General features: G+C 42.4%; 17 protein-coding genes and 6 long non-coding RNA genes across 78 annotated transcripts; 12 read left to right on the top strand and 11 right to left on the bottom strand.

The window, feature by feature from the left end:
• Nucleotides 1–12,639: 12,639 nt before the first annotated feature.
• Nucleotides 12,640–150,640, bottom strand: nr6a1a (nuclear receptor subfamily 6, group A, member 1a). Of its 4 annotated transcripts, none has more exons than XM_052068269.1 (10): nt 150,576–150,640; nt 121,473–121,520; nt 27,982–28,212; nt 25,271–25,326; nt 24,201–24,361; nt 22,831–23,061; nt 20,574–20,828; nt 17,783–17,904; nt 17,543–17,695; nt 12,640–17,323 (listed from the first exon to the last, which is right to left on the bottom strand). In XM_052068269.1, the coding sequence occupies exons 2-10, from the start codon at nt 121,474–121,476 to the stop codon at nt 17,193–17,195; spliced, it is 1,344 nt and encodes a 447-aa protein (XP_051924229.1). In that variant the 5' UTR covers nt 121,477–121,520; nt 150,576–150,640; the 3' UTR covers nt 12,640–17,192. The 4 variants fall into 4 exon arrangements, with proteins under 4 accessions (XP_051924229.1, XP_051924227.1, XP_051924226.1 ...); XM_052068267.1 differs by having other exon boundaries at nt 17,783–17,898; nt 150,375–150,627; XM_052068266.1 differs by having other exon boundaries at nt 150,375–150,626.
• On the top strand, nt 107,472–117,728 carry LOC127602333 (uncharacterized). The gene is made up of 2 exons (XR_007962755.1): nt 107,472–108,427; nt 116,488–117,728. It is a non-coding gene; the product is annotated as an uncharacterized LOC127602333 (long non-coding RNA).
• A 5,294-nt stretch (nt 150,641–155,934) lies between the features above and the next one.
• On the top strand, nt 155,935–190,016 carry olfml2a (olfactomedin-like 2A). The gene is made up of 8 exons (XM_052068231.1): nt 155,935–156,407; nt 169,616–169,879; nt 171,827–171,934; nt 172,053–172,223; nt 173,572–173,818; nt 180,174–180,479; nt 181,680–181,865; nt 185,920–190,016. The coding sequence occupies exons 1-8, from the start codon at nt 156,336–156,338 to the stop codon at nt 186,522–186,524; spliced, it is 1,959 nt and encodes a 652-aa protein (XP_051924191.1). The 5' UTR covers nt 155,935–156,335; the 3' UTR covers nt 186,525–190,016.
• An 18,261-nt stretch (nt 190,017–208,277) lies between these two features.
• Nucleotides 208,278–221,775, top strand: LOC127602340 (uncharacterized). The gene is made up of 3 exons (XR_007962764.1): nt 208,278–208,639; nt 220,879–221,027; nt 221,184–221,775. It is a non-coding gene; the product is annotated as an uncharacterized LOC127602340 (long non-coding RNA).
• Nucleotides 221,776–223,150: 1,375 nt separating this feature from the next.
• On the bottom strand, nt 223,151–228,370 carry LOC127602283 (uncharacterized). Of its 2 annotated transcripts, none has more exons than XR_007962732.1 (4): nt 227,285–227,439; nt 226,023–226,132; nt 225,722–225,940; nt 223,151–224,634 (listed from the first exon to the last, which is right to left on the bottom strand). XR_007962732.1 is itself a non-coding variant. In XM_052068345.1 (4 exons), the coding sequence occupies exons 1-4, from the start codon at nt 228,316–228,318 to the stop codon at nt 224,477–224,479; spliced, it is 807 nt and encodes a 268-aa protein (XP_051924305.1). In that variant the 5' UTR covers nt 228,319–228,370; the 3' UTR covers nt 223,151–224,476. The 2 variants fall into 2 exon arrangements, 1 of the variants encoding a protein (XP_051924305.1); XM_052068345.1 differs by lacking the exon at nt 227,285–227,439 and adding an exon at nt 227,999–228,370.
• Nucleotides 228,371–233,365: 4,995 nt separating this feature from the next.
• rpl35 (ribosomal protein L35) lies at nt 233,366–236,163 on the bottom strand. Its single transcript, XM_052068400.1, has 4 exons — nt 236,017–236,163; nt 235,239–235,375; nt 234,194–234,275; nt 233,366–233,553 (listed from the first exon to the last, which is right to left on the bottom strand). Exons 1-4 carry the CDS (start codon nt 236,017–236,019, stop codon nt 233,404–233,406), a joined length of 372 nt encoding a protein of 123 aa, XP_051924360.1. The 5' UTR covers nt 236,020–236,163; the 3' UTR covers nt 233,366–233,403.
• Nucleotides 236,164–237,188: 1,025 nt separating this feature from the next.
• On the bottom strand, nt 237,189–263,455 carry golga1 (golgin A1). 3 transcript variants are annotated; one of them, XM_052068220.1, is made up of 24 exons: nt 263,257–263,455; nt 262,058–262,341; nt 258,828–258,918; nt 255,626–255,736; nt 253,696–253,793; nt 253,023–253,055; nt 252,796–252,924; nt 250,905–251,074; nt 250,315–250,426; nt 250,141–250,224; nt 249,886–250,011; nt 249,691–249,786; nt 249,287–249,382; nt 248,865–248,960; nt 246,273–246,413; nt 245,268–245,342; nt 243,194–243,283; nt 242,991–243,093; nt 241,685–241,845; nt 241,107–241,265; nt 240,056–240,115; nt 238,812–239,036; nt 238,634–238,720; nt 237,189–238,375 (listed from the first exon to the last, which is right to left on the bottom strand). In XM_052068220.1, exons 2-24 carry the CDS (start codon nt 262,184–262,186, stop codon nt 238,295–238,297), a joined length of 2,553 nt encoding a protein of 850 aa, XP_051924180.1. In that variant the 5' UTR covers nt 262,187–262,341; nt 263,257–263,455; the 3' UTR covers nt 237,189–238,294. The 3 variants fall into 3 exon arrangements, with proteins under 3 accessions (XP_051924180.1, XP_051924181.1, XP_051924182.1); XM_052068221.1 differs by having other exon boundaries at nt 255,662–255,736; XM_052068222.1 differs by lacking the exon at nt 255,626–255,736.
• Nucleotides 263,456–265,875: 2,420 nt separating this feature from the next.
• Nucleotides 265,876–272,872, bottom strand: ppp6c (protein phosphatase 6, catalytic subunit). Its single transcript, XM_052068337.1, has 7 exons — nt 272,715–272,872; nt 271,281–271,376; nt 271,123–271,188; nt 270,882–271,023; nt 270,683–270,762; nt 268,938–269,147; nt 265,876–266,906 (listed from the first exon to the last, which is right to left on the bottom strand). The coding sequence occupies exons 1-7, from the start codon at nt 272,787–272,789 to the stop codon at nt 266,658–266,660; spliced, it is 918 nt and encodes a 305-aa protein (XP_051924297.1). The 5' UTR covers nt 272,790–272,872; the 3' UTR covers nt 265,876–266,657.
• A 615-nt stretch (nt 272,873–273,487) lies between these two features.
• On the top strand, nt 273,488–326,142 carry si:ch211-158d24.2 (multiple epidermal growth factor-like domains protein 9). The gene is made up of 6 exons (XM_052068241.1): nt 273,488–274,137; nt 281,974–282,178; nt 307,247–307,386; nt 315,713–315,862; nt 321,756–322,025; nt 324,238–326,142. The coding sequence occupies exons 1-6, from the start codon at nt 273,630–273,632 to the stop codon at nt 324,753–324,755; spliced, it is 1,791 nt and encodes a 596-aa protein (XP_051924201.1). The 5' UTR covers nt 273,488–273,629; the 3' UTR covers nt 324,756–326,142.
• A 1,477-nt stretch (nt 326,143–327,619) lies between these two features.
• On the top strand, nt 327,620–334,757 carry LOC127602293 (tumor necrosis factor ligand superfamily member 15-like). The gene is made up of 4 exons (XM_052068363.1): nt 327,620–327,891; nt 328,364–328,394; nt 328,473–328,523; nt 334,164–334,757. The coding sequence occupies exons 1-4, from the start codon at nt 327,730–327,732 to the stop codon at nt 334,574–334,576; spliced, it is 657 nt and encodes a 218-aa protein (XP_051924323.1). The 5' UTR covers nt 327,620–327,729; the 3' UTR covers nt 334,577–334,757.
• A 7,609-nt stretch (nt 334,758–342,366) lies between these two features.
• sh3glb2a (SH3-domain GRB2-like endophilin B2a) lies at nt 342,367–379,955 on the bottom strand. Of its 6 annotated transcripts, XM_052068301.1 has the most exons (13): nt 379,810–379,955; nt 379,304–379,445; nt 375,177–375,188; nt 372,622–372,750; nt 369,365–369,498; nt 368,105–368,197; nt 367,979–367,990; nt 366,949–367,011; nt 363,964–363,987; nt 363,675–363,764; nt 363,346–363,446; nt 359,933–360,134; nt 342,367–344,983 (listed from the first exon to the last, which is right to left on the bottom strand). In XM_052068301.1, the coding sequence occupies exons 1-13, from the start codon at nt 379,870–379,872 to the stop codon at nt 344,876–344,878; spliced, it is 1,173 nt and encodes a 390-aa protein (XP_051924261.1). In that variant the 5' UTR covers nt 379,873–379,955; the 3' UTR covers nt 342,367–344,875. The 6 variants fall into 6 exon arrangements, with proteins under 6 accessions (XP_051924261.1, XP_051924262.1, XP_051924263.1 ...); XM_052068302.1 differs by lacking the exon at nt 367,979–367,990; XM_052068303.1 differs by lacking the exon at nt 375,177–375,188.
• A 271-nt stretch (nt 379,956–380,226) lies between these two features.
• On the top strand, nt 380,227–385,537 carry dph7 (diphthamide biosynthesis 7). Its single transcript, XM_052068285.1, has 10 exons — nt 380,227–380,327; nt 380,574–380,746; nt 381,203–381,333; nt 381,524–381,611; nt 381,810–381,904; nt 382,026–382,183; nt 382,383–382,455; nt 382,523–382,588; nt 382,672–382,844; nt 384,891–385,537. The coding sequence occupies exons 2-10, from the start codon at nt 380,615–380,617 to the stop codon at nt 385,298–385,300; spliced, it is 1,326 nt and encodes a 441-aa protein (XP_051924245.1). The 5' UTR covers nt 380,227–380,327; nt 380,574–380,614; the 3' UTR covers nt 385,301–385,537.
• A 442-nt stretch (nt 385,538–385,979) lies between these two features.
• Nucleotides 385,980–387,463, bottom strand: mrpl41 (mitochondrial ribosomal protein L41). Its single transcript, XM_052068392.1, has 2 exons — nt 387,362–387,463; nt 385,980–386,586 (listed from the first exon to the last, which is right to left on the bottom strand). The coding sequence occupies exon 2, from the start codon at nt 386,551–386,553 to the stop codon at nt 386,146–386,148; it is 408 nt and encodes a 135-aa protein (XP_051924352.1). The 5' UTR covers nt 386,554–386,586; nt 387,362–387,463; the 3' UTR covers nt 385,980–386,145.
• A 60-nt stretch (nt 387,464–387,523) lies between these two features.
• pnpla7b (patatin-like phospholipase domain containing 7b) lies at nt 387,524–459,785 on the top strand. 37 transcript variants are annotated; one of them, XM_052068172.1, is made up of 34 exons: nt 387,527–387,779; nt 389,605–389,683; nt 391,273–391,347; nt 391,689–391,776; nt 394,108–394,187; nt 394,664–394,755; nt 396,373–396,513; nt 397,770–397,929; nt 398,030–398,110; nt 399,389–399,517; nt 399,619–399,699; nt 402,798–402,918; nt 402,997–403,074; nt 403,407–403,483; nt 404,004–404,153; nt 405,954–406,031; nt 406,160–406,365; nt 436,786–436,917; nt 440,067–440,190; nt 440,276–440,469; nt 440,644–440,789; nt 442,423–442,486; nt 443,846–444,014; nt 445,839–446,021; nt 446,205–446,323; nt 451,051–451,207; nt 451,330–451,446; nt 451,536–451,605; nt 451,786–451,902; nt 453,998–454,146; nt 458,264–458,416; nt 458,492–458,608; nt 459,352–459,436; nt 459,523–459,785. In XM_052068172.1, exons 2-34 carry the CDS (start codon nt 389,642–389,644, stop codon nt 459,768–459,770), a joined length of 4,023 nt encoding a protein of 1,340 aa, XP_051924132.1. In that variant the 5' UTR covers nt 387,527–387,779; nt 389,605–389,641; the 3' UTR covers nt 459,771–459,785. The 37 variants fall into 37 exon arrangements, 36 of the variants coding, with proteins under 36 accessions (XP_051924149.1, XP_051924148.1, XP_051924132.1 ...); XM_052068185.1 differs by lacking the exons at nt 436,786–436,917; nt 440,067–440,190; nt 440,276–440,469; ... (5 more) ...; nt 451,051–451,207; nt 451,330–451,446 and adding exons at nt 406,472–406,603; nt 409,753–409,876; nt 409,962–410,155; ... (5 more) ...; nt 420,737–420,893; nt 421,016–421,132; XM_052068152.1 differs by lacking the exons at nt 436,786–436,917; nt 440,067–440,190; nt 440,276–440,469; ... (6 more) ...; nt 451,330–451,446; nt 451,536–451,605 and adding exons at nt 406,472–406,603; nt 409,753–409,876; nt 409,962–410,155; ... (6 more) ...; nt 421,016–421,132; nt 421,222–421,291.
• LOC127602354 (uncharacterized) lies at nt 431,397–446,693 on the bottom strand. Its single transcript, XR_007962778.1, has 2 exons — nt 446,628–446,693; nt 431,397–431,476 (listed from the first exon to the last, which is right to left on the bottom strand). It is a non-coding gene; the product is annotated as an uncharacterized LOC127602354 (long non-coding RNA).
• Nucleotides 459,786–470,397: 10,612 nt separating the features above from the next.
• LOC127602332 (uncharacterized) lies at nt 470,398–474,733 on the bottom strand. The gene is made up of 2 exons (XR_007962754.1): nt 474,460–474,733; nt 470,398–470,655 (listed from the first exon to the last, which is right to left on the bottom strand). It is a non-coding gene; the product is annotated as an uncharacterized LOC127602332 (long non-coding RNA).
• zfr (zinc finger RNA binding protein) lies at nt 473,626–508,784 on the top strand. Of its 3 annotated transcripts, none has more exons than XM_052068203.1 (20): nt 473,626–473,779; nt 473,927–474,008; nt 480,210–480,492; nt 483,523–483,664; nt 484,022–484,240; nt 487,172–487,410; nt 487,952–488,158; nt 488,440–488,743; nt 489,871–490,049; nt 491,271–491,390; nt 493,229–493,374; nt 493,966–494,131; nt 496,961–497,178; nt 499,230–499,380; nt 499,935–500,076; nt 501,958–502,055; nt 502,783–502,878; nt 505,132–505,243; nt 505,933–506,030; nt 507,892–508,784. In XM_052068203.1, the coding sequence occupies exons 1-20, from the start codon at nt 473,743–473,745 to the stop codon at nt 508,075–508,077; spliced, it is 3,225 nt and encodes a 1,074-aa protein (XP_051924163.1). In that variant the 5' UTR covers nt 473,626–473,742; the 3' UTR covers nt 508,078–508,784. The 3 variants fall into 3 exon arrangements, 2 of the variants coding, with proteins under 2 accessions (XP_051924163.1, XP_051924162.1); XM_052068202.1 differs by having other exon boundaries at nt 496,958–497,178; XR_007962719.1 differs by lacking the exons at nt 501,958–502,055; nt 505,933–506,030; nt 507,892–508,784 and having other exon boundaries at nt 496,958–497,178; nt 505,132–505,185.
• A 3,540-nt stretch (nt 508,785–512,324) lies between these two features.
• Nucleotides 512,325–515,415, top strand: ankrd34bb (ankyrin repeat domain 34Bb). Its single transcript, XM_052068258.1, has 2 exons — nt 512,325–513,428; nt 513,505–515,415. The coding sequence occupies exons 1-2, from the start codon at nt 513,226–513,228 to the stop codon at nt 514,832–514,834; spliced, it is 1,533 nt and encodes a 510-aa protein (XP_051924218.1). The 5' UTR covers nt 512,325–513,225; the 3' UTR covers nt 514,835–515,415.
• A 5,342-nt stretch (nt 515,416–520,757) lies between these two features.
• Nucleotides 520,758–531,475, bottom strand: fam151b (family with sequence similarity 151 member B). 4 transcript variants are annotated; one of them, XM_052068349.1, is made up of 6 exons: nt 531,024–531,469; nt 530,844–530,878; nt 527,895–528,054; nt 527,593–527,810; nt 525,628–525,763; nt 520,758–522,606 (listed from the first exon to the last, which is right to left on the bottom strand). In XM_052068349.1, the coding sequence occupies exons 3-6, from the start codon at nt 528,041–528,043 to the stop codon at nt 522,459–522,461; spliced, it is 651 nt and encodes a 216-aa protein (XP_051924309.1). In that variant the 5' UTR covers nt 528,044–528,054; nt 530,844–530,878; nt 531,024–531,469; the 3' UTR covers nt 520,758–522,458. The 4 variants fall into 4 exon arrangements, with proteins under 4 accessions (XP_051924309.1, XP_051924310.1, XP_051924308.1 ...); XM_052068350.1 differs by having other exon boundaries at nt 530,844–530,875; XM_052068348.1 differs by lacking the exon at nt 530,844–530,878 and having other exon boundaries at nt 520,758–522,519; nt 531,024–531,475.
• A 5,430-nt stretch (nt 531,476–536,905) lies between these two features.
• LOC127602304 (uncharacterized) lies at nt 536,906–537,928 on the top strand. Its single transcript, XM_052068387.1, has one exon. The coding sequence runs from the start codon at nt 537,278–537,280 to the stop codon at nt 537,734–537,736; it is 459 nt and encodes a 152-aa protein (XP_051924347.1). The 5' UTR covers nt 536,906–537,277; the 3' UTR covers nt 537,737–537,928.
• Nucleotides 537,929–539,185: 1,257 nt separating this feature from the next.
• On the top strand, nt 539,186–540,539 carry LOC127602331 (uncharacterized). Its single transcript, XR_007962753.1, has 2 exons — nt 539,186–539,470; nt 540,372–540,539. It is a non-coding gene; the product is annotated as an uncharacterized LOC127602331 (long non-coding RNA).
• LOC127602207 (soluble lamin-associated protein of 75 kDa-like) lies at nt 540,125–562,343 on the bottom strand. 4 transcript variants are annotated; one of them, XM_052068194.1, is made up of 11 exons: nt 562,202–562,343; nt 558,976–559,112; nt 557,344–557,529; nt 554,867–555,041; nt 554,435–554,614; nt 550,386–550,508; nt 545,446–545,582; nt 545,325–545,361; nt 545,133–545,235; nt 544,602–544,689; nt 540,125–544,494 (listed from the first exon to the last, which is right to left on the bottom strand). In XM_052068194.1, the coding sequence occupies exons 2-11, from the start codon at nt 559,108–559,110 to the stop codon at nt 541,957–541,959; spliced, it is 3,702 nt and encodes a 1,233-aa protein (XP_051924154.1). In that variant the 5' UTR covers nt 559,111–559,112; nt 562,202–562,343; the 3' UTR covers nt 540,125–541,956. The 4 variants fall into 4 exon arrangements, with proteins under 4 accessions (XP_051924154.1, XP_051924155.1, XP_051924157.1 ...); XM_052068195.1 differs by having other exon boundaries at nt 545,449–545,582; XM_052068196.1 differs by having other exon boundaries at nt 540,126–544,494; nt 545,325–545,355.
• Nucleotides 551,403–553,928, top strand: LOC127602343 (uncharacterized). The gene is made up of 2 exons (XR_007962766.1): nt 551,403–551,781; nt 553,817–553,928. It is a non-coding gene; the product is annotated as an uncharacterized LOC127602343 (long non-coding RNA).
• Nucleotides 562,344–566,854: the final 4,511 nt, after the last annotated feature.

Genomic DNA, 566,854 nt, shown 5'->3' with positions numbered 1-566,854 from the left:
CTTTCACAGCCCATTCACCAGAGCAGCGAAACCCCTGTGTGGTCCTCATGGAGAAACCCTGAAAGTGAAAGGTCAGTTTAATGTGACAAATTGTTGTCCAGAGACCCCTCTGTTGGGCTTTTCTGCTATTTCGACAGTTGGCACCCTGTAGACAGTGTTAAGGAGCTGGAGGCCGACATAAAATAAAGTCCATCCCCAGGTCTTTACAGGGTTGGGCCTCCTAAAAGGGGACGACAGGATAAGACTGAAAGGTGCCAGGCTCAACGCAATGGGCATCCACAACGGGTCTCACTGCCATTATATGATAAAATGAATGCAGAGCTTGAAAGAATGGAAAAAATCACAATGATTAAGGTTGTTGGGGAACCGAGAGAATGATTGGCAGGAATTGTGGTGGCCCCGAAACCCAACGAAAAGCTCATGATCTGCTTGGATACGACTCACCTAAATGAGTACGATTGCAGAGAGTGCCACATTCTGCCTGCTGCAGATGAAACTTTGGCAAAGTTGGCAGGTTCAACAGTCTTCACAAAACTGGAGGCTATGTCTGTATTTTGGCAGGTGTCTCTACATATCGAATCGGTCCCACTGACAAAGTTTGTCACACCGTTTCCAAGAGACTGCTCCAAAAAGTTGCGTGGGGGAGATGTACTCTGAGCATTTGGATGGGAACAAATGTGATGCTATAGATCTGGTGGGGTTCATTAAGAGGGAGGACACTGCCTTCCGGCTTATCCGCGTATGCAGGCACAATGATATCCATCATTTTTCCAAAGTAAGGTATAGTCTTCATAAGGTATAGTCTTCACAATCTCCACGTTTAGGAAAATCACCTTGCAATAATTCTCACAGCAAAGTTATGATCAGCTTTCATTATTGGATTGGATAAGCTTCATTGTCAAATGTTACTATGTGTAACATACAGCACAAATGAAATTTCTTCCCTCTGAACATAAAACAAGAGGAGGCGCTGCGGTTGACCGTGCCGCGATCATTTATTTCATAAATACAGTTTCAGCCTTCAAATAATAATGATACATAAGTTTCTGCCTTGCATATGTTGATACAATGAAGTGCTCTATTTCAGCACCTGCCTGTGTTTATTTCTACAGTGTAGATACGGTACATGCAATCTTTGAAACATCTTACAGTAGTAATATTTCAGCGCATTGTGCCAAATATCTTCCTCCGAAACAGTCCTTGACCGTCACCCCCATGGGGGGGGGGGGGCAACAAAAACTTGGAGCAAGATCTTAAAACTATTTCTATACATTTCATAACAATTTGAGTGGGGAGGAACAATTGAGTCGCCAATTTCCAGTCTCACCGGGCTTATCACCATTTTTGCTCAATATAAATTTGTTACAGTGTGGGCCCGGTGCTAAGAATGTTTTGATTGTGCCGACACCAGATGTTCAAGTATAGATTTATGCCAAAATCCCATTTGCTCTCAAGGCTAGAGGAGGCGAGTTGATAATTAGGTGTTATAAAGGGAGCCTTTACAAAACCATAGAGAATGAAAAACAGAGAGAGGAAAAAGGCTGAAAGCATTCGCTTTCAAAACACGGCAGCAAAATGTGAAATCAATTAAAGTAATCACTGGACCATTTCTAGGCAATTAATGCGGTGTCAATGAATATCAATGGCTTTCAAAGTTACTACATGACAGTGTGTTATTGCTGACAAGTGTATCAAGTTGTCCAACACATTTGTCCATTTGTGTAAGTCGTCTTGGGTCAGATGTTAAAAGATTTTTCCTTTTAAATGACACTCGTCTGAAAGGTTTCAAGAAATTCATTTTTGGAAATGTGGTGTTGAAGTCAAGGGAAATGGAACGACAATCTGATGTCAGGCGTTTCCATCCGTTCTCATCTCCGCTTTCAGCAAAAAGGTGCTAAAAGGCTACGTATTGGGAACCTTTTGATTTGTACCCTTTCTAGGCCAATCTGTATGCAAGGGAACACATTTGCCTGAAAAGGCCACTGTCAACAGTAGAGATGGGTACCATAAAAATAATTCTCCTTCAACACCTGATCGTTTTTTAAGTTGTAGTGACATCATTCATATAAATTCGCAGCACTTGGACATGTTCATTACCATCACAAAATAAATCAAGCTCAGGACAACCATGGTAACATACAAAAGAAAGTGAAGGGTCAACTACCATGTACAAAATACAGACCAAGATGTGCACAGGATCATGAACAACTTGTTGCTCGTGATGTTTTTTTCCTCATATGGTTTCTCTGTGCCTAGCTTGCCATTTCTTTTTTTTAATATCAGGATCATATATATCATATATAAAAATTCCTCGTCTCACCCCCCCTCGGGTGGTGTCCGTCCCTCATTCAGCTCGGGTCCTCTACCAGAGGCCAGGAAGCTTGAGGGTTCTGCGCAGTATCCTTGCTGTTCCCAGCACTGCACATTTCTGGACTGAGATGTCCGATGTTGTTCCCGGGATCTGTTGCAACCACTCATCTAGTTTGGCGGTCACTGCCCCGAGTGCTCCGACCACCACAGGCTCGACTGTCGCCTTTACCTTCCAGGCTCTCTCCAGCTCCTCTCTGAGCCCTTGGTGTTTCTCGAGTTTCTCGTGTTCCTTTTTTCTGATGTTTCCATCACTTGGGACCGCTACATCCACTACAACAGCTTTCTTCTGCCCTTTATCTATGATCACGATATCTGGTTGGTTCGCCATTACCATCTTGTCAGTCTGGATCTGGAAGTCCCACAGGATCTTCGCTCTGGCATTCTCCACCACCTTTGGAGGTGTTTCCCATTTTTACCTTGGGGATTCCAGTCCATACTCCGCACAGATGTTTCGATAGACTATACCAGCCACCTGGTTATGGCGTTCCATGTAGGCTTTCCCTGCCAGCATCTTACACCCTGCAGTTATGTGTTGGATCGTCTCAGGTGCCTCTTTGCACAACCTACACCTTAGGTCTTGTCTGGTGTGGTATATCTGGGCCTCAATGGCCCTGGTGCTCAGGGCCTGCTCCTGGACAGCCAGGATGAGTGCCTCTGTGCTGTCGGTCAGGCCAGCCATCTCTAGCCACTGATAGGACTTCTTGAGATCGGCCACTTCAGTTAATGTCCGGTGGTACATCCCGTGTAGGGGCTAGCTACATTTCTGAGGCGGTATCCATAGCCTGTTTTGATGATTACTTGGATGGTCTCCTCTTCCAGTGCCTCATCTTCTGTTCCCCATTGTCCGAGACATTCTCTGAGTACGTCATCCGTTGGAGCCTTCTCCTTGATGTATTCATGGAGCTTGAATGTTTCATCCTGGACAGTGGCTCTCACACTCACTAGTCCCTGGCCTCCTTCCTTTCGGCTTGCATACAGTCTCAGAGTGCTGGATTTGGGATGGAACCCTCCGTGCATGGTTAGGAGCTTTCGGGTCTTAACATCCGTGGTCTGAATCTCTTCCTTTGTCCACCTTATTATTCCTGCAGGGTATCTGATCACTGGCAGGGCATACAGTAGCTGTTTATTGCCCGGGTCTTATTCTTGCCATTGAGCTGGCTTCTTAGGACTTGCCCCACTCGCTGGAGGTATTTGGCCATAGCCGCTTTCCTTGTTGCCAGTTCGAGGTTGCCATTGGCTTGTGGTATACCAAGGTACTTGTAGCTGTCCTCAATATCTGCTATTGTTCCTTCAGGGAGTGAGACTCCTTCAGTGCGGACTACCATTCCTCTCTTAGTGACCATCCGACTACATTTCTCAAGCCCGAATGACATCCCGATGTCGCTGCTGTAGATCCTGGTTGTGTGGATCAGGGAGTCTATATCCCTTTCGCTCTTAGCATACAGCATTATGTCATCCATGTAGAGGAGGTGACCGATTGTAGCTCCATTTCTGAGGCGGTATCCATAGCCTGTCTTAGCCGCAATAATGCCTGACATGAGCTTCCATGTTGTGGAGAGACAAGTTATTGGCCGATAGTTGGATGGGACTGCACCCTTTGAGGGATCCTTCATGATCAGGATCGTTTGCCCTTCGGTTAGCCATCCTGGGTGAGTCCCAGCAGCTGATTCATTTGTGCTGCTAGGTGCTCATGGAGTGCTGTGAGTTTCTTTAGCCAGTAGGTATGGACCATGTCCGGGCCTGGTGCTGTCCAGTCCTTCATATCTGAGACTCTTTCCTGTATGTCTGCCACTGTTATGGTAACTGGGTTCTGTTCAGGGAGGTTGCTGTGCTCCTCTCTCAGGGTTACCAGCCATTGTGCACTGCTGTTATGTGCAACCTCCTTCTCCCATATGCCTTTCCAGTACCTTTCAGTTTCCAGTCTTTGTGGGTCAGTTCTGTTGTTAGCACCCTGCCACTGAGCGTACACTTTCGCAGGTTGTGTTGCGCTCTCAGGGTCACCAGCCATTGTGCACTGCTGTTATGTGCAACCTCCTTCTCCCATATGCCTTTCCAGTACCTTTCAGTTTCCAATCTTTGTGGGTCAGTTCTGTTGTTAGCACCCTGCCACTGAGCGTACACTTTCGCAGGTTGTGTTGCGACAGCCTGTTTATTCGTCTGGCCTCATTCTCTTTCGTGTACCGCTTTAGGCGGATGGACAAGGCTTGGAGTCTTTGTTTGGCAGTTTCGACTGCTCCAGCTATGGTCATCTGGATGTACCTCTCGGGTATCGGCCTTTTCATCACACCTCTCTGGGCCTGCGTCAACTGACTCACATCTTTCCGATCCGCCTTGATCTTCGCCTCCAACCGTCTTTTCCATGGTGGGAAACGTATCTCATGGCTTCCATGGTTGCTCTTATAGCCAAGCATCTCAAGGATAACTGATGCTGAGGCGTATATCAGCTCATTGGTTTCCGTGATCGTTACGGTAGGGATCGCCCTCAGTCACACTTTCCTACTCAGTTACTTCACGTAGCCGTTGTAATCGGTTTCTATGTTGCCCAGCTTTCATTCCCGCCATGATCTGAGCTTTCAGGTCAGCTGCTGCCTCACTCAGCATTTCATTCATTGGGGCTGGTCTCCCAATCTCATCATCTGCATTCATTGGGGCTTGCCTCCCAATCACTGGTATGACCTCCTCCTCTGATCTGGCAGCCTGGGGCCCTTCACCATGGAACCTGCGTTGTACCTCATCAATCTCAAGTTGTGACAGCAGTTGCCATTTGTGGATGTTGGAACACTGAGTTACTAGTTGTCAATCGGTGTAACATGCACAAAAGACAATAAGTTCCCCATCCCTGGTAGAGATTTCACCTACTATTCCTACTATTCATCCATCCAATTTCCGAACCACTTAATCCTCACTAGGATCGCGGGTGGAGCTGGAGCCTATCCCAGCCGTCATCGGGCAGTAGGCGGGAGACACCCTGAACTGGGAGCCAGCCAATCCCAGGGCACATAGGGAAGAACAACCATGCGCGCACACACACACACATAGGGACAATTTTGTGTGTTCAATCAGCCTGAAATACATGTTTTTGGAATGTGGGAGGAAACCGGAGCACCCGGAGAAAACCCACGCAGGCCTCCGGGGAGAACATGCAAACCCCACACAGAGAGGCCGCAGCTGGAATTGAACCCGGTACCTCTGCACTGTGAAGTCGACGTGCTAACCACTTGACTACCGGGCTGCTCCTACTATTCATTTATTTATTTACTTAAATTGCATTCCACACAATAGTAGGCTCCTAAGGCATTCATTTAGGCCTGGCACTGGTTTGAACACTTACATGCAAATAAAAAGGTGCAGAAATGTTTGGGGATCGGTTCCCACTCGGTGATGGTGTGGTCATGGGTGCAAGTGGACATTTGCATCTGTCTGTGCCCTATGACTGACTGCTGACCAGTTGAGGGTGTAATCTGCCCTCCACCCGAAGTCAGCTGGGATAGACTCCAGCAACACCCCCCCCCCCCCCCCCCCCCCCCGCGATCCTGTTTAGGAGAAGTGGTGTTGAAAATGGATAGATGGTTGGACGTTTGGACCATTTGTGTACCTTTTCAAATGGTAAACAGAAACAAATTGTAACTCGGGGTTCAATTGTGAACACTACAGGGTGCAAAACAGAACAATTGTACCTTGGAGAACAAAAACAAACACATTTATTCTGAGAGTTTAGGGTCTGAAAATACATACTAGGTTTTCACTGGGACACCAATAATACGCCCTCATCTGATTTGCTAAAGTGTAACCATGATTACCATTGACATTATTGATTTGAAAAATGTGTCCGCTGCATGCACGCATGCACGGATCAGCGACACTAATCGACAACTGTAATTTGGCAGGTGGAGTTAAAATACAACATGCTTTTATTGTCTCAACCATACTTGTTTTATTTTTTCATGATTTCAGCTTGGCAAGCTTGTTTGGCTGACCAGGTATGTGAGACACCACAAAGTTCAAGTTTTGCCAGCCCAAAAGTATATGCAGTAAAAGGCTTACAAGTAGTGGAAACCTGCCAAGATGAGGTGAATCAAAATAGGAAATTGAGGAAATGACACATGTAGTCTGCATAGCATTTGTTTAAAAGCTCTGTACTAAATCCCTCAAAATTGAAATAATGAGTGATTCATGGTAAAACTTTGCAACGGAAATCCAAAATCTGAGCGAAACAATGTATCACAAAGCATTTGCTCTCATTCCTCTTCCTGACACACAAATGAAATGACTTACAATAGACAAAAAGCTGTCATATTAGGACAAAAAATGGAAAATAAAGAAGATGGTCCCTCAGTGTAGCTGAGAAAAAGACTCCCTCTTGAAGTGACCATTGCAAAAAATGACAGTTCCGTTAACACTCATTGCAAAGTGCAACGCCGTCGATTGGCAATTAAAAATGAGTTGAAGCAGTCTGAAAGAGTCAAGGGCAGAAAACACTCCAAAAAATGGCATCAGAGAAATATAAGGGAACAAGGTCTTCCCCCCTTCTGGAAGTGTGTCAGTTGGCGAGGGGTGAGGAATGGTGGGCTGTTATCAGCAGTTAGGTCGCAGTGTGTCAGGGTCAAGAGAAACGAGATGAGAGGGATGAGGAGCGGAAGAGGTGGGGGTGTCAAGAAGGAGGAGGACCACACCAGGTGAAGGCACGCTTGTGGAGCGTGCTGAGTGTACTCTTGCAAACATGAGCCAGCAAAAGTCAAAGAGGAAGGGTTTCGGCAGAGAGCATTGCCAATTGTGTCCTTGACTGATGTCCCCACTGACGTTAGCACGGTAGACCAAAACCAAACCAAGCGCGCTTTATTGGCCACAAGAGGTGAGAGGAGTTGGTAGATGAATATCATCAAGGTTGCTTTGGATGTGTCTCAGCTGCAATATTCACAAATAGTATACAGTATATACCATATTCATAGATTGATATGCAGCGACATAGTTGTCAGCAAGATAGCACTTCTGCTTCACATTGACAGGAGGAACATCTTTGTGTGGAGCTACTTGTCTGCCTTTTCTGCGGGTCTGTTGGCTGCCTCCCGTATGACAAAGTGAAATTAATTGAACACATAGTTGTCACAACTATGCCTCGGGAACTGTCATGGCCCGCTGTCCATTTTCCCCCGCGGCTCGCAGCATACTGTATTCTAAAAATAACAGCATGAAGAGCCGTGTCGAAAAAGTTGGAAGGTTGAGACACTCACAAACCCTAAAGGTGCAAACGGCCCTGAAAACTATTTTGACTGCTACTAATAAGAAAGAACCCTCTTTTATGCAGATGTTTTCTAGATGTACAAAGACACAAAGAAAATATTTACAACTAAAAGATCGCAATGTCTCTTCATCACGGTGAATGAAGATATTCTCCTTCAGAAACAAGGGTGAGGCAAGGCAGCCTTATTTGTACAGCACATTTCAAACACAAGGCAACGAACTCAATGTGCTTCACACAAGCACAGACAGAGCACCTAAAAGGAGCTATAGAGATGTAAAAGCAGAGAAAACAAATAGCTGAACAAAATTACTTTAAGAATGTACAATGAAAACACTCAAACACATTAACAGAAGACTTTAAACAGATTTCGAACATTTAAAAGTAACGCAATAAAAGGAGGTTTATGAAGCCCTGGCCAGTGCTAACTTCCAGAAGTCGGTGTTGTTCAAGGGGAACATTGTCTCTGTTGGTGTACACCAGCTACAAGGGGCACTTTAGAGAGGAGAAGTAGGGGGGGAAGCAATAATAATAATATGTTTGTGTATTGAGGTCCAAACTGCTTCTAAATGAATACAATTGTTCAATTCAGCCTTGTACACCGTGTTTTACTGGCGGTCCTAAAATATTTGAGATGAATTTAATTGAGTGATGACGCAAGCGTGTTTGAAATAAGGATGACGGACTGACGGACTGAGCCGGCCTGAAATAATGACGGACCGATGATGATGGACTGGCGGGCAGGCCGCTGGCGAACGACGAGTGACTGACCAGCGAAATGTAAGCACCCTCCTCGGATTTTACTGCATGCTGCCCTCAGAGGGAAACATTTGGACACCACTGTTGTAATAAGTGTGAATATGAGTGGGAGTGGTTAGTCGATATTTGTCCTGTGATTGACTGCTGACTGATCAGAGGTGTACCTCACCTCTCAGTGGAAATCAACTGGGACTCGGGCAGTTACCTCTTACCCCTGGATGGTCCTTTGAAATACTGTCATTCAGCTGAAGCAAAGTTTAACACAGAGATCCAAGTTGTGAATCATGCAAAGTCACACCAGGCTGTATCTTTGTTACCGCGGTACAAATTATTCTTTAAACAAACTACTGAACTCTAAGTCTTAATCAGCGGACTGTGTCAACTTTGGAAAGAGGATGTCAGAATTGTTCCATTGCACACGGGTGAGAAAATATGTTGTCAATAAACCTATTCAAGGTCATTTGTTGAAGTACAATATTGACATAGGCTTTCAACACTGTAATGCTCAACAGATAAATGTAATGGAAACATCATTAGTTGCTGAGCCATGACTTGCTTCAACAATAAGTTGTTAAATGAGCAGAGCTCCTGCTTTGCCATAGGACAAGCTGGGCATACTGTGGGACCATTCTTGGTGGTGTCATCGAAAAATATTTTGAGGCTGTAATAGTTGAACTATAAATGACACAGCGCGATTATAAAGGGGTCGTAGATTGCACAAGCCACGAGAACAATACTCTAATCATGCAAAGAGCGTAAACAGAGAGTATACGTTTTGTACGAGCTCGCCACATGTACATGAAATTGTAAAACTAGTTAAGTATGAGAGTAAAACAAATGTCATATAAACTGTAGCGCTACTACTTGCCGGTGGCTTTCTGGATCTTGTGTCATAACCGTAAACATCATGACTGTTGTTAACGGGGAGGTCAACCCCCACATTTTCTTTACAATAGTATGCTATATGCGCCTCCATTAGTCTACACGGAGCATTCTGGTTAATATTGTGTTGGTGGGATATGAGTTCAGCAGCAAAATCCACCCGCTTTTTTCCATCTCAGGGGGCGGCCATTTTGTCACTTTCTGTCAACTGAAAATAACATCGCAGTTGCTCAGGGCTCAAGTAACAACCAGTCACGGCTCACACGTTTGGACTGAAACCATTATTGTTTGTGACCTGAGCCCCGAGCAAATGTGATGTCATTTTCAGTTGACAGCAAGGGGCAAAATGGCCGCTTGACTTCATCACAGTCCGACTTTGAAGGCAGGTCATTTAGTCACCCAATGGCCCCTAACCTTTACTGGTCATTGTAATCAAAATCAAAAATCAAAGTGATGTGTGAAGATATGTGAAAGTACCGATATGTATCTTCCTCAATTGTTGCTGGGTCATTCATTATTATATAATCAGTAGGGTGTTCTATCATTAAGAAAGATGTTGGACATGTGGTACAGCTCAAACAAACAGAGCAGTTGGCATTGCTTTGTGCCAAGGTGAGACCACAGACACCAACACATCAAGCAAATAAACAGAAATAATAAACATGTCGGTTCTCCTGCCTGATGCTTATCGCTCAGTTGATAGTGCCGCTCAAGTCCTGCACTCTTAATATATTCATTACAAAATCCATCATCAGACCGCCCACCACTACCTCTCATGGGTGTTGTTGCACTCAAGGGAATCCACAGCCTTGACTGGCCCAGATCTGATTAGAAGCTTGTTGGGTGGGGGTTCGAGGGGTTATAGGCTAGCCTGTCAAAAGCCAATCTGTCAACCTTGAGGAGATAGAGCGATGCGCCATGGATCATTGACCCACACCACACTGATGATGTAGGTCTGCTGACAACTTACTGTCGACGCAACATACCGCAGACTACTACGAACGAAACAATCTGAAATGTGATATAAGGGTGATACATTTTCATATGTAGATGTTGTTTTTCAGTCTATAATAATAAGCATACAGATGTTTATTATTATCTATCCATCCATTTTCTATGTGGTTTGATTCAAATCTGGTCTTCAGCTTTCCTGCGTGATGTTCTCATTTTCTCCGAGTGCTTTCTCTTATTTTCTCCGAGTGCTCCAGAGAAAGCTCCAGCATTCCAAAAACATGCACGGTAGGCGAATTGAACACTTGAAATTGTCCATGTGTGAATAGTTGTTTGTCTACAGTGTGCCCTATGATTGGCTATTGTCAATATTTCAAAAAAATATGACATCTGGTTAAGAATGGTCTGTAAAAGTATTTCAGACGGGATACGTGATCCTCATCCTCGTAAAATTGGGATATGCATTTGGTCATCCAATACTACCTATAATCCTGATCAAATGCTGTTCTTGGTTATTTGAAGGTGAAGATGAGGACAGTTTTGCTGCGAAAGATCAGGATGAATTCTGATCCTACTAGAATGGGTGCATCCAGCAAGGTTTCACCGTGTATAAAGAGTGATCATAGGACATATAATACATTGTCCAGCCGACTTAAAGCGGCCATGAGTACAGAAGGACGGATACGCCCATTATTCTATTTTGATTGATGGCATTTTTTTCTGGAAAATAGACAGATGGTAAAATGTCAAGTCCAAAGTACACATGTATCATCATCATAAGATGGACTGATAAGATCAATAGTAAACATAATACATTATAATATTCCACAAATACCGACAAAGCCAATTCCTGAGTTAAAATAATGTTACAAAATATTACTATTATTCATTCATGTACCGAACCGCTTTATCCTCACTAGGCTCGCGGAGGTGCTGGAGCCTATCCCAGCTGTCTTCGGGCAGTAGGCGGGGGACACCCCGAATTGGTTGTCAGCCAATCGCAGGGCACATAGAGACGAACAACCATGCGCGCACACACTCACACTTAGGGACAATTTAGAGTCATCGATCAGCCTGCCATGCATGTTTTTGGAATGTGGGAGGAAACCGGAGTACCCGGAGAAAACCCACGCAGGCCCGGGGAGAACATGCAAACTCCACACAGAGAGGCCAGAGCTGGAATTGAACCCGGTCCCTCTGCACTGCGAGGTCAACGGCTAACCCCTGGACCACCGGGCCACCATATTGAAGAACTGTTTTCTTATTAACATTCACTGAGGTATATATATTTTTTTTACATGCTTAAATTATATTCCACGAATGCAATATTAACTAGAATGCCGTTTAGACTAGTGGAGGTGCATAGAACATGTTTTTGTCAAGAAAATTTGGGGGTTGACTTCCCGTTTGAGACCACTGTGGTCTACTACGCTACTGTATTTCAAGCAGCTATGTAAGGTTAAAGTACTGTACTGTACCTGGTTTAAAAAAATGAATAAATAAATTGAGAACCCCTGGGCTACATAAATCTATTTGGGTCCATAATTGCGTAAACCTCAATTAGATTAACATCTTCACGTGATATAATCAGACATTTTAATCTAAGCTACTTTGAATTGCTTTTAGAGTAAATTCACAAGTGCATTTTATCAAAAAGAAATCATGAAGAGCTTAATTCCGCGCTGAAGGCAATTTAAAGAATAGCCTAATAAAAATGAATCACGATGAAGGTGAAAAGCACAAATGGGACGAATCCTGGTATTCAACCACATCAACGACTTCAAACTGTCTGTAATTCTGCTGTGGTGGGATCTGGATTCATTTCATCTAATTTGAGAGTTCTTTGAAATACCAGAAATAAAGGGATCCTGATCCAGATTACTTTTTTTTTTTTCAAAATACCTGGTACAAGTATCACTCCACATATTTGCCCAAAGTCAGCGAGGATCGGCTCTGGCTCTCCAACAACCCGAGTCAGGATAGGTTGGATAGAAAATAGATGGATGCATGTATAAAATAGTAATAGTATAGAAAAATGATTACCGGTAATCCAAACTGATCCGGTGCTTTTGCCTTGCTTTTTTTGAATTGTCTTGATGGTTTCCATCATTGTGATGTGATCATGGTGGTGGACGGAGTTGGGAAAGTTACCACTGAAGGCCCATGAACCAAATGTGTGGCACACCTTGGCTTCACACAATAAGAGCAGTTAGAACACACAAGCGGATTAAATGTCTCAAATCCGTATGTTTGATGTAGGAGTAGAAAGTACATATCTTCCATTTAGCGTTTGGCTCTGCACTGTTTCGAAACCTCTCAAGGACCTCAGCAACACTGAATCAGTGGAATAGACCAGCAGCTAATCAGTTGCGAGTATTTCTTTCTGTGACTAAAATAAATGGAATGAGCAGAAAAAAAAATCAAGGACAATGTGCGGGTTATGCTTGCATAACGTTCACATTTATTTGGTTTTTATTTCCTAACACATTCTAAACATGCTTTTAACACATAATGGATCACATTTTTTCACAGGTAGTAAAAGTAACAAGAGCAGACAAGATTTCTGAAGAGAAAAACACGAAGCAGTTTCAATTGTCTGTTCACAGTAAACAACAGTGTGTAAATAAATGTATTCCCTGAGATATTTACGTTCACAATTCTTTTTTACTTCAGCCCCAGACTCCCCTCACCTTGTGCTCCTGGGAAACGGGCTTTGAAAACGTCGCATCACTGGGGTTGGACACTTTCTACACGACGGGCAAAATTAAGCATACAGGAAGCTAAAACACAAAACACTTTTTAAATGGTGATAGATTGGTGGCATTAAATACAGAGTAAAATGAGCTAATAACCATCCCAGTAGGTCCTTCTCCATTAACCTCTCCTTATTATGTCACATTACTATCATGATCAGCAAGTAAAGCTGCCGCTTCTATTCAGGAGCCCGTGTGAATCGAAACCCAGTGATAAAAGCCGCAGTCGTCTCGTGCCACAGTGCCAGGATCACTCGACCGAGGGTGGAAGCACGTAAACACGAGGAGATGTCAGCGTGACCACAATTACATTGACTGATTGATAATCAATCAAAAGCGGCATCAGATATGATAAGCAGCCACGTTGTGAACTCCGTGTTGCCTTGAATGGTGAACAGCAATCACGTAGCTCAATAGCAAAACAAAAAACAAAAAAAAACACATGCCTTCCATGACGTGTAGAATATCATGGATCCACACACGGCCAACTGCCATTCACAAGATTGGGAGCTCTTTTAAAACAAACAAACAAACAAGGTAAACACAGGAAAATCAAGCATTGCATGAGGGCGGCGGGAATGCTTCACGTGAATAACAATCAGTGTGTTGACATTGTCCTGGACATTCTTTCATCTTTGGTTTTGGATTCATGATAACATGGCAGAATGGGAAACAATAGATGACGTGAATTAAAAATCAAACAAAGGGGTGAGGTAAACGAAGATCTCTGAAAATAGAGATTAAAAAAAAATTGTTTTTGTGTTCCAGCCAGAGGTCAGGAAAAATTAGCCGGCTGACAGAGACAAACAGCAGCAAGTGTGAGGTAGAGTGAAGCATGCGGCAACATGCTGAAAAAGTTACAATCGTCAGGTTTGAAGCACTTTCATGAATCTGAGAGGTCACTGGATGAAACGAGTGAAGAGAAAATGAATCCAATAAATAAGACCAAAACAAAATCACCTATATGAAGTGTAAATAAAATGATGACAAAGAGGTAGTTTCAGCACAGATATTACAAATGACATTTTTTCTTGGGTCCAAAAAATAAAAAGGAAAAAGAAAAAAACCCCATTATCATGTCTATCACATTATGACAGAAATTGGCAACAACAGGGCAGTGGATGGAGATGAGTTATTTGAGTTGAGTAGCAGGATGCTACATCAAAGGAAAAATATCCCTTCAGATCTTTTTTTTTCCACAGTCAGATCTCAGATATGTGTGATGTTCAATGCATTCCTGAAGTTACTTTGAGAAAAGAGAGTTGGTAGCGGCCTGTTTTGTTGGCCACCCTGAACTTTTCTCATCTCCTTCAACGGCATCAATATTGCTCCGTTTAAGAGGCTCCTGTAGCTGCCGAGGGAGCTTAGCGGAGTGAAGTGTGTTCCTTTGCATTTCACATGACGCACCAATCAATCACTGGGCTATATGTGCTTGAAAATGAGCGGTTCACCTCAGATCACAAACTCCGAATAGGCCATAAAACAGCTATGTAGAAGAGATTTACCCGTGTGTGCGTTATCGTCACGCTAATTGTGTGTTCACTTGAAATGCGTTTACTAAGATTCACGGGCATTTCAATGATTACTCGAGAAAATGGATGACCTCCATCACCAAATGGTCACGTATCCAGTGTTGAGTCAAACTAAGGCGATTTACTGACTCGATCTGCACGGTTTCCATTGAAACTGATGTGAAACAAATGCTTGCATTTCAATAACTTTGCAGCTGCAGAAAACGGAAGAAACAGAATGCCAGTTCGGATTCCGAAGTGATCCCACAACACCTGATTTTACAGATCAAGTAATACGTGAAAGGTTCCTAAATGCCCATATCGTCGGATAAAAAGGTGTGATGGCATCACAACCCCTGAGTAACGCTTTCATAAACCGCTGTGCACGAAGGGAATGCGTCTTATACCAAGTCCACAAAAAAAAGTTAAGAGACAGAAAATGAGGAGTCATCCTCATTCGAAAAAAAGAATGAATACATGAGAAAAAGAACAACGCAAAATAATCAAAATCACTACATAGGTACTGTACACGAAAATGTAAAAAAATTCAAAGATGAAAAGAGAAGTGAAGCATTTGAAGGAGAAACACCGCACTGCCGGTGGTAGCGTTAAGGCCGCAGATGCACACAGGGCCGTGGCTGAAAACGGCAACATTGGGACAAGCGAACAGTCTGGAGATGCGCCTGGATCTCGCGGTGCTCGTTGCAAATGTTGAAAGAGGGACAATCGGCCCACAGCCCTCCCCCCCCCCCCAAACCGTGTTGTTTCACTTCCAAACTTATATCCACTTTCACCCGCAAAAAGGCAGCGGGATGACCATCCTATGCAAATCAAGCGGAAACTTTTTTACCTACAGAGGACCTTCTATGTCCTGAAAACTAAGTCTACTAACACAACAAGCACATCAGCATGGTCGCTGGAGCAACTCCTGAATGCGTACATAACACTCACTTTACCCTGTTTCGATCCAGGCCGAGAGAGGCCTGAGAGAGGAACACACTGGGCGGGCAGCGGCCGAGGTCAAGGTCTCTGAACGTCACCATGTGTGCAAAAAATAAAAAATAAAAATAAAAGAGAGTTGTTGCAATGACTGCATTTTTTTGTCTGCATTTCAAATGGTTTGTACAACATGAAACTGCTAAAAACCAGAGGCATCGCAGAAGACGCTCAAGCAGCTCCAAAATTAAGCACCATTTTCTGCAAGAATGTGCATATCTGTCACACAGAGAGCAAGGGCCTGAGCTCCAGTCACTGCTCGACACCAAATCAATCACACTAAAATCATATCAGCACATCATAAAATGATTATCTGCAATCTTTGTGGCTGAACTTGAATCAGCACATAAACATTCATTTCCTAGTCCGTGGAGTCAATCGTCCCAATCCAACTCACTGTGCACCAGTTTAGACAGTGACCTGATACAGAGTTTGATTCAGGTCGAATCTAATCTTCTTCTGGTTTTGGGTCTGTGCAAAAAAAAAAAAAAAAAAATTGTGATTGGACTTGAAAGGACCAGATACACGTCTAATAATAGCAACAAGTCTTTGCTAGGCCGATGTGCATTGGGGTACCTTCATGACAACTGGCTGATGAAGTTATTGAACGAGAACTGCTGATCAGTTGTTAGTTTCCCTCCAAATGACACAAATTCATATCTGCTGAATGCATGTGAGGGTGCAGGCGTAGCAGCGGCAGCAGCATTTGGGAGGAAATCTGGCAATGTGCTCATCTGTCCATCAGAGGGTCTTGCCCTCGGATCAAGATTGATTCATTTCTTATACTTATCCTTCATTGACAAGAAATGGTTTGTCGAGCTATCAGCTCCACACCCATCAATGGGCATTTTGGAAAAAAAAGAAAGATAGATGGAAAAAAAAAAGCATTGCATAATACTTTGGTCAAACAAAAAATCTAACAAACAGCAAAGCTAGCTATCCTCCCTTACCCTTGCAATAAAGCCTTATAGCTCAAGTCTTTGATTGTGAAAAAATACCCGTATACTCCTTTTCTAAAGAAGATCCCACTGATCCAAGTAGTTTTCACCTTCACTCATGGAAAGTTGTACGTCTCCCATAAGCAGAATGTCCAAGAGTCCGTGCAGCTCAAGTAGCTCATCTTTTTCCACTATCTATTCCTAAAACCTCACCACTTCTTCATGTTTGATTTACACAGCTCCATTGAACATTCAGGCTCTTGATTGAGGTGCCAAAGCATCCATCGGAATTGTGTATAAGACTGGGCAACTCTTTATTAACACCAGGGAAATAGCGATAACATCTTCCTGAGGTAGTCTCAAATCACTTGTTACGTGTGTCTATCTTCCCCCATCCGAATAAAATAAACTCTTTTTTTCTTCTTCTTTTAGTCTCGCTTGAACAATGGCAACACTGACACATTGAGCAAACTGGATACACACTTGTAAACTCCAAAGACCAATGCATCTATGAGCATTTGTTTTGTACAGAAGCATGTGCACAGTGTAAATCAGCATACATTCAGCTCTGTCGTGTAATAAATATAAAAAGAAAAAGTCATTTAAAAAAAAGGAAAAGAAAAAAAAACACTAGCTGCTTGTCACATTCATTGGAGGTGAGACCATTCCCTCGCCTTGAGGGTGGGGGAGGGGGTGGGGTATTCAGCTGAGGGGTGGGGGTGGGGGTGGGAGTGGGGTTGGAGGTTTGATTGGGAGAGGGTTGTTGGTTATGCGGTCAGGGTCAGGGAGGCCTCTAATTTCCAGAGGAGGTGGTCACGCAGGGTGACGGGCCGGTCCTGTAGCTGGTCAGACTGGATTTGCAGGAGTGCAAGACTGCCTTGAACAAGAGGGGGAGCTGCTCCAGAGGAACATTGACCAGCTTCCCTGAAAACACATAAAACTGCTTTAACTTTGCTTTCGTTCACGCCCAAAGGCACAAGATGGGGCCGGTAGAGCTTTTTTGGCATAAAGTATAGTCTTGTCCAAACTGTACGAACACAAAAATGAAAGGACGGTTCTGTATCTTTCGACAACTGGTGTCTTGCATTTCCCAATGCAATCAAAGATTCTAATAAATAAATACATCATTTATTCTGGTCTTACCTGCGATGCAGCGGATCTCTGGTAGACACATCATGATCTCAGGAAAGCGTTTGGGCTGGTGCGGGTACTTATACTCGGTGTAGTCCTGGCACACATACCAGTAGCGCTTGTTCAGCTGCTCTAGCTGAGAGATGTTTGAAAGTCCTCTGATATCTGCAGGGATGTAAAAGCACGTGCGCCGTCATGAGGACCGCAGTACGGATTAAATCAAATAATACAGTAAGTAGTTCGCTGTGATACCTTGGTTTAGGAAGTTGATTGCTTTCATGCAGGCATACTCCTCATTGCTGATCTTCAACTGGTGGAATTTGCGAAAGAGATAGATCAGCCTCTCCATCACCTCCATGCCGTCCTCACTGAAACTGACCAAAAGAAAGACGGTTTATTTACACAAACCTCGTGTCAAATCCAACAAGTGGAGGTGGTTTCCTTTTTCTATTACTGGAAACAAATGACTATGAATTATGATTTCATTCTTTCAAAGTTTGTAAGAATCCGTTTGAAAAAGATCCACAAAGTTTAATTCACCTCACCTCACATCATTGTTCTTATCTAGTTCATCACAACATTGAAATCGGGGCTGCCACTTTAAATCACACGTGGGCTGTTAAACCACCAGACTAAAAACTGAGACATCAGTGCGGTGCTGTATATTAAGAGAAAGTGTGTCATGAGGTGAGATAATTCGAGCCTGATTTACACTCGGTCAAACCCCCACACATCCTTTATTACCAATAGTGAAAGACATAACACCGCATGCCAGACAGATGGTGCTAGCCACAGCTCTCTATTGGGGAGTCGTCCTATTCATGGACTGGTTCGCTGGCCCCATTCCAATTCTAATTTGCTCCAAGTGATAGCAAAAGGAATTATAAAGCATTTTGCAGATATAGAACGAACAGACTAAAACGACTGGCTGTCTTGGAGAATTGTTGCTGTGACATCTTCCTTAATTCTTCGTAACATATTGGTCGGCCATTACAGTATCCGAAAATCTGACATCGCATACAGTAAAATCTTGTTTATTGTGGGGGCTATGTTCCAAAAACAACCCGTGATAAGCAAAATCCGAAATGTAGTAATCTTCGTTTTTTACAATTAATACATTGTAATGCAACACTGTATTGAATGAAAACAAAGATTAAACCTTGTTTAGTCAGTGTGTATTAAAAGTGAACCATCCATCCTTCCATTTTGTGATCTGCTTATCCTCACAAGGGTCGCGCAGCGTGCCGGAGCCTATTCCAGCTGTCTTTGGGCAGTTTGCGGGGTACACCCTTAACTTGTTGCCAGCCAAACACAAAGACAAATAACCATCTGCGCTGACCAAGAAAATGCAACTTTGGATTGGAGAGACGGCTGGGCCGAGACAGTTTTCAATGCGGCTACGTCACAAAACAGCTCCGCTTGTTGCTTGCAAGTATGCACGCGTTAGCTGCTAAGCCGTCTCGGCAAATAGGTTCCACGAGCTACATAAGCTTGCTTTAATACAACCAGTGTCACCAATAAATGCATTTGGATGCAGTTTGTCTTGATAAAGCATTTTTTTTTCTTCTGACTACCACAGGTACACTTTTATATTCAAGCCAAAGTGGTGCTGTCTAGGACAGTTAGCACATAGGCCTCACAGTGCAGAGGTGCAAATTCCGGCTCCAGCCTCCCTGTGTGGAGTTTGCATGTTCTCCCCGTACCGTATGTGAGTTTTCTCCAGGTACTTTGATTTCCTCCCACATTCAAAAAACATGCACGGTAGGCTGATTGAATACTCTTCGGTGTGAGTCCCTAGGTGTGAGTGTGAGCGCCGATGGTTGTTCGTCTCTCTGTGCCCTGCGATTGGCTGGCAACCGGTTCAGGGTGTCCTCCACCTCCTGCCCGAAGACAGCTGGGATAAGCGCCAACACACTAACGACCCTCGAGAGGATACGCGGATCCGAAAATGGAATGAATGAATGCTGTTGTCTAGCTATTTGAATTGAGACCATGATCATTGAAACTCTGTGTGTGTACACATGTACGTGTAAGTGCATTTATGTTTTGTGTGTGCACTACTTGTGTGTACAGAAAGATGGCCTCAACATGGATGCGGGATTGTTTTCAGGAAAAAAAGTAGAGGTAAGAGTACTAGACCAAACGGTCTATCTAAAACAGATCTGAAAAAAGGACTGCGGTCCGTCCACAGTCTCTGGCCGACTCTCACAGTGACCGTCAAGTCTAGGTAAAATGTCAAATATGTGCTGCTTTTATTTTGAAACTGAGTTAGTTTATTTTCATGTGCACACGTATTGAAACTTGAAAACGCCTGTTAACAAGCAAGAACTCCAACTTGTGTCTGCAGTGTTGCCAACTTTGCAACTACTTAGCGACTATTCGTACCCCTTCAGCAATAATTTTCTTTTTCAGAAAGAGACTAACAAACTTGACAACAGTGGACAGTTAGATACGCAGGAATTGGTCGGCCCGTGGGCTACCCTGTGAGAGCTCACTTTTGATTGGCGTACAGTAAGCAGAGACACGAAAAACTTCTCCTTCGCATTGGACGCTTTTCTTCACTTCATTGACAGTGTTAGATTCCCTTATTGTGATGGTGATGGTAACTAACTTGTGTTTTTTTAACTGAAATTTACTGCTTAGAAGGTAACCAGTGTGTGCACCAGTCGAGTGTACAAACTCCCCTTTTACTCAATTATATAATCAGGGTTGGACAAGCCACCATACTTCCACAAAGTGATGCATTTGCTGAGCATGTCATGTACCATGAAAGCAAAGATGGCTGGACTGGAGAAGTGCTCTAGCGCAGAAATTGTCAACGCCCCAAACTTGCAAATCCATAAACTAACACTGTGCTTGTGTGATAGTAGGTCAGCAAAACAGCTAACCAATTAGCTGTTTCTCAGTCACTCAAAGAGGAGTTAAAATGGAGGTAAGTAACTTTAACTGAGGTGTTGGATAAAGTTGTGGGCTGTCATAAAAATATTCATCGCATGGACTGAAAATAAAGGAGTGCCTCTCTGTCATCCCCGCAGCCGCTCACCCCTGCAGCTCGTCGTCAGATGGCGTGTACTTGGCCGTGACATTGGCCAGGTCCCCGAAGATCTGGGCGCTGTATATTGTGAGACAGGAGAGCAGGATGAGCTCCTGCCAAGTGGAGCTGAGCAGGCAGGTGTAGTCCTCGATGGAGAGCTCGCAAAAGAAAGGCAACTTCTTGATCCATGAGATCTGACGGAAGAGCAGCTCATCTGCCAGGCGACACAGCAAGGCAAACAGCTCCACCTGTGTTACCTTGTAGCTTATGTACGGGGGAGAAAAAAAAACAATTTAAAAAGGAGAGGGAAAAATCTACACGCATTTCATGGTGACATTGTCATAGGGTGTACAACCATATTACATGGAAAAAAATCGATACGATACAGAGACTGAGCCAGGCCGCCTCAATGTAAATTTCCAAAATGACACAGATGCTCCCCTAAAAGTGAATAGAATAACCTCTATAAGCATTTCAAACCATAAATATATCACGACTTATGATCCCAAAACACGGAAGTCACATTTCAAATGCTTACCAACATCTCCAATTATTAGATAAAAATTCTGTACAATTTGACAGCTAAGAACAAATACACAATGTGCAGTACCTGCATGTACACTCCAAACATTCAAATGATGACGATAAGGATGATTAAGATGTGGATAAAATTCCACTTGTTTGGATGCCATGCTCATGATCAGGAGCCAACTCAGACATGGAGTCGCCAGATTTTTTTGTAGTCGATGCCGAGGGAAGTCAATGTTGACTCATCGATGACATCATTCAAATGCTTCCCCCCGAAAAACGATCACTGCCTCCAAACACAAACTGGTTCGGTCACCCCATCACATTCGGAGACTCGTTCAGCCAATCCTGCCCATAGACCTCCAAGGCCTCTCAGACACTTGGAACTTGTAAAACTGGAACACCAATTCATGGAACACAATTGCAATGTCGCTACTCGCTACGGTTTTCATTACTACAATACAATAAAAAGACAACAGGAGGTAGGCGGGAATGCTTTGAAACATATATTGTAGAAAATCGCAGTTGTGTTACATGGATTGGTGTTAAAGTTCTACAATTTCCATAGCAAGGGTTTGATAAGATCCGACTGGCTGTGAGACCCTGAAGGTGTCTGTCATTTGTCATTGGATGAGGGAGACAGAATAAATCTGGTAGGAAGTTGAGAGAAAGACTAACCGGATGATTTCTTTGGCAAAATACACTGTTCATTTTCACAAGAAAAAGCATATTGATCAAGTATTATGTCTGTTTTTTCACAGTTACAGACATGTGTCTAGAGAATACGATGTCGGCTGACGTTAGGCTAACAGCTAGCATTAGCAAATTGCTTTTCAGATGGGCATGCAGCTCATCTGTGCTTTTGTTGTAGTTGAAGGTAGCTTTGTATATTTTGCAAGTGACCATGCCATGGGTATTTCATAAAATATTGCCACATGCTTCAGGCACTTCTGCTAGTTTGCTATGTGGACCCACCACCTGTTGATTTCAGCAAAACGTCCGTATTGTGGCTAAAACGCGCGTGGCGATTAATCGACCCCAACTGTCATTGCTGAGTGGTAAAGTCGATGCGTCAACTTCTTGACAAGCCGTACTGCTTGACTGTCAATCACGAATTGAAATAGGTATCTGATAGAGCTAGTGTGTGTGTGTGTGTGTGTGTGTTGCCAAACGCCACAACAAGTGTGGCTGAGCATAAATTGGGTTGTGTGCACAACTATTTTGGTGTGATAATAATACCATTAAACATTTGTTGCTCAATCTTTTACTGATTATGAATATGAGCGCCAAGTAGTGGTTATGGGCCTCGTTGACTACTACTAATCGGAATTGGAATCGGCCTTGAAAAAAACAACATTGTTCTATGTCTAGCAAATAAAGTTGCTTTCATTCTTCTGGGAAGACTGTCTCCAAGACTGTGGAATTTGTGAGAATTATTTACACATGCATTCAAAAGAACATTTGTAAAAGGTCACACATAGGCCTGGCATATCTTTGTTTCTATGGAGGCACTGGCATGCTGGAACCTTCTCTAAACTGTGTCTGGGAAGTTAGTTGCACCTGCCAAATAAATTATTTTATGAACCATATCAAGAGCCCTTTGAAAAATAGCAAACGTTGACTCGTCAATAATGAAAGAAATAAAGACAGATCATATACTATGTACACGATATATAGTGATGGCTTCTGAAGGCAACCGTTTCAAGCAGGGGTGTGTACAGTGTATGTGTGTCCTCACCCATCTTCTATCAGCATAGGGGTGGTCAGTGGGGCCAGGTCTTCAGCCGCCACCAGCTGCAGCACTAATGGATGGGACTGCGGGTAAAGGCTGCGGGGCTGGGGGGCCAGCAGACCAGACTGGGCAGCATAACTGAAGAGGTGTGGCAGAAGCTGGTAGTGTGTTGACATGGAGGTGTTGATGTACTGATCTCTGAGGGCTGCTGTGTAGCCGTTCATCTCGATGGAGCGACTGGAAAAAGGAAAAGAGGAGTTGACAAAACATCTGTTCGACAATCCTGATAAGTTCATATTTGTGTATTTGCCACAAAAAAACAAACATCTATCCAAATCATCGAAATCCATCTTTAATGGTGGCCAGCAGAAAACTGACTGACATTTTCATTGCGTTGGGTCCATAGATTTGCCAAAGGTTCCCAAACAATGACAAAAGAGTGTCAAATAATTGCTAGTCTTCGCGACGCTTTCCTAAATAGCCACGGCAAGTCGCCAGTTGTCTTTCGCAAACACTTTCCCAAGGAATTGCGGCAGTTGCCTCTAAGCATCGCTAAAAGTCGCTAAATGTCACAAAGGACAGAGGCGACCCTGATATTCACCAGCATTTGTCAGAAAAGTTGACCAATGCAATGTTTGTTGCCTTTGCAATCATTTGCTGAACCAAACCCAACAAGATCATATGCAAATTCACCAAACCCTTCTTTAGTGAAAAAAAAAATATATTTTTTTACAAATTCAAGACATTAAAAATGCATTTATTAAAAACGGGAAAAAGTAAGTACAAATGCAAGTTTTTTTTTAATTGTATGGTAGGCTCTGTCGAATCCCTGAGACCGACTCACCGAACCCCGAGGGTTCGATCAAACCCAGGTTAAGAACCACTGCTCTAGACCCAAGTGGGATCCCTTCCTTTGAACACCAAAATTTACATGGATCTTGTACCTGCATGCCATGGCATAGTCCACGTCGGCATTTTGTTATTCTGGGACACTTTATCTCAGATTGTATTTGATAAGACAAACGCGACTATTTCTCCGATTAGCTATCAGCTGCAGAGCTGAGGAGATAAAGCCATTGATATCAAATAAATATCATCACGCGAGGGCCTAGACTTGATTCGTCCTTGTTGAGTAAAGATAGACAATGGGCACTTCTTCATTACAAGAAGAGCTGATAGCGCAGCGAGTTCTTTATTTTTGATGTCATTGCCGTGCCTGAAGAGCCACAAACGAAGGCATTCTTCATGCAATGAATACTTTAATTCAAGTCTTGCGGAGATGAATGAGGTATTACACTGTCAGGGCCGGCTCATTATCTCAGTGGCGGACCGAGTGGCGGTGATGCGCAATCCAGTGGGTGAGACAAGCAACTCACTTGGAAGACAGTGTGGAGGCAGGTGAAGGCTGGTTGCCCTCAGAAGCTCCGTTGCTGGGAGAGCTGTGGTCGCTGTCGCCATTGTTGCCCCATGTGTGCTCTGGGGCGTCCTCCTTGAATTCCTGGCCTGACATGATACGCTCAATCTCCTCCTCCGTGATCTGAAACACGCACAGTGACACTTCTGGGCGCGGAGAAATTTACAGCATGTCCTTTTGACCAAAAGCACAGAGGAGCTCAATTCCGTTAATTTGCATGAACGACCAAGACAGTGCTTTTCACTCGAATGTTCAGGAGCAAGGACGTTGTCACACAATGAAAGGGACCTTGAGAGAAAGAAACAAGTGTGTGTGTGTGTGTGTGTTTATGTGAATGTGTGTGTCTGTGTGTGTGTGTGTGTGTGTGTGTGTGTGTGTGTGTGTGTGTGTGTGTGTGTGTGCGTATGTGCATGTGTGCGGGTATACACAATTAAAATTGCAAGCCCGTGCAAAGAGAGAACTGACAAAAAGCTAGGTTTAATAAATTAGGATGTGATGAGTGTTTTTCAACATTTCTGGCCAGGGTCAATTTGGTTTCAACCCATATACCGAAACAGCAAGTCATTTCTTTAGAATAGAAGAAATGATTCTGCCTTTTTATGCGTGCCAACATGTCAGGTTTTCTTCCTTTCATTGAATAAATTGAGCTGGAATGAATTGAACACATCTCCACTTCTCTCTTCAATTGTGTTTTGTTGCTACTTAGCCTCATGTCTCGCATTTCCTTTCCCAACCATTTTCACTCTCGCCAAAGTTAAAAACAAAGCCACACTGAATTGAAAATACTGTGCTAATATCGTGACGATACAAGGTCAAGGTTTACTATTGTTATATACTTCACAAGCATTCTCCCACCAGCGCTATTGCTGCTACATCTCTCCACTATTTATGTCAATGATTTATGCTCTCATCATTATACAAGCGATGAAATCTTGGCTTCAGCCTGAATATTTGTTTACAGTACGAGAAAGCTCAGTCAATGTTTCAGAGAGAATGTCAAAAACAGTTATTGTAACGTGTCAAATTATTTACCTGAACTGGCCCAATGCTTTTGTTCCTCCCTCCTGGCATGCCATCCTCTCTGATTGCTGTGTGGTAAAAAAAAAAAAAAAATATATATATATATGTGTATAAATAAATAAATAAATAAATAAATAATATATATATATATATATATATATATTGTATATACTTATGAGTAAAATTATTTCAACATTATTTTCATTGTTGCCCACAGTGATTATAAATACTTAAGCTCTATCTAGTGAGTGACAGATTCTGAAAGAAGAATACAAAAGTTGACGAGCAAGAGATTTCTCTCAATTCTAATTATGGCATTTTCTGTTTTCGATTGGTAGACGTCAATCAAATCAATTTCCTGAGTCAAGCGATGCTCACGTTAATGCAAGTTACTTGGAGTGCAACACGTAATGTTTCCGTAAGGGGGCAGTAAAGAACCGACTAAACTCTTCCCACTCTGACGTTTTAAAACGCCAATAAATTTAACATTGAACCACGTCTTGATATATTCCAAGCATCTTAGAATATTCATAAATAGGCCCCAAATTACTTAAAAATGTGTCTAAAAGTGAGTTTTTATGGCTTGGAATGGCTGACAACGACTCAAGTAAGTGGCTGACTGTAACTGCATGTAAAACATCCTGAACAAGAACAACAATAATATAATAATAATAATAATAATAATAATAATAACGTGACTGACAGTAATGACACTTTTTATGAGACAAGTAGACTAAACAGCATTTTACAAGTTATCAAAATACATGTGCAATGTATTTATGTACGTTATAGGCCAGAGGTCTCAAACTCAGTTCCTGGAGGGCCGCTGTGCTGCATGTTCTCCAAGTCTCCCTGTTGCAACACACCTAATTCAAATGAACAGGTTCAATGTCAGGCTTCCGCAGAGCTTGCTGATGATCTGATCATTTGATTCAGCTGTGTTGCAACAGAGAGCGCTCTCTCTGCACTCCAGGAACTGAGTTTGAGACCCGCTGTAGACCTATGCATGTACACATTTGGATATACAGTAATTGATATGACTTTAAAGACCAACATGGTTAGTGAAACAACAAAAACATTTTTTTAAATTATTATTTTTTTTTTTTACAAGTCTTAATGATAATTTGACACTTGTCGACACCATATGGTTATCAACTCCTTGTGGGAAAACTGCTTCAGCTGTCCCAGGTTTGAAGGGTGTGGCATGTTGTGGCTACTTTGTGAGATTTCTACCTGTGTTCATTTAAGGCCATTGTAAAGTGGTCAGATGTTTTGTTCAAAGCTATTCTTACAAGTTTTTGCTTTCTGTCGAGTATTGAGTCTGTTGATGGACCCCTGCATCTGAGGCCAAACTTTCTAACACTGGGAGCCATATTTCGCTCCAGGATGAGTTGTTAGTCTTGAGATCATTGAGTTTTTAAAGGAGGAAGTCGTTATTTTTGTTCATTTATTTTTTATTTTTACACTAATATGTTATATAAACACTGCATTCTCATTAATATTGGGCTTGTGGAATATGAATTGTCATCAAAATCAACCTGTTTTTAGCCATCTCATGGGGTGGCCATTTTGTCACTTGTTGTTGACTGTAAATGACATGACAGTGCCTCAGGGTTCAAGTAACGACCAATTGCGGCTAAAATCCAGAAAACAGATGAAAATGGCTACACCCTGAAGTAGATAGAAGTAGATATTGAATGCTGTTAATATTGCTACACATCATCACAGTGCAGCAGATGAGTTGATGAAATTACAGCTCTACTGATTTTGACTTTTTCTCATCTCGTGGGGGTAAACAGAACATATAGTAAAAAAATAAAAATAAATAAATTGATCATAATTGATTTGTGCACGTCGGCTTCACAGTGCGGAGGTACCGGGTTCGATTCCAGCTCCGGCCTCCCTGTGTGGAGTTTGCATGTTCTCCCCGGGCCTGCGTGGGTTTTCTCCGGGTGCTCCGGTTTCCTCCCACATTCCAAAAACATGCGTGGCAGGGTGATTGAACACTCTAAATTGTCCCTAGGTGTGAGTGTGAGTGTGAATGGTTGTTCGTTTCTGTGTGCCCTGCGATTGGCTGGCAACCGATTCAGGGTGTCCCCCGCCTACTGCCCGAAGACAGTTGGGATAGGCTCCAGAACCCCCCGCGACCCTAGTGAGGATCAAGCGGCTCGGAAGATGAATGAATGATTTGTGAGCTAATGCGACTTGTCCACAAGCTTCAATTGCGTCTCTTCAAACCACAAAGCTTATTTTTTGAAGTTTTTGTGGATTGTTGACATGCATTTTAGCAACTTCCACTCACCAAGTCATTCGGTAGACTCTTACTTTTTTTTCTTTAACAAAGGGTATCAATAATGTTTTCCACCTATTTTTGAAGAGTATGTATGTATGCATGGAGGAGCATGGCATTGTTGTTATCTAAATGTCAGTGTTTAATACGAGTCATCCAGGTCATAATCTGCAAAGGTTGAATCAAACCAAGTGAAGTCTCTTGAAATATCCTCAACAAACAAGAAGAATCCAAATGCATCGATTCAAACTGCAGATTACTTGTCAAGAACAGGTAGTGTCTGAAAAGTGTGTTTTTTTTCATGTATATGTCCAAGGAAGCAGCATCAAAGATTACAAAATATACCGAGGCAATTCTGCATTGTACTCTATTTGAATTAATCAATTGATGTTGAGTCTTAAACGTTACCGTCGTTTGGCAGCCCATAGTTTACCTTTGCGGTTCATCCCCATTTGCAGACACTTGAGTAGGCGGCAATACTGGCAGCGGTTGCGTTGCTTGCGTGACATCTCACAGTTCTTGTCCCTACTGCATCGGTACACGCGCTTGTTGCAAATGCTGCGCTTGAAGAAACCCTTGCAGCCTTCACAGGAAATGATGCCATAGTGTAGGCCTGTGGCTCGATCTCCGCAGATAAGGCAAGTCCGTTGCTCAGCTGGATCATCTGCAGAGGTTCAATGGAAATACAGAAAGAAAGTAATCCTTCTTCACTAGCAGGATTTTGTTGCCCCAAATCTTTGCCATGAAAAAAAAAATGTAGGCGCAAAAACCTTCTGGGCATAAGTTTTTAATTGCGATTTCGGGGGTTGTTGGGGTTTAAACGCTTGCCGGGTGCTGGTTAATCTAGTGGGATGTTAAGCTACAACTCTCATTTTGTGAAAGTGGAGGTGTAATCGGCACAAGGACATACGTCCCGCGCATATTTTATTCAGGAGCTCGGATGAGGATTTGTTTACAGTCTCACCTTTCTATGCTCCAAACAACAGCCTTGATTATCACATGAACAGGCAACAACCTCCTGCTAAGTCAGAAATTAAGTCGTGTGGCATGAAGTAAAAATGCTTTATCCTCTTATTATTTCACGGTACTTTGAAGGTACACGTGTACAGTGGTGAAACATTCAGCCATTAAGTTGTCAAGAAGAGAACATGTCTTTGAAGCTGATATTTGGTGTAGCCGAGACTTTTGAGAGGATTAAAGAGAAACATCAGACTGCAGTCTGCTCAAGAAATTTCAACAGTCATCATGGTCGATGCTCTGAAAATGTAACAACAGCAGTTGTGAGGAAGCTGTCAAAAAGCTTTTCTTAATCTCCCCCCGCCACATCTCCTTTAATGCCCCATAATACATATAATCAACTCTACAAAGAACAGCTTTCATGAGGAGCGCATCTTGAAAAGTGTTCATAATCCTAAACATTTTTATTGATTGAATTGAAACCCAACTGACTTAGGCTGAGCCGAATTGCGATCTTTTTATTTCACTTATCACACTCAATTACAGTCCTCTGAGGGGAACGCACGCGCACACTGCTGTATGCTCATGTATACTTAAGCATACACGATAAAAGGCACAAACCTGTTTAAAAATACTCAAGCCTGTTGTAAATATATCTATATCCATATCAATGGATATATGCGGCCGGGTGGGCCAGTGATTAGCGCGCCGACCTCACAGTGCATAGGTCGTAGGTTCGATTCCGGCTCTGGCCTTCCTGTGTGGAGTTTGCATGTTCTCCTCGGGCCTGCATGGGTTTTCTCCGGGTACTCCGGTTTCTCCCACATTCCAAAAACATGCATGGCTGGCTGATTGAACACTCCAAATTGTCCCTCGTGTGAGTGTGAGCGGGGATGGTTGTTTGTCTCTGTGTGCCCTGCAATTGGCTGATATATATCGAACCCATGACCTAAGGAGGAAACTAATTCCAGCCACTTCTGTCCGGAACCTTATTCATTTTGTCAGGACCCACAGCTCGTGACCACAGGTGAGTGTAGGAATGTAGACCGGCTGGTAAATTGAGAGCTCTGCTTTCTGGTTCAGCTGCCTCTTCACCACAACAGACTGATACTGTGTCGCATGACTCCAGGTACTTTGGGTGCATAAAAACAGATGAAATACTGAGGCCACCAAACTGGACACCATCAAGGTGTCGACCGCGCTTAGAAATTCTGTTCATAAAGTTTATAAAAAGAATCTGTGACAAAGTGTAGCCTTGGCAGAGTCCAACCCTCACTAGAATATAATCCAATTTACTGCCGGCAATGTGGACTAAACTCGGACACTGGTTGGACAGGGATCGAACAGCCGATAGCAGCATCTGATAGCCTATATTCCCGGAACACCCCCCATAACATACTCCAAGATACATAGTCGAACGCCTTGTCCAAGTCCACAAGACACATCTATTGAACTCCAATGGACCCTTGAGGAGGGTGTACTGTGGAGCTGGTTAATTTTTCCATGGCCGGAATGAAAATTTAAATGAACACTGGTTCTCCTGAATCTGAGATTCGACCTTCCGATGGACTCTTCTCTCCAGCAACCCTTAACGGTTAGTTGGAACTGAGGAGGTCTTCAAAGTATTCTCCACACGATCTCACAATGTGTCAAATCTAGGTCAGTCGTGCCTCATCGCTTGACACACATTGTCAATGGATCACGGTTTCCCCATTCTGAAACATTGGATAGTGGGCCAGATTTTCTTCAAAGCCATCCAGAATTCATTTTCAATGGCCTCACCAAAGTCCTCCCATGCTCAGGTTTGTCGTGATGACCTTTAATGGGCATTTCACCAAAGCGGCATTCCATTTGGCCAGCCCATACCTGCCCACTACTTTCCGAGTACCATCAGCCAAAAAGGCGCAATAGGACTCCTTCATCAGGTTGACGGCAACCCTTACCGCCGTGTCTACCAGCGAGCACGGGGATTGCTGCCCGACATGCACCAACCACTTTACGGCCACAGCTCCGATCAGCCGCCCAAACCTTGGAGGCGCGGAACATGGTCCGTCCAAACTCAATGTCTCCCTCCTTCACCTGGTGTTCCGCTCAATCACGCATTTCCAGCACTCACTCTCACATCTGTTCCTTAGCTTTCAGCGGCTGCAACTCCAGAGTGGAAGAGAGTCCAAGCCCTCTCGAGAAAATGGCACCTGAGCCCCAACTGTGTGTGGATAGAGTCTGGTTATATCTAGTCAGAACTTCTCTGCACTTGAACTCCTTCTGTACCAGAGAGGTGACGTTCCATGTCACTACAGTTACCTTCTTCCGCCAGTAATTGGCTTGCCTTTGGCTGCCATCCATTATGCACCCGACCCCAATTGATTAATTTAGTTTAAAATGATTTAGTGTTGGGTCAAAATCTGATAAAAGTTAACAATTCCATATGAAACGTATTGCATATCTTTACGATATGTATTTGGTGCTGCTCATTATTGAAGTAACGATATTTTTTCTGTATCCTGTGTCACCCTATTTGACATTGTGAAATAATAACCACAGGTATGGCAATAAATCTGTTTTTATTTTCAGTAAATTTACGTGATGTCAATGCAAACTCTGAGGCTGGCAATGATACAGGTATACTCTCTGTTGGTCCTGGTTGACTTCATTAACATCAACATAAAATTGATTGTGATAATTTGAAACATAATTTAAATGTTCAGTTTGTTTCTTGCATTTTATTTTATTTTTTTTGCTCTCATCCAAACTTTGCAGCTGTGCTTCTAAGCTTAAAAAAAAAAACATTTTCCATATTCGTGGGATTCCCCAACCCACGTTACTCCCCAATGAAAAAGTAGCATATATGAAGTATATGTTATAAAGTATGCTCTAGTGCAGTGTTTCTCAAATAGTGATGTTCCGTCAAGGGGGGGGGCGCGTTTGATTTTTTATTTATTTTTTTACTTTCCAAGAATCAAGTGCAATTGCACCTTCACTACATTAGGGAGCAGTGACGCTCTCATTGGCAGAGTGTGGCGAGGGAGCATTCGCTCGGTGTTTTGTTTATGATTAGTTTGAATGCATTATTAGTTATTGATTTTAAGTAATTTTATTTTTAAATATTGTATGGTTTGACATGGACAGTCAAAAAATATTCATAGTTAAATTAAGGATTTATAATTATATTATTATATATTTATTTCAGATACACTAAATGTTTTCTGTTACAGTGACTAAAGCTATTCTTTGTTGTACGTTTGTCCATATTTCTTTCTTTTTTGTTCTCTTAGATGTTAATAAGGATACTGTGTTATGCAAAGGTGTACTTATAACAATTTTATCGACAAATTATACTATTTATAGTTGTGGGGGGGTGTTTTCCTCTTCCTAGGGGGGCATGACAGAAAGTAATTAAGAACCACTGCTCTAGTGTAAGGATATAAAGTGTACATTTTTCTTCCTAAAGTAGAACAAAGTTTTATAATTATCTGTCTGTATACTTTTCAGTACAAGCCGTGTACACTTGAGCACACCTCTCTGACCCTTATAAAAATATAGCATTTAAAAAGTACATTTAAAGTATACTGCCTCCAATTTAGTATAAAAATGTTTACTTCTCTGCGACCCCGAGTGAGGATCAAGCGGTTCGGAAAATGAATGAATGAATGAATGTTTACTTCTAGTATACTTGATTAAACTACTTTTTGCTCAGGGCAATGTGGGCACCTACAAGTCTTTCATCCGGTCGCCATCCATAGCCCAACAGTCCGCCTGAGCGGGCGAACCAGGATCTCGAGATGCTATTCATTCTTTCTGCGACAAAAAACCTTCATGGTCTCTCCACCTTCCTTGAGTAGAATACACTCATATTACGCTCTTTTGTCGTGCTCTTGTTTTACAATCGCCTCTGAAAGTGCTGGTGGGAGGAGCTTCCCAGTCACGCCAGTTATTATTGCCATCTGTTTTTTTTTCTTCTTTAACTCAGTCAGACGCTAGGAAGGTGCCAGGTTATTACTTAAAAATGCTTGTAAACAGGGGCAGGATCCACTCCAAACTTGTAGCCAGTCGGTCGTTTAGACAACCATTAGCAGCTTTTGCACTATTTATTTTTATTTTTTTAAGATGCCAGGTCAAATGAAAAGTAGATACAAATTAAGAATGTGTATTTATATACTTATTTTTTGTTGCTCTTGATTAAACAACTGCGTTAAATATTTAATAAATGTATGAATTTATAATGTTATTAACGGTGAAGAAATTCTGTTGAAGGTTGCTCTAAAGATTATAAATAAAGATTCGTTGTAAATTTGAACAGCCGAAGAGGTGAAAAGGAATGTGTGGTGATTTGACCTTTGATATTTGACCAACTTGGCCATATTGTATTTATTGAACAGTCTCTGGATCAATATGGCTTTCAGACAGAAATAACCTCTGGTAGATTGAAGACTTCAATTCTGGGAAGAATCTGCGACCTTATCCAATGCGGTCTCTTCACATTTTGGATATATGATACATAATTTTGGTGTTCAGCTTTTTTACACACTAAGTCTTCAAGCAAATAACGTCACAAAACATTATTACAGTTTGGATTTTTAACCTTTTTCAAACACTGAAAACTAAACAACAAACACAAGTGTGTCATTGTGAAAGACAATTCGGATGGTGCAGGTTTCTAAATCTAAGTGTTGTGTAAATTCCCCAACACCCCCTCCAACACACACACACACACACACACACACACACACACACACACACAATTTTGTTTCACCCAAACACAGGCAAAAAAACGAAAGCTCATGTTACTAAAGCTGATGCAAGGATGTCAGTATATGTGCTTTCCTCATGCTTGAGCGCCACAGACAGAGAGGAGGAGAGGGATAGACACAGCAGGGCAGAAACAACTGTCCAACAGGTTAATGCTACCTGCTGGGCTGGCAGATTAACCTGCACATATGATTAATGTAAGACTCTTTTGGAATGCAGCAAACTGTTCTCCCCACAGGAGTGACCTTTACCCTCCTTTGGGTCTACATGTGGTTGGTTACACGGCCAATAATGAAATGTAGACTGCCTGTTTCGAGAATGTCTTTTTTTCACACAGTGGTTTGGTGAAGCGGAAAGGACCACTCCAAATGCTTAAAGCAAAGTAACACACTCTAACAGAGGTATATTATCATGATATTTGATGCATTATCCGTAATTAAGAAGTGCACGTACAAAACTTATAGGCACCTCTAAGTGTTGTGGTCCATAATGCTGTCGTTCATGCAGACATGAATGGGCTAAATTCTTGGCTAGCGCCCCAATACCTTGGCACTTGGTAATTGTTGGTGCCAAGTGCGAGTGACTTCATGTGGCGACCCCTGCTGGAACAAGCCAAAAGTCACAGCAACATGCTAAAAAAAATGTTACGCAATGCTGTGATGATTTTCAAGCATACTCCATCAAACATCTAAGAATTAAAGGAACGGCAAGTTGCACACGGACATACAGTGAGCAAGAATGGCTGGCGCAGGACATTGTAACAAGATGGAATTCCACCCGCAGCAGAAGAGTAAGATTGCCATGCTGACTTAACAAAAGCTGGACAAATTGCAAAAGCTGCAAAAGCTACTTGAACACTGCAGCACTGTTGCTTTCGTCAACGATGACGACAAAATTATTTAGTTAAGTTTTCGTTGACGAGACGAGACTTGACGAAATTGTCAGCGTGTGGTCTGTGAAACGTAAATGCATGACATCTCTTCTGATGATGCATGTAATCTGTCTGCCAAATAATATCAGCAATGCTGCTGCCACCTATTCTTGCTTGGTCATGCTCACCACCTGGATGGAACATTTCAAGACTGTACAATATAGTGAAAGCCCTCTAAAACGAAATCATGTTTGCAGCAATAAATTTTTCACAACAGGGTTTTTTCACTGTAGCAAATTTGATCTCAGATGTAAGAACATACACACACTCATACAAACACACACACACACACACACACATGCACGCACCGGCACAACAAAACATGTCTGCGGTCAATAGTCACACACGCGGACACGCTTTCCTTTGTTGGACCATGGCGGCAGTGTCAAGAAAGGAGTTTGGTGGTCAGGAAGAAGAAAAGCAGAAAGAACAACACAATGCATCGTAGACAGCGGTAATGGTAAAGGTTGCCCCCAACTAGGAGGAAACAATAGTCTGAACTTCAATCGCCATCTGAAGGTTTATATCCTTCATGCCATGACAATGCCATCCATTATGGCATTGTCTGCTGGTCAGGCAGCATCTCAGCCCGGGACAGAAAGAGACTGGAGCGACTGGTCAGGAAGGCCAGTTCTGTCCTGGGTTGCTCCCTTGACACTCTGGAGGAGGTGGGCAACAGAAGGATGCTAACTAAGCTAAAAGCTATGATGGCCAGTCCCTCCCACCCCCTCCAGCCCGCCCTGACAGCATTTGGTAGCTCCTTCAGCCAGAGACTGTTACACCCGCGCTGCAAGAAGGAGAGATACCGACGCTCGTTCCTACCGACTGCTGTCAGGCTGATGAATAAAAAATAACAATCATAATAATAATAATAATTAAATGATGTGAAGGAAAATTGTAAATAGTACTGCGATTTATCCATTTTGTGTTCATATTGCATTTAATTGAAAGATGTTTGTTGTTTTTTTTCTCTTTCTTCTTTCTTCTTTCTACATACATTCTTGCTGCTGGAGGCTGTAAATTTCCCCAGTGTGGGACGAATAAAGGATATCTTATCTTATAATGCTATTGTTTTCGCAGGCAAGTCACAATTAGCCCTGTTAACATACACTATAACTGTATACATTTGCTGGCGTTCGATGCTGCACAACAGTTGGCTTATGATACATTTCATTTTAAGTTTTCCACATAACTCCTGGCGCACTTAAGGCTTAAGTTATTTTGGTTGAGCTAACATCATGGCTAGCATCAATTCATTAGCTTGTCGTGTGTATAATCAAATATTACAAGTAGATTAAGGCACATGTAGAAATTATAACAGAAGTAGGTTATGAAGTATTTCCTGCTATTTGTTTGGATGATGGGATGAAATGTGTGAATTATTTCTCTCATGTCCCTGATGTTATTCTGAGCTGCAGAGATAGATTCAAAGTAGAAAATCATCCACACCGTAGATTCTAAGGATTAAGAAAACTTTACACCATAACTGCACTAAAAAAGTAGTCCCCTCAACAACAACATTGTTGCTTTTATTTAGTCTCTTTATTTTGCTTCAAGAGTCATGTTTGTTTCATAATTTTCAGTGTTCCTCATCCATTGCTCATATTTTGGGCATGTGTATGTTTATTGCACTTCAGCATGTTGGTTCACCGAAATAAAGCCTCAACAACTACCAAAAAAAATGTTTTTGTTCTTGACTTATTTTGGAAGATTGAACATTGATTCCACTGTTACCACTTCATCTGTGTATAATGCATAATCTTTAGTACATACTGTAGGTGAGCAAACTATGGCCCGCGGGTCGGATCCGGGCCCGATGGTCTTTTTAAATCCAGCCCGCCGAAGGTTGGTACAGTACACAATTAAGGTTTGTTGTAAATTATTGCATTCGTTTCAGTTGGACTTGTAATGACAGGCATTTCAACGCCAGGTGGCACAGTTACTTGAAGTTGCAGAGCACAGGGAGGAAGGGGGAGACGATCACTTAAGTAACTCCCGCTTGATACGACGGAATAAGTGTGTCCGCGCCGTGTGTGTCATTGGTTCCAAAACGGCGACATGCAGGTGACTCTTTATTGCAATGAGTTTTAATGGAAATGCAAAATTTTTATGTCCTGGAGATCATGGCATCCAGACAAAGAGGAACAGTAATGGCCACGGAAGAGAAAGCGAAGTGTATCTGATTCAACGAATTGGGAGACATAGTATGAAACATTCAGGAGACACTTGGAGTCTGAAAGACTCAAATCTACGAGACTTTGAAAAACGTGCTCAGAGTGAATTGCTTGTGGCTCGACGGACAGTCGAGTAAATACACGTTTCCTGGAATGGTTTGACTGTTATCGTGCTAAAAACCTTCCACAAACTGGACCGTGAATAAGAGAGCAATCGAGTGCCATCGCGCTAACTATGATCATTGAAGACTTCGAAGTGTCCCATGGCTGGGTTCAAAGGTTCGTTGCACGACATCAGCTGACAACGCTGTCTTGTGTGGTGATCGAGGGGAGGTCAAGTTCGAGACAGTGAGTGAGTGGAAAGAAAGCCACCAGGTCTTTTACTCGTCTCATTTTGTAGCAAATAGTCCTAACTTTGTTATATTTTGTCATATACCTGTAATGTAAGTTGCAGTTTTTGGGCAATATATTGTTGCACTTTGTTACTTGTGTTGTCACACATGTATGTTGTAAACATACTTGGACGTTCATACATGACATATACCACAGTTGTTTCACTGTTCCCATTAAAAAAGTATGGTAATACTTTAATGCTTTTGTTCTGTTGATGTTTGGTATGGACTGTCAACAAATACAGTTTTTTATATGTACCGTATTCTTATGCTGACCCGGCCCACCTGTCAAATTTAGAAATCAATGTAGCCACCGAGCAAACAAGTTTGACCACCCCTGCTTGAGTAGATCAGAAAGTCTTTGTTATTGGGTGTAAGGAAACCTGTATCTTTATTTTTGACTAAGACGAGACTGAAATCTTTTTGCGTTTTCATCAACTAAAACTAGACTTAAACTATCACGAATGGGAATGAATAAAGTGGGACTAAAACTAATATTTTTGCTCAAAAGACTAAGACTAAAACTAAAATGTCTGCCAAAAACAACTCTGCACGGGAGGTAAGTTGTTGTGCTTTTGGTGTGCGCACTCCATTTTCTCCTTTTTCTCTCCCTTTTTCAAAATTCACAGCGGCATCTTTTATTTTTCAGATATGCGACAGACGTGCTGGGAGGGGACCACTTCGTCTTAAGTCCAGTAGTGTTGCCAGCCGACTGTAACTTGTTCAAAGTTATCGAGCCTATGTTTTATGGTTCAAGAAGGTCTTTACCACAAACCTAACTCAGAGGACGAACAACACCAACCTCACGCGTCTTAAGATTTCTTCTGCCCTTGACCCTAGGTTAAAGATCTAAAATGGCTACCCAAGGATGAGGGGAGAGAGGTGTGGACTTCAGTGCGTGGGCTGGTGACACAACAACCGCCCAATGTGATAAGAGTGGGATAGCTCCCAAAATACAGGAAGCTATCCATCTTGCCGGGATCGTCTGCTACATCAGCTGAAGAAGAGGAGTCCGTATCACATTGTTTGGACTGCGACAATGCAGAGCCCAAAATAAATTGGAGGGGTGTCTACTACATTGATGGTTACAGAGAGAAAGTGCACATGCCAGGCCGGCACCCATTGCATGCAAGTCCTAGTCAACTCCTGCAACCACGGTGGCCTGTGAGAGGTTGTCCTCAGTCTCAGGCCACATCATTGAAATGAACCGTGTTTCTTTGTCCCCCAACAATGAGAACAGACTGGCATGCCTCAATAATTGTCTGTGTGCAAAGAAGGATGAAGCCAAATTTGTTTCTATGGAGTGAAAAATGGTTAACTGAACTTTCCCCACTAATTTCAACTGACATGAAGGTGGGAGAATTTCTTTTTATATTCCCAGTATTTAATGTAAAATGTTATCACCCTCTGCACTTTAAATTGTTCTGGGTTGTTTTTATTTATGTTAGTGCCAAGACGGTTAAAAAAAAAAGATGCATGCAAAGCTGAGTCAATTTTGATTGTTTTTACTCAAGTGAATTTGTTACAAGCTTCGGAGAAAATTATAGAATTATTTTTTATTATTTGCAATTAATTACATAAAACGCAATTTATTACTTTTTTATTGCTTGAGAGCAGTGTTTCCCGACCTTTATTGAGCCAGAATCAACCTCTCTCTCTCTTACTCTCACTCTCTCTCACTCTCGCCAAGGTGGTGCTGTCGAGGGCGGCCCGGTGGTCAAACGCCTTCTCCAAGTCCACAACGCACATGTAGACCAGTTGGGCGAATTTCCATGCACCCTCGAGAAAGCTGCCAAGGGTGTATAGCTGCCTTTGTTCTGTGGCCAGGAACAAAACCACACTATACCTCCTCAATCTAAGAGTTGACGTCCCAATGCACCCTCCTCTCTAGCACCCCTAAATAAACCTGAAAATTTTATGATATACAGTGAAACTCCTCTAGAACGAAACCTACATGGGCTAAAATACCCCCTAATGTGAAAAAAAAATAATTCAGTCTAATTTTACTGCCCCCCATACGACGAAAAAAACCCTGTTGCTTTATACGAAAGACATTCACTACAACAAAGTCTAATCCAAGAGAGGCCTCTACCGCTTCGCTCGGAAACGGCAAATCAACCACCACACTGGTTTACATAGTGAAGAATGTTTATTTCGGTCACAGCTGCGAGTTTCTTGAACGCAACATACTCATAGCTGCTCTGCCATTGGCTTATCGAGCATCATCCTGGCCTCCGATTGGCCAAGGGGGACCTCACTGTCTATGTGTGTAGATAGAGTGGAATGCATCCGATTAGATGCTCAGAGTAAATTGCTTATGGCTCGACGGACATTCAAATAAACGAATGTTTCCTCGTATTGGAAGTAATTGTTATCATTTGTTATCATGTTAAACACCTTACGCTCACTGGAGCGCTAATGAGAGAGAAGCGCTCCAGTGAGCGTAAGGTTTTTAGCCTTCGAGAGCTAACTATGGCCATTGAGGACTACGAAGCGTCCCATGGCTGGCTTAAAAGTTCATTGCATGTCATCAGCTGAGCAACGCTGTCTTTGGTGGCGATCGAGGGGAAGTCGAGTTAGAGACAGTGAGATGGTGGAAAGAAAAGCCACGGGTCCAGGAAGTATTTGTTATTGTTAGATTCAGACTAGCATTGCTAAAATGGCTCCAAAACGGACCTTTGGATGTCAAGAGCTAAGACAAGAAGAGCTCTGATACTGGATGAGAGGGTAAAAGTGATTAAAATGAAAGTCGGAGCAAGCAAAATAACACATTATCCAAGAAATTGATGTAAGTGAAAGTGAATGCTGATCGTAAATTTCCCTTTTTTTCTTTCTACACTGACAATATGAAGTGTCAAATAAGTGTGCGCTCATACTTATGCATTAAGATTAAGAAAACCTTTATTAGTCTCGCAATGGAGAAATTCCAGATTCACAGCAGCAAAGTTATGAAAGGAAGAAGTAGAACAACAAAAAAATAGGAGCTGCTGGAAAGGCAGCCACTCTCGCGGCGCCATTTTGAAGTCAAAAATAACAAAAATAACACAAGACAACACATAGGACAGAGACAGTCGTGCAACCTTCACCACTTTTCTGCATACACTTTGTTGTCTGAAGCAGTTATAGATGAAAGAGGAGAAGATCAAAGTGTCCTTTCACCAGTGGATCAGAGACATCATGCTGAAAATGTGCACACATCTGCTACAAGCAAAGTTTTGAAAGCAAACACGAAGCTGTAGCGTCCATTGACAAAAAGAGATTAGTTCACTTCTCCTGTCCCACATAATCCGCTTCAAACTCCAAGCCGCGACTCCCAGCTCCAAATCCGCATCGGCACTCCGCGCCAACGCTCCTATTTTATTGGAATAAAAATAGAGTACACATACGTTTGTGTGTGTGTATGTTTGTGTGTGTGTGTGTGCTTACATCTGAGATCAAATTGCTACAGTGAAGACCCCCCTGTTATGAAAAATTTCTTGCTGCAAACATGATTTCGTTGTAGAGGAGTTTCACTGTATTCTACAGTTTATTAAATTAATTCATTCATTCATTCATTCATTTTCCGAACCGCTTGATCCTCACTAGGGTCGTGGGGGAGCTGTAGCCGTGCATTTCAACCTTAGGCCTTCAGTGACGTCATATACTGTACATTAACACAATATAGGCTCGTCAAGCAGCACTTAATTTCAGGAGCATCAAGTATGCATTCACAATTAAGAGCAGGAAACTCAATTTACGGATACTGTCAAAAATAAGAAGATGATTAAAAAATACTAAATATAATGCCACCCAAATAACGCTGATCTTAAACGAGTCTGTCCAATACATTGCGCAATGTCGAGGTTTCACCAACCAAACAATAACAAAAGAAACTATTTGAAAACAAAAGTAAATAGATCATTTGCATTTTGAGAATCGGCTATACAACAGCAAATAACTGAAAATATTGAGCAGCTGAGATTGAACGAACTTTGGTGCACGAAGGTGACTACAATGCACCATTATAAATTGCAGGTGAGCAGATTTATTTGATACATTTTTGTATCATTGTCATTTTATTTCATTCCCATTAATTTAATACTAACAAAATAAAATGACAAGAAGAAATGTAAAATAAAATTAATTTACTCACCAATGTAGTGCCTGTTCACTGAGCTGCAGATCTACGCGAGTGTCCCCAAACGTTTTTAAACGCACCGTGCTTGTAAGTGCCCAGCCATGCTCTGATGTTTCCGTTGCATCAGGCCTTGCTGGCCCTGATGCAACGCCACTGCCCAGCCGTCTTCGGGCAGTAGGCGGGGGACACCCTGAATCAGTTGCCAGCCAATCGCAGGGCACACAGAGACGAACAACCATCCACGCTCACCTTCACAATTAGGGAAAATTTAAAGTGTACAATCAGCCTGCCATGCATGTTTTTGGAATGTGGAAGGAAACCGGAGTACCCGGAGAAAATCCACACAGGCCCAGGGAGAACATGCAAACTGCACACAGGGAGGCAGCAGCTGGAATTGAACCCGGTACCTCTGCACTGTGAAGTCGACGTCCTAACCACTGGACTACTGGGCCGCCCCAGTTTATAATAATAATGACATTATTACTCCATTGACACATATAACTGCAATATGCCACAGAGCATCTACTCCCAGAAAGACATCAATCAGTGTGCACTATGTTCTTCTCTTTAAGGTCCCAGCAGCAAAGGGGCTAATTTGCTAACCCTCACTATGCTGTGTTTTTCTGTGTTATTTTTATCTTAATTTTATTTGGCAAACAATGTGACATTAATACTCTAACCAATCATTTGCATAACTTGCCGCCAAGAAAGGTGTGGGATTATTTGCCCACAGATTGGATAGTACTTTGTAGCCATGGCTCTTTACACGGGTGTTGCTGGAACTATTCTGACGGACGAATTGGCCATTCGCCAGAATGGCAAAAAAGGGTAATATTTACCATACCACTCTCCATTTCAACTCGTCATTGGTGACAAGTGAATGGGGAGCTGGAACCCTAAGGACCACCCCCCCCTCACCCACCAATCCGAAGGCTGAGGGAGGCTACACTCTCGTGCACTGGGTCCTTCACCTCGGACCCGTTTGTCATGGGTGAGCCTACCTGGGGCATAAAGCCCCAGACAAATAACGAGGATCTTTGGAACACAGAAACCTCTCTACCATGGGAGGGTGACAGTTCATGGTTTACGAAAATGTTGAAGTCATTGTATCATTATGCACAGAAAGTACATTTAATTAAGTAATTATTACCACTAGTGGGTACCCACATACCACCAATGAGACTAGTCGCATTCAATTTTCTTAAAAGCTCACAGCGCGCCTTAAAATCCGATGCACCTTGTAGATGGTCATTGCGGTTATATGTCAACCCCAAAATGGCTCTTTGCTTGAGACATGCTTATAACGCAGAGTTCAAACTTAAGGCGATCAGTTTCGCAGTTGAACTCGGAAATAGAGCAGCGGCAACAGAGTTCAACATTAACAAGTCAATGTTATAACTTGCTGTGTCGCTGCTCTATTAAATACGTTTTACTGACATCTGATCGTAGCTATATAAATCAGGGTGTAGTGTAGTGTTCTGTTGGCATTTCCTTGAGCGTAGCTCCATCTAGTGGATGCATGGTAGAATGCGTCTTACAATGCAGTGTGTCCAATATATGAAAAAAATATATAGAAAATAGGCCATTCATTGAAGGTGCGCCTCATAATCCAGTGCGCCTTCTAGTGTGGAAAATACGGTACTCGACTTTATACCAATGTGATAGGCTTGATCGGATGGGCTAATATTCGATATTTTCTGCAGTTTTTGATCGGCTGTGATGTCTTAACCCAGTAATCGATCAATGATGTCATTGAGTGGCTCCACAAAGTAAGACATATTTCCCACTTATACATTGACCTGTGGCCGACAGCCACAGATTTTTGAAGCCATTTATAGATTGTGGACTTTCATTGCTGGAGAGAGAGGCTCTCTGCTCCTTGTGTGTTCTGCTAATCGATACTAATGCAGGTGTCCTTTATGGTATGATACTGCAAATACAGTGAATAGAATGACAAGTAGATGAGTAGAAAAGTATCATTACATAAATTTGGGAATTGATCTTGTGGTATCAGAGGTCTCAACAGCTCAAACAGTATCAATCCCTTCGCCACCCCAATAGGAGCTTGGATCCCATCACTCTCATGCACTTCATGCTTTTTACCACTAGTAGAGGAAACCTGATAGTGTGGCCGCCGTCAATAGTTCAGCTGGTCAAACACCACTCTGCACTATTACGCCAGTAATCATCCACAATCATCTTAAATACTGAAACGAACAGGATTTTAAAAGGTTGCACTCTAGCAGCACGTGAATAAATAGCAGCCTTTCTGAGACAAGACAGCGGTGGGTGGGGTTTGAATAAAAAGCTGCAGAGTTCATGTATTAAAGCTAATTAGAAAGAGGCCGACTGGCGTCTTTCTGTAGAGTGGGGGTCACATGGTGTAAAGTCCCTTGAATGGGGAATTGAGGGCTTCTAACCTAGAGCCTAGAGACAGATTAGCATTTTAAAAGGTGTGTGGTTTAAATTAGCTGCCTGTAGAGTGGTACTGGGACAGCCTCAGTAAATGAGACAATGGGGCGGCACACAGTGAAGCCAGCCTGGGATTAGAATTTATCTATATTGGTGATTAACACCCTACAGTAGAGGTTAAAATGACTGTCTGAAGAAGCGACACCCAAGTTAGAGAAATTCACTCTTTGGCTTCTGTTTATCCCTCCCAAAAAAGTCATGGTATCAGAACAATGAAGACCAAGCTGCCTTTAGCGAAAGTTACAAAGGTGCACGCTGATTGTTATTGTGATAAAGGATCTAAAACAGAAAAGAATGATGAGACTGCTACCTATGGAGTTAGAGATGAAAAGTCAACTTTCCAAGTTGTTCAAATACATACTATACTAAACAATGTCAATTGCACGATGTTGGAGGGATAAAAGACCCTTAGAATGCCGAAGACCCTTAGAATGCCGAACCCCATTGCACAACATCTTATTTGCACTCCGAAACTTACAGAGCTATCCAGCCGCTATTGAGCTATCCAGCTATGTATATATAGATATATATACACACACACACACACACACACACACACACATATATAAGTTTCTCATGGACTGTTTGCGGACATTTTGCGGACTTAAAAAAATATATATAATTTTTTTTTTAATACTGTATTTTTATTGGTCGCTATTTCGCAGATTTTCGTTTATCGCAGGTGGTTTTGGTCCCGATTAACCGTGATAAATGAGGGATTACTGTATGATTATCTCATTTATTTATTATACATGAGAATTTGAATTTTTTGTTTCGATTTTTGTAAGCATCATAAACCTTGATGACATGTTTTATTTGCTTTTGCAGGCCGAGAATTTGAGACCCATGCTATACATGATCTTTCATAACTTGGACTTTAAATTGGTTGGTCATCCAAGTAATGTTCTACCCATTGGTGTGCCAACCCTCTCATACCATGTCATTAAGATTTTTTTCCTGAGTATACGACAATCAAGCGTGTAAGATCTCGATAAAAATTCAAGCAGAGAATTAATTATCATCTATGCTAATAGATACGTCTTTCACAAACTGCATGAAAAAGTCATCCATGAGTGCCATTTGGTAATTTTTTTTCTAAGGCCATATTAATTTTCACTTCTGACTGCCTCTTTATAAAAATCTGCCAAATATTGGAGCAAATATTTGTTTCTCTTATTGTTAGGAATAGGAATATAGGAATGACATTAGCTGTTTATAGCTGTTGGTTGAGAGGAAAGACATTTCATCTGTGCTGTATGTTGAACATGGAGCATATTTGACAATGAAGCTGACTTGACTTGACTTATTTTGAAAGGGAAAATGCTTGAAAAGACAGGATACAGATGTACAAACCCTAGTTCCAGTGAAGCTGGGACATTGTGTAAGGCGTATATAAAAACAGAATACAATGAGTTACATACAGTAGGTCTGGACTGCTAGCAGACCAGTGTGTACTTGCATTCTTTGCCTACCATGCCACACTGTTATAACGCATGCAGAGTGTGGCTTGGCAATGTCTTAGTTGCTTTGATAGCAGTACGTACCAATAAGTCATCTCATTACCTCTGCATCCCATGTCCTAGACGCATAATTTTCCAGTGGGACGCACAGTTCCAAATAATGTGTGTTTTTGAGACGCAAGGAAATGTCTCAGTCAAAACAACAACAACAAAAACAATGCGACATCTTTTTTTCCAGCAACGCAGTGTCGCAGTTCGACAATCACCACTATTGTTGTTTTGATCTTGCGTTAAGTAATCTCGCGTGGCGAGATTTCCGTTCTCGCGAGACGAGATTGGCGAGATTGGCCTTCAACCTCGTGGAAAGCAGACAGATGCCAAGTTGTGTGACGTTAAAACAAGTGTTGCGAACAAGTATTGCAAAAGTTTATTGCGGAGATATCACAGAGGAACCAGCTATAGTTTGGATAGTTTTTTTGCGATTATTAGTTAACTTTGAGAAAGTCTTGCATCATTGGAAGCAGAGTAAAGAGAGGAGAATTTATTAACTCAAAGACTGAACCATGGGATGAAATAAGAACCTATTTATCAGCAAATCTTGTGTACCTGAATTAATTAAATATGTGCACCATTTTTTAATAAGAAATAAACCTATCATCAATGCATATTGTTGTTGTTTGTGTTATTATCATATGCAATTGAATAAGTAGCCCATTTCAGAATTTTAAATTTGGGACTCTCTAAATGCATAATGTGACTTTTCTGATCAGCGAGTCCCGACTCGCTGGGGTTAAACTGTAAAATTATCACTGAACAATATGTCTTTTCAACAATTAATGGTGCCTACACAGATGCATAAGTGACCCATGCCATGGGCACAAAAAACACCCACATACTATTATAGATGCTGGCTCTTGACCTTTATGCTAAAAACAATCCAGATGGTCCTTTTTTCTGACAGGACAAGACATACATAATAAAAAAAAATAATTGAAAAAGTGGACTCATCAGACCACAGCACAATTGATGCCTGTTTTTAATGTGATGCCACCTGAGTGATCGAAAACCAGAGGCATTCGTCGTTTTTTTGGGCATTGTTGCTTACGTACATACAGTACATTTCTCAAGATTCTCTGAATGTTTTAATGATAAGATGGACCATAGTTGATGAAACCCCAAATGCAATTGTACATATAAAATGTTTCCCAGCGATTTATTGCCCCTGTTCCAACTTTTTGGAACTGTTTTGCACACATCAAATTAAAAATGAGAGAATATTAGCGAAATAAACAAACAAATAAAGCAAGCAAAACAATGTTTATAAGCTTGAACAATACATTTTCTTTGGCGTGTATTCAATTGGATATACGTTTGAAGGGATTTGTAAACATTTCAGTCTGTTTTAATTTAATTGGATATTCTACCTTAATTGGAATTGGGGTTTGTATGTGAATGGTTGCGTCTCTAATACTTTTAACTATATCATGTCAATATGAAATGAATAGTGGAATTTTTTACAATATCTAGTATCTAGTACAATATCTTTAGCATTTGCAGCATTAACAAACACAGAGTTTGAATTTTCTTTAATATACTTTTTAGGACTGGACAAAAATTGAGTGGAACCGGGACAAAAAATTCCCATTCTCACAAAAACATTTCAATTTTTAAAAAGTTGGTGCTGACTTTTGACGCCTAGTTCACCGTGAGGTAGAAGCGCGAACGAAAAAGCCTTCCCGTGAATCTCCCAAGCGGTCGCGGTGGTCGCCCTTAACGGAGTTGGCTGTACTGCCCAAGCTGCTGACTTACAACTGGTGCGGATCCAGACCAGTGACTTAAGTAGCGCAACTAAGCATTTGTACTCTGTTACACAAGACCTGTCAGCAACAATCAACAAGCCATTCCTTCTCGTTGAACCACCACCACTAAATGAGCTGACGGGAGCATGGTGGCATAACAGAGACACACATAGTTTGGGCAAAGACCTAACTATAACCAGTTCATGTTAACTGGAACTTCAAAGAGTGTCAAAAAAACGAATAGAGTGAACCATATCAGTTACCTGATTAATTTGTGCATGTAATGGAAGTCATTGTGTCAGCCCACTATAAGAACATCTGGCCGAGTTGAAACATGCACTTGCCATTTAAAAGATGAGAATGATGGTTGAATTTGTTCCTCTTAAGAGTTTGCTTGCCTACCGGGGATTTGGCTGGGTCTCTATAGTGGAAACAGAGGAAATATGATCCTTCCAAGCGTTTTCCATATGAAAATTGACCGAAGGTAATGACTATAGATTGCATATACACAATTCATAAGCCTGTAAGCACTGGCCAATGAGAACAATTGTTTTGGGTGATCTCAAACAACCACATTAGAGGGAATTTGTGACACACAAGATTAAGATGAAGTTGGCAATGGAGGTAAAAGTTATGAAAATTATTTTTATCTTAGGGTAACTTATGTTGCAAAGCTCTGCCAGGTGAAGCTACGAGGAGAATCACATACTGTAAATGAAGCGATGCAATCTCCCCTTTGCCAGTCTGCCATTTGTCAGCCCATGTGTTCCTTCAGAACACACATGAAAACCATCTATTTCACTAACTTCTCTTTGTGAAATTCCCAACTTCCTTCACTGAGGGGGAAAAAAACACAAGAGCTCTGGTGGTCTTCACTCAAGCTGATTTGCCAAATTTATCACCCTGTCTTTCAAGTGCATGGCCACCATATAATCAGGCTGATTCACACCTTTCCACACTTGATCTCAGCGTGTCATGTCCTACGACTCCTCCTTTTCTTTCTCAGCAGATGACAGTTAAATATTCATGACATCTACTGAAGGGCTTTACTTCCTTCAAGTTTCGGAGCAATGTGGTATGACAACTTATAACGACCAAGCCAAAACACATGAAAAATACTAAAATGAATATAAGGTGTAGTGTGACAAGTAAAAAATAGAAGTAAGCAATTCAAAAAGGTTTGATTTTTAATTGCAGTCTTCCAAAAATAAATAAATAGGTTTACAGATATGATGAGTTTGTGTGGGCCATCTGCATTCACCAAAAGAAAAGAGTTTCCTTCGTTCTCACGGAATTGAAAAAAAAAATGGCAACCAACAGGAAATGACTATTCCGTGAAAAAAAATGCACTTCCAAAAATATGTAGCATACATTGCAGACATGTTTAAGGCAGTTACAAGCATGTTAGTACTTAACTTCAGTGAACAGTGTTGGTGGTAAAACGACTTTTGAGTGAAATGAAGTTAATCATAGCTGAGTTAAAACTGGATGGTTAAAAAAAAGTGCTGTATGTTACACCATAATGTTTGAGAACTATTTTTACTCTTCAATGAAAATGATGTTCACTGATAAAAGAATAGAGGTTTTCATGGGAATTATGCGCTCATCTAAAACCATTTTTAACAATGGGGAATGCATCCCTCCGATGAAAGATGATTCAGTACGGATCTCGAGACAGGGGGTGCGATATGATTAAAGGTCAGGGCATTTTCAAGTGAAATTATTCCATTCTGTTCGATTCAGTGGGAATACAACTCGATATGGTACAATTCAGTGTAAGAGGGTTAGATGCAATGAATGTCTTGTCATTTTGCAATACGAATGTCAGTACTGTAAATGTAGCACTTCCCTCAATGAGATTGTTATATACCTATAATTCGAGTTACGCACAAAATTTCCCTCAGCGAAATTACCTCTATTTACTTTTCGATATACGAATGTCGGATGGATCTATGGTGTGCTTTTTTCGCACTATGTAACCCTCATTGGCCACATTGATGGAAACAGAACAATATCCCAACACCCCTCCACAGCGGAAGACGGAAATGCAAATGATTGATGAGGTTGCCTAATAAAAGTCTTAAAATAATTTCTGCCCTCTGGAAATACTATCTGCAGAATGTATTTTATTTATTGAATTGGTGCGCTCCATGCACGTTGTCGAGTCGTGGAAGTTCTGACTGCGACATAGAATACATTCGCCCAGAACATTTGTACACACTTTGTATGTTTAATAAACTACTAAACCAATGACTCCAAACTTTCATCAAAGCCTCATGTCCATTCATCCATCCGAGGTCGTTCTGTGCTACCATTGTATTTGTCAGTGGTCCCCAACTGACCGGTACCGGTCCCCGGGCTGCAGACCGGCACCGGTCCATGGGTCATTTGGTACCGGGCCGCATAGAAAGAATAAACAACTTACATTAATTCGTTTCATTTATTTTGGAGTCTGAAAGATGTTTTATTTAGAGAAATTACAGGATTTTCTGTTACATCTATCTACAGTATGTCTCCCTTGATGCAAGTCAAGACGCGATTCTCGGTCACGTGATGGGTTTCATTTTAGCGGTAATCTAAGAGTTAGCAAAATGAGTTTTAAAAAAAAAACATCTTTGGAAAGTTTCTTTGGGAAGGGGAAAACCCCCAGCCAGGAGGCATAAAAGGAGCCTATGACTTTCAAGAAAAAGAAGGCTGCATTTAGTAGACAGTGTCAGGAGTCCTACTTAAAATACAGATTTCAACGGGAGATTTCCATGCACCAAGCCCATTCTGCATAATATGCGGCAATGGTGAGTCGTATTTTTCATGCACTTTGTATTTGTCGTGTATCTTATTTTGAAGGCAGGTTGAAACGTTACCATGGCGACCAGAGAGTGTTGCGGCCAGATAGGACGTTCTTCGTGTCTTGACATCACAGTTTTCATGCAGGTCATATCATATGATTGTTTTGTATTCATCAAAGGCCGGTCCCTGAAAATATTGTCTGACTTTTTGGGGCAAAAAAGTTTGGGGACCGCTGGTGCATGTGAGCTTGAAAGCTAATGTACTATTTTTAATTTTGTCTCGTGATGTGGGATTGACCTGTTTTTTTTTTGTCTCGTGATGTGTGATTGACCATCCAATCACCAAGCAACGGTGTTGCTGTAGTCTTTCTTCTGACTGGTAAAAAGTCTGAAAACCATTTTAACTCTGTCAAAAAAGAAAAGAAAAGAGCTAGCGTATGTGTGTTATTTATTTAGTATCATTTAATTCAAAAATAGCTTTCAATACTCAGCGTAACTTATATGAACCTACGGCCATGCCCATTCAGCCAATCACAGAAAATACGAGCAGGCAGGCATGTTGTTTGAACAAACACAGACATGGTTCTATTGTTGCTTCGTATGTCACATACACACCAGAAAAAAAGTGGACAAACGACAACGGACCAAATTATCGTTGCGGTCTGTGGGTGCCAGGACATGTACAACACAGCCAGCTTCCAAGCCTACTTGGCGTAGCTGCTAAGTAAGTGGTGGGGTGTTGTTTACAGCTGTTGAACCAAGATAGCAAAAGTGTGAGTAAAATCTCTGACCACCTGAATGAATGGCAGAGAGGAAGTGTTGTAAACATGTAAACATTACACATTAGATTTAATGTTTATCTGAGTTTTTGTGGGGGAACCCCCCCCCTCCGCCCATTCATTATCGTAAGGGGGAGCCACCTGCAGTGTAAAACTACAAATCGTTTAAATAGATACAGTATATTGCTCCATTTTCTGATCAAATATCATTCATTTCAAACCTGATAGACCCCGATAACTATGATCGCGTAGACTAATATATGTATATATGGATGTGTGTGTGTGTGTGTGTGTGTATGTATGTATATGTTTAAATATAAAATACTGTGTACTTAATTATGAAGAAATAACACATTAAACAATCAGAAGAGCTTCTAGTACATTAACTTTAGGTGAGGAGGGGAGAAGTACAACAACTTCATTGGAAAAGTGTCGTACCATAATAATTCCATTCAAATGATTTTTTTTCTTTCATCTTTTAAAAAATGTTTTCAGCAAAAACAAGATTCCAATGAAACTTGTCTTTTATGCCACATTAATCAAAATCTAGGCAGCCGTTGTTAGAATTTAGATTTGAAGGGAAAAAACCCCACTGATGTCGCAATGAGTTATGCAGAGAGCCACTGATGGTTAAATAGCACGTCCACTCATTGCGGAGACGGTTTGCATAACGTGTGCATAACTGGAGGCAGATTTCCTATCAAAATGTTGCGCATAAATAAAACAGTTAGTAAAAAGGGTCATTTGTAACTTGAGGTTCCACTGTATGTATGAGAGAGAGAGAGCGAGAGAGAGAGAGAGAGAGAGAGAGACCACCCTCAACACCCATTAAAGGCTGCATTGTTTCCCAGGGGTCAGCCTGGGTTTCATTCCAAACTTTTAACATACAACAGGAAACGGAAGTTGAGCATTTTAAGGTTATGTCAAAACCAAAAACAACAGCACCCTTCCCCCTTCATCACCCCCCACTGCTGACAACATTTCAGCTTGTGGTCACTGACGACAGAATGAGACGTCGATCACTTGTCATATTGACCAACAGGGCAGTTTTCGTTTCAATAGTTCAGGAATAGCGCATTTAAGAAATGTAAAACCTCTCAGAGCTATCAGACCACATAAAAAGAGAAGAAAAGAAATATTGCTGATGCATCTTTTTGCTCCCACACGCGAAAGAAGTGTGCGGGAGCCCCGAGTGCCTGCGAGCTTCATCATGCTGAGAACACACAAGTATGGTGGCCAAATCTCTCTATTGTCCACACCATGAGCACACAAAGGCAGGGGCATAGTGTAAAGCAGCCTTTTGAGGGGCTGACAGAGCAACAAGGCCCGCTGCTTAAGGGTTTCTCTCTTCAGGTTTTGTTTCGTGCTTTCCATCACAATCGCGCTCAGCTGAGACAGGCAGCGGGGGTTGGAGGAATCTGCTGTACTTTTCCGCTTCGGCCACGCCCCCTCCTTCCAGCCTCCTTGCTTCCTATTTTTCCAGATATCATGTCTGTTCTTCTCCTTTACTCATCTCTTATGACAGAGGGCGCGGGGGGTAAAAAGCGTTTTGACTATGACTGGTATGTACATGACACACATCAAACACATTCGCGGAGGTGAAAGGCATCTGAAGACCCTCTGGAACTAAGATCCCGAATTCCTGGCAAGCCACACTGTGATGTTAATCTTTTAAGTTATGTGCATGCAGTTGTGGATTGGGCACTTCCAAAGAAACAATTGTGACCTGTTGACACAGCCGTTTCGACAATATACACCCAGGCTTAAAGGCTAAATAATTAGCATGAAGTAATACAACACCAAGCAGGTGCTCCATATTAATAATATGTAAATGCACATGCAACGGCACTTGGTAAAACAATGTAGGGAATCAGCCAAAGCTTTCTTTGTTTTTTTTTATTTTTCCACCCCAATGTGTTGTTGGTTTTTTTTTGTTTGTTTGTGTTAGCTGTATTTGTTTTCTGTATTTTCTTGCCCTACATTTTGAATAATCTAAATTGACTGAGGATCCATAAAATCAAATTTTGGCAACCAATTTGTTTCTGTCCTCAACCTTTTCAGAAATATTACAATATTAAAATATTGTTAAACAGCGATTGATATAAAAACACTGCCTATCTACACAATACTAACATGTATTTCAACATATCCCAACAACTAACCAAAATGCACATCTGCAAACTTGATAATGCTAGACAAAGATGTGGTGCTCTTCATTCACAGTAATGCAGCTTGCTTAGTAATAAGTACATTTTTAAAATACTCCTTTTACTCTACTGTACTTTTGGGGCAAAACGGTTGCCTAAATGTTGTTGACATAAGCAAACAAACCAAACAAAAACTACTGCAATTTGGACTTAATGCCTTCATTTTTGCACTCGTGACTCTATCATACCATTCAGACAGTCCTATCTAATTTTGGGTCTAGTTATCCAGCGCATACAGACATGAGTGTTGAGATGAGTCTTACAGTCTAAGTGATTAAAACTACATTATCGATGAACGTGGCATCTCCATTTTCATAGTTGTCGGTGCGACCTTTGATCGACCTCAACGCAAAGAAAAAAAACATGTTATTAACTCCAAAATGTGTTGCATATTGTGGGAGAATGAAGTGACATGGCATCTTGGAAATTAATCAGTGTGTATGTGCGTGTGTGTGCGTGTGTGTGTATGTGCGTGAGTGCATGCGCGCGCTTGAATGTGTGGGGGATGGGCTCAGTCCAGTTGAAATAACACACCTTTGAAAGACAAAGGTCTGCAACATGATTGACTTGATGGTTTGGTTTGACAAGGCAGCGAGCGGCCTGAATGATGGATTTGTTTCAGTGAAATAAGGAAAATGAGTAAGTAGCATGAATGAGCACCTTCTGTCATCAGCTATTTATATTTGAGTATTACAGAGTCCCTGACCTCCCCCACCCTTACTATTGATCTTCTCACTACTCCTGTCGCCTGTATCTGCATTGCATAAACAACGCTCCCACAATCACTTTCTCGCTCACCTTTAATTTGATTTTGCTTTTCTACTTCAACGTGGGGAATGGGTAAATTCACACACTAACAAGGACCACTCAAAGATTTAAAGGTGATGCAATGTGTTGAAGTGTAGCATTAACCCTGTCTTAGCCTGAAGCACAACTGACATGGCTGCTGGTTGAAGGATTAACATGGGGGAGGGGACGAATACAGTAGAATGGTTCCTCCACATGCTACGTCAGAAGTTTGAAGGACAGTATATATATATATATATATATATATATATATATATATATATATATATATATATATATATATATATATATATATATATATATATTAAAAAGGAGTACTTTGTGTGGTAGTTTAGTTTTGCTCATAATCCATATCTGAAATGAAGGTAAGTTCAACGAAAAGCCAGAAAAGCATCAGAATTTTTTTTTATTTCACAATTTGGATTATGTCTTCTAACATTCCATATTTCTAGTGACATATCAATGGGGTGCAAGGGTGACTCGTTTCTCTTTGAAGGAAGTCTGGTCAAAATTCGACTCAGTATTTTATGTCTTTGCAACAATCTGCTCAATTCAACTTAAATAGTAACTGAATCAAAAAAATAAACAAGGTCTCAAAGAAAATTGTCAACGTGGTTCTACGCAAGGCTGCGTTACTGAAAAACACACACCATCAAAATTGTTGACTGTGAAACTCCTGAAATGAGGGAAGAAGCAGGAGGAAGCCCGAGCCTTAATGTCCAATATTAAACAAGTACAGCCACATCCCACTAAAATTGCGGACTGTGCAATCCTGCATCTACATGTCAAGAAAAACTACCCGATAGACTGTTAAATTCACAAACACATCTAATACCCACTAACTAACTATCACACAAACCACTTTAAGACATTTCATGGATAAGACTGCTGAAAAGCTAAAATCTCTCTCGACCTCATTATTTGGGCTAAAATACCTCAAATGATTGGTTCCCAAATTGACTAACGAGAGATTTGGTGTATCAATATTCCAAAACACCAAGGTGATCTATTTGCATCTAAATGGAAACAATCACGCTTTGTTGCCAATTAAGCAACACATTCAGTGGAACTTTGCTGGCAACAAAACGGTGCTCGTCACCCAAAATAGACTCCCTACTTTGAAAAATATTTGTCATTCACACAGAAATAGGTTGAATTAAATGTTGGCCTTTCTGCAAGAATGAACATCCTCCAAAGATAGCCACACTTACCTTCCCATGTATCCATTTCATGCTTCTCCCAGGTTGCCTGGAACCCATTCAAACATGGAGTCTGCTGAAGAATTGCTTCATAGCTTTTTTCCCCCCCTTCCCCTCTGTTCTCTTCCCCAGCAACCTCTTTCCTCGACAGCCTGCTCCTCTCTGACCACAGCCGGAGCCGAGTAACACCCCTGGTCACTTTACTGCCAGGTCACATGACCACAGAGTTCAAGCCCCGAGGTCGCGGCTTGGCTTGAGGTCCAATGACAGCTACGGGTTATCTGAGTGGAACTGATAGTCCTATTTTCACTGCAGTCCTACAATACAGCCCCTTCACCCCCGCCCTTTTTTTCCCCCTCCAAATTAGCCTCCCTACCCCTCATCCATGCCTCTAGCAGTTGTGGAGAGGACCAAAGTGCATGTCCAAGCATAAACACAGGTTCAAGCTGACAAAACACAACAACATTAACTAATTGAAGTGTTTTGTGTGCCAGGGGAGAAGGTCCGTGCTCTGGTTTCACAACAGGCTCGGTGACCAAAAGGGTGGCGAGAAAGCCTCTTTCCGTCAGGTGGTTGGCTCGAGTTTGGCTCAGTGTGCAATTCTTTGTGTTACATCCGTACCGTAGTACTTGTGTGGCACCCTTCCACTAGGGCACTCACAAGAGTGGTACCATATTGGTAGTGTGGTGTTTGACACGCCGCGGCCCATTAATTGGTTGACAGACAATTGTTATTTCCACCCAGAGCAATATCACAAAACGCGCCATTTTGTCAATACTATTAATGGAAATAGCTTTTCTTGATTCCAGATTACAGCGGCAAGCAGGCCTCCGCATTGTTATTTGTCTTTGCTTGATTGCAAAAGCAGTTGGATGCGATTGATACGGCCATTACCGACCGACCGACACGACTTGTGACGGAAATGCTAGCCAGATCTGGAAAAATGACTTTACTCTACCTTAACCTCAAGATAATCAAGCCAGGAGTGGAAAGAATGCTAAATGCCATTTTTCTTAATGAGACGAAGTTGCATTTAGCTAAAAGCATTTGGATGTTTGGTCGCAATATTTGACATGTCAGTACACAAATGCCACCTGCGGACAGAGATCAATGGCATCTGCAGGAGACTTTATTAGCACAAATGTGCAAACAAACTCAAATGGGTCACTTGTTGTTGTTAACCAGGCCGACAGGCTAGTTGCCTGTTGACTTGCATACAATGTGGGGCGTTTTGTGGCTGTGTAAATTGCCATATAAGCATGAACACTGATCGGTTCTCTTAATAATCAATTTCTTCCGTCATCCCCTACAGTGGCCTGACCAGGGCTGTATGTTCATGAGAGACATTCAGTGTTTCGCCCCTAGAATGTTCAAACCCACCTTAATTCACATGCCTTCGAGCCTCCGCCCGAGATGGAACTAACCGCCCACTGTAGTGGACAAGCATGTCCGGATCCTCCGGCCTGTCTACTGCGTGACCCTTTCCACACTGCTCCGCCCAACTAATACCACATGCTCACTCTCTGAGCAGCTCTGCAACACCCTCCCCCAATGTGAATGCTAATGACTGAGCCACACTAAGTCACATACGTACTGTATAAGAGGCTTTTCACATTCAAATGCAACTGAGAGAGAGGTAGCTCACGTGTCCGCTTGGAGGAAACCGGCAAATATGAGCTTTTGAACACAGCATATTTGACAAATAAGACAGTGGAGTTAGTATTGAGCTAAGTAGATTTATGAGGGCTTATGTAACCTGGTTGGGTGATCGTAGCCCATCTCTCCTCCAGTTTTTTTTTCTTTTGCGTTAATACCATAGCGCTTGACACCATATGGCAGTGGATCGGAAGCATAGCGTAGTAAAGACATAGTCGTGCTGTTGTAATTGGATTTGCATTTGAACCTAAATATTCTTTATACTCTACCAATTGCTCAAAGGTTCTGCAAAATTCTACTTTAGCATACGTTTGTCAAGATTGATCAACGAAAACAGAAAACCCAAATTATGTAGTGCAAAGGTTCCAGCTTGTAAACCACAATGACGTCATCAGGATGTGCACGCACGGTGGGATACGTTTATAACATTTACACACAAGCCAACAAACTGTAATTGAACGAGAAAAAAACCCCCCAAAACTTTATAAATCAAACATTGCCAGAGGAAAAGTAACTTTCCAATCCTAATAAGATTACATAGTGGGAAGAAGACCTTCCAAAGTGGCCCGATGTTCCTCTTTATTGAGTGGAGAAGCCTTGGATTTCCACAAGAGAGAAAACTGCAGGCCTGCTTAGGCCGTCGTCAACGGAAAGGAGTACTACAAACTCAGAGCTACTTCTACTAACATGGCAAGGGAGTAAGGTAGCCAGCGAGTCTGATTCTTTGTTTTGTTGCTACTTACATCACATAAAATAGAACTGAGAATTGTGTTAAAATGTTGTGGAACCGGACTGTTGGGCAACTTTTAAGTTGCTAAGGCGTTCTAGGATAGGAAAATGGCAAAGGTCAAGATAACAAACAATAATGCTAACGATTTAAAACAGGGGTGTCACACTTATTTTTGCCGCGGGCCACTTTGGAGTTCCAACTTGTCTTGGAGAGCCATTTTGACCGCCAAATTAATGGATTACTAGTTTTGAAATCAGTCAACTATAATCGTTCATTTTTTTTTTTACTCTCCAAGTGTGTGTAAACAAAACTTTTGCAACAAAATTATTGCAGAATCTTACTGTTATTTATTACACATGACAATTTGACATTATGGTACAGATTTTAGTAAGGATCATGCAAGTTGACACCCATGATTTGCTTTCGGGGGCCACATAAAATGATGTGGCGGACCGGATCTGTCCCGGGCCTTGAGTTTGACACCATGATTTAAAAGCTGAAGTTACATGAAGCCAGTGTGCTAGTTAGCCACTCATTGCTAGGTATCACTAGAAGCAAACACCTTGCCATTATTGCGCAATTTGTGACGACCTTTTGAACATTTCAAGACATAAAAGTTAAATGAAACCATATTGCCATGATTATTTACCAGATATGAATTGTGATTATGTCAAGGGTTCAGTCTATATTTAATAGCTTGCAGCCCCAGGCTCCAGCCAAGTTTTTGAATTGGCCATTTTTTTCTTGGAATTGACAAAAAGTGTAACCCCTTTCGACTCTGATTCGTAGATCCATACACACACACCAAAAGATCTTTGCATAAACACGTGTCTCCATTTTATTGCAGCAGTGATGCGTGCTTTGGATGACGTAGAATGGAAAGGGGTCTTATAAGCACATGAGCTTACATGAATCAAGCCTGAATATTAAAGAGAGTTGTCAAAGCAAATAGGAAATCAAACCTGAGCAGCCGTACGTCACCCTTGACCTTTAGGCCCCCTTGCTCCGTTGTGGATAAACTACATAATCATCTATGTTTGTTTTTAACCTTGAAGTCGGCAGGGGTGCGGACAGCTAATAATGGTCTGCCATGTGTCAGTTTTGTTCTAAAGAAAGCAGTTCAAATGAAGACGCCACAGAAAGCAACATTTCCAACGGTTTGTTAAAAAATCCTTGCTTCTATGTTCCAAATGATGACTTGCTTTGGAAAACACAATCTTGCATTAAAAGCCATCCTTGCACTTTTACATTTTCAAATGCAATAACCCCAATAGGAAATCCAATTGCAAAGGAGGGAGCACAATCAAAGGCATTGCTCATTGTATTTAAAATAAGTCATTTGAAACATGGTTTGCTCTTGGCTGTGCAATTGTTTTTTGTTCTTTAGGTATATGTCTCAAAACCTTAAAACAAACGAGAGCATTCTTTGCACCAGTTCATCCATCGAAAGTAAAGGCTAATATCAAATATTTGATAGGAAAAGTTCAATTGCAATCGACAAAATAAATTATTTCGCAAGACTCTTGATGGTTTTTATAATAGAGCCTGCATAAAGCTACTTGGAAGGTGAATTTAAAGTCAATATGTTGGTTCAGCATAAACACGCCACTGGCAATGAATGAATTGTTTATCTTTAAACTGGACTTTCCCGCTTCTGACAGACTTGCCGACTTTTCAATGAATTCATATTTTGATGTAGTACCACTTGTGATTTAAAATAAGCACAAACGAGTTGATTCTTGTCTCGTTTTTAGCATTTCCCTAAGCATGACAGTAACAAAGGGTATTTTCTTTTGTTAAGACATAAGACAAACCTTTCTGCTTCTCAGACAAAGAGGTTCAAGATAAACAGGAACAGGCTACACCGCACCTGTTCTAATCCAAGCAGACAAACACACATTTGTACCTCGGTTGTACGAGCATGTCATGGCAAGAAAAGCGTCAGAAGGTTTACGAAGACATTCACCATCCAACTTGAGATGAATTTTTACATCAAGCCATTGCCCACAGCCTACAAGTCAAGTCAACAGTATTTATAGAGCACTTTCAAACAGCCATTGCTGCATACAAAGTGCTGTACATGGAGCAATTTAACATGCACAATAAACAGTAAGCCAAATCGGTAATAAAGGCGGTAGAAAGCACCAAACAGTAAAACCAAGAACAAATCTAAGTCATGCTGAGTCAAATGCCAAAGAATACAAGTGAGTTTTGAGGAGGGTTTTGAAGATGGGCAGCGAGGAGGCTTGCCGAATGTTCACTGGGAGGTCATTCCAGAGAGAGGGACCAGCAACAGAAAAGGCTCGATCCCCTCTGAGCCTCAGTTTAGTCCTTGGTACTTCTAATAATGTCTGGTCCACAGACCTGAGGCGCCGGGCAGGTGTGCAGGGGCGGATGAGCTTAGAGAGGTAAGGTGGCACAAGATTATTCAGAGATCTGAAAACAAAGAGGAGGATCTTGAAAATAACTCTAAAATGAATGGGGAGCCAGTGAAAGGATCCCAGAGTAGGAGTTATGTGCTCCCTCTTACGAGTACGAGTCAAGAGGCGAGCAGTGGCATTCTGGACCAGCTGAAGGCGCTTAATGGAGGACTGGCTGACTCCAAAGTAAAGGGCATTGCAGTAATCGAGCCGGGATGTGACAAGATAAACGCGACACTATTACATTGCACTGTACATATGACTCTATATACCTGCATGCAGTACACAATATTATATCTACTGACTAAGAATGGATGTCCTCAGTTTACTTGTCTCACTGAGTATAGTCGACACATACACACACACTAGTCGGCGAGGCTATTTTTAACCTGGGGGAGCATACTGTATGCAGAGGTTCGGACCGCAGCGGTGTAACTAAAGCCGTACTTTCCTGCAACTCACTCTGTGATGTGTCCACAGAGGGCCAGCATTTTGTGAGCTCACAAAAGGCCCGTGACTCTGCACAAGGCTTGCTTATGAGCTACTTACAAGCCAGGACAGCTAAACGACACTGTGTGAAACGACTACACCAAAGCCAACCGGTACGAAGAGCTGCACTGACCACATACTTGCTTGATGACTGTCGACAGTGATGGAGGGGCGTGGTATTTCATGTTTGCCGGTTTGTCCACGTGCTCCCACAACCGCCCAAAAATTGACAAGAGTATTCAAGCAACTCACTTACTGTCATTTGTTTTTTTATTTACACTCATTGAAGGCTAAGCAGTATAAAGTGATTTGTACAGTCGTGCACTTCCATGAGACACGGCCTCCGGCTAATTTCAGCAAGACTTATAGCGTGTGTAAAATGTCCTATGTATATTTTTATCCTTGGGATGGTTTGACCATGATATGTCACAGATTTGTTATTACTCCTGGAAAGTGAAAAAAAAAACAACAAAACATAAGATGTCTGATTATGCGCAAAGAGAGACTGATCTAACTCAGTCTTGACAGGGAATTTGAAAACTGAAAAGGCAAAAGAGGACAGTGTTTTAATTGATAAGAGTGGATAATGCTACTGTTTTGCACACCCACCCCTCAATTCAACCTTTATTTTAACAAAAACAAAAAGATGTATAAAATTATTGGGCCGAAGGTTGGGTCAGTGAGCCACAAAAATTATTTAAAATCATCAGTTAATTGTGTCTTCTATCAAGCTTAACATGCACAAATAAAAATCCTGAAACTTTGGACTCACATCAGGCCGTTGAAATTGATCATTAGTTAACTAGTTTATTGTGCTATTAAAAATGGCACAGTAGTACAAATAAAAAAGGTTGGGAACTTATCGAAATCGCAAATAGGGCATGAGAGAAACTGCATGCAACCTGCTCATTTCTCCTACTCTAAGAAGTGAGCCAGAGAAAAGTTAATCGTGATATTGTCATAGGTTCAAGAGAGCATCAGTTGAAATGTCCAGAGGTGTGTGTGTGTGTGTGTGTGTGTGTGTGTGTGTGTGTGTGCGTGTGTGTGCGTGGTATTGGTTGGGGGGGGGGGGGGGTTATTGGGGGCTGTATAGCTAACTGTATTTTCTCTCAAACAAATTGAGAAATTTGAAAATGCAAGCTAATATCATTTTCTGATCAAAAATTACATGGAGAGTTTTTGTATTAAAAATGGGCCATCCTCGCCAGATGATGTATTTTTGAAACATTAGCAGTGTTTGCTAGTCGTTGCTCGCTACTTGCTAGCCAAAAATGTGGTCTTAAGTTTAAATACATAGTTATATTCAGAGGATCTCTCCATTGTGATACAAATAAAGGTTTTCTTATATTTTCTTAATATTCAATTTAATTTACTGAGAGAAGTTATTCATTGGTAAGGCGCCAGCACTGTCTCCTTCTGAGCCTCATTTCACCCTTTTTATGATGACGTCGAGCACGGCACAGTTCGTGAATTGTTGAAGGTCAGAAACCATGAAAACACAAATTTAATACTTAATTAAATAAACAAAAAATGGAATAAAGTTTGAAAAGCCCGGCTTGTGGCTAGCACAGAGCTAACGCTAACATGGACACTTAGACATAAAACTTCGCTTGTGTGTATGCAATGGTGCTAGCTCAGTGTTAGCGTTTTAGCACTCATTTCCCTTTCCTCTGTGAGTCCATTTTGGAACACAAATATGTTTTGTTACAGTATGGAGCTCACATTTAGAGGCAGGGTTAATTTAGGTTCTATTTGCTGCACAATTACTGCAGACGTTTTGTATACTGTATACTCCAAAATGGTAGAGAAGAAGAAACCAACGGATTTAAAAATGTTTCATTATGTACACTCTGATTTCTCTGGAAAACAAATTAACATTGACCAAAACCACTTTATTCAATCAATAGAATGTCAGTATTTGCTTTTCAATTACCAGGAATACAAAAAAAAACTGATGTAGTGGAATTTGTGTGTGTGCGTGTGTGTGTGTGTGTGTGTGTTTTTGAAGTTATGCCATGTTGTGACCTCGGAGCCTTGCTATTTATTGTTACAAAGTCACGATGGCACTTTTCTAAACAAGAATCAAAGCTCAACATTATTTTTTAGGAAGTCATTTCTACATTCTTGTATTTTGACCTTTATGACTAGTTTTTACACAATTCATTTATTCTTTTTATAGCATCTATGGCTGATAAAAAGAGTCATTGCCTGTATACACATTAGAAACAAATTAGATGAATAAAAAGTCCAAGAATGGGAGCCTAGATTCGTTGACAGTTAGAATAGTATTTCTAGTGTTGTTATTATTAGTCACTGAGAAATTTAGTATGTCATGCTGGTGACCACAACCCACCACCAAAAATAAAAATAAAAAAAATAAAAAAGCCTAATTACTTCTCTCATTTTAAATAAGAAGTGATACTGAAGAATTATCAATGTATTCCGTTAATTTGTATGTGTCGCTCCTTCATTTTGTCGCAGTGTTACAACCATGAGAAGGATGTCATGGTGGATGTCATGAACGACTATGCCGCAAGGGGGCAGTCCAGTACAAATATTAGATCTCTGAGCTGATCAGAGGGCAGCTTGAACTCCAGAGTTTGCTCACAAATTCCAGAAGCTGATCAAAGTGGAGCGGGGAGATAAAGACATCTTTGCTCTCTTTAAACATGCGACCATCCCCTTTGATTTTGTTTTAAGCAGCTCTTAAAAAGCACCTACGTCAAAATTGTGAAGTCATGGCTTTTTAATATTCTGATGTGATTTTCCAATGCTACACGAATTCTGGTGGGAAATAAGCTGTCAGCACCATTGATATTTTTACTGTGAAACTCTACCAATGACCTCGAAAACAGTTAAGACAGATTTCATCCGTCAGCAACAAATAACAGTCCTTCCAAACTTTGGAATGGCAGTTGAGCAACTTTGCTTAGTCTCGTGAAAGAAAGGAAGGATACTTAAAAGTAAAAGTGAGTATATTCAGCATTGTTTTGAAACATCCATCCATCCATCCATCCATTTTTGTCATCGCCTACCAGTTTTTTTTTTTCAAACTGCACAAGCCTGTCTTTTATTTTTAACTTTCTATTTCACTATTGTGTATCTGTGATTTGAAAGGGGGACACATTTAAGAGATGTTCTTTTTTTCCGGTAAATTTAGAGGAAACCGTTTGAGAAATGTCTTTCTTCTGATGTTATACATTATGACCGCTTCTCACTTCATCTTTCAAACCAGGAAGAGGTTGGAGCAGATAGAAGAGCCCTTCCCACGATGGTCGAGTGCTAGTTGGTTGGAACAAAAAATGATTTTACTCAAAAACGTTTGCAGCATCGAGTGCCTCTGCTAAAACGCTCATCTCGATCATGTGCTGAAGGCAAATGTTAGGCTGCAGAAGCTAGCAAAAAATAAAATAAAAACATGTTTGGAAAGCTTCTTTAAAAAGGAGAACGGACCATTTGATGGAATAGGACAAAAATAAACCAAAATTGGATGGCCCATGGAAAATAACAAGTGCAAAGATCCCCAAATTTTACAACTTTCAGCATACAGGTAAGTTGTATAAACACCAATTGCAATGAAGTTGGAATGTTGTGCAAAATGGAAATGAAAACAGAATACAATGATTTGCCAATCATTTTCAATCTGTATTCGAATAAATAAGCAACATAGATATAAATTAGATATTTCATTTTCAAACTGATCAACATGGTGGCCTGATGGTCGACTAGTGAGCACATCGGCCTCATGGTGCAGAGGTGCATGGTTCGATTCCGGCTCCAACTTTCCCCTTGTGGAGTTTCCAGGTTCTCCCCGCGCAGCTGTGGGTTTTCTCCGGGTACTCTGATTTCCTCCCACATGCCAAAAACATGCATGGCAGGTTAAGGGAACACTCTAAATTGTCCCCAGGTGTAATTGGGAGTGAGGGTGGTTGTTCCTCTATGTGTGCCCTGCGATTGGCTGGCAACCGGTTCAGAGTGTTCCCCGCCTACTGCCCGAAGATGGCTCCAGCACCCCCCATGACCCTTCTGAAGATAATACAGATCCGAAAATGAATGGATGGATGGATGGATGGTGATTGATGAACATTGGTTGTTGCAAATATTCTCTCATTTTGAATTTGACGTCAGCCATACATTCCGAAAAAAATGGGACTTGGGCAACAAAAAGGTCGCAAAAGTTGAGAAATGCTCAGTTACAGTTACATTATACAACCCACCTGATTTTCTCTGATTATACATTGATCTTGTACTGACGCACAATGGGCAACTGAAGCACTGTTTTCACTTTTACAGTTTCGGTAATGGATACCAATCAGAGTTGTATGTTTTTATAATGATTTATTTTTTGTTGGTGGGGGTGGGGGGTAATAATTTTAATTGTCTGATTGTCCCATGTTGCCAGCCAGTCCCGTATTACTCTAGATTCTGATACTGTAGCATACAGTGGAACTGAGCACAGTGCTGTTCATTGATTGGTCGACAAAGAAGCTGTCACTTCAGTGATACAATTGAATGTAAGAATTGAATAATTTTAGTTTAAAACAATGAGTGAAGAATTTTAGACATTTATATAAAAATAGTTAATTATGGTGGAGAATGCATTAATCGCATCCAGTGTCAGCACACTATGTACTATATAACATTTATCTGATGATGCTATCTGTTTATGCTATGTGTTGCTGTGATGTTGACAAACTATTTTGCTCACTTCTATTACCAAATTGGACTCAGTTTAATTACAACACAAATCAGGCTTTATCATTCCGAACACAATCGTACCAACTAACTCTGTAACTAAACTATGTCCCTTGGTGAAAATATGTCTCGACTAGGGCCAATCACACACAGATGCACACACACAAATACCCACATTGCGAACTCCCAAAGCTTCACAGACAAATGAGTTTCTGTCCAATTGTTCCTTAATATTTGGATGGCATATTTAACAATGCACTAAAAACAACCCCCCCCCCCCCAAAAAAAAAACATGTAAAAACCTATTTTTTGTATCTCTCGGTGATAAAACATCATCAGGCGCCGACAGGTATGGCAGCCTCGGTCACACGCTCCCTAGTATTATCCCTGTTTTTGTCATTTTCGTTTGTTTTTGGCGACCCTGAGCGGCTTACTTACACGAGGGAAAAGTTGCTGCGCATTGGGGAGTCTACGCTCTGTCTTTTTTCACCAGCACACGAAAATCCACAAGGTTTTTCGGAGATAATCGCGAGCGGAGCGGCTGCGCTGTACGGAGCATGTAAACGCCGCCGGAGGAGGGGGAAGCGAGCCGGCGTGCTCATCAAGCTCCGGCAGCGCGGATTTCGAACCCCGCTCCCATCGATCCATCTTGCTAATCTACGATCTCTGCCAAACAAGATGGATGAACTTCTCCTCACAAAGACCAACAAAACATTTGCACGTTCTGCTGCACTCTGCTTCACTGAAACCTGGCTCAGTGACCACCATCCAGATCCCGCGCTACATCTACCCGGCTTTCGCCTTCTCCGAGCCGACCGCGACACGGAGCTATCAGGGAAATCGAAAGGTGGTGGGATTTGCTTCTATATCAACGAAGAATGGTGCACTGATGTCACGAAGCTCGACGCACACTGCAGCCCGGACCTGGAGTCGCTGTCTTTAAACTGCAAGCCATTCTACTCGCCACGTGAGTTCACCTCCTTTTTACTAGTCGGTGTTTACATTGCGCCACAAGCTAACGCTAACACGGCGATACAAACGCTAGCCGAACAAGTAAACAAACTCGAACTAAAATACCCAGAGTCACCCCTATCATTTTGGGTGATTTTAATAGAGCACATCTTAACCGTGAACTTCCCAGATATAAGCAGCACATCGACTGTTTCACCAGAGAAGGCAACATTCTAGACCACTGCTATACATCAATCAAAAATGCATACCGATCGGTCGCCCGTGCAGCATTGGGTCTTTCTGACCACAATTTAATCCACTTAATACCTACATACAGACAGAAACTCAAATGTGTTAAACCGGTTGTTAAGACTGTGATAAAATGGACAGATGAAGCAACGCTAGCTCTACAAGAATGCTTAGACTGCACTGATTGGGGCGTCTTTGAAACTTCAACGGGCACACTGGATGAATACACAGACACTGTAACATCATACATCAGTTTCTGTGAGGACATGTGTGTACCAACGAAGTCCTTCCGCTCCTTCAACAATAACAAGCCATGGTTTACTCCCAAACTCAGGCAACTCAGGAAAGAGAAAGAGGCCGCATTTAGAAGTGGAGATCGGGCACTGTACAAACATGCCCGAAACCAATTGACAAAGGAAATTAACATCGCAAAGAGAAGCTATGCAGAGAGGCTGAAAAACCAGTTCTCTGCTAACGACTCTGGATCTGTATGGAATGGCCTGAAAGCAATCACTAACTATAGAATGCTATCCCCCCAAACAGTGAACAATAAGGGTCTTGCTAATGAACTAAACATGTTTTTCTGCTGATTTGAAAAGGACACCCCCATATCCCCCACACACCCACCTCTACCAGAAACCACTCTACCTACCCCCCCACCCTCTTTTTCTCCACTACAGATCCACGAACAGGACGTGAGACGGCTCTTCAAGCAGCAAAAGATCAAGAAAGCTCCCGGGCCTGACAAAGTGTCCCCCTCCTGCCTGAAAGTCTGCGCTGACCAGCTGGCTCCGGTCTTCACACAAATCTTCAACAGATCCCTGGAGCTGTGTGAGGTCCCATCCTGCTTCAAACAGTCTACCATCATCCCAGTTCCCAAGAAATCGGCAACATCGGAACTGAACGACTATAGGCCTGTCGCCCTGACGTCTGTGGTCATGAAGTCCTTTGAACGCCTTGTGCTGAACCACCTAAAGAACGTCACTGGACCCCTGCTGGACCCTCTCCAGTTTGCCTACCGGGCAAACAGGTCTGTGGAAGACGCAGTCAACATAGGTCTGCACTACATCCTCAAGCACCTCGACAGCACAGGGACCTACGCAAGGATTCTGTTTGTGGATTTCAGCTCTGCGTTCAACACCATCATCCCGGAACTCCTCACCCCCAAACTTCTCCACCTCGGTGTGTCTCCTACGATCTGCCAGTGGATCCTCAGCTTCCTGACGGGACGGACACAACAGGTGAGACTGGGAGCAACAACATCATCAATACGCACCACCAGCACTGGAGCCCCACAGGGATGTGTCCTCTCGCCACTGCTCTTCTCTCTCTACACAAACGATTGCACCTCAACAGATCCAGCTGTCAAACTCATAAAGTTCGCAGACGACACCACGGTCATCGGTCTCATCGAAGACGGCGACGAGTCTGTGTAGCGCCAACAAGTGGAGCAGCTGGAGCTCTGGTGCGGCCGACACAACCTCGGGCTGAACACCCTCAAGACTGTAGAGATGATCGTGGACTTCAGGAAACATTCTTCTCCTCAGTTGCCCCTCACACTATCCAACTGCCCTGTGTCAACCGTCGAGACCTTCAAGTTCCTGGAAATCACAGTCTCCCAGGACATGAAGTGGGAAGTCAACACCATCTCCATCCTGAAAAGGGCCCGGCAGCGGATGTACTTCCTGAGGCTGCTGAGGAAGCATGGCCTGCCACAGGAGGTGCTACGACAGTTCTACACGGCAATCATCGAATCAATCCTGTGTTCTTCCATCACGGTTTGGTTTGGGGCCGCCACAAAAAAGGACAAAATCTGACTTCAACGGACAGTTAGGACGGCAGAAAAAATCGTTGGCACCGCCCTACCCACTCTTGAGGACTTGCACACTGCAAGAATCAAGACAAGGGCACGGAAAATCCTCCTGGATCCCCCGCACCCTGCCCACCACCTTTTTCAGCCACTCCCCTCAGGCAGACGCTACAGATCCATGCGCACCAAATCCAGTAGACACTTAAACAGCTTCTTCCATCTAGCCATTAAATCCTTAAACAGTCACTGACATAGTCACTCTTCTTGCACCACAAAATGGTACTACAAAACTACTGGTTAATCTAAAATGGTTCAATGATTTTGTTGTTTACGATGATACTAGTGCAGCGTGTTATACCGGAGACAAATTCCTTGTGTGTTCTACATACTTGGCCAATAAAGATGATTCTGATTCTGATTCTGAACATAATAAAAAGGAAAAATCTGTGAATAACTAGACAGCAGACAGATGGAGGGTGAAGTGAAGTGGCATCCGACTATAACTTGACAGGTTGGATTCCCGCTTGAGCTTCAGTAACAAATTCTTTGAAAGGCTCTGTGGGCACCTGCTGCCAACCAAACCCATTATTACCGTCATGGCACACAGACAGGGATGGTGTTTTTTGCTTGTTGTCATTCAGAAATCACCAAAAGGTTTGAGGTTGTTGTTATCTGGTTTGGTGCACAAAACAAACTGAGGGGAACCGAAAAGACCCAGGAAAATGAATCTCATGATTTGTTTGTAAATACTTTAAATTCGTTTGAAGTGCTAAAACCATGTGCGTGCTGAAACTGAGATCAATGTTGTACTGAATGGCTAAGATACAGTGCCAAACTCTTTTTCACTGGATCAGTTGTCACGGTTTTTGGATTAATTCTGATGTCAGACTACAAAAACGTAGCTCGGTTTTTGACCGGACAGACGTGTCGCAAACAAACGTCGTGTGTTGTGGCTGATTTTGAGTTGTCTTTGCGCATAACAGCAGGGGATGTGTGACACACTCAAGGACTGGTGGTCTGGCATCTGGGACTCTTCTCCACTCGGGACGACGAGTCTGGCATGTCAGAATTTTTGTTCGCCTTGCCGAGTTGGGTGGCATGTCCTATTTCGTCCCTCAATTGATTCCCCAGCATTGACCAATATTGAGATGGAGCAAAACGCCTGTCACTCGATACCTGACCTACGTGCTTCTGTTCTCTTTTCTCACGGGACCCAGTTGCACCATCAAACCTGATTTCATATACTTGCATTGCAGTGGCCTTTACAACCTGTCACGCCATGAGCGGAAGGCCATGGAGAAGTATGTCAGTGACTCTTTGGGGCCCCCGTTAACATCCATCCGTCCCCACAACTTGATTAAGTCTCGGATGCTTTCCCTTCCCCCTTATTGACTGTATGACTGTGCCAACGACTTACTCCCTGAGCGGCCCCGTACGTTGTAGTAGAGTTTACAACCTATCGCATGAGAGGGAGGCCTTAGAGAAGTATATCAGTGACTCATTGGGCCACCGGTAACATCAATTTTATGCCTCCCAGATCCTCTTTGTCAAAGTAGAAACATGCAAATGCAGTATTCCCTTTGTTATTTTACTCGGCGACATCCTCGCCCAGGGTCAGGTTGGAGCAGATCCCACTAAGATTGAGGCAGTGGCTAAATTGCAAGTCCCTTGCTACTGCAAAGAGCTCCAACAGTTCCGGGGGTTTCCGAACTGACTTCTACTGGAGGTTTCACCGTTACTACAGCAAGAGGGCCGCATCTCTCACCCAACGCACCTCTACAGCTTCACCGTTTACATGGACAAAGTACTGATATCTTTGTTAAAATGATGGGAATAAAGGTAAAACATTGTCAGAAAAATATTGGATATCTGCAACTAAGTGCACGGATACCTGAAAAAAACTACTAAAGTACAATCATGGAGTATTTGTGCTTTATTGCTTCCGACCACAGCTTCATTGCAAATCTCTGTGCTCCTTCCTTTAAATTCTGACCGTAAGATTATTTTGTGACTGTTGGCTTTTTCCTGTTTTTTTTTCAGTGACAAAAGGTAACAACTATTGAAGGCCATTTTCTACAACCGCTGACAATCGAGATCCCAACGGTATTACCTCTTTCGCCCTTCCCCTCCCATATTCTTCATCCCTTCTTTGTCCATATCAAGCTCATTCCCTCTTCTCGCTCATCTAACATACCCCCTCATATTCTCCTCTCCGGCAACCCACCCCCCTCCACCCCCTCACTGTCTCTTTAGCTCAGCACCTCCAGCCCACCTCCCGCTTGCTCTTCTCTCTCTCCTCCTTTTTTGTACAGCCCTCCTCTTCTTGCTCCAGAACTGTCAGATGGCATTAGTTCTTTTCACACTCACGGCCAGTAGGAATAACAGCCATGACCATGCCGAACAGCGCCATTCTCCTGCTCTAGTTAGCGCTCCACTCAGTACAGGCTGTTGAGCAAATACCAATCGTATTCCTTTTGTGCCCTTCATTTACAAATACGAGCCACTCAAGGCAAAAATAGGGGCAAATCTTCACAGAGAAGGTCATGGCACCGGACAACGCTGCACATGGATTGTGTAACTCAGCCACACTCGCAGTTGGTCTGCAGTTATCAGCATGTGCCCCTGATTCAAGGATCGACCCACAGCTTTGGAAGATCTGTTTCACACGGATCAAAAACAGATCCACGTCTTATCTACTTAAGTAGCTGCAGGCCTGAAAATTTAGTTCAATACTGTATACTTTGCTCAGATTATTCCCGTGAAGTTTCAGCTGCGGGGCAAGTTATTAAAAGCCCACTGTGACCAATAACTGGAAAATGTGCAGAAGTTGTTATTGTGTTAAGAAACAGGGCGAAACGATTGCACACATGTAATCATGATTCAAACACAGACGACAGAGAAGCTAATGTATTTCAATCTGGGGGAAAAAAAAACATTGCATTTTCTACATCAAAATATGTAACGTAAACCTAAACAGATTGAACCCATTATCAGTAGGAGTAATAGAAATCCTTGAAATCCTTTTTTTTGTAAGATGCACTGCAGTGCAGATGTATCTTATTTCTAATCAACTAATACCATCCATCCATCCATCTTCCGTACCGCTTGATCCTCACTAGGGTCGCGGGGGGTGCTGGAGCCTATCCCAGCCGTCTCCGGGCAGTAGGCGGGGGACACCCTGAATCGGTTGCCAGCCAATCACAGGGCACACAGAGACGAACAACCATCCGCGCTCACACCTTGGGACAATTTAGAGTGTTCAATCAGCCTGCCACGCATGTTTTTGGAATGTGGGAGGAAACCGGAGCACCCGGAGAAAACCCACGCAGGCCCGGGGAGAACATGCAAACTCCTCACAGGGAGGCCGGAGCTGGAATCGAACCCGGTACCTCTGCACTGTGAAGCCGACGTGCTAACCACTGGACTACCGGGCCGCCCCATCAACTAATACAAATGTGTATAAAAATAAACACACAATTAATAAATTATGTCAGTTAATAGAATATAAAATGGTAGATATAAATATAGATTTCAATAATAGACTGGAAAAATGCAGTAAATATTGCAGCGTAATTGTATGCACTGTATGCAGGGCCGTATTGGGAGATCTGGACACCCTGGCTCATTCCTGCGATATACACTGTTCGGGCCACTATTCCAACCCATCTTTTAGTTCTTTGTGGCCTGCAGATCCGTATTAAAATCAGTAAATTGACCAAAATACTTGAATGTAACTATGACGTCATATAAATGTATGGCCCATGCTTTAGGCCGACCGTGATATTACATATACTGTATAACACTGACTGCCTACATTTGTGACTAAGAGTGTCACCAAGTCACAAAAATTAGCAAAATTTTAATAAGACTCACACTGTAACAATATTACACCTTGTCCATGCAAACAGAACACCTCAAAGAGGCATGATACACTCACAAGTGTGAATTGGAATGGACACAAAGCTTGATGGGAAAGTCTCCTACAATTACCTTTACTGTCTTAAAGTTAGTATCAGTCAGCTAAGTAGACCAAAAGTGGTATGAATGGGGTTCAAAATAAGAGTACTAACAGGAAGTGCAATGTTACCTGCCTTAAACTTGCTTTCTGAACAGCGTTTGGTTGTGGTTACCTTACTCTGAAGTCTGTAACAAAAGTTACTGCATTTACTTAGTAGACAAGAGGTTATAAGACAACCTCTTCCCTTTGGATTTTCCGGTGTGCGAGTGTGTGTGTGTGTGTGTGTGTGTGTGTGCGTGTGTGTGTGTGTCCGTATATATATTTATGACATTATTTTAAAATGGGAAAATTAAGCTCAATTGTTGTGGAACAGAATTTCTTGCAGTTGGCAGCTCTGTGGCTCTCTGTACACACCGCATGGGCTTCTTATTTTCTGTTTTTGGTGATGGCTGAAGATTTTCGTTCAGGATTTTCTGTTACTAAGCAGGCTTCATGGTTCCATCAATCACACTAAGACGCCCAGGTCCTTGAAGGAGCGGAGCAGCCCCGGACCAGCACGCTACCACTCCCATGTTAGACAGTTGGTGTGATGTTCTATTTCTGATATGCTCTTTCTCTCTTACACGAGATGTAATGAGACATGTACCTTCCAAAATGTGTCTCGTCAGTGCATAGAATATTCTTCCACTGGTCGTAAGATTCATTCAGATTTTCATTTTTATTTATTTTTTGTCAGCAATGGTGTTTGCCTCCGAAGTCTGCCATGGATGTCATTTTGACCCTACAGTCTTATGAGGAAAAATGTATTTGATTTTTTTTTTTTAATGAGGAGTTAAAACAAAAACAGGACTGTAGTTTTTAATGTGCATGCACAAATTCAACCAAGGTAGGAACAAAGGCTGAGGTAGGAAGTGAGCGATCTCTCTATCTCTCACACACACACACACACACACACACACACACACACACACACACACACACACACACACACACACACACACACACACACACACACACACACACACACAAACTCTAACTTACCCCTCTCATCTCGAGGCTGCCTTAAAATAATGACAAGGCCTGCGACTACTTACACGCACACGCACATGCACACGCACACGCACACGCACACGCACACACACACACACATTGAGGTAATAATGATACTACCGGTACATTTAATTTGAAAGCGCTTTTCACAGTACTCAGAAGACATGTAACAAGATTTCGATCAACGATCAAATGTCAAGAAAGAAAAAAGAAACACAGCAAAAATGGGTAAAAGTGATTAAAAGATGTTCAAAGCATTGCAGAACATGTGAGTTTTAAGAAATGATTTGAAGGATTGGAGGTCAGTCGAGTTGTGGATGTGTTGAGGTAGAGCAGTGGTCACCAACATGGTGCCCGCGGGCACCAGGTAGCCCGTGAAGACCACTTGAGTAGCCCGCCAGTGCCTGGACATTGTGATTTGCTAGTAGAAATTATGATTTAAAAATGCAAACATTGGCAGTACTGTGAGACATTTCGAAACACGATCAAAGTCTGACAATTTAAATCATCAAGTATTAAAAATAACCCATCCTCATATTATTGAAGGTATTTTGGACAAATATGTTATTTCAGACGTGTATCAATTTGGTAGCCCTTCACACAATCGGTACACATGAAGTTGCTCTCACCCTCAAAAATGTTGGTGACACCTGAGGTAGAGAGTTCCAGAGGGTGGGGGCGGCGACAGAGAAGGCTCGGTCCGACCAGGTTTTGAGCCTGGTCATGGGAATAGCGAGGGGGTTTTCATTTGAGGAGTGGAGGTTGCAGGAAGGAGTGTTTGGGTGAAGAAGGTCGCAGAGATAGGAGGGGGCTTTGTCGGTGAGTAGGAGGAGTTTAAACTAGATACGCCGCGGAACGGGGAGCCAGTGGAGACAGGGGTGATGTGATCACGGTAGCGGGTGTGGACGAGAATGCGGGCGGCGGCATTCTGCATGTACTCTAGTTTATTGAGGAGTTTGGAAGTTGTACCGGGGTGAAATTGCAGTCGTCGTGGCGGGAGGTGATGAAGGCGTGCATGAGGGTTTGGGCGACAGCGAAGGAAAGTGAGGGCCGGGAGCGAGAGAGGGGTTCTTGAGGTGGAAGAAAGCAGTTTTGGTGATGTATTGGTCAAAAGAGAGATTATTAGTTTGTGCAACACAATCAAAGGCTATCATGCAATTTTACCAGTAGCATTCTGTCAGGGCCTTCAAGACCTTCTGTGCAAGCGCAAATCAGAAACACTGCTTTACACAATGGCAGGGGATGCAAAAAGTTTCCCTTGTAGTTGTGATATGTAGTCGATTTGAGAATATGAGATATATTGCCTTCACTGGTTGTTGACGGCGGTCTTCAAAGAACAGAAGACTTTGCTGTCAAGGCCATATTATGCTCACTAGTTTCTGTGGCATGAATGCAAAATTGCAATCCACCATTGGTGTCATTGCTGGTGGTGTGGTATCGCATGGTTGCGCGCAAACTGGGGACGACCGTGTCGTTTCAGGAAAGTTGCTACCAAAACGTTAGCTCCATTTGAATGAAAAAAAAACTTTGCAGGTTGACTTGAACTTGTTTCTTTGTGAACATAAGTGTCACTGACAACAAGATCACAATGTACAACAGCAAACAATGAGCAGAAAGAGCAGCGCCCAAAGGCTGACAAAGACAACACCTGAAATTAACAGAATGCAGCAGGAGAGCCCATTTCTATTTGTAGCTGATGTTACCGTGTCATAACTGATTACCTCAACTTAATCTGATAGCCCAAGAGCTCTTACAGTGTAACGGAATAATTTATTTGTTTTTACTTGAAAGTTGGCTTACTTTTGAGCATTGTGAGATAAGACATTCGGGTCACTCTAATGTTGAATCGGTGCTTGAACAGAAATTTATTCTGCGCTGATGCGCCCCCATTTAGTTGCATTTGTAAACTATAAAAACTGTAAATTATCCTCCAATGTGGTCAATTTCATATTTGCTTGTTTTTTGTTTTTTTTTCCACAAATCTATACTATTAGTCAGTCCACACGTCGGCACAGATATTACTACTCTCAATGATGTTGCATTTGGATTTAATGGCTTAACTATGGCTATGATATTAATGTAAAATAAATACATAAAAAGTACTAAAGCAAATCACTGTTAGACGTTGAAAATTATATAAACAATCGTTTATTGTACGTGAAAACTTGTGTAAAGCAGCAACTGTGGTCCATGCAGTCGGGCTTAAAAAAACACTTCTGTGAGGTGGGATGCACATTTTCTCTAGGTTTATTCAGATTGCTCATGTTTGCCCCCAAGATTTTAATGATTGATTGCATTGACAACGTGCATTGAGCAGCAACGCTGCAATGTCATCCCGCCACCCATCTTCAGTCTCCAGGCATACCCACTCAAACCACAAACAAACTTTTACGTTTGTGGAATGGTTGCATTGAGTGTAACTCGATTAGTCATGCCTAGAGTGAAACGCTCAGCTAGGACATTCGTAGCGACAGAGCTAACCCGATATAAATAACACCAGCTTGCACTGCGTTAATGTGTGAATCGGCGCTAATTGACTTATCAAGAAATCGATGTTTAAAGTAAGTAGGTGAGTGGTTTGAAATAATTATAATTGTTACTCTCTTTTTGCTTAAGTGTTCGCTATCTGCTAATATCAAAACTATGATCAAGTGGAGCGTGATGAGCGACATTTTCCATCACAAATGTGAGTAGAAAAGTATCTGAAAAGATCAACGAAATGTTGAACAATGTTACGAATTACAGCAAGAGGTGAGATGCTAATTACAGAATAAACTTCAAGACGGATTTCAAGGAAATAGGACAATTTCCTGAAATTCATACTTTTATGAAAATGATGCAAAACAAAATATTTAGTGGTAAGGTAAGTAGGGGCGGCCCGGTAGTCCAGTGGTTAGCACGTCGGCTTCACAGTGCAGAGGTACCCGGTTCGATTCCAGCTACGGCCTCCCTGTGTGGAGTATGCATGTTCTCCCCGGGCCTGCGTGGGTTTTCTCCGGGTGCTCCGGTTTCCCCCCACATTCCAAAAACATGCGTGGCAGGCTGATTGAACACTCTAAATTGTCCCTAGTTGTGAGTGTGAGTGCGAATGGTTGTTCGTTTCTGTGTGCCCTGCGATTGGCTGGCAACCGATTCAGGGTGTCCCCCGCCTACTGCCCGAAGACAGCTGGGATCGGCTCCAGCACCCCCCGCGACCCTAGTGAGGATCAAGCGGTTCGGAAGATGAATGAATGAATGAATAGTGGTAAGTATTAGTAAACTTACTTAATATGTCAGATCATTGTAACCGATATTAAAAGCAGTACAAAGTGGCCAAAATTTACTGACTCACTGTAGATTGTTTGGTTACCCCAGTCACCAGAGCTTGCGGGATGACTTACACTCCTTGACTCACAACCTGAAACACACAAGTTTCTGCACTCAGGTTTTGTAAGAATTGATCGGTATTACAGGGGAGGTGAGGGGTTCTGCCTATGTTTGACCTAGCCAAAATGTGATCATTTGTGTCTCATGCGTTGGTGATGAAGGCATCTCGGCCCGCCAGAACTCGTGTAAACTGCAAACACATGACCGTTGACATTCCCTCAAAACACCTTCCCCCAATCTGTCTTGAGCGGGTCATAGAGGTGGATTGGTGAGTGGACAGCGTCTGCTCGTAGGGGTGGCTTTGGCAGAGAGCAATGTTCGCGTGTGACAATGATTACATGACAACACATGTGCTTGTGCTGTCTTTTTTGTCACATTTTTCTTTCCCGCGCCATCAAACACATGTGCCAAATAAACGATTTCATTTCTTCAATGTGGAGAATATGAAAACACAAAATGCAAACACAGCTCAGGTTTGAATTACTTTTATGCGCTGCACATATTTGCTGCGCGGTGAGAAGGGGAAAGCAGTTACGCAACCGCTCACGTGCGCAGCTTAGAGGGAACACTGCACGTGAGCGGTACTTTTACATATTACGAACCGACATACAATGTTGAAAATGGCTTTGCGCTCTTTGATGATGCAATGTGAATGATTGAACAAATTTGCTGTTTTTGGGGTCTCATAAAAAGTGATGATTTTGGAGGTTAGAGCATTCTGTATGATGCCAACGATATGTATTAACAATTTAGAATGCAGTACAGTTTGTATCAAAAATGCACACTGATGTTATGGACCGCTAGGGGATGAATGTTGCTGTGATAACAAACTATCAGTTGCAAACACAAAAATATTACTCCGATCATGATGTGCACACAATTAATAGTCGGGCAAGTAAGCGAAAACAGAAAAAAAATTGAAGAAAGTTTCTCATCACTCAGCCCTCAATAAGCCCATCTTGAAGAGCGGCTTAGAGGCTAATAATCAAAGCAGATTAGCCGCTAGCTCTGATAGATTCTACACAAGCAGACAGCATCAGAATGATGACCATGAATCATCCAATCATGGTCATAAATGAGCAGCGTGGTTCCGCTAATGATTGCGATGGGATGATTATCGGTAGCAGCAAACCAGCACGGCATACTGTATCTCTTTGACTTCCATTTGCCTCCTCAAGTCCTCACCGCTGTGATTCCTCTGCGTGAATAAAAGACATTGCACATAAAGTGTGGTGAGGAAGGATGGGTGGAAATACTGGAGCTTCAGAGCACCCATGTGACTGTGATCTCGGGCTTTCCTGCCCTGTGATTTGGGCCTTGAAATGACAGACATGCCCCTCATTGTACACGGGTGGAGAGCTAATGATATACTGTGCGGGCTCACATAACTATTAGCCCATTGGAGTTGCAGAAACGGACTGGAACACAATTCTGTCATCACGCCCTGACGAGGCTGACGAGAGGAGACCTGTAATCATGGAGGCAGGGCAACGAGATGAGATGAGATGAGATGAGATGAGAGTCACACTGGTGTGGAGAAAAAGAGGAAGCTGCCTTGCTCTCGAAGCAGCTTCTTTCAGGTTGTTTGAGGGTAAAAAAAATGCCCAATCTGAAATAGCCATTTCATTTTATTCCAGTCCATTTCCCAATCTTCAATACTGAATACCTGTTGTTGCTTCTCTCAAATTACACGCATGGCAAACTGAAACCACATGACTTTTTTTTTTATTTGTTCATAATGTTTGCTATGTCACATTACCAGCCATGGTGTCATAAATTCAATCCAAGTCTTGGCAACACTACAAGTCTGACACCATACCAGACCCCTGCCCGATCATTGCGTGCTGTTGCTAGGAGTTTGGTCTGACAGCACAAGCCGTCAGGGAGGAGGGCCAAAAAGAAAAGAGCCAAGATAGCAAGGGAACAGTTTCTGGGAATGCAGGACCCCAGGACACAAGTGTGGGTTCGCGTCTGAGCTTAGCTCCACAGTAATGAGCACATGGTGCCCGCTTCCGGCGAGTGCAGATGCTGTGAATGTGTGCCTGACATCATGGGCAGAAAAAGCTAGCACGCGATGGTCAGGGAGCAATGGGAATTTCACTCTGTCACATTGTTAGTCCATGTCCAGGAACAAATCATGGTGCCATGTAGGACACGTGACACTCTGTGGAAAAACAAAAAAGATTCTGACACTTTGTGTCATTTTCGTGTGGTATCAAAGTCCTAATCTTCTGTATCCGAAATGAAGATCTTGGCAAGTTCACAATCAAACATGTCAGGTTCCCTGGCGTTATAGTCAGAGTAAGTCTGATTGCCCTGCGGCTCTTCAGAAATGATGCCGACTTTTGGGAAAGCTTGAACAAAAGTGCAATTAGACACATAAGCCAAAGCATTCACAATCCATTCACAAATTGTGGCGTAACTTGCCCGGCGATGCCTCGCAGTCTTTGTAAAGCTGTGTTCGTTATCGTTCCCACACAGCTCACAAATTCACTTTGGGCATTTCCGTGTATGACCGTGGCAACCAAGCACAACAGAAAAAGCTGACTTCACATGCCCCATCACTACCGTGCGTGTCCCCTTTTTCCCTTACAATGTGGTTCACCTGCATTTGGAAAGTGAGCGGCACCTCAACCAGATTTGTGATAAGAGTGGGCTGGATGTGTTTGTCGGCAATCGTTTTGTTACATTTCAAACTCCAAAGTATGCTTGTCCCTCATCACTTGCCATAGCCGACGCGGGTATGTCGGAATGTGGAGATTGGTTGAGAGAAGAGTCCGTAACGGAAGCCAAGTGAGGGAAGCAGGGCCAAGAGTGTCATGTTCCTGTTCTTGGCCTGGCCAGCAGGTGGCAGACTGAGTGGACTTTCTGGCTGCACACCTGCTGCCAATCTTTCAATTAAGGAACTGTGTATTTAAGGATCCGCAATCTGTCTGCCGGTTGTCGGCGTATTGTTTATGCCTTGATGCTTCCTTGCTCACAGACTCTTTGCTATTGATCTCGTCATTTTCGCTTTTGAACTCTCGGTACCATTTATTAGTGATGGGACGATGATACTTGATGGAGTGTATTGACCCACTTCACAAACTGGTCACCCAATAGTGACCCCTGCAGTAGTTATAAAATCATTGCAGGTAAAGAAATTCCTTGTTTGTGTAAATGCCAAACTGAGTTGCCATGTAAAATACAGCAAGTTTGAGTTACAATTCAGATTTTTAACTTACCGGTATATAAAAAAAAGTGGATAATCATGTGAAATAAAAGACAAAAGTGATTAGTTTATGAATTTTTATTGAGAAACAAAAGTTTTTGGAGTGCCTCTGCTCCAAGGCGATTTCTCCTCTTCAACACCAGCTCTCCAGCCTCAGAAAATACTCTTTCACATGGTTCAGATGACGATAGTGAGCAGAGAGTTTTAAATGAAAGTTGATACAGATGTGGATATGTTTTCTGGTTCCATTTCCAATATTGTAAAGGGCCTTGGTTTCTGCGTGTGTTTGCTTCTGACAGGCAGTGTTGAACTTCAATTATGGAGGATCTCGCAATTATAAGATAAAATAAATAAAGCAACTGTAAGGGTCTTTAACTGACAATCATATGTATAACAGGTCATTCACTTGATAAACTGATAAAGTGGGTGCAATGCGCCACTGTAAAAAAATTATATATAACCGTAAACAATGCTCAAAGGAGAAAAAGATTGACCAAGATCAACATTATTCCACACTGGGGAAAACTTCTTAGAACGATCCATAATTTCGCAAAACTCCAGCCAACAAACCCACATGTTGATAAAGTTTGTGTCCTTATAAAAACACTTTGGCACAGCACATTCAAACGATTCAGTTCTTGGATTGGTCACGTGATTCTTTCTTAACGCAATACACACACCAATGTGGGGTTTCACTCTTGAGTTCTCGGCACTGTGCTAACGTACCAGTGTTGCTCGTCCCATCACTACCCTTTAATGTGTAAGTATAGCTTTGTGATTTGGCTTTTTCTTGCGAGTAGTTGATTCAGTGTTTTTCGTTTTGATTCTCGGTTCTTGTTTTCCTCTCTTGCCTTTTGTGCAAGCGTGTTTTGTCATTCGTTTTTGTGCTCCCTGGTCCTTGTTTTGACCAGCGTTTTATGTTACTACTTTGTCGGTGAATTTTTGTACGTTAAATATTTTTTGCTTCGGAGACCTTGTCTGGCGTCTACACTTTTGGGATCCCAAACTTGATTCATTCATTCATTCATTCATCTTCCTAACCGCTTGATCCTCACTAGGGTTCAGTTAGTCCGAATCGTGACAGAATACTCTCACCACCTGGGCCCCACAGGTACAAAGGACTGGTCCCTGGAGGATGTGCCTGGAGGAGCTCGTCTGCGGCCGACGCCCTTTTCCCCTTCGGGCAGCGCGGGTCGTGCGGCTGTCCTATGTTTCCCCGTCAGGCAGCGCATGCCACGCGGCCGTCCTATGTGTCCTCTTCAGGTCGTGCAAGTAATGCGGCCATTCCGTGTTTCCCCTTCAGGCGGCGCATGTCATTGTGGCCGTCCCATGTTCCCCGTCCACGTCGGGCCGTCTCATGTTCCCCATCACACCAAGCTCTGTCCACGTCAGGCCATGCCCAGCCAAAGGGTTGCCGCTGCCCTCCATTCTTGTTCCCTGGCGAGGCAAGGGTTGCCGTCGCTTTTCGTTTCTGTTCCCTGGCGAGGCAAGCCTTTGGTTGACTTTGGGGTGTCTGGGATCATCCCTTGAGGGAGGGGTACTGTCATGATTCTGTTTGTGACCAACAGGTGGCACTGCAGGGGTCTCCCTGCAGCTGCACACCTGTTGGTTGTTATCTAATTATTGCTTTAAAAGGACTCGGCACGACCACTCGGTGTCGGGTCATTGTTTCTTTGTTGCTGTCATGTCTGTTTGTTTGCTGTAGCTGTCATGTTCTCGATCATGTTTTGTTGACTGTTAGTTTTAGCTACAGCTTGGGTTTTGTTTCATACTTTGGATTCTTTTAGTTTTTTAGGACTTTGGTTATTTTGGATTCAGTTTTCTCTGTGTTTAGCATTCTCTTTCATGCCCACCTTTCCCACTTTAATGTCTGCATGCTTTTTTCAGTCACGTCCTATATAAGCTTTGTGTCGGCACAAAATCAGTCAGGCAAGCAGATCCGTCATCAAGTCACACCACAGCATTCACAGATTTTAGAACTCGTTGCATATACAAGGCAACCTACATTATTAGGCACCTCGTCCATTTTGGAGAAAATCATCAGGAGACCCCGGTGAGGAAACACTACCTAACTTGTGAAGTGGCTGCAAATTTTATCAAGATCTTAGAGAGTACTACTGCTGACATTTTACTTGCACCCTGTGATTTTACTGATGATAATTATAACAGGAATTAAAAATCACCCCAAGATTCACTGGCTCCACGTTCAACTAAAACTATAAAAATAAAGACTGTACCCCCATGGAGAAATGATGTTTTCAAGTGGTCAAAAAGACAATGCAGGAGTAAAGACACGGTTCACTATGAGATATTATTGAGAACAACTCAAATCTCAATAAAAAAGTCAAACAGGCAAGAACATCCTATTCTTCTAATCTCATCACAGTTAATAAACACAACCTCCAGACTTCTTTTCTCCATCTTTGATCTTTTAACCAGTTCTCATTCTAAAAAGTCCCCATAGACACAAATATATAGGTTGTCCCACTGCATAGAAACGAGACGAGTCATTGGATAAATGCTGCTTTGGTCCCGCCCATCGGACCCTCAGTGTCTCTGGGAGTCTATGAACAGTGGGCATTTATCGGCTGGCCCGGGCACTCAGCTTTTCTGTAGGATGATTGGATCATCTGTCTATGGTTGAATCTCTTTTTGATTGACAGCAAAATTAGCCAATCACCGATCTTATGGTGAATCTTTTCATTTTTTTTTTAATAAGGAACGGAGAGGAGAATTCCGGTACAGTTATTCCTCGGTTTTCGACCATAATCCGTTCCAGAAGGCTGTTCGAAAACCGATTTGTTCGAAGCGTCACTTCCACATCTACCCCAGGATGCATCACTTCCTCATGTAAGGATGGCAAGAGTCAAGTGGTGCATTCAAGTCCCGCTCAGATTGTTCGAGAACTGAAATTCGGTCGCCATCCGAGACATAGAAAAAAATCGAAATTTTGGGTCTAAAACCGATTTGGTCAAGAAAAGAGACGTTCGAAAGCCGAGGTTTGACTGTATAAATAAACGGACAGATTTAATGATGTAGGCCAAAATTGAGCTTCCCCTCTTTGACAGACTAGAATCCGCCACTGCTGGACAGTCATTTTTACCGGAGGTATGGCGACGCCACTCGAGTGAAGCGCGCTGCTCTCTGCCGTGCGTGCGTAAGCGCGAACCTATACGCAGACGCGCATCTCTTGATGGGTGTTCACAGGGCACATATTTGCTCCGGCGCTGCACCGATGTATTTTGTTGTGATATATTTTGCACCGCAGCAAATTGTGTGGAGCCTTCACACGTACAAAGCCGCTGAGCATGACAGCACCAGCACAGCGTCGGTGCAGCCCCACTTGCGTTCACACGGCAGTTTCTGCAGCGGAGCAAAACGACAGAAAACAAATGAGCTGTCGTGTTGATTCTTTTTAAAACGTACTGTATATACACAACTCAAGCGACTACTGGACCGGCACATCCTTCTCCTTCTTGGTCTCCGTGCCTTCTGCTCGAGAGTGACTGCCCAAGAAAACGTAAATTAACGATAACTTCAATGACACTCAGAAAAGCAAACACTAATGCGCCAAACAGAAAATCAAGAGAGGAAATCACAAAATAAATTACATGGGGAGCGGGGGGTTGTGAGCACACAACAAAGGAACAAACTACACAACAACTCCAAGACAGTCCAGTCTCCTACAAAAGGAAATATGTTATCAACCAAGTGTAACCCAGCCTTGATAAGACTAGTTATTTTATTGTTAGTTTCTGTAGGGTGATATTCGTTTGTGATACTGCTGTTTCCGAGGGACAATGAACGCACCGCAGCACTTGGAGCGAGGACCCGTTAGCGAGAGAGACAGAACATTCTCGCACTTTCCCAGGTGGGTCGAAACGAAGAACGATAAAAGAAAACTTGTCCTTGATCCTCTACCTGTACAATATAGTAAAGTTAAATCCTGTGGCAATCTTTTTTTTTCTTTCCAAGTGAAAAGAAGGGTTTAGAAGAGATAACGTTCCTGGCTGGGGTTTTTTTGGACTCATAGACCATCAAAAGGTTGGACTTCTAGTCTGGAGATTGGATGCCACGTGGGAGGCTGGTGAAGGACATCTTAGACTTCAAAGCCACTCGTCCCCTGGAGGGTGGTAGGACAGTTGAAAGGATCCCCCTTTTTTTTTTTGTTAAATCTGAGATCTCAGTCATTTTTTATGGGTCAGATCTGATACCGAAACAACAACTGATAACAATTTAGCTCACTGTATGTTTTTTTTTCCTTGTTATTCTTTATGCAGTCTGTTGCAGTTTCCCATCTACTCCTATTGTAAATATTCACTCAATATATTTTTTTTATAAAAACCTCAGTCAGTGTGTCTTCTTCCTGTTGGAGGTTTCTCCTTAACTCTAACTAGAGTCTGCTGCTGGCCAATCTCACTGTGACCTTAAGTAGTGCACCCTAACTCAAATAGATTTATAAATTGACTGACAACTTAATAGAAGGGTGCTACTAGTAGCTGCACCTAGGGTGGATACACAAGTCTTGTGTCGTTATTAAACAAACACATGACGGAAGTCCGACAGCCATACGTGCTCTTCACAAGCATTTGCTCTGGTGCAAATTTAACCCAGTTGCGTTCACACGTGCAAATTTACATCGGTGCTGCTTCGCAAACGAGCATTTGCTCCGGAGCAAATTTTTAAACCACCTCCCTGAGGTGGATCAAATTTGGCCGATGTAAGCCTTTTTCCGGGGCTACGCCGGAGCTAATTTGCACGTGTGAACGCTCTACTGAGGCAGCCCCGGCGTAGCACCGGACCAAATCTTACCGTGTGAACACCCCTTTGATTTCAACCAATCAGCGCCGACGTAACGGATGTCACAGATCAAAGAAGCTTTGATCTGCGACAACAGCTAAGTTAGCCGAGACAACAGCTAAGCTAGCTAGCAGACACGATGCTCGAGGTCGGACGGACACGTTCTTTCTGGTGATCTGTGTGTCTTTCCTTTTTTCTGTCCAAATATATATTTTTCTAGTACAATAACTGTCGTGTCCACGTCGTCTTTTTTCATTCCTCCGGGTGTGTTCATAAATAGATGAAAATCTCTTTCGACTAAACCCTGAAAAAAATTGTCCTGGTTGATGCAAGGACACTTGTCGACTTTTCTCTCAGGAAAATTCAACAACCTGCCTTTTAAATACAACTCCCACATCACTTTTAAAGACATTTTATGGATTCTTTGAGGAAAAGATTTTAAATATAGTCAATTGCTCTCTTCAGATGGGTGTCTTCCCTGCCATCTTGATGACAAGGTGACAAGGGTTGCTCTGAAGGAGAGCATTCAAATTACCATTAAGGCCGGGGCCCGGAATCGAACCCATGACTGCACTGCACTGTGAGGCGGTGCTAACCAGTCAACCATTGTTCCACCCTTTTTATAAAACAGCCAGTGGTATTTTGTTTTAATGTCATTTGTTGTCCTGATATATGTAATTAGGAAATAAAAACTGAAACAAACACAGAAATAAAAAAATATTCTGGTATTCCTATATGACATATCTCCACATTTTCATGATAAACCTTGCCCAGATGTACCCCAACCCAAGGTTCAGTTTTTTTCTTTGACGTTGCTGGGCTGGGGGAAAAAAAGAGCACCAAACAACAACCTCTGGTGTTCATTTGAGAACCCCCACACAAAAAAAATAAATCCATCCATCCATCCATCATCTACCGCTTATCCGGGGCCGGGTCGCGGGGGCAACAGCTTTAGCAGGGAAGCCCAGACTTCCCTCTCCCTAGCTACTTCTTCCAGCTCTCCCCGGGGGATCCCGAGTCGTTCCCAGGCAAGCTGGGTGACATAGTCTCTCCAGCGTGTCCTGGGTCTTCCTCGGCGTCTCCTCCCGGTGGGACATGACCGGAACACCTCACCGGAGAGGCGCTCAGGAGGCATCCGAATCAGATGCCCAAGCCACCTCATCTGGCTCCTCTCGATGTGGAGGAGAAGCGGCTCGACTCTGAGCCCCTCCCGGATGACTGAGCTTCTCACCTTATCTCTAAGGGAGAGCCCGGACACCCTGCAGAGAAAACTCATTTCAGCCGCTTGTATCCGGCAACCATCCATTTTGTATTCAACTTCTACTCATTACAGTGGCTTGTCACTGGTGGGTGAGAGGTGGGGTACACCCTGGAATCCCAAATCGACCACTGGTTGTATATAGGCAAACAGCCATTTGCACCTAATGGAAATTTTGAGCTGTGCTAACCACTAACACACCATGCTGCCATAAAATAAATAAATAAACAATACATTATTGGGATGTGTCATTTATTTTTGACATTTTTTCATTTGAATCAATTTATTGTTTGAGCAGTGTATAATTATTTTGTTTAACCTTTCAGATAACGAGGTACAAAAGGCTGTTTGAAAGTGCTCTATAAATACAGTTGAGTTGAGAAACAATTTAAAAACATCAATTTTCTCAGAACAATCAAACGGATCTTTTGCAGTTTGTAAAATAACTCTTCAAATATTAACAAGTGAGTCATCGAGCATATGCTGTCCAAAATGTGCACATCAATCCTGGATGATTTGCCAGTCGAGTCGAAAAGGTTACCAAACCACTGTCCTCTTCATCAGAATCTTAACAAAATGCTCCTGACATCCTCACACTGGGCGCCAAGAGCGAGGTCGCCATATGAAGCAGATCAGCCGAATAACAGCTAAACAAAATAGGACACAGCTGTTTGGTTCTTTGGGCTACAAATTAGACTCAATATGTCAGCCAACATCAAATCATCAAGGATGACTAAAGAAATAACCACCACTGAAATAAGCTGATTCTCTCCCATTTCCACTTCCTTACCTTCTCTATTCTGTGAGCAATGCAAATAGCAACATAGAATGCTAATTCACACAAGATGCGAAAAGAATAACGCAGGCTGCACTGTGCAAGACAGATGAATTATGGAGCTATTTAAATAATGAATGGGGCCTTTTCAACAAGAATGGAGGGTCTTGAAAGTGGCAGACGCTCAAGGAGCTAGTGGAGCACTTTGTAGAAGCCATAGACTCTCTAAACCTATCTAGGGCATATGAATTATACGTTACTAGATCCATTATCACTTATCAAAGCATCAAATGAATTATTCTAAAGACACCAGCGAACATCCACAGTTCACAGCACAAGGAGACAAGAATGCTTTGCTTTCAATAAAATTACCTCGACAAGCTCAGTAAACTAACAATGTCAAGGCCAAAGCTGATAACATATCGAACATCATGAAAAAACAGATATTTGAGAGCATTATTCAAAGCACTGGTAGCGCCAAAGGACAATGCTGCTGCCCTTCATGCAGATGCCGCAGGTACCACACCCTGTCACTGGCGCTCACCACTGCGTATTAAGTGCCCGGATAAATTGCAGGACTGCATCAGGAAGGGCATCCAGCATGAAAAGCTTTATAACTCGCTGTAGTGACCTCTAACTGAAGGAGGTGAAATTAAACGATATCACATTTTAAAGATATAGGCCCAATGAATCCAGGCGAGAAGCGCAAACTTCTCTCTCTACAAGCCACCTAATTTAGTTCCACTGGGAGGACACCATGGTATTTTAAGCCAGCTGTGAGAATCCCATTTCACACAAGGTTTCAGTAAAATTGGTGGAAACATAACAGCGGAACCGTTTCAACTTTCAGACAGAACTCTCCAAAGTGAGACCGCAATCAATTAATTCGATAAGTAATAACGTCAAACGCCAGCATCTTGTGCAATGTACACAATACTTAAACAATTACATTCAACACAAAGGCTGGGAAAAGTGTTGGGTGTTAAATTTCACAGCCTAGTCCCATCGTTTCTGTTATCTGCTTACACACCACCCCGCTTCTGTTTCACCTTTGATGCTATCTCGGAAGCGGAAAAATATGCAGATCCACCTCATACCCCCCCCCCCCCCCCCCGCCCCCGATTATGTGTTGGGGCCTTTAACACAGAATCCACCTTAATGTTAGCCTCCATGAGCTTTTGTGTGAAATATGGGCACAATTTCCAGTAGAAACAGGAAATGACATTTTGGTTTCCTGGTAATTGTGCAAATCCACATTCTTTGACAGCTGCAGACTTAAACAATGCAGGAACACGAGTTGTCACAAGTTAAGAGATAAAACATTGATCCTGTTCCAAGGGACAGTGAAGCATCTTCTGAAGACAAGTAATTTAGATTTGTTAAAATAATTATCAACCTGCATCCAATTTACCGTTTTTAAGTAAAATTTTAGAATTTTTTTTTAACTAATTAAATTGTTTCTTAAGTAGAAACAACATTTTAGAGAAATATCAAACTGGGCTACCAACACAGCACGTTTAAATAGTTTCAATTACATCAGGTATCACGCGGATTCCCATCAACTCAGTCCTTGTATGACTGGGTCGAGGTGCCGCCTTTGATATAGTAGATCACCAGATTTGATCAAACTGACTCCGTGACCTAGTTGGCCTCTCTGGTTCTGTTTTTAACTGGTTGAGATCCAACCTCACAGCCTGAAGTTTCTTTGTAGGTATGGATACATGTTCCTACGTAACACATGAAATTTGAGTGTGGGGTGCCTCAAAGGTCAATTTTAGGTCCAGTTCTTTTTAATCTATTTATGCTTGCTTCTTCTTTGGGATGTCATCACGAGACATGACTTCAGTTTCCACAGTTATGCAGATGACACACAGATGTACTGTACATCGATGTGTCTCCTGATGACACAGAGTAAAATGATATCTTCCCGAGATAACAGAGTCCGCCTGTATTTCTCTCAAACTGACATGGAATTGCGGATGCATGCTTTTATCTCCCGTTGTTTCGATTATTGCAATGCCCTGCTCTCTGGTCTTTCCAAAAAGAACACCTTCAATCTACATCTGCTCCAGAGCTCGGCAGCCCATGTGCTGACAAAAGACTAAAGGGCGGGGGTGCATTACAGCCATTTTAAGATCACTGTATTACCTCCCCTTGTATTTCAGGATCGATTTTAATGTTATTTTACTGTTTTTTTTTTAAATGTCTTATCGGTTTTGGGCCATCATACTTATGGCATGCTTTTATCATATCAGCACTCGCAGGCCCAGAGATCCTTTGGCACCGTCCTTTTAAGTGTTCCCAAAGCTAGAGCAAAAACCTATGGATAGGTAGCATGCAGCCATTATGGCCTGTGCCTCTATAACAGCCTGTCAGAGGGCATCATAACCACTACAGCATTGATATTTTGCTCAAGACGTACCTATTTAGTTTGGCTTTTAACTGATCTTTTCATTCTTTATTTTTATATTTAATCTGTTCACTTATGAGGAAGTTGCATTGTAATGAAATGTCTGATAATTTTGTGCAAATGTACTATTTTTGTGTTACGTACAATGTAGTTTTGTGGGTGACCATGATAAAATGCTCAGCTCGGGATAAGACTGGCAAAAAATAAATACAGCTGAAATGGTACCAGTCTTAATGGGATATAGATCCCACGGCCGTGGATTTATAATAAGATTAGCAGTAATCTTAAATGCAATTCAACACTAGCACCATAAACACTAAATTAAAGTCACCCAATAGCTGTGCAAACCGCCAGATTATGGTGGGAAAGATTAAAACGAACTATCCCTGTCACTAGGGAGGCTTGGCACAAGAGACTGAGGGGTTGTTTTTCAAGTGAACAGTTGTAGGTTTGATCTTCCAGTTACCCTGCAGCCCTGTCAAAGCATCCTTGAGCAAACTATTGGAGGTTATCTTTATTTCCATAGATATTCATCAACAATCAGTGGAAATGTGTGAATGCCATAAGACAAAAAAAAATTACACTGACTTTTCACACTGCAGATTTGTTTCACACTGTAAAACATTATTGACCTGTTTAAGTATGTTCACTTGCTAGTTCCCTTGAACCAGTAGAGCTCTAATTCATTTTGGTTATTGAACTTGGATATTCTAGTTCTCAAAAGTTAAACTTTTAGTAATTCATTGTCTAAATTGTTTAGATTATTTGTAAGATCTGTCCGCGTTGACTTGACTTGGTTTTGTAAGAAAATGGCGGGAGCAGGACTTTGGGGAGATAAATAGGGTGTTTTGTTTTGTTTTCTTTTTTTTGGGGGGTGTAAATACAGAAATATACCCTCTTAATGTTGGTCTGGATGAAGCGTTGTGAGCATTTGCAAGAACAGGAGGAGCCCTTCCACAGGTGTATGTCTAATGAGGCAGCGCTTATTCCGACAGCTTTTGTTCTTCACGCTGCTCTACAGCACATTTGACTATAAAGTTGTATCCATTCCAATCCAATCAATCCAAACTAGTCCAACCGAATGAATTTTTTTTTCGTACTTTATATTTCTTCTAAATCTGTCGTCAGTGTGGTAGGATTATGAAGTGAGGCTGCAGGTAAAGCTGCCATCATTGTGTTTGGCCATTGTGCCAAGTGATGTGTCGGGAAAAAAAAGAATGTTAATGTTAATGCATCGCAATGGCGATGAGCTACTTGCTATTAGTTCGCTAACCAGATGCAGTGTAGTTCTTTTCAATGTAAAAGTGAGTATTTCTGTTGTGTTTGATGGATAATGTGTTATTCCCTGTCCAGTGGTTGGAAATTCTCCAATAATAGAAATGTTATTAGAAGTATTTCAATGTGCTGATGGTTGAACTTTCTAGATTCAGCCTCAAAGTAGTGTAATTACAAGAAATTATTATTCATATCAACTTGCTTCAAGTAGCAATAAGTTAGCAAGTTGCATTCACATCAATACAAGTTAATATCAACAAAAGATGTTCAGCTCTATGAATTTTATTTTTTTATGACTTAATGTGAAGTTTTACAATGTGGAAAAATTAAAGCAGTTTCAATCCAATCGGTTGGCACATGAATTTCTACTGAACTATACTATCCATCTATTCATTCATTATATGAACCACTGTATCCTCACAAGATTGTCGCGTGCATGCTGGAGCCCATCCGAACAGTCTACAAGCAGTAGGCGTGCTAAACCATGGTTTGATGCCTAATAGGCGTGCTAAACCACGGTTTAGCACGCCTATTGGGCGTCAATCGCCAACTCCTGTGATTGGTTGCCAGCCAATCGCAGGACACAAAGAGATGAACAACCATTCACATTCTCAGGAAAATTGTAGTGTGAAAGGAAACCAGAGTACCTGGAGAAAACCCACACAGGCACGGGGAAAACATGAAATCTCGACACAGGAAAGCCAGGGCCAGATTCGCCCCCACAACCTCTGCACTGTGAGTCAGACATGCTAATCCGGTGGCCGTCAACCCGCGGCTGCGGCGCCGCATGCGGCTCTTTTGCGCCCCCCTAGTGCCTCCCTGGATCGTTTTAAAAATGTTTGAAAATGGAAAAAGATGGGGGAGTGAAATATATATTTTTTGTTTGAATATGGTTTCTGTAGGAGGACAAACATTCTTAACATTGCTGCAATGCTGTAAAAATATGTCGAATAAATATTACATTCCAACATTTCTGTCAATGAAGATTTGCATCATAGCCTGCTACACACGTTTCTATTAGCAGGGCGCGGTGCCAGGCAGGTGGCTGTTGTAAGAAGAAACGGCGTTTCATGTCCAATTCACCGAGGGAACTGGCAAAGAATTACAATATGAAGGACCGAGAGAAGCATTTTAAAACGGTCCGTGTCAGCTATGAAAGTTAACGCAGCTGCAAAAGTGTGTCCCATGCCTCGTTCATCTCAGCCGGCGTTATGGCTGTTGCTCATTATGGCATGCGTGTGTAAGTGTGTGCGTTTGCGTGCATGTGCAGTCACAGGTCGATCGCGGGAGGCTGGTTGATCAAAAAATAAAGTTTTGGTCAAAAAAGGTTGGCCCCCCCTGCTCTACAGGGAAAAAAAACTTTAATCAGGAAGGGTTCATGGTGTATTTGTAGCAAACTTAGTTATTTTGATAGTAGGCTAATATAGCGAACATAGATACATACAGCCTTCTTCATGCCGTCTTTCTGAGGCTTTTAATTTTTTGCGGCTCCAGACACAATTGTTTTTCCTTTTTTTTGGTCCATTATGGCTCTCTCAACATTTTGGGTTGCCGACCCCTATGCTGACTAGTCCAATTCAGGTGTACCCGAAACAAAGATTATCCCATGATTGATCTAACTTTTGTTTTCAAGGCAGCTTTTGAACTTATATTTGCAGGTAGAGCAAGCTTAAAATGTTTGACCGCGTATGAACAACAATTTGCGCCGGCTATCTTGTTTGTGATTCAAAAGATGAAAAAGACAAAAGAGAACAACTGCAGAAACAAGATGCGCCCTGGCATGTTGAGACACCTCCAGCAGCTCGACACTGTTTGTATTTGGTCTGATGCTGTAACCAGATCTGAGGGACAGCCTGTGGATGTCACTCCTCAGATAGATCCCCAAGGATATCCTTGCAGTCAGAGGCTCTGCAGTCCCTCAGAGCTCGGAAATGGTAGACTGGGAGCAATGAGGTCTCTGCAGTTACGTCTCTGTTCACCCTTCCGGGATAAAAAACAGTGTTGTCTGGATACCGGCCCTTGAGTAACCAGAAAACCAAGCGAAGGCCAAAGTGCTGAAGAAAATACAGAGTCCAAATGATCAAAAATCAGCAAAATATCAAAGCTGACCTCACTATTTGTTTTCAACCAATTTGGGTTTTGCTAGTTTAGTTTTAAATAGGGACAGCTTGTAGTTTTACATTGTGAAATCAAAACCGAGGTAGAAAATTTGGTTTATTGAACATGTCTGCTCACAATGGAACGCTACACGAGGAAGTGTCACTTCCACGTCTACCCGAGGAAGCGTCACTTCCTTGTGAAAGGATGGCGAGAGGAGCAAAGTGGCGCATTCAAGTGCGCCCAGTTTGGTCGAGAACCGATTTTCGGTCGTAATCCGAGGCATAAAAAACTCGAAATTTTTGGTCGAGAATAGAGACGTTCGAAAACTGAGGTTTGACTGTATTTATATAAACACACACGCTCACACACACACACACACACACACACAATCACGGGATGGGCAAAACTTAATTTCAACCTGCTCGGGCTAATAAAAATTGCCTTGAAACGCTTCAAATGAACCACCGGTCACCCAACCGTGCGTAAAGCATTAGAACGCGCCGGCAGAGCACAGCGAGTCGTGAGTGGACTTACTGTATTTATTAAATACAACACCCCGTTCCCAAGGTCCGCTGCTGTGGAGAGGGTTTTTTCAACAGCCTCTGGACAAAAGAGGACCGGCCTGGCCAGTGCCAGTTTTGACAAGCTGGTCTTCCCCAATGTGAACATGTCCCTATTGGGGTACCCCACATACAGTTTCAGGAGAAGCAGCTGGGGGCCAAACACAATTTGTGTGTGTATAAGTGTCCACACTGTTTCACAATAAATTGTGTGTTAGCATGTTTTTTGCAATGTTGGTATTAAAATAAAACGCTGCCACGGCATAATACACGGATCCTTTTTTTGGGGGGTGGAGCGGGGGAGGGAGAGTGGCAGGGGGTCCGGACTGGTGCAATTCAATGATGAAAGTGCTTTAAAAGGACGAGTACGGAACAAGAACGGAGGATGTTTATTTTATGAATAAGGAGGGAGAAGGACCAATACATAAGACCAATACGAAGGACGGAGCGGCAAAATAGGGTCATGTGCTTATATCTGTACAAAACTTTGTCTTCCACTAGCTTAATGGTAACACACAATACAAAATGGCATATACTGGCTCAAGCAAATAGCATTTACAGTAGCTTGTGACACAATTCAATTCAAATTTTTTTTGTACAGTGCATTTCACAACAGCAGCAGCAGTAACAAAGTGCTTTACATAAAACATAAAATAACAAGAATAGAATAAAAAGTGAACACAGGAAATTCATTCATTCATTCATCTTCCAAACCGCTTCATCCTCACTAGGGTCGCGGGGGTGCTGGAACCTATCCCAGCTGTCTTCGGGCAGTAAGCGGGGTACACCCCGAATTGGTAGCCAGCCAATCGCAGGGCACACAGAGACGAACTACCATGCACGCCCTCACTCACACCGAGGGACAATTTAGAGTGATCAATCAGCCTGCCATGCATGTTTTTGGAATGTGGGAGGAAACCGGAGTACCCGGAGAAAACCCACGCAGGCCCGGGGAGAACATGCAAACTCCACACAGGGAGGCCGGAGCTGGAATTGAACCCGGTACCTCTGCACTGTGAAGTCGACGTGCCTACCACTGAACTCCCGGGCCGTCCAACACAGGAAATTGAAACACAAATTAATTATACTAACACAGATACAATAGACACCAGAAAACAATAAAACAGCACTAGTCTCATATTGGGTTGAAAGCCAAGGATTAAAAATGGAGGGGAAGGGAGCGTGCCTAACATTTAACGGAAGGTCATTCCAGAAGGAAGGACCGGCAACTTTAAGAAATGGCAAAGGAAAGTTGAACACAAACAGTGCACCAACACATGTTGACAGACAATATCGCCGGCCAGCAGTCCACGACTAATTGATATGCCATGGCTCAGTTATTCTTCTGCAGCTAGTAGATATTAATGATTAAATAACACATGGTCTCATAGCGCCAATCATACAGAGGTACCACACTGTTAATTATACAACATACAGTCTGTAGCACACTATATATACAGTAGTGTATACTGGGGAAATTTACAGCCTCCAGCAGCAAGAATGTAGGTAAAACGAAGAAAGAAGAAAAAAAAAAAACAACAAACACCGTTCAATTAAGTGCAATATAAACACAAAATGGATAAATCGCAGTGCTATTTACAATTGTCTTTCACATCATTTAATTATTATTATTATTATTGTTTTTATATATACTAGCTGGCTCATCAGCTATTTCCTGCGGAAGGCTGGTAAGGTGGGCCTTCGGCCCACAAAAGTGTTGTTGCTTGGTTCAACTTTTTGTTCATCTTCATTGCTTATCGCGAAAATAAAGAGATGTTTAGCTCTACTAAATAACTAACAATTTCATTGCAATGCTTGTGGGTAGACAACATTTTTTCGCTAAGATGCCCGCGCGATTGTAGTGAGCCACTGCCTGAGCGGCGCAGTGGCGGCGCGCAGCGGCGCGGTGAAGTAGGTACGTTTTGAAAAGGGACAGACGGAAGGACACACCGCATGCGGGACGACGTGCAATATATATATATAGATATATGAATAAGCGGCTGGATAGCTCAGTTGGTAAGGCATTGGTTTGGCATACGGGAGACGGTGGTTCGAATCCCGCTTGGGGCAAAAAATGAGCACATAACACCATCCAGTGTGGGTCCTTGGGCAAGATCCTTCACGCTAATGCCTACCTCATACAATCATGAGAGACAATAAAATGAATGACATGCCGGCTCAGACGTCGCCCAGCCAAACAAGGTCTGCGTCAGGTGCTGGGGAACCAGGGCACCTTGATGAAAAATGGGCTACTGGAACAAAGCGGAGATGGGCGAGATGCGATAACATGGCTCTGTTGAAATGCTACTACTCAAGCAACCCTAGTCAGAGGGGTTACATGCAGAGAATGTGGGCTAAATTGTTACTTCGAAACCCACAGTCACGGTTGACAACGAAACAACTAGTAGCTGAGTGTTCCAACATCCACAAACGGCAACTGCTGTCACAACTTGAGATTGATGAGGTACAACGCAGGTTCCATGGTGAAGGGCCCCAGGCTGCCAGATCAGAGGAAGAGGTCATACCAGAGATTGGGAGGCAAGCCCCAATGAATGCAGATGATGAGATTGGGAGGCCAGCCCCAATGAATGAAATGCTGAGTGAGGCAGCAACTGACCTGAAAGCTAAGATCATGGCAAGAATGAAAGCTGGGCAACCTAGAAACCGCTTACAACGGCTATGTGAAGTACCATCTGAAAGTCTCATAGAAAGTGTGAATGCAGCACTGGGGGCGATCCCTACCGTAACGATCACAGAAGCCAATGAGCTGATATACGCTTCAGTATCAGTGATCCTAGAGACTCTTGGCTATAAGAGCAACCATGGAAGCCATGAGATACGTTACCCACCATGGAAAAGACGGTTGGAGGCTAAGATCAAGGCGGCCCGGACATAGATTCCCTGATACACACAACCAGGATCTACAGCAGCGACATCGGGATGTCATTCGGGCTTGAGAAATGTAGTCGGATGGTGACTAAGAGAAGAAAGGTAGTCCGCACTGAAGGGGTCTCACTCCCTGAAGGAACAATAGCAGATATTGAGGACAGCTACAAGTACCTTGGTATACAACAAGCCAATGGCAACCTCGAACTGGCAACAAGGAAAGCAGCTATGGCCAAATACCTCCAGCGAGTGAGGCAAGTCCTAAGAAGCCAGCTCAATGGCAAGAATAAGACCCGGGCAATAAACAGCTATGCCCTGCCAGTGATCAGATACCCTGCAGGAATAATAAGGTGGCCAAAGGAAGAGATTCAGACCACGGACGTTAATACCCGAAAGCTCCTAACCATGCATGGAGGGGTCCATCCCAAATCCAGCACCCATGGAGGGTTCCATCCCAAATCCAGCACCCTGAGACTGTACGCAAGCCGAAAGGAAGGAGGCCGGGGACTAGTGAGTGTGAGAGCCACTGTCCAGGATGAAACATCCAAGCTCCATGAATACATCAAGGAGAAGGCTCCAACGGATGACATACTCAGAGAATGTCTCAGACAATGGGGAACAGAAGATGAGGCGCTGGAAGAGGGACCATCATGGGAGGACAAGCCCCTACACGGGATGTACCACCGGACCATAACCGAAGTGGCTGATCTCAAGAAGTCCTATCAGTGGCTAGAGAGGGCTGGCCTGAAGGACAGCACAGAGGCACTCATCCTGGCTGCTCAGGAGCAGGCCTTGAGCACCAGAGCCATCGAGGCCCAGATATACCACACCGGACAAGACTCAAGGTGTAGGTTGTGCAAAGAGTTACCTGAGACGATCCAACACATAACTGCACGGTGTAAGATGCTGGCAGGGAAAGCCTACATGGAACGCCATAACCAGGTGGCTGGCATAGTCTACCGAAACATCTGTGCGGAGTATGGACTGGAAACTCCAAGGTCAAAATGGGAAACACCTCCGAAGGTGGTGGAGAATGACAGAGCGAAGATCCTGTGGGACTTCCAGATCCAGACTGACAAGATGGTAATGGCGAACCAACCAGATATACTGATCATAGATAGAGGGCAGAGGAAAGCCATTGTAGTGGATGTAGCGGTCCCAAGTGATGGAAACATCAGGCATAAGGAACATGAGAAACTCGAGAAATACCAAGGGCTCAGAGAAGAGCTGGAGAGAGCCTGGAAGGTAAAGGTGACAGTCGTGCCTGTGGTGGTCGGAGCACTCGGGGCAGTGACCCCCAAACTAGATGAGTGGTTGCAACAGATCCCGGGAACAACATCGGACATCTCAGTCCAGAAATGTGCAGTGCTGGGAACAGCAAGGATACTGCGCAGAACCCTCAAGCTTCCTGGCCTCTGGTAGAGGACCCGAGCTGAATGAGGGACGGACACCACCCGACGGGTGAGATGAGGATTTATATATATATATATATATATATATATATATATATATATATATATATATATATATATATATATATATATATATATATATATATATATATATAGGGGTGCCCAAACTTTTTGGATCGAAGATCTACTTTTCGATCAACTAACCTCCCGGGGCGCGCATGTGCACGCGCGCACACACACACACACACACACACACACACACACACACACACACACACACACACACACACACACACACACACACACAAACAAACACGCACACACACGCGCGCACGCCATGATGAGAAACAGCCGGAAACGGAGGCGTGCGACGCCCTTTTGCAGCCTGTTAACTATCATAGTTCACACGTACCGTGTCAAAGTGCTTCCCTGGGCCCTCCTAAATTCTATTCTTTGCCCGTGCCCTCGGTGAATTGGACACGAAGCAAACTCTGAATGAGAAGAATGACGATAAAAGCTGCAATTGCAGACTGCTGAGCGCTAACAACTTCCAGTGACGTAATCAGGCGCCACCGTAAATTCAAGATTTACCTGCTTTCTTTTATTAAAAAAAAATAAATGAGTGAAAATGAGACTGATAGGATGATTAGGGTGCAGTGTTTATTAACACAAAAAATATATTACCAACATGTACAAAAACACACAAATGGTTGTTTTTTTTTCTTCTCGACACTCCTCGGATCTACTTGGGACCTGTCTTAGATCTACCGGTAGATCAGGATCTACCTAATGGGCACCCCTGTAAATATATATATATATATATATATAGTATAACATATTTCTAAGTGTGGTATTATCTATAGTCCAGTTTGAATGACAGTGCGGAAATAGGCTCCATATTTTTTCATTCAAAAAGATTTTGAGAGTGTTTCATCAAATTCCGCAAATGACAGCTTTTAATGTGGCAGCATTCATTGGCCCTGCCTCTTACTCCAGCTTCCCCCAGCCCCCAACACTTGATGGAATTTGTCATTGCACAATGGTTGGGAAATACACTTCAAAGGCAAAGAGGCATCTAATCTCCCACACTCTGCATATTGCAAATTTGCTGTGATAATAAGATCCTGCCATCCCAAGCGTTCTTCGGGATCAAAAGCAAGGATGAGAATTTCATCCGGCTCTCTACCTCTATAGCATCCTACCAACTGCCAGTTTGGAAACACAAGGCTGAAACGAAGGCTGGGGCTGCAGTTTGAGAAAATCGCCACAACAGCCACCTGCATTTTTCTGTAGAGAATTCCCTTCCTTATACACATACTTTATATTTGGTTAACATACATACAACGGGAGAGACAAGACTGATGTAGGTAGGAATTGAGACCTTTTTTTGCCATTTTTGCCCATCATGACATGGAAATTAAAAAAAACTGCTTCAGCAAACTCAATCAGGTCAGTGCACATCAATAAGCAAACAACCTACTTACCGTATTTTCAGGAGTATAAGTTGCAGTTTTTTTTCATAGTTTGGCCGGGGGTGCGACTTATACTATGAAGCGATTTATGAAATTATTTTCACATTAAACCGCAACAGGGTGCTCTCGGCCTGTGTTGATACTTTCCACGTTAGTGGTAACTGAGAAAAACAACTGACGATGACTCTGTTGTAAGCGACGTAAAAGAGGAAGCGCTGCATCTTCTACCTCCGGAGTTGGCGGAGTTGTTTAAAAATGACACAGAGCATGAAGATTTCATTGGATTTCGTGATTTGGAGTGACACTGATGGTTTGGTAAATTTGTTAGCATGTTCTTTGTGCTATAGTTGTCTAAATAACTCTTAATATGTTACGTGAACAAACCAGGCACATTCACAGTTCATTGTTTAAGCGTCATGTAACGTTAGCATATCATACACTTATTCAGCCTGTTGTTCACTAGTTTAATTTGTATTTTAAATTGCCTCTCAAGATGACATGTATGTTTTTGGTGTTGGATGTCATCAAATAAATTTCCCCCAAAAATGCGACTTATACTCCAGTGCGACCTATATATAATATATATATATATATATATATATATATATATATATATATATATATATATATATATGTTTTTTCCTTCTTAATTATGCATTTTTTTGGCTGGTGCGATTTATAATCCGGAGTGACGTATAATCTGAAAAATACGATAATCACTTTGTGATACTGTCTCATGCACTGCATTATTTTCATGCCGAGCAATACCACGGAGACTCTAAAACACGACTACACTCTTTCTTGAATTCACAAGTCAAGTGTGCCGGCAAACAGGAACAGAAATAGCAAGCCCTGCAGGTAAAGATGTCTGATGTGTTTAGTCTGGCTACGGGAGGTTGCGGACAGGCTTGTCATCGAAAACACAGCTGCAGGACACGTTGCAGCAACAGCTTCCTCCACCTCAACGACCCGACTCAACATACAATGCTCCACCCCCTCCATGTTGTTTTTCCACACGAAGAACGACATGGACAGAGATAATATCTGGACGCAAAATAGCACAGCAAAGAGGCGTTCAGGAGTGTTATATTCCAGGGGTGCATCGCTACTCACAGTGTCTAGAGCTTGTCCAGGGTAATATAAAATCTCAAGCCAATCAAGATCACAATCATTCCCAGAGGAAAATGTGCTGCCCAGTGTCAGAAAACTTGGAATTAGCTGCAGGTCATGGGTCTTCCAACAAGATAAAGTCCTATTGTATTATTGCAATATTACTTGAACTGCCTTGTTACAGCCACAGCTGTTGTGAAAGCGCTCTCTAAATCCAGGTGTACTGCATGGTATTGTATTGTATTGTATTGTATTTTATTGTGTGAAACACAGCTACAAACACCCAAGAATGAAAAAGAACAAAACATCTGACTGTTCAGCAGACCTTATGGATTTACAAAATTTGTTTGATTGCAGTGATTTCCCCAAACGTTTGTGCAGCAAAACATTAAGTACCATCATTTCTGTCCAGGTCTGGTTTATTACTTTGTTTTTCAAAATAATTTTGCTGCACCACAAGAAAACACTGCTTGATATCAATTTTTTTAATTGTGAGGAAAAATGTACAGTGAATGGGCAGCCAAGTGGTCGACTGGTTAGCACGTCATCCTCCCAGTGAAGAGGTGCAGGGTTCGATTGCGGCTCCAATCTTCCTATGTGCAGATTGCATGTTCTCCCCATGTGTGGATTTTATCCGGGTACTCCGGTTTACTCCCACATTCCAAACACATGCATGGCAGTTTAATGGACCACTCTTAATTGTCCTTTGGGTGTGAGTGTGGCACAGATGGTTGTTCGTCTATATATACAATATATAGACAAACAGCCAACAGCCAGTCACACCCACATGCACACCGTCACTGAGTGGGAACCGATCCCACGCTGCCCGCACCCGAGTGCTGCCCACACCCGAGTGTACCACTACACCATCCGTGTGTATATACTCTATCTATCTATCTATCTATCTATTCATTCATTCATCTTCCGAGCCGCTTGATCCTCACTAGGGTCGCAGGGGGTGCTGGAGCCTATCCCAGCTGTCTTCGGGCAGTAGGCGGGGGACACCCTGAATCGGTTGCCAGCCAATTGCAGGGCACACAGAAACGAACAACCATTCACACTCACACCTAGGGACAATTTAGAGTGTTCAATCAGCCTGCCATGCATGTTTTTGGAATGTGGGAGGAAACCGGAGCACCCGGAGAAAACCCACGCACGGGGAGAACATGCAAACTCCACACAGGGAGGCCGGAGCTGGAATCGAACCTCTGCACTGTGAAGCCGACGTGCTAACCACTGGACTACCGGGCTGCTTTATATATATATATATATATATATATATATATATATATATATATATATATATATATATATATATATATACACACACACACACACATACACACACACACACACACACACGGACCATTCCACCAAGTCAGTGTAATGCTCTCAAAATAAAGTACAAATTCTATATTTTTTCCCTCTCGACACATTTGATGATACACATTTTGAATGTTCCTCTCAGAACTTGTTTTATCTTGTCAGTTTTGGGGTTTTTTTGTACTGAAACTCGAGATAGGTTTTTAGCACATACTTTTTTGTCATTGAGTTTTCCTTTATTTGTCCCGCAATGGGTAAATTACAATCAGAATTCAGAAAGGAAACACGCTGGGTAGGGAGAGGGGAAAAAAAAACACATCCTTGTTTATCGTAGTTTCAGGTAAGATAAGATAAGATATCCCTTTATTCGTCCCACAATGGGGAAATTTACAGCCTCCAGCAGCAAGAATGCATGTAGAAAGAAGAAAGGAGAAAGAGAGAAGAAAAAAAACAACAAACATCTTTCAATTAAATACAATATGAACACAAATGGATAAAAATTATTATTATTATTATGATTGTTATTTTTTATTCATCAGCCTGACAGCAGTCGGTAGGAACGAGCGTCGGTATCTCTCCTTCTTGCAGCGCGGGTGTAACAGTCTCTGGCTGAAGGAGCTACCAAGTGCTGTCAGGGCGGGCTGGAGGGGGTGGGAGGGACTGGCCATCATAGCTTTTAGCTTAGTTAGCATCCTTCTGTTGCCCACCTCCTCCAGAGTGTCAAGGGAGCAACCCAGGACAGAACTGGCCTTCCTGACCAGTCGCTCCAGTCTCTTTCTGTCCCGGACCGCGATGCTGCCTGACCAGCAGACAATGCCATAATGGATGGCCGAGGCCACCACCGAGTTATAGAACGTCTTAAGGAGTGACCCCTGAACCCCAAAAGACCTCAGTTTCCTGAGTAGGAAGAGTCGGCTCTGTCCTTTCCTAATCAGGGTGTCCGTGTTTGTAGACCAGTCCAGTTTGTCGTTGAGAAGAACACCAAGGTACTTGTAGGAGGTCACCCTCTCTATGTCCATACCCTGGAGGTTCATCGGTGCTGGTGAGGACTTTTTCCTGCAGAAATCCACAACCAACTCCTTAGTTTTCCTAGGGTTGATCTGGAGGAGATTCTGCTGGCACCAGTCCACAAAGTCCTTTGTCAGTCCCCTGTACTCCCGATCGTCCCCTTCTGTAATGAGGCCAACAATCGCAGAGTCATCGGAGAACTTCTGAAGGTGGCAGTTTGGAGTGTCATGTCTGAAGTCCGAGGTGTAGAGGATGATCAGGAATGGGGCCAGAACAGTCCCCTGCGGCGCTCCAGTGCTGCAGAGAAGCCGGTCCGACTCACACTCTTGTTGTTGATTATACTAGTGTAGCCTGTACTATCAGAAACATTCATTCATTCATCTTCTGTACCGCTTGATCCTCACTAGGGTCGCGGGGGGTGCTGGAGCCCATCCCAGCCGTCACCGGGCAGTAGGTGGGGGACACCCTGAATCGGTTGCCAGCCAATCGCAGGGCACATATAGACGAACAACCATCCACGCTCACACTCACACCTAGGGACAATTTAGAGTGTTCAATCAGCCTGCCATGCATATTTTTGGAATGTGGGAGGAAACCGGAGCACCCGGAGAAAGCCCACGCAGGCCCGGGGAGAACATGCAAACTCCACACAGGGAGGCCGGAGCTGGAATCGAACCCGGTACCTCTGCACTGTGAAGCCGACGTGCTAACCACTGGACTACCGGGCCGCCCTATCAGAAACATATTCCTTGTATTTTCTACATACTTGGCCATTAAAGATGATTCTGATTCTTTTTCTGATATACAGGCCATATACTATAGCCATAACATTCATGCTAATTGTTAACTTTAAACATAGTACATATCAATATGCCAGACGCTATAAAAAAAGTATTTCCATGAATTGTAATCTCTCAACTCAACTCAAGTCAACTGTATTTTTAGAGCACTTTCAAACAGCCATCGCTGCACACAAAGTGCTGTACATGCACATACAATCTCTGCGGATGCAGTTGGCGTCAATTTGGTTGAATGGCCCATATAAGCATTACCACAGAATGAGGGATTCTATGTTTGATCCATTTATCTAATGATAAACAATGCCATTACATCATTATTGATAGGATTGTGCTGGCTAAAACAACAAGTCTACGCAGTTATGTACTTTTTAGTTGTTGTCCAAGTGCAGGATTTTTCTCATTTACAAACGACATTGATTTATGACCTCGCTAAATGCAATCTGGGGGGAACAAGCTTGCTTGTCACCAAATAATTTACCCTTGTTTAACTTTTATACTTTTATTTGAAGTCGCAATCGCTGTCCTGTCTGTTGCGCTCTTAGCTCTCTCAACTCTTTGACAATGTCATTTGGCGAGGAGGCTTTTTATTTTTTATCAGGCAAAGGCAGACTTATTACGGAGCATCTTTCGGCTTGCCTCTCTCTCTCCAAACGAACAGGGAGTTTGTGTGTGTGTGTGTGGGGGGGGGGCTGTAATGTTGGCCTATCCGTAAGGTATATGACGTCACGCAGGGTTTTTTTTGCAAAAAGCCCATTTCCATCCCTCGGGCCGGGACCCTATTTGGGTAGGCTGATACAGAGGCCTGTGTGCCAGAGTGTTGCTTAGCATGGAGCGCTATGTTATCCAGGTCACCATGATCTAATCTGCTGTGAATGAAAGAACTTGGCAGTCCTCCAGGCCTCTCTACGTCATCATCAAGGGAAACACATTCGGTGCATCACTGATTTGTCAGGACATTGATATCAGATGGACAGTAATATATCACTCCAAGGTGTGTTTTTGTGGACAGGAAATTCAGGTTCAAGAAATTATTTTTCGAGTTCATTATTTCAATACCCATTTTCAATTACAATAATAGGCGAAACAATATGTTCTATTACATCAACCAAGCAAAGTCTGGTCTCTCTGAGGCACCGTAGTGCACATACATCAAAATGCTAATGTGAAAAAGTCACAAGTGGTTTGGACGGAGTACAATGTAATTACGTGGCCTTGAAACATCTGTGCGGACTGGGTCGTATATGTCGATTTTTTTTTTCCCAGCCCTAATTCTAAATGCATTATGAAGCTGCATACACTCGTGTTACAAATATTGGGGGATAAATATGTGAGAAAAAAATGTACCATATATGTTGAGAAAATATTGGATTATTAACGATTTCAGCACATAACATCCTTGGAGAGGATTAGATTATGTTTTGCTGTAATGTCTTATTTTGCAGCGCCAATCACTGATTTTGCATAAAATGCAAAAGATCAGGACTCAGTTTTTCTTGATGCAAAGAAATTTTGCACACGTTCAAAAAAATGTTTGCAAACTGTTTGGGAATGTCTGGCAAACGTCTTTGAAACTGTTTGCAACAATGAACAAATCCTGGGGGGAACAGAGATTTAAGATAAGATAAGATATCCTTTATTCGTCCCACACTGGGGAAATTTACAGCCTCCAGCAGCAAGAATGTATGTAGAAAGAAGAAAGGAGAAAGAGAAAAAAAACAACAAACATCTTTCAATTAAATACAATATGAACACAAATGGATAAATCGCAGTACTATTTACAATATTCCTTCACATCATTTGATTATTATTATTATTATGATTGTTATTTTTTATTCATCAGCCTGACAGCAGTCGGTAGGAACGAGCGTCGGTATCTCTCCTTCTTGCAGCGCGGGTGTAACAGTCTCTGGCTGAAGGAGCTACCAAGTGCTGTCAGGGCGGGCTGGAGGGGGTGGAAGGGACTGGCCATCATAGCTTTTAGCTTAGTTAGCATCCTTCTGTTGCCCACCTCCTCCAGAGTGTCAAGGGAGCAACCCAGGACAGAACTGGCCTTCCTGACCAGTCACTCCAGTCTCTTTCTGTCCCGGGCTGAGATGCTGCCTGACCAGCAGACAATGCCATAATGGATGGCCGAGGCCACCACCGAGTGGTAAATTTCTCGTCCTCGATAAATTTACTCCTCTTCATTAACAACAATCATATACCCCTCTGAACAATAAATAATTCTCTGATTTCTCTATTTTTCCATGAAAGTATACAGTATATCTTTGTGTACAGGGGGTGGTTGATAGCGGCTGTGATGGCCAGGACCAGCCTGGAAATACAAGGGTTGTTCAGGAAAATTAATACATTTTTCATTGGCTACCCTGTCAGTCACGGATGATGCTTTCGTAATCTGCATCATACAATCCTTATTGGAACACCCTCACTATTAATCCCTTCATCAACACCTTTATCCAGACATGGTAAATGTGGTTTCACATGACTTCAAGGTACTTAAAGTACTTAAACACCTACTAGACTTGCTGATGACAGAAATGTCAGGTTGGGGGACACAACTCTCCCACATGGCTGAAGCCACACCCAAAATGAATGGGTATTTCTTGAGCCTTGGTGTCACTCGATATAAAAATGATTTAGTAGATATAAACACATAAGGACTAGATAAGTGTTTTACTTCTTCCTACTCCCTTGAACATAATAACTGTGTTGAATGAAGACTGATTTCTTTTTACTTTTTTTATCTACCTTATTTTCTGTCAAATTATTACTGTATATGTTTTATGTTCAATAAAAAAACTCGCAAACTCTTCCAGGTGGTTTTGTTTAAAAAAAAAAAATTAAATCAGTTTCCATGTCCATTATAATTTGGTTAAGTAGATATCTTGAAGTAAATAATGAAAAAAGATTTCCAGTGTTAGTTTTTACTTAATCCTGCATACAACTATATGTTAATAACCTCCAAACAACAAACATTACAAATAGTGTATGCTTCAATGGAGTTAGGCAATCCGTCCATCCGTCCAATTTCTGATCCGTTTTATCCGCACAAGGATCGCGGAGGGTGCTGGAGCTTATCCCAGCTGTCTTCGGGCAGTAGGCGGGGGACACCCTGAACCGGTTGCCAGCCAATTGCACGGCACACAGAGATAAACAACCATCCACGCTCACACCTAGAGACAAGTTAGAGTGTTCAATTAACCTTCCATGCATGTTTTTGGAATGTGGGAGGAGACCCAGAATACCCGGAGAAAACTCTCACAGACATGGGGAGAACATGTAAACTCCACACAGGAAGGCCGGACCCGGGATCGAACCCACGACCTCTGGACTGTGAGGTCGATGCGCTAACCACTGGCCCACCGGGCCGCCCTGGAGTTAAATAATGAAACAACTTTGGTTAATACTATGACAGAGCCTTGTTGATCCAATTATGTTTCTTATTGTTGTTGTATTTAGCAGTGGTATAAGTGTACATAATAAATATGAAGTTATTTTACAAAGTACTCCTCTGCTACTGTAAAATGTGGTCTCTTTTGGAACTTCTGAGGCCTTATACAGATGAGTGAGTACATTACGTTCCACCTATTGCATTTAACACAAACGCGAATGAAAGTGCAAAATATCTAAACATGAGAATGAATGAAGTCATGGAAGCGCGCTTTAAGCCCATTGAAATGTCACGGCAGCGTATATTTCTAAATTTCTTTCGACTAAATTTGCAAAACAGTATTTTTCTTTTCTCACTGAATGTACTTATCTGAGAAAGAGAAATGAGAAGCAGAGGCGACATTTCTCCGGGCACTCTGGATTTCTCTCACACTCTGAAAAATGCATGTTAGGTTACGTAATTGGAGACTTGAAATTGTGGATGTATGGTTACTAAAGACATCATTGTATGATTTAAGACAATTACAGTACAGTACAGAACAAACTGATGCACACTAATGAAATTGTCATCAATCTACAAAATATCCAAATTGTCCATAAAATATTCATAAAGTGGTTTGATGATATCATGAGCTTTGTGCACTGTAAGTACGTTGATTTATTTATTTATATATTGTGACAAACCGAAGAGAATACACTTGCTATTTGGAACCATTGTCCAGACAGTGTGATAATGCGATACTAGGGCTCGTCACTATGGCCAAATACCCACATACAACACATACATAGGGGTGCATGCTAGGCATGAGTACAAATGAAACTGGGAACATATATTATCTATTGTACAGATACTGTATAGCTTACCGGTAGGTCGGAGTTGTGAAAAATGTGTACTTATTCCAAATCACAATGTAATGTTTCATGTAACAAATGTTGCTTCAATCATATAATTTTCACAGCTCACCAAGCATCATGATGACCTCATGGGTGCATCTGTTCCCAAATAGGTCGGGGCAATGAACAAGAAAACGGCCGTATATAAAAACAAACATGTCTTTCCTATTTTGTGCGTGAATTTTTTGTGTGACTTCCAGTATGAGCTGAACAGACATTTTATTTACATGCTAACTGTTTACGCCAGTGTGCATTCTATGAAGGTTACAGACTTAAGTCATGCGGGAACGCCAATTATTCTCAACTCGACTCAACTGTATTCATAGAGCACTTTAAAACAACCACCACTGTATACAAAGTGCTATACATGGAGCAAAGATCATCTATAGATATATAAGATACAACTATAAATAACTGCGATTGGCTGGAGACTGATTCACGGTGTCCCCCGCCTACTGCCTAAAGACAGCTGGGATAGGCTCCAGCACCCCCCGCGACCCTAGTGAGGATGAAGCGGTTCGGAAGATAAATGAATGAATGAACAACAAACAATAAAAAAATTAATAAACAGTTAATAACAAAGTGAGGAGTGAGGTCATTTATAATAATAATAATAATACATTTTATTTAAAGATTTGAAAACAAATAATAGGATCTTAAAAAGAACTTTAAAATGTGTCGGGAGCCAGTGAAGCGATGCCAGAGTAGGAGCAAATTGGGGCAGACACCTGCATAGTGCTGGCAACAAGAGCGCAAAGGAAATCTGAGGGCCAATTTTTGGGGTATGTCTTGTGTATGAGTGAGAACCTGGAGTATGTGTGGTTTAATTTGACCATTTGGAAAGAAAATAAATGAAGAAAGTGAGAAAATACATTTCTCAGTGTGGAGATTCCATGCTGGCCTGGGTTTGCTCAATGAGTTCTGTCTCCCTCCCACCACATGCCCCAAAAAGTGCTTGTTGGGTTAATTTCCCCTATAGGGTCTATGTGCAATTGTCTGCCGACCAGACCCTACTTTTCTCTTGAAATAAGCTGGGATAGGTTTCACTTATGCACCGCACTGCACGCTCCATTGAGTTGTTTTCTTGAGTAAAGTCGGAGCACAATGTCGATCTGCACCTTCAAAGTTGTTTTTCTGTCATCAGATCAATATTTGAATCATATGTGTCTCTGAATGTTTTTTCCCCCCCTTTTTCTTCCAGAGCCATATCGCAAAGACTCGGCCCGTGCTGGCTGCGATTCAATAGAGAAGCATTCTCCTTTTAATGGTGTGAGCGCCAACCAATCACAGCACCCCGTGCTCCCCCTCCGCTCCCGGACCTCCAGCCAATCCCAGACAGCCTCGCTCCACACATGACACTATGTGCTGCTGTCCATCAAAAGCCTCATATATAGTGCATGCACGAAAATGTGAAACAGTTTCGAACTTGCGCCTTGTCTTTTTGTGGGTGTGTTTGTGTGTATGGTTGCTATTGTGTATGCCTCTGTGTGTGTACGTGCGAGCGTGCACGTCAGTGTGCAGAGTGTGTTTGTGCAGAGTGGGGGGTGGATGCATGTGGGAATGTGGTTTCTTGTTTATCTATGTAGCTGTGCAGAAGGCGCGAGAGGGAGAGAGGGAGGGCTTGAGTGAGGGAGAGAGGGAGAGAGAGAGAGAGAGAGAGAGAGAGAGAGAGAGAGAGAGAGAGAGAGAGAGAGAGAGAGAGAGAGAGAGAGAGAGAGGAAGAGATATTTCTGAGCCACTTGTATTTGCAAACTCCTGGCTGAGGTCCCACTGGCGGCAGGGAGATCGGACTGAAAGAGTGCATGTCAGGATTGTGCTCCACTGTGTGCTTGTGCATGTGTATGGGTGAGACATACAGAGAGAGGACGCATTCAATCCATTTCACCCACATAGGCCGGTTTAATATTTCATGCCTGACTATGGAAGCGTTGCCCCATTTCTACTGTCCAGCCACAATAGATTGCTGTTGTCCAACTTTTGGTCCCGTTGCCGGTAAGTATTTGAACTGATTGACCTTCTCTTTTCGCTTAAAAAGCTTACTGATAATGTCTTGAGCACTTTGGCGTATGTTCATTATTTCCCTGACTTCACTGGAGAATGTTTCAGCTTTCACTGAAATTTCAACCTCCGTTTCTTAAACGACTTGTGTACCAAATGAATAGTTTTAACTGATTTACTTCCAGCTAGCACAGTGGCGTGTGGGGATCCTAATGTGCGTGAAAATGTCCGAGTTTGTATGAGTGTGTGTGTGTGTGTGTTTATGTGTGTGTGTGAGCAAAAGCAGACAGAAACTCTGTGTGTGGGAGAACTTTGAGAAGAATGTATGTGAAAGAGAGCAACCGACACAGATTGTGCGTGCTGGACAAAGTGTGCCGTGTGTGTGTGTGTGTGTGTGTGTGTGTGTGTATTTTGGGATTCTCAAAGAGGTCTCCCCGCCTTTCCAACTTGCTTTGTACGCCAGCTGAATGAAATAAGATGTCTTTCCTTCCATCATTGGCGTAAATCCTTTCAGTGTGAGAAACAAGGGGTGAGGGTTCATTTTGAAAAATGGATTCTTTGCCTCCGTTTCCAAATCTGCAATCAAGAAAACGGAAATGCAGAATAGGAAGTCTAAATTTAGAGGTGTTTAAATATAGATGACCAATAGAATAGAATTCTCTTTTCCTTTTTCCTTGGTTTTCCCCATCAACTCACATGGGGAATCATTGGAATGTATTCAGTGACAGGAAGCGATGGTTTTTCCGATGCGGCCTTTTTTTTCGTTCTGGTCTGCTCTTGTGCAAAGCTCTTAATCCACTGCAAAAGCTTGAGCGCATAAGAGAGTAATGACAACAACAAAAACATCCCGACAGATGTACACGGGACTGCTGCAAAACTACAAAGGCTTAATGCCAGCACAAGAACAACAATCCATGGAAAAACAAGTCATGGTATAAGAAAGCTACGTGCGTGCGCCAACCTTCTAGTTGAAAGCCAAGTAAAATACCTTTACATGTAGAGTCTTGCCATCCTGATACACATCTTAGTCCACAGACCTGTTTTCAGTGGCAGCTTGACTCAAACTTCAAAGTCGCCTTTTGTTAGCTACTAGTGGGAAAAAAAAATGGGGGGAAAATATTTTCTTCACAAACCGGTCAAGTAACACAGTTTTGAAATTTAGGCACTTCACCAAATTACATTTTGTCATTGACAAACTCTTGTCAAGGTTAATTCTTCATTTGGGTTGCCATCGTCAGCTAAGTGTCTTGATATTGACTGTGGCTGACTGACGGTGCATCAGAAGATGGGACCTCCCAGCATCACTTGCAGAGCTAATATAGTGTGCTCAGTTCAGAGAGGGCAGCAGTTGTGTAAGCAGCTCCTATGACCCTTCAACTCAGCCCTCAGTCTCAGCTGAGCCCTCGAAGGACTTTGGTCCCATGCTTGACACTCTATAAGCCCCTCGACATGCTTTGTTCCCTCCCAGGCCTGCATGTACCTGGATTTGAATAGAAACCAGACAGCAAGGCAACCCCCCCCCCCCCCCCCCCGCTCCCTCCCCCCAAAACACAACACGCACACACAAACAACGGTCTCCTCTAACACCACTCTTGCATGGGACAATGAGGATTTGTTAGTGCTCAACTGAACTGCAAGCCCCGGACACAAAGCATATAGCCTCCCACCGCAGTCCTCCGACTGAGAGTGCAGCAAGCTGAAGCACAGGCAGGCAGGACAGCAGCAGGGGGGCCCAGGGTGGGGATTGGGAGGGGGTGGAAGTGGGGGTTGTGTGCAGGGGTGGGATTAGCAGACAAGAGCTCGGAGTTGGGGGGATGGGAGCCAGAAATGAACAGGAAATTACTGCCTTTGATGAGGCTGTGGCAGATTCGCAGAGACTGAACTCCTCGAGGCGTCTTCCCCCCACCATAAAAAAAAAAAAACCTGTTTGAGCAGAAAATGCCAGAACCACTTCAAGGCCCGCATGTGTCACTTTTCTCTGGCTGCAATGGACTTGTACAGGTGCGAAATAAACACTCGCAAAAGTTTGCTGCCCCCCCCCCCCCCCCCATTCCCTTCCCAACCCTGTCCTTACATTTGAACCTTTCCCTTCCCGGCTTTTTCTTCCCCTGCAGACAGCAGCCTCTGACCATGTCATGGGAATCCTATTAAACTCAGTTGATCCGACCCATTTTCGCCTGCTGAAAAATCTGAATCCAGTCCACGTTGCAGGGAGAAAAAAAACGGCTTTAAAAAATGCTGCCTGTATATATATACCATATATATATATATATGTGGGTGACACTTATATTCCATATACACACGGAAGCAAAGTGCACTCAAATCTTATATATAAGTACCAAATGCTCATGCACATCTTTTAAACAAAACAGCACAAATAGTAGCTTAGTGTTTTGGTTGATTAAACAATAACTTCACATTTAACATTTGAATCTTTTGCATGACAAATAGACAAGCCCCTCCGTGCTAGAAGTGAGCTTCTGAGCATGAGGGAAGATGGTAATGTGTGTTCAGTGAATATCAGGGTCGATTAGAGAATTTCGTCTGGTCGAGCGACAGCAGATTAGACATTGCCTGCCTAATAAAGCAGAGAGAGGCCGCGGGCCGGTCGTCTGGCGCTCTGACCCACATTGCTGTGATGTGCACGTCACTTCCCATTACTCTGACAATTGAACGGCACATCAGCTGAGTGCACCATCATCTGCATACCCTCCCCACAGGCATAGCCTGGCTCGCCGTAACCTCATGTTGTCACTAACCTTGGCTTCAAGAAGTGTGGCGTGAGTCAGAGTGAGGCAGTTCCACTGCGGCTGTCAGACCAAAGTGGAGGTTTGGTCACGCAAGCAAAATGTTAAGACTTGATGCTAACAAATCTAAACTTCGAGTCATGTCAAGTCATGGCGAATACATGGAAGCGCAATGATAACTCCTCTTCTTGAATGTTGCGCCAAGCAGCATTTAAAAATAAAATAATTTAAAAAACCTCCTGTGTTAACGAGGGAAGATGAGTCCTCTTCTTCATGGCCCTACAGTCTGTAAAAAAGACACACAATGGAGGTTTGAGATGATTAAGAGCAGATTAGTAGTACAAAAGAGAGAGAATTGGAAATACAGTACCCATCAATTATCGCAAATCAAAAATGCCTTCACTTAAACCATCCGCAGCGCCGGTTGTTGGAGTTCCATGTCATGTGTCCTTTATATAAAACGTAAGCGGTTTGGTGGCAGTTCTGCAGCTGGCTGACAGAGACAAGTCTGTTTGCAGGCAGCCTAAAAGATAATTGGCGTCTATGGAGTGAAAAGCGGCCTCAGCAACAGATAAGGACTGTGCGAAAAGCTCCACAATCAGCACGGATTAGCAAATGATAAATCATGGGTTCATATAAGTATGCTGTCACTGCGAGAAGAGCGAGAGGTAGGGGGAAAGCATAGGAGGGGAGATAGCAAAAGAGAGGGATATAGAGAGAGAGAGTGAATATGTGAGGATGTTTTTTTTTTCTGTAATTCAGAAGAAAGACAAAATAATACCATCTAGCAGGTCAGCAGGAGAGACGGGCTGTGAGGGGGGAAATGAAAAGAGTGGGGAAATTAAAAGCTCTGCCAACACTCTGGCTAATACAATCTTCTGCCTGTCAGATTACCTCCTTTAATCCAGAAAGGTTTAACGCCTCTTAGAAATCTGAAAGAAGACATGAATTCAGCAGAGATTTTCCTCGGCAAGAGAGGAGGAAGGTGCCAGGGAGGAGGGTTAAGTCGCTGAGCAACTCAGAAAAGCACCGGCCGCAACAGTCATCTAAGTTCGATGCAGGGGGCTCGCTCGGCGTTTTAATCCAACCTAGCTGACTTTTACCACCGCAGTTTTGGTTTACTTCCAATGTCACGCTTTTAGCCATCACTTTGGAGGGAAAAAAGAACGCGAAACCGCGGGCGTTTCATCGTGGGACGAAAAGATGATCTTCACTTTATGAAGCTAATCAATCAGGTCACCGGAACACCAAGCACAGTGCAGTGGATTAAGGACACAGTGCCCCTGATGGGGTGATGAGCAAATGCACCCAACTGCTGCGAAGTCTTCAGTTTGCAAAACGTGGATGGGAATCATCTAGCGAACATAGGAGCAACATAGGAGACGGTTTCGTCTCAGTCGGTCGTACAAGGCAGGAACAGCGCCGAAAAATGCTGAATATGTATTTCATTGCACCGGAGCAACCACATCACAGTTTTAATTAATGGATTGCTTGTTCTTGTGTAATGGCTTTTGGCTGTGTAGTAAAAAAGATGACAGGACAAAAGAAAATATAAATCTATATATTTCACTCAAACCGCTCCGTGCATCGAAAGGCCGTTTTCGCTTGGTTATTCGGCCCCAAAAAAAAGACTTGCAGCCACGGGCTCCGTCTAGGCTGTCGAGTGGAACAGACTGCGTGTGGGCTGAAAAAGTCCTCATCAAGCAGTCTGCTTTATCCTTCTGTCTCCCACTTATTTTAAAGTGTTTAAATCACGATTGGGATAATATTGCCTAGAGTAGACGGGGGGGGGGCGTCTTTTCGATACATTGAAACATATTATTTCAGGGCGGGGCCAATCTGCACGTCTGAGTCTGTGGAAGATTTGAAAATAAAATGTTTGCGGACTGCAGAGAAATGTCACGGTTAAATTCATACGACACTCACAAAAGGGCGCTTTCATCTCACTTTGTTCGAAATTCTCCAAACTACAGCGAGAAAGCGCGTGGTACATAATCATCAGCCTCAGCATTCACAAAATGAGCCGACAAAGCTTTGGAGAGGAGCGAGGAGTGTGACACGCAAGGCGGGTTCTCTCAGGCGCGCCGCACAAGTGAATAAGTCAACGAGAGCCAGATTGACACGATCAAGTGCTTCTGTAACCAGGTTCAAAAAGATACACAGCAAAGAGACACAAAATATATATTTTTTTAAAACACTCAACAGACAGGGGGCTCAGCAGAGGCAAATGCAATAATACTGGCGGCTACAAGGACGAGCTGAGCAAAAGACAAGCAGGGAAAGGTAAGTCAGAAACGGCGTGGATGATGCGTTTGAGCAAAGTGTCACCCGTTGAGAGTCACGGGTTAATGCTGAGAAGCAAGCTGGCAGTGGAGAGAGAGGCTGGGTTGGCTCCAGTCAAGGTTGCTCGTGAATGCCTGAAGCCTTGGCAGGGTGATCCATGGCACGTGGAGGCCGAGGGATTCTGGAAAGGCTTGGCAGTCGGCCACAAGGCGTCCCTCAACTGGAGCGGGCCCGGGCTGGCCTAAGACCCGTGCTAGTGAGCAACTGTCTTCGATTGTTGACTCGGAACAGTTACATAGATTACAATTGAGCACCGCAAAAGGGTACCATCGCTAATCCAGCTCGTATTATAACAGATCGTCCTTCCCTCAAGATTCCTATGCCTCGTTTTTGTTTTTATGAACCGGTAGGGGGAAAAAAACGCACCACTCGATTGCGATTTTAGTGGCTTTTGTAGTTTTAAGGTGCGCCCATTTTCTAACGACTTCATCAAATGTGCGTCACCAGAATTCAATGGGAACGTACAGTACATCCACTCAAAAATACATCCCCAAATTTCGAGATCAATTAACAAAACATGCCGACTAAGCAACAAAACAAAACCCTCGCGCACTTCCGTTAAAATTTAATGCCAAATGTAAAATCACCGTACACCGGAAAATAAATGATCTGACACTGTAATATTGAAAATGATTTCCAGTCTGACGTTACATTTCATATCTGCACTTTTATATTCCTTCCCATTCGACTCTGTAATTTCATAGTGTGACAGCACGGACTGTAAAACTGAATGCTGCCGGAGTGGCGAATGTCTTCCATGTTACTTCACGGCAGACAGAAAGCGTCCTATTGGGTTTCAAGCCTGTTCGGAGTGGTCCAGTAATTACAGCAAATTTGTGGAATTGAGTTGGCCATGAAGAGGCTCGTTCGCAGTGCTGATGATTGAGATTTGAGATTGAGAAGACTGTGCAAAAAAAAAATGTGGAATGATGATATGGTAAAGTGTGCAAGTACATTTTCTGAAGCAGCCGAGCCGATCTTTCGGGGCAGGCATCTCAGCTATGGTGGTCGTGTTTCGGTGTACAAGTTATGACAACATGTTTTATATCATAGCTGCTTCTTTCTTAGCGCGTAGCTTTTCATTGCCTTGGAGATTCTTTGAAATTGCATGACATGACTGGCAAAGTCAACTGTTGTCTTCACACTGCTGTAACAAATCAGACTGTAGGAAAAGTGAGAGTTCCTTATGAGGTTAAGTTATTGATCATTCGAGTCTCTAATTCCCCGTATGTGGAGGTGTAGTTTTATGGGAGTGGTGAACATATTCACAGGTAAACACTTTGGAGACTGTTTTGAGAAAAGTAAGCTCCTGTATTTCATCTCGTTAATGGTGCTCAAAGCGACATTTGGCGAGGTCTCTAAATCAACACAGATTGCCGCAGTATGTTAACTCTGCCACAGTGCCACGGTCACCCGGTAAGTAACACGGCATGTCTTTCACCTTCATGTTCACACAGGAGGCAAAATCCAATTTACAAAGTCATGACTTCATTCACGTTTGCTTCAATTTACACCAGCTTTGAATACGGCAGCACGGAGGCCTGGCTGTCGACCGGCCGGTAACACGACAGAGTACACTGTGTGCTTCTCATTGTCCAACCCCTGGAATGTGCTGACGAGGCAGAGTTCACACTAGTTCAGTCACATCGTTGCACTCTTCACTCAAGCCTTGTCAAGCTCTCATGCTCGGCAAGCTATTTTTACACGCCACACGTTGGTACATTTGTCAGTTATTCAAAGTTTCTGGTGAAGACACCAGTGCCGGTATTAACATCTCCAAGGAACTATTGCCCTTCTTAACAATTAGAAGGTAGCGAGTTAGGGTACCGGTTTGGTCACATGAAAGAAAGCAGTGGAGGCGGTATGAGAGGAGGAGAGATTTGAGAATAGATGGCGGGGGGGACTCAAGTGTATCTGTGGCATGCAGCCAACGAGGCCAAGTGCCAAGGAGGGAAGCCACTTTAGCCTGAGCCAGAGGGTCTGGAAAAAAAAACGATTCATTCCCTACTTGTCTCTGAATGGAAACACGCCGAGCAAGGCAGAGAGATGCATTCTTGAGGCTAGGAGGCATCTAACGAGGAGCAACGTGGAGATAAAACAAGAAATATGGCCCATAGGTTTTACCCGAAAGCTGTAAACAAACGCGTGACATCTTTATTTCTCAGTTCTCACTAAACTTAATGGGAACCCAGAATTTGTCGACGGGGAACAAAACTTCAGTCATGCTCATGAAAACAGTTTCTTGGTGGAGAAGAACTAACTCTTTGAAAGGTCGCGGTAATATGGAATGCACTCAGCAACGGCTTCATTCTGAAGATGTACATTGCGTGAAGACTCGGACATACTCGCACTCGCACTCGCGTGCTCAATTTTCATCGTAGTGCTCAGAAAGCCAGCCCTGCAAAGCTGGAACAAATCTCGCAACAATGACTTGTAACAACCAACGTTTCAATTGTGAATGAACATTGTGAGGAAAACAAAAAAAGCCTCCAACTACACAAGTAGCCTAAATTCATCACAAAAAAGGAAAAATGGAGAGGCAAACGCAGTACAGTGTTCTACATTCCTTTCTCTGGTTGCAACAGCCAAGCAAGCAAGCCAGAGAGGAAGAAGACGGTGCATTGTTGCGGAGGCACTGATAGATAGACAGACATTGAGAGCATTAATAAAACATGGCTGCATGATTTTCCAGCCTCAAAGAAGCGAACACAGGAAGGCGCACTCCCAGAGCAGAAGTTGAGGTTCAGCGCAGGGTAAAGGGAACAGTAATCTCTAACTAGCACACCACTGCAGTGCACTAAGCTGTGGGGCACAGCCACATTCTCTGATCGCACTTGGAAGCATTAATTCCACTGCTTCCACCAGCCAGACTGACAACATGTTCTGCCCTTTTATTCACGCTATTTCAGATGTTTTCCCCGTCTTTTGTTTCCCACCCCCACCCTTTTTTTTTTTTTGCTGCAGGCAGGAACGAGACACAAGACAGCACCCACCGCTCATCATTCTGAAGAAGGTGGGGACGAAGATAAAACGATGAACGAGTTTACCGGCATATCTGAAGAGCTATTTTCAGGGAAATCCAAGCCTCAGTCCTCATCATCATCATCGTCATCATCATCATCATCATCATCCTCATTCCTTCTGGTTTGCCGGCAACGTCATTTCAACCTCAACATGAGCATGGGTGGTAACACGTGCTGGAGCACGGCTTACCCACTCAGGCCAAGAGAAATACCCATGCAAAAAATTAAACAGCACTTTGGTTTGAAGGCTTCAATTTTCAACCGATTGGTGAAAGCTGAAGCCGGATCACAGAAACAACTGATACCGTGGCCAATTTACATACGCTCCATAATTTAAATCTGGAACTGCAGACATTTTAAAACAAGCGATCTTGGGCGGCAACCGGCAAGCTCGTGTGTGATTTTCCACTTGTCGGAGACCAAACGAAGCGACAATAAGAACCATGCAACCAATGGAAAGGAAAAAAAATGTGTAGTGCTTTTTGATCTTTCTCAAAGTTTGTGTATGTTTAAATTGTTCGGCCAGTGAAACATCTGCCATCAATGAAACGGCAACGGCGAGGTACATCATCTCTGTCGGTGTCCACAGTGAACATTCAACGCTGTCGGTGAGTTTGAACTCAGGCAAAACCATCGACCGTTGACTGTACCCTGAGGGGTGCCACATCGCATGTTCCACGAGCTCCTTGAAATATCCTGCGACCGTTCCACGGATGCTGGATTCCTAACGCTCGTCTGCTGAAGAATTCGTTTAGGACGGACCGGACACTTTGGCTCCACCTGTAAATGCTGCAATAAACATTCATTGCTGTCGGTGGGTTGACACGAGAATAACTCACTGATCAATGAATGCAAACTGCGGTAAACTGTCTCAGAGAGCCTGAGATTACACCGAACACAAATTCTGACAAGATGAAACAATATGGATAGCACATAGATTGGAATTGAGTGGTGGCCCTACCTCCTTTCAAGCACAAAAATGAAAATGTGGAACTTGATTGAGTTCAGTGCTCTTTGCTTTTGCTCGTAATTAGGAACACGTTTTGTCTTATCTGCTGTGAGACCAACTCGACTGTGACTGGAGTTCAACAATGGAAATGAAGACCAAAGAGTGTCAACAAACATTCCTAAAACTTGCCAGATGGATCTTTCAGAAAGAAATAAAGACTATCACATGCTTGACATTGCATTCTTTTGATGGCATCAAGCTACATTCTTATTTCAATATAAGAGTTGGACGCTATCAAAGCCAAGTTCTAAATGGGATGTAACTAGATGTCTTCCTGATGTTTTGCTTAAATCTTTGTGAACCGAGTTTGTTGCAGATGATTACTATTATTACAGTATTGTTTGTTTTGTGTCCACTGCAGAATCAACTGCTGCATGTTTGTGGATCTTCGGCCTATAACAGGATTCCCACCAAGACGTATTCGTTTTAAATTTGTAAAATTACAACTTAAAACTTTTTTAAGTGGAAATTGCTTTCCACTTAACAGTTGAATTCCAAATGAAACCTCCGAATAACTCTGGTTAGCCATGTTGTCTGCTACCTTACGCAAGATGAAATTAATCAACTGCAGCAGATTTGTAAATGTTGTTAGTCTTACATGAAGGCAGAAAATATTTTTCCTGGCCTAAAAACATTCCCTGAATTTCATATCCTACATTACATTTCATGCTTGCTCAAGATATACACTGCTCAGGGAAAACTTCAATGAGGGAGATAAGAACCTGAACCGATAAAAAGTCAGTCTTTCTTTGGCACTACATGAAGGACCTATAGGCATATGGTAATAATCTTTGACTAATTGCCCCATAAAGGCTAGATAAACACTTCGAGAGGGGCGGGGGATGGGGGGGGGGGGGCAATCCCTGCTGTCGTGGCACAACATATTCTCTTTTTTCTGAATTCAATAATAGCCACCAAGTGGGAGTTGCTAACAATCATCTGTCAGAAATCTTAGTTAAAAATTAATTGATTCTGATTGTGAAGAATTATATTTTTTTTACCGGCGGAAAAAAATTGCCTATTTCATGCAATGCATACAGTAATATATATAAATCATTCAATACATAATTCAACTCGTAAAATTATGCGATTGGCTGGCAACCAGTTGAGGGTGTGCCCCACCTACTGCCTGGTGACGGCTGGGATAGGCTCCAGCACGCCCGCGACTCTCGTGAGGATAAGCGGTTGGGAAAATGGATGGATGGAATTTGTCAAATTTAGGTTAAATGACAGACAAAACAGAAGAACGGTTGAGGGGATTGCTGAGACTTAGCGGATATATACAGTACAGTATTGTATGATATTACTGAGTGTAAAACTGTGAAATCGCAGCACAGGAAAGTACTCCAACTCTAAAGTTGGGTGTGACAAGAGATACTGTGGCTACATACAGTATATTAGGGCCACACACAAATCAGCATGTGTATCTCCACGGACTTGCAGCTTTGTCCCGACAAATTCTAATAATAAAGGCAATGACACAGGAAAAGCGTGACCCACTTGTCTCTGAACCCGGAAACAGTACACAGGATGACCCCCCGAGTCCAACGGCAACTCAACGGGCACCAATCGAACAAAAGAATTGGGTGACTAACAACTAGGATAAGCATAAATTTCTAAAGGCTGAAATCAAAAGAAAGCATGGCGGCACGCTATACGTCACTCATACCGCATTCCATGCAGAAGGTGAGAGAAAGAGACAAGGGAGACAGACCACTGACGGAAGAATCTGTTCAAGAAAAATACCAGTAAAAGCGCTTTTGACTTCAAAACATTCTATTCAGACAAGTGAAAACACAGGCTAAAATACATTTTGTTGGCAGGGCGGTGGGGGGCGGGGGGGCGTCGTAAAGCAAAAAGTGAGAGCGCTGTCAAAAACATTCGAACACTCTGCTGCTTTGTTCTCTGGAAAATGAAAACCTGGTGATCTCGAATGACTTTTGGACTCAAACATAAAAAGTCCACCCAGATATACGGAGACAAAGGGAAAGCCTGAGCTGGGTTCTAGCCAAATACTTCCATATGGAGTCGAGTTCATTGGGTCCAGGTGGCACGTGGGCGCAGACATAACATCCAGCATGCCTTTAACGCCCTCTGTTGGCCTGGAACGTGTCGTGCAGCAGGAGCCCTTACCTTATCAGCAGCGGAAGCGGCACTTATTAGGAAATATTGTGAAGTATCATTTCAGTCATGAAAGAAGTGTTATTTTTGTAAATTCATGATTGTAAACCATGACACACATTTTCCCAGGATGTACGCACACTGTATGCAATAGTGTGCAATTATGTCATAACACATAGGGGTGAAATTATTGACGGAGGAGAAAATGGAGGTGGGAAAGTATTTCAGTGTTGTGGAATAGGCAGCTGGTTGGTAATGATTAACAATGGAACATAACTAGTCACCAAAGAAGCTTGATAACCATACGACTCTCTGTGTGTGTGTGTGTGAGTGTGTGTGTGTGTGTGTGTGTCTCCAGGGGCCATGCAAAAAAAAAGAGTAAAAAGCTAGATTATACCCACTGTCTGATTTTCATCCGAATTAAATTTTACATAACATTTGAATATGTTAAGTGATGAATTGTATTTGAGTGTCCATGAAACCAGGTGGAGCGAGTTTTCTCGAAAACAGCTTAAACCATTTTCAGTGCAGTCAATTTAAAATAAAAACCTAAGATCACTTACCATCAATCTCAAGTATCGTGGGGCAAACCTGATAAGACAGGGTCCCATAAACAAATTACAGAACTGATGTTTTCGATGATTGGGACCGAATCAACAAGATAGTGCTGAAAACAGCTGTTGCTAACGCAGCTATTTGGCCCCTGACCTAGGTTTCTGGTCACTGAATGGGGGTCTCTGAATTCCCACCCCTGTTAGAACATTTACAAGGCCTGCCTCAGCCCCCCTTGACCTGAGCATCACCCTTACCCAATGCATGCACTGAGGCATCCTAAGGGTATAATAGGGCCAATAGCAAGCAAGCCAGAGAGTCGCCACGGCCACAAGCCCAACTCGTCAAGTTTACAACCCCATCAGGTTTGGCCTTCATAAATCCTCCTGCTGTACACAACAATGCTGCTTATTCACTCGTTGTGCAGGTTCAATAGTTCTTCTCGGACTAGCTTCCACTTTTTCACCTCTACCCCTCCGATTCTCTTCTCACAACTTTATAGAGGGAGCGATTGAGAAAGGCCCGAGGAGAACTGCAGAAAATCGGGGCAGCGAGTCACGTCGGGGTCAGCGTTTTCTGAACTGTGTTCAACCTCTGACCCTTCCTACGTGCCACCTGGCGCTGCAATGGCAGCAATGGGAGTCCTGGGTGAACTTCGCCTGAACCTGGACCTTAACATTGGACCATCACCTCACCCCTGCCTCTTTCTTCCAAGTCTCTTCCTGAAAAGGGGAATATTTCTGGCACCTTTTGATTCAGCACTCTTGGCCTGTCAATGTTGGTTTGCACTTGCAGTGATTATGTTGACTATATGATAAGAGAGCAAACAATTAGTACATCAGTGACATTAGTTTTCCCGACACCGGCACAATAATAAATCAATGTCATGACTGCATTACATTCTTTTACTGAGGTGCCTTTTCCGTTCTCTGTTTAAGAATATGGGGATTGACCTATGCAAGAGGGAGAACTGTTTTTGAGTGTACACTCCCCTCTTGTGGATATCACGAGGAAGTGTTACTAGGTCAGTAAATTGATCATGCTCACGGATGGGTGAAGCCCTGGGCTGCCGTAGACCGTTTATAATGGAAGATGTGTTTCTATTGTTGTAAAACTGGAGAAAAGCAATCTAACTTTAACCTTAATTGATGGCTAGCACTATGCAGTCGAGATTTGATTAGAAAGATTGCTATTGCTCGATTGATGGAAAGATGGATAGGTAGGTAGGTAGGTGAATTACTTACCCATGCTGTCATTATTTTCCGGCTCTAGTGAGTGGTCCCCATAAAAGCCTGCAAAAAGAGAGATCGTTTAGTCAAGTTACATTTTTTTTTTGGCCTTAGTTTGCAAGCTGCAGCTGCTGTGTGTTGCGCTAAATAAATAACGACATTGTATGGGGTTTCTATTAAATTGCACAATTACACTGAGAAATGAATGACGATAACACTTTGTGCCCCCTCATGAGGCACAGGACAATGGTTTGGACACAAATGACGCAGCAGGAAAGCAATATAATTCCATCAGCAAACTAAATACTCAGAGATACCTCCCTGGTGAGTGACACCAGAATTTCTACACAGGTCAACGTATGGCGATAATCAATTCCTTGTCGAAGCAACTAATGCAATAGCGAGTTGGAGTTCTTTCACCTTGATACAGTAATATGAACAAACAGACATAAGCAAAAATAGCTAGCGCAACACATGATGAAAAGCTGACAGAACCAAATCACTCCATGAAGCTCATCCACACAAACCCATATTTTAAGGATTTACTGCTGGAGTGTATGTCACCTCAATACACCATATCTCACTTTTCTAGTCTATGATCAAACAAGGGCCTGTGATGTATTTATTTTAAAGTTTGACTTTACAGCTAAAGTTGCCCCGTCATGAGCCATGGGTGGAGTGGCCAATGGGAATTTCAGGAAAACCAAAAAGGATTTGCTTTCTCAAAAGCCGACAGTGTGCTTTATTATCCGATGCGCCTTATATCTATACTGTATATATAAAATATTTTGATTGATTGGACGTAGTATTTTAAATGTTCTGTAAAACGCTTTATTATAGCATCAGTGGTTGTGAAAGCTCTATATAAATAAAGCTCGATGGCATTGTATTGTATTCCTTTTAGTGTTGCTCCATCTAGTGGATGCATGCATAACTGCAGTCACTATTGTAGCTTTTGTTTTATGTGCCTCATAATGCGGTGCGCCCTCTATATGAAAACTGTTTTAAAATTCATAAATTCATAAAATTCATGAAAACATTCATTGAAGGTACGCCGTATACGCCTAAGTGCCGTGTCGTGCGGAATATACGGTACTTATTTGAAAATACAAGTAAAGAGTACCGAACAAGTACTGCTGCTTCAGACTCTTAGTGCAGGGCCCCAGGCTAGCTTTTTTTTTAACTAGGAGCACAGTGGCCCTTTAGCGGAAATTTTAGGGTCAGAATATTATTTAGTGGCACACACCTGAAATTAACTTGCAAAACAAATATTAATTTAATTTCACTATATGACTGAAAAATGGCCTAAAATATGAGCATAAGTTTGTCAGTCGCAAAAAATTATTCAAGAAGAGTAATTTAAAAAAAATTATCATCATATTTACTGGTCACACTGAAACAAATAGATTACACAAATAGATTATTATTCTGCTTGCCAGGCCCCCCTCACACTCACAATATGGCAAGCAAGGACGAACACTGCAGGAAATCGGTCTCAGGTGTTCTGGAGGTTAAGACCACCAATTAGCTATGACACACCCACCTGGTGATCGCGTTACTATGTTTGTCCAATCAGTGCTGCAGGAAATTTAGTTCGCTCAATTGTCAAAGTGTGACGGTCGTGATAGTACGTCATGCACGGTTGATTTTGTGCACAATTACAAATAGATATATTTATATCTTATGTCTAGAAATTGCATTTACTTTTTTTTCAGTCTTCAAATCAATTGGATAAATGTTTTTTTTAACGCGTTGAATTTATAAAAAAAACAAAATCATATTTTTGTTTTTCACTAATGGGTTTGATGAATATTCATATGAACTTGTTGGGTTCAGTACCTCTAACAAGGATAAGAACCATTGCCCTAAATGAATTAACTAGTGGTCAGGGGCGTAGCCAGCAAAATCTCAGTGGATGGGCCAGAGTGAAACAACATGCCAGTGAGAGATGGTCAAGGTTGGGCGATGCATGCGCGAGTCATTCTTATACCTTCCACAGTCATGGTTTCATGAAATAAAACTTGCACATATCCCGAATAAGGCCCGCCACACTCATAATCAAGCAAGTCTATGTAAAAAGCAATGATTATTTTCTAGACAATGCCATTTTCTTTGCCTCGGCTTGGCTTTTAAGTACTACCTCATGGTCTACTATCTGATGCACTGATTCACGAGCTAACGGCCAATCAGCATGATCAATTATCATATAGTACTGTTAATATCATTTTGCATACTGCCGTCAATGGCTTATTCGCTTAAATCATATCTAAAAATCACAATGGCTATCGTGGACAGCTTGTCATGTTATTAGGTTACAGGGTGCATGCCCCCCCGACCCCCGCCATTCAAATTCTTAAAAAAAATTTTAAAAACATTGCCAAACATGAAATATAAAATGTCATCTTTACATGTATGGAACATCTCCCCTGACATTAATGAGGTGGTTGGGGCTTTGCTAAAACTATTGCTGTCTTGGTTCAACAGCTGTAAACAAGTCCAAAAGCTTACTTACCAGCTACGAATGAATGAACGTGGCCAGCAGTTTACGTAATGACTCGAGAAAAGGCAAAAAATATTTTTGCTTCCAGGCTCGCATATACAAGACGGCAGCACAGAACGACCGCGGACTGAACAGGCGTGTTTGCTGCCATGTCTTATTTAGCGGAACCAATCTATGCTAGATCAGGCAAATTATGACATAGCAGTCAACAGTTTTGCATAAATTGCAAAGTATCGACCGATTTCAATACACTCGATCAGATAGGTGTAAAGTCTACTTTTGGATTACTCCGACACCGAAAATGTTAATAAAGACAAAATAAAAATGAATATGATGACAGGATATATTTGCATATACTGGCTATTTGCAGGGAGTAGGGACCAGGCCAGACAAAAATATCGAAAATGCGTATGTAAGTGATGCCCATTGAAATGCATACAGTATATTTATATTGCATATAGAGCTGTCAGTTTAGTGCATTTTTATTGGCATTAATTTAAATGAATTTTAACGGGATTAATTTTTTTCTCACAAGATTAACGCGGCACACGTCACAAGCGGATGTTACGTTGCTCTATAAATACACCAGAAACAAAACAACAAGCGGGCTGCAGAAGTCCACGCCCATGTCTGTTTTGCCAGCCACGGCAGCGCGAGACACCGAAAATGGATACCTAAAGAGTTTATGAATGGAAAGTTTACTTTTAAAAAGTTGCCATATTGCTCCACTGACAAGACCAAAGTTATCTGTTCTTCTCTCTCTCTGTATCATACAGGTATACCATGTATGCCACTGACACGATTTTACGTGTTTGGAACTATTTTGTGTGGAAGGTTACAGTGTTCCGTGTCCAGGTAAATAGAGCAGGTGGAGCTTCTCTGTGTTCGTCTGACAGTGACAGTGCCCTACAGTGGTAGCGACCTAGCGAAAGTAAAATGTCTCCAGTGTTGTCGTCGAACCAAGTGTAGTCATTCGAAATGAGGTCTACACAAAACCGTAGAGAGACTTCCGCGCAAGTAGGACCAATACAATCAACATAGCCTGACTGTGTTAGGGGGAGTGAACACCCCCACCCCCCTTTCAGAATGGTTTGCCCCTGCAGCACGGGGGAACTGCGTGTGCTTGTTTGTACGGCCGGCAGTTTCCAATACAGCGGCACATAATGAACACTGTTGTCCGGTGTCTCGTTATTCTTCAACAAACATACAGAAACAGACTGCTGTGTTGAAAGCAAACTTGAGAAAAATGAAGTATGCAACCATGGTTTAAATCCACTATAGGCTGAGTACTAGTGTACCTTAGATGTGCACTTTACAATGTGATTGCTCATGCTTCATTGCTCTATTTTGATTTCATAAAAAAAGCTGTTAAAGCAGCTGTTGTGTGACAAAATATTTTTTTCACCATTATTGATGGACAGTAATACTGTCTGAGAGATTATGTGTGAATAACTGCACCAAGTGAAACATGTTTATGTAAAATTGAAAATCGAATTTGTTATTTCAGTAAATATTTGCATTTGGCTCATAGATAACTGATTCATGATTCCATGTTGATGAGAGCATTAAAATGGGGGAAAAATATGACAAAAAATGTAAAAGGAAATTCAGAAACGATAAAAAATGTGTGAGTAATCACGATTAATGTTTTAGTTGATTTGAGTTAATTATGACAGTTGCATTTTTAATTAGATTAAATATTTTAATCGTTTGACAGCTCTAATTGCATATATCTACAGATGTCATATTGATGACATTTTCTTCAGCAAACAATACATAGTGTACATGTTCGTGGAATATCGGCCATCTGAACATAATAGGTCCTTTAAGGGCGGAACAACACTGATATTTATTTGTTCTCACAGAATTGTACTGTACAGTATGTTCAAATTGCAACATTGAAGTTGTGGGCCCTAAAGTGTTTTTTTTCTTTTCTTTTTTTTATGGCAGGGTCAATTAAGAGGTCCCCATCAATCTGTAACCGAAATACAGTAATTGTTCCTCTTTGCTGTCTACAATTTCACATGTACGTTATGCCTTCCCCATCTGTGCTCATTGTATTGTGACTTGAGCTTCCACATTTTTTTCCAGGCTGCCTGATGACTCCATCACACGTATCCAGACGACTGCTTGATGTGGTCTCTCAAAGCATTAGATCCCCCCCCCAACCTTCTATGTCAGTGTACCATCCAATCAACAGCTGTAGACCCCTGACCCAACACACGCCACCTGCCCCTCACCACCACAGCCACCTCCGACACCCCCTCCCACAGTCAACACGAGCATATGTTTTCCCTAGAGCATTCAACCACACAACCTCTGTTCAAACACACACGTGCCTTGGTGGCCCGCCATGAATAGACACGCTTTTCAAACATATGACACACAAACAAGCTACAGGCAGGCCACGAGGATTCTGACTCTAACAGGTTGCACAAATGAAAAAAAAAAAAACACAAATGTCTGAGCACCCAGACAGGAGTATTTCTGTTGTCTGAATCATAAGTTCCGAGGGTCATTAAATAAATAAAGTGAGTTTTTCGGTACAAGGACTTCTAATACGGATAGAAGTTTACTTTTTCTTTTTCCAACGTAGTCTCCCAGCACTGTCACACACTTTTCCCATCTGTGCACAAGCTTCCATATACCCTCAGCAGAAAAATCTTTGGACTGATGCCTCAGCCAGTCGCTCAGAACACTTTTGACGTCATTGTTACTTTCAAACATTGTGCCTCTTGTGAACGCTTTTAAGGGACCAAACAGGTGAAAGTCTGAATGGGCAAGGCTGGGCTGTTAATTAAGGGGATGAGGGAGCAGTTCCCATCCCAGCTCGTTGATGGTCTGCGTTTTCATGATGCGAGAGTCCTTCTGACTGTTGACCCCTTTTTGTTTAAATGACGTCCCACTTCGGGGTTTGTCTCTCGTCTGGATTTCAATCTTGGAAAACGATTACCGGTACTCTGTCAAATTAATGAAATAGAAATTCTTTTGTTCATGCTTTATTTATGGTATTTTGGGCCATTACTTTACTCGTGACATAAAAATATTTCATTTTGGATTTGCAAAAATTACTTCACTCATGACCTTTAAGTTGACGGAATCGTCTTCCTTGAAATGTGCACCGACACAATTCTGGTTCCAAAATGTGTATGAGTGTTTCCAAAAATGTCACTTTTTTTTTTCCTACGTTGAGTGGGCGCTTAGCATCCACAAAGTGAGCAAGTATTTACTGTCGATAATGAATGAAAAATCTATGTCACAGTGGCATCGAATTAAAATCCACTCGTTTTACAGGCTAACGTTGCCTTTCAAAGGCCATTGCAAGCAAACAAAAAAAACACAGATATGTGAAACTTAAACCATGTCTACACCATACAAAAAACAATTTAGGCCAATTTAATCAAAGTACAACTAGAGGAAGATGACTTCAAGCCGCAGTTTGAGTGGACAACATTTACAAGACGGAAACTCACAATTTCACAAACAAATGCAGGTGCTTATTTTCAAGAGTTCAAAGAAGTTATTGTCTCAATAATTCTAGCTCTGTGTTAGCTATTCTTGCTCGAGGCCCCCAATGTCATTGTGGCAGAAAAAGAGACCTTTGTCTGCTACTCCTAAGCAGAAATCAGGGATATCTGCACATCAGGGCTAATTCACAGATGAAAACTGATTATTGTTCTCTCTGTGAATCCAAGCGCTGTTGTTTATGCGCAATGCGACACTCACACATGGCTACATTTCAGCTAGCCCACTCACTTCCCTTGTCTCCATTTAATTCACTCTCTTACTCCCATAAGGTATTAAAATGGTAAATCAAACAGTTTGATAGGTTATCATGATTTCTTGCTCAACTATTTCATCCCGAAAGATGCTTCCAAGACGAGGACTGGCGTGGTCTTCGTCCATACAGTTCTCTGAGGTAGCAGTGTGCACTGAAAATGACCAGTGTGTGGTCTCTGTTGCTAATCCTCGTGACATCTTATTGATCATTATAGCCAGAGGCTGAGAAACCTTTAAGAAGCAGCCAATACAGCCGGAGCCTGGTCTGCTGTGGCCCATTGTGTGCTGACAAAGAAAGGCTGCATCTTTAACCTTTCACCTCTAAAACCTCCACAACCTCCAGCTCTATCAGCTCCCCATCAAAATAACACACAGGCTAATGTCCCTTACATCTCCCACCTTAGATGTAGACCAGAATGCTCAATCTGACATTTACTGCAGTGGTTCAGTATTGTATCAGGGCTTCCTCTCAGGCAGTTCTTGAATGCATTGATGATAAGAAGGTTAGATGGATGATTTGCTAATATAACAGATGCATGTAAAGCATGAGATATTTAAACTTTGCGTACTTTTTAAGTCTTCCATTTTATGATTAAAAAAAGAAATAGGCATCATTACTATGGCTATAAATTAAGGGTTCATTCGGTAACTGATTGCTAACCAGTGTCTTCAAGATGTTCCTCTGTATGTTACCATTTGTTTTGGAATGAGAGTCAAGGGATATTGTCTTTCAGCAAAAACTTTTACAATTTATTTTTAGAAAAACGCTCCCTCCGAAAATTAAATACAATTCCCAACGAGTAAATATCTTTTCTAATGTAACCCGATCCACTTTACTCACAGAAGACACCATATGGTAGCGTTGTTCGTGCAAGAGGCCAGAAGAAGAAGCCTCAGCCATGATTTAAATGCAACTGATATTGAATGTACACTAAGTAACCCACCCTTTGAAATCCTCAACCAGCAACTATGCATTAGGAGTGTCTGGAATCGCTCTCCAACATTCATAGCGCTTCGATCAGTCCATCACCTGTTTTTCACTCACAGATGGCTGAGGTTACGCATGGCCACCCGAGGGCAACGCCAGCTTGTTACCAGAGAAGCTTGGCCACTACGTTCCATCCTGGCAGAATTTGTTCCAAGCAAGCCCACCCAGCTACAACCTCTCAAGTCTATTCGCACACCCTTTACACTTTGCGGGATGATGATCATGTTGAAAAAGAGCCATCATAGATGTTCCACATTTACAAGTTTACTGATTGATTTCCTGTAAAACCAGATTATCGTCAGTTGCAATTTTATTTTGAGGCAGGGATGGGCAATTGAAATGCTGAAGGTGGCCACAATTTTTGATCAGTGCTACTGGGGGCAAACAGGACCATGCACCAAGCAGATGCATCGCAAAAATGCTATTTTAAATAAGGACAAAATTAGAGGTGTCAATTTGTCACGTTAATTGCGAATAATTAGTCATATTTAGCGCATTATGTTTTTCTAATCTAATCTAATAGATCTAAATTTTAATCTCTTAAAACTTTATTGTTACTGTAGGTGGGTGGCCTTTTTATAATATCCCTTTTCATGTGTTGGCTTCCTGTGTTCGAGTAGTTGAAGGTGGGGAAACAAATGTCAGTCGCAGCCTGAAGCAGACATTGTTTGGCTGTCATTATGTTTGAGTGAGGAGAGGATAAGTGAAAATAGAGGAGCATGTGAGAGTTCTCGGTACAATGAATGAAAAATTTACTTTTCAATAACGCCCTGACGGCACTATTAATAAAAGTAAAGTGTTGTGCCTAATTTGGAAGGGGTTTTCTGACCACCGAAGCAGCTCAAGTTTAGCCTCCCACATTAATGCAAAGCACCCAGTCGCGAGTGCATCCACAGCTAACATTAGCACCGAAAGCGTGAACAATATAGCGAGCTAAAGCAAAGCTCTTCGCCAAATTAAACTCAAGGAGAATACCCCACGTACGAGGCATTGAGTCAACATAGTTGCTGTGTCCACAGTAGCCTACCAGAAGTGGTTGATGTTTATTTCAGAACTTTTTTTTCTCATGATGAATAGTGTTATTTCTGAAGTGCTAATTTACAGCATCGTGATTTAAGGGGGTCTTTTTTTTTTTTAATCCGAAGCAAGTTCAGTATTGAGCAATTGTATTGCTCAGAAAAATGTTTTTACTGTTTTTATATGTCAACCTAAGCACTTTTTATGGACCTGATGGACTATTTTTATTTTGTAATTATTTGAAGATTTACAAAAACAAACAAAACGGTGATATTCACCCTGGTGCTCGAAAATAAAGGTTGCAGGTAGGACTTGGGACTAGCCTCAACTACAGAGGCAAGTGAATGGCTAGGACTGCATCTGTTCAAGCCAATGAAAGAATTTCTAATGCCACTTTTTTGTGTTTTGATCTGTCTCAATAATGTAATGAATTAAAAATAAAAATAGGGGTTTTCTCAGCATTTTTTAGATTGGATTAAAATATCACTTAGATCAATTAATTACAGATCTTAATTAATTTATCTCAGATTTTTTTAATCGCTTGACAGCACTAGACAAAATACATGCATATTTGCAAACTACACGCGCTTCACATCTTTTCTTCTTTATCATATACTGTATATTTCAATGAATGTACAGTATTAAAGATTGACTGACCTAAACCAAAAAAGGGTTTGAAGCAAACAACAAAATAACCACATGTTGTGATTTTTTTTGCAGTGCAAAGGACCCTCGCATAAAAATATAATTCAAGGATGGAACAAAGATGATGAACAAAAAAAACCCCACATTATATGCAAGAACCTATTTTATTTTATTTTTTTTAATTTGTTTTTCAAAAAAAGGAAATCAGTACAAATTGTAAGATTATTAAGGTATGACTGACCTGCTCATCATTCTAAATTCGCAAAAAAAATTGGGCCTGCTGACGTTTCAGTATAGGGCAGTATGAGACCCAGTGCTGATGCAACAAAGACATGCCTGCCATGTGGTGGTCATTAGTGTAAACACACACACACACACACACACACACACACACACACACGCACACACACACACACGCATGCATGCATGCATTCAATAATGGGGAAGAAAAGTGTATCAATTAACATTAATGTTGAATATTTCTCATGTTGCTTGTGGGGTAATTTCCTGAGGCTCTTGCATTCTGTCTGGTTCTGTCGGTCCCTTGGTTGTTATTCAAACTGGCCTAGTGGGGCTGACATTATTTTTCGGCCATAAAAAAATATAGATTTTCTTTTTCTTCATTAATGAAACTAGGTTATAGCCTAAACATCTGCTTCTGAGAACAAATATACAAATCAACAGACAGCCATTGAAACTTTAATACTGCGATGCCCTACATACCTTCAAAGGAATCAGACAAAATATTACATAATAATGGGTGGAAGTGGATCTTTTTTTTTCTTTTTTTTAATAGATGAGAGATAAGTCTCAGTGTAAGTGAAATGATGGATCAAAACACCACCCTTGTTCAGTGATCAACAGCATTTAAAAAATACATTAATCCATTTCAAAAAATAAGGTTGAGCTTTCTTGTGACCAGCTAACAGGAAATGGTTTGTGAGATTTTGCAATACAGCTGAGGAGTGGGTGACACTGGTACTCGGCAAAATCAATCAATCAATCAATCAATCCACCCATCAATTTGACCTCCTGAAGAAACTAGTAGCCACAAATAGATCGTTGTTTTCACACCACATTGGGACAGAATGGGTGCTGGTCTTATTGTGAGGTCAGAGTCCAGAGGAGCTTTTCACCCCTCAGGCACCACTCAATCCAACACCCCCATACTGGAGACATCCGAGTGTAGAGTTTAGGAGTTTCAGTTTGCCAGAGAGAAGAGCAGTTGGGGTCATCACAAATTGGGAAGAGGTTTCCCCTGTTTAACAGCCTCCTGGATGCTGCCATCTTTATTTCTGCAGATGTTGTGAAAGCGTTACTGAGCCTTACTGTCAGTAAGGGATGGGCAATTGGCCACCCGTGGGCCAGATGGGTTTACTCAAAAAAAAAAAAATCGAATGCATTTCAATGGCCGTTCATTGTATTACAACTACATGCAGATTTTTGTTATTTGCAGGCTGGCCGGGTTTCTGTTCACCGTGTAGTTAGAAATTGTTTGATAACCATTCACTACTAAATGACAAGACATCGCCAGACAGGCCCTAAACAGTAAATATTCTTACATTTCTGTCGTCCTTATGACTAATTATCTTTGCTGTTTTTTATTTTATATTTGCTCTTTCATTTTATTTATTTATAAATAATTGTTAATATCTGCATTTTTTGGAAAATGGCAATTAACATTTTGTAGACCAAACCAATAAATGAATCATAATTTGTGTGTGTGCATTTTCTTCATTGTAAATTTAAAATAATGTGCTATTTTCAAATAAAGTGATGGAAATCTAAATCAATTTCAATTCATCAACAAAATAATCTACAGATTAATCAATTATTAATAGAATTGTTAGTTGCAACCCTAAACATCCATCCATCCATCCATTTTCAACACCGCTTATCCTGAGGACGGTCGAAGGAATTCCTGGAGCCTATCCCGGCTAACTTTGGGCAAAAGGTGGAATAACCCCTCAACTGGTCACCAGTCAGTCACAGGGCACACACAGAGACAAACAACCATACACACCCACATTCACGCCATCACTAAGTGATAACCAATGTCATGCTGCCTGCACACAAGTCAGTGAACTACTACACCATCAGTGACAGCATCCCAAAATAGTTTGCATATTCTCCCTAAGCCTGCATGTGTTGGCAGCCAGCTCAGGGTGTACATTGCCTACCGCTCGAAGATGGCTGGGATACTCTCCAGCATGCCCCCGACCCTCATGAGGATAAGTGCCTGGGATAATAGATGGATGGATGGATGGATGGATAGAGACCCGGACAGACGGAAGACACTGATGTGCGACAGACTCCATAATTTCCACTAAGAACCGAGGCTAAAGTTAACTTTGCACCAACAAATGAAGCTTGTCTCTCATCCATGTATGCCTCCATTTTCCGAACCGCTTATCCTCACAAGGGTCGCGGGCATGCTGGAGCCTATCCAAGCTGTTTTCAGACTGAACTTACAGCTTGTCTCTCATTTTAAAATGTACAAAGTATCCATTATCACACATAAAACCAATTTCGCAGCCCGGTGGTCCAGTGGTGAGCGCATCGATGTCACAGTGTAGAGGTACCAGGTTCAATTCCAGCTCTGACCTCCCTGTGTCGAGTTTGCATGTCCTCCCCAGGCCTGCGTGGGTTTTCTCCAGGTACTCCGGTTTCCTCCCACATTCCAAAAACATGCTGATTGAACACTATAAAATTGTCCCGAGGGGTGAGGGTGAGTGTGGATGGTTGTTCGTCTGTGTGTGCCCTGCGATTGGCTGGCAACCAGTTCTGGGTGTCCCCTGCCTACTGCCCGAAGACACCTGGGATAGGCTCCAGCACCCTCCGCGACCCTTGTGAGGATAAGCGGATCAGAAAATGAATGAATGAAACTAATTTCTGCGACGTTGCTATTCAGACAGGGCTTTGACGGTATCGTAGATTTCAGGAGCACAAAAGATGCAGGTGAGTGTTTCAGCAAATAGATGGGGATAGTTTCAACAGAAAAAAAAGAATGAATAGTACCCCATTATGATGCGGGGGTGACTGTACAATTTCTTAAACAGTCCAATAAAAGAATAAAAAATCATCTTTCAGCTAATGTGGCACGCATAACTCCTCACTGCACCTCATATGACAGATTGTGAAGTAACTTGAGGGCTGGTTTCACAGACTACTCCTTGGTGATCCTTTTGACCTCTACACCTGACCCTTGACCTCCATGTGTAACACAGTTCAGCACAATGTCTTCTCTGTCCTCCCCGTTGCTTCTGGCTGACAAAGAGCACTGGCCCTGTGTTGTTGCATCCCAGTGCCACTCAAGTTCACAGCACCTCTTCCATATATTCAAATTGATTTCATTAGGACAGTGGCACAAAAACAATAAAACTTACAGTACCTCATAGTGTTGTAAAACGTGGGATCCTAAAGATGCTACATGACCACATTTCACAGACCAAATTCAAACAGTATCACAAACACACATGTTTACTGTGTACCGCAGCCAGGCCAGCTGCTTACTCTACTCTGCATTCAGTCTTTATTCTAAACAAGCCATACTGACTCTTGACTTCACCTCTGTAATGACATGAACATGGAGGAATCAATCCAACCGAGCTGCCCTCTGAACAACAACAAACAAGCCAATGTAATGAACAATAATACAGTGGCCGTACAAGGGACATAATTGTTTTGTGGTGGGGGTGGGGTGGTGGGGGTATATACTTCCACCGACACCAACAATTTCAGGTTTGAATATAATTCATGGCAAAAGCTTAAAAATTGCCATATGATCAATTATTTTAGAAAAAATGATCCAAAAGTAACCCCGTTTTTCTTTTTTTTATAAAGTATTAACCCGTGTAATCCCAATTTTTCCCAGACATTTAAAAGTCAAAATCAGGTGTCATTGGTAGCCCTTTTAAGTAAGCAGTTATAAAACAATTGAGAGCCCTGTAAATTAAATCATTGTTGTCTGTCACAAACGTGACCGGTGGGATTAAATGGGTGAATTCAACTTTAGAACACATTTCAGATATATGGGATTGATATCAAGTATTTTTTCACATTGGTTGTGTTCCAAATCTACAGTAAATCACTGATCATAAATGTGTCACACTGTTCTCCCCCACTTCAGGTAACAGTTTAGGGATGCTTTATTCAGAGATTGCCACAGAGCAAATAGAATTCTTTCAGATCAAACGCGAGGATGAAGGCCAATTTTATAGCCCCTCATAGTTTGAGCTTTCTGCAGTCATCAGCGTATGTTATGTTAAGCTAATGAATATATGTCTTTATCTGCGCTAATCCCGACAGGCGTCCCGACTGAGGGTCATGTTGTGGTCATAGGGGTGGGGGGCTTCTTCACCGTGGTTTGACACGCTCAAAGGAGCAACTTCCCTTTCATCATGCCAGGGGTCAGAGTTTTACTACCTCACACAGTCAGCCAGCATACTGCACTGTGCAAACTCAAGACTAGGGCAGCCATATGAAATTAATCATCACATTATAAACAAGAAGTCTAAAATTAGACTAACTGTAAAATGTGTCCATACATATAACGTACATATTCAAGATTTCCTGTTGCGATGGGCACCATGTCTTGACCCCTCAAATCCCTTTGGCCTTTATGTGTGTTTGTGTGGGGGGTGGGGTGCAGTGAAGGGGGGGGGGGGGGGGGTCAGGGGTGGAGGGTGTTGCAACACCACAAAATGTATTGTGGATACATCACAGATTATCACAGAATTCACGATTCAGGTAATAAGACGAGATTATTCCAGAATGGAAATTGTACAGTGATTTACAGTACAATACAAGGTTTGAATTTGCTTTATGGTAGTGATTTGTACCCTACCATCCAACCGCAGTAATGCATGTTGATTGTGTCTCTGTCCCCTTCCGTGTGCACTGCTCAGTGTGACAGAAATGCCCAAACTATATGAATGCATCACCTCGCTGCTTTCCACTGTTAAATGCTTAATTGCACATTATTTTGTGAACGCTCTGCTGATTAAGAGCTTTGGCTGGATAGCTAATGTGACTAAACATGATGCCACGGCAAAAGTTGCGTATCCGGTGACCACAGAGCGTAGGTCACTAATCATCGCCTCCATATCCGTAATAAAGCTACACTTCTGTAACTAGCATTATCATGATAACCAAGGGGAGAAAGCCGGAAAGCTATGCTAATTGCTAAGGTATCGAAAGCAGTCACAAAACACCAAACAATGAGCTTGTGTGAACAGTGCACTTGTCACATAGAGTAGGTCAAGCTGGAACCGTGTTCCAGCGGAGAGTAACTAACTGGACAGCAAAATATCAAGCAACTTAAGGGGTCCAGTTTTCACTAACAAGCTCAATGATTTGAGCTTGATGATATGATTTGTTTAATCAGGAAAATTATATTAGCTTACATTTTAAAAGTTATCAATTTGTTTTGGAGAAATGAGCAACTTCTGCTCAGTAACTAACTACTCTCCAAAGGCAATTTAGCTACACTCCCTCCCACTTCCCATGTCTTGGTGGGAGTCACGGGAGGAACCGGACAGTATATGTTCATATAAAATCATTGTACATATACAGTATTGCTCATAATTTAAAAAACACGGTGATGAAACAGCACAGAAATGTATATGCACATCTCTACTTATGCCCACTTCAACCTTTCAGAAAACACACAGCTGGTTCACCTGTTATCTGGCTAACAAAATCAAAAATGTTGCCCTTGGCCAAGCAAAATCACAGACCAACAATGTCACCTGTGGTGTCCCTCAGGGTTTTGCTTCATACTATCTGTTCCCCTTGGGCAATCTCATCATCAGACATGGGGTTTCCTGTCACTGTTATGCTGATGACAAGCAGCTCCACATAAAGACAACCCCCACTTCTTCTACCCCACTGCCAACATGTAAACTGTCCGCCTGCCTGGAGGACATAGAGGCGTAGATGAAGCTCAACTTCCTCCACTTAGACAGTTCCAAATCAGAAGCCATACTATTTTGGGCACTCCACACCACCTTCGCTCTTCTGCCATCACCAATATCACCTTCTCTGGCCAAATCCACATCTGTCACTAACCTAGAAGTTAAAATGGATCCGTTTTACCTTTGACACACATATTAAACACCTCTGCAAAATCTCTTTGTAGCGATCAGACTCACCACGGCTGATTTATGAAAAAATCAGGAAATGAGCATCTCACATGAATTTCCTCTCATGCAATGCATTCTTTGATAAGCCCCCAAGATAAGAACACAATGTCTGAGAGCCTTTTTGTAAGACAAATTGTTCATAAGTCATTATATAAAATTACATTGATATGGGTTGGTTTGACTTACAAGTGTGCCTCCAGGGGTTAAGCCATCCACTGCCTCTCAGAAAATTAGGCGCTCCAAACGGCCACACTCAGCTGGAAGTCTGGTGCTCCGAATTTTACCGCACAATCCTCGGATGCTGGATTTTTTTAAATCCTAAATTTTGCCAAGCCAACTTCGTCCACCGCGGGTTGTCCCGTAGCTGCATATCTAAAATTGGCACACTCAGACAGGCCACTTACACCGAGCTGTATCCATGCCAGGATAGAATAACGTTCCACAACATACCACTACGGCTGTATGAAAGGCAGGCAACCGCCACATGGAGGTCCGGTAAAAGGACAACCGTCACGCAAGCTCCTTCGCTGTCTAACTGGTGCAAATGTGCAGCAACTCGGCTGTCTAGACAGCGGACATTTGCAACAGAGAGCCTCATGTCTTGGCCGGTAAGATGCTGATTGATATTAACTTCATCTCCTCAGCCGCCAAACGCGAATTAAGGCCATGACAGTTGTGGTGGTGTTAGCCATGGGAGCTAGTGAGAGCTAGCTGACAGCCCGCCTGCCTAGGGACCTGTTTTACTGCCTGGATGACTTAAAACCCAGAGATAATTGAGCCCACCTCAGAGTCACCAGACTCTGCTTCCTCAAAAGAAGGCGTGTCGGTGCAATTGAGGACAGCTTCCAAGTATTTACTCAACCGTCTCAAAACGTCTCGAGTCGAGGTTATCGGGGCCCCGTCTCCACTATACATCGTGTTAATGGTGCACTGTGTCCCCCGCCCGAGACACCTGATGGTTGGAAGTCCTTTTCCATGACCACGCTGAAATCCTCCCATGCTAGAGTTTTTGCGTCACCGACCACCAAAATGTATTCCGTTTGGCCAATCTCAGCTAGCCCTGGTGTTCCACAGGCCAAAAAGGCCTGATAGGTCTCCTCTTTCAGCTCAACGTCATACCTTATTGCCAGTGTCCTCAACTCAACTCAACTGTATTTATAGAGCACTTTCGAACAGCCATCGCTGCATACAAAGTGCTGTACGTGGAGAAATTTAACATATACAATAAACAGTAAAACAAATCAGTAATAAAGACGGTAGAAAGCACCGAACAGTAAAACCAAGAATAAATCTAAGTCATGCTGAGTCGAATGCTAAAGAATACAAGTGAGTTTTGAGGAGGGTTTTGAAGATGGGCAGTGAGGAGGTTTGCCGAATGTTCAATGGGAGGTCATTCCAGAGAGAGGGGCCAGCAACAGAAAAGGCTCGATCCCCTCTGAGCCCCAGTTTAGTTCTTGGTACTTCTAATAATGTCTGGTCCGCAGCTCAGAGAGGTAAGGTGGTGCAAGGTCATTTAGAGATTTGAAAACAAATAAGAGGATCTTGAAAATAACTCTAAGATGTATGGGGCGCCAGTGAAGGGATGCCAGAGTAGGAGTTATGTGCTCCCTCTTACGAGTACCAGTCAAGAGGCGGGCAGCAGCATTCTGGACCAGCTGAAGGGGCTTAATGGAGGACTGGCTGACTCCAAAGTAAAGGGCATTGCAGTAATCAAGCAGGGATGTGACAAAGGCATGAATTACTGTTTCAAAGTGTTCATGAGAGAGGAGAGATTTTACTTTGGCCAGCTGTCTAAGGTGAAAGAAGCTGGATTTAACAACGGCACCAATTTGCCGGTCAAGTTTGAAATCACTGTCCAGTTTAAGTCCCAAGTTTGACACTGTTGACTTAAGATAAGGAGACAGGGGGCCCAAGTATACAGGATGGAATTTACAAGGGCCACTGTGACAAACAGAATCTGTCTTCTTTTCATTGAAATTCAAGAAATTTTGTGCCATCCAGGTTTTGATTCCTTCCAGGCAGGATAGAAGTGGCCTTAACAAGAAGGCATCTTTTTTTCTCAGTGGGACATAGATCTGGCAGTCATCTGCATAGCAGTGGAAGGGAATACTATGTTTCCTTAAGTTGGAACCCAATGGGAGCAGATACAGCGAGAACACCACGTTCGTGGATTGCAGCCACGACAGGCACCAACCACTTTACGGCTGCAGCTCAGATCAGTTTTCTTAACAATGGAGGCACGGGACACGGTCCACTTGGACTTAATGTCCACTCTGCACCCCCGCCACCGCCCCCAGGATACAAACAGAGGTTGGAGTTGGAATTCTTTACGACAGGGAATTATGGAAGAAAAAACACTCACAAAATGTTTGGGTCTGCCAGGTAGGATTGGCATCTCCCCCTACTCTCGGAGCCAACACACCACCAGGTATTGACTAGTTGACAGTTCTACCCCTCTTTTAACCCTCGTGTCCAAAACACGTGGCCGAAAATTCAACGATATGACCACTAAGTCGATCATCAAACTGTGGCCTAAGGTGTCCTCGTGCCAAGTGTACATATCAACACGTTTACGTTTTTAAAATATCAGCAGTTTTCTTTTTTTTCTATGCACTACTTTGCACTAGGGAGGGCTCACATTTAATTATGAGCTGAGATTTGTACAAAATATAATGTCCTAATTCATAATTGTTTTGTTGTTGCTAGATATTTTATAACTGTATATTTTAGCTCTTCAATTATTAAGTTATTCCAACATACAAACATTTTTACCCATAATGTTACAGTACATTGTGATATATATTGTGACCGTGAAGGAATCCAATTAATGTCATTATATGCATTTTAGGTCAATTTGTCCAGTAACACATTGAAGTCCAGACATATTGTCAACACTGTACACAATACAAATTACTCTTTCGAAAACAGTCGTACACTCCAGTTAGCTCACAACACAACAGTGTGTGTTTGTGTGAGTGAGTAATTACAACTAAAAGGGTTTAGCAGATTCCTGCAAAGAGCCAGTGTGTGCGCCTCGTGTGTCTTTTCTGTTGGCTGTGAAATGAGTGGGGTGCCTTGAGTGAGTCTGTCACCCAATTCCCAGGGAAGGACCTGATGCAGGAAGACATGGTGCATCTTCATGACATTTTTCACCCAGCACATTCACAACAGAGATACCATGTGTCTTGACTCATTCATAAGAGATCACAGAGCATCAAGTCCAGTTTGATCAGGACCTTCTCAGTTGCCGCTTTAAAGTCCTGTGACAACTGCATCCTCCAGCCAAGGAAATTTTACAGGGAAGCCATTCTGAATTGACACACCAAGTTCAGTCTTTTGCAGCCGCCTGTGAACTCAACTTCCTCCCAAATTCAAACTCAAATTGAGGATGTTTATGGCGTGTTGAATATCACACAGGCCTGATAAAAGCATAGCTGGCACTTCACCAGCATCGCTGTACCAATTGCCCCTGGCAACTTTTAATATGGTTGATGCACATCCTGGCATTCCTTCCTTTCCCATGAATCTCCCTGGCAGCTAATTCAGCCTTGGGTTGTGCCAGGAAGCAGCTATCGGAGACCTCAGAAAGCAGCTTCACTGTCACGCAGCCTGTAGCTCATGGATCAAGTAGAGGCCGTAAATACTTTCCTGGGTTACACGGAGGTCAGCAGAGCAGGCCATTATTGCTTCAAGAGCAACATCCCACTGACCCTGGTCACCGTTCCCATAGAGCGTGCTGCCACCTCCCCCGCATGACCACCACAGCTCACACAGCAACAAAATGCTGGAAGGCGGATGACCACAATTTCAGGAAATTAAATCTGAGCTATTATTCACAAACCTTGTAAATCTTGTTGGATCATTTTCAACTGACTTTTATCTAGCCATTGTATTTTTTGTCAAATCAGAATCAATACATACAACAGGTTTTTAATGAATAACTCATTTTAGGAATTAAAATTAAACAACTGACTCACAATAAATTAAATACTGTACTTCATACAAAAGTTACCTGAACTTTTTTATGATTTTGGAGGAATTAAATGGTATTTAGTCAATTGCTTTCTCAGCTGCAATGAAGAGTGAAAAGCAGCATCTAACAACACACAAGTTTTTTTTTTAAATAATAACTAAAAGGCACTCAATAAGCTGGACTAATGAATACTTGTAAGCAAATTAAATGTTATTGTGGTTACATCACCCTCTGACTCTTCTATGGTGACTAAATGTGTGTTGCCTGGTAACACCTCCACGAAAGAAGATGACGGTCATTCCCGTTCTGTGTCCCCTGTGCTAACACTGGTTTTCCGTTAGTCATTTCACAGTACCACAATCAATTTATTCTGCTGTGCATGTAAGAGAACATTGGAAGAGTTCAACAGGTCATACATGCGGACTAAATGTTGACATATGTTGTATGTGTTTCTATTTGAAATTAGGCAAATAATACAGGTCAAATTACTTCAAACATTTTTAAAATTCTCTGTCAAATCTGTTTACGGTACAGTACTGTATTACACTTGAGTGAAAATCTTTTTGTGATAGGCTACATCAGGGGTGCCCATTAGGTAGATCCTGATCTACCGGTAGATCTAAGACACGTCCCAAGTAGATCCGAGGAGTGGCGAGAAGAAAAAAAAACAAACAACCATTTGTATGTCTTTGTACATGTTAGTAATATATTTTTTGTGTTAATATACACTGCACACTAATCAGTCTCATTTTCACACAAAAAAAATGTTTTAAATAAAATAAAGCAGGTATATCTTAAATTTGTGTGTGTGTGTGTGCATGCGCGCGCCGGTAAGGGTAGATCCCATGAGGTTAGTTGATCAAAAAGTAGATCTTCGATCCAAAAAGTTTGGGCACCCCTGGGCTACATAACCAACGAAAACAAACTTAAGACTTATGGTATAATATTTATGAATTTCTGGATGAAGCTTCATTCTTATAATCCGTGTAACCTGTTAATTTCGATGAATATTCTTAAATGTAAATGATTTCTGTCATGGCATCTCATTTGTTCTGTTGCACATTACTTTGGTCTGTCTGTACATATGTTTTATGCAAAGAGTAAATTTTACTTTTTCACTTAATCTCTTAATAGTTTTGTCTGTACTTTGCTCCAAAATACATGCAAAATTTTACTGCTTGGTGTAACTACATTGATCAGTGTGCATATGATACTAAAGCCAATATGCATGATTTTTTTAATTGCTCTTTGACAGCTATTTGACTGCATGAATCAAAATTGAGCAGTTCAATTGCTCTCACCATCTGTCATGGAGTGTGCTGTGAGATGAATCACTTGGCACTGTTTGAAATGCTAATGAACCTGGCTAAAGACTTATTTGGAAGGTGGGGGAATTACACGGGTGGAGTTCTGAAAGGCTTTCTTCTTTGGGTTCCATCCGAGTTTTTTATTAAAGTGAAATGGAAAAAACAAAGTGAGATGTAATCAGGTTTTTGAAAAGTAAAGTTAACAATACAGTCTTATGTCTCAACAGCAGTGTAAATGAACTTATGTTTTTTTTTTAACTTTGCATTAAGATATGGTGTTGTTGACATTTTACAGTTATACAAATGTTTCATATACATCAAGGGTGTCAAACTCATTTTTGTTGCAGGCCACATCATAGTTATGTTTTCCTTTGGAGAGCTGTTATGGCTCTGAACCTAAATAAATGTATGATCGCATCATATTGGATATTTACAACAAATTGATGAGGAAATAGTTTTGAAATTAGAGGCCAGTAAAAACTGTTAGTTCAAATATTATTACATTTATTTTATGGTAACAAAAAAATGCTTGCAATATCAATATTTTTAAAAGTGAAGACAATTTGCAATTTTGGTATTTCAATGTGAAACATGGAGCCAATGCACAAAATTTGCTTTCACGAGGCACATAAATCTATGTGCCGGGCCAGATCTGTCCCTCTGTCCTTGCCTTTGACACCTGTAGGGCAGGAGACTGCGGGCAAAAAACTCGCAAATGCAGGCAATTTTTCGGTGTGTGGGGATTCAAATTGCATTCAGTCGCACAGCACAAGAGCTCACTCTGCAGTCTCATGCGGTTGAAAGACACTGTCTTTTTACAGTTGTTTTGCCAGTCTCCACCTCCATGTCTATGGCTGGATTCAAATATTACCTCCGAGCTCATTCAGCTCCACTACGATCTTTTGGAAACTCAGAGAGTTTGGGGGTTTTCTGAGGGCCTCGGACAGCACTCTAGCCACTTCAACGGGGGCAGGGGGCGCCAGTGCATCAGGCAGTACAGATGGAACCAGTTCAAGCACTAGCTGTTATAACACATGTTGTGTTTGGTAATAAGAGGAGAGCGCGCTCGGCCTCTCGGAATGCACCCATTGTATTTAGATGCCTTGGCTGGCTACTGCTTCCGCATCGGTCATGTGAAGGCGTGTCTACGCATATGGAGAGCAGAGAGGATCATTGACACATTGGCTCACCATACACGCGCACCAGATATACCCGTCACAGACCAGAATGATAACAGCAGTTCTGCTCGTTACAAAAAGGAAGCAATTTTTTTTTTTTAAGAAAAAAAAAGAGAAGCGAGAAGTAGATGTTGGTGATGACGGACAGCCAATGAAAGGAACCAAATTAGACAGTACTGATGATGAAAAGCACTATGCAACATCAACCAAGCAGCAAGTGAAGGAAAAAAAATACTGTATTTTACGCACTCTAAGTTGCTACGGAGTATAAGGCGTGCCTTCAATGAATGGCCTATTTCAAAACCGTTTTCATATATCGGGCACACTACATTATTATAAAGAGCATAGAAGTCACAATAGTGGCTGCAGTTATGTTATGCGTCCACTAGATGGAGGTCAGCTAAAGAGAATACAATACAATACATGTTTTAAAAAAGAGCTTTCATGGCCGTCTGCAACTGTAACAAAGCTCTTCCAGAGCATTTAAAATACTACGTCCAAGAAATCAGAATATTGATCCACATATAAAGTGCTTTTTGGATTATGAGGCGCACGTCGGCTTTTGAGAAATTTGAATGCTTTTAGGTGTGCCTTATAGTGCGGAAAATACGGTACTGCTTTCAATGGTTTAATTCTCAACCCAAAACCGAATGTCAGAATTAAGACTGCACACTTATTGAGTATTAAAAAGTACATGAAAATAATTTTAATTTACTTCCTTAATTTGAATTTTTGATTCTTTGGCATTTAAAATATGGAATTTTAAAAAAGGAATCTAAACAAACATCATGAAATGTTTTCATGAACCCTCTGCAAAGTGCTTGGGGTAAAGTTCCCCTGGTTGGGAAGCACCACTGTGGAGGACTTAATCTGATTGTGCTGAGGAAGCAGACTTGATTGATTATGATGCTAGGCAGAATGTGAAGCTTTGGTTTTCTCAAGTGAAGCAGAGTTTAGTCCCAATAAGGTCTCTCTTATATTGGGACTAAACAAAATATTTTTTACATAAAAGCAAGATTTTCTGGTTTGTTTTCTTTTAAAATTACATAAAACAATTGATCTCTTTCGTCAGCCATTGCTTGTTGGAGACAGACTTTTTGTTCCTGTAAAATATTTTGCAAATACTGCATCACATCTACTGTTACTGTCAATCTTTATGTAATATTAAACAACGGTCTACCAATTAACTATACATCAGCAATTATGTCCATGCGATACCTCTCCAAAAAATGATGCAACCAACTTTTTGAGTTGGCCATTGCTCCCAGTAGAACTTTGTAAAGATCCCTGTATATTAGATACATATAATACACTTGGATAACTAGGGCTGGGCGATATGGTTGAGAATTGTATCACGGTGTCAGTCAGGTGTGGGCGAATAATCTTTATTGTATCGAAATCAAAATATTGCTATTCAAGATACAGTATTAACATTGAAATGAGGATGATATCAGTCATGTGACGCTTGTGTTGCAATGTATATATCAGTTCGTTCAACCTCATTCCTCCTTCCATGTTTAGCATCGACAGACAGTTAAAACCAGCAGATAACAATCATCTAGTGAAGGGAGAAGAGGGAGGAGGGACAAACGCTGAGCAAGCAAGGGGCACAGACGGCCGCTACTGCCTAGACAGCACAGGCAAGGAAAATTTTAGAACATTACACGACCAAATTAATAATTTCAAAATTACCAGTGGATAAAAATAGCAGAACTTGTCAAAATGTACAAGCAGCCCGCACCTCGGCAGTCCACTCAAATTAATGAATCGACCAGGCGAGATCCGTTTGTGGTCGCAACGCACGTCTTCATTGGCTTCTTTTTGTAGATTAATAAAAAGTCATGCAATGCAACATATTGTATGGGGAGCCTCAAAACGTGTTCCGGGCATATTGTAGTTCACATCGCTTGAAGTCCACAAATCATATCGCTCTGTAATGCATCAATGCATGCACAACCCCGATGGTTGTGCATGCATTGAGTGGTTAACTTTTTTTTTTCCCCAAGCCACACAACACATACATCCACATTCTGAAACGCTTCCCCTTACCACAGTCGTACGTGGACAAATTGGTACAGAACAACACATGTAATGTAGTAGACACACGCACGCTTCTGTCATAGGATAAAACTGTTGTTTGTAATTAATGCACAGTTTCATGACAATGTGAATTTTATTATTTGTAATTCATTGCTGACTTAGTTAATGTTGATGGCTTTCGGTGAGTTCTAATTTTAAAAAAAATACAATTAAAAATATTAAAACTTTCAACATTCTCTTGGATTTGTTCAGTTTCTTTTTTTTAATGTTTTCACTGAACTAATATGACTATTTAGTGCGTCACCCTCACGGTGCAGAGGTGCAGTGTTCGATTCTGGCTTCAGCTTTCCTGTGTGGTGTTTGCATGCTCTCCCCTGCCTGGGTTTTGCCCGGGTACTGCGGTTTCCTCCCACATTTCAAAAACATGTGTGACAGGGGAATGGAACACCCCTTAAATTGTCCCTAAGTGTGAGTGTGAGAACAGATGGTTGTTCGTCTCTGTGTGCCCTGCGAATGACTGGTAACCAGTTCAGGGTGTACCCCATCTGCTGCACAAAGACTGCTGGGACCGATCCCAGCACGCCCCGTGACCCTCGTGAGGACAAGCGGATCAGAAAATGGATGGATGGATGGTGGGCTGGATGGATGGAATAACAAGAATATCGTTATTGTATCGCTATCGAGATATCTGGCAAAAATATTGATATACAGTATTAAATTTTGGCGATATCGTACAGCCTTAATAGAAGTATTTCAGTCGATAGACATGTATTGAATATTATTTGTTCATAATAAGGAAATAGAGGAAAAAGCCTGAATTTAGGTCAAATTAACTGGTCAATTTAAAGATTAAAACAACATCCGTTTGAATAAAAGACTTAGTAGGGCTGGGTGAATCACAATGTGTGTATTTCATGTTATCCATGGATTTTCAACACTTTTTCCAACTTATCCTGAACAGGGTCAGGGAGTTGCTTGAGCCTATCCTCGGCTGACTTTGTGCTGAAGGCGTATTTCATATTAGTCTATCAATAATTATTAATGTCTTACCTATTTAGAATAAGAAAAACAAGTATATTGACTACAGATGAAATTGGAAATAATTAAATTGATTACAAATAGAAATTCAATGAAAAAAATCAAGCGGAAACAAGCAATTGAAAATAGGTGGGAGTAAAACTCACCTAAAAATTCCCTTTGGGTGCTTGTAGTTGTGGCAAAATATCACATTCTACTGCAGCTTCTGCCTACAGCCCACACTGATTTCTTTAAGCAATATTATTTTGGGTGAAATTTGTATTGATATTGATCAGGTGCCTATCGCAATATCTAATGACATTGAATTATTGCCCTATGTATAAAATGTATAAGATAAATCGCTCAATCGATTGATAGCTCGATACTATATTATATGAATGGATATAAATATATGTAGATATAACTATATCCACATACATATACTGTATATATATACTGTATTCTCACACACATGGGCTGTAAATTTTTTATTCAAATATCCTACTGACAAATTTAAATCATGTATAATTGGGTTTGCAGATTACTTTTTTTTGCTCAGTTAAAGATACAGAAGAAAAAAAAAGACACATTGTCACTTCATGAGAAACTTTTTCATTTTTCCATTATCAACAGACTACAATTATTAAATGTGTGATGAGCAGGAAACAAGAATCCTTTCGAGAAACATTTCAGGAGAATTTAGATCGAACCCTTCCCATATATTTTGGGGTATGAGATGAAGTGATGTCATAACCAATGTAGCAATTTTGCCAGGTAAGACAGCACATTTGAGCAAAGCTATATATATATATATATATACATATATATATACATATACATACACACACACACAGAGATAGATAGATAGATAGATAGATAGATAGATAGATAGATAGATAGATAGATAGATAGATAGATAGATAGATAGATAGATAGATAGATAGATAGATAGATAGATAGATAGATAGATAGATAGATAGATAGATAGATAGATAGATAGATAGATAGATAGATAGATAGATAGATAGATAGATAGATAGATAGATAGATAGATAGATAGATAGATAGATAGATAGATAGATAGATAGATAGATAGATAGATAGATAGATAGATAGATAGATAGATAGATAGATAGATAGATAGATAGATAGATAGATAGATAGATAGATAGATAGATAGATAGATAGATAGATAGATAGAGAGCTGAATGGAGGACGGACACCACCTGAGGGGTGAAACGAGGAGTTATATATATATAACTCGTTTCACCCCTCAGGTGGTGTCCGTCCTCCATTCAGCTCGGGTCCTCGACCAGAGGCCAGGAAGCTTTAAAGTTCTGCACAGTATCCTTGCTGTTCCCAGCACTGCGCTTTTCTATATATACTAGCTGGTTCGCCGCCCTCCGGGCGGCTCATCAGCTAGTTCCTGCGGAAGGCTGGTAAGGTGGGCCTTCGGCCCACAAAAGTGTTGTTGCTTGGTTCAACTTTTTGTTCATCTTCATTGCTAATAGCGAAAATAAAGAAATGTTTAGCTCTACTAAATAACTAACAATTTTATTGCAATGCTTGTGGGTAGACAACATTTTTTCGCTAAGATGCCCGCGCGATCGTAGTGAGCCACTGCCTGAGCGGCGCAGTGGCGGCGCGCAGTGGCGGCGCGCAGCGGCGGCGCGCAGCGGCGCGGTGAAGTAGGTACGTTTTGAAAAGGGACAGACGGAAGGACAGACCGCGTGCGGGACGACGCGCAATATATATATAGATATACATATACATATGTGTGTGTGTGTGTGTGTGTGTGTCTGTGTGTGAGAGAGAGAGAGAGAGAGAGAGAGAGAGAGAGAGAGAGAGATTTTCCCCCTCTAACACAACAACTCTGTCAAAAACTGATACATTTTGAATGGGGTTGTTATAAAATCAGATCGCTTGATCACAAAGAGTATGTTGTCAAACCATAGAATGGAGAAAACCCCTCCATGATGTATCATATCAGCATGAATGGCCTCCACCCCTAACACCTGCACCCAGCTCCTGCATGTGTCCCTTTTCTACTGTACTCCTCCTGGCTCATCATTCAAGCATCTCGGCGGGGGTGGTTGCATCCTGTCAGTGCCCCACCCACTGCCAGCCGTCCCCATCACCCTTCCAAAGGGACAGGACAAATGCGAGAGCCTACTTCTTCACACACGAGCCAAAGCAGGAGCTGACAAAGCACTTTCTTTCAGCCTATCTGCCTCACCATGCCAGGCTGCAACCCCCCCAGGGCCAAAACATATGCAAGCCTCCGAACCAACCTGCCTTTCTGCTTTGTCCTCGACTTCCAGTGAACTTAATTAGATTAAAACCTGCACACTTCATCGAGCAGGAAGGTGGAGTGAAATTCCTTCTCAATTCAAATATCAATAAAAATTGAATTTGTTCTTCAAATGTGACTCTGTGGAGGAGCTGCAACAGAAGGTAGATGAAGGAAGGGAATGGGGGGTGGGGGGGGGGGGGGGGTTAAGCTGCTTTGTTTGGAAAACAATGTGAGGTAATAGAAAAGCTTAAATAGTCAACAGTTCTGCACTTCGCCATCCAGCAAGTGACAGGTTAAGCAGCTGGACTTTAACATATGAAGCAATAAGGGAAATATCAGTCGACAACCATCTGCAAATTGATCAAATGGTCAAAACGTCAGGAAAACAGTACCACTTTAAAAAGTCAATCAGTTAATCAAGGAATTAACTCAGTTTAAATCTTGACATAATTTCATTATTAAATGGGGGGGGGGGGGATACAGCTTCAGTTCTACTTAGAACTTCTGAACCACATAACCACCATAATGTACTGTACATTGTCAAGAACAATATGTTCACTAATGTGATGTTGCTCGCGGGAATTAATTCTACAAAGGGTAAGATGATGATTTTAAAAATAAATGCTTGCAAAAATGTAAAGTTTTCATGATTTAGAAGGGAATGTTTGAAGTCACTTTTTTAAAAATTACAATACAATACAATACATCCTGATTTATATAGCGCTTTCACAACAGCTGCAGCTGCAACAACGGGCTTTACAAAACAGTTACTGTAACATAAAGTAAATAATAAACACAACACAACATAAAAACACGGACAGTCGTGCAATCTTAACCACTATTCCCTCATACGCTTTGTTGTTTCAAGCAGTTTGAGATGAAAGAGGAAAGATTCAAAGTGTTGTTTCGCCAGTGGATCAAAGTTACGCCATGCTCAAAATGTGTACAGGTAGGCTACAAGCTAAGTTTCAAAGTAAACAAGAAGCTGTAGCGTCCATTGAGGGGAAAAAAGACCCATGTCCCATGTAAATCCGTTTCAATTGCTCTAATTTGATTCTTTTCAGTACCAAAATATCAAATTCTGCGACATGTAATTACATGTGGCTCATACACAGTGTCGCCCAAATGATTGGAATATTTAGTTTTTATTATTTTTGAAATAAATGATCACATTGCAATATTTTTTAGCATGATTAACAGGACCTGGAGGCCTTTTGTATTTAATTGGGATAACTTCAGTCAATTGTTCTTCCCCAATCAAACGACAAGCACAAATCAAACAAACCTCACAATTGGTGTCCACATCCGTCATGGAGTTTAGAGGAATTTTAATCTTGGGAATGTCAATAAATCATTAGTCACCCGCGTGGGGGTACGATATGGAGTGGCGCCTAACACAGACAATGCTGTAAGGCACAGTTAGTATTAATATGGGCCAGGGGCTCATCTTTTCAGAAGCGCACTGTGGACTGGGGACTTTACGGGCCCCGGAAGCGCAGCTGACTTCAAAAGGGATGCTAATCGAAATTTGCCATCTTCTGATTCTCACCGTCTTCATTTGGTCCCTTTTCCATTTTATGGAGCGCGTGCAAACCCGGATTTGGGGACTAATGGCGTCAGTGTTTCTTCCAAGTTCAAAAGTTCACCTTTTACGATCACCCCGCGCCTGACTGACCACCACCAAATAAAAACATTCCGACCTCTGTTCCTAAAACACGCACGCGCGCGTGCATGCACACAGACTTCAAGGAACAGGAAAGCCAACTCACGGAGACGCACCTCAACATCCATCGACACTCATTAAAAGCAAAAAACATCGCCACGCAACATAAGAAACAGAAAAATGACAGGAGAACCTGGCCGCAAAATGAGTTCCAGAAACAACATTTTTAACATGACTAGAGTGAACAGTGGTTTGTGTCACAGGTGGCGTTGTGGTCAACCAATCCGCGACAATTTGGTTTAAACAGATGTGTTCAGTGACAAGGGGCTATCCCGACACGTCAACTTCTATTCAACCGTCGCTGTTCGCCTACCGTTAACCGGCTTTGCGTTGTTTCTCTCCGGGTAGTCGAACCCATTCGTCCTCTTGTCTATCTCCATCCTCCTACAGGGACTGATACCAAGTCAGTCCCACGTCGTTCTTGTTTCTTTTACCGCCACTACCCCAAATGAATGGCAACGAGTGATGAAAAGAGGCTGCTCAATACAAGTGGTTGAAGTGAGCGTGCACATACAGGTTGAGGGCTGTCCTCCGCCTGGAGAGCTCACTGTTCGCTGCTGTGGCCCATGCTTGACTGCTGCCATCCAGTCTGGAAGCACACGATCACAGCCCCCATGCGCGATGCGTTCAAGCCTATAGGAATTCATAAACGTTCCTGTTTGTTTGTTTGTTGCTGTTGTTTTAACTGTTTTTTTAATCAAGTTAGATGAGGCACAGACCATAGGCCCAAAAACACAACTTTTCCAATTCAACTGCTCAAATGTCGACTTTCGATTAATTTGTTGACACATCTGTAATTTAACGGAACAGGTCCTTTTCCCCCATAAGCCTACTTATTTTACCCCTAAAATTCATATGATATCGATATGTTGTCCTCTCTCAAACAAGGTATCCCAATTCAACAATCACACTTTGTTTTGTTTTTTATTTTGGCGGACATACTGACCCTTCTATACTGCATACATCAGTGGAATGTCGTTTTGCTCCTTAATTTTATTCCCTTTTCCTGTTTAATGCACGAGGTATTCTGACTTGCGACGAAAATATACCCATAACATTTCTCCTCATACTTGTTTTCGCTCTCCTGCGTCTGCCGTGTTTTGAGACGAGGTGAAATTTCATTAATTAAAGTCAGCTATTCACCTGCCTTGCAAAAAATATTTCAGATCGGAATTGTCCAAATTGGGCTTTTCCCCTCTGTTTTTGTGTATTCGCTCACACTTCGCCAAAACGCAGACAACCAATGAGTCATGAACAAATATTCTCACGTTTGTTTGCAGCTTTAGTATCTGTAACGTACTCTCGCAAACGTCATGGTGTTGTTCTCAAATTGTCCAGCAGATTTCCATATTCATTCATTCATTCATTCATTCATTCATCTTCCGAGCCGCTTGATCCTCACTAGGGTCGCGGGGGGTGCTGGAGCCTATCCCAGCTGTCTTCGGGCAGGAGGCGGGGGACACCCTGAATTGGTTGCCAGCCAATCACAGGGCACACAGAGACGAACAACCATCCACGCTCACACTCACACCTAGGGACAATTTAGAGTGTTCAATCAGCCTGCCATGCATGTTTTTGGAATGTGGGAGGAAACCGGAGCACCCGGAGAAAACCCACACAGGCCCGGGGAGAACATGCAAACTCCACACAGGGAGGCCGGAGCTGGAATCGAACCCGGTACCTCTGCACTGTGAAGCCGACGTGCTAACCACTGGACTACCGGGCCGCCGATTTCCATATTCCCATGTCCAATTCCAAACTAAGTGGTTGTCACACAGTTTATGTCAATTTGTTTGCAAATGAATATCAAAACGGCAGTATCAAGACACTCGCAAGGTTTGCTAGATGTAGCATTTGTTTTGTAGAACCTGGCCTTAATGAAGTTCTATTCACGTGTGTCAAAGATAATAGTTTGTGGTTCTATTATGGCATATATCATCCAGAAAAAATACCTGCAGGCTTATTAATATATTACATTAATATAGTATAAAATATGTATCCTATAATTGATCTTAGGGCCACAGAGAAGGGGACTGATTAGCACGTCCGTCTCACAATGCAGAGGTGCAGCGTTTGATTCCAGGCCTTCCTGTGTGGAGTTTGCATCTTCTCCCTGTGAGTTTTACTCTGGTTTCCTCCCACATTCCAAAAACATGCCTGGCAGATTAATGGAACACTCAAAATTGTCCCTAGGTGTGATCGTGAGCATGAATGGTAGTTCCTCCATGTGTGCCCTATGATTGGTTGCCAATCAGCTCTGGGTGTACACTGCATACTGCCCGAAGACACATGAGAGGCTTCAGCACGCTCGCAACCCTCATGAGGAGTATAGATTAGAAAAAGGATGGATGAATGGATCTAAGTGGCATTATGTTTGTTTTGATAGTATACTTTTAACACTTAATTTGTTGCAACTCATTCTGAAAAAGTAAATTTTATATACTCTTACTCAAGTATACTTTATGTGTGGTGATGTGGTGCTGTTGGCTTCTTCAAGCCAGGATCTCCAACTCTCACTAAAACAGTTCGCAACCGAGAATAATGTGATGAAAATCAGCAACTCTAAATCCAAAACACGGGTCCTCATTCGCAAAAGGGTAGAGTGCTTCCTCCGGTTCGGGAATGGGATCTTCCCCCAAGAGGAGGACTTTAAGTATGTTGGGGTCTTGTTAATGAGTGAGGGCAGGATGGAGTGGGTTGGTGCAGCATCTGCTGTGAAGTGGACTTTGTATCAATCTGTCATGTTGAAGAAGGAGTTGAGATAATGGTGAAGCTCTCAATTCACCGGTCGATCTACCTTCCCACACTCACCTATGGTCACGAGCTATGGGTCATGACGGAAAGAACGAGATTCAGGATATAAGTGGCTGAAATGAGTTTCCTCCGCAGCGTTTCCGGAGTCCCCCTTTGATATAAGGTGAGAAACTCGATCATCCGGGAGGGGCTCAGAGTCGAGCTGCTTCTCCTCCATGTCGAGCGGAACCAGATGAGGTGGCTCGGGCATCTGATTAGGAGGCCTCCTGGACGCCTTCCTGGTGAGATGTTCCACGAATGTCCTACTGGTAGGAGGCCCTGGGGACGACACAGGACACGCTGGAGAGACTATGTCTCTCGGCTGGCCAGGGAACGACTCGGAATCCCTCGGGAAGAGCTAGAAAAAGTGGATGGGGAGCGGGAAGTCTGGGCTTCCCTGCTAAAGCTGCTGCCATCTCAACTCGACCCCAGATACGCAGTAGAAAATGAATGGATGGATGGATGGAGTATACTTGGGAAAGTATATCACACACTGTATATTACTACTTTTGCGTAAGGGTAGCTTTTTGTTTTCAATCAAGCGATCCCTGGAGATGGACCCTGAGCAAAGGCTGCTTCAGAGCACACTTTTGTAGCCAACATTGCTTCGCTGTTTTTTGCTCCTACAAGCCGCTCTTCTTCACCCCTTAAATTTCTCCGCTACCAGTACATCGGCGCCATCTTGCGAAGGTACACAAGACAGAGAGTCATGAAGCCCGTCCAGGGAGGGGAAACATCTCAAATAAGCAGGATAGCGGACCTCGAGGACGGGAGTTTGACATCTGTGGTTTAAGTTCACAATGGGGGATGGAGAACTGAAATAGACTTGCTAATCTGCAGTCTGCCAAAGTATTATCAGAAGTCACTTTCACATTGGTTTCTGGGTTAGTCTACATTATGCTACATTATGTTTCTTGCAGCCCAAAACATCGCAGCCCGTGCGATGTCGGCCATATTGGCCTCTAAATTCAAATTTAAGGTTTGCTTGATTTTCTTCTAGTCTGATCCTGAAATCCACGACGAGTTGTTGGGGGAGCATGCTGATGAGTCCCGGAGATTCAAAGGCACACTACGGTGCAGCTCATTATCTATCATGGCGGCCAGTACATTCCCTCCCAGCATGTTACATTCTGAGGGGTCTCTTGCATTTTTCATATTCTAGCCAAGGTCTGACACGCTTTTCACATCTTTTCTATTTATGACTCATGACATAACATAAAAAATATGAATCGTTTTTATGAATAAAAAAGAACATGTGATGAGCATGGCATAGCATGCTTCTCGTCCACTCTTTATGAACGGACCACCGTATCACGCAGTGTCTCTCGTGTTGCATTTACTAGGCCGTCTGGAGACCCTGGACCGAATGGTGATGCTGACTAAGTCTCCGAGGCATCCATGGACCTGGAGGAGTTGCTAGAGTCAATCATGGCCTGTTATGCTTGCTCATCCTGTGCACTCGCATTTTTCTCTTATCCATTCCATTTTGTCCATGCTTTCCCGAAAAATGATTCGCATAAACCGTTACATCTGATCCATCACACCAGGTATTTATTTCCTCTGTCTTTTTCTGACAGAACTTACTAAAGAGGAATGTTGCCACGTCCGTAATATGTGCTCACGCCCGCTAATGTCTATATCAGGGTTGCCCATTAGGTAGATCCTGATCTACCGGTAGATCTAAGACAGGTCCCAAGTAGATTCGAGGAGTGTCGAGGAGGGAAAAAAAACAACAGTTTAAACCTTTAATAAACTGTACGTGTGAGCTACGACAGTTAACAGGCTGCAAAAGTGCATCGCATGCCTCAGTTTCAGGCTGTTTCTTATCATGGGGTGCGTGTGTGCGTGTGTGCGTGCGTGCGTGCCGGTAAGGGTACATCTAACCCGGGAGGTTAGTTGATCGAAAAGTAGATCTTCGGTCCAAAATGTTTGGGCACCCCTGGTCTATATCATATGCAGATCAGCGAAGATAATTAATAGTTAATAATTAGTCTGAAATTTAACACAAGACTCATTGCGCGTGGCCCTTTGTGTTGAAAGTACATTGTTTCTACCTCACCGATATGGCCACATATTTAATAATCTCATTGTAAACGACTGTGCCAATTTCACAATGCATTCATTAATCCTTTCATGTACCCTGTATCCTGATAACATAAGATGTCCCCTGTAGTAACCACTGTTTCTGAAAGGGTTAAATAAAATGGTAAAATGGTGGCTTGGAGGCATACCAGCAGATTTATTTGTCTGTCCAATTCAGACTGAACTCTCAGAAGCCCTGACTAACGTTAACACTCACAAAGCCATTGGGGCTCAGTCTTATAGTCAACAGTCAACAGTATTTATAGAGCACTTTCAAACAGCCATCGCTGCATCTAAAGTGCTGTACATGGAGCAATTTAACATGCACAATAAACGGTAAGACAAATCGGAAAAGTAGATGCATGGTGATGTCAGCGTGCCAATTGGTTTCAACACTCAATGTTATGTTGTGTGAGTCTTTGGAGTTACACGCTCGAATTTCAATGGCATTTCTGTTTGCTATTTGGTACTATCTTGGAAAATGGCAATTATTATTATTTTTTTTTATGTACGCCTCCATTCTGTAATGTAATGCATGGAGCAAATTAATTAATTAATTAATTAATTAATTAATTAATTACTTAATTCATTCATTCATTCATTCATTCATTCATTCATTCATCTTCCGAGCCGCTTGATCCTCACTAGGGTCGCGGGGGGGTGCTGGAGCCTATCCCAGCTGCAGCAAAGTGGAAATATAGTTTACCCTTGGAGACAACAATTAGTTTTAATAAATTACTTTAATATTCTGTTTCTCATTTCAACAAATCTCCCAAGTGCAGTCGTGAGACAGTGCATCCTTTTCGAGAATCTGTCTTGTTAACTTGCCCACAAATTAAATCTGATGGAGCCGCTGCATGCATTCAACTCTGCCCCATTCTCTCTCTGGATTGCAAAGTAGTGAGTAGCCACACGATGGCGCTAACGGCATTTGCCATTACAATTATCCTTTCAAATTCCCACTTGACACTTTCAAATTCACTTCCTTTGCATGCATTGTTTCTGTTAACTTCGTCGACTTGGCAACCGAGAATTATGACATTAAATTAATGATGGTGACGATTATAATGATAAAATTGATTCCAGTTGTTATTGGTGTTGTCTATAGTAGTGCTAGTAGTAGTACAGTCACATCGAAACAGTAATAGGTTTTGTGCTCTTAATAATAAGCTAGTGGGATGTATGTTTGGCTTTGTTCAGAGTGTGGACACAAATTGAGTGTAAGCCCCTCCCAAGAGGAGGACAGCGGATGCCACCCTTTATCCATACACACGCTCACTCATTGTATGATCCTCCTGTGTGAAATGGAGCTGAATTAGGGGCCCTTCACTTTATGGCCATTTACAGGCTGAATGCGGTCACCAGCGGTTTGTTTTGCGTATGAGCGTTCACGGCAGAAATGATGTGGAGATACACGAACTTGTTCGTATGCCTGCTGGTCCTGTGCAAGGATGCGGCTTCACAGAGCAAGGTATGTGGAGATAAAATGCAAATCTCGAAGATGCCCATTCTCGTTTCGATTCACACTCATTCTGTTTTTATTTGGGGTTTTTTCTTTTCTTTCTTAAATTAGGCAGAAAAAACGTCAAACACCTAGCATGTTTGTGCAGACGTTTCTCCTATTCTGTAGGCTACCTGATTATTTGAGGAAATCTTCGGAAAGGGATACAGTATTGCAACATAAGCACCCATAGGGTCGAACCTGGTGTCACTTGAGTGTAGGCATCTGAAGGACGGCACTTGCTGGGAAAGCAATATTATCTGGCTGACCTTGTTTAGACAGCTGCTGAGCTCGAGTAACCCATTTAATCTCCCAGTTCATCCAAACCCGCGACACACAATGGGAGAGTGGGAACTTTGGCGCTTTTTAGATGAAGGCAATCGCGCATCTATATCTGAAATAGAATCGCATTCAGTAACCCGCAAAACTCCAATGTGGAACTGCCAGGTTTTGTCCAAGCCCCAATCTGTACATTTTCATAGATACACACATCTAGCGTGTGCTTTTTTAAATCCAAAATTGAAGTAAATCCAATGAAAGACAAAACAAAACAATATGATAGTTTAGCACTCCAATATGTATAAAACCAAGCGCTTCCTACTTCCTCGGGAAACACAACAAGAAAAAAACCCCCTAAAACATGTGACATCTTTTTTAATTGGAAAACTAAATTTCAAACATGTCAGCATAAACACAGCTTCTGAAAAGCCTTTTGGTTTCTATATATACTGTACATTTTTTTCTATGCTAATGTTTGCCTGAGTTTATGATTTAATGTAAACTCATCTACACTGTGCAGAAGTGCATTTAGGGCCAAAAAGAAGTCTATCATCCAATGGCATAGAACAGCAGTCCACAGATGCAATAGAGATTATTTGGTTGATGTTCAGTGTTTCTTCAGATAAATAACACACACACAGTTAACTGTCTGACTGTAATGGTTCACACACCTATAAGTAGCCATAGTTGTGCAAGCTGTTCCTCATACAATGAGAGAACAGCACAGAATCACTCAACTATATCCAAGTATGGTGCGTGACTGTCTAACAACTGTCTGTTCTGGATACAATCAAGACGGGGAAAGGAATGGAGGTCAGTGAAGAATAAAGATGCCAAACAGCAAGTCACAGGTTGCAGCAAGTGGATCAGCCCCAATCAGTGGAGTTATTTGAGTTACAATAGAAGCTGCGATAAACTGTTGTAGCATCGTCATTCATTTCGATGAGGGATTCAAATCCAAAGCTTCAGCCAATGGGGTCCTTTTCTAATGTTTCTTTGTTTGTCTCATCAACATTGTGCAGAAATACAACCCTCAAAAGGAACAATGTGGTCCGGAGATATTGTATGTGGCATAACAAAAGTGGACTTCAAGTCAATTTAGCACCTTTTGTAAACGTAAAAACGCTTATTGTAGAAAGAATACTGTATATCATCTATGAACCGCCTGGTCCTTAATATTGCTCTTGTGAATGACAGGGAGACTCAGGCTAAGAAGACACATGAGATGATGCTTGACAACTTGTTGTACCTTAAGCTATTTTATGTCCGGGTACTGCAAATAAATGGTGCAGGTTGCAACTCCTACATTCAACGTGAGTGCAACCCCCCATTGACTACCACAAAGGTGCCTTGAAAGACAGGCTTCATTCGTTCCATGACTATTATTTTATATCTCAACCCATCTTTCCCCGTTCAAATGAATGAAAATATTAATATTAATCTGTTCCAGCCTGGCCAGAATAAAAAAAAAATCCTTTTTAATAAGGAAAATAATATCATGTACTGTATTGGCCCAAATAACCGTCTGATTATAAGACGACCCCCTCTTTTTCAAGAATCAAGTTTGAAAAAAGACTTTTTGAACAAAAAAATAATTTTTATACAGAAAATACATCTGTACAACAGTACATCCGAAACAAATGATTATAACCATATATTTGAAAGAAAAAGCATGTTATTTTGCCTCATTCAAATCTAAAGTGCAATCACATTCGTAAATGAATGGCTTCTGGTTTTTGAAATGTAAATTACATCATAACTTCTCCTTAGCTGCCGTTTAACCTGGCCGATCTTCGACCCACTTTTCTCCAGATTGTCACTATGTTCCTCCATTTTCTGTTATCTCTTCAATTATGTTCTTCTCTTTTCCTTCTTACCGCAATTTTAAAATTTTCTTCCTCGTGCTACCGCTATTTTTATTTTTATTCTTCGTGGCAGGGGGTCACTTTGGCCTGGGGAGTCAAGTTCAGCATTCGCTTCATTGATATCTGGTGCGATCTAGCGTCGTGAATGGGTATAATGTCTAGACCCCGAATATAAGACGACCCCCACTTTTTCAGTCTTATTTCAATGAAAAAAACTTATATTCGGGCCAATGCGGTAATATTCTACTTAAAAAACATTATAAATAATTGAATATAATGTAAATAATTAAATAGTTTGTATATCATGATTAACTAATTGTGGCTCCTACTGGTGTGCGTAACTTGGCCATAGGTCAGGAGTATAATACAATCATGCAGACAAAAGTTCCACTCAACTGAGGGACTCAGGAATCATCAGTACTGCTTAGCATTATTATCATTTTGCTGGTCTACATGTCATGCTGCGCCATTTGAGTTCAAATAATTCCTTCAATCATGAAGACAGCACCACATAGGGCTGTTTTGAATTGTGTTAGCATTAAGAGAGAATACTTTCATAAGGCAAAGTTTTGTGGTTTAAATGGTAAAGTACACAATGCATAATTCATCCATCCATCCATTATCTACCGCTTATCCGGGGCCGGGTCGCGGGGGCAACAGCTTTAGCAGGGAAGCCCAGACTTCCCTCTCCCTAGCTACTTCTTCCAGCTCTCCCCGGGGGATCCCGAGTCGTTCCCAGGCAAGCTGGGTGACATAGTCTCTCCAGCGTGTCCTGGGTCTTCCTCGGGGTCTCCTCCCGGTGGGACATGACCGGAACACCTCACCGGGGAGGCGCTCAGGAGGCATCCGAATCAGATGCCCAAGCCACCTCATCTGGCTCCTCTCGATGTGGAGGAGAAGCGGCTCGACTCTGAGCCCCTCCTGGATGACTGAACTTCTCACCTTATCTCTAAGGGAGAGCCCGGACACCCTGCGGAGAAAACTAATTTCAGCCGCTTGTATCCGGGATCTCGTTCTTTCGGTCACGACCCATAGCTCGTGACCATATGTGAGGGTCGGGACGTAGATCGACCGGTAAATTGAGAGCTTCGCCATTTGGCTCAGCTCCTTCTTCACCACGACAGACCGATACAACGTCCGCATCACAGCAGACGCTGCACCGATCCGCCTGTCAATCTCCCGCTCCCTCCTACCCCCACTCGTGAACAAGACCCCAAGATACTTGAACTCCTCCACTTGGGGTAAGATCTCCTCCCCGACCCTGCGCCTAGAAATTCTGTCCATAAAGGTTATGAACAGAATCGGCGACAAAGGGCAGCCTTGGCGGAGTCCTACCCCCACTGGAAACGGTTCCAACTTACTGCCGGCAATGCGAACCAAACTCTGACATCGGTGGTATAGTGACCGAACAGCCCGTATCAGGGGGTTCGGTACCCCATACCCACGAAGCACCCCCCACAGAACTCTCCGAGGGACACGGTCAAACGCCTTCTCCAAGTCCACAAAACACATGTAGACTGGTTGGGCGAATTCCCACATACCCTCAAGCACCCTGCTAAGGGTGTAGAGCTGGTCCACTGTTCCACGGCCGGGACGAAAACCACACTGCTCCTCCTCAATCTGAGGCCCGACTTCCTGACGGACCCTCCTCTCCAGCACCCCTGAATAGACCTTACCAGGGAGGCTGAGGAGTGTGATCCCTCTGTAGTTGGAACACACCCTCCGGTCCCCCTTTTTAAAAAGAGGGACTACCACCCCGGTCTGCCAATCCAGAGGCACTCTCCCTGTTGACCATGCGATGTTGCAGAGGCGTGTCAACCAGGACAGCCCCACAACATCCAGAACCTTGAGGAACTCCGGGCGGATCTCATCCACCCCTGGGGCCTTGCCACCGAGGAGCTTTTTAACCACATCGGTGACTTCAACCACAGAGATAGGAGAGCCCACCTCAGAGTCCCCAGGCTCTGCTTCCTCCAAGGAAGGCGTGTTGGTGGAGTTGAGGAGGTCTTCGAAGTACTCTGCCCACCGGTTCACAACGTCCCGAGTCGAAGTCAGCAGCGCCCCATCCCCACTGTACACAGTGTTAGTGGTGCACTGCTTCCCCCTCCTGAGACGTTGGATGGTGGACCAGAATTTCCTCAAAGCCGTCCGGAAGTCGGCTTCCATGGCTTCACCGAACTCTTCCCACGCTAGGGTTTTTGCCTCGGCGACCACTGAAGCCGCGGTCCGCTTGGCCAGTCGATACCTGTCAGCTGCCTCTGGGGTCCCACAGGCCATAAAGGCTCGATAGGACTCCTTCTTCAGCTTGACGGCATCCCTTACTGCTGGTGTCCACCAGCGAGTACGGGGATTGCCGCCACGACAGGCACCAACCACCTTACGGCCACAACTCAGATTGGCCGCCTCAACGATAGAGGCACGGAACATGGTCCACTCGGGCTCAATGTCCCCCGCCTCCCCGGAACATGGGAAAAGCTCTGTCGGAGGTGGGAGTTGAAACTCCTTCTGACAGGGGTTTCTGCCAGACGCTCCCAACAAACCCTCACTATACGTTTGGGTCTGCCAGGACGGACCGGCATCTTACCCCACCATCGGAGCCTACTCACCACCAGGTGGTGATCAGTTGACAGCTCCGCCCCTCTCTTCACCCGAGTGTCCAGAACATGCGGCCGCAAATCCGATGATATAACTACAAAGTCGATCATCGAACTGCGGCCTAGGGTGTCCTGGTGCCAAGTGCACATATGGACACCCTTATGTTTGAACAAGGTGTTCGTTATGGACAATCCGTGACGAGCACAGAAGTCCAATAACAAAACACCACTCGGGTTCTGATCGGGGGGGCCGTTCCTCCCAATCACGCCCCTCCAGGTATCACTGTCATTGCCCACGTGAGCATTGAAGTCCCCCAGCAGAACAAGGGAGTCCCCAGCAGGAGTACTCTCCAGCACACCCTCCAAGGACTCCAAAAAGGGTGGGTATGCTGAGCTGCTGTTTGGTGCATATGCACAAACAACAGTCAGGACCCGTCCACCCACCCGAAGGCGGAGGGAGGCAACCCTCTCGTCTACCGGTGTGAACCCCAATGTACAGGCACTGAGCCGGGGGGCAATGAGTATGCCCACACCTGCTCTGCGCCTCTCACCGTGAGTAACTCCAGAGTGGAAGAGAGTCCAACCCCTCTCGAGAGAACTGGTACCAGAACCCAGGCCGTGTGTGGAGGCAAGTCCGACTATACCCAGTCGGAAATTCTCCGCCTCACACACCAGCTCGGGCTCCTTTCCTGCCAGAGAGATGACATTCCATGTCCCGAGAGCTAGCTTCTGCAGCCGAGGATCGGACCGCCAGGGTCCCCGCCTTTGGCTGCCGCCCAGCTCACATTGCACCCAACCCCTTTGGCCCCTCTCATGGGTGGTGAGCCCCTGGGAAGGGGGACCCACGTTGCCTCTTCGGGCTGTGCCCGGCCGGGCCCCATGGGTGTAAGCCCGGCCACCAGGCGCCTGCCAACGAGCCCCACCTCCAGGCCTGGCTCCAGAGGGGGGCCCCGGTGACCCGCGTCCGGGCAAGGGAAACCTGGATCCATTTATTTCGATCATCATAAGGGGTCTGTTGAGCCGTGCTTTGTCTGGCCCCTCACCTAGAACCTGTTTGCCATGGGTGACCCTGCCAGGTGCATAAAGCCCCAGACAACTTAGCTTCTAGGATCATTGGGACACACAAACCCCTCCACCACGGTAAGGTGACGACTCACGGAGGGGACAATGCATAATTGTCTTTGTTTAATGTTTAGTTTGTCATTAAACCTCAACTGGAAGTGCTAATTGACATCTCTTTTTCAAATCATTTTTGTCACATTTCGGTTTTTCGGTCTGGCCAGCAGGTGGCAGGAGCGGTCTCCCTAGCACACCTGCTGGCAATCATTAATCAATAGAGACACTATTTAAGGACTCCTACGTTCTACACCTGTTGTGGGAGTATTGTTTATGGCATTGCTTACCTCATTGCTTACCTCATTGCTCATTGACTAGTGGCTTTTGACCTCGTCGTGTTTTCGCGTGTAGTCTCGGTACCAAGTTTGTGTGTAAGTACCATTTTGTTTTGATGATCTGGCTTTTCTTGCGTGTACAAAGTGTTACATTGTTTTTCGTTCGTAGTTTGTGGGCTTTACTTTCCTTTTCTTGCTCTTTTGTGCAAGTACCTTTTGTTAGTCGTTTTTGATTTACCTCCTGGTCCTCATTGTGGATCAGCGCTTTATGTTCTCGCTTATTTTCGGTTCGATTTGGACATTAAATTGTCTTTACATCGGAGACCTTATTTTTGTCTACGTTTTTTGGATCCCCCTCCCTAACTCGGTTTACCCGAGTTCGTAACAATTTGCCAAACTACTGCTTGCTGTGAAGTGAGTTGACTGCCACCGTAGAACGGTCATATTGTAAATTTTTCTCACAAGTCCCCCCAAAAAATGGTGAAATGAAAACTTCCAAGTTATGTAACATATTTCAATGCAACACTATACTGGAAAAAAATGCATTTGATTCATATGAGGCTTTTCTGTAACACTAAAAGCTCTCACAATTGACACATGATTCATCCACTCACACTTTTACACTATGTTGGCGGAAAACTGTATCCACAGCTGCCCTGGGGCAGACTGACGGAAGCGTGGCAGCCAGTGTCCACCTCACCAACGGCCTTTCCGATCAATATACACACGCGCACACACGCACACGCACACGCACACGCACACACGCACACACACACAGAAAGAGAGAGAGAAAGAAAGAGATTCTGGTTACAGCCTTCCTGTGTGGCGTTTGCATATTCTCCCAATGCCTGTGTGGATTTTCTCTGGGTACTCCGGTTTCATTCCACATTCCAACATGCATGGAAGGTTGATGGAACATTTAAAAGTGTCCCTTTGTGTGATTGTGGGTGCAAATGGCTGATCGTCTTTGTGTGCCCTGCGATTGACTGGCAACCAGTTCAGGGTGTACCCCGCTGACTGCACGAAGACAGCTGGGATAGGCTAAAGCATGGCCACGCCCCTTGTGAGGCAGGATGAACAGATTAGAAAATGGATGGATGGACAGATGAAAAACAGTAAATCTGATGCTAACTAAGCATACCCTCCTTTGCCATGTGACAATAGATCTTCACGACCCTGAGCAAACTTGTTCATTTTGAGCTATTCGTGATATAATGACCTTGAAAAGTTGCATGTTGGAGCCGTCGAAAACTGAGGAGCCTATTGAGACAAAACTCACAATTTCTGGGGTACAACTGAATGGACTGCTGAACCAAATATCAATTCCTTTAATTTGTGTTTCATCATTAATCAAGATATTTTAGAAATGAATATTTCCAACATTGGGGGGACAGCTTGAAGAAAGCCCCTTTCTACTAAATTCAAAAAGCAGGACCTGTATAGGTATGGTTGAATGCGTTTGGTTTGGAATAACTTGGCTCTGAAGAACCCTAAACCCAATTGCATCAAACACTTTTTTGATAAACTGGAATAAAGACTGTTAGCCAGGCCCTCTCATCCAACATCTAGAGAAAGCCTTCCCACAGAGACATTATAGTTCCAAAGGACTCCATATTTTCTTCTATTTTCCGTTCCTGTTGGTAAATTGGACGCATGGGACACCTCAAGACTGTGTCCCTGTTGTGTATGTTTAATGAGCAATAAAACATACTCATTGGACAGCAAGTTGGGCAAGTGGTTTGCACATCTGCTTCACTGTCGAGAAGATTTTAAGTTTAAGTCTTGGGTCAGGCCGTCCTGAATGGATTCTTTGGGTTTTGGTTCGCCGTGTCCTTGTGTGGCGTTTCTCCGGGTACTCCTGCTTGCTATCTATACTGTATATGATCTGCGAAAGAGTGCCGATCTACCCCGCCTCTTGCCTAAAGCCACCTGTGAGTCAGAGGTGACTCTGACTCACACACCTGTGACTCGTCCGAGTGAGGTATAAAGTGTATTGAAAATAGACTCATGTAAGGATTCATGTGTCATGCAGTTCGTGATATGATTTACAATATGATATACTGTCTCCAAAACGAAAGAGTGATATGTTCTGAAGCCATTATTGGTGCCAGTGGAAAAAAAAAAGAAACAAAGCCCTTTTTAGAAGGGAACAGGGGGCATGAAGGGCACCATCAAGTGGCGTGGGAAACAGTGCGGGCACCTGCTTCGTGTTTGGTCATAAACAAACCAAAAGACAATCAGTGCAAAGTCGGGGGTGAGTGGCCACAAAAAAAAAAGACATTTGCTCAGTCGACTGTGTCCAATGCTTGGCACAGTGGCGGCAGATACTTGGTGTCATTAAATGAACTTTAGATGTTCTTTGTTGCGTTAGAGCAGTGCCAAAATTTATATGAATGAGCATTTTGGCATCACTGAGAGTGGGGATGTTATCCAGAGTTTCACTTAGTGTAAGCAATGTGAAGTGGTGTTAAAAAGAAGGGATAAACAAAGCCTCATTTATCATCAGAAGGCAACAGCGGTTTTCACACTACATTTCCAGCGAATTAGCACTGCATCAGGCCGAAAATGCAGAGGCTCGGGTGTTAATCTGCACACACCGGTTGCGGCTGGCAGTCTTCTGCTTGTGTTCTGCCTGTGATGCGACCTTAGAATTTATCGAATTCCAGTTTCGACTTCACACACACACACACACGCACACACACACACACACACACACACACACACTTTCCTTCTGTCTAAAAAAATGCTAATTCTAAATAAATGTTTACACAAGTGTGCATTTAAAAGATCTTTGGCATTTCCCCCCTCCCCATCTTTGTATTACCTTGGGTTGAGATGTTTTGTCCCTCTGCAGATGCAGATACATCTTAGGGGTAAGGAAAACATACCTTTGTTTCTTCTCCATCCAAATGTAAAATCACATAAAATGTCTTCTAGGCAACATCTCTGTGGATCTTGGAACACAGCCACTTGGCTCAGCTTGCGAATGTAGATGAGTATGTGGATGTGAAACATCTGGTCAACATTAGACCATCAAAATAGCTATGTGCTTCCACTATGCATCGATGAGATTGTTAATTTGAATTTGTCATTCTTTCATATTTACCCGGACAACCAACCACAAGTGTAACACCTATGAAAGTAATCCAGCCCTCCAATCAATTTTCTAATCCATTTATCCTCACCAGCGTCAGAGCCTAGCTGAGAAGTTTTCGGACAGTAGGTAGGGTACATCCTGATGTGGCTGCCAGCTAATTGCAGGGCATAACTGGGGAAATCCATTTGTGCTCACAATCAATCACACCTAGGGAGTGCATGTATTTGGAATCAATCAATCAATCAATCAATCAATCAATCAATCAATCAATCAATCAATCAATCAATCAATCAATCAAACTTTATTTATATTGCACTTTTCATACATAAAAATGCAACTGAAAGTGCAGTACAATGCTTTAAAACATTTCAAACTTACATTAAATAATACACACACGCACACTCACACCCGGAGGAAACCCACACAGTTACGGGGAAAACAACTCCACACAAGAAGGCCGGAGCCGGAATTGAACCCCACACCGCTGCACTGTGAGGCCAACGCGCTAACCAGTCGACCACCATGCCCCCCATATGAAAGTAATACATATCAAATCATTGCATTGATTGTGATGGAATAATGAAGGTTTGTGCAACCAGCTTCTATATTTGGGGTGTGCATGGCCATCTTCGTCCCCAGACCTCAACCCAATTGAAAACCTGTGGAGTGAGCAATAGAGGAGAGAGCAGAAGAGGCATCCCAGGTTGCTGGATGATTTAGAGCAGTGGTTCTCAATCTTGTGAGAGGCCGATGAGACCGATTCACCAAACCCCTAGGGTTCGATCGAACCCAGGTTAACAACCACTGATTTAGAGAGATTGGGCAAAGAGGAATGGTCGACATCAGCGATGCTCATAACTGTGGCCCCTCCTCATTTAGAATAAGGAGGGGCCACAGTTATTAAATGGGGAAATAAGAATTATTTCCCCATTTAATAAACTTAATAACGTAGGACTTTTTTTTCTCCACTGAATAAATAAACTTGAATCAATGGTTGGAATCACCTTTTTAAATCTCTTAAAATGTTGCTCCATTATTATTGAGAAAAGAAAAAAGTAATTAATCGAAAGCTAAATAACATATCTCAAAGATTACACAGACACAAAGATTACACATTACACACACACACATATATATATATATATATATATATATATATATATATATATATATATATATATATATATATATATATATATATATATATATATATATATATATCAGGGAAATCCTGGCTATCATTCCAATCATAGCTGAGGTCACCTGATTAGCTAACGTTGAAGAAAGTCATTTTTATGCTGTCCCTCGTGTCTTTATTGTTTGACATGACAATGTACTGTGATGAGTAAAGACTTCAGAGTATGTGGACACATAAAGAGACTCCACAGGAATGTAGAACTGTACTTCCAAAAGCAGTGAGCGCTTGATATTCTTTGAGCTGAGTTAATTAACATCCCAGTGCTGATGACTTGAGTTTTAACTCCATGTCTTACGGTTCATCAAAGTACAAAGGCTTCCACACAGCAATCTTTACTTTTTAGGCTCAATCTTCACAGCGACACAATGAGTACTTTTCATGTCAGAAAGAGTATTTGGGCTGGACTGTTTCTTTGAGTCTCGTTAAAGACGATTCTAAAGCTCTGTTCTTCAAAGTTGACCTGATGACGCCGTTCACTGAGTAGAATTTTATTTTATGGTGACATCTGTCGGACAAGTGGTCCTAAGCAAGCATTTGTGGTTCGACAAAGCTTGAACATACTGCCACGCATTTGAAGTTTGTCACAGGACAACACCACTGCCCGCTCGCCTTTTTGATATCCCAAGTGCGCAGCTAATTACTTGCTGGCAAAGCACTAAAAGCGGGACATACTTGTTTATATGAGCGCGGTTATACATACAAAGGGCCACACAAGTGACATTCTAAAGCCGACGGCACCGTCTATTGTGTAGCACATCTTGTGTTTTTGCAACCCTGAGTACAATTGGAGGTTCACTTCATCACTGTCAGAAATTGTTAGCCATAAATGATCTAATGGAGTTCTCTGTGGCTTGTGCTCTCTTTTTCCCCCCTCCCATTGTGCAGATGCGAGTTCCTGGTTGAGCCCTGTTCTTTTGACCTTGTACTTGATCGCACGAGAGGCCTATGTTCAAGATTCATAGCATGCATTCAACAAAATCTGAGCTTTTCAGGTTTAATGGAGAGGAATGCCTCCTTGACCCACCACCTGCTGTGAGAAGAAAGCAGAGGATGTTTCTGATTGAAGAGTATGTATACGTTTGAGTGCTCAGAAAAAGACACAAAATTCTCTCGGATACACTGATCCTTGAGTTTTGTCAGAAAGGTTTAGTGGATGAGGGCAGAAATGCTTGTCTGTTTGGAATGGAAGAAAGGTCGGAGACCCTGATAAGGCCGAAGATTTTGAACACTTTTAATTTTTAAATTTTTAGCGGTGTTACTTAACACTGGGTGGGAAGTAGCACTGGAGCATGTTAAAAGTAGCTGAGAATGGATGCAGGTTCCATGTCCACCAATGAGGGGCAAGCTATGTCTGCTGTGTGATTAATTCAAAAGAAAGTTTTATGATTACAGGACAAAGAATAGTCCAGTAAAATGGGCAAGGTTAAGCCACCGAGAGTTTAGCGGAACTGCAACGGTGCTCTTCCACCGCTCAAGAAGTTTAATCTGCTAATCCACTCTGTTTTCATGTGGTTGTAGCATTTGTCAACCTGCTGTGTTTTCACTTGACATGGGTCAGGTCCTGCTCTGCTTCAGACATGCCCCTCCTCCTCGGTATTCGAGCAGTAATGGATGGAAGGCGAGTCACCCCAGCCCCACAACTTCCCCCATCACTCAGCCTGCATTCCTTCACTAATGAGCAGCCCCCAAACCCACCACTCACCGGCCCCCTCCACCACTTTCTCTCCTAAACCCGTCATTCCTTTGTAAATGCAGGGACGAAGGGTAAAGCAAAAGCAGAAAAGGTTGATCTGCTACATTTGGATGTGTTGTTTTGCTTTATTCAAAATATGATTTGCCTTCATGTTGTGCATCCTCCAATTAACTTGATTTGCTCATTCAGTTAATTCACATAGCAAAGGCCACCAATGCTTTGATGCCTGACTTGAATAAGCGACTCAATTGCTCACAAACTTACAGGAAGGCTCCGCCAGAATCGAACCTGGCACCTCTGCACCGCGAGGCCGACGTGCTAACCAGTTGCCCACCGTGCCACCCACGACATACTCTTCTATGCCAATCATCTGTTCGGTTAACAAGATTTTACACAGATCTGATCAGCTGGATTGGAAACACAGATATTTTAGGTTTTAAGCAAAACTGGCGATGAGTTGTCATAATTTGGTGATCGGATCAGCAGATAAAGACATTGCACCAAGGATAATCTCATTCACTCCAGGGTCGTTCTGTGCTGTTACTGTTAATAAGACAAGGTTACTCATCATATGGAGTCCATCTTTAATCCCCCCTATTTTAAAATATTGGGGGTGTTTGGCTGAAGCGCAATGGAATAAGAAGTCATTGTGGTGTCTTTTTGTCTGAGGCTTTCCTCTGAGTCAGAACAGTGAACATACAAAAGAGAGGAAGGATGCTTTCCCCCCCCCCCCCCTTGGATCAGTTTCCTTCCCTTGCTTTTGTTCTCCATTAATAAAATAGAGAGAATTGTTTATGATTGTTCAGCAGGGATACAATAGCTGAGATAACTCACTGCTTTCTGAGGGAATGACTTACCCGCATATTAGTTACAAAATGTATCATGCGGTACATGTTGCCTTGCATCCAAAAAAATGAAGGGAAAAATATGCCATAAGGTTGATGATACTATTTGAGAAAACTAAGCTTTTCATGTTCATCTAAATTCTGTTCATCGCAAACAAACATATTTGTCATTTAATATTAGAGTTTTAGTAACTTCATGATTAATTCCACTTTCAGATATTTGGCGAGACAGAGCCTGTTCGTATGGTATCAGAGGGCTCCGACTGCCGCTGCAAGTGCATCATGCGACCTCTGAGCAGGGATGCCTGCACACGGCTGCGGAGTGGCAGTGTTCGTGTGGAGGATTTCTATACCGTGGAAACAGTCAGCTCGGGATCTGACTGCAAATGTTCTTGCACCGCTCCGCCATCCTCCCTCAACCCCTGCGAGAATGAGTGGAAGATGGAGAAGCTGAAGAAACAGGCTCCTGAGTTATTAAAGGTCAGTCAATAAAGCTGAAAGCCCCGAGTTTTTAAAATGACACAAGAAGATGGAGCTCAAACTCCTAAATATAAGCCTTGAGATGCTCATGACACAAGCATTCCAAAAATCACACTGTACCTAAGGTTGCATTTTTTCAATTTACCAACAGAGGGGTGACCAAGGATTATTTCCTTTTGCAAATATCAGAAAAGATACCAAATGTCTACATAGATTCCAACTGCTCCAAGTGGTGTAGAAGGGCAAAAAAAAGTTGGCTTGACTTTTGTTCGGCGTCCGGAATGTTCCGAACAGAATTGGACCCTAAAAGTCAAGTCAGGTCAACTTTATTGTCAAATGTGCTCTATGTGCAACATACAGCACAGATGAAATTTCCTTCCTCTCAACCACGTGAGAGAAAGGTAGACTCTGGAAAGTTGATCTAAAATATTTATTCACCAAAAAAAAAAAATAGGCACAAGGCCGACAAAGTACACATAATGACGATGCACAACAAGCCAGGAATAATACAAAGAAAACAAAAAGCGCTTGCACTAGGCAAGGAAAAAACACGGACGAAAATAGCTTGTAACAAAAGTACAAGAAAGACCAAACCGCTTGGAGAACAAACCGTGAATACACTTAAACACACCAAGAACGACTTACCGTACTTGAATAACGAGGAGCATAAACAAAGGCAAGAGCCAAAAACGGAACAAGAGTAATCAGAGCATCTAGACCAGGGGTGCCCATTACGTCGATCGCGGACTGATCCCAAGTCGATCATCCTATCAGTCTCATTTTCACAAAAAGTATTTAAAAAATAAAATAAAATCAATCAGGTAAATCTTTAACCTACGGCGGTGTCACATAACAGGTGGCGGTGGACCCCAAAAAGCAGGCAGGAGAGAGGAGCAGGGTGTATTTGAAGAAGTATATTGATAAAACACAGAAAACTAAATCCTAAGCAAGCAAAGTCCAAAGTAGCAAACAAAAAACATGACTGCAGCTCAAAACTATCAATAACAGAAACATGACAGCAGCAAAAAGCAACAGCAAACAAATAAACATGACAGTAGCAAGAGCAAACAATGACCCGACACAGAGTGGTCGGGCTGTGAGTCCTTTTAAAGCCCTAATTACCTATGACCAACAGGTGTGCAGTTGCCGGGGGAGCCCTACAGTGCCACCTGTTGGTCCCTAAACCGAATCATGACAGGTGGCGGCTGACCTACTGTATGTCACCGGAGGTTGTTAGCGCTTAGCAGTCTGCAATTGCAGCTGGTGATCAGAGCTGTTGCCCTATCTTTTATTGTTATCATTAATTCTAATTCAGAGATTGTTTCGTGTACAATTCACCGAGGCCACGGGCAAAGAATAGAAAACTAGCGTGCCGAGGGAAGTATGTGTGAGCTATGATAGTTGACAGACTGCAAAAGTGTATTGCATGCCTCCGTGTCAGGCTGTTGCTCATCATAGCATGCGTGTGTACGTGCATGCGCATGCGCGGTAACGGGTCAATCGCAGGAGGTTGGTTGATCGAAAAGTCGATCTTCGGTCCAAAACAAAAAGTTTGGGCACCCCTGGTCTTGATGAAATCCACACGAACAAACATGACCTTGAGCAAGAAATTTTCCGACAGCTTGACATAAATCAATGAGGTCTTTAAATAATTGTGTTGCCAAACAAATGCGCAACAGGAAAACCGCGAACGCCTTTGGACCTGCTGTACACTTACAGACCGTGATCATGACAATTTTGAATTTCACTAGGAGCTCACACAGTGAAATCAGGGCCTTGTGATCCTTCTGACCTGAACTAAGTCAAAGATCATCTCGATAAAACAAAATGGGCTGTGAAGTGAACCCATCTGCCTGTTGTAATCGGAGCCAATGTCATACGAATGTGTTTTCATACAGCATATAGTAAAATCATGTATGCGTCTGGTTTTCTGGGATCAACCCCCAGCTCCAGTCTATGGTGGATCTACTCGAGGGAACACTTTACAGCATGGATCTGATGAAAGTCCACTCATACATCAACAAAGTGGTGTCTCAGATGAATACCCTAGAAGAGGTAGGCAATATCTTCACATCATGCTTTTCAAAAGCCGGATCACTGTGAAGAGCTTTACAGCCACACTATTTGAAAGAATTTATCACTGCTATTGTAATGACAATGTTACCTTTTGCAGACAATCAAGACGAACCTAACACGAGAGAATGAATTTGTCCGTGACAGCATGACCAGCCTTACCAACCAGTTTAAGAGATATGACAACTACTCCAACATTATGATGAGCATCAAGAAAGAGATCTCCAGTCTCAGTCTGCAGCTGCTTCAGAAAGACTCTTCTGAGACCAAGGTGCGGGTTACGATACAATACATCTTTATTTATATAGCGCTTTCACAACAGCTGCAGCTGTGACCAAGTGCTTTACAGAAGGTTAGAAAAAGAAAACAAAGACTGATTCTTCAAGTGTCTAAAATGTCTGTTGGCGCGCATTCTCGCTTCAAAATCATTTTCAGACATGAAAACAAACTCTAAAGTAACCTAAGGTCATTTATCCTGCATATCATGTTTCATGTTCTACACTAGCTGCATATTTCCAAGAGTAGTGGTTTCAAGTAGGCACGATTCTCACTGTGCACTGTTGGACCCCTGTGCAGTCCAACCCAGAAGTTCGCCCCACAGATCAACAACCTCTCTCATGATATATTTATAACAGCTCTCAAAATGGGCTCTTCCGTGACAATGTAGCTTGTCCAAGTGTTCACGTTGTAGCTCTTGGACCACAGCTGCAGATTGATAGATGATTGACAGTCCACAAACTTGAGTTGTTCTGCCTCACTAGAGTTGGATTGGTTAGTTAGTTGGTCAGTGATGCTGCTCTATCTACGCTGGCCAATGATTGCAGAAACTGAAAAGTTACTGAAAAGCTGGCGAAAGGTTTTCTATATTTTCGAGCATGAGCAACCACATTGTTTCAGAGTCCACCTCTTCCAACCATGCTGGCAGCTAGAAAACCAATTATGTGTGTACTGTACCTATAGTTTGAGTAAATGTGCTGAAAGAAGAGCTCATTTGATTAAAGTGAACCTGTCATCATCTTTAAGAACCCAGTTTTCAAATAAACTACATCAGGAGATGTATTCCATACGATCCTGTCGAACAGCAAATCTGTTGGCCCAAGAAGAAATCCAGACATCCTCATACTGCATAAAGATTCCACATTTGCGGAATCCCCTACATAGAACACAGGACTTCATATGCCTTTCATTCAACAATGTCTTTATTCTTCTCACTCTTCCATAAAGACCAGATTTTCTGGGTGCAAGATTTACATGTAGTTGTCGCGCGGTCAGATTCTGCCATATTCAAGTGGACTCTACATACTAATTAGGTGACCTCTGAAGAGAATTTATGGCACTAAATTAAATTCAATCAAAAATTAGCGTACTACGAGGGCTAAATAGAAATGGACACCACACTTTTTGATGTAAAATGTTTGTTTATTTTTCATTCCACTTCACCATTGCATGGTACTTTGTATTAAACGATCAGAAAAAAAATCTCAGTAAAGTGCACTCAGGTTTATGATTGCAAGGTCAGAAAATGTGAAAAAGTTCAAATCATATGCATATTTTTACAAGCCACTGTAGCTGTTCGTCATTACAGCATGCTTATATTTCCCAAATATTGATGTTTCCAGCACAATAACGATGAGACCAAGCCCAAGAGCGTCATAAAGCCACCCAACAAAAAGCCTCCATCATCCAAGCCCCCTCCCAAACCCAAAGAAAAAGTAATCAAGCCCAAAAAGGAGGTTACTAAACCTGTGAAACCGCTGAAGCCCGATCCTACAGCCAAAACCAAGGTGGTTGGCCTCCAGCCAGGTGTGGTCAGAGGCATTACCTACTACAAGGCTGCCAAAAGTGACGAGGATGAGGTCAGAGGAGGTGAGAGTTTTCATCTTTGAAGTGTCGCTTTGTATGTTGGCCCAGCATTGTGCAATTCATTGAAAACGAACTCCTTCGACCTAAAGCAAACATTGTTCTGATAGTTGACTCTTACCTTTCTACCTACCCTTGTTTGAACATCATCAGAGCGTGATCCAATGTGTGTTGAAAATGATCCAAATTTTTTTTTCAGAAATTTCATTTCACCCCACTTGAGCTTTGCTGGATTCGGATCAAACAGCAGTTTTACAGTTAAGCTCTTTATTAGTGTCATTTGATGGTACGTCAATCAAAGTGCCTGCATAAACATTTTCTGAGAAGGTTGTTGAGATTGTGAATTTAATTGTCAGGCAATTAATCTATCCATGTTTTGCACAAGAGTTTTTTTTGTTTTTGTTTTTTAAATCTAACTGGTCCAGAGTGCAGGTCTGGATTGCCGCTGTGCATTCAGAGTGCAAGAAACCCAAATCTTTTATTGACAAAATACATGGATCAAATGGAATGTTATGTCAATGGATCGCTGCCATGGCCATGGCATGCCTCAGCTTTGCTCTTCATAACGTACAGGGACCCTCACCATTGCAGAGAAAACATTTCCTGACTCCTTCCAATCCTCTTTAAGTCTAGTTGAGTGAATAGGTATGCTGCGTTTGCACAGGGCACACGCACATGACACTGTCAGAGCGGGTGTTCCTGCATGTACAAATTGTATGTGAGGCTCAAGGTACTCAGCCTTCCCTGTGAAATCAGTGAAAACTTTAGCTGCATATCTATAATCTCGACCAAAGAGCAGGACGCTCTTTTAAAAAGTAGTGTGCGCTTTATTTACGCAATATGTAACCTGTGCCACTAGAGACAATAAAATTTTGGACTTGTTTTATGCCAATATCAAGGAGGCATATAAACCCCTCCTCCCCCCCCTCTTGGAAGAGCAGACCACAACTTGGTATTTCTCGCGCCGGTGTACAAACCCCTGGTGCACAGTTAGCCAACTGTGACCAGAATGGTCAGGAAATGGTCAACGGAAGCTAAAGATGCTCTGCGGGACTGCTTCGAGACAACCAAGTGGGAACTCTTCAGCGAGGTTCATGGGGAGGACATTGATGCACTCACTGACACCATCACAGACTAAATAAACTTCTGTGAGGAGAACACCGTACCCACCAGAAATGTGCGTGTGTTTTTCCAACAACAAGCCATGGATTAATCCCGACATAAAGGCCCTCCTGAAGGAGAAGAAGAGAGCTTTTATGTCGAGAAACAGAGAGTACGTGAAGGCCGTGCAAATTCGACTGAGAAGAAAGATCAGGGAGGGGAAGAAGATATACAGGATGAAATTGGAGGACCAGTTACAGGTCAGCAATGTCACTGGTGTCTGGTGCCTGAAAACCATCTCAGGCCATGACAGCCCAAAGACATTGACTGAGAAGGACAAGGACTGGGCAGATGGACTGAACCGTTTTTTCAACCGTTTCGACCAGTCGTCTGTCCCTTCCCCCAAACACCAACTGCAACCACTCTCACTGAGGACTACTCCTCCCCCTCCTCTTTCGACCAGCTCTCATTAACCCAGTCTGTCACCTGGTTCCTGCCTGTCCGTCACAACAGAACAGGTGAAGAACCAACTGAGGAATATGAATGTGAGGAAGGCAGCAGGTCCAGACAAGATCAGTTCCCGGCTCCTCAGGACCCGCTCTCACCAGCTGTGTGACATTGTCCAGCACATGTTCAACCTGAACCTGAAGCTGGGCAGCACTCCACAGCTGTGGAAAACTTCGTGCCTGGTCCCAGTGCCCAAGACCCCCCACCCTAAGGAGCTTAGCAGCTACAGACCGGTGGCGCTGACGTCTCACCTGATGAAGACGCTGGAGAGACTTGTCCTCGCCCACCTTCGACCGCTGGTGAGCCCGGCACAGGACCCTCTGCAGTTTGCCTATCAGCCTGGCATCGGCGTGGAAGACGCCATTATCTACCTCCTCCACTCAGTGCTGTCACACTTGGAGAAGGCTGGGAACCCTGTGAGAATCATGTTCTTTGATTTCTCCAGTGCCTTCAACACCATCCAGCCCAACTTACTGGGAGGCAAACTGCAGAACGCCGGTGTGGACCACCATCTCACAGCATGGATCATAGACAACCACACAAATCGGCCGCAGTACGTGAGGTTGCAGAGCTGTGAGACGGACAGGCTTCTCTGCAGCACTGGAGCGCCGCAGGGGACTGTTCTGGCTCAATTCCTGTTCATCCTCTACACTTCAGACTTCAGACACGCCACTCCAAACTGCCACCTTCAGAAGTTCTCCGATGACTCTGCGATTGTTGGCCTCATTACAGAGGGGGACGATCGGGAGTACAGGGTACTGACAAAAGCCTTTGTGGACTGGTGCCAGCAGAATCTCCTCCAGATCAACCCTAGGAAAACTAAGGAGTTGTTTGTGGTTTTCTCCAGGAAACAGTCCTCACCAGCACCGATGAACATCCAGGGTATGGACATAGAGAGGGTGACCTCCTACAAGTACCTAGGTGTTCTTCTGAACAACAAACTGGACTGGTCTACAAACACGGACACCCTGATTAGGAAAGTACAGAGCATACTCTTCCTACTCAGGAAACTGAGGTCTTTTGGGGTTCAGGGGTCGCTCCTTAAGACTTTCTATAACTCGGTGGTGGCCTCAGCCATCCGTTATGGCATTGTCTGCTGGTCAGGCAGCATCTCAGCCCGGGACAGAAAGAGACTGGAGCGACTGGTCAGGAAGGCCAGTTCTGTCCTGGGCTGCTCCCTTGACCCTCTGGAGGAGGTGGGCAACAGAAGGATGCTAACTAAGCTAAAAGCTATGATGGACAGTCCCTCCCACCCTCTCCAGCCTGCCCTGACAGCACTAGGTAGCTCCTTCAGACAGAGACTGTTACACCCGCGCTGTAAGAAGGAGAGATACCGACGCTCGTTCCTACCGATTGCTGTCAGGCTGCTGAATAAAAATAACAACAATAATGATAATAATAATAATTAAATGATGTGATGTGTGTGATGTGAAAAACAATTGTAAATAGCACTGCGATTTATCCATTTTGTATTTATATTGCACTTACCGTATTTTCACGACTATTCGACGCATCGTACTAATGGCCGCAGTCTCATTAATGGGTGACATTTCTGTATTTTACACATACACAGGACGCATCGTACTAATGGCCGCAGTTTTACAGTGGTAAAACATACGCCAGCTTAAACATACGGCATGCATGCGCGCACTCTAACACGTTAGCTTGAAGCATACGGTAGCATGCCAAGACATACAGATAAGATAAAACCACGTTTTTAAAAAGGCAACGAAAGCAGAACTGAGTTCGGGTGTATTTTATTTAGCCATCGTACAATGTTCTTACGTTTTTCGATCAATCATCACCCAGAAATCCATCAAAGTCCTCATCCTCTGTATCAGAAGCAGAGGACTGCACATCTCAGTTGTCATTGAATGCATCACATGCTAGTGTGAGTTGCTACGCATTGCCGAGCGGAAAGAAGGAGTAGCAACAGCAAAGTCAACATTTCTCTCGTGTGAAGCTTTCCCACATTTGAAAGTAAAGAACAGAGCGAAACATGGTGGCAGCGCGTGTGTGTGTAGAAAGAATTGAACAATTGTGCAAGTACCGTAATCCATCAAAAACGCCGCATTCCCTCTCGTTGTTGCGTATTGTGGCGTAACTCGCCAAGTGCTGCCTCTCACTCTTTGTAAAGTTGTGTTTGCCACCGATCATCCATTGTTCCCATGCCGTTTGCAACTTTACTTTGAACGCCCGGTTGATGCCAATGTCCAGCGGTTGGAGTTCTTTAGCAAACCTCCGGGAATAACGGCAAGCTCAGAGTTCATTTGCTTGACTTGTTTTTTTCACCGCTGCTGTGAGATGGGCACGCATGCCAAAAGCATAACCGGTGGCTTTAAGTTTGAACTGAGCTTCGTAGGCGTGTCTTTTTGTCGAATTTATTTTCAGGGGTTCTTAGAAACCAAAACCAGAGTTGTTTTGCAACAATGCACATTGCCACACTCTATACAAGTGTTGGTACTGGCTTAAGGCGTCCACTTACACGCCCACCCTTCACCATTGGCGGACTAGCTTGCCTGTGCTCTCTCTCCCTCTCTCGCCCTCTCCATATATGTATATATACACGCCCACCCTTCCCTGATTGGCCGACTTCATTCCCGCATGCCTGGCCACAGTCACTTCCGCCTTTTCTCTATATAAACAGCGTGTCGGCTGTCAGTCAGATTTTGGAACTCAGCACATATAAAGGACGCTCCGCACCATAAGGCGTCCTGTCCATTTTGGAGAAAATTTAAGACTTTTAATGGCGCCTTATAGTCGTGAAAATACGGTAATTGAACGGTGTTTGTTTGTTTTTTCGTCTTTCTTCTTTCTACCCACATTCTTGCTACAGGAGGCTGTAAATTTCCCCAGTGTGGGACAATTAAAGGATATCTTAATTTATCCTTGGAAGGTAAAGAGCCTTGATGCCGCTCTGGCCATTTCAAACACTTACTCAGATTTTCACTGAGAGCTGCCAAGTGTTTCCTAAGTTGTCCGTTGAATACGACACTTCCATCACAGCAGCTGGGCTACAGCATTTGCTCAGGGGTGGTGTTGGAGGAGATTTGTAGATCCTGTATAAGCCATTGTCACTGTAAAAATAGCCTCTTTATCAAAATTTCATGAAATGGCTAAAAGATAACTGCAAATTTAACCTTAAAGTTAAACAATAAACCTAAACAATAAAGATATAGTATAAAACATTTGTGCAAGAAAGGCATGGATTAAATCAGTATTATGTAACTATAGACAACATTCTGGCAATAAACACACCCTTCATGTGGATCATAATGTTCAATTTGAGTTGAATGAGTTTAAGAGAGGTGTTTATTTCTTTTAGTGGCAATGGAGGCTGTAATTCTTGGTCCTATATATATAACAGCACCACAAATTATAGCCGCCCACGAATGGGATCGCGTCGGTCAAAATCCAGCTGGGGACAGTTATTCCGGGGGCTGTTCCCAATCTCTCCCTCCCTCTCTAGCTCTCTGTAAAGGAGATGCATGGGATATAGAAACAACAATAAATTATATGCTCTATTCATTTACATTGAGTGTTGCCATCAGGATTACACACCTATTTCATCCATTCCTTCAGTGATGATGTCATAGTGAAGATAAATTGATGACTCATTTAAATACGGAAACAAACATACACTGTGTTGCTTGAAGCAGATATCGATGAAAGTGGAGAGAATCAGTCTCCTTTCACCAGTAGATCAGAAAAGTAATGATCACAGTGTGCATGTTGTCACACACGTCTGCTACCAGCTAAGTTTGAAAGTAAACAAGTAGCGTCCATTGACAAATACAGAGATTGGTTCAATTCTCCTGTCCCACATAGGTCCGCTTCAATTCTAAGCGCCAACTTTCTGTTCCAAAAATTCATCCATTCTACCTTTTTCCGACTGAGGATCTTGGTTTTTGGATTGGATTTGGAGGTGATGATTTTCATCCTACCCACTTAAAAATCAGCCGTGAACCACTCCAGTAAGAGTTGGAGGTCCCATCTTGATGTAGCCAACATCAACATACTATCTGCAAACAGCAGAGATACATTACTGAGGCCACCAAACCGGACCTCCTCAATGCCTCAGCTGCGCTTAGAAATTCTGTCCATGAAAGTAATGAACAGAATCGGTGACAAAGGGCTGCCTTGGTGGAGTCCAACCCTCATTGGAAATTGATCCGATTTATTGCGTATAATGCAGACCAAACTATGGGATCATTGGTGCCGAGACTAAACTGCTTATCAGTATCAGTTATCAGGGTGTGTGGGACCCCATACTCGCGACATGGACATGGTCGATCACCTTCTCAAAATTCAGAAACCACATGTTGGGCGAACTCCCATGCACACTCGAGGACCCTGCAAAGGTTTAGAGCTGGTCTTTTGTTTCATGGTCAGGATTAAAACCACATTGCTCCTGCAGAATCTGTTTTTTAAGCTCCCAACGGACCCTTCCCTCCAATATCTTTGAATAGACTTTTCCAGGAAGGCTGAGGAGTTTGATTTCTCTGTAGTTGGAACACACCCTCCAGTCTCCCTTTTTAAAAAGACTGACCACCACCCCAGTCTGTCAATCTACAGGCACTGTCCCATATGTCCATGTGATAGAGACGTGTTAACCAGGACAGTGCCACAACATCCAGTACCTTGAGGAATTCCCAGTAGATCTCATCCACCGGCTTTGTCACTGTCATTTTTACTGGCACATATGCAGTTACATCATCAAGGCTAACTACCCAATGTTTCTGCTTCTTGTCAGACAATCCAGCCAAAACATACACTCGCCATCATATTACCGAAACCCAGTCTGAGGACGGTGGAGCTGAAATGGTACTTGAAACCATGGATTCTACAATTGCAGATACTACCACACCTACCGTATTTGCTAGTGGTATCACGACAACCACCACCAAGACTGCTTTCATCCCACCAACCACTACCATTGCACCAACCACGACGATCGTCACCAGCCAAAGCACAGTAGCCGCCGAGAGACCAGCCCCCACTATTGTACTACTGCTGGACAACAGCAACAACAACAGTCGACCCTCTCTCCACAGAGCAGGTTACATTTTGAATATACTGTGTCTGACTAAAATTGATTGACCTCTAATTCATGTAAACCCACTCAAATAGCTTACCGTACCTATAGTTACCAGAAACATCTCTCATTTTGATGCTGTGCAGTTTTAGCTCAATAATAAAATAAAATAAAAGAAAGAATGAAATAAAGTATAAAAGTAAGTGTGACTGCAGCATCACTTTCATCTATGGCATATAGTTTTTTTTTTTTTTTTTTAAGGGGTCATACTCATGACTTCAACATCTGCAAAGTAATGTCTCTCCATGACAAACTGATATTTGTGTTTGTCATGTTACTCTCAGCCAATCATTGGTTTACCTTTTGCAGTACAGGCAAGAAAATCCAGATGTAACATCTACGATGCATGTCGCTGGTGGTTTCCCCATCTTTTTTGCAGTGTTTTGTCACCAGGCCCCAAGACTAAGCAAACTACTCCACTTCCGATTTGTGATAGTTCTGCCGGAGAAATTCAGGCGAGATGAACAAACTCTATTCTTTTTTTCAACTTCTCCTCAACTGTGTCCTACTTTTTTACTTTTGAAGACTGTTTTTAATTCTTGTAAGCAGTGAATCGTCGATTTTTACCGGGTTCAGCCACACTGCTTGGACACCACCAGGGGTCTTTGGCTGCTCATACACACCTCACCAAAACACACACCGATACACACGCCATTATTGTTGAGTGCGTTAATGGTTCACAGTGCAACAAATATTTGGAAAAAACATTGTTGAAGCGGAGGTTTTGGTTGGTTCTCCAAATATGGAACCGAACACGTCATGTTGCACATTGGTGGTGGACCCCAAAAAGCAGGCAGGAGGGAAGAGCAGGTTGTACTTGACGAACTGTATTAACAAAATGCTGAGGAAACTACATCCAGAACAAAGAAAGTCATGAAAACAAAAAGAATCCAAAGTAACAAGCAAAAGTCACGGGTGAAGCAAAAAACTATCAACAGAAACATGACAGAACAAACAATGCCCCAACACCGAGTGGTTGTGCCGGGAGTCCTTTTAAAACAGACAACTAATGACACAATGACCAACAGGTGTGCAGCTGCAGGCGGAGCCCTACAGTGCCACCTGTTGGCCACAACAGAACCATGACACAACAATTGTTAAGTGTAAATTAAAACTGGAATCACAAATGTATATTGTATGCTTTATGTTCAAACTGTTTTACAGGGAAACTCCTTCACTGCGAAGGGACTCTTGCATCAATCGAGCAGCCAGAGAAGCAACACAGTTATGGTCGTAATGAAGGAGCCTGGATGAAGGATCCACTGGCCAAAGACTCGAAGATCTACGTTACCAACTATTACTATGGCAACAATTTGGTGGAGTTTCGTAACTTGGAGAACTTCAAACAAGGTGTGCTTATCTTGCAATTACATCATGGCTATGCATGAAGGATACAAATGCAGGTGTCATTAAGATATCCTTTATTTGTCCCACACTGGGGAAATTTACAGTCTACAGCAGCAAGATTGTGGGTAGAAAGAAGAAAGAAGAAAAATGTTGGTTTGCATTCAGAAAATGAATGTTTGCATTCAGAAAATAATTGTACACCATTCAATGAAGTGCAATATAAATATAGAGATAGATATAGATAATTTGTAATAAATTGTTTTTCACATGATTTTATTTTTTATTCAGCAGCCTGACAGCAGTCGATAGGAACGAGCGGCGGTATCTCTCCTTCTTGCAGCGCGGGTGTAACAGTCTCTGGCTGAAGGAGCTACCTAGTGCTGTCAGGGCGGGCTGGAGGGCATGGGAGGGACTGTCCATCATAGCTTTTAGCTTAGCTAGCATCCTCCTGTTGCCCACCTCCTCCAGAGTGTCTCGGGAGCAGCCCAGGACAGAACTGGCCCTCCTGACCAGTCGCTCCAGTCTCTTTCTGTCCCGGGCCGAGTTGCTGCCTGACCAGCAGACAATGCCATAATGGATGGCCGAGGCCACCACCGAGTTATAGAAAGAATTAAAGGCATGGCTGAAACAAAAGATATATTGATGTGTCTGGTGAGCTGGTGTCTCTCGCGATAGGTGACGCACACCCTGGATTGTCTGCCAGTCAATCGCAGGGCAACATTCGCTTTCACGTTCACACTCACACCTACAGTAGGATAGGTTCAATTAACGGATATATACTGTATGTAATAGAAATGTGGGTGCAAGACTAAGTTGAAGCCTCTGATTGACTGGTGACCACTCCAGGGCATACCACCCTGCTTGCACCAAGGACCCAAATGAAGACTTAACGATTTAGAAAATGGATGGCTTGATGGATGGATAAATCGATCGATCCCAAGAGCCAGTTTCTGTATCTCACAATCATGCTTATGATTTAAAATTCATATTATTAATGATTAATATGTTTCATCCATCAAGATCTGGAACTTAATTCACAATTCTACCGTTTTACCTTCACATAGTCCCCTAAACCTAGCTGAAACAATTGAAACAATCATCCAAACAAGCTTTAAGCAAAAAAGCTTTATAGGATGAAATCCAATTTTACATTAGGTGAAAATACATACCTGTAAACCAAACTTGGTACAGGATGGCCACGCCAAGCGAGTGAAATTTTCCCTGTTCGATGGGAACAAAATGTTTGGTTCTTTTAATTTATTGTTGATAATTTTAGCAGGTTGCATTCATATTAAAGCAAATGGTAAAGAGAAAAACACTATGCACTCTACATGCCACTTCCCAAGGCTGCAATAACAGGCAATACTCTTCTCCATTTGACACAAGAGTGTGGTTGTTTTGAAGTACATGGCACATTCACTCCCCTGTTAAAACCATAACAATAGAGCTCGATTGGATGTGGGGTTAATGGAATTAAGCTCACTCTGTGCAGGCGATCTGTGAAACTGCTTTTGTCTGAGGAATTTAGGTCTTGATTGTTCAGAGGGTGGGAAAATCAACTCCTTTTATATGCACATCAACCAAGGAATTGGATTACACTCTTTAAAAAGTTAAGATGATCTGCCTTCATAGGATTTGCCTTGTTGATGTAAACGTGTTTGGACAATGGGCTTTCGAAACTCACTTCCATTCAAAGCATCCTGCAGTGAGGTAAGCTCAGAGCTGTGTGCGGATGACTAGCTATCTTGGTGAGTGGCGGTGATGCCTGCTGTCCTCTGACATGGGCTCCGAGCCTTCCCTTTGAACAAGGCCCAGTAGGAAGGGATTAGCAGTAGTTTGGCTCTGGTGATGTGGGTGGTTGTGGTCTTCAACCACACTGCTTTTGTCCTTCATCATGGGCTTCCTATATTATCAAATCGTCATCAAACTTCCTGAGGTTGAAAGGTTAGGAGGACTGACAGATGTGATTCGAAAATGACACCAGACGTACACCATTTGTTGTTTCAGTATTGAATTACTAAGCAAACGTTGTTCATGTCACATAATACAGTTTCTATACACAGTCTGGTATTGTGCAAACATTGTCATTGGCACCATGGAGATAACATCCTCATACACACAAGAGTGGAACATATTGATTACTTTAACACACTATAGAGGCCCTGAACTTCCTGAAGAGTGACTTTGTATGGAGCTCGCAAAATGCTACGCAGTGGGAACACCAGACATGCAATTTGGGAGTTCCCAACTTCCTGTAATTGCCTCAATTTGTTTGCATGACCTTAATATGTCGAGAGAATTAGATACCATATGCTCTTTCATTTTGACTGATGGTACCTAACATGATTGAAACAGAAAAATAAAGTAGATACAGGTTTATGAGTTTGTGAAAAGGAAATCACTGCCTACCTGAGTGGGAGATCTGACACGGAGGCATGGGATGCACTTTTGCAGCGTGTTAAATGCATGGACATGACTATTGTAGCTCACGTGTACCATTTTGAAATGCTACTCCTGGTGCTCCAGATTTACATTCTTCAGCAGTGCCATCGGTCAAATGTAGATGAAGCAAACTGAATGAGAATAATAAAAAAAGTACATACAGTATATCGCAACAGCTCTGATTTGAATTTCTGGTGATGAAGGTCACGCACCACCATAGGTTAAAGGTGACCTGCTTTTTTACACACAAATCTTTTTTTTTTCTATTTCTCTGTTAAACCCCACCTTGATCAACTTGGGACCTGTCCGAGGGCTACCAGTCAATCGCAATCAACTGGTTGGGCATCCCTGGTATAGAGCGACATAAGAAGAAAAGAAGAAGAAGAAAACCTTTATTAGTCTCACAATGGAGAAATTGCAGATTCACAGCAGCAAAGTTATGAAAGGAAGAAGTAGAACAACAAAAAAATAGGAGCTGCTGGAAAGGCAGCCACTCTCGCGGCGCCATTTTGATGTCAAAAAATAACAAAAATAACAACACAACACATAGGACAGAGACAGTCGTGCAATCTTCACCACTTTTCTGCATACACTTTGTTGTCTGAAGCAGTTATAGATGAAAGAGGAGAGGATCAAAGTGTCCTTTCTCCAGTGGATCAGAGACGTCATGCTGAAAATGTGCACACGTCTGCTACAAGCTAAGTTTTGAAAGCAAACATAAAGCTGTAGCATCCATTGACGAAAAGAGATTAGTTCACTTCTCCTGTCCCACGTAATCCGCTTCAAACTCCAAGCCGCGACTCCCAGCTCCAAATCCGCATCAGCACTCCGCGCCAACGCTCCTTTCTTCTCATCGTCGGCTCCTCAAGACCTCCATCCATCCAGCCGCAGACCGTTCAACAGCACCGATCTCTCCGCTGAACAAAGCGGGGCTGTGAAAAATGCTGCCCATTACAGGCGCAAGACACAAGCGCCCCGGGACTGTCCAGCAACGACAGTCAAATGGCGCCGACATTCCTCCAGTCAAAAACAGTGCTGGTATACCCATACCATACAGTGATTCCTCGCTATTTCACGGTCCGTTTATAGCGGCTTCAGTGCATCGCGGATTTTTTTCAAACATAATCATAAAAACATATTTGTTTTCTTTTTTTTTCATATACATGGAGTACAGTACTGTATATGTTGCAGTATGTGACTTGCTGTTGATTTGCTGACTTTCGCAGCTTCTCGCGGACCGTTTGCGGACTTTTTGCGGACTTAAAAAAAACAACTTTTTTTTATGTTTACTGGTCGCTCCTTTGCGGTCTTTCCTTTATCCCGGGTGGTTTTGGTCCCCATTAACCACGATAAACGAGGGATTACTGTACATGTCTTGTCATATGTCGGTGTACTTTTTAATAAAAAGAAACCACACAGGGATAGAAAAATAGCCATGTTCTGATGTAGAGCAGAAAATCAAAAACTATACTTCTGACAGCACCCTTAATCTGGTTTGTTAAATACACGGTAATTCACAGTTTATTCAAAGGTTGCACATCATCTGTAAAGTAATGTTTTTGTATCAAATTTTAAGGTCTAATAGGAAACTAATGCAACGTTTTCCCTGCTGTAGGTCGCTGGAGCAACCTTTTCAAACTTCCTTACAATTGGATTGGCACGGGTCACGTGGTTTATAATGGAGCCTTCTACTACAATAGAGCCTTCACCAAGAACATCATCAAGTATGACCTGAAAATGCGATATGTGGCTGCCTGGACACTGTTGCATGATGTGGTTTACGAGGACACCACCCCATGGAAATGGAGAGGTCACTCTGATATTGACTTTGCAGTGGATGAAAGTGGACTGTGGGTGATCTATCCCTCAATAGACTATGACTACAACCAACAGGAAGTGATTGTCATTAGTAAACTTGATCCTGGAGACCTGTCCTTAAAAAAGGAAACCACCTGGAGGACAGGTCTCAAGCGGAACTCTTATGGCAACTGTTTCATCATCTGTGGTGTCTTGTATGCTGTCAATGTGTACAACCAGAAGGAAGGAGAAGTGCGCTATGCTTACGACACCCACACCAACACAGAGGCCATTCCACGTCTGGCTTTTACCAATGAGTATTTATTCACCACACAAATCGATTATAATCCCAAAGAGAGGGTTTTGTATGCCTGGGACAATGGCCATCAGGTTACTTATCGGGTCAACTTTGTCGACCAGTGAGAACAGCCATAAATACAGTCAGCTCACAACATGCCTGCTGTTATGGACAAGAAGTGCTCCGTATTTTATAGCTTCTTTGTCCTAAGAAGACCCAGGACGTACCATAACCTCTAGTATCAATGCATGTTATTCAAAGAGCCAATCTCACTGTTGACTGGGTGGAGACGATGGACATAATCTTACAGGCTGACTTGAAGGTCAACAGGCAGAGCTCATGTAAATATATTGTATTAAGTTCTTTCATGAAATGTCAGCAGGCTGGCTTACTATTTGAGTAGTGAAAAATCAAACAGACCGTTTTGCAAAAATAAAAATAAAAAAATTGAAAATCTGAACCATTCAGTGATAGAAATAAAAGCCAACAATGGCCACTGACAACACTTGAAATTGACAAATGTAATGTCGATAAAACATTGACTTTACAGTTTTGATTCATTGTACGCTGCAGATATGGGTCACCCTGTGTCAGATGCTGCAGATTCCTGTTTCACAAAAGGTGAAAACGAAAAATGAAAGATTATGTGACTTGCCAAAAAAGCTCCAGTTGTGTTTCATCTTTCCAAAGGACTCTCTCCTAAAAACTTTGTGGCTTGACCACACACAGTTTGGCAAGTTTAATTAGTCCTCAGTTTCAGATTAATTCAGTGAAAATTGAAAGTTTTTCTTTCTTTATCAGAACGGTACCAACAAGTACCAACAGAACCTGTGACATGAGCCACTTAAAGGGAATTCCAGGCTTGCATTTTATAGCATAAATGCATTTTTCATAGTTTCGACTGCCTTATAACCTCAACAGAAAAGTGAGAAGCCAAGAAGCAGGATGAATTGCAACTCAGATGATTAAGTAAAAGCCTTAATTAACAGCTTTAGCGCAACAAAAACACTGTTCTGTATATATTTACAGGACGCTTTGCATGCATTAAATGGGGGGGGGGGGGTTAAAACACGATTGCTAAACAAAGCCTCACAGCTGACTTCAGGCAAAAGGCAAACTTCACTCTGGACTAATCACCAATCAGTCATAGGGCACATATAGGGACAGACAACCATTCACGCTTAGATTCACACCATCACTGAGTGGGAACTGAGCCCACAGTGCCTGCACCAATCTCAGACGGCTGTATCGCTACACCATCAGTGACCACCAAGCCAAAATAATTTGAATATACCGTATTTTCTGCACTATAAGGCACTTTCAGTTTATAAGGCACACCTTCACTGAATGGCCTATTTTGACAGTATTTTCATGTATAGGGCGCACTGTAAAGTGCTTAGAATAGAAGCTTCAATATTGACTGAGGTTGCGCTATGCATCCACTAGATGGAGCTGCGCTAAAGTGAATACAACACAGTACAATACAGCTTTATTTATATAGAGCCTTCGAAAGTGCTGCAGCTTTAGTAAAGCTATGAGACCTGGTCACAAACATAGACATGAAACATATAAATGCAAATAGCATTACAAAACAACAAATAAAAGACAAAAGTTATGAATACAACTCATTCAACAAAAAGGCACACAAACCTTGTGGGCTTACATCCACAAGGGGATAAAATCCTTAGAAGTCTTTCTTGTCTCCTTCTTCCTTCGTTTAGTCAGTAGTTAACTATGCTTTTGGGATTATCTTCATTTCATAATGGCTGCACAGAGCTCACAAAGTAGTTGCCTGTTTTTGTGTGTGTTGGCGAATGCGCATGTCAATTAGTGTCGGGCAGAACCCTTTTCGGTTACCAGGGGTTCCTGCTAATAATCGCCACTAGATGGCATAGGAACAGGGAAACAACTCAATGTACAACATAAAGAGACTGTGTAACACCATAGATTAAGCGGATCAGATTGCAGTCGGCTTTTGGGGAAATTGAATGCTTCTAGGTGCACCTTACAGTGTGGAAAATACGATAATTGTATAATGCAAGTCTAAGTATATGTTTTTACAAAAATGATAGCATGACGTCATGATAATTTTGGTGAAAACATTCACGAAGACCTGAGAAAGCAGCTGAAACATCTGCAATATTTATGCCAGAAGTTGAAACTGTCATTAGTTACAGAAACCGTATTCGCATGATGAGTGGTTCCAGGTCGTACTCCTAGTCAGGGTTTAAAATTTGGCATATCTCAGTAATTCTCACTCGCTTGTGCTGGGTAAGAAGCTTAAGCAGAAAAACTGCAACTTCACTGCAATCAACCGTTCTCGAACACATGTGTGTCATTATACAGAAAACAGAAAATATATGGCGTTCAATGGACCACTTTTAGAACTTTGAAAAATTGTATTATTCAAACGTGAAAGCTAACACTTGGATGAGCCCAATGCTGTGCAGTCTATTCAGGTCAATTTAGGGATGAGATGAATCTATTTCGAGGAATTCAAATTCTGTCTGCTGTTTGTCTGGCCAACAAGCCCCTCGAGTAGCAATGTTGTGACATGACAGCTGCATTTCTAATCTTCCTTTCAATGGACTGCCAACATTTCAAGCTGTTTGTTTCTGTCCCTGGCCATATAACTCAACCAATAAGATTATATCTGCTTTCAGATTCATTCTACAGCAGAGAAATGTTTGCCCAACTTGACAAGTGACTTTTGTCTTTAAGTCGAGCCGATCCCCAAGCACATTGTTCATAACTCTGTTGCATTTATTACAATTCCGCCCGACAAGGCTTTCTATCTTTTAACATTAGATGTGCTCTTAGGCATGTGTCATATTAACATAAACAAAATTGAGACAATGTAGACAAGTTTCTAAAAGTAAGAATTTGTTATTGTGTTTTTGTTTTGTTTTGTTTTTCGTACCTGAATTCATACGATTACTATTACTATGAACTTGTTTTCTCATTTCCATGAAACACTCGGTACAGAAGTTTTACAGCTTTGGTGATAGCATTCTATCATTGCATCGTACAGACTCAAGTTGACTGTCTTGGTAAACATTAAATGCCGTCAACCAGGAATGTTTAGCTTTTGGCATTGTAACGCACCAAATCGGCCTGAAGTGACCAGTGTGCAGGACGGACAGTAGTAATTTCTAACAGCATACTTGGTGCCCCTCTCCACATGACCTGCAGGATCAGGAAAAAAAAATAAGCTTTCTGAGTTTTTCACTGTCCCTTTTTGTCTTCATCTGCTGTATGGATTTACATAATAATTGAACATCGAGCATCTTATACTTTGTCCAATTCCATTTCAGCTGTTGCTTCTTCAGAGTTCAAATTACATTTAAATGAAATATAAATGACTGGATGACGGGTTGTATCTATCAAACACATCATATTCGACAAGGACGTGTCTTGAACTCCACACATTGGACCTTTAAAGGCTATCGGGCTCATTCTAACAGCATTGTATGGTGTTCTTTTGGTCATATTTCATCAGCAACTACAGTAACAGGTTCACTCATAACTAATTGCAAGACAATTTTGCAAGGTAATGTCTTTATAAATATATATGTCATGAACCTGTTCTATGAATAAAAATTCTGTGACCAAAAAAAGTTTGTTGTGAACCTGACAAATTAATCTGTGATGGACCAGTAAATTCCGAGTGACAACCAGACGGCCTTGCCCACCTCCTATGGAGGAGATAATGACCTATGACTCAGATCTTCTGATTTCCAAATAACTAAGTTCACATGAGCTGCATTTAGCTCTGTGACGTGGTCCGTGTGCTCATTTTGATCTCGATTCCAAACTGGCCTGCAAGGAGCACAGCTGCGTGATTTCTTGGCAGCATATTTGAAAATCCCCAAATCCATTTCCATTTCAAGTAACTCCAGAGGGAGGCATTGGAATAACCCAAGAGCTGAATGAAGCAGGGTGGGGTGGTTTGACGCATGTGCTCTTCGTTTATTCTATATCTATTGAAAGATCTCTGTCTTTTTACACACAATTACTAAAATCATCCATTGGTTACTATGAGGAAAGAATTCAAACTTGATGAGGGGAACACTATGGGGCTGTCCCATCTGAACTCTGTCACAGAATATTGCCTTGTTATTGTCATGGAACAAGGATGTCCAATATGGCTGTGATGATGAACACTGCCAATTCACATGACCCATGTGCTACCTCAGCCCCAGCACTTCACGAAAAAAAAAAGCTCTCCTGTTGCTAAACATGATTCCACTTGATCTTGCTCACACGGGGCCTCTTGTACATCATCGAGCACCATGTCCCCACAGGGGCAGCAACTGATTTTCCTGATGTGACTGGTTACGATCAAGCGAAAACCACCACACCTTGTGCAGACACTACATAAAATGTAAAAAGAATAAGAGAAGAGACCAAAACCTTGCTCATATGCTTTTTGTACAAAGAAAATTATGGGAACCTATTACTTCATCTAAACTACACAAAAACACACCCCAAAAAATTATCACATTTTTAACTAGAATATGATTGCCAGTTAAGCAAAGTGGATCTTTCTGACTGGATTTGCATCTTTTTCCCATGTTTGCAATGGGTTTCTCTGGCTATTTCGATCCCCTCCCACATTCCAAAAATATGCATATGATGTTAATTGAAGAACAATATATGTATTCTTTCATTGTGAAAATATGAACGGTTGTCAGTTTGTGCCCAAGTTCTCCCAGTCAGTCATGAGTGTTCTCTGACTCCAAATCACCCGGGATTAATTCCAACTGAAACCTGTGAACCTGAACATGAGACTAAGTGGTTTTGCATCACTGTTTGCCACGTAAAACGTGTCTTTTGCCCCCCAATCAAACCCAATGGAAACACAAAACGACGTTTATTTGGCAAAATGCAGAGCTGCCAAATGACACAAAATAATTGAGTGAATGCTAATTTTTGATGCCCGTTAGACATTGAAATAGTTCTGAATATTTTTGAAAAATCGTGAAAGTGAGTGCTTCTTTTGCCTGCAGCACGGCTCCCTCTGTTTTCTCTGTGCCGGACTTGGGAGGCGGGAACCTCAGCCACCCCTTAACAATCAAGGAAAAGAGTCCGTCTCATGTCAGTCTGTCTGTGTACCTAAATGAAGCATATTACCGTGGAACGAGCTACTAAACACATTTATACCTGTTCACAACTTATACATGAATGGACAATCAAAAGGCTCTTGTAGCTGAAGCCTTAGGGCAGCCATCTTACCACCGTTGTCGAAAGCTTCTATTACTTTTTCGCTGAAAAAGTGCGTGCTTTATCCGAGGATTTCTTTATGGACTAATGAAAGCCTCTAAAAGACTTCACTGTTTTCATCCACCATTCAATGTATATTATCTCAGTTTCGTGAATTGTGACTGACAGAGGTTAGGTCAGTGGTTCTTAACCTTGGTTCGAACGAACACCAGGGGTTCGACGGAGCCTCTGCCATGGAGGGTAAGACACACACGACTCAACATGTTAATTAGTTATGACACACCCGCTTGGCCATCACTGGCTGCAGATAATCACATGACATTGTTTGTCCAATAAGTACTGTGGGAAATTTAGTTCACTTAAGTTGTGTGAATGTCGTGTTAGTGCGCGATACAATTACATTTTTTTTAAGTATACTTATCTCTTGAATTTTTTTTTACTTTTCTCCGTTTTTAATAAATAAATGCATGTTTTTATATCTTGAATTAAAATACATACATACATATCTATAATATTATATATATATAATATATAAAATTTCGCAGCGAATTTTGTCGTGATGGGCTTTCCTTACATTTCATTGTTGATGGTTCTAACAACAACATACTACATTAAGAAGAAATTTTGAGTAGGACTCAGACATATAGTTTGAAATCACATTCTTACCAATGAAATAAATATGCATGTAGCACTTCTCACAGATTTATTTGTATCACCCTATGCCATACATAGTACTATTTCCACCATAGATACAGAAAATTACGTGAAAACGCTGAAGAGAAGTCAATGTATTTGAGTGGGGTGGGCTCAGTGAGTGGCAACATTCAAAGTAAGATGGCCACCAGTGGTTTCACCTGTCGCCATGGCGAGCAAAAGGCATGGACAAATATAAACATAAATCCCTTCTCATGAAAGGACTAGGAAATCCAATCCACATATGGTATAAACTGGGAATGACACTATGAACAAGAAGTACTTATTTGAAAAATACTAGAAAATGTGAACCGCGAGGCAAAACTAATGAATGTCGAGAAAATACAGGCATTTGGAAATGTGAGTCATGAGCAAGGCTGAATAAGCCGACAGCAAGGAGTCGACGTTATTGTTCTTGTTAAGGCAGATGACAGGGAACACCCTCCCATCCTGCCAGAGACTGGAACAAAAACATGACAGGAATCATGACTTCACATAACATTACAGGATTCGTACTGGCTGTGTAACGATACTGTATGTCACTATCTCCTTGCATGAAGTTATTTTCTGAAATGAATGAAATTCTATGAAGATAAATTATAACTTCATTTATCGAAATGATGGATATTATGAAGAAGGTTTGCTGGAGTTCAAAATATTTTGTGAACCAGAACAACAAACCACTTTTCAGCCATCTTTAGGGTTGTTTGTTCATCAGCCATCTTTCTTGTTTATATTCGCCTCAAATGCTTTGAGTTCGAATGCAGCTTAAGTCGGTGTGTTTAGCTGGCTTGACTGGCTGCACATGCTCTGTGTAGATGTAAATGCGTAGTGACGCATTTAAAATTAGTGCAGTCACACCAGAGCTTGTCTGGAACAGAAGAACTTGTTTCAAGCTATTTGTAACTTCTTATCAATGAACTCCATCTTGATCAACCATGTCATGTTTCCATTGATCGTCATGGGTCACATTCCGCTGTAAAACGGGAATTAAAAGGAAAACAAAGGATACATTCATGAAAATGGTGCAGTCAATTAATGTTTTCAGCCGTCATTGAAAGGAACTGAGAGTTTGAGCAGAATTTAGGTCTTCAAGGGGTTTGTTTCACAGATGAGGAGCATATCATTAAAAGGTGTGGGTTTGAGATAATGCTCATTTCCTGAGCTACATGAAGTCATTCATTCATTCATTCATCTTCTGAGCCGCTTGATCCTCACTAGGGTCGCGGGGGGTGCTGGAGCCTATCCCAGCCGTCTCCGGGCAGTAGGCGGGGGACACCCTGAATCGGTTGCCAGCCAATCGCAGGGCACACAGAAACGAACAACCAACCACGCTCACACTCACACCTAGGGACAATTTCGAGTGTTCAATCAGCCTGCCACGCATGTTTTTGGAATGTGGGAGGAAACCGGAGCACCCGGAGAAAACCCACGCAGGCCCGGGGAGAACATGCAAACTCCACACAGGGAGGCCGGAGCTGGAATCGAACCCGGTACCTCTGCACTGTGAAGCCGACGTGCTAACCACAGGACTACCGGGCCGCCCCTACATGAAGTCATTAAAATAATTTTCATCGACATTTAATGTAGTTTACCATATCACCTGTTTCCTCTGGAGTCATTCATTATATGGGCCTTTCACACTTCTAAAACATGTACTGATGAATATTTCCCATATTCATAATTTACTGATCTACCCACAGGTGGATGGAAACCTACTGACCCATTTCCCTTAATAAAGACTTTTTTCCCCTTTACTGGAGTCTTATTTGCTGGTCTAAACACACAAATGTTGTATTGGGAGGTTCCGTTGCCACATCCAGTGTTTCACTCTTCATAAAACCTGGAGCAGCTAAGCTTGAGCTTTCCAAAGAGAAACACACCCCGCCCCCCCCAAAAAGTTCCAAATGAAGTCAGTATGAGAGCATCATGTTGGACAGGAAACCTGATACTAGATGTTGTGCGAGGGTTTTGGTTTTGGGCCAACAACAATGTACAGTACTTGAAAGACACACCACCCACCTATTGGCTCAAAGTCACTGACAAAAACAAAACAAAACAAAACAAAACACAAGAGCAACAGCTGCACTTGGGGCACTTATGAACACACCGCCCTAGAATCTGCCATCCATCACATGTCTCTCCTCATGCCAGAGAGCAATTCTGGAGAGCAAACTGCCACGCCTCATTTGAACTGTTGAAGTATGAGTAGGAGTAGGAGTGATTTGTTATAATTGAGACGCAATTAGCCTCAGCTGTCAAGAACAGAAGTTGTGAGACTGCACATTACAATACATTTTTATTTATATGGTAGTTAAAGGTACCCATGTATTGCCAAGTGAAAAAAATGGCCAACCACTGAGATGGTTAAAAGCAGATGGATTATGCTGGTTAATTCATCTATATATATATTGCGCGTCGTCCCGCACGCGGTCTGTCCTTCCGTCTGTCCCTTTTCAAAACGTACCTACTTCACCGCGCCGCCACTGCGCCGCTCAGGCAGTGGCTCACTACGATCGCGCGGGCATCTTAGCGAAAAAATGTTGTCTACCCACAAGCATTGCAATAAAATTGTAAGTTATTTAGTAGAGCTAAACATCTCTTTATTTTCGCGATAAGCAATGAAGATGAACAAAAAGTTGAACCAAGCAACAACACTTTTGTGGGCCGAAGGCCCACCTTACCAGCCTTCCGCAGGAACTAGCTGATGAGCCGCCCGGAGGGCGGCGAACCACCACCTTACCAGCCTTCCGCAGGAACTAGCTGATGAGCCGCCCGGAGGGCAGCGAACCAGCTAGTATTTCATAATCATAATCAGAATGCCATAGTTTAGACTAGTTGGGGCGCATAGACCATGTTATTGTCACAGTTTTTTTTCTTGACTTCCTCTAATGGTAACAACACAAGATGCAGCGAAACAATACAATATGATTCATGACTTCGTATCAATCCATCCGTCTATTTTCTAGAAAATGTATCCTCATTAGTTTTGCGGCATGATGGAGCCTCTCCAAGCTGACTTGGGGCGAGAAGCAGGATACACTCATTACTGGTCACCAACCAATCGCAGGACACATAGACTAAAAAAGACAAACAATAATTCACACCTAATGCTAAATGAGAATCTGAATTTGCACATTTCTGAAAGGTGGTAAGTAACCTCAGTTCTTGGAGAAAACCCTTTCAGCCACGGGAGAGAACATGTATTTCCATCGAGGAAGATCGGAGCTGGGATATAAGATAAGAAATTGGATGTATGGAAGCTTCATTGGAAATAGAAGATCCAGTATTGTCTATGACAGCTAAATGCATTTGTCGGTATTTTCTGACTTGACGATAGTTTTGGTTCCTGTTGAGGATTCATCAATGTGCTGACATTGTTGAATCCTCAAAAACTAAGTCCGTCCATCCATCCATCCATCCATCCATCCATCCATTTTCTAATCTGCTTATTCTCACAAGGGTCACAGGCATTTTGGTGCCTATCCAAGTTGAAGAACACAGGATTGATTCGATGACTGCCGTGTAGAACTGTCACAGCACCTCCTGTGGCAGGCCATGCTTCCTCAGCAGCCTCAGGAAGTACATCCGCTGCCGGGCCCTTTTCAGGATGGAAATGGTTTTGACTTCCCACTTCATGTCCTGGGAGACTGTGATTCCCAGGAACTTGAAGGTCTCGACGGTTGACACAGGGCAGTTGGATAGTGTGAGGGGCAACTGTGGAGAAGAATGTTTCCTGAAGTCCACGATCATCTCTACAGTCTTGAGCGTGTTCAGCCCGAGGTTGTGTCGGCTGCACCAGAGCTACAGCTGCTTCACTTGTTGGCGGTACGCAGACTCGTCGCCGTATTTGATGAGACCGATGACCGTGGTGTCGTCTGCGAACTTTATGAGTTTGACAGCTGGATCTGTTGAGGTGCAATCGTTTGTGTAGCTCACAATCACACCAAAGGACATTTTGGAGTATTCAATCACCCAACCATGCATGTTTTGAGAATGTGGGAGGAAACCAGAGTGCCCAGAGAAAACCCACGCAGGCACAGGGAAAACTTGCAAACTTCACACAGCAAGTCTGGGGCCAGAATCGAACCCACGACCGCTGCACAGTGAGATGAATGTGTGTATGTGTGAATTCATTGCTCACTAAAGCCCTGGAAGGGAAATTATTGTGTCAGTCAACCTCCATCAAAGTCTTTTTGATGATTTCAAGCACAGGCCTACTTGACATTAAGCACAAAGCTGGTTTCTCCCTTAGCTGTGGGGAATGCTGGCTCAGTGACAGCAGCCTGAATCTAAGCACATAAAGAATGTGCTCATTGTGGTGACGGTTAAATCTTCTCTTTCAGTCAAGCGCCAACGCTCCTTGTACCACAGACAGCTGTTGTCTGGGAGCTAAAGGGTACGATACATTTCTACTGCAGTCATCTATAATTACACAGGCCTTATTCATTCAAGAACATCAGCAAAAAAAAAAATATGCAAGTGATCGAGGCTGGATTCGAATTACGGAAATGCTGAAAGACCCTGGGGAACAAAAAAGTGCTTCCTTCAGTCAGATGAGTGTTCCACTTGTGGCGACAACACTGCCCTATACTAGTCAACATAAACACTTTGATTCACACACTGCCCATCGCAGTTTCGTTTCACATTGCTTTGCTCTGTTAGCCTCTAACGACACAAGTGACTCCAAGTCCACATGTGCACGTAAGAGCAGCATAGTTTTTATCACGACAATGATGGGAGTCGTGTTTCTGTCTTTTCTAGTCAAGTCACATTTATTTAGTATTATTTAGAGACTTACTCATAAACAGTCTCAAAGGCCTTCATTTTCACGACATCCCCTGACATTGACCCCAGGAGGGCAAGGATAAACTAAAAAAAAAACATCTGGGGAAAAATTTGAAACCTTGAGAAGGGGCCACAGATGGGAGAATCCCCCTTTCCAGGATGACAAGGCTGCAATGGATGAAGAGTGAGCAACATTTGACACAATATTGGTGTATAATATTCATTAGAATGATATAAAAGTCTATGTAAAAAGATGAAAACTGCAGGGAGACGTCTTCTTTTCCTTTCGGCTTTTCCCTTCAGGGATCGCCACAGCGAATCAGTTGCCCCAGGTCTGGTACCCCTCTGAATCCAGTTGGTCAATGAAGAAATCTTCATAGCAGCGTATCCAAGTGGTCAACCCAGCTCTTGTCCAGCTCAGTCAGTGGACATCATGTCCATAACGATCGGAGCAGAATTCGTACAGCGAACCAATCTTTGGGGTGGGAAACAACCACTCTACCACTGAGCCATGCCCCCTGAGCTTTTGGTTTATGCCGAGTCTTTCCTCTTAAGAGAGTCTCTTTCTCCCCAGCTGCATGGGGTCATAAGGAAAGGGCACAGAGGCAGGAGCTGGAGCATGTATGGTGAATGATCGTTCACCAGAGCGGGGCACAGAAGAGGCAGGCGTTGAGAGGGTCTGGTGGAGAGATTGAAGGAAGAATGCCTGACTGATCTTTCCCAACACCTCTCCCTGAGTCTGTCATCTAACCAAACTGCCAAAGAAGTCACTCCCATAGGAGAGCTACTCTCGTGTGCTGCTAGCTCATATTTCCTCACATAAGCCCCTAAAAAACACCCCCTGTAGGGCCTTCTCATTCCAACCACATTCTCCTGCTGAGATGTGAAAATCATCGGAGAAAAAGGAAACTTTATAGCTCCCCTGGCGCAAAGAGAGTCGCCTTTTGCTACCCTCCTTATTCTGTCATATGTGATCAAAAACCTTGCATCTTTCTACAGTAAAACCATCAGTGGTGGGGCAATGAGGTGAATTACTGTTAGCCCAGGCAGCTGCCCAGGCTAAGGCTTTACCAGCTCGTAAACTCATGATAAAAGCAACTTAACTATCACTTGAATAAGTAAAAGGTTGCTGGTCAAAAACAAGCATGCTGCGTAACAATGAAGGTCTCCGTGAAAGTAATGGTCTCAAACCGGTGGCCCATGGGTCATTTGCTGCCCACGAGACAATATATTGTGGAACCCCCACACCTGAAGATGAAAGTTAATGTTCGGACGGCCCTCATGTTTTAATGGACGAACCTTGCAATATCGGTGGGGTGGCTCTCGGTGGTGTGACATCAACCGGCCTTGATGGAAGCACAGGGACATTTTTCAATGAGTCAAAGGTCCAGCGGTGTTGCCAGGGGATTTTTCTTCTGTACCTAGTAAGGTAAACATAGACATTCGTCCCAGCGTACTATGTTCACAACACAAAAAAATAATAATTTAGTTGTTACCCGGCATGACGGTATACGGCGTGCTGTCAATAGGTTATGTCTTGCCAGCCTAAGACTCCATCTTATTTTTTGTGGCCAGATTATTCTGTTAAAATGACACCAATGCAGAGACTGGAGCAATTCAGAAAAGGTAAGTTTATTTTACTTCGTGATTTAGCCAGTTGTAGAGATGTGAGTCTGGCTCACAGTAACGTCAGGCAATGCAAGACCTGAGCACCAGGTGAGACAAAAAGTTAGAATCCAAAAATAGACAAAGCATACTTAAAAGTGGCCTTCGAAGTAGGTGTACTCACCAAAAATGATGGAATAATCTGGCAGAGCTGTGTAGAGAGCCTTGACTGTTGCTTGAGAAGAATCAGGTGTGTCTTATTCTGCTCGAGGTGGAACCAGCCACACCCCATTTCACTCACAAGCCCTGCAGAAACACAAGAAGGCAGGGGAAATAGAACCCAAACACTGGTGCCCATTTGAGGACCATGGTATGCCTTATTATAATACTGTCCTTGAGTGGGGGTGCGGCTTTTGTTACTTTTTTACTGAAGTCTCTTTTTGTTAGATCTTAATACATTTGTATTGTTGAAATTTTTCCTCAACCTTGTTTGCCGATTTATTTTTTGGAGGGAAAAAAAATCTTTTTTGAGAACATGGTTCCCTTGCATCCCTGCACATGGCTCCACAACGCTGCCTAACCGCAGCATTACTGTTTTTGGCTGCAGCTGCGGGCATCTAAGTGTCTGCACTTATCAAAGCAAACTGTCAATGTAATTTATCATTTTGTACAGTTTGTTCATGTAATCGCATTATTTACAAATTGCATTCTTTGTGTCACAGGATCGGAAGTATTGTTACAAGTAAAGATCTAAATTATGGCTGCAATGAGATACTATAACCGGAAGAATGGCAGCTTTAGCAATTGATACACCAAAAAGGTATGGATTTTTTCTCTTTTACACAATTGTTTCACTATGCCAACTGTAAGCAGTTGTTGCACTTTACCGCTGCCTGTGTTACTGAGACAGAGCAGTTCATTCAAAGCTGTAAAAGTGCTGACACAAACGCCATTACACCTCCATTACGGAATGTCATGCCACCGGTGCAGCATTTTGCAACCAACGATAGGTTCTGTGTGAGCCAGCAAAGGAACATTATAGTGGGCTTAATATTAGAACAATGTCACATAATGCCTGTGTGGAAGAGACTATGAAGTCAGGTCCTGAATACTAGAGTGCATTTGATGCTTTTCACTAGTAATGTGTGTGTCATGAGCTGGAATAGCGAACCCGTCAGTACCTTGCATCGCATAAATGTGCAAATTAAAGTACTAGCCAGATGGTCTTGAATTTAATGACCCTTTGATCAGTGTCATGAAAAGTGTTTCCCCAATCATTACAATTGGTTTTGCTGTGAAAGCGAGTTGTCTTTATTCATTCATTCATTCATTCATTCATTTTCCGAACAGCTTGATCCTCACTCGGGTCACTGGGGTTGCTGGAGCCTATCCCAGCTGTCTTGGGGCAGTCGGCGGTTGCCAGCCAATCGCAGGGCAGAGTTGTCTTTATGACCTTCTCAAAACAGAACCAAGTAATGCCCATTAAAGGACAGACAAAACAAAAACAAAGAAAGCTTGGCCTGTTGCCACCTCAAATACGCAGATGATGTGGAGTGACCAGCACCAGCGCATACTTGAACAGCCAATAGATTGTCTGCGGGGCGGCCTGGTAGTCGAGTGGTTAGCACGTCGTCTTCACAGTGCAGAGGTACAGGGTTCGATTCCAGCTCCGGCCTCCCTGTGTGGAGTTTGCATGTTCTCCCCGGGCCTGCGTGGGTTTTCTCTGGGTGCTCCGGTTTCCTCCCACATTCCAACAACATGTATGGCAGGCTGATTGGACGCTCTAAATTGTCCCTAGGTGTGAATGTGAGCGTGGATGGTTGTTCGTCTCTGTGTGCCCATGATTGGCTGGCAACTGATTCAGGGTGTCCCCCGCCTACTGCCCGAAGATGGCTGGGATAGGCTCCAGCACCCCCTGCGACCCTAGTGAGGATTAAGCGGTTTGGAAAATGGATGGATGGATGGATAGATTGTCTGCTTCACCCGCCAGTGTTAGGTTCCAACTCAACTATTTTCCCCATACATTTCAGAGTTATTTTCAAGGTCCTCTTATTTGTTTTCAAATCTCTAAATGACCTCGCGCCACCTTCCCTCTCTGAGCTCATCCGCCCCTACACACCTGCCCGGAGCCTCAGGTCTGCGGACCAGACATTATTAGAAGTACCAAGGACTAAACTGAGGCTCAGAGGGGATCAAGCCTTTTCTGTTGCTGGTCCCTGTCTCTGGAATGACCTCCGACTGAACATTCGGCAAGCCTCCTCGCTGCCCATCTTCAAATCCCTCTTAAAAACTCACTTGTATTCTTTGACATTCGACTCAGCATGACTTAGATTTGTTCTTGGTTTTACTGTTCGGTGCTTTCTACGGTCTTTGTTACCAATTTGTTTTACTGGTTATAGTATTTGTTAAATTGCTCCACGTACAGCACTTTGTATGCAGTGATGGCTGTTCGAAAGTGCTCTATAAATACAATTGAATTGAATTCATTCATTGTACATACTGATGCTTCACACCACTAGGTCGGGAGTCGGCAACACGCGGCTCCAGAGCCGCAAACGGCTCTTTAAGATAAGATAAGATATCCTTTATTCGTCCCACACTGGGGAAATTTACAGCCTCCAGCAGCAAGAATGTATGTAGAAAGAAGAAAGGAGAAAGATAAAAAAAAACAACAGACATCTTTCAATTAAATACAATATGAACACAAATGGATAAATCGCAGTACTATTTACGATTTTCCTTCACATCATTTAATTATTATTATTATTATTATGATTGTTATTTTTTATTCATCAGCCTGACAGCAGTTGGTAGGAACGAGCGTCGGTATCTCTCCTTCTTGCAGCGCGGGTGTAACAGTCTCTGGCTGAAGGAGCTACTAAGTGCTGTCAGGGCGGGCTGGAGGGGGAGGGAGGGACTGGCCATCATAGCTTTTAGCTTAGTTAGCATCCTTCTGTTGCCCACCTCCTCCAGAGGGTCAAGGGAGCAACCCAGGACAGAACTGGCCTTCCTGACCAGTCGCTCCAGTCTCTTTCTGTCCCGGGCTGAGATGCTGCCTGACCAGCAGACAATGCCATAATGGATGGCCGAGGCCACCACCGAGTTATAGAACGTCTTAAGGAGTGACCCCTGAACCCCTTTAGCGACATCTAGTGGCTCCCTGGAGCTTTAATGCACCAAAACAAAAAAATCAAGCGAGGAAATCACAAAAAATAAATTCTATTTTGTGAACACACAACAAAGGAATGAATAACATAAACAATTCTGAGACAGTCCAGTCTCCTACATACATACAGCATGTGTTTCCTTCATTGTAAGTTTTATAGAATTCTTTTATTTTTTTGCGGCTGCAGACATATTTGTTGGTTTGTTCGTTTTTTTGTCCTATACGGCTCTTCCAACATTTTGGGTTGCTGACCCCTGGTCTAGGTGCAGTGCCATGTTAGAGGCAGGATGGTAAAGTTAGAATCATTGCCTGTGACTCCCGCACATTAACCATTCCCAGGAACAACACTCACTGCCATGCACGCAAGCTGGAATTTTTAGCATTAAAATGGGCCACAAGGTGACTATCAAGTGGGCGAGCTGGACATATCTGGAAATTTCTGCCACAACCATTCCTCTCCTGATGATTAATTGTTAGATGCCTCTCCATCAAGTGTCGTAGATTAATCTGGAGAGTTGACTTACAAATTGCCACGAAGGGAAAGGTACCCACCACAACGCACCATCACCAACACTATGACCTGTTTACCTTACACCAAGACTGCCCCAATGGTTGACACTCCTTTGTGTGTGTGTGTGTGTGTGTGTGTGTGTGTGTGTGTGTGTGTGCGTGTGTGTGTGTGTGTGTGTGTGTGTGTGTGTGTGTGTGTGTGTGTGTGCGTGTGTGTGTGTGTGTGTGTGTGTGTGTGTGTGTGTGTGCGTGTGCGTGTGTGTGTGTGTGTGTGTGTGTATGGATATATCCATCCATCCATCCATCCATCATCTACCGCTTATCTGGGGCCGGGTCGCGGGGGCAACAGCTTTAGCAGGGAAGCCCAGACTTCCCTCTCCCTAGCTACTTCTTCCAGCTCTCCCCGGGGGATCCCGAGTCGTTCCCAGGCAAGCTGGGTGACATAGTCTCTCCAGCGTGTCCTGGGTCTTCCTCGGGGTCTCCTCCCGGTGGGACATGACCGGAACACCTCACCGGGGAGGCGCTCAGGAGGCATCCGAATCAGATGCCCAAGCCACCTCATCTGGCTCCTCTCGATGTGGAGGAGAAGCGGCTCGACTCTGAGCCCCTCCCGGATGACTGAGCTTCTCACCTTATCTCTAAGGGAGAGCCCGGACACCCTGCGGAGAAAACTCATTTCAGCCGCTTGTATCCGGGATCTTGTTCTTTCGGTCACGACCCATAGCTCGTGACCATAGGTGAGGGTTGGGACGTAGATCGACCGGTAAATTGAGAGCTGCGCCCTTTGGCTCAGCTCCTTCTTCACCACGACAGACCGATACAACGTCCGCATCACAGCAGACGCTGCACCAATCAGCCTGTCGATCTCCCGCTCCCTCCTACCCCCACTCGTGAACAAGACCCCAAGATACTTGAACTCCTCCACTTGGGGTAAGATCTCCTCCCCGACCCGGAGGGGACACTCCACCCTTTTCCGACTGAGGACCATGGTTTCAGATTTGGAGGTGCTGATTTTCATCCCAACCGCTTCACACTCGGCTGCGAAACGCTCCAGTGAGAGTTGGAGAGCCCCGTTTGAAGGAGCCAACAGCACCACATCATCTGCAAAAAGCAGGGATGTAATACTGAGGCCCCCAAAACGGACCCCCTCAACGCTTCGGCTGCGCCTAGAAATTCTGTCCATAAAGGTTATGAACAAAATTGGCGACAAAGGGCAGCCTTGGCGGAGTCCTACCCTCACTGGAAACGATTCCGACTTACTGCCGGCAATGCGAACCAAACTCTGACATCGGTGGTATAGTGACCGAACAGCCCGTATCAGGGGGTTCGGTACCCCATACCCACGAAGCACCCCCCACAGAACTCCCCGAGGGACACGGTCAAACGCCTTCTCCAAGTCCACAAAACACATGTAGACTGGTTGGGCGAATTCCCACATACCCTCAAGGACCCTGCTAAGGGTGTAGAGCTGGTCCACTGTTCCACGGCCGGGACGAAAACCACACTGCTCCTCCTCAATCTGAGGCTCGACTTCCTGACGGACCCTCCTCTCCAGCACCCCTGAATAGACCTTACCAGGGAGGCTGAGGAGTGTGATCCCTCTGTAGTTGGAACACACCCTCCGGTCCCCCTTTTTAAAAAGAGGGACTACCACCCCGGTCTGCCAATCCAGAGGCACTCTCCCTGTTGACCACGCGATGTTGCAGAGGCGTGTCAACCAGGACAGCCCCACAACATCCAGAGCCTTGAGGAACTCCGGGCGGATCTCATCCACCCCCGGGGCCTTGCCACCGAGGAGCTTTTTAACTACATCGGTGACTTCAACCACAGAGATAGGAGAGCCCACCTCAGAGTCCCCAGGCTCTGCCTGTCCCAGGGAAAAGCTCTGTCGGAGGTGGGAGTTGAAACTCCTTCTGACAGGGGATTCCGCCAGACGCTCCCAACAAACCCTCACTATACGTTTGGGTCTGCCAGGACGGACCGGCATCTCCGCCCCTCTCTTCACCCGAGTGTCCAGAACATGCGGCCGCAAATCCGATGATACAACTACAAAGTCGATCATCGAACTGCGGCCTAGGGTGTTCTGGTGCCAAGTGCACATATGGACACCCTTATGTTTGAACAAGGTGTTCGTTATGGACAATCCGTGACGAGCACAGAAGTCCAATAACAAAACACCACTTGGGTTTTGATCGGGGGGGCCGTTCCTCCCAATCACGCCCCTCCAGGTATCACTGTCATTGCCCACGTGAGCATTGAAGTCCCCCAGCAGAACAATGGAGTCCCCACCCATCCATATATCCACCCATCCATTCATTTTCTGAACCAGGTTCTGGAGCCTATCCCAGCTGTCTTCGGGTTGTAGGCGGGGGACATCCTGAACCGGTTGCCAGCCAATCACAGGACGAACAACCATCCGTGCTCATACTCAAACCTATGGACAATTTAGCTTTCCATTAACCTGCCACGTATGTTTTTTAGAATGTGGTAGGAAACCGGACTACCCGGAGAAAACCCACGCAGGTCCAGGCAGAACATGCAAATTCCACGCCGCAGGAAGGCCAAAGCTGGGATCGAATCCACGACCTCTGCACTGTGTGTGTATATATATATATATATATATATATATATATATATATATATATATAAAAGAATAAAAGATAGCCTTTATTTGTCCCACAGTCTACAGCAGCAAAATTCATATTTTTTGGAATTGTACAACAAACACTGGCCAGTTAGAAGGTTCAGGGTGAAGACGCGAATGCAATGAAACACTCCAAAAAAATCCTAAACTTTCATTTAAAAAGTCCGTTGTTGATATAAACTACAATTCTGAAGTAAACTTCACAAATCCATCTCGTGAAATGCATTCATTCCACCCTGAATAACAACGTGCATTTGTTGCCACCTGACTTCAAAAGGGCATTGTTTATTTTGGATTCCAAAGTCAAACACAAACATTCCTTCCCGTGGGCACTCATCACCTCGCACTTGACTCTTCAACAGAAATCGTGACCCCCAATGCTCCCTGCAGAACTGACCTCGGGGTGAGAAATAAATCACGCTGATGAAACTAGATTTGGAATGTGAACTGTACCACGCAAAAGGTTAAGTTCCCAGCAGAGCATTCAAAGCCTTCTCTGCATGTACAAATACTATCGAAAGCAAAGACCGACTTGGCTTACAACTTACATTAAATTATAATAATTTATTTCCAGCAGTCATTAGTCTTTATTTCATAGTGAGTGTATTGTGACTAAGAATCGTTTGTTTTTTTTTTGTCCAATCAGATTTCAGCTTCTATGTGTTGCCATGCACGTTATTTAGTCCAACGCCTTCACTATCCTGAGTGCAAGAGTCTCTCTCTGTCTCTCTCTCTCTCACACACACACACACACAGACACACACACACGCACACACACACGCACACACACACACATAAATGAAATCACAGGTTCTTCTTTTAGCCAATGAGATTGTAGAGTTACCTCCTAAAAGCCTTCCCTGCTGCCTGGTGATGAGTGAGTTTCTCTGTACTCTCATTGGTTCAGCTGCATTTAACCACTGATTGATTAAGCTTCGTGTGCATGAAGGCTTGATTTACGATGGAGGACGATAGTAAACCATGATTAAAAATTCCCTTTCAAAGCACACTTTTCAACAAAAAAAATGACTTTATGAGGCTAGGTCAACCATCACTTTTACTGTCTGGCACATCTGAACAGATTTTTTTCGGACCACTTTTAGAGCGGAACCGTTATCAGGAAGGATACTGTGCATTAGGGATATCGCTGGCAATCGTCCATGAATCTGCAAAGTTGTTTTCAATAACAATTTAGCAGCATGCCATTATAGCCTATTTCTTTGTGTATTATTTTGTGAAGTCATGACGTTACGAAAAGGTGGATTAGGTCACTAAATACCCAATGAAGGTCCACGTCCAAAACCCACCACCTGCCACTGAGTTCTTAAATATGAAATGTACTGTGTGTATTACATACTCAGTTTTTGTGAAATTGTGCTCCAAATTTCCTGTTTTTAGGGCACTAACGTACCGAATGTTTTGAACTCTTTCATTATCACAAGTAGGCTCAGGGCTCAGATTTTGTATGAAATGGGTGCTCTCCATGTACTGCAAGCTTCATTCCGCAGTCCAAAGGACACCCCTCCGCTACGCCGTAACGCAGAGCTTAATGCAGACAGTCAATGTGGTAAACAAACACAGTGAGCCTTGCGATGGCAAGAAAAATCTGGATAAGCCAGCGTTTCCGCATCTACTGTCTATGAAAATTGAGCCCCTTTTGCGTTTTGCAAAGTCCATAGCCCAACTGAAGGGATCCAACCACCAATTGGAAGAGACAGTTAACGACGAGATTCTCCTTGGGACCCGTGGGTTGGATCTAAGTACTGAGGGCAACTGGAGTACTTTGAGACGGGTGTGCCCCCAGAGTAGCGCTAGCCCAAGCATTTTTAGCAGTACCAAAAGCCTCGTTCATCAGGGGACCAGTCCAACCCTGCAGGCATCTTGCCATATAAGGCAGGACACAAAGCAGGGCTTGGACTGCCATAGTGGGCACAGGCAGTATTTAGGAATCTTTGCATATACATGAATCCAAACGCATTCCTTTCGTACATCACCATCATTATGTCATTGATCGCAGAGGATGCAGTACCAGACTAATCTATTTCCATGCCCCAATTTAAAAAGCAAATAGACTCAAATCATCAAGCCATTAGTCACGAACTGAAAATGAGAAACTTAATTAAATGTGAGCTGGAGATGTTGGGAAACAGTGTTCGAAAAACTGGGCTTTAGCACGCTGCCCTCTGAAGTCAACAAGCAAAAGAGAATATACAATCACAAACACCCGGATGTGTTGTATGGTCATTTGCATATCGCATGCGCATGTCACTCTAATAAATGATCTTTTTCACATTATTGATTTCCCAGCGATGCTAATCACAGTCATAGATAAAATGTTGTCCTTGACGCCAAAAGACGTGCGTGCGTACACGTCTGCGCTGATGCACGCACAGCGGAGAGCAGCGGACTATCGACTGCTGAGTCACGCTTCACTCGAGTGGCGTCGCTACAATTTTTCCTAGCGCTATTGAAGGTATCTCTAATTTACGTTTTTCTGAAGCAGTCTTTGAACGTCTCTCGAGGCAAATCCAACCGAGGAGGCACAGCGTGGAAGAGACACGAGCTTGTATATTTTGGGAGCTTTGAAAAAATAAAATATATGCTTCAAAGACTGTTGCTCTTTTTGTCTCGGAGCTGCAACATATGGCATGTCTTTGTTTTGTTGTAGTTGCTTTTTAATGCAATAGTAGTGTAGCTCAGACTACCAGAGACACGTTTCTTGTTTTTCATACTTTGCCGAGAAAGATGTTTTTGATCACATCTACCACTCGCCTAACTGACTCTTGATACATCTGAACGTGCGGAGCCTCCGCCACATGTTTGTGCATACGCATCCTTTTTATATGAGGCCCCGAGTGTTTGAACGTGTCAGCAACATGCCTTCTTGAAAATATAAAAGATTACAGTGCAGTGTACTTTACATATGATTCTTTGTTGTCTGTCCCTCATCCTCATGAAAAATGAGGCATTGCTCCGCTCACTCTATCCCCGTCTTGCAACAACTCTTCCCCATTCACTATGGTAACATGTTGACAATATTCCACAAGTAACCCTTGAAAAAAATCTGAACTGGTTTCCTTATTGGGATAATTACAGGCTTTGAGTTTTGGAAATCTTGAAGTATTTAAAAATGTTCTGGCAATAACATAAGTAATAATGTGTTTGGTGCCGTAGAAAATAAACATGTTTCTTTTCTCTTTTTTTCTTTTAATTGGAGGGCACATTTCCTGCTCCTGTTTTGCAGTTGATAAGACTCCAAAGTGTTGCATAGTGCTTTTTTACAACTGCTACATAAAAAGCATTGTGGGTGTGACATATTTCACATCAAAATGATATCTCATCATGCTGAAGTCGCATTGGCTTGCTGAGGTGTAAGGTAAAATTTTAAGCAATGCGCTGCAAGAGAAAAGGTCAGGTGCCTCAGTGCCCCCCACCCACGGAGAGCAATTTGGACACCCACAGCTGTCTGACAGAGCCAGGATGATGTCATCCAACCAGGAAAACCCCCAAAACCACAGTGACATCAAGATCCTTTCAACAAGGGCAGCAGTGTGGTGTCATAGTTCCATATGCACTTGGATTCTTATCCCATGGGGGGAAACCTTACCTTGGTGAGCATTTACAGTCAATTATTTCTGATTTACTTTGGATGAAAGACTCTGCGGTTCATCCCACCAAATTATAATCCGCTTTATTGGTGTAGGAAAAACTGTATCATTTCAGTCGAGTATTTAAAATTTAAAACGTTGACCTGGTACTTAAATAATAGCCACACAAAAAAAAAATCTTCAAAAATTGAGGGGAAAAAAACTGTCAACGTGCTATGCATGCAACCGCAGTTTGTATCCTGCTTGGTAGACCCTAAACTCAACCCTTTCGATTTGTACGAGCGAACTGACAACTGTTATCTAAAAGGTTTTAGTTTTCATGTTCTTTGAAATGACAACATTTTCAACATTGAAATTACGATGCAACACAAGGCAGACACAAGAAAATGACCAATAAAGTGAAGGATCCTCTTTTGAAGAAAAATATCAGTCCATTAACAAATCTCACAAAAGAATTTGTAGATGGAATGAGAACATGATAATTTACAGTTGCATGTTGTGAAAGTATTATTGTTATAACAATGTTTTGGAAAACAAAAATTTTTTTACACAGTCAAATGATCTTTCCTCGTCTTCCATTGTATCCGCCGGACAATATGTCACTTTGTGTAATGTGCTGTTATACAAATGCTAAAGCAGATCTGTTCATGATCAAGTCACAGTGTGGCCATAAGCAGATCATTTAATATGATAATTCGTTTCGTATGAAATTTGTTTAACCTTGGAGTGTCTGCATGGCACTTGTGTTTGCTTCCTGATCATCACCACTCAAGGTTACAGGCTGGCCTTAAACACATGTTCTAAGTGTATTACCAAGTGTGATTTATATTTATTTAATCTTATTGCCATAACTTGAAGTTTCACATAAAAGGAGGACATGTGTATAATCTCTCTTGTATTTAGGTGAAAGAGTCGAATGAGATAAGTAGCGGCTCTGACATTTGTTTACAATGGAATTTTCCAAATGGAGATGATGTAGCTTTTGACGCTAGTTAGCACGGTTTTGCTAGTCAGTATGTGTGATTTTTTTGCCAGGCATGATATTAAGCCCTCAAAAAGCAGCAAATGTCCAGATTTTAATGAATAAATCAGTCAATAAGTGAGTTAAGGGAAGTTCTGACTGCTCACCACTGTATTTGAATTTAGATTAAAACCAAACCACCAAACAGCTCCAGATAGTAGCTGGTCAGCATGTCTGGCTCTCAATAGTTTTTGTCTGTTTTGTATTTGGAGTACAAAGGATGTGGCTGACTAGAACAACTGGAAATGTCTGGCGCGTGTGCGGTTATGGAATATTGAAGGAATGGGGAAATGGATGAAATGATTCATTCTGATTGTATATTGTTGAATAGATGTCCCCTCAGAGATTTCAAAGGGTCACTCTTACAAATGTGTATTCCACAAATAAGATCACACATGATCCGAGCCCTTCACTGTCTGTCTATGGTGCTGCTGTCTTTTCTGAAGCATTTTAGTTATTTATATTCAACTGTCCCCACTGCCTGACTTTGCTAACAGCAGGTAAGAAAAATTGCTGAGTTGTCCAACTTTGGCAGCAGTAGTTAAAGGGCATGAGAAACATTGTCCCCAGAAGCCTAAGGGGGAGAAAAAAAAGACGCACACATGCTTCCCATTATAAGTGTGCGGTTGAGGCTAGGATTCGCTAAAGCACTAAATCAAAACATTGCTTTCAGCCAGTTCTAAAAGGTGTGTGCCCAACAAAAAAGGTGTGTAAAATTAATTATTTCGTGACACATGCTGGACAGATGGTGTTTTTTCTTACCGGTCCTGTAGCTGCAATTTTTATTTTTATTTTTATTTTTTTACTTTGGCCATAGGCATGCAGTCTGGGGTATGAGAGAGGTGATGCTTCCTGAACAGAATTGCTCTGCGATGGGGGAGTTTTATGTTTTTCTAATGTTACACTGAAGGCTAAACCCAAATGGCTTCAGGGTTCCAGCGGCAGAGAGGCCAGAATCTCATCCCCCAGAACATCCCCAGCCAGTCAGCCTAAAAGCTGACCGTAATGTTCCACCGCGCCCTGGAAGGGGGAGAGCTGAAGGTCACAATAGCCTCCGCTCCATTTTTGGATCCCAAAGGGAACTGAAGATTGCAAGCCCACAGCTCAATCGGAGAATGAACCCCTGACAGGAGCAGCTTGGAGTACCCAGGCCACCAAGAGACCAAACCTCTGGGGTCTTGCACCACAGTCCAACTTGTCAAAGAAAGACAAGTCACTGTACACAAGAGCCAGCACACAAATTAACCCTTTCATGGACAAATAATGATAACCTACATCAGGATTTTTTTTCCCAAAATGTATTACATTTTGCGGCTTGACTCAATGCGGTGGCCGTTATCATTCAGTCCTATAAGGCTGATCTGACATTGTGTGCATTCAAACAGGCATCCATCAGGCCTGAAACACTACCATACATGAGGCAAGACTGGCACAGTGCAGAATAAATTCATTCTTTCCTGCACCTGTCATCCATTCAAGTTTTAGCCTCACAATGGGATGATATCACTGAACAGATCTAAATCCACTGAAGTTAGATGATAAACCGATGTATTACCTCTTGCCTTGTGAATTTTTACACAACACAGACGGAATGTGGGTGCATGACCCAGAAATCTCCTGTCTCAAGTCAGCGCCAAGTCCAACACATGGACACGAGAAGAAACGCAAACGACAACACACTCCTCAAACATCTGCAGCCACTGTGGAGTCGCTGAACAATTACACTAGTCAACAATTATTTACTTTTTTTTTTTAATTGATCAATTTTGCAAGTAAACTTTTGTAGATGAATTCTTTGTGCTGATTCAAAATCTGCCCAAGTTCTTTTACTGATCACATCTTGGTTTTTCACATTTCGTCCTTACTTGCAAGTTGGAATCAAACTCCCCAGAAGGAAGAAAAAAAAAGGTTTTGCCTCATAACTTGGTTTCCAGTTTCATATTGTTTAAAACAGATTCATTAGCCAAGAATTCAAATTCTGTCTCATGTTTACATATTTATAGGACTTTAAAAGATCCATGTAGGTGAAGGAGAGTGGCCCGGTAGTCGAGTGGTTAGCACGTCGACTTCACAGTGCAGAAGTACCGGGTTCAATTCCAGCTGCGGCCGTCCTGTGTGGAGTTTGCATGTTCTCCCCGTGCTTGCGTGGGTTTTCCCCGGGTCCTCCGGTTTCCTCCCACATTTCAAAAACATGCATGGCAGGCTGAGTGAACACTCCAAATTGTTCCTCGGTGTGAGTGTGAGCGTGGATGGTTGTTCGTCTATGTGTGCCCTGCAATTTCTTGGCAACCAGTTCAGAGTGTCCCCCGCCTACTGCCCGAAGACAGCTGGGATAGGCTCCAGCACCCACCGCGACCCTAGTGAGGATCAAGCGGTTCGGAAAATGAATGGATCAATGTAGGTGAAGACAGCTCGAATGACGAGCTGCGAATGTATTCCAATTTAGTTCCATGATTTTTCTTTGCACTCAGCTTGAAATGCGGTTCTTATTAAATCCCGTGAATGTGTGAAACTGTAGGAGCCCTCCGCTGGACACAGACCGGCCAATAAGTTGCGTGTGTTCTGGTGAGTCACCCAGTTGACACCATTCAGTCTATTGAGCATCATTTGTCAGCTGCTTGACAAATATCCTTCCTCTAATCTGGAAGAAAAGGTTTTACCAACTGAGTATTGGGTTGTACAAACCTCTGGGGTTTTCTTACTTGGCCATGTGGGCCAACAGGAATTCAACATGAGGGTGTCATCGTAATTGTTTTGTATCCGTATTGATGTGTCTGTTTTGTTGCCATGGAATGTTGAAATTGGCCCAAAGACTTGGCAACAGCACTCAACCTTTGAATGGCCATCAGCTCATTTGGTGCATCAGACAGTTGTCAAAGTGTCAAAATAAAGGCAAAGTTGACGCAAAGTTGACGCACAGAGAGATGCTACAGCTTGTGTTGCCAGCCCATTCTGGATGAACATTCTGGAATTCAATGCCTGAATGGAATGTTTGTTTGTGGCGCTACTGAAAATGAATTCCCTACTTTCGGGAAGATTGTTAACATCTTCATGATGATAAGGCATTTCTTATGACCACAAAATGTTATTATGGGTTTTAATGGTTACCTGCATGCATTCAGAATCGAGAAGGATTTGTTCATTCTTATTGGCCTTGATTTGATCATTTTTAATTTTATTTGACCTTTATTTTCATATTGGCATGAATACTCCATCCATCTATCGATATACAACACCGCCAATACTGAAGGGTCGCGGAGGGGTAACTTGGAGTTGGGCGGTTTCCAGACAGACTGCACACTGAATTGTTTACCAGTCAGTCGCAGGGTATGTGCATAAGCCTTCATTAGTTGGAATCTAAACACTCAACTATGTCATTAATACCGGACTGTCAACACGACATTTTGTTGCTGCAACACCCGATTGGAACATTTAACACCATTGTAATTGTTACTCTAAGACCGGGTAGTTTGGATGCATACAGGCACTTTACCAGTGGTCCTTTTAACCCCCTATGGTGTTGAATTGACACCAGCAAGAAAAAGCATCTGACACAGTGCAGAGATTTGGGGTCTCAACTGAATGGAATTTGAATGTTCTCCCCATGCCTGCGTGGAACGAACTTTTAACGCTGACTGATTTGCAGTGTATCGGTCACAGTTCATCTCATCCTGAGATGTTTTGATAATATTCAACGATTGACAGTTGGGGTAGATCAGGTGAAGGGCGATCCCACACTATAAGCCTTTTGAACCGTGCTGTCCCCCTCATGCATGATGTCATTAAACCACAGCAACTTGACTATTTTATTTGTGCTAGATTATCGGGTTGTACGGCAGAACAAACATGGGGCATGATGATGGCAATCATTATTTCACATATATGTTGCTTAAGCATAACAGCGGACTTTGTTATTATTTAATTATTTCTCTGAGTCGTCTTAACACTTCAAGCGATATAGAAAATGGATGGATACTTTTGTTTTTGTGGATTCTTTTGTTTTTATTATCTTGTGGTGCATCCACAGGACGATGCACACTTTACAAACCACTGTTGCATACTATCTTATAAATACATCTGTCTTTTACTCTCTTTGTATCCAGTCCACCGTTTAATTTAACCCTTAGCCCCCTGCTTCTTCATCATGGGCATTTTTGTGGTTCTCCAATAATTCACATAGGCGACATCAACACTCTTATCATACTGATGATACACTTTTATCACATGACAGTTTGACAGGAATAGCTTACATATGGCTTTGTGAAAAATGTCCCTTTGAATTTGAAAAGTTGAGAATATTAAACATTGAAAAAAAAGCTGCGGATGTCTTTTGGACTTTAGGGACGAGGCAAGCTCGGCCATGTGGTTGACATACTGCTTTGCTTAACCGAGTGAATCTAGTTTAAACCCCGGTGTCACTTTGAAGATGCAAGAACCAAATTAACTGCAGAGACATAAAGAAGCAACAACGTGTTGCGTATAAATTATCCTTAGTCTTAGCATATCCACAAATAGCAGTAAAATATTGCTTTGTATTTCCTTACAAACACAACATGCCTGCACCAAGTTTTTTTCCCTTCCTTTTTTTTGTAGAAGCATATTGAATGTTCAACGGAGAACGCCTGGTTCTGATAAAAGCGTGACTTTGCGGGCTGAACAGTGAAGGAGTTGTCAGCACAAAGAGTTTCATGTGCTGATAACATGCCCTCTCTTTCCAACAAGCCAAGGGGGTCCGATGGAGACACGAATCGGTTATCCTCCACAAGCTTGGAGCTCCAAGGCCTGCAAGCTGACAACAAATATTATACTCCGTCTCCACCAACTTAGTTATTTTATATCATGTCTGGTACAGTATGTTAACTGTTGTATGTATGTATGTTAAGCATGGAGCTGCCATGTCCCCGACCTGCCTCCTAATTTGGTCACAGACTGTAAAAGTGTGTGCGTCTCCATTTTTCTCCATTTTAGTAGGGCATGTTTGTGAATTTGGTAGACCATGCGGTGTGTCACTAGGCGTTACAGTGACTGAAGGTGTTTTCCGTTACACGCCACCCGGTGCATCTGTAAATTTTGTTCCAAAAAGTAGACTACATTTTAGATTCCATAAAAGCAGGTCGAACCCGTGGCACAAGTGGGGTCACGCAATTCTGGTGTATGTGATATTGGTGCAGGCAGACAAATTTGCCACTGCGCGTGTGTCTTATGTCAGTGGATTTAATTGACAATATGACCCCAGCGTGGAACATTCCCTGGGAAATTTATATGATTTTTGCAATCCCAATTCCATTATTGCTTCTGCTTACTAATTAAATTCTTTGTTGATTCTCTTGTCGATACTTTTGGAGGAAAAGGAGTCTAAACAAGTAGATTAGCATCCACTTTGTTTTATGCCCTAATTGTATCTGTCAGCAAGCTACAATTACCAACGGTTATATGACCTTACTAACCCAACAGTGTGGTCTTGCTCTAACAACAACATATCTTCTGTTTGAAAGCTTAAAGAACATTGTCTGAAAATTAGAAAAGGAGGAGATAACAAAATGAACCTGGAGGGTTTGAAGCTAGGCGGCCCGGTAGTCCAGTGGTTAGCGCGTCGGCTTCACAGTGCAGAGGTACCGGGTTCGATTCCAGCTCCGGCCTCCCTGTGTGGAGTTTGCATATTCTCCCCAGGCCTGCGTGGGTTTTCTCCGGGTGCTCCGGTTTCCTCCCACGTTCCAAAAACATGCGTGGCAGGCTGATTGAACACTCCAAATTGTCCCTAGGTGTGAGTGTGAGCGTGAATGGTTGTTCGTCTCTGTGTGCCCTGTGATTGGCTGGCAACCGATTCAGGGTGTCCCCCGCCTACTGCCCGGAGACAGCTGGGATAGGCTCCAGCACCCCCCGCGACCCTAGTGAGGATCAAGCGGTTCGGAAAATGGATGGATGGATGGAGGGTTTGAAGCTTTTACTACCGTACATCATCAATAAGAGCAAGCCTTTTCAACAATTTAATTTAATTTTGTCCAAATAAACCCCACATGAATAACCAATAGAATACATTTTTCAATAAAATACTACATTTACAAAATATGAGTCTTTGGCTTGATGCCAATGAAAAATAGTTACAATTCGAGTGGTCATCTGCTTATCACTGCCATAAAGCATTCCTGTGATTATTTTTTCCATGCCAAGTCTGTGGTTTCCCCAGCCACAAGAAAAGCAGAATGGGGTTTCAGAAGTGATGTCATTCTGTTCCCATGGAACTGTAAACTCACGTTAAAGCATGCCCGCGGTCTACTTGGAATCTGCTCAAGCCATGAAATTGTTCCCTGCAACCAAAAGCAGCTAAAGAGAATTAAGTTACAGAATTTTCAGGGAAAGTGCTCTGTGAAACATCACTTAACTTATGCTTATACTTTTTTCCCGCCAAATTCTGAGGACATGTTATAATATATCTTATAATATAATGAATATTATTCATAGCCTGGTCAATCTTTGAAATTTGAGTTAGAAACGTCGATTAAAACACATATTTTCCACTTTATATGTTTTTTTTATATGATACAGATTAAGTCACGGATGGTCAGAGGTACCAGGTTCAATTCCGCACGCCTTGTGTGGAGTTTCATGTTCTTCCCGTGCCTGCGTGGGTTTTCTCCCGGTACTCCGGTTTCCTCCCACATTCCAAAAACATGTGTGAGATTGACGGAACACTCTGAATTGTCCCTAGGTGTGAGTGTGAGTGCGTATGGTTGTTCGTCTCTGTGTGCCCTGCAATTGGCTGGCAACGAGTTCAAGGTGTCCCCAGCCTACTGCCCGAAGACAGCTGGGATATGCTCCAGCACCCCCGCGACCCTTGTGAGGATAAGCGGATCGGAAAATGAATGAAGTCGCTGATGGTATAGTGGTACCTGATGTGTGTGCAGGCAGGGTGGGATCCTTTCTCACGGCGTGGATGAGGGTGTAAATGGTTCGTCTCTATATGCACACTGCGACTGACTGGCGACCAATTCAGGATGTAGCCCGCCATCCGCCTGAAGTCAGCTGGGATACTGGTAGCAATGATATAATACACTACAATAAAATATCCATCCATTCATCCATTTTTTTGATCCGCTTATCCTCACAATTGGCGTGCTGCATGCTGGAGCCTATCCCAGCTGTCTTTGGGCAGTAGGCGGGGGACACCCTGAATTGGTTGCCAGCCAATCGCAGGGCACACACAGACGAACAACCATCCGTGGTCACAATTACACCTAAGGGACAATTTAGAGTGTTCCATTAACATTCACTCATCCTGCCATGCATGTTTTTGGAGTGTGGAAGGAAACCGGAGAAAAACCACGCAAGCACAGGAAGAATATGCAAACTCCACACAGGAAGGATTTTCTAGTCCTGATTTTCCTCAAGTGGTCTTATTAGCTTTAGTTTTTAAATATCTTTCGATGATGACATGGTGTATAAAAAAAATCATGTAAAAAGAGAGAGAATCAAAATCAGAATCTTCATTATTGGCCAAGTATGTAGAACACACAAGGAATGTTCTCCTGTAGTAGAGGCTACACTAGTATTGCAATAACACGTAAGTACAATACCGGTAAGCAAAGACATGACATATACGTCTCGAAAGACTTTCCATCATGTAGGGGTACCATTGTGCAGTAGTACCACCAAACGACAGCTGTGCGACAAAGTGCCGAGTCATGAAGCAGCAATAAAATGATCAGTGGTGCATAACATGACTATGACTATAACGGTTGTGCAGTTGGTACACATAATCATTGTACCATTTTTAAAGTGACCAGTAGCAGTAATTGTAGTGCAACTTTAGGTGTGCAATTATATACTGTTGCTGTGCAATATTACGACAACTGTTCAAGTATGTGGAGAACTGGAGCTACAATAATCAGTGCGTTAATACTGTGAATATTTTCTAGATGCAGTGTATACTAGTTAGAGGTGTAACCAACATGAAAACCAGAAAGCTGTTTATGGTTGGAAAATCGAGCATTTGTCAAGCTGAGAGAAGACAGAAAATCAATCAGAGCCATCTTACCAATGTTGATGATACCCAGTACAATCTATGATGCCCTGGCGTAAAAAAACTAAAGTACAGTATGGCTGTGCAAAGTAACAGATGTCCAAAGGGTACACCATGGAATTCAACAAAGCTTGAAACAGAAACATTGGGCGAGCTGGAATAAAGAAAAACTAAAACAACTTCAACTGTCAGTGACATGGGCTTGGTTCGCAGTTTTCTTCCATTCTCACTAATCTTTTTTGACATTAGTGTTGGTGGCAATTAAATGAACTCATATGTCGTCAGAAAACTTGCCTCTGCCAACTGAAAGATGCAAGCAAACCGAAAATGCATGACACAAACAACAAACAACAAGAAAAAAATTCAACAGTGGTATGAAATGGAATGTGTTAGGTTGACCTTGTCAATCTCCAAGCATGCTTTTCACAGACTTAAAACAAGGGTGAGGGAGTGAAATGAAAGGGCAGAAAAGCCTCACAAAAGAAGAATGCAAAAGTTTGATCTTGTCAAGGGGTCACAGACTTTGTGCCATGAATGCAAACAAAGGCTTTGCTACTCCCAAGTCCATCATGCCATCGGCAAGAAAAAAAAACTCTTGGGTTGTCATTCCTACTAGCAGAGATTAAAATGACTTCAACTTTATATTTTTTCAAAAGGGGTGTCCTTTTTCGTCAAACCAAAGCTTTGTGGATAAAACATTGTTCTACAGTTTTAATGAGATGCACTTGACAGGCATATGGCAGCTATAGAAGTGGCTGCATTGTCTCCCTGTAAGTCGTAGGATCAATTCTTCTTATGGATTTAGAAAAAAAAGTTCTTTTTATGGATTTAGAAAACTCAAAATGGTGTGGGTCCTTATTTATGGGATTTGTTGTGACCAGAGAGACTCTCGGGGACACTGAGGTCCTCTGGCAGCGGCGTTTGAACAATAATGCTGGTTAGAAGCTCAATCTACGGTGGGGCAGCTTTCCAATTTGACGGCCCACCTTAGTGGAATGGCAGGGCGACAGAGATCGGCGATATTTTTAAAAGCAGACTCAAGATTCACTTTCTGAGTTGAGCGTTTCGATGATTTTATCAATTTGTTTGATTGATTGATTTTTACTCACACCTGTTTGAATTTCCCCTCTAATCTTGTTTCAACTCCAGCGTTCCTTTGTGGGAGCCGTCCACAATGGAAGCTGCGTTTAGGTCCGGCTGGATGGGGGAGGTATCGGCTCGGTGGATGGGGGAATTCTCCGCCTGCCTGGGTTGGGATCGCCCCTGCGGGGGGCTCCCAGCAGGCTGGAATCAGGGCTTGGCTCCTGGTGGGGACGTGCCACACCCCAAAAATGCTGTATCATTACTCTGGTCCCCCGTGCTTAACCATATGCCTCAGCCAAGTTCTTAGCCGTGTTTTTTTTTTGTGTGTGTGTGATGATGGGGAGCGAATTTGGCCCGCTGTTGTTTCCCTTTTATACCGTACTAGCTGGTTCGCTGCCCTCCTGGCGGCTCATCAGCTAGTTCCTGCGGAAGGCTGGTAAGGTGGTGGTTCGCCGCCCTCCAGGCGGCTCATCAGCTAGTTCCTGCGGAAGGCTGGTAAGGTGGGCCTTCGGCCCACAAAAGTGTTGTTGCTTGGTTCAACTTTTTGTTCATCTTCATTGCTTATCGCAAAAATAAAGAGATGTTTGGCTCTACTAAATAACTAACAATTTTATTGCAATGCTTGTGGGTAGACAACATTTTTTCGCTTAGATGCCCGCGCGATCGTAGTGAGCCACTGCCTGAGCGGCGCAGTGGTGGCGCGCAGCGGCGCGGTGAAGTAGGTACGTTTTGAAAAGGGACAGACGGAAGGACAGACCGCGTGCGGGACGACACGCAATAGATATATAGATTGGCCCGAATATAAGACGGCCCTGATTATAAGACGACCCCCTCTTTTTCAAGATTCAAGTTTGAAAAAAGACTTTTTGAACACCAAATTAATTTTTATGCTGAAAATACAGTAATTACAGTACATCTGAAACCAATGATTATAACAATATATTTGAGAGAATAAGCATGTTATTTTGCCTCATTCAAACATTCGAAAATGAATGGCTTCTGGTTTTTGAAATGTGAATTACATCATAACTTCTCCTCAGCTGCCGGTTAACCTGACCGATCTTCGACCCATTTTTCTCCAGATTGTCACTACATTTCTCCATTTTCTGTTATCTCTTCTATTATTTTCTTCTCTTTTCCTTCTTACCGCTATTTTCTATTTTTCTTCTTCGTGCTGCCGCCATTTTTATTTTTATTCTTCGTGGCAGGGGTTTACTTTGGCCTGGGTAGTCAAGTTCAGCATTCGCTTCAATGATATCTGGCGCCATCTAGCGTCGTGAATAGGGATAATGTCTAGACTGGTTCAGTCTTATTTCAATGCAAAAAAACACCGTCTTATATTCGGGCCAATACGGTATGTTGCCATTTGGCTCAACTTTTAAGAGAGAGCTCATTTCCTTTTTTTTTTGTTTTGCTGATATGCAGAAATACATGCCGCTCACACCCAAAGGTTGCACCTTTTGCCCTCTAACCTGTTGAAAAAAATTAATTCCTACATTTTTTGCAGCACGTCTGGATTTACTGAATTGCAATTCCTTGTATTGTGTCCTTGATGTATTATCCATTTGTCGCCGACACCTAGTTCAGAATGCGGTTGCTGCCTGACTGCCGCGCTTGTTTTACCTCATTGCCTGCCTATATACGGTATATATTTTTTGATGTATTGGTGAATGTTCCAGTACTCATCTGACAACGTGACATTTCATTAGAAATAATCTAAATTGTCTATCAAATCCAAATGTTAAATTCATACAATTAAGAGCCAAAATGTTTCTAAAACTTGTATCATGTTTATGACATCGGTGGCTCCTCAATCTGATGAATTTCTACATATGGGTGGGTACCGAAATTGGTGCAATGTCTTTGTTTTTGGGTATGAATCGATCTGTATCGGTACTACCAAACACTGATTCACTTGAAATGACACAGTACCGTGTTTCAGGTCCGAAGTGCATCTTTCAGTATTGGATCTGAGTGGGAGTAGAAGAGTTCGCGATTCTTCACGATGCACTTGAATACAGCAGCGCATGCACACTAGCGTAAACACTTGGACAGGCTTTCACACCATAGACTTGTATAAGACTTTGCTGCATTCAACTTTTTTTTTTTTTAACCCAGGATCGGGACAAGTGTACTGCAATGCCACTTTGCACTGGGGGTGCCCAAATTCCGAAGTCGGGCGGAAAAAAAAACATCACCAACTGGCTTCAACAATGGCGAGCCCTGTAGAGACACAGCATGTGATAAGGCAAAACATAATTTTCAAGGTTTTAAACATGTATTTATCTATTGTTATTTATTATGACATTAATCTTTTAATCAAAATAACTTTACGTAACACATGATTTTTACTGGAATGACGAATGTCATTAGATGACTTTGTGTGTCTTGGTCTGTTTTTGAGTTTTGGTTTTCCGCTCCAGCTGGAGTCCCTTCAGCGATGCAGCTTTTTTGCATCAACCTCTTGGACACTTAAGGACTGCCCTACGCTCATGTCGCTGTCAGATTATTCACCTTGCTCTCGTGCTTCGTAAAAGTGCAATTCTCTAAGTGCTCTCGTTCTTGTTCTGTGTTCTTCGCATAGTCTCAATTATTTGTATTTTTCTGATTCAATTTCTTATTTATAGACTAGTCTGTTTTGTGTTTCATTTGGTGTTGGATTTACTTGTCCTTTTGAGAAGCAAGTTACATTGTTTGTTTTTGACTTGCCTTGTCCATACGCTTTTTGTCATCCACGGTTGTCCTGGTCCTGTTGGCTAGCGACCTTATTTGTATTTTGTTGGTCTTGCATACTTTATGGTAAATAAACTTTTTTGTGAAAAGAGATCTTCATTCTTGTCTACGTTTTTGGGATCCACCCCTTTTCGGATGATTCCGTAACGTGACACCCTGGGAATGCTGTATGACGCGGCTTTGCAAGAGGGAACTCTAGGCGTTCCTGCTTAAATTTCTGCTCCCGTGACCCGACTCCAAATAGGTGGGAGAAAATGGAAAGCTGGATGAAAGATTTTTTATTTCCCTATTATAACAACATGTGCCAACAGTAATAGCTTATTCAGACAGTAAAAATGTACTTTGTTATTTCGCCATCCTCCTCCTGCTTGACCTCAGTGCAGCCTTTGACACCATCTCTCACCCCATCCTCCTCGACAGACTCTCCTCCATTGGCATCACCAGCATCCCCCTCTCCTGGTTCCGCTCCTATCTTTCTGACCGCACCCAGTTTATCCAGCTCAAACGTTTTAGATCTCACCCCTTTCCCCTCACTTCAGGTGTTCCTCAGGGTTCTGTCCTTGGCCTATTGCTATTTCTAATATATCTTCTTCCCCTTGGTAATATCTTCAGGAAACATCACATTCATTTTCATTGCTACGCGGATGACACCCAGCTCTACATCTCTACCAAACCTAATACCATACTTCCACCATCCTCCCTAACCAACTGCCTGCAGGAATTAAAATCTTGGTTCACCTCAAATTTCCTCAAACTGAATAGCAATAAAACTGAATTCCTCCTTATTGGCACTAAATCCAATCTAAACAAAATAAACAATTTCTCCATTCCCTTCGAAAGCTCTTCCATCTCCCCCTCCCCTCAGGTCAAGAGTCTGGGTGTCATCCTTGATAGCACCCTCTCCTTCACCTCACATATCAACCACATCACTCGTTCTGCATATTATCATCTTCGAAACATCCACCGGCTCCGCTCTTCTCTCACTCCTCAGTCCACTGCTATACTTGTACACACCCTCGTCACCTCGCGACTCGATTACTGTAATTCCCTTCTGTTTGGTCTCCCCCAAAAAACCCTCCATAAGCTTCAGCTGGTCCAAAATTCAGCCGCCCGCATTATCACACTCACGCCATACATAAACCATATTACACCTGTCCTTCAACATCTCCACTGGCTCCCCATTTTACACCGCATTCAATATAAAATCCTGCTCCTCACATTCAAATCCATTCATGACCTAGCCCCTCCATACCTATCTGACCTCATCCATATTCCTACGCCTGTCCGCTCTCTTCGTTCCTCCTCCTCTGTCCTCCTCTCTGTCCCCCCTGCTCGCCTCGTCACCATGGGAAATAGAGCCTTCAGTCGCTCTGCTCCCCAGCTATGGAACTCACTCCCCGCTGACCTTCGTAATACAGCCTCATTAACACATTTCAAATCCCACCTCAAAACACATCTGTTTCGACAAGCCTATTCACTCAGACCATAAAGCCATTATTTTATTTATTTATTTTTGTTGTATTTTTTCTTATCTTATTTGATGTAGTTTTTAACATTGTACTCGTGATTTTAACTGCTTGTTGTAAGGTGTCCTTGAGTTTCTAGAAAGGCGCCCACAAATAAAATGTATTATTATTATTATTATTATTATTAATAGCTTATTCAGACAGTAAAAATGTACTTTGTTATTTGAAGGCATCACATTGAAATTGAACACAATTGAGTTTTCATTGGTTTGGCCCTTGACAACCTTTCTAGTTTCTCACGTGGCTGCAAAGGAAAATTATCTCCCCTGACATTATACAACCGCTCAACCAACCAGTTGCTCCTATATTTGTGTTTCCCGACAGTGTGGTCTTGAGGCCGCGTCCTAATGGCCGTTGTTTTGCATCACGATCACAAAGAATGCGACTCAGCTGAACTCACTGTCGACCACACCCATAATGATTTGCGATCAGAAATACTGAACAGGTTTAACATTTATGATTATTGACCATGAACAAAAATTACTCTTAATATACCCCAGACCATGGGATAATTACTCAAGAGAAACGTTAAAAGACATCTGAACATTTGGGTATTTGTTGATACTGTATTGACTAGAGGACAGGACAAATGTTAGCCTGCGATTGGCTAGCAGCCAGTCCAGGGTGCAAAGTCTTGCTCAAAGTCAGCTTGAATTAACTCCAGCTCGCCTGTGACCCTAAAGAAGAGAAGCGGGATAGTAGATGGAAGGATGGAGAGGCCAAATGCTTTAATTAGGCCCGATCATTCATCTGTGTGCACCCCGATTAAGTCACACACCATCACAGAAATGGTTTGTACATATTTTAACCCTTTCATGCAGCAATAATGCTAAACTGTAACCTGATAACGTGATAAGCCGTCCACTGCAGTAAGCGCTGTCCCTGAAAGGGTTCAATCCAATGTGCGCAATGTAACTTTGAAGAGCTGCTAAAGTCAAAGTTTGAAGACTGCATTTGAATGGTAAAATGCGACTGAAAACATTGCTTGTGACAAGAAAGATTTTAGGTTGTCAACACTATTCATTCATAATTTTTATTGGTCAGTATGGCAGCAATTGTTTTGAAAGTGGACCAAATTGGAAGTCAACCGGTATACCTGAATGGCTTGTCTTTGTTTATATATATGTCTGATTTTTAACTTGATGTGCAGCACATTAGATGCGGCTGTGGTTGAATTTCAAGTGCTCTATGAATAAAGTTGAGTTGAATTGAATTTGGAGCTTCTACTGTCTTGTCTTAGTAAAGGCAATATCAAGTATTGGATCTCATTTGATAACAAGGCAGTGCATAGGTAAAACTTTACTGGTTTTTGCTTTGTGCTTTCAAGGCATTAGATACATACCATGTATATTGTGCATGTTTCATGAATATCAATGAGCAAGCATTAATTGTAGATTATGACGTAACACAAAACACCAATTGTCACATAAGTCATGTTGCATTATTGACAACTTAAACTAGTCTTTCAGCGTTACTTCAGAATGTGTCAGGTCTGTGTATTGTCTTCTCGCTGGCCTTTTCTCAGTGAAGAGGTAGCAGATCATACACCACACACTGTGTTCCGGAGCAATTTGAACTCCATTGCTGCTCCGAAAAGGTCTTAGTGCACAGGAGCCTGTCAACAGAATACAGGCCAGTATAGAAAGTCAACAAAATAAGTTTTGCCCTTACAGGTGGTGGGCTGTGGTACGTTTTTGTGTCGGTGAAATCTTCTGGCTGTGGGTTTATTTTATCACCTTTTATCATGTACATCTTATGGCATGATTATTGTATATTGCGAGACGGTTATTTAAGTTTGTTAGTTTGGAGGAACAAACGGGATTTGTTTAGTCAGCACAGAGTGATCGACACAACGCAACACTGCTCGTAAATATATTTACCTTATCCATTGTTGTTTGCTCTTTCTCAATGTATTACTTTTTTTGTTTTATTTTAAAACGATGCTTATTGACCTTGAAAAACATCCATGCAATAAAAGCATGCCCAGGATTATTGTAAAACATCCCCAAAATGCTCAGCTGTTCACAAGCAAAGTTAATCACTTTGTGGGCATGTGCGAAAAGCAAAGAGTTCACGGACAACATTTGTCAGTGTACAGTTACAAGGAGTTTTGGGAGTTCATCAGCTGTGGTCCATAACATCATGAAAAGCTTCTGAAAATCTCGAGAAATCTCTGGATGTAAGCAGCAAGACTTAAAACCAACTTAGAATACCTGTCACCTTCGTTCCCTCAGGCGGCATAGCATTAAGAATTGGCATCACTGTATGAAGAGCATTGCCGCGTGCGTGGACTATGGAAAACTTAAGAAAAAAACCTTTCATATTTAGGAAGGTTATTTGTCACCTTGCTACAGAACTGCTCATTGTCGGGCAAGAAGCCCAGTATGATGCGATTGGCTGGCAACTGGTTAAGAGTGTCCGTTATTCATATATGTTGGAGAACCTACAGGAACCAGAATATCACTCCTTAAGGTTTTAGTCATATAAATATCACTTATAAGTAATATAATTAATGTGGCTGTCTAAATTAAATCTTAAACCAGCACAATCTCTTGCGTAGTAATCAGAGTTACCGGTACATTGAAATAGACTTTTCCTCATGCATAAGCACCGTTGTATATATGGCACAATTTAATCCCATTTCCTTTGCCTTGACAGTTTTTTTTAAAATCCCATTTACATGAATTAGAAAACATAATTACCAAGTATGAGATAAGCAGCGGCGCTGAGAGACAGGATGATAAGGAAGATTGAGCCAAGACCCAGATCTCCAATGGCACAGGTGTTTGGACAAGCACAGGGACTCTCCACCCAGATTTCCAGAGGTTCCTCTACTTTCAGCCTCTGGTCCCGAATAAAGGATGAAGACACATTTGGATTGCAGTGATAATGCACAATTGTAAGTGGAAGTTCAGTGGGCCCTGGGACAAGAGGACAAAAGCGGCGCTGTCAAACGTGTAACTTGAGACTTGAAAAATGAACCCCAAAATTTTAAAAGCTCACCAAAGTATGAGACAGAAAGTGTCCTCAGAGTGTCGTTGTAATGGAATTCATTACCGTCATGTCCCCCAAAGCTGATATAGCGGTGAATGTATCTGTTGTACCTTTGATACCTGTTGTCACAGATAAAAATATCCATCCACTCATTTTCAACAGAGTTTTTCCTGAACAGGATTGTGGGGGGTTGCTGGTGCCTGTCAAAGTAGACTTTGGGGAGGAAGGGAGACTACACCCTAAACTGGTTGTCAGGCAGTCACAGGGCTCATAGAGAGAAAAACAACCATTCACACCCACATCCACAGGGCGCGCTGCACCTACTGCCCGAAGACTACTGGGAAAAGCTCCAGCACACCTATGACTCTCGTGAAGATAAAGCTGTTCAGACAATGAATGGATGATACATGATTTTTGTGGGGGGAAAAAAAACATGTATAAAATGAGTTCTTGCACGATGTGTTCTTTTTTCACCAGTTTTATGCCATTCTTAAAGGATCGTTTTTTATGAAAGAGAGTCTTTTGGACTGGAAAAATAAAATACAGTATGTGGTTATTTTTTTGTTTACTTCAAACCCTTTATTGTTGGGTTGAGATAGTGGATCTTTCATACATCGATTGAAAATTCTAATATAAAAAAATCAAATATATTAAGAGCATGTATTTTGCACACATACACATACAGTATTTAATCCATTATAAAATATAAGATTTTTTTTCATAAATCTTTTTAGGACGTGCGTGGTCCTTTGTGCCCCCCACCCCCACCCCCACCCCCAACCCTTAGCATCAAGTTGCCCAACGCAGCTGTACACTGTAGCGGGGTCTCAACAGCCGAAGGACAGTCGTCGAGCATAATACAGTAATATAGTACATGTGTTTAGAGAGCCCCCTGGTGGCCATCTGCGATTTAACAATTGCATGTTGTCGAGGTAACTAAAATAGCATTCCATTTAAATAATAGGCGACATCAGGCTGTAAATTTGTACATTTCTTTTTGTCTAAACGTTTATAAATTATTATAAAAGCATGTTTAGTCACTGTGTGAATGGATTGGACAAAATCCGTTATTTATTTTTTAAGGCTCCAGCCAAAAGTAACAAGGGAAAGTCTATATCTCATTGCATGCATTGAAGACAACAGCAGAGAGCACAAATGAAGCCAAAAGTAGGTTATAAGTAATAAAATTACACGTACTATTCTAATTTTATTTTCAGAACAGTACCAAATTACCAAACAGTACGTACAATTTAAGCGTCAGAAAATGTTACCTGTGCTCTAGTCAGTAGCTGCTGCACTAACATGTACAGTGCCACTCAGCCCTTGGAAAGCAGATGCCATCGGTAGCGGTATGGTTTTGAAACAGCATTATGAAATGTAAACCACTCAGAGGCTATTTTTAAACAAACAAACAATAGAGCTGTTTTTTTCCATTGACTTCTATAAAATGGGTTACAGCTATGCAACACTCGGAAGAAGAAGGTCCCAGTGTGACAACAGTTGAGAAGCATTACTCTAAAATGACAAATGGGCAGTTTGTCTAGCTGCAAAAAGTGCATTGTGAGTTGCAAAATTTACATGATATATTTAAATGGTTAAAATCATATGAACATAAATGCAAATATACATTAAAATAAAAATGAATAAAAAAACAATTGGACAGGATGTTGTTGATCTTTTAAAAATATGGGATAAAAATATCTTTTAAATCATGTGAAAATTCCCAGCATATGTAATGTACTTAATATTCTACGTAATTGCACATTGACAACTTTATTGAGCAACTTTAAATAATGACGTGTTGTATTGAAAATTAGTTGGCAACACTGGCAGAGAGGCCTGAGAAAGTACATGGAGGGACAGAGTGTACGTCTGCACGGAAAGTGTGTCTAATTCTGGAAAGCTGCAAATATGACCGTAATTTATTTATTTTTTTCATAGGTTTGCGTGATTATTCTCTTTTTGAATCGCAGCAGAGGAAGTACCTGACAATGAGGCACGCGGCAACACTGGTGCAGTCACTTCCTGTCAGGTCCTCCGGCTGTGAGAAAGGCTGGCAAGGGCTGAAGGTCAGCAGGAACTCGGCGTTGAGTGACCCATCGTAATCATGGAGCGGTTTCATCCGCCCCAGGAAGCCGTCTGCATCGCCCATAGCTTGCAGGTTTATCACCCCACTGCCATCCTTCATGATGCATTTGCAGTTGTTGACTCTGAAGCAGCCGGTCTTCTTGGTGGAGGCCACATGTGGCCACACAAAGGAAGGGAATGCGCTAAAACAGACAGACAGTCTGAGGAGAAAGCTCATGGCGGCTGTGTGGTAGACACTAAAAAATTGTGTGTGTTGTTGCTTGAGTGATGGGCAGCTGACAGTACAGTGTTACAAGGAAAGTAATTAGAATAAAGGTGGCTGTCATTCCAGACATTCCTTGGCTGCATTTTGCTCACTACAGTGTCTTCCAAAGAGCAGCGTTTTACTCAAAAGACTTACTTCACTGAGGGCACATGAATTTCGGTACAAAACCACTCTTCAAATGTATAATACAGTGCCGTGAAAAAGGCTTTCCCCTCTTCTCACATTTCTTTTTTTCCCATTTTAACCCTTTCAGGGACAGCGGTTACTACGGTGGACAGCTTATGTCATTAGGTTACAGGGTGCATGAAAGGGTTAATGTTGACGATCATGAAACATATATCAATATCGGACAAAGATAATCCAAGTGAATAAAAAATGCATGGCGGGCGGGGGGAGTATTCTAAGCCTCCTGCATAATAATAATAATACATTTCATTTATAAGTCCAATCCTGGTCCTGTGTGCAAAACTACTTGCATAACTGTGTGACTTAACATTAACTGTGGCTTGTCTCACTTTTTAAGAAGTTGAGGTCAGTTGAGATCAATGTTTATCACTCAACAATCAGGAAGAGGCGGGCAAAAATGATATCTGCGGCAAAGTTGCAAGGCAAAAACCACTGCTGACTGAAAAAAAAAATCATTTTGTTTAAATCAACGACAACAATCACCTGAATGTTTCCCAAGACTTTTGAATATTCTACAGACTGAAAAGACAAAAGACAAAAATATTAACTTTTTGGAAGGCGTGTCTCATTACATCTGGCTTAAACAAAACACTGCATTGCAGAAAAAGAACAGCATGCCGTCATTGAACTGCGATAAAATATTGAAGGTTTAGTTCAACACTGGCGGCATGGTGATAACTGGTTAGCACGTCAGCCTCACAGTGCAGGGGTGTAGGGTTCAATTCCGGCTCCAGCCTTCCTGTGTGGCGTTTGCATGTTTTCCCCTTGCCTGTGCGGGTTTTCTCCGGGTACTCCGGTTTCCTCCCACATTACAAAAACATGCATGGCAGGCTGATTGAAGACTTTAAATTGTCCTTAGGTGTGAGTGCGATTGTGAGCGTGGATGGTTGTTCGTCTGTGTGTGCCCTGCGATTGGCTTGCAACCGGTTCAGGGTGTCCCCCGCCTGCTGCACTAAGACAGCTGGGATAGGCACCAACATGCCGGTGACCCTTGTGAACATAAGCAGATTAGAAAATGGATGGAATGACGTATAGTTCAACACTTGTGAAACATTCTTGATTTTTCTATTGGAAAAACGTTTCTGGTCATGCTTTTATTTTTCTTCAGACTTTTGCATCAAAGTAATTAAGATTTTAAATGAAATAAACGCGAAAATTGCAAAACTGTGTTTATCGTCTCTTTCTCTCCCTTTCATCATTCACCATGGCTAAACAGCTGGACGAGGCTTCAAAATCACAAATTGCATTCATGCAAAACAGTGTTATGCATGGATGCTCCTTGCTACTTCAACTGAATGGGCAAGCATTTCCAGCAAGTGTGCATCCAAAATCCCCAACCCGTACCAAATAAATCCTTTTTTGGACACACGTGTGCGTGTGTTTGAGAAACACCAGGCAAGCAGTCAAATATTTTCAACAGTGCAGACATTTCTTTAAGACTCACACCAATTGAAGAAATTTCCCCAGTGTGGGACAAATAAAGGTTATCTTGAGATTGAGATCATGAATTTGATGTTTTCATGTTATCGAATCTATGAATGGTAGACGTCATCTTTTGGTCAAAATCTTTGACTAAGAATGTCCGTTTCAATAACACAAGTGTGAAATTGTTTGAGGTGAAATTCAAATACAATTATAACAGGCGTTTAAAATATCTTTTCCTGTGCGATTTCCCTTCCATTGAGTAACTGGTGTTACGATATGGCATACTGGTGCTCTGGAATGAGAGTTGCCCAGTTCTTTAGATTTTTTTTTTTGGTATTCAGTTACAAGATTTATTAGTGAACATTTTAAGGGTATGACGTTTCAAATTTGAAGACCCATTGGCTGTTAATTTGAAAGTTGACAGAAATTTACAAATGCCACATGACAACACTGTACAAGTGCATATTTAAATTTAATTCCTACTATTTTTTTTCTGCTTATCCTCACAAGGGTCGCGGGGGGCGGGGGAGGGAGGGGGGGTTGCTGGAGCCTATCCCAGTAGTCTTCGGGCAGTAGTCAGGGGACACCCTGAACCGGTTGCCAGCCAATCGCAGGGCACACAGAGACGTACGCTCACACTCGCACTCACACCTAAGTACAATTTTGAGTGTTCAATCAGCCTGCCATGCATATTTTGGGAATGTGGGAGGAGACTGTAGTACCCGGAGAAAACCCACGCAGGCCCAGGGGGAACATGCAAACTCCACACAGGAAGGCCGGAGCTAGAATTGAACCTGGTGCCTCTGCACTGTGAGGTCGACGCGCGAACCACTGGATCAGCGGGCCACCCTACTACCATTTTTTAAGTCTTAATAATGTCATTAAGCTTTACTTTCGATGCTAAATCTGTTATTTAAATACAGTAGTCCATTTGCATCATAGGAAACCTTAATGTTCATCTCCTAAAACATTAGCAGCGCCATTCCAAAAATAGAGGAAAAGAAATCGGTGATACTGATTTTTTTTTACTATTTCTTGTACCGTGTTGTAACATACAAGAAATAGTCAAATACATTAAGCTGTAATTTATGTTGTTTCTCTTGCGGCTGCCACCACTTACAGTCACAATGTCAAATCTCCTTTCGGCGTCAAGTAAAATAGACCATATTAACCCTTTCAGAGACAGCGGTTACTGCAGTGAATAGCTCACCAGGTTACAGGGTGCATGAAAGGGTTAATGTATTATTTTTCAGTTTGTGATACGCTGTGGGAGAACTGCATCTTCTATTAGCTGTTGGATGAACTTTTTACCAGTAGAGGGTGTGAACAGACATATACCTGCATAATAATAATAATACATTTCATTTATAAGCACCTTTCAAAACACTCAAGGACACTTTCCAACCAAAACAAGAACAATAAAACCACAGATAATGTACAGTGTGTATGTGTCAAAGAGTCCCAAACTAACAGCTTGCAAAACGATTATTCTCAAGTGGCAACTGAGGAGGTTCAAGCAGGATCCAGAGGTGGCACTGCAAACCCACACGACCCCCTTTCTGGCTATACCAGTGGTGCTATAATGTCAAGTATTAGGCTTCATTTTGCACCAAACCATGTCAGGGATTGCACAATGTGTCATTAACACTGCATTAGAGTTACAGTACTGCAAGCGGAGTAGATGGAAGGGCAGATGTAAGAGAGCGCGGCAAGTGCAACTTTTATCCATAGTGTTATTACAGCCAACACAAAATTGTGGGCAAAATTTGGAATTTTCTTTCTTGGAGGAGCAGAGAGAGCTGAAGCCGTCTGCTTGGCCTGCTGCACCAGTTGTTTCTCTTCGTCTTCAAATTTGCACTTTTCGTCATCTCGACCTACAAATGCAACAATTGCTTTATCCTCTTTTGTTCTGTACCAATTTTTATTTTCCAAGGTGCCTAGGTAAGCGAATCAAAATGTGTTTTATATATTTCAGAAAACATTCCACGCGAGGCACAGCTTATCTCACCCATCAGTGCAGCATCGTCATCGAGATGGTAGGTGTCGGGCCATGGCCTCCAGGCTCCCCAGTTCCTGAAACGCAAGCTTTGGGGCGAGAATAGCACGCAAGTCACGTCTTGCTTTCCTTTCCCGAATCTTACAGATTTTTTTATACTGTTCAGTAACTTAATGACTACTTAATTAGGCCTCCAAAACCACATCACATATGGAGGTCGACTACCTGCTTATACGACAACACTTATTTAAAATCCACTTTCCTGTTTTTTTGTAGCAATTACTACTCAAAAGCTTCATGATTGTACACAATTAGGCCTCCAAAATCACACATCGATGGGGATATCTGCTTGTACGATAAACCTAATTTTATGAAAACACCCTTTCCTGTATTTTTGAGAATTACGAGCACAGCTATGTGACTACTGTAGCTAAATAGTAACATATTGATTAGCAGTCTGCTACTTAAGTTAAATGGATGCATCAGTGGCAGTATGCATGTGGATTGAAAGTGTGAAAGATACATACGGTGCAGGTACACTCCAAACTTGCATTTGCCATCATCATGGAGTCCACACATCATGTGGTACTCTCACCCATTAATTTGTCTTTATTCACATATACCTCTTACTTTTCCACCCCCCCCATGTAATTTCAGAGATTTTTAAAATATATTCCTTTTGCAGTAGAACGTATTCATAGGAAGACAGCAAGGAGTTGTATGGTATGCACCTATGACAGCTATTCAGATTCTAGAGCAGGGGTGCCCAAACTTTTTGGATCGAAGATCTACTTTTCGATCAACTAACCTCCCGGGATCCACCCTTACCGGCGCGCATGCGCACAAAGACACACACACACACAACATGATGAGAAACGGCCTGAAACAGAGGCATGCCACGCACTTTTTCAGCCTGTTAACTATCGTAGCTCACACGTACCGTTTTAAAGTGCTTCCCTGGGCCCTCCTAGATTCTTATTCTTTGCTCGTGCCCTCGGTGAATTCTACAAGACCCAAACTCTGAATGAGAATCATGACGATAAAAGATAGAGCGCAACAGCTCTGATCACAAGCTGCAATTGCAAACTGCTGAGCGCTAACAACTTCCGGTGAGGTAATCACGTGCCACCGTAAATTAAAGATTTACCTACTTTATTTTAATTTTTTTGTGTGAAAATGAGACTGATAGGATGATTATGGTGCAGCGTACATTAACACAAAAAATATATATTACTAACATGTACAAAAACACACATTTTTTTTTTCCTCCTCGGATCTACTTGGGACCCGGAATTAGATCTACCGGTAGATCAGGATAATTGGCACCCCTGGATTAGCTTATTGGAGAAATCACGGCTAACAAAGTTAACAGTGAAAAGAGGACAAATGGCCCATCTTTAACATGTTTTATTTAGTAGATAGAAAATGTCTCAAGCTTTGACAGCAAATTTGCGGATTGAGTAAAGAAGATCTTTCCTCTGCTGTTTCTTTGTACGCAGACTCTCTTCGTGTTTGTTGAGTCTGCGACGCAGAGCTCTGGTCTTCTTGGGCCTCAGATCCAAGGGCTTGTACTTCTTCCCCTAAAATAAAATTTAAAAAAGATTTTTAAGGATAATGCACATGATTCAATGGCACAAAGAAAGCATCGGTATGTGCGTAGTGTCTCGGCTTGGACCCTCCCTCCTCTGTACTTCATTGCTAAACCCCTGCCCTTATTTGTTGCCTAGAAGGATATCGGTGAAAAAAAGTTAATTAGAGGCAATTAACTTCGAAGAATCAATGCCACTTGATTACTCAACTCAGCTTGCAGCCCATCATTATGCCCTGCTCATATGTTCTCTCAGCCTTACCAGTGAGAGATAGTTTTGCTATTATTGAAACAGACTTTTTAAAACCATGGTAAACCACCAATTGGCCCATACCTATATTAAACTACGAACATCATAGAAACAACCAACAAAGTAAAAATACAAGAGCAGCGCCGGGTAATAATTAGCAAAATCTACGCAAGAAAATTTGAAAACGCAAACGATATTGGAATAATTGTGACTGCAGTGCATTTAGGCTACACAGAGGTTGTGAAAAAGATTGTGCACATCAAGCATCAGACTATTAACAATTGTGAACGCATGCTTGACAATTATCTTTTACAAGAGGCTCAACGTATAAACCTCAAGTCCCATGCACACATGTTGGTGCAAATGCTCATCCTCAGTTCACCTTGTAGAATTTCCTCAGATTCTCCTTTTGAGTCTGGTTGATGACCGTCAAAACTCTGGCGATAGATTTGCGGACAACGCGGCTGCAAAGGGAAAAAAAGGTATTAATCTTCTGAGTGACTGTATTAACATCTTTTATACTACCTGCTGACACACGGATAATGAGTGTGAAACTTCTACAACTCTTTATTGTAATATGGCACAAAAATAAATGTTTCCTGAGGGCACATGTGCACCCCCACTGGTTGTGCAGCAGCGTGCCCCAGGACTGGATGCCCTACTTTTTGAAAAGGGCCGGTGTAAACGCATTGAGACCAGAAAGTTGCTGTTAAATATAACGCTGCAGCCATCACCAGCTGTCGGTTTATATGACACATAGAGCTGCCGATATTAGTCAGGAAGTCACAACATTGATTATCAAAATGAACATTTAAGAACATATGATTTATTTGTCACTTTCTCTCGAAACTGCTTAGTCGCTGCGTGTCCCGCTGGCTGTATGGCTGTTAGTGTCCCGGCTTATCAGTAATGTAAACCATTGGGGGGAAAGTAGCAAAAATACTCAATACGATGCAAGCCTCGATTTCATGGCAGCACGTGGTGATGAATGAGCATTTTAAAAAGGAATAAAGTTTTAGCCAGTGTCTGATTTCATTTCTGACATTGGGACAGCTGATAAATCACTAGATTTATCAACGATCAATATAATCGTTAGTGTCGGGCCAAACTGTATATTAACTCAAAATGTGACAGTGTATCAATTCAACTACAGTAATCCTTTTTACGTCACGGAGGTTATCTTTCAAAAAAAACCTGTGATAACTGAAAGCCGTGAAGTAATTATCTTCCTTTTTTACAATTAGTACATATTCAATACTGTATTGAATGAAACCAAAGACTAAACCCTTTTTAGGTTCAAGCATTTTGTACAGAACGTTTCATTGGCATTATGGGTTTTATCATGGAGACAATTTGGCCACTTGTCCAACAAGGCAAACAAGAACCACACCAAGCCATGGAAGTAACATTAAGTTCAGAGTACTCACATCTTCGACAACTTCGACGCAGCTCCGCCCGTTACTTTGGCCACACGGAGTTGTGACAGTTCATTTTTCAGGTCATCCAGCTGCTTGAGCAGCTCCTCCTTCTTCTTACCACGCAAATCTCTTGCCTTGATCTTAGCCTGGGTCAAATAAAATTTAACAAGTAAAATAGAACTGGTTATGATGGGGAGTCATTTGAATGTTCGACAGTCTCGTTTTACAGTAGGTCGTCGAAAAATAGGATACAGAATGACATAGCACAATGCGCGAGATTGACATCTCAAGTCTCAGTCTTTTGGTAAGCAGTTGTGAATGCATCAGCAGTCCATCAGCTCAACAAATATCATCTCAGACCAGAGAAGCAAATTAAGCCTGTAGTGTGGGGATACTTGGGCCTCGCTTCACACGAGCTCTTCGGTGACAAAGATCACATTTAACACACTTGACTCATGCATCAATGTAATTTAGACCTACAATATTCATAACACACGGACTTCAACTAGAAGATGGCTGTTAGCAAGTTTCAAATCATCTATCGCACCACGAAATTAGCGTCAACTCAAGCAAGGCCGTCACTACATTAGCACTTAACAATTTAGCTAAGCGGCGCTAGCACAGGTTTAAACTAGCATTTTACTTATTGTCGTGTGCAGGCTACTCATCCAAACTCAACCATAGAGCATCCTCAGTTGCTTACGCGCTTATATTTGACATCTGCTATGGAGGAAAATTTTTTAAACACTAAAACGTACTAATTACAAGAGAGCTGAACGAAACCAACCATGTTGCCTCTCGCTACGCTGCCAGAAAGGCCGGACGTACCGCGTGTTCACAAAAAGGGAGCTTCCGGAGATTTTCTTCTTTGCCTCTACGGGTTCTGCGTTAGCGTCTTACAAAATACAGCGCCACGGCGTGACATTAACAAATATTACTGCGTGAATTACAAAATAAAACTGCGAATTTTAAAATAACAGAATCACCCCGAATAATAATAATAATCTGTTTTAAATAATTGTACATTCGATTACACAATCATTTGGTGTAGCTTCAAAGTATATTGGGATGGTAAAAAATTGACTTTGCAACAACTTAATAGAATTTGGGAGGGATTGACCATGCAGCTTGACTTGACATTTTCTGTCAATAAATCAAGAACATGAAGCCTTTGTTGCGAGAGGAAATAATTACTAGCATAATAAAAAAGCGTTTGCTTATAGTGTTTATGGATTTATATGGTTTAAATCAGGGGTGCCCATTAGGTAGATCCGGATCTACCGGTAGATCTAAGACAGGTCCCAAGTAGATCCGTGGAGTGTCGAGGAGAAAAAACAAACAAACAAAAAAAACCCAACCATTTGTGTGTGGTTTTTACATGTTAGTAATATTTGTGTGTTAATGTACGCTGCACCCTTATCATCCTCAGTCTCATTTTCACACACAAAAAAATTAAAAAATAAAATAAAGCAGGCAAATCTTGAATTTACGGTGGCGCGTGAGTACGTCACCGGAAGTTGTTTGCGCTCAGCAGTCTGCATTGCAGCTTGTAATCAGAGCTGTTGCGCTCTATCTTTTATCGTCATTATTCTCATTCAGTTTGCGTCATGTACAATTCCCCGAGGGCACGGGCAAAGAATAGGAATCTCGGAGGGTCCAGGGAAGCACTTTAAAACTGTACGTGTGAGCTACGATAGTTAACAGGCTGCAAAAGTGCATCGCATGCCTCAGTTTCAGGCTGTTTCTCATCATGTTGTGTGTGTGTGTGTTTGTGCGCATGCGCGCCGGTAAGGGTGGATCCCGGGAGGTTAGTTGATCGACAAGTAGATCTTCGGTCCAAAGAGTTTGGGCACCCCTGGTTTAAATAGACCCTTACTGACAGAAAAATTATACTTATTTTTCTAAAATATTCGATATCCACATTATATACAGAGTAAACCGTACTATCAACACAAAATGTGAACTTGAAAATGTGTCTTTAGTGACAATTCAGAAGACAATTGGTATAGAGTATTATAAATATGTCATCCCTGTGTACACATGGACAAAATTGTTGGTTGTTAATAAAAGAAAAAAAAAGAACAAGATCCCACATACAAATGACTGAAATGAGTTTCTTCTTAGGATGTCCAGACTCTCACTGAAAGTTTAGTCATCAGGTAGGGGCTCAGAGTAAAAACGACTGCACCTCCGTGTTGATTGGAGCCAGATTAGGTGGCTCAGGAATGCGGCGAGGATTCCTCCTGGACGACCCAGGTCACACTTTGAGAGACTTTCCTGGCTGGCCTGAGAACGCCTTGGGATTTCTCTAAAGGAGATGGATGCGCACACGCACACAACCACGCACACACACACAGATAATGCCAAGCAACAGAAAGGTTGTATGTTTATCACTTATGTGTTATGTGCTAATATAAAGAATGGGATCGCTGGGTCAGTTTGTCTAATATATGAAGATAGAATAAGTATGTTCATTTACTGTAAAGAGTATGTCCTTTAATCGTCTTATAATTGAAGCAAACAATTCAATTGGTGGAATGTTGGATAACTTTGGACTTTTGACATCTTAGGGTGGAATCTCTTGCTTCTTCATTGTTCACAAAATTAGGGTCGTTTCATTTTGATTTTTTTAAAAGAGCTAAAAAGATAAATCAGGAATAATGAGATTTCATCAGCTGCATTTCAGGAAAAACTGCGGCAGTTCCCTTCACAGCTTGTAGATCCAACCGGTGTGAGTGAAAACAAATAGGACAACTCCACTTCCAGTGTAAATGTGTCTCACTGTGACACTGGCTTCCACCTTTGTAGTGTCATTTTAAAAATCAACAGCCGATTACAAGACACACACAAAAAACCCCACATGCAGCCCTTTTTCCTCAAAACATTAAAAACAATCACAACAACAGTCTTTTGTCCCACAGAACCAGGGAACTGCATCTCAGCAGGACACTGCTTCAAATGTTTGGAGCGAGCTTCCAACTAAATGTTTGGAGCGACAAGGGGGACCGATTTCCTCATGATGGTGGTCCTGCTGGGTACTCGCTGAGTACCTTCCTAGGAGTCCATCAGCTCCAGGGGGTCGAAGAGCCTGAGACTGAAGGTCGGATAATTCCCTTTGGAGAGGGCTTGGAACCAAACCAGGACATCTGGAAAGCAAATGTATAAGTAATGAATCAAATTTAAGTTAAAGAAAGCTAAATGAATACAAAACCACAGCAAGTCTATCTAACATTGACTTTTGTACTAGGCTTAGCCAGTGAAAAAAAGGATCAGTTGACAATATGACAAATGATAACGTAGTTGTTGTTGTCTCTCACTTTGAAGAAGAAATTGAAAAAATGACTGCATTACATTTGTTTCCTAATGATCAAAATGTTGACAAATTTGTTTTATTTAACACTGACTTTATATTCCAGGGTTTGCTTTAACATGTCCTCTTCCTCACGAGTAAAGTTCAGCAACACAGACACAGCTCGTATTAGTTGAAATGCCTAACAACAAGAGAGATACATGCATAGTATCAAAATTTGTATTCTCAGTGTATATTGGACAAACTATTTAGAATTAAGACAGCTGACTTACCTCAGCCTCTCTGGATGACATGAATTTGAGAACAACATGCTTCAAGTATTCAAAGTTGATTTCTCTTGAGTCGTTAAGGTCAGAGGTGTTAGTCACTGTGGTGTTTGCAGTGGAAAGGCTTGGGCTAGACGCTTGTGGCAGTTCTGCACAAACCATTTCTTGTTTGATTACTACGCTTTCTGATATCTTTTCCTTAGCTTCCTCTTCTGGCTCAGGTTTCAGCTTCTATTGTGTTCAAAGAAGTCATACAAAAAACTGCATCAAATTCAAGCAAAGACAAATTCAATTCAATTGCAAATACTGATGTTGCCACCCACACCATGCATAAAGTGCAAAATGTACTGGTAGTATTTGCACTACGAGTCTAAACATACTTCCATTCTTAATATTTATACGTATAATTTAGATTTAGGGTTCATGCTGTGTGATAACTTGCACAATAATGTGGTTTCCCCCAATAATTATCAGCAATACAGTGACAATGGAGGGAAATATGAATATTGACTTTTCAAGTCATTTTAGAGTGTTGCACCTTTAAATGTTCCTAAAATGTCAAATTAGGGGCTACTATGCTGATAGTAAAAAAATGCTAGTTCGAAGTTCTGGATTTTCGCATGGTTTACTTTTTTTTTGGGGGGGGGGGGGTCAATGCCAAAGTGCGTACCGGTACTCAATATATGACATTTGGGGGGAAAGTAGTTTTACAAATGCTGAAGACTTTGACCCTCCTACCTTAGTGTCGTCAAAGGCACGCAGCTAAAAAGGGTTTTGTGTCTTCCTATTCATAACTGTGGGATTGTCTTGACATCCAAAACTGATAACAGAGGAGGAAATCTTTTCCCGACATAAAAAAAAAAACTGAACACAAAAAAAAATTCCCAATCGATCAAATTACTATGCAGATGATATTTCAATTTTTGAGTATAGATACCAGCATATTGGAGGAACGCACAGAATGGAAAGGAAATTTGCATTTGAAGGGCAATATTGAGCGGGCCATATAATATTCAAGCGTGTTATTCTCGAGAAATTACTGTAAAAGAACAGAATGTATCTGGGCGAAAAAATGATAAATCCGTCAGCCAACCTTTCCAAACTTATTATATGAAATCAGACGATTTCAAACAAAAGGTTTATAAGCTGAAGTGAATTTTCAAAAGTAAATTTAGCTTATAGTCAAGCACTGGACACTTGAAAAAGTGTCATTAAAAAAAAAAGCATAAAGACTGTCTACTTGATCTTACCAGTTCTTTTTGCAACGTTCTTTTTAGTTCTGCCATTCGCTGCTGCAGTTGTTTGATAGTCTGAAAGACAACCACAAGTTTTCTTAACATGTTGGTTGAAATTATATACTGTATATATATCGGCATGTTATATTCATCATACCTTTTCATTTGGGCACACTTGACGAGAGATGAACAAGTCAACAACTGTAATAAGAGCTGCTGAGCATAACGATCTACAGGGCCAATTAAATGTTACCCTTTTGAATAAGTTTTCATTTTAAAAAATTGTCTAAGATTTTTAAAAAAGTGGAAACCACCCTTTCATATTGAACATGTCTTGTGTATCAGTCTATCGATAATGATTGATCTGTTTTAACCTCTTTAAAGAACAACAACTACGCCGATTAAAGACAAAAATAAAAATGATGACATTGAAATGGATGTGCAACGTTAATATTCATGCTCCTCCAGCAGTGCACCATAAATGTTTGTGTAAAATGTTGCCCTCGAACCAATAATGCTCATGCAGTTCCATTACCCTTCATTCGCTGTTCAGACATGTTAAGCTTAACGAACGAATAATATTTTAAGAGTGCATGACCATCACATTTATGACTATTTTTTGTTTTTAGCTGGCTCATTATGTGACAGGACATTTTTCACTTGGCTGTGAAGTGCAACACTGAGAGGGTCGGATCGGGGAAGTCCTTTACTTCAACCTCATGTATCAATCCGAAGGTGTTTGATCGGGTTGGTATAAACAGTGTGAAAGTTGAACAAAGTTAAGTTTAAGACACACTTTCATTCAGCGTACGAATGCATTTCTTTGCTGAAATCTAACATCATGACGCAGCCTCTGCCAACAGCGGGCAGAATGACAGGTTGGGGCTTGATTCCCATTTTTTAGTAAATCGGGACTATATTGGTCGCAATTTCAATTGATATTGATCACGTGTCTATCATGATATAATACGCTGATATTGAATTATCGCCCAGCCTTGAGCATGTGGCCCCTTTTGAAACTTTAATTACAAGCAGCGATGACACACGGAGAAGAAAAATATCTTACCTTGTTCTTGTCACTGAGCTGCTGCTCGAGTTCTTTGTTCGCCTTCTGAATGTGATCTAGATCATCCACTGTCACGCTGCCATTGTGGTTCCCATCGCACACTGCAGGACTGTGAAGCTGCTCTGTCAGGGTCTCCACCTCCACTTCTAAATATGCGATCTGTAAACGCACGCGCTCACACACACACACGCGCACACGCACGCGCACACGCACACACACACACACACACACACACACACACACACACACACACACACACACACACACACACACACACACACACACACACACACACACACACACACACACACACACACACACACACACACACACACACACACACACACACACACACACACACACACACACACACACACATACACACACACACACACACACACACACACACACACACACACACACACACACACACACACACAGAGTGTTTCCCGGATGCCCTTTGGTTGTAAGCACCTAAGTATCTCATTTTTATTTGTTGGGAGTTGCGGGTCTCAGGCAGTTTTAAAGTATGCGCGAGTGTGATTTAAATACAATGAACTTAATGGATAGGTACTAACCCGAGCCTGACATGTGTCTTGCTGTCGGGTCTGGCTGAGAAGCTCTTCTCTCAGGTGAGCCAGCTGGGAGTCTTTGTCTTGCTCAATCTGCTCCCGCTGTACCCGCAGGTGCTCAAATTCATCCCGCAGCTGGACCAGTGATGCCTGCTGACTCTGCACTTCTGTAACATGTTTTTAAACAGTTTATTTCCATGAGAGACAAAATGTATCGTAGCACAGGTGATGATTGTAAGCTGAAAAAAAATCAATTGGGGTAACCAGCCATTGGAAGTACATTCAGTAAAAAACAAGAAATGGGCAGAACAACAGCATGCTAGCGTTTACTGGGATGATAATGACTTTAAAAGCTGCAGTGTTCACTTAATGTCAGATCACTATCATCATCATCATCATCATCTGAGAGAGCATAGGAAGGTGCTCCACTTTGAATGAGCAAAAAGAGTTCAAACTGGATCAGCGATTAACTCATCAAAAGTGATGCATAATATATTTTTTCAAGCCGAAAACGGTGCCATAACTGATAACTGATAACGTACTAATCTTTCAAATTTAGAGCTAACTATAATTTATGCACACCTGGAGAAAAGAAACATTCAAAGATTTATCCTACTAAAAATAGAACATCACTATTATAACAAATATCCAAAACAGAGGTTTTTAGAATGCCCCATTTATGTCTTTTTAAGAAATGACTTTGTTTTGAATGGCTTATCAAATGTAAACTTTAGCCAGAGTTCAGTGCATAATAAAATGTAATTGTCAATGAATGTCAAATGGCGTGTGCATACAAAGGAGTATCGATAAAACACCAACCTATTACTGTGCATCCAAGTGCATGAAATATCTTCCTCTTAAACAGGGAAGAAATCCCACACGATCAATGCCATGTTTGTTTAATGCGAATTCAATGCACATTTACAGCAGGGCATATTCAGTCCAAAGGAGCATTTGTTTTGAACACCCAGAAGTCCCACATGACCCATGCCATGTGTACGACGAGTGACGGTGAGTGAGCTCAGAGGAGGAGAGTTTAGAAAGGCCAATTCAGGAGAAAGGAGTGCACCAATAGAATAATTTCATTTTCAATCTTGGATTTAGTTTTTTCAATCTGCATTTTTTTTCAAGGTTATCAGATCTATTTTATGTGACATAATTAATCCTTTTATCGGCATGATAATTATTGGGTCAATAATGATCATGAATGCCTACTAATTAAGGTCCATTGACAATTGCCTGCCTGAACCTGAAGTAATTCAACATGGCACAGTGATGGTCTTCCTTGAATGGACTGAAAGTGTGTCTGTACCTTCGCATAGCCTTTGGATGTCTTTTTCTCTTGACGTTAACTTCTCACTGACAGTTGACAATTCCTGTTGCGATCTCTCAAGCGATGTGGTCGACACTTCAACCTGAAGTCAAGCATATAATAACAGTCAACATTTCATATAACACACACACAGTACACACGTGAATCGGATCAGGGGAAAATGATGCATGATGTACACAGACCTGTGTTTGTAGTTCCTCTCTCTGTCGCCTACTTTCTTCTAGAGCTTTGGCAATTTCTGTGCTAACCTTTTGCCTGTCGTCCAATTCCACCTGCAACGGAGTGGGAAAGTTTTTTTTTTTATATTCAATGAGAGTTCATTTTTAATAATGTATCAAGTCAAGTCAAGTCAACAGTATTTATAGAGCACTTTCAAACAGCCATCGCTGCATACAAAGTGCTGTACATGGAGCGATTTAACATACACAATAAACAGTAAGACGAAATGGTAATAAAGGCGGTAGAAAGCACCAAGCAGTAAAATCATGCTGAGTCGAACGCCAAAGAATACAAGTGGGTTTGAGGAGGGCTTTAAAGATGGGCAGCGAGGAGGCTTGCCGAATGTTCAGTGGGAGATCATTCCAGAGAGAGGGACCAGCAACAGAAAAGGCTCGATCCCCTCTGAGCCTCAGTTTAGTTCTTGGTACTTCTAACAAAGACTGGTCCACAGACCTGAGGCGCCGGGCAGGTGTGTAGGGGCGGATGAGCTCAGAGAGGTAAGGTGGCGCGAGATTATTTAGAGATTTGAAAACAAAGAGGAGGATCTTGAAAATAACTCTAAAATGAATGGGGAGCCAATGAAGGGATGCCAGAGTAGGAGTTATATGCTCCCTCTTACGAGTACCAGTCAAGAGGCGAGCAGCGGCATTCTGGACCAGCTGAAGGCGCTTAATGGAGGACTGGCTGACTCCAAAGTACAGGGCATTACAGTAATCGAGCCGGGATGTGACATAGGCATGGATTACTGTCTCAAAGTGTTCATGTGAGAGGAAAGGTTTTATTTTGGCCAGCTGTCTAAGGTGAAAGAAGCTGGATTTAACAACGGCACCAATTTGCCGATCGAGTTTTTAAATCACTGTCCAGTTTAAGGCCCAAGTTTGACACTGTTGATTTCAAATAAGGAGACAGGGGGCCCAAGTCTACAGGATGGAATGTACAAGGGCCACTGGGACCAAACAATATCACCTCTGTCTTCTTTTCGTTGAATTTCAAGAAATTTTGTGCCATCCAGGTTTTGATTTCTTCCAGACAGGATAGGAGTGGCCTTAATGAGAAGGCGTCTTTCTTGCTCAGTGGGACATAGATCTGGCAGTCATCTGCATAGCAGTGGAAGGGAATACCATGTTTCCTTAAGATGGAACCCAATGGGAGAAGATACAGCGAGAATAGCAGAGGCCCCAGAATTGAGCCCTGTGGAACACCACATGACAGGGGAGCAGTGCGTGACTCAGAGCAGCCAAGGCTGACACAAAAGGTCCTGTCAGCTAGATAGGACCTAAACCACTCAAGAGCACTGCCGCCAATGCCCACAAAGTGCTGCAAACGAATCAGCAGAATACTGTGATCCACTGTATCAAATGCTGCAGTTAAGTCCAATTAGACCAGACACACGTGGTCTCCAGAGTCATTTGCCAGGAGGATGTCATTAGAAACGCGTAACAGGGCTGACTCCGTGCTGTGCATCGTCTTGAAACCTGACTGGAAGACCTCCAAGATGTTATGTTCATCCAAGAAAAGTTTCAACTGCATGTGCACCACTTTTTCCAGAATTTTGGAAATGAAAGGCAGTTTTGAAATGGGCCTGTAACTTTACAGCACATCTGGATCAAGACCAGGTTTCTTGATGAAGGGTTGGACCACAGCATGTTTAAACTGTTGGGGAACTACACCAGAAGAAAGGCTGTTGTTGATGATATCCAAGACCGATGCACCAACAGTCGGGAGAACCTCCTGAAAGAAGCGTGGGGGAAGAGAGTCGCAAGGGGAGCCAGATGGCTTTGTCTGGCGAACTACATCCTCCAAAAGCGCCAAGGACACAGTATCAAAAGAATTAAGTACAGCTGAAGATGGAACATGGACAGAGGGGTCAGATGCGGTATTTGAGACCGGAGTCCTAGCTGTAGAGACCTTATCAATGAAAAACTGAAGGAATCTGTTGCACATCTCGGGTGAAGAATCCGAGCAAGTAGGCAGAGGGGGTTTGAGTACAGAATCTATCACTAGAAATAGGAGTTGCAAGCAGTAGTAAGCTTTGACCTTGTATTGATCCAACTCTTCCATTTGTTGCTTCAGTGTGACATTTGCCTGATGTCGTTGCCTCTCGAGGTCAGCCTAGAGCAAGAAAAGGAATGGAAAGGATTTCGATTATTGCTTGTCATGGTTTCCATATGATACATAAAGAAATGACAGCCATAAGAACATCAGTTTATCCCCGGCATCAGAACAAAATCTTGCAAGGCAGATGGATCACAAGAAGGTTGTATAATCTCATAAATACCGCTCGTCCCAATTCAATCAGATACTATTGGAGCTGGTCAAAAAATGACTAATCCCAATCCGCATTAAAACTGCGATTTTAATGCGGATTAAATCTTCCGCAATAAAAAAGACCATACTATATACCCAGCCATTGATGCAAGACAGATATTTTTAAGATAAGCAGACAGACAAACAGCAACATCTCTTGTGTGAGTGCATGCCTCTACTACTGCCTGATTCGGCAATTCATTTCTGTGTTGTCAGTGGAGGATGTACATTAAATGCCTCTCTTTACTTCTTGTCCACGTATTTGAACAGAAAATACAAATATTCAGCTATTTTAATGATGAAGTCATTGGTAATTATTGGATTAAAAAGAAAATGTATCTCAAGAACTAAAATGGAATATAATGAAATGAGTTTGTTTTCCTTTTAAGTACATACACTACAAAACTGGAAATTAAAAAAAATGCAAAGAAAATGGTGGTAAAATCAACAAGAACAGACGTTGACCCCCCCAAACCCCCACACACTCACCCCACTCCCACCTCTACCCCCCAACTCCATTCAGTGAATGGTTACTGGTCTGTGAAAACCATGTACCGGTACTTGTATAAACTGATGTCGTGACAGAAATAAGGTTGGGGATAACTTCATTAAAGTGTCTCTTTTGGGTTTACATTTTCCAAACCGAAAAAGACAGCTGTATTTCAGCAATGCAAGAGATTATGTGGAAAGAGCATATTGACACCCCAACACTTTTGAGAATTTTCAAGAGCCTACCATCATGTCTTGCATTGTACGTTTATCTGTTTGTAAAGCCGTGATAGTCTCCTCTAGTCTGCATTTCTTCTCTAGACTCTGCTGCTGTAACAAAGACAACTGCTGATCCAAAAAGGCCTTCTCAGCACTCCACTCTCCTTGCTGAAACACAAAATGCATCACTTGATTTATACAAAAGCCTATTCCAATGAAGTTGGGACGCAGTGTTAAACATAAATAAAAACAGAAGACAAAAATTGGCAAATCATGTTCAACCTATATTTACCGTATCTTCACGACTATAAGGCGCCATTAAAAGTCTTAAATTTTCTCCAAAATGGACAGGACGCCTCATGGTGCGGAGTGTCCTTTATATGCGCTCAGTTCCAAAATCTGACTGACAGCCGACACGCTGTTTATATAGAGAAAAGGCGGAAGTGACTGTGGCCAGGCATGCGGGAAAGAAGTCGGCCAATCAGGGAAGGGTGGGCGTGTATAAATACATATATGGAGAGGGAGAGAGAGAGGGAGAGAGAGGACAGGCAAGCTAGTCCGCCAATGGTGAAGGGTGGGCGTGTAAGTGGACGCTAAAGGGACGCCTCAAGCCAGTACCAACACTTGTACAGAGTGTGGCAATGTGCATTGTTGCAAAACAATTCCGGTTTTGGTTTCTAAGAACCCCTGAAAATAAATTTCACAAAAAGACACCCCTACGAAGCTCAGTTCAAACTTAAAGCCACCGGTTATGCTTTTGGCATGCGTGCCCATCTCACAGCAGCGGTGAAAAAAAAAAACAAGTCAAGCAAATGAACTCTGAGCTTGCCGTTATTCCCGGAGGCTTGACTAAAGAACCCCAACCGCTGGACATTGGCATCAACCGGGCGTTCAAAGTAAAGTTGCGAACGGCATGGGAACAATGGATGATCGGTGGCAAACACAACTTTACAAAGAAAAGAAAGAAAGAAAAACCTTTATTAGTCTCACAATGGAGAAATTCCCAATTCACAGCAGCAAAGTTATGAAAGTAAGAAGTAGAACAACAAAATAAAGGAGCTGCTGGAAAGGCAGCCACTCTCGCGGCGCCATTTTGAAGTCAAAAATAACAAAAATAACACAAGACAACACATAGGACACAGACAGTCGTTCAATCTTCACCAATTTTCTGCATACACTTTGTTGTCTGAAGCAGTTCTAGATGAAAGAGGAGAGGATCAAAGTGTCCTTTCTCCAGTGGATCAGAGACGTCATGCTGAAAATGTGCACACGTCTGCTACAAGCTAAGTTTTGAAAGCAAACACATAGCTGTAGCATCCATTGATGAAAAGAGATTGATGCAAGAGATGATGAAAGAGTGAGAGGCAGCGCTTGGCGAGTTAAGCCACAATACGCAACAACGAGAGGGAACGCAGCGTTTTTGATGGATTACGGTACTTGCACAATTGTTCAATTCTTTCTACACACACACACACGCGCTGCCACCATGTTTCGCTCTGTTCTTTACTTTCAAATGTGGGAAAGCTTCACACGAGAGAAATGTTGACTTTGCTGTTGCTACTCCTTTCCGCTCGGCAATGCGTAGCAACTCACACTAGCATGTGATGCATTCAATGACAACTGAGATGTGCAGTCCTCTGCTTCTGATCCAGAGGATGAGGACTTTGACGGATTTCTGGGTGATGATTGATCGAAAAACGTGAGAACATTGTACGATGGCTAAATAAAATACACCCGAACTCAGTTCTGCTTTCGTTGCCTTTTTAAAAACGTGTTTTTAGCTTATCTTTATGTCTTGGCATGCTACTGTATGCTTCAAGCTAACGTGTTAGAGTGCGCGCATGCATGCCGTATGTTTAAGCTGGCGTATGTTTTACCACTGTAAAACTGCGGCCATTAGTACGGTGCGTCCTGTGTATGTGTAAAATACAGAAATGTCACCCATTAATGAGACTGCGGCCATTAGTACGGTGCGTCGAATAGTCGTGAAAATACGGTAATTGAATACACTCCAAAGACAAGATATTTTGTATTTGTGTGTATTATTTTTTTCTGCTTGTCTCTGGACAAAGGCGGACACGTTTTGCTCTGTTCCTGACCAAACCTCCTTCACTGTTTGCTTGCTGACTTTGGTTATGTGCTGTCATGTCTATGTAAACAATTGGAGAAGAAAATAGTCAAACAGTTTCAGGAGAATGTTACTCAACATACACTTGCAAAGAATTTAGAGGCTTAATCAGCTATGTTCCACGATTTTATTTTTAGTTATGCTTAACACATCTCAATGTCATTGGAATTGGGTTTGTAAACTGTTTTTGTAAAATGACTAAAACTGAAGAGATGAAAATCTCATGGATTAGTCCTGCGTCACAGATATGATCAAAAAGTAAACCAAAGAAACAAGACTACTTGCCTTCTTCTCAAATTCTTATTTTACAAGTAGAACTCTCTTTGTCATTTACACAAGCAGATGCACACACACACACACACACACACACACACACACACACACACACACGCACACACACACACACACGCACACACACACACACGTTATTTCACAGGTTCACAAAACTAAACTCAGAATGACATTCTTGACTTTTTAGAATGGGAACTAACCATTTTTTCTGTCTGCTGTTCTTTCACTTCAATCAGCTGCTGTGTACTCTTAAGTTGATCGCAATATCCTTGGACTTGCTGCTCCAAAGTTGCTATCTGAAAAAGAAAGCAGCACAATAATACTCTCAAACGCTACATTTAATCGAATGTACTGTATATTTCGTGTAGTTGTGGCAGAGCTGGAAGTGTTATTGACTTGATTTTTAAGTAAATAAGATGATGACTCATGATGGGCTTTTGCAGTTGAAATCTCAGATTTCACCTGGATTTTATCACTGAAAAACTTTTCAGAAGAAATACAGTATATGTATGATTAAACAGCAATTACAGATGGATGCTGTATGTTGATGGCTCACAATTCAACTAAAATGAAAAGCCTAAAGTGTATTGGGTATTTTTTTTTTGTGCATGTCTTTGCTCACTTGTGTGTCTGTTCTCTCTCGATAGGACCTTGAGGATTCATCTTTATGTCGGAGAAGGGTCTGCAGCTCTGTAATACAGGACGTCATTTTGGATACCTGAGATCAAACAGACAAAAACATTGAGCCGCAATGTGCTCGAATAGGGATGGGCAACCTTGACGATTGCAAAGCCACAATTGGATTATCCACCTCCTATGCCAGAGCAGAGTTCTGACTATTTTATGGTGAAACGCAAAAAAAAATTGTTCCCTTTCATTATTCATTAGTTGAAGTGTAGATAAAGATTTTGCGGTACATACTGCTGCCTTTCATGCAGAAAGTGTGGGTTCAATACCCGCCCCACCCCACCCCCACCCCACCCCACACACACACAAAAAAACATGGATCATAAGTTTCATGAGCACCTGCGCCTCCAAGGAGTTAACTGTATCAGCATGCTTGGTCCGAAACTCCAGTAGTTCTGTTCTGGTTTCCTGCAGTCTTTGTTCAAGATTGGACCTCTGCATAAGTAAAATGACAAATGATCAATGCGATTCTTGAGACAGATGAATTGATTTATTAATGCTCCGAGGGAAATTAAGTTGGCTTCTTTAATTCACCTCCTGGAGAAGCTCAAGTAGATGGTCGTCCTGGCTTAGATTTCCTTGCAATTGCCTCTCTAAGGACTTCACTTTCTTCTGAAGGTCTCCCAACATGCGCTCCTTGTCCTCCTCTGTAACAGCAGCCTAATGAATTCAAGAAATCATCTTCAAGCATACAATACAGTAAACGCGGTTGCATCATGAGCTAAATGATATGTCAATGACTTCAGTCATGAGCTGAAGATGTTTTGACAAGCAAATTTGTTCTTTGACCTTTTGTTGTTTCAACTTCAGAGCATTATGTTGAGTCTGAAGATCCTGGAGGGAGCGCTCTGAAAAGGACACCATACTCTGTGACTGAAAGAAAACCACATTGTTGTGTTGTCGTGGGCTATTCCACAATAAATAAGAGTGAAAACCTCAAATACTTCAGGCAATCAGACTGACCTTCTGCAAGTCTGCTGAGACCTGTTGGATTATCAACTGCAGCTTTTGGTTTTGTCCGTCCAAATCACCAATTTTCTTATCTGCCTCTTCTCTGAGCAGCAGCAGTTGCTCTCTGCACACATCCATTTTTTTCACGACATACTCAGAGTGTAACAAAAAAAACAATCTGAATCATCCCTGGGTGTGACAGTGAGTGTAAATGGTTGTTTGTCTCTATGTGCCCTGCGATAGGCTGGCAATCAGGATGTCACCGCCTGCTGGGGATAGGTTCCAGAACGCCAGTGACCCTTATGAGCAAAAGCGGCTCTAATAGATGGATGGATAATTAGTACGTTATCGCTGTGGTGTATAATTTTTGTTTCAAGTGTGTTTTGACTGACTGACTGTTCCTTGATGTATCAATTGTTGTGTAGTTGCTATGTACTCAGTGACACGTTGTTTGTCAAGCTTTAAGGAACTATTACTACTACTTTGTATTTTCATGGATAAAGACTTTTACTTGACAACTTTAGTGTTATGTTTGCTTCTGGGTCCAAATTCCGCTCCTTATGTGACAAAGTACTTGTTAAAATAAAAAATTGTTTATTTACCGTTCTATTTCCAGCTCAGCTGAGATCCTGGAGCTCTCCTCGTGTTGCTTTTGGACAGCCTGAAGTTTCCCCATAGTTTCGGAAAGCCTTTGCTTTGCTGAATGAAGTTTAGCCTCCTGCTGCTGGAGGTCCCGCTCACGCTGGCCAAGTTGTTCTTCCTTTCTCAGCAACTGGTAGACAAATAAGGAAATCAAAAATTTGCAATATTATGTTTAAGGCATTACCCATAAAGTCGGTGCTTATAATTACAAAAATAGAACAGAAAAGAAATTCAACAAATATATATTTTTTTAATTGTCATCATAACCTAAAAGGCCCTATTGCCAAGTTATAGAAAGATACTTCTTTCATATACTGTATTCCCTCCCTGGTTGGGAAATGCTTCTTTGGAGGGCCTAAGCCAAGCAGTGTTGATGGGGTCATACTTGATTAATAATGACGCTAGGCAGGGCTGTTAAGCTTTGATTTTCGCAAGGGGAAGAGGGTTAGAAGGCCTCACTATAAGAGCTGGACCCTCTACGTTGAACAAAATCATTTATCCATTCATTTTCCGATACGCTTATCCTCACAAGGGTCGCAGGGAATGCTGGAGCCTATCCCAGCTGTCTTCGAGAAGTAGGCGGGGGACACCCCGAACTGTTTGCCAGCCGATTGCAGTGAACAAAATCACGGTCACATAAAAGAACAACAATTTTTTCAATGTATCCTTTTAAAGTTATAAAAAACAATTGACCTATTTTTTTAGCTGCTACTTTTGAAGGCAGCTCTTGTTCCAGAAAAATATTTTTAAAAATTTGTATCTTACAAAGTGTATCTTTGTATCTAACATCTACAGTATGCCAATTGAGACGACAGAACATCAGGAAATATGGTCATACTGTACCACTGGAAAAAAGCGTGCGACCAAATTTATGCAGGTGCGACCAACTTTTTCAATGATACCAAGTCAAGTCAGCAGTATTTATAGAGCACTTTCAAACAGCCATCGCTGCATACAAAGTGCTGTACATGGAGCAATTTAACATGCACAATAAACAGTAAGACAAATCGGTAATAAAGGCAGTAGAAAGCACCAAACAGTAAAACCAAGAAAAATCTAAGTCATGCTGAGTCGAATGCCTAAGAATACAAGTGAGTTTTGAGGAGGGCTTTGAAGATGGGCAGCGAGGAGGCTTGCCGAATGTTCATTGGGAGGTCATTCCAGAGAGAGGGACCACAACAGAAAAGGCTCGATCCCCTCTGAGCCTCAGTTTAGTTCTTGGTACTTCTAATAATGTCTGGTCCACAGACCTGAGGCGCCGGGTAGGTGTGTAGGGGCGGATGAGCTCAGAGAGGTAAAGTGGCGCGAGATTATTCAGAGATTTGAAAACAAAGAGGAGGATCTTGAAAATAACTCTAAAATGAATGGGGAGCCAGTGAAGGGATGCCAGAGTAGGAGTTATGTGCTCCCTCTTAGGAGTACCAGTCAAGAAGCGAGTAGCGGCATTCTGGTCCAGCTGAAGGTGCTTAATGGAGGACTGGCTGACTCAAAAGTAAAGGGCATTGCAGTAATCGAGCCGGGATGTGAAAAAGGCATGAATTACTGTCTCAAAGTGTTCATGTGAGAGGAGAGCTTTTTTATTTTGGCCAGCTGTCTAAGGTGAAAGAAGCTGGATTTAACAACGGCACCAATTTGCCGATCGAATTTGAAATCACTGTCCAGTTTAAGGCCCAAGTTTGAGACCGTCGACTTAAGATAAGGAGACAGGGGGCCCAAGTCTACAGGATGGAATGTACAAGGGCCACTGGGACCAAACAATATCACCTCTGTCTTCTTTTCGTTGGTGCCAATTTGGTGCCATCCAGGTTTTGATACCAGTACGAAAGGTAGTGTGGAGTCCTCACAACATACCATGTGTTTGACTTTTGCAAGTTCCTGTTGCTGGAAGCCATCCAGTTCATCCATATCCTCCCTCTTCTGGAAGAGTGTCAAACTTTGCTCCATCATTTCATCAAGTCTTGCTGATAAGGCGGTCTTCTCCTAAACGTACACATGCAGGTTTTCAAATCTTGGAAATGATGAAGTGAAGTAAAATAATGAAATACAATGATAGATAATGATCACAAAACAGTGCTTACATTTTCCACAACAGTCAACTTCTTCATCCATTCCTGTGGGTAAAGTATAGACAGTACAGTGAAAAAGTATCCACACCCGTCCTGATTTCATGTTTTTTTTTTAAATGTGTATCTATCCCACGTCAGTGTTTTGGCTCAGCAAGGCAATTTTAATACATCACAAAGATATTAATTTCCCCCAGCTAAAACCTTAAACTATGAGATTTTGGAATGCTAGGTTCAATTTCACTGGCCTCCCTCAGGCGTTACTACTGCCAGTCAATTTAGAAAGACGGTATCGTATTAACTGTGACCATGGACTTGCATTCCTGAGTGTCAGGAAGTTCATGAATGATGTGACCTTTAATCTGTCAACCTCACTTTCGTAACGACAAGACTGTGGAAAATAAGCATTTGTATTTATGGAACCAAAAAAAAAAAAAAAGACGAAATTGTAAAATTATGACTTCCTTTATCCATCCACCTTCTCTACTTCAATAATAGTGGATCCTGGCCACAGTAGTGCTAAGCAGGGCAGCCTAAACGTATGTGTGTGTGGGGGGAGATTTTATACATACACATACATACACACACACACACACACACACACACACACACACACACACAGTTTGTCAATACTTTTCCATCTCGGTGCATGTTTAGTATATATACTGTATGTCTAATTAACATTTACCTGGTCCTTCTTGTCCAGTGCCAGAGTCATCCCCTCTGCCATTTTGGCTTTGTTCGCCTGGTGAAACTCATTCTGCTCTTGAAGCTTTTTTATGGAAGCTAGGCAGAAAAGGTGAAACAAAGTAAAACAAAGAGTACAACTTAAAGAAGAAAAAAACTAAGTTGTTTGCAAGCAGGAAGTAAATATAAAACGGCAATTGCCAAAAAGCAAAAATTGTTACTATTTTTGAAAAGTGAAAGTATTAGACACGATCCAAAGCAAAGGCTGACAAATGACCATACATGCTTTTGCCACACTAGATCCTGACCCATTTTATTGCTGAAGGTAGCATGGCAATGTGTTGTACAATCATAACGTGTAAGGATTTGGACACTCGTGACAGTCACCAAAAACAAGCAGGTACCGGTGCATTATGTGTTGGATAGAATTAAGTCAGATCATTTGGTGGGGTGAAAGCAGCATGAGAAAAGCTGTGGTGCCACTGAAACTTTGGGGAAATTATTTTGTTTTTTCAGAAGACAATACTGATAGTAGATCAATCCCAATAATGCCGAAACTGCTTAAAATTAGTTTCTTTCACACACTAATGATTATGGACTAACCAACGATTACAGCAATGTGAACTGTCTGAGAATACAACTTTGCGATCTCCAGTCAGTAGCATGTCACATTTCCAAGCTGAGCCGTGATTGGTTGCTACCTGAGCAACTGTGATGTCATTTTCAATTGACAGCAAGCAGGTGGATTTCGCTGCTGAATTTATATTCCACAAACACAATAATAATCATAATGTGGCATCAGAGAAATTATGTTAGGCTGCATAAAACTTTTTACTGCAAAGAAAATGTTTGACTTGACTTCCCTTTGAATTTGGGTAATGGATTACAGTAAAGCGAGTCTTAACTGACGGCCAATTGGATTCTAGAGCTTGGCACCGGTGACATTTTTGGGGTCTACCACTTGATTTTTTTTTGGTTTCATGACCCTCAGGATCTTTCAAGAAGTTTTAACCGTCTTTCTCAATCAATCCTCAGCAACAATAACCTGTTACGCAAGGACTTTCTGATGCCTATCAATGATCCAGGCATGTTCAAAAAGAGAACAATTTTGTTGCCTTTGCCATCAAGGTGTTGTGACAGTGTGAATACCTGACAGCAAAAAAAAAACATACACAAATTACCTGACAGTGAATCCATACAGATTTTGGCTTTTACAGGTTGTGAACTTAACTTTTGATCAGCTGAAGAACAGCCCATTTCCGCTCTTTGCGGGCAAAAAATTGCTTTGTGCTTTTTTTTTTTTTGGTTTCACTCCCATTTCTTCTTTTTGCATTTTGAAGCTGTATTCAAATTTCATTCTATACTACAATAATAATAAAGATAATCTTATGTACTTTGGATCCAGATCCCTAATAAAAATTTTTTTTTAAAATTACATCATCCTTGTTATATTATGAGCGGACGCCTTGCTTCGAGAAATATATTTGTGGTGTCAGGTACGTCTCGACTGACATAAAAGCAGGCTGTCCGAATTTTTAACAAGAACAAAGCACTTTTATTCAAAGCAAAACTTTTTAACTTGTCTCTTTTAAGGAAGTGGCAGAAGAAAAGAAAGCACTGCATGCTTACATACTGGCTCATGATCGGAAATCAATGAAGCACTCAGCTCACATTTAAATCTTAAAATACCTGTATTAAAAAAAAAAAAAACACTCAGTAAATCAAAGCATGCAAAGCACCGCTTGACCACAGCCATTTTGCCCCCGGATAATTAAGAAGGACGTTTCAAGATCTTTCAACATAACGATAGAAAACATTTACAAAGCATCTGATAGTAGCACATGAAATGTAAGAACTCATTTTGGGGAAAAGGGGTGGAGCAGTATGTTGGTTAATACAGCTGATAGACAGATAAGACAAAAGTAGCTCACTGGCAGGAGGAGGGGAGCGAGAGGAGAGGTACGTACAATCCTGATGGTTTTCTAATGCAATTTCAAGCTTCTCCTTGGTCTTCTGCATTATTCGCAGCTGCTCAGCGTAGTCTAGTGTTGTTGGGACGCAGGGAGATGAAATGTATTATCAATGGCACACGCGCACAGACACACACAACACACACGAGGGACCCGGAACAGCATGATAGAGAGGACAAAAGAACAAAAGAAGAAAACAAAAGGGAAATGTGATTGACACATAATGAAAAATCAACCTATCAATGATTTCATTCTGTGAGGAAATCATTCTCAAAAAAACAAAAACAAAAAACTAACATTTCTCCAAATCTAAATGCTCTGGTCGGTGCGCGTACACAAATTATTAACATAATCATGACAGTTATTACAAAAGAAGAAAAGAAAAATTGCAGCAACCCATGTGGCACTTGTCAGCAGGGACAGAGGCAACATTTAATTTTTTTGTGTCTTGTCCGTTATATGGGTTTCAAATTGATTACGTTTGTAAGAATGACTGACACATGAATTCTTGCAAGCGTTCAACCTGGTTTCCCGTCTGATTTGATTTTGTTCATCAGTTAGACTTGCAGATGTCGACAACCTCATGAATGTTATTTATGCCATTTCTTTATTCCCATTCCATGCTTTCCATTCATGTTAGTACCGAATTTTCCGCACTAAAAGACGCACTGGATTATGAGGTGCACCTTCAATGAATGGCTATTTTGTAAAATGGACACTTCACATTAATAGACGCAATCTACAATGCCTCCACTAGATGGTGCTACGCTCCTTCAATTCAACTCGAGAGGCGTTCGTGACCACCTCTGAAAAATGTAAACGAACTATTACTATACTTAAATGAAACTACGAATATTGAAAATAATGCATCAAAACAGAAAATCAAGCGAGAAAATCACAAAATAAATTCTATATCCCCCCTACAGAACTTATTTTGTGATTTTCTCGCTTGATTTTCTTCGTGGTTTCATTGAAGTAATAATTAATTTACATTTTCCGGAGCCGGCTTTGAATGCCTCTCGAGTGGAACAGAACAAGGGAGGAGACAGACAAAGACATACAGTACCTGTATTTGTTGAGACTGTGACAAAACCCATTAATAAAGTCTGTGTTAAAAAAAAGTATATAAAACCACAGCTCTCCTTTTTTCAACAAATACAGGTCCTTCTCTTATTCCATTCAACTCGAGAGGCGTTCATGACCCCCTCCGAAAAACATCATAGCGCCACGACTACCATGATCAGAGGTCAGTAGTAGTTATTTATTCCTTTGCTGTGTACTGTACTCACAAATGATGAAATCATAATATAAATTCTGTAGGGGTGGCTATAGAATTTATTTTGTGATATCCTCGCTAGCATTCAGTTTTGATGTATTATTTTCAATTTTCGTAGTTTCATTGAATTAATCATTAGTTTATGTTTTTCGGAGGCAGTCTTGAACGCCTCTCGAATCGAACAGAAGAAGGCACGTAGACAAAGACGTACCTGTATTTGTTGAGACTATTTAAAAAAAAAGCTCTTTTTTTCAGAGCTGCAACAAAAACGTATTTAATAAAGCAGCGACAGAGTACAATGAACCAACAGCAAGTTATAACATTGGAAGCATGTCTCCAGAAAGGAACCATCTTGGCGTCAATGTACTGCATTACCGTAATGCCCATATAAAGGACGCACCGGATTTTAAGGCGCTCGGTGAGCTTTTAAGAAAATTGAAGACTTTTTGGTGCACCCTGTAGTGCAGAAAATACGGTGTTGTTTTTTTTTTCTTTGGTTGCTCTGCTTTGGTCAGAAAAACATGTTCATCAGTAAGTAATTATTAAATGCTCAAATGAATCCTGTGGAGGGAGAATAAGATTTTCAATAATTCAGTTAACATGATGATCCGTGACCGAAGATGTGCTTTTTGATATTCAAAACACATATGGGGGTAGGCTTTCAACATCAGTCAAACTTTGGCAACAGCAGGAGATAAACATCTTTTTTTTTACATTGCCCCAGTCTCTAAAAACACAATTCAAATGCAAATTACAATTAATGTTAGAAAAGAAAGCACTGTGCACAGTGAGGAAAAACAAGTGACTTCATATACCACAAAACCGATTTTCCCAAAACTTTGCGGTGGGATGAGACCTCAGATTCAAGAAATATTATTGATGTCATCTGCTGGAGACACACACAGACACATGCGCACACATACAGGCCTTTGTTTTAAAAAAATAATTTCTACTTGTCTGGCATCTGCTGGTGGCCATGAAAAGGTGCCAAATGGTTTTCAGACAAATAATGAATGAATAAACGGGACAAAAGAAGAATGTGCTGTGGCAGGAGGAGATGAGTTAACTGCATTTGCAGAAGTACACATTTTACAGGACATTTTCTCATGATGTCATCTTTGTATCTATGGTATACTCAACAACAAAATACTGCCACAAATGTGAGCCATTTATTGCAAATGAGATCCGCTACTGTGCACATTAAAAAAAATCTTTTTAAAAATTTGTTTCAATGTTTTCAATGAAAAATTAATACATGCCTGCAAAAAATAAGTAACTACATCATAGTCAAGCAGAACCACATTTTACACTAACACACATAATTACCAAGAATCTGATCACGAGTCATATCACCATCAATATTCTGAAACGTTTTCACCACCGAGAATGGTCACTATATATAACTATGACATAGATTATTAGGTTCTTAATTCAAATACAGTTACGCACCATGAATCATATCTCTTGATAAGAATTCACCGGCCAAGCAGGATTTTGCACAAGAAAATCCATCCATCCATTCATGTTCTATACTGCTTTTGTGAAATTAGAGCCACAAGTGGCTCAGGTGACTTTGGGCGTGAGGTTGTTCACATCTCCTTGCACATAAATATAAACGAGTATTCACGTTCACATTCACACTGATGGACAGTTCAGCGACTTTGGTGAACAAAACATGCATGTTTTTGGAATGTGAGAAGAAGCTGAAGTATGCCATAGCACAGAGGACGGCTGGATCCGAAATACAAACCACAAATTTCCAAACTGTAATAAACGCCTAATTTGTTGTATTCCCATGATTTAGCGTGCTGTTCTATTTACAAGCTTCTGCTTGAACCTCTATTTCAAGACCTGCCCCCTCATATAACGATGGAGTGAATGTCCCACCTGATAGCTTTGCCTCCAGTTTGCGGATCTGATCATTCCTCCTGAGCAGCAGGGCAGGCAGGTCATCCCTGGAGCTGCTCCCGTCAGATGCCTGGGGACAGGAAGACCTCACAGTATTATATTTGAGAGTGAGCAGTAGTTTTAAACAACTCAAAATCCACTCCAATTCCTATTTTTCCACTTTTTTACTCATATTCATATTATTATTTTTTTTTTCCCAAGATGGCGCCCGAGTAGGCAGCCTTCGGCAAGTGCTCTTCAAGAGCCTTGCTTTTTTGTTCTTTTTTGCTGTTTTTGTCTTTTGTTTTGTCACATGTTGTTTGTTGTTTCATTGTGTGGACCTGATATGGACTGTTTTCAGCGCTTTTTGGCCACGGCATTCGTCAAAGGAGCAGTATCTGTGCTTGGTGGTTGCGCCTTCTCGGCAGCACGCCTGTACCAGCACAGATTTTGATTGGGAGGAATGTCGGCGTCATTGACTGTCGGTGCTGGACAGACCTGGGGCGCTTGTGTTTTTTGCGCCAGTAATGGGCAGCATTTTTCACAACCACGATTTGTTCAGTGGCTATGTCAGCGCTGTTGGACAGTTGGCGTTGGTGCGGCTGGATGGATGGCCGCTGAAGTTGAGGATGAGGAGAGAGGAGCGTTGGCGAAGATCGCCGATGCGTATTTGGAACCGTGAGTCGCCGTTTGGAATTGAAATGGATTTCCATGGGACAGGAGAAGTGAACCAATCTCTTTTTTCGTCAATGGATGCTGCAGCTTCTTGTTGACTTTGAAATTTAGCTTGTAGCCGACGTGTGCACATTTTGAGCATGACGTCTCTGATCCACTGGTTAAAGGACACTTTGATTCTCTCCTCTTTCATCTCAAACTGCTTCAAACAACAAAGCGTGTTACGGAAAAGTGGTTAGGACTGCACGACTGTCCGTGTTTTATGTTATGTGTTGTGTTTATTATTTTACTTTATGTTAACTGTTTTGTAAAGCACTTTGTTACAGCTGCCGCTGTTGTGAAAGCGCTATATAAATCAGCATGTATTGTATTGTATAACGCATTAAAATGGCAAAGGCACTTGCATAGTTCAATAAACAAATAGTGTTGTGTATACTGTACTTGGCATCAGTCATTGGACAACCCTAAATAATTTATGCAGGATCAGTTAATTTTGTACTTATGAATATGGCTTTCACTGCCGGGAAAAATTGTAATGATGAAAACTCAAGGCAAGTTGCATTAACATGGAGAATTGTCATGATAGTATTTAGTTGGAACAACATCACATTCACAGCAGCATTTTGCCAAGTTAACATATAAACAATATATAAACAAAAAGGGGTACAGAAAATAGAGTAGCATTAGTTCTTTGTTTATTTATTTTTTTAAACCAGTGTTTCAACTAACAGGATGCAATCAAGAGCTTCAAGTTCTATTTCAGGACTCAGGTAACAATTTCCTGATGCACGGCAAGCACTGAATGCGAGAGTCCAGCCCTTTAAATCATCACTGTTGCTGAGAAAGGTCACGCCCAACTAAATGTCTGACTTGCTACCATTTCACGAGCGTTAATGTCATCCTTACTACAGGAGTCAATTTGTGCTTGTGCAGCCTGAAGATGTGGGAAATAAAGTACCCCAAAAAAAGGGAATTAAATAAAACGGAACTATTTTGGAAAATAGTCAGTGTGATTGAGAGACAGACGTGGTTAACGCGTCCGTCTCACAGCGCAGAGTTGCAGGGTTTGATTCTGGCTGTCCTTCCTTCCTGTGTGGAGTTTGCATGTTCTCCACATGCATGCACGCATGAGTTTTCTCCGGGTACTCTGTTTTCTTCCCACATGCCCGACAAAAGGGAAAAGTACCTTGGCACTAAATCAGGAATGATGATCAAGGGCGACAAATGATTTATCCACATCACCGCAAGGGTCAGACTGTGAAAATGCAGCCTTTATGCCACAGGTGTGTTTCAGCACTTCCTTTTCCTGGTGAAAGTGTTCACATCCACTGATGAAAAAAAGTTATGCTTTGGTCAAATTGTCTTAATGTCTTGGCAAGAGGGCAGCATACTTCTGACACCTGTAATATTGGGCCCGCATTGCGGATCTTGGGATCCCTATTATGTGCTCATCCCGTACCTGGGGAGATCCGATAGAATGGCCGAGCACCTGTTCGTGTCGACGCCTCACAACACCAGCCAATCTAGCTAACGGACTTTGTGCACGGTTGACGTACGCCCCAGATGACTCCAATCTGAAAATGATTCTCGCTCGCCAGCGTGAGCAGCGGCTGCTAAGATTGATGATCTTTTTTATTTCCCTCTGCAGGTTGTTTGAATTACAGTACAGTCCTACATGTCAGACCTGATTTGCAAAGGCATCCATGGATTCACTCACTCAGCGAGGTTGAGGGATACAACCATTCCGCTAGTTGCCAGGCCAGATCTCAAGGGCCAAAAAAGCCAGTGTTTACAAAGCTCTGTCAAACTAAATCTGCAAGGGGCTACAGTATTGTAAATGGTTTGACCCAACGATGGGCACTTGCAACCAACTCTATGCAACTGTGACTGCAGCCTCAAACTGTACAGCTTTGTGCATTTTATTCTCGCTTTTGTAAAATTAAAGGAGCTCTTGGCAATCATCATTTTTTTCTGTACATGAGAATCAAGATTGGTATCATACACAGTGGTGAAATCTTGTAAACGTAGCAAATTTTGAGTTTTCTTTTGAGGTTCTTAAAAGACTGGCAGTTTTTACTTGCCGCAACGCTATTTTGAGCAGGTTCAAATTTTTGGTTAAAATTGTGGAATCTGAATTAAGATTAAAAATAAATCTGTTTTTATCCATCTCAAGGGGCATTGCCAAGTTGCCACTTGGTGTCAAGTGAAAGTCACATCACAGTGTCTAAGAGCTCAGGCAACAACTGTCACCGCTCACCTGTTTTCTAAGTTTGGTCATGTGATATTGGAAAACTTAGCCCTTAGGCACTGCATGGTCATTTTCAGTCAACAGTAAGTGACAAAATGCTCCACACCTCCCAAGTTGTGTAAAAACTGGTGTATTTTGCCACTTAATTCATATTCCACAAATGCAATATAATCAGAATAGCATGTTTGGACTACTCCGGGTAGATGGAACATATTGACCAAATTTTCCTTCACTTTACTTCCCCTTTAAAGACAACGTACCAGGGCAACGAACCATGAAAAAGACAACAATCTTAAACAGAACTTACAAAGTCATCCCCTGAGTCTGCCCCCATTGAGGTGATGGATTCCTTGCTGATAGTACGGGGTAATCGAACGCCGCTCCGTGGGGCTGTGGCTGCCTCTTCTGCAATCTTTTTCTTCAGCTTGGCAAACATGTCTATATGAGCAGTGACTTCCTTCACAGAAGCTCCTCGAGAGTATGGAACATCACACAGTCCTGGGAATTCATTGCCTCTTTGCTGAGCAGTCACATGTCCTTCTGCTGTACCCCTCAAATGAAGAACACCTTAATATTGCCATTCCGCCACATCTGGGGAGGAAAAGAGAAAGAGATGTTTCTTTCACAAGTCCAGTCTGATAACACTTCATACAAAACACAAATATTGTAAATACCCAGTACCACTTTTAAAGAGTATCACAGTGAGGTCAACACAGCAGATTGCAATATCTGAAGCAAATTTGAATGACCAGCAAAGTGCAAATATCCATCCATCATCTGAACATCTTATCCTCACGAGGCTCGCGGGCGTGCTGTAGCCTATTTCAGCTGTCTTTGGGCAGTAGGCAGGGTACACCCTGCACTGGCTGCCAGCTAATCACTTACCACTAAATATTCATTCATTCATTCATCTTCTGAACCTCTTGATCCTCACTAGGGTCGCGGAGGGTGCTGGAGCCTATCCCAGCTGTCTCCGGGCAGTCGGCGGGGGACACCCTGAATCGTTTATTTAGCAATTACGTGATACATTGAAAAGATGGTACATTGTATTTTGGGAAAAGTTAATTCTGAACCATGCGGCTGGTGTTTTAAGTATGACATTTTAAGTGGATCTGACTCACGTATTATATTTTACACACTGTGCAATAAACGGAACAAAATATCAGAGTTCAGATTAACGGTAACAAGGGCTTCTGCAACAACTTTATGAATCGGTCGATATAATTTGTTGAGTCTGTTTCACTCATGACACCAACGCAATTTCTAATCGCGTATGTAAATGTCGTGTGACAGCTTTAGCTACGTTGTCGGAATTTTGTTAAGTCATACTTTATAAACAAACAAGATGTGTGTGTGGAATATGGGTTAAACTGTTTGGCAAAAAGCTAGCCACCTCGCGCAAAAGCGGCCATACGCTATTCGTACCAATGAAAGTTAACATTACAACCACCGAGTAAGGTTAGCAATTGTTAGCTTGTTTGCTCTTTAGAGTGGACTTTCTCTCACCATAACAACTCCAAATTTAGTTGGTGAGGTTTTCTCGTGGTTACTGGGTTCGCCTTGTCTGCTCCAAGGAAAGTGTCACTGAGATACTCGCCAGGTGGTTGCTTTTTCGTCTGTCAAGTTAGCCAACCTGGGTCGGTGAGCTACACGTAATCGCCCAACACAGATGACCAATGACATCACGACTGTGCTTCCTGTTCATTGGAGAAGGGCGTGGAAAAAAATCCAAGATGCGCCTCCAAATGGTGAGAGTGGTAAACACACCATTCCGGATGCAGAGCGCATTTCGAGGTGTGGCTCATCGTCGGGGGGCTTAAACGTATGACTCCGCTGACACGGAATCCAATCGCCTCTTTCGTTCTTTCTTTCAACTATTTCCCTGTTGGTTTTAATTATGCGACGTCGCGCTTACTTTCCACACTTTATTGAACATCGAATATTACAAATTCTCAACCCTCAGTCAGTCGGGGGGTAACTGAATTGTTAGACAGAAGTAGTCGAAACGGCCATTTGACGTCCATTCTGGGTGAAGAGAGGGTTGTAGAGCCACGGAAGCTCGTCAAGCATGTTCAGGGCCATTAAAAATCGGGAATGTGACGTTAAATCTGAATGTTGAGGCCATTGGGTTAACAAATTGTGGTTAAAAGACGTGTCCCCTAAGGAATGAGTGTGATGAGTGTAGTACCATATATCCACAGCAGAGGATGGCTGAGGTTACTAATTGTGTGCCAATCGGAATCCAATTTGCATTTTTCGATGTGAAACTACGCTCTGAAACTTGGATTCATGTTGCATTCGAAAACTTCCCACTCGGAAAAGTGCACGAGAAAAAGGCCCGTTTACATGGGAAGTCCGATTTGCGAAATCAGGAAAAAAAATATGAAGAATGTTTACTGCAGGTAATGGTAATGGGTAATGGGCTGTGCTGAACCACATATATATATATATAACATATATATAACCATATATATATATATATATATATATATATATATATATATATATATATATCTCGGTGTCAGTCATCTTTGTTATTTACATTCGCCTCTGCCGTTCCGTAATGCGCAGGTGTAATGTGGCTGAAAAAATGTTTCATGATACAAGTAGTCCATACCCATCGATAATTATCAACTTTTTTTCTATTCAGAATACGAAAATGTAATTAATGTATTAAAGATATAATACAACTCAGTGTAGTACAGTGAAGTGAAAGAGTACAGCTGGATACTATTGTCTCAATGACGTGTGAGCTCCGGTGTTAGTAGTTCCGACCCTCATCCATCACACTAAAGTCCCAATCAGTTTAGTAAAACAATAAAATGTACTATGGTAGTAATGAGCCCGTTAACAAATTAAATTAGACGCAAATGCATGCGCGCCAAGGGAGTATGAGTTCGTGAGGTTCTTTTACACCAGGAAGAGGGAACTCCAGTTCCTCGAGATCTATATCGTGTCTGTTTTAGATCTCTCTGTACTTCAACACACCTGATTCATAAGATCAGCTCATCGATTGACTCGCATGTGTTTGAGTTGGGAGAGATCGAAAACAGGTAGGATATCGCTCTCGAGGAACCGGAGTTCCCTACCCGTTTTAGACGTCACACTTAGTGTATGATCAGCAAATTAGCGTACATTCTATTAACATTTGTCTTGCTACCATTTATTTTGAAAGTTGTTCATTCTCTGGATGGTTGCGTTTTGTGTCCACACGGAAGTGTTTAATCTTATGCAAGTGATGCCCGAAGACGTCTGGTAATTTATTTCAAAAAGCGATCTTCGTGCGGTGTGCGTCTGGATCCCACCTCACACCCACATCGTGCGTGTCTTCGCTGGTTCGGCGGCTTCTCGTGCAAGAAAGGTTCTTGCGTCCAAAACACGCTTTTGTGCTCCAAATGTCCTCCTACGTGCTTGTAATTGTGACACAAATTTAGTACCATTCTGTAGCCATATAATGTCTTAGTTCATCGGGGCTTGCGTCCTGAGGATTATTCTATCGAGCATTCAAATAACTTTTCCTTTTATTGTATTCATCGCGTGTTGACAGCAAGACATTTCATGCCATGTCTTACTCAGATGTCATCTTATGTTGTGTCCAGTGCTGATTAAATTTCTTGTTCAGTGTTGTGCATGCTATGTGGGTATAGTCACAATTTGGTGTAACCTATTTGGGTTTGTAAATGATAATGTTCTGTCTGTTTGATTTCACCTGCCTTCATAATATTATGTTTAAGAAATATGTATTTCACTGTTAACATTTCAAATAGGTGAAACCTTAAAGGATAACTTTAAAACTGTTGCTGCCACAGCAATACACATCACGCATGAGCTTTAAAAAAATACAGATTTGTCCCTCTCACATGTATTGTCCTGACACTACTGCATTTTCGTTGTTAAAAAATATCAGTATGGTAACAATATTGACAAATATAGGAGTTTTGTGGTATCAGCATTCACAACACTTAATACATACTGTACAGACAGAGCCGAGATTGAGCAGTTCCACTATATCCACTTCCATAAAAGATAATACTCCGCAAATGTACATAATTTTTGTTGCTTTGTCATTCTCTTTGCAAAGATAGCAATTATGAAATTGTCGTGTTCAAATCATTACAACAGCAATTAGTTCAGACGAGTAAATCTTTATTGTAAAGTAAAACAGAGATCTGCACATATGAACATTTTACAACGGTCAGTTGACCTCAGCAAACAGATTCTAGCTTACTGAGCTGTGAAATATCTTTGTGATTTAAGCCCCAAGTGAGAACTGAATGTCTGTGAGGAGTTACAAGTCTGTGAGGCAGTTTAGCGCATCACTGCTTCAGTGAAAAATTAAATAAAAACAATTATACTAAAACAGCAGCTCACATAGCAGTATCTACCTTCCATGTACATGAATGTACAGTATTCCATATTTGGCTGTTGGTTTTTTTTCCATTATAGAAATATCAAAAATCCAAGCTGCTGTTTGAGCAGTCAGAGATCATGTGGTTCTTGTCAATTCATATGGAGAAATGTAAAGAGAAAACAAGGACAAGACATTGTGAGTAGAATTTCAAAAGGACTGCAATAAACAATAACAAAGAGATAAAGATTGATGTCTAGTTCCCATCCGTAATTGAAACTCTAATGCAATGGATAGACCTAAATGTGCAGAAGAAAGCTATGTTGATAACATGTAGCTTCTCGCAAACTTCCAGGTTGAGGTGAAGGGCTTCCGATTCAAGCTGCAGATACATGGCTTAAATGTACAGAGGGGGGAATCAACAATAGTTGGCACTGTAAATACTTTATATTTACACTACAAAAGTCATACAGACTCACAAGTGCTGTCGCCACTCTCCTGGGTGTCTTTGCACTGAAGAAAAAGAAACCAACAACTAAATGTTTTGGATTTCATAATCTTACAGGAAGTAAGGTGTTGTTGTCCGAGGTGGGATGACCCTTTCAGAATCAGGCACTGCTCTGAAGAGCTTTGGCTCTCTTGTGTTAGCATCTTTGAAGACCATAATGGAGGCGATGTTGCCACAGCGATAGCAGTAGTTGGGAGCTGACCACACCGTGACCAGCTTCTCATCAAACATAAATTTGTAGCCCTCATGGACCAGTTGATGTGCCCGGCAAATCAGCTTCAGATTGTTGATGTGGACAAACTGCAGGGTTTGGGTAAGACACACAAATTAAGAAATATTAGGAGGGGGAGAACACATCAGGCGAGAATACCTTTCTGGAGCTAAAATCCCAATGATTTCAAAGCTGCTATTAACATAATGCAAAGAAGAGGAAACTACGGTACAACTTGAAATTGTTCAAATCATCACAATGGGGAAACGGTGGAATACAGTGGTGGGAAACCACGTCAGACTCAAAAGTCGAGAGGTAATAGGTGCAAATCTGTGGAATTAACATGTTCTCCCCTTGCTTGGGTGGATTTTCACCGGGTAGTCTAGCTTCCTATCTCCCACATTCCAAAAATGTGAATGTGTAACAGCATAATATCTTGAGCATCTCAGGTAGCTGGATTTTTAATGATGGATCCATGCCTTGGTTCTGGTTGGGCCTTTCCGAAAACGTTTGATTTTCTTCTGGTGAAGCCATTCCTTCCACTCATGATAAAAAGATTTGGAGCAAATTTTGCAAGATGTGTTTCAATAGATTATTACAAACCGCAATGAGGTCGGAACATCATGCCAAACGTAAATTAAAAAGACAACACAATACTTTGAAAATCTTTTTGCTTACAAGCAAGGATGGGGTGAGTTTCAAAACTTTGTGAACAATCGTGAAGGGTGTATCGAGTCCATTATATCGATATGTCGAGTTGCTCATCAAGTATCAATACCACTGGTGTATTCGGAAATGTATTCAGAGTGTGGGCCGGTACACTTTGACCATTCGGAAACTCAGTGTTGTTGGAGTGTACCGTTCCGTAATTCTGCGTGCCACACTATGGGGGTGCCCGGAGCGCGCTCTGGCGGCTGCGACTGGGGACACAAAAGAGTCGGGCAGGACAAGATAGAAGCTCTTCAAGCAAAATGCAAGGGTTGTGGGCGAGTGGGAGATTTGAAGGGATTTGACATCAAAACCTCTGTAAATTGTGTTGGGTCGATCCAATACTGGCTGGTATCGTCAAATCCAACTACAACTACAATACATGAGAAAATAGTGCTACAGTTTAAGGACGTTTCTCAATATACAATTGCAAGGGATTTCAGGATTTCATCATCTAGTGTCCATAATTATCATCAAAAGATTCAGAGAATCTGGAGGAATCTCTGCATGTAAGCGGACAAAAAGTTCAAAAAGCTGTTATTGGTATGAGGGTGTGTTTGTGCCCATGGTATGGAAAACAATAACGCTGAAAATTATATCCAGGTTTTGGATTAACATATGCTCTATGTCACTGCTCATTTCAGGATGACAATGACAAGCCATATTGTACATGTGTTAAAACACCACAGCATTGCAGTAAGAGTGCGAGTACAAGAATAGCTTGCCAACAGTCCAGACCTGTCTGCGTTGGAAAATGTATTGCACATTATGAAGCGCAAAATATGACAACAGGGACCCTGAACTATTGAGCAACTGAAGTTGTATATTAAGGAAGAATGGGAAATAATTGCAATTAGATATCCTACACAATTAGTCCTCAGTTCCCAAATGCTTATTGAATGTTGTTTGAAAAAACAAACATACAAACCAAAAAACTGCGGTAAACATGCCCCTGTGGCAGCCATTTTTGGAATGTATTGAGTGAATATTTGCAAATAAATAAATAGGATATTTGTGTATTATATAACATCTTTGTATTGTATCCAGTTGGATAGCGGATGCTAATAATTTAGCAAATCTTTGTATTCTGTTTTTTATGTTTTACACAACATCTCAACTTTTAGGAAAATCGAGGTGTGCAGTTTTAGTATATTAACACAGATGCAAGCTTGTTCTAAATTTAGCCACCTTTGCATATCACAACAAATTTCTTCTTTTTTAATTGAATCATACAGTTTGCATTATTTCAAGTATTGAATTTGCAAAAAATAAATATCTGACAGACAGACAACGAATCATCAATTTTTGTGGAGAAAATGTCCCCTCCAAAAACCATTACAGTATATTCAATCAGCAATAGACATGAACATTAACTTCCCCACAAATATCAGTCAACATCTGATGCAACCTACCTCATTTGTGACTTTAGCACCAAAGAGCCAACCTGCTCCTCTCGGACTGATGGCCCAAGTGTCCACATCTTCCGGATCAGACCAAACCAAATCACAAAAGGCTCCTTTGTGAGGGATTTCCTGGTTCCGCTCAATGGTCCGAATTTGGTCTAAGGTTTTAATATCAGGAGAGAGGCCTCCGTGTACACACAGGATCTGTTCATCCATCAGCTAGCAAAAACAGCAAAAGTGGAAAAACCATTTAATGCAGCAACAGATTATAAAAAATAAATAAAAAACACTGTAGATATTAAGGGGGGGAGACCACAAAGTGCTTTAGATTGACAATTAGCCAGACTCTCTTTTCAGTCAGTCTGAAAAGTTATGAAAATGTAATATTCATCAAGGCAAGCCTACTGTTCTGATTTCCTCCTCTCACGTCTTTACGAAAAACATTGCCTGGTTCTGATAAAACTGTTGCTAATGCAGGAGCCATGGCAAATTGTTTGAGATTTTCCTACTTTCTGCACTGAATTTTCAAACTGAATCCCTAACTTCCATACGCATCTCTTCACTGGGCAGTAAGAAGCCTAAACCATCCATAATGATGTCTGAATCAATTCAAAAAAAATACAATGGACCCTTGTTATTTCTGGGGGATAGGAACTGAGCCGGTCTGCGAATAAGTGAATCCGGGGAGTGCCGAACCGTGAGTATGCTTTATAAACGATCCTCGAGTGAATGGACTAATAGAGGGGAGGGGAAGTTTTAGGATTTTATCCAAGCTTTCTGGTCCTGGGGGAGATTATAGGGGTGTTCACATGACACACATTTGCTCCGGCGCTGCACCGATGTATTTTGTTGCGATATATTTTGCACCGCAGCAAATTGTGTGGAGCATTCACACGTACAAAGCTGCTGAGCGTGTTCGCACCGGCACAGCGTCGGTGCAGCCCCACTTGCGTTCACACGGCAGTTTCTGCAGCGGAGCAAAACGACAGAAAACAAATGAGCTGTCGTGTTGGTTCTTTTTAAAACGTATACACAACTCAAGCGACTACTGGACAGGCACCTCCTTCTCCTTCTCGGTCCCCGCGCCTTCTGCTCGAGAGTGACCGCCCCCGAAAACGTAAATCAACGATGACTTCAATGACACTCAGAAAAGCAAACACGTAATGCGCCAAACAGAAAATCAAGAGAGTAAATCACAAAATAAATTATATGGGGCCCGGGGGGTTGTGAACACACAACAAAGGAACAAACTACACAAACAACGCCGAGACAGTCCAGTCTCCTATAAAAGGAAAGACGTTACCAACCAAGTCTTGTGTCATTATTAATCAAACACATGACGGAAGTCCGACAGAGCACGAAAGCAACACATTCTCGACATATGTATTCTTCACAAGCATTTGCTCTGGTGCAAATTTAACCCAGTTGCGTTCACACGTGCAAATTTACATGGGTGTTGCTTCGCAAATGAGCATTTGCTCCGGAGCAAATTTTTAAACCACCTCCCTGAGGTGGATCAAATTTGGTCCGGTGTAAGCTCTTCTCCGGGGCTACGCCGGACCAAATCTTGCCGTGTGAACACCCCTTCTAATGGCATGCAGCTGATCATATTCAAGAGCTGCGAGGTTAGCACATTACTTTTTTACAACTCTGTTATGATTGAATACCATAGAGAAGGGCTACAAAAAAGGATAAGTTAAATCAGGATCCACTGAATCACGGTCCCTCTGTATATAATGTTATCTAATACTTACAGCTGCCACTGTTAACATATCAAACACTTTGGTGCAATAACGCCAGGCATTAGCGTTTCCATATTTGGTCTGGCACTCATCTGCGGAAACAATAAAAATGGTAAACATCACTATTACTGTTCGGTAGGTGTAAAAATGTAAGTGTATTTATTGCATTGTGTTGAAAATTGATCATTCTTTTACTGTACTCTCATCTCACCATAAAAGCCGTAAACTTGAGTAATCTGTCTGCTCTCATGATTTCCACGCAGAAGAGTGATGCGGTCTGGCCATTTGGCTTTCAGCACCAGCAAGTAGGTAAAAGTCTCCAAACTGTAGTATCCTCGGTCAACAAAGTCTCCCTAAGGATCAAGATAAAAAGGGTTATCAACATAAAGTCAAGGGTGACACCATGAAGAAATGCTGGTCTTCAATTACATTAATACAAAATATATACAAACCATAAATATGTAATTTGTATCTGGAACTTGGCCGCCAGTTCGAAATAGTTCACAAAGATCATAAAACTAGCACAAAAGGGGAAAAAAATGTTAGAAACAAATATATTAAAAAAAAAACTACATTTAATGCACTAGGTTTTAGTGTCTAGAAATTTTACCTGTCCGTGTATGTCCCCACATACTGTTACTGGAGTAGAAACAGGTTGAACGTTAGACTCCTCCAGCAGAAGATCACACACATAGTCACATAATCTCTGCGTAGGAGAAAAAATATATAAGTACTGTAAAGGTAGTGAGGTTCAGACCGACTTCACTTTATTTTGGCATAAAGCAACTGCCAAAATGTTTGAGAACAGATAGGGCGGCCAATTATCAACAGTGAAAAATAATGTATATGCAAAAATGTTTGCAGGATACATAAACTGAGAGGCATTATAGTAAGTTATATTCAAATACGGTACAGTTTATGCAATTGGAGAATAAGGTGTATAAAAGATGTTTTGGTATTTTTGTATACAGGGATGGCTTAAAATTAAAACAATTTAAACCTCATTCAATGCCAGCCATTTTCAGATCCTCCTTTACCCTCCCACGTGAAAAACAGAAGACACAAAAATGTGCCTGGGATTGAATGGCAGGATTCTTAAAATACATTTATATATATACACACACACACAGGTATGTCCCTAGGATTGACTGAGTTTTAAATGCTAGCGAAATTCCTTATTCGTTGAGAGCCCTTTCCATATTAGCCAGTGATTTTGATCCACTTCCCAAAACATAGACGACATTAACCCAGAAGAGTTCACTGGTAACACCATACTTTGAAAGACACATAATACAGGTAGGTAGGTACACACTCAACAATACCGATCAACTTTGAGGCATAATAAAGAGTAAAATTAAACATTTCTACACTGAAGCATCATGTGCCAGTCTTTCTGATTCAATCAGGACGGGTGGAACAGCCCATAAACATTGTAATATGCACGTCAGTTAGAGCAATCTAAAATTCAAAAGATGTTATTATTTTGGGCGCATGCAGGTATGATGTAGATGAGTGTTTTGTGTACAAGCCTGGTTTTCTTGGCATAGAGTCCAAACGCAATTCCCTAATTACACAGTTCCATACACGTTCTAAAAGGAAGCATTTTATGGCGTTATTTTAGTCATTTGACTTGTCACTGACATTGCATGTCTCTCAGTCACTGTACACTGTGTGTTCCCCATAAAAAAAACCATTAGCGGTGCAGTCCGCACAGCAATTTTAACGATTGACATTCAGCAGTCTACCTCAAAATGGCAGTCACCGCAATCAGGTCAATACAGAGAGGTCTCATCATTTTTATCTTGACACATGTGTGGCACATAAAGATGATCGTGCCAACTGTTAAATAAATAACATCCACCTCCTTCGCTCCATTCAATTCTCGTAACTTCCTGGCCGCACAGGCGAAGCGAGCGTGCTAAACGCTACTAGCTCGCTTAAGCTAAGCTCGGTTAATTACACATTATAACCACAACTTACGCAAAGTATCACAAGCACACTACCTCTCGTCTTACTGCATGAGTTCTTATTATGGCTGATTTACCTTTAGGTCGTTTTCTGGAAGGTATTTGCACTGTTTTGCGATCTCCGCATATTTATCCAGATCTAGAGGCGCCATTGTGACTAGCTAGTTGTCTTGCGCAACTTCCTCAAAGCTTTGGGGGTCGAGCCATCTGCGTTTTATGAAACACTCTCCTGCCATCTCCCGGCCGTATGTTACAATGCGGCTATTTAGATCTTTTTGAGGTAGTGGCATATTTTGCCCGCTTGGGTGAACTACTGTACAGTACACGTGTGTCAATCCGACATCATCTCACCAGTAGCGTCAAGGCAAATAGGCGTCTGGTTCTGTGCAGTCTAATGTACGCTTTTGCAATGTAACTAATATACAGTAACGTAATAATAAGCGTCTGAGCTTCTCGGTTTTATGCTCTCTTATTTTCGTGGATTACGTGTCGTGTTTTACTTACTATTCTCTTTTTAAATTCCATTTGGCAATTGAACGAATTAAAAAGACATTTCGTCCATTGTTCGTTTTGACTCTAGATTTAGGCTCAAATGTTTAAAAAATGGTCCAGGTTGATTAAAATTATCATTGATGAGTTTGGATTTGGAAATGGGAATATTTTTAACAAAGACATTGTTTTCATTACATCAGGTTCGTCGTAAATAAAATTCCCAGTACGATTATTGCTGTCTCGAAATGATTGTTGTGACGCCTATCCAATCAGCTACCCGGGGATGTTCTTTTATTTGTCACTACGGGTTCCTATTGGCTCGTGCACTGTAAGGTAAGAGCATTTAGACGGTTTGGTTGCAGAGCAATGACTTGTGGTTCAAGAGGCGACTCGCAGTACGTTACGTCGCCGGGAGACATCAATGGTGGAGTACGCATCCATTTAGGGAAAGGTCTGAGAGAGACCGTTACTGGAGCTTACATGGAGAGCTGAGACTGAATATGAGATTAACGTCCTTAATGATGTACATATCGTCGGTTGTGCTATTTATTTTGTATGTATATATCGATTTTTCTGAAGCTGCACCTCGCATCAGTCTCTACGATGCGTATCCTATCTCCAGGAAGCCAGACGCAGACTCCGACACCTGGAAGACCTTCCATTCAGATATGCATCGCCGTTTACCCGAGAACAGGTTCGCGTTGGCACAGTCGTCTGCTATGGGCATAGTTAGCCATATCCCACAAAACCCCGTTCTTTCTGCAACAACAAAGCCGTCTACCGCCGATTTCGACATCGGAGACATTTCAAGCGCCAAGGAAGACATCGCGCCGCTGATTTCCAGGTCAAGCGCTCCCCGCAAAAGATCCACTGATGCACACACATCATTCTTTGCCCCGGAGAAAATGCTACAGACAATGATGTCCGTGGTTTCTCAGCGGACAGACAACGATGCGTGGTCGGCAGATAGGGTCGACACATCTGTTACCTCATCGGAGAATAGTCAAGGTGAGTGTCGTCGAATGCGATGTTAGTGAAAGTGAATCATTTGGCCTTAAAGGTTTTGGTTTTACTTGAGTGAAATGCAAATGAAAGACCCGTGCGTGTATCAATCGAGCCACTGCCATGCACCGCATCTGCTAGAAGAGGAATGATTGCACTGTGCTTTTGACGCAGAGAGAGACCGTATATACAGCACTTGCAACAATGGGCAGACCCCTTCAGTTTTTGGATGCTGTACCCTGTCAAATAATCTCAACGTATTGTGAAGTGTGGTGTGTTCCTGTTGAAAATTGTATCCGTGTAGCGTGAACGTTAACGTGGCCTACTTGAGGCCTCTTAATAAAAGATATGTGCCACATTTTACAGCGTATGGGATGAGGGGGGCACGTGGGGTGGGGGGGGGTGGGGGGGAAGATTGATCCTGTTGTTGTTCATTGAGGGTATCTAGTGTGCCAGGCCATACAGCATCCACATATAACTATGGTCACTTTGTATTTCGTCAATCAGGATTTGTATTTAAAAGAAATTACATTCAGATCAGCTTGTGTATGTCACTTGTTGTGGATGAGGAATATTTAGAACCCAAGGATGCCCAAACAAAATGGCCAGCCAGCAAAAGCCATGAATGAGCATTGACAATGGCACCCATCCAAGCATCACTCGGGTACTCTTGATTAAGCCCCAGCCAGAAGCAGAGTTGTGACAGTAAATATTTCAATGTCCGTGTGATGCAGAGAATTTCTTTGTTTTTTTTTTTTTTCACCTGAATTGCTTATACTAGCTCATCAAGCTAATTTTTCCAAAGTAGTTTTTTTTTCTTGCCAAATATTTTATGAAATATTCTGTGTTCACACAATTGACCTCCTTATTACCACCTCCTTCTGAAGCGAACAACACGTTCAGAAATGTCTTTTATGTCATGTTGTGAGTGATTGTGGCCTCTCACGTTTGGATTCCATTTCAGTGGTGTTTTTAGATTGACCAATCCCTACTTCACTGTTATGATAAAAAGAGCTTTCAAAATGGAATAAAATGCATTTGATCCAGAGACGAACATAAAATGAAAACAAAGCCTCTCGGTTTGATTGGAGCTCGGGACATCCGCAGTATTGCAGCATCAGTCTGATGCGAGGTTGTTAAAAGCTAAAGAGACCTAAATCGACAAAGTTGACTTCCACTTTCACTTATATATATATTGCATCAGTTAAAATTAAGTCTATTAGCGATGACACCCATTAATCCTCACCTGCGCTCATTCTCCTCTCTGAAGTCAGCAGTAAACATATTTTACTGAAAAATATATGTATCAAATCAAGATCCTCAGCCTCAGCGTCCCACTCTCCCCCACTAGAACCTTGCTTGGGGACCCCTCCTCCCTATCCATCCCCAAACGTCTTTCTTTCATCTTTCACATTCCATACAAAACTATCTCAAAAACATTAGTGTAACCTGAGAGTGGAACAATCACATTTGGAGAAATTCACATCTTCCACAAAAGACAACAGAACCGATTATAAAATCCTTGAGACATTGTTTTACTTTATCTAGCGCTAATCCCTCAAAAGAACCATTCGTCCATCCATTCTCGGAACTGCTCATTATTAATACAATTAATTTTAATTGTTATCATTATTCATCTCTCTTTATTTTTGTGCCTGTCTATTTGTCTGTCTGGCTTTGTGCCTCTGTGTTCATTAGAAAGAAAGAAAAAACAGCTTATTAAGGGTATCCAGATGTTTAACTTTGCAATTTTCGAACATCAGTTGGAAACTGTTTGATCTTCTCAGTTTTATAGCGTTTGCGTAAAATATTCGGAAAAGGACAAAAATCTCAGACTTATTTTTTCCTTGTTGTTTTGGGTTGGTTCCTCAGACGTTTTAATGTCATTATTTGGTGAGACAGCAAGTAGTTGAAAAAAATGCTGCGCCTTTATGCTCAGTTAGGTTTAGAAACGGCAATTTCTATATGCTTTTTTTTGTATCTGTTTGACCCCAGTGGTCAAAATTAAATTAGCACTTTAAAACGAAATCATCCATTAAAGCTTGAGCTTGGTACATTCTTAAGCTCCTATCATTGTTCCATTGTAAAGGTAACTCTCATGATAATATCTCACCAACAAAGGCGTCACCCTCTATCACATGCCAGGGCCTCACAGACAACTAGAGAAGCCTTTTCTTTCCCTCCAACATTTTTGGTAGTTTGATGCCTCGGGGAAAAAAAAAGGCAAAACAATGGTTTTCACGGTAGCAACAGAGAAGCAAGTACTGAGCCAGACTTGAGAGGAATTTTGAGACTTGTTCTGAACGGCCTGCCCCTGTTTGAATAACAGCAATGCTGTCACAACACGTCACAACAGTCAAACAGATAAACTCAACAGGGGAGAGAGGTGAGCCCAGCCCCATTTTCTCTTTCCATTGCACACCGGTCGAGTTCTATGGATATTAGACACACTGTCTGTGCGTGACTAATATCAAAACACCACACCTTGTGAAAGCCCAGCTTAAGAACGAATACGTGAATGTGCGTGTATATCTGTGTGTGTGTGTGTGTGTTCCTGTATTTGAGGTGGAATATGCATGAACTGAATTTCACACATTGTTTGCCATCATCAGGGCTGACAGTTCTTCTGTGCCTGTTCCTGTAGCAAAGAGCCAGGGAGTGTAAGCACTACACAGGCTTGCATAACCACAGGCCTTTTTTTAGTTGCATAAATGTGCAAATAACACCAGAAGAGCAACAAGGTCTGAATCAGATTTGAGAGCACGAATATCTTCAAATTCAGGTTCACATTTCATTTCATCTCAAAGCTAGGTCTCTTGTTGTTTTATTTTTCTCGAGCAGACAAATACCTCAGCTGTTGTGCAGTGAAGTGAACCAAGTATGAGTGTGAGATCGGGTTTAATGAGGTCTGTAGTCACCATTCGTTGCACTGAATCCGAGATCAGATAAATAATAGATAACTACTAAGTGCTTGTCAAGGTCATCTGTGCGTCAACTTATCCTGGATTCTTTTTTCCAAGTGCACCATCTTGAACTGAACAAAATATGTCCCGCGAAAATCTGTATATAATTGGCCTGTGAAATGCATTGGACTATTTTTATTTTTATTTTAACTCCAAAAATTGTTTAAAAAACAACACAGACAAAAATCCCCCACCAATAATTCTGTATGCAGGGACCCATTGTACATAACCCGACCACGCCTTTTTTAAGATCAAACCTGAGAGCGTGTTAGGGAGGAGTGAGGAGTGTAGTTGCACTTTATAATTTTTGATTGAGACACCTTAAAGTTCATAAATCCACCAGACCTTGTCATATCCATTTGGCCCGCGCTCTACATTCTTCTCTCAAAATATGTTGAAGTGACTTCTCTAGGTTGAATTTGAAGACAACACTAGATTCACTGTAGAAGCCTGGCTGAGGTGCATCCATTTTGGCTGCCATGCCAACGTGCTTGCCGCCCACACTGAATGTGGCATGTCCCCAGAAGGAAACACTCAGAGTCAGGCAGGTAATGATGTCGGCTTTAACAGTAATTCTGTTCAACTCTGTTCCTGCACGAGGACTGACTGTGCATATCACACGACCACGTAATCTTTTGAGACGCCAGAGATACTCAAATTTTAAATTTTACTCGCCACTAACTGGATACTATTTAGTTGCTCACCTAAAAACAGATGTACATATATTTTGAAGTAAATGACATTTTTTGGGGTTGTTTTGTTGTTGTTGTTATTTTCATTAATTACCGGTAATTTTTATCCCTTTCAGTGTTACTTAGCTAGGCGGAAGGGCTGTGCCCTAGCGCTCTCTCTTGACGAGATGTTACTGCGAAACAATACTGTCATGTGTATGGCAGGTTAACGCTCAAAAGTCAATTATGTTGCTCACAGCTTGCATGGGTGCACTGTATAGTATGTTGTGTGTGTAGTGAAATAAATGATAATTGTATAGAACAGGAAATGTCAAAAGGGTTCCATCTACGTAGATGCTTTAACACCTTCGTGTACACTTGAATCGGTATTACCACAGATTACATTTTGCATGTATCAATTTTTTTTGTTTAGATGCTTTCCCAATACAGTTGTCGCAACGTAAAGGAATTCATACTCAAATAAACCGGAATTTGTCTGAGGCTTCCAGATTTAAATGTAGAAGACTTACACACAGATCTGATTAGTTGGATTTGATTGGCAGATATTTTGCATCTTTTGCAAAATGAATGAATTGTTGAATTGTAATGCCATAATTTGCCAATAGATCAATTACACTCCTCCGTGAGTCGTCACCTTACCGTGGTGGAGGGGTTTGTGTGTCCCAAGGATCCTAGAAGCTAAGTTGTCTGGGGCTTTATGCCCCTGGCAGGGTCACCCATGGCAAACGGGTTCTAGGTGAGGGGCCAGACAAAGCACGGCTCAAAGACCCCAATGATGATTGAAATAAATGGATCTAGGTTTCCCTTGCCCGGACGCGGGTCACCGGGGCCCCCCTCTGGAGCCAGGCCTGGAGGTGGGGCTCGTTGGCAGGCGCCTGGTGGCCGGGCCTTCACCCATGGGGCCCGGCCGGGCACAGCCCGAAGAGGCAACGTGGGTCCCCCTTCCCATGGGCTCACCACCCATGAGAGGGGCCAAAGGGGTCGGGTGCAATGTGAGCTGGGCGGCAGCCAAAGGCGGGGACCATGGCGGTCCGATCCTCGGCTGCAGAAGCTAGCTCTTGGGACATGGAATGTCACCTCTCTGGCAGGGAAGGAGCCCGAGCTGGTGTGTGAGGCAGAGAATTTCCGACTGGATATAGTCGGACTTGCCTCCACACACAGCTTGGGTTCTGGTACCAGTTCTCTCAAGAGGGGCTGGACTCTCTTCCACTCTGGAGTCCTTGGAGGGTGTGCTGGAGAGTACTCCTGCTGGGGACTCCCTTGTTCTGCTGAGGGACTTCAATGCTCACGTGGGCAATGACAGTGATACCTGGAGGGGCGTGATTGGGAGGAACGGCCCCCCCGATCAGAACCCGAGTGGTGTTTTGTTATTGGACTTCTGTGCTCGTCACGGATTGTCCATAACGAACACCTTGTTCAAACATAAGGGTGTCCATATGTGCACTTGGCACCAGGACACCCTAGGCCGCAGTTCGATGATCGACTTTGTAGTTGTATCATCGGATTTGCGGCTGCATGTTCTGGACACTCGGGTGAAGAGAGGGGTGGAGCTGTCAACTGAACACCACCTGGTGGTGAGTAGGCTCCGATGGTGGGGGAAGATGCCGGTCCGTCCTGGCAGACCCAAACGTATAGTGAGGGTTTGTTGGGAGCGTCTGGCGGAATCCCCTGTCAGAAGGAGTTTCAACTCCCACCTCCGACAGAGCTTTTCCCATGTTCCGGGGGAGGCGGGGGACATTGAGCCCGAGTGGACCATGTTCCGTGCCTCTATTGTTGAGGCGGCCAATCTGAGTTGTGGCCGTACGGTGGTCGGTGCCTGTCGTGGCGGCAATCCCCGTACTCGCTGGTGGACACCAGCAGTAAGGGATGCCGTCAAGCTGAAGAAGGAGTCCTATCGAGCCTTTATGGCCTGTGGGACCCCAGAGGCAGCTGACGGGTATTGACTGGCCAAGCGGACCGCGGCTTCGGTGGTCGCCGAGGCAAAAACCAGAGCGTGGGAAGAGTTCGGTGAGGCCATGGAAGCCGACTTCCGGACGGCTTCGAGGAAATGGGGATGGGGCGCTGCTGACTTCGACTCAGGACGTTGTGAACCGGTGGGCAGAGTACTTCGAAGACCTCCTCAACTCCACCAACACGTCTTCCTTGGAGGAAGCAGAGCCCGGGGACTCTGAGGTGGGCTCTCCTATCTCTGTGGTTGAAGTCACCAATGTGGTTAAAAAGCTCCTCGGTGGCAAGGCCCCAGGGGTGGATGAGATCCGCCCGGAGTTCCTCAAGGCTCTGGATGTTGTGGGGCTGTCCTGGTTGACACGCCTCTGCAACATTGCGTGGTCAACAGGGAGAGTGCCTCTGGATTGGCAGACCGGGGTGGTAGTCCCTCTTTTTAAAAGGGGGGGCAGAAGGGTGTGTTCCAACTACAGAGGGATCACACTCCTCAGCCTCCCTGGTAAGGTCTATTCAGGGGTGCTGGAGAGGAGGGTCCGTCAGGAAGTCGAGCCTCAGATTGAGGAGGAGCAGTGTGGTTTTCGTCCCGGCCGTGGAACAGTGGACCAGCTCTACACCCTTAGCAGGGTCCTTGAGGGTATGTGGGAATTCGCCCAACCAGTCTACATGTGTTTTGTGGACTTGGAGAAGGCGTTTGACCGTGTCCCTCGGGGAGTTCTGTGGGGGGTGCTTCGTGGGTATGGGGTACCGAACCCCCTGATACGGGCTGTTCGGTCACTATACCACCGATGTCAGAGTTTGGTTCGCATTGCCGGCAGTAAGTCGGAATCGTTTCCAGTGGGGGTAGGACTCCGCCAAGGCTGCCCTTTGTCGCCGATTCTGTTCATAACTTTTATGGACAGAATTTCTAGGTGCGGCCGAAGCGTTGAGGGGGTCCGTTTTGGGGGCCTCAGTATTGCACGTGCTTTTTGCACATGATGTGGTGCTGTTGGCTCCTTCAAACGGGGCTCTCCAACTCTCACTGGAGCGTTTCGCAGCCGAGTGTGAAGCGGTTGGGATGAAAATCAGCACCTCCAAATCTGAAACCATGGTCCTCAGTCGGAAAAGGTTGGAGTGCCCCCTCCGGGTCGGGGAGGAGATCTTACCCCAAGTGGAGGAGTTCAAGTATCTTGGGGTCTTGTTCACGAGTGGGGGTAGGAGGGAGCGGGTGATCGACAGGCGGATCGGTGCAGCGTCTGCTGTGATGCGGACGTTGTATCGGTCTGTCGTGGTGAAGAAGGAGCTGAGCCAAAGGGCGAAGCTCTCAATTTACCGGTCGATCTACGTCCCAACCCTCACCTATGGTCACGAGCTATGGGTCGTGACCGAAAGAACGAGATCCCGGATACAAGCGGCTGAAATTAGTTTTCTCCGCAGGGTGTCCGGGCTCTCCCTTAGAGATAAGGTGAGAAGCTCAGTCATCCGGGAGGGGCTCAGAGTCGAGCCGCTTCTCCTCCACATCGAGAGGAGCCAGATGAGGTGGCTTGGGCATCTGATTCGGATGCCTCCTGAGCGCCTCCCCGGTGAGGTGTTCCGGTCATGTCCCACCGGGAGGAGACCCCGAGGAAGACCCAGGACACGCTGGAGAGACTATGTCACCCAGCTTGCCTGGGAACGACTCAGGATCCCCCGGGGAGAGCTGGAAGAAGTAGTTAGGGAGAGGGAAGTCTGGGCTTCCCTGCTAAAGCTGTTGCCCCCGCGACCCGGCCCCGGATAAGCGGTAGATGATGGATGGATGGATCAATTACATCGTTGATCATTTCTACAAAATAAGACATTACATCAACCATAATTCTGTTCACTCCGGGAAGCATTTGTGCCACCATTGTTAATAATCCAAGGTTTCTAAGCATAATCAGTCACCTGGGTTTTGTTTTTTTTGCTTCAAATGTTTAAATCTATGTGTTTTTTCACACACCCCTCCGATTTGGAATGGTTATCAGGGATTTTGTGAGAATTTTTTAGGTTTTAATTACCGGTATTTTTTTTTCCCTCCCCAATGCATTTTAACGGGCGTCAATTGCACACGGGTTTTGGCTCTATGTATGTATGTACAGTATGTACGCACCTCTATGTATTTAGTCATTTATTCAGTACTTTCAATCACCACATAATTAAACATCATTCAGTCATTTACATAAAATGCAGGAGGTTTTTTTTTTTCATCCTTTTGTCTCAGCCATTGTCATGCCTGTTTGTCCACCCAGATGGCTTCTGTAACTGCAGCACTGGAGGAGAAGGGATTTTGTATCCAGATGAGTGTAACCGGAGCACTGGTCAGTGCTCATGTCTGGACGGCTACACCGGTCTACAGTGTGATGACTGTGAGGAGGGCTACTTTACCAATGGCACCAGCGGCTGCCTGCCCTGCACCTGTGACTCATTCGGTGCAGTGAGCCACCTGTGTGACAGGTAATAGACTCAAATGCTTCAATGCTTGACTTAATGGACACTGTCCGTCTGCCATATCACAAGTGTGTGATTGTTTCATCTTGTGTCTATGGTATGATCACTCAAGATGTACTGTAGGTGATGTATCATAATTCTGTTTTGGAAAAAGAACGATTTAAATAAATCATGAAAAGAACAACATCAATATGATGTTCATACCAATGATTAGTGTATGTAAACCTCTAACCACAACTGTAAGAACAGTTGTAAATACAAATAAAGGAGCTCTATAGCACGGGCAATATACAGCAAAGTCCAGAAATATACCGCAGCTATACTCATTTCAAAGATTACGGTACAATGAAGTGGGATGCCCAAGTGATCTAAGTCTGGTGCACACGGACTTTTACTGTGAGTCCGCAGTTTTAAAGCAGTCATAAACTTTTTTTCAAGTTTTTATTTTAATCATGTTTACATTGATTTCAAGCAGTACTTGTCATTTCGATGTGTTGTACTTTCGCATCATTCTACGTTTAAAGTAATAATTGGTGTTTTGTGTAGTGACAAGGCCGTGTTGCACAATTGTTCATGTCTCTAAACTTTTGAATTTTAAGTCTAGGTTTAAAATACAGTATAAATTTGAGCTAAAGTATGAGACAGTCCTCATTCCTCGCAATTGCTGTTACTTGTTAGCCTGTCTTTCGCCGACTGATGCCTTCATTGCAGCTTCAGACGACTGATTGTCACCTTTTTTTCCTTGAGGACTGAGTCGACACAATCTTCTTTTGTCGTTGAAAGCCGACTGCCCCAAACGGAAAGCGGCTGGGGCCAAGGTTGCTGTGGCAAACGGACTACGTAGTGTGAAGCTGAAACGAGGCATATGTCTGACTGTGACCGTCGAGTACATATATGAAATTATTTACCATCATAATCTCTTTTAGTGTGGGCTTTATATTTAAAATATTCTCTGTTGATTTTTCCAATTTGATAGAGTAAACAGTTATCCATGTACAATAACTTACGGAGCCCCTAAAGTGGAGGGAACAAAAAGAAAGAAACAAGGACTATACCAAATAGTCCGTAGCCCCTAGAGTGACATGGAGGAAAAAATGAATTTCTTGTTAGGACAAAAACGTTTCTCAACCTAATGAGAAAGTTTCTCTTCTGAACGAGATATCTTCGTTTAGTTGGTTGATAGCACTATTTGTTCTAGTCCTTGTTTTAAAGAAAGAGTCTAAGTCCTCTTCTGCTGCCATTGTCTCACTGCTCCCTCAAATGTACTGACGCTCCCCAGTGATCGCAGCGGTCATCCAGCAGCCCCATACCGTGACATTCCTACCACGGTGCTTGATTTATAGGCAAGACACATCTCACCTGGCTGCCGCCTGGCACAATTGACATAATCTGAAGCTAGTTACTTTATCTTGGTCTCATCAGACTTTAGGACATGGGTCCAGTAAGCCATATGCTTAGTCTAATTGTCCTCAGCAAACTGTTGGTGAGCATTTTTGTGCATGATCTTTCGAAGAGGCTTGCCATGCAGACCAAATGGATGCAGTATCTGGCGTAGGGTCTGAACATTGGGAATCATTCATGAAGTCAATGTATGCACAAAATTGTGCTTAATTTGCACACCCAATTGACACTCAAATCTGTATTCATCAGTATCTTTGTACTTGAATTTTTGCGTACTCTACAAATTTAGAACTTCGTCAGACTATGCGTACACACAAATAATGATCAGATTTTTGGGGGAAAAAGCACAATTTCTACACATTTATTCACGAATGAGGTGCATTGAGAGGCTTACCCCACACCCCTTCACCCTCTGTAGGAATGTTATAAGCACACGTACTTCTATTTTTCCAAGACAGCTTCTGGGTCTGTGCCCTCAAGTTCTTTGGTCAACCAATGCGAGGCCTGTTCTCAGTAGAACCTTTCCTGTTAATCCGTTGTATAGTCTTGGCCACAGTGCTGCAGCTTAATTTCATGCGGTTGGCAATCTTCTTAGAGCCTAGATAAGAGATTGGCAATTTAAAGGATGGTGGGGGCCTCAATTTTTGCTACTCGGAGGCCACAGAGATCCACAAACTTCCTTCTGACAAAAATTCTGAATATCGACAAAATAGGTGCAAAATACATGCTCTTAATGTACAAGTACATTAACAAAGGGTTAAAAGAAACAACAAAATAACCCCATTCTGTGATTGTATCCCCCCCCCACCCCCCCTCCAGTGCATTGGGCTCTCTTGCATAAAAACAACCATACACGGATGGCTCACAATTGCTGAACCGGAAACTAACATTATGTGCAAAAACTCATTTTGTGCATTTTTTAAATTACAAAAATCAACTCACATTTTTTTTTCAATATTATTGAGGCTCTATGTTTGTCCTGCATTAAAAATTAACAGATCAAGTCTAAACTAAGGGTGTGGAAAATAATCGATATTAATCGATACATCGATGCGCACGTCCGCGATCCGAGTGCATCGGCTCATTCACTGGGTATGACGCGATTGACGGGTGAAATCACGATTCATCACGATGCATTGATGGGTATCGATAAAATCCGATTCAATCGCCGTTTTATTATTGTTAAAGGTCACATATCTGCCCTTTCGTAGGCGCAATGAATGCACCATCATTGCTTTGCGTTTTGTGTTGAATACGGACGGTAGCCGTGCGTCACATACAGTCCAGTACACAACGAGCGAAACATTATGGAAGTTAGCGCACGCAGCAGCAAGGAAACTACTATATTTAATGCAGCCGCAACATTCAAATCTTATGTTTGGAAATACTACGGCTTCGAAAAGAAAGACGGAAAGCTTGATAAAACCTCCGTAATTTGCAAGGAATGTCGCACTAAGAAGCCATACAACGGCAGCACCACAAATATGCAGACCCACTTAAACCGATGGCACCAGATCACCGACAAGTTTCCCTCCCGCTTCCCCGCCCAGTTCCTCGTCGGACACCGGAGAAACTCTTGGTAAACCAGGTCAGGATCAGAAAAAAATTGCCTCTTATTTTGGGAGTCCCCTTGCAACTCACTGTGGCCGCGCAATGGCTATAACTAAGGCCACTGCTTATTTCATATGCAAAGACCTCCAGCCTTAGCGTGGTGGACAACGAGGGTTTCAGACAGCTCGTGCACGTTTTGGAACCCAGGTATAAAATACCAGACAGGTCTGTGTTCACTTACAAACATATTCCCGATGTGTACAACAAAGTGAGAAGTGAGATTACTGTGTCGCTGAACAGTGCGCAAAGAGTTGCACTTACAGTGGATGGGTGGACATCTTGCGCTATAGATTCATATATATATATGAATATTTCATATAAGACACTCAGTGAGTCTGTTTGTGTTTACACTATAGCAACAGCTGTGAGTCTCAGGTGCCAAATTGTTTACATTTTCTTTGCACAAAACCCAATTGTGAAAGGGCTTAAATAAGTTGTTTTACAAATTCTACTCTTTATAAGGAATAAAGTGGTATCCTTTTTGTAATACCATACTGAATTCCATCTTTTTAAAAGCTTTTTTTCTTTGCTTATTTGCATCATGTTTAATTGCACAATATCGCAACAAATTGCATTGTATCGTATCGCATTGATTTGAACTTAATGTGTATCGAATCGTATCGCATCGTGACGACGGTGAAACGTATCGCATCGTATCGCCAGAAAATTCCATGTATCGTTTAAGTATCGCATCGCTGGCAGTGGATCGTGATGTGTATCGAATCGTCCTCAGTGCTGAGATTCACATCCCTAGTCTAAACACCCTCTTATAACCGGAGATGTAGCTGTGTGTAGAACTAACCAATAACTTTGAAACTCATCTTAAATGGGAGTCCGGACATAATTGCCGCTATCCGTCCATCCATCCATTTTCTGAACCGCTTTGTCCTCACGAGGGTCGCGGGGGGAGCTGGAGCCTATCCCAGCTGTCTTCAGGCAGTAGGCAAGGTACACCCTGAATTGATTGCCAGCCACTCACAGGGCACTCGTAGACAAACGACCATTCGCATTCACAATCAGACCTAGGAACTATTTAGAGTATTCTCTTAACCTGCCATGCATGTGTTTGGAATGTGCGGGAAACCGGAGTATCCGGAGAAAACCCATGCAGGCACGGGGAACATGCAAACTCCACACAGTAAGGCCATAGCCGGAATCGAACCCTGCACGTCTGCACTGTGAGGTGGACGCGCTAACTCGTCGGCCATCATGGCATCTGCCTCTGATTTACGGTAACCGAAACAAAATTCAGCTGTTCTAGATTTTTTTCTGTCACTTTTATAGTTACATCGAAGCACAAGCCACATTCTGCAGAGAGCTTCCGCAGCTTTGGAGATGTCATTGTTCAAAGGTACCAGTCAAGAGAAGGGTACAAGGCATTACATATACTATGGACCAGGGGTGCCCAAACTTTTTGGATCGAAGATCTACTTTTCGATCAACTAACTACCCTTACCGGCACGCGCGCGCACGCCATGACAGCCTGAAACTGAGGCATGCGACGCACTTTTGCAGCCTGTTAACTATCGTAGCTCACACGTGCCGTTTTAAAGTGCTTCACTGTGCCCTCCTAGATTCCTATTCTTTGCCCGTGCCCTCGGTGAATTCTACACAAAGCCATCTCTGAATGAGAATAATGACGATAAAAGATAGAGCGCAACAGTTCTGATCACAAGCTGCAGTTGCAGACTGCTGAGAGCTAACAAGTTCCGGTGACGTAATCGCGCGCCACCATAAATTCAAGATTTACCTGCTTTATTTTTAAAATATTTTTTGGGTGAAAATGGTGGTATTACCAAAAACTTAATGTCCCTTTTCAAATTGATGAAAAGAAGCCCAGAAAAAAAGCTCAGGGAGGGTGCCAAGATGCCAACAGCAACATTTAAGATACTGCAAGAATTTCTGCAAGACAGAAAGAAGCCTTATCTCACAAAGAAAAACATCCAAGCCCGGCCTCGCTTTGCCAAAACACTCTATAAATCTTCTGAGCGTTTGTGGGAAAATGTGCTTTGGTTTGATGAAAGCAAGTTTGAACTTTTTGGCAATCGTTCCAAAAGGAATATTTGGCGGAAACACAACACTGCTCATCAAAAAGAACCGAGAGAACACCATAACTCATTGAAGGATGGTGGCGGCAGCATCATATGCTTCGTAGCTGTTTTTCTCCACCTGGAACTGGGGGCCTGAGGGAATTTTGAAAACTTCCATCCAACATCTGAGGGGTGACCTGAAGAGGCCTGTGCACAGGAGACCGACCACAAAAGCTTGTCTGCTGTAAATGCGCTGCCTTGAACTATTAATTTGAGGGCGTGTGTATGCAATATTATTGGCTTGTTTGTGTGGATGGAGGTGATGTAACGTATGATTGAACATTTATATTTTGTTGTTCCAATTTAACAAAACTGCTGAGGTCATAATAATGATGAAAACAGTTAAATTAGTAATCTTGGTGTCATGTTTTATTTAACACTAAGCGGGCATTTCAACAGGGCTGTGGAGACTTGTTATATCAGCCATGTATTTATACTATTATACAGTACAAGCTGTACACGGACTACTTTACATTGCAGCAAAATGTTATTTCTCCAGTGTTCGATGAAAAGATGCGAGAGATGGATAGAAAAATGTGAGAGGCGGACTCACTTTTGTGATATACGGTGGACACGTGTTTACTTTGATAACAGAGTTACTTACAAACAGCATCAAAGCTAGCTAAACTGTTAGTTTCGTTAACTAGAATGGCAGCATTGGAAATTGCTAAACACGGTGTCCCCAAGAAATGTAGCGGTAATAGGAATCAAAATTTGAAACCAGGAGCAGTTCTTAACACTTTGAGATTTCCAGGACTCCACAATGTTCTTGGGGAAGACCTCTGCGCGTAAGGTCACCTCACTAAGTCTATTGTAAGTTTTCACTGCCACCATATTGCATTCGTCCCTGAGCGCTCAGCAGCCTAAAAAGCCTCACATTTCTTAATGAGAGAAATGTTGAAAGCAACAGGAGGCTCGGGGTTTGGAAAGCTGGCTAATCTGTGTACTCACAGTGATTAGCTCCAAGAGGGGTCCCCGCTAGGCTATTTGGGGTTGGCAGTGGCCAGGCTCAGACAGTCTAAGACAGACCGTATTCAGTAGGTCTTTATCAGAAAGAACACACACACAGAACCTTCTATGCCGCACATTAACGGACGGGCCTCTCAATGAGCAGTGGATGCAAAATTCTCAGACATTATTCAAAAGCACACTTCTCTTAAAATGACATGTAAATTCAGCAAATTAGGTCAAGCAGCTTGGATTTTTTTGGTTTGCAAAACTGAAAAAATCATCCAATTCATTTGTGTCACTGCACAGTAGTAGCTACACACACACACACACAATTTGAACTTTGAATACTTCTCCGGGAGGCGTTTGTCTGTTGTAAATCATTTTGTAATGCAAATAACCACTACCGGCCTGGTAGTCCAGTGGTTAGCACGTGGGCTTCACAGTGCAGAGGTACCGGGTTTGATTCCAGCTCCGGCCTCCCTGTGTGGAGTTTGCATGTTCTCCCCGGGCCTGCATGGGTTTTCTCCGGGTGCTCCGGTTTCCTCCCACATTTCAAAGACATGCATGGCAGGCTGATTGTACGCTCTAAATTGTCCCTAGGTGTGAATGTGAGCGTGGATGGTTGTTCGTCTCTGTGTGCCCTGCGATTGGCTGGCAACTGATTCAGGGTGTCCCCTGCATACTGCCCGAAGACGGCTGGGATGGGCTCCAGCAGCCCCGCGACCGTGGTGAGGATTAAGCGTTTCGGAAAATGGATGGATAACCACTACCTATGAGGCTGAAGTGAAACATCATATATTTGGCCTGGATGCAAATTTTCCACAGACTGGCATTAATTATTGTTTGCCACGTGCAGATCGTCTTTGGTGTTGAATTAACCGTGAGTTGTGTCTCAAGACATTTTACCACTGAATGTACATGGGTGTTTAATGAGCCATGTACGAGAAATAGCCATGAGAAATAGCCCCTGGTCAAAAGAGTCAATGTGGCCGCAGTATGTATAATTTCACACAGTTGTTCATGTTTCTTATGTAAGAGGTAGTCACTGACACAGACGTAACTCAACTTTCAAATGCCTTTTGTGCAGCATAGCAGGAAATCTGATGAATTCCACTTTTTGATGCTGCAAGCAATCTTCCATATGCATCTCACAGTGAGCTGGAGGGGAGAGTTCACCTGTGCGAGCATTGTGTCACAATCAGCGAACTATCAGATGCAGTGAATCTTTATGCATCTCTTTTATGGTATTTTGCAAAACGTCAAGGTCTAGATTATCATATTACTGGATCTGTACTGCACCCTCTTCACTGTGGCTTGAGCAGTGTTGCTGTTTTTTTTTTTTTTTGGGGCGGGGGGTCTTTTTAAATCTATGACTGAATTAAAAAATCACAATCTCAATACAGTACTACCTGTCGATTGGCTGTTGACGAGTTTTGCTTTTTGCCCCACCCCTTGCCCTGCAAAGAGTCTCCAACTCACCCGCAAACCTTAAAGTGGTAGAAAACAGATGTATAGATAGTATTTTACAACTAGTTCCGAGTTTCCCCCGCCTACTGCCCGAAGACAGCTGGGATAGGCGCCAGCATGCCCGCAACCCCTGTCAAGATAAAGCGGATTAGATAGATAGATAGATATATTGTAGGCCTCCTAAAAGTAAAATCGAAATAATATTAACACATACGAGGCTATTTGAATCGTACAATGGCGAGAGGTCAAATTCAATGAAAACATTCATTCATTCATTCATTCATCTTCCTAACTGCTTGATCCTCACTCGCGAGGGTCGCGAGGGGTGCTGGATCCTATCCCAGCTGTCTCCTGGCAGTAGGCGGGGGACACCCTGAATCGGTTGCCAGCCAATCGCAGGGCACACATAGACGAACAACCATCCACGCTCACACTCACACCTAGGGACAATTTAGAGTGTTCAATCAGCCTGCCATGCATATTTTTGGAATGTGGGAGGAAACCGGAGCACCCGGAGAAAACCCACGCAGACCCGGGGAGAACATGCAAACTCCACACAGGGAGGCCGGAGCTTGAATCGAACCCGGTACCTCTGCACTGTGAAACCGACGTGCTTACCACTGGATACCGGACTGCCCTCAATGAAAACATTGAAATTTTATTTTTTTTGCATGGTCCTTTTATAAAGCAATCTGTATTGTTATATAGATTAATCTACGATAAAGCAAATGAACTGTTAAAATGAAAGACAGTTTGTCAACAACAGATATAAACTTTCTAAATACTTTGACTTGTCTTGTGTTTACCGTAACAACAAAATTCTGTGTGAGAAATGTAAACATATACATTTATGTTGTAAATCAGAAATAAATCGCATCAAGTGCAGATTACAAAATTTATGCAAATCTCTGTGGCATTTCCAATTCTGCAAACCCAACTTTTCATGATTTATGAAACATGCTGAGGTGGGCAATTTACAAGATTTTGCCCGGTCTGTCATTCATCATCTGCCAATGGTCATTTGTCAGCAAAACGGGCATCCGTCAGTGACGTACTGATAGACCTTCCGTCAGTCCTGACAGAATGCCCACATCTGGAAACATGATATCTAAACCCGTGCACTAGACTTCTTAAACATGAAACATATCTCGACCGTCGATAAATCAATCATCATCACACATTAAAGTTTGGAAAAATTTATTTGGTGGCCCAACATCATCCGATAGCAATAACAAATAAGTGCCAGCAGGCCCTATAAGTGGCAGAGGCTGCAGTGATTGACACGCCAGTGACACCTTGTTAATTAAATGAAGAGTGACAATTTCGTCTGAAATTGGATGACGCAACATCTGGGCATGGTTATTGTTTTTGTTTCCTTTATGAGGGGTAAGAGATCAAACATGTTGGATATTCTGCGCAAGGTCTCTTGAGACAGAAAACTCACTGAAAATTACATGCTCCCAGTACGGCAGTGGGCGGTAGGATTTTTGGCTCAACATTAACGTCTCTACTCTACTTTCCTTTACTTCTACCTTTCCGCTCCTCTCCTACCGATGTGTCAAATTGCAGCATTTGTAAGTAGAACACATTCTATTGCAAATGCAATTAATAATTCAGACCTACCGGTAATTCAATTTTTTCTGGGCGCTTCCTAAATCAGTACATTCTTTGCAAATACATTTGTTTTTCTTCATGTATGACAACTTTAAATTTGTAATGACTTATATTTCCATGTTTTAAAAAAATTACAGAAATATTACTTCCGTTACCTTTAATTCAAATGAAATTGCAGAGATTTAGGCAGCACAAGTGGTCCTGTGTAGAGTTTGCAGCTTGTGGAAAAAATGTGAGCAGGAATGGTTTGTTGGAATTGTTTTTATTCAATATGTGTTCTGCAATTAGCGCACCAAAAATCAGCTGCTAAAAAAGAAAAAAAAGCAGTATAACAAATTGATGGAACAGATGAGATATAACCCACAATTAGGCCTGTCATGATAACAAATTATTACGGATGATATATTTTCTCAGAAACTATCACCAGAAATAACTGCATTTTTGTTGTTGTTGTTTTATTAGTGCCACTGACAGTGATGCGGTCATAGCAAAAAAACCCAAAACATTCAAATACATAATTTTTACGTGCAGTTCCTTTGATACACCAGCACTGATGAAAGACGGACTCAGTATGCTGGTAAATGGGTAGTCACTGAAATAGGGCTTTTCTACCTCGGCTATGCAAAGCCCTTTACACTGTTACCTAATTCACCGACTGATGAGGCAGCATCAGGAGCCACAGTGGGTTCAGTATCTTGCTCAAGGACACTTCGACATAGTCGCAATGGTTGTGAAACAACTACTCTACCACTGAGCCATGCCACCTCCCTGGTCTTGTTGTCGATACTGGCACTCGAAATGGATATCTGACCCATATCTGGCCCATTGCAAATCACTTTCAGTTCATGGTGTGCGTCACCAGTGTTCGCAGAACCGGTGGTTCATAAACAAGTAATGAAATGGTACAAAATACGCACCGTGTAGGATAGCTGATGGCCAGTGCAGGGCTAGCATTGCGACTACATTGCTCTTATGAGCACTGCTATATGCTGCTGCGTCTCATTAATAAATGAGGGCGTGTGGGGGGGGGGGAGTTGCCTGTGTCTATAAAGAACCAATGGGAGACATTCAAACCAAAAAAAACGTGCCATCCTTCGTGTTAAATAGTGTGTGTTTGTGTGTGCGCGCCTCAGTGTCAACACGGCTCCCACCGCGGCTAGCAGGCTGCATCGGATCAGCTCAAGTGAATGTTGAAGACATATACAGTATGTAAACAAACATGTAAATAAATCACCAAATTTCAAGTAAATGAAAACTGTTGTGTCCATTTCTTCTTATCAAGCGTTAAGTCGACAGAGTTCGTTGACAACATTGAACGAGCACGCATTTGAGTTCGTTGTTTGCTTTCTCGAGCGTTGTTAATGTAATGTTAGTGTTAATGTTGAGGCACAAACACTAGTAACAGTAAAGAGATTTTCGTCTCTTTCTAAACACACTTGCTAAACCCCAGTGGAACGAATAAAAGACGCCGTGTACAAGACAGTTGTTACAGTAAAAAATATATATATATTTGGACAAAAAGGGAAACAGACAGATTAGCAGAAAAACTGGTCCGTCCGACTTCAAGCGTCATGTTGTCTCGGTTAGCTTAGCTGTTGTCATGGATCAAAGCTTCTCTGATCTGACATCGCTTGCGTCGGCGCTGATTGGTTGAAACCAAAAGACACGCGCGTGCGCACTTTTGCGCTGACACACGCACAGCAGAAAGTAGCGGACTATCGACTGCTGAGGCGCGCTTAGCTTGAGTGCTGTTGCTAAAACGGTAACACCCCTCCGCTCGCATTCTCATGGCTTCGCCATATCTCGGAGATTTCGAAATTTCGGCGAGAACGGAAGCCACAAAGGGTGCACGTGTGCACACATAAGGCAAATTAATCATTGAATATCAAGTATTTGAATAGCGTTTTGTGTAAACTAATTCATGCGTGATCGGCCAAGTACGGCCTCGGTGCAATGTTCAAACTTGTAGACAGGCAAGCTGACATATGTGCAATAGACATAAATGTATATATATATGTGCAATAGAGCACTTAGTGCAATAGAGTGTTCGGAACACGTTCAGGTGGTCATGGCTTGAGGAAAAGGAGTTTAATGTATTGTACTCTAGCTGTGACGTGGAATTTCATCTCAAACGTACATTTCACAGGCAAAGGAGCTCATAGGACAATAAATTCAACTGGAATAACACTCATTAGAGTGCTGCACCTTGCCAAGACCAACCATAAGAAATCATCATTGTCCACGCGACTTGTTGAATTGAAAAAAATTCTCATACCTGTGACACGGTTCCAATTCACTCCTGTAGGTGACTTTATGTGCGTTAAAGAGTGGGTCACTCATGACATTCTTTCATTTATCTGGTGGGTCACCCCCCCTCTTGGGTCAGTAAGCAGTCCGTAATGGCAAAAAATGAACACAAATTTGTTGATGAGTGTCTCTTGTTGGATCAAAACTGCTACAAATTTAAACTGACACGATTCTGTGCAGTTTTGTGGCCATTGTTTATGGAGCTTTACCACACTCATTTTGGTGCAGTGTGTCATTGAACAAAACACATCTGTTCTCCTGTTTGGGTAAAGCACTTGATCTTTGAGGCATGACAAAATTATAGTGTGTGGTTAATAGAAATTATTTCAGTGCAGTCAAATAATTAAATTCAATCGGTTAATAGGTAAAACTGTCTGTGATGTTACAGGTTGCCCTATGCTTGTTGACATTCCTAAATATCCAATGGGGCTTTTTTCACAGCTCTTTTTAGGTTTCAGGTTTTCATGATTTCATAAATTTAATACAGCAGTAGATAACGCACTGATCTAAAGTATGCCCGATGGTAGAAGTTGTCAGTGCATCGTGAACTTGGTTTGGTTTCTATCCTGCTGGGGAATGTAATGAAGTTTACTCTCACAAAGATGTTCTGAGTTCCAACGCATTCGTTCAGACCCAAATCGAAGTGAGCTGCTTATTTTGTTGTTGCCGTGTTATGGTGTCAACATGTTTGAGGTAAAACAACCTGGTTAGTCAAGTAGTACCTGCTCACCAAACTAACACTTTACATGTTTTTGTTAGAACAAACACCACTTAGTTGCTTTAGGTCTTCAAATGAGAAGTCTTCAAGTTAGAACTCATTATGATAATGTTTGTAGATACCGCCAATTTAGGAAAAACATAATTCTTTGAATGTTATTCTGTTTCACATTGGTGGTATTTTGAAAGTCCAAAAAGACTGCAATCTTGTGGCCCTGAAAGGCTGGATTTGACTCAATAGATGCAATAACAATGATGACACTGTTAAGCATATGTTGAATTGCTTTTCTTGTTCATAGTGTTTGTTATGTGTGTAATCATCTTTGTAGTTGCTCCAATGTAATGTTATAGAAGTCACAAGAGTTAAATGGTCTTTTTGGAGAAATTTGGGAGAAATGATTCCTCCAAACTCCAAGGTGCAGTCAGTGGCAATTTTAAATTTATCATTGAATAGCCACACATATGTTGTCAAACCAGTTGTCTGATCAAATGTATCCGTGGCGAGATTACAAGCTTTTCAAAGTCAGGTGACCTCCGTAATTGGATACTAGTTCGGTGTACTTAAGGTCCTTAACCTAATCAGATTTCCTCTTTGTGTCAGGTCGTAATGTGGCGTTCACTATGCTTGCTTGTACACAATTCATGTGATGCAGAATGGATTCACACACCGTTAGCCACTCTGTGGTTTAACACTTGGATCAGTGCTTTATTTGGGTCGGCTCCTGTGGGTATTGACTGTGAGGCTTTTTTTTGGACAATACTTCCAACAGACTGCCAGTCTGGAATGAAATATTGATTGTGGGTGCAGATGTTTCTGCTGCCGCATTTTGTCAGAGAGTGTATGTAGCATTGCAATCGTTGCATCTATGCATCTTTTAGCCCTGTGGATAAAGTGAAGTGCAATGAATACTTTCCGGCTGCCCCTGCTGCAGATAAAGAGGACTACCTCTGTATGTTTTATACCAGGTTATTGAGAAAGTGTATCAAGCAGGATTTGGTTTTATTAAGGATCCGTGAAAGGGCCATCGCTCCTAAACTATTTACTGTATGCATTAGAGGTGAATTGATTAATTGATTGATGGACAGCTAATCGATTATCAAATAAATCAAAATTATTTTTAGTAATCGATTAATTGTTTTGATACTTGATACTAAAATTGTCCAAATCATCAGAATTTCAGCTTCTCATAGCAAATATTTTCCGACTTATGTCGTCCTAAATGAAAGCGGACTGATCACCTTTGTGTTGAATCAATCTTTAGTAAACAATGATCAATGTTTATTTCCCTTTTTTTCTGACATGTTTTGAATCAAACCAGTAACTGAATCATAATTTATGTTTGTGCAATGCCTGCGCTGTTATTTTGAAACAATATCCTGTTTTTGAATGAATGGATATAATTTAAACAGAATTGACAGATGTATTGATTATTCTAGTATGGTTTTCTTTTCCCTAAATGTACACTCAAAGTGATCTTACCTACCGTAATTCAGTCGTAATCTTGTCTGAGGAACTTTGAGGAGTAACTTGAAGGACAAAATAACACAACGCGACACATAAGACACAGACAGTCGTACAATCTTAATCACTTTTCCTGCATACGACTTGTTGTTTGAAGCAGTTAGAGATGAAAGAGGAGTGGATCCAAGTGTCCTTTCACCAGTGGATCAGAGATGTCATGCTGAAAATGTGCACACGTCTGCTACAAGCTAAATTTGAAAGTAAACACGAAGCTGTAGCATCCATTGACAAAATGAGCCACTGCATAGCTCGTCATCCAGCTAAAGGTGACCATCCCAGCTACTGATATAAAATAGTGGTCACCAGTAATGAAAAGTGAAAACTAAAAAACAATTGCAGTGGTTCAATGTGAAGAAAGTGGCACGCAGTGCTGCCAAAAGTTACTGATTGTCCGTATTTTGTTATGAAAATCACCGAACGCCAACTTGTTACAGCCAAACGTCTGATTTTTGCGTATATTTATTTTAAAAAAAAAACACATCAGCACCAGCACGGGTGACCCAGATGCTGGCCAGTACACATTTCATAAATCTGATGAAACTAACTACACTGTTAAAAAAAAAAATAATAATAATCTACATCGCCCATCCTTCTTGCTTTTCTCTGATCGTATTTGGAAATGCTGAGTGCATGCGATTTTGCACTGCCCCAGCTACCTGCCAGCTATGGCTGGCGAGCTGACTTGACTGAACACGATGCTGAGCCTCAAGGTCACTTTGAATCCGGTGTCAACACAGCCCAAGTCCCTCATCATAGCTTCTGCGGTAGTGAATAAGCAATTTTTCTAACTAGATCTAACATGATCACAAAATGAGGATGGGGAGGACGACAGAGAAGCCATGCTAATTGCTAAGCTATCTTGACAGACATGTAGACATGAAACACAGAAGTGAGTGATAGGGTGAAATGGTACTCTTGTGACATAGGTCTGGCGGGAACCGCGTTACAGTAACCAACTTTGAACAGCAAAATAACAGGCAAATTAATAGGTGTCTGGAGAGCAATACACTTGTTTTCTGGACTACAGTTGAAAACAGAATTGAAAGGTAATTCATCCATTGCTACAGATCTATTTGACAATGGCATGCTGAAATCTCATGTACCGGTACTTTAATTCAGGCTGCAACTGTGTTTGCCATTTCGAGGTTGATGCAATAAATACAGTGCAATACCAAATATTGACACCATAAATCATTCACGATTATAGTTATAGAGCAGGGGTGGCCAACCAGTCAGAGAGCCAATTATTTTTACTGTCACGCGCGCGCGTGCACACACACACACACACACACACACACACAATTTGAACTTTGAATACTTCTCTGGGAGTTGTTCGTCTGTTGTAAATCATTTTGTAATGCAAATAACCACTACCTATGAGGCTGAAGTGAAACAACGTATATTTGGCCTGGATGCAAACTTTCCACAGAGTTGCATTATTGTTTACCACGTGCAGATTTTCTTTGGTGATGAATTAACCGTGAGTTGTGTCCCAAGACATTTTACCACTGAATGTACATGGGTGTTTAAGGTCTGAACTATCGGAATACTACACATCCTTGAGAAATAGCCCCTGGTCAAAAGAGTCAATTAGACGACAATAGACAATAGAGCTGCAGTAGCTACTTACTACTTGGGTCAGCTTGCTACATATTTGACCGAAGATCGACTTTTGAAGCGATGAACCTCCCTACATATCCATCCATCCATCCATCCATTTTCCGAACCGCTTAATCCTCACCAGGGTCGCGGGGTGCTGGAGCCTATCTCAGCCGTCTTCGGCTAGGCGGGGGACACCCTGAATCAGTTGCCAGCCAATCGCAGGGCACACAGAGACGAACAACCATTCGCACTCACACTCACACCTAGGGACAATTTAGAGTGTTCAATCAGCCTGCCATGCATATTTTTGGAATGTGGGAGGAAACCGGAGCACCCGGAGAAAACCCACGCAGGCCCGGGGAGAGCATGCAAACTCCACACAGGGAGGCCGGACCTCCATCTTCTGAATGAATCCGTGGTTGAACATCAATCACTTTTTTTCCAAACTAGTTGTCCCCCATTCTTTAATATATTTATCCTTGTCAATGCCATTACTGATGCAATTCAGTGGTGGCATCAGATGGAAGACAGAAAAAAAGTCAAATAAAATGCTCAATAAACATGTGAAGGTAAGTCTGCTTATATCTCACTGCTCTGCTGTTTAAAGTACACCTTCAGATTATACTTCACACCCAGTGATGCAACTAAACCTGCTAAATGTACAGTACATTCTGTTCATTTTGGGTCATCTCCCGGTAATTAAACCCAATGTTTCTTCACCATGGAAAAAGGATGTTTGCAAAAGAACACTGATCCAGTCCTGACAAACAACCATAGCAAATGACGTAATCCACAGCATGCTCGGTCTTGCACAACTTTTATGATCCAAGCATACCCTTGCTCAGTGTAACCCAGGCAGCAAACTGCCGACACAAATCTTGCATTGTAGCCATGGTGATGTTGTTATAAATAATGATAGGTAGATAAATAAATACTATTCATTCTGTGATGGAAATTAAATAGTCCGCAAATTCCATACAATTAGACAGGTCCATAGAAATATGGCTTTGTGGGATATGCCATGTTGTTTTATATCAGGATAAATAGTAAAAAAAAAATAGTCATAGCCTAGTAATGGCGTGTGAGCATTATTTTTTTTGCTGTGCTATAATCACATGTCATTGCACATCCAGGGCAGAAGGTGGCAGTCAGTGGTGCTCTCATGAGCGTGTACACAGGGAATATTAGCTGTGGTGTTAGGTTTTTGCACGGACACAGCGCAGAAAAGGAGATTAGGAGTGTGCTGGTGTCCCCATTTGAGGAGGATGAATGGAAAGTGTACAAGCAAGATGCAAAGGTTGTGGGATGAAGGGGGATTTAAACAACCTCATTCATCATTTGTACCCTGTAAATCAAGTTAAGTTGCTAACTTTTTCTGAAGTTGGTGGAGCTTTAGCGGCGTGACTGAAATAGCCACTATAGCTAATGTTTACAGTGTTTTCACCAGTAACAGCGACAACAAAAACATAGGTGTGATAGTTAATAGATAGAAAGGGAGCACCCTCTGCCTCTCCGAACACTCTCCCAAAGTGAATTTACGAACACACCCATGAAGTGCAGTGAACAAACTCTTAAGAGAAACTATCCAAAAAATGTTTAACAGGAATGAAAAGAAAGGTGGAGGGTGACAGAGACAATGAGACAAATGATCAGAATCAAATCGTTCAAGAATCAAGTCAGGCAAAAATGTTGATAACGAATTGATGCATTTTAAATCTTTTTTTTTAACAAACTAAGAACAATGTTAACATTATTAATTGTTTTAAATTGATCTACAGTCTGTGTATGTATATAACACATTTGTTTTCATTTTTGGTCATAATTATACAGTGTTATGCATAGGTGGATTTAAAACAATGTTATCGACTAACAATATTATTTATAGTCATGGCAGAGAGTTGGGGTAGCGTACATTTTTTCTTTTTCTGAGAGAGGCGTCCATCCATCCATCCATCCATTTTCTGATCCGCTCATTCTCATAAGTGTCGTGGGGCATGCTGGAGCCTCTCCCAGCTGTGTTCAGGTAGTAGGCGGGGGACACCCTGAACTGGTTGCCAGCCAATCGCAGGTAACACATATAGACAAACAACCATCCGCACTCACAATCACACCTAGGGGCAATTTAGAGTGTTCCGTTAACCTGCCATGCATGTTTTTGGAATGTGGGAGGAAACCGGAGTATCCGGAGAAAACCCACACAGGCACGGCAAGAATATGCAAACTCCACACAGGAAGGCCACAGCCAGAATCGAACCCCGCACCTCTGCAGCGTGAGGCCGACACGCTAACCAGTCAACCACTGGGTCACCCTTTTTCTTTGAGAGGCGAAGCAGCAAATAATTGAGAAGTACTTGTTTACAGTGAGAGCTCCAAGTTTCATATTCTTTTTCAGACATGCGTATACAGTGTGAACAGAAGTAAGGAATTACCTTTCTCACATGGTGGGTATCTGATCCACTGTTGTTGTGCTTAATTAGTGGGGCGCGATTGGTAGTGTCATGGTCGTTTTCCGCTGATGCCTTGGACTGAAGTCCAACTGAATGCGTGCTTCACAGCAAACCCTTGACTGGCGACCAGCCCAGGGATGATGTTCTGGAATGAAATGAGCAGATTGTACTTTTCACCCACAGCTCATCGCCTTGAACTCTTGGGACACTATTAGCATAAATGTTTGAGGCAGCTTTCATGAAATTACAGTTTTGAGATGGTCAGGTGATCAAATTCGAGACTGTGTGTCTGTCTGTGTGAATCTGTCCGTCTGTTGGATACACAGTCATCAACTGTTGGCCTTGGCCAGCCTGGTCGATTTTGTCATGCAGAGCCATTTGTTTGGAAGTGTCCATTGTCTGGACATGTGTTCTTCTCACATAAGATGTTAATACAGGTCAGCACAAGTACCACGTGCTGCTTAATGTGGAGACCCCCCACACACACACTTTTCTCGAATACAGCCTTTTTGACACTCTCAGTGATAAGGGGAAGTGGGAACTGCCTAATAATAGTTCATCGCGCCACTCACACACTGCATTGCACCAAATTCTTAGAAAATTATGGGTACTTTCTGGAAAATAATGTGTAATTGGAGTGTGTGGACATGTTGTTGGAAACCAAGACAACGAAAGTCTTTGTACACCGATAAGATTATTTTAGCTACAACTGATGGAGAAACCCCATTTATAGATCTGTGATGGAGCGTCCCTTCAAGCAGTGGGGTGCGGCCCTTATACCATTTTTATCTTCTTGAGAGTTGTTAAAGCCTGACATATAGGAAAATTACAACCTAGCACAGCAGCCAATGTTGTATAGTTACACTTACAGATAGTCAAGTCAACTGTATTTATAGAGCACTTTCAAACAGCCATCGCTGCATACAAAGTGCTGTACATGGAGCAATTTAACATGCACAATAAACAGTAAGACAAATTGGTAATAAAGGCGGTAGAAAGCACCAAACAGTAAAACCAAGATCAAATCTAAGTCATGCTGAGTCGAATGCCAAAGAATACAAGTGAGTTTTGAGGAGGGTTTTGAAGATGGGCAGCGAGGAGGCTTGCCGAATGTTCAGTGGGAGGTCATTCCAGAGAGAGGGACCAGCAACAGAAAAGGCTCGATCCCCTCTGAGCCTGAGTTTAGTTCTTGGTACTTCTAATAATGTCTGGTCCACAGACATTGCGAGGGTTAAAAATTCGGCGTTTACAACTAGGCAGGTGTGTAGGGGCGGATGAGCTCAGAGAGGTAAGGTGGCGCGAGATTATTCAGAGATTTGAAAACAAATAAGAGGATCTTGAAAATAACTCTAAAATGTATGAGGAGCCAAGTTGAACCAAGATGTGAGTTCCTCTGTGTTAAACAAAGGTACGCAAAGGTTATTAAAGGCATCAGAGAAACGACTAGCAGTGCGAGGGTTAAAAATTCTGCGTTTACAACTAGGAGCGGCAGATTTCACAGCGGCATGCGATAAGACTACGTCAAATAAAACTGCCATGTGAACAGAAATCCCATTTTCAAGGCATACCTGATACAGTGACACAAGTTAACAGTTAATTATGAGATAAAAACCCTGTTAAATATCAAAATATCAAATTCCCATTACACTGTCTCTCAGGATGAAAACATAATTGGCAACCGTGTCACGTTTTTTTTTCTTATGCAATTCCAATTCACTTTTGACCATTCACCATCTACTCTTTGTGCAGTTTCACTGTATGCTGTGGTTATTTTGGTCCCGTTCACCAATTTGATGATTGGAAACGTAGAAATTGCATCGTCTACTGGCCCGAGGCCAAGCGTAGTAGTACTTGAAAAATAACTTGAGAGCTGGCTTTTCACTGTCTTGTTGATAACTTTTACATCTTCTGTACATTTAACCCGTCTGTTAACTTCAGCAAGTTGAATGACGACTACCTCAGACATACTGCATTGCCATTGCCGTGTTTTTTTATTGCATCAAATGATTAAATGATGGTAGAACATTTATTCTGCCATTAACCCATCAGAGGTGGGGGACTCGAATCAAGTCATGTGACTCAAGTTCGACTTAAGACAAACTTAGGATTTGGGACTTGACTAAAACTTCAAGAATTCACTTGGCTATGACTTTGTGTTCCTGAGGCGTTTGTTGAACTTGAAACACATGACTTGACAATTTTTGCCGGCTTGTATTTTTAAAATGTACATTTTTAAGGAGGGCTGTGCAATATCGGAAGAACATGCCCATTTATGATATGGGTGTTGAATGTAGCGCTAACGATATTTTTGTGATATATAGATATATAACATGTACCTAAAGAAATCACATTTTTATCATCTAATGAAAGAAATACAAATTTTCACGTGGCAAAATGAGCAAGCTCAATGTATTCTTCTAGCCAATTAATTGTAATGCACCAATATACAGTCTTGTTTACCTATTGCAGGGGTGACCAACCCGCGGATCGCGAGCTGCCTGCGGCTCTTTGGCTGGTTCAATGCGGCTCCGGGCTTCCACATGACGAGCGTCGAAAACGCCTCCACAGTGGCGCTGACATTCAAACAATGGCGCTATGTACAGCAGAACTTATGATATCAGCCTATCATCAATCCCGTTACTTGATTGTCATACAGGGCAACCAGTCAGATGACTACTGAATCAACGCTCATGCGCACGCAACGGCACTATGTGCTAAGATAGTCAGCGAATTACCTCTGATTTTAAGGCCAGAGTGCCCAATACGCCAATCGCAATCGACCGTGAGCCAGCGGACTGGTTCCAAGTCGACCTTGAGGTTTAGGAGGAGGAAATGCGGAGGGGGACAGTGCCTGTTTTGAGTGGCAACAACGGAATGCAAGCCAGGTTTGCCAAAAGTCCCTGCACTATGGGGCTAATACAATATGCATAGAGAAAAACTTTATTATATTTTTGTTTTTGGACTTGGTTAAACTGAGAGTTTGTGTGTGTGAGACAGTGCCCACAATATCCATTGTTGAAAATCACTGGCCTGTGGTCTTAGTACTGTAGGAGTCAATTTCTGTCATTATCATGTTAGTGTGTGACATTTACAATATATGTGGGCAGAGGTTTGCGTGTGTGTGTGTGTGTGTGTGTGCGTGTGTGTGTGTGTGCGTGTGTGTGTGTGTGTGTGTGTGTGTGTGTGTGTGTGTGTGTGCATGGCTTGTGTGTGCATGGCTTGTGTGTGCGTGGCTTGTGTGTGCGTGGCTTGTGTGTGCATGTGTGTGGAAGCGATGCAGTGATGTTTATGTGTGCCTATGTACATGATGTGGCTCTTTGCAGTCACAAAAAATTGGCTCTTGGTCTCTGACTGGTTGGCCACCTCTGACCGATTGGATGCCAACACACATTTAATTAAGGTTGCATTGGACTCATCAAATTCTGATGAGAGCATACAATTCCAAATGAAAACTTCTTGCACATCTTTACGATATGCATTTTGCATGGGCCATTATCATGATAACGATATTGTATCAATATCTTGTAAAGCAATGCAATAAATATTCTGGCATCTTCACTCCACTTCTGTTGTGCTTCTAAACACTGCTGATTGACATTGCAATCAAGTGTGCTGGAGGGCCCGCATAACAGACATAACATTATACATTGATTCATTGTGTAAAGCAAGGAACAGTCTAGAAACTGACTAGTTTGGAACCTTTAAAAATGTGATTGTGTCAGTACCTTCCAGCTAGCACTGATGCAACATGTCAATACTGATCTTTGATTGGCTTAGATTGTGCAACACTGGTTTGCATATTGGACGCGTTTGAAGCGCAGTCCTTAATGCCAACTTCGTGTGACCCTCTCTTGCGTTCACTGTGTTGGCATCGTTAGAACCACTCTGTGATCAAGGTAACTGTGCAAAGTCCCTAGCATCAATTAGTGAGGTGAACTGTTGTGACATATAAGCTTATATTTTAGTTTTGTCATGCAAACATTACATAAAGGTTTTTAATGTGGGCCCTATAGTGTATGAAACATGATTGGTTTTTTTGCCTTGCCAATGACTTTCAGACATATTTTTAAAGCTAATTTACTCTTTATTTTTCAATTTCTTCTGAACAATCTTGAGACATCTGGTGTGTGTGTGTGTGTGTGTGTGTTCTTCCCAGCCTTGGATTCAGCATCGCTCACGCCCCACTAAGCATCACCGCCAGCCTCTTCATTTACATGAAGTGTGGTTCTCTAACAAAGCCCCATTTGTCTGATGACCAGTGTCATCCTCGCAGAAATTGCTTCCAGTCACTTGTGATTTACTTCTTTTGTTTTGAAGTCATTGTGTGTAATTAATGTTTTGGAGTACGTTGTCTAAGCTGGAGGACTGATCGGGCTTGACTTGGCTTTGTGTTTGTTCTTGTTGTAGATTACTTTGAATGAGCATATATGATTGGAGGGATGGCGCTCATGTGCCATCGATTTGTTTTCTTTTCTGTCATTTATTTGGAATTACAGCCTCCTTGGTCTATATTGTTGGTAATATTGTTGCGGTTTTGGAGCGACTCCGCGCGATCGACAACAACATGAAGAAGTTGGAATCCGCGCTGCGGAAAGAGTTTTCGGATTCGGACTGATCGGCACCAGTGAAGAGATACGGACCACGAACTCAAGGCTGTCTGAAATTGTTGGCGGCCGTACCTCCAAAACAAACAACGCTATCTGGCCTTTCCCCTGGATGGAAGTACGCATGGAATCTAGGGCCCTCACCATCACCCCCCTCATTCTCGGCCATGGACTGTCTTAATGATGAGCAGAACTCAATGAAGCAGCTATGACCTGTACACACATATACGTACAAAACTGGACAACCACACGCGCATACACATCCTTGTTATCACCGTCTTCATCGCTCCGATTCTTTTTTCCCCCGCGACGTGGTTCGACCTGCGGAGCGCGCGTGGGAATCCGTGCAGCTGGTCAGGCGGCCGCGTTGCGGACCCCCCCCCCACCCCCTCCACCTTATTACATGTTATGTCTTGTGACTTGTTGTAACTGTCATATGCTTATTTATGTGCTAGGGTCTTTTTTTATCCTGGACTTAAATTATCCTCAGAAGAGGATAGTTCGAGCGTGGGTTTTTTTCCCCTCTCCCTACCCAGCGTTTTCCTTTCTGAAGTCTGATTGTAATTTCCCTGTTGCGGGACAAATAAAGGATATCTTAATAATCCACTACCTACAAGGTGATGTAGGAAAAGATCAGATTCAGTGAAAGAGAGAGACATTCAAATGTTGATTTAGTTGTTAACGTTAGCTGTTGATTTGGTTCTGTGTTTTTTCATGATACTGAAGGCTATATCTGGGTCACTCAAATGAGAGACTAAAGTCTTGGTTTCACAAAATTACAATGACAGAGTGTATGAACTTCTATGATGAGTCCTGAAAATTCTTTTGTTAGTTCGTCATTTTGTCAAGTAATTTGAATGACTTTGGTTTGGTTTGGTTTTGGTCTTTGGTTTCTTGATCTGTGAAAAGGCATGCAGATGTTTAACTTCAAACCCCGTGCTCCACTTCATGTGTTTACGGTCACGAGGGAACATCTTGAGTCGGTGAGCTCTGGCTCGAATTTCTCTGATGTCTATAACAAACTTGGAGTGTGATGACAAACAAATTGGGTGTTGTATTTAACATATATCAAGCAATCAAACTTTATTTATAGAGAACTTTCCATACATAAAAATGCAACTATTGGCTGGCAACCGGTTCAGGGTGTCTACTGCCCGAAGACGGCTGGGATAGACTCCAGCACCCCCCGCGACCCAAGTGAGGATTAAGCGGTTCGGAAAATGGATGGATGGATGGAAAATGCAACTCAAAGTGCTATTAACACTTCAAAATTACAAGATCCGCCCAAGGGAGGCTCATCCACACTAACAAGAATAACAGCCACCACAACTCCCAGCATGAACGCCCCCCCCCATGAGGAAACACTGGAGCTTTAAAAAAAAAATCGATACAGGTCATAAACTGGTTGACAGTTGCTCCTTTCCACTATGCTTTTGCTGCATGATCTGTTATTTTTGCAAAAAGGTGCGCTTGCGATCTCAAAATATGCAACCAGTCATTATGTAATGTGGTCGAGAAAGCAAAACCAAGCAAGGATGAGCTGTTTGAGTTCGGGCTGCGCAAGAGCGCTCAAAAGTATCATCTTGATATCTGTGAACCACAATTCCAATGAAGTTCCAATGAAACATAAATAAAACAGAATACACTGATTTGTAAATCGTTTTCAATTTACAGTATGTTCAACTAAATACACATTGATTGTTCACAATGAGAAGCTTTTAATGTTTTCTGCAAATATTCTCTCATTTTGAATTTGGTAGTGTATTCAGTTGAACGGCTCTGTCAGCAGTTCATCCCCTCCGCCTAGAGGGGAATCGGGGAGAGACTAACACGAATCCCTATTCGAGTCACCACTATTTTAAGACCGGCAATGAAAAAAAAAACTGGCTAGCAAGTTATTTAATTATTTATTCATTTTTGTTAAAGCCCCTGCTTATTCTCATCCTCAAACCATGCCTTGTAGGTGGGGTGCCCCAAGAGGAAATGTTCCCCTTGAGTATGACAAGCTTATCAAAGGTTGACCAGGGCAGCCCTCTTTGGCTGGAGGATGTCGCCCGCTGTTGAAAAAAAACAACCTCTCCACAACAAAAGATATAGGGAGTGGGGTGTTGTACTGACTTGATAAGTCCACCCACCAGCCGAATAAAGTAAAACACACACACACAGTGGTACGGGCCCGAGAGGCATACAACACAGCTAGTCTTTTACACCTGTTTGAGTGTCAACCAAGATAGCATTTAACTGCCAACACAACCACCATCGGTCACCAGCATGACTGGCGATGTGTAAACTTTTTTTGGCTAGAGGACAAGAGCTCCTCCTCATTTCCGCTGGAAGCAAAGTGAAGTCTCTCCCTCCCTCATACAAAAACGGTAAACACACAGGAGACAAGCGATACGTTGTGGTTTTTTACATTAGGTCTGAAGTAGTGTATTGTCAGAAAACACACGCAAAAGAGGCTGGAAGTGTTTCTGTCAGTTGTTAGTGAAATGGGCGCCCGTAGGAACTTGACCCGGCTAGAGACGATTACATAGACGTACGAAAACCCACTTCCATCGTTGCTTAGTCCGTTCTTTTTAAATAACTTCTCATTCTCCGTCCCCTAAATGGCAGACGGACTGTTCCTTCCCAGGGAAAGAGTGCCCATCTTTGCTTTTACTTTTATTGTGTTGTATAACGCATCTTATTTTCATACCTTGTCCTGTGTTAAGAACACTTTATCTTTTGTATTGCCCTTCCAGCTCAGGGATATGTGTGTGCAAGGCAGGAGTGTATGGACCCAAGTGTGATGAGTGCCACCCAGGCTTCTTCCACTTCAGCAGCACCGGATGCCAGCCCTGCCAGTGTCACAATCACACTAACTACTGCCATCCACAGTCAGGTGAGTCTGCTAATGAAGGACATTGCAGTTTGTCATTTTGAACAATGATTCTCAACTGGTGGGTTGGGACCCAAAAGTGGGTTACATGTTTGTTATTGTTTTCATTTTTATGCTGCAGTACAGAGGCATGCCAAGTTCCCACATGGAACATATTTAGGTAACCAACAGGAAGTGTAGCTCGTGCGTAATGCTTTAGACCAGGGGTCACCAACCTTTTTGAAACCAAGAGCTACTTCTTGGGCACTGATTAATGTGAAGGGCTACCAGTTTGATACACACTTAAATAATTTGCCAGAAATAGCCAATTTGCTCAATTTACCTTTAACTCTATGTTATTATTAATAATTAATGATATTTATCTTTGTGAAAACACTGATCATGTTAATGATTTCTCACAACAAATATATAGAAACAGATAAATATCAATATGCAACACTTTATTTTTATATTTTTCAAACATTTGAAAATGATCACTTCTACAACAGTATTATGAAATCACAATATCCCATTTTAACTAGCTAGCCACTAACATTTTTTAACAAATCATGAATTACTTTGCACCATGTTTGTACAAATAATAACTCATGTAAAATACAAAAATCAACTCTCAAATTTTTAAATAAATCATGTCACACTTTGAACTGGACACCAAATCTGTTATCTGTTTCTATGTCAATTAGTGGGAAGCCTGGCATTGCATGCTGTTAACCAGTGTGTTGTACTCTGGTGTGTAACTTGACACTGCAACTCTGAGTGAGTCTTGCAGATGTGCATCAGTGAGGCGTGCTCTGTGTTTGTTTTTGATGAAGTTCATGTCAGAAAAGGCTGATTCACAAAGATAAGTTGAACCAAACAGGCTTGCAACCTTCATAGCTGCTGCGCATACACCACTGTACTTTTCTGTGTCAAGAAGGCACCAAAAGTTTGGTGCAGCCTGATGGGCTTTGAGGTGGAGGTCATTTTGCAGTGTTACAATTTCAATCTCCACCTGTTCAGCATCCAGGCTGAATGTTGCACTTAACTGCTCAGCAATACATGATATGTCCACGTTCATGAAAGGGTTAGAAATGAATGACACACATGGCTCAAGCTGATCCAGGTCACAAAACCTGTTCTCAAACTCTTGACCAACTCTGTTTATGACCTGAGAGTACTTTTCTGCAACTTTGTCAAAAGCCTCAGATGCAGAAGCATTGTCTTTCAGCACCATCTGCACAGAGGGAAAGTGCAGCACTTTTTTTCTCTGTAAATGCACAGAGAAAAGGCTCATCTTAGCTTTAAATGCATTTAAAGCACTTATCATATCGGCAACAGTCTTACCTTTGCCTTGCAGCTCACAGTTCAAACTGTTCAGTTTCCCAGTAATGTCCGTTAAAAATGCAAGGTCATCATCATTACTTCTTTGACAACATCCCCGTCTGTAAATGCCTTCTTTTTCTTAATCAAGAATTGCGTAGCTCTAAACGAGGCTTCGGTTGCTTTTTGGGAGTTTTTAACCGGTCTAGTGAAAAAAGACTGCCGTTTGCACAAAGCAGCCTTTAACTCACGGGCTTTCTCTGCTCGCAGTGCGCTGCCCGGTGGGTAGTTAGCGTGGTAACTTGTGTGACACGTAGTGAAATGTCTCTCCACATTGTGCCGCTTTGCTACCGCCACAGTTGCCCCGCAAATGAGACACACGCAGGATCCTTTCACAGTGGTAAAAAAAAACTCTCCCTCCCATTCGTCGTGAAAATGATATGTTTTCTTTCTTTTTTCTGCCATTTTTTGGGGTAACTCTTCTCCTCAGTTTCGTTGCGTCTGCTAGCTTGTTTGTATGAGCGCAACAAACGCTATGAACTATACTAGGTCAGAGTTCATTTATATTAAACACAAAAAACATTTTAAATTTTAAGTGTTTTTATATATATGTTGTCATTTGTAAGTTACATGCAAGTCTGATTTAAACAACAATAGCAAAAAAAAAATAATAATAAAAAATAGAGGCAGCTCACTGGTAAGTGCTGCTATTTGATCTATTTTTAGAACAGGCCTGCGGGCGACTCATCTAGTCCTTACGGGCGACCTGGTGCCCGCGGGCACCGCGTTGGTGACGTCTGCTTTAGACGCTACTCGGTAAACAAATACAGTGCGGCTCAACCTCTGGCTAGGGGAAGGCATGGCGAGCAATCCACCAAATTACAAGTGATGTCATGGGCAATTTTTAAACAAAACATTTTATTTATTGTTTTTAAAAGTTGGTCCCGCATTTGTGCAACAAAAGGAAAATGCGTGTCTCGAGGTGACAAAAGTTGAAAACCACTGATGACTGTTATTGTGATGGCATAAGTCCCCGATGTGTTTTAGAACAGAAAATAAAATTACAGTATTTCCCTAAATTTTAACAGGGACTTTTCTGAGTAACTGTGCATTTGTAACATGTCGATCATGTTTATGACTTTTCTGGAAAACATTCCTATTTTTGACACATCAATGTAGATTGTATCTTGACTGGTAGATATTCTTTACACTGTTTTCCCTTAAATTTTGGCAAGATCATACACATGATGCAGTAATATCTGAACATTTCAAAATACCATATTTTCCGTACTATAAGGCGTTTAAATATGATTTAACTATGGTTAAATCGTAGTTAATTATTTGGCCACTGGATATTTGTGCTTTATTTTATGTAATATGGTATTCATTTTCGTGGATACTGTATTGGGAAAAAATATATAAATGGGGAAAAAAAGGAAATTTCCAATTACTTCATGTAATTTTAAGGAAAAATACAGCATTAGGTTTAGGGCTGCGCAATATGGTCAAAATGTCATAGCTCAATATTTTTTGCCACATACATCAATAACAGTACGATAACTATATTGCTATGAGTTCGGTGAAAACTGAGCTTTTTTTTTATTTTGAAGAAAAAAACTAATATAAACCCAAAAGGATGTGGAAAGTGTTTTTTTAAAGAGCTTAGTGACCTCCATCAACATGAACAAAGTCATTAAGAGATCAAAATGAATTACATTCCCATTGTGCTTTGTGCTGTCTTTTACCGTCCTCCTAAATACAACAAAGACTTTTTAAGCGACTTTTCAAGCTTTCTTGCGGAAATCAGGCTGAGATATGATCGTATTCTCCTAATGGGGGATTTTAATATCCATGTATGTTGTCCGGAAAAAACGCTAGCAAAAGACTTCTTAAGACTTATCGACTCTTTTAATTTTGTGCAGTATGTGACCAGCCCGACACACGAACAAGGACATATTTTAGACCTTGTCCTTGCTCATGGTATAACGGTGTCAAATCTGGAAGTCCTTGAAAATGGAATTTCTGATCACATGGCAGTTTTATTTGACGTAGTCTTATCGCATGCTGCTGTGAAATCTGGCGCTCCTAGTTGTAAACGCCGAATTTTTAACCCTCACACTGCTAGTCGTTTCTCTGATGCCTTTAATAACCTTTGCGTACCCTCGTCTAACACAGAGGAACTCACCTCTTGGTTCGACTCGTCATGCCGGGCCATCCTGGATTTGGTGGCTCCTTCAAAAATTGTGCTGCCAAAGCCTAAACCCGAGCCATGGTTTAACGACATTACCCGCGCAGCTAGGCAGGAGTGTCGCAAAGCTGAACGCAAGTGGAATAGAGACAAATTGCATGTCTCTTCTCAAATTTGGAAAGACAGCTGGCGTAACTACCAGCTCACAGTAAAAGAGGCCAAAAGAGAATATCTGTCGGACTTTATTCTAGCCAACCGTCACAACCCTCGTGCACTATTTAAAACGATAGATTCTGTACTCAAACCCCCTCTGCCTACTTGCTCGGATTCTTCAGCCGAGATGTGCAACAGATTCCTTCAGTTCTTTATTGATAAGGTCTCTACAGCTAGGATTCCGGTCCCAAATACCGCATCTGACCCCTCTGTCCATGTTCCATGTTCAGCTGTCCTAAATTCTTTTGATACTGTGTCCTTGGCGCTTTTGGAGGATGTAGTTCGCCAGACGAAGCCATCTGGCTCCCCTTGCGACTCTCTTCCCCCACGCTTCTTTCAGGAGGTTCTCCCGAGTGTTGGTGCATCGGTCTTGGATATCATCAACAGCAGCCTTTCTTCTGGTGTAGTTCCCCAACAGTTTAAACATGCTGTGGTCCAACCCTTGATCAAGAAACCTGGTCTTGATCCAGATGAGCTGTCAAGTTACAGACCCATTTCCAAACTGCCTTTCATTTCCAAAATTCTGGAAAAAGTGGTGCACATGCAGTTGAAACTTTTCTTGGATGAACATAACATCTTGGAGGTCTTCCAGTCAGGTTTCAAGACGATGCATAGCACGGAGTCAGCCCTGTTACCGTTTCTAATGACATCCTCCTGGCAAATGACTCTGGAGACCACGTGTGTCTGGTTTTATTGGACTCTCTGCAGCATTTGATAGTGTGGATCACAGTATTCTGCTGACTCGTTTGCAGCACTTGGTGGGTATTGGCGGGAGTGCTCTTGATTGGTTTAGGTCCTATCTAGCTGACAGGACCTTTTGTGTCAGCCTTGGCTGCTCTGAATCATGCACTGCTCCCCTGTCATGTGGTGTTCCACAGGGCTCAATTCTGGGGCCTCTGCTGTTCTCGCTGTATCTGCTCCCATTGGGTTCCATCTTAAGGAAACATGGTATTCCTTTCCACTGCTATGCAGATGACTGCCAGATCTATGTCCCACTGAGCAAGAAAGACACCTTCTCATTAAGGCCACTCCTATCCTGTCTGGAAGAAATCAAAATCTGGATGGCACAAAATTTCTTGAAGTTCAACGAAAAGAAGACAGAGGTGATATTGTTTGGCCCCAGTGGACCTTGTACATTCCATCCTGTAGACTTGGGCCCCCTATCTCCTTATCTGAAATCAACGGTCTCAAACTTGGGACTTAAACTGGACAGTGATTTCAAACTCGATCGGCAAATTGGTGCCGTTGTTAAATCCAGCTTCTTTCACCTTAGACAGCTGGCCAAAATAAAACCTTTCCTCTCACATGAACACTTTGAGACAGTAATTCATGCCTTTGTCACATCCCGGCTCGATTACTGCAACGCGCTGTACTTTGGAGTCAGCCAGTCCTCCATCAAGCGCCTTCAGCTGGTACAGAATGCCGCTGCTCGCCTCTTGACTGGTACTCGTAAGAGGGAGCATATAACTCCTACTTTGGCATCCCTTCACTGGCTCCCCATTCATTTTAGAATTATTTTTAAGATCCTCCTCTTTGTTTTCAAATCTCTGAATAATCTCGCGCCACCTTACCTCTCTGAGCTCATACGCCCCTACACCCCTGCCCGGCGCCTCAGGTCTGTGGACCAGTCTTTGCTAGACGCACCAAGAACTAAACTGAGGCTCAGAGGGGATCGAGCCTTTTCTGTTGCTGGTCCATCTCTCTGGAATGACCTCCCACTGAACATTCGGCAAGCCTCCTCGCTGCCCATCTTTAAAGCCCTCCTCAAAACTCACTTGTATTCTTTGGCGTTTGACTCAGCATGACTTAGATTTGCTCTTGATTTTACTGCTTGGTGCTTTCTACCGCCTTATTACTTATTACTTATTACTGATTCGTCTTACTGTTTATTGTATATGTTAAATCGCTCCATGTACAGCACTTTGTATGCAGCGATGGCTGTTTGAGAGTGCTCTATAAATACTGTTGACTGTTGTTGTTGACTTGTGCTGCAACTGTGCTTTAATGATAAATCACAATTTTAGGCTGCAACAGTGTTTCTTGTATTTGTATGTGTGTGTTAATTATATCAATGTGTGTGTTCTGTACCAATTTGTCCATGCATGACCTTAGTAAAGATAAGTGGTTCAGAATGTGGATGAATGTGTTGTGTGGCATGGAAAAAGAGTTGTCCACTCACTCCCACACATGACGATGGTTGTGTATGCATTCGTGTATTATATGGCGATGTGATGAGCGGACTCCCAGCGATGTGAACTATGCCTGGATCGTGTTTGGAGGCTCCCCATACAATAGGTTGCATTGTATGACTTTTTATTAATCCACAAAAAATGGTGGCCGTCAACTCTTTGCAACCTGAACAGAGGGCAGTCAATGCCTTGCCAGTCCATTCAAATGAACAGACTGGATTGCTCGTACATTTTCACAAGAAGTTCTGCTGTTTCGTCCACTGCTAATTTTGAAATTATAATTATGTTGACGTAATGTTCTAAAAGACAATATTTTGTACTGTCCATCTATACTTGACAACAAACACAGAAGTGAATTTCTTGCGTGCGCTGTTTAGTCGGCAGCACCAGCGTGTGGCCCTCTTCCCTCTCGCTCTCTGCAAAATAATTGTCATTGTTCAGCGGCCGATCCCCCGCCAAACTTTGACGGTGGAATTTGTTTGGTTAAACTGAGATATACTGTACATTGCAACACAAGCATGGCTAGGTCACGTGACTGATATCGTCCTCATTTCGTTGTTAATATCTTGAACCCTCATATCTCGATTGCAACACGATATCTCATCCAACCCGTCTATATCCCACAGTCCAAATTGGACCGTTGTCGAGAATTGACATTATTTGGCATGTTTGTATCAATTGTCCAAGGCTCGAAGTTTTTAGCGGTGAAAGCATCAGTTAAGGGGACAACTGTGCTTTTAAGAAGGAGAGCAGCTGATTATTGTCGTATCCCTACCCTTCGTGGATGGACAGTGATACTTTGACATACATTTGAACAACAGAATCAATGCTGCATACATTTGGACTTTTTGCCTTAACACCTCAGTTCCATATGAAGATAAGATGTGCATCTGATTTTATTTGTGTCAGGTCTGATCTACACGCGCACACGATATAAAGACGGCCCTTCCCTATTCCAGTTAACTGTAGAGCCTCTCCAAAATTGCAACATTCACTTAGAAAGCAGAAAGTGGATTAGACGGAGCAGCCTTGTCAAATAAATCAATCGGCTTGTGAAACCATCAGTTTGTTTCAAGTGAGCCTGATGAGTTTATTTAACTCCCCCATAAAGAAAAAAAACTAACAACATTGAAATCAAGGTCTCATTTTCAAGAGCGATTTGGCCAAGAAAGCAGGGCAAACTTGAGTGGCGACTGGAGAGTTTAGAAGAGGATTGCGCCTCACCTCCACGCATTCAGGCTTTTAGTCACCTATGAAGGATGGTCCGTGAAAGGGGTCCACAATGATCGTGGAGTGGTGAGGGGGAGTTTTCGAAGCCATATGTCTTGCTGCTCTTATGCATGAACAGATGGACTACTAAGGTCTCACTTGGGCTCAGCGAGTGCTCTATGGATTAACTACGGTTTTACAGTTCTCTCTAAGGATTGAGTCAGGGAAACAGTCCACTCAAACAGGAACACAATGTGCAGGTTCACATTTTCTGTCTGCAAACATTGCAAGACACTCGCATAACCTCGGTCGTTTTCAAAAAAGAACGAGGGCAAGCTATTTGCCATCATTTTGTTTTCATCCTTAGCCATATCCACTGCTCCCATGATCCACCATTTTTTAACTGATATGTTTGGGTTTTTTGTTTTCCCTGTTGTTTGTTCTTTTGCATTCAACTGCATACAGCCAGAGTTGTGGTTCATCCCAAACGTGTTAAAAGGAGTTGATTTTCGGGTGTTCTGTTGGCCAGACAATTTGTGTTGCAACAAAGTCATCCAACCTCGGTTTGTGAACTGGGACACGGTACAAACATGCTGGAACAGATGACGTGTTAAAAGACATCCTCATCACCTCTTATTGTATGATTTGGACGAATGTACTTGTATGTATACTGTATATTTCAGCCTTTAGGTACTGTATATATTTTATATATTAATAGATGAGCTCATGTAAAAAAAAATCCATTTACACTTATGCCCCCGAATTAATGTACTGTTTGTTGTGCAACCACTCCACTCTGGAAGAAAAAAACGTATTCATATAATTACTTAAAATCCCAAATTAAGATGAAGAGCATGTGGAATGTATATACATTGTATACTTCTGACCACAATACACATAAATTGTTGGGATATAATGTATATATTTTGTCGGGCGGAATTTTTTTTTCTTGAAAGGGGAAGTCAACCCCAATATTTTCTTCACAATAATATGTTCTATGCGCATCACCTTGTCAAAAACCAGCATTCTGATTCATATTGCATTTGTAGAATTTGAGTGAAGCGGTATAATACCATGTTTAGACTAGTGGAGGCGTCCAAAACATATTACTGTGAAGCAAATATAGGGCCTGACTTCCCCTTTAAGTACAAGTGGTTTTTGTTTCACCTTCCACTGTTAAATAAAATGCAATCTGGATGAAACAGAAATGTTCAAAACTTTATTTCTTCAGGTGTGTGTCTGAACTGTGAGGGCAACACCCAGGGGCCGAATTGCAAGGAGTGTAAGCCAGATCATTACCGCAGCCGTAGCACTGCCTTGACCGAAGCCTGTGTCCTATGCCCCTGCTCCAACTCTTCCTCCAATGGCACTTGTCACACCGGTGAGTCCCTGACCTTACACACAGACACACACACACACACACACACACACAAACACACACCCACACACACTCTCAAATTTGGGCTGTCCTTGTCATATTTACAAAGGCAGCTCGACCTCACAGGTGAAATACATCCTACCTCAGTTGTACGTTACATGTAATGTGACATAAATGAACCATATTTGGTAACTAAATTGTAATGGATGCAGCACCCTTCACTATGAGGCTTGATTGATGCGATTTCTCCTTGTCAATCGTTAAGGAACAGCAACATTAATAATCTCCAATGATGTTTATGATTGCTTCATGAAGGGTGAATCAGTTGGTCAAAGTACGCGCCATCATAAAATGTCACGGCGACACTTTTTTTTTCCCTTGGGGCATCAAAAAGGGAATGATCTCAGCTTTCCAATGATATATTGTGCTCCTCTGAGATATCAACGGTTGAAATAGGGTGGTGTGGGCATCTTGGATTTTCAAGATTAGGAGAGAATGGCCTCAACATTTTGTCAAACAAACATTCGCTTGACCAGCATGTTAGAGTAGCCAGAGAACCACCACATTTGGCTCGGAAGCTCATGACATACAGAGGAACAATTTCATGTAATCTTCAGCCATGACATTTTTAATGCATCTCATTCAACTTTTAAAAACTGGATCTACCCCGAAGAGCAGGAATTCATGAGTACAGTACGTGTCAACATTAGGAGTATGTAAAATCCATCAAATTGAGTTAAACCCTCTTAAAGTGCTGCCGAGAGGCCTGTACAGTCGAACCTTATGACGTTGTGCCTCGAGGGAGAGAACGAATCTGTACGTTAGTACCGTAGTTCGTTGTAACCATTTCCAATAAAATGGCCCCCAGCCATGATGTATCATACAATACAATACAATACATGCTGATTTATATAGCGCTTTCACAACAGCGGCAGCTGTATACAGTGTGAACATTTATATGTAAAAACATGAACATGTAATACAGTATAAACATGTCAATTACAAATACTTGTATACAGTATGAAGAAAACATTCAGTCAGCAAATGAAAAGTGCCTTCTCCAGTTCAGAATGTGCTGCACCCCAAAGCCATTAATCTTCAAATCTGTTGGCCTCGAACGCTGTCATGATTTTATTGCCATTACGGATGATTGTCGAAATCGTCGACTTTGCCATTTTGTAGTCCTGGCTGAGCTTCGTCTAGGAAACTCCCTTTCAAAAGTTAGAGGCAATTTCAGCCTTCACAGATGAGATTTTCTTACATTGACCAGACATGTTTTCAGACCATGTGCTTGACCGTGCCGTGACTCCGTGAGGAGCATTGCTAAGCAACGGAAGGGAATCCCGTGCTGTACATTTTGTTCGTAAGCAAAGTCGCGGCGCAGTTACCTTCCCGTGGTTCGTTGTAACAAAGACCTTTTCATTATTTTGTGGGAGCAATAGGCTTCTTTTAATGAAGTTTATGTCATAAAGGTGTTCGTTGTCAGCAAAATCGGCAAATGGAAAATTAATTGTGTGAAATTGGGGCTTTGAAATGTGAATGTTGTAGCGGTGAAAACGTAAACGATATACGATGAAATGAGGTTCAAGTGTATCTTTATTTAAAGAAAACGTCGACTACACAGTGCAGAAGTACCAGGTTCAATCCAGCTCCGGCCTTCCTGTGTGGACTTTGCATGTTCTCCCCGTGCCTGCGTGGGTTTTCTCTGGCTCCTCCGGTTTCCCCTCACATTCCAAAAACATGCACAGCAGGCTGATTGAACACTCCAGATTGTCCCTAGGTGTGAGTGTTAGTTAGCATGGATAGTTGTTCGTCTCTGTGTGCCCTGCGATTGGCTGGCAACCGGTTCAGGGTGTCCCCCGCCTACTGCTCGGAGACAGCTGGGATAGGCTCCGGCACCGCCCGCGACCCTAGAGAGGATAAAGCGGTTCGGAAAATGAATGAATGTTTCTTTGTCAATTGTTGGTGAAATGGGCGCCGGAGGTACTTCACCTGGTTAGGTATGATTCAAGGGACGGACGAATATCCGCTTCTGTCCTTTAAAAAAAGAAAATAAAATAAACGTCTTCTCCGTCCCCAAAATGGGCGTCCATCTGTTCCGTCCCAAGGACGGAATGCCTATTTCTGGTTGTCGAGTCTGTTGAGTTAAATTTTTAAACAATGATTCAGCGATTCAACAGAGGGAGAAAAAAAAGTTTACATCTAGTAGATTAAGGTATGGCGAGGCTTGTTCTAAAACTGACATGCCCTGTTCCAGCTGCACTTTAAAAAAAAAAGAACACATCATTGCAGACAAATACAGCTTTCTCCCTCACACATGCATGCACAACTCACACACGTGCATCTGCGTTTCTCTAAACTTCAATGGAGGACGGGTGGACTCCACAGCTACTGCACTACATGATTCGGGCTTTGCCATTTTGACTATCAAATGTTTTTGTTCCCGTTCATCTCTACAATGAGATGTGCATTCCCTTTTCAAGTAGGATTTAACCCAGAGCGCCAAATCGATGGGAGGAGACATACTGTATGTGCCTTTGTGGTGACATCTCAACTCAGCTTTACATGCAAATTTCTGCTTCCTGCCATAATACCTTTAATTTGTCAATGAGCAAAGTTGCATAAATTGGGTTTGAGTGACCTTTCTGCTCCGGGCTTTGTCTGCCCCAGTTTTACACTGCACCTAAATGTTTTTTTTTTGGGGGGGGGGGGGGGGGGTGTTTCGAAGCAGCGTTCCGAGTTGATTGACTGCCACTGTCATGCCCTGATAGTTACAGTTTCATCACCTAAAATCTTTTGGAGTTCAAATATACTTGCAGCGATACCAAATAATGTCATTCACACCAGTCGTGGTCACGAAAATAGTTGACACCATGGTCGGCAATGTGTTTCTGGTCCAGTGGATAAATATTTTTTGAGGGGGCAGGCAGGGGGGAGACCCACTCCACTCTCCTTTGTCTTCAAGCTTCTAGCGTCTTGGTGAGAAAACCCTCCTGCGCACAGCAGTTTTACTCAAGTGATGTTTGGTTTTGGCTGAAAAACAACTTCAAGTTATTTGGGGAGAACACAGTGGTTTTAATTGAGTCACAGGCAGGCTACACAAGACCACATTTTTTAGTCCAAAGTTCTCAAGTGATGAGAGTGATGGAAGTTCTGGCTCCGACCTTTGGTTATGACCTTGACAACTGTCCTGCACAGTACATAATCCAGATACTATCCGAGTAATGTCTCCGCACGATCGAATAAGACTCAGTAAAATTGGAAAGATATGTATACACTTTGGGATTCATAGTTGTGTTCCACCGCCCTTTTGCTCATAGATTTTTGCATTGAGTGATGTTAATTTGAAATGAAATTAGTGCGCACTTAGGGGTGACCCGAGCGATAGCATTGCAACCACTCTTTCTGTCTTGTCAATTGATGTTGCAGTGCGTCCGACTCCAATATTGCGCCGTAAAAAAAGGGACTTGCAGCTCGTCGACATCAAACGTTGCTGTTTTTTTTTCATGATGTATTGTATTCCTCAAATTTAAAATAATAAACAATGCCTCTTTGTTTTTGTTTTGTTTTTTCTGATGACTTTATTTTGGCGTTTTCCAGCTTTGTCTCAATATGATCCCCTTTTTTCAACCAACCATGTACTGCGAGCATCTTCCTGCATGGTTTTTGCCATGTTGCCATGCAGGGAGATACGCGCCGGCTGTTAGGCTGAGTCGGCCTACTGGGGACCACGCTAGAGGTGCTGCAATGTGTAAGGGAGGGGAAAGGGACATGAACCAGGCTGAGCTGAGCTGGGACAGCATCAGCACAGTTGGGCCATTTCAGCGCCACTCAGGCAGTAACAGACTGCGGGGGATGGGCCGCATTATGCTTTCAGACAGCATCGCTGTAGGAAGAAGGAAATCATCGGAGTAAAGGCATTGTTTTGTGTCCTTCGACCATGTTAACAGCGCTATAACTGTGCCTGATTTCATTAATGGTGAACACCGGAGCTCGGAGAGCAAGCAGCCTCAAAACTCAGGTCGTCTTGGCAATGACAGCCTAATGGCTTCATTTTATAGCATCAATGATTTCTAAATATGTGGATGCACCTGGTTATAAATGAAGATCTTTATTATGACACCCTGAGAGGTGAAGTGGAGCACTGTTCCATATCCGAATCTGGGTCACACATTAAATCACTCATCTATGATTCCATCTGCACCCACTGCTCTCGACTGGCGTTCATTTTTAATGTTGCCTGCACTTGTGTTTTTCTAAATCGTGTGTCTGACGGCGCCTACTTGTGATCTCCTCACTTAACATGGAAAAAAGGAGGAAGAAGAAGTCTTACTATTCCAGTGCAGCGCTGCTCATGTTTCCTAACGGTTATATAACCCAGTGCGTCGGCTGCCTTTGAACCTGCAACAATTTATCAGGAGGAGCATGTTTTGCAATACAGTATAACATAGTCATGTGATCAATCAAGATAGAAAACATCTAGGCCGGTGTCTGATGGCGTTTTTAAGCCATTGACACAGAAAAATGGTGAGATGTGTTGTCTCGGTTATCGAGCTCAGAATCAAGCTCTAAATCCCGATTTGCTATTCATATTGTCAGTAACAAAGGACTACTGAGTGGAATTAGATGAGTACTTCTTGTACTTTTCCAACTAAAGATGTTGTTTTTCCAATGAATTAAAACCCAGTTTGATCAAAATGGTAACTGATTGACAGAGCTGCCAGCACCGATGAGGGCTGGAATCGATTCAGATTCTCCAAATCGATTTGATTCGATTCACAAGGCGCTGATTCGATGCGATTTACGATTCAGGATTCACTTTGATTGATTTTCACTTCAGTTCAGGATTTCACACAGTACCAATTTTTCTCTCATATGGAAGACGTTCTCAGAAGAAGCAATGCTCCAAATAATAGAAACTTGCTTGGTGCATTTGTCAAAATATTTAAATGAACCCTAATGCGGTTACATGAATCATGTATGTTTGATTGAACATGACCTGATCAAAACAATAAATCGATTACAACCACAGGGCAGGCCGTGTAAATAAAGTGACAAAAACACTGTAACCCAGTGACATTCACATTCCCGTGATTGGTACACAGTTTCCGTTCATTGCTCTCTTTAGGTTTCTCAAACCAAAAAACAACTGCCTTGAAGTTGGTTGGCGTGAATTTCAGTGCTTCTTTCATGTTGTTTTGCTACACTAGTCTTGCGTCGTGATGAAATCTTGTGTGATGCAAGATGTCACATGAATTTATGGGGGAAAACACGGATTAAAAGGATTGATTTATGGTTTTATGAATCAATATCGGGCTATGAAAGGAAAAAAAAATCAATTCAGCTCATTTATTTTTATTTTTTTGTTCCCAGCCCAACTATCAATTGGTACTAATAGTTACAGTTATTTTGAAAAAAAAATCTTGCGTTATTTTACACCCTGAATTAATTCTGCATTCAGTTGAAAGGTGTTTGGAAACCCTTCAGTTGTACTTTGCTTGGCTCTGCATGTACAGTATACTATGTTGTCGTGAGCCACCTGGTGGTTCGCCGAAGCAATCTCATCTAAAACTTACCTGGAGCCTTGCAGTGCTTTCATTCATCATTAAAAAATGAAGAAGCAATGTAAAACTGTTTATCTTATTCCATTTCATTTCCTGCACCGGTTCTACGTGATGTATTTAACCCATTCAAGCACCCTGTAAACTGATAACATGATAAGCTCTCCACTGTGGTAACCGCTGTCCCTGAAAGGCTTAATGTGCCAGCTGCGCTTGTGCTGGATTTTTTTTCTAGAGCAACTGAAGATTTTACTAATTTGTGAGTCGACAGCATTTCCCTTTTGGTGGATTATCATGCTCCTGATAGGTACTGGCTACCGTGTGTTCTTGTTCAGATCCCAGTGGCTCCCCAGTGTGTGACCAGTGCCTTGACCCGTACTCTGGCCCACTGTGTGACCAGTGCAGAGCTGGCTTCTACAAAGCATCCGGGGCTTGCGTGCCATGTGACTGTAGCGGGAATGCAGATCCTCAGGGTCCCCGCCAGCTTTGTCACCCCGACACCGGCCACTGCCTCAGCTGCATGAACAACACCACCGGGCCTCAGTGCCAGCTCTGTGCTCCCGGATTTGCGGGGGACGCCCGGGCTCATAACTGCAGCCGGCTAAGTAAGTATCAACATCAATTTAAAGCAGAAGTCAAGGCAAACATTTTCCCAGCAGTCTAAACACGGTAGGCAGAAAAATCCACCCGTTTCTATCCTTCTAAGGCAGCCGTTCACCTGTTTTCTGAGTTTGGTCATGTGATGTTCGCCACATGAGCCACAAACACAATATTATAACCCTCTCATGCACAAATAATAATATTCTACCGTTTTTCTGTCTTACAAGTTTTTAGGCAAATGAAAACAAAATAATGCCAGTGGATGGCAACACAAATAAAGGTCCATTGTAGTGGCTGATGCACACATAAGATAAAACATTTGAACATTTGCCGTCCACTCTAGTAACTGAAAGGGAACCCTGAAAGGGTTCATCAGCGTACCTTGTTGAGACTAGTGGGGGCGCATAGAACATCTCGTGAAGAACGTTTTTGACTTGACTTCTCCTTTGAGAAGCAATCATGTCATTTACCTTTTTAGCACTTGTTCATTCTTTTGAGGATTTGTAAAGTAATCACCACATATGTTGTCATTGACTCATGAAAGGTGTCTTATGCTTACTTCGTAAAGGCAGTAACAAAAGCATTGAAAGCACATAAAAGTGAGAGTCTACACTTCATCCAGTGAAATCATCAGTGTCTGACACTCATTTCAATGTGAGCTCCCGCATCAATCAACATCCGGCACTGATGACATTAAAGCACAAAAAGGAGATGACCATAGATCATCTCTGACCATACAGTATGCTTTATAAAAGATGACTGATTTAAATTTGTTTGTTTGTTTGCACTTAAACAGAGTATCAGCCTTCTGGACCAAATCAGGGAGCTTGTTCTGGAGGAGAGCCGTTTGATAATTGCAAGTTGTACCTCATTGTCTATGTTTGCAGATTCTGGGCACAACACGCGAATTTGTGTTTTCAGAGTGAAGCGCTCACGGCAGTACTGATGGGAATTCCGGCTCTTTTTATGAAATATTTATTTTTTATATGGCTTGATTTATATTCTTCGGAACATACTCAACATGGAGTACAACATGGACTGCTACAAAAAATAAATTACAAAGTAGAACAAAGACTCATCTCAAAACAAGGTCAACAAAAAGTTCCAATCTCTGATTGATGTACAGTATATTTAGAAGCTTTTAACTATTTACAGTAGAACAACACAAGTAAGGTTTGATTACCAGACAACAAATTATGAATTAAAATTTGATATTGGATATTTTAACCTTGCACAGCCTACACACACAGCCTTTGAACTATCAATTAAGTTGAAATTAGTCTAAATTTCACTGTATTTCCTATCCATTTTCTCGCCTTTCCACTTTCCACCTTTAACCGAAGGAGGGGAAAAAAAGGAGAAAAAAAAGCCGACTCCTCTTAGGAGCGGCTCCCTATTAGCAGCCTGGTCCCGTCGTTCACTTCAAAGAGCCGATTCGTTCGCGAACGACACATCGATACAAGGCAGTTGGTAGGCCACCAGGAGTTGCTTAAGGTTAATGGTACTTGAATATTTTGTGCTTTAAAAGTCGGCAGAAGGATTATGAATACAATTTTAAATGTTGCAGGAGGATAATGTTGTGAGTCTAGCACTGGGGACACATACTGAGCCCAGTCTGAAGGGAAATGCATGCGGGGGGGGGGGGGGGGGGGGCACAATTATTCTTATTACCCTACGGACTGCACTTACTTTGCTCCATATATGTTCACGTAGAACTGCCGCCATCTGTCTTTAACTCACTAGTTGTAATTAAAACTAATATCATCTTTTTAACCTGTTCATGAACCCTGTAACCCGATAATATGTCCCTCAAAGGGTTAAAGGCGTAATAATCTCACCGTCTTCTCACGTTGAAAAGAATAAAAACATATCTTTCTAAAAAAAAGAAGCTCCCTGAACTTGTATGAAAAGCAATTGCCCCCGAAACCTAACAACTGGTTGACCACCTTCAGCAACAACAACTGAAATGAAACTTTCGATGTATTTGGCAGGGTACTTACTGTACCTCTCATCTCTGGTATTTAGTTCGGCAGTTTGGCCTTTTGACCACTAGGTGTCAGCTTTTACCAGGCATACGCCACACAGACTCTCGGCAGGACAGTGGTGGCGTGCTTCATGATGGGAAAAACTGTTTGGCGGCGGTTTCTTTAAATGAACAGACCTTGACTGTTGAATGAAGAAAAAGATGCAATTGTTGAATGTTTTTTCTCTCCTCAGCGCCTCAGCGTATTCCCACACCAGCAGGTCGGCCCAAAACAGAGGCCCCTTCGTCCCGTACAGCTTCATCCTCCAGCAGCAGTGCGACCTCCACCAGAGCAAGAGGCATCCTGCCCGCCTCCACATCCAGCGGCAACTGGAGCATGACACTGAGCACGGCCGCCACCACTCAGGCCCTGCTGACTAGCCTGAGCAGCCCTACCGACAATACCACAGCAGCTCTGACCGACGTCTCCTGGACACAGTTCAACATTATTATCTTGGCCGTCATCATCCTGGTGGTGGTCGTGCTCTTGGGCTTCGTCGGTGGGGTGTACACTTACAGAGAATACCAGAACCGGAAACTCAACGCGCCTTTCTGGACCATCGAATTGAAAGAGGACAACATCAGCTTCAGCAGCTATCACGACAGCATTCCTAACGCCGATGTGTCAGGCCTCCTGGAGGATGAGGCCAACGAAGTGGCACCCAACGGTCAGCTAGCACTTACCGCACAGAGCAACTGCTACAAGGCTTAGCGCCCCCAAACCCATCCCGGGACTAGACTCCTTACATTTACAGATCACATAAAGCTGCTGCAAAGTACCAAATACAAAGCTCCCACCTCATGTATGACAGACCGCTGTCTGCGGCACTTCGCAGCTCCTCAAAATGACCGTGATATCAAGCCACAAGTGAGAGAATACATTTCCTCTTTTTTTTTATGTGATTTTAACGGGGTCATCGGTGAGCAGCGTCCAAAGAAAAGTGTTTTATTATTGTCGTGTTTTCAGAAGACAGTGTTTGAGTTGTTCGGGAATTGGAGCTTGAACCGTTTGCTGAAATAACAATCTGCTGAGCACCAGGAGGACTTAGAGTAAATGAGCCAGGCTTTTTCACACATTTGTAAAATGGACGTTTGACTGCTTTGAGTGGATCACGCTTCCTGTGATCTTAAACTGAGACAATGATTGTTATTTAATTACTTTTGGCGCTGTTATGAATTATTTATTTGGTTGACGTTTCATCCTTGAGAGAAATGCTGCACATGTATGAGGTGTTTGTTCCTGTGTGTTGTCGAATGGTAGGTTTCGATGACCAATTAGTTTTTTCATGTATAGTTTCTGATTTGAAGAGAGGGGACAATGAAGGCTGCTGGCAATTGCTTCAGTTGTTTATACCTTCCTATCTTTTTTTCCTGAAAGCATGACAGTGCACCTGATGTATCCCAGAGGAGTGTTGTTGTTTTTTCGGAGGCCTCAACAACCATTTATGAAAACATACAACTGCAGGCCAGTGACGTATAAAGTGCTTGCGGAAAATGTCAGCGTTAACAGTCTAATCCGCTCTTTTGCTGAGGTTGGCAGCAACCATTTGAAAAAGTGCTCATTTCAATGTGGAGGTGGGGCTTGAAGACTAAGCCTCAGGTAAATTATCTGTAAAACATCGATAATATTCAAATATAAACTTGGTTATGAGCATGTCTTAAACTCATCACCTGTACATCAAATTTGCACTGCTGTGAAATCTTTATCTTGCTCTGTGTTGCTCCGACTTCCATCGTTTGGCTGTGCACATTTTTATCACAGCAAATGAGTAATGCTAATTGTGAGACTTAATTCCTCAGGTACTGGCTCTTTCCCTAATGTGATCTCTGTAAATGTGTACAGTGATCGAATGTGAATAGTTGTACAGGTAGAATATTGCGCGTTCGCTGTCACTCAGCGGGCTCCCAAGCGCTCATTCACGAGGGAGCCATGTTGTAAGCCAGCCCACAGCTTTTTATACGTTTTCTTTTTCTTATTGTCACTGTCATATATGCAGATGGACGACTCAAATGCACCGCCAACTCGAAATAAACAATGGAATGTGAATAATATCCCAAAGTCAGCGCTCCAACTTGTAAATAAAAAGGATTTAACGGTCTTTGTGTTTCTGTCATAACGAGAAGCAACAATGACCCCACACCAAGTGTTCGGGCAGGAGTCCTTTTATACAACTAATTACCAAATGACCAACAGGTGTGCAGCTGCCAGGGGAGCCCTACAGTGCCACCTGTTGGTCCCTAAACCGAATCATGACAATATACAGTCAAACCTCAGTTTTCGAACGTCTTTGTTCTCAACCAAATCGGTTTTCGACCAAAAATTTAGAGTTTTTTATGCCTCGGATTACAACGAAAATCGGTTCTCGAACAAACTGAGCGCACTTGAATGCGCTGCTTGACTCCTCTCGCCTTCCTTACACGAGGAAGACGAGGAAGTGACGCTTCCTCGTGTAGCGTTCCATTGTGAGCAGACGTGTTCAATAAAGATTTTTTTTTTCCAAGAGCGTGGTTCTGGTTTTCGAACAAATCGGTTTTCGAACAGCCTTCTGGAACGGATTATGGTCGAAAACTTAGGAGTGTGTGTGTGTGTGTATATGAGATCCGCTTATCCTCACAAGGGTCGGTGCTGGAGCCTCTCCCAGCTGTATTTGGGCAGTGGGCGGGGTACACCCTGAACTGATGTAGTGCCCTCTCCAAGTCGGGGATGAGATCTTGCCCCAAGTTTAGGAGTTTAAGTATCTTGGGGTCTTGTTGATGAGTGAGGGCAGAATGAACAGAACATATCGCAATTATCTTCCCTTGTGAGGATAAGCAGATTAAAAAATGGATGGAATTTTTTTACAAAAGGTCATGTTGAAGCAGGGATGGGTTTGAATTGAGCGATTCCAATGTTTGGTCCTCGAGAACTCCTGTCCAGCCTGTTTTACATGTTTCCCGAGCTCCAACACACGTGATTCAAATGATCAGCTCACCTGCTAGCCTGATAACAATCCTCTGGCCCATTAAAAGCATTTTCATCTGAAATGAAGATATTCATGGAAATAAAAATACCTGTTGGCCATTTTCAATTTAATTCATTTTTGCCAATCAGTTGTTTTATTTCTTTATTCTGTTTTATTTTTGTAGCAATAGATGGCCATCAAAACGACTCATTTTCTCCTATAAATGAAAGAAATAATGGCCATAAAAAACTTTTTTTTTTACTGCCATTTGACATTTTTTTGCCAACCGAATTTTTCATAATAGGTGTCATTGAAAGCTGGTGTTGTGAATGGTGTGAAAAAGGTAAAACCTCCAAGCAATTTTTATTTTGTGGTAATGAGAGCAATGTTTTTTAGACTGTAGTCTACAATTTTGTAGACATGGAGGAACGTTGGAAACCAGCGTCTTTCCCCATACTTCATATTTCTTCTTTCTACCTACATTCTTGCTGCTGGAGGCTGTAAATGTCCCCAGTGTGGGACAAATAAAGGATATCTTATCTTATCCCAAACTGGAAAACATTGCTGCCTACAGGCCAGAAAGCGCAATTGCTGCTATTTTAAGGTCGAAAGCAGAGCGCAAGAGAAAGGTGGAGCCAACTTTAGCGTCATGGGGACGTCACCTTGCACCGTGGGCGATGCGGAGTTCATAAAATGAGATGGGGGGGACGGGAAATGTAGATCAGATACAGAAGGAAAGTCTTGATGGAGCAATTATCTCAACAAAACGTGAGGAGAACCTCTCGACTCGGACAAGAGCGAACCAGTTGCGCCGTGCATCTGTCGTTATTAATGATGAGCACCGCGCTGCTTGTATTAGTGTTCGTTGTGCTTAGAGGAGGATATTCCCAATCACCTGATTCAAAGGTAAGAAGCTCCGCTTCATAAAGCTCGCAGCTAGCATATGGCTCCAATAAAAATACAAGGTTAAGTCCTCTGAACTACTCTGAAATTAAGAAATAAAAGATCCTGCTACGATTTAATCTTCATAAACCTGTGCATTGAGATACAAGTTTAATCCATTCCTGCCACGCCCCCCTAAATGCAACAAAATATACCTGTAAATTATATTGTAACTCATAAAAACATACAAATAGAATGGAAATATATAAAAATAATATTGTTTTAAAAGGGGCAAAATCTATGTGAATTATTGGAAATATATATAAAATAATATTTTTTTAAAGGGGCTATATATATATATATATATATATATATATATATATTCACTTTTTCTTCTTCCTCTTGACTGCTGCTGTACAGTCCAAAAGAGTTAATTCTCTGACATTCTCCTATCAGCTGTGCACATTAACGATGTTTACGTTGGTTTCTTTCACAGTCTGTGGTGAATGGAGGCAGTCTTTCATCAGGTAATGCTATGTCTTTTCTTATATTCGTAAAATGCACAACTCTGGTGTAAATTACCTTTGTGTGGATTTCTGTTGCAGCCCTCAGAATCTGTCCACACAAGAATAAAGTCAAAGCTGCTATGCTCACAGGTAATGTTGTTCCTGTTAATAATATTTAATCCATCCATCCATTTTCAAGATCGCTTATCCTGAACAAGGGTCACTGGGCGTTGGGGGGCAGGGGGGCAGAAGGTGGACAACTACATCCTGATCTGGTCAACAGTCAGTTGTAGGTTGCATATAGAGATGAATGACCATCCACACCTACAATCACACCGTCACTGAGTGGGAACCGATCCCACGCTGCCTGCCCACAAGTCAGGCGTGTGCGCCACACAACGATGGCATTTAATATAAAATGTTCCCACTTAGTTACAATAACGATAATTCTGTCTTCATCAAATGGGCTACATTTAATATTTCTTATTCAATAAGTTGTCGAGTTTATTTGTATAGTCCTGCAATTGGTTGGCAACCGGTTGAGGGTGTCCCCCACCTACTGCCCGAAGACGGCTGGTATAGGCTCCAGCATGCCCTGCGACCCTTGTGAGGATAAAGCGGTTCATAAAATGGATGGATGGATGGATATTTACAGTCTTAAAAACATAGCTTCACAAACCCACAGTTGACAAATATTAGTGAAATCCACCAAAACCACCTTTACCTGACAAGTTAGTTTCCACTTAAGGAGTCTGAGTCATTTGGCCAACAAGGTGGAAAAGTCAAGAACTGTTTGCAAAGGTTTTGATGCCACTGGCTGCAAGGGGGTGTCTTGTCCAGGGAAACCAAGACATCAAAAGTCTTTGTACAACAATGAGATTTATTTTAGCTCCAATTAATGATGAAACACCATTTACAGATCTGTGAGGAGCGTACCTCCCCAAGCAGTGGGTTGCGGCTCCTCTTACCATTTATTTTTAATTCTTGGGAGGGGTTAAAGTCTGACGCACAACCTTGCACTGCAACGAACCTGCATGGCAACACTTGCCAACAATTGAACAGTTAATTATAAGATACAAGTTATGAAGTTAATTTCCGCTACAAAGCAAACAAAAGACACAGAGGAGATAAGTGCCGAGGTGTACTGAAAATATCTAACCATAATGTGGCAAGCCCGGGACAGGACCAAACCATATGGGAAAGGTCTGTTCGAGAAACTTACACTTATTCCAACTGTCAGATGAATTGGGGAAAACCTCAGAGAATTTTACATTAGTGTAGTGAGTCTTGTGCACAACTATAAATTGGAAAAGGTTGTGCCTTAAAAAGATTGAGGAGGAATAAACCAACTGTTACACTTGCTGCAAGTACTCTTGGGGCATTGTGGTATCTGAGGCTCTCTCCCAGGATTCCCTGGAAAAAGAAGACGGCCTCACGATGCCGTTCCACTGAGTCTGCAAATGTCAGAAATCTGCTGGATAAAGGTTTTGGGCAGATGACTTGGAAATCTGAGTCTCAGACAAGTCAAGTCAAGTCAAGTCAACAGTATTTATAGAGCACTTTCAAACAGCCATCGCTGCATACAAAGTGCTGTACATGGAGCGATTTAACATATACAATAAACAGTAAGACGAATCAGTAATAAGTAATAAGTAATAAGGCGGTAGAAAGCACCAAGCAGTAAAACCAATAGCAAATCTAAGTCATGCTGAGTCAAACGCCAAAGAATACAAGTGAGTTTTGAGGAGGGCTTTAAAGATGGGCAGCGAGGAGGCTTGCCGAATGTTCAGTGGGAGGTCATTCCAGAGAGATGGACCAGCAACAGAAAAGGCTCGATCCCCTCTGAGCCTCAGTTTAGTTCTTGGTACGTCTAGCAAAGACTGGTCCACAGACCTGAGGCGCCGGGCAGGGGTGTAGGGGCGTATGAGCTCAGAGAGGTAAGGTGGCGCGAGATTATTCAGAGATTTGAAAACAAAGAGGAGGATCTTAAAAATAATTCTAAAATGAATGGGGAGCCAGTGAAGGGATGCCAAAGTAGGAGTTATATGCTCCCTCTTACGAGTACCAGTCAAGAGGCGAGCAGCGGCATTCTGTACCAGCTGAAGGCGCTTGATGGAGGACTGGCTGACTCCAAAGTACAGGGCGTTGCAGTAATCGAGCCGGGATGTGACAAAGGCATGAATTACTGTCTCAAAGTGTTCATGTGAGAGGAGAGGTTTTATTTTGGCCAGCTGTCTAAGGTGAAAGAAGCTGGATTTAACAACGGCACCAATTTGCCGATCGAGTTTGAAATCACTGTCCAGTTTAAGTCCCAAGTTTGAGACCGTTGATTTCAGATAAGGAGATAGGGGGCCCAAGTCTACAGGATGGAATGTACAAGGTCCACTGGGGCCAAACAATATCACCTCTGTCTTCTTTTCGTTGAACTTCAAGAAATTTTGTGCCATCCAGGTTTTGATTTCTTCCAGACAGGATAGGAGTGGCCTTAATGAGAAGGTGTCTTTCTTGCTCAGTGGGACATAGATCTGGCAATCATCTGCATAGCAGTGGAAAGGAATACCATGTTTCCTTAAGATGGAACCCAATGGGAGCAGATACAGCGAGAACAGCAGAGGCCCCAGAATTGAGCCCTGTGGAACACCACATGACAGGGGAGCAGTGCGTGATTCAGAGCAGCCAAGGCTGACACAAAAGGTCCTGTCAGCTAGATAGGACCTAAACCAATCAAGAGCACTCCCGCCAATGCCCACCAAGTGCTGCAAACGAGTCAGCAGAATACTGTGATCCACTGTATCAAATGCTGCAGTTAAGTCCAATAAAACCAGACACACGTGGTCTCCAGAGTCATTTGCCAGGAGGATGTCATTAGAAACGCGTAACAGGGCTGACAAGTGCTGTGCCTGAAAGAAACTCCCCCTTATTCCGAGTTAGGCTGGTGAAATTACCCCAAGCATTTAATTCCGGTGTTATACGGACTAGCTGTGTCAGTCTTAACATAGTTTAGTACTGTATTGGCCCGAATACCGTATAAGACGGCCCTGATTATCAGACGACCCCCTCTTTTTCAAGACTCAAGTTTGAAAAAATATTTTTTGAACGCCAAATTAATTTTTATACCGAAAATAATTACAGTACATCTGAAACAAATGATTAGAACAATATAATTGAGAGAAAAAGCGTGTTATTTTGCCTCCTTTAAATCTAAAGTCAAAATCACATTCGTAAATGAATGGCTTCTGGTTTTTGAAATGTAAATTACATCATAACTTTTAAGTTGTTTTTTTTATCCTGGACTTAAATTATCCTCGGAAGAGGATAGTTCGAGCGTGTTTTTTTTCCCCCTCTCCCTACCCAGCGTTTTTCCTTTCTGAATTCTGATTGTAATTTCCCCATTGTGGGACAAATAAAGGATATCTTAACTTCTCCTCAGCTGCTGGTTATCTCTTCTATAATTTTCATCTGTATTCCTTCTTACCGCTATTTTTATTTTTCTTCTTCATGCTACGTACCGCTATTTTCATTGTTATTCTTTGTGGCAGGGGTTCACTTTGGCCTGGGGAGTCAAGTTCAGCATTCGCTAAATTGATATTGGGCGCCATCTAGCGTCGTGAATGGGTATAATGTCTAGACCCCAAATATAAGACGACCACCACTTTTTCAGTCTTATTTCAATGCAAAAAAGACTGTCTTATATTCAGGCCAATTAACCTGGCTTCCTCATCTTTGTTCATCAACGCCTTTATGAGAACGGTGCTTGTCAGATGTATAGCTTGTTCACCTCCATGGAGTGGATGATTACTCACTCAGAAGAGAATCCACAATTGGTTTTGCATTATTAGTAGCCAGCCAAGTTTGTGGCTAGCTAGCTGATTGTGGCGTTGAGTAGCACCGAGCTTGCCTCCACTGCCTGCGTCCCCAACGAAGGTGACAGAACTGCGTTGTGGCAACATTAATGTGTGCTTCCAGGGCAGCGGAGCTTTCTGGGACATTTTCCACGGTTCGGAAAATCTTGAAAGACTGTGATTCTCAGTGTTGCTATTTAGTGTGTTCTAATGGGGCCGCAAAATGGAAAATCTTGCTCAGTCACATATACAGTATGTCAAAGTGATGTTTTATCACTAATCATACTGCACGTTATCTCTAAAAATAAAATGGAAACAACTTATGAAATGAATGTCGACACATAAATTATTTAGAGGAATGCATGTATTTTTTATGTTTATGTGGTAATAAGTACTGAAATATGTTGAACATTGGAGCGAACTTGTGATCATCAGATTTAAAAGCTACATACGTTATTTCTCAGGAAAGGTGTGGAGGGGAGTTTTGCATGACTATAATTAAATGTTAATTTTCCTCTTGTACTCCGGTTTCCTCCCACAGTCCAAAAAAATAGTTATAATTAAATGTCATTGTTCCGTCTGCATTCCAAACTATTTGGTTTACCATCCTATTTTTTCCAATGTCATCAGCAAGATGATTCATGAATTCAAATTTCTGATCCTCTGAATTGCTCCCATACCTCTTGGTGTTGAGCCACTTTACACCAAGTGTTGCTGACTGGGTTGCCAGGTTGGCGTGAATGGAAAAAAAACCCCAAAACACTCTTATTCTTTCTTTCTTACGTTCCCTCCTAAAAAGGCAAACTGTTTTAAGATGCAGTTTTTAAATTATAAACAAGACTTTACTGTCTGGGAGTATTGTGCTTTTGACCCTGCGTGACTCAGCAGCCACCTGGAGCATAGTGGAATCGAAGCATGTGGAAGAAATCACATGATTTACTGCTTAGAACTCAGAGAGTTCCTATAAATAGATCACCAACATGAAAAGTTGTCTATGGTTAAAAAAAAAACAAATTAAAAAAACCTATTGCGACGCTGGAAGAAAATTTGACGCGGAGCCATTTCAAATAGAGCGGAGTCAGTACAACAAAGTAAACGTTTGTGACATGAGCAAGAATGTCCAGAGGGGGCAGGAGAAAAAATAAGTGTCTTCATGATCCCAAGCGTACGTGCAAATAAGTAAATGGCCTGGGCTTCTTTTGGAATAAATGTTCATAAGTTTTCACATATTTACTCCTATTGTTTGACAATCTAGGTGTGACCACAATCAGCTTTTAAGTTAACATCCTTTTGTTGAAGTTAACGGCTTCTGATAAAAGTTACCAGCTGCTAGTGAAGATAACATCAACTCAAGGACGACGCCTGTGGGACGTCAATAACGGAATCACGGATTACTGACCACCTCAGGAATGCACTGTGTATTCTGATTGTATTCCCCATTTGGAGGGCTCATTGCTGTTCTCAAACATGTGACCACTCCCCCACACCCATTAGAAGATCATGTATCAGGGACATCCTTTCAATAAATGCAAGGAGAGAAACGCGCTCTCTTCAGAGTTGCGCCGGAACCTGTAACGGTCTCCATGGCAGAGTCGGCTGGAGAGCTGCTCTGAGATGACATGGTTCATGGCGCTCTCTCTTGCAAGAAAGACAACCATGCCTGCCTCCTGAGTCTTCCTGTTCCTGATGTATTCTTGGCGTCTGACTACCAGCAAAAACCTAACAGCTTGACAAAATTAGCTCAGTGGTCGACAGAAGTATTTGCCAATTTAAAGAAAAAGCAGCCTAATCAATTCCGAGATCCTCCGCCATGCAGGATTTCAGGATTCACTGTTTGAGGAATTGTGCCCTCTGTTCCAATACTTTTGAAGGTTTTTGATACACCTCATGTATAAATGTTTGTTCATTTGAGAGGCTAAATGTTGCTTTTCAACTGTTATCCTTTTAGCTCCTCACGACAAGAAGACAGTTGAGGAATACCTTCTGTGGGAGAGTAAGAATGGAAATGCCCACCTTCAAGGAGGCTTCCGCTACTCCAATGGAAGCTTAGTGATTCCCACGAAAGGCTTGTACAGAGTTTTCCTGCAGCTCACTTACGAGAGCAACACCGAATCGAAATTTGATCTGAAACTCTCCAACACGGTGGTCCTTTACCATGATTCTTATCCCAGTGACGTGACTATCCTGTCATCCGTCGACACAGTAAGCCACAGCACAAAACAATGGAGTAAATCACTTCATACCAGCGGCATATTTTTGATGGAGGCTAACAGCAGACTGCGAGTGAAATCGGCGAACGCCAACCTCATTTCTTCGGAAGAACACCTGGTGTTCTTTGGGGCTGAACTTCTGTCTCAGTAATGTGGTGAAAATAGTCAAATGTTGCACAATATTGAATGGAATGCACGAGTGTCAAACACAAGTCTCAGGGACCAGATCTGGCCCGCCACATCATTTTATGCTACATAAATATATACATTGTAGTATATTGCAATTGTATTTTTTGTTACCAACCCCCCCTTAAAATAAATTGAAAAGTAGTAGAACAAACAATTTTTGACTGGGCTCTCATTTCAAAAATATCCATCCATCCATTTTTTACCCATTTATCCTCCCAAGGGTCACGTACGTGCTGGAGACTATCCCAGCTGTCTTCAGGCAAATGGCGGGCTGCAGCCTGAAATGGTTGCCAGCCAATTGAAGGGCACACAAAGACAACCAACCATTCACACCTATATCACACCTAGGCATAATTTTGAGTGTTCAATTAACCGACGATGCATGTTTTCGGAATGTGGGATCAAACCGAAGTACTCGGAGAAATGAACATGCAAACACGAAGGCCGGGGCCTGGACTCGAACCCTGCACCTCTGCACTGTGAGGCTGACGTGCTGAGCAGTCGACCCCCGGGTAGCCCATTCCAAAACTAGTTATCCATTAATTTGTTGTGTGTGATAATTTAAAGATAATTTAAAGCCATTCATATGGGTTCACAGTCATAATGGGCCTCCGTGGGAAACTAGAATGTGGTCGATGACAAAAATGAAGCTCACACCCCTGATGTAATGTGATGTGGTGTGGTTACAAGTGTAATGTAAAAATAGCTGCCCTCTTTGAACATAAAATTAAAAAAGCATAACTTTGATTATGAGTGATGACATGAAACAAAAGTACTGGGATACCACTCGAGTATTGAAGCCTCAGACAAGCAAAGGGTGCAATCAGACGGAGTGAGCACAAGAAGAAACCACAGGAGGGAAGAAAAAGCATCTAAGGGGAGCGGATCCACGCTGAGTGACTGAGGCCCCCCATGGGGAAACACTAGGAAACACTTTCTGTATGATTATTGTAAAATAATGAGACCCCGGACAACAGAGTGTTCATTATGTGCCGCTGTATTGAAAACTGCCGGCCGTACAATAAACGCACTCACTTCCCCCGTGCTGCTGGGGCAAACTATTCCGAAAAGAGGGAGGTTTCACTCCCCACTAACAGAAGCGTCTTACCAAACATTTAAAAAAAATCTTTATTGAACAATAATAACTCGTCTGTTCACAATGGACGCTACGCGAGGAAGCGTTTCACCAAACACGTCTGCTTTTAAAAAAAATTCTTTATTGAACAATACAAAAACATCTGCTCACAATGGATGCAACACGAGGAAGCAAAGCCGAGAGGAGTAAAGTGACATATTCAAGTGCGCTCAGTTAGTTCGAAAACCGAAATTTGTTCGTCATCTGAGGCATAAAAAACTCGAAATTTTGTTCGAAAACCGAATTGGCCGAGAACCGAGATATTCGAAAACCGAGGTTTGACTGTAATAATATCATAGTCCCATCCTGCTTCAAACAGTCCACCATCATCCCTGTTCCCAAGAAACCAGCAACTGAAAAACTGAATGGAACTGAAAAACTATATGCCTGTCGCTCTGACATCTGTGGGCATGAAGTCCTTCGAATGCCTTGAGCTGAACCACCTAAAGAACATCACCGGACCCCTGCTGGGCCCTCTTCAGTTTGCCGACTGGGCAAACAGGTCTGTGGAGGATGCCGTCAACATAGGGCTCTACTACATCCTTGAACACCTCGACAGCACAGGGACCTACGCAAGGATCCCGTTTGTGGACTTCAGCTCTGCCTTCAACAACATCTTCCCGGAATTCCTCACCTCCAAATTTCACCAGCTCGGTGTGTCACCTACAATCTGCCAGTGGATCCTCAGCTTCCTGACGGGACGGACACAACAGGTGAGGCTGGGAATTACATCATCATCATCATCAACACACACCACCACAGCACTGGGGCCCCGCAGGGATGAGCCCTCTCTCCACTGCTCTTTTCCCTCTACACCATAGGTGTCAAACTCAGGTCCTGGATGGCCGCTGTCCTGCATGTTTTCCATGTCTCCCTGAGTCCCTGTTGCAGCACACCTGAATCAAATGATAAGATCATCACCAAGCTCTGCGGAAGCCTGACAATGAACCTGCTCATTTGAATCAGGTGTGTTGCAACAGGGAGACTTGGCGGAGGTTGTTGTGGACACGGCAGGATCCTTTCACCGTCCTCTGCTTCCCCCAGGTCGTCCGCATGTTGGTTTGATTCAGGCTGAGATGAGGTGCAAAATCAGAGGTTGGAAATGGAGAAGGTCTTGCAAGAGGCTTTACTAAACGTTCAGGGTGATACAAGCAAGCGTTGTGGTCGAGGCACAAATGTGCGAAAGCAGCGTTCCTATACAAGTCTTATATATCCTGAGCGGGGCGTAACTCCTCATGGATATCATCTTTCCTATTATGGCCATCACCCTTTCTGTTTCTGGATTACAGTTTTAATATTTTGGGGGGGGGGGGGGGTTCCATTCCTTTTAATCATTTTTATGTTCTGATGTCTCAACATTTTGTCCTCATAAAACATGATGATACAGTAGATCATTGGTGGCCAACCCGCGGCTCGCGAGCAGCATGCGGCTCTTTGGCTGGTTCAATGCAGCTCTCACGCAACAAGCGTGGAAAACGCCTCGGCAGCAGCGATGCCAGTCAAACAAGGCGCCAACTTCACAGAATGTACTCCGTCAGCCTATCATCCATCCCGTTACTTGATTGACAGAGAGAGCAACCAATCAGATGACTGCATCACCTCTCATGTGCAAACAACGGCGCTAAGTGCTAAGCTATTCAGCGAATTAACTCTGATTTTAAGGCAGGGGTGCCCAATACGTCGATCAGAATTGACAAGTCGACCGCAAGGGGTGGGAGGAGGAAATGCGTGGGGAAAAAAAAGATTTGTTTGTTTGTATCTTGAGCTTTCATTCATTTTCGGCCCGTTCCGACTGTTGCTTATCGTGTTGTGCATGCAAATATGCGTGAGTGCACCTGCGTGAGTGCGAGCGTGTGTGTGTATGCTTGCACGTGTGCGATTGGGTCGTTCGTGAGATGTTGGTCGCTTCAAAATTCGATCTTTGGTCAAAAAAGTGTGTGTGTGTGTGCGTGTGCGTGTGTCCACGCGCGTGCGCGAGGAAGGGTATGATGTGGCTCTTTGCAGTAATTCAGTAAAAAAAATTGGCTCTTCATCTCTGCTGTAGGCAGCAAACCGCAATCTAGCCAGGAGACACACTTACAGAGTTGTCTGGTCTGTCTTGTGGCACCGCTGTGGAACAGCATTACCACAATAATCATTGTAGCTCCATCTCCGTACTTACTTGAACTACTGTCACTGATCTATACTCCACCACACCAGACACTTTACAGCGCTCAAGGACATCTGCACAATTGAACACTTGTTGAACTACAAATACTGCTACAGGTCACTTTAAAATGGTACAACAATTATCTGAACCAACTGCACAACTGTTATAGTATTGTATTATGGCTCACAACTGTCATTTGGTGGTACTACTGCACAGCAGTATCCTTACATTACGGAATGCCTTTTGTTGGGGGATAGTGGCCTTCTTTCCCCTGCGTGTTCGTTGAATTTCGGACGAGGGGCTGTTGGTTATCCAAATACAGGCTGGAGTCGATGAACAGTTTCTTCGAAGCTTTTAGACAATAGTGGTTTACAGACAATGGCTGCAGTGGTCACGAGTGCAAACAAGGAAGGGATTTACATCATATCTATGTTATCAGAAGGGTGGTACCGAAACACAAGGTGTGACATCAGAACTTTCGTTTCTCTTAGACCATTTGTAGTGACGCCACTCGAGTGAAACGCGACTCAGCAGTCGATAGTCCGCTGCTCTCCGCTGTGCGTGCATCAGCGCGGATGTGTACGCACGAACGTCTTTTGGCTTCAACCAAACAGTGCTGACGCAACGGACGTTACACATCAAAGAGCTTTGATCTACTACGACAGCTAAGCTAGCCTAGCCACGATAACAGCTAAGCAAGTGAGTTGACACGACACGACGCTCGAGGTCGGACGGACACGGTCTCCATCCATCTGTATTTTTCTCTTCTTTTCCATTTTCTGTCCAAATATATATATATATTTTTCTACAAAATAGCAGTCTCGTCCACGAAGTCTTTTTTAGTCGCACCGGGGTTTAGCCAATGTGTTTATAAAAAGACCAAAATCTCTTTCCGTTTCTTAACTTGTATCAACTGGTGCATTCCTATGTCTGTGCGTCTCTACAAGGTTTCCAGTAGGGAGTGTTTCAATTTTAAGTGATGATTGCTTCAAGGATGCAGAGTCTCGCTGCGAGCATGTGAAAGTTATACATCATGACTAAATATGAGCGGAATATACACTTCACTTTCCATACTTGTCACTGTCATGTCCTTGTTTATCGCAGTTGCTTGTTACTGATGATATTCGGGTAGCCTGTACTACCGGAGACACATTCCTTGCGTGTTCCACATACTTGGCCAATAAAGATGACTCTGATTCTGAAACCTCCTCTTAGAAACATCAACATACCGTTGATGTTTGTATGGCTTATACCGCTATGCGATAAGGACACCTCTGAACCAGTGGTGAAAGGAGACTTTGATTCTCTCCTCTTTCATCTATAGCCGCTTCAAACAACAAGGCACACGAAGGGGTAGTTGTTCGGGTTATATTACTGTTGATGTCTTATCTTATGTGTTTGGCTGTACATATTGTTTATCTCATGTTAAATGTTAATTTGCAAATCACATTCAACGTACAGTACAATATATTGAATGCGCTTCAAAGACATTTATTGTTCAAACTGATAAACTATTGTTTTTAGCAAATAATACAATACAATACAATACATGCTGATTTATATAGCGCTTTCACAACAGCGGCAGCTGTAACAAAGCGCTTTACAAAACAGTTAACATAAAGTAAAATAATAAACACAACACATAACATAAAACACGGACAGTCGTGCAGTCCTAACCACTTTTCCGTCACACGCTTTGTTGTTTGAAGCAGTTTGAGATGAAAGAGGAGAGAATCAAAGTGTCCTTTAACCAGTGGATCAGAGACGTCATGCTCAAAATGTGCATACGTCGGCTACAAGCTAAGTTTCAAAGTCAACAAGAAGCTGTGGCATCCATTGACGAAAAAAGAGATTGGTTCACTTCTCCTGTCCCATGGAAATCCATTTCAATTCCAAGCGGCGACTCACGGTTCCAAATACGCATCGGCGCTCTTCGCCAACGCTCCTCTCTCCTCATCCTCAACTTCAGCGGCCATCCATCCAGCCGCACCAACGCCAACTGTCCAACAGCGCTGACATAGCCACTGAACAAATCGGGGTTGTGAAAAATGCTGCCCATTACTGGCGCAAAAAACACAAGCGCCCCAGGTCTGTCCAGCACCGACAGTCAATGGCGCCGACATTCCTCCCAATCAAAATCTGTGCTGGTACAGGCGTGCTGCCGAGAAGGCGCAACCACCAAGCACAGATACTGCTCCTTTGACGAATGTCGTGGCCAAAAAGCGCTGAAAACAGTCCATATCAGGCCCACACAATGAAACAACAAACAACAAATAATCATTAACTTTCATGGCTGTAACACATTCCAAAAAAAGCTGGGTCGGCGGCATGTCTACTACTGTGTTGCATCACCGTTTCTTTTACCAACATTCAATAAAACTGAGGACACTAACTATTGAAGTGTTTGTTGTATGTGGAATTCTTTCCCATCTTGCTTCATGCACAGCTTCAGCTTTTAAACAGTCCGGGGTCTTCCCCCATTTTACACTTCATAATGCGGCACAACGTTCCAGTGAAAGACAGATCTGGACTGCAGGCACGTCAGTCTAGAACCCACCCTCTTTTCCCATGAAGCCACGCAATTGTAACATGTTGCTGTTAATTTATTTTATGGTGTATAGTCTAATATAAAATATAAATATAAACTTTGCTTGTAGCAGACGTGTGCACATTTTCAGCATGATGTCTCTGATCCACTGGTGAAAGGACACTTTGATCCTCTCCTCTTTCATCTATAACTGCTTCAGACAACAAAGTGTATGCAGAAAAGTGGTGAAGGTTGCACGACTGTCTCTGTCCTATGTGTTGTCTTGTGTTATTTTTGTTATTTTTGACTTCAAAATGGCGCCGCGAGAGTGGCTGCCTTTCCAGCAGCTCCTATTTTTTTGTTGTTCTACTTCTTCCTTTCATAACTTTGCTGCTGTGAATCTGGAATTTCTCCATTGCGAGACTAATAAAGGTTTTCTTAATCTTAAATTCCAATATTTGGATTCAAAATCTAAAACATTGATATAATTATAGTTGCCCGGTGGTTGACTGGTTAGCACGTCCGCCTCACAGTGGCAAGGTGAAGTGATCGATTCTGGCTCTGGCGTTCCTGTGTTTTCCCTGTGCCTGTGTGGGTTTTCCCCGGATACTCCGGTTTCCTCCCACATTCCAAAAACATGTGTGTCAGGCTGACTGAACGCTCTAAATTGTTCCTAGGCATGATGATGAGCGCGGATGGTTGTTCATCAATGTGTGCAATGTGGCTGGCAACCAGTTCAGAGGCTACCCCACCTACTGCCCGATGACAACTGGGTTAGGCTCCAGCATGCCCTTTTTCCTTTTAAACTGTCAAAATTACTGTGAAACGAAATTTATGCCCGATTTAAAAAAAGGAAAAAAAAGCTTGGCAACAATCTTGAGTGTGACTCTACACTGACAGTAATATTGTAAAGAATCATTACTTTAAAGCAGGGGTGCCCAAACATTTTGGACCGAAGATTGACTTTTTGATCAACCAACCTCCCGCGATCGACCCGTTACCGCGCATGCGCACACACATACACGCGCACGCCATGATTAGCAACAGCCTGAGACGGAGGCATGCGACACACTTTTGCAGCCTGTTAACTATCGTAGCTCCCACATACCGTTTTAAAGTGCTTCCCTCGCCCCTCTAGATTCCTATTCTTTGCCCTTGCCCTCGTTTGTTTTTGTACACAAAACAAACTCTGAATGAGAATAACAATGATAAAAGATAGAGCGCAACAGCTCTGATCACAAACTGCAATTGCAGACTGCTGAGCGCTAACAACTTCCGGTGACGCAGGTCACGCGCCCACCGTAGGTCAAAGATTTACCTGCTTTATGTTATTTTATTTAAAAAAAATTTAGGGTGAAAATGAGACTGATCAGGGTCCAGTGTACATTAACACAAAAAATATATTACTAACATGCACAAAGACACACAAATGGTAGGTTTTTTTCCCTGCTCAACACCCCTCGCGAACGACTTGGGACCAGTCCGCGATCTACCTGTTGATCGCGATCGACGTAATGGGCACCATTGGAAATAAAAGCACACTATATATTTTTTTTCTTTTACAATGTTGCCATTAATACAACACAGCAATGGTTTTATGTTGAAACTGGCTTTGACAAACAAGGTTTCACAAAAATTTGGCCTTCATCATTTAGGTTCCTTTTACAAAGAGTTGAAAAAGTCGAGTTGCTTGATCACAAATCCTTAAATCATCAAAAAACAAGAGTATTCTGGAAAAGATATCTTATCATCATCCAACTTTACAATCAGGAGACACTTTTATCGATATACAGTCAATGCAAAGGGTTTCTGGAAAACATCTAAAAAAAAATGCTGGACTGTTCCAACTTTCATAACATCCCATGTCTTTCATGTGTGGAATTGGTGATGGAGGTGTTGTCATGGGCAGGTACAATTCGAGCTCAAAAATGTTGATCTGACTACTAATAGGAAAGCACTTTATTGTGCGGACAAACAATGCATCAAAACATAAGCAGAAATAAAACCTGATCTTAACCCAATAATGAATTCAGGCTACTTTGCTGAATGCCGATGATTATTTTGAGTTAAAAAAAAAGACAAATCTATATATATATTGCGCGTCGTCCCGCACGCGGTCTGTCCTTCCGTCTGTCCCTTTTCAAAACGTAAATACTTCACCGCGCCGCCACTGCGCCGCCACTGCGCCGCTCAGGCAGTGGCTCACTACGATCGCGCGGGCATCTTAGCGAAAAAATGTTGTCTACCCACAAGCATTGCAATAAAATTGTTAGTTATTTAGTAGAGCTAAACATCTCTTTATTTTCACGATAAGCAATGAAGATGAACAAAAAGTTGAACCAAGCAACAACACTTTTGTGGGCCGAAGGCCCACCTTACCAGCCTTCCGCAGGAACTAGCTGATGAGCCGCCCAGAGGGCGGCGAACCACCACCTTACCAGCCTTCCGCAGGAACTAGCTGATGAGCCGCCCGGAGGGCGGCGAACCAGCTAGTCTGGTTATATTTCTAATTATATAACCTTGTCCAAATGCTCTTTGAGTCCCTTGAAATATTATTAATCTACATAAAACTGCTGCAATTCCTGAAATTTAATTTGATATTTATATATTTTTTTCTTCTTAACCCTTTCATGCATCAATAATAACCGGTAACCTGATTAGTGATAAGGTGTCCACTGTCGTAATCGCTGTCCCCCATAAAGCAAATCAAAATGAAATATTACAAATCTTAAGTGGTAGTCAAAAGGCAAAGTCATAAAAACTATCAACAATTGTTCCGAGTGTTGTCCTCTTTTATAGTAAATCTGACCGCACTTACGCTCTTGTTCAAATTCTATACTATAAGCTTATTAATCATTGTCTGAAAACTCGCTCAGAAAGATTATATTCTATAACTTTATGCATTAGACTTGCAGAAGAACTGACACAATTTAATTCGTCTTCATCTCGGTTCAGTGCAGACGTTTTAGCTTTTTTTTTTTTAACTTAAACATCACGTGCCCTCAAAACACAAAATAAAAATAAATAAATAAAGGCAACAGCAATACATTAGCAGATAAACATACATTTTCAGCGAAAAGTGTGCGGTACTTCACATTTGTAGCTTTAGCTTGAAGTTCAACCAGGTCAAACGTATTACAATTTGGAGGTGGCAGAGGCACATTTTGTGAAAAATACGCACCAAAATTCAAACAATGTTTGGTCCTCATACATTGTCAGCATATGGCATGAGAAGTCAGACTGCTCAAACGCTGCCTTTCATTTGGCTTTTAGTGGCAATGAAACAAAAACTTGAAGGGACTGGGATGGGGCCCAACATCGGCACTTATTTTATAGTTCTGGACTTAAACATGTGTACAACTGCGATGGATCATCTCCACTCATGCCCACTCATCACAATATGTAGGAGTTTATGGACATTAGATAGGTGCTCTTGAAACAGAAAAAAATCACTTTGTGTCCGAAAAACTATGCCCAATCATCACGAACACTTACGTGCACAGCTCTAATCAAGCTCTTAATCGTGCCCATTTTCAACCTCTTAAAATATCATAATGATTGTCCCAATATTTGAGGATTTTAGGGATGCAAATGTAGTCTTCTTTCTTACGAGGAAAAGGCTGAATGTCCATAAAACCCCATATATTGGGGGAATCGTTTGAATATTTTCAGATTGAAGTGGGCATGGGTAGAGATGTGCACCTAAATTTGGGTGGTGACCACGTTTTTTGAGCATTTAGCGACATTGTGTTGTTTGTTTTTGTCTTTTAATTAAGCAGTTTTGACTTTGCCTCCACAGCCAGTTCGTTGTGATTTTATTCAGAGGTTGAAGTGGGCATAAGTGAAGATGTCTACAGAAATATTGGTGATGATTGATCACAGTTTTTGAACCTAAGTGACATCAGCGTTTTAGAATGTTTTCAGTGTTTCCAGTTACTTCGCAGATATCACACCAAGGCATGGGGGACGGGGAGGAGGCAAAAAAAGGCATTCCAGAGGCACTTACTTACAGATGGCTCCGAAACAGATCCCTAACAGAAATCAATGCCAATTTATTATTCCTGAGCAAGAAATACATAACGTGAGTTTGTTTGTGACAACGATAGTCCCTTTCAAGCCACTTTGAAACATCATTATCATTATGGAGTAAATAATTCCAAATGTACACAACAGAATATGTAATTTGAAATGGAATTTGCACTAAGTCAACACAAACTTGTGTTTTGAAAGTTATTCAATTTGTTGTAACTTGCGTCACTGACTGGACGCATTGTTGTCAAACAAGTGTCAATACTTGTAACACATTGGAAGCTATGTGAAGCTTATAAATTAGATCAAACAGCTGCTGTCTGTCGTGTCATGCTAGTGAAAGGAGAGTATGAGGAACTGGAAAATGCATTGAACTGACTTCAGTCGTACCAATTCATAAAATTTGGTGTCAGTGTGTTCTTCAGCTGAGAAGCTCCAGGTATGTGATAGGCACTTTTCCTTTTTGGTCCCCCTTTTCACCAACTAGCCAGTCACAGTCCATTCCTGGGATTGTGTAAACAGTAATTATCTGCAACACACAAAAAAAAGCAGGTCACTTGAAGGTTTGTATGTGATAATGACAGAGATAAAAAAATGACTCACTGAGGAAATAATATGCGACATAATAATGAGACGTTTACTCAGGATGTTCCAGTTCTCTTTTCAAACCAAATCATTTAGTGGTCCTGTCAGTGTAGGTTGTGTGTTTTCCCTGGTTTTGTGTGGTTTCTCCCCAGGGAGTCTAGGTACGGCAGCTGGAATAGGCTCCAGCACCCCCCGTGACCCTTGAAAGGATAAAGCGGATCGGAAAATTGATGAATGAATGGATGTTAAACGATAGTATGAGTTACATAATGATAGTCACTGTGTTCTCAATGACTATCCCAGGGGTGTCAAACTCAATTTTGTTGCGGGCCACATTGTAGTTACCATTTCCCTTGGACGGCCGTTATGACTGTGAAACTTGATCAATAAGTCAAGAATAATGGTTTACTCAACTATTCTTGAAGTTACTCAAATGAAGGGTTTGATAACAAGAAAATGCTGACAATATTCTCTTATTTATAACATGAGAATTTGAAATTTTGGAATAGATTTTAGCAAGCATCATGGAAGTTGACATGTTTGATTTGTTTTCGCGGGCCACACAAAATCTGGCCAGATCCAGATCTGGCCCCCGGGCCTTGAATTTGAAAGATTTGGACTAGCCAATAGCTTTGGCTACATCAACAGGTAGGAAGCGCTCCACAGTGAAACCAGGACATTATGAGATGATTGTCAACAGACCTGCTTTACAAGTGCAGTAAAAGTTTTGCGAGCATGTGTCCACCTACAGAAATGTGTAGGTAATTTTGCTTTGTTGGGTGAGGCTCGAGAGACCAGGGTCAAAACAGGAATGAGGATTGTAATCATGTTAAACATGACTCACGCCCACACACTTTCCATTGTGTGTCTGTGTGCTAATGACGACCGGAAATTGTTTGGATTACGCAATGAACCATTCCAGGTGTATGTTAAGCATATGGCAATATGCTAGACATGTCAGGGCAACTGTACAGCACGTCTTGTAAGATGTTAGATTCGGCGCATGTACAAACCAATTTCACTGAAGTTGGAACAGTGTGAATACAATGATTTGCAAATTATGTTCAGCCTATATCTAATTGCTTAAAGCCTATATTTAAAAGCACGGAAGCTAACCGCAGACGTTAGCACGGAAGCTAACTGTGAACACACGCTATGCAGCTGGAACCCACCACCAAAGACCAACCAGCCGAACGCCAGGGGCCCGGAAAACCCACTTGCCACGTTAGAAACACCCAGCAGCAAGCCCACTGGACACTGGTCACAAACTAGCATACAACCGGCTAGCAACGAGACCCGACAAAATGCCACCCCAAACAGAAGCAAGACACAAAGCAGGATGAGGACTACAACTCCATCAAGAAAAAGAGGTTTTTACGGCGCTCTTGCAACAACAACAGGAACATTTCAAAGGATTTGTCAAGATGATAATAGACTCAACAAACTCACGTCTTGACACTTCTACCAGGGAAGTCCAAGAAATAAAAACCAGCATCAACTTTACCCAAAAAGAGGTAGACAAATTAGATTAGATTAAAAAAAAAATCTAATCTGTCAAACTGGCCATTCCAAAGACACGCAAACAGAATTCTACAAAATATGTGACGGCATGCTAGTATTGACAGACAAGATGGACTACTTGGAAGGACAGTCAAGAAGAAACAACTTGGTAATTGATGGAATTGAGGAAACACCAGGAGAAACGTGGACTGAAACAGAGGAAAAATCCTCAAGGAGAAGCTGCTGATACAGGGGCAAATTGGTTTGGTTTGGTTTGGTTTGTTTATTGAACATAAAACATATACAGTAATAATTTGACAGAAAATAAGGTAGATAAAAAAGTAAAAGAAAGAAATCAGTCTTCATTCAACACAGTTTTTATGTTCAAGGGAGTAGGAAGAAGTAAAAAACTTATCTAGTCCAACCCCGTTATGTGTTTATATCTACTAAATCATTTTTATATCAATCAGAAAAGAAAAAGTAAGAAGTCTCCATTAAGGCTCATACTTTACCCTTAACCTTGATATTTTCACAACTTTTGGTTTGTATCGGGATTATATACATCCTCACCCTGGCACTCTTGTGTCAATTTTCTCTTGTATTCATAATGGATATTGCAATACCTTTCTCTATTTATCAACTTAGTTCTGATTTATCATTATATTTAATGTTTAGAATTTATCATTTTAACTCTGATTGGTGTAGGTTGTTTGTACTATTTTTTTGAATTTGTTTTTGAACTCAGCAAGCGATTTACTCATTTTTAGGTCCGTTTCGAGATTATTCCACAGATTAACACCTTTGCTAGATACACTTCTTTGCTTGATGTTTGTTCTTGTTTTGAGTTTTTTGAATAAGTTGGTACCTCTTAATTCATAGTTGCTTTCTCGAATTTCAAAAAACTTCTGAATGTTTTGGCAGAGCAGGTTATTGTGTGCTTTGTACATTAATTGGGCGATTTTAAAGTCAACCAGGTCATAAAATTTCATCGTATTTAATAAATAGTGGATTTGTGGGTTCCGTATATTTTGATCTATTAATAATTCGCATTGCTTTTTTTTGTAGTTTGAGAATAGGGAGTGTGTTTGTTTTGCAGGCATTTCCCCATATTTCCACACAGTAGGTCATGTATGGTAATAATAATGAAGTGTATAATGTGTACAAGGATCTCTTATTTAGCACTTCCTTGGTTTTGTAGAGGATCCCTACGGTCTTGGCTATTTTTCTTGTTACGTTATCGATATGTGGTTTCCAAAATAGTTTTGAGTCTATTACTAATCCGAGAAACTTGGTTTCATATGCTCTATTTCAATTGAGTTTACCATAATTTTAGCTTGGTGTTTGATTGGTCTTGTGCCAAAAACAATTGACTTCGATTTTTTCAGGTTAAGTGACAATTTATTTCTGTCGAACCAGTTTTTTAATTTGTTTAATTCGTTTTCTACGGTTGTCAGGAGCTGTTTCAGATTTATTCCAGAACAGTAGAAAGTTGTATCATCAGCAAATAGGACACATTTAAATAGTTTTGAGACCTTGCAGATATCATTTATATATAAGATGAATAGTTTTGGACCAAGCACTGACCCCCAGAGGAACTCCGTGAGTGATTTTCAGTTGATACTTGAACTTTTTTTATTGTTGAGTTGCACGTACTGATATCTGTTTTCTAAATAACTTTTTATCCATTTATAAGCTACACCTCTAATGCCATATCTTTCTAGTTTTTTCAATAATATACTGTGATCTATTGTGTCAAAAGCTTTTTTTAGATCTAGGAAAACCCCAACAGTAAATTCTTTGTTGTCTATATTAGTGGCTATTGCTTCCACAAACTCCATAACTGCCATTGAGGTGGTCCGTTTTTCCCTGAAGCCATATTGATTCTCACTTAAAAGCGCATGCTTTTGTATAAAACTATCAAGTCTGCGAGAAAATAGTTTTTCTAATATTTTTGAAAATTGTGGTAGTAGTGATATTGGTCTATAATTTGTAAACAGATGGTTTTCTCCACTTTTATAGATTGGAATAACTTTAGCAATTTTCATTTTTGATGGAAAGATACCAGCTTCCCCTCCGTGAGTCGTCACCTTACCGTGGTGGAGGGGTTTGTGTGTCCCAATGATCCTAGAAGCTAAGTTGTCTGGGGCTTTATGCCCCAGGCAGGGTCACCCATGGCAAACAGGTTCTAGGTGAGGGGCCAGACAAAGCACGGCTCAAAAGACCCCAATGACGACAAAAATAAATGGATCTAGGTTTCCCTTGCCCGGACGCGGGTCACCGGGGCCCCCCTCTGGAGCCAGGCCTGGAGGTGGGGCTCGTTGGCAGGCGCCTGGTGGCCGGGCTTACACCCATGGGGCCCGGCCGGGCACAGCCCGAAGAGGCAACGTGGGTCCCCCTTCCCATGGGCTCACCACCCATGAGAGGGGCCAAAGGGGTCGGGTGCAATGCGAGCTGGGCGGCAGCCAAAGGCGGGGACCCTGGCGGTCCGATCCTCGGCTGCAGAAGCTAGCTCTTGGGACATGGAATGTCACCTCTCTGGCAGGGAAGGAGCCCGAGCTGGTGTGTGAGGCAGAGGATTTCCGACTGGATATAGTCGGACTTGCCTCCACACACAGCCTGGGTTCTGGTACCAGTTCTCTCGAGAGGGGTTGGACTCTCTTCCACTCTGGAGTTGCTCACGGTGAGAGGCGCAGAGCAGGTGTGGGCATACTCATTGCCCCCCGGCTCACTGCCTGTACATTGGGGTTCACACCGGTAGACGAGAGGGTTGCCTCCCTCCGCCTTCGGGTGGGTGGACGGGTCCTGACTGTTGTTTGTGCATATGCACCAAACAGCAGCTCAGCATACCCACCCTTTTTGGAGTCCTTGGAGGGTGTGCTGGAGAGTACTCCTGCTGGGGACTCCATTGTTCTGCTGGGGGACTTCAATGCTCACGTGGGCAATGACAGTGATACCTGGAGGGGCGTGATTGGGAGGAACGGCCCCCCCGATCAAAACCCGAGTGGTGTTTTGTTATTGGACTTCTGTGCTCGCCACGGATTGTCCATAACGAACACCTTGTTCAAACATAAGGGTGTCCATATGTGCACGTGGCACCAAGACACCCTAGGCCGCAGTTCGATGATCGACTTTGTAGTTGTATCATCGGATTTGCGGCCGCATGTTCTGGACACTCGGGTGAAGAGAGGGGCGGAGCTGTCAACTGATCACCACCTGGTGGTGAGTAGGCTCCGATGGTGGGGGAAGATGCCGGTCCGTCCTGGCAGACCCAAACGTATAGTGAGGGTTTGTTGGGAGCGTCTGGCGGAATCCCCTGTCAGAAGGAGTTTCAACTCCCACCTCCGACAGAGCTTTTCCCATGTTCCGGGGGAGACGGGGGACATTGAGTCCGAGTGGACCATGTTCCGTGCCTCTATTGTTGAGGCGGCCAATCTGAGTTGTGGCCGTAAGGTGGTTGGTGCCTGTCGTAGCGGCAATCCTCGTACTCGCTGGTGGACACCAGCAGTAAGGGATGCCGTCAAGCTGAAGAAGGAGTCCTATCGAGCCTTTATGGCCTGTGGGACCCCAGAGGCAGCTGACGGGTATCGACTGGCCAAGCGGACCGCGGCTTCGGTGGTCGCCGAGGCAAAAACCCGAGCGTGGGAAGAGTTCGGTGAGGCCATGGAAGCCGACTTCCGGACGGCTTCGAGGAAATTCTGGTCCACCATCCGACGTCTCAGGAGGGGGAAGCAGTGCACCACTAACACTGTGTACAGTGGGGATGGGGCGCTGCTGACTTCGACTCGGGACGTTGTGAACCGGTGGGCAGAGTACTTCGAAGACCTCCTCAACTCCACCAACACGCCTTCCTTTGAGGAAGCAGAGCCTGGGGACTCTGAGGTGGGCTCTCCTATCTCTGTGGTTGAAGTCACCGATGTGGTTAAAAAGCTCCTCGGTGGCAAGGCCCCGGGGGTGGGTGAGATCCGCCCGGAGTTCCTCAAGGCTCTGGATGTTGTGGGGCTGTCCTGGTTGACACGCCTCTGCAACATCGCGTGGTCAACGGGGAGAGTGCCTCTGGATTGGCAGACCGGGGTGGTAGTCCCTCTTTTTAAAAAGGGGGACCGGAGGGTGTGTTCCAACTACAGAGGGATCACACTCCTCAGCCTCCCTGGTAAGGTCTATTCAGGGGTGCTGGAGAGGAGGGTCCGTCAGGAAGTCGAGCCTCAGATTGAGGAGGAGCAGTGTGGTTTTCGTCCCGGCCGTGGAACAGTGGACCAGCTCTACACCCTTAGCAGGGTCCTTGAGGGTATGTGGGAATTCGCCCAACCAGTCTACATGTGTTTTGTGGACTTGGAGAAGGCGTTTGACCGTGTCCCTCGGGGAGTTCTGTGGGGGGTGCTTCGTGGGTATGGGGTACCGAACCCCCTGATACGGGCTGTTCGGTCACTATACCACCGATGTCAGAGTTTGGTTCGCATTGCCGGCAGTAAGTCGGAATCGTTTCCAGTGGGGGTAGGACTCCGCCAAGGCTGCCCTTTGTCGCCGATTCTGTTCATAACCTTTATGGACAGAATTTCTAGGCGCAGCCGAAACGTTGAGGGGGTCCGTTTTGGGGGCCTCAGTATTACATCCCTGCTTTTTGCAGATGATGTGGTGCTGTTGGCTCCTTCAAACGGGGCTCTCCAACTCTCACTGGAGCGTTTCGCAGCCGAGTGTGAAGCGGTTGGGATGAAAATCAGCACCTCCAAATCTGAAACCATGGTCCTCAGTCGGAAAAGGGTGGAGTGCCCCCTACGGGTCGGGGAGGAGATCTTACCCCAAGTGGAGGAGTTCAAGTATCTTGGGGTCTTGTTCACGAGTGGGGGTAGGAGGGAGCGGGAGATCGACAGGCGGATCGGTGCAGCGTCTGCTGTGATGCGGACGTTGTATCGGTCTGTCGTGGTGAAGAAGGAGCTGAGCCAAAGGGCGAAGCTCTCAATTTACCGGTCGATCTACGTCCCAACCCTCACCTATGGTCACGAGCTATGGGTCGTGACCGAAAGAACGAGATCCCGGATACAAGCGGCTGAAATGAGTTTTCTCCGCACTGTGTCCGGGCTCTCCCTTAGAGATAAGGTGAGAAGCTCAGTCATCCGGGAGAGGCTCAGAGTCGAGCCGCTTCTCCTCCACATCGAGAGGAGCCAGATGAGGTGGCTTGGGCATCTGATTCGGATGCCTCCTGAGCGCCTCCCCGGTGAGGTGTTCCGGTCATGTCCCACCGGGAGGAGACCCCGAGGAAGACCCAGGACACGCTGGAGAGACTATGTCACCCAGCTTGCCTGGGAACGACTCGGGATCCCCCGGGGAGAGCTGGAAGAAGTAGCTAGGGAGAGGGAAGTCTGGGCTTCCCTGCTAAAGCTGTTGCCCCCGCGACCCGGCCCCGGATAAGCGGTAGATGATGGATGGATGGATGGATGGAGATACCAGCTTTGAATGACAGGTTGCATATGTGTGTGAAAGGTCGCACTACATATTCTATAATCTGCTTGATTATTGTCATATCAATATTAAAGCAATCAGTTGACTTTTTATTTTTAAAAGTTTTTATAATATTTGATACTTCTTCTTGTTTTACTGCAGTAAGGAACATCGTGGAGGAGTTTTTTTCTACGTATCTATCCACTTCAAACAGGTCTGTTGGATCAGGAATTTGTTTTGCTAGGTTACTGCCGATGTTGACAAAATACTCATTAAATTCAGTTGCTATTTCTGCAGTTTTTTCCAAAATAGTATTTTTGCCTTTGATAAAATACTCTGGATAATCCATTTTTTTAGGACTTTTTCTGATTACTTGGTTAAGGATTTTCCATATTTCTTGTGTGTTACCTTTATTCTGCTCTAATAGTGCATGATAATGATCTCTTTTACTGGTTCTTATAATATTTACTAGTTTATTTTTATAGGTCTTATATTTTTTTCTGCTTCTTCAGTTCTGAATTTTAAAAACAATTTATATAAATTGTTTTTCTTTTTACATGCGTTTTCTATGCCTTTTCGTTATCCATGGCTTTTCTATCGAAATAATTATGAAAAACTGCAAAAACAGGCAGGTGGTCACTTATGTCATTAATGAGAAGTCCACTTTCCATTTTATGATCAATCTTATTTATAAATATGTTATCTATTAATGTGGCCGTGTCAACTGTTATTCTGCTAGGTTTCAGGATTACTGGGAAAAAGCTGTTGCTGTACATAGTATTTATGAAGTCAGTTGTTTTTTTGTGTCTATTTGGGTTTAATAAGTCAATGTTAAAGTCACCACATATTATTCGTGTTTTCTTATCGTTGTAGTAACTGAGCATATCTGTTAGTTTTTTATTGAATGTGTCAATACATGTTCCTGGTGTCCTATAGATGCAACTTATGATATTTGATGCCTTTTTATTGTGTATTTCAATGGTTAGACATTCCATTAGGTTTTCTATTGTGTTTGTCAATCTCTCGATTTTACTGCATTTAAGTGCTTTGTCTACATATATTGCAACCAGCCAGCGTGCGTGATAGAGCCAGTGACCACGAGGGACCCAGCGATGACGGCGAGAGAGCGAGCGACGACAGCGAGGGAACCAACGACGACCGCGAGGGAGCCAGCGACGACCGCGTGGCAGCGGGAAATTCACATCCCAAAAACATGGACTTCCAACCCTTTGAAGATATTGACTATAAGTCATTTGATCCCGAGAACAATTTGGACCCAGACAATAACTTCTTCAACAACAAACAAAGGGTAAGAAGGCTATGAAATGTTTGCAACTAATGGGGAAAACAAAAAAGGAGGGGAGGGGGGGGGGTTGCAATATATGTAGACAAAGCACTAAATTGCATCTGTAGGTCACCAGGATCATGTATTGTTGTGTTTATTATTTTACTTTATGTTAACTGTTGTTAAGCGCTTTGTTACAGCTGCCGCTGTTGTGAAAGCGCTATATAAATCAGCATGTATTGTATTGTATTGTATTGTATTGTTTTGTATTGACACATTCAATAAAAAACTAACAGATATGCTGTTACAACAACGATAAGAAAACACAAATAATATGTGGTGACTTTAACATTGACTTATTAAACCCAAATGGACACAAAAAACAACAGACTTCATAAATACAATGTACAGCAACAGCCTTTTCCCAGTAATCCTGAAACCTAGCAGAATAACAGTTGACACGGCCACATTAATAGATAACATATTTATGAGTAAGATTGATCATAAAATGGAAAGTGGACTTCTCATTAATGACATAAGTGACCACCTACCTGTCTTTGCAGTTTTTCATAATTATTTTGATAGAAAAGCTAAGTCAACAACTCACATAACAGAAATAAGACTAAGAACCCAACGCTCGATCGATGCTTTTAAGCAAGACCTAGAAAAACAAAACTGGACCGAGGTCTACTCAAACGAAGACCCAAATACAGCATTTGAAGTGTTTCAGTCTACCATAATCTCCTTATATGATAAACATTTTCCATTAACTAAAGTCTCCAAAAAGTATAAAGACCCAAGTAAGCCATGGATAACGAAAGGCATAGAAAACGCATGTAAAAAGAAAAACAATTTAGAAAAAAATTGTTTTTAAAATTGAGAACTGAAGAAGCAGAAAAAAAACACCTATAAAAATAAACTAGTAAATATTATAAGAACCAGTAAAAGAGATCATTATTAGGCACTATTAGAGCAGAATAAAAGTAACACACAAGAAATATGGAAAACACTGAATCAAGTAATCAGAAATATTCCGAAAAAATGGATTATCCAGAGTATTTTATACAATACAATACAATACATGCTGATTTATATAGCGCTTTCACAACAGCGGCAGCTGTAACAAAGCGCTTAACAAAACAGTTAACATAAAGTAAAATAATAAACACAATACATAACATAAAAGACGGACAGTCGTGCAGTCCTAACGACTTTTCTGTCACACACTTTGTTGTTTGAAGCAGTTTATCAAAGGCAAAAATACTATTTTGGAAAAAACTGCAGAAATAGCAACTGAATTTAATGAGTATTTTGTCAACATCGGCAGTAACCTAGCAAAACTAATTCCTGATCCAACAAACTTGTTTGAAATAGATAGATACGTAGAAAAAAAATTGTCAAATATTGTAAAAACCTTTAAAAATAAAAAGTAAACTGATTGCTTTAGTATTGATATGACAATAATAAAGCAGATTATAGAATATGTAGTGCGACCTTTCACGCACATATGAAACCTGTCATTCAAAGCTGGTATCTCTCCATCAAAAAAGAAAATTGCTAAAGTTATTCCAATATATAAAAGTGGAGAAAGACATCTGTTTACAAATTATAGACCCGTCTTCCTCAACTGGCGGGCCGCATCAACGACCGGACCGCCGACCTCCTCTGTCCGGGCCCTCGGCAAATTGTATAAAATAATAATTTATAAAGTGATTTTTACGTTGTACATTTTCTATTTTTGGACTATAATCTGCGCATTACCGCAATCGCTTGTGAAAATTATCCGTTGTATTATTTGCGTGCACGAACAGATGTATTGCAGAGGACGCAGCAGCGCGACTGTGTGTGTATAATGTTTGACGAACTGGAGACCAGCAGGCTGAGCAGGGCATGTCGGCGATAACAACGCACTGATTGGCTCCTCTGAACTTAAGGTGTGCCCATACATAAGCGTCAGCACGCGTCTATCCCAATACACACGCATTCAAAATGGATGATTGTGTCAGGAAACAGACGCATGCGCAACGCCACAGTGTGCTCACAGCTTCAGCACAGGAGAGCCGCACACAGACAATTAGACAGGACGAATCGCGGGAGGTTTCGATCGTGCGCAGTTTTGCTCCCGTCTATCCGGGGATCTTTGCAGCTGTTTAACAGCAGAACACCGCAACATGGTAAATGAACATCACAATGGCATCCTCAAATATTATTTGCATGCCTGAGACATTGCATTCACCTTTAGTGGAAAAACAGCACTGCACATTCCTGTGCTCCTTTGTATCAGTATTTAAAAGGGTTCTTAACTCCTCTTCTGATATATTTTTTTCAGTGATTTCAGAGGGGATGTGAAAAGGGGAATTGTACAAATGAAAAGGATATTTTTGATTTCATGTTTAGTATTTATTTTGGTAAAATGAGTATTTTGTTAAATTAAGGGAAAAAAGACAACTACTGTTTAACAAAGTTAAAGTAAAAATGTCTTATTTTCTATTATTAAGCAGGCACAACTTAACAAACAAAAGAGTTCCTCTGCCTCACCACAATACCTCTCATTATTTGCTGTGTACTGGCAAAGTGAATAATTGTTATTTTCATGCACCCCATTATTGGTTGGTTGTATAAGCTTGGCTTGACCATACTAAATTATATTTAATATAATAATATAATATAATATATAAATTAAAAAAAAGCTTTTGACACAATAGATCACAGCATATAATTGAAAAAACTAGAAAGATATGGCATTAGAGGTGTAGCTTATAAATGGATAAAAAGTTATTTAGAAAACAGATATCAGTACGTGCAACTCAACAATAAAAAAAGTTCAAGTATCAACTGAAAATCACTCACGGAGTTCCTCAGGGGTCAGTGCTTGGTCCAAAACTATTCATCTTATATATAAATGATATCTGCAAGGTCTCAAAACTATTTAAATGTGTCCTATTTGCTGATGATACAACTTTCTACTGTTCTGAAATAAATCTGAAATAGCTCCTGATAACCGTAGAAAACGAATTAAACAAATTAAAAAACTGGTTCGTCAGAAATAAATTGTCACTTAACCTGAAAAAAATCGAAGTTAATTGTTTTTGGCACAAGACCAATCAAACACCAAGCTAAAATTATGGTAAACACAATTGAAATAGAAAGAGCGTATGAAACCAAGTTTCTCGGATTAGTAATAGACTCAAAACTATGTTGGAAACCACATATCGATAACGTAAAAAGAAAAATAGCCAAGACCGTAGGGATCCTCTACAAAACCAAGGAAGTGCTAAATAAGAGATCTTTGTACACATTATACACTTCATTATTATTACCATATATGGCCTACTGTGTGGAAATATGGGGAAATGCCTGCAAAACAAAAACACTCCCTATTCTCAAACTACAAAAAAAGCAATTCGAATTATTAATAGATCAAAATATACGGAACCCACAAATCCACTATTTATCAAATATAATACAATGAAATTTTATGACCTGGTTGACTTTAAAATCGCCCAATTAATGTACAAAGCACACAATAACCTGCTCTGCCAAAACATTCATAAGTTTTTCGAAATTCGAGGAAGCAATTATGAATTAAGAGGTACCAACTTATTCAAAAAACTCAAAACAAGAACAAACATCAAGCAAAGAAGTGTATCTAGCAAAGGTGTTAATCTGTGGAATAATCTCGAAACGGACCTAAAAATGAGTAAATCGCTTGCTGAGTTCAAAAACAAATTCAAAGAAATAGTACAAACAACCTACATCAATCAGAGTTAAAATGATAAATTCTAAACATTAAATATAATGATAAATCAGAACTAAGTTGATAAATAGAGAAAGGTATTGAAATATCCATTATGAATACAAGAGAAAATTGACACAAGAGTGCCAGGGTGAGGATGTATATAATCTCGATACAAACCAAAAGCTGTAAAAATATCACGGTTATGGGTAAAGTATGAGCCTTAATGGAGACTTCTTACTTTTTCTTTTCTGATTGATATAAAAATGATTTAGTAGATATAAACACATAACGGGGTAGGACTAGATACGTTTTTTACTTCATCCTACTCCCTTGAACATAATAACTGTGTTGAATGAAGGCTGATTTCTGTCTTTTTACTTTTTTTATCTACCTTATTTTCTGTCAAATTATTACTGTATATGTTTTATGTTCAATAAACAAAACAAACAAAATTGCCATATAGCCCTGCTCCCCATGACCGCCGTGCATGGGACCGGAACTTGGTCTTATTAAAAAAAAAAGGTGGACCGACAGCATTTCTAGTTGAGGACCACTGTTATAGACCATTATCACTACTACCACAATTTTCAAAAATATTAGAAAAACTATTTTCTCGCAGACTTGATTGCTTTATTCAAAAGCATGGTCTGTTAAGTCAGAATCAATATGGCTTCAGGGAAAAACGGACCACCTCAATGGCAGTTATGGAGTTTGTGGAAGCAATAGCCACTAATTTAGACAAAGAAGTTACTGTTGGGGTTTTCCTACATCTAAAAAAAGCTTTTGACACAATAGATCACAGTACATTATTGAAAATACTAGAAAGATATGGCATTAGAGGTGTAGCTTATAAATGGATAAAACGTTATTTAGAAAACAGATATCAGTACGTGCAGCTCAACAATAAAAAAACTAATCAACTGAAAATCACTCATGGAATTCCTCAGGGGTCAGTGCTTGGTCCAAAACTATTCATCTTATATATAAATGATATCTGCAAGGTCTCAAAACAATTTAAATGTGTCCTATTTGTTGATGATACAGCTTTCTACTGTTCTGGAATAAATCTGAAACAGCTTCTGACAAACGTAGAAAACAAATTACCGGTAAACAAATTAAAAAACTGGTTCGACAGAAACAAATTGTCACTTAACCTGAAAAAATAATTGTTAATTGTTTTTGGCACAAGACCAATCAAACACCAAGTTAAAATTATGGTAAACTCAATTGAGATAGAAAGAGCGTATGAAACCAAGTTTCTCGGATTAGTAATAGACTCAAACCTATGTTGGAAGCCACATATCGATAACGTAAAAAGAAAAATAGCCAAAACCATGGAAGTGCTAAATAAGAGATCCTTGTACACATTATACACTTCATTATTATTATTACCATATATGACCTACTGTGTGGAAATACAAAATATAATATAAAATGCCTGCGAAACAAACACACTCCCTATTCTAAAACTACAAAAAAAAGCTATTAGAATTATTAATAGATCAAAATATACGGAACCCACAAATCCACTATTTATCAAATTAAATACAATGAAATTTTATGACCTGATTGACTTTAAAATCGCCAAATTAATGTACAAAGCACACAATAACCTGCTCTGCCAAAACATTCTCAAGTTTTTCGAAATTCGAGAAAGCAGCTATGATTTAAGAGGTACCAACTTATTCAAAAAACTCAAAACAAGAACAAACATCAAGCAAAGAAGTGTATCTATCAAAGGTGTTAATCTGCGGAATAATTTCGAAACTGACCTGAAAATGAGTAAATCGCTTGCTGAGTTCAAAAACAAATTCAAAAAATCAGTACAAACAACCTACATCAATCAGAGTTAAAATGATAAATTCTAAACATTAAATATAATGATAAATCAGAACTAAGTTGATAAATAGAGAAAGGTATTGAAATAACTATTATGAATACAAGAGAAAATTGACACAAGAGTGCCAGGGTGTGGATGTATATAATCCCGATACAAACCAAAAGTTGTAAAAATATCACGGTTACGGGTAAAGTGTGAGCCTTAATGGAGACTTCTTACTTTCTTTCTTTTCTCATTGATATAAAATTGATTTATTAGATATAAACACATAACGGGGTTGGACTAGATAAGTTTTTTACTTCTTCCTACTCCCTTGAACATTATAACTGTGTTGAATGAAGACTGATTTCTTCCTTTTTACTATTTTATTTACCTTATTTTCTGTCAAATTATTACTGTATATGTTTTATGTTCAATAAACAAACCAAACCAAAATTGAATACAATCCAAAGACGAGATTTTTAATGTTCAAACTGATCAAGTTGATTGTTTTGAGCAAATAGTCTTCAAAACGTCTAATTTTATGGCTGCAACACATTGCAAAAAGCTAGGACAGGTGGCAAAAATACAAATGAATTTGAGGAATGCTAAACATCTGTTTGGAACATCCCACAGGTGAGCAGGCTAACTGAGAACAGGTGGGTGCTACGATTGGGTATAAAAGGAGCTTCCCAGAATTGCTCAGACATTCACAAGCAAACGTGGGAACAAGGTTCACCTTTTTGTTAACAACTGCATGGGAAAATAATAGTTTTAGGACAATGTTACTCATCATACAATTGCAAGGAATTTGGGGATTTTACCTTCTATGGTCTATACCAGCAAAAATTGTTCGGTCCCATGACTCAGCTCAGTGAGCCTCGCCCTTGTCTGTGTGTGTGTGTGTGTGTGTGTGTGTGTGTGTGTGTGTGTGTGTGTGTGTGTGTGTGTGTGTGTGCGCGTGCGCGTGTGTGTGTGTGTGTGTGTATCTCGTCTTTGTGCAGGCTGAGAGAGACGATCTATACAAAGGGCAAGCCATCGTTTAAAAGTAAAACAATATGTTTTGTGACACTGCTCCATGTTTTCCAAGTACCTGACGATAGTCAAACCTCACCTCATCTGCTATGAGGGAAAGCTCACTGGAGTCAACAGCATCGTAATCATAAAGGACTTTGGCCGTGCGAGTGCCTGCAGCAGGTGCTTGCACTTCCTCAATCTTCAGTGTCTCCATCTCCACAGCGCTGTTCAAACCTTCTGACGTCATGTCTGCAGAAGCCACGCAGCCGGTGGAATTCAGTGGAAAAGCATTTGGAAGTCTGGGGGAGAACAGGGAAAATACGGCCTGATTGTTCGCTCCATTCAAAAGGGAAATCATGTCACGAGAGGGTATGGCCACATATGGATTGAACACACGCCGCACCGTCAGGACTAACAAATCAGTAATTGCTATTTTAATCCGTAAAGCGGTTTGGGCGCCGATTTCTGGGTGAGAAGCTCTCAATAGGTAATGTTTTGATTGACTGATTGTTCCCAGAATGTTTCCTCTTGGTCCGTCACGTTCTGATGGAATGCCTTATGTTTCTCATATTCTGTCAATGTTTTCTATCAACAAAATGTGTGCCAAGTGCAGTTTTGGAGCATAACTGTGGCCCAGGTGGAGTCCGATGAAGCTCCACTGCCTAGCCTGGCTCCAGAATCGGCGACAGTGAAGATGGACACACATACTGCCATTTCATAAATGCTGAAGAATATTGTTTTTCTCTCAACAACAAATTCACAAATGCATCTCAGGCCTTGCATATGTTCCATTGTCTAATTCTCAAGTGGACTTTCCGATTTGTGGCTGTTATTCCCCTTGAAAAGTACAGTAGGCTATTCCGAAACTCCACTTCAGGGCGCTTGCTTTTATTAAGCAGTAGTCATGTGGTTAAATGGAAAACGCTCAGCGTTTATTTTAATTGCAATTTGTTTAGTTTGATTAGTTTTGTACACTTCTGTTATGATTATTTGGAAACACTAATTTTTATTTCACTTTATTTCACTTTTGTAACTTTTAACGAATCATGATGAAAAACAGAAATTGCTACGTTTGCAAACACTGAGTGATACCACCTCAAACAGTCTGGTCCACAAATGGAGGCAGCATTCAGAAGCAGAGACAAAACAGCTACAAGAGGGTTGTAGCTACAAAAAAAAGTGGTTTAGCAGAGAGGTGAGAGATGCCAAAATTGAGTATTCAGGGAGAGACTCCAGCAGCAATTCATGGCTATTAACTCTCTGACTGCTTACCACCTACAAGCCTAATCCCCCGCACTACGTGTGAACGACCTGGCCCTGCACACTAATCTACATAAACATCCCCACATCTCCCAACAGCATCATTGTAGTCTCCAACAACCCCCTTCCACTACGCCTGCCCTGTCACTCTACGAGCAGAATGTGCACACAATATTTAGATGGCTGCACCCCCACGGAGATCCCAGACCGGACTGTGTCTCCCTGTACACTTCTCACTTTTAAGGCACTGTGCAGATGAGCTGGCTCCCAACACCTCACTGGAGTCATGCCATGTGCTAGCTTGCTTGAAGTCCTCCACTATTGCCCATGTTCTCCAAAGACGTCAAGCATTACCGGGAACTTAACGATTACAGATATTTGGCGCGGACGTCTGTAGTCATGAAGTCCTTTGCGTGGCTGGTCCCCCACCTCAAATAAATCACCCCTCCTCTCCTGGACCCGCTGCTGTTTGTTAACAGATCCAACATGTCAACGGTTAACCTGGCGCACCACTCCATACTACAACATCTTGACTCCCCAGAAAACTGTTTCTGGACTTCAGTTGGGCCTTCAATTCCATTCTCTCAGATCAACTCCAGGAGAAGCTTTCTTAGCTCAATGTACCCGACTCTCTCTCCAGGTAGATCACAGACTCCCTGAAGTACCGGAAACAACTTGTACAGATGGGGAAGACTGTCTCGGACACAAGGACCATGAGCACCCCCGGAGATCTTCAGGACTGTGTACTTCCCCCCTGTCTCTTCTTGCAAAACACCAACTGCTGCACTTCCAGCCATTCGTCAGTAAAACTGATCAAGTCTGTGGACGACACCACCATCGTCAGACTCAATAACCTGTGGCTTAGATCACTCAGAAAACAACGGTGATGATTGTAGACTTCAGGAAGGTCACAGACCCACGGTGCTCCCTCACCCTCACAGACTCCTCCATCTTCTTCCACTTTATGGGTACCGCCATCACCCAGGAAGTCAAGTGGCAGCCGACCATCAGCCACTTGATCAAAAATGGCCAGCAGAGGATTTTCTTCCGGCGGCAGTTGAACAAACTTAAGCTGCCAACCAAGATGTTGGTGCAGTTCAACTCGGTCAACAGAGGCTATCCTCACCTCCTCCATCACCTTGTATTAGGATGGTAGTGCTGTCAGGAAAAGGTACAGACTGCTCACCCTATTCAACCTCTACACAGCCTGTCCCATGCTCTCCCCTCATGCAGGAGGCTCCAGTTGAACCGAAACCTCTTGCAACAGGATCCTTTATTTGTCCCGCAATGGGGAAATTTACGGTCAGAGTTCAGAAAGGAAACCACTAGGTAGGGAGAGGAAAAAAAAAAAAACACGCTTGAACTATCCTCTTCTGAGGATAATTTAAATCCAGGATAAAAAAAGACCCTAGCACATAAATAAGCATATGACATTTACAACAAGTCACAAGACATAACATGTAATGAGGGGGCGGGTGACTGGGAAGGGGGAGGGGAGACCGCGACGCGGCCCGTCCGACCAGCTGCATGGTCCACCGAGTGCTCCGCAGATCATTCCACGTCGCGGGGGAAAAGAATAGGAACGATGAAGACGGTGATGATAAGGATGTGTATGCGCATGTGATTGTCTGGTTGTGTATGCGTGAACAGGCCACAGCTGCTTCGTCAAGGTCTGCTCATGAAGACAGTCCCGGCTTATCAGCCCATTCCCGAGAAGGAGGGGGGTGATGGTGGGGGCACTGGCTTCCATGCATACCTTCCATCCAGGGCAAAGGGGTCCAAATAGCGTTGTTTGTTTTTCTACTTGTCTTAAGTTTGCATATGCTTTGCTTTTATTATTGCCATTTATGTTTCTTGTTGAATCATCGGACCCCCCCCAAAAAAAAAAATCTTATGAATGTACGTTTCACTGGCAATGGCAAAAAAAAGAAATTGTAATTGTGACGTGTTGGTAAAACATTGTATTATGTAGGTTTTAAATGGTATCATTGTCCCTGCCATTACAGTTGTTTCTGTGTCAATACATATTTTTCAACGTCAATGTGTACAGTATGTATGTATGTATGTATGTATGTATGTATGTATGTATGTATGTATGTATGTATGTATGTAATGTAATAGCTGTGATCAGGCTCCATGACTATGCTTTTTTTGTTTGTGTCTGTGGACAGTGTGATTGATTGTACCTGTGCAATATTATATGAAGTGAGTTCCACATCCATCCACACAATCTACCAAGCTGGCTCTCACCTTTCAAGTTCTTTCTGTAGTTCTTGCATGTGGATGTGACACTGCTTATAATAAGTTGCTTGGGCCTCGACGAACTCATGCAGGCAGCGGAGGTGATTCACCTGAAGTGAAATTACAAGAGTCCCACGCAAACCTGTTAAATTATGTGTTCGCCCGATTGTTGTTGTCGTTCAAAGTCATTTATTCAGGAGCATAAAATTAGTTTGGGAATAATTTAATCATAAACGTGTAAAGTGTGTGGTATTTTGACCATGGTAAAGTTAAAGTAGATCATTGCATTTATGTCGTTAATGTCTATGAAATTAAAAAAAAAAAGGTGGCTCACATACATGTGTGCCACTGATACCCTCCAAAAGAAGCCGTGTGACCTCTGCCTGTCGGTCAAATTCAGTTTGGGCAACCCTGAGTTCAAGTTCAATCTGAAACAACAAAAACAACATTGATGACATTGAGTTTGGAAAAAAAGGCAAGATTTCTACCTAGAACCTTGATTGAGGATAAGACTACAGGTGATTTTATTTCATCTTCTAAGTGCTAAAATTATTCGAGGTGTGAGATGAAGATGAGAGGGGTTCTTTTCTTAATCAGGTGTACAATTTAAAAAATAGTCACACTTACTTTTTCAACTTCTTCACTCCAAAGCTGAAAGGTACAAGCATATGACAGAACAAAATATAGAATTTAGAAATAATCACAGAAATTTTTAATAAATCTGTTGAAAAAAAAAAGTTCCATATATGTTTGCATTATAGAGTGGGGGGCACATGGGGGCTAGGTAGCTGATATGGGGACGCAAAAAGATTTTGTAATGGCATCACTTCCATTTCCTCTTCTAATTTCATTGGACAAAAATTAAACCAATTGTTTATTTTTATTTATTTATTTCACTTTTCCCTCTTTAATGAGCACTACAGCATGTCTAACCGTCCAGCCATCCAACCATCTATTTTCTGATCTGCTTTTAGCCTCACAAGGGTTGCGGGGTGTGCTGGAACCTATACCAGTTTAAGTTTGTTTTTTTGTTTTTTAATCGGGCATACATTTGGTTTAACAGTAATTTTGACAATTTAAAAGGAAAAAGGGTTGCGGACATGCTGGAGCCTAACCCATCTGTCTTTGGGCAGAAGGCAGGGGACACCCTGAATTGGTTGCCAGCCAATTGCAGGGCACACAGAGACAAACAACCATCCATGCTCACACTCATGCCTTTGGACAATTTAGAGTGTTCAATCAGCCTGTCATGCATGTTTTTGGAATGTAGGAGGAAACCGGAGTACCCGGAGAAAACCCACACAGGCACGGGGAGAACATGCAAACTCCACACTTTGAGGCCAGAGCTGGAATTGAACAACTGGACCACCGGGCCACCCGGCACGACAACTTGTTTGAAATAGAAACATCTTTTTGGGAAGAGAGTACAAATGCAAACCTAGAATAATGTGGTTACATAATGTGTAGACCTCCTAACTGGAGATAATGTGTCCTGCCTTGACTATTCACATTCAAACCCCTGTTAAACATTGTTCAGTATATTCCCGTCAGTTAAGCTTATTCACCCACTAAAAAGCAGCCCGGTGGTCGAGTGGTGAGCGCATCGACCTCACAGTGAAGAGGTGCAAGGTTCGATTCTGGCTCCGGCATCCCTGCGCAGAGTTTGTATGCTCTCCCTGGGCCTGCGTGCGTTTTCTCTGGGTACTCCGGTTTCCTCACACATTCCAAAAACATGGATGTCAGGCTGACTGAACACTCTAAATCAGGGGTGTCCAAACTTTTTGCCAAGGGGGCCAGATTTTATGTGGTAAAATGTCGGGGGGCCGACCTTGGCTGACATTCTTTACATTGAACAACAATATTGTTCAGCAAATTTTAGAAAGCCAGTCTGTTTCACATTTCTATTTTTATTTTAATTTCAACAATCTTAAGAATTTCTTTTGGTTCATTTGAAACAGGTATATCACATGCAACTGCTTATTCACTTGACTTTTTCTTAAACAGAAGTCTCCTGAGTGCAAATTGATTGATTTGAAACATAAAATGTATCACCATGACTTTTCAATAGTCACAAAACCTTTGACTCGAACAACAGGGAAATGAACAAGTAATACACATATCCACAACTGCAAGGATCATTTGAAATATGACATATCAGTCAATATAAACACGGAGTGATGTCTTGTTAACTCGTGAGTGATGCCCTCTAGTGTCTAAATGCTATTACTCATTTAGTGAATGCTATTACTCATTTAGCCACTAGAGGGAAGCAGTACTCTATGAAACATCACTCACCAGTCTACAAGACCTCAGTTAATGCAACACGTGTTCCATTGCGCCCAACCTGCGGGCCAGACGGCACTGATTTTATGACAGGGGCCGAGGGCCGGATGAAACTCGACCGCGGGCCGGATTTGGCCTGCGGGCCGGACTTTGGACATGCCTGCTCTAAATTGTCCCTAAATGTGAGTGTGAGTGTGAGCGTGGATGGTTGTTCGTCTGTGTCTGCCCGGCGATTGGCTGTCAACCGGTTCAGGGTGTCCCCCGCCTACTGCCCGAAGACAGCTGAGATAGTCTCCAGCACTCTGCCGTGATCTTTGTGAGGATAAAGCAGAAATGAATGAATGAATGAACCCCCTAAAAAGTCCACCAGTAGTCCGCAGACTGGTGCCAAGTAGACTGTGAGTGGTGTTGGGGTAAATGAGAAAGAAAAAAAATTGTGTGCGTGTCATTCATAATATATTTTGTTGCAAGTGTACATTGCACCCAAAGTATCCTATAACTGATACGTCACAACAAATAAATAATAAAAAAGCAGGTTAAAAAAAACTCACTTGCTCGACCTGTTGTGAAAAGCGCTATACGGTACCTAAAAAATGATGTATTGTATGTGCAGCCATTTGGGATGTTTTTGTGATTAAGGGATGAATAGGCAGGCAAAAATAACCTGATGTAGATATGCATCGGAATTCGGCACTTGATTCCTGAGTGTAAATCCATTTTAGTTGCATCTTACAGAAAAAGCCATTTTCCAAAGAGAGCTTTTTAAGCTTCAAAGGGATCTGATCAATCAGAAGAAGTGAAGAAAATCATTTGCAAGGCATTAGCTATACGATGCAACACAGTCATTGTCAAATGGCGTTGAAACCCAGTTGGAACTAGAACCACAGGAGTGAATTATGCAGTTCCAAATACTAGTGTAGTTTGGGAAAACATCCAGCTTGCAGCAGTCAAAGTTCAGATTAGTTTTAGGGTGTTCACGTTTATGCAGAACCTTACTGAGAACACCTGAAAAAAAAAAAAAACTTTGAAAGGTGAGGCCTTATGATATCCTATGATGGAGGTGGCATGCCAACAGCAAACATCTTTAAAGTTGTGGGTGATTGGGGAAAAATGAACATGTCCTGATTTAGCGTTCAACATCGCAAGTGTCTTTCCGTCACGACAATACTGAATGGAGTATTTAATTATGGTACGAGAAGAATGATTCGATGGGTGCACAAAAATACAGATAGCCTGTATAAAGCAGTCCCATCATCCCACTCATATGCGTTATAGCATGATAATCCAAAATAAGAATTTACAGTTGCTTTTAGTAAAGGAGACTCTTACAGCAGAGGCACTGGCAGAGAGCACATAGTTCCGTGGTCTGGTCTCCTGAAAATCTGGAGCCACCTTTGTCAGACAAAGAAACAGATTTCATTTTCACATACATTTTCGAAATCTTCAATACAGTTTTTTTCTCGTATTATGTTTCAAGAACTGTAAACATCCAATACATTAACTCGGCCCACTATGGAAATATGCACTGAACAAAACTGTTTCGATTTTATCTAGTCAGCAAAATAGCAGTGGTTTGACATGCAAAAGCTCATCGTCCTAAATGAAAAACAGATTTTTGTCTTTTGGAAAACAATGGAGCTTTTCCAATTAAAAAAAAATGATTAAAAAAACTGAGTTGAAATCTACAGTGAACTATAAATAACCAGTGGATGTATTGGAGAATAATAATTCCAAAAATTAGTAGTGACAATGAAAGGATAAAATATATGCTACAACAGGAAACTATTTGGACTGATTTTGCTTGACATTTGTGCACGTACAGGTACGACTCAATAAATTACAATATAATGGACAACTCATTTCAAAAAGTGATATTATTACAGTCGAATGCCCAACTACTGAAAGTGAGTTTTCAAAGAGAATCTAACTTTGATTGGTAAGCTGTACTTGCATTCATGTTAAAATACAAGCACATGCTTTTGTTTTTACTGTACGTACACAGTATGATGCACAGTGGTATCACAAAGAATGAAGACTTTAAATAGTGAAACAGAAAATTCGAATTGTATGAGCATTCATACGAGCAGTGATTTGTTTCTGAACTGGGGCTTAAAAAACAAACACACAAACAAACAAGTATGCTGTAAGTCAAAGCAGAAAATTAAGCAACGTGGTCTATTCCTGTTCAAGATTTCAACTTCAGTTGAAGTTGTTTTTTTTTTTTGTGGTAGTCTTTGATTTGCTTTGATTTACCCCATTCCGTTAATGATCATTCACCAAAATATCATGGAAACAAATGGGGCAAAAATGATTATAAGTACCGTACACAGTATTCTTAAGAAATGCGTTGAATACTCACATCACCCTCGCACTGCCAAGGTTATGAATACACAGCAAGTGTAATATGGGATTACTACAATTATCATTAATTATCAAGCATGATGATACATCAGTCATAACTGAGATTGCAATGTGGTTAACTCACGGCAGCCCTTGCCTCCGCTGCTTTGGCTTTCTTCAAACGTGCTTTAGCAGCATCCAAATCAAGACGAAGATTCTCTAATAGACGTCGTTCTTTCTGCACAGTGATACAGTCAGTTTAATTAAAGCTCCCTTTTTTATTCACACACACACGCACGCACGCACACACACACACACACACACACACACACACACACACACACACTCATCCTCCACAAAATGTGACATAGCACAATTTATGAAATACTCTGGATTAAAAAAAAAGGACACTCTAAATGTTGATATGTATATGTAAATTTGAATGTGTATATGTAAATATACACACAAGGGCACACAAACAAACAACCATACACACTCATCATATTTAAGATTAAGATTAAAATATTGCATAAAGGATATCTCAATCTTAATCTGAAATATAATGAGTCTGAATGGTTGTTTGGTTGTGTGCCCTGTAATTAGCTGGCTAACAGTTCCCGCCTGCTGCTCAAAGATAGCTAGGATAGGCTCCGGCACACCCGCAACCCTCGTGTGGATAAGCGGTTCAGATAATGAATGGATGGAAATTGAAGCAGTTTATTCCTCAATTTCTTTGAGATTGGCAGCTGATACAAAATTTTTGGGTGCAGTGCATTATCTTCCCCAGTCATTTTGCCTGCGTTGAGTGGCCGTGTGGCAACCATTGAATGAATGAGGCACGATCCTACATCAGAGTGGTGCTAAATTAAAATGTGAGGATTTTGCAAGCATTTTGCCGTTTGTCAGCGATCGCATCCAGTTCGCTACTCGCATGGATGTCACCCTTAAAATAGGTCACAGACTCATTTTTACATATGTTATGTTTAAAGCTCTAGAAAAAAATTGGGATTATAATGGATTGTCACAGATATAAGATTCCAGAGTTCTTGAGAAGCACTACAACACACAATATAAAAAAGTTAAATTACAGTCCAGATTGAATGTCTGGTAACCAGTATTTAAGTACACTGTAGGCCTATGGCGACGTTTCTTTGCAAACGGATTCATAAAAGTTTGACAGCAGTTGTAATACTATCATATGATAAACGTATGCCATAATTTCATCCCCGCGCTGTGTGTAATCGAAATTAGGACAATAATAATAGCCTGGGGCTAGTTCAACATGATTACTCATTTGGTTTCATTCCTAGAAAGAGGCAGGATTATGAATGCTTTGGACAGGAAAACTGACCAAAGACAATTAATAAGGTACATAGTGGCATAAGCAGTAAGGTATTGCACTCACTGTAATAGTCCTCCAATCTCCTTCAAGAAAGTTCCTGAGAGGTGTAAGAAAACTAATGGCTGATGTATGAAGGAACTCTCTCTCCGTTGCTCCTAATCTTCTCTCACACTCTCCGACCTTGATTAAACTGCCTCCTGCAAGGAAACAGAAATGAGTTACGACAACAATTGTTGCACTTATCTACTTTCAGTACAGTGAAAGTGCTTTTGCAGTCTGGTCTCGCTTTGAAGTCAAGATGGCGCCCGAGTAGGCAGCCGTCAGCAAGTGCTCTCATGAGCCTTGCTTTTTTTGTTGTTCTTGTGTTTCTTTTGTCACTTTGTGTTTGTTGTTACGTCGTGTGGACTTGATGTGGACCTTTTTCAGCATTTTTTGGCCACGACATTCATCAAGGAGGAGACTCTGTGCTTGGTGGTTGCGCCTTCTCGGCAGCATGGGTATACCAGCACTGTTTTTGACTGGAGGAATGTCGGCGCCATTTGACGTCGTTGCTGGACAGTCCCGGGGCGCTTGTGTCTTGCGCCTGTAATGGGCAGCATTTTTCACAGCCCCGCTTTGTTCAGCGGAGAGATCGGTGCTGTTGAACGGTCTTGCGGCTGGATGGATGGAGGTCTTGAGGAGCCGACGATGAGAAGAAAGGAGCGTTGGCGCGGAGTGCCGATGCGGATTTGGAGCTGGGAGTCGCGGCTTGGAGTTTGAAGCGGATTACTTGGGACAGGAGAAGCGAACTAATCTCTTTTCGTCAATGGATGCTACAGCTTTGTGTTTGCTTTCAAAACTTAGCTTGTAGCAGACGTGTGCACATTTTCAGCATGACGTCTCTGATCCACTGGAGAAAGGACACTTTGATCCTCTCCTCTTTCATCTAGAACTGCTTCAGACAACAAAGTGTATGCAGAAAATTGGTGAAGATTGAACGACTGTCTGTGTCCTATGTGTTGTCTTGTGTTATTTTTGTTATTTTGACTTCAAAATGGCGTCGCGAGAGTGGCTGCCTTTCCAGCAGCTCCTATATTTTGTTGTTCTACTTCTTACTTTCATAACTTTGCTGCTGTGAATTGGGAATTTCTCCATTGTGAGACTAATAAAGGTTTTTCTTATCTTATCTTATCTCTTATCACAAAATAATACAGTAGTGTACTGACATGAAGGGAGAGGAATCTCATTAACACAGATTTATTAAAGACACATGACCGCTGGTAAATCTTTCATTTTTCGAATGACTAAAGCAAAGGCCCCTGAATGTTGAATTGGAAAAATTCTACATTACATTCACCTTATAGTCAGAGGTTAGTTTGTTCTTCAAAAATGTTATGCCCAAAAATAACGAAACACCACAACTGGTTTTCATGATGTGCTGCTGACGGTTACATATGTTCCAAGCAATAACCCATTACACATTTTGATTAAATGAAAAATGATGTGGGAACACCTTGGAATCCCCTCAGAGGAGCTGGTTGAAAGTGGCTAGGGAAAAGGAAGTCTGGGCTTCTCTGATAAAGCCACCGTCCTCGCGACCAGACCATAGATAAGCAGAAGAAAATGGATGAATTAACGGATGGAATGATTGATGGTCAGAAAGAAGGAAGAAAGGAAGGAAGGATGTTCCCAATGCTACATGCCTTTATAGCCATTTTTGGGGTAGTTGCTGCTATCTTTAGACCAAATGTGATAGGACATTTAAAACTTTCAGTCAGTAGCTGCAGGTACGTTAAAGATAGATTCAAGACACATTGTTCAGACTCTGACTACTTAGTGTATGTCTTATTAATTACTCACTAAATTAATTACCGCATTTTCCAGATTATAAATCGCAGGGGTTTTTTTTGTAGTTTGGCCGGGAGTGTGATCTATTATGATAAACACATTACAGTACAGTATATCATTTAACATTATTTTCACATTAAATCGCAAGAGGGTGCCTGTGTTGTTGCTTTCCACATTGGCGGTAACTAATAAAAACAAATGACGATGACTCTGACGTAAGCGACGTTGAAGAGTAAGCGCCACATGTTATCCCTGAGGAGTTTGCGGAGTTCTTTAAAAGTGACACAGACGATGACGATTTGGCAGTCTCCGTGCCAGAACCAGCAGGCTCAGAAACAGTTTTTTCCACCAGGCGGTCAGAAGACTCAACTCCCTTCCTGCTCTTCCCACACTCATGTTTGCACCGACGTTTGAGAGGAAGAAATTTCATTGATGCTGCATGTCATACTGTCTGAGGAATCTATGAGCAAAATTGTATCATGTTTAAAGTTTCATTTCTTTGGGCACATCGAAGCGTTTTGGTGCGTATCCAGCACCCCCAAATTCCTGCACACAAAGGTGCCGGTCATCTGGCCGGAGGGCTGTTGAAGTCCACAATTAGCACGTCAATACAGGTGGGCGACCACAGGGGAGAAGGCGAAATTCGGTCACAAAAGGGGAATGAATAATTCGGGAACAGCGGTTGAGCAACAAAATACGAATTGAAAACACCCGTTGCACTCAGGCGACATTGGCCATCCGCAAAGTCTGCAACATGTTAATTTGATGGTTCAAGTTTGAAAAACAGGTAACCAATCACTACCGAGGGGCCGGACCGGGGGTGCGGCATGCAAATATCGGGGGCAGTGTTTTTCTTGTATTTGCATATGTTACAATAAAATGTCGAACTCGCGGAGGCTGGACTTTGAGTGTGATCGCGGAGCAACTAACCGTCGTTCGCTCTCAGAGATCCGCTTCCACCGATATTGAAGACAATTTTCCTGTGTGCCGAGTCGTTTCTTTAACTTTGTCCAAGAAAATCTCTGACACCTACATAAAGCATATTTGACAAGAAAGATGACCTTGACTTTGATTTCATTGGATTTAGGGATTTGGAGTGACACTGATGGTTTGGTCAACTGTTAGCATGTTCTTTCTGTTATAGTTACCTGAATAACTCTTCATATGTTACGTGAACATACCAGGCATGTTCTTAGTTCGTTGTTTAAGCGTCATGTAACGTTAGCATATCATAAACTTATTCAGGCTGTTATTCTCTATTTTATTTTTTCATTTTAAATTGCCTATCAAGATGACGTGTCTGTTCTTCATGTGGGATGTTATCAAATAAATTTCCCCCCAAAATGCGACTTATACTCCAGTGTGGCTTATATATGTTTTTTCTTCTTTATTATACATTTAATGATGCTTGATGCGATTTATACTCCGAACCAACAAGTAGTCCAGAAAATACGGTAGCCAATGGATTTAACGCTTTTTTGCTAAACACTTACCATATGGAGTGTCAGGACCAAATTCGCGAGCAGCATCTTGCATATATTGACCTAGAAGTTCCCCATTGGTATCTCTGGATGGTACCTTTTTGTCCAACTTTTCGTAGAGAAACTCTTCAATTCTAGCACCTGCAAAAAAATGAACGGGTCAATTGATGGCAATAACGACATGCATAGATGCTATATGACACTTCAGTGGTATTACCCCTCCAACACTACCTGACCATATGACATGTAACACAAGTTACATATACTGCACTTGGCAATAACGCACGTTTCTGGGAGACTGCGAGCACAACTGCCCGAGCTTCACCCCATGGGGCAAGAAGAAGAACACCTTTCTTCCTTTCATTTAACAGAACTGTATACATTTCCAAAGAAAACACATGCTCATCACGAGTTTAGCAGGTCCTGGGAGACATTTGCCGACACCCCATTGACCTTGCCCCGACAACTCATCCCACAAAAAAACACTCTTCTGCCTATACTCAGAAGAAATGTTACATTTCAACAGGACGGATGCTGATCATGTGGATTAACACATTATCGGAGACCAAACCCCACTGTTGTCCACACGTGCTTTGGAATCTTGTGGGTCAATCTCGCAGCACTGATGACAGCAGCCCTTGATGTAAATTTGGAAGGGAGTCACTCTCCGACTGACTTTTTCCTCAACTTTACGGGAGAATTGGGTAGAGTAAGTGTGACCACTAGTAGCGAGCGTGGAGATGAACATCCACACGAGAACACGCACCGTTTGTCCAGTTGCACAAAATACTGTATGAGTGTCTGACATGCTTCCGTGTGGTTTGTCAAATGGATTTTTGCTGTTTACATAATACGATGGGATAGAATAACTGATGAAGCCATAATTATCAGACTTTTAAGGACACTTTAGGAAATAACTCCATGATCGCATCAGTGACACGACGGCATGATAGGTGTTAAAGAGAAAGCACAGTATGAACAGCTAATGAGGAATTTACAAAGCCCTCGATGACAAACGTTTGCTTCTCAAAAATTGGCCTGCGAAAATAACACAAAGAAAAGGGGGGCCTGCCTTGGAATACGATACGATGGGCTGTGGCTAACTATGAATTTTCTTATGGTTAAGTATAACGGTGACCACCATCACTCCTACTCGCTCTCTCCCGCTGGGGAGCTTTGTCCTCTGGCAATCGACACTTGCTTTCCAACGGGCCCTTTCTGCTTCGGCATGTTGCAGACAGTTCATATGTTAGATTTTTTTCATTATTTCAAACAGCTATTGAGAAAAACTTGTTCGAAATTCTGTGTTTTGCATTTTTCAGTATATGCCAAGTGGAAGTTTCCAGTAGTGGTGGGAATCACAGAGTAACTCACAATATGATATTATAGGACAAAATCTTGCCAATGTTAATAACATCACACTACAGTGATCCGCAATAATTTGTGCATTGTGGGATAAATCATCATACACTGTGGTATTTATGAAACAGATGAAGGCAAAGCTTGTAGGAACAGGTGGTCAATTAAAAGAAGGTTAATCCTAATCTGTTCCATTCTTCGAGGTGTTGTGACTTTTCAAGCTTTGTCAAATAATTAAATAAAATACAATGAGTCGCTGAACAGCCAAATGCTATATACTGTAACTACATGATATCAAAGCCTAGCTGACTCATCATCAGCATCGAATAAAAACAACACTGATACAAGACATGACTGCACATCATCACGACACAGACTCAAAGGTTTCTTGATCTACTCTATGCAGCCATACACTAAGTAGTCACAGCTCATGTGAGACAGGGGCGTAGCCAAAAAAATTTCAATAGGGTGGCCAGGATGACATAACCCCTGAGTGAGGGGTGAAGTTTGCATTCAGATTAGTTGCATTTTTTTTCATTTGCAGTAAATATAAATAATGTGTGGCAGAGTATCAATGAGTCGAAGAATACTTCATCCACGTGAAAATGGAAGAGAAATCGCATATATCAAAATTTTCTCTCAGGTTTGTCGGTGGCCAAAAAGTGGCAATGCCGCCACGTAGCGCCACCCCTGGTGTGAAATTTAAAAAATGGGAGAAAAAAAATTGAATGAATGTAAAATAGGTAAATGGCAAACATAAAATTCCCACAGGTGCAAGATCCCCTGTCCCCTTTGTGGAAAGCTTTTTGTCCTAATGGTGTTTCCTGCTCAATGAGTCATTTTACCTTAATAATGTTTGCTTGCTGTGAAAGCTCTACTCCTCAAACCACCAAAATCTGCAAGAATCCCTTCACAATGAGCGAATGACTGTTTATTTTCTTGAAATGAATGATTAACCGCAAATTTGTAAAATTAATATGGAGGTCTTTAAGTTGCAAATATCTGGGTTTTATTTTGGAAAGGCTGACCATTCACCCATTCTGACCCACCATCAGTTTGCCGTGTGAAGACTTCGGATTCGAAATATCCGGTGACATTGGGTGATTTAATGCAGTGAAATGTAAATTTTAAAGCCAAATCTGTACAATTGACTGAAGTGAAAAGAACGTTCCCACAATAGGGCTCGAGTAAAGAGGTACAATACTCACCAGTGTGGTCAACTGTAGCATGCAGAATCAAACAAAACCAAATGTTAAAACGCTACAAAATTTTGAGTGTGAACTTCTGACTTTTTTTCCCCGATGGAAATCATCATAACTGTACTCTTGTAGTTTGAGTAACAGAGTAATATTAAAATAAATATAGTGCTGTGTCTGAGGATGAGGGTGCATTTTCTTCTTTCAGTTTTGCATTATACTGTTCCTCAACAGCTGGTGATAGATAGCGTTTGCAAAACATTCCCAACCTTTTTTTCCATTGTGTACCCCTGAACCTCTTGTCATACCATGAGTACACCCCCACTCAAATGTGCAGATTCTCCAAAAGCAGAACGTATTAACTGATTATTAAATGAAAATCATTGTAATTGGTATGTGAACATTAATTCTGAGGCATTGTCGAATATTTAACTCAAAGTAAACAGCATCTAAATATGTTGCCTTCAAAACAAACAAGTAATATAAATCCCCCCAAAAATCCATCCATCCAATTATCCGAACCGCTCATCCTCATGAAGGTCCCTCATGAAGGTCGTGGGCATGGAGTCTATTTCTGAATCAAAATAAAGAATGAACCTGACTTTGCTTTAAAAAACAAAAAATTGTAACTCCTTTGAATAAGTCCCCTTTTAAATACGCATTCTTTTTTTAAACCTTCTTTTCATCAGTTATCTGAGTTTTAAAGAGTCACTTGATTTGTCAAGAGGCTGTTGTGACTTTGAAAAAAATTGAATATTTCCACAAACCTCCTGCAATGTGCTCATATATGTGTCCCCCTGGTTAGGAAACAGTGCCTGACCACTTCAAAATGGACCACTTAGTTTTTGAACATCTAACTCCATCGTGACGCCTTGCAACCTCGTGGCTGCAACTGTGCATGTATAGGTGGCTGTATCACTTAAAACCCATAGGGAAATCTTTTGTCCCAAAATGGTTCATGTAATTATGTCCGCGATTTACACGTATTTTTCATATCTCAAACGAATGCGCATAATATGCCCGTCAACATGACTAACAGGTGTTTGTCTTGCCTCACTGACGGACATGAGCCTATAACCTGCCTCAACGAGCATTCGCGCATTCAAAATGGATGATTGTGTCAGGAAACAGACTAAAAGGGCTATTTCTATTATTAAGCAGGCACAACTTAACAAAATAAAAGAGTTCCTGTGTCTCAACACAATACCTCTCATTATTTGCTGTGTACTGGCAAAGTGAATAGTTGTTATTTTCATGCACTTTATTATTGGTTGGTTGTGAGGAGTGTTGATTTGTATAAGCTTGGCTTGACCATACTAAATGGGCAGATAGCCCTGCTCCCCATGACCGCCGAGCATGGGACCGGACCTTGGTCTTATTAAAAAAAAAAAAAAGGTGGACCGACAGCATTTCTAGTTGAGGACCACTGTTATAGACCATTATCACTACAGTACTACCACAATTTTCAAAAATATTAGAAAAACTATTTTCTCGCAGACTTGATAGCTTTATTCAAAAGCACGCGCTGTTAAGTGAGAATCAATATGGCTTCAGGGAAAAACGGACCACCTTAATGGCAGTTATGGAGTTTGTGGAAGCAATAGCCACCAATTTAGACAAAGAAGTTACTGTTGGGGTTTTCCTCGATCTAAAAAAAAGCTTTTGACACAATAGATCACAGTACATTATTGAAAAAACTAGAAAGTTATGGCATTAGAGGTGTAGCTTATAAATAGGAATAAAAAGTTATTTAGAAAACAGATATCTTATTTAAATAAAAATAAAAAAATTGGACCTACATCATTTCTCGTTGAAGACCACTGCCATAGACTGAATGTTGGAGGAAGCACGCGTCGATTGGGCGGGGTTTGGTCGGTGACAGACTTGTAGTGTGACATTTTGCCCGGTACAAGACACAGAATTATATTGATCTGGTAGACTGACAGTATAACTGTCATGAACAACGAAAGCATTGCGTCGTTTGAGAAGGCCATTACTTGCAAAGGGCGTGGTCGGAAATATACATGTCTCTTCAATTAACTGCACCGACATTCTGATGTGCTAGAGTGTACCGATCACTTTTTTAAAAGTGTCTGATCACACCGGTGTGTGATTTATCCATTTGTCTGTATAGTCTAACAACAATGTTTTTTTATTTTTTATTTTTTGGTGCTCTCTAATGTCATTAGATGCAGCCATCTCATTATCTCTGCGTCCCGCGTCCTAGACGCATAATCTTCCCGCGGGATGCATAGTTCCAAATAATGTGCGTTTCTGGGACGCGAGGACATTTCTCAGTCAAAACAACAACAACAAAAAAACTACAGTAAAAAAACAAGTGTATCGAAAGTTTATTGCGAAGATAACAGAGGAAGCAGCTAAAGTTGGAACGTTTTTTCAATGATAATTGACTTTGAGAAAGCCTTGTATCACTGGAAGCAGAGTAAAGAGAGGAGAATTTATGAACTCAAAGACTGAACGATGGGATGAAATAAGAACCTATTTCTCAGCAAATCTTGTATGCCTGAATTCTTAAAATGTTTGCAGCCTTTGTTTATAAGGAATAAACCTATTATCAATGTATATTGTTGTTGTTTGTGTTATTATCATATGCAATTGAATAAGTAGACCATTTCAGAATTCGAACTTTGGGGCTCTCTAAATGCATAATGGGGCTCATACTTTTCTGATCAGCGAATCCCTGGGACTCGCAGGGCTCAAACAGTAAAATTATCACTGTAGATGCTACGCAAATGCCCTGCTCTTGACAGCGCTCCATAAAAGCAGAGGAGTTGCTCGCATTACCTACCGTCTGATAGAGTGCTAAAAGATTGCAGGAGACGTCCGACAGGCACGCAAAACTCCTTGTGGGGTTGATGTTGGCGAAAGCAAGGATGGTAAACTCATGACGATACAGAAAAAACTGAATCGCTGTTGGTGGTGGAAGTTCACACCTGATCAGTTTTTGTCAGCCAGTTTGTCAACGAAAGCTACAGTAAGTGCCGAACTAAAGAAAGAGCCACGTGTGACATATTGAGAAAAAAAAACTGCATCACCAAATCAAACATGGAATAAATTGTTTAATTGGAAATTGCTTTTACAGGCTCCGAAGCAGAATCAGAATCAGAATCATCTATCTAGTCCCCTATATCCTAATGTTGTCGTACACTGGATCTTTTTTTTTTTCAAATCAAATCATTTGTAAGACATTTATTTCTGAGGGCTAATCTTAAGTGTGCTAATGTTATTATGCCTCTCTCGCAGTTCCAAAGCTCAAGGTCTTGACCCCAGACATCTTGTGAGGTGTTTGCATGTTACTCCAAGGTACTCCAGCTTCCTCCCACATTACAATAACATCCATCCATCCACCCATCCATCCATCCATCCATCCATCCATCCATTTTCCGATCCGCTTTATCCTCACAAGGGTGGCAGGGGGTGCTGGAACCTATCCCAGCTGTCTTTGGGCAATGGGGGCGGGGGTATATTTTGGTATTGTAGATTGTGATAAATTTACAGTTGAAACCTACGACCTCTCATTAGCGGCAATTCTCAAGATTTTTATGGGGGTCGTTCATGCTTGCAAATACAAGCTAAAGTTTACGGTGTGGTATGTTGATGAGTGTTCATAGAAAACAAATCAAAAACAAATGCGCTAGTGGGTTAAACCCTCAATCTTGTTTGTTTCTTCCAATTAAACGGATTCTGTAGAATTCTGCTTTTCAATAGTGAGAGGAAACACAAGATTGGATGCCTATTGTACTATAGTTGTAAATATACTGCAAAGTTAGTTACAAGTTTACAGTCATGTCAGTTCAGAGGATGTACTGTGTGTAGTGAAGCCTATAAAATAGCAGACTCCTCAGTTTCCTGAATATTGCCACAATTTTGTAAACATTACAACTGTTGTTTGTGTCAATCATATTTATCAATTTTTTGTGGCTCAATCATATTTATCAATTTTTTGTGGCATGGTATGAAGTTGTACTAAATTATGTGGCTTTCTATTTTAACAGTTGTGTATTTTACTAAAATGTTATAAAAATGACCTGTCACTTCTTCTAATTTGGCTAAGCCGAGGATTTGTTGTTCATATGACTCTTATTTTGAGATTTCAATATTAGATATTGATGGCTTACTTGGATTGGGCTGCAGCAAGACCACTGCTTGTCTGTAGATTTTCTCAGTCCAGTTTTTGGTGCAGTCTGCGCGAATCATTAGGTTTTCATCGTGAGCATCCAACTCGGTTTTCTCCGCCTGGCCCAGCTTCTCTCCTGTAAACTGAAGCAGCAGACAACACGATTTTTTTCATACCTATGTACATAATTTGCATCTTCAAAGTTTTTTTTATATTTATAAAATATACAGGTAGCATACGTCATTCTTCTGTCAGACTGTCACCATCAACATCTCTGCATCAATACAGTATAAACAGGCTTAAAAACAATGCTAACTTGAAAAACAATTTAAGGTCAAACGTGAACCAACGCATTATGTGGTTTGTTTTTATCTTTAATATGTCAATTTACGGTAGCGTTAGCCATCAGCATTAGACGGGGACTGTAGATTCGAAACGTATGGTAGAATTCAGTGTCGGCGTACAACAGAGTGCTATGCACGAGCTTGATATGGGGGTATTTCATACCTGCACAGCCCGTGAAAAAAGCAATCCAGCCCCGGTGGCAAGCTTTTTAACGCTAAAATCCATCGCGTCCTGATATCCGATCAAGGCTCGAGAGGAGGGGTGTGTTCCATACCGGACAGGAGACGTCACGGCTTGGAACCGCAGCGAGTCGTACGTCACGAAAACAACACAGATTTTCATTTTTTTCTTCATAGCACACATTTAAAACAATGTTCTTGGTTAGGGATGCGAAACAGAAAACTCATTTCCTTTAAGGTCCGCAACTTATTTGCAGCATATATTAAAAATGTGAAACTAATTTTTGAACAGAATGTTGAAGTTATGTATTCGTTGCATCTTGAAAACTATTAATATGTGTTTATTTTTGGGGGGCATCAGTAAAATGGCCAGAGGAGCGTTATGGCCGTTTTTAATGGCTTTTTTTGTTTTTTAAGTAATGTAGTGCATACACCGGAAAGCAAGGTGGCGCTAATCACCCTGCACTCCACCATCTTTAATGCCTGGAAGAGACTTATAACGTGAGTTTATCCGAAATCCATGTATTATTCATTTTATAAGTCTGTCGATTGTCGCACACTTGTGTCGTATATAGCCTGGTCATTGCTGTCGGATAGAGTAATATACTACTGGCATTGTAGTCAACCTAACTTTAGCTTTCAAGCTAGCTAGCGATTTATGAGATTAGTTCGCCAAATAATGCCTTTTTTATGTGCCTTTCCTTTCGAGACGCATGATAATAAAGTTTACATTAAATCGCTTTCCAGCTTTTGGATCTGCCCCATAACGTTATGCGGAAAAGTTGGGCATGGCTTGGAAGTCACGAACCCGCAGTTTGCAAGTGTTTGACACAGAGTTGAGTGCTGACACTGTGGAATGGTGCCCTGTCTCGAACTGCCACCGATTCCTGGCCTGCGGGACTTACCAACTCCAAAAGGGGGTGAGTGTAAATGCCCTTTAATGGTATTGGGGTGAGTGTCAATGCCCTTTAATGGTATTGGTTAGTTTCCAGTCGAGCAAATCGTCATCCATTCTTTTGATTTTTAAAGTTGCAAATGATGTTGGGTAGTCGGAAGAATCGATTCAAATTCTCTTTTTTTGACTGGACTAAGTTTGATGTAGCTGACCCCATCAGTGGTACCGGCTCTTCTACTCACAGTTTAAATGGAAGAAAAACAATGGGGACGTGTTTTCTCACTTCCGGCCTTTCATTTCAGCAATAATGGAGATGTTTGGACCATTGACTAATTGAATAATTCAGTCATTTGTATTATAAGCTGAAGTCATTTGTTTCTGGTCAGCTAAAACATTCTTTGTCCTAACTGACTAGCATAAGCAGTGTATTGCATTTTTCTGAACATTGATGAACATTTGCACTTTTATATTGCTGCTGTAGAAAGGGGAAGAAGATGGCGCCCCAAGCCGGACTGGTCGTTTGTACCTTTTTGAATATCAGCGAGAGGCTCTGGGTCCTCCTCTCACAGAGCTACAGCGTATAGACACACCTGCCATTTTAGATTTGAAATGGTAAGAAAGACTTTCATTATTAAATAGCAGCCTGTCGTTGACAATCATTTTGTATCTTCTCTTTAAAGGGCTGTTTTTCTTCCCCTTAATATTGTGATTTACAATTTAATGTGTTGATTATTTTTTCGAGGTCCTCTTGCCAAGATTTTTTTTCTTTTATAAATTTATGACGCAATCCTTATCTCCTCAGGTGTCATGTGCCTGTGTCAGAAAAAGTCATTCTGGGACTGGCTGCTGCCACTGGAGAACTGCAGCTGTATGCACTTGCAGCCTGCCAGGTGAGAAATGTGCCACTTGAGGAATCAAGTTTCTGCAGCCACATTGTCGTGGTGGTCTAATATGACAGACTGTCAATGAACACAATTATAGATGCGATACACAAAATCATTTGAAACATGCTGTCAATTTCCTTTTCCATTTCTCTGGGCTTTTTTTTAAATCTGATGACGTGGTTGGTTATCAACACTCATAAGTAGGAAGGCAGCAGCAATCTGCAGACTCTGTGCAATGCGGAACTGGGGGCAGACCAGCTGGCTCTGTCTTTAGATTGGTCCACTGGAAGAATGGGCAGGTAAGAGACCCTGTCTCCTGCACAGCCAGCTTTACTTTCCTGAATATGGCACGTCATCAATGGTAGAGTAGGCAGATAAATCCCCGGGTTACTTTTTCTTGCTCTTGTCTTATTTGAGCAGCAGCGATGTGCGTGTGGTGTGCAGCGACTCTGCGGGTTGTGTCAGTGTGCTGTCTTTGGCTGAAGGTGCTCTGGTGACTTTATCACAGTGGAAGGCCCATGACTTTGAGGCTTGGATCTCAGCCTTCTCCTACTGGGACACGCAGTTGGTTTACTCAGGTAATGACACCCTTTTCTGAAATTGTCTCTCTCACGGTTGCACACATATACCAGTACTTGCAATTGCATGTGCATGGGGGGTGGAAGAAGTGGGGGAGACGGGCTTGGGATGGGCCAGTCACAATTTTGCATCTGCAGAGTTGTGAAGTGTAACTGTTATGTGACTTAAATTGAATCCCGTATGCGTGTGTGTTGCCAGGTGGAGATGACTGTAAGCTTAAAGGCTGGGACCTCAGGATTGGTCCCTCCAAACCCACTTTCATCAGTAAAAGGTAATTAATCTCCCTGTCCGTTTTGATGAAGCAAAAACCCAACATTTACATGTCATTTTTCACAAAGGCACTCGATGGGTGTGTGTAGCATTCACAGCAACCCACATCGGGAATACATTCTGGCTACTGGCAGGTAAACTTCACAGTTAATAATCGGGTCATAGCATAGGTTTGCATTGTGGGTTGGTTTTGACTTGTATTTTTTTTCTCCCACAGCTATGATGAGAAGGTTCTGCTGTGGGATGGCAGAAATATGCGTGAGCCTTTCAGTGAGACTCTGTTAGGCGGCGGGGTGTGGCGGCTCAAGTGGCATCCGACTCACCAGCATCTGCTGCTGGCAGCGTGCATGCACAATGACTTTCACATTCTTCATTGTCAACAGGCCATGGGTGAGTAGAAGTGTACATTCCGCACCACAGGAGCCAAGGGGATGGTACATATTCTTGACTTTATTTCTAAATCATCGATAGAATTGAAAACGGTCAAAGCTGCTGGTTTCAGTCTCTCAAAAGTAAATTATCTCTGATTTCTGTAGTCTCCCATGAAAGCAGATTGTTTGTGTTTAATCACAAGACATTTGCAAATAACGACTTTTACTTTGTAAAACAATGATCAATGTTTCTTTCTATTTCCTGATAGGTTTACTGACCAAATCAGCACCCAAATGATAATCAATTCACGAGAAAAAATAAATCAATGTGGTAATCTGTTACAAAAAGTTATTTGCAGCTGTAGTATGAATAACCAGTAATTGACCTTAAACAATAAGGTCAATTACTCCTGGTCCAAAATTCAGCCGCCCGCATTATCACACTCACACCATACATAAACCATATTACACCTGTCCTCCAACATCTCCACTGGCTCCCTATTTTACACCGCATTCAATATAAAATCCTGCTCCTCACATTCAAATCCATTCATGACCTAGCCCCTCCATACCTATCTGACCTCATCCATATTCCTACGCCTGTCCGCTCTCTTCGTTCCTCCTCCTCTGTCCTCATCTCTGTCCCCCCTGCTCGCCTCGTCACCATGGGAAATAGAGCCTTCAGTCGCTCTGCTCCCCAGCTTTGGAACTCACTCCCAGCTGACCTTCGTAATTCAGACTCATTAACACATTTCAAATCCAGCCTCAAAACACATCTGTTTAGACAAGCCTATTCACTCGGACCATTAAGCCATTATTTTATTTATTTATTTATTTTTGTTGTAATTTTTCTTATCTTATTTGATGTTGTTTTTAACATTGTACTCGTGATTTTAACTGCTTGTTGTAAGGTGTCCTTGAGTTTCTAGAAAGGCGCCCACAAATAAAATGTATTATTTAAGTCCTCACCAGCACCGATGAACATCCAGAGTATGGACATAGAGAGGGTGACCTCCTACAAGTACCTTGGTGTTCTTCTGAACGACAAACTGGACTGGTCTACAAACACGGACACCCTGATTAGGAAAGGACAGAGCCGACTCTTCCCAATCAGGAAACTGAGGTCTTTTGGGGTTCAGGGGTCACTCCTTAAGACGTTCTATAACTCGGTGGTGGCCTCGGCCATCCAGTATGGCATTGTATGCTGGTCAGGCAGCATCTCAGCCCGGGACAGAAAGAGACTGGAGCGACTGGTCAGGAAGGCCAGTTCTGTCCTGGGTTGCTCCCTTGACACTCTGGAGGAGGTGGGCAACAGAAGGATGCTAACTAAGCTAAAAGCTATGATGGCCAGTCCCTCCCACGCCCTCCAGCCCGCCCTGACAGCACTTGGTAGCTCCTTAAGAAGGAGAGATACCGACGCTCGTTCCTACCGACTGCTGTCAGGCTGATGAATAAAAAATAACAATCATAATAATAATAATAATTAAATGATGTGAAGGAAAATTGTAAATAGTACTGCGATTTATCCATTTTGTGTTCATATTGCATTTAATTGAAATATGTTTGTTGTTTTTTTCTTTCTTCTTTCTACATACATTCTTGCTGCTGGAGGCTGTAAATTTCCCCAGTGTGGGACGAATAAAGGATATCTTATCTTATTATTATTACCAAATAAAAAAACTAATCGGAAAAGAAAGTTTGCACTACATTTGAATGCTATTTTTTTTCTATCAGAGTATTCATTGGAATGATCGATAAAATATTTGAAAGTTGCTACCCGAGTAGCAAAAAAAATTTTTTTTAATTGTTGATGACAGGTTAGTATTCAGCTTTGCCGTTTTGTTGCTGCTACTCAAATTGTAGTGACAGACATGAGCTGTCGCGCCAGTCTTGGTTGTGTTGATAATTTCCACCGAAACTGTTCAATCTACAAGTCGGTAACCACTTTAAGTGGTGAAGAATATGAGAGTCTTGCAAAAACATTGGATATGTTCTCACAGTACATGAAATGGCTTTGTGAGAAATTGACATTCTCTGAAAAACGTTGTGCCTCGTTTTCTTCCAGAGTCCACTGAAGGAGTTTGTCCAGTTGTCGCATCCTACATCCTCCACAACTCACTGGCCTACGGGGCCGACTGGTCTCGACTGTCCCTGGAGGAACCTGCTTCTCTCTCCCCTCCTACAGCAGAACCAACTGAGTGCCTCACAGACAGCGGAGGACACTTGCGAATCCAGTACGAATCCCCCACTGCCAGCTTTGACACTTCCCTCGAGGACGATTGTGGTCAATACATCCCAGAGGGCATTGCGCCGCCATCGACCACCTCTCATGCAGGCGACACAGTCACACCGGATGATGATGCCTCTTCATTGTCATTTCTTCTTGCAAGTTGCTCATTTTATGATCATATGCTTCACTTGTGGCGGTGGGACTGGGCGCCAGTTGAGGCACAGGTAGCAAAAGATCAGTGTTGACCATACTATGAGAATTGAGCTGACTATTATTTGGATATATATGGTGTATAATGTACAGTTCCACAATAACATGGACAATTTGGGTTCTTGTCGACTGACTTTTTCATGGGTACTTGTCTGATCACAACTGGAGTACTGTTCTGTGAAATGCTCCTCAATGGCATTGAAATAAATTTCTGTACACAATTTCACCCTTTGTTCTACCAGAATTAATTTTAAATAAAAACAATGAACATAGGACAACAGAAATAATTTGATTAATATGGTCATTCACAACAGACAAATTTGAGTGTAATTTTGCACGAGACCTGCTTGTACATTTGTAGCTGGAGGAAGTTCACAAAATAGTATAGTAATAATAATAGTAATAGTTTTGCAATTAGAGCCCAAAAATAAAGAATGCAGGGTGTTTCAAAAGAAACTTGAACTGCAAATTGCTTACCTCACATATGGACATCACCAAAGTGCCAATGCCATAGCCTGTAACTAACTTGCAACTCACACACGCATTTCAGAATGACATAACTCAGCAAGTTTACCAATTATTAGTGTTTTAAAATGTGTCTGATTACCTGTCAGCTGTAAACAGAGGCACACAAATGTAGTATTTGTAATTGGTGACGAAGCGCGATCAAATGCAGTAGGTTCATGACACTTAGAGTACTTACTGTACCAGACTGTTCAGTTCAGTTTTATTGTACTTGATTAGGAGAGAGAGAGCGATTATAAAAATATTACATCCAGCTTGCAACATGGTGTCACTTCAAAGGTTCTCCAGCCACTGTTGCCAGTGCACATCAAAAGTCTTCCCTTGCCAATAGATTTATCACAGATGTTAAGTTCATTTAACGCACATAGTTCTTGGGATACAATTTAAACAACTTCCCCTCCTGTGTGGATTCATATCCATATTTCTCCAGTCTCTCTTTGTCAAAAATCCCTTCATTAAAGTCTTTCTTGATCTGGGGAGCCACCACTTCAGCAAACAGGCTCTCTGCAGTCACTGGAGGCTCAGTTCCTGCTGGGCAGCGGTATGATACATAGGGTTTGAGTTTAAACCCGTCCAGAGCGGGTACCACAAACTCAGGAATCATGGCCTGTCTTGCCAGAAACTTTCTGCTGGAGAGCATCACTCCAGCTGGTCTTGCACCTCTGCCTTTATTGTGAGTCCTTGAACCTCGCTTGCTGGTGAATTCCGACATTCTATCCGCTCCTCTTGTCATGCCTCTTATCAGTGTAGACAAGACGCCCATTGTGCCACAATGGTATATTCTTTTGTAGCAAACCTAGAAAAATGGAAGAAATCAACGACTATAGGAGACAGCTTACAAGTAGTGTTTCACAAACTTTGAGTCAAGGCATCAATTTTACTTAAGAAAAATATTGTGGCACACCGACAAACAAAAAAATAGGAATACTAAATGATCTAATTTACTCGATGTGAACGTTGATGTAGGCGTAGGAAGACATGACTTATTTTGCTGTGTGAATGACAATTTATTAAAAAACATTTTACGGAGCGTTCGGCCCCTCACTCCAGGTTGCTGGCATCGACAAATTAACTCAAATATAATTTGTAATTGATAATCCACACGAGCAATTCAGTAAAATGTGATCACTTCCATCGGCCCCGATGATCTCTCACGACCACAAGTATGCAGCGAATGGACGAGATGCAAAAACAATATTCACAAAAATTCAGCTCTACTCGTAGTCCGTATAGAATAGACAGACCAGCACAGGTGTGACTGCAAAATGCATGGTCATTTAATTTATAGTCTTTTAATCATCAGAATATTTAAACTGGAAATTAAGGCCAATCTCGGACTAAAAACGATGCATGCAGACGCGGTAAACAAATGTTGGTTTGCCTTATCGTTCAAACCGCTTCTGTCTTTAGCTGGCTAGCTTGATAGGATGCCGCTTTGCAGAAATACGGGTTGTATTACTTGCTGGTCATTTACTCTAATAACGGATGACACAGTTAACAGAGTATCTAAAGATTGTATCTCAATACTCTAAGCGTTTTAATCAAAGTATAAAACATTTGACTCATCTCACCTTGAACACGGGTTTCTATGAAAATAATGTGAACGGCAGTCAAACAAGGCGTATGTCTATTGGCTGAAAGGCGACACTGTGATCCAATTAGAATCAACGATACTGGCGCAGCAGTGTTTGTCTCGGCACCATATTTAGGGAACGTGAAAAGAACCACAGCCTCCTGCACATCCACCTTAAAAATAATGCATTTCACATAATTTTGAGCAAAAACAAGTAGCCCATTGTTCATTAACAGTATTGAGAACACAAAGAAAAGTGAATGTAACTTTATTTATTTTTATTCAAGTTTGGACCATCTAAAGAGGGTCGTTTTGCAAATGTGGATTTTATTTTGATGGGTAATGCAGGATATGCCAATTGTTATCAATGTTAGTTTTAACATTGTTTAACACATGCATTCACAAAGCTGAAACGGGTACGTGAGAAAATAACTTCGGCGTCTACGCATATGTTATTATTAATTGCGGGCTGGTGTTTTAAACTTTTCTCTTTTCAAATACTTTTATGTCTGATTTTGTTGCATATCACGGGCGGAAACCACAAAGAGTAAACTGAGGTATTGGCATGCCTTGAAATTAACTGTTAACTTCAACAGGCGAAGTATTTTCGCGGATTTCTAAATACAACACTGCCCCGTTTGCGTGCAATTCATAACTGAACTGAATATTTGAATTGAGTTCTTGAAGTTATTTGTAGTACAGTATTCAAAAGTTCACAATGGGCACCCTGCAGTGTATTTGTCAGTTCAAAAGATCACAACGTGCTCTCTACTGCGTATTTGTCCGCAACCAAATCGGATTAATTTTCTTATTCACAAAAGTCCACTTTAAGTGTTAGATCTCTCGCTGTTTTTGTCCTGCTGGAAACTGGGTGACACCAGCAAGCAGGTCACCAGCTCCTGGCTGAGCCACATCAACATGCTCTTCTTGTTGGGCGGCTGAAGCTCAGGTCATAGAGCAGGCTGAACAGTGTCCGAAGGTTCAGCTGTTCTCATCTTGGCACTTGTTTTGCTCTTGCTTGTGGCCTGCAAGACCAGGACGAAAACGCAACAAAATCATGATGGTCTATGCTGTTTATTTTTATTATTATTGTTAATATAGCAAGGTCATGACACGAAAAATGAAATCATCACAATTAGGATGTTTTTTTCTCTCTTCTTTAATAAAACAATCAAATTAGTTTTGAAATGGACTTAAATACGAAAGGACTGTCCAAAACAAGTCTAAACGAACAACAGATAAGCAATGTTTGGAAATTATGTTTGCCCTTTGACCAATTTCAGAGTGGTTACAGCTCGCACAACCGTCCAGTAGAGGGTGACATTGTCTCTGGAGTAGAGTACTGTATATGGTTACTCGCAGTGGGCTGAGATAATGTTCATCTTTCGTTCGTTCATCTTCCTAACCGCTTGATCCTCACTAGGGTCGCTGGGGGTGCTGGAGCCTATCCCAGCTGTCTCCGGGCAGTAGGCGGGGGACACCCTGAATCGGTTGCCAGCCAATCGCAGGGCACAGAGGCACGAACAACCATTCGCACTCACACTCACACCTAGGGACAATTTAGAGTGTTCAATCAGCCTACCATGCATATTTTTGGAATGTGGGAGGAAACCGGAGCACCCGGAGAAAACCCACGCAGGCCCGGGGAGAACATGCAAACTCCACACAGGGAGGCCGGAGCTGGAATCGAACCCGGCACCTCTGCACTGTGAAGCCGACGTGCTAACCACTGGACTACCGGGCCGCCCCGCTGAGATAATGGTTGACCTATTTTTTCCTTAGGAAATGTGATCTTTAGCGCACATTGGATTGTTTGCCTGACTTAAAATGATCCTGATATTTATAATGCTTCTTTCGCTTACAACCCCCCCCCCCCCCCCATACATACATACAATCAAGTTGTCAAGTCAAGCACAACTTTATTGTCAAATGTGCTGTATGCGCAACATACAGCACAGATGAAATTTCTTCCCTCTCAACAGACAACGGAAAACAAGAGGAGCCGCTGCGGGTGCCCGCGCCGCCATCAAAAGAACAGTTAACATAAAATGACAAAATAATACAACACAACACATAAGACACAGACAGTTGTGCAATCTTAACCACTTTCCCTGCATACACTTTGTTGTTTGGAGCAGTTATCGATGAAAGAGGAACGAATCAAAGTGTCCTTTTCACCAGTGGATCAAAGATCAAATATTAATTCAACATCCTGATATTTCCCAATTATATCACGCCTAGGTGTTGCATTGTGCTGTTGTCTAAACTTCAATCAAACATGGAAAACAACAATAAAGACGAGACTTGCAGTTTAAATATGGTAGGTCCGTCAGCGCCCTGTTGATTTCTTGTCATTGTCTTCACTGTCTTTGTGATGAATTGTGTTGCAAAGTTCTGATCACATCTATCTGTAAATACACAGCCAGTGCCCTCCTTTCACATGTCAAATTCATATTTCAAGATTATGTTACTTCATGGCTGTTTAATAAGATATCCTTTATTTGTCCCACACTGGGGAAATTTACAGCCTCCAGCAGCAAGAATGTGGGTAGAAAGAAGAAAGAGAAAAAAACAAACAACAAACACCGTTCAATTAAGTGCAATATAAATACAAAATGGATAAATCGCAGTGCTATTTACAATTGTTTTTCACATCACATCATTTAATTATTATTATTATTATTATTATTGTTATTATTTTTATTCAGCAGCCTGACAGCAGTCGGTAGGAACGAGCGTCGGTATCTCTCCTTACAGCGCGGGTTAACAGTCTCTGTCTGAAGGAGCTACCTAGTGCTGTCAGGGTGGGCTGGAGAGTGTGGGAGGGACTGTCCATCATAGCTTTTAGCTTAGTTAGCATCCTTCTGTTGCCCACCTCCTTCAGAGTGTCAAGGGAGTAGCCCAGGACAGAACTGGCCTTCCTGACCAGTCGCTCCAGTCTCTTTCTGTCCGGGGCTGATATGCTGCCTGACCAGCAGACAATGCCATAATGGATGGCCGAGGCCACCTCCGAGTTATAGAAAGTCTTAAGGAGCGAACCCTCAACCCCAAAAGACCTTAGTTTCCTGAGTAGGAAGAGTCGGCTCTGTCCTTTCCTAATCAGGGTGTCCATGTTTGAGGACCAGTCCAGTTTGTTGTTCAGAAGAACACCTAGTTACTTGTAGGAATGAAACTAGAAAATGTCCTTGGACATTTTGAATAGGAGTGCTGCCTCTTCAAGTCCGAACGCCTCATTCGCAAAGGCTTTATTGTCAATGAAAAGGAAACACTTTCACTCAACTAATTACAAACGACTACAAAATATAAATATATAAAATAATCGAAATTTGTGGCTTTATTTTGAAATTTGGAAAAAAAATCTCGATATATCAATAAGCCGAACGGAGTCAAGCTTTGCCATCTCTGCTAAATTGTTAGCGGTTTTCCTTTACTAAAACATTCTGAGATGTCATACTTGGTCTGAGTCTGACCAGCGCAATGCACACTAATATTAATTGTGCTTGTGTTTTTCGGGGGGTGATATTTCACTCACCCTCTTTAAACATACACTGTTTAAAGTCTGTTTAAAGTGTACATTTTCAAAAAAAAAAAACTAGACACCGAAATAAAGATGGCAAGAGTGTCAACAAAATGAGATGACAATCTCGTATTTGGTTCCTATATGTGAGAGCAATATGTCTTATAAAAAGGGAGTCATGTGGTCGCTTTTGACTCTGCTTCGCACTCATTTTCAGTACGACTTTTTTTGGTGCAGTTTTTGGGCAATTGTGTTGCCATGATAACACGCAATTCTAGGGGGGGGGGGGGAAACAACAACAATTCAACCGAGTCAGGCCAAGACACATCTTTTGATATTCATTTATGTGGATGCAGCTGTCCTACAATTTCCTCTTTTGCTTTTTGTTTCAGAACCCAGCTCGTTTTGGAAGTGAGCTCAAGGCCAGGATGCAGCAGATTATAGAGGAACGCACAGAGGCCAACATGGTAAACACTCACAGAGCGTGGTGCAAGTTTTGTTCTTGACTCACTGGACTTGTTAGAGACGTCCCTGCTCCTGTCAGTCAATCCAATACTTATTTTGCAGAAGTAAAATGCTTATCCAGCTCACCTGTTTTCTGAGTTTGGTTATGTGATGTTTTCAAGCTGAGCAGAGTTTGGTCGTTACCTGAGCAAATGCGGTGTTGAGAATAGTGGGATCTTGAAAGGCGCTTATAAATAAAATGTATTATTATTATTATTGCATAGAAAACGTTTTTGTTAAGAAAATCTGAGAGTTGACTTCCCCTTTAAATTTGAATGTCTCTTTGGAATCTGTTTACTTCTAGTGGACGGCTCTTCTCATTGGAGCTGTGACTGTTGTTTCCCTTGTGGGAGGTGTTGTGTTCCTTCTCTACAGAAGATACAGGCTGTCAAGTCAGTATACCTTGCCTCTTTTTTTGTTTCAATCAATATCAATTGAAAGCTCAATACTTGAAGACATTCACATCCATTTACCAATGTAGATCTTAGTGGAGAAATATTAGAACTATCATCTGTGATGCGTTGGGGGTTTTGACACAACGAAAAACAGCGCAAAAATTTATTGAGGCAAAGCTGTATTGCAAGCCATTCCGAATTTGGCCTGACTGTGACAATATTGGGGAGTTTGAGACAGTAGTGGCTTAAACTCGCGGCTCAAGGACCATTTTCAGCACCACAGGATGATATTTTGCTGCTCCTGACATCAAAGTTTAATGTTAGTGCAGCCCACAACTTTTTTTTTTTTTTTGTAAATCACTGATGGGCTACGATAGCTCAGGCTCACCAAAATGTAATTCTCGAGTGTCACCAAATGAAAGGAAAAGCTATCCCATCACCCAGTCCCAGTCATATGTTCCTCAAAACCTGCTGTGAAGAAAAAGTTTGATGACAAGAACAGCCAATTTCAAGAAAAATAGAAGATGTAATATTGTTTTTTTTTTTGATGAGCAGAGAGGGATCCCGACATATTTTGAGCGCACAGAGCAAGACGGCATTACTCAACTTGACACACTGAATCGTATGCAAAGTACCAGGATAAGAGAAGAGGACCGTGTCACCAATCTTAACGTTCTGAAGAGCTATTAATGCTATGAATTGTTACTCTTAATGATTGGATTAGTTGCCCCTTTTTTAAGTACTTGAAGCCCATATTTGTGGATTTCTGAATGCAGCCCAACACACACACACCACCCAGACTCTACTACGGCCACCACATAAGTTGAGGCCCCTTCTTAAGTGAGACATTTCAGGTACTTGCCACATGTATGGTTAGGTTACGTTTCTTTGAATGTAAAATTCAGATTCAAAAGAGCCCTTCTCTTGATCATCAGGGGAGTGCGAAGCAGGATGAGCTCATATGAGACATCCACAAAACCATGTGCAAACCAGTATAAAAAACAAACAAGCAAATAAATAAAAAAAATGGTGATGTATACTTTTTTCTAACAAAATATGTCACAGACATTCATTTATATCAAGATATCCTTAATTTGTCCCACACTGGGGAAATGTACAGTCTACAGCAGCAAATTTGGGGGGTAGAAAGAAGAAAAACAAAGTGTTTGCAAGCACAAAAATAAATGTACCGGTAGATAAAGAGAGGTGTGCACAGTTCAATATAAGTGCAATATAAATATAGATACTGTATATATAAGCATATATGCAACTGGTATAAGGTGGCTGTGCTATTTACAATTGTTACTGTTTTTACACGTGTAACAGTCTCTGGCTGAAGGAGCTGCCCAGTGCTGTCAGGGCGGACTGGAGGGGGTGGAAGATATATCATGGAAATAATTTGACCTTATGAATTATTCACACATAACATGTTTTACCCAAAAGGAGACATTTCATGGAAAGTTGACTTTTTTATTGCAAGCACACAAATAGTTGACACTACGCAGTGCCTGCCAATCCGTCTAAGTAAAGGTTCTTCTGATTTTGGCGGAACAGTGGGACTAATTTACATAGCACTTGGCAGTTAAAATGGGCAAAAATCTGCCATTTTCAAGCCACGGTCGGAGTCTAGCCAGTAGACGACATGGAAGCACTACCATGTCAAAGACAGCATTTAAGCAGAGCTGGAGTGTGAAAACAACTTGCCATTAGTGAACAGCGTTAGCTTTGATCACCAGAACAGTCGAACATTGTCTTGTCTTGTGTTTCCTCCTCAAGTGAAAATACAATGATTTATGATAACCATCTTTAGGGCAGCTTGTTTTTTGTATTTTTTTTTTTTGGGGGGGGGGGTTCTTCTTAATACTCCAGGCCAATTGCTTACCTCTGCCCCGGTTGTCATCGTAACAAGCATTGGCCCTGCAGTCAAGACGTATGGGCTTAGGAGTATCTTATTTGCATTAACCAGGATTGCCCCCTCACAACAGGACGAGTTCAGTTAGAGACGAAAAATGAGGGTGCCAGGTGTGCTATAAATTTGTTCAAGTCACATCAATGTTTTTGGGACACACAGGAACTGTTTCAAATTGTGAATAAAAAAAATACATAATGTCCCACTTCTTCTCAGAAGTGGCCGATGTGAGTTTTATTCCTCTTTGCATGTGAGAATACGAATGGCACACAACAGCAAGTCATTTTGTTCATGTTAAAGTTTTGGGATGTGGAATCTCATCATGTGACGCATGAGTATAGCACAAATATCTGGACCAGCGGCCGTCAGAAAACAAAACAATTGTGAAAGTCTTAACAAGGATTGCTGGTGTGTTTCAGAGGAGGAGACAGGCGTACCACATTATCGCTTTCGAAAAAGAGACAAGGTTATGTTCTACGGCCGAAAGATTATGAGAAAGGTTTGTATATTTATTTATGGATGCCTATTTCCGGACATATTCTTGTTGCTATGGAGTCACAAAGTTTTCCAAACCAAACAGTCAAGGAATGTTCTATTTGTTTCTTTTCTTTTTTTTTTTTAATGTGCTAGAAGAATTAACAATAAACCATCGTCACTTTTTTAATATGTCGATTGAGAACACCTTCTGTTCATATAACATCTCTTCCTAATAGTTGATGAGTGAAACTTTCAAAGCAACCCAAGAATGTTTGAATAATTACAGTGATCTTCTTCATCTTAAGAACTTTTTTTGAAAAGACTCAATATCAGTGACTGATCAGATTTCAACATATAAAATGTGCTGTATACATATGCTAATTATTTTTGCTATCAATCTTGTTTTTTTTAAGTCCAGACAGCTGTGTATTTATCTATTTAGTTATTTATTCATGTACAGTATTTTATTTCGTATTTTATTTATAATGGCTTATAAAGGTCCAGACATTATCCTCTCCCACCACCTCCTCCAACTCCAGTTCCCGGCAGAGGGTGCGGAAAAGGACCAAAGTCCTGTCTATAGCTCGCAAGTGAGTCACATGTTGCTTTGTTTTTGTTTTGTTTTTTTCTTTTTGAAGAAGTCACTTTATTTACAACTCAAAGAGAATATGCTAAAAAGTGATCTGATCCCCATAAATACACATGCATGAAAGGTGGATTAGATAATTGAATTTGAAGTGTTAGAAGGAAGAAGAAAACTCCTATTGGAAATTTTACAATCTATTCCAAAGAAGAGCGTCAGTAGTATGTTGAAAACGCGACATAGCCTCAAAAACCTGGCACCACCTCCTCATGCTGATCACCAGTCTAATCACAAACCTCTGGGAGATGTCATTTACCTCCTTCACAAAGGAGGTCGCAAGCAATGTTTTGTTGTTGTGTTGCTCACTCCAGCACAACCAAGCTTCACCCAAAGGTTTTACTCTGTCAGTGCAGCATAGCATTTTCCCCATCTTCTCAGAGATCCTACCAACCAACTTCCAAAAGCAAAATCTGACTGACTATAACGTTCGTCCAAATGTTCAAGGTTCACTGTAGTTGTGACCCACACACGGGCACAAAGCACATTGGGGGCATATTCTCCCGGGTGCTCAAGGCTGAAAATGTGTGCTGCTGTGCGCTTATTTTGGCTGCTCAGTCAGCACTCAACGGCAGACTCGGCTGATTCATGATGCTGTGCGGACGGGGCACCTGTCCCATATACGCTCAATGACTGCCCAATGGCTGTATATGTTACCCCACTACAATGACCGTCGAACATCAACATTATATCACATTAAATGTTGAAAAAAAGGATCAGTGCCAGTAGTTGAAGTTGCAGTTGAAGCAATACAGTCATCAAAATAGTGGGCCATGAGTTTTATTTTGTAGATTTTTGGAGGTACCGTATTTCCCGCATGATAAGACGTTTCGGAGCATAAGGCACACCTTCAATGAATGGTCTATTTCAAAATTGTTTTCAAATATAGGGTAAACCGCATTATAAGGCACAAATAATAGAAGCTACAATAGAGGCTGTGGTTGTGTTATGCATCCACTTGAGGGAGCTACACTAAAGGGAATACAATGCAATACAAAACAACTTTATTTATACAGTGTTTTCACAACCGCTGCAGCTGTAACAAAGTGCTTTGCAGAACATTTAGAATACTATGTCCAAAAAATCTGAATATTGATCCATATATAAGGCGCATCGGATTATATGGCACACTGTCGGCTTTTGAGAAAATTAAATGTTTTTTAGTGTGCCTTATAGTTCGGAAAATAGGGTATTTGATGAACCTCATCTGCAGTGTGTTGCTTAGCCAAAGGCTACCATTACTAATTTCTGCTGCTAAGGGTCCAAGTTGTTGCATTTCAATCTTTAACCCATTCAGGGACAGCGGTCACTACAGTGTACATCTAATCTCTCTAATCTCTCTAATCTCATGCTATCAGGTTACAGGTTATCATTGTTGGTGCATGAAAGGGTCTGAGTTGTTTGTCACAAATTGTTGTGTAAGGGAAATTTTTCAAAAGGATGTCGTTTCCAAACATGCAGCGTTTAAAAAAAATCTGTTATTTATTTATTTATTGTGTGTGTGTTTTGCGTATGCGTGTGGTTGTACACACGCATACCTGTCTGTCCATGCGCATAAATGTTTTAGGATTCTCCGATTTCAAAGGGAGCCCCCCTCCTTGCAGCCCAAGGAGCCCCCTCCCAGTTTGCTGGAGGCAGACTTGACAGAATTTGATGTGCAGAACTCCCACTTACCATCTGAGGTGCTGTACATGCTTAAAAATGTCAGGTAAGTAGACCAATGTTGACTCTACTTGTATCGTGCATTTCTGAACGAGTTACAAAGTATTGTAAGTCCACAATAAAACAAGAACACTTTGACAGTAGTAGAAAAATAAACGAATAAAAAATAATGAAATATACGTGGCAAACAAATGTGTTTAAACAGCAGTTAAATATTTGCTTTATTCACTCTCTTCTCATAAACAAATAATTACTGTGATCCCTCGCTATTTTGCGGTTCGTTTATCGCGGATTCGGTGCATCGTGGATTTTTACAAACATATTCATTAAAAAAATTTCTCCATATGCATGGAGTACAGTACTCTATATATTGCTCCATGTGACTCGCTGTTGTTTTGCAGCTTCTCACAGACTGTTTGCGGACTTCAATTTTTATTCCATTTTTTTTAACCTGTATTATGTTAATTGGTCGCTAATTCGCAGATTTTTGTTTATCGCAGGTGGTTTTGGTCCATATTAACCGTGATAAAAGAGGGATTACTGTACAGTAAAAACATAAATATCAAAACCTTTTTTACTTTTTGCCATGTTACAACCTCTTTCTTATCTTATTGGGATTTCGTGGGAAAGAACAACAAAAACGGTCACATAATTGTGAAGTAAAAAGAAAACATGATGTTCAATTGTCTTTCACAATGCATTCTATGTATGCATCATTTGTGCGTTTGGGGTAAGTTCTGGTCCCCTGGCAAATGCGTGTCAACATTGGAAACATATTCATTCTCAAAACCAAGTTGACGGTGATGATCGCGTCAGTCTGCAGTATTGGCTGGCACCTCTGTTCCTTTGTCTTTCAAAAGTAAAAACCTTTGATAAAATTCCACCCCAAAAAGTACCAGCACATACAGTAACTACTGAATAGAGTTAAGTAAACCCATACCATGATTAAGTTTTGCAATCTTGGTATTTTGTATGCGGGTTTTTTCAATGTCTTAATTTTTTTATGTTGCTGGTCCAATAATTTTGGGTCCTTATCCCTTATCCATCCTTATCCCTGTGCCTCATCAGGAATGTAGTATTAAACTTTGCTTTTTCTTTGTAGTTTTTAATGCCCAGATTTGAACCAATGACCACTGAACTGTGAGGCGTACGTGTAAACCAGCCAACCACTGTGACAGCCCCTCTCTCTCTGTCTGTCTATTCACATGTATATCCATACACATACTGTAGATGCATTTATGTTGTATATAATGACTACTGCATATAATCACGACAAGAAAAGTTAATGCCCATTTTCTGTAGGGTTCTTGGCCACTTTGAGAAGCCACTCTTCCTTGAGCTATGCCGTCACATGGTCCTGATCCAGCTGCACCAGGGAGAGGCTCTATTCCGCCCAGGTGATACAGATGACAGTATATATGTTGTACAAGACGGCCGCCTCGAGCTGTGCATCCGCGAGAATGTAAGACCACAGCAGAGTCGATTATTTTGTTTGCTTGGCCCATAACAGTTTTTGTGAATCAGTGTGATATGACAATATGATTTGTGTGCTTTTGCTGCAGGACGGTACAGATGCTGTGGTGAAGGAGGTTTTACAAGGAGACAGTGTCCACAGTTTGCTCAGTATCTTAGATGTTATCACTGTAAGTCTCAGTCCAGCTGTGTCTTAATTCTAAGTACTTTGCTGTATTTTAACATATAGGTACCATAATACAATCTTGTTAGTTTTGTATATTATTTAGCAGACTTTATTTCATGGATGACACCTAACGCTGCTTCACAAAGCTTGATTTGAGGCAACTGGACTGTTCTTGATTGTTGAAGGGTCCACCTCCAGGGGACACAGCCAGTCATGAACCGTTTGGGTGCAACAACACACAAAAATCCCAGTTGGGTTTGATTCGAGACTTAAGTGTCAAGGTTTGACAAATTTTTCAACACATAAAAAACATCAGAATTTCTTGTGACACTTGGCACCTGGCGAATCATGTTGACAATGCAAGTATATTTGCACAAAGCTCAATATACTTGTACTTTATGTACTTACTTTCTTTGCCCACACAATGTAAAGGAGCACGGTTACAACATTGCGGTGGTCTTTTCAAACGAAGACTCTCAAACTATTTTCTTCTGTGATCCTCATCCCTGGGAAGGCGCTGAAAACCGTTTATCACGACAACATTCTCTCGTCCTTGTTCAGGGAGCTACTTCACAACATCGCTCTTGTTTGTTAGTACAACCGCGGACAACGCAACAAGTTACCAAGCCATGTAAGACATTTTTCAATGCGTTGGGGGCTTATGATTGTTAAAAAAAAAAAGCTAGCTTCGACCCAAGGGTGAGCCGGTGATGATGTCACATAAAGCCTGGTACAGCCAATGTTTGAACTCATGGAGATTCACCATTGATACTTCATACGTACGTACCTTGTGGGATATATTGTACAATTTGGCACTGAGCAGGGCTCCCCAGCTTCACAGATTGTCTTCTCGGTTTGATTTTGAATATTGAAAGATTTTATATGAATACACATATTGTTCCACCCCTAATAGATACCAATACTCCAAACTTAAACATGTATAATTGGAGAAGCCTTTGTATTAAAGGTGAAACAAACAAACAGACCAGTGGCCTCGATTCAACCTCTGCGGATTATCATGACTCGATGACTAAGAACACTGATGCACTCCATCCAGGAGGCCGTATGGGTTTTTGAATGTACCGGTAATCATATTTGTCGTTCAACATCAAAGAGCAAAGATGGATGTTTATGTCTAGAATGTCTTCAGTGGGATATTAGCATATTGCTGTTTCATAAAAACAAGCCCAAAAACATGACAGATTTACAAATTATTCTGGATCGTTTAACTCCTATTCAAAGCATGTCTTTTACAACACAATTGTTTCATTGTCAATTTAAGGGCTACCCAGCTCCATACAAGACGGTATCTGCGAGGGCTGCTGTCCCCTCCGCTATCCTGCGACTTCCAGCGGTAGCATTTCAGTCAGTCTTTGACAAATATCCTGAAACACTGGTCCGTGTCATCCAGGTAACGAGAGCAATGTCACATGAAGTATTTCCTTGATTTACAAGCAATACATTGGCAGACTTAGGCAACAAATGTTACACATGCTCCTCGGTCATGTGCAGATCATCATGGTGCGTCTTCAAAGAGTGACCTTCCTGGCCTTACACAACTATCTCGGCCTCACCACTGAGCTCTTCAACACGGTATGTTACCCAACTGCTCACCAGACTCTTGTCACAATGATGTTATTTCATATGAGATACATATGAATATATGATATATAAATAAGCGAGTGGAGGGTTTTTGTTGTTGTTTTTTTTAGATGTTTTCATTAGTTTTGGATGACAGTCCACGTGATGATTTCTCTTTAATATTTGGCTGTCAATTTTGCATTAAGGGCTCAATATTCGTGGATAGTGTTGCTGCGCTTGAGCGGGAAAACTGGTGAATCCTGATTTTTGTGCGGGTGCAAGCCTCGATGCATTCGTTTTGGAAATTTGGTTCAGCTCTGTCGTCGTCCTGTCATGATATTCAAAGGAATCACGTCTGTTATTTTCCAATCGTAGCACCCTCATATCAATCAATTATATCAATTATACGCAACTTTTCGCTATTCACGGGCCGACCTGATTCCTATCTCCCGCGCATAGTGGGGTTCCACTGTATAGTTTTCGGTTGTAACGCCGCCTTTCACCATTTTTAACATTTTTTTTTTAGTTTTGTTGATTTGGAATGACATGTAGGACATAAACAATTTTATTACATTTTTGTGTGTGTGAAAAAAATGCTCAAGATGAGTTCTTGGTTCAGTAGTTTTGTGCCTTCCCTTACTGTTAATTGTTTTTGTCAGAGAGCCCTTTGCACTGCGAAAAAAAAAAAATCTAATATTTTGTTGTTGAACCGTGGATCATGCAATGATGAAGAGGATTGCTCGTTTGCACATATTTTGTCCATTTTTTGTCAAACATCTTGTTTGCAAGTGTGTGCCCCTCCTCCCCCGTAGCGCAGATGGAAAAATTGTGGCCCCCTCCATCATTAAAATTGCCCATCCAATGTTCTCATGCAATCTGTTCAGTCCAGTTGTTATCCATTCAAAACAATGTCCTTGTCGCAAGCGTGGTGATGGAAGACCCCAAAAAGCAGGCAAGAGGGAGGAGCAGGGTGGGCTTGACAAAATTTATTAATCAAACACTGAGAAAACCAAATCCAAAACAAGCAAAGTCCTGAAAACAACAATAATTCAAAGTACCGGTAACGGCATAAGCAAAATATATATATATATATATATATATATATATATATATATATATATATATATATATATATATATATATTCGTTAAGACCCGAAAGACCCGAAAGCTCCTAACCATGCATGGAGGGTTCCATCCCAAATCCAGCACCCTGAGACTGTACGCAAGCCGAAAGGATGGAGGCCGGGGACTAGTGAGTGTGAGAGCCACTGTCCAGGATGAAACATCCAAGCTCCATGAATACATCAAGGAGAAGGCTCCAACAGATGACTTACTCAGAGAATGTCTCAGACAATGGGGAACAGAAGATGAGGCGCTTGAAGAGGGACCATCATGGGAGGACAAGCCCCTACACGGGATTTACAACCGGACCATAACTGAAGTGGCTGATCTCAAAAAGTCCTATCTGTGGCTAGAGAGGGCTGGCCTGAAGGACAGCACAGAGGCACTCATCCTGGCTGCTCAGGAGCAGGCCTTGAGCACCAGAGCCATCGAGGCCCAGATACACCACACCAGACAAGACCCAAGGTGTAGGTTGTGCAAAGAGGCACCTGAGACAATCCAACACATAACTGCAGGGTGTAAGATGCTGGCAGGGAAAGCCTACATGGAACGCCATAACTAGGTGGCTGGCATAGTCTACCGAAACATCTGTGCGGAGTATGGACTGGAAACCCCAAGGTCAAAATGGGAAACACCTCCGAAGGTGGTGGAGAATGACAGAGCGAAGATCCTGTGGGACTGTCAGAGATTTTCTCGGACAATGTTAAAGAAACAACTCGGCACACAGGAAAATTGTCTTCAATATCGGCGGAAGCGGACCTCTGAGAGCGAACGACGGTTGTTGCTCCGCGATCACACTCGGCTCCCTCTCCACCGGTTCGAACTTTTATTGCAAAATACACGAAAGACACTGCCCCAGAGATTAGCATACTGCGCCCCCCGGTGCGGCCCCTCGGTAGTGATCTGATCTACCCGAATACACAAGTCATAGACTTTGCTGATGACTAATGTCCACCTGGGCGTGACAGCTGTTCCCAAACTGTCTTTTGGTATTCAACAACTCTTTGTTCCCAATTAGTTTATTCGCACTCTGTGATTGAATCTAGCCTTCGCCCCCCTTGCTTTGACGTGATTACTCAAGAAAAAGGCCCTCCGCCCAAACGGCCGACACCTATGCGCTGAGCATGTCCAGACATGCCCAAATTAACCCAAGCTTTAAACATGATACAATTTTGTTCGTAGATTTCTCTATCAGACTTCCAGATCCAGACTGACAAGATGGTAATGGCGAACCAACCAGATATCGTGACCACAGATAAAGGGCAGAGGAAAGCCGTTGTAGTGGATGTAGCGGTCCCAAGTGATGGAAACATCAGAAAGAAGGAACATGAGAAACTCGAGAAATACCAAGGGCTCAGAGAGGAGCTGGAGAGAGCCTGGAAGGTAAAGGTGACAGTCGTGCCTGTGGTGGTCGGAGCACTCGGGGCAGTGACCCCCAAACTAGATGAGTGGTTGCAACAGATCCCGGGAACAACATCGGACATCTCAGTCCAGAAATGTGCAGTGCTGGGAACAGCAAGGATACTGCGCAGAACCCTCAAGCTTCCTGGCCTCTGGTAGACGACCCGAGCTGAACGAGGGACGGACACCACCCGAGGGGTGAGATGAGGATTTTTTATTTTTATATATATATATATATATATATATATATATATATATATATATATATATGATAAACACAAACCAACAGAAGCAGTGTCAGAAACAGCAACAATGACCCGACACAGAGTGCTGGGAGTCCTTTTAACAGAAAACCTACTAATGACATGATGACCAACAGGAGGAGCCCTACACAGCCACCTGTTGGTCCCAAACAAATCAACCGTGACAGTCCTGGTTTAATTAAAATATTCAGTGCTATTATAGTTCATTGTTCACTTCATGATAATCATGTTATGGTACAGTACACCCCCCTCATCTCACATTTACTTTAAGTGAGAAAGGCTCACTATACAGTCCTGTTTTGACTGAAATGTACATCTTTCAGGATAGCCAAGCCATCTCCCTGGTGTCAGTGGCGAATGTCTTAGGAGAGGTTCATCCACTCAGAGGCCTCCGCAGGCAGGCTTCCCACTCAGATGAGTCAGGGGCTGAAAAAGCAGACCCAGGTCAGCGAACACAACATGCAATTTTGTTTATAGTGGGATATTTTATTTCCTAATGTGTTATTGTTGTTGTTGAAACAGAAAAGACCATCGGTTCTGAAAATTCAAGTTCAAAATATAAGAAATCTCGCTCACTCTCAACTCCAATTGCTGTTTCAGGTAACCGTGTGCCTCATTCATTCGTTTCTACAATCGTGCTTTATCCGGACCCTCACAAAATCTAATCGGTTCCTCCTTGGCCAACACCTCTTGTTGACAACTTTATCTGTGTCCACTTTACGCAATGAGAGGTCATTAAAACAATGTGGATCGAGGTTTTTCCAAATTACAGTGATTTATTCCAGGAAAACAGTGAGCAACCAACAGAAAAAGTGGCATGTCTTTTTGTCTAATTCTTTACACCTTAACACTGCAGAAAATATTTGTGCTGGAGAAGTGTAGAAGTGAAGTGTAAATTGCTTTTCTGTTACATGTGTCTGTTTGCCATGCAGGTGATATGTCAGTAGATCTCAACAGAGTTTCTGAACGGGCTAGAGTTGAGGAGGCTGGGCCCTCTAGTCCAGTAAAGGTACTGTATGTCTTCCTTCTTCTTCGTGTTTGGCAGCTTGGCTTGGCTTAATGTTTTGTTCACCAAGGTCAGATCACAACTGGCGGGCGCTAATATACTTGTTAATTAGCCAGACAAGTTGCATGCTCTGTTAGCAACAAGTGTAAAATTTTTTGCGGACCGCCATATTTCAAAGATGGTTTTGAGCTTTTGATTCATGTTAGTTGTGATGGTTTTCACCACTTAACTTTTGGGTGACTGCTGCAAGCTCAAAATGAAGATAATCAGTCACAACAGTTAATAGATTTTCATGAAAATGTGCCTTCATGAGTGTCAGGGGTGGCTTCATGGAGCCTACACAACTGACTCTGGGCGAGGGGCAGGGTGTGCCCTCGAGTGGAGGCCAGTCATTTTACATCATTCAGAGGGATGCTTTTGTCGGGCTGAGTACTCGAGAAAATTAAGGAATAATACTGACACAGTAAATACTGAAATTGGACGTCATACTTTTTCATTCATTTAGAGTGTCTGTTTTTGGCAGTCTATTTTAAAGAAGACTGTGACAATGCAGCAGACTCCTTCGGCAGTTTACCATTACAGTGACGCTGGAACAGGAAATTACCACCATAATAAAGTCAATGCCATTTTCCAAGCTGCCAAAAAGGACCTGCTGCAGGTCATCCAGCTCCAGGTAACCCACAAAGAAACCTCATCATGCTGTTTGTAATATGTCGCAAAGTGATTGACTCTCAGGATTACAAGCGGTTCGAGACACAAAATAGGTTAAAACATGTTTAAATGTAGCGGCCCGGTGGTTCGTGCGTCAAACTCACAGTACAGAGGTTTTGGGTTCGATCCCGGCTCCGGCCTTCCTGTGTGGAGTTCGCATGTTCTCCCCGTGCCTGCGTGGGTTTTCCCCGGGTACTCCAGTTTCCTCCCACATTCCAAAAACATGCATGACAGGCTGATTGAACACTCCAAATTGTCCCTAAGTGCGGGTCTGAGCGTGAATGGTTGTTCGTCTCTGTGTGCCCTGCATTTGGCTGGCAACCGGTTCAGGGTGTCCCCCCGCCTACTGCCTGACGACAGCTGGGATAGGCTCCAGCACCCTATGTGACCCTTGTGAGGAAAAAGCGGTTCAAAAAAATGGATGGATGGGTGTTATAATGCAGTCTCACTCAACAAGGCAAATGACAAAATAAATAAATAAAAATAAAATGGCTGTCATATCATATTATGGCGTTGTAGGAGGTGTCGACATCAGATCACACTTGAACAGACAAGTGTGTGTGTGTGAGCCAAACCACAAGTTCTATTTCCTCAACAAAAATATTATTCGTAAAAAAAAAAAAAAAAATTAAATACATTTGAATTGACTCATTCGTTTCCACCCAACAAAAAGCCCTCTCTGCAAGGCATCTTCACGATGTTTGTTTTGCATCCCAAAAGAACAATATCAATCGTGGTGGTGGGGCCTTGCCCCCTCCTCACATGAAGTGATGAAGTCTTCTCGGATGAGAGGTGAAACCTCTTCTAAGACAACCATAGCAGTCCAGTTGCAATTTATTCAGTGGTGTGAAAAAGAAATGACTTGTTAGAATAAGAATATTCACAAGCACACACATGAGTTCCAGCATCTCCAACTTTACTTTTCGTGGTCTTGCTGGGACTGCTGAGTATGAAATAAAATGAACAGTGAATAAATTCATGAATACGATGAAAGACAATAGATTGAGATGGTCCAGAGCAATCAGTAGTGTTCTTTTCGACAATTTTGATGATTTTATGAACATACCGTAATTTACAAGAAATCACTCCAACACCTCCATTTTTTTCAGAAGTTGAGGAATTTTAAGTGATAGTTGTAAGTTAAGCAGCAACGAATTAGAGGTAAATAATTGTCATTCCAAAATATTTTAATGTCGGTCTACCATGTCACTCATGTATTCCATTTCCACCTTCAAAATAAAATCCTCAAACAATTTTCTCACCAGCAAAGAGAACACAAAACGGTCACACAAGACAAGGCAAGCTGGCAAAATGATTGCTTCACCACAAATTCCACTGGCCCATCTGTATGAACGCTCCATTATGATAAAAGCCATTCTGATCACAGAGGAATCCTCTCTCACCCTTTTCATCAATCCTTCACTTATAAATACAAATCAATGTCAAAACGCTGAAGGAGGACGTACGTCAATCCTGGAGAGAAATTCAACCATCACAGCCAAGTAACTGCCAGGCAAACTTGGTAAAGATTCATTGATACACTGAAACAATGAGATAAATAAGTAAAGAGGATAAGAATAATCACTGCCATCTGCATCGTTAATACAGTAATAAGGTGTTTGAATTGTCCCTTTTCAGTTGTGGTTCATTGGTTCCCTTTTGAGAAAAAAAAACTCATAATAATATCTGTTAGATTTGATATGTTGAAACCTCATTTACTATCACAGTATTTATTCTAATTATGTCTCTTAAATGTTCTCAGAACCCCGGTCTGCTGGAGGGTAGGGTCACTTTTCGCCAGATCAAAGCCAATTCAGTCGTGGCCCACCAAGGAGACCAGGTTTTCACATCCAGACTGTAGTACCGAAAATAATTAATTCCCTTAAAAATAACTGTATTGTCAATTTTACAAGATACCAAAATGCAGGGAGTGGTTTTCTTATCGCTTTCCTTTCTCCTTACTAACAGGATGTGAGCGTGGCATTTGTCATCTCAGGTTTACTCCATGTTTACCAGCGGATGATTGACCGTGAGGACGAGACTCTGCTTTTTGTGACCCACCCGGGAGAGATGGTGGGACACCTTGCTGTGCTCACCGGGGAACCTCTCATCTTCACCACACGTGCTCATAAAGACTGCACATTCCTCTCCATATCAAAGGCTCACTTTTATGAGTATGGACACCACTTTCTTGCTATGTTCATAAATGGCATTATGCTCCCTGAATCTTTATGGTGCAAACAGAATACAGTATGTATTTTTTATTTTTTTGCTTTGCAGGATAATGCGCGAGGAGCCCAGAGTGGTGTTGAATGTAGCTCACACTGTAGTGAGGAGGGTGTCACCCTTCGTCAGGCAGATTGACTTTGCCTTGGACTGGATGGCTTTGGAGGCTGGCCGTGCTGTCTACAGGTACTCTTTGAAGACAGCGACGGGCGGATTACGCATTCGAATCATTTATTTAGCCTTGGTGTATGATTTTTTGTAGCTGCATGTTTCATGTTCACAAGTCTGTCTCTCTGAAGATCTGGCTGGTGTCTGTAAAATAGCTGAGAAGCACTGATTATCTGGAAATGGATAGAGGGGGCGTGTTTTTTTTTTTAACTCTTTCATGCACCCTGGAACCTGAGAACATGATAAACTGTCCACTGGATTAACCACTGTCCCTGAAAGGGTTAAATTACATCCACCACTATTTGGCTAAAGTTGAAGTAAGCCTTCTGCTATCACAATTAGCAAAATGTGTCCTTTAAGATTAAATTTTGAACATCTTAAAGTTACGGTGGCTAATAGGTACAAAACAAAATTCCAAACTGTCAAACACTTTTACAACTTTTACACTGGATGAAACAAATTTTAGAAAACAAATTAACAAGCCTCCCAAAATGTACATTTTTATTTATTTACAAAAATAAATCCCAAAAAAGGGCGAAACAAATGTATGTTTAAGAATTAACAAAAGCCAAAACACTGACAATTAAAGGTCAACTCTGAAGTAATTTTAGAAAATTCAAAACAAATTACAGTCTTCTTATGTCACAGGTAAAGTAATTAAACATACCGGTAATATATTAAATAAAACATGGGGGGGGGAAATCGCTTCTAGTTTGGCAAAGTACCGGTAATCGTTTTCCTGAAGTGAGACACTAACGAAGGTCAAACCCACAAGTGTGATATCACTTCAAGACAACAATAGATGGAAAGTTTACAGAGCCAGTCAGAAATCGATTTGGAAAGCATCGTTTCAAATTTGAGGGGATTCAAGTGTTTAAAGAGTTGGAGGAAGAGAAGGTTGTTGGCATGATGTATGTAATTTGGACTGTAAATGTACAAGCCAGATGCTCAGGATGCGGAAAATGTTCCTGAAATGACCAGAGTGGAGGCGAGACCCATTGGGATTGGAAGAACTGCAAACTATATAGCAGGGGTCTCCAACTCCGGACCTGGAGGGCTACTGTCCTGCCTGTTTTCCGGCACTCCCAGCTGCAACATACCTGACCTGATTTAGACCATCAGCTCATCAGCCAGCTCTGAAGCAGCGTTACAATGATAGTGATTATTTGAATCAGGTGTGTTGCTCCTGGGAGAGCTGCAAAACAGGCAGGACAGTAGCCCTCCAGGCCCGGAGTTGGAAACCCCTGCAACATAATGCTAGGCTAATAACCGTAGCCTATTTTTTGCAATTTAATGTTGTGCCGTGCTATTAACTGCGCACGGTTGGGATGACTTATTTTAGTTTGTTTCTAAAATGTACATTTTGGGAGGCTTTTGTTTAATTGTTTTCCGAAGTGTAAATTATATAAAAGTGTTTCATAGTTTGGTATTTTGTTTTGAACTTCCCAGGCAGGGCGGCCTGGTGGCCCAGTGGTTAGCGCGTTGACCTCACAGTGCAGAGGTCGTGGGTTCGATTCCGGCTCCGGCCTCCCTGTGTGGAGTTTGCATGTTCTCCCCGGTTTGCATGTTCTCCCCGGGCCTGCGTGGGTTTTCTCCGGGCACTCCGGTTTCCTCCCACATTCCAAAGACATGCATGGCAGGCTGTTTGAACACTCAAAATTGTCCCTAGGTGTGAGTGTGAGCGCGAATGGTTGTTCGTCTCTGTGTGCCCTGCGATTGGCTGGCAACCAGTTCAGGGTGTCCCCCGCCTACTGCCCAAACACAGCTGGGATAGGCTCCAGCACCCCCGTGACCCTAGTGAGGATAAAAGCGGTTCGGAAAATGAATGAATGAACTTCCCAGGCACCAAATAAAGTCCCTGCAAAGGTGGAGCAAACATCTTGTAAATCTGACACAGCACAATGAAGACCGTTGTTAATAAACCTGTCAAATTTGATTTTCTGTACGGGCCGTGTGTACTTAGACTTGCATGGCTTAATCTTTGAGACAAGCATATGCTACTGGCAGGATCAACCAGGTAGCCCCCGCCGTGCCGGGAGTCGAATGGGGGGGTCGGGGCGGGCTCCCCGACCCCCCGCGGGTTCGTATCTTGCGGACCGGTACTGAAAAAGGGCGGCGCGGGCGCAGGGCCCGCGCCGCGGTTGGGATGAAGATCAGCACCTCCAAATCTGAAACCATGGTCCTCAGTCGAAAAAGGGTGGAGTGCCCCCTCCGGGTCGGGGGAGGAGATCTTGCCCCAAGTGGAGGAGTTCAAGTATCTTGGGGTCTTTTTCACGAGTGGGGGCAGAAGGGAGCAGGAGATCGACAGGCAGATTGGTGCAGCGTCTGCTGTGATGCGGACGTTGTATCGGTCTGTCGTGGTGAAGAAGGAGCTGAGCCAAAGGGCGAAGCTCTCAATTTACCGGTCGATCTACGTTCCAACCCTCATCTATGGTCACGAGCTATGGGTTGTGACCGAAAGAACGCGATCCTGGTTACAAGCGGCCGAAATGAGTTTTCTCCGCAGGGTGTCCGGGCTCTCCCTTAGAGATAAGGTGAGAAGCTCGGTCATCCGGGAGGGGCTCAGAGTCGAGCCGCTTCTCCTCCATATCGAGAGGAGGTGGCTTGGGCATCTGATTCGGATGCCTCCTGAGCGCCTCCCCGGTGAGGTGTTCCGGTCATGCCCCACCGGGAGGAGACCCCGAGGAAGACCCAGGACACGCTGGAGAGACCATGTCACCCAGCTTGCCTGGGAACTACTCGGGATCCCCCGGGGAGAGCTGGACGAAGTAGCTAGGGAGAGGGAAGTCTGGGCTTCCCTGCTAAAGCTGTTGCCCCCGCGACCCGGCCCCTGTTAAGCGGTAGATGATGGATGGATGAATGGAAATTTGATTTTCAGTGTTGAAAAGAAATGGTCAAGCATAGAGCATTTTCTCCCTCTCTCCCCCTCTCTCTCTCTCTCACCTTTGTGCTTTTGATGCTAGCAGTGGTGTCTCAAAGTGTTCCAAAACCCGATGCTGAAACAGATTTAAGAAAATATCAATTAACGGTGATGAATGTTGTACTGTGAGCAAACAATTGCATTAGTTCCTCTCATGATCATGTTGATGCTTAAGAATACAAATGCCATTATAATTATTAATGTGGGTGGAGGAACTGTACTTGAAATCTTTTCTGATTGCATGTAGACAGGGAGACAAGTCCGACAGCACCTTCATTGTCCTCAGTGGCCGTTTGCGCTCTGTCATTGCAAAGGATAATGGGAAGAAGGAGCTTGCAGGAGAATATGGCCGCGGAGACCTAATTGGCGTGGTGCGTGTTAAAAAATTTTTTAGGTCCTTGGAATGAAGCATTGAAGTGGATAATGTCAAGTTGCGGTTAAATCTGAATTATCTAGGTCGAGGCCCTGACCCACATGAACCGAGCCACTACGGTCCATGCTGTGAGGGACTCTGAGCTGGCTAAGCTGCCTGAAGGAGCTCTCAACTCCATTAAGAGGAGGTATCCTCAGGTCGTCACGAGGCTGATTCATTTGCTGGGACAGAAGATCTTGGGCAATATGCAGCAGGTCAATGGACCCTTGGTTGGTATGTACTGTCAAGGTCGTATCACATTTCAAACTTGCGCTGCATTGCTCGAAGATTCGATGGCATTGCCCAGAAAACAAACTGATTGTATGGCTTAGGTTAAAATAATCCATGGCGTAAAATGCTGAAGATTATTTTAATGTGATTTTTTTTCGCTTTCCTCTTGACTTGTAGATAGAAGTCTTCCCCTCCGGACTCCAAACAGTAAGTGGGATGCTGGGAATCCTGCCTCCAACCTGTCCACTGTGGCCATTCTCCCGGTGTCTGATGAGATTCCTCTCATGGCCTTCACCTTGGAGCTGCAGCATGCACTTAGTGGTATTGGTACGTTCATCCATTGCTAAACATCACTTACTGTACACATTAGACAGTGTTGAACAAAACTCATTAATTATATAGACGTTTTTGCTTTTCCCCCATTTTATGAGTATCAAAAAAAAAAACACCAATATACCGTATTTTCCGCACTATTGGGTGCACCTAACAGCATTCAATTTTCTCAAAACCCGAAAGTGCACTTTATAATCGGATGTGCATTATGTATGATCAATATTCAGATTTCTTGATTTCTAGTATTTTGAATGCTCTGTAAAGTGCTTTATTACAGCTGCAGCGGTTGTGAAAACTTATCTAAATCAAGCTGTGTTGTGTTGTATTGTATTGTATTGTATTCATTTTAGCATAGCTCCATCTAGTGGATCCATAACATAACCGCAGCCACTATTGAAGCTTCTATTCGATGCCCTATAATACTGTGCATCCTATATCTGAAAATAGGCTATTAATTGGAAGAGATCCTTATACTCCAAAGCTTATCGTGCAGAAAATAAGGTAGCCTAATTCACCCCAGTGGATTTTTTGATTTTGGTCTTTGAATACATTTTCCCAATGACATCACAAAGATAATTGGAAATGCAACACAGGATGGAACAAGAGTGGCCCACAATGACTTTTGGGGCCACTGCAATTGCACTTTTTGCATTGTGATCTGAAATTACACCGTTTTTGTCAGGCCATCCCATTGTAGACATTATTGATACATATCAGTGTTTAAAACATCCCCATAGTCGATAAAACTGAGAAAGGGTACAGCAATAGCTCAGGTCCAAGAAAAAAACCCTACAATTTCGGCATGTAAGCAAATGAAGCATAGGAAACAGTTTCTCTATCATGAAAAGAAAATATGTTTGATTAAAGTTCTGTACTTATTTTCAATTAACAAACAAAACAAAATACAGCATAATCATATGCTAATGAAATCTCTGCATCCCTGCTCACACTGCTGCAACTGCAACATCCATTAGCTGAGGAAATGGATGAACCCATAGCTGCAGTTTTAAACTTGTATTATCTATCAATTAAGATATCCTTTATTGTCCCGCAATGGGGAAATTACAATCAGAATTCAGAAAGGAAAAACGCTGGGTCGGGAGAGGGAAAATAACCCACGCTCGAACTCTCTTCTTCCGAGGATAATTTAAGTCCAGGATAAAAAAAAGACCCTAGCACAGAATAAGCATATGACAGTTACAACAGTCACAAGACATAACATGTATAAGGGGGAGGATGAATGGGAAGGGGGGAGGGGAGGGGGGAACCGCGACGCGGCCGAACAATGACCAGCTGCATGGTTCGCCGTTGCGCTCCGCATTATCGAACCACGTCACGGGGGAAAAAGAATCGGAGCGATGAAGACGGTAATAACAAGGATGTGTATGTGCGTGTGCTTGTCCAGTCGTGTATGTGTATGCGTGTACAGGTCATAGCTGCTTCGTCGAGGTCTGCTCATCATGAAGACAGTCCCGGCTTATCAGTCCATGGCCGAGAAGGCGGGGGGTGGGGGGGGGGCCCTAGACTCCATGCGTATTTCCATCCAGGGGAAAGGCCAGATAGTTTGTTTTGGAGACAAGGCAGCCAACAATTCCGTAATTCCTAACAATATCCTTGTTTTCTGTAGGCCCTACATTACTCCTGACAAGTGACATCATTAAACAGCTCCTGGGCTCTGCTGCTTTGGACAGGTACAACAGAGAACTGTAACTTCAGTCTGTTTAGGTTTGCTGTCACCCAAAGTAAGCCATGCTGCGTTCTGTTTATTTCAATTGCACAAAGTGGCTGCAATAATAAAAATTACTGGCCAGTAGAATTAACCTTGACATACATTGTGCTCATCCATGATTGACAGGGCTGAGGTTGGTATGCTGCATTCTGTTTATTTCAATTGCGCAAGGTGACGATGATCAGAAATTACTGGCCAGTAGAATGACCACATTGACCTTGATGTACATTGTGCTCATCCATGATTGAGAGGGCTGAGGTTGTTTTGTTTTTTGTTCATTTCTAGTGTGCTACGAGGTTATAAATAAATAACTGGCCAGAGGTTTGATCTCCTCTCTGGCTAGCTATTCATCATAACCACCACAAGGACAATAGAAATGTATGACTAAAGGTTCAGAGTTTTAAAAAATATATATATAAAAATACATCCATGGCTTGCTCAGCTATGTGTGTCACGACACGGAAAAGCCAAGTTAAGTCTGGATCCCAAAAACGTAGACGTAAACAAGGTCTCCGTAACAAAAATAGGTTTAATGCTAATAATCGCACCGACAAAGAGGTAACAAAGCGCTGGTCAAAACAAGGACCAGAGAGAACATAGACGAATAACAAAAAGTGCTTGCACAAAAGGCAAGGGAGAAAATTAAAGACCGCCAACAGAAACTAAAACAATGTATCAAAATACACGCGAGCGAAAAGCCAAATCACAAAACCAAAATCATACTTACAAAAAGCAGGTGTACCGAGAGTGCAAAACGCGAAACACGACGAGGTCACTAGCCAAATATTCCATGAGCAGCAAGAATAGCAATACCAGAAACAATACTCCGACACAGGTGCATAGCAGAAGAGACCTTAAATACAGAGTTTACAAATTACAGATTGGCAGCAGGTGCGTACCGAAGTCCGTCTGCTGGCCAGACCAAAAACAGCATCATGACAATGTGTGGCACATTGTGCACGCAGTGTGCATGTGTGATGATTATTGTGATCGCTCGACGGTTATTTTTATGGGCACCTCCCAGAGTAGATAGTGTATAAAAAATGTCAGCATTATAAATTGTAGTGATGACACCCCTAAATTGGCTGAAGCGCAAATGCTGAAAAAAAAAGACAGGAGATGGAGGGGAGAAAAAAAATCGATCGTGTTTGCCTTGGTTCAAATAGCCCAGTGCAAGTAGCGCCGAACTAACTGCAGAAATGCAAAACACATGGATTTGTGTCATAAATTTTAAATTAACCAATAATCACATCTGACAGAAGACAAGAGATTACCTCATAGTGCATGCAGTAAACTTGAATTTTGTTTCTTCCCTTGGTAGTGTCCATGAGTACCGTTTGTCCAGCTGGCTTGGCCAGCAGGAAGACATCCACCGCATCGTCCTTTATCAATCTGACTCGGGCCTTACTCCTTGGACGCAACGCTGCATCCGCCAGGCTGATTGCATCATTATTGTGGGACTTGGCGAACAGGAGCCAACAGTGGGAGAGGTCTGTAGTTTTTTTTTTAAAATACCAGGCAGGACAGTAGCCCTCCAGGCCCGGAGTTGGAGACCCCTGCCTTAGAGCATAACCTCAGGTCTGCTGCAGTCTTCTGGTTAAATATCGAATAACTTTTTTGTTAATATATCTCTTCAACTGTGGTCAACAGTACTGATGGGCCACACATTATTAATCTTAATCCAGACACTGCAGGCCAGTGGAAATTAGGAAACAGGCCATAATTGGCTCCTGGGCTGGACTTGACTGCTCGACATGATTGACCTTGTTTTTTTCTTTGAATTGAAAAAAACAACCTGCAGCTATTTACACTACTGTATTATTCTTTGCAGTTGATGGTCTCTTGTCCCCCAGACAGAACTAAAAATTTTAATCTTATTCTGTTTTGACCTTTAACGCCAGACACCTCTCACATTTTAGTTTGATTATCCTTATTTAAAAAAAAAAAAAACGTTTTCACAGTACAAGACTTAAATAAGGTTTTCAATATGCACTGTGAAGGTGACCTTTGTTTGTGTCATGTTGTACCCGAAGCGATAGAATAATCGCTTCGGGTACAACAAAAAGCTAGGAGTGGATCCCCGAAATAGCAGACACAGGAAGAGGTTTGTCAGAGAACAAAAGGAGTCTTTAATACAAACACAAAATACCCGACCGGGAGAATATCAAAAAGAGCTGGTCAAAATAAGGACCAGGGATAAATAAAGAGAACAACAGAAAACGCTTGCGGGAAAAATAGCAAGGAGGGTCTGATTAGACAATGTTATAAATTTCATTCGAAAGAGGAACAACGACGCGCAATAACAGCCACAAGGCTAAGAGGCAATGATTAATACGAAATAGGAATTGGGCGAGAGAATATTGGCACGGCGTGGAATACTCCGGCAGTGAGTAGACTGCCAGAGCGTCCAAATAAAGGCTGAGCAATCACTCCCAAATGGGTGACAGGTGTGCAAGCGGCGGGCAGAAAGCCCGCCCCCTGCTGGCAAACACGGGACGTGACAGTTTGTTTTTTTGTCTCATTCTTGTAGCTTTTTAACTACATCATACCTATTAATAAAGTAACATACAAATAAATATTAAATATTCTAATAAAATCATTTGAAATACCTTTAAAGTAAAGCACAAATATGTAGGTTGGACACTGGATAGAAACCGGAACTAATCGACTTTCATTATAATTGTGCACACACACACACACACACACACACACACACACAAAGACATTATAGACCGCTTGGGACTTGATTAAAGGGTATTGTGTTGTATTTACATTTTGTCAAGTTATTGCTTACATGAATTTTGTTGTCAAGTCACGAATACTGTAGGAAGTGGCCGTGTTGACTATTTGTTTCCGCACACAACCATATACACTCACAAACGACAGCACAGATCTCAGTGAATTTGTGTGTCATATCACTGCAGTATATGTCTGCAATTGTAACCAGTGAAATTGATTGGTTGTAAAGGCAAGAAAATGATAACTATCAAAATGGGTCAGCGTTTGCCCATCCTGGTGGACCACACTTTCTGAGAATCACCCATATACACACCCATTCCGATGAAATTGGGATGTTGTGTTGCACACAATTCAAAACAGAATAAAATGATTTGAAAATCAGAGAAACAATATAGATATGAATATATGTGTTATTATTTTTTAGTCACAGAAATTATTCACAAAGTGGGGCTATACCACTATTTTCCACAAAAAAGAGCCCCCTCCCCCCCAAAAAAGTAAATGAAGGAAAGTACTCCAGCAATGAATGAATTACATTGCATGATAATCTATTTTCACTGCTTGTTACCCTGTAGTTGGAGCAAATGTTGGAGAGTAGTGCTGTTAGAGCCCAGAAGCAACTTGTCTTGCTGCACAGGGAGGATGGGCCCCCTCCCAAAGGGACTGCTGAGTGGTTGAACATGCGAAGCTGGATCTCCAGACACCATCACCTGTCCTGTCCTCGCAGAGTTTTCTCCAGGAGGAGTTTGCCTAAATTGGTACTTCTAGTTCACACCAACACTGGCACAAGGACTTAGCAATTAACTCTTCTGTTCACTAGACTAGTTGACACTTTTCAAATTTAGATTTTGAGAGAAATGGATTTGCGGCAGTTTCTGTGCTTCATTTCTCAGTGTGAGCATGAATCGTTTCTGAGTGTTATCTCTTTGCTTTGTGACCAGAGAGAGCTGTATCAGCGTGTGTTTGAAAAGTGTCCAGATCGTCACTCGGACTTCTCTCGCCTGGCCAGGATTCTAACAGGAAATAGCATTGCTGTTGTGCTAGGTGGAGGAGGTGCTAGGTACTGTGCCTTTAAGATAATCCAATTGCAAACACTCCATTTATAACATAGCTAGAGATCTGCCGACGTCAGTCTACACAAATGTAGTCTGATTCTGGACGTAGTTTCTCATAGCTGTCTTGACACGTCGTAGCCCGTGTAGTGTGATGTACGGTACTCAATGATTGGTCGTGAGGCATCTGGGAAAAATCAGGACCATGACGACGATTCTGGCATGTCAGAAGTTTTGGTCATCTTGCTGCACAATGTAACATATCCTCCGTTGTCCTTTGATTGGCTCTTCAGCATTGAGCAATAAGAACACAAGATACTTATGACGAGAGACTGGATGTGGCGCACACAGTCACAATGTGGTATACCAGGGATGCCCTTTTTATTTTTTATTTTTTTAACCTAAGATCTACTTTTCGATCAACCAACCTGCCACGATCGACACGTTACTGTGCATGGGCGCATACGCACGCACTTGCACACGCATGCCTTGATGAGCAACAGAAATAACGGCCCCTAAGATGAACGAAACAGAAGCATAAAGTACACACAAGCGTAAATGAGTTTGTGGAAAGGAGTTCCTGCCTACTTTTGTGGGAGACCTGACCACGGATGCATGCGACACACTTTCACAGCCTGTTACCTATCTGTGTTACGTATCGTAACACAGTAGGCGGATTGACCAGATTACCATTCTTTGCAAGTGACATTGGTGAAATGTACACAAAATGAACTTTGACTGATAATAATAACAACAAATAGTAATAATAATAAAAGCTGTATCACAACAGCTCTGATCGCCTACTGCAATTGTAGACTGCTGAGCGCTAACAACTTCCGGTGACACAGGTCACGCACCACCATAAGGTTGAAGGTGACCAGCCTTATTTATTTATTTATTTACCGGTAGTTATATTTTAATGATTTTTGTGAAAGTGACACTGATAAGATGATTAAGGTGCAGTGTGCATTTACACAAAAAGTATATGACTAACATTCACAGAGATACACAAATGTTTGGGGTTTTTTTTGTCCTCAACACCCCTGGTGATCAACTTGGGACCATTCCGTCAGCTACCGGTCGATCGCGATCGACGTACTGGGCACCCCTGTGGTATCCATCCATCCATCATCTACCGCTTATCCAGGGCCGGGTCGCGGGGGCAACAGCTTTAGCAGGGAAGCCCAGACTTCCCTCTCTCTAGCTACTTCTTCCAGCTCTCCCCGGGGGATCCCGAGACGTTCCCAGGCCAGCTGGGTGACATAGTCTCTCCAGCGTGTCCTGGGTCTTCCTCTGGGTCTCCTCCCGGTGGGACATGCCCGGAACACCTCACCAGGGAGGCGCTCAGGAGGCATCCGAATCAGATGCCCAAGCCACCTCATCTGGCTCCTCTCGATGTGGAGGAGAAGCGGCTTGACTCTGAGCCCCTCCGATGACCGAGCTTCTCACCTTATCTCTAAGGGAGAGCCCGGACACCCTGCGGAGAAAACTCATTTCGGCCGCTTGTATCCGGGATCTCGTTCTTTCGGTCAAGACCCATAGCTCGTGACCATAGATGAGGGTTGGGACGTAGATCGACCGCTCCCTCCTGCCCCCACTCGTGAACAAGACCCCATGATACAAACTCCTCCACTTGGGGCAAGATCTCCTCCCCGACCCGGAGGGGGCACTCCACCCTTTTCCGACTGAGGACCATGGTTTCAGATTTGGAGGTGCTGAAAAGCAGAGATGCAATACTGAGGCCCCCAAAACGGACCCCCTCAACGCTTCGGCTGCGCCTAGAAATTCTGTCCATAAAAGTTCTGAACAGAATCGGCGACAAAGGGCAGCCATGGCGGAGTCCTACCCCCAGTGGAAACGATTCCGACTTACTGCCGGCAATGCGAACCAAACTCTGACATCGGTGGTATAGTGACCGAACAACCCGTATCAGGGGGTTCGGTACCCCATACCCACGAAGCACCCCCCACAGAACTCCCCGAGGGACACGGTCAAACGCCTTCTCCAAGTCCACAAAACACATGTAGACTGGTTGGGCGAATTCCCACATACCCTCAAGGACCCTGCTCAGGGTGTAGAGCTGGTCCACTGTTCCACGGCCGGGACGAATACCACACTGCTCCTCCTCAATCTGAGGCTCGACTTCCCGACGGACCCTCCTCTCCAGCACCCCTGAAAAGACCTTACCAGGGAGGCTGAGGAGTGTGATCCCTCTGTAGTTAGAACACACGGTCTGCCAATCCAGAGGCACTCTCGCTGTTGACCACGCGATGTTGCAGAGGCGTGTCAACCAGGACAGCCCCACAACATCCAGAGCCCTGAGGAACTCCGGGCGGATCTCATCCACCCCTGGGGCCTTGCCACCGAGGAGCTTTCTAACCACATCGGTGACTTCAGCCACAGAGATAGGAGAGCCCACCTCAGAGTCCCCGGGCTCTGCTTCCTCCAAGGAAGACGTGTTGGTGGAGTTAAGGAGGTCTTCGGTTCACAACGTCCCGAGTCGAAGTCAGCAGCGCCCCATCCCCACTGTACACATTGTTAGTGGTGCACTGCTTCCCCCTCCTGAGACGTCGTATGGTGGACCAGAATTTCCTCGAAGCCGTCATGGCCTCATCAAACTCTTCCCACGCTCGGGTTTTTGCCTCGGCGACCACCGAAGCTGCGTTCCGCTTGGCCAGTCGATACCCGTCAGCTGCCTCTGGGGTCCCACAGGCCATAAAGACTCGATAGGACTCCTTCTTCAGCTTGACGGCATCCCTTACTGCTGGTGTCCACCAGCGAGTACGAGGGTTGCCGCCACGACAGGCACCAACCACCTTACGGCCACAACTCAGATTGGCCGCCTCAACAATAGAGGCACGGAACATGGTCCACTCGGACTCAATGTCCCCCCGTCTCCCCCGGAACATGGGAAAAGCTCTGTCGGAGGTGGCTTCAGCTTGACGGCATCCCTTATCGGCATCGGAGCCTACTCTCCACCAGCTGGTGATCAGTTGACAGCTCCGCCCCTCTCTTCACCCGAGTGTCCAGAACATGCGGCCGCAAATCCGATGATACAACTACGAAGTCGATCATCGAACTACGGCCTAGGGTGTCCTGGTGCCAAGTGCACATATGGACACCCTTATGTTTGAACAAGGTGTTCGTTATGGACAATCCGTGACGAGCACAGAAGTCCAATAACAAAACACCACTCGGGTTCTGATCGGGGGGGCCGTTCCTCCCAATCACGCCCCTCCAGGTCTCACTGTCATTGCCCACGTGAGCATTGAAGTCCCCCAGCAGAACAAGGGAGTCCCCAGCAGGAGTACTCTCCAGCACACCCTCCAAGGACTCCAAAAAGGGTGAGTATGCTGAGCTGCTGTTTGGTGCATATGCACAAACAACAGTCAGGGCCCGTCCACCCACCCGAAGGTGGAGGGAGGCAACCCTCTCGTCTACCGGTGTGAACCCCAATGTACAGGCACTGAGCCGTGGGGCAATGAGTATGCCCACACCTGCTCTGCGCCTTTCACCGTGAGCAACTCCAGAGTGGAAGAGAGTCCAACCCCTCTCGAGAGAACTGGTACCAGAACCCAGGCTGTGTGTGGAGGCAAGTCCGACTATATACACCCCTGTGGTATACAGTATTTAAACAGCGACTTGAACAAAAGGGGAAACATTAGAAAGTAAACGTAGCATTTTAAAACTCAAGCTACGTTTGCTAACTGCAAAGCTTATTGTTGATTAACAGACCTGATGTCATTGAACTAATTAGCCAGGGTCTTGTCGTGTGACATCTCGCTCAGTTCAAGACACAGAATGATATTTATCTGATAGTCTGACAGTGCAACCATCGCGATTGACCAAAAAGTTGTGGACTTTTAAAATGCCAGTTCATGCGTTCAAAAACATACCCAACATTTCATATGACGGATGATTGATGAGTTAAAGAGAATTAATTTATCCATCTAAATTTTCCGATCTGCTTATCCTCACAAGGGTCGCGGGAGGTGCTGGAGCCTATCCTAGCTGTCTTCAGGCAGTAGGCGGGGGACACCCTAAACCGGTTGCCAGCCAATCGCAGGGCACATAGAGACGAACAACCATCCATCCTCACACTCACACCTCGGGACAATTTAGAGTGGTCAATCAGCCTGCCATGCATGGTTTTGTAATGTGGGAGGAAACCAGAGTACCCGGAGGAAACCCACACAGGCCCCGTAAGAACATGCAAACTCCACACAGGGAGGCCTGAGCTGGATTTGAACTCGTTACCTCTGCATTGTGAGGTCGACGCACCAGCCACTGGACCACTGGGCCACCTGTACCTTTCAGTACAAGGCATACAAATCTGTTGTATAATTAACTTTTTACCAGTCGTATTACAGTATATTTGGTGCCCTTAATCAAGAAGTTTTTTTTTTAATTGGCTTATGTTTTTTGTATATATCCCGATCTTTGAGCTGTTGCCTTTGTTTAGAGAGCTTCACGTGTTCTAGTTAAGACGCTAAGTTGGAGCGGGAGCCCGGCCTGGGCGTAGGGCTGAATATTGAGCACAATGATGGATGGTTCTATATCCATTGCGTGCAATTTGTTGCATTTTTATTGTCTGTGGTTACATTTTTGTCCAGATTTGTAATTTCTTCCAAACTTTTCCTTAATTTAAGCTATCTGACAAATATATCAGTCACACCTCGGAAGCGATCTGTGCCCTCCGTGATTATGCTTACTTCCTATGTGGTGTCCTTTTCAGGGGTTGCTCCCAGGTTGGTATTATCCGGGCACTGAATGAGGCAGGGATCCCTGTGGACATTGTCGGTGGCACCTCCATCGGATCTTTCATGGGAGCGCTGTATGCAGAGGAGAAAAGCAACAGTCGAATGAGGGTCAGGGCTCGTGAATGGGCTATGGTAGGTTCATGAGGAAACAATCAAATGTCTCAGAATCACAATTATGTTGTTCTTGTTGCTCACATACTACTGTTCAAAGCAAATAACTTAGTTTTTACTGTATTTTCATTCTTTTTTTTCAGGATATGACATCGCTCTTGAAGAAGATTGTGGACCTAACTTACCCTGTCACGTCTATGTTTTCTGGGGCTTCGTTTAACTCTGGCATTAGCTCTGTTTTTAAAGGCAAACAAATAGAGGTATGGTGACATTTGGTGACAACATTTGTAACCTGCTAAAATACGGGATAATTTAACAAAAACAGCTTTGATCACTTGTCACCTTCCAGGACTTGTGGCTACCATACTTCAACATTACAACAGATATCACAGCTTCCTCCATGAGAGTTCACACTGATGGTTAGTCTAAATTTCTAATTACAACCCCACACCCCAAACCTCTGTCATCTCAGGTTTACTCCATGTTTACCAGCGGATGATTGACCGTGAGGACGAGACTCTGCTTTTTGTGACCCACCCGGGAGAGATGGTGGGACACCTTGCTGTGCTCACCGGGGAACCTCTCATCTTCACCACACGTGCTCATAAAGACTGCACATTCCTCTCCATATCAAAGGCTCACTTTTATGAGTATGGACACCACTTTCTTGCTATGTTCATAAATGGCATTATGCTCCCTGAATCTTTATGGTGCAAACAGAATACAGTATGTATTTTTTATTTTTTTGCTTTGCAGGATAATGCGCGAGGAGCCCAGAGTGGTGTTGAATGTAGCTCACACTGTAGTGAGGAGGGTGTCACCCTTCGTCAGGCAGATTGACTTTGCCTTGGACTGGATGGCTTTGGAGGCTGGCCGTGCTGTCTACAGGTACTCTTTGAAGACAGCGACGGGCGGATTACGCATTCGAATCATTTATTTAGCCTTGGTGTATGATTTTTTGTAGCTGCATGTTTCATGTTCACAAGTCTGTCTCTCTGAAGATCTGGCTGGTGTCTGTAAAATAGCTGAGAAGCACTGATTATCTGGAAATGGATAGAGGGGGCGTGTTTTTTTTTTTAACTCTTTCATGCACCCTGGAACCTGAGAACATGATAAACTGTCCACTGGATTAACCACTGTCCCTGAAAGGGTTAAATTACATCCACCACTATTTGGCTAAAGTTGAAGTAAGCCTTCTGCTATCACAATTAGCAAAATGTGTCCTTTAAGATTAAATTTTGAACATCTTAAAGTTACGGTGGCTAATAGGTACAAAACAAAATTCCAAACTGTCAAACACTTTTACAACTTTTACACTGGATGAAACAAATTTTAGAAAACAAATTAACAAGCCTCCCAAAATGTACATTTTTATTTATTTACAAAAATAAATCCCAAAAAAGGGCGAAACAAATGTATGTTTAAGAATTAACAAAAGCCAAAACACTGACAATTAAAGGTCAACTCTGAAGTAATTTTAGAAAATTCAAAACAAATTACAGTCTTCTTATGTCACAGGTAAAGTAATTAAACATACCGGTAATATATTAAATAAAACATGGGGGGGGGAAATCGCTTCTAGTTTGGCAAAGTACCGGTAATCGTTTTCCTGAAGTGAGACACTAACGAAGGTCAAACCCACAAGTGTGATATCACTTCAAGACAACAATAGATGGAAAGTTTACAGAGCCAGTCAGAAATCGATTTGGAAAGCATCGTTTCAAATTTGAGGGGATTCAAGTGTTTAAAGAGTTGGAGGAAGAGAAGGTTGTTGGCATGATGTATGTAATTTGGACTGTAAATGTACAAGCCAGATGCTCAGGATGCGGAAAATGTTCCTGAAATGACCAGAGTGGAGGCGAGACCCATTGGGATTGGAAGAACTGCAAACTATATAGCAGGGGTCTCCAACTCCGGACCTGGAGGGCTACTGTCCTGCCTGTTTTCCGGCACTCCCAGCTGCAACATACCTGACCTGATTTAGACCATCAGCTCATCAGCCAGCTCTGAAGCAGCGTTACAATGATAGTGATTATTTGAATCAGGTGTGTTGCTCCTGGGAGAGCTGCAAAACAGGCAGGACAGTAGCCCTCCAGGCCCGGAGTTGGAAACCCCTGCAACATAATGCTAGGCTAATAACCGTAGCCTATTTTTTGCAATTTAATGTTGTGCCGTGCTATTAACTGCGCACGGTTGGGATGACTTATTTTAGTTTGTTTCTAAAATGTACATTTTGGGAGGCTTTTGTTTAATTGTTTTCCGAAGTGTAAATTATATAAAAGTGTTTCATAGTTTGGTATTTTGTTTTGAACTTCCCAGGCAGGGCGGCCTGGTGGCCCAGTGGTTAGCGCGTTGACCTCACAGTGCAGAGGTCGTGGGTTCGATTCCGGCTCCGGCCTCCCTGTGTGGAGTTTGCATGTTCTCCCCGGTTTGCATGTTCTCCCCGGGCCTGCGTGGGTTTTCTCCGGGCACTCCGGTTTCCTCCCACATTCCAAAGACATGCATGGCAGGCTGTTTGAACACTCAAAATTGTCCCTAGGTGTGAGTGTGAGCGCGAATGGTTGTTCGTCTCTGTGTGCCCTGCGATTGGCTGGCAACCAGTTCAGGGTGTCCCCCGCCTACTGCCCAAACACAGCTGGGATAGGCTCCAGCACCCCCGTGACCCTAGTGAGGATAAAAGCGGTTCGGAAAATGAATGAATGAACTTCCCAGGCACCAAATAAAGTCCCTGCAAAGGTGGAGCAAACATCTTGTAAATCTGACACAGCACAATGAAGACCGTTGTTAATAAACCTGTCAAATTTGATTTTCTGTACGGGCCGTGTGTACTTAGACTTGCATGGCTTAATCTTTGAGACAAGCATATGCTACTGGCAGGATCAACCAGGTAGCCCCCGCCGTGCCGGGAGTCGAATGGGGGGGTCGGGGCGGGCTCCCCGACCCCCCGCGGGTTCGTATCTTGCGGACCGGTACTGAAAAAGGGCGGCGCGGGCGCAGGGCCCGCGCCGCGGTTGGGATGAAGATCAGCACCTCCAAATCTGAAACCATGGTCCTCAGTCGAAAAAGGGTGGAGTGCCCCCTCCGGGTCGGGGGAGGAGATCTTGCCCCAAGTGGAGGAGTTCAAGTATCTTGGGGTCTTTTTCACGAGTGGGGGCAGAAGGGAGCAGGAGATCGACAGGCAGATTGGTGCAGCGTCTGCTGTGATGCGGACGTTGTATCGGTCTGTCGTGGTGAAGAAGGAGCTGAGCCAAAGGGCGAAGCTCTCAATTTACCGGTCGATCTACGTTCCAACCCTCATCTATGGTCACGAGCTATGGGTTGTGACCGAAAGAACGCGATCCTGGTTACAAGCGGCCGAAATGAGTTTTCTCCGCAGGGTGTCCGGGCTCTCCCTTAGAGATAAGGTGAGAAGCTCGGTCATCCGGGAGGGGCTCAGAGTCGAGCCGCTTCTCCTCCATATCGAGAGGAGGTGGCTTGGGCATCTGATTCGGATGCCTCCTGAGCGCCTCCCCGGTGAGGTGTTCCGGTCATGCCCCACCGGGAGGAGACCCCGAGGAAGACCCAGGACACGCTGGAGAGACCATGTCACCCAGCTTGCCTGGGAACTACTCGGGATCCCCCGGGGAGAGCTGGACGAAGTAGCTAGGGAGAGGGAAGTCTGGGCTTCCCTGCTAAAGCTGTTGCCCCCGCGACCCGGCCCCTGTTAAGCGGTAGATGATGGATGGATGAATGGAAATTTGATTTTCAGTGTTGAAAAGAAATGGTCAAGCATAGAGCATTTTCTCCCTCTCTCCCCCTCTCTCTCTCTCTCACCTTTGTGCTTTTGATGCTAGCAGTGGTGTCTCAAAGTGTTCCAAAACCCGATGCTGAAACAGATTTAAGAAAATATCAATTAACGGTGATGAATGTTGTACTGTGAGCAAACAATTGCATTAGTTCCTCTCATGATCATGTTGATGCTTAAGAATACAAATGCCATTATAATTATTAATGTGGGTGGAGGAACTGTACTTGAAATCTTTTCTGATTGCATGTAGACAGGGAGACAAGTCCGACAGCACCTTCATTGTCCTCAGTGGCCGTTTGCGCTCTGTCATTGCAAAGGATAATGGGAAGAAGGAGCTTGCAGGAGAATATGGCCGCGGAGACCTAATTGGCGTGGTGCGTGTTAAAAAATTTTTTAGGTCCTTGGAATGAAGCATTGAAGTGGATAATGTCAAGTTGCGGTTAAATCTGAATTATCTAGGTCGAGGCCCTGACCCACATGAACCGAGCCACTACGGTCCATGCTGTGAGGGACTCTGAGCTGGCTAAGCTGCCTGAAGGAGCTCTCAACTCCATTAAGAGGAGGTATCCTCAGGTCGTCACGAGGCTGATTCATTTGCTGGGACAGAAGATCTTGGGCAATATGCAGCAGGTCAATGGACCCTTGGTTGGTATGTACTGTCAAGGTCGTATCACATTTCAAACTTGCGCTGCATTGCTCGAAGATTCGATGGCATTGCCCAGAAAACAAACTGATTGTATGGCTTAGGTTAAAATAATCCATGGCGTAAAATGCTGAAGATTATTTTAATGTGATTTTTTTTCGCTTTCCTCTTGACTTGTAGATAGAAGTCTTCCCCTCCGGACTCCAAACAGTAAGTGGGATGCTGGGAATCCTGCCTCCAACCTGTCCACTGTGGCCATTCTCCCGGTGTCTGATGAGATTCCTCTCATGGCCTTCACCTTGGAGCTGCAGCATGCACTTAGTGGTATTGGTACGTTCATCCATTGCTAAACATCACTTACTGTACACATTAGACAGTGTTGAACAAAACTCATTAATTATATAGACGTTTTTGCTTTTCCCCCATTTTATGAGTATCAAAAAAAAAAACACCAATATACCGTATTTTCCGCACTATTGGGTGCACCTAACAGCATTCAATTTTCTCAAAACCCGAAAGTGCACTTTATAATCGGATGTGCATTATGTATGATCAATATTCAGATTTCTTGATTTCTAGTATTTTGAATGCTCTGTAAAGTGCTTTATTACAGCTGCAGCGGTTGTGAAAACTTATCTAAATCAAGCTGTGTTGTGTTGTATTGTATTGTATTGTATTCATTTTAGCATAGCTCCATCTAGTGGATCCATAACATAACCGCAGCCACTATTGAAGCTTCTATTCGATGCCCTATAATACTGTGCATCCTATATCTGAAAATAGGCTATTAATTGGAAGAGATCCTTATACTCCAAAGCTTATCGTGCAGAAAATAAGGTAGCCTAATTCACCCCAGTGGATTTTTTGATTTTGGTCTTTGAATACATTTTCCCAATGACATCACAAAGATAATTGGAAATGCAACACAGGATGGAACAAGAGTGGCCCACAATGACTTTTGGGGCCACTGCAATTGCACTTTTTGCATTGTGATCTGAAATTACACCGTTTTTGTCAGGCCATCCCATTGTAGACATTATTGATACATATCAGTGTTTAAAACATCCCCATAGTCGATAAAACTGAGAAAGGGTACAGCAATAGCTCAGGTCCAAGAAAAAAACCCTACAATTTCGGCATGTAAGCAAATGAAGCATAGGAAACAGTTTCTCTATCATGAAAAGAAAATATGTTTGATTAAAGTTCTGTACTTATTTTCAATTAACAAACAAAACAAAATACAGCATAATCATATGCTAATGAAATCTCTGCATCCCTGCTCACACTGCTGCAACTGCAACATCCATTAGCTGAGGAAATGGATGAACCCATAGCTGCAGTTTTAAACTTGTATTATCTATCAATTAAGATATCCTTTATTGTCCCGCAATGGGGAAATTACAATCAGAATTCAGAAAGGAAAAACGCTGGGTCGGGAGAGGGAAAATAACCCACGCTCGAACTCTCTTCTTCCGAGGATAATTTAAGTCCAGGATAAAAAAAAGACCCTAGCACAGAATAAGCATATGACAGTTACAACAGTCACAAGACATAACATGTATAAGGGGGAGGATGAATGGGAAGGGGGGAGGGGAGGGGGGAACCGCGACGCGGCCGAACAATGACCAGCTGCATGGTTCGCCGTTGCGCTCCGCATTATCGAACCACGTCACGGGGGAAAAAGAATCGGAGCGATGAAGACGGTAATAACAAGGATGTGTATGTGCGTGTGCTTGTCCAGTCGTGTATGTGTATGCGTGTACAGGTCATAGCTGCTTCGTCGAGGTCTGCTCATCATGAAGACAGTCCCGGCTTATCAGTCCATGGCCGAGAAGGCGGGGGGTGGGGGGGGGGCCCTAGACTCCATGCGTATTTCCATCCAGGGGAAAGGCCAGATAGTTTGTTTTGGAGACAAGGCAGCCAACAATTCCGTAATTCCTAACAATATCCTTGTTTTCTGTAGGCCCTACATTACTCCTGACAAGTGACATCATTAAACAGCTCCTGGGCTCTGCTGCTTTGGACAGGTACAACAGAGAACTGTAACTTCAGTCTGTTTAGGTTTGCTGTCACCCAAAGTAAGCCATGCTGCGTTCTGTTTATTTCAATTGCACAAAGTGGCTGCAATAATAAAAATTACTGGCCAGTAGAATTAACCTTGACATACATTGTGCTCATCCATGATTGACAGGGCTGAGGTTGGTATGCTGCATTCTGTTTATTTCAATTGCGCAAGGTGACGATGATCAGAAATTACTGGCCAGTAGAATGACCACATTGACCTTGATGTACATTGTGCTCATCCATGATTGAGAGGGCTGAGGTTGTTTTGTTTTTTGTTCATTTCTAGTGTGCTACGAGGTTATAAATAAATAACTGGCCAGAGGTTTGATCTCCTCTCTGGCTAGCTATTCATCATAACCACCACAAGGACAATAGAAATGTATGACTAAAGGTTCAGAGTTTTAAAAAATATATATATAAAAATACATCCATGGCTTGCTCAGCTATGTGTGTCACGACACGGAAAAGCCAAGTTAAGTCTGGATCCCAAAAACGTAGACGTAAACAAGGTCTCCGTAACAAAAATAGGTTTAATGCTAATAATCGCACCGACAAAGAGGTAACAAAGCGCTGGTCAAAACAAGGACCAGAGAGAACATAGACGAATAACAAAAAGTGCTTGCACAAAAGGCAAGGGAGAAAATTAAAGACCGCCAACAGAAACTAAAACAATGTATCAAAATACACGCGAGCGAAAAGCCAAATCACAAAACCAAAATCATACTTACAAAAAGCAGGTGTACCGAGAGTGCAAAACGCGAAACACGACGAGGTCACTAGCCAAATATTCCATGAGCAGCAAGAATAGCAATACCAGAAACAATACTCCGACACAGGTGCATAGCAGAAGAGACCTTAAATACAGAGTTTACAAATTACAGATTGGCAGCAGGTGCGTACCGAAGTCCGTCTGCTGGCCAGACCAAAAACAGCATCATGACAATGTGTGGCACATTGTGCACGCAGTGTGCATGTGTGATGATTATTGTGATCGCTCGACGGTTATTTTTATGGGCACCTCCCAGAGTAGATAGTGTATAAAAAATGTCAGCATTATAAATTGTAGTGATGACACCCCTAAATTGGCTGAAGCGCAAATGCTGAAAAAAAAAGACAGGAGATGGAGGGGAGAAAAAAAATCGATCGTGTTTGCCTTGGTTCAAATAGCCCAGTGCAAGTAGCGCCGAACTAACTGCAGAAATGCAAAACACATGGATTTGTGTCATAAATTTTAAATTAACCAATAATCACATCTGACAGAAGACAAGAGATTACCTCATAGTGCATGCAGTAAACTTGAATTTTGTTTCTTCCCTTGGTAGTGTCCATGAGTACCGTTTGTCCAGCTGGCTTGGCCAGCAGGAAGACATCCACCGCATCGTCCTTTATCAATCTGACTCGGGCCTTACTCCTTGGACGCAACGCTGCATCCGCCAGGCTGATTGCATCATTATTGTGGGACTTGGCGAACAGGAGCCAACAGTGGGAGAGGTCTGTAGTTTTTTTTTTAAAATACCAGGCAGGACAGTAGCCCTCCAGGCCCGGAGTTGGAGACCCCTGCCTTAGAGCATAACCTCAGGTCTGCTGCAGTCTTCTGGTTAAATATCGAATAACTTTTTTGTTAATATATCTCTTCAACTGTGGTCAACAGTACTGATGGGCCACACATTATTAATCTTAATCCAGACACTGCAGGCCAGTGGAAATTAGGAAACAGGCCATAATTGGCTCCTGGGCTGGACTTGACTGCTCGACATGATTGACCTTGTTTTTTTCTTTGAATTGAAAAAAACAACCTGCAGCTATTTACACTACTGTATTATTCTTTGCAGTTGATGGTCTCTTGTCCCCCAGACAGAACTAAAAATTTTAATCTTATTCTGTTTTGACCTTTAACGCCAGACACCTCTCACATTTTAGTTTGATTATCCTTATTTAAAAAAAAAAAAAACGTTTTCACAGTACAAGACTTAAATAAGGTTTTCAATATGCACTGTGAAGGTGACCTTTGTTTGTGTCATGTTGTACCCGAAGCGATAGAATAATCGCTTCGGGTACAACAAAAAGCTAGGAGTGGATCCCCGAAATAGCAGACACAGGAAGAGGTTTGTCAGAGAACAAAAGGAGTCTTTAATACAAACACAAAATACCCGACCGGGAGAATATCAAAAAGAGCTGGTCAAAATAAGGACCAGGGATAAATAAAGAGAACAACAGAAAACGCTTGCGGGAAAAATAGCAAGGAGGGTCTGATTAGACAATGTTATAAATTTCATTCGAAAGAGGAACAACGACGCGCAATAACAGCCACAAGGCTAAGAGGCAATGATTAATACGAAATAGGAATTGGGCGAGAGAATATTGGCACGGCGTGGAATACTCCGGCAGTGAGTAGACTGCCAGAGCGTCCAAATAAAGGCTGAGCAATCACTCCCAAATGGGTGACAGGTGTGCAAGCGGCGGGCAGAAAGCCCGCCCCCTGCTGGCAAACACGGGACGTGACAGTTTGTTTTTTTGTCTCATTCTTGTAGCTTTTTAACTACATCATACCTATTAATAAAGTAACATACAAATAAATATTAAATATTCTAATAAAATCATTTGAAATACCTTTAAAGTAAAGCACAAATATGTAGGTTGGACACTGGATAGAAACCGGAACTAATCGACTTTCATTATAATTGTGCACACACACACACACACACACACACACACACACAAAGACATTATAGACCGCTTGGGACTTGATTAAAGGGTATTGTGTTGTATTTACATTTTGTCAAGTTATTGCTTACATGAATTTTGTTGTCAAGTCACGAATACTGTAGGAAGTGGCCGTGTTGACTATTTGTTTCCGCACACAACCATATACACTCACAAACGACAGCACAGATCTCAGTGAATTTGTGTGTCATATCACTGCAGTATATGTCTGCAATTGTAACCAGTGAAATTGATTGGTTGTAAAGGCAAGAAAATGATAACTATCAAAATGGGTCAGCGTTTGCCCATCCTGGTGGACCACACTTTCTGAGAATCACCCATATACACACCCATTCCGATGAAATTGGGATGTTGTGTTGCACACAATTCAAAACAGAATAAAATGATTTGAAAATCAGAGAAACAATATAGATATGAATATATGTGTTATTATTTTTTAGTCACAGAAATTATTCACAAAGTGGGGCTATACCACTATTTTCCACAAAAAAGAGCCCCCTCCCCCCCAAAAAAGTAAATGAAGGAAAGTACTCCAGCAATGAATGAATTACATTGCATGATAATCTATTTTCACTGCTTGTTACCCTGTAGTTGGAGCAAATGTTGGAGAGTAGTGCTGTTAGAGCCCAGAAGCAACTTGTCTTGCTGCACAGGGAGGATGGGCCCCCTCCCAAAGGGACTGCTGAGTGGTTGAACATGCGAAGCTGGATCTCCAGACACCATCACCTGTCCTGTCCTCGCAGAGTTTTCTCCAGGAGGAGTTTGCCTAAATTGGTACTTCTAGTTCACACCAACACTGGCACAAGGACTTAGCAATTAACTCTTCTGTTCACTAGACTAGTTGACACTTTTCAAATTTAGATTTTGAGAGAAATGGATTTGCGGCAGTTTCTGTGCTTCATTTCTCAGTGTGAGCATGAATCGTTTCTGAGTGTTATCTCTTTGCTTTGTGACCAGAGAGAGCTGTATCAGCGTGTGTTTGAAAAGTGTCCAGATCGTCACTCGGACTTCTCTCGCCTGGCCAGGATTCTAACAGGAAATAGCATTGCTGTTGTGCTAGGTGGAGGAGGTGCTAGGTACTGTGCCTTTAAGATAATCCAATTGCAAACACTCCATTTATAACATAGCTAGAGATCTGCCGACGTCAGTCTACACAAATGTAGTCTGATTCTGGACGTAGTTTCTCATAGCTGTCTTGACACGTCGTAGCCCGTGTAGTGTGATGTACGGTACTCAATGATTGGTCGTGAGGCATCTGGGAAAAATCAGGACCATGACGACGATTCTGGCATGTCAGAAGTTTTGGTCATCTTGCTGCACAATGTAACATATCCTCCGTTGTCCTTTGATTGGCTCTTCAGCATTGAGCAATAAGAACACAAGATACTTATGACGAGAGACTGGATGTGGCGCACACAGTCACAATGTGGTATACCAGGGATGCCCTTTTTATTTTTTATTTTTTTAACCTAAGATCTACTTTTCGATCAACCAACCTGCCACGATCGACACGTTACTGTGCATGGGCGCATACGCACGCACTTGCACACGCATGCCTTGATGAGCAACAGAAATAACGGCCCCTAAGATGAACGAAACAGAAGCATAAAGTACACACAAGCGTAAATGAGTTTGTGGAAAGGAGTTCCTGCCTACTTTTGTGGGAGACCTGACCACGGATGCATGCGACACACTTTCACAGCCTGTTACCTATCTGTGTTACGTATCGTAACACAGTAGGCGGATTGACCAGATTACCATTCTTTGCAAGTGACATTGGTGAAATGTACACAAAATGAACTTTGACTGATAATAATAACAACAAATAGTAATAATAATAAAAGCTGTATCACAACAGCTCTGATCGCCTACTGCAATTGTAGACTGCTGAGCGCTAACAACTTCCGGTGACACAGGTCACGCACCACCATAAGGTTGAAGGTGACCAGCCTTATTTATTTATTTATTTACCGGTAGTTATATTTTAATGATTTTTGTGAAAGTGACACTGATAAGATGATTAAGGTGCAGTGTGCATTTACACAAAAAGTATATGACTAACATTCACAGAGATACACAAATGTTTGGGGTTTTTTTTGTCCTCAACACCCCTGGTGATCAACTTGGGACCATTCCGTCAGCTACCGGTCGATCGCGATCGACGTACTGGGCACCCCTGTGGTATCCATCCATCCATCATCTACCGCTTATCCAGGGCCGGGTCGCGGGGGCAACAGCTTTAGCAGGGAAGCCCAGACTTCCCTCTCTCTAGCTACTTCTTCCAGCTCTCCCCGGGGGATCCCGAGACGTTCCCAGGCCAGCTGGGTGACATAGTCTCTCCAGCGTGTCCTGGGTCTTCCTCTGGGTCTCCTCCCGGTGGGACATGCCCGGAACACCTCACCAGGGAGGCGCTCAGGAGGCATCCGAATCAGATGCCCAAGCCACCTCATCTGGCTCCTCTCGATGTGGAGGAGAAGCGGCTTGACTCTGAGCCCCTCCGATGACCGAGCTTCTCACCTTATCTCTAAGGGAGAGCCCGGACACCCTGCGGAGAAAACTCATTTCGGCCGCTTGTATCCGGGATCTCGTTCTTTCGGTCAAGACCCATAGCTCGTGACCATAGATGAGGGTTGGGACGTAGATCGACCGCTCCCTCCTGCCCCCACTCGTGAACAAGACCCCATGATACAAACTCCTCCACTTGGGGCAAGATCTCCTCCCCGACCCGGAGGGGGCACTCCACCCTTTTCCGACTGAGGACCATGGTTTCAGATTTGGAGGTGCTGAAAAGCAGAGATGCAATACTGAGGCCCCCAAAACGGACCCCCTCAACGCTTCGGCTGCGCCTAGAAATTCTGTCCATAAAAGTTCTGAACAGAATCGGCGACAAAGGGCAGCCATGGCGGAGTCCTACCCCCAGTGGAAACGATTCCGACTTACTGCCGGCAATGCGAACCAAACTCTGACATCGGTGGTATAGTGACCGAACAACCCGTATCAGGGGGTTCGGTACCCCATACCCACGAAGCACCCCCCACAGAACTCCCCGAGGGACACGGTCAAACGCCTTCTCCAAGTCCACAAAACACATGTAGACTGGTTGGGCGAATTCCCACATACCCTCAAGGACCCTGCTCAGGGTGTAGAGCTGGTCCACTGTTCCACGGCCGGGACGAATACCACACTGCTCCTCCTCAATCTGAGGCTCGACTTCCCGACGGACCCTCCTCTCCAGCACCCCTGAAAAGACCTTACCAGGGAGGCTGAGGAGTGTGATCCCTCTGTAGTTAGAACACACGGTCTGCCAATCCAGAGGCACTCTCGCTGTTGACCACGCGATGTTGCAGAGGCGTGTCAACCAGGACAGCCCCACAACATCCAGAGCCCTGAGGAACTCCGGGCGGATCTCATCCACCCCTGGGGCCTTGCCACCGAGGAGCTTTCTAACCACATCGGTGACTTCAGCCACAGAGATAGGAGAGCCCACCTCAGAGTCCCCGGGCTCTGCTTCCTCCAAGGAAGACGTGTTGGTGGAGTTAAGGAGGTCTTCGGTTCACAACGTCCCGAGTCGAAGTCAGCAGCGCCCCATCCCCACTGTACACATTGTTAGTGGTGCACTGCTTCCCCCTCCTGAGACGTCGTATGGTGGACCAGAATTTCCTCGAAGCCGTCATGGCCTCATCAAACTCTTCCCACGCTCGGGTTTTTGCCTCGGCGACCACCGAAGCTGCGTTCCGCTTGGCCAGTCGATACCCGTCAGCTGCCTCTGGGGTCCCACAGGCCATAAAGACTCGATAGGACTCCTTCTTCAGCTTGACGGCATCCCTTACTGCTGGTGTCCACCAGCGAGTACGAGGGTTGCCGCCACGACAGGCACCAACCACCTTACGGCCACAACTCAGATTGGCCGCCTCAACAATAGAGGCACGGAACATGGTCCACTCGGACTCAATGTCCCCCCGTCTCCCCCGGAACATGGGAAAAGCTCTGTCGGAGGTGGCTTCAGCTTGACGGCATCCCTTATCGGCATCGGAGCCTACTCTCCACCAGCTGGTGATCAGTTGACAGCTCCGCCCCTCTCTTCACCCGAGTGTCCAGAACATGCGGCCGCAAATCCGATGATACAACTACGAAGTCGATCATCGAACTACGGCCTAGGGTGTCCTGGTGCCAAGTGCACATATGGACACCCTTATGTTTGAACAAGGTGTTCGTTATGGACAATCCGTGACGAGCACAGAAGTCCAATAACAAAACACCACTCGGGTTCTGATCGGGGGGGCCGTTCCTCCCAATCACGCCCCTCCAGGTCTCACTGTCATTGCCCACGTGAGCATTGAAGTCCCCCAGCAGAACAAGGGAGTCCCCAGCAGGAGTACTCTCCAGCACACCCTCCAAGGACTCCAAAAAGGGTGAGTATGCTGAGCTGCTGTTTGGTGCATATGCACAAACAACAGTCAGGGCCCGTCCACCCACCCGAAGGTGGAGGGAGGCAACCCTCTCGTCTACCGGTGTGAACCCCAATGTACAGGCACTGAGCCGTGGGGCAATGAGTATGCCCACACCTGCTCTGCGCCTTTCACCGTGAGCAACTCCAGAGTGGAAGAGAGTCCAACCCCTCTCGAGAGAACTGGTACCAGAACCCAGGCTGTGTGTGGAGGCAAGTCCGACTATATACACCCCTGTGGTATACAGTATTTAAACAGCGACTTGAACAAAAGGGGAAACATTAGAAAGTAAACGTAGCATTTTAAAACTCAAGCTACGTTTGCTAACTGCAAAGCTTATTGTTGATTAACAGACCTGATGTCATTGAACTAATTAGCCAGGGTCTTGTCGTGTGACATCTCGCTCAGTTCAAGACACAGAATGATATTTATCTGATAGTCTGACAGTGCAACCATCGCGATTGACCAAAAAGTTGTGGACTTTTAAAATGCCAGTTCATGCGTTCAAAAACATACCCAACATTTCATATGACGGATGATTGATGAGTTAAAGAGAATTAATTTATCCATCTAAATTTTCCGATCTGCTTATCCTCACAAGGGTCGCGGGAGGTGCTGGAGCCTATCCTAGCTGTCTTCAGGCAGTAGGCGGGGGACACCCTAAACCGGTTGCCAGCCAATCGCAGGGCACATAGAGACGAACAACCATCCATCCTCACACTCACACCTCGGGACAATTTAGAGTGGTCAATCAGCCTGCCATGCATGGTTTTGTAATGTGGGAGGAAACCAGAGTACCCGGAGGAAACCCACACAGGCCCCGTAAGAACATGCAAACTCCACACAGGGAGGCCTGAGCTGGATTTGAACTCGTTACCTCTGCATTGTGAGGTCGACGCACCAGCCACTGGACCACTGGGCCACCTGTACCTTTCAGTACAAGGCATACAAATCTGTTGTATAATTAACTTTTTACCAGTCGTATTACAGTATATTTGGTGCCCTTAATCAAGAAGTTTTTTTTTTAATTGGCTTATGTTTTTTGTATATATCCCGATCTTTGAGCTGTTGCCTTTGTTTAGAGAGCTTCACGTGTTCTAGTTAAGACGCTAAGTTGGAGCGGGAGCCCGGCCTGGGCGTAGGGCTGAATATTGAGCACAATGATGGATGGTTCTATATCCATTGCGTGCAATTTGTTGCATTTTTATTGTCTGTGGTTACATTTTTGTCCAGATTTGTAATTTCTTCCAAACTTTTCCTTAATTTAAGCTATCTGACAAATATATCAGTCACACCTCGGAAGCGATCTGTGCCCTCCGTGATTATGCTTACTTCCTATGTGGTGTCCTTTTCAGGGGTTGCTCCCAGGTTGGTATTATCCGGGCACTGAATGAGGCAGGGATCCCTGTGGACATTGTCGGTGGCACCTCCATCGGATCTTTCATGGGAGCGCTGTATGCAGAGGAGAAAAGCAACAGTCGAATGAGGGTCAGGGCTCGTGAATGGGCTATGGTAGGTTCATGAGGAAACAATCAAATGTCTCAGAATCACAATTATGTTGTTCTTGTTGCTCACATACTACTGTTCAAAGCAAATAACTTAGTTTTTACTGTATTTTCATTCTTTTTTTTCAGGATATGACATCGCTCTTGAAGAAGATTGTGGACCTAACTTACCCTGTCACGTCTATGTTTTCTGGGGCTTCGTTTAACTCTGGCATTAGCTCTGTTTTTAAAGGCAAACAAATAGAGGTATGGTGACATTTGGTGACAACATTTGTAACCTGCTAAAATACGGGATAATTTAACAAAAACAGCTTTGATCACTTGTCACCTTCCAGGACTTGTGGCTACCATACTTCAACATTACAACAGATATCACAGCTTCCTCCATGAGAGTTCACACTGATGGTTAGTCTAAATTTCTAATTACAACCCCACACCCCAAACCTCTGTCATCTCAGGTTTACTCCATGTTTACCAGCGGATGATTGACCGTGAGGACGAGACTCTGCTTTTTGTGACCCACCCGGGAGAGATGGTGGGACACCTTGCTGTGCTCACCGGGGAACCTCTCATCTTCACCACACGTGCTCATAAAGACTGCACATTCCTCTCCATATCAAAGGCTCACTTTTATGAGTATGGACACCACTTTCTTGCTATGTTCATAAATGGCATTATGCTCCCTGAATCTTTATGGTGCAAACAGAATACAGTATGTATTTTTTATTTTTTTGCTTTGCAGGATAATGCGCGAGGAGCCCAGAGTGGTGTTGAATGTAGCTCACACTGTAGTGAGGAGGGTGTCACCCTTCGTCAGGCAGATTGACTTTGCCTTGGACTGGATGGCTTTGGAGGCTGGCCGTGCTGTCTACAGGTACTCTTTGAAGACAGCGACGGGCGGATTACGCATTCGAATCATTTATTTAGCCTTGGTGTATGATTTTTTGTAGCTGCATGTTTCATGTTCACAAGTCTGTCTCTCTGAAGATCTGGCTGGTGTCTGTAAAATAGCTGAGAAGCACTGATTATCTGGAAATGGATAGAGGGGGCGTGTTTTTTTTTTTAACTCTTTCATGCACCCTGGAACCTGAGAACATGATAAACTGTCCACTGGATTAACCACTGTCCCTGAAAGGGTTAAATTACATCCACCACTATTTGGCTAAAGTTGAAGTAAGCCTTCTGCTATCACAATTAGCAAAATGTGTCCTTTAAGATTAAATTTTGAACATCTTAAAGTTACGGTGGCTAATAGGTACAAAACAAAATTCCAAACTGTCAAACACTTTTACAACTTTTACACTGGATGAAACAAATTTTAGAAAACAAATTAACAAGCCTCCCAAAATGTACATTTTTATTTATTTACAAAAATAAATCCCAAAAAAGGGCGAAACAAATGTATGTTTAAGAATTAACAAAAGCCAAAACACTGACAATTAAAGGTCAACTCTGAAGTAATTTTAGAAAATTCAAAACAAATTACAGTCTTCTTATGTCACAGGTAAAGTAATTAAACATACCGGTAATATATTAAATAAAACATGGGGGGGGGAAATCGCTTCTAGTTTGGCAAAGTACCGGTAATCGTTTTCCTGAAGTGAGACACTAACGAAGGTCAAACCCACAAGTGTGATATCACTTCAAGACAACAATAGATGGAAAGTTTACAGAGCCAGTCAGAAATCGATTTGGAAAGCATCGTTTCAAATTTGAGGGGATTCAAGTGTTTAAAGAGTTGGAGGAAGAGAAGGTTGTTGGCATGATGTATGTAATTTGGACTGTAAATGTACAAGCCAGATGCTCAGGATGCGGAAAATGTTCCTGAAATGACCAGAGTGGAGGCGAGACCCATTGGGATTGGAAGAACTGCAAACTATATAGCAGGGGTCTCCAACTCCGGACCTGGAGGGCTACTGTCCTGCCTGTTTTCCGGCACTCCCAGCTGCAACATACCTGACCTGATTTAGACCATCAGCTCATCAGCCAGCTCTGAAGCAGCGTTACAATGATAGTGATTATTTGAATCAGGTGTGTTGCTCCTGGGAGAGCTGCAAAACAGGCAGGACAGTAGCCCTCCAGGCCCGGAGTTGGAAACCCCTGCAACATAATGCTAGGCTAATAACCGTAGCCTATTTTTTGCAATTTAATGTTGTGCCGTGCTATTAACTGCGCACGGTTGGGATGACTTATTTTAGTTTGTTTCTAAAATGTACATTTTGGGAGGCTTTTGTTTAATTGTTTTCCGAAGTGTAAATTATATAAAAGTGTTTCATAGTTTGGTATTTTGTTTTGAACTTCCCAGGCAGGGCGGCCTGGTGGCCCAGTGGTTAGCGCGTTGACCTCACAGTGCAGAGGTCGTGGGTTCGATTCCGGCTCCGGCCTCCCTGTGTGGAGTTTGCATGTTCTCCCCGGTTTGCATGTTCTCCCCGGGCCTGCGTGGGTTTTCTCCGGGCACTCCGGTTTCCTCCCACATTCCAAAGACATGCATGGCAGGCTGTTTGAACACTCAAAATTGTCCCTAGGTGTGAGTGTGAGCGCGAATGGTTGTTCGTCTCTGTGTGCCCTGCGATTGGCTGGCAACCAGTTCAGGGTGTCCCCCGCCTACTGCCCAAACACAGCTGGGATAGGCTCCAGCACCCCCGTGACCCTAGTGAGGATAAAAGCGGTTCGGAAAATGAATGAATGAACTTCCCAGGCACCAAATAAAGTCCCTGCAAAGGTGGAGCAAACATCTTGTAAATCTGACACAGCACAATGAAGACCGTTGTTAATAAACCTGTCAAATTTGATTTTCTGTACGGGCCGTGTGTACTTAGACTTGCATGGCTTAATCTTTGAGACAAGCATATGCTACTGGCAGGATCAACCAGGTAGCCCCCGCCGTGCCGGGAGTCGAATGGGGGGGTCGGGGCGGGCTCCCCGACCCCCCGCGGGTTCGTATCTTGCGGACCGGTACTGAAAAAGGGCGGCGCGGGCGCAGGGCCCGCGCCGCGGTTGGGATGAAGATCAGCACCTCCAAATCTGAAACCATGGTCCTCAGTCGAAAAAGGGTGGAGTGCCCCCTCCGGGTCGGGGGAGGAGATCTTGCCCCAAGTGGAGGAGTTCAAGTATCTTGGGGTCTTTTTCACGAGTGGGGGCAGAAGGGAGCAGGAGATCGACAGGCAGATTGGTGCAGCGTCTGCTGTGATGCGGACGTTGTATCGGTCTGTCGTGGTGAAGAAGGAGCTGAGCCAAAGGGCGAAGCTCTCAATTTACCGGTCGATCTACGTTCCAACCCTCATCTATGGTCACGAGCTATGGGTTGTGACCGAAAGAACGCGATCCTGGTTACAAGCGGCCGAAATGAGTTTTCTCCGCAGGGTGTCCGGGCTCTCCCTTAGAGATAAGGTGAGAAGCTCGGTCATCCGGGAGGGGCTCAGAGTCGAGCCGCTTCTCCTCCATATCGAGAGGAGGTGGCTTGGGCATCTGATTCGGATGCCTCCTGAGCGCCTCCCCGGTGAGGTGTTCCGGTCATGCCCCACCGGGAGGAGACCCCGAGGAAGACCCAGGACACGCTGGAGAGACCATGTCACCCAGCTTGCCTGGGAACTACTCGGGATCCCCCGGGGAGAGCTGGACGAAGTAGCTAGGGAGAGGGAAGTCTGGGCTTCCCTGCTAAAGCTGTTGCCCCCGCGACCCGGCCCCTGTTAAGCGGTAGATGATGGATGGATGAATGGAAATTTGATTTTCAGTGTTGAAAAGAAATGGTCAAGCATAGAGCATTTTCTCCCTCTCTCCCCCTCTCTCTCTCTCTCACCTTTGTGCTTTTGATGCTAGCAGTGGTGTCTCAAAGTGTTCCAAAACCCGATGCTGAAACAGATTTAAGAAAATATCAATTAACGGTGATGAATGTTGTACTGTGAGCAAACAATTGCATTAGTTCCTCTCATGATCATGTTGATGCTTAAGAATACAAATGCCATTATAATTATTAATGTGGGTGGAGGAACTGTACTTGAAATCTTTTCTGATTGCATGTAGACAGGGAGACAAGTCCGACAGCACCTTCATTGTCCTCAGTGGCCGTTTGCGCTCTGTCATTGCAAAGGATAATGGGAAGAAGGAGCTTGCAGGAGAATATGGCCGCGGAGACCTAATTGGCGTGGTGCGTGTTAAAAAATTTTTTAGGTCCTTGGAATGAAGCATTGAAGTGGATAATGTCAAGTTGCGGTTAAATCTGAATTATCTAGGTCGAGGCCCTGACCCACATGAACCGAGCCACTACGGTCCATGCTGTGAGGGACTCTGAGCTGGCTAAGCTGCCTGAAGGAGCTCTCAACTCCATTAAGAGGAGGTATCCTCAGGTCGTCACGAGGCTGATTCATTTGCTGGGACAGAAGATCTTGGGCAATATGCAGCAGGTCAATGGACCCTTGGTTGGTATGTACTGTCAAGGTCGTATCACATTTCAAACTTGCGCTGCATTGCTCGAAGATTCGATGGCATTGCCCAGAAAACAAACTGATTGTATGGCTTAGGTTAAAATAATCCATGGCGTAAAATGCTGAAGATTATTTTAATGTGATTTTTTTTCGCTTTCCTCTTGACTTGTAGATAGAAGTCTTCCCCTCCGGACTCCAAACAGTAAGTGGGATGCTGGGAATCCTGCCTCCAACCTGTCCACTGTGGCCATTCTCCCGGTGTCTGATGAGATTCCTCTCATGGCCTTCACCTTGGAGCTGCAGCATGCACTTAGTGGTATTGGTACGTTCATCCATTGCTAAACATCACTTACTGTACACATTAGACAGTGTTGAACAAAACTCATTAATTATATAGACGTTTTTGCTTTTCCCCCATTTTATGAGTATCAAAAAAAAAAACACCAATATACCGTATTTTCCGCACTATTGGGTGCACCTAACAGCATTCAATTTTCTCAAAACCCGAAAGTGCACTTTATAATCGGATGTGCATTATGTATGATCAATATTCAGATTTCTTGATTTCTAGTATTTTGAATGCTCTGTAAAGTGCTTTATTACAGCTGCAGCGGTTGTGAAAACTTATCTAAATCAAGCTGTGTTGTGTTGTATTGTATTGTATTGTATTCATTTTAGCATAGCTCCATCTAGTGGATCCATAACATAACCGCAGCCACTATTGAAGCTTCTATTCGATGCCCTATAATACTGTGCATCCTATATCTGAAAATAGGCTATTAATTGGAAGAGATCCTTATACTCCAAAGCTTATCGTGCAGAAAATAAGGTAGCCTAATTCACCCCAGTGGATTTTTTGATTTTGGTCTTTGAATACATTTTCCCAATGACATCACAAAGATAATTGGAAATGCAACACAGGATGGAACAAGAGTGGCCCACAATGACTTTTGGGGCCACTGCAATTGCACTTTTTGCATTGTGATCTGAAATTACACCGTTTTTGTCAGGCCATCCCATTGTAGACATTATTGATACATATCAGTGTTTAAAACATCCCCATAGTCGATAAAACTGAGAAAGGGTACAGCAATAGCTCAGGTCCAAGAAAAAAACCCTACAATTTCGGCATGTAAGCAAATGAAGCATAGGAAACAGTTTCTCTATCATGAAAAGAAAATATGTTTGATTAAAGTTCTGTACTTATTTTCAATTAACAAACAAAACAAAATACAGCATAATCATATGCTAATGAAATCTCTGCATCCCTGCTCACACTGCTGCAACTGCAACATCCATTAGCTGAGGAAATGGATGAACCCATAGCTGCAGTTTTAAACTTGTATTATCTATCAATTAAGATATCCTTTATTGTCCCGCAATGGGGAAATTACAATCAGAATTCAGAAAGGAAAAACGCTGGGTCGGGAGAGGGAAAATAACCCACGCTCGAACTCTCTTCTTCCGAGGATAATTTAAGTCCAGGATAAAAAAAAGACCCTAGCACAGAATAAGCATATGACAGTTACAACAGTCACAAGACATAACATGTATAAGGGGGAGGATGAATGGGAAGGGGGGAGGGGAGGGGGGAACCGCGACGCGGCCGAACAATGACCAGCTGCATGGTTCGCCGTTGCGCTCCGCATTATCGAACCACGTCACGGGGGAAAAAGAATCGGAGCGATGAAGACGGTAATAACAAGGATGTGTATGTGCGTGTGCTTGTCCAGTCGTGTATGTGTATGCGTGTACAGGTCATAGCTGCTTCGTCGAGGTCTGCTCATCATGAAGACAGTCCCGGCTTATCAGTCCATGGCCGAGAAGGCGGGGGGTGGGGGGGGGGCCCTAGACTCCATGCGTATTTCCATCCAGGGGAAAGGCCAGATAGTTTGTTTTGGAGACAAGGCAGCCAACAATTCCGTAATTCCTAACAATATCCTTGTTTTCTGTAGGCCCTACATTACTCCTGACAAGTGACATCATTAAACAGCTCCTGGGCTCTGCTGCTTTGGACAGGTACAACAGAGAACTGTAACTTCAGTCTGTTTAGGTTTGCTGTCACCCACAGTAAGCCATGCTGCGTTCTGTTTATTTCAATTGCACAAAGTGGCTGCAATAATAAAAATTACTGGCCAGTAGAATTAACCTTGACATACATTGTGCTCATCCATGATTGACAGGGCTGAGGTTGGTATGCTGCATTCTGTTTATTTCAATTGCGCAAGGTGACGATGATCAGAAATTACTGGCCAGTAGAATGACCACATTGACCTTGATGTACATTGTGCTCATCCATGATTGAGAGGGCTGAGGTTGTTTTGTTTTTTGTTCATTTCTAGTGTGCTACGAGGTTATAAATAAATAACTGGCCAGAGGTTTGATCTCCTCTCTGGCTAGCTATTCATCATAACCACCACAAGGACAATAGAAATGTATGACTAAAGGTTCAGAGTTTTAAAAAATATATATATAAAAATACATCCATGGCTTGCTCAGCTATGTGTGTCACGACACGGAAAAGCCAAGTTAAGTCTGGATCCCAAAAACGTAGACGTAAACAAGGTCTCCGTAACAAAAATAGGTTTAATGCTAATAATCGCACCGACAAAGAGGTAACAAAGCGCTGGTCAAAACAAGGACCAGAGAGAACATAGACGAATAACAAAAAGTGCTTGCACAAAAGGCAAGGGAGAAAATTAAAGACCGCCAACAGAAACTAAAACAATGTATCAAAATACACGCGAGCGAAAAGCCAAATCACAAAACCAAAATCATACTTACAAAAAGCAGGTGTACCGAGAGTGCAAAACGCGAAACACGACGAGGTCACTAGCCAAATATTCCATGAGCAGCAAGAATAGCAATACCAGAAACAATACTCCGACACAGGTGCATAGCAGAAGAGACCTTAAATACAGAGTTTACAAATTACAGATTGGCAGCAGGTGCGTACCGAAGTCCGTCTGCTGGCCAGACCAAAAACAGCATCATGACAATGTGTGGCACATTGTGCACGCAGTGTGCATGTGTGATGATTATTGTGATCGCTCGACGGTTATTTTTATGGGCACCTCCCAGAGTAGATAGTGTATAAAAAATGTCAGCATTATAAATTGTAGTGATGACACCCCTAAATTGGCTGAAGCGCAAATGCTGAAAAAAAAAGACAGGAGATGGAGGGGAGAAAAAAAATCGATCGTGTTTGCCTTGGTTCAAATAGCCCAGTGCAAGTAGCGCCGAACTAACTGCAGAAATGCAAAACACATGGATTTGTGTCATAAATTTTAAATTAACCAATAATCACATCTGACAGAAGACAAGAGATTACCTCATAGTGCATGCAGTAAACTTGAATTTTGTTTCTTCCCTTGGTAGTGTCCATGAGTACCGTTTGTCCAGCTGGCTTGGCCAGCAGGAAGACATCCACCGCATCGTCCTTTATCAATCTGACTCGGGCCTTACTCCTTGGACGCAACGCTGCATCCGCCAGGCTGATTGCATCATTATTGTGGGACTTGGCGAACAGGAGCCAACAGTGGGAGAGGTCTGTAGTTTTTTTTTTAAAATACCAGGCAGGACAGTAGCCCTCCAGGCCCGGAGTTGGAGACCCCTGCCTTAGAGCATAACCTCAGGTCTGCTGCAGTCTTCTGGTTAAATATCGAATAACTTTTTTGTTAATATATCTCTTCAACTGTGGTCAACAGTACTGATGGGCCACACATTATTAATCTTAATCCAGACACTGCAGGCCAGTGGAAATTAGGAAACAGGCCATAATTGGCTCCTGGGCTGGACTTGACTGCTCGACATGATTGACCTTGTTTTTTTCTTTGAATTGAAAAAAACAACCTGCAGCTATTTACACTACTGTATTATTCTTTGCAGTTGATGGTCTCTTGTCCCCCAGACAGAACTAAAAATTTTAATCTTATTCTGTTTTGACCTTTAACGCCAGACACCTCTCACATTTTAGTTTGATTATCCTTATTTAAAAAAAAAAAAAACGTTTTCACAGTACAAGACTTAAATAAGGTTTTCAATATGCACTGTGAAGGTGACCTTTGTTTGTGTCATGTTGTACCCGAAGCGATAGAATAATCGCTTCGGGTACAACAAAAAGCTAGGAGTGGATCCCCGAAATAGCAGACACAGGAAGAGGTTTGTCAGAGAACAAAAGGAGTCTTTAATACAAACACAAAATACCCGACCGGGAGAATATCAAAAAGAGCTGGTCAAAATAAGGACCAGGGATAAATAAAGAGAACAACAGAAAACGCTTGCGGGAAAAATAGCAAGGAGGGTCTGATTAGACAATGTTATAAATTTCATTCGAAAGAGGAACAACGACGCGCAATAACAGCCACAAGGCTAAGAGGCAATGATTAATACGAAATAGGAATTGGGCGAGAGAATATTGGCACGGCGTGGAATACTCCGGCAGTGAGTAGACTGCCAGAGCGTCCAAATAAAGGCTGAGCAATCACTCCCAAATGGGTGACAGGTGTGCAAGCGGCGGGCAGAAAGCCCGCCCCCTGCTGGCAAACACGGGACGTGACAGTTTGTTTTTTTGTCTCATTCTTGTAGCTTTTTAACTACATCATACCTATTAATAAAGTAACATACAAATAAATATTAAATATTCTAATAAAATCATTTGAAATACCTTTAAAGTAAAGCACAAATATGTAGGTTGGACACTGGATAGAAACCGGAACTAATCGACTTTCATTATAATTGTGCACACACACACACACACACACACACACACACACAAAGACATTATAGACCGCTTGGGACTTGATTAAAGGGTATTGTGTTGTATTTACATTTTGTCAAGTTATTGCTTACATGAATTTTGTTGTCAAGTCACGAATACTGTAGGAAGTGGCCGTGTTGACTATTTGTTTCCGCACACAACCATATACACTCACAAACGACAGCACAGATCTCAGTGAATTTGTGTGTCATATCACTGCAGTATATGTCTGCAATTGTAACCAGTGAAATTGATTGGTTGTAAAGGCAAGAAAATGATAACTATCAAAATGGGTCAGCGTTTGCCCATCCTGGTGGACCACACTTTCTGAGAATCACCCATATACACACCCATTCCGATGAAATTGGGATGTTGTGTTGCACACAATTCAAAACAGAATAAAATGATTTGAAAATCAGAGAAACAATATAGATATGAATATATGTGTTATTATTTTTTAGTCACAGAAATTATTCACAAAGTGGGGCTATACCACTATTTTCCACAAAAAAGAGCCCCCTCCCCCCCAAAAAAGTAAATGAAGGAAAGTACTCCAGCAATGAATGAATTACATTGCATGATAATCTATTTTCACTGCTTGTTACCCTGTAGTTGGAGCAAATGTTGGAGAGTAGTGCTGTTAGAGCCCAGAAGCAACTTGTCTTGCTGCACAGGGAGGATGGGCCCCCTCCCAAAGGGACTGCTGAGTGGTTGAACATGCGAAGCTGGATCTCCAGACACCATCACCTGTCCTGTCCTCGCAGAGTTTTCTCCAGGAGGAGTTTGCCTAAATTGGTACTTCTAGTTCACACCAACACTGGCACAAGGACTTAGCAATTAACTCTTCTGTTCACTAGACTAGTTGACACTTTTCAAATTTAGATTTTGAGAGAAATGGATTTGCGGCAGTTTCTGTGCTTCATTTCTCAGTGTGAGCATGAATCGTTTCTGAGTGTTATCTCTTTGCTTTGTGACCAGAGAGAGCTGTATCAGCGTGTGTTTGAAAAGTGTCCAGATCGTCACTCGGACTTCTCTCGCCTGGCCAGGATTCTAACAGGAAATAGCATTGCTGTTGTGCTAGGTGGAGGAGGTGCTAGGTACTGTGCCTTTAAGATAATCCAATTGCAAACACTCCATTTATAACATAGCTAGAGATCTGCCGACGTCAGTCTACACAAATGTAGTCTGATTCTGGACGTAGTTTCTCATAGCTGTCTTGACACGTCGTAGCCCGTGTAGTGTGATGTACGGTACTCAATGATTGGTCGTGAGGCATCTGGGAAAAATCAGGACCATGACGACGATTCTGGCATGTCAGAAGTTTTGGTCATCTTGCTGCACAATGTAACATATCCTCCGTTGTCCTTTGATTGGCTCTTCAGCATTGAGCAATAAGAACACAAGATACTTATGACGAGAGACTGGATGTGGCGCACACAGTCACAATGTGGTATACCAGGGATGCCCTTTTTATTTTTTATTTTTTTAACCTAAGATCTACTTTTCGATCAACCAACCTGCCACGATCGACACGTTACTGTGCATGGGCGCATACGCACGCACTTGCACACGCATGCCTTGATGAGCAACAGAAATAACGGCCCCTAAGATGAACGAAACAGAAGCATAAAGTACACACAAGCGTAAATGAGTTTGTGGAAAGGAGTTCCTGCCTACTTTTGTGGGAGACCTGACCACGGATGCATGCGACACACTTTCACAGCCTGTTACCTATCTGTGTTACGTATCGTAACACAGTAGGCGGATTGACCAGATTACCATTCTTTGCAAGTGACATTGGTGAAATGTACACAAAATGAACTTTGACTGATAATAATAACAACAAATAGTAATAATAATAAAAGCTGTATCACAACAGCTCTGATCGCCTACTGCAATTGTAGACTGCTGAGCGCTAACAACTTCCGGTGACACAGGTCACGCACCACCATAAGGTTGAAGGTGACCAGCCTTATTTATTTATTTATTTACCGGTAGTTATATTTTAATGATTTTTGTGAAAGTGACACTGATAAGATGATTAAGGTGCAGTGTGCATTTACACAAAAAGTATATGACTAACATTCACAGAGATACACAAATGTTTGGGGTTTTTTTTGTCCTCAACACCCCTGGTGATCAACTTGGGACCATTCCGTCAGCTACCGGTCGATCGCGATCGACGTACTGGGCACCCCTGTGGTATCCATCCATCCATCATCTACCGCTTATCCAGGGCCGGGTCGCGGGGGCAACAGCTTTAGCAGGGAAGCCCAGACTTCCCTCTCTCTAGCTACTTCTTCCAGCTCTCCCCGGGGGATCCCGAGACGTTCCCAGGCCAGCTGGGTGACATAGTCTCTCCAGCGTGTCCTGGGTCTTCCTCTGGGTCTCCTCCCGGTGGGACATGCCCGGAACACCTCACCAGGGAGGCGCTCAGGAGGCATCCGAATCAGATGCCCAAGCCACCTCATCTGGCTCCTCTCGATGTGGAGGAGAAGCGGCTTGACTCTGAGCCCCTCCGATGACCGAGCTTCTCACCTTATCTCTAAGGGAGAGCCCGGACACCCTGCGGAGAAAACTCATTTCGGCCGCTTGTATCCGGGATCTCGTTCTTTCGGTCAAGACCCATAGCTCGTGACCATAGATGAGGGTTGGGACGTAGATCGACCGCTCCCTCCTGCCCCCACTCGTGAACAAGACCCCATGATACAAACTCCTCCACTTGGGGCAAGATCTCCTCCCCGACCCGGAGGGGGCACTCCACCCTTTTCCGACTGAGGACCATGGTTTCAGATTTGGAGGTGCTGAAAAGCAGAGATGCAATACTGAGGCCCCCAAAACGGACCCCCTCAACGCTTCGGCTGCGCCTAGAAATTCTGTCCATAAAAGTTCTGAACAGAATCGGCGACAAAGGGCAGCCATGGCGGAGTCCTACCCCCAGTGGAAACGATTCCGACTTACTGCCGGCAATGCGAACCAAACTCTGACATCGGTGGTATAGTGACCGAACAACCCGTATCAGGGGGTTCGGTACCCCATACCCACGAAGCACCCCCCACAGAACTCCCCGAGGGACACGGTCAAACGCCTTCTCCAAGTCCACAAAACACATGTAGACTGGTTGGGCGAATTCCCACATACCCTCAAGGACCCTGCTCAGGGTGTAGAGCTGGTCCACTGTTCCACGGCCGGGACGAATACCACACTGCTCCTCCTCAATCTGAGGCTCGACTTCCCGACGGACCCTCCTCTCCAGCACCCCTGAAAAGACCTTACCAGGGAGGCTGAGGAGTGTGATCCCTCTGTAGTTAGAACACACGGTCTGCCAATCCAGAGGCACTCTCGCTGTTGACCACGCGATGTTGCAGAGGCGTGTCAACCAGGACAGCCCCACAACATCCAGAGCCCTGAGGAACTCCGGGCGGATCTCATCCACCCCTGGGGCCTTGCCACCGAGGAGCTTTCTAACCACATCGGTGACTTCAGCCACAGAGATAGGAGAGCCCACCTCAGAGTCCCCGGGCTCTGCTTCCTCCAAGGAAGACGTGTTGGTGGAGTTAAGGAGGTCTTCGGTTCACAACGTCCCGAGTCGAAGTCAGCAGCGCCCCATCCCCACTGTACACATTGTTAGTGGTGCACTGCTTCCCCCTCCTGAGACGTCGTATGGTGGACCAGAATTTCCTCGAAGCCGTCATGGCCTCATCAAACTCTTCCCACGCTCGGGTTTTTGCCTCGGCGACCACCGAAGCTGCGTTCCGCTTGGCCAGTCGATACCCGTCAGCTGCCTCTGGGGTCCCACAGGCCATAAAGACTCGATAGGACTCCTTCTTCAGCTTGACGGCATCCCTTACTGCTGGTGTCCACCAGCGAGTACGAGGGTTGCCGCCACGACAGGCACCAACCACCTTACGGCCACAACTCAGATTGGCCGCCTCAACAATAGAGGCACGGAACATGGTCCACTCGGACTCAATGTCCCCCCGTCTCCCCCGGAACATGGGAAAAGCTCTGTCGGAGGTGGCTTCAGCTTGACGGCATCCCTTATCGGCATCGGAGCCTACTCTCCACCAGCTGGTGATCAGTTGACAGCTCCGCCCCTCTCTTCACCCGAGTGTCCAGAACATGCGGCCGCAAATCCGATGATACAACTACGAAGTCGATCATCGAACTACGGCCTAGGGTGTCCTGGTGCCAAGTGCACATATGGACACCCTTATGTTTGAACAAGGTGTTCGTTATGGACAATCCGTGACGAGCACAGAAGTCCAATAACAAAACACCACTCGGGTTCTGATCGGGGGGGCCGTTCCTCCCAATCACGCCCCTCCAGGTCTCACTGTCATTGCCCACGTGAGCATTGAAGTCCCCCAGCAGAACAAGGGAGTCCCCAGCAGGAGTACTCTCCAGCACACCCTCCAAGGACTCCAAAAAGGGTGAGTATGCTGAGCTGCTGTTTGGTGCATATGCACAAACAACAGTCAGGGCCCGTCCACCCACCCGAAGGTGGAGGGAGGCAACCCTCTCGTCTACCGGTGTGAACCCCAATGTACAGGCACTGAGCCGTGGGGCAATGAGTATGCCCACACCTGCTCTGCGCCTTTCACCGTGAGCAACTCCAGAGTGGAAGAGAGTCCAACCCCTCTCGAGAGAACTGGTACCAGAACCCAGGCTGTGTGTGGAGGCAAGTCCGACTATATACACCCCTGTGGTATACAGTATTTAAACAGCGACTTGAACAAAAGGGGAAACATTAGAAAGTAAACGTAGCATTTTAAAACTCAAGCTACGTTTGCTAACTGCAAAGCTTATTGTTGATTAACAGACCTGATGTCATTGAACTAATTAGCCAGGGTCTTGTCGTGTGACATCTCGCTCAGTTCAAGACACAGAATGATATTTATCTGATAGTCTGACAGTGCAACCATCGCGATTGACCAAAAAGTTGTGGACTTTTAAAATGCCAGTTCATGCGTTCAAAAACATACCCAACATTTCATATGACGGATGATTGATGAGTTAAAGAGAATTAATTTATCCATCTAAATTTTCCGATCTGCTTATCCTCACAAGGGTCGCGGGAGGTGCTGGAGCCTATCCTAGCTGTCTTCAGGCAGTAGGCGGGGGACACCCTAAACCGGTTGCCAGCCAATCGCAGGGCACATAGAGACGAACAACCATCCATCCTCACACTCACACCTCGGGACAATTTAGAGTGGTCAATCAGCCTGCCATGCATGGTTTTGTAATGTGGGAGGAAACCAGAGTACCCGGAGGAAACCCACACAGGCCCCGTAAGAACATGCAAACTCCACACAGGGAGGCCTGAGCTGGATTTGAACTCGTTACCTCTGCATTGTGAGGTCGACGCACCAGCCACTGGACCACTGGGCCACCTGTACCTTTCAGTACAAGGCATACAAATCTGTTGTATAATTAACTTTTTACCAGTCGTATTACAGTATATTTGGTGCCCTTAATCAAGAAGTTTTTTTTTTAATTGGCTTATGTTTTTTGTATATATCCCGATCTTTGAGCTGTTGCCTTTGTTTAGAGAGCTTCACGTGTTCTAGTTAAGACGCTAAGTTGGAGCGGGAGCCCGGCCTGGGCGTAGGGCTGAATATTGAGCACAATGATGGATGGTTCTATATCCATTGCGTGCAATTTGTTGCATTTTTATTGTCTGTGGTTACATTTTTGTCCAGATTTGTAATTTCTTCCAAACTTTTCCTTAATTTAAGCTATCTGACAAATATATCAGTCACACCTCGGAAGCGATCTGTGCCCTCCGTGATTATGCTTACTTCCTATGTGGTGTCCTTTTCAGGGGTTGCTCCCAGGTTGGTATTATCCGGGCACTGAATGAGGCAGGGATCCCTGTGGACATTGTCGGTGGCACCTCCATCGGATCTTTCATGGGAGCGCTGTATGCAGAGGAGAAAAGCAACAGTCGAATGAGGGTCAGGGCTCGTGAATGGGCTATGGTAGGTTCATGAGGAAACAATCAAATGTCTCAGAATCACAATTATGTTGTTCTTGTTGCTCACATACTACTGTTCAAAGCAAATAACTTAGTTTTTACTGTATTTTCATTCTTTTTTTTCAGGATATGACATCGCTCTTGAAGAAGATTGTGGACCTAACTTACCCTGTCACGTCTATGTTTTCTGGGGCTTCGTTTAACTCTGGCATTAGCTCTGTTTTTAAAGGCAAACAAATAGAGGTATGGTGACATTTGGTGACAACATTTGTAACCTGCTAAAATACGGGATAATTTAACAAAAACAGCTTTGATCACTTGTCACCTTCCAGGACTTGTGGCTACCATACTTCAACATTACAACAGATATCACAGCTTCCTCCATGAGAGTTCACACTGATGGTTAGTCTAAATTTCTAATTACAACCCCACACCCCAAACCTCCTCCACTTGCTCCCCAAAAAATAAGTATGGCATGAGGCGACAATGTTGATGTTGCATGAACTGAAAATTGAAATCCATGACTAATGGAATGTTTGAACTGCTTCCATTTATTTTCAATGTTTAAACTTTTCCTGGCAGGTTCACTGTGGCGTTATGTCCGTGCCAGCATGTCACTGTCTGGTTACCTCCCTCCTCTTTGTGATCCCAAAGATGGACACCTTCTGATGGATGGGGGTTACATCAACAATCTGCCTGGTAAGAACAATCAGAAATAGGATAACAACACCCTATTTTTAGTCCAATTAGTAAAAGATTTCACTTTTAGCGACACCAGCAGTTGCACCTGATTAACCTGGTTCCATCTGTCTGCTTGTAACCCGAGAACTCACCCACACAATTGTTGTCATATGATTTTCATTGTGTTGCTGCTTTTGTTGTTGCTGTTGAGCAACCTCCAACTGGGTCCCAAAGCGGCTCCTATAGCCCCAGCGACCCGGGTACCTGCAGACCCAGTTGTCGGCTGTTGACTGGGAACTGTTCGTAGCCCGAAGGCACGCCTAACACCGCTTGGAGGTCGTTCCCGAATTGGGCTGTTGCTGCTCTCTGAGTTACGTGGGTCTTTGGGGGTTTTTTTCATGAGGGATGCGTTTGGGTAATTTTCACCCGACATTAGTGATAGAGAGTAACATACAGTATATTACGGGTGGAATTTTCCCAGTGTAAGTATTTGTGTGTTTTTGTTATTTTATTTATTTATTTTTGTTTGTCGTGTGTTCTTCCTTTAATTAGGACCCCAAACTCTTGCATGACTGTACTGTGCACATACATTCAGCGAATGAGTTAAAATTGTGAAATGCTTTGCATAGCAATATCTAGAATAGCAACAGTAGAAGTCACTTCACCGTGCTTCCCTAAATTAGAACCTCAATTAAATTGTCATATTATTTGACAAAGAAAACAAAGAATTATTTTTTTACTTGATGAAACGTCCTCGTAAGTGGACGCCAGGCCCTTATAGTCCAAAATTTAACATAGTCTTGAAAGCCAAAGACGTCATGTCCACACAAGTGGACGCACAGGTCCCAGGAGGGACCTTTAAAAACCGGAATCTAAACGGATAAGAGAGTCTAGGAACATGAGCAAAAAGGTCTCGGAAATAACACTTGAGACAGCGAGCAAGGTCAATAATCTGACAAGATTATTGATACACGACTGTCTGTGTTTTATGTGTTGTGTTATTTTTGTTATTTTGACTTCAAGATGGCGCAGCGATAGTGGCTGCCTTTCCAGCAGCTCCTATATTTTGTTTTTCTACCTCTTCCTTTCATAACTTTTCTGCTATTTATTGGGAATTTCTCCATTGCGAGACTAATAAAGGTTCTTATCTTATCTACGAGCCAATTTAGCAGTCCTTAAATACGGGGCAAGGCTTTGATTAATAACAAGGAACAGCTGCGCCTGCTGGAGGGAACCGCCCTTCAGTTCATCGGGAACAAAACAAACACAGGATATGACAACAAGGAAAATTCTTTTTTTAATTTTTAATTATTATTGAGGGGGTACAAGGTTCGATTCCGGCTCCGGCCTCCCTGTGTGGAGTTTGCATGTTCTCCCCGGGCCTGTGTGAGTTTTCTCCGGGTAATCCGGTTTCCTCCCACATAACAAAAACATGCATGGCAGGCTGACTGGACACTCCAAACTGTCCCTAGGCGTGAGTGTTAGCATGGATGGTTGTTCGTCTCTGTGTGCCCTGCGATTGGCTGGCCACCGGGTCAGGGCGTCTGCTTCCTACTGTCTGAAGACGGCTGGGTTAGGCTCCAGCACCCCCTGCGACCCTTGTGAGGATAGGCGGATCGGAAAATGGATGGACGGATGGATGGATTTTTATTGAGGCTATATTACTATAATGGGAATTTGACATCTAACAGTGCTGAAATGCAAGTAACTGTCCGTACCATTGAATGCTGACCAGTTATTTTGCAGATAAGCAAAGTTGCCTGCCTGCTCATGCACTAGACTGCATTCTGTGTAGCTGCTCAAAATGCTGATTGTGCTGATCTTAACCCCTCCCAAAGAGAAGAAAACAATATCAAAAGAGAGCGTAAGACACGGGGTGGGGGGTTGGCGCAAGGCTCCCTTGACAGATCTGTGAATGGTGTCTCTCCATGTTTTTTTTTTCTTTCTTAAATGAATCTCGTTTTTTAATACTTGTTGTCTTGGTATCCCTGGACAAGACATTACCTTTTCTTTTATTATTGTTTCATGCCCTTCGTTATTTAGATTTGGCTTTTCTGTCCATCCCAAATCAATGAATTTCCAAAATCGTCCTTTGTCTTTTCTTTCTTTGCAGCTGACGTGGCTCGCTCGATGGGTGCCAAAGTTGTGATTGCTGTAGATGTAGGAAGCCGAAATGAAACCAACTTGACCAATTATGGTGATTCCCTGAATGGGTGGTGGCTTCTCTGGAAACGATTCAACCCTCTAGCTGAGAAAGTCAAGGTATGTGAATCATTACCGGATTATAGTATTCAAATGACCTTCATAAGGGTGCTTTGCTTGGTTTGTTTCAAATCCATTGAGGAGGTGTGTGGACGCAAAACAAGATATTATATTCCATATGCTGTATTATCATTGGTTTTCAACCAATGATGTAACCCTGGTCAAATATTCACCAAGTACCTCTTAACCAATGGGAAGCATTTTTGCACACAAAAAACAACTGAGTGCTGTGCCATCAGTGTCTGTTTTTTTTAAACTCCATTTGTAATGGCTTCTATCAAACTATTTGAAGACGGGAAAAAGGACGTACCAATGATGGAGAAAGACAAACTTAATCTTATCATGTTTCAAAGTTTCACTTGAGTATATGCTTAATTGGCCTCGAATGCTATGTTCTCACAATTTGTACACAATGGAGCACACAGAAAAAAGGGCCAACTTGAACTGAAGGAAGCCAGGGCCTCATTAACTGATAAGACAGGCAGAAAGGTTCAACTTCGGGAGGGCAGCATGACCAGATGTCCTCCAGTTTGTTAGTGTCTCAATTCATGCGAAAGATACCCATTGTACTGACAAGGTATCCATGGTTTGCACCGGAAGATGTTTTAAGTAGAGCTGTCAAACGATTAAAATATTTAATCTAATTAAAAATGCAACTGTCATAATTAACTCAAATGGACTAAAAAATGAATCGTGATTACTCACACATTTTTTATCGTTTCTGAATTTCCTTTTACATTTTTTGTCCTATTTTTCCTCCATTTAATGCTCTCATCAACATGGAATCATGAATCAGTTTTCTATGTGCCAAATGCAAATATTTACTGAAATAACAATTTCGATTTTCAATTTTACATGAACATTTTTCACTTGGAGCAGTTGTTCACACATAATCTCTCACACAATATTACTGTCCACCAACAACAGTGAAAACTATATTTTGTCACACAACAGCTGCTTTAACAGCTTTTTTTTATAAAATAAAAACAGAGCAATATAACATTATAAAGTGCACATCTAAGGTAAACTAGTACTCAGCCTATAGTAGATTTAAACCATGGTTGCATACTTGGTTTTTCTCAAGTTTACTTTGAACACAGCAGTATGTTTCTGTATGTTTGTTGAAGAATAACGAGGCACCGGACACCAGTGTTCATTATGTGCAGCTGTATTCAAAACTGCCCGGTACAAAAAAGCGCACGCACTTCCCCTGCACATTTCGAATGACTACACTTGGTTCGATGACAACACCGGAGACGTTTTATTTTCGCTAGGTCGCTAATACTCTATTGATGTGTCTTTCGCGAACGAGCCGGCTCCCAGAGCCGGCTCTTTGAAGTGAACGATGGGAGCCGGCTCCTCATTGGTAGCCGGAAGGAGAGGGTTACACACACACACACACACACACACACACACACACACACACACACACACACACACACACACACACACACACACACAAGCACACACACACAAGCACACACACGCGCTGCAGTTAAGAGAAGGAGGAGGGGTTAGAGAAGAGACACACACAGCAGCACGCTGAGCAGCACGCGAACAACAAGACAGACGAGGAGACGAGAGAGCTAGTTAGTGAAAAAAAAACAACACGGTGGAAAGTGGAAAGGTGAGAAAATGGATAGGAAACGCAGTGAAATATTGACTCATTTCAATTTAATTGACAGTTCAAAGGCAGCGTGTAGACTGTGCAAGGTTAAAATATCCTATAGATCAGGCTCCACAAATAACCTGCACAGGCACATCAGAAATATCCACCCATCAGTACAATTTGAAGAGAAAAGACAAGCAAGGGAACCAGTTATTAATGAAGGTGCTAGTGTGTCTGCAACTGTTGCTGCTACTGCAATGTCACAACTGCCTAGATGTACAACCCAGAGCTCTATGAGCCACTTTATGCAAAAAGCTATAAAACCAGCAAAACAGAACACAATTGATGAGGAACTGGGTAACAGAGAGGAGAAAGAGTATCAACCCCTCAAAGCTGAGGGGTTGATACACTTGGTTTTTCTTCATGGCAATCTTCGCTAAAGACAAGCTAAAACCTTTACCTGGATGCTGCTTTTTTTCTTTTTGTTTTACAAATTTTAATTTATAATTTGTTGTGTGGTATTCAAAGCTTACTTATGTTGTTTTACTGTAAATAGTTAAAAGCTTATAAATATACACATTCAGAGATTGGAACTTTTTGACGACCTTGTTTTGAGATGTGTCTTTGTACTTTGTTTTTATTTTTGTAGCACTCCATGTTGAGTATGTTCAGAGGAATATAAATAAAGCCATATAAATAATAAATATTTGATATAATGTCTATTTTCTGCATTAGTACTTCATTTTACATATAAAATTACGTTATTTCTGGTATTAAATTAATTTAAGCAACAAAAAAACTGAGGAGCCATTTGGGAGCCGAAAGAGCCGGCTCTTTTTAGGGAGCCGATCCAAAAGAGACGGCTCTCTAAAAGGAGCCGGAATTCCCATCACTTATAATACTCGCTACCACTGTCAGACAAACAGAGAAGCTTCACCCGCTCTATTTATATGGACGCAGAACACTGTAATCTTCCACACAAAATAGTTCCAAACAAGTAACAATCGTGTCAGTGGCATACATCGTATACCTGTATGATACAGAGAGAGAAGAACAGATAACTTTGGTCTTGTCAGTGGAGCAATCGGACAACTTTTTAAAAGTAAACTTTCCATTCATAAACTCTTTAAGTATCCGTTTTTGGTGTTTGGTGCTGCCGTGGCTGGCAAAACAGACATGGGCGTGGACTTCTGCAGCGCGCTTTTTGTTTTGTTCTGGTGTATTTATAGAGCAACGTAACATCCGCTTGTGACGTGTGCCGCGTTAATCTCGCGAGAAAAAATTTAATCCCGTTAAAATTCATTTAAATTAATGCCAATAAAAACGCGCTCAACTGACAGCTCTAGTTTTAAGATATCCTTTATTTGTCCCACACTGGGGAAATTTACAGCCTCCAGGTGTCCACTGAGGGAGGGGCATATCGCTGGGCTGGGCTGGGCTGGGAAGCGTGACATGCAAATGAGGAGGAATGTTTTTCTTATATGTTACTTGTATTTTGCATATCCTGTGAATAAAAAGTGGTCAGCGGGGGTGCGAAGGTGGGTTTTCCATCTGAGAGGAAACACGACTTGTGTTGTCTTTGAGGAACTTCGCCCCCTTTGATGATCAGCAAAAGACAATCTGTTCCTGAGTTGAGTCGAGTTTTTTCATTCAAGATGGTCGGGGGGAATTCCCTGACAATAACCTGGGACTAAAAAAGAAAACAAGTATGAACTCATTCATTCATTCATCTTCCGAGCCGCTTGATCCTCACTAGGATCGCGGGGGGTGCTGGAGCCTATCCCAGCTGTCTTCGGGCAGTAGGCGGGGGACACCCTGAATCGGTTGCCAGCCAATCGCAGGGCACACAGAAACGAACAACCATTCGCACTCACACTCACACCTAGGGACAATTTAGAGTGTTCAATCAGCCTGCTACGCATGTTTTTGGAATGTGGGAGGGAACCGGAGCACCCGGAGAAAACCCACGCAGGCCTGGGGAGAACATGCAAACTCCACACAGGGAGGCCGGAGCTGCTAACCACTGGACTACCGGGCTCAAGTATGAACTTAATCGCAAATAAATATTTGTGCACATCAAAATAGTAATCAATATAAAATGCCTTCTTTTGGGATTGTAGTACAGATCTGTTCGCACAAAGTTTCAAATCAATCATTCACTTGATTTGAAACAAAATCAGAGACTGTTGGAAAAACAATCAGCTCATGAATTGAAAACAAGACTGACAACATTACCAACTGTCAACAGCGAATATTGCCATGTCATTGTGAACTTGGTTTTTAGTGAGACACTTGAGCTTATGCTTCACTTAGTCATTCTTGGTGGCAGGGAGTCAACTATTGTGACCAAGCTCTTATGTTGCATGGATGCTACGTTACAAATATATTTTAAAATATCCCCTGAGGTGCCTTCTTGTACGCGAACCCACATTTCAGAACCACAGCACCATACTCTCGTATACTGCATACTGATATGATATTCACTAATCTCCTGACCCCTTCCTCCAGGTCCTTAATATGGCCGAGATCCAAACGCGGCTTGCTTATGTTTGTTGCGTCCGACAACTGGAGTTGGTTAAAGACAGTGAGTACTGTGAATACATCCGGCCTCCCATCGATCGCTATGGCACACTGGAGTTTGGCAAGTTTGATGAAATTGCTGTAAGTATTCTTGTCATCCACTGATCTTTCACCAATGGGCTGAAAATCACATATTGATCTTTTATTCCGCTACAGGAAGTGGGATACCAGCATGGGAAGACGCTGTTTGATGTTTGGCGGCGGAGCAATGTGGTGGACAGCATGCTTAAAGACAGACATCAGGAGGAGTTCCATAAGACCAAAAGTAGTCATGTGAGCACAATTTGTGTGTGCATGTGCGCGCGTGCATATGCAGTGTGCATACGTGGGTGTAATTTTGTGTGTTTGACTTCCTGTAATGCAAGTTTGTTCATGAACTTGGTGTCATGCAAGTTTGTTGATGATACAAGACCCTGTTCTAATGGCGACCGCAATTAACACATTTTTTATATGAGGTGTGTCAGAAAAGTTACAGGACTGGAGTCACAAGATGCAGTTCAAACACACTACACATACTGTAACTACAAGGTTCCCCCTAGGAAGTGACTCACACGATCAATCAAAGAGATCCTGCTGCGTTTTCTTCTGTCTGTGCATGAAGAAAAGGTGAAAGTTGTGGCAGGACAAATGGTTGAGTGCTTCACCATCCAACAGTTCCTGGTTGAGAAGGACATTGCCGTTGTGTAGCAACTCCCTTAGACTCAATTGACCTGACTCTCCGTAAATTTCTCCTCTTTGCAAAGCTCAATTAGCAAAAGTCATCAAGAGACCTATTTTGAAGATGTGGACCACAGCAATCTCATCAGGAAGAATACTTCCAGAAGGGCATGGCAGAGAGAACTTCAGAGAGATATTACTTTGAAGGGGAAGACTTGTTTTGTCTGCTGGAATAGACTCCAGCTCACCTGCGGCAAAAAATGAGCACAAATTGTATGAAAAAAATAGATGAGTGGATGGGTTTAGATTGAGAAAGCGATGGTATGAGAACAGACGCTGATATGTTTTTTTTCTGCTAGGTGGTCACATGTCCAAATGCCTCCTTCACTGACTTGGCCGAGATTGTGTCACGGATTGAGCCTGTCAAGAATGCGTTGATTGAAGGTTTCCTTTTTAAATCATTTTTAAAACACATTTTGTAACCTTGTGAAAACACAATCTAAATGATCCACAAAACTTTTTTTTTTCAGAGGAACTATCAGAAGACTACCAGACTGACTATGATGAGGAGGCGGTAGAGAGCCCTCTGTCCGATTTTGAGACGTTCATGCCTGGCAGCGAATATACAGAGGGAGAGGAGACAGTCGATACCGCCGAAACGGTACGTCCTAACAAACAAGTCAAAGCTCTTGCAATGAAATTCAAATACCGTTTGTCAATTTGCACACAATTAGAATTTTCTTTCTCGGTGATTACAAGTATGGCTTTAAACATATGATAATGATGATGATGACGTCAAACTTGATCAAAGAATGAAGTCTAATAAAGTAAATCACCTTGTGTCGTTCAGAAGTAATTGCAGTATTATCAGGATGATGATTTTTATTTTGGGAGATCCAAGTTAATGTTGTGCCATGTGATGCTGTGGAAATTATGTCAAGTTGAAGAGTGTGATATTGTCAAGGCCAAAATATACCTTTGGCATCAGCATGTCTTTTTTTTTTATTGTGTGAAAGGGATTAGATGTTTTGAGATGTTTCTGCTGCGTTTTCACAGAACCATAATATTTTGTCAATTTTATGACCACTGAACTCGAGGGTAGTATCTCAAACGATTGTACTTGCCGGTAAAGGCTACGGTGAACTTTCCAAGTGCAATTTTCAACAAAAGAAATATTGTTGTACATTGCGCAAGATGGGAGCATGCATCCATATTTTCCCTGAAGTTTTACTTGAGTACTCTGTATTCATTCATCTCTGCCCCTGAAACATTTTACTGTGTTTCTGCTGTGGTCTAAGAGTGAAATGGATTAAATTATTCCAAAAAAAAGGAAAGGTATGATTCTGTGAACACATCCTGTCATTAAAATGCAAGTCAGTAAAACACAAGTAATTCCTAGAATGCTTCAATACAGAAAGCAGAACAAATACAATGCTCCTCCTTAGATATTGATATCAATAACTGTTTTAAAACAAAACGTTTTTAAACTGACTTTTAAAGCTTAGCATAGAATCAAATCAAAATGTCTACATAAAGGGAAAACAGACGACTTCGAAGCAACGTTCTAATTTTTGTTGTTGTTGTTGTTTTTAATGCACAGGATGAGGAAATTCAACTCAGAATGCGTCACTGGGCGAATCATTCACAAGAAAGTCATCAACTCTAATGTCCATCAAACATCAGACATGTCTGTCAGGACTGCTGCCCACGATACATTTTCAGCACATTATTTCTTGGGGAAAATTCACCCAATTTTCAATACTGATAAACTTATGGTCTACAAATGACTTTCTGTCATAACTGGAAAAATATATATTCACTGAATGGCACATTCAGTGACTGAAAAACTCTTCCATCAGCAAAGTTTTAATTTAGGAAGAAAACTATACAGACTGTTTGCTGCTAGATTTTTTTATTTCTTTGGTAAGATTTCTGTGGACAACCATGATTTCAGTTGGTCAATGAACTGACGCTATCCATCGGATATGGCAAGCATCGTTACAATTTGATACGATGTATGGAGTATGTTTGGGCAGTGTCACTTTTTGGAACAGTTTCCTGCATATACCTCATGAAGTGCATTTCATAAGTGTGTGTGTGTGTGTGTGTGTGTGTGTGTGTGTGTGTGTGTGTGTGTGTGTGTGTGTGTGTGTGTGTTCATAAGTTCAGTATACTGTGCCTTCAATTTTATCTATCTACAATAGGAGGCCCTCCTCTTCTCCAGTGCTATGTAAAACGAGAAAGAATCTGATATTTGTTAACTCTGTGTTTTATTTTTGCTTGTAGACTGAGAACATTTGGGATTGACCTCACAAGATGACTATGATGAAACAAAATATAATTTCATCCCGATACACTTTATCCTCACAAGGGTCGCGGGGGATGCTCGAGCCTATTCCAGCTGTCTTCGGGCAGTAGGCGGGGGGACACCCTGAACCGGTTGCTAGCCAATTGCAGGGCACACAGAGATGAACAACCATCCACACTCACACTCACACCTAAGGACAATTTTGCGTGTTCAATCAGCCTGCCATGCATGTTTTTGGAATGTACCGGAGAAAACCCACGTGGGCCCGTTGAGAACATGCAACTCCACACAGGGAGGCCGGAGCCGGGATCGAACCCACGAGCTCTGCACTGTGAGGTCGACAGGGTTTTCAAAGGGTTTTCTTTGTTTCATCGATTTATAAAATTCTAGCTAGGCCTGTGCTTTTGATGATGTTCTTGACCTTCACTTGTATGATATCTTCGAGAGATAGGTATTATCTTCTAGATAAAGTTTATGGCACTTGTTGTAGGGTCTTTCATGAAATCTTCTTCAATGATTCTCTTCTCAACTGCTGTTGTTGTTACTTGCTCTCGTGATTTCTTTCTTTTTTGGGACATTTAAAATGGTTGCATTCATGATTGCCCGCTGTCTCTAACTGATATTCCATTGTTCACTTTCACAATTGAGTTAAGTTAAAGTGTTGAATAACATTACATTCAAATTTGGTATAATTTTGAGTACTCGTACTACAGGATAAGGTTGAATATTTCTGAATTTTCTTTAGAGTACTGTCACTACAGAACTGTAATTGACAGAAGTGTTTGTATGTGTTGCTCACTTAAAAAAAAATAACAGTCCTGCCAATGAAATGTAGATGAAATGTTCAATAAAAATAGTCAATCTCTGAGTCAAGTCTGAGTCAGACCTGTCAGGTTGGTCCAAATTGACACTCAAGAATAACCAAAAGGAGGAGACAGGAGACTCGATTCTGGTACCAGGAGGGAACGAGGAGAAGCGTTCGGTTTCAGTTCTCCACACGTAACCCTAACGATCTCCCCCTTCACCTCCTCATTTATTGGGAAAAGCTACTACATAGGTGTGTCCAACCTAAAGGGTGGGGGCTGTTGAACACACACTGAACTTGTTTGACTATGTGTGTGTATGTGAGTGCAATTTACGTACATGTGTGAAAATAGACATAAACATCCCGTTGCAGCTGGTGTTGATGTCTCCATTCACGGTTCAGCCTTGCTCGCTGTTTAGTCTTAACAGTTATCTCTTCCCAGCCACGTCCTCGGAAAGGTGGTTGCGACCCTAACTTCTCACACGGTACAGCAAGCAAAAGTGAGCACATAATGAAGAACATATAATGATTATAGATGTGAGTAAATAATAAAGGATAAATCTTTATTGAAAGCATAAGCGTTCTTCTTTGCAAGCAAAATCAAACTATACTGACAGGCAGAAGCATTCTTCATTGCGAGCATAAAATGACGACACGAGAATCAACCGAATAATACGTGAATGTATGATTACTAAACAATAATAAATCCAACATTCCCCCCTGTTCATCCTACATTTGCACGTATCATCTCACAGAACCTTCCCGACGGTCTTTATTCAGTGGAGTCAATGCCGCACACGCAAACATAGTTACAGCCAGGGGCAGGGAGCAAAACGACTAAAAACCATCTATGACCCCCTGATGCCGAAGCGAAATCACGTCATCATCCGAAGAGGCATAATCAACACCAGAATCACTGCCATCAAACAACAACAGAGGATACATCTCATTCACTTTAGACGTCGTGGGCGAGACAGCCGTAGTAATAAGCCGGATAAGCAGCACTCTGATACAGGGAATGCAACAGCATCCACACAACGTCAAGACAGCTGCAAAAAGAGCAAAAGAGATTAGTACATAAAACACCAAATCCTTGTACTCTCCGAAGGCCTTATGCCACCACTCCGCCCAGAAGGACGTATTCACGCCGGAATGGGCCCTTATTTGGCGAGTCAGGGTGCGGAGGCCTCCAATGGCCTTGGCGAGGGCGCCATCAGGTGCGGTGTTGTTAGGTATGAACGTACAACACTGGTCACCAAACATCGCACATACTCCATTGGTCTCTGCCAAGAGCATATCAACCGCGATGCGGTTCTGAAACGCCATCAGGGAGGTGGCCGCCAATTGCTCTTTTATAGCCAAGACGGCTTCTTCAGTAAAATTTCCGAGCCTCTGGACGTTGTAGTGGAGGTAGTTGATCCTGTCAACATTCTTATTAGGGGTAACCCAAATGAAAATGGATTCCCAACCGGCAGCAATCTGGTTAACCAACTTATACTCATCTGGCACGCCACGAGGAACCCCAATTGCGTCTATATAGGTGGGATCGCCATCCCTCTAGGAGGCGTCACGCCGGAACCGGAGAAGGCTTCTCTCCGTCATCGACGATAACGCAGCCCCCTGTATATCCTCCGCTGTTGATGGAAACACAGTTACTGGCAAAAGCAGTGATACCAATGCGCAGACACCAGTCTACAGTCTAACTACATCACCGTCGGGTCGTTTTCCTTTTTCCTTTTACCACCAAAGAAAAGATCGTAAACGCATAAAATCACCTAAGAAATGTATTTAAAATCCATATCTGAACCATTACGACCAAATCAATGCACCATTTGAACTAGAAATAAATCAAAAAACGGTTATAAATTCAATTTCAGCCGAGCAACATCACCAGAGGAGCACAGTACACAAATCACTTCAATCTCCAAAACAAACCCAAATAAAAAAGTTGTGCTCTTTTCTACCACTCATGGTGTGTTCACTTCTCCATTTTTATTTTCATAATGAGATCGACTAGATCGATTATAAATAAAATACTTTTGCCACCAAAACAAAAAAAGTATACAACAATTTGTGCCGCAATGTGTTTCTTCATTTCCCTTCCCTAGATCATCTAGATCACAGGTGTCAAAGTCGAAACCCCATGTACTTATGTGGCCCGTGAAAGCAATTGACGCGCATCAACTGCCATAAACCCTGCTAAAATCTGTACCGAAATGCCCAAATTCTATATGAATAATGTCGAGATTTTGTGATAATTTTGTTACCTGTTAAAACGCTCAACCAAACAATAATCGAACAAAATCTGAACGGCTTCAGAATTGGCACAATTCATCCATATACAATTAATAAAATATAACTATTTAATCAAATTTCACCGTCGTACCGGCCCACCGAAGGAAGGTGTAACCCCAAAGCGGCCTCAAAGATGAGTTTGACACCCCTGGTCTAGATCTATTCGCAAAATGTAGTTTATTAAAAAAATACACCCCCATTCACATGTGCTAAAGGAGAGCACAAATACCATATAAAAAAGGAGAACAGTCAATCATGTGTTAGTGTGATCATATAACAGGAAATGACATGCCACCACTGATATTCTAGCATGTCGACAGAAACACACCCTAAATGAGTGCAAAGGTGTCTTGAAACTTCTTCCGCCGGTCGTTTGATGTTCCCAGTAACTAAAATACTGTGCCCATCGCGTCACCGGACTTCGCTCACCTTCCTCAGTGGATGTTTCTGTCGAGATGACCTTTTACAATGTCCATCAAACGGTGTGGTCATCAACACTTCAAAGAAACACAATGTTTGTTTTTCATGTTTTGAATCAGAGCCATGTCCGCTGGAACCTGCTGTGAAAAAGCACAATCGTCCTACGGCAATCTCAATTCATTTTTTTTTTATTCAAAACATTCTCACATATTGTCAACCGAATCAGCTCAATTCCCTAGTTCACAATTTTGTAGAAATTAAAAATAATATATATAGTCTCCCAAACAATATTTCGAACAAAGAAGAAAACACCATTCTCGTAATATTAACATATAAGTCAATTCAATTTCAATTCAATTTCTTTAATTGAATTTTAACCATATACTTTCAGACTTGCTACCAATCCTGCAGATTGTGGATGGCAGGAGCAATAGTGTCTCAAATAAAATGTGAAACATGCATTCCATTTTATCAACTTTCGACCCATTTTGGAAAAGCCTCAACCAAACCCCCTCATTAATTCAACGAAAACCATCTACATTATCTGAAATGGAGATGTAGTTCAAAATGTACCGTATTCCAACATTGGTTAAAACCATAGGTTGTATCATGTTTCCGAACCAGAGACACCATTCCCCCTGCCAATGCGTGAAATAATCCATGACACAAAAAAGAAGTTTGGGTTCACTACCCAATTTGTTGCCGCATATAAAACAGAAGTGAACTGAACCCAAAACGTTATCATGTTGCTGTTAGTCAGCAAGTCCCCCCTAAAAAAAAAAGAAATCGCTGCCGTGTGAGCCGCGTAACTATCACAACATGATACAAAAACGAACAACATTCGTCACACTGAATTAACAATACTTCACGTGTTATACAACATACTCCACTTAACAAGGCACATTCACAACAACCGCGACCTTAACAAAGAAAGTAAAAATAAATTTTCCATGTCCTCGTCAAAAAGACCGTCAAGCATTAGAAAGAAAAGCCAAATGAGCTCCTGCTGCAGGCATCGCACGTCAAATCTTGAGTCGCTCGACAGTATGGACCCTGACGACTTGGACATCAAGATGGCCGTTGGCCACCATGCTGACCAGAAAATGTGCGACCCACCCGCTGTGTCCAAAAAGAGGTCCAAAAGCAAACCGCAAAATAACTATACAAATCCGTTTTAAGCCAATAAACTGATGAGATGCCGTAATGTAACGGGGCACCAATTTTGAAAAGCGACGCATAAATATGCTCCCGTATATGCTCAAACAGTTTGTGCACAAACTGAAAGTCGCACAAACCTACCTAAATATAGCCCGCAAAACGCGCTTGTTTATATCTAGATTCCTCCCTTCGCCCGTTAAACCGAGATGTACCCAAAAAAACGACCCATCACTATATGAAGCAATACATTCAGTCATTCAATGTCCGATCCGCTTTTATCCTCACGAGGTTCGCGGGGGTGAGTGGAGCTCATCCAACTCCGGGCAGCAGGATGGGGACAACCCGAACCGGTCGCCAACCAATTACAGGGCACACAGACACAAGCACAACCACCCAAGCCCATGCTCCCACCTAGGGACAATTTAGAGTTTCCAATCAGGCAGTCATGCAGGTCATCGCAATATTAATATGAAACAAATCAACACACACACAAAACGGGAGATAAGATGAGATGAGTTTGTTGTACTTCCTCCTACAACCTCTCAAATCACTATTACCTGTTCACATTCCAACAAACAAACAAACAAACACCCATCAGGAAGCCACAACAAAGTAGCACGGTTAAGCACTATGCATTTTTCCAGCGTTAAAGGGGATCGACATAACAACATAGACACACAAAATAAATGCCAACCATGCAACAAAAAAACGTCATGCTAGTGTGCAACAGCTCATCCCTTTATCTTTGTTTTTTTTTTTTTTTCTAGCACTCTTCCAGCATGCAGAGTTCACACCATACACTGCTGCCAAAAGGCTTATCTATGCCACAACTGTCTTTGGTAAACACCACCTAGGGTGCGTGATACTAAAAAATGCCACTGACCTTAAAACGTGCAGTCATACTAAGTTAACGAAGCCAATTGTAAATTATTCACACGTGACCCTGAAACGTGCTGATTAAAGCTGGAAGATTTTGCTCTTGTGACAAACGAAATTAGAAATCCAGCCTGTGTATGCACAAATGAGATGTGTCGTAAAATCTGACGTTTTTTTATATGACTCAAACCAACAAGAATTTGTATGTTCGACGATAGCTTCAACTCTAGTCATTAAATTTCATAATGACGGAAGGCACAACACAATCCACGGATAGCAAAGTTGTAACAGAATTTTCCAAATTCATGAGACAAGACCATCATTCCTCCCACATCAGGAGCCGTGATGGCTCTTCTCAGGTTTCAAGAGAAATGTGCATCTTATGAACGTAATCTAAAAAAACATTGGAACATAATCGGAACATCCTGGCAATTAGCAGCATAACAGAAGCATTTATAAAACAAATAAGATAACTGAAACCCACAGACATTAACATTCACAAATCATCCAGATCAAGGCCTTCACTGTATACTTACACATTCTAACTCCTCCCAGAAAGTTAACAACGTCCCACACACGTCCACTGTTTACGACTTACAAACAACCATCTAAGCATCTCGTGACCTTCCGGCCCTTTTCAACCTAAACACACGGTGACCTCCTCATTCGTAGCATCACTGTGTCAAACCTCACCTGCCCGTGCCTTTCTTTATTCTCAACATACTCAACTTCCATCATCACCTTACGTCTCACCATCAATATTTTCACTTGCCTGTCACCCACTATAAGTATCCAAAACTCTCTGTGTCACCACACCCATACTCAACCATTTTATTTCTTTACCTGATTTACACATACTTCATGTAGCGCCGGTTGAAATTATGAAGCTGAAGTGGTGTTAGGAATTATAATAAAAACAGTTTCAATTACAAGTACCGGTAATTATAATAGATGCCATACAAACCTTCTACACTGCAAAAGCCAGAAAACAAAACAAACAAGACTCCATGAGTCGCGCCAAGAGTCACGCATATCTACACACCCACACGCAAAGACTAATCCAACACATATTCGCAGACACAACCCTACAGACAAACCAAAATATTCACCTTACTACCGCTCACAACCAAGTTAAGCACATCCAAACTTTTAATTTTATCATCCGCGAGAAGACTTCACTCCATCCAAATATCGATACAGTATACACCATCAATTTACTGTCAAACAAGCCGCCATCCAAACTTGTTGCTCCTCAGCTCCATTTAGATGATATGATTTTCGCAGATCCTCCATTTCCTGGACAAATTGTACCACGTCAATTTTATGTGATGTAATGCCGTCTACGGCTTTTTTTTTTTACATCTTCTTGTGTCCATGTTCTATAAAAAAGAATGACAGGCGACTCATCTTTTATGTCTGGATTTGCAACTTCAATCATGGGAAAAGCGTCTCGTACCTCACTCCCGGATGAGTCAACCTTCGTCGCAGCAGGGGAAAAAACACTACTCCAATTTTTTGAAAATTCCACTCCCAAATCTCCTTTTCCCCTGGTGGCCATCGGATGGCCCCCTCTGTAAGAGGGTGGAGAGGATGGTGGAAAAGGAGGAGATGTCGGAAGAGTCGGATATAACGGTGGTGTATTTTTCTATCCACGTATCTAAATGTTTTATCTTCGAAGGACATTGGCTCTCTACGAATCTCCAGTCCTTACATGTTAACTTCTTTTTGGGATCACCTCTCTCCACGGTCTTACTATTATGAACCCCCATTTGCGAATTAGGGGGTGGAACTTTGAGAATTTGAGAATTTTTTGTTTAGAGTCAGCGATTTACCTAGGGTAACTAGGCTGACTATTCCCTTGAACAGGGTGGCAATTTCTCCGACTGAGGTAATTTCCAACCTTCTACCACCACGGTGGCGGGAAATTCTTGCCTCTGCTTCCTCAGACAGTTGCCACAACAAATGTCCTGTTCAGATGAGGTAGCGAACCTCCACTCACACAGTTACACAGTCATACATTTATGCGCATTTAATTTGGTTTTATCCTATTACCTTGACCAGAGGTAACGCACTATATAGACATTATTATTATAAATGTCCCCACTGTGGGACGAATAAAGGATATCTTATCTTATTTATACCCGGGGTTTAACACACATTATTTACACACGGAGTTTAAGCACGTGCAGGACACCGTCGCCCTCATCAGTTTAGAGACTTGCACGGTCTGTATGCCTGATAGGGACTAGTATGGCTCAGGGCTTTGCGGCTTAAAAAGACCTCGTCTTTTTGCCGGCGCGCAAACACTCAATCACCGTTGAAAGAGTTCCTTCTCAACAAACCCCTCTCAGGCTCACACAGGGTCTCGAACCAAGCGTTCGAACCAAACTACAACACCTGCCCTGAGAGTGTTTCAATTGAAAACAGGTTTAAAGACCCCGACCTCCGTCTTTACAAACCCGGCGCGCAAACACTCCTCGAGTGTCGATGCGGAGTTTAAGTACGTACAGGACACCGCCGCCCTACTTACCAAGAGTAGTCCTCTCTCCTCTGGGATTCGCTTCAACCCTCAGCCCCCAGACGAGGAGCCGAAACCCAGTCCCAGAAAGGGTGTCTTTGCCGTGGCCACGGTCTTCCTGGCCGTCGACTCAGCGTCTGGAGGCGTCAGGTATGTTACGAGCCCCCAAAAATGTCAGGTTGGTCCAAATTGACACTCAAGAATAACCAAAAGGAGGAGACAGGAGACTCGATTCTGGTACCAGGAGGGAACGAGGAGAAGCGTTCGGTTTCAGTTCTCCACACGTAACCCTAACGATCTCCCCCTTCACCTCCTCATTTATTGGGAAAAGCTACTACATAGGTGTGTCCAACCTAAAGGGTGGGGGCTGTTGAACACACACTGAACTTGTTTGACTATGTGTGTGTATGTGAGTGCAATTTACGTACATGTGTGAAAATAGACATAAACATCCCGTTGCAGCTGGTGTTGATGTCTCCATTCACGGTTCAGCCTTGCTCGCTGTTTAGTCTTAACAGTTATCTCTTCCCAGCCACGTCCTCGGAAAGGTGGTTGCGACCCTAACTTCTCACACGGTACAGCAAGCAAAAGTGAGCACATAATTAAGAACATATAATGATTATAGATGTGAGTAAATAATAAAGGATAAATCTTTATTGAAAGCATAAGCGTTCTTCATTGCAGGCAAAGCCAACTAATGATTGCAAGCATAAGCGTTCTTCTTTGCAAGCAAAATCAAACTATACTGACAGGCAGAAGCATTCTTCATTGCGAGCATAAAATGACGACACGAGAATCAACCGAATAATACGTGAATGTATGATTACTAAACAATAATAAATCCAACAGACCTGACCTATCTTTGTCAATGGGGAGGGTTTTAACAGCTTGCGACCCCTGGAAGATTGTTTGACAAAAGAGGAAGCTGATACCGAAAGTCATTTGCCCCCCACAATTATAACAATCATTGACACAGATTTTTTTTTTTTAATGTTGGCTCGACAAACTGCACAAAAGAAGACTACTCATACCAAACATGTTTTGTTTTTTAATGCTTGTATTTTTTAAACATTTTAAACATTGAAAGTGCAGCTTTCAGAGCTATTGAACCATTATTCTTTCCCAAAGTGACATGTGACAAACTTTTACTTTGAGACTCTCTGTCACCTCCAGATGTTCAGTTGCACCATGGTGTGTGGCTACTTTTCTTCAGCAGAGACAAGGAAGATAGACTTCATGGGAAGATGGATGGAGCCAAATCCAGGGCCACATCGGAAGAAAACCTGTTGGAGGTTGCAAAAGACCTGAGATTGGAATGCAGGTTTACCTTCTTGGACAATGCAATGGTTCTCAACTGAACATATCCAGGTGTTAGAATGACCAAGTCAAAGTCCAGACCTAAATCCAAGTGAGAATTTGAAAAAAAAGATTTGCAAACTGCTGTTCACAAACGCTCTCCATGTAATGTACCTTAGCTGGAGCTGTTTTTTCCAGGAAGAATAGTAAAAAAAAAAAAAAGAGTCTGTAAATACACAAAACTGTTAGAGGCATACCCCAAAGGACTTGTATCTGTAATTGCAGCAAAGGAATTAACTCAGGGGTTTGAATAATTTCACTCAAGCCACTTTTTAGTTATTTATTTGCATTGTTTAAAAAAAAACAGTTTGAAATATCTTTAAAATTTTGTTCCACGTCACAATTGTGTCCCACTTGGTGTTGATTCTTCATAGACACAGACACACACACACAACCTTAAATCATATGTTTGAAACCTGAAATTTGGCATAGGGTTAAAAAGTTCAAGGCATTGGAGCTAAAACTTTCACAAGGCACTATCTATAATAAACTGGAAAAGCAGCAGGGATAGCTCCAGGATTTTTTCAGTCCCAGGGCTAAAATGTGGCCAAGGAGGGTTGACAGGTTTCTACATGTAGATATTTCACTATGACAGACATGCAACTACACAGACAATATTGTTAAAAATATGTCCTACAATTAATCCGTTTTTTAGCATCCATTGAAGAAAGAGAAAATGCTAACTGAAAACATTTTGTTGTTGTCTTTGAATGGACTTTGAATGTCATTGAATTCATGATGACAGGATGGACAGTGAATTCTGGCACACTCAAAATGTGATTATGAAAATACACAAAATCACTCGTTTCACCAAGTAATTTTGTTGTGGACTGTAAATCCATCTTCCGATCCTTTTATCTTCACAAGTGTCGCGAGGAGTAATGGAGCCTATCCCAGCTGTCTTCGGGCAGTAGGCGGGGTACACCCTGAACCGGTTGCCAGCCAATCGCACAGACAAACAACAATCCACACTCACACTCACACCTAGGGACACTTTAGAGCAGCCATGTCCAAAGTCCGGCCCGCGGGCCAAATCCGGGCCGCGGTCGAATTTCATCCGGCCCTCGGCCCCTGTCATAAAATCAGTGCCGTCTGGCCCGCAGGTTGGGCGCAATGGAACACGTGTTGCATTGACTGAGGTCTCGTAGACTGGTGAGTGATGTTTCATAGAGTACTGCTTCCCTCTAGTGGCTAACTGAGTAATAGCATTCACTAAATGAGTAATAGCATTTAGACACTAGAGGGCATCACTCACGAGTTGACAAGACATCACTCCGTGTTTATATTGACTGATATGTCATATTTCAAATGATCCTTGCAGTTGTGGATATGTCTATTGCTTGTTCATTTCCCTGTTGTTCGAGTCAAAGGTTTTGTGACAATTGAAAAGTCATGGTGATACATTTTATGTTTCAAATCAATCAATTTGCACTCAGGAGACTTCTGTTTAAGAAAAAGTCAAGTGAATAAGCAGTTGCATGTGATATACCTGTTTCAAATGAACCAAAAGACATTCTTAAGATTGTTGAAATTAAAATAAAAATGGAAATGTGAAACAGACTGACTTACTAAAATTTGTTGAACAATATTGTTGTTCAATGTAAAGAATGTCAGCCAAGGTCGGCCGCCCGACATTTTACCACATAAAATCTGGCCCCCTTGGCAAAAAGTTTGGACACCCCTGCTTTAGAGTGTTCAATCACCCTGCCATGCATGTTTTTGGAATGTGGGAGGAAACCACAGTACCCAGAGAAAGCCCACGCAACCCAGGGAGAACATGCAAACTACACACAGGGAGGCCGAAGCTGGATTTGAACCCAGTACCTCTGCACTGTGAGGTCGACGTGCTAATCAGTTGCCCACCAGGCCGCCTGGAAAACCATGTGCATGAAAAAATGTTTTGATTCATGTAACCACTTATCAGAGCAGTGTTTTGGACATGCACCCCCCTAAAGAAATCAATGCGAGAAATGTTACAAAATGAAGAAAACATGCTGTAAGAGAGTTATTACATTCCTCGTGCGTGTGCAAATGTTTCGCCAAATCTAAGGCCTATTTTTTTTTAATTTATTTTGCTACATTTTCATGATTTTCACTGATTCTGTTGAGGACACTAAATGCACTTTTGTGATATTCTCATCTCATCGCATCTTCCGTACCGCTTGATCCTCACTAGGGTCGCGGGGGGTGCTGGAGCCTATCCCAGCCGTCTCCGGGCAGTAGGCGGGGGACACCCTGAATCAGTTGCCAGCCAATCGCAGGGCACACATAGACGAGCAACCATCCACGCTCACACTCACACCTAGGGACAATTTTTAGAGTGTTCAATCAGCCTGCCATGCATATTTTTGGAATGTGGGAGGAAACCGGAGCACCCGGAGAAAACCCACGCAGGCCCGGGGAGAACATGCAAACTCCACACAGGGAGGCCGGAGCTGGAATCGAACCCGGTACCTCTGCACTGTGAAGCCGACGTGCTAACCACTGGACTACCGGGCCGCCTATATGTTATTAATATGTCATAAATATACAAACCATTCCCCAACATGATGACCACAATCGAACGAGACTCCATGCAGAAACCGTACATTGAACCCATGTATATTTGATCTACTCATTTCTTTTTTGTTCCTGGAAACTATGCTCGTAGCCCTAAAAACAATATCAATAGGTACATGGAGCCTTTCTTTCTTTCTTTCTTTCTTTCTTTCTTTCTTTCTTTCTTTCTTTCTTTCTTTCTTTCTTTCTTTCTTTCTTTCTTTCTTTCTTTCTTTCTTTCTTTCTTTCTTTCTTTCTTTCTTTCTTTCTTTCTTTCTTTCTTTCTTTCTTTCTTTCTTTCTTTCTTTCTTTCTTTCTTTCTTTCTTTCTGTCTGTCTAACTGTCCGCACGTCCGTCTGTCCGTCCATCCGTACGTCTGTCTGGCTTTTGCGCAGGCGTAAGAACGCCATTTCCGGGTACGACATGTAATATAAATACGCTGACCTACTCGATCGTCGATAGAACATACGAAACCAATGATTCCTATATGTCCTGTTGTCTCCTTCACCTATGGTACGTGTCATTATCGCATTCATGTTTTCTGTTAACGACGCTGTAGCCACAGTATCGACATAAGAAATTCATTTGTCGTTGGAGCTTTCCGTGTAGCTAGTTGCTAGCAGTTAGCTTAGCGTAACCCAGTATGTCTGTCCTCCGCAGTGCCCAGCCGGCTTGGTGAAGATGCCAAAATGGCTACCGGCAATTACTTTGGATTCACTCATGGCGCTGCCGCACAGTATAGGTAAGGCGATCACATCTCAGTGAGCATTCTTATGATCGAGGAGGTCGTCGCTCACTGCATGTGACGATCCAGTTTACTTTATATGAATGCTTTCCGCTGCTGCCGTTGTTCGTGCCGGGGGGAGGTGAGAGTATCCCCCTGCTCCATTCGGATGTGAGCAAGCATTCAGAGGAATTCATCCAGTGTACTCGGTCAGAGAAGCACGGATCGTCGGCATATTTCCCGCAGCGGGTTGTGACAATTTATATTGCCTGTCTACCAGAATTTCACAATGCATTGAAGAGCTGTAACTACAAAGCTGGGTTTCGTAGAAGCATTGATTTTCCCTCAGGACAAATGAATGATTTTAATCATAAGCGGGTTATACAATGTTACAATGTTAATTTGAACCCAAAGTAAATGATCAACATGCGACGTAACAGTTCTGTGAAAACGGCATTTCCAGATTTACCTTAAACCAAAGGTCATTTAGGAGTGAGTAATAGTTTTCATATCCCGTCGCTGTCCATGCAATGGTAGTTTGCTGCCAGAGTACCTGTGAAAAACATTCACCATAGTGAAATTTTACGGTGGGTACATGTGTCCTCATCAAAGGTACATCATCACAAAGGCACAAAAAGATAATATATAATCAATTCAGTGAACTGCATTGGTACAGCATCATAGACTGCGTATTACAGACTATCAACTTGTAGTAAACGTGAATCACATCCGACACACTCTGCAACATCTATGATTCCGGGGACCTCATATCGTAAATAAAACGCCAATACAAGTGTTCATTTTACCAGTATTTAGCACAGTGAATCTTCCAAATTACACTTACATGATTTCACTACCATCTATATTTAAAAAGGCATGGTGAGTTGGTGCCCAAGAAGAGTGAAATGTTTGTATATGTAAAATGTATTTTTAGATGGCTTTATAGTATTAGTGCACTCTGCTTGTATCGTTTTTGGCTCCAGTTTTTAAAATGCACTAAACATTTACATCTAAATAATTTAAGGCCACAGTCAACTTTAATTTCATTTGCTCCTGAATGTGTCAGTGTTGCCATTACTTACTTTGAAGTTGAATGTAGTTAGAACTTAATTGTCTTTAATATTAATTTGTCGATGCATTTAAGAATTCAAGCTGTAAGATTATTATGGTTATTTCAGAGAAGCAGACTAATCATGACTACAATTAATGATTAGTCGATGAGAAAAATAATTGTTTGTGGCAGCCGTACGTGGCATTTTAAATTGCCGTATTTTCACGACTATAAGGCGCCATCTTAAATTTTCTCCAAAATGGACAGGACGCCTTATGGTGCGGAGCGTCCTTTATATGCGCTGAGTTCCAAAATCTGACTGACAGCCGACACGCTGTTTATATAGAGAAAAGGCTGAAGTGACTGTGGCCAGGCATGCGGGAAAAAGTCGGCCAATCAGGGAACGTTGGGCGTGTATATATATACATATATGGAGAGAGAGAGAGAGAGGACAGGCAAGCTAGTCCGCCAATGGTGAAGGGTGGGCGTGTAAGTGGACGCCTCAAGCCAGTACCAACACTTGTATAGAGTGTGGCAATGTGCATTGTTGCAAAACAACTCCGGTTTTGGTTTCTAAGAACCCCTGAAAATAAATTCGACAAAAAGACACGCCTACGAAGCTCAGTTCAAACTTAAAGCCACCGGTTATGCTTTTGGCATGCGTGCCCATCTCACAGCAGCGGTGAAAAAAAACAAGTCAAGCAAATGAACTCTGAGCTTGCCGTTATTCCCGGAGGGTTGACTAAAGAACTCCAACCGCTGGACATTGGCATCAACCGGGCGTTCAAAGTAAAGTTGCAAACGGCATGCGAACAATGGATGATCGGTGGCAAACACAACTTTACAAAGAGTGAGAGGCAGCACTTGGCGAGTTACGCCACAATACGCAACAACGAGAGGGAAGGCGGCGTTTTCAATGGATTACGGTACTTGCACAATTGTTCAATTCTTTCTACACACACGCGCGCTGCCACCATGTTTCGCTCTGTTCTTTACTTTCAAATGTGGGAAAGCTTCACACGAGAGAAATGTTGACTTTGCTGTTGGTACTCCTTCTTTCCGTTCGGCAATGCGTAGCAACTCACACTAGCATGTGATGCATTCAATGACAACTGAGATGTGCAGTCCTCTGCTTCTGATACAGAGGATGAGGACTTTGATGGATTTCTGGGTGATGATTGATCGATAAACGTGAGAACATTGTACGATGGCTAAGTAAAATACACCCGAACTCAGTTCTGCTTCCGTTGCCTTTTTAAAAACGTGTTTTTATCTGATCTGTATGTCTTGGCATGCCATTAGTACGATGCGTCGAATAGTCGTGAAAATACGGTATATACCGTATACGAGTGAAACAAAATGAAAGTATTTGATTGAATAAAAAATAATAAAAACATAAAATAAAAGCCAATACTAGTTTTTATTTTGTTCTCTTTAGCACAGTGCCTTTTCGTAGTTTTACTGATCTGATTGCTTGAAAACGATGCTTGATACCTGAGAAGAGTGAAATACATTGAAGTCTTTCTTTTTGCGTTTATTTATTTTGCAAAGTTTAACAAGTTAAGCTTATTTTTAGTTTGCATTTACCTGTTAAGAATGTAAGCTGTGCAATATGCTATGCTTTACATGTGATCCGATTGCCTAAAAGACCATAACAAGGCCATAGCACACAATGCAAACTACTCATCAGTGAAAAGAATCTGATTGCTAACATTGAATTTTGCAAAAATTCCCAAGATGAGCCACAAAATTGTTGTTTATGGCAGTGGTCCTCGGAGAGAAACTAGAAAGGCTGTGGGTCCACTTTTTTTGTTTGTTTGTTTAAATAAGACCAAGGTCCGGTCCCATGCACGGCGGTCATGGGGAGCAGGGCTATATGCCAATTTAGTATGGTCAAGCCAAGCTTATACAAATCAACACTCCTCACAACCAACCAATAATGGGGTGCATGAAAATAACAATTATTCACTTTGCCAGTACACAGCAAATAATGAGAGGTATTGTGTTGAGGCAGAGGAACTCTTTTATTTTGTTAAGTTGTGCCTGCTTAAAAATGGATTTAGCCCTTTTAGGGAAATGAGACATTTTTACTTTAACTTTGTTAAACAGTAGTTGTCTTTTTTTCCCTTAATTTAACAGAAGCAAAACAAAATACTCATTTTACCAAAATAAATACTAAAAAGGAAAACAAAAATATTATTTTCATTTGTACAATTCCCCTTTTCACACCCATTCTGAAATCACAGAATAATATATCAGAAGAGGAGTTAAGAACCATTTTAAATACTGACACAAGGGAGCACAGGAATGTGCAGTGCTGTTCTTCCACTAACGGTGAATGCAATGTCTGAGGCATGCAAATATTATTTGAGGACACCATTGGGATGTTCATTTACCATGTTGCAGTGTTCTGCTGTTAAACAGATTCGGTGATCCGTCTGTGGTAGTAACATTGGTGAGCGTTCTCCAAGGTAATTTGTGCCTCTGTATGACCGCTTGCTGGCTCTTGCAAGTTTGAATATCAGTAAAAAAAATGTCATCGTGCTTGCTTCTTGGATGGAAGTTGGTCGACTAAAGGTGTTTTGTTGAGCCTGCAAACTTCCTAGCAACCTGTCAGCAGTGGCTGTACGTTCTTGTGTTGAAAGGTTGCTGGTGTAATTAGCATGTTTAGTGGAAAAGTGACGGCTGATGTTGTATTCTTTTAAAACCGCAACAGTTTCTTGGCATATATGACATACAGCCTTGGATCGGACTTCGGTAAAAAAGTATTTAGGCCTTCCTTCTTAAACACCCAGCACTCACTGTCGACTTTTGTTTTCTTTGACATAGCTGCAGCTCTAACCAGTAGAAGTAGAGCGATTATTCATTCATTCATTCATCTTCCGAGCCGCTTGATCCTCACTAGGATCGCGGGGGGTGCTGGAGCCTATCCCAGCTGTCTTCGGGCAGTAGGCGGGGGACACCCTGAATCGGTTCCCAGCCAATCGCAGGGCACACAGAAACGAACAACCATTCGCACTCACACTCACACCTAGGGACAATTTAGAGTGTTCAATCAGCCTGCCACGCATGTTTTTGGAATGTGGGATGAAACCGGAGCGGCCCGGGGAGAACATGCAAACTCCACACAGGGAGGCCGGAGTTGGAATTGAACCCGGTACCCCTGCACTGTGAAGCCGACGTGCTAACCACTGGACTATCGGGCCGCCCGTAGAACGATTACTGAATTGGAAATGGCTCACTCTCTAGAGTGCTCTCTCTCTCTCCCTCATTCTTTCGGGGTACAGGCACTGCAAAATAAAGTCACAGCCCCACCTGGTGTTGAACGCCAATCATTGCAAGTAAAAATGAAATAAATTGCGGGAATTCACATCAAACCTTGTACTGTATTCTGAACCAATCTTCAGCGGGCCGGATTAAAAAGCCCGACGGGCCGGATCTGGCCCGCGGGCCGTAGTTTGCCTATCACTGACATACCCTGATCTGAATACCCAGGAGGGCAAGGAACCCCCCCCCCACCCCCCCAACACACACACACACACACACACACACACACCTTTAAAAAACCCGGCCGAGTAAAATTCAGAAACTTTGATGGGAGAATGCCTCTTTCAGGATGACCAGGCTGCAACGGATGCCGAGTGGGCAACCTTTTACACAAAATGGTGCTGCACAATTCAGATTCAGATTCATGTTAGTTGTTATAACTTGAATGTCCATTTAATAAGATGAAATACTGCAGGAAGAGGTTGGCCCTCCTCAAAATCTGACACATTTCGAGAAAGAAATCTTCCTAGCAACGCCTCCAACGAGGTGGTCCCCCTCACATCTTTCACAAATAGCCGGTGCAGAGTCCGCACTGCAACATTCAATTGCGTTATCTTCATCTGAGCCCACTTTCCAAGGAAAGGCAAGGACAAACGGAAGAAGCGGCGGTTGTACAGGCCAACATGCAGTTCAACTAAATGCACAGTATACAAATCAGTTCAGAGTCTAGCCTCCTTATTTCAATTGCCTCCTTGATCCATCTTTGGAATTTATTGGTTTCTGATGTCATGGCTTTACTTTTCTCCCAGTCCATAATGTGAATATATCTTTTGCAGTGGTTTGTTATGGCTGATTTCTTGCTCTGCTTTGACGTTGTCTTTTAGTGTAATGTCCTGTCATTTCTTTTTCGCATTTTGTTCGATGCCCTTTTTTTGTGGCTGCTGAATGTTTGTCCATGATTTCCATGGAATTTCATAGATTATGTTGCATTTCTTGTCTGGTGTTATGGTATCTTTTGGGTGCACATGTTGTCGCTGCGATTGGCTGACTACCAGTTCAGGGTGTACCCCGCCTACTGCCTGAAGACTGCTGGGATAGGCCCCAGCACTTTTGTGGCCCTTGTGAGGATACATGGATTAGAAAATGGATGGATGGAAGTTGTTGTCATATTTTCAGTTGTAGTTTCCTCCATTATGTGTTTGATGTTTTTTTTCATGATGTGTTGAATCGGTGTAATTTGTCCGACACCCGGAAGTGTTGTGTTCCTGTTTAGGTTTTGTTTTTATTGCTTTTTTTCTGTTGTTGGTTTTGTCTATCTTGCTGTTTTCCTTTGCTGGCCCATTTGGTGTATTGGCAGAGTGTGAGAGCGTGTTGTATAAGTTTTCTTTCTCCTGTCTATCCATCCGTATTGCCTGTTATGATATCTTGTAAAATGTCCTGACTACTGGATGTTTATATGCCATGGGATGTTCTGACATACAGAGGAGGTACTATCAGTATGTGTGGGCTTCCTGTAGATTGTAATTTTTATGCTGCCGTCTTCGGTGGTGTGAATGTTTAGGTCCAGAAAATCTATTGTCCGGGGTTTCTTCTTCGTGTGTGAGTTGAATGTTTCCAGTAATGTCTTTGTCATTCAGCAGATCTGTTACTTCTTGTGTGTGTCCCATCTTTATTTCCAATATGTTGTCAATGTAGGCTCTTCTCAGTTTTTTTACATTTTGTAGAAAGTATTCATTCTGTCTCCCTGAGAAAAGACCACAGGCTGGCTTCTGCAATAGTAGTACTGGGGTGTCTTTATTGTACTTGTAGAAATAATCGAGCTCTTTTGTTGCAGTGAATGTTTATGACGCCATAAGATGCAACACACAACTAAACAGTGCTGTTGTGTTTTCTCCTGCCAGTCAGCAGCCAGCTGCCGGGGTAGCCTACACCCATCCCACCACGGTGGCCAGTTACACAGTTCATCAAGCACCTGTGGCAGCTCACACTGTGGCAGCAGCGTACGCTCCCACAGCAGCGACCGTAGCCGTTGCTCGGCCTGCACCTGTCGCAGTGGCTGCTGCTGCTACTGCTGCAGCATATGGTGGTTACCAGCCAACCCATGCTACAGCTGATTATGGCTACACTCAGCGGCAGCCTGAAGTTCCTCCACCACCACCACCAGTCACCTCACAAAACTACCAGGTACACAAGTTGATATTTTTTTTTGGGGTCATATCTGTCGGAGGGAACTCGGCAGGAACACAACACGACATTGAACTGGCCTAGCCTGATTGCACCCGTACTCTCTGAACCCCTTGAGGGGTCAGCATTCTTTTGTTATAATTCAAAATGCCCACATTTTTTTCACTACAAAATCTGCTGCATTGCCTCTCTTTAAAATTGACTGCTTTGCTACTACACATTGCCAAAAAGACCGATGTGGTGTTTGTAAACTAGGACGGCATATTTTGATGTTGAACATTTGGCAGCTAATGACGACTATGTATTTGTTATAACAGAACCACCAAACTGCGTTTGTCCATGCACATTTAAATTACTTTAAAAAAAGGCATTTGTACTTTCTTAATCCATTTCAAATGAATATCTGTAAATAATTAACATACTTAATGAACACAGTTGGCTCTACACGCCATGAAGTGCAAGAGGATTAAAGAAGAAATAATTAACAAGAAAAGTCAAACTTTTTTTCATCAAAATTACGATTCCAGACATGATGTCATGATTGCCAAAGCTTTAAAAAAAAAAAACCTTATACAGTGCCCTCCATAAGTATTGGCACCCCTGGTTGAGATGTGTTTTTTAGCTTCCAATTATTTTATTTTTTTTCTAAATAATATGGGACCTTAATGGAAAAAAAGAGAAAAATCCAACCTTCAATACAAGTGCATTTATTCAGTGGGGAAAAAATCCCACATAAAGAAATAATTATTTGACATCAAATCACCTGTTCCACAATTATTGGCACCCTTAACAATTCCCAGGAAATAAATATAATTGAAGCATTTCTGTCATTTCTACAGTAGTTTACAAAGTTTACCAGAGTATGTAGGAACATTTAATTAGTAATTCATCACTTCCTGTCTCCCTGGGGTATAAATATGACGTGACACCGAGGCCATTTCTCTTATCCACTCTTAAACATGGGAAAGACAAAGGAACACAGCATACAAGTGAGGCAGATGTGCGTCGACCTTCACAGGTCAGGCAGAGGCTACAAGAAGATTGCCACTCAACTGCAGCTGCCCATATCCACTGTGAGAGGAATAATTAAGAAGTTCAAAACAACTGGAACAGTGGTAAACAAGCCTGGACGAGGAGCCAAGTTTATTTTGCCACCACGCACAGTGAGGAGGATGGTAAGAGAAATCAAAAGATCTCCAAAGCTCACTGTTACAGAATTACAACAAATGGTAGCATCCTGGGGTCACAAAGTCTCCAAATCAACCATCAGGCGCTGTCTACACGCCAACAAGCTGTTTGGGAGGCATGCACGGAGAAAACCTTTCCTCACTCACAATCATAAACGCAAGCGTCTGGAGTTCGCCAAGCGGTATTGGGGCTTCAACTGGGACCGTGTGCTTTGGTCAGATGAGACCAAGATTGAGCTTTTTGGCAACAAACACTCTAAGTGGGTCTGGCGTACCACGAAAGATGCGCATGCTGAAAAGCACCTCATACCCACTGTGAAGTATGGGGGTGGGTCAGTGATGCTGTGGGGCTGTTTCGCTTCCAAAGGCCCTGGGAACCTTGTTAGGGTGCATGGCATCATGAATGCTTTGAAATACCAGGACATTTTAAATCAAAATCTGTTGCCCTCTGCCCGAAAGCTGAAGCTGGGTCGTCACTGGGTCTTTCAGCAAGACAATGACCCTAAACATATGGCCAAATCTACACAGAAATGGTTCACCAGACACAAAATCAAGCTCCTCCCATGGCCATCTCAGTCCCCTGACCTCAACCCCATTGAGAACCTGTGGGGTGAGCTGAAGAGGAGAGTACAGAGGAGAGGACCCAGGTCTCTGGATGATTTAGAGAGATTCTGCAAAGAGGAATGGCTGAAGATCCCTCTTTCTGTCTTTTCCCATCTTGTGAAACATTATAGGAGAAGATTAGGTGCTGTTTTGTTGGCAAAAGGGGGTTGTACAAAATATTAACACCAGGGGTGCTAATAATTGTGACACACATTATTTGATGTCAAATAATTATTTCTTTATGTGGGATTTTTTCCCCACTGAATAAATGCACTTGTATTGAAGGTTGGATTTTTCTCTTTTTTTCCATTAAGGTCCCATATTATTTAGAAAAAAAATAAAATAATTGGAAGCTAAAAAACACATCTCAACCAGGGGTGCCAATACTTATGGAGGGCACTGTATATCAAGAATAAGATTCATGAAAAGTTGGTTATGTTGAAGTGGCTAAAGCCACAGATTTTTCTTGCATTGTTATAACCTGGGCTTTAGATTGATATTTGACCAATTTACAGTATAATATACTTATAATATATCACTTTTGTGTGGCAAAATTATGTTGTCATGGTGATTTATAAGTTTTAACCTGTAATTCTAGTAGAGAAGTAAACTCTTTGCAATTCATGATTCATTCACTTGTATCTTAATCTCCGATCATCTATCATAGATCTGATATTGTTTGTGATAAAGATAAATGAATTGCTGATATCAATTCAGTAAGAAGTAAAAATGCCCAAATAGGGGCAAGTTTTGACAAAGTTGTACTTGACGTGACTTTTGACCATTTTGAAATGTTTAATTCCTCAATGAAAACATCTCATGCCACGTCCCATATATCATGTAGAAAAAGAAAAGTGCATGTCAAGTTAAGTGTTTATCTACTCTTGAAATTTGTAATCAAAATAAAGTAGATGGACAACAAAAATGTAATTGTCGATGTAGAGTACAAAAGTAAAAAACACTAATGAAAGTGAAGTGCATGTAAACTTAATATTTCTTTACTCTCAATGAAATGCGAACTGATGGTTAGGTCGGGGTCAGTCCAAGCGTCACTCAATTTCTTGAGTCAAATGATATAGAATGAATGAAAGGAATACTTTCTGTTGCCCCGGTTTTGTCCTTCTGGTCAGAATGCACTGCACTGTGAAGGCCTTTGTATTAAAGTTTTGGGAATTTCTTAAAAAAAAAATTAAAAAAACTGACAAGACGGGAATATGACTGACATTGGTTGAATTTTCAGGACTCCTACTCATATGTCCGGTCCACCGCTACTGCAGTGCCATACGACAGCAAGCAGTACTACCAGCAGCCAACTGCAACTGCAGTGGTGGCGGCTGCTGCTCAGCCACAACCTACTGTTGCAGAGTCCTACTATCAAACAGGTATAAGGAAATGCTCTCTTGAATAATCAATACATTTTTAGCTGTCTGTAGGTTCAATTAAGTTGATTAAAAAAATAATTCCACATCACTGTTCTCATTTTATACTACTATCGAACACGGCTTATGTTTTCTAGCTCATAATTGATTGTAAAGTAAATGGTTTTGTGTGAAATTTAATGACTGGGCTAAGAAATATTTTTTTCTGCATTACATCACAAAAAATGGCATATATAAACTTGTAACCAAACTAAACATTTGTAATGTTGCCCCATGATGAACAAATGCGTCATATGACAGTTAAATGTTTCAATTGTCATGATAATCAGGCATAAAAATGTCTACTTTCCGGTTCACCAGCCCCCAAACCAGGTTATACTCAGGGGGTAACATCATACACCCAGACCCAGCAAACTCGTCAGGTGACGGTGATAAAGCCAGCTGCACCCAGTCCTGCTACGTCCTCTTTCTCCATCTACCCTGTGACCACCACTGTCCAGCCTGTGGCTGCTGCTGCTTCTGTAGTCCCGTCATATTCCCAGAGTCCAACTTACAGCACAAATGCTGTCACCTACTCTGGTAAGTGTGGGTTTCTGCGCACTTTTTATGCCATATCACAAGAAGGTAGCTGCTGCGATGTTCGAAACGCGGACAGTCCTTTTGCATCAAAATTATGTCTGTGTATCATGGACAGATTGGTTCAGGACACCGCACCAGTCGGTGCAGTTAACGCATGCACGCAAACAAAACAAACATCTGTTGTAACATGAAATTATTTATCATTAAAGCCCATTTGCAGTACAATAATTTAATTACTTTGAATTTATTGCTGACTTTGTCAGTGTTGATGACTGTCAATATGTTCTTGGGAAAAACAACTGCACTTTCCACATCCTTTTGGATTGATTTTTTTTTTTTTTAAATTGCGTAGTTTTCACAGAACCCATAGTCATATCATTATCAAGATTGTTGACAAAAATATTGGTTAAATTTCAGCCGTATGGCACAGCTCTATTAGCAACGTATGTTACAATAACAGCTATCAAATGGCGCTACTTGCCATGCTCTGTGATTCACATTCAGTAGTAAATGTTTTCCTGGTACTTCTCGAAATGTGTGGTTCAGAGCCAAAAACATGCCAAAAGCACACCCGTCGAACATGTTTATCTGTCCTTAATTCCTTGGGGATTTATGTCAAAACCACTACATGATTATATATAAATTAATATTCTGCATTAAATATCATGTTAGAGTAAAAGTATACTTTTCCAGCAAACGTCTATCCAATGTGACCATTCCACCCCAAAATCACATACCATATTGGCCTGATTAAATTCAGATTAAATTAATTTTTATACAGAAAATAATTACAGTACATCTGAAACAAATGATTATAATTAAAGTTGTCAAACGATTAAAATATTTAATCTAATTAAAAATGCAACTGTCATAATGAACCAAAAAAATTCATCGTGATTACTCACGCATTTTTTTTTTATCGTGTCTGAATTTCCTTTTGTATTTTTTTATCCTATTTTTTCCCCCATTTTAATGCTCTCATCAACATGGAATCATGAATCAGTTTTCCATGTGCAAAATGCTAATATTTACTGAAATAACAATTTCGATTTTCAATTTTACATGAGCATTTTTCACTTGGAGCAGTTATTCACACATAATCTCTCACAATATTTATTTAATATTTAATATTTTGTCAAACAACAGCTGCTTTAACAGCTCTTTTTATGGAACCGAAACGGAACAATGTAACATTATAAAGTGCACATCTAAGGTAAACTAGTACTCAGTCTATAGGGGATTTAAGACATGGTTGCATACTTCGTTTTTCTCAAGTTTGCTTTGAACTCAGCAGTCAGGCTATGTTGATTCTGTTGGTCCTTCTTGCTCGGAAGTCTCTCTACGTTTTTGTGTAGACATCATTTCGGATGAGTACACTTGGTTAGATGACGACACTGGAGACGTTTTATTTTCAGTGTGTTCGCTAGGTCGCTACTACTGCACCGGTGAACTCTCGAGGTGCCACAGCGCACTGTCGCTGTCAGACGAACACAGAGAAGCTCCACCCGCTTTATTTATATGGCCACGGAACACTGTAACCTTCCACACAAAATAGTCCCAAACAAGTAACAATCGCGTCAGTTTCAGTTTGAGTCGAGCTGTGGACAATGTTGACAGGCTTGCATGCAGTAGCCATACATTTAGCTATGGCTTCAGCAAATTTGTTCTTCGTCGTGTTAGCCATTTTCTTCGCTTTGAAATGATCCATAGCTGTCTGTCTGAGACGAGGGGGCGGAGTACTCACGTTTTCGGTGTCTCGCGCTGCCGTGGCTGGCAAAACAAACGTGCGTTTTGCCAAAGTTTTGTTTCTGGTTTATTGATAGAGCAACGTAACATCTGCTAACGTAACGTCTGCCGCGTTAATCTCGCGAGAAAAAAATTAATCCCGTTAAAATTCATTTAAATGAATCCCAATAAAAACTCGCTAAACTGACAGCTCTAATTATAATATATTTGAGAGAAACATCATGTTATTTTGTCTCATTCAACTCATATCTGGGGAGTTAAGTTCAGCATTCACTTAAATCAGGCATGTCCAAAGTCCGGCCCGCGGGCCAGATCCGGCCCGCGGTCGAATTTCATCCGGCCCTCGGCCCCCGTCATAAAATCAGTGCCGTCTGGCCCGCAGGTTGGGCGTAATGGAACACGTGTTGCATTGACTGAGGTCTCGTAGACTGGTGAGTGATGTTACATAGAGTACTGCTTCCCTCTAGTGGCTAAATGAGTAATAGCATTCACTAAATGAGTACAGGTAATAGCATTTAGACACTAGAGGGCATCACTCACGAGTTAACAAGACATCACTCCGTGTTTATATTGACTGATATGTCATATTTCAAATTCCTGTTTCAAATGAACCAAAAGAAATTCTTAAGATTGTTGAAATTAAAATAAAAATGGAAATGTGAAACAGACTGGCTTACTAAAATTTGTTGAACAATATTGTTGTTCAATGTAAAGAATGTCAGCCACGGTCGGCCCCCCGACATTTTACCACATAAAATCTGGCCCCCTTGGCAAAAAGTTTGGACACCCCTGACTTAAATGATATCTGGCGCCATCTAGCGTCAATGCAAAAAACACTGTCTTATATTCGGGGCAATACGGTAATAGCCATTCTCGACTTTCAATTCCCCCCTTCAAAAAGATATTCTCTTGTGCCTGTAATTACGGTAATAGAACAGAAAGACAAGTGCATCAACATTTACAGTCTGTAGTAGGTTATTTATATGTAGCATTATTTTTACAGTTCACTTTTAGTCAGATAAATGCACATCTTGTGCCATTTCGATTGAAGTCCGCTGGACTCTATTGACCTTGCTATTGTGTTCAGTGTACCCCACCACTTTCCTAGACTAAGATGGAACAGCCTTCAATGAAATGATGGAAAGATCACAATGACACCTTGTGAAATCTCTGTTTATTTTGTAGGAACCTCATATACAGGCTATGAGGCAGCGGTCTATTCAGCAGCATCAAATTATTACCAACAGCAGCAGCAACACCAGAAACAGGCGGTGGCAGCTGCGGCTGCGACAGCAGCATGGACTGGAAACACTTTCACAAAGAAACCTCCCTTCGAGAATAAGCAGCTCCGACCCAAGCAGCCACCAAAACCCCCCCAAATTCACTATTGTGACGTTTGTAAGATCAGCTGTGCTGGCCCGCAGGTAAGTTGTAAAAGGGAATTGGCAAAAGTATTTTGGGTACTTAGGCAGTTGGCTATTAAGACAGTGCTTACATTTGTGGTGTGTACGCAGCAGCGCAAACTGCATGTCATTCCATTTGGTCATTTGGTTTCATTTGATTTGTAATACAAGGTTATCAAGATTATCTTTGTTTACTCCATATAGGACGTGCAAACTGCCAGATTTCTCCCTATTTTCTGACGTCACAGACCAAAATAGTAATTGAATGCCAATTTGTTTGCGCATTTTCTGCAATTTTCTATTTTATTTGAAGCAATGTTTGGTTTTGAATAATATATAAATGTCACATTTTGAATCTGATTAATCAATTAAGTGAAATAAATCAACAGATCAAATGTTTATTGACGAAAAATCGGTCATTGTTGCTCTAAAAATGAACATTTTACAGGCAATCCCCATTAATGCCCTAATTGCAACATCCCAAGCCAAACCTGTTTATTCAGTCAGCAAATGGTAAAGTGTCGAAAGGAAATCTTTTTTTGAATTTCCATGAATGTTACAGACCTACAAAGAGCATCTAGAAGGCCAGAAACACAAGAAGAAGGAAGCAGCATTAAAGGTTTCGCAGAACAGTAACAGCAGCAACGGTAGTGGTGGTGGGTTATTGGCCCGAAGTTCTCAGAACCAACTCCGCTGCGAACTTTGTGATGTTTCCTGCACCGGTGCAGATGCTTATGCTGCCCATATTCGAGGAGCCAAACATCAGAAGGTACTGGAATCACTCGATCATTGCATTACATACACATAACAACATAGATGTTTTTTTGTGTGGATAGAATATCGGTCAGTTTTGTTTAGGTAGTGTTCAAATGTTGTTTGTGATGTTATTGCTTCTTTTTAGATTAAATAAGATTTTGTTGGTTTATTTTGGTTGTTGGGGTATGAACTACGGTAATTCTCTTGATTGAAGCAGCCAACTAGTTCAAGCTGATTTGATGATGGGTGTTGACTTGCCGAAAGAGTGTTTCTGAGCTCATTTTTCTTTTACAGGTTTTGAAGCTTCATACCAAACTTGGAAAGCCCATTCCCTCTACTGAACCCAGCATGGTGACTCAGACTTTGTCTTCAAGCACCTCTGCCCCAAGCAAAACCATCACTTCAACCTTGAGCAGCTCCTCTGCCAGCAGCTCTCTTGGTGTGGCTGCCTCCTCGTCCAGTACTCCCTACCTAAAACCTGTTAACCTGGTCAGCAGTAGCGCAAGTGGTGTCAAGAATCAATTAGCGAGCAGTTTGTCTGCTGCCAATTCTACCATACCCGGAAAGAAAGTCAACACACCGAAGATTAATTTTGTTGGTGAGTTTAAAAAAAAAAAAAAGATGATGATAATTATGCTACGTGGCGGATGAAATTTGTCCATGCGAATGTTAACCCACTGCCTCCACCGCTCAGCAAAGTAGAGTCACACTGAACAGGACCTGTTTATCTGGGCAGGCACACAGCAGTGATTGCTCGATATACTGTCCTATCTCCTCCTTTTCGATGTCGGACTGCACACACAATGTCATAGCTGTAGTATAGGTATCTGCTACTTTTATTCTAAAAACCCACTAAGAGTGTCAGTATAAAAACTGACATAAAACAAGTTCTGTGGTGAACCAATACACTTTGAAGTGTTCAATATGTGAATCATCAAATTTTGTCAATAAAAAAAAGGGGGTGAGGGGGCGGAAATATAGAACTTTTGAGTTACCGGTATTACAAATAACAATTGGCACTGATTTGGTTGAATGCTCCATAGAATCTAAATGTATATAAAAAACATGAATACACACTGATGTGTGTATATTTCAAAAATAATTTGAGGAAAAATCGGATGCGCATTATTTTCTTTATTTTTTTTTCTATTTTGTGTGGGTTTTTAAAAAAATTTTTTTTTTTTGCATTTTTGATTTGACTTTTTATTAGGTCTCCCATAGGATAAACTTGTCTCGGATGACAGGCCCTCTGTGCTGCTCCATACATTGAGCAAAAAACATACACAGCACAAAATAATTAGGACAATTGCATACAATACAAGACCGTATATACTCGACACACATTGGACACTACATTTCAGTCATATGCTGTAATGTAGATTGTTTAAAATGTTTTTTGCCTGTTGAATAAAGGACTGCACATATATGTTCTGGAAGCAGGGGGTGGGGGCTGCCCGATTACCTTCCCTGATGTCTTAACCAAGCTGGTTATCGGAGCCTTAGATTTAACAGTTAGGTTCCCAAACCAACTGGTTTATTCCGAAGCGCAGGGCTGATTCGATGGTTGCTCTATAAAAGATTAACAATGCTTCTGCCAACTCCAAATATCCTCAGACGTGGCAAAAAATGAAGGCGCTAATGGATCTTAGAACAGACATTTGATACACGTGCCTCCCAGTTAAGCCCGCAATCCATAATAATCACATTTACATGGTTTCATTGCAGGCGGGAGTAAATTGCAAACTACATTGAAGTCCGAAGAGTGCAAAGGCGAAGCCCCCAAGATTGCAATGTCCTCAAGTGCTGTCGATGTCAAAACAGAGATTTCAGAATCTCTGTCTGCATCGACCCTGGCTGCACTGCAGAGTGATGTCCAACCTGTTGGCCACGACTATGTTGAAGAGGTCAGCTTTTTTGCACCTGTTGCATGCCCAGTTAAGGCCACGTTTAATAACGAAAGATGTCCTGAAAACCCAAAGTTTTAAAAACACTATATTAAAAGACATGTATTTTTTTTTTGTTCTCTCTGACATGAAATCGTGAATTATGGGTTAATTCCGATTACCAAAATCATTTCCATTTGCCAAATTCCAGAATAATTCAACTCAACTGTATTTATAGGTAGGCGGCCCGGTAGTCCAGTGGTTGGCACGTCGGCTTCACAGTGCAGAGGTACCGGGTTCGATTCCAGCTCCGGCCTCCCTGTGTGGAGTTTGCATGTTCTCCCCGGGCCTGCGTGGGTTTTCTCCGGGTGCTCCGGTTTCCTCCCACATTCCAAAAATATGCATGGCAGGCTGATTGAACACTCTAAATTGTCCCTAGGTGTGAGTGTGAGTGTGAATGGTTGTTCGTCTCTGTGTGCCCTGCGATTGGCTGGCAACCGATTCAGGGTGTCCCCCGCCTACTGCCCGTAGACAGCTGGGATAGGCTCCAGCACCCCCGCGACCCTAGTGAGGATCAAGCGGTTAGGAAGATGAATGAATGAATGTATTTATAGGTCACTTTAAAACCACCGCCACTGAATACAAAGTACTGTACATGGAGCGAAATTAATTCACAAAAACAGACTGTAGAAAGCACAAAAACGGTCAAACTAAAAATCAAGTCTCACGCTGAGTCAAAAGCCAAAGATTAAAAAATAATTTTCAGATGAGTTTTAAAGATGGGCAGGCAGGAAGCTTGCCTAACCTTCAGCAAGAGGTCATTCCAAAGAGAGGCACCATCAACGGCAAAGGCTCAATTCCTCTCTGCTTAGTTCTCTGTACCTCTAATAGTGTCTGGTACGCAGACCTGAAGCACTGGGCAAATGCGTAGGGGCGGAGGACCTCAGAAAAGGCTGAGGCCATTTAAAGATTTCAAAACAATTGGGATCTAAAAAAGAACTCTAAAATATTTAGGGATCCCAGAGTAGTAGTTATGTGCTCCCACTTACGAGTTGCCAGTCAAGAGGTGAGCAGCAGCATTCTGGACCAGCTTGATGGAGGATTGGCTCACGCCAAAGTAAAGTGCACAAAAAGTGTTTTGTCTGTTTTGATTAGACTGTGGGAGGGAGAAGCATGTGTGCCTTTTTATATAGTGCATGTAAACATCTGATTTCAACTGGAATATGTGAACCTGATTTCTAGGTCCGAAATGATGAAGGCAAAGTGATCCGCTTCCATTGCAAGCTCTGTGAATGTAGTTTCAATGATCCCAATGCAAAAGAAATGCATCTAAAGGGACGTAGACATCGCCTGCAATACAAGGTTTGTTTCTTCACCTTCATTTATCATCCTTAAACCCTGCAAATTTATAAATAACATGGGAGAAGGCATCTATTACCAACAATGGCTCAGGGTCTGGGACTTACTTCACTTTGAAATGTTTGTCCACCTGTTTTAACTGATGTTTGACACGATGACCCAATCCGCTATTGTGTACTTGGTCCAGTTTCTTACAGAACATTCTGTTGATTCTTATCAAGACTGATGACCAAAAAAAATGTTGACCAGCATGTTTACACGTAAGATGGAAGCCTGAGCTAATTGATTTTAACTTGATTTTGGATTGAGCTATCCCACATCCTTTTTTGTAACCGGCTTACTGTATTACCTAATTCCACTACGTGTTTCTATAACGGTGTATTCCCGTTCGGGATTCATTAAAGTGTCGCTGTGGTGGTCATAATGAAAAATATATATGGTTCATTAAGAACAATTGCATCCAAGTGTGTTTTGGTAACACTGGTTGTTTTAAAAGCAAGCTGAGACTCGCCCATGGGACTTTTCTGGCACCATGGTAGTTTATGCACGCAGATATACTTGCTCCTTCTTGGCCTGCAAGAAGCAGAGCTGTGACGTAGCATATATCGGTCTTTCAATCCGTCACTGACGGACACCCGTATTGCTTACTTCTTCCAAGATGAACTTGCTCTTATACACCTCCCTCATTTTTTTCCTCTGTGGTAATCAAATGCCCTGTAACCAAGCAATTCGAAGAGGTAAAAAGACGGGATAGAAAGTACAGTTACTCAGACACAGTATTGCAGTGTGTTAATAAAATAATACAAAACAAATATATATACATCCCCAATTTCACAAACAAAATCCATACTACCCAAATGCATGTAAATACATTAAAATTCCGCAAAAGATTTTCCAAGGGTCATTAAAAAACACTTACAGTCGTTACATGGATTTTTTGCGAAAATTAAAATGCATTAAATATGATACCCATACTCAGAGGCATTAAATATTCTATGCAATTGATGGAAAAACATTGGGGAAGCGTGACTGTCAGATAAAGGCAGCGCGCAGCATATCAGATGCTGCACAGTAGGCGGAAGCTTGCCTGTGACGTGGGTAAGGTTATATCCTTTCCGTTAAAATACATAAACCAACCGGGTGGATTCCCCCCACCCCCCCAGTTTGGGAAGGCTTTTTCTATAGCGACTTATTAAAGTCCTCTACAGAGGTGAATAAAAGGGGCAGATTTACATCCAAAGGCAAGCATTGAAAGATGAAGTCCATTTCTCATTCAATGGGAATCTAAAAGGTAACTTTATAAAGGTTTTTATTCATTGCTGGAATTAGAATCTGAGGATCCTGCTTACTCGTATTGTTTGCCCATTTTTTCTCAACTTTTCTCAGAACACTCCATGTTATCAGCAGCAATATATCGACAATGACAATCTGGCATGTCACGCAATAGGAAACTGGTGTGTGCAAGGAAACACGCAGTCAATGATGTGACATCGCTTCGGTTTCTAACGTGACGCCTTGTATTGAAATTAACCAGGAGCATTGCGGGGACGCTCTTTTGGCAAATCTTGCAGCTGTTGTGAAAGCACTCTCCAAACAAAAATGTATTGTAAAACACGAGCCACAATAAAATGGGAACACCAGATATTTATCAAACTACTCAATATTGTTCAGTTTCCCCAACAAAACATTGATACGGGCCATCGAAGGTACACTGTATATGTTCTCAGGAATATTGATGAACTAACATTTCGCATTCTGCGCTTTATGAAGTTCTGAATTACGTTCATGGTCAGTAATTATGCCAATCGACCACTTTTTGTTGCCTTTGTCCAAACGTTCAGAAAAAGGTGAACCCAGATCTGCAGGTGGAGGTAAAGCCTAGCATCAGAGCGAGGAAAATTCAAGAAGAAAAGATGAGAAAGCAGATGCAAAAAGAGGAATACTGGAGAAGACGAGAGGAAGAGGAACGTTGGAGAATGGAAATGCGGTATGGTTGCTGTGATTTCTCCTTTCTAATGGCAAGAGTATGGAGTGGACAGTAAGGAGTTTGATGTAGCTTACATTACAGAGAGCAGTATTTTTTTCCCCCCCGTGAAAAATCTCGTCACACAGGTAAATGAAAATATCACGCAGTTTGACTGTTCATATTTTTGGCTTGAACAGCATTCAGCTTCAATTTGAGGGTGTTGACATCAAAGTCGTATAAACAGTGTAGGAAAGTACAACAGTTTAGATATGTGCATCCCGCTATCAAGGACCAGCAGTAATGAGACAGCTGGCTGCTCATCTTTTCCATGACTATGACACTTTGTGGATTTCACCAGGGTCCTCCATTAAGCCTTTTGGGTGGTGGCCCTGGCAGAACAAGCGCTCAACCTGGATAGTCAAGATATAATTCAACAAGTTTAAAAGATTATACTGTAACATTCAGACAGAGCTTCATTCAGTCAACATTACAGCAATGCATCCTGACAATCTGAAAGCTACTGAAAACAGACTGCAGATCAGTTTTATGTTGCGACCTTTGGAAAGGCTTGTAAAAGACCAAGGTAGAAATTCAGCTGCAACTGATTTTCAGGCGATATGAAGAGGACATGTACTGGAGACGTGTGGAGGAAGAACAGCACCACTGGGATGAGCGCCGTCGTGGACCTGATGGAGGGTATCCACAGGGTCCACCTGGCCCTCCTGGTCTACTTGGAGTCAGACCTGGTATCCCAGGTTTGCAGCCACAGGGTCCTCTGGTAAGGTCAAGTGCATTTCCCTTGTGGATAAATAAACTAGCCGGCCATCATTTAGTACAGTATGTCACAATCTGAAGCCCAAATTGCCTCCAGGTCAGCATTGGTCATGAGAAACAATTGCCTTCCCTGGGTAACCAAAGAATAAATATATAAAGAATTAAACGGTTGTTTTTTTGCATGAAAATATCCCAACATGACAATTTTTAGCTACGTCTAGTGCAGCAATTTTTTTACATAAATGCAAGAGGGCTGCAAAAACAAATCTAATATTGCTAAAAACTGATATTGAATATTGATAAAAAATGATATTGAAAAGTGTTGGCAATGAATTCGATAAGCAATTCGTGTCGCGCGATTCTTGAGTCGCGCTTTACTTCACATGTCAAAGTGGATATGAGCACAGAGGGAAATGCACACTCATGTCACGCAAATGCTACAATGGAGAACGTCACTATAGACTGCTACTTTATTCCATTTTGAAATGGGGAAACCTAATATTAGTCTCTTTTGGTGCTTGCATATTTTCCGGACTATAAGCTGCCCCTATTTCCCATCAAACTTTTAACCCAGCGGCTTCTATCAAGCCGTCTTTAGATTTACCCATTCTTGTTACATCTGACCAATGAAATTACCTAACTTGTCATATTGGACACAATTGTGGGAGGTGCTGATTGCCTTGGAGCAGTGGTTCTGAATTATTTTCTGTCATGCCCCCCCCAAGGAAGAGGAAAACATCCCCCGGCCGCCCGCAGGACTATAAATAGTATAATTTGTCTCTAAAATTGTTATAAATACACATTTGCATAACACTGTATCCTTATTAACGTATAAGAGAATAAAAAAGAGAGAAATATGGACCAACTTACAACAAAGAATAGCTTTAGTAACTGGAACAGAAAATATTTAAAGTGCATCTGAAGTTCAAAAATAACATTAAATCCTGAATTTAACAAATATTTTTTGACTGGCCATGTCAAACCATATGATGTTGAAAAATAAAATCATTAACTAATAATGCATTCAAACTAATCCCCAACATTATCTCAGGAGCATAATCTTAAAAAAACTAACCAGCAAAACGAAAATATATAAAATAATTTGTGCGTTTTTAAAATTTATTTTTTTTTTAATTCAAAGATGATGTCTGGATTAATGGCTACAATGAGCACGTTTGCAATGCACAGCTTATCAAAGCAAGGTTTGAAGCAGGACACAGCAACTCTCGGCTCCTGCTCTGTATTTTAGTTTACTGAAGTCAGTCACAAAGTGGCATGATTGTTGGCAATATTCGGCACGTTTTCGCTGAAAAAAACTCAAGCCGCTTATCAGCGTGATTTGGGCGTAATGTCTTCAAGTGACGCCTTAATTTATTTGGCTTCATGCTGTCCGCTACCAAAATTTTTAGACACAGTAAGCACATTGATCTTTCTTTCCTCGTCTGCCACCGTAGTTACATTGAAGCCAAGCGCTGCATACGCCTCGTCATATTTCCTCCCTGAGAATGCTCCCTGCGCACTCTGCCAATGAGAGCGCCACTGCCCCCTAACGTAATGGAGGTATAACTGCACGTTATTTTAGGACAGTAAAAAAATAAAAAAGCATGTTCCCCAAGGTCAAACGCGCCCCCTTTGACGGAGCCTCACTATTTGAGAAACACTGCCTTAGAGAGAGCAAGCAAGACATTCGGGTTGAGTGAACACTGGCGCGTTTTGGCTGCCGCTGCTCAACCCGTATTGTTTTGTGTTTTTTTGTTATTGTAAAGTGTCCTTGGGTGTCTTGAAAGGCGCTTATAAATCAAATGTATTATTATTATAAGCGTATGTATTGTGTAGAGGAGGAATTGACAGAACACAAAGTTTGTGTTTCATAAGAAATAAGGAACAAGTGCAATAAACAAACAAACAAACAGTTGTGCAAGTCATCGAAATACGATTAGGATTTTGATAGCTCCGCGTTTACAACATTGGCATAATCGTAAAAAATATTTACATATTATTCACTTATTACACTATAGATTCCTATTCTTTGCCCGTGCCCTCGGTGAATTGTACACGAAACAAACTCTGAATGAGAATAATGATAATGATGAAAGATATAGCGCAACAGCTCTGATCACAAGATACAATTTCAGACTCCTGAGCGCTAACAACTTACGGTGACGCAGGTCACGCGCAACTGCAGGTTAAATATGACCTGCTTTTTCTTTTTTTAAATACTTTTTTGTGAATGTGATTTAGGTGCAGTGTACATCAACACAAAAAATATCTTACTAACATGCACAAAGACACACAAATGTTTTTTTTTTTTCTCCTCTACACCCCCTCGCAATCGACTTGGGACCAGGCCGCCATCTACTGCTCGATGTCATGGCCGCCCCTGATCCAATACATGCCGTCTTGTTTCTTTGGTATATACTACCGCCACCTACTGTACATGTGCATTTTCAAGCAAGCAGATGAAGCCTGCTGTTGCCTGTTTTAACCCCCTCGAACAAACTGTGTATCGTCATTCGTCAGAAAATCAGGCATCCGTCAGTGACAGACTGGATGTGACGATGTAACGTGATGCACAGCTTCCACTGTTAAACAATCTGGGGGCTGAGTTGTCATATTTCACGCTTCATAACGTGCCATACATTTTTAATTTGAGATGGGTTCGGTGACCATTTTCACTTCCATATGATCAGCAGAAAATTATATTGTCGACCCCGATTGGATGTTGGAGCTTCAACTTAGTTTTAGGATTTGCCATCAAACGCATAACTAAACTTCACTTAACTAACCTTTAAGAGACGAATTTTATTGAACTTAAGACCTTTGTGCTCAACAGCCCCTGCGCCGACCCGACTCGTCAGATGACCGCTATGTCATGACCAAGCATGCTTCAATCTATCCCTCAGAGGAGGAACTGCAGTCTATTCAGAAGATTGTGTCAATCACAGAGCGTGCCCTCAAACTGGTTTCAGACATAATAACAGATGAGGACAAGGACAAGGAAGAAGACAAAGAAAAAAAAGAACCACCAAAAGATAGGTGTGACATCGACAGGTATGCAAGCAAATATAATTTTTGATTGTATTCAAATGTACAGTAACTGTAAACCTTGCAACATGGCATTGTCACATTTAATGAGTTACCGGTATGTTGTTTTTGATTGATAAAATGTCATTTTTCTTCAATGCGGTACAATTGCATAAAGGGTTCCCGCAGAATTAATTTCACACACGGGCCTTTGTGGTTTGATTTTGAAATGGATTCTTCTCGATATTACTGCGTGGCTGTTACCCAGAAGAAGAGAAGGTCAAAAATCATCTGGGGGTTCTTATCCTCTAAATGTGTGTGACCCAGAAGCATATAAATCGTATAAAATCACAAATAAATTCCGCTGATTAAAATTGTATAAAATAATCCACCAGCTCACATATGTGACTTGTAGCTAGCAACCAGCCGTTGCCGGGGGGCTGTTTGACACCCCCCCCCCCCCCCCCCCACACACACACACACACACTTGTATACCAAAGGTTTTACTCTTTGGTTTTTGTGCCGTGTCAATATGGAAGTCTTTTGCAAAAGTGTTTCTACTCGTCATGTCACCCCGCACGAGAGGTTCAATATTATGTTGCTCGGGTGATTCTGAATCTGTACCTCTTTGGTGAATTCCTTGTTTACGATCCTCAACCAGAAATCGCTGACACATGGCCACTGCCATACCTAAATACTTTGTCTTGGAACGATCATCCGCTTCCTTCCTCTTCTGTTTAAAACAGTCAAGGCAAAGTAATCAAGTCAAGTCAACAGTATTTATAGAGCACTTTCAAACAGCCATTGCTGCATACAAAGTGCTGTACATGGAGCAATTTAACATGCACAATAAACAGTAAGACAAATCGGTAATAAAGGCAGTAGAAAACCAAGAACAAATCAAAGTCATGCTGAGTCGAATGCCAAAGAATACAAGTGAGTTTTGAGGAGGGTTTGGAAGATGGGCAGCGAGGAGGCTTGCCGAATGTTCATTGGGAGGTCATTCCAGAGAGAGGGACCAGCAACAGAAAAGGCTCGATCCCCTCTGAGCCTCAGTTTAGTTCTTGGTACTTCTAATAATGTCTGGTCCACAGACCTGAGGCGCCGGGAAAGTGTGTAGGGCGGATGAGCTCAGAGAGGTAAGGTGGCACAAGATTATTCAGAGATTTGAAAACAAAGAGGGGGATCTTGAAAATAACTCTAAAATGAATGGGGAGCCAGTGAAAGGATCCCAGAGTAGGAGTTATGTGCTCCCTCTTACGAGTACGAGTCAAGAGGCGAGCAGTGGCATTCTGGACCAGCTGAAGGCGCTTAACAGAGGACTGGCTGACTCCAAAGCCAAGGGCATTGCAGTAATCGAGCCGGGATGTGACAAAGGCATGAATTACTCTCAAAGTGTTCATGTGAGAGGAGAGGTTTTATTTTGGCCAGCTGTCTAAGGTGAAAGAAGCTGGATTTAACAACGGCACCAATTTGCCGATCGAGTTTGAAATCACTGTCCAGTTTAAGGCCCAAGTTTGAGACTGTTGACTTAAGATAAGGAGACAGGGGGCCCAAGTCTACAGGATGGGGATGTACAAGGGCCACTGGGACCAAACAATGTCACCTCTGTCTTCTTTTCGTTGAATTTCAAGCTTGGAGGTTTCTCAAACCACTGTGGGCATCCATCCATCTCCCACAACAACATTTTATGAGAATTATGGAATCTCGCGAGGCGTGACGTTATGAGAATTATGCCCCAGAAGCCAAACATTTTTCAATGGAAACCCCGACAAGTAGATTCTATTTTTTTTTACACCCAACTCATTGCAGTTCCTACTGATCTATTTTTAACAATTCAGTCTTACTCAAATATTTCACAAGGCAAAATGTGACTAGTTTTAATCATCCTGTTTAATTCCTGTTCAACAAATGCCATATTAATCAGATTGGTGCAGCGAATGCATTTTTGCAGAAAAATAGTTTGTTTCCCTTGAAGCAAATGAAGGAGGAAATATTTTTTATTTGATTTAAACTTATCTCAATGTTGTCGTTATGATTGCTATTTCACTTACAATCTTTGTTTTGTATCTATATAGAGCCCTGAAAGGTGTGATGAGGGTGGGAGTCTTGGCAAAAGGTTTGCTTCTTCGTGGCGACAAGAATGTCAACTTAGTCCTGCTCTGCTCAGAGAAGCCCACCAAGAGTCTCCTTACACGAATTGTGGAGCTCCTCCCTAAACAACTAACAGTACTGTCTTTTTAATTCCCATTTCATTGAGTGGTTTCACAGTGGTGACAACAGTGGACAGCTTTTCGTGTTTACAGGTTGCATGAAAGGGTTATTAATTAATTGGTGCCCCCCCCAAAAAAAATCTTCAGATTTGACAAACCCAAACTTTTTTTTTTTGGCAACAATTATGATTTTTGCCCAATCGAAGGAACTTAGTTCCCGAGTTAGCTTTAGGCTTTTTTTGTTGTTGTTTTTTGGCAACAATAATTATGATTTGTACCCAGTCGAAGGTACTTAGTGCCAGAATTACCTTTTGGCTTTAGTCTGTATGTGTTAGCTGTTTATAAATATATAACCGTGGACTTCATACAGGCAGTCAATGAGGTACAATGAGGCCTTGTGCATTATAAAAATCTATCGACTATACAAAATTGCATCATACAGTGGGTAAAAAAAAAATCTGTGCCTAATATGCTAGCAAATGCGTACAGGTGGTCAAAAATGACTATGGTTCCCTAGCACTCCATATGCTTGTTGTTTTGATTCCTTTACATGTATTTGTATCTTTCCAGATAGTAGCACCAGAAAAATATGATGTCCAAGGGTCTCTCCAAGAAGCAGCCATCATTCTTACATCCTGTACAGAGCCAAAGATGCAAGTGACCATCACTTTGACTTCACCCGTCATCAGAGAGGAAAATGACCGGGACGGAGGTCTGGCAAGCCATAACGGCATATCTTATTCCTCCTGATAATGTCATTGCTATTTCCCGAAAAAATCATTTCCAGTATGTTGGTTCACACTGAGAGCTCTGTGCTGCTGGCATGCAACAAAAATATTTTGGGCCTTAAAGAAGCAACCTGGCACCTTGTTCTTTCATGCCAGAAACATCTGGCTTCTAAAGTAAAAAGAAAAGGGAAATTAGCCTCTTTCTTTCAGGCTTTGTTTATATAAATTTTATAAAACTGCAAAGGGTTCAAATAATTTTCTTGGACATCTTAAAAGTAAGGTGGGAGGCTGAAAGACTTTTTCCCCCTTTAATTTGTACTCTATTGCAATTGCTGGAGAGATCACTTTTGGGATATAAAGCAAAAGAGGGTGCCAGCAGTATTGCTCTTGAGTCTTACCGCTCTTTAACTCTTCTCAGATGCTATCCCTTTCAAGCAGAGCATGATCAGTGTTTGCATTGTGATAAATAGTTATACCTTGGAGAAATTTTGTTTCCTGTGTTCTCAGGGATTCTGGCTGTATTTTAATTAGAATATATTTTTAATTAAAAATATTCAAGGATTTAAAAAATTTTTCAGGAATCAACAGTAACAAACTTTTGTTTTTAAATGTATGATATATTCCTTCATTGTGTCATGCAAAGTGCAGGGTGTTGCTTTTGTTTGTTTGTTTGTTTATTTGCAACCCAGCATTTGGCTCATTGCAGATCAGAATCCCCTCCACTGCAAATGAGGAGAAAATCTACTTTCCACAGGAAACAAATTGTATTCTTGTATTCTTGTGTTCTGGTGGCCAGTTCACCATGCTGTCTCTTAATTCAAAGTGCTCCCCTGAGTAGATCTGACACGTTTTGAATTCAAAATGTGGCTCAACACATGTAAGGGATACATACCTCCAGCAATGCCAAATTCACACAACGTCTTAGCACCTTAGCCATGAGCTCTAATCTTGGAAATGAGACGAATAATTGTTTTCTTAGGGGAGTATTATTGAGGCTACGGTATGAAGGCTTTGGTAGACTGATGGTTGGACCTGTGTACAGCCTCTGACAACCATTGTCTGTTGAGGTCTTATTCAAGCCCACTGATGCCAGGTATGCATGCAGTGATATCCTAACCTCTTGATTGCTGGCATTGTTTTTCTCTCCTTCAGCACTCATCGCTACGTCATTTTGGTCATTTTTCATAATATTCATATGTTGTTGTTTTTTTATTTATTTATTTTTATTTTTTTCTTTGACCAAAATAAAAAGAAAAAATTCCATTGATTTCTCCCATCAGAGATTTAGTGGGGCCCAACAGTTCCGGAAGGATTTTTGACCAAGGTTTTCCCACACCCCAAAAATGTTGCCACACCTACCGTTGCCATGCCGCTTTTTATCAGGTCACTGTGATAGGTCTCGGCCTTTACTTTTCTCTTTACAACACCTTTTAATGGTCATCCAGATCCATCATCTTTCCCTGTGTTGAACTGAACGTCTACTTGTTCTCTTGATCAGTGAAGAAAAGTAAATTTTCAACAACTCTTACCTGATAAAATGGTAATGGCTGCAAATAGCGTCAGTCTAAAGTAGCGTGGACTCAGTTGCTCGACTATGGTGGTTTCAAAATAAAGCAATCTACAATATTGAGTCAAAATCTAAATCAAATTAATTTGCATCCAGTTTTAGTGTGAAGTTACCCAGTAAGTCAGATTGTTAATGGTGTTATTGTTGTTCATGTTATTAATGTTGAAGAAAACAAAATGTGGGTTGCTTTGTAAAGAATCGTTGGTATGTGTGGCAATGTGTTTGCTCTTTGCCAGCCTTGCTGACCTGGTCAAACACCCATTCCTCATCATTTTTGACACTTCAAATCCATTTTTAGATGTAACTTCGGGTTTGGTGAAAGACCCAGCGGACGTCTTGGACAGGCAAAAATGCCTTGACGCTCTGGCTGCTCTGCGCCACGCTAAGTGGTTCCAGGTTCGGAACATCATTTTACTTTATTATTGTAGCCTTATGAGATGCATTATTTGTTGAATTTCTTTTGATTGTACACATTTGAATCTCCCATTACTGAGGAAAATATGCACTTTAAAAAAAAGATGCCTGTGATGAATTTGATTCGTGACCATTTTCTGTCCGAAATATGAATGCTGTCTGAAAATTGGCATCCTACTTTTTGTCTTTTCAATTGTATTTGCAAAGGATTCCATAAGGCTGCACGATAACTTGCACCAAGTTGTGTGACAGAGTTTGTATCTTTTATTCGATTTATGTACGAAATGGGGATTGAGAGACAAAGGAAAGTCTGATTAGTTTCCTGTGATGCCGCTTCCCATGCTAAATCACAGGTAAATTATTTCAGACTTCCTGCGCTCCTTCAGTCTCCATTCTCTCTCAGGTGAATTCTTGTATTTTGAAAGACATTTTTGTGGGTTTCCTTGATGAACCTTGGGGTCACGGTTTAGAAGATGGCAAGGAAAGTCCTCCTTTCTTGTGCATCTTGCAAACTTTGAACTCTCTTACTAACTGTGGAGGTACAAGACTACTGGCAATGGCAGCTGATTGCAAGTTTTGATGGCTCATTAACGCCTTAAACCATACTCAAGCTTCCATTATGCACAGTAGTTGTTGGACCGCTAAGAATGAATTCCACAACTCTTTCTTGATTTACTACAATGAATGGATAACTTTATTATATCACAAGGCTAGAGCAAATGGACTGCAGTCGTGCGTGATTATCATTCGGATACTCCGAGACCTCTGTCAGCGAACTCCAACCTGGTCATCCTTCCCAGGATGGGTGAGTGTCCCCCTTTCTTAGGATGATGACTTGCGTGACAAAATGATGACAAACACAAAAATCCTACAACGGTCTTGTCCATAGCTGTGACTACTCGGGCACTTTTAGGTCTGTGGAAATACTCTTAGGAATAATTTACCGTATTTTCACGACTATAAGGCGCCATTAAAAGTCTTAAATTTTCTCCAAAATGGACAGGACGCCTTATGGTGCGGAGCGTCCTTTATATGCGCTGAGTTCCAAAATCTGACTGACAGCCGACACGCTGTTTATATAGAGAAAAGGCGGAAGTGACTGTGGCCAGGCATGCGGGAAAAAAGTCGGCCAATCAGGGAAGGGTGGGCGTGTAAGTGGACGCCTCAAGCCAGTACCAACACTTGTATAGAGTGTGGCAATGTGCATTGTTGCAAAACAACTCCGGTTTTGGTTTCTAAGAACCCCTGAAAATAAATTCGACAAAGACACGCCTACGAAGCTCAGTTCAAACTTAAAGCCACCGGTTATGCTTTTGGCATGCGTGCCCATCTCACAGCAGCGGTGAAAAAAACAAGTCAAGCAAATGAACTCTGAGCTTGCCGTTATTCCCGGAGGTTTGCTAAAGAACTCCAACCGCTGGACATTGGCATCAACCGGGCGTTCAAAGTAAAGTTGCAAACGGCATGGGAACAATGGATGATCGGTGGCAAACACAACTTTACAAAGAGTGAGAGGCAGCACTTGGCGAGTTACGCCACAATACGCAACAACGAGAGGGAACGCGGCGTTTTTGATGGATTACGGTACTTGCACAATTGTTCAATTCTTTCTACACACACGCGCGCTGCCACCATGTTTCGCTCTGTTCTTTACTTTCAAATGTGGGAAAGCTTCACACGAGAGAAATGTTGACTTTGCTGTTGCTACTCCTTCTTTCCGCTCGGCAATGCGTAGCAACTCACACTAGCATGTGATGCATTCAATGACAACTGAGATGTGCAGTCCTCTGCTTCTGATACAGAGGATGAGGACTTTGATGGATTTCTGGGTGATGATTGATCGATAAACGTGAGAACATTGTACGATGGCTAAATAAAATACACCCGAACTCAGTTCTGCTTTCGTTGCCTTTTTAAAAACGTGTTTTTATCTTATCTGTATGTCTTGGCATACTACCGTATGCTTCAAGCTAACGTGTTAAGAGTGCGCGCATGCATGCCGTATGTTTAAGCTGGCGTATGTTTTACCACTGTAAAACTGCGGCCATTAGTACGATGTGTCCTGTGTATGTGTAAAATACAGAAATGTCACCCCTTAATGAGACTGCTGCCATTAGTACGATGCGTCGAATAGTCGTGAAAATACGGTATTCTCTCAATTTCTGACCCACACTTCAACTGACAATCCTTTTTTTTCACGAAGAAATCCAATACACACATAACATACATACAATCCTATTGCATTGCTTGTCCAATCAGTGCTGCAGAAAATTCAGTTCGCTCAGTTGTCAATGTGTGACGGTAGTGATTGTACCTCGTGTGATTTATTTTTTAAGAATGTTTTAATCCACGCTATGTCGAGCAAAAAAAAAGTAGTCAGACGAATATGTACAACATGCATCACACAACTGGATGGGACTTGGCGTCTTATCTGCATGATTTGTCATGCCAAGTTGAGCAACTCTCGTCTCAAACCGGCAAAACTGAAGGAACTCGTCTTAAATCAGATTTTAAATTTTCAGTAAGGGTTCGGTCAACGTGCATATGAACTGGTTGGGTTCGGTACCTCACAAAGTTAAGAACCTCTTATCTATATACAGTATACATATAAAAAATATATATATATTAACGCCTTAAATTTTTTAAACTAAAAATTTTTGCATTTTTTTAAACTAACTTCAAATTATTATTGAAAAAAAAAAAAAAATATATATATATATATATATATATATATATATATATATATATATAAAATAAAAGTAACAGTCTACTTTGACAAATGCATATATATATATATATAATATGCATTTGTCAAGTTTTTGAGTTTTTTTCGACTTTTTTTTAAACTAACTTCAAATTATTTTTGATATCAAGTGTGGTTGAACTTTGAGCTTGTATGGTATTACCTGGAATAGATTCATAAACTCCAAGCTGGAAAGGGACATGTAGCGCTTAAGGGTGTGTCATACACCTACTATAGTCAACACTGTCAGTTGCCAAAACAGTTTATGGTAATGTTGGGTATCTGAAGCTGGAAGCTTTTCTCCGCCCCTTTTAGGCCATGGAGCTGCTCGTGGAAAAGGCCATCAGTAGCGCCTCTGTACCGCTTAGCCCGGGCGATGCGTTGAGGCGCGTCTTTGAATGTATTTCATCTGGGATTTTACTTTCTGGTAAGATTTCATGATTTTATTTATTTTGATATATTTCTTTAATGGGATTATTCTCTATGCTTATTTGGCATCTCCCAATAGTTATTATATATATTTTTTGTCTTGTCCACCTGTGGCATATTTTAAAGCAGGATTTGCACTCCGTTCCATGCAGACTTTTTGTTTGTGTGTGTGTGTGTTGGAGTGGGGGGGTTGCAGTTTGCTGTTAGGGGTTTTTTGGGGCTTTTTTTTAACAGTGACGGGTCATTTTGACCCGAGGACAACAGGACGGTTAGAGGGCCGGGCCAAATGTGCTGACGGGCCGTATCCGGCCCACGGGCCGTAGTTTGGGGACCCTAGCTTAAATGAACAGAATAAAACATGCGTACGAAATAGTATAACATCTTTTATTGAACTACACCCAGCATCAAAGAACTAAATAGTGCAGCAAAAATGGTTTCTATACCGTGAGTAATTGTCATTATTTTTTAAAAAAATGCTTTTGTTCTAGCTTTGGTTTGATCTGGAGAGGCTTTTCAAACGCTGCCAGAAGTTGCTTTTGCAGTAATTGTTTCCTTGAAGTTGTTTAACATGTGAAATAATCATCAAATAAATGGGTTGGCTTAGTTCCAGCTTTTAACTTTCGTCCGGCATCTTGGTAAATTCACATTGATAATGACAGATGACGTGTGATATGTTTGTTTCAACAGGTGGGCCTGGACTGATGGATCCCTGTGAAAAGAATACTGTCGACACCCTGACAACTATTGGAGAGCAGGAGAGAGAGGACATAACACTAAGTGCCCAAGTACAAGCTCTTAATTATTCTTCTGTATATTTTTTGACGTTGCAAAATGGTACATGTGTAAAACGCTTAAAAAATTAGGGTGAAGTGATGAATCCTCTTCAACTCAACTGTATTTCTAGAGCACATTCAAACAGCCATTGCTGCTTACAAAGTGCTGTACATGGAGCAACTAACATATATACAACAATAAAGAAATAACAAAGATAACGGTAACAAAGATGGTAGTAGGCACCAAACAGTAAAACTAAGATCAAATCTGAGTCATGCTGAGTCAAATGCCAAAGAATACAAGTGAGTTTTGAGGCAGGTTTTAAAGATGGGCAGCGAGGGGGCGTGCCGAATGTTCAAACCAACCATATAGTACATGCTCAAATTCCAATGAAGGTGGGATGGCTTGTAAAGCGTAACTAAAAACCGAATACAGTCATTTGCAATGATCATCCCCTCCCCCTACAAAGATGAGATATTTTAATGTTACTGAGTTTTTCCCAGAAAATTCTCCTTTTTAATTTGATGGGGAAAGGTGTACCACTTTGAACACCTGATTGAGCAAATAATCATACAGTTTCATCATTTGCGGTCCATAATATCAAAAGATTCGGAGAAATCTTTGCAGACAAATGGCAAGGCTGAAAATCAATCTAAGCCAGCGAGTGGCACTGCATTCAAAAATTGGCAACATTGGGTTTGGACCCCCCCCCCGAATGTCCTACTTTTGCGAGGTTCTTGGCACTCCAGAGACTTAGGTTACCTTCTGACTGCTCTTCAGTGGCTTTTCAACCGTTGCTCTCTTTATGATGATGCATTTACCTTTTTAGATGTATTTTTACCAGAACAAACTCCATTGTCTCCCTTGAGGCGTACCCATTTGTAACATGATTATACTTGGCTCTATTTCACATTGGCATTGTTTTTCTTCCTTTCGAAAAGGCACTTGGCAATTTAATGCCTTTAATGCAGGGGTGGGGCTTTCTTTTTCCTGATGTTGCACATTGTCAGAGTTTTTCTCGGACAAAGTTAAAGAAATGTCTCGGCACACAGGGAAAATTGTCTTCAGTATCGACGGATGCGGATCTCTGAGAGCGAACGACGGTTTAGTTGCTCCATGATCACACTCAGAACCCCGCCCTCCGCGAGTTCGACTTTTTATTGTCACATATTTAAAACACAAGAAAAACACTTCCCCCGATATTTGCATGCCGCACCCCCTGTCCAGCCCCTCGGTAGTGATTGGTTACCTGTGTTTAAGCTTTGAACCACCAGTACGTTGGCGCCTTTCTGTCTGGTCTACATTGAATCAACATGTTGCAAACTGTGGATAGCCAATGTCACCTGGGTGCGACGGGTGATCTCGAATCGTCTTTTGTTGTTCAACCGCTGTTCCCAAATTATTCATTCCCCCTTTGTGACCAAGTCGAGCCCTCTCTCCTCTGATCGCCCACCTGCATTGACGTGCTAATTGTGGACTTCAACAGCCCTCCGGCCAGGTGGCCGGCGCCTTTGTGCACAGGCATTTGGGGATGCTGGATACGCACCCAGATGTTTAGATGTGCCCAAATTAAATGAAACATTAAACATTATACAATTTTGCTCATAGATTCCTCAAACACACATACAGCACATTTGACAAAGTTGTATCCAATCTAATTTATGCATGAACACTTATGGCCAGCTCGCCAATGTGGAGTGACTGCCGAGTCATTTTCCTTTAAGCGGAACTGTTGAAACTGCTCTCAGAATAAAGTCAAACAGATAGGAGAGCCAGCATGCCTAACCAAACTCAAATGTGAATTTAACTTCAAGATGAATTCAACTGAAGTCCTAAATGGGTGTATGTGTCTTCTTGTCTCTGTCTCTACAGTTTGCACTGAGGCTGTTGGCATTCCGTCATATTCATAAAGTTTTGGGCATGGACCCTCTTCCGCAGACGAATCCTCGTTTCGCTGTCAACAACAGCAGCCGCAAGCGTCGCCACGAGAACAGCGACGGGGCAGATAGCTTTGAGGGCGAAGGCAAAAAGGATAAGAAGGATTACGAGTCTCTCTAAGCGTCAGTCGAAACCGGCGAGAAGACAAAAGCCGTACTCACCTGTGCGTCATGGCTTCGCTCCAACGTCAAGCTTTCTTTTTGTAGTTTTTGTTATTAAGCTATAGATGCGCCAGTGTATTTGCAGCCTCACTTGTAATAGAGAAACAAAACAGTGGTTGTGTATTGGTTTTAGTTGTAGCTTTCTTAATGGTTGGGTTCACCCTGTTTTTTTTTTAACCTTAAAAAGTTAAATTATTACATTTTGTGATATTGTCAAGTGTCGGTGACATTGGCTTTCTTAACAATCCGCTGTTACTTTCCTCGCTTGCTTTTGATTTGGTGGAGAAATAATATGGTTTACTCGATTGTTCGTTTTGTTCCAAGATATGTTTTTTGCTGCTGCGATGTATTAATCTGGCCACGTAACACATCTAAAATAGGGAATTGCGTGTATAATCTCAAATGGATGAAAGAAGGCTGTTATAAGTGGTAAGCATGGTTCTAATCTTAATGCATCCTATGTTGGAATTGGAATTGTTTTCCTTGAGGAAGGTGGTCTTGCTGCCCTTTTGTCTTGCCTAGGTGCTACATTCAATGCTGGAAGTAGCACAACCCCTGCTTGGAAAAGGAAGGATGCTCATATCCTGTACATCTGTTTGACATGTTACGAACACTTATTGACGTGCAATTCCAGCAGCACAATAAACTCATTTCCAGATTAAAGAACGGTGTGCTTTTTTGGGCGAGGGGGGGCACTGTCTCATGAAATATGAAGATGCTCGGTCAATTATTTAATCCAACCATTTAATGTGGAATTTCAGGGTATAACCACATGGACGGCCATTTATTTTAACCCCATGAATCTGGCCCCTCTCTCCCCTGCCAAGTTACTGTTACCTACAGTGCTGTGAAAAAGTATTTGCCCTTTTCCTGAGTTCATCAAAGCCAATTTTTATATTGCACTGAGACTACCCAAGGAAATACAAAATGCAGTTTGATTTCATTTACCAAGGGAGGAAAAATATTAAAAGTTATCTGGCTCTGTGAAAAAGTGACAATGGGAAGGAAAATTTTGCAGGCAACAACCTCGCACGGGGGTCGACAACACGCGGCTCTTTAGCGCCTCCCAGTGGCTCCGTAGAGCTTTTTTAAAAATGTTTGAAAATTGAAAAAGATGGGAGGTAAATATATACAGTATATATCAGTGGCGATTGCTCTTGGACTGCAAGGGAAGCACAGCTTCCCCTAAAATGTCAAAGAATAAGTGATCAAATATATGAATGTAAATTTCATTGTATCAATGGCATTGACTAAATATGCGCGACAACGTGTTCAACTTTTGTTCCGACTCCCTTCTCATTCATTCCCGCAGCTTTGCTGTGCTTTAAACGGTGGACGCAGAGCGTCTCCTGCTCTTACGCCTAGCGTCTCGAGAGTTCAGGGTCGGTTGTCCCAATGCGTTGAACGGAGATGAGTCACTGGATACAAGCTGTTTTTTGTCCCGCCCACGGACGCTCAGCGTCTCTGGGACTGGACGGCAGTGGGCGGGTAACGGACCTGTGTTCCAGTTTGATTGACATCGAAATGAGTTAATCACCGACCTTTTAGTGTAGGCATCCGTGTGAGCAATTTTTCAATTCGCATTCTGTTCTCCCTGTTCGCTTAAACAGCCACGCTCTGCTGGCCGTAGAGAGGACACTTGATAAAATGTGTTGTTTTTTTTTGCGGCTCCAGACATATTTGTTTTTTTGTTTATTTTGGTCCAATATGGCTCTTTCAACATTTTTGTTGCTGACCCCTGACCTAGCACCACGTTTGTTGAATCAAGAAATCACAAATTGAAGTAGGCTACAAGATCTCAAGAAACAAATGCATCATACCACAATCCTAAACAATTCAAGAAGAAATTAGAAAAACAGTTACTGATATCTATCAGTCTGGAAAAAGGTTACAAAGCCATTTCCAAATTGCTGGGGCTTCAGCAAACCACTGTCACAACCATTATTCACAAATAGAGAAAACTGGGAACAGTGGCAAACATTACCAGAAGTGGTCGACCAGCTAAAATTACTCCCAAGAATGTGACGATGACTTATCCAGGAGGTTGCAAAAGAACCTAGAAAAACATCCAAAGAACCCCAGACCTTGCTGACCTCAAAATGGCATCCATGGGAGAGTTCCAAGGTGAAAACCCCTGCTGTTAAAAAAATGATACAAAGACTTGTCTCTCATTTACCAAAATACATCTTGATGATCATCAAAACCTTTGGAAAAAATCATTCTGTGATGAGTCAAATCATGAACCTTGTGAAGGATTTGCAGCCCGTTACATTTGGGAGTAAAAAGGGCACATCATTTGATAAAAAAAGATCATGCCAGCAGTGTACCATGGTGGTGGCAGTGTGATGGCCGGTGGCTACTTTTCTACCTCAGTATCAGGACATGTTATCCTGCAGGAGAATGTCCGACAATCAGTTTGCACCCTCAAAATCGAGCGCTCTTGGATCAGGCAGCAGGACAACGCTGTGAAGCAGACCTCTGAATAGCTAAAACAAAACAAAGTGATTGGCTTTGAAGTGATATGAATCCAATTGAGATGCTGTGGTGTGACCTGAAATGGGCAGTTCATGCAAAAAAAACTCCAATATGGCAGAGTTGAAACAATTCTGCAAAGAAGAGTGGGGCAGAATTCCTTGACAGTGATGTGAAAGAAATAATTCTCAAATGGTGTGTCGGCAATGCATTATGGGTGTCTATCAATGTTTTTTTTACGAGATATTTTATTTGTCACATGTCTTGACATCCAAAATGAGTCATGAGTGAAAGACAATCGGGACATATAGAATTGCTGGTCTGGTGTTCTGTAAAGTTAATATAGTATTACAACATCTAACATGGTATTTTAATTTATTTATTTTTAATCAGTGGTGTTGACAGTGAAATCTGGAGATTTCAGGAGACTTAATATTTTAACATACAATATAACGGTGTCGCTTCCGGGTTGAGTGAACGCAGGCGTGTCTGGCTGCCGCTGCTAACCCGCAATTATTCTTTTTCAGCGTTTGTTTTACGGTTTACTCTCGTCATGCAAGCAAATCTACAACCGAGTTGCTGGGGGGGGAGAAGGAAACAAACACGATTTTTCAGTGTGAGTGCTGACCTCAACACCTGACACCTAATGAAATCCTGTGGTGTCATGAGGGGCGCAGTACGTCAGCAAACGCTTGCCGTTTTCAATGGACATAAGCAACATTGTAAAGGTTTACAAAGTGAGAGACTGACCATGTTGTAAAACCAAGAATGAGCTCAAGAGGCAGCAGTGGATGGCTTCCTCAGGACCACCCAGGTGCTTTTGAGCAAGGCAGCGAAGCCTCCACCACCTTTCCTATTTTTTACCTTAATGTTGCATTTAGGTCGTTCCAGTAAATTCATCATGCAATATGTACACCCACTCATTGTCAAGTCTGGAATACACATTTTGATAAGGACTTGAGAGAGGATATATTTTTTAAAAAGATATTCTTTTCTAGCTGTTCCTGTTTTTAACATTAGCTTTTTAAACATGGTAACAGTCACGGATTACGTGCTCCGCAAGACTTGACTGAAACAAACCTGTCCGCAGCCTTGAACTTTCCTGACACATGAGAGGCGCCTTTTGTTCTATACTCGCAATCGTCAGTGTGAACAGCTGGAGGTGGAGAGAAGTGAGTTGTACTTGCGCACATGCTTTACCAAAGAACAATTTCATTACCGTGTTTTGTTCACACTGCGATGTGCTGCCATTGGCTGCACGCCTCCCACTCTGTGACATATATTACTCTCATCTGCCTCCTTTCGGCAGTTTCTCCGATGCCTGGGTCGCTGCTCACCCTGCTGGATTTTCCTGAGATCCGGTGCTGACAACTACCTGAGCCAGTGAGAGGGAATGAAGAATACCGTTCTTGAAGGTACGGTAGGTCTAAAGCGGTAGCGGACTCTCACAATTGTGAATTCTATTTATTGTCAGTGATCACTTCATCCAAGTGTATCCACTTTTTCTGCTATGAATCATCAGCACGGACATTTTCTCATCACATCATTTTACCTGCTTCACGCTGCAGCTCTAAGAATAGATGGGGCAACGGTATTTATATTCGTTTCATTGAAGTGATAAAAAGTTCGGGAATGACATTTCACTATTGTCTCCCTCGATCATTAGGTATGCCGTTTGTGTCAGGGGTGGATCAAGGCCTGGCCTGGCCCCTTCAATGAAACATGCATGGGGCATGAATGTCATCCTGCACAAAACAAAAAAAAGCTCCGGTCCTTCAAAATGCATCAGTGAAAGGCTTGTTTCATGTTGAGACCAAATGTCATTAACAGAACCTCGCACGGATATGTGCATTTTAACGGCAGTACTGTATAGTAAATTTGATCAAACATTTGACGTCATAAAACATTTGATGTCTTTCAAGAACCAAGACAATCTTTTCGTTAAGTATCACTTCATTTCCAACATCTGTATTTTGATTGATTTATACATGTTGACAGTTTTAACAAGGCATGGATCATATAGTGGTTCACGTTGCGGTCTCTCACATGAGATTAAATCCCGTGACCATATAGTGTGTATGAGAATGTCAGCAGTTGTCTGACCTTATGTGCGTCTGATTGACTGGTGACCAATTCAGGGCAAGGGCAGGTTTTAGTCCTAGTTAGACTTTGTGGAGAATAGTTAATGCACGACCACACAAGTCACTAATCAACTTGGTTCTTATTTACGGGTGTGGTAAATACAAGACTATAGTAATTGCAAGAAAGGAGTAGGGGATAGTACCTTCTTAATGCCATTTTTAAATTTTTCTTCTTCATGCTACTGCTATTTTTATTTTTATTCTTTGTGGCAAGGGTTCACTTTGGCATGGGGAGTCAAGTTCAGCATTCGCTTCATTGATATCTGGCGCCATCTAGCGTCGTGAATGTCTAGACCCCGAATATAAGACTCCCCCCACTTTTTCATTCATATTTCAATGCAAAAAAACACCGCCTTATATCCGGGCGTATACGATAAATGAAAACAACCTTACAGCTTTTTTTTTCCCCAGATTATCCTGTGCTGTGAGCACCTATGGATGAGTGAACGACCTGTTGTTTAGGATGCTGACTGTAAATTTTAGGCAGCAGAACAATGGATGAGTCAACAGAGGTACGAACAGATTGCAATTCTCTGCTGAAGGCCGTCTATCTGAGTCGCCTGCGTCTGACTCGGCTGCTTCTGGAGGGAGGGGCTTATGTCAACGAGAGCAATGAAAATGGCGAGACACCACTCATGGTGGCTTGCAAGACACGTCACTCTGATACGCAGAGTGTGCCCAAACACAAAATGGTCCAGTAAGTACCCGTTATCCACGAAATCCTAATTCTAAATGCATGCATTATTTTTCAGTGTTGTCTTTGAAAACAACAGATACCTCCTGGAAAACGGTGCCGATCCAAACATTCAAGACAAGAGTGGGAAAACTGCTTTGATCCATGCGTGCCTTGGACAGGATGGGACTGAAGTCCTGTCCCTCCTGATGAGCAGCGGTGCAGATCCAACTCTGGAGGACCACTCCGGTTTGTCCGCGCTCGTTTATGCCGTTAATTCAGGTAACAGGGGAGTCCTCAAGATCCTCCTGGATGCTTGTAAAGCTAAAGGAAAGGAGGTCATCATCATCACCACCACCAAGCTACCATCAGGCCATCAGAAAACAAAGCAGTACCTAAATGTCCTTCCACCCTCCGACCTGGAGGAGCAACCGCATTGCGCACCAACCTGCCCGTCTCCTTTTGACATCCGACGACGATGTCCTAGTCCATTCATTGTTCCCAATGTGGACAAGCGTCTTCATCTCCAGAGATTACACTCACAGCAATGGGTGAAAAATGCGCCCCTGCTTCTTCCGAAGAACCAGACCTCGTTGCTGGCAGAGGAGCAAGTACATTTGCCACCGGAGGAGGTCTCATCTTTAAGAGGCCTCAACTTCCATCATCAGCCTCCGGCTGTTTCGCGCCACCATAGCATGGACATGAAAGATGGACTCCTGAAAGCACTGGACAACATGTCGGGGAATGACAACAAAGGGGAAGGTGTCAGAGGCTTTGCTCGAAAGATGTCCTATGACAGTGCTGCAAGCGCAAAGCATTCCACTTCGCACCCTAACTTGCATCAAGAAAATAATCTCCCGTTTCCCCATGAATCCAATCCTGCCGATGAAGATACATCCGATGGTCTCTGCCAGTTAAATATTTCCAGTCTGCAAAACGTTATTCATCGCCGTAACATTGGCGTGGACCATTACAGTTCAGATTCTCAGTTGCCGCAGTTTAGCAACAAAGACAAAAGGATAAAGGGATTGGACAGGCCCAAGCTGACAAACAGCAGGTCCTCCACTCTTTCAGGATCCAGAGAGTCTCTGGATAGTTTTGTCCAAAAACGAATCGCCGCTGGCCTCGAACGAAGAGGCTCGGGGGCCCTTCTTCAGGATCACATCTCCTCCACTCGGCCAGGCTATCTCCCCCCTCTGAACATGCATGCTCCCATTCCAGATATCGGTGGAAACTCTGTCACTGTGTGCCCACTGACTACAACTAGCAAAACATTTAATACTATTTCCAAAGGATCGAAGCCTGTTTTGGCCTGTGCGCCTATTTTCTCACAGGTCATGAAAGCCAGTCCAATGCTTTGGAGGCGCCACTCCATGCAGAGTGAGCAGATTAAGCAGCTGTCCAACTTTGAGGAAAAACTGGACCACTAAGCAGGTTTTAGTTTGGTTGTGCAATTGCTCTGATTGGTCTTTCACTTTTCTCTCAGCTTCGGTATTCCTTGTTTTTCACCCATCTGCAGCTCTCTGGCTTGCACTTTGCCGATACCTCGTCTGCACGGGCCAAACCCCACCTCAAACTGACCTTATGTTCAAAGCGAGTCATTGTTTCAATAAATCAATGCAATTGCACACACCTGGGCAACAAAAGGCACCCGTGACCTGTCAGTCAAGTGCCACATTGATTTTGATGAAATAAGTATGGGTGGGCTCAAAACAAAGAGTGCCATCATCTTGTCGTTGTCCAGATGTAAATATAAAGAAATAGTCTCCAGACTTGAAGCGGATAGAGTGTGCTTTTGTTACACACAAAAAGGGGAGACGGAAAGAAAAACTAGAAAGAGGCTGCGTGATTGCATGGAAAAGAAGCACAAACGAATGCAAAACCTTTGTTGATGGCAATGGGTCACAGGTTTGATGCAGTTACTGCAAGCTCAAAGTATAAGCAACTAAGGACTGCAAAGCGGACTTTTGTCTGTTTCAATAACTTTGCTCAGCTAAAAACAACAACAACATCAACAAAAAACAAACCTCTTAACCCTTTCATGCACCCTGTAACCTGATAACATGATAAGCTGTCCACTGTATTAACTGCTGTCTGTGAAAGGTTAAATGACTGCTTATAAGATAAAAAAAAACCTTTATTAGTCTCGCAACGGAGAAATTCCCAATTCACAGCAGCAAATTTATGAAAGGAAGAAGTAGAACAACAAAATATAGGAGTTGCTGGAAAGGCAGAGCCACTCTTGCGGCACTTAAAGACTTAAGTCTTTCCAGTGGACACATTTAAACATTTTGCAGCTGATCTTTATGTATTTTATACAATTTAGGCAAAAAGTGTATGTTAAAAAACGGACTGAATTTGTACACCACCGTGGTTTGTTGTATTTCAATGGGATGGGCATTTGACGAACAAAAATAACTAATGTTAGAGAACCAAAGATCCACATTATGGAATCTGGAATACACTGGGTATTTATCCATCCATCTATTTTCCACCGCTTATCCGGGGTCGGGTCGCGGAGGCAGCAGCTTTAGGAGGGAAGCCCAGACTTCCCTCTCCCCAGCCACTTCTTTGAGCTCTTCCTGGCGGATCCTCAGGCAATCCCATTCCAGCTGGGTGACAGTCTCTCCAGCGTATCCTGAGTCATCCCCGGGGTCTCCTGCCAGTGGGACATGCCCGGAACACCTCACCAGGGAGGCATCCTAATTAGATGCCCTAGCCACCTCATCTGGCTCCTCTTGATGTGGAGGAGAAGCGGCTCTACTCTGAGCCTCTCCCGGATGACCGAGCTTCTCACCTTATCTCTAAGGGACACCCTGCGGAGAAAACTCATTTCGGCCGCTTGTATCCGGGATATCGTTCTTTTGGTCACGACCCATAGCTTGTGACCATAGATGAGGGTTGGGACGTAGATCGACTGGTAAATTGAGAGCTTCGTCCTTTTGCTCAGCTCCTTCTTTACCACGACAGACCGATACAACGTCTGCATCACAGCAGACGCTGCACCGATCCACCTGTCGATCTCTCGCTCCCTTCTGCCCTCACTCGTGAACAAGACCCCAAGATACTTAAACTCCTCCACTTGGGGCAAGATCTCCTCCCCGACCCGGAGAGGGAACTCCACCCTTTTCCGACTGAGGAGCATGGTTTCACATTTGGAGGTGCTGATCTTCATCCCAACCGCTTCACACTCGGCTGCGAAACGCTCCATTGAGAGTTGGAGAGCCCTGCTTGAAGGAGCCAACAGTACCACATCATCTGCAAAAAACAGATGCAATACTGAGGCCACCAAAACAGACCCCCTCAGCGCTTTGGCTGCGCTTAGTAATTCTGTCCATAAAGGTTATGAACAGAATCGGTGACAAAGGGCAGCCTTGGCGGAGTCCTACCCCCACTGGAAACGATTCCGACTTACTGCCGGCAATGCGAACCAAACTCTGACATCGGTGGTATAGTGACCGAACAGCCCGTATCAGGGGGTTCGGTACCCCATACCCACGAAGCACCCCTCACAGAACTCCCCGAGGGACACGGTCAAACGCCTTTTCCAAGTCCACAAAACACAGGTAGACTGGTTGGGCAATTTCCCACGTACCCTCGAGGATCCTGCTAAGGGTGTAGAGCTGGTCCACAGTTCCATGGTCGGAACGAAAACCACACTGCTCCTCCTCAATCTGAGGCTCGACTTCCTGACGGACCCTCCTCTGCAGCACCCCTGAATAGACCTTACCAGGGAGGCTGAGGAGTGTGACCCTCTGTAGTTGGAACACACCCTCCGGTCCCCCTTTTTAAAAAGAGGGACCACCACCCCGGTCTGCCAATCCAGAGGCACTCTCCCCGATGACCACGCGATGCTGCAGAGGCGTGTCAACCAGGACAGCCCCACAGCATCCAGAGCCTTGAGGAACTTTGGGCGGATCTCATCCACCCCTGGGGCCTTGCCACCGAGGAGCTTTTCAACCACCTCGGTGACTTCAACCACAGAGATAGGAGAGCCCACCTCAGGGTCCTCAGAATCTGCTTCCTCCAAGGAAGGCGTGTTGGTGGAGTTGAGGAGGTCTTCGAAGTACTCTGCCCACCGATTCACAACGTCCCAAGTCAAAGTCAGCAGCGCCCCATCCCCACTGCACGCAGTGTTAGTGGTGCACTGCTTCCCCCTCCTGAGACATCGGATGGTGGACCAGAATACACTGAGGATTTGATTTAATAATTTTTTTAAAAAATTACATTCTATGGTGGTGAAGGAGAATTGATAAAAACTTCATATGTGACAGTTGGTCATTTGCAAGGACCATCTGCCTCACAGTAAAATATTTTTTTTGTCAAATATTATTTGGACTGAACGGATGATAAAACTTCCGATTTCAGTAAAATGTTCAAAATCAAAACTATTCTCCTCTCACACACTCACAGTCGACACTGTGGATTATTCATCATGGCCACTCAACAATTCACAAGTCTTATATGGTCTTAAAACAGTTGAGTGTGTCCATCACAATGTGACGTAATGCTGTAAGCTAAGAAATGAATGTTGAAGGTTGAGTACGAGTGTTGCCAATAGCAACCTGCTTTCCTACAATACTTGAAGGATGCAAGCTTACTGAAGGGCAATTTGGATCAAAGGCTTTTCAGAAGCAAAAAGCTCTTCTACAATAATGCGAAAGCTGGATCACAAAACCTGTGTTGCAGTTTACAAAATGTGCAACTGTTACAATAAGAATATTTTCTCATTGGATGCTTTTCAACCTGTGGTCATGTATGAAGGATTGTGGCGATTCAGCCTGCTAGACTAATTTGAGACTACCCACACTTCCCGGCTCACCCGTCCAGCAACTCCCGGTACCTGGAAAGCACGCTTAAGGAAGGATAACTGGTCAACTGCCATTCCCTTAATATGGCAAATTGTAAGGTTATATGGTTGCAGGAACAGGGTCCACCTCATCAAACGTTGACTTGGACTCTGCGGTGAATGGAGAAGAGTAAGAGGGTTGTGGTCTGAGTACACAACCACAGGATGAGCTCCCCCACCTACATAGACATCAAAGTAACTGAAGCACCCTTATCAATGCCAATGTCTCCTTTTCGATTGTAGTTTAGTTGATGGGTGTGAAATTTCAAAGTAAGACAGTGGTCTAATTAACCCCCAGTCATCATTCTGCAGAAGGACCCCCCAGCCCCAATATGGCTCGCATCTACCTCTACTTGGAATAGCTGATCAAGTCAAGGAGCTGCCAAGACAGCTTACCTGGTCAAGATGCTAACAAGCAAGGAACCATTCAAACTTAACCTCAAGCTTGGGTAGGTGGGTAAATGAGGCAACCACAGTAGAAATGTTGGAGCAAAGGTTTCTATAATAACCCACCATTTCCCCAAAAAAACACATAACCACTCTGTCTTGGCGACAGGAAGTGGGAACTGCTCGAACTTTGGCTCTCACCGGCTGGACTAGCTCTTGGCCCACTATCTTTCCCAAATATGTAACCGTGGCTTATGCAAAATCACATTTTGCCAAGTTAAATCTGAGGTTAGCCTCTCTAAAACATGTTAGCAAATACGTTTCACAGGCTGCTGCCAGGTTTCACTATGTACAACCACCTCAAGTCAACTGTATTTATGGAGCACTTTCAAACAGCCATCGTTGCATACAAAGTGCTGTACATGGAGCAATCTAACAACGTTGTCCAAGAAAACTGCAACGCCCTTCAACCCTGAAACCACTCAATATTTATTAACCGCTGAAAGGTTGCAGGTTCAATTCTGAGTCCAAAATTCATGACCTTATAAGCATCAAGACCTGATGGGGTGAAATCTCTTAAACACAAGAAATCAGTGGAACCTTCCAGTATCCCTTCAACAGAAGAGCAGTGGGATTTGCTCTTCTGTTGCATCCATACAATCCTCCATCCTGGTCAGTGGCAATGAATCACTCTGGTTCAGTCACAGAATTAACCTTTCTATATCGTGGATATCGTGATATACTTTTTAGTCATATTCACCGAGCCGGAGCACAAACATAAGTGCCAATTACAAGAATATTGCAAACAAATCTGTTGCTTTATCACATCACTTTGTTTCATTCTTCGGGCAGTAGGGGAGGGACACCCTGAATTTGTTGCTAGCCTATCGCAGGGCAAACATAGACAAACAACCATTCACGCTCACATTTATACCGATGGACAATTTAGAGTGTTACATTAACTTGCCATGATTGTTTTTGGAACTGGAGTACCTGCAGAAAACCCACAGAGGCACAGGAAAAATATGCAAATTCAAGACATGCTAACCAGTTGACCACCATTGCCGCTTGATCAAGAATTTTTTGTTGTTGTAAATATTGATACTTATTATTGGGCACTCTGGATCGAAATAGTCAATATTTTGTATTGATCCACCCATCCCTAATTGATAGAGTGGGACTCGCATGTACATAAACAGCAAGAAGGAAGGAGAGTTACGTTTTCAAGGTGGAACTGCAGTGTTTGAATTTATCAAATTTTTAATCTATTTTGAATTTGTGTCAGCCAAAAACAAAAAATGTTAAGGTTTGTTGCCAACAGTCTTATCTATGTCACTTCAAAAAACATTAAACGTTTAAAGAAAAAAAAAAAGGGGATCTCAGGGCAATATGCCTTCAAAGTCACACCAGATTGGATGACTGCAGAAGGGCCCCTAATTTATAAACATATTTATAAACAATGTACATTATAAATGTTGGGGTTTGACATTCCATTAATAGTTACACATGTTAACTAAAAAATAAATTAGAAATCTTGAAAATGTTATTTTTGTTATGTGAAGTCTGGAATTATGTTAGAGGAATCTAGGAGCTAAATTGTATCATGTTTAAAGTTTCATTTAATCTGGGCACATCTAAACGTTTGGGTGCATATCCAGCACCCCCAAATGCCTACCACACAAAGGCGCCGGCCATCTGGCCGGCGGGCTGTTAAAGTCCACACTAACACGTTAATACAGGTGGGCGACCACAAGGGAGAAGGCGAAACTCGGACACAAAAGGAAAAACAGGTAACCAATCACTACTGAGGGGCCCGACCGGGGGTGCGCTATGCAAATATCGGGGCAGTGTTTTTCTTGTATTTTGCATGTTACAATAAAATGTAGAACTCGCGGAGACGGGACTTTGAGTGTGATCGCGGAGCAACAACCGTCGTTCGCTCTCAGAGGTCCGCTTCCGCCGATATTGAAGACAACTTTCCTGTGTGCCGAGTCGTTTCTTTAACTTTGTCCGAGAAAATCTCTGACAAATTATTATTACAGTATTGATTATTATGTGAAGTCCTGCCAAGATGTATTATTCCTTTTAATTAAAATAATTCTGGTCAGTCACAAAGGTTGTCTTCATATCATTTTTAATAAAAACAAACTTTATTCAGACGCAGTTAAAAACGCACCTCCAATTAAGTGGCAAAACAGCATCACTTTTTGTTAAGCGGCGTAGTCGATAACTGCTGACTACAATGATCAAAGTATTGTAATCTAAGTTACTTTTTCAAGCAAGTCATCAGTAAAGTAACTATGTGACTTTTTAAATCAAGTTATCAAGAAAGGACCCGTTTTTTAAAAGTAACTATCACTACTTTCTACCGCCTTTATTAAGATAAGATATCCTTTATTCGTCCCACAATGGGGAAATTTACAGCCTCCAGCAGCAAGAATGTATGTAGAAAGAAGAAAGGACAAAGAAAAAAAAAACAACAAACATCTTTCAATTAAATACAATATGAACACAAATGGATAGATCGCAGTACTATTTACAATTTACCTTCCCATCATTTAATTATTATTATTATTATGATTGTTATTTTTTATTCATCAGCCTGACAGCAGTCGGTAGGAACGAGCGTCGGTATCTCTCCTTCTTGCAGCACGGGTGTAACAGTCTCTGGCTGAAGGAGCTACCAAGTGCTGTCAGGGCGGGCTGGAGGGCGTGGGAGGGACTGGCCATCATAGCTTTTAGCTTAGTTAGCATCCTTCTGTTGCCCACCTCCTCCAGAGTGTCACTGGAGCAACCCAGGACAGAACTGGCCTTCCTGACCAGTCGCTCCAGTCTCTTTCTGTCCCGGGCCGAGATGCTGCCTGACCAGCAGACAATGCCATAATGGATGGCCGAGGCCACCACCGAGTTATAGAACGTCCGATTTGTCTTACTGTTTATTGTGCATGTTAAATTGCTTCATGTACAGCACTTTGTATGTAGCGATGGCTGTTTGAAAGTGCTCTATAAATACTGTTGACTTGACTATTCTATCCACAGTGATTGTATTACAATGCAGTGCGGTGCCCCTAGTGGTGGAAGTAGTTAAAACCACCCAAAATTGCATTACAGTAAAGTGCCCCTGGTGGCAGAAGTAGTTAAACCCACCCAAAAAGTCAGTGGGGTAGCCATTTTGATTCATAACAGTGGAGAGGTGTGATCACATCCACTTCCATCCTCTTTCGACAAGTTGAGGCACAATCTCTTTACTCTTCTGCCCTAAACATGCGCTCATGTTTCCAGAGGTTAGCAAAGCTTCACTATTCAAATGATTCAACAATGTACCTAAAATCTCTCCCAAAGACAGTCGGCGTCTTCAAGAGCTTGCAGACCTTCTTCTGGAAGTAGAAACTGCAAAGAACGAAGGTTTCCTGCCTGGCCTCAGTTTCCTTGACTCAGCTAGAGGCATAGATTCAATTGTTGAGAAGCTTCCAAACAACCTCCAGGAAACATGGGTCATTCAAGGGACCAAATATAACAGAGAGAACTTTGTCCATTGTCCACCATACTCCTTTTTCGTAAACTTTGTGAACAGTTACGCAGAAATGAAGATGGATCCCAGTTTTGCCTTCCAAGGCTCCAAAACAGCACTCTTCAAAGATGATGAGAAACCTCCCATCAGGCAGTGGAAGGGCAGGACTCCCATCTCGGTAACTATCACAACACCGCCTGAAAATAAAAAAAAATAAAAAATCAATCAATTAATTAAAAAGTATTACAATACACATCCAGAGGTTTGAAGGCTCTCATTTTCAGCCTGACTATTGATTGCTGATGTATCATCTTTGTAAAGTCTTTGTCAGCTCTGTCCTTAGGGCTTCTGGTAGGTCATAGCAGATCCTGTTGACATCAAAACATGTTCTGTAAGGCAGCAGGTCCTCCACTTTTAATTTATCCTTCTGGCCAGTCCACACTGTTAGAGAATACCTGCACACAACAAAAGTGTATAATCATTTTTGAGCACATCAATGGGCTATTAAAGTGTCACTTGTAATTCCTCAAGTATGATGGAAGCAAGTTTCCCCACTGTTGCTCAAGTAATTGATGGAGCCCAGTTATTCTACCCCTACTCAGTGATGATGTTTAGAATTGTGAGTATTATTAATAATTATAACAACAAAATAAAATGAATGTCCTTGTGTTCTTTCATCAAAAATATAAAAGTATGAAAGCAAAGGCTTTCTATATTAAAAAAAAATAACAATTTGACCTTTTGGGTCACAAACTCGGTCACAAAAGGGGAATGAATAATTCGGGAACAGCGGTTGAACAACAAAAGACGAGTTGAGAACACCTGTCGCGCCCAGGCAACATTGGCCATCCGCAAAGTCTGCAACATGTTAATTCAATGTAGACCAGACAGAAAAGGCGCCAACGTACTGGTGGTTCGAGGTTGAAAAACAGGTAACCAATCACTACTGAGGGGCCCGACCGGAGGTGCGGTATGCCAATATCGGGGGCAGTGTTTTCATTGTATGTTACAATAAAAGTCTGAATTGGCGGGAGGAGAGCTTGGGTGTGTGATCGCAGAGCAACTAAACCGTCGTTCGCTTTCAGAGATCCGCTCCCGCCGATATTGAAGACAATTTTCCTGTGTACCGAGACATTTCTTTAACTTTGTCCGAGAAAATTTCTGACATTGGCGGATACAAGTGTCCAAGTGTTTGTAGGCATTTCACCTCCTGCAAAAATCTGATTTTGGCAAAAGGAAAAATGAATGAAGCAGTTATGTTGTCAGTGTGACCATATTTGCTTGATTCTGAAGACGGCTTGCAGGTGCTCATCCCTTCGGTGACTTCCATGTGATGTTTTGGTCAAATTTCTCTTGGAAAACAATTTTGGAGAAAGAATATCCTTGTGAACAAAAGTGCGTTGATGTCTGAACCATCTACACGGATGAAGAATGACTAATAGTGACGGAGCGACAGTTATTATAGTGCACGTACATAAAGGACACATTCATATGAGCTGTATTCCTGTGACGCTTCACTGGGCAAAACGAAGCCGTTTCTGCACCGTGACTGATTGAATGAATCATCACATCCTCTTATCTACATTCACCTTTTCCACTTTGTACCGCACTACTCACGTAAATCACAATGGGAGGCTCAGTTTGAGCCACCCACACAGTCTGTGGGCCAAAGAACACATCGCCTTGTTGTTCCACATACTAACTAGATGTTTGTCAAGGCTACATGTGGGCAAAGTGTCTGTGCCAACTTTATTTCAACACCAAACAGGTAATACCAGTTTGCACCATTGCATTGCAAAGGTGACATTAGATTCAACTCATCATCATCGGCATAAATCTGGCAAATTATTAAGGAGTTTGAATGACTGATTTGATCATTCTTGCCACAGTGGAATGATAACACAACACACAATTTCAATAGTATTGCCGTTTGACTATTCCTCTCAGCAGAATCGGTCGAACCCATTTCTAGTACTTGGTTTTCGGGCACTGTCCCCACTTTTGAAGCACAGTCCATCGACAAACAGTACTTAAAATAGGGTCGATGTCGGCATTTTGGAAATACCATTCCAGAAGCTGCTTCATGCATTCCAAAACCAGTTTTAAGATGTGTTTGGGATCGCCATCGGTTGGAACATTCAACTCTGTTCTGTCAAAAGCATTGATGGTTGGTTCTTGGACATTCTCACCCAAAAGAAGGACAATTACCTCGACTGTTAAAACTCAGACACCATTGGTGTTCCAAACACATGATCCAAAACGCATATTAACCCTTTCAGGGACAGCGGTTTCTGCAGTGGACAGCTTATCATATCATGTTATCAGGTTACAGGGTGTATGAAAGGGTTAAGAACAGTTTTGAAATGGATACTACTGGATAGAATTAAGCTTCTTAAATGGCCTAACCTCAATGGGTTTTATTTGGAAAAAGGTAAAAAATCATCGGCATCCTGTACAAAACCAAGGATGTGCTGCATAAGAAGACATGATATACATTATATTGTTCATTATTATAACCATAATGACATACTGTGTGGAAATAAGGGAAACGCCTATAAAAAGGAAGCACGTTATGGCTAATACCCAATTTAATCTGACACAGGGACAGTCGTGTTAAGAAGCTAGCATTAGCACACACACGCTACCCGTGTGAGTTTGATGTAATGCAATGCCCATTTAGTACGACAATATATTGTCGTGTCTACTTATGGATGACGGAAGCATGAGTAAGTGGTGCTTGACCATCTGAAAAGAAACACGTTGTGAATGATGCCCGAATTAATTTCTGACAGGTTGTGCCTGGAAGCTAGCCCGAGGTAGCACACACATGTTATGGCGTGTGTTTTGATATAACATTGTCAGACGATGTCCTGGTTGGGACGCCAACATAACCCAGTTCGTTACAATATACGAATTTATAGTGCTGAAAAAAAAAATTAAAAAAATCTTTCCACCTAATCTATAACTTTTTTTTTTTCGTTTCAGGTGCATACTACCTTTTAATTGTGTAGGTCAATTTACTACTTTTAAATTATGCATACAATGAAGGAAAAACAAAACAATTTGGATACAATTTAAATACAAACAGTTTGTTGTAGAGTTTTCTTAATAGTTTTGGGGTCCATTTTAAAATCCAATGATTATTTACAGGAAAAAAAAAATTAAGGCCACAGTATTGCCTTAAATTTAACTTGCTCCATCATTTATAATCATGTCATGGAAGCTGCAGAGTTTAATCAAAGTTGAATGTACTCTCACCTTAATTGTTAGAAATTTGTAGATACCTAAAACTATTCATGCTCTCTAATGTTATGCCACGTTACGGTTTGATTCGATTAGTCGGCTACCGCTAACCTCGACTACTGTTAATGATTAGTCAACTCGCAAAATAATCATTTGTGGCAGCCCTAATCTCAAGTGACTATTTAATAAACATTACAACAACAACAAATGAAGTGTGTGTGAGAGCCAGTCACCTGTCCGACTGTTGCAGCAGCCATGTGAGCTCAGAGACAGACTGGGCCAAAAGGGCCGCCCGTACTGGGAAGGTGACAAGATGTTCCAGGCTTTGACATATGTCCTGCATCTCATGCACCATTTCCCAATTGTAACCTGAAAAAGATTACAATATTTATGTTAATCAAGGGATGCCACAAACCAATCCTTTTAAAATCAATGATGGCATTGAGTACTGCATCAATTCCTCGTGTAATCGACCCCGCTACCCGGATCAGAAAATGGATGGATGGATTTGCCACAATAATTACACTCACACTCGATCACTGTTTAATGATGGATGGAACAATCAATGCTAAGCTAACTTAGCTAAGCTTTAACATGGACCGAGACAAATTTAACTGGTAACAACAATTTAATGTTTACATATTGTCACGTTATGGCATTATTAGGAGGTGGATTAGATCACTAAATACCCATTGAAGGCTCAGGTCCAAAACTCATTGCCCACCATTGAGATAGATGGATAAACGTTAAACTCAACTCAACTGTATACTCTTCAATTTGTCTTAATTATACCCCAACCTAATTTTTTTAGATTATTTTGACCTTCTTTTTGTTACTAACCCCAACCTTTTATTTTTGTGAGGTCCAAGTCATTTTGGCCACTTAAGTTTTTTTATTTCTCAAGCTACATCAAAATTGTTCAAGTGCTTAACTGTTCAATCTTCCAAAAAACACATTAAAATGACTTGTTTACAACGCCCTCGACTGCCTGTGAGAAAGTGCAAGTTAAACCTGCAAGAGAATTACAGCATTGAAACACCAATGAATGTAAAAAAAAATAATTAAAAATCCATTGACTAAATAATACATCAAACATCATATAAAGTTCATGTGAGGAAAGCCTCCGCGGTGAATATTTGTTCTGCTTATATGACCAATTTCTGATAAATATCAGCCTCCAATGTCATAGTAGGCAGTATAAAAGTCGTGCAAATATACATACCATAAATCCAAACAGCCAAGAGACTAGCACTAACCACTTAGAGCAGGGGTGCTCAAACTTTTTGAATCGAAGATCTACTTTTTGATCAACTAACCTCCCGGGATCTACCATTAGCGGCACGCGCGCATGCACGCAACCCCCCCACCCCCACCCCCCCACACACACACAGCCTGATGAGAAACAGCCTGAAACTGAGGCATGCGACGCACTTTTGCAGCCTGTTAACTATAGGTAGCGCACACGTACCGTTTTAAAGTGCTTCCCTGGGCCCTCCTAGATTCCTATTCTTTGCTCGTGCCCTCGGTGAAGTGTACACGAAGCGAACTCTGAATGAGAATAATGATGATAAAAGATAGAGCGCAACAGTTCTGATCACAAGCTGCAATTGCAGACTGCTGAGAGCCAACAACCTCTGGTGACGTAATCACGCGCCACCATAAATTCAAGATTTACCTGCTTTATTTTATTTTTAAATACTTTTTGGGTGAAAATTAGATTGATAAGATGATTAGGGTGCAGTATACGTTAACACAAAAAAATATATTATTAACATGTACAAAGACACACAAATGGTTGTTTTGTTTTTTTCTCCTCGACACTTCTCGGATCTACTTGGGACCTGTCTTAGATCTACCGGTAGATCAGGATCTACCTAATGGCCACCCCTGACTTGGAGACATTTTTTTTAGGAATCCTGCTGGATGGGAGTCAGATGGAAGTGTTATTATCCACTAGTAGGAAAAATATATATACTTCGGAGAGTTAATGAGGAAAAGTAATGTAGCTGACTTCCAAAATGGGAGCGATACAGGAGTGGGAGTCATTCTGAACGGGAGCAGGACAGGATGGGAGTTTTTTTTTCACACAGACGAGACAGGATCTTTTTTTTTCTCCAGGACAGGAAACATTTCTTGTGGGAGCGGGATGGGAGAGGAGTGTAAATCTCCTCCCGTGTCACTCTCTAATGCACACTCACCTGGATTATCAATCCCTGCAGTCCATTTTGTGGTCCAGCCAAGGGAGAGTACAATGTTAGTGGGAAGAGTCTTTACAGCAGCCAGGAATGCGTGAGGCTCCAATGGTTTGGTCTGACTTCCAGGTCCAGGAAGGATGTCAGCATTGATCCACACAGGAGAGGTCATTTGAGCCAGCACTTCTTTCAACGGGGCCATAGAAATAGACACCGCCTCTAGGCTGTTAGGAAGAACCAAAATGGGTTAGCTAGCATCATGTCAGCTCTCACCACTTTGAAAGCCACATAATCTGATTACGTCTCACCTCTTGAAGTCGAGTTTGATCCCCTTGTCATGCAACTTGACACATTCAAGCCATTCCTTCAGTGTTATGTCACTGTCAGTGTCAGGAGGGTGGCCCATGATTGGCTCCTTAGGGTCATGGCCTCTTACGATTATGTCAGCCTCAATCATATGAGCAGTACCTGAGAGAAAAAGGAGGTTGGCTTATTGGCAATAAGCCAATAAATCAGGGGTCTCCAACGTGGTGCCCGCGAGCACCAGGTAGCCCGTGAGGACCACACCAGTAGCCCGCCAGTGCTAGGATTGTGATTTGCTCGTAGAAATTATGATTTAAAAATGCAAACATGGGCAGTATTATAGATTCTATAGCTACCTATTTAGCTATCTAACTAGCTAGCTACAGTATACATCTAGCTAGCTAATGTTCTAATATTATTAAATGTAATTTGTACAAATGTTATTTCAGACGTGTATCAATTTGGTAGCCCTTCACACAATCAGGACACATGAAGTAGCTCTCACTCTCAAAAAGTTTGGTGACCCCTGCAATAAATTATTGCCCGTGCAGGAGAATATACAGTATATATATATATATAAAAAGGGTGTGGAAAATAATCAATATTAATCGATACATCGATGCGCACGTGCGCGATGCGAGTGCATCGGCTCATTCACTGGGTACGACGCGATTGACGGGTGAAATCGCGATTCATCACGATGCATTGGTGAGTATCGGTAAAATCCGATTCAAGCGCCGTTTTATTCGTGTTAAACGTCACCTATCTGCCTTTTCCTAGGCGTGATGAATGCACCATCATTGCTTTGCGTTTTGTGTTGAATACGGACGGTAGCCGTGCGTCACATACAGTCCAGTACACAACTAGCGAAACATTATGGAAGTTAGCGCAAGCAGCAGCGAGGCAACTACTATATTTAATGCACCCGCAAGATTCAAATGTTATGTTTGGAAATACTACGGCTTCGAAAAGAAAGACGGAAAGCTTGATAAAACCTCCGTAATTTGCAAGGAATGTCGCACTAAGAAGCCATACAACGGCAGCACCACAAATATGCAGACCCACTTAAAACGATGGCACCTCATCACCGACAAGTTTCCCGCCCGCTCCCCCGGTTCCCCGCTCAGTTCCTCGTCGGACACCGGAGAAACTCTTGGCAAACCAGGTCAGGATCAGAAAAAAATAGCCTCTTATTTTGGGAGTCCCCTTGCAACTCACTGTGACCGCGCAATGGCTATAACTAAGGCCACTGCTTATTTCATATGCAAAGACCTCCAGCCTTACAGAGTGGTGGACAACGAGGGTTTCAGACAGCTCGTGCACGTTTTGGAACTCAGGTATAAAATACCAGACAGGTCTGTGTTCTCTTACAAACATATTCCCGATCTGTACAACAAAGTGAGAAGTGAGATTACTGTGTCGCTGAACAGTGCGCAAAGAGTTGCACTTACAGTGGATGGGTGGACATCTTGCGCTACAGATTCTTATTTAAATTAGAGCTGTCAGTTTAGCGCGTTTTTATTGGCATTAATTTAAATGAATTTTAACGGGATTAAAAATTTTCTCGCGAGATTAACGTGGCCCACGTCACAAGCGGATGTTACGTTGCTCTATAAATACACCAGAAACAAAACAACAAGCGTGCTGCAGAAGTCCACGCCCATGTCTGTTTTACCAGCCACGGCAGCTCGAGACACCAAAAACGGAAACTTAAAGAGTTTATGAATGGAAAGTTTACTTTTAAAAAGTTGCCAGATTGCTCCACTGACAAGATCAAAGATACCTGTTCTTCTCTCTCTCTATATATATCATACAGGTACACGATGTATGCCACTGACGCGATTGTTACTTGTTTGGAACTATTTTGTGTGGAAGATTACAGTGTTCTGAGCTTCTCTGTGTTCATCTGAAAGTGACAGCGCGCTGTAGTGGTAGCGACCTAGCGAAAATAAAACGTCTCCAGTGTTGTCATCGAACCAAGTGTAGTCATCCGAAATGAGGTCTACACAAAACCGTAGAGAGACTTCCGCGCAAGAAGGACAAACACAATCAACATAGCCCAACTGTGTTAGGGGGAGTGAAACTCCCCTCTTTCAGAATGGTTTGCCCCAGCAGCACGGGGGAAGTGCGTGCTCTTGTTTGTACGGCCGGAAGTTTTGAATACAGGGCACATAACGAACACTGGTGTCCGGTGTCTCATTATTCTTCAACAAACATATAGAGTTTTATGTTCAATAAACAAACAAACAAACCAAACCAAACCAAACAAACTTGGGAAAAACGAAGTATGCAACCATGGTTTGAATCCACTATAGACTGAGCACTAGTTTACCTTAGATGTGCACTTTATAATGTTATATTGCTCTGTTTTGATTTCATTAAAAAAGCTGTTAAAGCAGCTGTTGTGTGACAAAATATTTTGTTTCACTGTTGTTGATGCACAGTAATATTGTGTGAAAGATTATGCGTGAATAACTGCTCAAAGTGAAAAATATTCATGTAAAATTGAAAATCGAAATTGTTATTTCAGTAAATATTTGCATTTGGCACATGGAAAATGATTCATGATTCCATGTTGATGAGAGCATTAAAATGGGGAGAACTAGGACAAAAAATGTAAAAGGAAATTCTGGGATTCACATCCCTAATATATATGGGTGTGATTATGAGCACCCATGTATGCGTTTACATACAATGTATATTATATATATATATATATTATTGAGCGAGAGACAGAGAGAGAGAGAGAGAGAGAGACGGAGAGAGAGCGAGAGAGAGAGAGAGAGAGATGTCGATATGGATATGTTGCATGTAGTTGTTTGAGGGTTGCGAGGCAGCCTTCAGAATGAGGAGATTTTGATGTATCACATTTACAATGACATACAGACAGCAGAGTGAAAATTACTTTCGTTTCAGGCATTATTTGAATTAGCATTGCGATAATCAAATCGTACATTTTATTGAGCTAGTATGTCTGGTGTTTTCACTGCTGGCAGATAATAAATGGAGGATGATTTGATTACAGAACGGAAGTTTGAGGTGTTAAAGCAGCCCCTCCTGCACATTGATCTCAAACTCTTAAAATACATGGGGTGAGTTTGCTGTAATTCGTTAAGAGATAAGATACGCCTCACCTTGAAGAGCCTTGGCCAGTTTAATCCTGCTGTTCGTTGCGTGTGACCATCTCACTTCGGCTGCGTCTTTCTTTTGTATCTGACCCTGAAAATACTCCACCAGCTGTTCACACATTTTTGACAGCAAATTATACCATTAAATTAAATCCGCGCTGTTTATGAACAGTGTTTAGGACGATTCCACTGGCTACGCACGACTGACATGAGACGTAGAAATAAGGACATACGTAAGATAAGTATCACATTAATAATAATTACCGTGCTGCATACGTTTCACCCGTGGAATAAAAAGTCACTATGACATCGTCTTTGCGAGTTAAACGTTCAAATAACTCACACGTCCCTCCTCGCGCTCCCAAATGATTCAATCCTGCCGGAAGACGGAAAGAGATAAGTGACAAAAAGCGTTCGGAACTCTCACACTCACAGCGCCCTGGTTCTTTTTCGATTGTTTTTTGCATGATCTGTGTCACACTGACCGTACGGAAACCCATGGCGTTTTTTCAGGTTTATTTAGTTACACAAGTCAAGTTAAGTTACGGTAAGTCAACTTTGTCAAATTTGCTCTGTTTGCAACATACACCACGGATGAAATTTATTTCCCCTCAACCACACGAGAGAGAGCAAACATTCAACTGATTCTATGTATTTCCGGTGGCTTTGGGCTTTTAATTAACATTCATGTAAATACCAAATACGTTTATAACGTTATGAACATAAAAAGGGTTAGATTTTGTTATATTCCTTCTTGTGAATGAACCTTACCACACATAAAATTCGATTTGTAGAGATCTTATTCTTTGACGAGTGCGATAACATTTTAGTTGTATAATTTTGTTATATTCCTTCTTGTGAATGAACCTTACCACACATAAAATTCGATTTGTAGAGATCTTATTCTTTGACGAGTGCGATAACATTTTAGTTGTATAATTTCTTCATAATGAGGCAGGAAAAGATGCGATCATAGGAGGTGTCCAGTCTTCCAGAAAAATTGGATAATTGGGCAAGCAAAAAACATGGTCAGTAGTTTCATTGTCATTGTTTCAGAAAGATCATGTAAAGTCTTCAAAAATAGTGTGATCTCAGTAATGGGTTAAATGTTATTCAAAATTGAAAAATGTATTTCCTTCATTTTGGATGTATTGGAAGATTAAAATAGATAGTTCTTAACTTGTTTAGTGTAGCCTCATCAAAGTTGGGTTGAATATTATTTTTCTGAAATATAATTTTTGGAAGACAGAGATAGGGGCACAAATTGCTATGGAAGGACAAAATTAAGAATTTATTACGGTTACGTCTTACCTTACACCTTACCTCTCTGAGCTCATACGCCCCTACACACCTGCCCGGCGCCTCAGGTCTGTGGACCAGAAATTATTATAAGTACCAAGAACTAAACTGAGGCTCAGAGGGGATCGAGCCTTTTCTGTTGCTGGTCCCTCTCTCTGGAATGACCTCCCACTGAACATTCGGCAAGCCTCCTCGCTGCCCATCTTCAAAACCCTCCTCAAAACTCACTTGTATTCTTTGGCATTCGACTCAGCATGACTTAGATTTGGTCTTGGTTTTACTGTTTGTTGCTTTCTACCGCCTTTATTACCGATTTGTCTTACTGTTTATTGTGCATGTTAAATTGCTCCATGTACAGCACTTTGTATGCAGCGATGGCTGTTTGAAAGTGCTCTATAAATACTGTTGACTTGACTTGACGTCTTGATGGCCTGAAATTACGTTTGCACCTAAAATGATCATAAATCAATAAGGCACCATTGTCATCCATCAGTTGTGACAAAGACCCCGCCATGTTCCCCCCAAACCAGGGGTCGGCAACCCAAAATGTTGAAATAGCCAGGACAAAACGAAAAACAAATATGTCTGGAGCCGGAAAAAAAAATAACCAACGTTTCCATGCTCATATAATATAAAAAATAAAAGCCTTCTATAAAACTTACATTTGTTACGTTTCGGGCAACCGAATCAAGTTTGGACCCCAAAGTGTAGACGTCAACAAGGCCTCCGTTGCAAAAATATGTTTTTAATACAAGAATCGCCACGACTATGAGTTAACATAAAGCACTGGTCAAAACAAGGGCCAGAGGGCACAAAAAAAAAAACGAACAACAAAAAGCGCTAGCACAAAAGGCAAGGGAGGAAAATAAGGACCGAAAAAGACAAACAAAAACAATGTATCAAAATACACGCAAGCAAAAGCCAAATCACACAATAAAATCCAATACTTACCAAACCTTTGGTACCGCGAGTTCAAAAGTGAAACACGACGAGATCTATAGCAAGAATATTCTATGAGCATGGAAACGTTGGTTAACCCAAAAGGCATGACTAAATATTCAAAATGGCCCAATGGTGTCTTGAATGCAGTCTTCCATTCGTCCCCCTCCCTAATACGGACCAAATGGTAAGCACTGCGTATATCTAGTTTTGAGAAAACGGTTGCTGATTGAAGGGGGGCAAATGCAGAATCTAATAATGGAAGAGGATATTTGTTTTTTATGGTGATTTCATTTAGTCCCCGATAGTCTACACATGGTCGTAACGACTTTTCTTTCTTTTCGATAAAGAAGAACCCGGCACCCAATGGGGACTTAGATGGCCTAATGAGGCCAGCCGAGAGTGAGCTGTCAATGTATTCCCTTAAAGCCTCTTGTTCTGGCTGTGAAACCTGATAAAGTCGAGAACTCGGTAAGGGAGTCAGTTTGTCCTCTAACGATACATTCAACCTGCGGCAAAACAAGCCACACAGGGTGCGGTCCCCGTAACCACTACGGGCGGCCAGAATACGAAAAGAAATGGAATATTCGGCAAAGGACTGTTTTCCCTGCTGAATAGCGAGTAGCCGTCCTTCAGCCTCCCTTCCCATAACCGGATGGTGGAACATGCGACGAAACTCTGCGACAAACTCAGGGAAGGAAGCCCGAAGCCCGGGTTGAGCATTGCTTATTTCCACTGCCCAAGACGCCGCCTGACCAGTCAACAGGCTCATTATGAATGCCTCCTTGGTTCTATCCTTCTCGTAAGCAGAAGGTTGCTCGTCGAATATTAAAGAGCATTGGTGCAAAAATTGTATACCGAGTCCCGGTTCGCCACCATAGCGAGGGGGGTGAGGGAAATTAGGCTCCCGCCCTACGATCGGGGAAGATAGTATCTCGGTGGCAACCGTAGGTGATCATGAGGTTGGCGTTTCTCGGTGGCTCGTTTGATCCATCCGGGAACTGAAATTATCAAGCTGATGAGCCAGCACGGAGACTGTCTCTCGGAGCTCAGCGAACGCTTGTCCGTGCTGGCCCACCAGTTGTCCCTGACTGGTCAAGGCAGTCATTATCCTGTTTACATCTACAGGATACATTGTGGTCGAAGTATTCTGTTACGTTTCGGGCAAGCCGAATTAAGTTTGGACCCCAAAGTGTAGACGTCAACAAGGCCTCCGTTGCAAAAATATGTTTTTAATACAAAAATCGCCACGACTAAGAGAAAACATAAAGCACTGGTCAAAACAAGGACCACAGGGCACAAAAAACGAACAACAAAAAGCGCTTGCACAAAAGGCAAGAGAGGAAAATAAGGACCGCGAAGACAAACAAAAACAATGTATCAAAAAACACGCAAGCGAAAGCCAAATCACACAATAAAAAACAACACTTACAAAACCATTGGTACAGCGAGTTCAAAAGCGAAACACAACGAGATCTATAGCAAGAATAGTCAAGGACAGGGGTGCCCATTAGGTAGATCCTGATCTACCGGTAGATCTAAGACAGGTCTCAAGTAGATCCGAGGAGTGTCGAGGAGAAAAAAAACACACAACCATTTATGTGTCTTTGTACATGTTAATAATATATTTTTTTGTGTTAATGTACACTGCACCCTAATCATCTTATCAGCCTCATTTTCACCCCAAAAAATATTTAAAACTAAAATAGAGCAGGTAAATCTTGAATTTACGGTGGCGCGTGATTATGTCACCGGAGGTTGTTAGCTCTCAGCAGTCTGCAATTGCAGCTTGTGATCAGAACTGTTGCGCTCTATCTTTTGTCGTCATTATTCTCATTCAGAGTTTGCTTCGTGTACAATTCACCGAGGGCACGAGCAAAGAATAGGAATCTAGGAGGGACCAGGGAAAGGCGTGCGTGCGTGTGTGCGCACGCGCGTGCCGGCAAGGGTAGATCCCGGGAGGTTAGTTGATCGAAAAGTACCGTAGATCTTTGATCCAAAAAGTTTGAGCACCCCTGGTCTAGGAGCATGGAAACAGCAAGGCATAAGCAATACTCCGACAACCAGAAGACAGATTTCGGGTGCTTAAATACGCAGTTCCATAATTGACAGATTGGCAGCAGGTGTGCAGCCAGCAAGTCCGCTCAGTCTGCCACCTGCTGGCCAGGCCCAGAACAGGAACATGATAACAATGAAGGAAACACATGCTGTATGTATGTAGGAGACTGGGCTGTCTCCGAATTGTTTGTTATTCATTCCTTTGTTGTGTGTTCATAAATGCCCCCATAGAATTTATTTTGTAATTACCTCGCTTGATTTTTTGTTTTGGTGCATTATTTTCGCTTTTCTTAGTGTCATGAAATGATCATTAATTTTCGTGTTTTTTTTTTTTTTGGTCTTTAAACGCCCCTCGAGTCGAACAAGAAGAGTGAAGGCACGGAGTCGGACACAGATATGTCTGTGTTTGTCAAGACTGTTAAAAGCCTAAAAGTATGCTTTAAAAAAGACTGTTAAAAGCCTCAATGTATGCTTTAAAAAAACAACACCACTGCTCTCCTTTTTCGGGGCTGCAGCATGTATCTATATCTATTTGAGCTATATTAGCCTACTATCAAAATCTTTTTCTATTTTCAAACATTTTCCAGGGAGCCACAAGATGTCGCTAAAGAACCGCATGCGGCTCTGGAGCCGCGTGTTGCCGACCCCCGCCTCAAACCAGTCCTCTAAAAATCATTTATTTCTCTGTAATATAGCATGTATTATTATTATTATTATTATTATTATGTGTACCCATATTAGCGTGGCACAGTGATCGACTTGTTCGCACGTCTGCCACACAATGCAGAGGTCGCGGGTTGGATTCTGGTTCCAGCCTCCCTGTGTTTCTGAGTCATTTCTGTTACTAGCGCGCACACACACACACACACACACACACACACACACACACACACACACACACACTTACTCCACTTTTCTATTTTCTAAAAGTTCTGTTCATGGCCCAGTTCTGTCAGGCTGGATGCATCCTGCTCACACATTGCGTTACGAAATGCTGAGAACGGCGCAGGTTGTGCTTTCTGGGAATTTTGGAACAGCGTTATCAGACTGATACGAGCCCTGCTGGCATTTAAAAAGATCGAAGTTCTGACAGAGGTGAGAAACCAGACACCAAGAACACAGGTAAGATGAAGGCAAGCACCTTGTCATACTGCCTGCTTTTACCACTGTTATTATTGCTGTGTACCGGTCCTACTTTCACAACTAAAACACAAGTGTGATTCATTTTATTTGTGAAATAATGTATCTTGAGGCGGCCCGGTGGTCCAGTGGTTAGCGTGTTGACCTCACAGTGAAGAGCTTGCAGGTTCAATTCCGGCCAGCCTCGGCCTTCCTGTGTGAAGTTTGCATGTTCTCCCCGTGTCTGCGTGTTTTCTCCAGGTAATCCGGTTTCATCCCACATTCCAAAAACATGCGTGGCAGACTGATTGAACACTTTAAATTGTCCCTAGGTGTGAGTGTGAGCATGGATGCTTGTTTGTTTCTGTATGCCCTGCGATTGTCTGGCAACCGGTTCAGGGTGTCTCCGCCTAGTGCCCGAAGACAGCTCGGATAGGCTCCGGCACCCCCCGCGACCCTAGTGAGGATCAAGCGGATCAGAAAATGGATGGATGGATGTATCGAGTTTTAAAAAATGATAAATTGGGGAAATCAAAATCTTAAATTAAACTATAGTTTATACAATGAGTTGAGGATTAAATCGAACCATCAGTGTGATTTGGAAGATTGGTGTTCTGATTATTGAGAAAGGCTTACCTTTCAAAGGTGTACTAATTTCTGGAGAAAAATGTTGTTAACCAAACACAATTTCAGAGTTACCGGTATTTACCTGTTAAATTTTCAGTCATTGTGCGAGATAAGTTTGAGCTGATGTACATGCAAAAGAGTATCTTCTTGAAATCTTAATGTCATGCTTTTTACACATTCAATTATAATCATAACAGTCATCATTCTAAAAAGGATACATGAATTTACTCCTCCTCTCCTTCCTACCACTAACATGCAATTCTCCATTCACCTTCACAGTCATGGCCTCAAGTCTGTCCCTCCTTCTTCTGGTGCTATGTGCTCTTCCTGTGACGCAGGCCCAGCTCAAGGTGTTTAACTTGCGTGCCACTGGCCTCCCCTCTGACATTTTGGGGATCACAGATGGCTACGTCAAGGTGTTTTGTGGCTCCGCCACTCTGGGCAAAACAGCTGTCCGGAAGGACACTGTTAACCCTTGGTGGGAGGAGGAGTTCTCCTATTTCAACGCCCAGGAGCATGACGTCTTGAGGCTTGAGGTTTATGACAGGGATTTGGTCTTTGATGACCAGCTGGGAGTGTGCCAGAGACAGATCCGACCTGGAACCCACGAGCACGACTGCTTCCTGCCAAAAGGTGGCACCCTCCATTATGCCTACACCTTGAAGCAACACAATTAATAAGCATTGAAGATGAGATTCTTTTGCAAGTTTGCATCCTTCCCACAGAGGACTTCTGAAGAAAGGATGCTGTGGATATTTGACTGCAGTCATTCACAAATCCTTGTTTACCAACAAATACACAATATTATTGGTTTTTTCTGCTGTTGTCAATACTGTCAAACACAAATAAAGTCTGGTTCAACAATCAAATGACAAATGACATTATGTTATGGCACGATCAAATGTTCCTGTCAAACTTAGAATCAACTTCAAAATACTTCTCTATACATTCAAAGCCATCCATAACCTTGCGCCCCCCAGATCTTCTTAAAATCTCCATTCCCTCTCGCTCACTCAGGTCCTCATCCTCCCTCCACCTTTTTCTACCCTCTGCCCGTCTCAGTACAATGGGGTTCAGAGCCTTCAGTCGCTCTGCCCCCAAACTCTGAAACTCACTTCCTCCCAACATTCGTAATATTGACTCTCTTTCCTTATACAAAACCCAGCTCAAAACCCACCTATTCAGACTTGCCTACCCGCCTTAAATCTTTATTTATTATTTTATCTGTGTTTTACTATTGGTCTTGGCTGTACAGTGTCCTTGAGTGTTGTGAAAGGCGCTTACAAATGTGATGTATTATTATTATTATTATAAATGGCCACGGTGACACAGTGGCACACAATGAGCATTTCCTACTTTGCAAAGTTGAATGAACTCAGAAATAACACTGAGAGCTAGGTACCATATTTCTGTGATTGCAATGTAAATTTATAGCTCCAACTTGTTGCTGATTGTGTTCATTAAAGTATAGCTACTTAATCAGAAGAGCAAACTTACAAATACCCGTTCATTAATCAGCAATATCAAGGCATGCCATCACTGGCACAGTGATGGCATGCCTCTTAAAATAAGAAAGGTGGCAGGTGATGTGGTCACAGGTGACAGGTTAACACTTTGAGCTTAGTATGACGGAGCATGGTGGGCGACTGATTAGCACGCCTGCCACCCAGTGCAGAGCTGCAGTTTTCTGATTCCGGGTCCGGGCTCCTGTGTGGAGTTTGCATGTTCTCCCCGTGCCTTTGTGGGTTTTCTCTGGGCACTCTGATTTCCTCCCACATGGTAGGATGACTGGACACTAATTTGTCCTGACGTGTGAGTGTGAGCATGGATGCTTGTTTGTTTCTGTTTGCCCTGGCAACCAGTTCAGGGTTTGCCCCGCCTGCTGCCCAAAGAGAGCTGGGATAGGCTCTAGCACGAGATACCCTTGTGAGGATAGGCAGATCACATAATGGATGGTTTGTATGACATAACAAATTACAAGGTACCGTAGTTATAAACAAGTGAGTTTTATGATATTGCGAGTTGCTACTTTGTTAAAACTTACTCGGACAACTTTACTTCAACTTTAGTTTAGCTTGCTTGCAAGAAACTAGTCATTGACAATAAAATTAGTAAGTATAGTTAGCTTCATTATAACTTGCTAGTAACTAGTTTGACCATTGTTCTTGAAGCAGGCACTTTTTTCTTATATCTTCTCTCCACGTGTGGAAATATTTGGCGTTGTAGAAGATGTAAAATTGCATGTAGGTATTGAACACAACGATGGTCATTAAAATTTGACACTTCCAACTACCACCATTAAAAAGACACCAAAGTGAAAAGGTCTTATGGAATCTTTATTTTACAGTCAGACCAAAAACAGAAATGCTTTTCTTTTTTTCCTTTAACATCAGGTCTGCAATGGCCTCACGGTCGTAAACATCCATCCATCCATCCATCATCTACCGGGTCGCGGGGGCAACAGCTTTAGCAGGGAAGCCCAGACTTCCCTCTCCCTAGCTACTTCTTCCAGCTCTCCCCGGGGGATCCCGAGACGTTCCCAGGCCAGCTGGGTGACATAGTCTCTCCAGCGTGTCCTGGGTCTTCCCCGGGGTCTCCTCCCGGTGGGACATGCCCGGAACACCTCACCAGGGAGGCGCTCAGGAGGCATCCGAATCAGATGCCCAAGCCACCTCATCTGGCTCCTCTCGATGTGGAGGAGAAGCGGCTCGACTCTGAGCCCCTCCCGGATGACCGAGCTTCTCACCTTATCTCTAAGGGAGAGCCCGGACACCCTGCGGAGAAAACTCATTTCGGCTGCTTGTATCTGGGATCTCGTTCTTTCGGTCACGACCCATAGCTCGTGACCATAGATGAGGGTTGGGACGTAGATCGACCGGTAAATTGAGAGCTTCGCCCTTTGGCTCAGCTCCTTCTTCACCACGACAGACCGATACAACGTCCGTATCACAGCAGACGCTGCACCGATCCGCCTGTCGATCTCCCGCTCCCCCTTTCCCCCACTCGTGAACAAGACCCCAAGATACTTGAACTCCTCCACTTGGGGGAAGATCTCCTCCCCGACCCGGAGGGGGCACTCCACCCTTTTCCGACTGAGGACCATGGTTTCAGATTTGGAGGTGCTGATCTTCATCCCAACCGCTTCACACTCGGCTGCGAAACGCTCCAGTGAGAGTTGGAGAGCCCCGTTTGAAGGAGCCAACAGCACCACATCATCCGCAAAAAGCAGGGATGCAATACTGAGGCCCCGCAAAACGGACCCCCTCAACGCTTCGGCTGCGCCTAGAAATTCTGTCCATAAAAGTTATGGAGGTCGTAAACACTTCTGTCAAAATGTCACTCAAATCTCAACTTCCATCTCGTCATAAAAACACATAATAATAAAGTACACTGAAAATTGATTAAGATGATCAAAAATCATCCCAATTGAACTCACAGCGACCTTAACCAAATTGCTGAACAATGTCGATGTGTCTGGGGGGAAAAAATAAATCGGAAACTGGAAATTGTGGAAGACAAAGTGCCAGTGAAACAAAACACAAAAAACAATCTGATGCTTTGTCATAGTGTGCATGTGGTCTCCATGCCCGAGAGGACACTGATCATTTCAACCACATGTGACACAGATAGATTAAGGTCGCTCAGGCCAAGGTTACATAACTACTGTACAAGTCATATAGCTCGAAATTCTGCAAATTAGTGCAATACATTTTATTTCAGAAAAAAAAATGCATCTAGTATTCTGAGAAAATAAGATCATACGGGCCTGCAAACATTACTTGGTATTTTGTCTCTTTTACCCTTTTAAAACAATTTACTGAATAAACATACACGTTCTATTCACAACCAAAATGCTGAGTTGTTTCGATTTTTAATTCCATAGCTGAGAGCACATCAGATGTAATGGTAACTTTTTGGTGGGTTACTTTAGGCCTTTTAAATAAATACTTGAGCAGAAGAGCTCTCATACTGTGACAACGCTCACGCTCATACAAAATTTTCTGCATGGCTTTAACAGCAACGCTGATACATTTGTGCACATTTACTGGCATGGCTTATTTGACTTCTTTTGTTGTCTTTGTTGAATAGCAAATAGACAGCATATAATTCTAATAAGTTTGATTCATCACTGTGGCCCAAAAGTAAGTTGGAGAATTTTGGGAAGACCTTTTGGGGTATACAAATAACAATTATTTCTTACGACGACGGTGCATTACTCTCACAGAAATATAACTTGGGGCTCTAAAACCAAAAACATGAAGACGAAACCAAATGCACAATTAAAACAGACAAGGTAAAAATATTAAATGGGGATTCAAAAAAACAAAACAAAAACAACAAAAAACTGAAACATTGGTCATATGTAACATCTGTGTGCCTCTCGTCTAAGTCTTTATCTATCGACCATGATTGTTTTTTTTCTTGTCAGTCTTTTCATCTTTCTCCATCATGATCTACCTTTGGTCTCTTTTTTTTAAGTACTTTCTTTGTGCTTTGTCTTATATTTCTTCAGTTGCCCGATCAATAAGGCTGTCATCAATCATTTTAGGTGTTCGCTCGCTCTGGTCTTGAACTCGCTGGTAAGAAGTTCTTCTTTTGTGATTCCATCTCAGTTTTCAGGTGTATCATCAGTGAACAAAATTAGCATTTTGGTTTTGTGATCCAGAGAGGTGATGTCAGTTTCCATTAGGTCTTTGCTTGTTTCTGATCTTTGTATGAGCTTTATTTTGCTCCTGAGAACGGTTACTGGAGTTTCTAGCTGTGCCATCTCCAAAAATTCAATCTTCATCAATGACAGCATGTACAATTTCTGAGCCTGGAGTTTCCTCTTTTTTTTTTTTTTGGTTCTCTTTTTTCTCCTTACACCCCTGGTCTTCTATTGGTAGCCCTCTAACTTCTAAATCTTTGGCATCTCTATTTGAGAGTTTGTGCAGACTCTTTTGGATCTTGGCAGACTGGTGATGGAAGCAGACTTTTTTCTTTTCCTCAGGACTCTTGTTTCTATTGCGGGATCAGCAACCTTTTTCTCAACTGAAACGGTTATCCGTTCATCGGTTTGATCTATCTCTGCAATAGACGTATGTCCCTCTTCCCGTATCTCGGGATGTGGCTTTGATTCTTCTTTTTCCATCTGACCTTTTGGCTCGGTGTATTCTTCCCTCCGAGTCATATCTTCCTCCTCATGCCTTTCTGCAATTCCCCTACTGACAGCTCGGTCCTCAGCTTCTCTTTGTAGCTCTCCTATTTGCTCAATCTGCATTTCTTCAAGTGCAGCAGTTTCTTCATCTTCTCCTTCTGACTCATGCCTTCTTTTGGATTTACGTTGCTTGCTAGCAGAAACAGACTTCTTTCCTTGACTCGGAACCCTTTCTGCTTCCGGTTGACCAAGATCTGCCTTCTTTTCCATGGAGCTCGTCGCTTCGGTACTTTGATCAACCATAGTTGTAACATTTTCCACCTTTTTCACTTGCACACTGTCCCCTGATTCAATGTTGACAAATGCACGTTGGGTCTGTTGATGCTCTTCTACTGCGCCTTGTGTTGTCTTGGATTCTGGCGCAGCATCATTGGAGGTGCTCGCCATCTCAGGAGTGTCTCTGGCTGCAACCTCCGGTTCACTTGCCTCACATTTCCCTTGTTGTCCTTGTTGAACTTTCTCTTGTTCCACAACACAGTCTTTCAACACGGTGTTTTCTTTCTCAATGTCTGTTTTTAGTTCTGTAGTTTCCATTTGGAGATCAACATCCTTCTCCTCAAGGCTCCCTTTCTGATCACATATCTGTTGATTATCCTGAATAAATGCATTTGTTTCTTCAGCTTTTCCCTCGTGACCTATCACTTGAACTTGTGTTCCCTTTGTGCACTCTTCCATTCCTGGGTCTTCCTGCTCAGTTTCCACACCCATAGGTGAATTAGTAACATTTTTCTCTGCCGTGGTTCCCTTGTTTGTCTGCTCCTCGTTCTCATCTCCATTTTCAGCAGACCTTTGATCTTGCGCTCTGCCGTCGTCTAAAACCACTTCAACGGCTTTCAGATCCTGTACCTTTGACACAATTTCTACACTGTGGTGTTGTGCTGCAGTAAGTTCTGTTTCCTCCGCAAGTGGGGGGACGGCATTCTTTGCTTGGACTACATCGCTTGAATCCGCCATCATACTCACTAAATTATCTTCCATTTTCGTCATCATCTCTGTGATGACTTTAGTCATATTTACGGATGTCTCTGAAGTTGCAGCTTGTTCGCCCAGCTCTGTGTCTTTTGTTACAGCCGTAGACTCTTCTTTCATCATAATGCCACGTGATCGATTGGATTCCTTTCCGGGAATATCACATTTGTCTTCTGCCTGATGTTTTTTGCTTCTGCTTGTTGGCTTGCAGCTCGTTTCAACCTTCTTCCTACCACTCCGAAGAACTCTTATTTCGATGACTGGCACTTCTTCCATTTCATCTATATTTTCATCTTTTAGTTTGACAGTCTCTGTATATGAAGTTGTAAAAACTTGACCGATTGATTCTCGTGTCCTGCTTTCCTCTGAATCCGTTTCAGGCTTTTCCGGCTTGGGTTCCTCCCCAACCGGACTGGAATCATCCTTTTCCTCTCTTGCTTGCACCGTCTCCTCCTTTTGTAATCCAGCACGCTCTCCAGGGGCTGTTGTTTTTTCCACACAAAGGTGATGTGTTGTTTTGAAATTCACAAGGATCACTGTGGCTTTCTGGAGCTTGGGAGGTTGAGTGCCTTCTTTCTGAGATGATTCTGTTTTCGATGCGACATTCTGGTCTTCACCTGCCTTGCCTTTTTCTACGGCAACAGCCACTGTGTTAAGATCTAGCGTCAAATGATCTGCATCTTTCGCATTATCTCTGGACACAGTTACAGCCTCTGCCATTCCTTTACTGTTGTCATCTTCCTGTTCTTCCTGCCTCTCTTCCAGGTTTACTTCAGGCATAGATGTGACTTCTTCCTTCCCTGCCTTTAGAGCATCACTTTTTTCCAGAGAACTCAATTTCTCAACTGGTCTTTCTACTTCTGTTTCATTAATCATGTTGTCAGGTTTTACTTGACCACATGGGTTCATTTCTTCAAGAGCGCCTTTGCATGTTCCTCTCAAAGGCAAAACTGTTGACTCGTGTTGCTCTTCATCATATCCTTCTTCTCCCTCAAATGTTTCATCAAGAGTAATATGCAATTCTTCTCCGGCTGTGACCTCTTGCTGAGACTCCTCTTCAAATCCTTCCATTTCTGACACATTTTCGATTCTCATTTGAGAATCACCGCAAGTATCGATCGCGGCCTCTGTGTCTCGACACTCTGCAGCAAGTGCTGGTGCATCCTCAGGTTCTTGTGGAGTTAAAGTAGTGCTTACCTCCACCAATTCTTCAACAGCAATGCCAACGTAATCTTTTCTCTTTTCTTCAGTACGGGTGCTAAATATTTCCTAAAACATACAGACGCACAGTTAGGTCATGGTTGGTATGAATTAATAATCATTTTGAACCTCCCCCCCCAAAAAAAACCTTTGATGTTTTAACTACAGACACATACCTCAGTCACTGCCAAATCAGACAAAGGAGGAGTCCTCTCTTTCCTAGAAACACCTCCCTCTGGGGCTTCTGCTTCAATATCTTCAACTCTGACAGACACGAGAGCATTACTTTTAAGATTGAAATATTAAATTTCTTTCTGATGACCAGTTAATCACACGGAGCTCCATATCCATTCATGTCATAGTTGCGGTCGAATGTAGCGTATATAAAAAACTGACGCATTTCCCAGAGCGGGCCTCATTTAGCCTGTTTGGAAATTAGACAGACCACTCTATGCCACGGTGGGCATTCTGATGTTACCGAGGGTGTTTCCTTTGATATGCGCACAGCAGATCTAACAGTGTGGCTGAAAGTCATCTGAACATGCCCGCTGGCCATGAAAATAGAACCCTTTGTGACCGTTGAAGAGCACATTGACTGCAAATGAAATCTATGCAGTCTGTATAAACCCCAGCTGTGTGCCACCACTTGACCAAATGGCACCGAAGAAATGCTTTAACATGTAGTTTGTCAAGCAGTGTGTGGTTACCTGACAACTTTTTTAGGGTGGCCTTCTGCAATCTTATCAGCTGTCTTTGCTTGCTTTTGGCCACTGCTTGTAGTCTGAGTTGCAACAGGCTTGTCACTAGTGTCTGTGTAGATCATTACATTAGTTCAACACATAAACATTTGCACAACATGTGGAAGCACTTTAACTGAAGAAAAATAATGAAATGCTTACCTCTAGAAACGCTACACACCAACACTTCTTCCTGCAACTCAAAAATGATTTTCCCGGGTGTAAATCATAGGTCTCTTTCTTACTGAACCACAAACAGGAATACAATACTAAAGAAACATACCACAGTTTCAACTTTATATGCCATAGATTTGGCTTCTTTTGTCTGCTTGGTGGCAATTGGCTCGTTGGCCACTTCCTTTTTTGTCTCTCTCGTGACCTCTTGTGGTTTCGCAGTAAGTAATAAATCTGCTGATACCGCTGAGAAACAGACAACACAAATGTTGACATAATACATAAAATAGTGGTAGTGACAGTAAAAAAATAAAAATAAATGAACACCAGTAGGTACTAAGGGTGTGGAAAATAATCGATATATCGATGCGCACGTGTGCGATCCGAGTGCATCGGCTCATTCACTGGGTACGACGCGATTGACGGGTGAAATCGCGATTCTTCACGAAAAAATCCGATTCAAGCGCTGTTTTATTCATGTTAAACTTCACATATCTGCCCTTTCCTAGGCGCAATGAATGCACCATAATTGCTTTGCGTTTTGTGTTGAATACGGACGGTAGCCGTGCGTCACATACAGTCCAGTACACAACTAGCGAAACATTATGGTAGTTAGCGCGAGCAGCAGCAAGGAAACTACTATCTTTAATGCAGCCGCAACATTCAAATCTTATGTTTGGAAATACTACGGCTTCGAAAAGAAAGATGGAAAGCTTGATAAAACCTCCGTAATTTGCAAGGAATGTCGCACTAAGAAGCCATACAACGGCAGCACCAAAAATATGCAGACCCACTAAAAATGATGGCACCAGATCACCGACAAGTTTCCCTCCCGCTCCCCCGCCCAGTTCCTCGGAGACACCGGAGAAACTCTTGGTAAACCAGGTCAGGATCAGAAAAAAATTGCCTCTTATTTTGGGAGTCCCCTTGCAACTCACTGTGACCGCGGAATGGCTATAACTAAGGCCACTGCTTATTTCATATGCAAAGACCTCCAGCCTTAGCGTGGTGGACAACGAGGGTTTCAGACAGCTCGTGCACGTTTTGGAACCCAGGTATAAAATACCAGACAGGTCTGTGTTCACTTACAAACATATTCCCGATGTGTACAACAAAGTGAGAAGTGAGATTACTGTGTCGCTGAACAGTGCGCAAAGAGTTGCACTTGCAGTGGATGGGTGGACATCGTGCGCTATAGATTCATTATATATATATATATATATATACACACTAGCTGGTTCGCCGCCCTCCGGGCGGCTCATCAGCTAGTTCCTGCGGAAGGCTGGTAAGGTGGGCCTTTGGCCCACAAAAGTGTTGTTGCTTGGTTCAACTTTTTGTTCATCTTCATTGCTTATCGCGAAAATAAAGAGATGTTTAGCTCTACTAAATAACTAACAATTTCATTGCAATGCTTGTGGGTAGACAACATTTTTTCGCTAAGATGCCCGCGCGATCGTAGTGAGCCACTGCCTGAGCGGCGCAGTGGCGGCGCGCAGCGGCGCGGTGAAGTAGGTACGTTTTGAAAAGGGACAGACGGAAGGACAGACCGCGTGCGGGACGACGCGCAATATATATATTATATATATATATACAGTGCCCTCCATAATTATTGGCACCCCTGGTTGAGATGTGTTTTTTAGCTTCCAATTATTTTATTTTTTTTCTAAATAATATGGGACCTTAATGGAAAAAAAGAGAAAAATCCAACCTTCAATACAAGTGCATTTATTCAGTGGGGAAAAAATCCCACATAAAGAAATAATTATTTGACATCAAATCACCTGTTCCACAATTATTGGCACCCTTAACAATTCCCAGGAAATAAATATAATTGAAGCATTTCTGTCATTTCTACAGTAGTTTACAAAGTTTACCAGAGTATGTAGGAACATTTAATTAGTAATTCATCACTTCCTGTCTCCCTGGGGTATAAATATGACGTGACACCGAGGCCATTTCTCTTATCCACTCTTAAACATGGGAAAGACAAAGGAACACAGCATACAAGTGAGGCAGATGTGCGTCGACCTTCACAGGTCAGGCAGAGGCTACAAGAAGATTGCCACTCAACTGCAGCTGCCCATATCCACTGTGAGAGGAATAATTAAGAAGTTCAAAACAACTGGAACAGTGGTAAACAAGCCTGGACGAGGAGCCAAGTTTATTTTGCCACCACGCACAGTGAGGAGGATGGTAAGAGAAATCAAAAGATCTCCAAAGCTCACTGTTACAGAATTACAACAAATGGTAGCATCCTGGGGTCACAAAGTCTCCAAATCAACCATCAGGCGCTGTCTACACGCCAACAAGCTGTTTGGGAGGCATGCACGGAGAAAACCTTTCCTCACTCACAATCATAAACGCAAGCGTCTGGAGTTCGCCAAGCGGTATTGGGGCTTCAACTGGGACCGTGTGCTTTGGTCAGATGAGACCAAGATTGAGCTTTTTGGCAACAAACACTCTAAGTGGGTCTGGCGTACCACGAAAGATGCGCATGCTGAAAAGCACCTCATACCCACTGTGAAGTATGGGGGTGGGTCAGTGATGCTGTGGGGCTGTTTCGCTTCCAAAGGCCCTGGGAACCTTGTTAGGGTGCATGGCATCATGAATGCTTTGAAATACCAGGACATTTTAAATCAAAATCTGTTGCCCTCTGCCCGAAAGCTGAAGCTGGGTCGTCACTGGGTCTTTCAGCAAGACAATGACCCTAAACATATGGCCAAATCTACACAGAAATGGTTCACCAGACACAAAATCAAGCTCCTCCCATGGCCATCTCAGTCCCCTGACCTCAACCCCATTGAGAACCTGTGGGGTGAGCTGAAGAGGAGAGTACAGAGGAGAGGACCCAGGTCTCTGGATGATTTAGAGAGATTCTGCAAAGAGGAATGGCTGAAGATCCCTCTTTCTGTCTTTTCCCATCTTGTGAAACATTATAGGAGAAGATTAGGTGCTGTTTTGTTGGCAAAAGGGGGTTGTACAAAATATTAACACCAGGGGTGCTAATAATTGTGACACACATTATTTGATGTCAAATAATTATTTCTTTATGTGGGATTTTTTCCCCACTGAATAAATGCACTTGTATTGAAGGTTGGATTTTTCTCTTTTTTTCCATTAAGGTCCCATATTATTTAGAAAAAAAATAAAATAATTGGAAGCTAAAAAACACATCTCAACCAGGGGTGCCAATACTTATGGAGGGCACTGTATATATATATATATATATTATATATATTTCATATAAGACACTCAGTGAGAATAGTCTGTGTTTACACTATAGCAACAGCTGTGTCTCAGGTGCCAAATTGTTTACATTTTCTTTGCACAAAACCCAATTGTGAAAGGGCTTAAATAAGTTGTTTTACAAGTTCTACTGTTTATAAGGAATAAAGTGGTATCCTTTTTGTAATACCATACTGAATTCCATCTTTTTAAAAGCTTTTTTTCTTTGCTTATTTGCATCATGTTTAATTGCACAATATCGCAACAAATTGCATTGTATCGTATTGGATCGCATTGATTTGAACGTAATGTGTATCGAATCGTATCACATCGTGACGACGGTTAAACGTATCGCATCGTATCGCCAGAAAATTCCATGTATCGTTTAAGTATCGCATCGCTTGCAGTGGATCGAGATGTGTATCGAATCGTCCTCAGTGCTGAGATTCACATCCCTAGTTGGTACCAGTAAATGATAAATAAAGAACAATGATACACTTTATTTGTAAGCTTTGAGGAATGGTTACAAATAAAGAATTGGACATACTGGCACTCACGTTCACTTTGCAGAATAAGTGCATAATATATAATAAATAATAAATAAGAGCAATTAAGAACACATGTACATTTACTAAAAAATGTATTCGTAATAAATAGCCTATGCAAGTTGAAAGACAGTAAAAGTGTGGTGTGAGAGTGTTATTATCACGGAAGGGATTCTGAAAAAACGGTTTCAGAGATGAGGAGCTGCATAGCTGAAACTTTGGACACGGAAGAGTAGGAAGTAAAGTTAGGAAGAAGAAGAATTATAGTAACTAAATTGAGATGGGGCCAGGGCTTTCTCAAAGATGGTCGGCTATTTGTGTGTGTGTGGGGGGGTATTTTTACGTTTTTACCATGTAATTTCATTGCTATGTTGGTATGTATGCTGTTGAGGATGACACCCAGACACTTAACTTGGGGCGGGGGGCAATAAAGCTGCCAATCGAGAGTGAATAACTGTTCGAATTGGCGAAGACAGATTATAAATCAATAAGATGAAGATTAGCGTTTAAATCTGTAAAGAGTTATTCTGATTGTGTATTTGCAAAGAGGGAGAATGGGGAAGGGACTTGTAAGGTTTAGAGGAGATGTAGAGCTGTATGTCATCTAAATAACCATGGAAGTGAATACCGAGAAGAGACGCAGAAGAACAGATCATTTTACCCTTTTATTTTCTCTCTATTATCTCTTCAATTTTGTCACTCCCCTCTTAAACCTTTTCTTTCCCACTGCAGACTTCAATACATACAGTATATGTCATCATATGAACGGCCATGGTGGCAGGATTAAAAAAAAACACACACACACACACAAAAACAACCCCCTCTTGCATGGAATAACTGTTCTGGCATAAAAAGGATACAGATTATTCATTCTGCATGACCATTCAGCCAAACGGGGCAGGTAAAAAAAAAAAAAAAGTAAGAGATAATTTTAAATGCAAATGAGTTAAGAGCATGGTGATGGAACAAATGTAACTTGTATCTCAAGGCACCACTGTACGTTGGATGGAAACCAGACTGGAATTCTTCAAACTTCTTATTGGTGGAAACGTGCCTGTGTACTTTGTTTGCCTTTGTTACTGTACGTTAACAATGTCCAACTATGAATGGTAGGGTGGATTGTCAAGCTATGGCAGGATTGGTGGGAAGGTTTTGATAAGATGGGTCGGAGGATGGTTATTGTGGTATTATTGCAGACAAACAATTAACGATGAAAAGCACCTTTTTCAGAATATTTTTACTACTGTACATCTGCCCTGTGTATGCTGTTCGTTCTTACCCCTCAAATCTATGGTCTGAACCCTCTTGCTAATATTGAACGTCTGGTTTGGTCCACCCACACCCTCCACCTCCCAAAGTAGGTCTGTGTCTCCAGGGTACTGACACAGGTACTTCTCACACACTGCGAAGAAAAGTGACAACGCATTATCAATGTGAATTGAAATAAATTATTAATAAAAAAATAATAAGATGAAAAAAAATCAAAGATGCATTACATTGTATTTTCATTACAACAAATATAAAAGCAACCCTTTTCACTATGGACTGACCCTAAAACTATCGATTCATGTTGTTGACATACAGCAGAGAAGCAATGATACAGGTATGCCGTAAGTTGGTTTGACGCTCGGCTTTATTACCGGTAGGTTAATTTTGATTCCTTTGAAGGAGAATCACAGTACACAAAAGCCAAATGAATAGAAGATTTGAAGACACTTATGTAAAACCCATGGCATAATTTAATCACTCTTGTAGATTTATGAGTTGTGTCGTGGCCTAAGGGCCCATGAGTGAGGTGTGGAGGAAGTTTCATCGCTTGCATACTCGCCCATCTCACCTCCACCTGCATCTTCGTCTCCGCATCCGCCAGACTTCGGGTGAGCTACTCTCCGGGGCTGAGGTGCTGGACCTCGTGCTGGGTGCTATCGCAGAACTTCCATTACCGTCTCCAGAACCCCTTGGGGGGGGCCCTGGCGGAGGAGGACCTTGTAAAGGTCCCTAGTACTTAACCCAAGGAAGGGGTGATGAGTTTTGCCAAGGGCGAAGGGCCCATGAGTGAGGTGTGAATGATAAAAGATGCAACTGGCGCACCATGTCAAGATGAAGGGATGTTGATGTGATGGTTTTATTATGAAATAAATGCATCATTTAATGGGTTAACTCCCAAGAATAGGTAGTTCCTCCAATTTGAATTGAGAATCGATTAAAATTGTGATCTCCAATTTGAACGCTGGAGTGCGACAAACCCAAGTTAAAGCGGGGGCGTGTACCACAGTCTATAAATCATCCAGAAAGGCATGTGATGACTTGGTGATATTGGAAAAACATAAAATGATTTGTTATGCTATGGATTATACAAAAGTGATATGGCTGTTGTCATGATGATTGCACCACATGACCTGATCTGTCGTCATCTGGCTTGCAGCAGCGGTATTATGATGTTCCTTGACAATGCATTACGATGACTTGATTCATGTAATTGATGCTTTACTATTACATAGACATAGGTCGAAAAATGCTATACATATTTACTCAGTAAGTGCTACATATATATTATATATATGATTTTTTCTGCACAGGTCACAAACATGACATGTAAAGATTGTACAACTGTTAGGCCTTATTGCTACATGTGAGAAGTAGATGTAGTGATATGTATGTAAATGAAAATGAAGGTTGCTATAAAGAAAGGTTACAGTTGAAGCCTTTTAAGATATGCATCTATACAATCGGGTTTAAACAAGTGACAGTTGTAACAAAGGGACACACACGCTGCCTTCTGCATGCAGTACAAAGGCCCCGATTTTCACATTGCGTAAATTCAATTGTACAATGCACCTTGACCTATGGTCTTGGAATTTTCCATTACATCATTGGAATTTTCGAGAAGACCAGGAGTTATAAAAATGCAGCTAGTGCTTTCTTTATTCATCCTCAAAACACAAGGAGTGATATGATGGACACACGATGCGAGGAGGCTTTTTTCCACTTTGAATTTTGTGCAAGTTGCATAGCTGAAAGGGTTAATTCGACTTCATTTGGATTTGACCAAATTATGGCAACCATATGGTAAAAATAAGAAGCTGCATTATTATTTGCATTAGAGAGCAACCCTGTGGTTTGCCTTATTTTTTAACACTCCAAATTTACTTTGTCGATTATTAGAGTTCGTGTAATGTAAGAACTGATCACTCTTGATTTCACCCAAAGTACAATTATTATCTAAAAATCGTATTTGATTGATAATTACCGGTAAATTTAAATTACTGCTTTGCGATCAAATTAATCTCAAAATATAACTAAAATTCATTCTTGTCGCCCTTATTAAATTATACACAAACCCTCTCTTAAATGACCACACCCATAACATTGGTTTTTGCTGTTACGGAATCTAAGTAGTGACACCCCCCCCCCCAATAAAAACCCCCAAACAAAACCCTAATCTGGAACACAATCTGGAAAACCAGCCACTCTACAAAGCAGTGTTGGTTGGGTTGTTATTATTAATTATAAAATTGCATTATAAAATCTTCCAGAGGTGAATCTACAATCTGAAAGAAGAACCAGCGATTTCAGTGGTAAGTGTGTGTGGTTCATGCCTGCACTCGAGGTCCTGAAGGTGATGGACAAAATAATATGTGCATAGCAACACATTGAAGCTGAAATCCGATTGGACCCAAAAATAAATCAATAAAATAAAGTCGCAGACGATTGGAAGCCACGCGGATAAGACATACAGAAATGATTTCCAATTCATCTGTTGTAAATATAGGTCAGTGTTTCTGATAGTGTTTGCACCTGCAGAGAAGGCCTTGGTTCAAAAAGGGTCTTTTCTTATTCGGTCCTCAGCTATAAGCATACAATGATGGGATTTTAAGAATGTCTGTTTCTTAACACTAGTCTAAAAGAAAATCCTGTGTTATTATTGTGTCTCTGTCCATTGTCTTAAGCCTCCATCTCAACCTTACCATTTAAAAGGAGTTCTCACTTCGCTTACCCCACTGTCCAATCTGGAGCCACAGCTACTTTGTGTCCACAAATTTGTATTTCGTGCGCACGTCATACTTGTTTCATGGTGACACATTTTGTGGTTACAAATTACAGTGATCCCTCGCTATTTCACGGTTTGTTTATCGCAGATTTTTTCAAACATATTCATAATAAATAAATGAAGTGAAAAAGCCGTAAAAAGTTCTCAAAAGGTCCGCGAGATGCAGTGAAAGTCAGCAAAACAACAGCGAGTCACATAGAACAACATATACAGTCTTACATGTTACGTATTTTGTTATTCATACACTAACCTAACTTATACATGTTTAAATATATTAGTATGTAGCATTATGTAATGTTAATTACTACAAACGTGAATGTATACCATAAAATTTGGCCTTATAAATATTATTTCTACTCATACACATGTACATACTGTATACATATATCGGGAGGTTCGCTACTTCGCTGATTTTCGTCTATCGCGGGTGGTTTCGATTCCCATTAACCACGATAAACGAGGGATTACTGTAGTATTTTTATATAATATAATATAACAATATATATTTATATATTGTTTGTCCCCCCATGAAAAAGAACTCTCCATGTCATGACTGGGGCTCCATAAGGACCATCTCCTGTATTGTGTTAGAAGCCAGGAGCAGGCAAAGCATCAAACATCCACGTCACTCCAGCTGTCTACCAAGTATATAGTCAAAGTGCGAGTTACTGTATATAGTAAAGTATGTTTCTGTAAGGAATGGATGTCCAACGCCGGTCCTCGAGGACCCCTATCCAGCATGTTTTAAATGTCTTCCTCCTCCAACACACCTTATTCAAATGATATGAATCGTTATCAGGGTTTTCAGATCTGACTGGTGAGCTGCTTGGGGGACAAATTGCTTACATGCCCTGCGAGATGGGGGAGGCCCAGCTGAATACAGCAGTGTATGCCCGGAAAGAGCGACAGAAGGTGAATGTGTGTGCCCCAGCCATCAATGACCTCTACGTCTGTAGTTCTTGTGGACGAGTTTGTCAATCAAGAATTGGGCGTATTAGCCATCTTGCAAAGTGCTCGAGGAGAGGAGTTATCATCCTAACTAAAGTCATGGATTTAATGCAAAAATGCCAGGACAGTGGTTCAATAATAAAATCAGATCGATGCACATATTTAGCCCTTATTAAATATGGGGTTGTCATACATTTGATTAGGCAGTGCGCAGTCTTGCGTAGTACCTCAGTCGTGCTGATGAAAAATTGTGGTGCCCTCGAATCGTTAAAATTGCCCTTCCCTCCCATCTATATAACCTCAAAATTGTATATGAAGGACATACATACTTTTGTACATGGCTTTGGTGAGCGGATACCTCAATCCCACACGGCCATCTTGAAAACTCAGCACAAAGTCCTCCAGCATGCGTAGTCCGAAGCCATTACCCCGATGACATTTTCTCACAAACAGAGAGTCCATGACAGGAAGTTGATATCTTCTTGTTGAAAGATAATTATGTAAGCTTCCTAAAAGGGAAGCAAAATGTAAATATGCATGAAAATGTTTGACTTGGATATACTGTATGTGAAACTTTTTTTGTTATGTTTTGTTTTTTCAGACTGGTACAACAAGAATGTTTAAAAAATTGCCTTCATAATAAACTTTTATGATGACAGTAGTTGGACGCTGGAACAAATTATTTTTTTTTTTTTAATAGGTCTTTGGCGAGTGACAATCAGTGTCAAAGAAAAGTACATTCACAACATAATGAAGGTCACCTGAGGGTTTGACTGAGTAGAAGCCAACAGCCTCTCCATTACTCCAGCAAATCTTTGCATAATCCTTCTCCCCATGGCAGAGGAAGGGAAGTTCCTCTTCAGAGTTCATCTCCCTTACTCTGTAAATCACCCGATTCAAAACATATAACACGATTCTCTCTCCAACGGTCTCCACCTAGAGGACACACAGAATCATCAAATTTATAGAGCTCAGAGTAGATTATTACTGAAAATTGTAAAATGTTTCCTCCACAGAGCCTGACTAGTTTTAAGTTGTGCTAACACCGTTCACCACTAGATGGCAGATATTGCCCATTACTAGCACTTCAACCATGGCTTCTCCATCATATGGCATTTTTCTATTACAGGTTCAAGAATGGCCTGGCCTCGGTCTGCCCCCGCCTCTCTTGGCCTGGCCTCTGTTGCTTTTCCATTACAACAGGCACTAATCAATTGGGTGGGATCATCTGAACTGTGCAAGTCTCCACTGCACACTCTCAGTGTTGGGGCCTTGCAACAAATTACACAAGTGATTTAAATGATTTAAATATGAATCACTGTTGCAAATGGCCACATTGTTTATTACAAAAATTTTCACACTGACAAAGATTCAATTTTCATCTTCAAGCGAGAAACACACGGGCACTCACTGACCACCACCAAGACACAAAAATCCAGCATATACCAGAGATGGACACTTTACCCTATTTTGCCAGTCTGTCCTCCGTCCTCTCGTGAATGCATTTAAGGGGCCAAACAGGTGAAAGTCTGAAGGGGCAAGGTCTGAGGTGGAAGGGGGATGAGGGAGCAGTTCCGAGTCCAGTTCATTGATGGTCTGCACCGTTTGGACTGCTGTGTGAGGCCTTGCGTTGTCATGATACAAGAGAACTCCTTCTGAATAATGACCCCATTGTTTGTTCTTTATGTTTCCTCACATGCCTCAGCAGTTCACAGTAGTTAACATGAAGTTTGAAAGTGACAAAGTCAAAAATGTGAGCGACTGGCTGAGACATCAGTCCAAAGATTTTTACGCTGAGGGGAGGCTGGTGAACCGATGGGAAAGAGTGTGACAGTGCTGGGAGACAATAAGACAAAAAAAGAAGCTTCTGTCTGTATCTGTAGAAGTCCTGATACAGAAAAAAATAAGCTGTCTTGCTGGCCTATAAAACAAGGAAACAGGCGTTTGCAGTAGAATTATTTGCATCATTTAAGAAACACCCCCATCACTCAGTTAGTTAGATCAGCAGTCCCTAACCTTTTTTGCCCCACGGAATGGTTTAATTTCAGATAATATTTTCAGGGACCGGCCTTTAAGGCTGGATAAATACACGAAATAATATGATATGACCTACATGAAAACTGTAGTATTTTCTCAACCTAACTAAAGATGGATGATGACACGAGGATCGTCCTATCAGGCTGCAACACTCTCTGGTCGCTATGGTAACATTTAAATGTGCCTTCAAAATAAGATAGACCGTAGATAGAAAGTGCATGAAAAATACGACCTTAGTCCGTGAGAATCTCCCGTATTTTAGGTAGGATTCCAGATACCGTCTATTAAATGTAGCCTTCTTTTTCTTGAAAGTCAGAGGCTCCTCTTCTTTCTCCTGGCTGTGCCTTTCCCCCCAAAAAACTTTCCAACACCTTTTTTTAAACTCATTTTTTCAAGGTCCTGGGTTTCATTTTAGCGGTAACCTATCACGTGACCGAGAAGCGCGCCTTGCCCTGCGTCAAGAGTGACATACAGTAGACGGATGTAACAGAGAATCCGGGAATTTTTCAAAATAAAACATCTTTCAGATTTCAAAATGAATAAAACGCAAGAAATGTTAGTTATTTAACCTTTCTGTGTGGCCTGGCACAAATGACCCACGGACCGGTACTGGTCCGTGGCCCGGGGGTTGGGGACCACTGAATTAGATGACAGTCACAATCACAACCCTCCTCGGTGTGCGTTCTCGAAGCAGGTTGGAAGAGATTCTGAGGAATGCTTCCATTGTGACCTCACAGCTACAAAAGTGTAATGTAAACGAGGGGGGGGAACCAGGTTGTTTTAAGGTAGAACCCTTACAATGGAAAAGGGGATATAAAAGAAGTAAGGACACAGGCCGGATGCCGTTGCCAATCATATGACAAGGGGGGCAGGTCCTGCCGAGAATACAGCGATAAGAGGTAACTCGATTGTGTCTTTCTGGTCATATAAGAAGCAGATTATATGAACACGAAAAAAGTAAGGGCAAACCAGGATGCCTGGTTATCTTTAAAGACACTATCAGCCTAGAAAGATTTTAACCTCTCATGGCCGACTTAATATCAAAAGTACACAAACAGTTTTGTTTGTTTGTTTGCTTTCCATGTGATCCACAAACACACAGGAGGCTGCACTCACCGAATCTTGTGCCTTATGTACACACATATGATGGATGCTAGCCACCTGGTGATTTTTACACGAACTGCTGACAGTTTGCTTTTACCTCAACAACTCCATCTCGAGCAAGGTCACATGTCTTGAGAATATCGTCCACAGTCCACCACTGGTCCAACAGGTACAGAGCCACAGCAGTGAGCGGGTCGGCAGGGGAAAAGAGGGCCAGCATCCTCTTTTTGTCACTGGAACCATACAGAGGAACATAGCCTACCCTGGAAATACCTACACTAACCTGAAGACAGTGGGGAGAGCACAGAAATGAGTATATGTTATTATTCATTCATTCATCTTCCTAACCGCTTGATCCTCACTAGGGTCGCGGGGGGTGCTGGAGCCTATCCCAGCTGTCTCCGGGCAGTAGGCGGGGGACACCCTGAATCGGTTGCCAGCCAATCGCAGGGCACACAGAGACGAACAACCATCCACGCTTACACTCACACCTAGGGACAATTTAGAGTGTTCAATCAGCCTGCCATGCATATTTTTGGAATGTGGGAGGAAACCAGAGCACCCGGAGAAAACCCACACAGGCCCGGGGAGAACATGCAAACTCCACACAGGGAGGCCGGAGCTGGAATCGAACCCGGCACCTCTGCACGGTGAAGCCGACGTGCTAACCACTGGACTACCGGGCCGCCTATATGTTATTAATATGTCATAAATATACAAACCATTCCCCAACATGATGACCACAATCGAACGAGACTCCATGCAGAAACTGTACATTGAACCCATGTATATTTGATCTACTCATTTCTTTTTTGTTCCTGGAAACTATGCTCGTATTCCTTGAAAAAAAAAAGACCTGATCTCTGATTTTGTGGGAAGGCCAAAGCTGTTGAAGTATTATTTTGGCACCATCTTGTGGCATCGTGGTGTCAATTAATAATAGTCAGGTGGTTTGTGGACTGACTTTTAGACAAAAATGTTGAGTTTTGAGACAGGTTTTAAGGATGGGCACCGAGGGGGCTTGTCGGCCATTCAGTGGGAGGTCATTCCAAAGAGAGGGTGCAGCAACGGAAAAGGCTTGATCCCCTCTGAGCCTCCGCTTGGTTATTGGCAACTCTAATAATGTCTGGTCCGCAGACCTGAGGTACCGGGCAGGTGCGTAGGGGTGAAGGAGCTCAAAGAGGTAAGGTGTCGAGGCCATTTAAAGATCTGAAAACAAATAAAAGGATCTTAAAAAACTCTAAAATGGATAGGGAGCCAATGTTAACAGGAGGAGTGATGTGCTCCCTCTTTGGAGTACCAGTCTAGAGGCGAGCAGCAGCATTCTGGACCAACTGAAAACACTGAATGGAGGATTGTCTGACTCCAAAGTAAAGTGCATGACTGTAATCCAACCGGGATGTGACGAAGGCATTGAATTACTGTTTCAAAGTGCTCATGAGAAAGGAGAGGCTTTACTTTAGCCAGCTGCCAAAGATGAAAGAAGCTGGTTTTGCCGGTAAAAGAATAAAAAGAAAGAACATTTTACATGAACAAACTACAGTAACAACATCATCATCAAACTGTGATACCAAATTACCAAACCAAACCATGAATTTTGTGTATTTTTACACCCCTAATAATTTTCTCTTATGGAATAACCAAAATATAATGAAATAAAGAATATGGTACTTTGACATGATATTTTCCGTTACAGAACAGAGAGGTGAGCGATTTCTGGCTGTATAACCTTGGTGGAGTCGGAGAGGATAAGTTGCTCGGCAGAATCTGTGTTGCTGTGAAGGAGATTGTTCAGGTAGTTGTGTGCTGATGCTTCCAGCTCGGCCTGGCTGACATTTGCCAGGAAATCCACAGGGAACTTCATACCTAGATGACAAAAAGCTGTAAGCAATTGGACACATTGTTTCATCAGGTTTAAAACTAGAACCAAATTAATCACATATGGGTGTAATGTACAGTACAGTAAATGTAAAGAGTGAGCAATTAAAGCAAAATACACTTTCATGGAGGGAAAAAAGATTTTGGATCGTGACTGAAATCATTCAACCCATTTGCAGTCCACTTTTCTCTGTCTTATGTTAAACTTCCATCCATTTTCCAATCCGCTTTATCCTCACAAAGGTTGCGGGGGGGTCCTGAAGCCGATCCCAGCTGTCTTCGGGCAGTAGGCGGGGGTCACCCTGAACCGGTTGCCAGCCAATTGCAGGGCACACACAACAACCAGGAGCCTGGAATTGAACCCGGTACGTCTGGACTGTGAGGTTGACGCGCTAACCACGGGTCTACTGGGCCGGCCAGGCCCGGCCTTGTCTCAAATATGTAAAATAGAAATGCTGTTTACATATTTTAAAAATGCTGGCGCAGTACTCACATACACAAATGTGGGGGTGGGGGGCAAATCCGACTTTTTCACTTTAGCAGGGGGCTCTGGTGGGCCAGAGGAGGCTTGGCGGACAATGGGAAAACCTACAGTTAGATTACTGCATGTACATTCTTTCTTGCCCGTCAAAGAACATCAGACAGACATGTGCAGTCGTTTGTCCTTTCTATTGAGCAAAGGAAAAACATGGCTGTGTGCAGATGCATGCGTTTGTGAAAGCTGGCCGCTGCACAACCCCGAGGGCAGGGAGTTGTGAATACCACACAATCCATCTATAAAACAGTCAGACCCCCCCACCCCCCCTTCTGTATGCTCAGGATATGTTCACACTGCAATTCAATTCCGACACGTACATGATTTTTTTTCATGCAGTGTGACTTTTTCTGACTTTAATCCCACTCGAAATATTAAACAAAAAGTGGACAGTGGAATTATGTGGTGTTAATCATAATTCAGACACGCATATGGTTCATTTAGTACACGGTGTAAAGACGTGACATCATCTTTAGCAGACGTCTCCATTCAATGAGATTGAGGAGCGTTTCATTATATCCCCAAAACATTTCTACCTGGACCTGTTCTGGCCTCGCTACCTTGGTGATGAGATGTTAAAAAGAGCCTCTACCAGCAGGAACATATTCACTTCTGTAAACACTGCGTGACATGATGTCTTTCTCCCCCCCCCAATGCCACTTGATGTCATGCTTTGGACACAGATGTGTCACATCACAGTGATTAAAAATCACATTTCTTTTTGTCATGTGGCAGAGTATATAAAAAGAACAGATTTCACCAAAAATCTAAATTGGGCATCACACGCTGGAGTGTGAACGTCAGACACAGATGTGGTCCTTTTAATATTGTGACATGACGATGGCATTTGATCTTTAATATAGCGACAATGCCATTATCATTACATCCCCACTATCGACATCAAGCGGTTTAGGTCCATTGAGCTTTACACACACAAAAAGTTATTTGCCAATCTATTGAACTGTTAAGTACAGCAGAAGTACGCTGGCAGCTGCCTGCAGCTGTTTTAACTCCTAAAATGGCAAAGGTTTTTATGTACAGTTAAAAATGGCTTACCTTAACATTCGCATTTTGTCCAAGGGTAGAATCTACTCCACCTAACCTGCAATCCTACTCCTGTCTATGATCGTCATCATCCTCATCTTATTTTTGATTCATTTGTCAGATTACAGCTCTTTTGTGCATACCGTCACCTACTGCACAGGAAGCACAATGTGTTTCCATATACAGTCAATGCAAGCAACCCTGCTTTGTATTCAGCCCCGCGAACAGACACGAGACAGCCGAAGCATGTTTCTATCGGTCGGCATCAAAATGGGGGTCCGTCAGGGACGGACGGACAGGATGGTCCATTGATACTTGACAATTACACTGTCGGACAAAAACCCACCAGCGTCATTGCTTGGTCCAGTTTTGGAGTAGGGTATGAGAAAGTTCCAATTTAATTAGAAGAACTAAATAATATTAATATAGAACTAACATTTTTTTTCAGTGTTTGCAACTTCTCCCTCCGATAAGACATTATGTGTATTGACAAGAATTTGTGACATTTTCATATCACTGGCATCAGATAGAATTCTCCAAAAGTATACATTTTCAGGAAATGCAGTAAAATCATGACTATTGCTACCACAAAACAGCAAGCCGTTCTCAATAGTATTGATTGGTCAAAAAATTAAAACGAAATAATTTTTAAATAAATAAACAAAAATGTGGACAAACCAATATTAACGCCAGCGCCATTCTACCTTCCTTAAATTACCGGTATATGAAACATTCCGGTTCAGGCAGGCACAGTGAAGACTGCAGGTTGTGAAAATGGATTTAGGGGAGAAACAACAACAACAAATATCTAAGAGAAAGTTGTTCGGTTTACGAAACAGAGGATAATTTCAAAGGAACACAAAGTTCTCGCGAATAGAAAGGGGAATGGGATGCACACGTACGAGTGGGTGTGTGCTCACGATGTCATTGGACAGCAAGTAAAAAATTGATCAACTGCAGAGGACAAGACACCTCATAGAGCAAAACAACCTCCAACAAATGAAAACATATGTTTGTACCGTGTTTTAAATGTGTCTCATTTTATTTGTTTTGACAGTGGGAAAACTGACGCTCACATTAATCAATCACTGAATAAATTGTCGAAATGCTAACTCGGCCATTGAATTAATTAATACTACTCAGAACCAAATATTTCGCCTTCGGGGTGAACAGATAGATTAGTAAAATAGCAACAGCTGCGTGTCTGTTCAGAGAACCTTGTTCCCAGATAAAATAGAGTAACATTTACTTTGTTGATGTTTAAAGCGTCCAAGAAACAGAAGGTGGGACGGTAGTGACGTGAAATAAAAATATAACGAGGCTGCAAAATCGCCCACAGAGCCGGACAGGCACAGAACAGTACAGTAGAGCATGAGTAATTGCTGCTACTTTTCACCGCACTTATCGGCCGGTCGCTGTCTCATACAGCTTGACTGACAGCAGAGCAGACGCTCACAAAAACAAGATTGGATGAGCAGCACTCAGACACAAAACTTACCGTCAAGCTTCCTCCGTCTTTTAAATGTCAAACAACCGAAATCATTCAACGCAGATTTTAAAAGGTTTGAAGGGCTACTGCTCGAGCTGCTGTGGATAGAACGAAATGCGCATGCCCCGCTCCGGTCACCAATCCCGTGGTGCTTTTATGTAACTCCACTTTAATCCCCTCTAACCCTTTAAAATGCTACACACCGTGGAGGTGTGTGAATGTCACTTTATCTCCACGACAATACTGACGGTTTACACAGCAGGCAACAAGTGAAACGCTTTAATCCTTGCATGTCTGTCATGCCTTTGAACCCTGAAACATGTCAACTCCCTCCCCTCCCTTCGAGGTACATGTTCCTGATGAATGTCTAATTCACAAAATATTACCTCACAATGAGTTTCACTGCTCATGACTGGGCAGCTTGGCAAGGTGATGATGTAGATGCCCTACCTCCTAGGGGTTGGATGCCCAGGGCCATCACACCAAATGTCCCACTTTACGCACATCCCCGAGAACAGGAAAAATAAACAAACCTGCATCAATAATACAGGGGGGAAAACAGCTCTAAACACAAAATACTTTAAAATGCATAAACACGTTTGAGGGATAAAACTGGGGGCAAGAGAAAAAGGGTCCTTTCCCATGTTAGAATGGAAGCACCTTTATGAGCACCTTTGTCAAAGGCTGTGCAAGGAGCAAATGTTTTTTTTTTTTTTTTGTCACTGTTCATTGCATGTGGCAAACTGTTATTAACAGTTGCAAATACGTTTGCTGGACATTCCCAAAGAGTTTATTTTTTTGTGAAGATTTTCAAAGCTTCCTTGCGACAAGAAAAATCGCTAAAATTGTTGGCGAACATTTTGCAAAAAATTTCGACCATGACTGAATCCTGATGTGAACGAACATTCCCTGCATTCGAAAACGAAGTGCTCACCGCTCAGCAAGATAAGAGTTTCAGGTAAGGAGAGTATGGTGCAAAGATAATGAAGGCGCAACGTTAACCTCCCTCAAATAATGTCCAGACCATTCATAAATTTTACATTTTGTTGCAACTACCTCAATGAATGAAATCCACTATATTTGGACAGTTGGACAAATTGGCCACACTTGCACTTTTTGTCCACGAGAGGGCACACGCGAACTGTCTTTTGACCAGACAGCAAACAGAGGAATCTGTCTACCCATCTGAAGCAAGGGCTTTTCGAAACATAAAAAAAAACGACAATCGACTAAGGGAGTTTGAAAGTAGGGCTGCACTTATGGAATATTTCAATATACGAGTTTCAAAATTGAAAGGAATAATTGTGTTTTATTTGAACAAATGGTATGTTGATACATGTCACTTTATAATGAACAACCTTTTGGTATCCTTTCTTATACAATGAGCAATTGTTATTTCTTAAATTGAATTTAATTTAAGTGTGAAGTTATGCACACTAAAATTAATTATTACTTTGTGGGTGTGGAACCATTTTCAGTGTGGTAAATTCAAATTGCGGCCGGTAGACGAGTGCTTACCTCACAGTGCAGAGGTACTGGGTTCAATTCCTGCTCCGGGGCCTCCCTGTGTGGAGTTTGCATGTTCTCCCCGTGCTTGCGTGGGCTTTCTCCGGGTCCTCCCGTTTCCTTCCACGTTCCAAAAACATGCACGGCAGGCTGATTAAACACTCCAAATTGTACCTAGGTGTGAGTGTGAGCGTGGATGGTTGTTCGTCTCTGTGTGCCCTGCGATTGGCTGGCCACCAGTTCAGGGTGTCCGCTTCCTACTGTCTGAAGACGGCTGGGATAGGCTCCAGCACTCCCCGCGAGCCTAGTGACGATCAAGCAGATCGGAAAATGGATGATGGATAATTGTGTCATTCACACGTTAACATAATCAGGCTCACACATTTTTGGCCTAAAACTGGGTATTCAAAAATCAGGGAACGAGCCTTAAATCACTTCCAATTTTTGTATGTGTTGATGGAGTGGTGGCCAGGGGGGAGCGGGTATTCCTGCAAGCATAATTTCTAAGTCCCAAACTATAAAATAAGTGCAGCACATTACAGTGGGCCTGTAAACAGATTTTGTATTTTGCACTTGGACTTGCACTGTCAATCCAGCCCAAGTGTGACTGGTTAATGCTTAATCATCTGAAATATAGATACTCCTCCAAGATTTGGGGTGTACTTTATGTCCTATGCCTTTGTGTTTAACATGACTACTTGATTGTTGTCAAGAACGAGGGGTGTGAATGATCAAATGTGACACATTTCAAAAGAATGTACTGTTCTGGCAAGGGAGGAGTAGGTGAAGTTATCAATACAGTTTTTTTTTTCAGTCAGTTAGCTCATCCAGTGAGGTGTTGGTTGCAACCAAAGGCTGTCTGCACAGTCAAGGCCCCCTCATTATGCTTTGACAGCAGTGGTTCACGGGCAGTTTCTATTTTGGTCATCACTTTCAAAGGTTGCTATTCTTGCGAATGAATACATGACGTTCATATCTCGTATGGCTGCTGAGTGTGAAAGCTTAAAAACGACTTATCTTCTATGTTCTTGTCCTCGCAGGGGGTCATGGTGGGCAAGCTGCAGCCTATCCCTACTTTTTTTTGGGGTGAGACTGCACACAAAACTGGTTGCCCGTCAATTAAAGGGCACTGCTACAAATAAACCTTCAGATTTTCCCAACTATAGGCTATTTAGAGACATCAACATGTGATTGAAATCCGAGTTGGTGCTGGTGTCGCGGTACACTCGCCTGACTTGTGTACTGGCATTGTGGGATTGGTTGTTTGTCTCTTGATGTGCCTTGCGGATGACCGGCAACCAGTTCAGGGTGTAGTCCGCCTTTTGCCCGAAGTGAGCAGGGAGAGGCTCCGGCACCCTTCCGCGACCCCATTCAGGATAATCCGAGATGGAAATGGATCAATGGATGATTGAAATCTGTGAGTAAGCCCGAGTACCCGAAGAAAACCCAAGCAATAAAAGTGATACAGAGTTAATAATTATTTTGACAAAAATTTAACAAAAAGACAGTGGGATCCAACTGCCATCTACAGGAAGCGAATGTGTTTGGTGACTCTCCCACTTTGCTCAATGTAAACAGACTACAAAGGCCAAAAGTTAAAATAAAGTCCTAAACCTGTATATTCATTCATCCAATGGACTCTAGATGGATTACAACATTCTTATAAACCTGTTCTAAAACTGCCACTGGTAATAAGGGGAGATAATGGCTCTTTAATGAAGTTAAATCATAAATGTATCAACATGGAACGACTTTATCGAGTTGTACAAGAGAAAGAAAACAGCTTGAAACTTTTGAAATACCAGACTGCAACGAATGAATGAAGGTTATTGTTCATTTTATACCTGCAGAAAATGAGAGTGGACTGGGGGCAGAGGGGAAGAAATGGAGCGGATTCAGATTTCACCTGCCTTCCTTAAGCCCCCCCCCCCCTCATGAATTGAGTTTATTGTGAGAAGCAGGCAAAAATAGACAGGCTAACAGGAAGGTTGGTGGTGTCGAGATGCATAATGTCTAATAAAATGATTCATTTTGTGATGTCAACATTTATTTCAGTGTCTTTTATTTGACCAGTGATGACATATGAATAAATCCCAGTATGGTAGAGCAACACCTCAATGGACACTACTGGGTTTTTTTTCCCCAATCACATTCAGAATTTATCATTATCTCATATATATATATATATATATATATATATATATATATATATATATATATATATATATATATATATATATATATATATATATATATATATATATATATATATATATATATATATATATATATATATATATATATATATATATATATCATATCAGGCGCGGGTTAGCCACCCCTGGTCTAGTTAGTCTAGTAATTTGGTTACAAAAAGTAGACTAGATTTTAGACTAAAAGTAGTCTCACACACACAAACCTCTCCTTGTTTATGTTGTGTTGAGAAAAGAGCTTTGGCACCTTTGCCTTTCATTGCCGAAGTTATCTGTCCTTCACGGCCAAGCAAGGCAAGTCTGAAACTCTAAACAAGATGCACAAAATGTAGTCACATCCAGCCGTTTTGCGCTAGGCTGACATTGTACATGAAGTGTAGGCACTTACTGTTTTCTTCCATGAGTGTTCAAATGTGCATCTCTTAAGCATGCATGAATGACGACATTTCCGGAATGACAGTGGCTGCAAAGGTGTGGGGAGGCTGCGCGAGGAATGGTGGCTGCAGCCAAACCCCTTTTGCCTGGGGGCTAACTGCTGCCACTGTTCAAATTTCCACCAACCCGTAGCTTGTAGCATGGAATTAATGTGGCCCGTCAGTGCTGTTAACCACAGTAGAAAATACACATGTACAAAAAAAATAAAATAATTCTGAACGCATTCCAGCTTTTTTATAATGGAGACTGTAACAAAAAAAAAGGAAAGTGGAGAGAGAGAGAGAGAGAGAGAGAGAGAGAGAGAGAGAGAGAGAGAGAGAGAGAGAGAAAGAGAGAGAGAGTGAGAGAGCTGTTGCTTTAAGGACAAGTGGAAATGGACATTTTTTCATTGAAATATGAAATATGAGAAGAAATCCAATTCAAGCTCAAGGAATTCAGTATCAAGAGGCACTGCCTAACGAAACATGCAAAAGACCGCAAAGTGACTGATGCCTTGAAAAATTCAAAG

This window comes from Hippocampus zosterae, chromosome 6, assembly GCF_025434085.1.
Source record: "Hippocampus zosterae strain Florida chromosome 6, ASM2543408v3, whole genome shotgun sequence".
NCBI lineage: Eukaryota > Metazoa > Chordata > Actinopteri > Syngnathiformes > Syngnathidae > Hippocampus > Hippocampus zosterae.
The sequence above is the reverse complement of the archived record's forward strand: the minus strand, read 5'-3'. Positions and strand labels throughout refer to the sequence as shown.

Bases quoted from the DNA above. Each gene is read 5' to 3' on its own strand.
- fam151b (XM_052068347.1), bottom strand. From the start codon at position 531,138: ATGTGTGAACAGCTGGTGGAGTATTTTCAGGGTCAGATACAAAAGAAA. The intron at 528,055-531,023 runs GTGAGGCGTATC...TTTTTCTCTCAG, and splicing joins ACTGGCCAAGGCTCTTCAAG to GTACTGCTCATATGATTGAG. The intron at 527,811-527,894 runs GTGAGACGTAAT...TCTTCCTAACAG, and splicing joins ATCAAACTCGACTTCAAGAG to CCTAGAGGCGGTGTCTATTT.
- si:ch211-158d24.2 (XM_052068241.1), top strand. From the start codon at position 273,630: ATGAGATTAACGTCCTTAATGATGTACATATCGTCGGTTGTGCTATTT. The intron at 282,179-307,246 runs GTAATAGACTCA...TTGCCCTTCCAG, and splicing joins GTGAGCCACCTGTGTGACAG to CTCAGGGATATGTGTGTGCA. The intron at 307,387-315,712 runs GTGAGTCTGCTA...TTATTTCTTCAG, and splicing joins CTACTGCCATCCACAGTCAG to GTGTGTGTCTGAACTGTGAG.
- pnpla7b (XM_052068172.1), top strand. From the start codon at position 389,642: ATGGAAAACAACAATAAAGACGAGACTTGCAGTTTAAATATG. The intron at 391,777-394,107 runs GTCAGTATACCT...GGTGTGTTTCAG, and splicing joins CAGAAGATACAGGCTGTCAA to AGGAGGAGACAGGCGTACCA. The intron at 436,918-440,066 runs GTACTCTTTGAA...GATTGCATGTAG, and splicing joins GCTGGCCGTGCTGTCTACAG to ACAGGGAGACAAGTCCGACA.
- rpl35 (XM_052068400.1), bottom strand. The intron at 234,276-235,238 runs GTGAGTACTCTG...TTCCCTTTGCAG, and splicing joins GCGTCGAAGTTGTCGAAGAT to CCGCGTTGTCCGCAAATCTA. The intron at 233,554-234,193 runs GTGAACTGAGGA...ATTTTATTTTAG, and splicing joins ATCTGAGGAAATTCTACAAG to GGGAAGAAGTACAAGCCCTT.
- LOC127602304 (XM_052068387.1), top strand. From the start codon at position 537,278: ATGAATTTACTCCTCCTCTCCTTCCTACCACTAACATGCAATTCTCCA.
- sh3glb2a (XM_052068301.1), bottom strand. From the start codon at position 379,872: ATGGATTTTAGCGTTAAAAAGCTTGCCACCGGGGCTGGATTGCTTTTT. The intron at 360,135-363,345 runs GTGAGAGCCAGC...GTTCTCCCCCAG, and splicing joins CTACAGAAAGAACTTGAAAG to ACTTCCAAATGCTTTTCCAC. The intron at 344,984-359,932 runs GTGAGGTTTGAC...TGTGTGTTGCAG, and splicing joins TTTCCCTCATAGCAGATGAG to ATAATTACTGTTTACACAAT.
- zfr (XM_052068202.1), top strand. From the start codon at position 473,743: ATGATTCCTATATGTCCTGTTGTCTCCTTCACCTATG. The intron at 491,391-493,228 runs GTTTGTTTCTTC...CCAAACGTTCAG, and splicing joins GACATCGCCTGCAATACAAG to AAAAAGGTGAACCCAGATCT. The intron at 500,077-501,957 runs GTCTGGCAAGCC...ATCCATTTTTAG, and splicing joins GGAAAATGACCGGGACGGAG to ATGTAACTTCGGGTTTGGTG.
- olfml2a (XM_052068231.1), top strand. From the start codon at position 156,336: ATGATGTGGAGATACACGAACTTGTTCGTATGCCTGCTGGTCCTGTGC. The intron at 172,224-173,571 runs GTGCGGGTTACG...TGATGTTTCCAG, and splicing joins AAGACTCTTCTGAGACCAAG to CACAATAACGATGAGACCAA. The intron at 180,480-181,679 runs GTTACATTTTGA...ACTGTTTTACAG, and splicing joins ACCCTCTCTCCACAGAGCAG to GGAAACTCCTTCACTGCGAA.
- mrpl41 (XM_052068392.1), bottom strand. From the start codon at position 386,553: ATGGGCGTCTTGTCTACACTGATAAGAGGCATGACAAGAGGAGCGGAT.
- LOC127602283 (XM_052068345.1), bottom strand. From the start codon at position 228,318: ATGAGCTTTCTCCTCAGACTGTCTGTCTGTTTTAGCGCATTCCCTTCC. The intron at 226,133-227,998 runs GTACTTCCTCTG...CTGTGACAACAG, and splicing joins GCCGCGTGCCTCATTGTCAG to GTATCAAAGGTACAACAGAT. The intron at 224,635-225,721 runs GTAATTATGTTT...TTCTGTTGACAG, and splicing joins CGCTGCTTATCTCATACTTG to GCTCCTGTGCACTAAGACCT.
- dph7 (XM_052068285.1), top strand. From the start codon at position 380,615: ATGGCTTGGAAGTCACGAACCCGCAGTTTGCAAGTGTTTGACACAGAG. The intron at 380,747-381,202 runs GTGAGTGTAAAT...TTGCTGCTGTAG, and splicing joins CTTACCAACTCCAAAAGGGG to AAAGGGGAAGAAGATGGCGC. The intron at 381,905-382,025 runs GTAAGAGACCCT...TTATTTGAGCAG, and splicing joins TCCACTGGAAGAATGGGCAG to CAGCGATGTGCGTGTGGTGT.
- LOC127602293 (XM_052068363.1), top strand. From the start codon at position 327,730: ATGGAGCAATTATCTCAACAAAACGTGAGGAGAACCTCTCGACTCGGA. The intron at 327,892-328,363 runs GTAAGAAGCTCC...TTTCTTTCACAG, and splicing joins CCCAATCACCTGATTCAAAG to TCTGTGGTGAATGGAGGCAG. The intron at 328,395-328,472 runs GTAATGCTATGT...TTTCTGTTGCAG, and splicing joins TGGAGGCAGTCTTTCATCAG to CCCTCAGAATCTGTCCACAC.
- ppp6c (XM_052068337.1), bottom strand. From the start codon at position 272,789: ATGGCGCCTCTAGATCTGGATAAATATGCGGAGATCGCAAAACAGTGC. The intron at 271,377-272,714 runs GTAAATCAGCCA...TCTCCTACGCAG, and splicing joins TTCCAGAAAACGACCTAAAG to AGATTATGTGACTATGTGTG. The intron at 271,024-271,122 runs GTTTGTATATAT...CTTGATCCTTAG, and splicing joins ATACAAATTACATATTTATG to GGAGACTTTGTTGACCGAGG.
- nr6a1a (XM_052068266.1), bottom strand. From the start codon at position 150,441: ATGGAGATAGACAAGAGGACGAATGGGTTCGACTACCCGGAGAGAAAC. The intron at 24,362-25,270 runs GTAAATAATTTG...TGCGTGTTTCAG, and splicing joins AAAGCATTGGGCCAGTTCAG to ATCACGGAGGAGGAGATTGA. The intron at 17,324-17,542 runs GTAAGACCAGAA...ATGTGTTTTCAG, and splicing joins AGAGATCCGCTGCATCGCAG to GGAAGCTGGTCAATGTTCCT.
- LOC127602207 (XM_052068194.1), bottom strand. From the start codon at position 559,110: ATGAAGTTCCCTGTGGATTTCCTGGCAAATGTCAGCCAGGCCGAGCTG. The intron at 557,530-558,975 runs GTTATACAGCCA...CACTGTCTTCAG, and splicing joins TCCTCTCCGACTCCACCAAG to GTTAGTGTAGGTATTTCCAG. The intron at 555,042-557,343 runs GTAAAAGCAAAC...TGTGTCCTCTAG, and splicing joins CTCGAGATGGAGTTGTTGAG to GTGGAGACCGTTGGAGAGAG.
- ankrd34bb (XM_052068258.1), top strand. From the start codon at position 513,226: ATGGATGAGTCAACAGAGGTACGAACAGATTGCAATTCTCTGCTGAAG. The intron at 513,429-513,504 runs GTAAGTACCCGT...TGAAAACAACAG, and splicing joins CCCAAACACAAAATGGTCCA to ATACCTCCTGGAAAACGGTG.
- golga1 (XM_052068220.1), bottom strand. From the start codon at position 262,186: ATGTTTGCCAAGCTGAAGAAAAAGATTGCAGAAGAGGCAGCCACAGCC. The intron at 251,075-252,795 runs GTATGTTGTGAG...TTTGTCTACCAG, and splicing joins TTGCAAAAGTCAAACACATG to TTGCTGAGAAAGGAAGAACA. The intron at 240,116-241,106 runs GTAAGATATTTT...GTTGTCTTTCAG, and splicing joins AGCTCAGTGACAAGAACAAG to ACTATCAAACAACTGCAGCA.